Consider the following 515,147-nt stretch of genomic DNA (forward strand, 5'->3'; position numbering starts at 1 on the left):
TATGTCCTATAAACTTCAGTGGTTCTACTCAAACACAAGGTAAACACGTGAACTCCTGATGCCTCATTTGACAGTTTGGTATTAAAGTTTAAAGCCTGGCTGACTTTTGTGATAATCCAAAGTCTTTCCACCAGTCCTCAGCTGACTGTTTACTTCACCCACTGGATCAGCATCAACTCAGCCTTCTTTTCTCCACCTTCACCTGTTAGATATACCGTAAATGAAAGAACTCTTCCTTTCCACATTATTTCATCTGTCACCACATTTGTTAGATCTTGGATATTTCTATTTTATATTATTTTTTCAATCACTTGTAAAAATCTAGACTCTTCCTAATTAAAAGCTCACCGAATAAAGTACGGAAAAAAATCAGGCAGAAAAGGTTTCATGACAAGAATTTTATTTTCTTTTTTTTCTCCTTTTTATTACATTTTGAATTAAATTAAACATTTTTTTCCTTTACAACATACATTAAGCTGTGATGTTAAGTGAAGAGAATAGGGCAAAAAACTTTGTGACGTCACGATATCTTACAAGCTTACAAAGTTCAAAAGGTTGAAGTTGAGTCGAGAGCTGATTTTGCATCTAACGGCGGTGAATCAGAACAAGGGTGACGGACAAAAAGGCACACACCAAAGAACCTCACAGTCCACAGCAGCCTTCACAGTCAATCCATATCCAGGCGATATTCACACCTCACTGACATCAAAACACCTGCCCCCACAGCCGAGCCGGGCCTCCACGCAGGATGTGGACATTAGCCTCGCTTTCTGTGTGGACACGGCAGTTTAGAGCTGCCGATCTGCATTATTCCGGGACAGTCGGTGGTTTATTACATTAGGGGGTTTGAAACGACAACCCTTCACCGCGATAAAGCCGGCGCGTTTCCACTAATCGCTTATCTTCTCCCGTGTTTCTTGGAGGGGCACCATCCCAATCTGACCTAATCTGATCTGTTGCTCCTGACCTCGTCCCTTGCGAGGAAACTCTTGAGGCATCTATGTACACATTTTTCTTCTTACATTTTCCTGGAATTTGCGGTTTCTGAGTCAAAGTTGGCTTTCCTCCACTGGGAAACACAAAAATGCTGGATATCAAGAAACTTTTTAGCTATCTACACATAAAACACTGAAGGAGTGCACCAATGATTTAAGTGGGGGAGCAGTAAAAATATATATATTAAAAAAAGTCTGATTAGTCGGCCACACGTGAGGCTTTGATCGTGACAGTTAGTGAAACTAAAAGTTCCTCAAACCTTTACTTCCTTCTACAAAATCAGGCTTAAATGGGGTCATTTTGGGCTTTTTGTGTTTACAATCGTTATTGTTTTTCTACTTTGAGACGTGAACTTTCTTCTCAGGAACCAGCCTGTTTGGACAAAGAAGCGGCTCACACGTGTCTCGCGCTGTCCGCCTGTTTGCGTTGACAATTGCTACGTCAATTCTTTATTGAATACATGCACATTGGCCTTAGTCGCTCGTGTCGATCGACTGTCACTCCGAAAAATAAAAACAAAACATATAGCAGGACTTTTAAAACAGTATAAAATATAGACTGAAAAACACTCGACAACGTCTTCATCGACACTGGCAGCACGATATAAAGGGTTGCGTTAAGCGCGTTGATGGCACAAGCAGAAATGAACCACACAGTGGGTTTGTGTGTATGTGCGTGCGTGTGTGTGTGTGCACGTGTGTGTGTGCACGTGTGTGTTCGTTTAAGAGAGGAGGAAGGAATGAAGAAAGGTGTCCCTTCTTCCTTCCTTCAGACCACAAGTGTGTTATGTCCAGGGGACCAGGTTTACAACAATAACACCTACATTCTTTAGTTGCATTTTTTAAAAAATCAAATCGGGGAAACATCGTGACGTAAGAAAAACCTTTTTAAAAAAGAAAGAAAATTACAAGGAGACGAGTTAACAGCTAATTAAGGAAATCATGAGACTACGTAGGGTGTAAGGCACAAATTTACATGTGGAAAAATAAGCAGGGAATAGAGCGGCGTCCTGGTCGTTACCTTCTTCACCTGCTTGTATCGTCTGACGCTGCCTCTTTGTTTGAACAGCATTTCCGAACTCCTGCTGCAGCTACTTCTCAGATTCGTGCAACAGTGAGCTTTGATGGCACCGGTAAGCCAGCGGCCAATTGGGACAAATTTGACCGAGTAACCACAGTGCTGATTGGGAAGGGAAGGGGGGGGTCGCTTGTCGAAGGTGGGTGAGGCCGAGTGTCAGGTCGAGTCTTTTCACCACTGGTCGAGAATAGCGGTTAAATCGTGGCCCACAAAGCTAATAGTCCCTGTCTGGCACTGGTTAAATAAATATTTCACCCTCGTTAGAGAGGTCAGGTGTTTCCCAAGATGCTGGTCCCACGGTAAGACCAAGGCGACCTCTGCTCACGGAGATAGTTCAGTAGGCTCCAGTTTAATGACTTTAAATATTTGTTGTTTTTCCTGTCTTCTCAAACGTGATTAATTCATATTAAAAGACCACTTCTGTCTTCTCTCCGAACCTAAAAAGTCTGTTTTGTTTTTGTTTTTCTCAAAAAGCACTTCATAAAAATAAATACAGCCAGCTTTTAGTATTAACAGTCATGTGTTATTCAGTCATCACTACAGTAGAAGCTTCCTCTGGTCCAGAACTCGAGCTGAGCCCAGGCAGGACCTGATCGCTGTAACACTGAGAGGCTTTTCACAGTTTCTCGCAGAGCTCCCACAGTACGAGCCCAGTCTCCGAGTTCTTGTAAACTTCCCGGTTCTCTGGGTACTGTACAATGATTGGTCTCTGATCCTCCCCCCACAGCATCTTTGCATGTGCTTTTGTATCGGGGGAAAGTCTCGGGGGGCAATCACATCGCTGTACCACCGCTCTGGCGCTACGTGGGGGCCATCAGTTAACATATTGGGGACGGCTTGGTTTTCTTCTCTTCCTACATGTCCTGCGTGTTAACAGAGGAACTGGGTGCCCGCCAGAGCGCGAGCTCCATGACCGACAATAACCGTCAACACCTGCTTTATAATATTTACATATTTATATAAAAAGGAAGTGTTTTCTTAAAAAAAAAGTTGCATTTTTTTTTAACTTTACTGTACACCTAGACAAAAGAGACACAAGATGCAAGTTGTACAGTATTCCCTGTTATTCAGAAAAAAAAGACTCCAGTGTCCATTCACATTAGCGCAACTGGCTAACTGGGCGACTATGTGCAGGAGTCACTGGATTTGACTTTTGTCGAGAGCGAAACTACAGAGGGTTTGGGCGGAACGTCGGGCTTGAGGAATTTGATGCCCGTTCGAGGCAGTGACCCATAGGAGCTCATTCCGGGCTGCCGTGACAGAGATATCCCCTGTGCTGTCATTTGTATGGAGTCGACCCGCTGAGGTGCCGGGGGCGGAGTCTCCACGCGATTGAAGCTGTGTTGTCGGGCCAATTGGGAGGAGTTAGATGAGTTGGTGTTGTGTTTCTTGAGCGCAGAGGATCCGGAAGCAGAAGATGCCGATCCTTTCCGGAGCCCGTAGACTGAGGAGTGGACTTCCAGGCGTTTGCCCATCTGAGGAACGGCTGGAGGAACGGTGAGAGAAGCCTCCCGCTGTGGCACGCGTGGCGGAAGTACCCCATCTGGGTCCACAATGTTGAGGTTGTGACAGGGCTTCTTGACTGTTTTGTACTCCAGGGTAGCACCCTGGTCGTCCATAACGGCGTGAGCCATGCTGAGCTCGCTGTGGTGGGGCTGCTCCACGTACTCATGCTGGTAGGACTGCAGATGAGGCTGCAGCTGGTGCTGATGCTGCGGCAAAGGCAGGACTACAACGCTGGGGATGTGCCCCGGTGAGGCCCTCAGGGGCAGATCGGTGGAGATAACAGGGGATCCTATCGGTGGCATGTCCTTGGTGCAAGCGTTGATGAGATTCTGATTCCTTTCCCACTCACGGCTGCCCCGACTCGGCTTACGACGAGGCTGCATGGGTGTGGATTCCGGCGTTGGCAGAGCAGTGAGGTCCAGGTGGTGCTGGTCCGCTTTTATCAGCATCTTTCCATTCGGTGTCAGCCTCCCATTGTGCATCAAGGGCGTGAGGATCGCCTCCGGCCGGCCATCTTTGGCCTGTGTCTCAAACAGGCCTGTCAGTTTGGTCACGCTGTTCATGGAGCCCCGGCGGGCGTGGAGGTGGTGGCTCTCCTTTTCCTTGCGGCCTGTCATGTCTACGTCGCGCCGCCTGTGGTCGCAGACGCAGTAGACTATGATGCCGGAAAATATGGCGCCCATCGCAAAGGCTAGGATGACTGCGATAGCCAACAGGGTCACAGGAACCAGCTGGTCAGGTTTCTGGTAGCTCCCACGGATCACACCTGCAGAGAAAGGCAGAGATGACACTGAGACGGGCGGACTGGAAAAAAGGCCACGCTGCGGCTGAGAAGCTGCTTCGCTGACAAACAGAGCTGTCGGAGGAGGAGGCAGGAAGAGGATTAAAAAAAAACCCAAAACAAAACAGAACAATAAATAATCTCATTTATTAAACAGTTTTCTCTGTAAACAGATTAACAGTTGAAATAATTTCATGGAAAACGTGCAAATGGGGATGGATTTATCTCATGGTGAGGATCATCTATTGAACACAGACGCACATCCTAGCTGGAGGTGTCAACATTCGCTATTTTCTGAATTTCCAATCTTTGACTGAAAGTGTTTTGAAGGCGTGATTATGATTCACAGTTTAAATCCCAGATAAATCCCTCTCCTGAAATGAAAAAGCAATGTGAGGGCAGATAAGGGAACCTGAAATAACGACGGAGGACTTTTCATAAATCTTCGTAAATAGATTCAGTCTCATGGATCACATAGAATGTATTAAACAGCATCTGATTAGGTGCTGAAATCCAATGAGCTGTGTCATCAGTGTATGCAAAGAGGCCTTTTTCAAAGACGATACAGTCAAATCCAAGCTAATTTAATAACAGCGGCTAAACTAGCCCATTAATGTGAGTGTGTGCGCGACACAATCGTTGTAACAGGAAAACTTCAAATTAAAAAATGTGCAGCGGAGATTTATATTCACACAAGACCATCAGCCAAAACAGGTCAGCTTCTAGAGACAGAGGATCAGGCAGGTGGCCCCAGATAGCCTGACTCTGTCACTCACCGCCTCATCATGGTCAGCGTTACGTCATTCTACCATGTTGTTTATTCGACTCGTCCCACCGAGACCTAGAAATCATCTGAAATGCATCACACTGAGGTTGGTGAGGCCGTATTCACGAGAATAATTGTCTTCTGCGGTGCTTTACCAAACTGTTTTCCGCGCAAAACATCTTGAGTGTTTTAATGTCTCCAATTTCTCAAAGTAGATGCCACAAAATGAAGCTTTCTTGCAGTAATTAAGTCAAATCCTGAAGGGTCTGGGTAATCATGTTTAGACTTCGCAGCTTACGTGAACGCGCTCTGAGAATCCGCTCTCTGCGTCTCCACAGCGAGACACAACACAGACGCGGAGACATCAAGGTAATCAGTTCTGGTGAAAGCGAAACCCAGGCTCTCTTACACTAACATCCATAATCCTCGCTTTCTACAGTCATACTTCATTAGCGGGAAGAGTAACCAACATCTTCAAGTATTCCAGGCTGAAACAAAGTGCCGAGCACTGGACTCTGCCTCTGCGTGACTTTAAAGCTCAACCCGAACTTTTTAAAAAGTCCAGCAGATACTCTCGCTCAGATCATCCATCACGTATCCTAAAAACAAAACCTCTGGCTAACAGGGTGCTGACGAGATGCATCTCTGCTATATCTCAAACAAATGGTTTAAAGTGTCTTCTCTGGCCAAAAGAGCTTCTTATCACAGCCGTGCTGTGCAGATAGTGCAAGACGTGATGAGCCTTATCTGCAGGGAACCGCGGAGCTCCGACATGTGCTTCGCGGTGGGGTCATGTGACCAGACGACTCGCCCGTCTGGCAAAACATCTGCTTTTCATCTCCGACAGTATCATCAAAGACTTTGGGAAATATTTCCCCTGACTTTATCTCTTTTATTTTATTGACTTTTTCGGCTGTCCCCCGACTTTCTCCCATCTCTCATCTTTTCCAGGGAAAAGGACGTTCCTGACTGATTTGTGGTCTCTTTAGGTGCCCTTTACTCTGGGGTCAGCCTTGAATCGCTCTCGTCCTCTGGCAGATGCAAGAACAGCAACGGGTGGCAACAAACCGCAAATCAGGAAAGTCAAAGCGGGCTGTAGAATGTGAGCAGAAGAACAGACCCCACCAGATTTGGTTTATTGACGCGGGATCTTTTAAACGAGGGACAAAGACGACGGGGAGCAGAGGTGCAGTTATTCTAGTCAGAGTATCAGATTTAAGGCTTAAGGCCAATTTAACCTTCGGTCCACGATTGTCCCAGGTGACAAACTTAAAAGAAAGTAATAATAATCAGGTTTTGTCTCCCTCCATCCATCATAAAGAGATGAGAGTCATGCACTCTGGCAGTTTTCTCACTTAGTGTGAGTACTTAGCCCAGGGCCTTGAGTAAAACACAAAAGGAAGAGAAGGAACTCGGGAGACTTTCATCTTCCATGTGAGGAACTGTTTCTCATCCTGACATCAAACAGAATGAAAGTAGCCACGGAGAAGATGGAGGCGTTTCTGTCGAATCACAGGACTTCTGGCTTTTGAATCCAGGTGGCTGAGCGGCTTGTTGTTCAAGGTCCTGCTTGCGATCTCATTGCAAAAACTTTTCAAAACTCTCCCAAACTGACCTTGAGAGGCATCAGCGTCGTGGAAACTGTGAGATTCTCTGCTTTAGTCCCATCTGGCTGTGCTTCTGCCTGCACACTGACTTAATAATCTCCGGGGTCCAGCTCTTGCCTCGCCCCCCTGGAATGTCTCACAAGGCATCTCGCAGCACCGCGCTTCAGTCGGCAGCTGAATTGATTTGAGTTTCACACTCCCTCGAGCCTCAACATACAGTAGAGATATTAAACACATATCTCAGATAGTCTGATTTCTCTGGCTGTCAAAGCAGCCTGTAAATCAGGAACATTGTAATCTGCTGTGAGTGGAGCCTGTGAATGCTCTCTCTGTGTCTGCCTGACACTTTTATTCTTGTTTAATCTCCCCAGAAGCCCCGACTGACTTAAGACCACAGAGCTTGTCTTTGTGTCGATGTTGGGAAAACTTCAAAGGTAGTTAAACACCACAGAGGGGTTCGAGAGGGGGCTTTAACCTCTGACCTCTGCCCTGCATAAAGAGGGTGTCAGCGCGATGATAAAAATCTTAATCAGACTTGGGATGCGTCACCTGTTGAAAGACAGAACGTTGGACCAGAAGGAAGGATGAAGGAGGAGAGAGAGAAAGGTCAAATATTTACTTTGCTTTCACTTGTGTCAGAACTTATTTGCTTTCAGGAACTGCTCTCTTTTTAAATGGAGAGTTGTAGACATTTCAGTAGCCTCTGTGCTAAGAGTATAATCCCATTAGGTCTGGTGATTGTTTACGCCCCAAATACATATAGATCAGCTAGCTAAGAGACAATTAAACCCTTAATTTTATCTTTCTGCACCTCAGGTATTAACGCTGACACACTGCTATCTGTTTAATCCCACATAAATGTGACATCTTTGCAAAGATCAGGTTATTGACAATGTATTTGGCGACTGGTTCCAATCCCAGGGGACTGTAGCTTGTCTGAGGGTTCACGTTGGTTTGTGTTGTAACGGCTGAATTTTTCCAGAGTGAAGATAATGCAAAGCCTATTTAACAAACCCTAATCTACTTATTTATTTGTCAGCTTTCTTTTGACATGAATTGCTTTTATAACCTCTATTTATATTGCGAGGGCTGCTGCAATTTCTTGGTGCTGCTATTTATCGAGTTTCAGAATAATCTCAAATGAATGCACAGTGGGAGCAAGTAGGTGTTTCCACAGAAGAACAAAGGCTCATTCACAAACACTGTAAATGCGGCTCCTTAAAAAGATGAATAATGACAGCAGAAAGTGGGTTATACATGCTTCAGCACCACAACAGGATGAGCTGCTGTGATGTGAGGTTTAGTCTTAGACAGACAAAAAAAAACACCAAAAAAAACCAACAAAGCTTTTGCAGGAACCAGCGATGGTGAGAAATCTCCCAGTAAACCGCTGCCAAAACACAGGAATAGAAAATTAAAATGTGCTAAGAGGTCTGAGAGAACAATAAGATCATCAGTGCAGGAAATTACGGCTTGTGGTTTGACGTCAAGCAGGGAAGTGCGTAACGCTGGCGAAAACATCCATCTCGCTGTTGCTATCGTGACTCACATCAAGCTGCAAAAAGCAGCTCTTTCACGGTCCTCAACTTAAAGAGCGTATAATATGGTTCATGGGAAACTCTGAGGTGTTATAAAGATTATTAATTTGACATTAAAATTTTAATTTTCCTACTCTTCTAACATGGCAGTAGACCTGCTTTAAGGCCACTTTGACCAAGTTCTAACCTAAATCCCATCATCTCTTTTACAGGATTAACCGAAATCCAATCATTCTACTCCAAGGACATATGAAGATAGCAGCATTAAATATCCCAAAACACGAGGGACGAGTGTCCTCACGTCACAGCGAGGAAAGTTCACACTGAGCACTTCTTGATAGAGAAGAAAGGGCCCTTTTATCTATTTATCTATGAGAAAGATAAAAATGATCACATGTGCGAGTCTTATAACGTTATACAATTGGCGACGTGGCTACTCCTGAAGCTGCACCCTTATGTTGACGCAAAAACTAGAATTCCTCCACAAAAAAATTAATTTGCTTTTGCTGTTGGAACCAGTTGGCAGATTGTTTTTGCAGCCGACGTGGAGGAAAGGGCAAAAGCTCCGGTCACAAAGAGGAAGCAGCGATTCATCTCTGTGCTCCTGCGCAGCACCTCGACACACAGGTGTCAGAGCGCCGCTGAAAATAACCCTCGCCCAGTCGCCATCATGTGGCACAACCATCCATTCTTGACGTGCAGCGACGTGTGGACGGCAGAGACTTTATTCCGTGAGAGAGGGAAGCTTTCCGTCTTTATGGTCTGGACGTCTGTGAATTAAGCATCGCGTGAATTAACAACAGACTGGGATCATTGTTGCCTCGAAGCTGGAAGAGTGATCCCGTGCTCCCGATTCCTTCAGTCATTTGTTCAACGCTCTTATTCAGCCTCTATCCTTATCCACCACCCGTTTCTTTAATCACATGTTCCAGTTCCCTCCACACATCTCTTCCCATGTTCTCTGTCCAGTTTTTTTTCTTGCTTTTTCTTTCCACTGCAGGTAGCTGCCCTAACAAACCCATAAATTGGAGCAACGCAGCGGTTTGTACGGGTCGCGTTGGGTGAGGGAGGATGAAAAGGGGGAGGGGGGGGCAGATTCATGCCTGACAGAGAGAGGTAAAAGGAGGACAGAGAGTGAGTGTGGGGGGAGGAGGGGCAGGGTGAGGATTCATTCTAGGAGACAGTGGAAGAGATATGACTCCGGGTTGGAGAAGAGATGGACTACAACGGGGTACAGGGGAGGAGGAGGTGCCGAGATGAAGGGGTCAGAGAGAGAGAGCGTAGGGGGGAGGGGCATGGGGGGGGGGGGGGGGGGGGGGGGGGGCTCCATAAATTGGTTCAGGATTTCATTTGCGCCTGGTATGGTACAGCCTTGGAACATGCCATCCCAGTCTGATGAGAGGTCCTGTGGAAGGGAGACTGATCACAATGGCGGCAGATGGTGGAAAAGTTGGTGGCATTCAGGTGGGAGGCGGGGGCGGGGGGGTGGGGGTGCACAGCAGGGTGAAAGGAGTGACAGAAAATATAAGCAAGGCAAATGAGGCCGAGACACACAGATAGATCAAATGTACTGTGATAACGATGGTGTGAGGTGCCAAATATCATCGGTGTGTGAACAGCCATCACTTCACAGCATTCCTAATGAGTCCAGCGGCATCTGGCTAATACTTATTGGCAGCGCTGCAATATTCATAAGCTGATAAGATTCAAAAATGCCTCAACTGCAAATGGAAAAGTTTGCACGTAATTAAATTTCTGTTAAATCATAAATGTGCTTGCAAACAATTCTGAAAATGAGCCGGTCTCTGAGGCATCCTTTATTTACTTATTTACTTGAGCTCCAGCTACATATTAACACCTTAGATGTTAACTCCGTTTTCACTTTGTGCTGAAAGTTTTTTCACAGTACAGTTTGACACCCGAGGCCAAAAACACCGAGGGCGACAGGAAGGAAGAGGAGACAGGATGGGTGGAGTGGGAAAGGAAGACGGTGGTGCTGAAAAGCATTAAGCTGCATGGAGGCAAAAAAAAGGCAACAACTGTGCTTTATACCATCAAAGCAATCAAGGCAGGGAAAAGAAAACAGCAAATATATATATAAAAATATATTTATATAGCCAAAAAAGAGAGACCAAGCCATGCAAAATATCAAGAACAGCTCACGAGAAACCAACAAGGAAAAATCAAACAAATCATCATCAGAGCTGAAATAGAACTCACACAACTGAAACAAGCTGCAAAAGTGGTTGAGAAAATCAGAATAATAACAAAATAACCATACAGAAAAATAGCAAGAAGTTTGGTTTTGAAATGTGAGACCCTGTTGCCCGAACCTGAGCATGCTGCTATGACCACTACTAACTATCAATAATAATAATAATAATAATAATAATAAAAAAAATAGTAATAATAATAATAATAATAATAATAATAATAATAATAATAATAATAATAATAATAATAATAATGGACCATCTTTTCCTCGTTCTCAGGTAAAGGCAACAGGGGAACAACAGCATGTTGTGATGCTGGCTGCAGGCATGCTGTTTGAAGTCTCTGCCACCATTGTGCTTGAATCTACCTGCTGATATCATACTGCTTCCAGCTGACACACTTCAATCTCTGCTTTCATCTAAGAGAAGAAGCTGCCGTCTGTGTGTGTGTGTGTGTGTGTGTGTGTGTGTGTGCGTGTGTGTGTTCATACATGTGAGTGAACACTGCATTATATGTTTAACCAGCCAAGTAGGGACATTTTTGGAGGGAAGTGAGGACATTTTGCCTACTCTTCACAACTTCAAAGGTCTGTTGGAGGGTTAAGACAGTTTGGAGATTAGCATTGGCTTCCGCTTGAGGTCCGGGTCAGGGTCAGAGTCAGAGTCAGGGGATTTAAGTGGGATGGTTGGGTAATGAGCTGGGTGAATGCATTATATCATTGGCAGTCCTCACAAAGATACAAGTACAATTGTGTGTGTGAGTTGAGTCTGGACCACCAATATTAATGATTATAAAAGCTCACAGTTTTTTTGTGTCGGTTCATTTTTGGAGTGGGTGTGATTTAGCTTGCAGAATAATGCAACAATGAGGAACATGCCACCTCATCTTTAGTTTATATATTGAGGCATTATATAAATGTCCAGAATTCCAGAATGACTTAAATGAAATCAGAACCGGTTAAAAGGAGTGACAGAACAGCAGCCAGTAGGTTATATAAATGAAAAGTTGCCGACAAGATTCAGTATGTCCCTCATGTCGAGAAATCAGTTATTATACCAATATCAATATGTGCTCAAGGCCGTGGCTTCGTTGGAAAGAAATATCTAATGTATACGGAACAGGCTGCTGATTGTGCTGTTTAATAGCTCTGCTTTATTAAAACATGAATCAACAGCATTGGACTGACCTTTTTCTATTTGCCCTCCTCTCAGTCTCATTGCTCTGAGATGTCCTTGAGGCGCTACAGCGTCGGGCAGGTTGTTAACACAGGAGAAAGGGCGTTCAATGTCATGTCACCGCGCTGCGGAGCCTGACGGAGCTGGGCGCCAGGCCACCTTCTCGAGGAAATAAATACGTCGCCATCTTCCTTTTCAGTGTGTAATGGTGTGGATATTACATCTCCTGTGGGACATTAATGCGCTGAGATAATAAATCCATCTTAAGGAGTGTGTGTGTGTGTGTGTGTGTGCACAAGTGTCGTCGTGTCTCCGTGAGCGCAGAGTGTGCGTGTGCATATGTAGGTGTCGTGTGTTTGCATATGTTTCGGGGGGGGAGCAGTTGGAAGTCATTTGTTCCCTAGAGAGAAAGCGATCTCCACAACCCATCAGCTGGAAGCAGTAATACAGCAGTAAATCTCAATTACGCACACCCTCCCTGCCCCCCCACCAACCCCCCACCCTTCCCTCTCCCCCAGCTTCCTCGCCACAGGTGACAATGGACCAAACTGTCTGCTCACTGTCGTGTTCCAAGGCTTACCATTGGCTTCGGGCTGAGTCTGAGAGGGCACGGCTATGTAGGGGTCCTCCCCATTATCTGAACTCATCGGGAGCTCCTTCTGCTCAACCATGCGACCCCGCCCCAGGGGGCCCTCTGCGGCCTCTGGGAGGGCCGAAGTGGGAAGTGAGAGGGTGTGGTGATGGTGGCGGTGATGGTGGCCTGCCGGACACAAGACAGGTTAACTGATGCTGGGGGAGACATGACAGGCTTCAGGCACAAACACACACACACACACATACACACACACATACACTCTCTCTCTCTCTCGAAAGACAACGCTTCTCCACAGTGACCTGGGGCAGCTCATTAGAAAATGTGTGAAAATATGATTCTCGCCGTGTCCCTTTGTGATTCTGAGCTTTGCTCCATCTTTGTCCTCCGCCTCCCGCCTCTCCTACCTCACATGTCAAGGCTCGATCGAACTGCCAGAGCAGAACAATTGTGATTTCACACACTCACCGTGGGGCATCTACCTTTAATAAGAAGGACGGGGGACACATTTTCTTTCCATGGCTCCAACTGAGGCTGTCTAACTTATCACAGGCCTAAAGATGGAGAATTTTGACATTTTGACCTATTCTTCCTCCTTCCTTCTACTTTTCCCCCGTCAAATTTCCTCTGGTAAATTACCGGTAACACCCAGAACTGAAGTTAGATTTAACTGCCAAGGTTTGTGCTTCTCGAACACTTTGCGATATATATTTAACTATATATTTAAGATGTGGATATTTGCAGTCACAAGGAGAGACGTCACTGTCAGTCTGGCCTCCATCTCTTCACAGTTGCTACAAACATTGCAAATGTGATCATAAATATGGTCCTCTGGGAAACCGTAGGGGAACAGGTTGCTACTTCCTGTCGCTGTGTTTCTACGACTACCCAGTGAGAAACTGTCGTCTTTGTTTAGTCGTAATAAAAGTAAAATATCTGGATTTCTTTCACATTGCAATGACTGGTTTTATTAATCTCTTCTCAGGGCTTCCAAACATCCAACCTGTTTCCCCATTTCCTTGGCTACGCACTATTTATGCACCATGTTTATTTATTTCTGTACCCTGCCAGTCATATTAACATATTACACCATTTTTGCACTGGTGGTACTTGATAAACTGCGTTTAAGTTGTGGAGTGATGAAAAATAAATCCACAGTAGATGAAGAGTGACAACACTTTTATCAACAGCTTCGGTGGAGCTCAACCTCCCAATTCCCAGTTTGACACGCTTTCTCCATGGAGGATGTAAAAGCTCTGTGTGTGTGTGTGTGTGTGTGTGTGTGTGTGCGTGTGTGTGTGTGTGTAGATCAGCAAGTGTCTTTTCAATGTGTGTTTATGCTTATATTTGAAGAGGGGAGGTGGGAAGGAGGGGTTTCACGGGACAAACGTTAATGTTGCTGATAGTATAGGCACCACACCACCCTGAGCCCCCTCCTCCCCCCCCCCCCCCTCCTCCGTGTGGCATGGCAATCATTAAAATGATTTATTTAACTACTGGCCCAAGGCTGAGAGATTAGTGTGACAGGCCTATTTTATAATTCATTCCCCCGCCGCCAGGGGAAGTGCAATTCAGGCAGATGACATACATAGAGAGTGAGCTCGGAGCCTCAGAGCTCTTCCACAGATCAGGGGGGAGAAAAAAAAGCCCTAAACTGCCGACTGATGCACAACCTTCTCTTCCCCCAGATTAAAAGCAAGGCGAGGATGTCTAGTCTGGGAGAACTGAGAGGGGGCATTTATTTATCGTCAAATCCATATCAACCACTGACGGATAGATGGAGGAGCTCGGTCCAGACTTAGGGAGTTGTCTGAGTGCATGTGTGCGTGTGTGTGTGTTTGTGTAACCATATTCAGCACTACGGGGTGCACACGCCAACACAGATGCTTATTCCTGACCCTGGATGTCCAAAAGGAGGGAAAATCACAGCGGGTTACAGCTATAGGGGGCTGGGGGTGCTGGAATCACTTCAAAATATCTATTCTTGTCAGTCTGCATGGATCTGACCGGTTTGATCTGGCAGCTGCGATGAAGGGATGACTGAAAGTGGGGTGGAGGTGGTGGTGGTGGTGGTGGACCATCAAATGCTGCGATTCGATAAAAATGAGGTGAATACATGTCAGGAAGCCAAGGATACAAAGATTTGATCGATGAAAAATGTATATCAGCCAACGGGCAGGTTGATACTCACAGTAGTGAAGTACCACTGAGTGTGCGCACGGTTGGCAGAAAAATAACTCCTTTTAGGTGGAGCCGAACTTTTGAACACTCTCATAAATACGAGAGAAGCGTGATCAGACCGCTGAGTGGCTGATACGACTGTTGACGCGGTAATATTAGCATGAGAAGATCAAATCACGTGTCCACCAGGGGTGAAACGTTGGCCTGAGAAGGTGCGGTAGCTACAACCGGAATGATGATGAGTGGTTGATCTTTCTCTCCATCTGTCCGCGTATGTTCTGCTTTATGTGCATGCTGCGGCATTTCTTCCCCATCAAGGCCTCACCTCACAACCACAACCAGCCAATTAGCAATGCAAAGGTCAGGGATAATCGATAACGTCGCACTGGGGATACTGGGGAACGGGGACAAGGAGGGAACTAATGCAAGCAGAATAAAAGAGGTTCATGTCTACACTTTTAAACTTGCTTATCACACATTCTTTAATCTACAACACCAAAGGGCGTGGAGGTGGGGAAACTCCTATAAGAGGTGAATTAGCCAGCCGTGCTGGAAGATTTCATTACCTTGGTAACTGGAAGGGTTGTCTAACAAAAAAAAGAAGAAGGAATGACATTCAGTTAAAACCTTGAGTCATTAATAATCCTTCTTTATGCACGTGGGAGGAGTTTTCATTTCCTTGAGTGGGATTGACTGATTGACGAGCAGAAGAGGCGTGGCTGGTGTTAACCAGCCAGGGGACGTGGAATGTAGCGCGTGTCTTTTATTTGATTGCTTCTACAGTGCATGCTAGAGACTTACCATTCAGAGCCACAAAGGTATCTGGAAGGAGAACAAAAGAGATGAGATGAAACATGTTAAAGGGGGTTTCAAAGGGCTTTTCAAAATGATCAAAAGCCACGAGTACGAAGGTAAGTTAGAGGAAATGTTAGTGGCCGCTCCAAATGCTCGCAGCTTTTAATCACGACTGGTATCTGCAGCTAATGCCCCGGTTACCCTTGACGAGACGCGCTAATGAAACTGCATTTTGTCTTCATTTGCTCCGGGAAAAGAGCGGGAATTAAGGCGGAATGGGCTAAGATAAACAATATCAAGGCAAAGCTGCCCAAGCAGACTCCAGCGTCTCGGTGACAGTGAGCCACATTTGATCAGGATATCAAATGTGTTTATCAGAACCATCTGGGCATGAAATGATCACATGCACATTCTTTATGTGCCTTTCTCTGGACTGAGGGGAAGAAAAAAAGAGCTGCTAGAGACTGCTAGAGCGGAGAGATTGTCTCGAGCTTCTAAATGAGCCCTCAGACGCCTCACAAGTCAAACACCTTCCCTGTGTGCAGCTGACGGTTTGTGGTGTGTTCGCTTAAGCGGTTTGTGAGAAAAGGCCCAGTCTTTGCCCAACTGGACACAACAGCCTATTGACCAGGGGGCCAGAGAAGCAGCGGGGGGAAAGGACAGCGGAGGATGAGTGCCGAAAGGGACAGATGGATGGATGAGGCTGAAAGAGTGGATTGTGAGGGCGGAACAGACGGGGCACCAAAAGGTGACAGCAGCGAAAGAAGGAAACGGACGCTCGAAGAAAGAGAGGGGACGAGTCAACGGAGAAGAGAGAACTAGTGGGAGGGGGTGGAGTAGAGAAGGACAGATAAGAGTGAAAAAAGGCATGCTTACTTTGGCAGTCTCCCAGGCCATCTGTGTTGCCATGCTCCACGTCCTGCTCAAAGGCTGATCTGCGGGGGACACAGACATCATGGTCAGCACAGGAAAACAAGGCCAGGCTCGCCACACCTAGCAAAGCAACAAAGCTGCCGGATAGCTACTATGAAAGCACCCTCAAATGCTGCATACCCTATGCTTGCACAGTGTGGGTTGCAGAAATCCCTGTACTGGAAGAAAATCAAAGAGCACCTAGCAGGTGCCCTGGGGGCCTAAATCAGTGTTTATGAGCAGTGATGGCAGGCTGGAAAATCAATACCTGGCACTGGACTGTTTACAGGCAGGGTTGACACAAATAGATTCATGTTTCATTTGACTGTAATATAAGTTTTATGACACATTGGAGCCTCTTATGTAATTTTCCCATTCTTCGCCACCAAAACTGGCCATTAACTAGCAATAGTGGGGAACAAACTCTGTGTTAAGGTAACAAAACCCTCCCAGCAGCATGTGTTCAGGTAGGCCATAAAGTTTAATCTATTTAGGATATATTATCTAGTTAAAGTATCATTTATAGTATATGCTCTGAGATGTTGATCATTATGTGGAAATATGAGCTGTTGTGCTTTCCCAGTTTAAAGGTTAATTTGTGTTAGATAAATTAAATTTATGTAATTACCTATCTTCACATTTGGAAACCATTATTCATCATTAAATCCTTGTTAATGTTTATGCATTGAAAATTACATAAAACCCCGCAGTGTTAATGTATGTGGTAATTTTTGTATTTTTTTTTTACACAAAAGAAGACATTTTGAGGACAAACACAACACAACACAACATCACTGATGAGCATTTTAAATCAACACGACACAACCACAAATCTGATCAAAGAAAATGTGGAAAAACCTCCACTTTCTTCAATCCTTTCTTCCAGCCATGAGATTTAGACATGAGGTTGTAGTTCTAATCACATGGCCCAAGAGCAGGGCAGTGAGGGGTGACCTCGATATCATACCATCGCATGACCGGGAGGGAGACAGCGTGGTGAAAGACAGCCTCAGATATGCCTCCTAAACCGATGAAAACTGCGCCGAGACCTGTTTTCTTCCTCGAAGACCACCAGGCGGGTAGTAAGGAGATATGTGAAGCAGAGCAGACCAACCGTCAAGCGGGATCGCGGTCACGCATGACAGCTTTTCTCGGTCCTGCTCAGCTGCCTTCCACGCTACTCTCCCCCAGCCCGCGTGTCCAACAGCCTCTCGTCTTCCTCACCCTCCAACAGCCACGATTATAGCATGAAGGTGAAGAATGGCTTTTCCAAAACGGCATCAGCAGGAGCCCAGATTTAAAGCACACAAGAAGAAAATCAGATGGAGTTCTGGATAGCATTCCATCGCCGAAGCAGCCCTGAAAGCAGCGTCACTTTTATTCACACGCTGGAATTGATTGAAATATTTCACGCCGTGATGATTTCATTTCTCCAGGTTCCCACAGCCTTAATTGGAATGAGATGAAGCAACTTCCCTCGGCAAAGCAATGACAATAAACAGCCAGACAACAAGAGCAGAGGTGTGTCTTTTCATATTGGGGGGATGGTGGGGGGGGGGCATTTAATCTACTTATCTGATTTGCTTGTCACGTGCTGTCAAAAATACAACACAGATGCTTACACAGGTGTAATTACACCTGTGTAAGCAGAAGCCGCCATCTCTCAGATTCTCCTTGCCACGCCCAGCCAAATGTTGATTAGCTCTTTAGTGGAGACACAAACGCTTCAGGTTCGCCTCAGCCGATAATAACGGCGCGGATGTATTCGTATGACGAGTGCGACATTTAAACCCCGCTGGGCCAGAGATGAATTAACAATGAGCCGCTCGCCGCAGCCAGAGCGTCTGGCCTGCTTGGCACAGGTGACTACGGCGAGCTTGGAGCATAAACCCAGTTAAAGGGTCCCTTCAGCAGCTGCATCATAGCAAAATAAGCGCCGCACATTAGAATGTGGCACTCCGCTCGGTTCAGCTCGGGGTTAACCTCCCGCTGCAGCTGCATAATTCATGCTGGAATCAGTCTCAAGCGCCATTGTACATAAGTCGAAGCGGCTGAGGGCCACGTTTTATATCATCCACCGTCAGATATGATTATTATGTGAGAGGTGAGTTTCACTGGGGCAACTGGCCGCTCCGATATAGGTCAAATAGAACAACATTAATGATTTACTTTGAAAGCGTGTGGGCAGCCAATTTCCTTCAGGAATTAAGGAGACATGCGTGAAGATACTAGATCATGCTGGGTCATACTGCACGTGACCCCATCACCGGTGCTCATAGATGGCGTCCACGCTGAAAACATCATTTTATGGAATTCCTGTACATGGTGGAACAGGAGGTCGTTCCTGGCCATATTGTAGGAGATCAGAGTGCAAGCTGTACATGGGCAGTAGGTACGAGAGGCAGGACTCCACATGGGAAAGCTGGCACCCGAGAACTGGGGCCAGATGGAAGAATAGAGGAAGGGGGGTGGAGAAGGAGCGAGAATGTATCAGAGCAAAGATGGATGGATGGATAAAAATAGATCTGCGGGCAGAAACGAGCATTTGGAGGTAACAAGACAAAGACGAAATGGCAAAGGGGTCTTTGACAGCGAAGTGCTCCAATCCTCGTTTTATCCCTCCTTTTTTGAGCCCGGCAAGTGCAGCGGACGGCACAGCACAGAGCAGCGGAGCCTACCAGGTCTAATCCCCCTGCCTTTTCACTCAGAAATATTGTACAGTAGGGCAGCGGGGTCATCCGCTTCCATTACGTGCTCGGGTGTCCTGCTCCGAAGTGGAAAGTCGAACGGAACAGTCTGCTGCAGCTTTGCGGAATAATAACGCAATGGATTGCGTGGGTGTTTTTTTGCGTGTCCACAGTGGTATATGTGCCTTAGCATGTGAGCGCAGTGGTTTCACAGAGGGGGGATCAAATTCATTTAATGGTAGATAGCCGCTGCAGCGCTGATCCTTTTGTTATGACTTCATCTGTAAAATGTTTTTCCCACCACAGAACTCCATATGCTGTTTGCTCAGATAGCATAATCTGGCTCGGAGACCCAACTACAGCCACAATTTATAGTTACGGCAACCATCATGATTTCCCTGGCCCACACACCTAACCCCAGTCCTGGAGCAAACAACTCTTTTCTTCCATTTATTATTCCAATTGCCTTTTTTTTTTGCTGAGAGGAATTGCACTTACACGCCATAAAATTAGAAAGATCGCAGCCACGACAGATAGAGAAATTCCACCGAGGAGGATATCTCACTAAACAAGGTGAGATGTTGTTATAAAGGCTGCTTGAAAAATTGAGTCTCAGTTTTTGGGGTTTTTTTTAACTCCTGGGTGGAGTTTTAGCAGCCTGTGGAAGCAAAACTTCTCAAACCTCAATTGATTTTTATTTTCTGCGTGTGTTTCCTGCCTGTCACCTCAAGCTGTCAAGGCAGAAAAGGAATGTGACGTCTGCTTTCAGATGAGAAAAGAGCTCGTGACAGTGAGGAGCCGCTAAATGGAGCCCCCCCCCTTCGCTGTGGAAACGTGCTCCTCCTCCTGTGAAAAAGACTCAAATGACTCACTTGATGTTTCCGACCACCTTCCTGCAGGCTCCTTCTGCCACCCACCCGCAGTATGGATCTCTGGAGGCTATACAGGACCTGGATGGGACCGACACAAACCATTAGGCCATCATGATGCAAACAGGAGAGTCTCCCGACCCCCGCCTCCCCAAACTCACTTTTTGCATCTTCCATGTCTTTCGCAGCGAGACACCGGCACCTTGACCACACAGGAAGTGAAAGCGACCCACAGGGAGTGACTCTTGCCGTCTATCTGCATGCCGACGATGCGCTTGTCATCAACGCCATCAATGCTGCACCTGAAGGAAGGAGAGGAGGAGGTGGGATTCATCCTGGGGAAACAATGCGGCGTAAAACTCTTCATTCCAAGTCTTGGGAAATAAATGGCGGATTAGAATGTGGCGGGTCAGCGGGAGAGAGATAAATCTGGACTAAAGAACATGTGGTCAGTAACAGAGAGGAAGATAAAGAAGATAAAGAAAAGGCTGATACAGAGACAGAAGACAGACAGATGGGGGCTCTGAGCAGTCAGTGGTAACACCACACTTAACTTTAGAGCCCACTGAGGCTATGTCCCCCATATACCACCCATATACTGACACCCCCCCCCCCCCCCTCCTCACACACACACACACACACACACACACACACACACACCACTAATCTTCTTTGTCTCCTATGCCCAACACAGCAGGATGATGCTCTAATCCCACTGGGCGTTACGGTTTTTGTCCATCCCTCCCTCCATCCCGCCACCCAGCTCCTGGAATCTAATCCCCCCCGGTGCAGCGCTGTGCCCCCTGCATTAACGCTCTCAATTAGAGCTTAGAGTCCATCTATGCTGTAATGCACTGCAGTTGGGCCAGCGCTGATCCAGCCTGCGACACGGGCAGGCAGAAGCACTCAGCCAGATGTCTGGCAGATGACGGCTGCTCCGTCTCAGCCACAGAGGCAGCGAGGGCAGAAGGCGCCCGAGGTACGAGGAGAGGAAGGAGGGACAGCGGGGGAGAGGAGGTTCCTGGCCTTCGTGTGCCTCGGTTCACGGCCATAGCATGCTGGATAACAAACACTAACCTTAAAAGGCCTCCTGTCAGGTCCCTTCTCCTCTTCCATTCTTCATCTCCCCTGTCTAATACAATCAGATACTCTCCTCTGCTTTCTGGTCTCTTTCTTTATTTAGTTCTCTCTTCTATTCTTCCTCCCTCATCCATTATCCCGTGACTGAATATTTGCTTTGGCAGACTCAAGGCGACGGCAAATGTTTCGTTATTGACTGCTCTTCTGGACCCGAGCCTGAGCTCGACACCATCACCCCGCCGTGGCCCGTTCAAACACGCTCCCGAGGCCACATGCTTTTGGCGCAATTGTGCGCGCATCGACGGCAATGTGTCGTATTAGCGAGAGATCTCGGGGTGGCTCTGAAGACAAACAAAGAGTGTGTGGGTGTGTTTGTCTTTTTGATTGAACCTAGCCGGAGGAGGAGCTGCGGTCCAGTGTGGTCGCAAACCACAGCGCTACTTTATCCAGAGCTTCAGCGTCCACGTCTTTAATTTAACGGCTGTGGTCGGGCAGAGTGTAACCTGATGAAACTCTTTTAAATGATAGAGTAGCCATATGGGTCTCTGGCTTCACTGCTCGGGTCTGGGGAGCTGACTGGCTCTAATGGGCCTGGTGGGTTGGCTCGGTCGCGAGCTGGTTGGAAACATTCAGAAGTCACACACGCACACATTCTTTTTGTAATACACACACTCAATAAGTGACTTGTTTGTAGCGACTGTATCCATGTGGTTTTTTTAAAATTTCTATCATTTCATGCACGCACACACACGCACACACGTACTTGTCAGGGTTGTAGACGTTGAGCTCCTCCAGGAATACACTATCATTGAGGAAGCCATTGTTCATGTTGGCCAGGAACTTGAGGATGATGCCTTTCTCAGACCCCAGGAAGACCACCGTGTGGTTCTTATACGGTCCAGCTTCATTGTCCACAACAATGCGTGTCAGGCGATACCTGGGAGAAATAGATCTTTATTCATCGACTCGTCCAGGTCTGATCAAGCGCAATTGGTGTGGTGCAGGGCACCAGCGGCATTCTTTCACCAGTTTATTGGGTCACATTTGCAATAAAAATCTGTGAGATTTAAATGACAATGATTCAAGAAGATTCAAGAAGATAGCGTACAAGAAACGACACCACGAGGTGAACTGAGAACAACTTGAAATAATTGACACCAGATGTCTGGTAGACAGCAGTGGTAATTAGCTCGCTTATCCCATGTTATTTCATGAGAGACGGATTGCTAAAGCGGCAAATCAAGCGACTTGTGGTGGGAAAAGATGCATAAATAAAGGAGCACATTTAATAGCTGTTTTTGTTTTGTTTCTGGGCACTGTGGGTGGGTGCACGTTAAAATAATCACTTTATGCCAATGGGTGATGACGATTTTAACCGACAACTCTGCATCAAAGGTGACGTTTCTTATCTTTACCCACCTCTCCACCTCCAGAGTTATAATTCATTTTGAAAAAGTGCAAAAGGTCACATGATGCTTGAAACTGTAAAAAAACCAACCATACTTGATAGAGACGACAAGCTTGTTCGCGACATAAGCCAATTACATTTTGGCCTCTGGTGTGCTCCAGCGAAGGGTAAATTAAAATAGAGTGTTATCAATTGCTGACAACACTCACCAAACACCATTAGCATTGGACAATTATTATATCTAATATCTGCCATCCTTTGTCCCCTTGTCCATTCTTTAAACATCTCCTACAATGGTCAATGTCAACAGTTACACACAACAGTAAGGAGCTGTGGCTTCTGTGCACGGCATCTAATCTAAATGAAATAATACAATCTATTCAGGAACACGGAAAATCTCAAGGGGGTCATTTTTGAGCATTTTCTTTTCACTCCATTTGATTTCTTGTGCACGGCCAGCTGAGGTCTCCATCACAGCAGAGCAAGTCTCAGGACAGAAAAGCTCTTGCTGGATAGTGAGATGTCCTCTCCAGGCTACCTATAAGCATCCAACCTTGTTTTAAAGGCACTTCCAGCTGACTTCAGCCCAAGAATAGTGTTCCACATAGGGACCGTGTCAGATATCACAAAAGACTTTACTCTTCTTCCACCTCACTTGGCTCCGTGATGCTCTTCCAGCTTACATAACGCTTTTAACTGCCGTCCACATCTTGCGTGCCGGGCCGGGCTCCCTGTGTTTCTGGGTTTGCTGAAAACCCAACGTGCTTTCCGAAATACAATCGCACGGCACCACTCACCGATGAAAAGAATGACGATGTGGACTTTGACGAGAGCCGTTCCTGTTCTGACTAAGTCGGCGTAGTATGTAGGTCAGACCTCAGCAAAGCTGCATCAGGATGTGATCTGAGTCAAATCATTTGAGGAACCAATGAGCGATTCTTAGTGTAGCTCCTCCTCCAAGCTGCGTTACCGCCACAGAGGCTCGAGAAGCACGGCTAACCTTAAATCCGAAGCAGCTGCCTCTCAGAACCCTACCTAAATCAAATATTCCTCCCCTCTTATTCACCAGATACCAGCTAGTTTGAACTTGCTGACAGGACGGTGATGCAGCGCTGTCATTTTCTCCAGAGGTTATCGGGGTTGCAAAAAAAAATAAATCTATGTGTAGAAAGAAAAAAGACCGCTCTGATCAGCCACAGTGCAATGCAACTTTATAAAATAAAGAGCAACGGCAGAACAAAACAGAACATTTTGGATATCCCTCCTTGAAGATTCAAACAAACATTCGGACAAAGACTAAACACCGCCGGAATCACGTTGTAAATGTGGCTGTGTCCCTTCCTGACCCAGACGAACATCAGCGATAATGCAAATTGCTAGCTGGGTCGCCATCGTGTCAGCATGATGTAACACGAGAGAGATTACGGTGCAGCTCGGTGTTTCCTTTAGCACTAGTGTGAAAATAACACGGCCGTTGATTTGTGGAGCAGCACTACTGCGTTTTAATGAGCCGCACTCTCAGGGCAACACTTGACATAATTATTTTCTGGGGCTGGAGTGGCTGGGAGCCCGGCGAGGACGACGGTGTGAGAGTAACACTTACCGGACCATGGTCTTGAGAAACCATGGCCTGTTAGCGATGGAGGGCACAGCCTCGTCCATCAGAGGGTGCATCTTAATGAAGTTGAGTGTGTCGTCGGGGAACTCATTAGATACCTTGTACCGCTCCATGGATGGCGTGCCAGCGCAGTTGCCAGGCCTGTAAGTGGATTGGGGCAAGGGTAAAGCATAGAGAAGGAGTGAAAGCAAAGGGAAAATGTGAGTAGAAATTAAAACACCGACATGGGAACCCTATTGCAGAGCTCCAACAAGGTTTTTATGTCCAAACTCCTGTCTCAAAATAAACCCACAAATTTGTTTTCTCCGACTTTAGTGGAAGGCGTCCCAACTGTGTGGACATTTTGCAGACAGTTGATGGGCTTGTAAAAAAGAGAGCTACCTTTTGTTTTGATACCGTAGAGCTTGTAAAACCCCTATACTGACCTGTGATCTGCTGACACAGCATGTAATATCTGTGTGTGTGTGTGTGTGTGTGTGTGTGTGTGTGTGTGTGTGTGTGTGTGTGTTTGGGGGGTGGTGGTGGTGTGTTTCCTTACATTTGCTTTTGCTGGGAGGGTTAAGATTAACATGTTTTTAAGGTTGAGGTAAGAAGTGGTTTAGGGTTACAGTACAGAGCCGGGTCATGTATAATGTCTATGAAAGTGAGGTTGCCTGTCTGTATGTGTGTGTGTGTGTGTGTGTGTGTGTGTGTGTGTGTGTACGTGTAGCTGTAGGTGTGTGTGTAAGTGTAGGTGTAGGTGTAGGTGTAGGTGTAGGTGTGTGCATCCCCTTTTGAAAGCCTCACCTAGCCTTATATGAGAAATACAGAAGTGAAGCAAAGTTGTCATTAACTTCATATTTTCTCGTGATCATTCTTGGTGCAGGAACATTCCTGCCAGTGGACATATGGCAGAACCGAAACAAACATTTTAAATACAAAAAAATACCCTGTAAATCATTCCAAATGAGAATCTAACACATGGTGGTACAGTCTGCTGCAGGGCCAGACCTGGGTGGCATTGTTACAGCTCCCCGTCTGTTATGCAAAAACACGATTTGAATGCAGCAGCCGTGGAAATAAATCAATGGCTGCAAACACAGTGTACATGTGTCTGATCTTTTTTTCATGTCTGACCCTGTCGCACATAAATAAGTAACTACATGCTAATGGAGGACAACAAGCAGGTATACACACTTTCATACAAAGGGGTAAACTTCAGAGACAAAAACCACTTCCCGAGCCATATGGGAGAACACACGCGCGCACGCACACGCGCACGTGGGGTAACAGCTATTATCGTGGCCTAGATCTTTGTGTTAAATCTGCTTCAGTTTTTTCTTCTCTGAGGATGGAAGAGCAGCACTCAGCGCACTAATTAGCAGAGAATAGATGAGACATTGATCGTGCTGGTGCATTTGTGGAATTAGCCAACCATCTGTAAAATGACCTCATGCCTCATTTGTTGATACAGAGCTGGAAGCAGGAAGGTATCGCGTTGAAGGGGTGCAACCCTGAAAATAATGTGTGAATTTGTCTCATGTGATACACTTGTGATGTCATTTTTGCAGCAGTCATTATTCTACTTAAAATGGTTTTAGACCTGCACTACCACCAATGGCCACTGGGCAACATAGAGCACAAAGTGGCATCACTTTCATTTATCAAGCTTCAGCTAAAAATTCGGTCCGATGATGTAATTGCGTGTCGTAATTAACGGCTTCTTCGTACCTTGGCTTTGGAACTTTCTCCTCAGGAAAGGGTGTCCAGGTGGAGTCTGGGGATTTCTGCTCTTTGAAACGTCCTGTGAACGTATTGGCCACCTCCGCCATGTCGTAGGCACACACGGCAGAGCCTGGTATACTGCCATGACACACAAGAGATTCATTAGAAGAATGCTAGCACATATCAGAGAAATACCATGTCCTTGCCTCACTAAACCATGTAGACTCTCACATATTATCATTCCAATTATTTAGATTCGGCCTAATTTCATTGCTGTGTATTTATTTCTGTATCCGTGGTTGCCAGGGGTCACGACAAGGCACATTCCCTAACCCTCCTCTCCGTGTCCGGATTTCCCCATAAGCCTCGAGGCGTTCAAGCGCATCACAAGTCAACGGCGAGAAAGACAGACAACAGATTATCTTGTTACTGGCGTTTTTCCCGGGGAAAAAAGCACCCATCTTGTGATAGCAGTGGGCCCCCCGGGCTCCTCTCTGTCCATGGGGAATCAATGCATAACTGATTGCTGAGTAATTTTTTTTTTTCCTTTTTAAATTTCATGCCTCTTCTCTCAGAAATGCGAACTAAAACTAGTTTATTCTTCACTGTCTATTTACGAGTGAAGTCCAGCTCAGCTGGTTGGATGTTTGGACGGTTGCATCATGGGTTTAGACGTCGAGGAGACAGCGCGTACAAGGGACGCATTATGAAGCGCAAGGTCAGAGAGCCGCTCGTTCCTCGTTTAGCATCCAAATTACAGTACTAACCCACCGTACTGTACGGAAAGACAGACGGCGGAGGATAACAAGGAGGATAGATGAGCCAGCCAGACAGTTAAGCAAACCAGATACTCAGACAGACAATTAAACTACACAATGTGCGAGCGCTGCCTACAGCCTGAACGCGCTCCTTCCAATTTCACACCCCGACTATGAAATGGAAAATGAATGCCGGGATCCAAACAGGCGCTTATAGAAATTTGCGGAGGCTTCTGCCTCATTGGGTTTTAACGTCCATTACCATGCTCAATCGCACCGTCACAAGCAATTGTCTTATCTCTTAAAAAGCAGCCATAAAATGGAAAATTATAGTATGTGCAAGCTATCAGAGAGGCTTTGTGGTAATTTTCAATTTAGATAAGAGATTTTTTTTTTTTTTAAAGATGAAAAATTTGGGGGCATTTGTGAAATATAAATTACAAATAAAAGGAAATGAGAAGATGAGAAGAAGAAAACAGAGCAGAAACTGTAGGGCAAACTGGGCGTGTGCAATGAGGATAGTTTCTTAAAATGGACATTTATATTGATTAATCAATTAATTTATGCATATCTTTGATTATATTAGTGAACCTATTAAGTCTTTGAAGCCACAAAAGCAGAACCTGTTCACACAAATGTTTAGAAAAGCTTTCCAAGTTCATCCCCTCTTACCTGTTGTAAGGTGTGGAGAAGGTTGCCATGACGACATCCTTCCCATTGATGTGGATGACGTCCGTCACGGCTTGCAGGATGTTGAAGTAGAAGTGCGAGTCGCCCGGGATGGAGCAGTTCAGGCGGGACTTGAGGAAGGAGGTCCACTGCTTCTCCAGGACACGGGGCGAGCCGCCGCGGTCATTCTTACACACCCTCGCCACCCGAGGAAACACCACCTGACCACCACGACAGTGGAAACCATGTTTAACGTCCCCATACGGCACAATGGCCAACAAAAGCAGTGGCTTAAAATTGCCTCCTTTGTTCAGTACTCAGAATATGGCAAACATGTTACCCACAATGCCCACACCTATTTTCTATCTGAGTTCTATCTTTTTTCCCATTAAGCTATGCTGAAATGAGAAAATCTTTCTTTTTGTGGAACAGACTGCCTTGAAATCCCTTTTAAACCACCATACAACGAAAGGAAAGAAAGGAAGTGTACATATTGCCATGGCGACTAGTCTCAAAACGATACAGAAATTGAGGGAAAATTCTATGAGGGCTGCTAAAATACACGACTGCAAGGATTATCAGTACACGATGCTTTAGGAAACAATCAGAACCATTTATAATGAGCTCCAGACAGACTGGCTCTCAGGGAGGCAGGATTGTAATCAGCCCCATCCAACAACAATTAAATTAACCCTGACGTGAAACTGCAACCTAAACAGTGTGGATTTGATCAAAATCCCATTTTTGTTTATGCAGACGCACAGGCAGCTACACACACACACACACAGACACACACACAGACACACACACACACACACACACACACACACACACACACACACACACACACACACACACACACACACACACACGTGGTGGGATTATGGAGGAGTGAGATTAGTGAAGCTGTGTATACAGAACAGGTGAGACTGCCAGGCTGAACGTGGATTTATGTCAGCTTTACATAAATCAGTCCACTTTCTCACATTCCTGCCAGTTATAGATGAACAATTCACAGACCTCGTTTTGTGTGTCACCACGAGCAGACACGCATGTGCTGGAACATGCAAAGCTGAAATATTCATCCTCCTCTGTATTTCAGGGTCTAGCCTGGTTCTAGCCTGGTCTAGTTCAGGCAGACTCTCAGACGGATCCTATTCACTACATTATGATTTTGCACCGTTCACTCGTTTGTCTCCGTTTTTTCCTCTTGGATAATTGATTTATTCATTCCGTGATTTGTTTTTGTCTTTCACCCAGTATCCAATTAAACATTTGAGAAACGTGAGCTTGCCACGAGGAAAAAAAGATTGCTGTCCCTCTGAGGGAAGCATCCCTGTGCCTCCTCCTTCCATCCTTATTTCTGACTGAATCCTCTTGGGGGAAGAACAGATCAGATGGAAGCGATGCTGGACAGATGCGGACATGCTATTCGCCAGGGTATATTTAGCCTTTCTTTGGGATCTCCGCACACCCTTAGAATCCTCTCTTGGATCTATTTTAAATCCTGCATCCTGTTTTTCTATGCTGCTGAAACATTTGGCCACTTTTCAGCTCCTGGAAGCTTCCTTCTAGTTATTTGATACCCCCACATCCTGTTGATTTTATCGGTCACTTCCTGATTCTCCCAGTAAATAGGAAGTCACCTTTGATTAGAGTAGAAACAACAGAAGGAGGATCCGTCCTGTGCATACCTTTCCCATTGTGTTGTACTCCATAGCAATCTCCCGATAGAAGAAGTAGATGAAGTCTCCGTAATTAACAGCCTGGACAAAGTAAGGCTCTGCAGGGGGAAAAAAAGTTAGTGACTGTGTTCTGAAACCATGTTTCATAATAAACAGGGGGGTATCCGTCACATTATACAGAAAAGCTACAACTATGAATCTTGAGTGCCTCCATCTATCATCCATTATACAAGGGAATCGATTTACATACAAGGAAATCAGCATATCCCTGCTGACAAGCTGGACTTGTTTCTCCTCGGGGGCAGGATAATTCCCCGGCTACATAAACTCTGTCTGACTTCTTGACAAAATGTTGCACCAAACAGAGATTAGCAGGAGTGCTCCCGCTTCTCCCACACGCATTCGCCCAGGGAGGCGCGGAAAACGCACACAAATCATAAATCACATCAACTCCAAACACGGCCAAACGTCGGCGCCCAAACTTGGGTTTGTTTTTCAAATTGTCACTCAGCAAGGTGCTTGACTGTGTGTGTGTGTGTGTGTGTGTGTGTGTGTGTGTGTGTGTGTGTGTGTGTGTGTGTGTGTGTGTGTGTGTGTCCCCGCTCACCTTTCAGCCACTTTGAGTCATGTTTGACAGTGCGCAGAGTCGGGCTGTCTCCTAGGCTACGGTAGATGACGGCATCGATTGCGAGGAAGTCTGTTACGGTGGCCGAGTACAGTTTACCATCTGGAGAAGGAATAAATAAAGGAGCAACAAAGAGGGCAAATGGAGAAGGAAAGTGGAGAAAGACAGGAGGGAGAGAAAGATGACAAGAAAGTTCAATCCAAAGTTTGTTTCTTTTAAAAAAAATGTGGTCTAAAGTCACTGCGGGAGCTTTGCTCGCTGTGGCTGGAAACACAAATGCATCTCAGATGGCTCAGATTTGGAAAAGGAATGAATCAGAGAAACCAGAGGGAGACACTAAAGGACAGCAAACAGGCTGCACATGTTTAAATGCTCACTTCTGCAAACACACTTCCAACCCATAAACAAACATCCGACCCCAGTGCCCCCCCCCCGCCACCCCCCAAACACACACATGCGCACACACACATGCGCACACACCCCGCCACAGTGCGACCTCGGCCCGCCTTGCCTGTAATCACAGTGGAAACTCAAACTATATAATTGAAAGGGTGGCAGCCAGAGCATCTCTCCTGATTACTCAGTGTTTCCAGGGCCTTCCAGTCCCTCTGCCATACCTGAGCTGGTCAAGCATGGCGCTTGCTCTCCTCCAAGTGCAGGCAGCTCATCAATACCGCCGCAAATTGGTTCACAGCAAATATAAAGGGTGACTGAAGGTAAAAGATAGAAGGTCGGGCCTCCGAAGCGAACCTGAGTCATTCGAATTGCGGCATTTGGGGAATTACTTCACGTCACGAGTGTTTTGAAATAAAGCGTACAAATGAACGACAAGTAGACGTTAAAATATGATTATAATACTTGTGTTTGCACTAAGACAGGGAGCTGTTCTCTAATGGCTCTTCAAAGCAAATTCAGTGAGGGCTGGAGTCTGATGTTTGTAGAACACAGTGTTTCATTCCTAATATGTTGTCAGAGTGCTGCCATTAAGTGAGAGGGGGATTAAGAACAATGTTAAATAGGACCACAACTAATCCCCTCTGTCAAATATGCTCCGCTCCCCCATTTAGCTTAAAGCATGTTCCATTGGTTAGTAAGTGCAGATAGGAAGGGTGGACGAACAAACACTCCATCCATTAAAAACGTGCTCAGCTGCAGGACGGGACACAAATATGACGGCTTCAAAAACCTACAACGCGGATAAATCACCAACACAGACATGACGGCTTTCTTACTGGCAAAGAGGGCGACGTTAGCGTGCTTGGCGTCATACGGACAGCGCGCCATCCCGCTGATCTCCTCTCCCAGAGCCTCCAGGGTGTCCATCTGGGGTCACAGATAAGGTCAAAAGTCAAAGGAGGGTCAAAGCAATGCGGGGTTGTCAAACCAAACAATCGTTGGAATTGCGGCTTTGACGGGAAATATCGGCTCCCCGTCGGAGGAGGAAGAGAAGACAATAAAAAGTGTGCTGACAATAGGAACGACCGCACAGAAATAAGCTCATTTCAGTCGAACCCAAATAGCCCAGACGGCTGTGCTAACATCTATTTACCTCTGGACGTCTGCTAATGACCTGTGGATGAAACTGTGAAACTGGATGGATACCACAGAAAACCCATCAAAGTTGTGAAACACAAATTTTAAAGTGAGGAATAAAGTTGCTTCTCAGGTCGGCGTGGCATCAGGACTGCAAGATTACACACGTAAGAGTTATTTTACAACCTCCGTCTCCGAAAGGCAGCGCCATCGTGAAAGTTTTGAATGTGATGGATGAGGGTTTTGGGTCTTTTTTAAACTCACATAAAGTATATTTAGAGCTGCTTCTGCATCGACACTGAGCAGAGCAGATAGCAGGAGAACGTCTGACAAACAGACACGGTAGCATTAATCAAATTAATCCAAGCCTTGGGTGAAAGAAATGGGAAGAAAACCTTTCAGCCAGCAGGATTATGCTAAAACCTCCAGATGGATTTGAGCAGAACTTTGAGGGGAACAGTTGAAGAATGACGCTGTTAAACTCTCACGTAGATTTTGATCCTAATTGTAATTTTGTGGGTTATCACTGACTAGACAGCCACTTCAGCGAGTTATCTACTGGAGTAATCACATCATTTTGTCAACAGTGGGTGTGTAGTTCCTTCTGGGTTTTTTTCCATGAGCTAATTTGAGTCCATTGTTAAGGAAGCCCAAGTTGTTAAGGGTCAGACGGGACCTGTAAATGGGAATTTAAACAACATTTTCATGCTTCTCGCCCAGTTTATTTTCGCGGTGAGAAAGTGGGCGCGCAGCAGAGGATCAGACTTGGGTGAAATGTCACCATAGTCCCGCTATGGGTTGGCTCGTCTTCCTCAGTACGCCTCAGGACACACACTTGGCCTGGCTAAAGACCAATGATGCTCATAAACACACACACAAGGAGAAGAGAAAGCATGATGTTGGTGCGCACGCTATTTCTCTTTAGAGTTGCTCATTTCCTCTCTCTTTCCATATCTCTCTCCTACTTTCTTCCTCGCCTTCTCCCCTTCCCTCGAAACAGCCGAGCGTAGCGTGCCAAGGTTTGAAACTACTCGCCCTTTCTGGTCTCTAAACAGGTCATTTTGTTTTCTATTCCTGTCTCGACGGAAACGGTTATCATCTGCCCACTACAAAAGGTCACAACGCGCCGGCGCAAAGCTGGGAACGCCCGCCAGAGAAAATGTTGAAGCTGATTTGGCAGAGAAAAATTACTGGTGACCTTTCACAACAAACACCAACAAACCAGCAGCGGCACCGGCGGCGCATCGCTAAACTGCCCATTTCATCTGCAACTTCAGGAATTTTGGAATGGAATATACGAGCTGGGCTGGGAAAAACATACTGTTATTAGAAAGAGGAGACCGTAATTATAGATTAGGCCGAGCTAATCACGAGGGACGCGAGCGGCTGAAGGTCAGGTGTGTCCACTGAATTCCAGCTTGGATGTGCAGAGCGACGGGGAAGCCGAGTTAAGCTTGACGCGTCAGCAGCTTCTGTGTCAGCTGAGCACAAACATCCCCTCCTCCTCCTCTTCCTCCTCCTCCTTCGGCGCATCGCTAACGCGCACTGAGGCTGCACCCACCCCTCCATCCATTTGGCTGATTTCACCGAGATACTGACCTCTGGCTGCCGGGCTTGGCCGCCTGTCACCGATCTATTCCTGCTCCCCGAGCAGAGGAAAACACTCCCAGCCCGGCCGCAGATATACATACGGCTCCAGGATCCTGTCAAGTTGGCATGCGTGGACGGCGCGACAGCCAAGAACCCGCTCATGAGCTCACTTGCGTGCTTGCTCCAGTTAGCCTTGTCTAAGACAATATCAACGTTACCTAAGAAAAAGGCTATTAGTAATTCATAAAACTGCCTCACTGAGCCAGATCTTCAGATGTTTTAAGGATAGTTGACATTTAAATGGGAGCCTGTTTTTTTCCTCCACTGTTTAACAGGCAACCCTTATTATTCGGCTCAAATCAACAAATAAAGAAGTGTGCCAGAATTGTGGAACTGCAGTTCAACGCAATTTGAAGAGAACAGCGGGGCTGTCACACTTCAGCGGAGCTGCTTCAACCACAGGCGGCTCAGCACAGATCGGTGGCAGTTAAAGGAAGAGATGTACAGTAACTTTGGCTCAGGGTGCGTGATGCAAGATGAATTAATTACAACAATGGCTGACTGGTCTTTTCTATAGGCAATATGCTAATTAATTAGACAAACACAATGTGGCTCCCAAACATGCCCATCAGATGTATTATAATTGCTTCTGCAACGGCTCCAGCACTCGGGGTGAGGGACATGTTGTTTTTCTTGTGCCTCTGATGTTTTTATAGGCTTTATTTATCATTGCTGTGGGATTTGGGAGATATTACCAAGGACCAAACTTTGGGCAAATCGAGCCAGGGTGCCACTTAGTTTTCTACAAACTGTTTCCTAAGGCAATTCCCTCGGCAAAACTGATTTACACATTGACAAAAAATAAGGATTTATTATTTCTCAACTCGTCTCAGCTCCCGGCAGAAGGATCGCTGCCGAGCGGCGCTCAGTCAGGAGCACCAACCTTCTTTAAATCAAACAAGGACGCGTTTCTCTGGGAGATTAAGCATTAATAGGCTGTTGTTTCTGACCCTAGGGAGGTTGAAACCTTTCGGCGACCATTTTAAATCCAGGAGGATTTTTTTAGAATAAACTCACCTTGCTGAATAGAAAATCTGAATTCATATCAAATTTGAGCTTGACTGGAGGAATTGAGCCACAACAAGTCAGTTTAGAGTTTTTGAGTTCACAAACTAATATCATTCGTCATAAGGTGAATTTATGGGCTGGGAGTGTATACTGGGTTTAGGGTTGGTTCTCTACCCTATCCAGGTAGAGAACCAGGTAGGCTTCATTTCTAGATTATTAGTCAGGTTTCTTCTTCAGTGACATTCGCTGATGTGAGGGTAAAGAGAAGCAAGTTGATTTATATATAGGTAGATTGTTCATTCAAGACTTCCAGGTGCACCCAGAGTAAACTTTTGACTGGGGACGTTCAAAAATCAGAACATTGACACAACGTTGTGGAACTTGTAGCGTTCGCAGACGTGTGTGAAAGTATTGCAGCCAAGCCTCCATTTGTCAGGTTGAGGTTGTGTCACCTGGGACTCTGACACCCTCTGAGCCTCCCCACCGACTCTGTCTGACTTTCGCCCGGCAACAGGCGAAGAAGCCGACTCAAGTCATGCATCAGCTCAGCTGGATGGAGTGTTTATTATTACAACAGAGTCAGGGGCTGACAGAGGGGGAGATGACAGAGGGCTGAGAGCAATGGGGGAGAAAGAGGATGAATAGGAGAGAGAGAGAGAGAGAGAGAGAGAGAGAGAGAGCAGTTGGGCACTGAGAGGTGTTGACGGAGAAGACGGTGCCATGGCGGCCATGGCGTCCCAGTGTGTCTCCACTGTGTCTCCAGTGTGTCTCCAGTACACATGTAAGTGTGTCAGGTTGCAGACCAAAAAACCCCAAAAGGTAAAAGGGAGAAGGTAACCAGGCAGAAAAGGGCAGGTGACAGCATGTTGCTCATGTGTGCAAACTTTCCATGCCCCCTCCGCCACCATCCGCTGTGCCTCCATTCACCTCTCCTCCCCCCCGAGGTCCATCCCTCCCCTCCAGCTCTCCCTCGCAGCGCCGGTGATTAATGTGGGATGAGACTGGCCGCCAAACAGAGGCTCTTTTCAGCTCTGTCACACTGGGGAGATGGAGAGGCGAACTGTGGCCAAGGTGGATTTAACCACAAGACACACACAACACAGAAAAGGCACACACACGCTTTGGTGCCCAGCAAGCCATCAAAGACCTGATGGCCAGCTAGAGCCCCCCCAGACAGCCATTATTTAATTGTATGTGTGTTTTTAATGAGTTTGTAAAATGTGCCTGCGTATCGTCGGTCTCGTCTTAGTGTAGAGAGGCAACATTTTTGGCAGCATTTCCAACGTAACTAGTGTTTTTAAAAAAAAAATTATTAAGTAGAATTGGGATTTTGCCACGTTGTAACTGCCCCGTTATGATCTGTTTATAGTAAAGGGTGTTACGGTGCTGCACTTATCTTATAGGTGTCAGTGGGTAAAAGCTGTAAATGACAAGAATTAAGATTCTGTATTTTCTCATACCCATTTGTCCCTCAGCGATGGTTGTTTTTAAAGCCATTTTCATTTATTCTGTTGAGCGGCTGCGTGATCCTCAGCTCAAACGCAGACTTTTAAACCGTCACCAGAGGAGCCGTAAAAGCCAACCACGGCTGACAAACGCAGAGACATAAATTCCACTTTCCCCGCAGGAGGAGTGAGTGAATGGAGAGACGTCCAGTCCGTGTTTTAAGCTCGTCCAGCCACAAAGGCGATGGAGCGGAGCTGTCTTGTTTCTGTGGTAAACAGATCTAGTGAAGCAAAGAAGGAGAGCTGTCCCCACGGGCCACAGAGATAACATCTAGATGTGCTCTGACCATCAAATCAAATCCAAACAAGCCAAACAAGAGCATCCTCCAGGACAGAAACGCTGCTGAGTCCATCTGTCTAATTGTTCTCTTGGCTTGCTTTTACCAATAGTAACATAATAATATACGTTCTCGTCTTCTCCAGGTTGTGGCTGAACGTTAGTTTGTAAAAAACATTTGAAACAGATGAAGAAAAGTCATTTGAACCGCCTTTAGGGAAGCTTTGCTGCTATACCGACTGCATTTATTTACTTTCCACACACTGAACCAGCAAAGAATCAGTCATTTTTATAGTGAAACTGGGGTTGGAATAAATTGAAATAAAAAAAACAGACTGCTGTCATTATGGAAGGAAAGAGAGGTTTGCATCAGTTTGCAGGAAAGCCTATTTGCTTTCTATGTTTATCTTCTGCCGCCTCAATGGCATACATCAAATCTATATTTTGATTGTTTTGTCTTTTGGGGCCATCTGCTTCCCAGTACGTCAATATCTCTGCTTCTCCCTCCCCGCCTGGATCTTTTCATGACATTTTGGCGCATCAATCCTGCATTGGCGCTCGCTTTTCACAGGTCATTAAAACGCATCTTTACACGGGCGTCTCGCTGCTTCCCTTGATGGGATCTTGGAAACTGTCTCAAAGGGACTCGCATGGACGCGTCCTCTCTCAGGACAGGATTGGTTTTAAGAAATGAAGCGGCGTCTGTGCATCAGTATTTGTCGAAGTGAGCCTGTCAATGTCCACATAGAGAGAGATGCAGGAGGAGGGCCTGCTGGGACACGAGAGCCATCCGTCCACATCCATCGCTTCACTTCACCACCCCATAACCATGAAATTCCACAATCCTGCGCTCATTAGTAAGTGTGTGTGTGTAGCAGAAGGTGGAAAGAGTGTGTGCTCACTGTTGCGATGTGATCGGGTCGCTCATACATATTCTAAGGAGGTGTGAGCCACACGTGACCTTCTTTTTGACCCCCAGAGTATCACTCTCCACCCAAGCCTCCGTCAGCTGAGTCAAGGCTCACGATGTCAATTATTAACGTATTTAAACAAGGGATTTTATTTCAACTAATTGTATGGAAGAATCCATCTTCTAAAGTGAAAGAAAAGTTCTAAAAACAGTGAGTTAAGCATTTTATCGTGTGTTTCTCTCTTAATTCTCTTGCATACAAAAGTACAAAGCTGGACAAGGATATGCTGCTAGTAGCTTGTGTGCGGCTGCCATATTTACCTTGTAGGTCCGACAGGAGGGGTTGAAAGCATTTGTCCCACAAACAAACAAGGTGTCCTCATTCTGCTGCAGCAGGACCTTGATGAAATTGTGACACTCGTCCTTCAGAGACAGAGATGAGAGCAATGCAACATTTAAAACTCTCAACTTTTGGTCGTGCTTTAATTGGGAGGGATGTATATATACATATGTGAATGGATGAATAAATGTGTGTGTTATTACACCTGTGGGCTGTGAATGTGGTGTGAGACAGAGCGTAGTACGGACTAAAGAGACTGCTATGTCAGAGAAAACAGGTTGAAAATATTCCCGTAAGCAAAGTTAGGCACAGATTTTGCAGTGGCGGAGGCTGTGTTTTGACTACCTTATGCTTCCCTTTCATTCTGCAAGTGTCCACGTCTGCTTGTCTGGACTTCCAGGTCATTTTCTGAGGAATGACACAGACGAAAATAAGCAGTTAGAGGAGAAGTGGAAGGAAAAGAAGATAAACTTTAAAAGAGCAAAAAAAATAAACTCTCCGGAGGTCAATAACAATCTATCCTGAGATCAATAATCATCTTCTCTGATCCTCCGTCATCGATTCCACTAACAAGGAATCCGCTTTAAGGTTAACTACGGACTTAGTGCTGACTTCAGACCAGTTTACCTCCTTGAACTTGGGTTTTTTTGCAGGGCAGGAGAAATATGATGCTGACCTCTGATCGGTGAAGAGCCTCTCCAAGGACATATTCTGGCTAAGAGCTCATTTCATTTTTTGATTGGCTGTACACACACACACACACACACACACACACACACACACACACACACACACACACACACACACACACACACACCTTGGCCTGTAGGTCAGCCCTGGGCAATACCTGCCACTCAGCCGCACACTCACAGATCTAAAAGCTCTCCCTCACTCTCACACACACTCATCAGTCAGTGCCAACTTCTGTTATCAAGCCTTCACATATAAACACGTACAGGCACCAATCTCTATCCTGCCTTCGGAGGGTCAGAGCCGAGTCTGTGTGGTTCGGCCCGCCGTGGACCCGCCGCCGTCGCTGGGTCGCTGAGTCGCTGATTAAAGACCTTCGGTCATCAATCACTGTGCGTGTGTGTGTGTGTGTGCGCGCGTCCAGCCTTTTATCTGCAGCCTGCTCTCATTAAGACCCACTCAGAGAGCTCTGACATTGAAGTGGATGAGGTACAGAGATGGTGGGTTGTTGGACACACACACACACACACACACGCACACACACACACACACACACACACAGAAAGGCCTTGCTTGAGAGCTGTTTGAATGTCTTATGTTCAGGGAGTGGTAGGAATAGCAGGGTAGTTCAAATAGGCTTTTTTAAATCCTACAACATATAATTCATCTTACCTTTACAACCCCCCCCCGCCCCCCACACACACACACACACACACACACACGTTCCGCACCAATCTCCCAACCTCTCCCATGCACCCATCAGCCCTTCCTGTTGCCCCACTGATGAGCACGGATGACGCAGGCGGATTTCTGGCTGATTGATTAGATAATCTTCCTAACAGGGTCAGGGCGGCCAACACGGCAGGCGCATGCTAGCGGGGGACAGCTCTTGGCAGCCACACGCACACGCACACGCCCACGTGCGCATGTACAACGTGGAGTGGCAGGTAGGTTATCAGGGTTGGCTGCTGGCAGAGGACAGAACGTCCTGGCAGAGACAGACTCACCTTACTGAAAAAAATCTCATCGCTGCCGTCCGCGTCCGTGTCCACAGTGTATATGTGATCCCTGCGAGAGAGAGAGAGAGAGAGAGAGAGAGAGAGAGAGAGAGAGAGAGAGAGAGAGAGAGAGAGAGAGATGAAATGATAAAAGGTCAGACAGCGGCAGACAGTCAGAAATTCAACAAACAATGCTCCTGTTTCTTCCCCCGTCCTCTGCTTTCCCCCCGCAGGCTACCAAAGCATCTGAAAACGGGGTTTTGTGTAAACTTTATCCAAACTGCAAGAAATGACAATAAACAAAAGGAGGCCGGAGCTATTTGCTCTGTCAGACAGAAACATTCAACAAAGGTTTGGAGCACCGCGGCACAGGCCTAAGGACAAAGCCTCTTTGTCCCAGAGAGAAGTCTTGAGGGTGTGTAGGGAGCGGTGAGGAGGGGGGGGGGGTGGGACAGTTGAGACGGGAGGTGCCAAGTCACTCGGAGCTGTTCAGGTCAATTAAGCCTAGTGTTTGAGCCACAGGAAATCTATACTAACACTCATTATGGCCCTGACAAGAACACTTGTGTGTGCTAGCCTCGACATATACAGGCTTCTTCTGTGTTACACAGTCCAGCCATAAAGCCCCCCAGGAGGGCATATGGAAGGAATAAAACCCACAAGAGCTAACGACATAGCAGACAGACGGGATGGCGGGTGCACCGGTCACGGAGCGACACCTACTTATCATGGGGAATTAGGGTGCGGGGGGCAGGGGGGCAGGTGTGGATGTGGTACGAGCGGAAAAGAGACAGAAAGCAGGATTCAGCTCATTTCCAGCAGAGAAGCGAGAGTGACGTGCCAGACTGTGTAACTGCTTTAATTTGCTGGAGATTAGCCATTGAACGTGTTTTTAATCAAAGTGTGTAACAGTGGCATCATCAGGCTCACGACTTAATTACGTTCCAGCTCCCCAACCTGCGCTCAGCCGGTCCGCCTGCTTTGCTCTCTCATTAACTAAATCTAATAAAGTCTTTGGAGGGACAGGCATCTTGAAATGAATCCACTTATATCGCTTTCCTGGGGGCCACAGCTATCAGGATAAAACCCAGTGTAGTGCACATTATCAACCACAAGGCTCAAATTGAATAATTAATCTGGGAGGTTGGTGGAGATGAAGAAAGGAGTGCTGCCTTCAGTGAGATGAGGAGGGAAAGAAATCTTTTCTGTTTTGTGTTTTTCTGTTAATTCGACCTTCTTGTTTTACGACAGACATGAGAGGGGAAAAGTAAAGAAGTCAACTGGGTCATTGATCAATGACCCCTGTGCTGCTGAGGGTTTTGCTGCTAGTTTGCAGCCGTCAGGCTCATCGATCTCGCTTGCTTTTCCATCATTTCACCTGCTGAAACGTGTCTTAACCTAAACGTGCCTCCTAAGGTTTATGTCACGCCACTTGTGTCTTATGTGAAACTTTATATTACAGACAAAATGAAACCAAAGACTATTAAATCAGAGGATTAGTGAGCAGGTTTGACGTAATCCCACCGGTTATTTTACGACCACCGTGTTTAAACACAGCTCAAGAAGAAATCTATAATTGACTGTCACATGTTTTAACAGGGACCTTCCCAGCTTCCCCAAGTCGTGCCTCTTGTCCCAGTGCCCGTGGTGTCCTCCAGGGCCAAAGCCTTCCCACCACAGGGCTTCTGGTTCCAGCAGAGATTAGAGAGAGCTGGGCGACGAGGCCTCCCCTTAAACATCCTGACTGCAGATGCAAGTGGACAATGGAGCGGCTGTGTCTGTGTCAACACCAGGCTCTCAAAACACACATGTGTGCACGGACATTCTCGCCAGCACACACACACACGCCCCCTTTCACCTCTGACTCCTGCACCTGAACTCATATCTCAGCCCCTTCCTGCTCGCCTGAGTCACAACCACGAGGAAGATAAAAGAAAAGGCGGAGCCTCTGAAAAACGATGCCCTTAGTGTTTTTTTCCACACCTTTGTCCCCTTTTCGAGGCTGAGGAGACAGGGGGTGTCTGACCTAGCAGCCCAACCCCGAGGTCTGTTTCAGGCGTGTTCCTACCTGCTGAGCATGGATCAGTCTGAACTACAGCCCTGATAAAGCAGCTGCAGCGTCAGTCCAAACACATCAAACACTGACACAAGTCAGGAACATGCGACCAGCCTGTGTAAAAGCACCACAGTTGTTACTTTACTTATTTCCTTGTGAATTGGGAATTCATTTTCCAAACTGGAATGGAATCTGCCACATGAGGAGAGAGTTTTTATATGAGGTGCATCTGTGTTTCCGTTTGAAACTGGAGTCAACCTCAGGGAATGATGTTTTTGGAGATGTTCTCCAGTTAAAAGGGCCGTATTTCTGTGAAATACACCCAGGCATTTGAGTGGTGAGTTTGGAATAGCCACTGAGATGCTGCGGCATCGGAGCGTTGGATTTAAAATCATGGGGTCTTGTCAGAAATCAGGACCAATGGGAACATGGGAACCAATGAGGATTCGAAATATTTTGTGAGATGGGACAGAGATGGTTTCCGTGCCGCTGTTAGAGCCAGATTCAACAGTCTTTAACGGTGCAACAAAGCCTTTCATGCTGTTTACATTTACTGAGATCTCTGGCAGCCTCCAAGTAAAGTCTGAGGAAAATGACTGAACAAAAGCTTTTGACAACAAATGGGTGAAGACAATCGACTGTCACCCGGCGTGGGCTCCACGTTTCCCAAAGTCCGGCGGCAGAAACCGTCTGCGTAGGGTGGAAGGTATGCAAATATCCTCTTAGAGACAAACATGGAGGGACGGGGGGGGAGCTGGAACAGAGAGAGAACTGAAGGATCCAGGCAATACAGTGGAAGATCTGAATGTGGGCGACAGTGTGAGTTTGAGTGCTATAGAACGACATTGAGGGTCGCCATTGGACTTGTAGCTATGCGTAGCCATGAGAACACAGAGGCTTTGTGCCGAAGAATGTCGTTATTATAACAGCGCATTTCTTCGGGGGTAACTGTGGGCCAGCTCGACCCATCTGCTGGGCCTTTGTCAAGCTATTCTGCAGCGAAGAACGCGATTTGCATGCGCCACCTTTTATTTCCACAAACTCAATGCACGTCCACCATCCTCACGCCCATTTGCTCTCATCACGCTCCTCACCCATATTTTCCTTTTCCCCATATCTGAAACATGGGCAGTGAAGGAGAGTCTATGGCATGTTGTTTTATGCTTCCCTGGCTCTGGTTCGCGTCACAAAACAGAGCAGAGCGATCGGGAGGAGCCAGCAGGAACCGTTGAGCCATTGAGGGGTCGTTGAGGATGTGAATGGCCTAAAGACACGCAGAGACCCTCAGTGATGTGACGGCATGAAATACAACAAGCCAGGGGTCAGTCACCCCAAGCTCAGGCAGATTGTTCTTTTCAAAACGGTTGACGTTCTCATTATTGTCCTCTAAATCCTCTCCTGGATGATTTGTGCATATAGGTGCACATTTTCTTATGGATCAATGGAGAGGGGACATGCGTGTTTTGAACTTTGTGATACACTGAAAAGGATAATAATTATACTTCTTTATATCCCCAGCATGAGGTAAATATTTCTGAATTTGAGAGTTAATGGGGTGAAGGAATTTCAATGATTTCAGCATTGTTGGTTTCAGTTATTAAATTTGTCCCTTGAGGAAGGCATTCACACAGGGAAAAATGCCCGACTGACGTTTTGATAATGGATGAATCGCTGCATTTCCAAATGAGCGGTGTCCAAATTTGTGAATTTTGCATTTACAGAAGAATGTTGCTGCAAAACCAAATCCACACAAGGCCGGTAGGGACTACAGGAAGGACATTCTGACAGAACATTAATTCAGGTTGCAAAGGAATGAGGACAAACTTAATCAAAGTAATAACCTTTAAATGTTATAAATGCTATAAACTGGCAAGCATTTTAATTGGAAAGTCAATTTCAAAATAAATCTTCCAAAGTGCTATTGGTGGCTTTCTTTCTTTTGGATGGAAACTTGTTCCAACATTTGAACTTTATGATGATTATGATTACTGGAGCTGAAAATTCCACTGCTGGGTGTTGTTGGACGTGGCTGGCGCTGTGAGGAGAGGGAGATGAGGCAACTGTGTAATCCCAGTCATTAGTGGGTTTTAACAGGATTTGGTGCAGCTACAATAATGGAGACTCTAGTGGCCTCCACTGCGAGACCCAATGAAGGCCAACAGGGAAGAACAGTACCCACAGAGGCAAGACTGTTCCAGAGGACCCAGTCGAGAGAAGGCAATCAGGACTTTTTTTGGGTTTGTGTAAGTCTTTGTTTGAAAGCTGACAGCAGCTACAAATCTGCATCCCCCCCGCCCCCACCCCTTTTTTAATACACACACAAACAGACACATATACATTCCCTCTCTGGTTCCCATGCTTCTCTGCCTCATAGAGGGGTGTAAACAGAGTGTGGTGAATGTTACCATGGTGAAGGCTCAAAGAGGCCAGAGAATGGCGGCTATGCGCTTCATGTGCAGAGACCTGGAGCATCTCGCCCATCCAGGCTGTACGGCAACATTCTCACATGCGCGTTTATCCTCGTCTATCTTTTCGATCTCTCCTCGCTGCCCCCTTTTATACGTTTCTCTTTAAGCACTCATTAAAGTGATCATTAAGATCCTGGGCTAAAGCAACAGCAGCCATGTTTTATTGGACAATGCTGTCGGGCAGTCACAACCGGTAATTAACCCAGAAACACCCTCAATTACAAACCTCAAGTAATGTTCGGAAATCCTTTTGCGTTTTATCTCAAATTTGGCCTCTGGATTGTCATTTTCTACTGGCTGAGAGTTTGGAGAAAGATATATTTTTCCCTGCTTTAAGACAAAATATATTCCTTTGAGCTGTGAGAAATTTCACCTGAAAGATGACCAAGTTGAATCCTGGCTATGAAATATGGCCCTGACTTCAAACTCCACCATATGATGTGCACTTTCTTGTCCTCCAACATGGATCAAGTTTCATTTTATCTGAGCTGACGCAAGGCTGACTGCTCACCTTATTTAAGATCAAATCCTATTTTTCTCTAAAACACAGACACCCAAGATGCAGTGACAGAGATCAAAACAATCCAACATCTAAAACTGAAGAATAAGCATCCTAAAAGCTGTATTTAAAACAAATAACAATCGGATATGAAGTAATATTGTGCATCAGGGCCACATGACTTCTTCACAGAGCTTTCTTCAACATCTGTAATGAGTCTGCACCAAGAAAGAATCTGAGTCTTCCAAATCAATACATCTCATTCAGGGCTCCAACCTCAAGGATGAATTATCAGTCACCACATCTGTTGCCAACGTTCCTCCGCTGCCAAAAAAAGTTGCCTCTGCGGATTAAACCACTTTTGTCTGTTTACAGTTTCATTAGTTGCTCTGTTTGTTTGCATCTATGAGGCTTGAAAAATCTTCTGATTCCGCTGCCAGAGCTGAGACGGGAGCCAACAGGGTTTAATGCACGAAGCAATCATTCAGAAACCAGCCCAGAAACAGTGTTGAGCTTTGGACTGAGTTCACATCGGCCATCTGCAGGCTGCTGCACGGCCAGAACTGAGAGCCTCTGCACCTCGGACATGATGGCTAGCCTGTGTGATACGGGCCGCCCATTAAACTGCCCCTTCCTCTCATGAAAGCAGCTCTGTTTCGCCGTTCCTCTCTGGCCTTCATTTGCTTCAGAGCTCTGGTCTCACCGAGTCGACCCCCCCCCCCCGGCTCTTAAATTTTCAGATCCCCTTAAACTGTTTGTCATTTAACTGTTACATGTCTTCATCGATATCAGCCAGGGGGGCGATAGATTTTTGCGCACGGACCATCGTTTGTGCGTCCGTGTAATTGACCCCGACCGCTTTCTGCATCGGGATCAATGGCAGCCATCCGGCTCGATCTAAGGCGAGCCAACCATTCCAGTTATCCAGGGGTCGCCGGGCGAGGTCGTGCGACAGAATTCCTGTCTGTGAGAGTGCGGAATGCTGAGCACATGCACAGGCAACCGGGGGCTAATGACGGGCGCATACACACAGGCACTGCCAACACATGCGTGTCCTGCCAAATGTAAAGCACACACACACATATCACGCTCAAAAATGGCTTTTGAAGGTGCAACTGCTCACCCAGACACACTTTCATGTGCCCGCCCCTCAAATAAAACCCGCTGGGTCTGATTTTCTTGTCTCGCCCCTCGTGGAACAGGTGGGCGACTGGGAGACCAATGTCACACACACATACATGCACGCTCGAACACACACCTGTTCCTAATGATTGACATGATAAAAGCTGCTACCGGTTAGCGCAGCGGCTCCTGTCAGCCGCTTAATTTGACATGCATGGAAGGAAAACAAAGAACGATCCCCACTGTGACTTTAAACAGTGTCCAATCAAGTCTGACGTCAAATTGGCTGCAGACAGCTCAGACGAAAACAACAAAGAAAAAAAGAAAAGGGATCTGTTTTATTGAGACCATTTGATTACTTCCTGACAACTTTTGCTCATGTTCCATTCATGATGGACGTCGGGGGGAACAATTTGAAAACGACTCCACTGTTATTTTTCTATCATATCCTGCAACAGTGAGTCGGCAGGGATAGCTGTCACCTACCCCTGACAACAGAGAAAGAGCAGCATCGATTCTCTCCACGGCTCCCGATGGCGTAATCAAGGTGTAGGGTATATTATCTTTGAGTCTCGGCAAAATAAAAACTGAAATGCGGAGATAAAAAAGCTTTAAAAATCCATGTTCGGGGCAGGGGCTGATTAGTATTATTACTCTTTTCAACGGGGAAAGTAATAACAATAAGATTTCTTCCCAGGCAGAAAACACTAAGGGGGTGATAAACGAGAGTGTGAGTGTTTTGTTTGAAATGAGGCAGCCAACAGAGTTCAATTGCAGGACCGTAGTGGGTGTCGCACCATTTTTAACTCCAAAAGACTGACTCATCTTCGGCAAAAGGAACTGACGACAACCTTTTATTGCTAAAAGTCAAACTCATTTAGGAACTGGAACAAGAGACGGGATGACAAGGACCCGATCCCTGTGGAAAGGCCTCTGCTCAGTTTAATTAATCCTAATCTATAGTCTGAATCCGGAGGTAGCGATGATAAATCATTTTCTGTCCTGCTTGGACGAGACATTCAGCCGACTATCACTCACCTGGCAGCGATGTACAACGTCCTGTTCATGATCATGATGAGCTGGATGTCCAGTTTGTGGCGCTGGGTGTTGTTCCTGCCAGGTTTGTGGCCCACAAACGCCGGATACTGCTTTGTGTCTGCAAGAAAATGAGACAATCCCGAGGTGTCTTCAAATTATGTTTGCAATGGTAGCACCAGCAGTGAAAAGAATTAAAAGCCCTCACGGACTTGCTCTGAACAGATTTGCTTGTGTGACCATTAAATGTAACCCCCCCCCCCCCCCCCAAAGGGTCCTTTACAATGGCATTAGTGTGTTCTAAGGTTGGAACAGAGTCTCCTAGAATGACAGGTGTGTGTGAGGTTGGATAGGTTTTTGTTTCCGCTCTTCTGGCTCTGTGTGGCATTTGGGACCAAGGAAAACAGGATGGGGAAGGACTGAGAGAAAAACATGCAGAGAAAGACGAGAGGAAACAATGAGCGTATCTGCACAGCCTACAACAGAGTTTAGACTATCACACAGCATTAGGGGCCCAATAGGAAAACAGGGGATTATCCTTTGATGTGGGGTGGGCTCTGTTTCAAATGCAGCTTAAACCCTCCATTTTTTGTGTACGTAGAGAGCCTATCCTTGGGCGCCAAATTACACCCTCCACCTTCAAAATACTGTGAATGTAAATGGAGGTTGGGGGTTGAGAGGAGAAAAGGGATGGAACAAGGGAGAGAGCTGCAGAGCAAAAGGATTTGTGAAGTGGGAAGTACACAGGAGAGGAAAAAGAGTGCTCGGCAACAAGCTGTATTGACAGGAAGGACAGCGCAAAGAAAAAAACATATATAAATAAAAGAGAAGTAAGAAATAAGGATGTACTCACAGTTGCTGTGCGAGATGCTAATAGGTTCACTGTCCTCGGGGAAGCCCGCCCCAGCTATCTGCAGTAGCGTGAAGTAGAGTAACAAGGCCTCTGACCTCATGGTCGCAACAACACTGCCACAGCCGCCGCCGCCGCTGCCGCTGGTCCTCTGCTACAGAATCCTCTCAGCCTGCATGAGAGAGAGAAGATGAGCGGGGAGGAAGAGAAAGGTTGCATTTTCATTTAGCTGCCTCCTCCATTACGTCAAGATCTGTGAGCTCAGAAATATTGTACAAACCAAACGAGCACACCTGCAATCTCTACTTTTCTATTTGCAATCTGTGTGAGATTAACTTAATGACTCAAGAGGACGACATTGCAAACAACATGTGTTTAATTGGATTATGGCGATGATATGCGTCATGAACTCTCTCTCTCTCTCTCTCTCTCTGTATGCTAGGCTAGCCTAGCATAAAGCTCTGCAACTCCACACTGGGCAGGAAAAGTGTGTCCACTCATTTCTCACTTGACGCTCTCTCAGATCAGCCGTCCCACATTTTAATTCATAAAGGCCAACGAGGACCTCAGGCTGCACCACTGCATCCGTACGACTGTTAAATACTCCAGTTCACCACAAAGATCCTCCAAACGCCACACGCAAACCTGCAGTCTTTTCATTCCTTTTCCTGCTCACAACATTTGCAGCGTAACCTGTAAAAGCCTGTGTTTCTTGACTGGGATTTGCATCCGTCCAATGAAGTGGATTTTATAACACGTGCCCTAACCGGCGGTGATCTAATGTCTTTACTGCACGCACAGCGTTGATCGGCGCCATTAGAATTACTCCCATTAATCATCCGAGACAATTAATGCGTCCGTAATCTAATCAAGAATAAAGCCTTTAATTTGCATAAAGTACGTCGTTGGCTGCCTGGGTTGATTTAGTAAGAGATGCTTTAGGGGTGAAGAATAATAATATTTGATTTCATTTGCTAAACTCTCTTGAAAGTTGTTTATCTCATGTCGCATTTTCATTCGCTATTGTAGGGGGCAAAGGGGGAACCAACTGGGGGAAGAGAGAGAGGACTATCTCTCTCTCTCTCTTTCTTTCTCTCTCTCTTTCTCTCTCTCCATGCTCCTGTGAATCTCATTCAGGAGAGGAATGAAAACACTATTCAGCAGGAGAATCACTTTAACAGTGAGGAGAATACCAAAACTAAAGCCTGGATACGACCTTGATCTCACAGGCCGCTCAGCCCGCCTCCTTCCTTTTGTCCTCCCTCCTTTGCCTCCCCCCTTCTTATCCATACAGTGTTTCTAGCGCTCCACTTCAGGGAAGGCAAAAAAACCTCCAAAAAATGCTACACTGATTTTCACTCAACGTCACCTATAGAGGGTAACGTGCTTCGCCGAGCTGCAATCAGGCTATGGACGTTTCAGCAAAGTGCATAAATATAAATGTTAAAAATAAAAATATCACAGGTCAATTTAGCTGAGAATCAAAAGAGTTTGTTGCATGGTATTTGACCTTAAAGTCCTCCAGCCATGGACTGATTGATGGGGAGGAAGTAGCATGAGGTAGAGGGGTTTGGAGAGGTAACCCAGCGAATGATGAATGGAGGCTCCAACGACCCAAAGATGTGTATTAAAGCCTAACACATGCAAAGAAAAGTACTGCAATGAAGTGCTGGGATCAGATCTGATTGAATCAAGTGAAAGTGCTCTCTTTTCTGGAACCTCCTGCCAATCAGCTCCTGCTAAAGGCAAAAAAGAGATCTGTTCCTAGAACACTGAAAACCTCCAGACTGCTTTATCAAATAAAGTGAGCAGAAAATGAGCTAAGTGAGGCCTTTTATTAACACCTAGTGTACAACAGAAATAAAATGACCCCCCCCAAAAAAAATAAAGAAGCGGCAAGCATCCTTGAATCCATCCATTCCAGAACTTCGAGAACGTACACTGGAGGAAGAGGGATTTCCTCTCATGGTTATACAACTTAATCAAAACAACCAAAGACTAACCTTGTATATCCTCCTCCTCCTCCTCCTCCTTCACTATTCTATCTCTCTGCTCGTCAGTGTGTATAATTGCTTTCATGAATGCATTTTAGTGATCACTCTAGATCTCAGGAGGGGGACCCCCTAGGACCCCCGTACGTATGAGGAAACACACTCACATACATGTATGCACTCACATACGCACGCACTCGGTCTTCTTTTCCCCACAGTGACGGGTGGGAGTGCATTAGCTTTAACAATAAACATACTATTAGTCCTAATGATGTTATTGCTGCCGGTGTGTCAGCACGTTAGCAACGGATGTTTAGAGCTCAAACGGCCTCACGAAAGCATGACCATGGTGGAATTCAGAGCAAATGGAAGAAAACCTTACCCATGATCCATCATTCCTGACAGTGAAAGTTATTTTATATTATATTAATGGATTTAATAGTGTAGTGATAAAAGATTAGGGACTGTGGTGTAATTGGGTGGATGTGCTTTTGGTGGGACTGTTTTGAAAGTGAGCTGCCGGTGATTTCCTTCTGGCTTCATCCTGCTGAAGCTGTTTTCAGATAGTCTGAAGAGTTGGAACCCTGAGATGTGGCTTTGTAAAGCAGATTTACCTGCAGGTTAAGGTCGCACACAAGGCCACTCAATCAAACGGACAGAATGTTCTCTTTACTTTTCCTGACAGTCCTGTCTGTTAAATATTAGCTCTCTGAATTACTGTTGTCTTGTAAATGCTTTCTGACAGCTTTGTTACAAGTGCGGGCTGCCGGTGTTTATAGTTGGCAGTCTGGTTAATGTCCGCCGACGGCTGCCGAAGAATTTTGCAGATGACCGGAATGCCAAAGAGCGGGACCAGCTTACTGGCAACACGCTGTTGTGTTTCTGTAATTGGGGCCATCATCACATTTGGGGCAATGCTGCTCTTTGTCTCTTCGACTGGTATTTGGTAAAAGATGACGCAGCTGGAATGCCGCGCAGGGGATTGGAGAGTTTGCTCGTGCTGAACTTCCAGATTTCACAGAAATCACCATGGACGGCAGTAAAGAGGCACCTTTAACAAGGGAAGAAAGCATTTCACGTCTGTACTGGCAGAGATAAACAAATCTGAGCCATTATTCTGTCAAAGCAATATGCTGGACAAAATCTGCAAACATGTAGAGATTTGTAAATTTGTAAAAATTTGGGAAATTCCACTTTTAGTGATCTCTCTCTGTCTCCCTCTCTCTTATTGACTGAATGAGAGCAGTGGGAAATTTCTGTGCTCGGATCAAGACTTCATCACAAAGACGTGTTAACATTTACAATAGATGATCTGTTATTAGGAATATTCGGATTATAAACATGTCAGATTCAGGTCCGAGTTGGACTCTGATCCCCCCACGACAGAAATTCACAGCTGGTCTCCGTCACCTCTCTGGACGGTTGTCTCACTGTCTAACTATCGACCGGTTGGTCAAACGCAACCTACGACAAGCTTAAAAAAGCTGCACATTTTCCAGCTGGGCAGTTGCCGATCGGACGCCGTTATAAAGCAGAAAACAGACTCGACACTCGAGTGTGAACAGCAAATGACACTAAAACACTTTTACGGTGGTGACTCGTGAGCGCCACAGTGTTTAACATAAGAGAGTTTGGGGACTCTTAACATAGCAACACCTGTTTCCATGTTGGGGAAGACTGGGGGAAATGGTTTTGGCTGAGGTGTGAAAGTAGATTAGGACCATACAGAAGTCTGCAGACAAGAACCAGCCATGGGGGAGTTAGAGGGGGAAAAGGAAAAGAAAATGTGAGCAACCACAAAGGCTTCTCAAATGGGGAGGCTCCTCTGTCAGGTGTTTACACTTGTCAGCACTGGCCTGATAAATCAGACAGGAGACAGGAGTAGCCGTCTGCCTGAACCCAGGAGGGGTGAGGGGCAGGAGAAAGGGATGGAAGGGGGGTAGGAAACTGCAACTAACATGAAGATATACTTGAACATACACAGTCTGGCCACAAAAGAAGGGATGCTGGTGTTTTCGTCCATGAGACGTTGCTTTCAAATCCATGCGGAGGTGATCCATCATGGTGTTATCAAAAAACCCCAAAGGGTGGACATGAATGAGACACCCTGGAGCTGGAGGCCCTTTGAGACAAAAGTACGTCTCTTTTAAAAGAGTTGACAGATTGATGATGGAAAGGGGCCAAAGTCATGGGGGGGGGGGGGGGGGGGGGGGTGGAAAAAATGACAAGAAGGAAAACAGAGGAACCGGGAAGCATGTGAGTGGCGAGGGAACAGTGACAACGTGCCAACTTTAGCAACCTCACAAAGCCTGAAGGAGATAAGCAGCTATCTTCAAACCCACCTCTCTGTTCAAAAAGCCATTAGGCCTTTGTCCACCGCTGCATGTCTTTGTTGTTCCAAACAGTATAAAACAATCATCTGTTGCAAAATGGTGGATTACCCCCACGGCAATTATATTCAGGTGATTTTTGCTTTAGAAACAAAACATATGCGACGGCAATGAGCCTTAATGGGAGACAATGAGGGAGAGGAAGAGGCAGCAAAATGGAAAAGGAGGGCAGGTTAATGAGTGCTGGCTGTCTGCGGATGATCCAAAGTCAACTGACATCAGACCAGCAGATTCCTGCCACCAGCAGGAATCTGCTGGGGAGAAGGATGAAAGCGGCGCATAACTGCCTACAACTCGCGACAGTCTTTTTTAAAAGTAGGTCAGGAACTCGTTTGATTGCCGTAGCCGAGACGACTTTGGCGCAAACGAAACGTCAAAAAACAACGACGCTTCCAGATTTGTCGTGAAAAGGTGCACGGGGATTTATGGTGGCGTCGGGATAAAGACTTCAGGGGTTGACCTCTGCCCTTTCCTGCAGTGCCAACACCACGTTGACTTTTGGTGCAGACCTCTACACTTGGCCTCTACGGGTCATCATGTTAATGTTGTTTACCTTTAGCGGGGCCCAAGCACTCGCGCCCCCTCACTTCTGACATATTAGTTTGAAACAAAGTTAGCGGTGACATCACAGTTTCCCTCACTGTCTCTTTTCTCTTTGTCTGAATGGTAACATAGCAGAAAGAGGCAGGAGCAACGCTGGCTAATACCCTCTATTGGTGACACACGTTTAACCGATACCCACCCCCCACACACACACACACACATTCACACACAAGATTAACAGATTTACTCCAAAACCACAATGAGCCTCCATTTGGGAATATCAGAACTTTTTCCAGGCCAGTCAATCATCGTTCGCAGCCAACGTGTCGACGTGTTGCTGCCGATAATGCTGGTGGCGCGTCATCCTTACCGCGGCTCCGGTTACTCATCAGGTCTACTTCCATTGCCTCTTCGTTTGTTTGAGAACATCCGTTTAGAGGTGAAGGGCAGGACGTTTGACAACCCCACACAAATTAGGATGTGACTCTGACTCACGGCCACTCGTCTGGTGTGCAAGTTTGACCCTCGTCAAAAGTGCAGAAGTAACCGAAGGCTTTCAAAGGAAGATTAAGCGTTTGAAAAGAAAAGAAATACCAGCACAAATGTCAGAATGTCACTGAACTAAATGCCACATTAACTTCGGAAACAGAGAGAGAGAGAGAGGGAAGGCGGGAGGGTGGGAGGGAGAGAGGTGCGTGCATGGATAAATGAAGCCCAGCACCCTGCGGTGCTGCAATGGGGGTTGTTGAAAGTGTCACAAAGCATAATGCACTTTTTGCTTGGAAACTCACTCTATAAAAAGTCACCGTTGTCAAAAGTAACTGCCAGGAGCCTTCGGGCAATACTGTGCAATGTCATGCTGTGCATAGTCATGATTAAATCCTGCAACTTCCAACCTACAAGTTTTTGAAAGTCAAGTGACAATCTTATCATGGGCTTCCCGTGTTTGAAAACAGCGTGTGGCCAAGTGTTTGGAAATGGTCAAACAACTCTGAAGACGCTGGAGGAGCGCGCGCGACTTCAAGAATTGGGTCAAGCACGTCCTCCTCGGGCACTCAGTCTCAGTAAACACCAGCTCAGCTATCATCTGGGAGAAGGAAGCCATTTCTGTACTTCTTTTAGAATGCAAAATGCATGAGTCCCAAATAAGTTTTTTATGTACCTTCTATGGGGCAAATAAAAACTGGCTCACGGAAAGTAAGAAGGAAAACTTCAGAGCATCCGAGCCATTCGTGCGTGACATCGCTGCAAAACGTTTTGGTATTTTAGGTGTAAGATGTTTAGCAAAAGCGTTGCAGCGTTCCAGGGGTTGTTTCCAAGCAATAAGAGCAGGAAGTGAGCTATAAAACCATGTGGGTTTTAAAACCTTTTCCTCCACAGGCGCAGACTGTAAATGACAACACATTGTCATCATTGCTATGGATATTTGGACAGAGAACTTAAAACTAGACTTGAAATGGTGATGGTGACTCTGGACAACATGGACACGCTGGTTGGAAGACTGAGGTTCGGTAAAACACCAGCATGAACATTAAATCTGCTCGAATATTTTCTTTTTATTGTTTTATTTAGGGACATCTGTTGCACCAGGATTGGTAAATATCTAGATGTCCTCGGTATCTGTTCCATGTGGTTCCATGGAGCTCCAGACTGTTGGGCTGTAATGTTTATGTTTGCTGTTATGAGTGCTGATCACCTGCCATCCAATTAAGGGGTCGTCCGATCACTGGTTGCGTGAGCACTGTAACACCGAGCTGAACTGAGAGGCGTGCATCTGTTCCGCGCTTGTGCTCATCTGCAAACATGGATGCTTGAGACCAGCAGGTGGGGACAGGACAAAGACATGTGACGTTCTCAGCTGTTGGGTCCATCTGGTGCAGATTTCATGTCTCTCAGATTATTTGGTCTTCCATTAAAGGTGCTCTTGTGGGATTCTTCAGATCTGCACGTCACTGTGGGGTCAGCTTGGTCGGGTTAGTGCTGCAGCCTGACGTTTTGCTACCTGCCAGATTCTTGGTGTTACATTATACACATACTTGCAGTTTCTCATCCTATCACAACAAACTATTTCTGTTCAGTATTTCCGTCCAGTTCTTCATGCAGTTCCATTATGCTACAGGGCTACGCCCAAGTCCTTCCTGGTAGGCTAGCCGGTCTCCTGTTCCGCAGTGGCAGCTTTATCAGATCTGACTGAGCATGATGCTAATCTGTATGAAGGTAATGTGCTGGCTGCAGCTCTGGGGCCTGTAGAGTACATGACTTGAGCACAGGCGGTGTGGTATCTGCTCTTATTCTTATTTACTTAGCACAAATGACCCCATTCGATCACTCTCGGCCAATGTGCTCTGCTTCAATCCCTCTCTTCATTTCTTTACTTTCCCTCTCTGCCCTTCCTGCAACCTAATGCCCCATGCATCTTCAGAATGCTCCATCCACGCTGTTATGTCCAGCTCTTTGACAATAAATATGTTTATAATGGGAAACAGAATAAAGTAAACACAATTAAGTTCTGTGTCAGGCCGTGATATTGTGATACTGATAACAGACTGCCTTGTTTTCTGTTCCGCGCATCATATCCAATAACGTTATGAATCATCCCCGATAAAGCCAGGACATTGAATCCCGCTGCTGCACGAGGCCACAGCCACTGACTGACAGAGCATTGTGCCATAGTCACTGTTGTATCACCAGCGCCAAATCAGTCCGTCTGAACGCCGTTATCTCCGCACGCCACATTGTAGAAGCGATGCTGCTCACATTCAGCTTTAAAGTAATGGAAAATATGACAATGCTCAGGCAGGCAGACCATTAAGACAAACTGCACCAAAAGAAAAAGGTCTGACATGCGGCGCATTGTTTAGAAAATGCATTTTCTCTCATTCTTTTTTTGTTGTTGGGGGGATCATCAAGGCGCCCGCCATCAGCAGTATTGTGTCCGGTGATGAGGTGAGCAACAGGCATGAACCAATATGTTTACAACACTGTAAATGACATAAGGAACTCGTGTTTCTGCATACCTTGATTATTTTTCCCTGTTAATAAAAGTACTTGTTTATTGAAAAGGCCTTAATTACATTTGGATTTGATATAAGATGTGATCCCCCCCCCCCCCCCCCCGAAGCCTTGGATAGCTTCAAACGTACCCTAGGACTAAAAATAAATAAATTCCAAAACGTTGACTATCTGTGTTGTGTAAAAATCCTGCAAACAGAATTCCTTTAGGTTTCTATGTACACTGACCTGGATTAGTGGTTAACCTCGGTTACCATAGCGCCTGCGGTTGATGTGCACACAGGATGTTGTGACTCACGCGAGAACACGACGCAGTAAGTGGCATCGCAGCCAGTTATAAACACCGGGGATGCAACATTTGAATGTAAACAGATAAAATGTGCTCAAGCGTGTTCATAAACCCAGAATTTCGGGTCTGTGTAATGAGCTGCATGAATTGTGGTGCCACAAGAGACGCGAACGGGTCTTAATGAGAAAACAAACTCGATCGAGGAAGTGGATCTACAGTTCAACTTCACTCATGTGGCAGCGAGAAAGAGCCTCTGGGAGGGAAGTGAATCCAGCTGAAACGTGTGATCAACGCAGTGAAGAGGTTTAAAATTCTGATTCTTTATTTTCTGGTTCATACTAGAGCTAATGTAATGCTGACGGGGTGCCCATAGAGAGAAAAACATGCTAAAAAATGTGTGTGACGGGTAGAAATACAGATTGTTTTATTAATGGACATCTCGGGGGGGTTGGAGACCAAAAAGAAAAAAACAGATATATTGTAGAACTTTTCTGATCTACGCCCTGTAATCACACTGTAATTACAATTTGAGCAACTTTACCTGTGACGTTGTAATGATGTATTACCATCTTAGGAGCTGTATGAGATTACACCTAATTCCCCTCCCATCATTCTCATTTTTATGTTTATACATGCCTAATTGCATAATTAACATTTGTGTTGGAATCTACATCGGTTCTGAGAGGGTTGCGTCTGGCTCGCTCAGTGCTCAAGCTGCAGTTGGCCTGCAATCACACGTTTCAATAGAACCCGCATGACGGTTCTCCGATAAGTAATCATATCCTCGTTGTGATTACTGGCTTTCGATATCAGCCATGTCATGTAATTTTTCTAATGGAAATGTTGCATTAATTTGCCAGGCAGGCCTATACATCACAGCTGTAGATTTCCCATGTGGCGTTTAGGAGTGGAACTGGGTGCCGTGTTTCCGTTTAATGCTTTAACATCAAGACAGGAATGATTTTTTTTTTTTTTAAATGGAAACAAAATGAGGCCCGCTGATGCTTTATTTTAAATTAACTTATACGTTTTGCACACCATTTGAACTGAAGTTTTACAGTGGCGTGATTCACACGATTTAATGATATCACAGCTATTCACAGCTGCATCAAAACCTAATTATAGATAATTATTTCAAAGCTGCTCTACAATAGTAGCATAGAGGAGGAACAACTTCCTGCTGGACAATTTTTTTTCCTTCTCTTAAAGCGGCAATAGTATTAGCAGGACACTAATTCAATCGGCAGCAGAATCGACTTTAACACACACACACACAGACACAGACACACACAAACACACACACACACACACACACTGCACAAAACCACAACTAATTCGTCTGGCTTTCATCTTTAACCTATAACCTCGGAACCTCTTCCGTTTCCCCACATGGGCAACATCTAAAGATCGGCATTTACAACTTCCTGACACCATAAGGGTGGGGAAGGAGGGGTGGGTTGGGGAGGCCCAGGGGGGATGGAGGAGTGGGGGGAAGGAGACAACAGAAGGTGGAACCCGCATTGTTCTCCGTCCGAGCAATAACGAGGGAGGGAGGGCGCAGGGTGACTGCGGCGAGGTGCTGATCCAGACAGCGTGTGGCTACCTGCAGACGAGCCTGTGGCGCCCGCTCAGAGCCAGGTTCAGAAAATGCCAAAATGACCCCTTCTTTTCATCTCAAGGAGGGAGAAATATTCCCCCTCGCTCCCTGAAGACTTGCTCTTTGTCTCCTGCTCCCTGCGCATGACTGACAGCCACAGCTACAGAATCGCTTCAGCCAGCCCCCCGTTAATGATCCGCCTGCACAGTTTGAGGAAAAGTCTGCAGGAGAAACAGCTTTCATATCTGCTCATTTGGTGGACAAAGATCATCCTCTTGTTTCACACTGCCGGTGGGTTTGATCAATAAGGGATGGGGGGTCAAGGATTTTGGGTGTAACATTTTAAAAATTGATCACTTCCACACGTGAATGAGTGAGAATTGATTGATATATGGCATCGGCAGCACGTGAGTAGACCTTTATTTAACAGCCTAGTTTTGTGAGGATGATTCATCTCTTTTTGAATAATAAAGGGAACGCCCAGAAAAACACATCACCAAACATGACCACCGCTGTCACCCATGTCAACCACATATTATTGTTGGTGGATTTTATGGTACAGCTCCCCAAAGACGAGAGGCCAAAGCTTCCAAGACACACACACACATAAACAAAAACACACGCACACACACCCATACTTTTGTTAAAAGGTCAGGAGTGCAGTGGCATTTCCTGCATTTCATTTCTCATGGAATACACATGACTACGCATATGAGCAAATAAAATTTCATTTCCCAGAGAGAGAGAGAGAGAGAGCGCGATTCCATTTATGTCCCAATAGGAGGACATCGTCTGGCTGTGTGTCCATCCACTGGCACACTCGCATTAACATTTCATCCTGATTGTTTCCGTCAAAGTAATTCATCATGGTTGGCCTGAGGACTGTGCCAGGAGCCTCCCCAGCTGCCCACCTCTCCACTTTGCTCCCACTATCCCCGCTCCCATCCGTGGCTTCCCCTCTCTGGCTACCCTCCTCTCCTGGTGGCACTCCATCGCTCTCACGCCCATCTGGCTGTTGAGATAAACACTAGTCTGGCTCTCCTCTCACTGTTAAAATATCTATAAAGTCGAACGCAATCACAGCGAGCAGCTCCGGTCTTTGGCTGTTTAGACAGAGGAGAGCGGAAACCTCCAAGAGAGGGTGATGGATCTGCCCGCTGCGTTTGTGCACTACTTCAATCAACTGTTTATTTTCCCCTATTTGCCAGAGTTTAGATTGACAAGCAGATTATTTCCAGGGGAGATTGTGATTAATGTGTTTGTCTGAGCAATGTAAATCAACTTAATGGAATTAAATACGCAGACTGAAGGAGCCGGGATGAGCAGAACCGAGGGAGGGAGAGAAATATGCAGATGGAGGACAGGGAGAGGATTGCCCGGGGTTCAGGAATCCACTCAGCTAAAAGGCAGCAACAGTCGGCCGGCCTCGGCTGCTGCCACAGCAGCCTTGAAGAACGGAGGGGGGAAAAGAGAGAAAAAGCAGTCCTCCTTTGACGAGTCCCTGGGGTAACCCTCCTCTCAACATCCATCCATCCATCCATCCATCCATCCATCCATCCATTCTTCACTGCAATCCTCTTTTCATCCAACCAAGAATGAGCCCATCCAAACCATTAACACCAGCACCTCTATCTCTAATCCAAGGACGGGACCTGTACCTCCGAGTGGGAAAGAGACGGCAACGATGAAAACCAGCCTTTTAATGACGGCGCTCGAGCCCCTAAAGACATAAGAGGATCAACTAGCTCGTCGGACGAGTTAAACCATTAAACCGTTTGTGCGTTTAATTCCATCGACATGCCATTTTTATGCGGCAAAACAATGCAAAGAAGATATCTCGCCAGACACGAGTTGGGCTTAGCACTCTAATTGAGCTGGCTTAACCAGAATGGATTTAGAGGACGACTTCTGTGGAAGAACTTCTAGACTCAAGAGTCATAAAGTTTCATTTGTTTTTCTCTGGTAAATGACATTTCAGGCTTGGCTGATGGTTTTACCCTAAGTACTGTATAAATGACTCAAGTACAGCACTTCAGACCCCCCTTCCCCCCAACCCCCACCTGGCATCGCCCCTGTCTGCGGATGATTACGTTTACATTAAAACTCCCCAGTTGATAAAGCTACAAGAGCAGGATGATGAAACTGATGAGAAGATTAGCAATAAAGCTGATTTTATTTTGAGGGCCCCAGCACAATAATTAATCCTGCTTCCCTATTAAAAGACTTTTCAAAAGGAGAAACAAGTCATTCCCACTCTTTTAAATCAATTTGCATACGTTTTTCCCAAACTGAGCGTTCCCGGCTTCTGGAAACATTGCGGGCTGTCTCTCGTCGTACGTCAGGTGGATGTTCCTTTTCTCAGACTTAAGCAGCCTTAACAGTGCCTTCATTTTGAATTCAGTTCATCATTCTGGATTTTTTTTGTCCTGCAGTGATAAGCCATCTGTGAAATGATGCCACAGAGATTCATCCTCTTGTAGCATATTAATGTGACAAATTAAAAGGTGCTGCTGACAGGTTTAAAGACAATTGTGTTTAGGGAAGTGCACCAAAAGCCTCTAAATGTCTAAACTGTTTTTTTTCCATCAGAAAGGAACATTACTGTCTTTATGGCTGATCTAGTGTCAGTGAAATAACCCCTGGGGCCATTTTATTTCTTCCACTGACATCTTGTGTCGTGTCTCTCCCGTGAGTGGTGTTTTTATGTCCCACCGAACAGGAAACCCCAAATCTTGTCTGCCTTTGCCTGTCAAAAGACCGAAACAACTTAAGTCGTCAGGATCTATCCACAACAAATGTACGGATGACGCTTCCCCTGGTGTCTGCTGGCTGACTGATGAGATTGGGTTGGTGCACGACAGCAACAGCCAGCAGCAGCTAATCCCCTCGTGCCACGAGGATACGTGGCTGAAGGAGGGTTCATCATGGAGGAGTGTCAAAGACGTCCCAGTAAAACTTCACATCAGATATACACCCGATAACTGTCTTCAATAGTAGGAAAATAACCTTTTCGCCCTATAAAAGTTAAGGTAGAGTCTTGCTGCTGAGGCGTGTTGGGCCTGGAGAAAATCAGATTTGTCTCTTATCTTGAAGACAGACGTCTAAGTTATCTGATTGGATTTGTGTGTCCAGACTTTAGAAACCTATCTGCTTGAGTTGCTGTGGTAACGCAAGAGAGATGAGAAATAAAGCCCTCTAAACCATCCCACGGTCACGACCGTGGCTGTTTGACGTTACTAAAGTATTTCCAATCTTTTAACTATGCGTATTACTGTAGAGGAAAGCCTTTGTTTGTAAGCTATAATGCAAGATACAGTAAGACGTGCTTAGGGAAATTCTCTAGTATTTAGAATTATAAACACCTTAACTTGCTGCTGTACAGTAGAATAAAAAACGTTGCAACACTGCGAAACATTAAATGACAGGCGTGCCTGCCGCTCCTGCTGCCCAAACCACACATTCCATAGTGGCAACTGTTATCACTAAACACAATTTGTTTGCAGCAATTTTCTTGTGGGTGTGAGCGTTCAGACTAATTAAACTGCAAAGTGTTATATTTGCAACCTCTTTCCTTGCCACACATTTCATCGGGCTTTCTGTGCTTTGATTTAGCTCTTTCCAAATGTCACAACCGCCGTTAATATTCACCAACTTTGCCAAGAATGAGGTAAGAAGTGGAGACAGCCCAGAATTGCACGAGCTTGATATTTTTCACCTGCTCCATGCGCCACAGTCACATTCAGCAAATGTCTGTCGGTCTGCAGCCACGTGCAGTCCCCTGACAGTCCTTACCAGCTGAGACGTCTCCACTTTTTATGGATGTTTTTTAATCTAATTCTGTGTATACGGCGCCGGGATTAATGCTTCCTGGCATTTTTCATACTTACTGGCTCTCCGAGTATATAACTGCCACATTTGTAACCAGAGCTGATGCTACGGAGCTGAAAAAAGATGCAACAACAACACAAACTAATCCCAGCAATGTGCCTCAAAGGGCTTTAGCTCAAGGGAGGGACTTAGATGAGAAGCGAGGGAGAGAAGAGAGCGACTTAGAGCTCTCATTGTACCTCCAGGAGCAGATTAACTATTTTAAAAGCAAAGGTGACGTCGATCGCCTGCTTGCTGCGCACGCCTGCCAGTGCTCTCAAAGTCCACGGCGCAGGATGTTTCTCGCTGCCTCTCTTTCCATTTCTCCACAGTCCATTTGCCCATAAGCAGATACGTATATCGCACCAATTCCTTATTTCATCCCGCTCTGCTTCCTCGCGCTTCTTTGATTCTAATCAAAGAGGAAGCTAGTCTAAGCTGCCTGAGAGTGGCTCCGGTAATGCCGGAGATCGCCTGACCAGGAGCCAATCCAGGAGCACAATTAAAAGAGATGGCAGCCGCGGAGGCTCTGTTCACACAGAGCGGCACAGTGTGACAGCAATAAAGGCTTGAGTGTCAACGCAGGTGATGGAGGAGAGAGGGCGATGGTGGTACCTCGCGGCAGAGCGGAGGTAAAGTAGGGCACGCGGAAGCAGAGCGCAGGGTGCTGGTCGGGGTCGCTTCTTTTGAGCGCTTTTGCACGCTGGAGATGGCTTCGAAGAGGAAGCATTACAAATAAATCTACACATGGGAGTAATGAGATAAGTGCTTAAGAAGGGGAGGAGGGGAGAGACACCAATGGTGAGGCGATCAGGTGCAGCTAAATTAACTGGCCTGCAAATGCATTCCAAATAAATCCACCTGTCCTGTTGTCACTAAAGTGTCCTTATTAACGCAGAGGTGGAAATGGGAGATGGAGGGAGGTGCAAACAGTCCATACGTGCAACAGCGCAGCCTTGGAAAATCACTCTTCTTTAGAATACATTTAAAACACTGCATGTGAGTAATATGCAGATCTAATGAATTATCATACAATAGTGGCCCCTTAGAGCCGTTCAGCAAGCACAAAGTCATGAGAATACCTTGTGAGGCCAACACACACACACATGCACACACACACACACACTCACACACACACAAACTACTAGCATGCTCCACGTCAGTGCACTTGAAGGCCTTTATGACTCTGTCAGTCTGTCACTCTTGCCCTTCCTAAGCATGTGCATATTGACAGGTGAACATGCACATACATGCACACACATGTACACACGGGTGTGTGTACCAAAAATTCCACATTTAAAAGGCTGTCATGAAGAGGGTGACACAGACTTAACAGTCAGTCATTCATACACTTGAGCTTGGAGAGACAAGTATGTGTGTGTGTGTGTGTGTGTGTGTGTGTGTGTGTGTGTGTGTGCGTGTGCGTGTGTGTGTGTGTGTGTGTGTGTGTGAAAGAAAGCAATCTCCTGCCGAGGCTCCAACTGAGGTCATGCCATGCATGCTAGTTCGGTAGGCACACACACACACACACACACACACACACACACACACACAGCGTTCCCAGTGTTCCTGGCAGCACCAGTCAAACCGGGCTGCTCTTGCAGTTTCTTCTTTGTTACATATTCAGTCTACAGGGAGTCATGAGGACGCAGTGACGTGTCGTCTGTAGACTCATTGTAAAGACAAAGTCTCCCAGGATGTCCACAGAAGCAGGAGCTGTGCTCTTGGTGCTTTACAAGTGTGGTAGCTTATGTTGTGCACCATGCATCAGCCTGTTTTTATATGTGTTGCTCGCTCTTATGCTGAGTTTTTGTGCCGAAGGCGGACACCTGCTGGTGCACAGCATTTCATCAAACACGCAGGATGATTCGTTGCTGCTGCATAATGCATCTGCATTACAAACCACGGTCCAACATGCATTATAAGTGTAAAAAACACACGTAAGAAGGAACTGGCTGTGTGCAGGTGCAATGTATCGAGGGGAAAATGCGCCACAAAGACGAGCATGTGTATATTTGTTGACAGGGTGTCTAAAATACACAATGGACAAAATCAATGAATAAAAATGAATTCAAATCAAGGCTGAATGTGCTGATTTTCGCGTGACCAAAATTGAAAGCACGCTCATACCAGATGCAAAGTTGTCACTCAAATGAATAAAATGAATTATAGATGTCCTGCATCGCCACACCCCAACCTCTTCCTCTCCCCTCTTTCTCTTTGTGAAAAATATGATGAGCTAAGAAGCCCAGGAAGCTCTTTGGGCGTGAAACTCCATCCCTCTCTGGGGGTTTCAGCCATTTTGTTGAATTTGCATCTTAACAACCTGTCTGAGTAATTGAAAAAGTGGTGTCAGAGCCCAGAGTCTTGATCTCTGATATGGTAATTACCTTCCATTTATGCCAGAGACTTTCAGAGAGTCCAGAGATCCAGAGGCAGCTGCCTATGTCTTTGAGGGGGGGGGGGTCGTAATGGCCTGCATATGCCTCCGTCTACTTGGAAGCTATCAAAACGCATTTGGCTGGTCATGTTCGTCTGTAGTTGACATCACTGATTATAAGAGCCAGTAAAGTTGTCCAATTTTAAAACAGCAGCAGAGGGAATGGGGAGGGGGTGGGGGTGGGGGTGCAGGCGGAAGGATAGGGGTAGACCCTTCATGTGGTTTTACTCCACTCTAAAATGGGTTCCAGAAGCAAGCGTGCATAAGCTTTTGATGACATGCTACTGATTCAGCGTCTGTGTGTGTGTGTGTGTTGTGTGTGTGTGTCCTGTGAGAAGCACTTAAGCATTATCCGTCATCAACAACAGCACACATATAAAACTAGGACAAAGTTATGAAACAGAATACGACAGTGACGTTAATGTTGCAACATTAAAGTATTTAACTGCTGACAAAAGTAGCTGAAAGCGTATAAATCAATAATTTGCCATAAATTCCCTAAATGCTACAAGTCCTTTACAACAACAAAAGACGGAAAAAAAGATTTGACCTGATTCTTGTCTTTATTCTTTAACAGGAACAAGTGTTTAATCTTTGCAGGTACCTAAAACATGACAGCTGGCAAGCTGGGTGCTTTTATAATTTATCTCAGAATCACCTTTCATCAGCAGCAGGGGACACAGGTGCTGAAACGTGCCTTACTGGGACAGAGGGAGAATATTTTCATTGTAAACATTATGCTCAACATTGGCGGCCATATCTAAAGATCGCTAAACCCTAAAAGACTTGCTTGTTCTCCATGTGAAGCAACAGGTTTTTTTATCTTAACCATCAAACACCAGATTAGCTTAAGTCATTTGTCAATTATGCTGTTCTCTTCAAGGGTCAGTCCAGGTACTAATCATGGTTGAATGGAGAGGCAGAAATGCTGGAGAGGGGCAGATTGAGGACATGTTAAATGATCTGTGACACCTTGGTGACCCCTCCACTCCTGATTTATACCCTTTATGCCTTTAAGATAAACTATTAGCGTTAGCTTCATCATCTGCTTTTAACTGCAGAAACTGCTAGAAATATATATTGCTAGTATTGAATACTGACGGGGGCAGAGAGGCTAAAAGCCTCATAAAACCCGCTGCCAGTGGAAAATGAAATGATGCTTCTTGTGCGTCATTCTGATTGGATCTGATGATTCCACCCTTCGCTTCAGCCTTTAAATCCTGCACAATGTCATCGTCAGAGCGGGGGCGCTAATTACACACAGGCCGTCATCCCTGTGTGTACACGTAAGACTCCCTCTAAGTCCAAATCAATACAGAGTTTGTTAAAGAGCCACTAATGTCCACGGCCGTGTGCTTGACAGACACTAAAGACCTAGCCGTGGATCCAGCTACGACAGTCGAAGACACCCAGCTCACCCGGGGATCAATAATTTCTTAAACAAACAGCCTTTTGCTCCGTGTTTCGTACACCATCTGTCCTCCTGTCTCCTCTATCTCACATGCCTATCTGTTGCCCTTCCTTCACCTCTGTCCTATACGTTTCTTATCTATGCCTTCTCCGTTAACAAAGACGCAATCTTTATCTGGCTCCGTTTACCCAAAACACTTTCTTGAGCTCTTATCGGCTTATCTATACCCCTGCGCTACCCCGCTCCTCTCTCAATCATTCACTCTGTCCACGTCTCCCTCTCTGTCTCCTACTTTCTCCCTTTCACCCCTCACTCTCTGCCTCACCCTCTCCCTCTCTATCCCCAGCCAACAGCTTGATTGTCCTTGGGTCGGGGTGAACAATGTCGGCCCACATGGGGCCCTGCGCAGTCCCAGTCGCGAAGGAAGGGAGCACCAGAGAACACCCATAACTCAATGTTTCGAACTGGGCTGTGGGATAAAGGGAAGCCTCACACATGGCTGACTATGTGGGTCAGCCTTGGATCATTTGTGGAGGCGGAGGGCAGCAACTGGCACCAGAATCCCCCACTGAGAGTGTGTATGTATGTGTGTGAGAAAGAGTGTGTCATGTCCCCTTACAGCCTAGTGGTGAGGGCCCCCCTTCAGTTCATCCCGGGCAGCCTTTCTATGGGAAACCTGCCTCTCTCTCTCCCGTCCACCAACTTTGTTGCCCTCTTCCTCCCCCATCCTCTACGCGCACGCAGCCACGATGTCTTTGTGAGCACCGTGGACAAAACAGGGAGCTCTTTGGGGCCACCAATTAGTCCTCCCCCATGGGGCGACATGGCCGATGAATGGCGAGACCCCCAAACCGTCCACGCATATAATCTCAGTCTTCCCTTTGGAGGCCGTCCTGTCATCGCCATACAGATTGCACCTTGTTTTCAGAAAGATCTACTTCTTTATTTGAAGGCATGGCCCACTGCTCCAAAAAAAAAGGCGAGCATCCGGCTGCACGAGAGTCATTTTTGTCAGGAAAATGAAATGGAACACGTTCCACTTGTTGGGCGTCATCCTGGAGGGCACGCAGGGATGGGTTTTCGGAGGCGGGCGTGAGAGGTAGGTGAATTTTTCCCATCAATCATCGAGTGACATAAACAACAATAGAAACTTGGAATCCATTACCAAAAACAAACAAAGCCCTAGCAGGAGAGTCTGCAGCAGGGCCCTCAGACAGAGGCAGAGGCTATGTAAACCAAAGTGATGATTGAGTTGGCGCAGGGAGGACGTCTGAATGAGCGGCCCTGATCGCTAGTGAACCAAAACACATGTCAAAGTGACGAGATGTCTCAATAGACACATTATTGCCTCAGAGCTTCTCCTTCCCCTCTGAATATTGGTGCTGGGATCGCTTTAAAAGGGAGAATTTTGAATAAAAAAAAAAACAAGGTTTCTGAAGGACATCTGCTGACATTCAGCACGGCCAATTCACAGAGAAGGCTAATTTGTCCGTGCCAGGTTTTGGGTAAATGCTTTCAGGAGTCATAGTTGTACGAGTTCATCGTGACTTGGACATAAGGGAATCCAATTTTTCTTGGAGAAATATTGAGGCGGTACACCTTTCAAATACACCTTCAATGCGCCGGCCAGCATTTAACACACCAGTTTTCTCTTCTGCCCGACACCCAGCAGGGAAACCAAAGCAGCCAAGGTTGAGGGAAAAGAGAACCAGAGGGATTCTGCGACTGCCCAAATAAGCCAGATCTTCTTACCTTATCCAAAAATACACCCCAGACCACACTGAATGGAAGGACCGCACAGATATATTCCCATATTTTTAGACATTTGGTTAAAATTTGCTGAAAGGTGAGTTCGGTGGACTTTTCCTTCATCGGCCTGTACGGTAAAAAAGAAGTTTGGTCTGTAGTTAAATGACTGCCAAAATGAATTAAATAAACAGAAAGTAGAAGGGTTCATAGAGAGTTGTGTGTGTGTGTGTGGGGTTGTTTTTTGCAGTAGTGCTCAGACTATTTAATGCTTGGCTGGAGAGTCAGGCACCATTTCATCTTTGTTTTATTAAATATACCTGAGGAACACTAGCCTGGCAGCAGCATATAGCCTGTAATATACACACACTTTATGTCCCTCAGGGTTTAGATGGTGTCATGGAGTCACAGCATTTTAAAAGGGTTTCTTTTAAGCTGATATTTGTTTGTGATTTGGCCAGTGCTTAGTGAGAGCAAGGGTGGGGGTAGGAGGGGGGTGGATGAGAGCTGCTGAGCAATAGATCGATGACTTTGCGGTCCAACTGAGGGAAGTTCAGGGTGAGCAGCCGGAGAACCTTTAAATAGCCGTAATTGCAGCTCCGTTTTAACCCAAGTAATGGGGGACATGAACCGGGTCTGTGCGGGTCAAAGAGTTTCTGTTTAGCTTGTAGGGTAGAGGAGATAAAAACTGAGATTATCAAAAAAGGGTCACTACTAATATCTATGTCACTATGTCTGTGTTGCCTCAAAATGGTGTTGTGACAAACATCTAAGGGGAAGATACAGAGCAAATGCTCAAAGGCCCCAAAGAGGTGACGTCATAGCAGATTTTTATCAGTGACTTCACCCAAGAATTATAAATGTTCTGGCCATCCTCAGTTACCCTCCCACAGACATTAACATAAATAATATTGTCAAAGCTTCCTCCTCCGAAGGGGCTGCATGCCACACCTGAAGATCTGACCAAACCTTTGTTTGAAAACAGTGGGAAACATTTCAATGAAAACCACCATTCTAAGCCCAGCCACGTGATCCCATGTAGGTAGAGAAATGCTGACATGTTTTGATTTTTTTTTTTACACAAGAAAAAAAAGATCATAGTGAGTGCCTGCACAATGTAGCTTCATTAAGGAAGACAAAACTGGAGCTTTGCCGTGACCCAGAAAACGATACAGCACCCGAACGTGCAATAAATAACCCAGAGAAGCACGAACGGAACTGAAAATTAAACTGAAGCCACAAAACGCCACAAAAATGATGATTTCAGACCTGCCGGTCCATTAGCAGGACTTCTATTGGAATAAGCCTCATTCCCCCGTGCGTCCACCAATGACATTTTTCCGGCTGACTGGGCAGGTAAACAGATTCTGGGGGAGAGTCATTTCTGCGGTGAAAAAGCCTCCTCTCTTTTCTTTCTCTTCTTCTGTCTCTATCAATTTCTTCTTTCTGCTTTTGCCTCCCGCTGATCTGTCCATTCCCATCCCCTCCTCCTAAACTTCTGTTTTGCACCGGCCCTCCTCCTCCTGCCCTCCCTCCCCTCCTCTACAGTTACTCTGCAGCGGTCCGGCCTGTCACATTCCATCCAGTCCACCCCAGCGAGCGACTACAACTTACACTAAAACAAACGGGCTCTGAGGGGAACCACTCCAGTCGCTATTACCATATGAACGACTCACTTCCTGACGCACAATGAACTACTGACATATCTCCTCTTAAGCTGTCCTTCGTGGAACTGTGTTATTAATGGGGCATAAAGGAGGGTCTGTGCGGAGGTTGTCTTTCCCCGGCCCGGTTGGGTCCTCCTCCGCGTGCTTTCCCAGCGCCGCGGCGTTTGCTTCACCGGAGGTTCACACGTTCAAGAGCACAGCGGTTTACAGCAGAGCGCTGGAAATACATGAAACAAAGCCTCTGAAGAACACCAAGTCGCTCATATGTTCCGGGGAGCACATGCACACATTTTCAAAGGCCGGAGCAACACAGCGTTCACATGAGAGGCCAACCACTACATCTACTTCTCCTCTCATCCACCTCCTCCTCACCAAAATACTTCAAAAGTCCTAGCTTGTCAGCAGCTGAAGTCTTTGAAAAGGAAGCACAGCAGGGATTTTTTTTCCCCTTCTATTTCAAAATGGTTGCAAAATGCATATAAATGGTTAGGGTTTTTTTTTTTTGCTGTTCCTGTGCAATTCCGATTCAACGGGGTTCAGTGTTTTTCTTGTGTTTTTCTCAAGCCGGATCATATCGGTCCTTTCCTCAGTCACGTCCTCTTCGGGAGAAGAACTGACATTCAGTAATAGGGTAAAAAAAAGGAAAAAAGGCTGTAATTACAGTGAGTCACCATGCATTTGCTAAAGGAACAAGAGCGAGGCTGACAAGAATGGAGGAAATATAATCAACACAAATTACACGCAGCAGCACTTTGATGATCGCTGCAGCAAAGTATTATTGAAATATTTAGTCATGACCAATTTGCACCGTTCAGGCCTGCCGACCGGCTTTAATGGTGGCCCGATACTCCTTCGGCGTATCTACAAGAGTCTTCCCATCGACTGAAACGGAGAAAAGAGGAAGTATCATGTGATGCGGTCGGACACCCGCAGTTTGTTTGGCCAATCTATACATGTGATCCGTTCGGAGGAGGAAGTTTTGTTGAATGGCCCATTGTGATTGACTGCTACAGCTCACATCCTGGGGGGGCGGAAACAAGATCAGATTTGTTCAAGAATCCCCTACTTCTGTGTGAACTCCACAAATCAGAAACGTTCAGGGCGAGAGTATTAGGTTCTCCCCACTGCTAAAATCTGTAGCACAGGAAACATTTGTCGTCAGGGAGCGTGACGCCAAGTTGGGCCTAACTTTGATGTTCAAATTCCGATGTGTCGCCACAGGAAGACACTGAAAGTGACAGCTGGTGCCGTACAGCCCTATAAAATGAGCTCGTGTTGTACCTTGTCTGAGGGCTCCAAGCTGATTTGTAGGAAGAGACGATGCACACTTTCACAGCGTCGCATTAAAGCACGCTCAGTTACATAAATCCCGGTGACTTTTATCTATAAAGGTAAATATGAAACTCAATAATACCAACGACTGAAGCTCAGCATCACCCGATGCCATTAAAACAATGAAAACCCGAGTCGGACGGATCAGATCTAAATCTGACCGCAACGTCATCTGACGCCGAGCACGTGGTCGACCACTGACATCTGATCCACGGAACCCGGCCCAAAACCTCGATAGCTGATACCAGAGGGATGCAGCACAGTATGACTTCACCCAGAGTCATTATGGGCTGCCGTGCACCCCTGGATGTGTGCACGGCATTAAGACGCTGCGTCTGTTATCTGCCGCTGATGTGTGCCATAACTGTGTGTACATGTGTGTGGATCATAAATCATTTATAGCCAGCCATCACTCTTCCTTAAAGCTTGTCCAAAGCTTGTTATCACCTGCAAATATTTATTCACCCAACTGCACCACAACCCCCCCCCCCTCCCCTCCCCCAGCAGGTGAAAAGAGCTCTGTCATCCCCAGGTAACGAAACACTGTTTGTCTTGTTGCTGCAATAGGTGCTGTCTGCCCATTGGAGAGATAGCTATCAGTTAAAAGGGTAACCAAAGCCTCTTCACCAGCCCCCACCCCAATACCTCGCAGGTCCACATTACAAATGTCCCTTTTAATTAGGGACATATGGCAGGCCGACTGTAGTTGGGACAGCGGAACCATAATTTAATTTGTCGTAGCCCCGATGGTCACGCCATACCATGTCACTATACAAACACATCTTGAATAAGTCTGGTTTGGTCTGAGTGAAACCAATGGGAGGAAGAGAAAGGGGGAAGAAAGGACATGAAGGAAAATAAATAATGACTCTGGTGATCAGTATCTGACCATCTGCTCCTTTTCCCTCTTCACGTGTAACATAATGCATCCCAGGGAATGAATAACTTTTGCTAATGGCTATTAAAAGCTCCTGAGAATCCGCTAATGCTCTATCCACTAAAATCAATATCTCCTCCGACCACGATCTTTATTCAATCTCAATACAGTGGCACAAAGAATTAATGACGGTAAGTGAATGGGCGCAATCACAAGAGGCGCTCTCCAAATATCTTGAGCACTGCGCGTCACACTCGAGTACAAAAACTACAAACTACATCAACGTGTTAAAAAACACTGCGTCCAGAAAGGGACACTCCAATCGGTAACAAAGGATGCCAAATTGACAATTAATTAAATACCTCTCCCCTGTGCTCGCCCTTTCCACTCACGACGTGCCGCACGCACAGCTCAGGCGCTATTTACTATAGTAATTAGCCGAGTGTTTAAAGCGCGGAAATTCCCGTGATAAAGAAATAAGTATCTGCCTGCCTCCAGGGTGGGAGAGGCAATGAGAAGACTCAAACAGGCAGTCAGGCCTTGTTAAGCAAGTGCTGTAGGTAAGAAATGAGTCCTCCCGAGGTAGCCGACAGAGTCAGGCTCTTCTATTACCGTGAAAAATGGAAAACCCCACATCTGTGCTGATCATCATTTCACAACATCATCATGCTATTAACACGTCGAGTAGAGCTTCCTGGGTAATGGTTTTCTCTCTTTGACAGGGCTGGAGGTGCATCTGCGCTGCATTACTGGCAAATGTAGTCAGTGGTTTGGCTGGTGAAGGACAGTCAGCAATAATAAATATTTCAGTTTCAAACCTGTGAATTAGGACGGACAGAGCAGGAATCAATTATTTGCGCTGCAGCGGCTACATTTTGAACCATCACAGTATTCTCAGCTCTTGATTTCTCATTTAGTCGCTTATTGGCTTTCCTGTTTCGTTATGTCATCGAAAGTCAATGGTTATGGGAATAACTGGATATTAGTAAGAAGAGTTCATAAAGAGAGTGCGTGATCTTTTGGATCACCCACACAATAAAAAACCTTGTGATTGGGTATGCTGTATGTCAACCCCTTCATGTAATCACTCGGCTGTCACCATTTTATTGGCTGTGGATGTTGTGTTATTGGGGTCATGTATTTATGTCTATGTGAGGAACACAAGTGTGATTGGTTTAGGACAGGAAAGCGTCGTTCGCAGGCAGCCCAGACAAATGAGGCCATTATTTGCTTCTGCATCCTCAGTCTCTGGCGTTGTAGTGACATCAAACGCGGGTTTTTTCACCAGCCTGTCTCATCCGCGTCTGTTCATTTAACAAACGGTCACCCACACTTTATGAACACCAAAGTGCACACACACACACACACACACACACACCCAAAGACATTTGCAAACTCACGCTAAGTCCTCCACCTGTTACAGCCTGACGTGAGTGAGTGTGGCAGCGGCGCCTGTGTGAACACACCACCACATCCCATCTTATCAGCATGCTGCATGAAAACCTGTTTGTTCTAGATAGAGTCTGAAACAAAGAACCGGCCAGCTTGAGGGAATTCAGCGAGAACTCAACAGAACAGGACTAAGCCCAGATGCAAATCCACCAGGCGAGAGGGGAAAGGATGCAGTTCGGCGGTAGGAAGACAAACAACGGCGAGACACCGCAGGATCGACAAAATCCTAATTCTATCTAGGTCAGCGCCGATACTCCAAAGAAGCGCCCACCCTTTCCTCCCCGTCTGATGTGTTTGTTGTCAGGTGCAGTGATGTAACAGCCTGTAAGTTCGGTAAGATGGAGCCCAGGTAGAGGAGCAGTGCATTGATACGCACTGATAAAGAGCTAAAGTAGTCCCAGAGTTCCGGTTGTTTTGTTAATTTTGCACAGAGATGAATGCTTATTTGGAGATCCGGATACATCAAATAATTAACAGATAGTGGGGCTAGATAACCGTCACCCACCATCTAGTGTTCCCATCTAGTTACCGGGCTACAATTACTTGCCTAGCTAGTATTACGAGATCTCCCTCACCCTGTGCACTCTAACAAACACAGCATGGGAGAGGCTGGACAGGAAGTTTTCTCTCTGATATCCCTGCTGAACAGGTGAAATGAATGGCTGTAGGCTTTAATTAAACCCAGAATTTTTAAAATCCCTTGTCAAAACTGAAATGTGTCGCAAAATGGCGGTTTGACCAGTTTTGAATCAGCAAACTCTCCGCTGCTCCCTCACACTCCCAATTAAACAATTGCTCTTTAATACCACAACCAATAAATAGGGGATTTCTTCCGTGTTCAGATGAGCTAACACAGATCCGACAAGGAGAAAATAAAGAGACTATATCAGGGAGACAGATGAGACAGTCCCAGATTAGCTGAGGGTGGAAGTAGATCAAAAGACGCGGTATTTCAGGATGCTGCTGGTGCACTGGCCAATCAAACCTCGGAGACCAAAACAGACCCTAAACAGTCTCTGTTTATGCAAAACTGCATCCGTACACAAACAAGACCCTCTAATATGCACACACACAAGGCCGCGCGAGCTTGCACCTCCCCAGAAAACTTAGAAGGAAATAACTCAGTAAACATGCAAATCAAAGGTGAAAATGGTATTTAATGAAAAAAACTGTTTGCTTTTTTTTAACAAAGTGTAAAAAGCCCCCCAGATTGAGATGAATGAATGGAGCTAGCATGCTGTGGACCTTATCAGAGTGGGGGATGAATGAACATATTATTATGCGAGGCACAGCCTCTCTCTTCCTGCCTCACAGCTTGTCCGTCTTCCTGACTATCAACCTGGCCGCCTGATTACCTGCCCACACACAGACCACCCTTTGTCCGCATAAAAGGGCCATGGATGGGGGGGGAGGTGCAAAATTATTTCTTTCCAAAAGTCTTTTTTGGATTTATTTTAACCCTTCTTGCCTGCTTCCCTTTCTAAAAATCCTTCTTTCTGCTTTTATTCCATGTAGCTGGCCATCTTCTCCTCTGCATCACTGCCCGTCTCACAGACTTGCCATCAGTGGGAGAAGTTACAGCTCAGCCTGAACCGAAGTCTGTATAAACCTCTTCAAACCTTGGATGTAACATGGTAAAAACATAGAAATTTCCCTCAACCTTCTTCACCTGCTGGTCTGGAATGTCGTGCTTGCCATACATTTAATTAGAATACCAGGATACACTCACTTAAATGGGTGTGCCTGTGCGTGTGTGTGAGTGTGTGAAGGCCTTTTGTGAGGCCTCCACTCAGCGGGGTGATGATAAGTACTCCCAGCCCAGCGCGCCGCATGAGCTGATGGTCAGACAGCCCGAGAACACTGGGGGCCTTGTGGCTGTGCCTGCGTGTGCGCGCGTGTGTATGTATTGTGGTGAAAAGAGGCAAAAGGGGAAAACGATGGCTGGTGATTGGAGTGCACGAAGGGTGTGGGAGTGTGTGTGTGTGTGTGTGTGTGTGTGTGTGCGTGCGTGCGTGCATGTGTGTGTGTGTGTGTGTGTGTGCGTGCAGCCACGCCACCGCCAGACCATGCCACATGGCTGCAATTTGTTCATTAGGTATGTAATAAATGTACACACACACAGTGGTAATATTGTTCTGAGTTCTGCCTGATTGGATTCTGAAATGGAGGACCCTCGGGGGAATCTCTTGTTGTCTGCAAGCCACTGTGACCGGGAGATGGCTGGTTTCATAATGAGGTTTCAGTCCTGGAGAAACACGTGCAGTTTGTATTTATGGGAAAGTTCGAATCATTTTGTGCTGTAAAATATTAGAAATTAGCAGCCGCATAGACGCAGTTTTGACTGGTCCAATGTTTGTCTTAAGGTTTCTTTATCACATTAACAAGTGATTGTCCTGGTTTGTCAGTCACCTGGAAAAAACTGATCACCAAGGGCCAATTAGAAGCAATTTATCATCATCGTTGGAGAGCGAGATGAGCCAGCGGCGGTCGTTAGGAGGTCCCCGCAGTCTGGGGTATTAGTCCACGCTTGTTTGAGCAAAACAACCGCCCGTTAGCATGTTTGCATCGTAAGCTAACCTGTGAAAGTTGAACTCCGATCTGAAGGGTACGCAGAAGTAAGGATAAAAAAATAAAATTTGGGAGTCAGTGGGAGTGTCGGAGGTAGAAAGCTGCCTGTTCCACAGTCAGCGTGAAGGTCGGCTTTCACACTGGATTTCCTCTACTTTGATGACTGATGCACGTGCACGCAGTCAAGCATGGCTGGTTCTACGGATTCTTGTGAATACACACACACACACACACACACACACACACACACACTTTTACCTCATCCCCCACCTGCTGCACCTGAGAATGTGCCGTCTATGATGTCAACTTCAATCCCCACACTTCAAAGGGAAAAAAGAGGATCACCACCATAACCATAAACAGCACCTTCTCAGTTTCTCCTTTGTCCTTCTGTCCCTTAATGGCAATTCTACACGACCCCATTCAAAGCTGGGAGAAATAAACAGCCAGGTCTTAGGTGTGTCCTTGGTTTCAGGCCATTTAAACTCTCTGCACGCCCCACAAACACTGACAGGCTTTCACGTTTCTCACTTATTTACATAGAGAAATTGTCCTGCGCATGTTTGTGTTTTTAAACTTGTCTTCTGTGTCTGTAAGAATGACTTCATCTACATTGTAGCTGCATCTTCAATAAAAGAAAAACAGTTGCTTGTGCCCACAATCCCATGATTACAGTTGTGCTGGTTGCTGGCTCTCCCAGAACTCCCAGTGGATGCATGCAGGGACTGATGTGATGAGACACAGTGATAATACCACCACCACATTAGAGCACGGTAAGCCATCGAAGACCTAAATGTGATTATGAGGTCATGTGGTAGGCACCAGGCCTACAGGCATAACAAACCCAAAAAAACCTTCTCTCTGAATACAACAGCATTTATCAGAGGGACACAAACCAAAAAGAAATAATTAAGAATGACAAGAAACAGAAAAAGGCAGAGTTGCCGGCAGGTAAACAGTGACGGGCAGACAGGGCTCCATAGCCAGGGGTATTCCCTGCCTTGGAAATTTCCAGTGGTCAATTTCCATAGTGAGTCCTCACTGAATAACACATGAATTCCGCATGATTTGTACCATCAAAACCTCCAACTGAGCATGAAACAGGAGTCCCTAACTCATCTCCTGGCTGAGCAGAGGCAGATGTTGTGCACCAAGGTGAAATAACGGCGGTTCAGCATGCTGTAACAGGCTGCTGATACTTGTGAGCGTGCTGTTCTGGAGACAATACGGCTGCCAAAATACTCTTAGATGGGGTACAAAGAGGGATTATACATATGTGCCTGTGAGGGTGTGGGGCAAGGAGAGGCTGAAAAGATGCACTTGCGGAGTGCAAGGAGATGGTCGGTTCACTGCTGGGATAAAAATGGAATCCATTTTGGTTCCTGAAGCACTCTAATCCATAGTGTGAGGACCTGTGTGTTAGCCTACCGCTGCTCTTTCAATCACTTCCCCCCATTCCTCCTCCGCTCCGCTTCAATTTTTCCACCTTCCCTTTGCTAAACTGTTTATATAATTCCCTCCTTTCCTTACTACTCGGTTCTCCTTTCCTTTCCTTTCCTCCTCTCTCGAGGCAACCGCGCACCCCAACACTGTCTCAGGTCCTGAAACTATGGCAACGGCGGGAGAGAGCAAGCGCTCTCTATGATTAATAGATGAGAGATGCACTGCCAATCGCTGGGGCATGGGGAGGAGGGACAGATGCACTCCACAAGAGCCGCACAATCACACTATCAACACCCCCACCCCGGCCCCATCACGGCCAACAGCCACCCTGCACGTTTAGTGGTAGGATAATGCACACAGATGACGGGAAGCATCTTAAAAAACACGCAGACACGTTCTCGTGCGTTAGAGACTGACTTAAAAGTGCAGATGAAAAGAGAGCAGAGTTTCCCTGAGGCTTCCTCCTCCTGACCTGAACCTCACGGGCACATCCCAAAATAATGTGACCGAACGGGCTGCCTCTGCATCTTGAAGCTGCCCACTCTCACCTGGAAAAGCGCGGCAGCAGGACAGTCATGGGGACATCGTGCGTTTCTATCATCCGATCTGCAGCGTGAGACTTTCGAGGCCAGACGTTCATCCATCGCCCAGACAATCACACAAAGCCCCGCTGCTCTTGGATTATCCCTGCAAATGCATTTGCCTTTCTATTCCATTTCATAATGACAGGCGAGCAAACCCAGCTGTGATGAAGGTATTATGGAATTTACCCTGCGTTTTTTTTTAAATTATTATTTTTCAATGGTCATTCTTTTGGCCAGAGTTTGCTACCAAAGACCCAAAACACCATCAAAGACTTTGCCAAATGTGTCACCAACCTTTGGTACCCAGCCCAAATAAGCCTTTTGTGCAGGCACTGTTCATGATTCTGGCTTTTTTTCTTCTCTTTTTTGGCATTGGCATCAGATTCAATCAATTATGCAAATCAGCCGGGTTTGAGGAGCGTTAACACATGGAGAGCTAATTCAGTGGATGCACTGTAGAATCATTTATAGGGTGTTGGAGAGGTGAAGATTAAGAGCGTAAAAGCCACCAGAGAGAACTGTGCATGAAAATGTGAATATATTGTGCATGTGTGTGTGTGTGTAAGTGTGATGCAAGGGATCACAAGGAGATTACATTTGAAATGAGCCATGCTGTGCATCGAGTAGGCTGCATCGCACGTTGCCTATAGGTGGAGTCTGTTTGGTGTTTAAGCGAGCGTGAGCCACATTCATCGTCTTCACCATAGACCAGATATTCCACTACGGCTGAAAAGGAAGGGGGCAGTCAGCAAATAGAAAGCTGACCTTTAGAAACCCAACAGAGCAGACACACCGAGATGAGGAACATAGCTCTGCTCTCCTGAGTGACATCACTTATTAACACTTAGCGTTAGCAGAGTTTATTATCTCAGATGAAGTCTCGGACGAATAAATTCAATTTATAGAGGGCCGAGCGAAACAGACGTTTATTTTTTTTTTACAGTGGAAGTGATGTTAAATTGGTTGTAGCAGGTACAGGGCCGGTGAAAAGGCAGTCATCTCGGTGTAGTAAGAACCGGGTCGCAAACGTGACAACGCCACAAAAGCCTCTTGGATCCCGCTGCCCCGTAAAATCAAATGCGCAACCCCCCCTCCCCAAACAGCACATCCGCAGACTTATAATTATCCTTTTTTAATGTTCTGCTATCACAGCAGGCTCCCCTTTTTGCGTGCGGGGTGTGTAATTAAGCAGAAGCAACTAAAAGAGATGCGGGGTCCGGAAAATGGGGTAAGCATCAATAAACCAGATGCAGAACGGGAGGGTTTTGGTGAAATGGTAGCCTGATTGCTTGAGAAAGCCACAGCCAGCCCACACATGTAGGGCGTACATCCATAAAACATGCTTTTGTGATCGTAACACATGCAGACGTGCGCTCAGGGGTGAATCTGAAGGACTGACACTGAGTGAATGAGGAGCAATGATTAACAAAAACTGGAGGGTCTGGCTCGTTTACCACATCTATAGAGGGTCAATTCATTAGACCATTAGCAAAGCCATTTATCAATAATTCAACACAACTGTACTCAAGCTGGAGCTGTCCTTAAGCAGCTAAGGCCTTTCCCTGCCTCTCTTACACGCACCCACGCACGGACAGGGTGGTGTGACGGATCCCCATCCGTCACACACAATGCCATTCCCGTTGCCATTGTTAGGGGATCAAACAGTCCACAGGACGTTGCTCCCAATTCAAGCGAGCGACTCCTGCCGCCGCGTTGCTCAGTGAGAAAGAGGCAGCGCCGAGGATGCAAATGTAATCATGTTGTAATTCATCTATCTGCAGCCCAGCACGTCAGTGCGTTCCGTCTTAATAGCGGGATTTGCACTTTTGTTTGCTGTGTTTGCAGTGGTGGGATTTATTGAAAAAGGCCTCCAGCGCATTTTAAGTGGCCCGAGGCTAATGTATGAGGAGCGGTGGTAAAATATTCAGTGTTCATATTGATACATGCAAAATGCCTGGCCTGGAACTTACTACAGGATGCAACACTCTGTAGCGTCAAATATTTCCCGCGATTCACAAGTTTTCTCTTCGGGGTGGCATGAATCAGTTTTCATTTGCTCTGAAAGTTCCATAGGTTGTGCTGCTACAATCAGCTGACGGGTGCCTCTGTGGCTCCCTTTGATACTGGGAGAGGAGGCAGCGAAGGAGAGGAGAAGTGGCACCGAGTGGGTGTCGGCAGCGCGGCTGTTGGATGTGGTTTTCAGGCCTCTGTCTTCTCTCCCGGCGTGTTCGTGCACATTATTTACCGTATGCACACTTGAATTTCGGAGCACTTTAGTCGCCTGGTCTGAATCAGACGCGTTAGCTGGATTTTGGAGGACCAGAACAACGGAGACCACTCCACCTCCTGGTGTAGCGGAGCTTGACATCTCCGAACACACCCTGTCAGTGCGCGAAACACAGAATCCCCTGACTCTCCAGAAAAGAAAGAAAGAAAGAAAAAATATATATATGTAAAGCGATAAAAAAAACAACAACACTACAACCCAGAAAAAATAAGATCAGGCCGCTTAAGTTTACGCGAACTGTTGTTGTTGTTCCAAATTTTTAATCGCGGCCAATGAAAATCCCACGACGCACTGTCGTGATGAGCAGCAAACGTTTCTTCTACGAATCAAACAATCAAACCCGCTCAGTAGATTGTGTTTGAACATTGGCCTACAAATGGGAATTTGGCGGATGTAGTTTTGAAGAGCCGAAAGCGGCTCTAATAAGGCGGCGGACCTGCGAAGATCGGAGTCCTCCAAGTCCGCAGCAGCGCATTTCAAAGGCGTCCACGCGTCTGCGAATAATACCGGCAGATTTCCATCGTGTTATGACACACTGGTGTCCAAAACGCACCCCGCTTCTTTTTTTATAACTAAACTAAAGCCTCAGATGGATTACGCACGGAATAGTGATGCGTTGATAACCACAGAAGCGTCTTCTGCGTTAAACACACCACCAATAATAGTACTATCTCTGCTTTAAATTTACTTTTGGATTTTTAAGAAAGCTATATGAAATAAAATATATGATCGATGAAAGGAAATAAATAATAAAAAAGTAACTGTGAAGCAGTGCACTTGTCGCCCGGTCTGCTGTTTGTACAGAAGATGATTTACCGTCTGGAAAACGCACTGATACGCGTTCATCTAAAGTTTGAAATAAACAAAGAATTCTTTACCTTCAGCTCATGAATGGATGCGTCTCGGAGTGGTTCTACAACTCTGCCCTTTAGTAATCCATGAGACGGCGCTCACGGCAGTTCAGACGGCGCCCGCTTCGGCACAACAACAATACGAGCGCTACTTTTCTCTTGCGCTTCTTTTTGTTACATGCCGCGCTGAAATCACACCTCTTCACAGCAAAATATCCATCGGAAATCCACTCTGCGGAGGGAAGACAACGGGCTGTTTTGATTTCGAAACTCCCCTCGGTGAAACTGAAGCAGACGAGCGTCCCAGGACCGGCTACGGAGCTGGATCTCAGTCCTTTCCACAAAAGCTCACGGTCATCCTATTTGGAGATGAAGCTTCTTAGCAGACTGGAGCGCAGCGCAGCGAGACCAGCTGTCACCCGCCCGCTCCACGCACGCATGCACGCGCGCGCACACACACACATATACACCGACGCTTTCACATAGGGAGGAGCTACGTCTGGTACGAGAGGTATTGTGTCAATTGGTGCCAGTTATGGACAACTGTATTTCTATTTTTACGCAGGTATTTCATAAGAATGCGCGGCGTAGAAAGAGAAAAGCCCGTCCGCTGGGAGTGAGAGAGGGAGAAAGAGAGAGGGGGGAGATGTTGTCATAGGTTAGTTGGATATTTTAAATAAGATTAAGCTCTATTTTGCGGACCCGCTGGCTGCTCTGTGTCATGCAGACTGTCAACAATCATTTTGGAGACACGCTAAAGGCGCCCGTCCTCACCGCCGCCCGCATTTCTGCACTTTGGGACTTGTTTTTGTGCACAATCGATGCGGATCGGTATGCCCCCGGGTTCAGAACGGCTGTCGTCTGTTTTGCCCGGTGTCCCTCCCCCGGTGGTCTCCCCTGCTTTCATGGTGGCACGCAGCGCGCACGCACGAACAAACACGTGCTTGAGTTGGGACTTTGCATCTGGAGCCTCATCTGAGAGCATCAGATAAAAGTTGGCGTTCTGCTACATTTAGACTCAAATCTGACCGGGGTCTTTCTGTTGACTCGTGTTGAGTTTATACTACAATTAAACGCGCGCGCGCACACACATACACACACAGACACAGATATTTACTGTCAAACAAAAGAATGATGCTTAATGTCCACAGTACCTCAGGTCACACCTTTCCTTTAAATTCAGTCTTCACCCTGGAATTTACTATTGATGCTTGACGTACTTGTAGACGTACGTGTATGTATGGCTATACACCTGTATATGGTATATCACGTGATCTTGCTCCTGAAAATAAAGTTGCTCTTTTTCAAGTCATGTCTTTCATGCTATCTTATCACTCTCTGCCTGCCTGCCTGCCTGTCTCCCTCTCTCTGTTTCTCCCCCCTCTGTGGCTTTCCCATCCCTCTGTCTGCTTCTCCCCCTCTCTCTGCCCCCCTCTTTAAAGTGAAAGTGTTGCTGAGTGTGGGAGGCAGGCAGGCTTTAATTCCAGCTCAATAATGTCAGGATACACACCAGTTAGTCTGAACTCTGGGAATATGCTCGTGTCAGAGCTTATCCTGCTGATCTTTGCTAAAGTTCTCCCAGATGCACTCTGGGACTCCAGTGTGTGTGTGTGTGTGTGTGTGTGTGTGTGTGTGTGTGTGTGTGTGTGTGTGTGTGTGTGTGTGTGTGTGTGTGTGTGTTCTTTAAAACCATCTCGGTCACACACCGTAACCTTGCAGCTGTAGGATCCAGCATCCAGAGACAGAAGTGAAGTCCTTCTCACTTGTGCAGCAGTAATTCCCTCTGACGCTGACATTTCAACTTGCTTCCCTCCCCTCCCAGAACGCCCAAATTTGAAGCGTCTAAAGAGAAAACCATTGCTTCTTGCCTTCTCGCCAGCATTGAAACCGCTGGTGAAGGCTGAGCCCGTGTGCTTTGGTCGGCACATGCACAAACATGCACAAGAGAGTGTGGTCAGAGATGCCTCGCCTCAAATCCAGGCCGACCATTACGGCAATCAGCCACAACATGGAAACACCTCTGATCAACACACACTTCTGTTGCTCTCCCTGAATCTCAGCGGCCGTGCTTAAGTGCTTGTATGATGTCAGGCTGAGATAAAAACGCACGTCTACAAGCCTGAAAGTGCTACAAACAAAAGAACAAAGATAATTGACTATGCTTTTTTTTTAAAAATGTATTTCTTTTTTTTTAGAGAGAGAATACATTTATTATGAGAGGCAGAGATGACATCAGTATTTCATCAGTAATTTAGTAGCTCAGGTTCTCAAGACCAGAGGGGAGAAACTCTTCCTCCAGGCGTCACATTTCACAGGATTACAGCCTGTAAAATGTAAAAGCAGAACCCACAAGAAGCATCTCAGAACTATGTTTTCAGGAGGGGAAGGTGCGGGGTACGAAAATACAGGATAAAAACACACACATGAAGGAACAGCTGTGTGATTGAGAACATTAGTGCACATTGGGATGCGAGGTCAAGGTGACTGTCTGAAACCACTGCTGCTGCCTCATGGCTGCTGCTCACCTGTGGACCAGAGGAGCCATTTTTCTCTCCCAGCTCCTCATCCGGCTCCTACAATCTCATCCTCATCATCACTAGTTTGCAAACTTTTTCCCAGTCTCCAATGTGATGTTCACGTTGAAGCTCTGCTGTTCTGCTGGTCTGGGGTTCTTTTTGATGCAGTTTCAGCGGGGAATTCATGGCGCCGCAAATTCATCAAAGTTTTAATGAATGAAAGCGAATTAATTAGATCAGCCTGATGAGAGGTGGCACTAGTATTCCAAACGGGAGCCATATATTCTCAAAAGCTGAATATTGAACAATGGCGGAAACACCTCCCAGCATTGCGCCCCGTTTTTCCCGTTGCCGATATTGTTGAGAAACTGTCGTATAAATTCTCTAAAGATGACAGGCTTTCGCAAATGCACATCACGGTTTCATACCAGTCTTTCCATTAAATCCGACATTTGCCCATTTGTGTTAGACCACATGCTCCCTCCTTAATGTCACCAATTAGTCTCTGGACTGTTTCCAGCAGAGGTCGAGCAAATATTGAAGAGGATCTAATGAAAAAGACAAAGCAATCTCCAGAAAACAATAGGGAATTATGGCATGACCTGACACTGTAGGTGAATTCTGACCCAAGGTACGTTTGTGTGTGTCGGGGGTTGGTGCGTGCATGTTATTTATCTCATATGTCACTCTCTTGAGAGAAAACTGTCTAATAATTCACATGGAGATCCATGTCTGACACATCCACTGTTGGTTTTTACATCCATTCCCCCCTCTACAAGTCAGGAAATGAACAAATAGATTGTGTCCCCCTTGAGTTATGATTGTAGGTGTCTGGCAGTTATTGCAAGGTGTCTCGTGAGCGAGCGAGCGAGCGAGCACGCACGCGCGCACACACACACACACACACACACACACACACACACACAGACCAGTGAAGTTAATGAGAATTACCCACTGACACGTGAACAGCATTTACATTTTAAGCACCATCCAACTGGCAAGTGACACTTTCACACTATTTTTAATTGGTCTCCAGGAAGTTTCCAGGAGAGATTTTTTTTAACCTACTCTAGCACTTACCTGCTCAAGCAAGGGACTTTAAATAGTGTTTGGAGCAACTCATCTGTATTTCAAAGCATTTAACATTGGATTTTCAGCGGCACAGGCCGATATTTCTCTTGAAATAGTCAATAAAATTCGGACAATAAGGCCCTTCTCAGCGACAGAACACTGCACAGCCTTGCTGCATTCTGATATTCCAAGCTATACCATGGAAAATCATATAGGAAATGACAGGAATGCAATGTGATGAAGTCACACAGCTTTATTAGAAACTGGCTTAGAGATAAAGAGAGAGAGAGAGAGAGAGAGATGTAAAAGCAAAAGGATGTAAAGCGTGTAAGTAAGCTACAATGAGCATGGTACTGCATGACAGGCCATGCACACACACACACACACACACCGTGCTGTGCCACGCCCCACCCAGCTTCGCTTACCTCCGCTCATCCCCGTTTGCATGAAAGACATGAATAAGTCAACATTTCTGCATGATAGGTCTGTAACTAGGAGTGACAGGGAGAGAGCACACTCCACGGAATCTCAGATGGGACTAAGTGTGTGTGTTGGGGGATGTCTAAGAGGTCTGAGTGCTTGTGCATGAGCATCTTTGTCCTCCCTCATCTGTCTCACCTCTGGATGTCCGGCTCTTCATCAGATCTGAAATAGAGAAAAAGGCCGTTCACAGAGGTTAGCTGCCAGGCTTTTACGATCTGGTTGAAGGTTGTGGCGTCAGCCGAACAGAAATGTTTATAGAGCCACTGTCTTTGTCTTATTTCCTGATCTTCTGACCTTGAGGCTGTAATGAAGGATCCCTGGGGAGCAGGGACAGGAGCGGGTGTGACAGGAGAACAGGAAATTTGCCGACCTTTGAAGTGGTGACATTTCCCATTGGGCACGAAATATTCAATTTTGTGTTCTCGCGTACGTGTGTCTTCGGATGCCGATTGTTATCTAGGAGGCGTGTGTGTTTTTTCTCAGACACACGTAGAACAAACTTCATTTAAAGACACTTTAAAGACATCAGGTCATCTCAGCACACCTGCTTTTATTTCCTGTTCTTCTTCCCATGCGATGGCAATGAAGACAGAACTTTAAGTACGGATGGCGGATAAATCACAGGAGGAAAGCAATCAGTTTGTTCCAGTGGACCATCTGTCTCTCTCTCAGTTTAAAATGAGCGGCGGCGAGCACAATGTGGAAGCACGTTTTTTTTTTTTTTTTTCTGGCATCATGAGAGTTTAGAGGAAATGATGCTGCACAGCACAGCGAGTGCTACAGCGGCAGGCAAAGTGGAAGCAGATGTTCTCCTGACATTTCAAATTATTCCTCTAATCCCCATCTGGGATCTGGGCTGGTCGACCTGAAGGGAGCGCCCAGTCCGGATTCATCCGCGTCGCCAGAACCGGAAGTTTGACCCCACTTGGAAATCTGGACCTGTGATGAGAGCGTCTTCCACAAAGGCTTTTCCTCTTCCACCGTTACATGGCGCCTTCCTCTCTTCCTTTCCACTCGCTCGCCTTGGCTGTGTCTGACAGGACGGCGAGATTTTATGAGTCTGGACTTTGACATTGAAAACACGGAGGGCGTTTGCATTCACCGCAGGTGGCAGCTGTTGACACATGTGGTCTGTGCTCCCTCTGATCCGCCGCTGCACGGTGACGACACCGGGCCCCTCTATACGGTGCCGAGGGGGAATTAATGCTGCATTCCTCCACGGACAGATCTCAGCTTTGAACAGCTAAATGATTAATAGGTGAGACCCAAGTGGATGTAGGTCACAGTAGGTAATGGGTCGGCGGAATAAATCAGCAGAGGATAATAAGCAGACATCAGCGGCGGATAATGGTCCAACCACAGCCATCATGGCGCTTAATTGGATATTTTACCCTAAAAGAGATGATCGGGCAATGTGGAATATGTAATATGGCTCAGCGGTTGAGCGTGTGATTCCTGATCTGAGGTCAGTCTGAGTCGCCTGTGTGTAGCCAGGTCACAGAGGAGGTGACTTCAAGTGCCTGAGTGATGTTCAGAACCACCTCTGAACCATTTCCGTATTTCTTTGAGCGCGGCTTATCATGTCGTGAGGACGAACAGCAGCGTTTCTCCTCTGCGGTGTGTGCAGCAGGTGCTGGATCTGATGTGTTCTCACATCATTGATCAGTGATCGATAGCGGAGGAAATAAAAAGTTCCTCCTAAAGGTTCCTCAGGCGGGAGGAAGGAGTCAGTCAGAAAATGAAGGCAGACACATCAATGACACCTTTTAGTTTATGGCATAAAAGGAGCGCGACTACAACAGCATCCTTCAGAAAACCAGCCAGTGCCAGCGTGGCACTGCGTTACCATGGCGCACCCTGAGGTGGTTTGCATTTTCACCGGAGGGCCCGTCGGCCACATGACAACGATAGCAATACACCCTGGTTGCATAATAATAAATGTCAATAGATTTAAGAGCGCAGCACAAAGGCAGGCCTGCTTTGATCGCCCATGATTCAACACAGGCTGTCATTACTTGTAAAAACACAAATGGCATCAAGTCCTCTCTCTGGTGTAATCCAAGAGGTGAGGGGGGAGGAGAGAGGGCGGAAGAGGGAGAGAAAGGGAGAGAGAGAGGGGAGGACAGACAGAGAGGGTGAGAGAGGGAGAAAGACTGGAGGAGAGTTACAGGTTTGTTAAAGATCTGACAAAAAGAACAGTCAAAAAAGGTTTGTGGGTCTATAAGGGTGGCAGGTGATGGGAGAATAATGACAGAAGGAGGAGGCTGGGTGACCTCAGATGACCTCTGGCTGGGCTGCTGGGAAGAGCTGAAGGAAATGGGTGCCACCGCAACGCTAACGTGGTGGGACATCCTGCCGCCTGTCCAGTCGCCCCTCTTCCTGCGGTAATGTCCGCTCCCAACACTTCAGAGTCACCTTTGCAGGAACACGGAAACACTCCCGCAGTGTCGCTGTCACATGCACGGATGGCCTTCACACGTGCTGACGCTCAGTAAAGGTGAGTGAACTTGATGCCTGAGCAGACACAGCAGACTGGGTGACCAGTTAATCACATTTGTGTTAATTTAATACACCACAAACCTCTTCGGCGTCATGTCCGAGGAAGTTTGCCTCATTTCTGTAAATAATGCCCCAAAGTGAAAGTCTGTCTCCCCTGATATCTGTTAAGAATGCATTGATGGAAGCCCCAGACCCTGATCCAGACCCTGATCCTGACCCTGATCCTGACCCTGATCCTGACCCCAAACCCAAGTCTAAACTGTACCTTAAAACCATAACGTTACCCTCAGACAGGCCTCTGAGTTTTGACGACCGATCAAAATGGCCTCATTTCCCAAATTTGTCCTCACTTTGCTAGCAGAATGCGCATTTTGGTACCCCATATGTAGCATGAACAAACACACCCACTGAGACGGGCTCCATCAATTGAGTCATCACCAGTCACAGCCAAGGACGCTTTGACTCCAGTCAGTGCGTTATGAGGAAATGTAGGACACTGTTGAAGTGATAGCACGGAGGAGGAAGAGCTGGTGGATGAGGAGTCTGCCAGAGATGGTGCGAAGCAAAACAACGTTATCGTGCAAGCACCGTGTACTTCAGCCGGTTTGGGTTTACTCAGCGCAAACAAAGCCCATTATCCATCTCACTTTGGCTCTACACAAGCCAACACAAAAGCTCATCGGCTGACAGGGTGTTTAAAGAGAAACATTCTGTAATTACCCCATGATTATGCATGTATTTATGCTTCTGCCGATCCTTGGTGTCAAACGCTCAGCAGACAGACTTGTTTTATTTGCCATTTTTTTTCGTCCATTATTGTGAGCTATTGTCGTTCTGCACCACAAAGGGCGCAGACACTCCTCGGAATCGTCTGCTGCTTTACTTAACCTCACCCCCCACTCCCTTACCCATGGAACATCAAAGAAACGACCACATTGAAACATCTACCCCATTTCGGCATTGCTCTCCCACCCCCCAGATCCAGTAATTACAGCTTGTACGAGACATCAACATTATTACTCGTCAGGCCACAGTATAATAACACCACAGAAACGCTTCAAAGAGGCAACTCACATTTCAAAAGGAAAATAAAAACTCCTGTATGATGCAGCAGGATTGATTTAACCTTTTCACCCAGCTTTGTATTGCATGGAACAGGAACCAACCTTGAGTAATCTACGACGAATAATTATGTGATTGTTCAAACTGGGCAGGATTTTTGTTTTTTATGGTTGGTTTCTTCTCCAGACTCCTCTTTTATTATTCATTCACACATTTTCATTTGTGTGAGTAATTGCAATTGTAAAAAATACAAATAAAAAAAGATTAATCCAGCAGCCAGGAGGAAGAGATTTATAATTTTATGCTTCAACACTGCCCTCTTGTGGATGATGTCAGTATACTTTTCTTCAAAGATCTCAGACAAGATATTTCAAACTGATGTTTCAGTGCATTTGTAATGGAAATATTTCATTGTTATGCAGTCTGTAGTATACCATGGAACAGGGCACTACCTTTTAGTTTATGTTGTTTTTCTGGGTTGACTGCAGACAGCACGAGCTGACATAGAAGGACCATGTGGGATGAGCGAGTACGTGTTTTCCCAAAGCCGTGTACATAAACGCAACCTGCATTAGTGGTGAAGAATGTGTGTCAGAAAGGCAAACTGATGCAATATTCAGCAGCTCTACTATGAAGCTACATCTTTTATAATTCCGTGACCCACTTTCTGATGGGAGAGTCAACAATTTCGTCATCGCCACTTCCCAACTGCCACATCAGTGAATGTCACCAACGCTCCCTGATGCCACTGACATTTGTGCCACTTTAATTATACATGGAAAGTGTCTGTCCAATTTACATTTGTGTGTTGATTGAGCTTGAACATTTCCCTCCTCATCCTCATTTGACATCATTTGACAGTGTTTTAATCTTTCTAATGCCCTTTAAGAATGTCCTTCATAGAACATGACGTATAAGTTAAGTGAGGTCCTGACTAAATGTAAGTGATGCTCACTGTGGTGGGGCAGTTGACACATGTTATTCTGATTACAAGTTTAAGGCCCATGTTTCGCAACAAAGCCAATTTACATGTATTTTGTACCTACTAAAACCGTGAAAATGTAAAATATTTTAGTAAAATATACGAGAGGGTAGTTAAATCTTTTGCTGATCATAAACCACTGAGGTAAATAGAGAAACAGCGACATCGAGTGGTTTATTTGAGTTAATGAAGGTTTCGATCGGTAACTTAAACACTTTTTTTAAACCCTTTGTATTGTTTCATTTATTTAACTGTATTTTGAAAGCTATACATGTAGTCATTTCTTAATGTGCCATATTATTTAGCAGAACAAGACACATGTTTTCTGTCTAATCTGAGTAAGTGTCCAGATTACACATGACCAAATATGATTTAGTCAGTGTATGCAGCACTTAAAATCCAGTATTAAGTTTAGCGCCTACAAACACCTAAGCTGTTTGAGCTGTCCAACGAAAGGAATTAAGAAAATATTTTCCCCTTAATCGGGTACTGACATTAAATTTATTAGTTTAAAGTTATTGTCCTAGCAATGCTCTCATTTTTATGTATGCTAGGAAATGGAGATAACGTTTTTTGAGACCTCCATGGGTAAATTTTCAAAATCCTATCATAAGATCTTCACTTCAACTGTACAATGTAGTTATAGTAATTCTTTGATCGATGACTATGGAATACAGATAACACAAATACCACATAACACAGAAACACCATTCAGCTGCACTTCATTTTGTGGCTCCGATTTACAACTATGAAATGTTTAATGTTAAAACCCTGATATGAAAATACTGACTGTTCTATTGATTGAACAGACGTGACCTTTGTAATGGCCTAATAAAATACAGTAACCCCTATTATAACTATGACGGATCAAAACGACACCATTTGGGATAAAGACTATTGCCAGGCATTATCTCAAGAATCACGTGAGACATTTACTGCAAAAAATGTCACCTTGAGCAGTTTGCTAGGGGGGAAAAAAACGTGTACAGTATCTGGATTCACGGCATAAAGGACGTGACTACAAGGACCACAATGCATTTCGGCGACACGATCATGACACATCTTCAACACTAGGAACAGCTTCCTCGGAAGCATTTTATTTGATAACCTTGGAAAGAGGTTGGGCCATGTTTTGGTTAGCGTTTTGAGAATCATTTTAAAGCTAGTAGTTTTGACATGCAGCTACAGACAGGGTCCGAGTGTTGCCTATAAGTGATAATCAACTAGCGTTGTAGCTTATAAGCTCGCTCGTATGGAGCTCCAGGAGCTAGTTCGCGCTGTCGTTAGCTAACTAAATCGTAGCGTCAAATGTTGGCGTTAAATGAATAAGAGCGACTAAAGAAGCTGTCTCCTATCGTTATATCAGCGGGACATTGTGGAAGTTAGCAGCGTCACGTAAGTAGCTAATCACTTTCGAACATTGGTGTTACTGTGGGTACGGGGACAAGTTAAATAGCATATGGCTAGCTAAAGTTGACAGCTAAGTTAATGCGTACAGTCTGAAACTAGTAGGTAGTGATTGACAGGTCGTCGGTGTGTTGTTGCGATAACATTGTGCTAATAATCTGTTGCTAAATAAAAAAAGATTGCGTCCATGTAAACGAGTGACACAGTGTAAGTCATGCGGTGTCTTGAGCCATTTGTTATGCTGGCTTTTGAAACATCACGTGAGTTACAACCAGACAGAAAAGTTTTTGTGCACTTCTGTTATCTAAAATAATAATAATAACAACATCTTCCTCCCGCCTGTATTAGTATTGCTGTTGGGCTAATGGTTGCTTTACAGGACTTGTTTCTAATCAGACGAAAGAGAGGAGTAGAGAACTGTAATGTTGCGTTGCTGTGGCCGACGATGCATCTTGGCTATTTAAGATGTAAATGGATTTAATTGTTCAATGGGCGTTGGGTAGTTCCTACAGTTTCTCTTTCTGTGCCTGCAGCAAGTAAAATCTGCACACAAAGTGGATTAACTCGCTTTGCTGTGTGTGTGTGTGTGTGTGTGTGTGTGTGTGTGTGTGTGTGTGTGTGTGTGTGTGTCCAAGGTAGGAACCACTATAGTAGGACGCTCGGTTCTCAGACACCTGCTGCTCTGACTGACACAACCTGTCCTGTTTCTGAGAGCAGAGGCTCCAGACTCCAAATTCCCAAATGGAGGTCAACTACAACTTAGGACTGACCAGAAAGGCTCCAGACAGAGAGCCAGTGGAGGGAGACCAGTGTGGGGATGATGTGACGGGGTCTGCTAAACCTGAAAAGCCTTGCTTCTGTATTGGGAACTAGTTGGGTGTGTGAAGGGGGACTATGTGGAAATGCTGGGCAGAATGGAGTTCCAGCAGGCCAAGCTGTAGAGGAAGATGAAGTCACTCTCAGACTCTCCTCAGGGCTGACTTTAGTCTGCATATTAAGAGACGATTGTAAATGTCTTTCTTCTTGACATGCTTGTTAAAGGAGAGGTCTGAGCCAACAACTGCTCCTAAATTTCAAGCACAGGGTTTTAGATTAGTTGACAGAGGACCAGCGCTAATGGAATGAAGGGGTGTGAGGGGCTGAACAATAAAAGTACTGTTCTAGAGTTGATAAGTTGTGAAAAGTTATGCACCAGCCAAGACTTCCTATCATGAGCACATTAACGTTCACAAAGGCTTCTTAAATTTGCTTTAGTTTATTGGGATTGTGGCCCCACCGCCACTGGCCGAGGGGCAGCAAACATGCATGTTAAAATAAACCAACAGAAGAATTTTCAGTATGGAGATTTAAATATGGCAAAAGTTCAGCAAACTGTTGGAGGTCTGTAGAGGAATGAAAGATCGGCTAGGATTTGAAAATGATCATATAAAACAGCGGTGCAGTCTCTCTGTGTCCTGTTACAGAACAACATATTGCTTGTGAGGCTGACCTAACATTTGAAATCGTGCCGGAAATATTCATTTTTTTGTCTTGGATTGTTGTCGTGTAAAGCCTAAATAAATGCTCTTGCTCGGGGTTAAATGGTTCTAAATAGAGTTTTGATGTCTTGGGAGAAAGTGTAACAATGATAATTGTCTGCTTTTCTGACAGATGTTTTACAGAGACACTCGGGTGGAATAACAGGCATCAGATAAGGATGAACACATCTTTTCGATGGTTTCCAATGGCTCTCACCTGGAAGGAGCGGATTTTGTGAGAAAGGAGAGTAAAGGCCTCCGGGGCATCGTAACTTATAGTCATGAATCTTCATCAGGTCCTCACAGGGGCCGTCAACCCTGGAGACAATTGTTTCTCTGTAGGGAGCATCAACAATGTACCATTCACAGTAAGTTATTGCAGATTCCTGAAATATTCTCTCACCCTCCACCCCTTCTACAATTCTGATACTTCTAGGAGAATAATCTGCTTTATGTGCCCATTATGCTGCCTTTGAATATACATTTGAAAGGTGGTAGAAATAGTGGTTTGTTTATGGTGACATTTCAAATAAAAAGATATAATGATTTGCTACTATTTTAGATGTGCTGAGATCTGTTTTAAACCCGTGATCCTGAACTTAAGGTCTGCTAAGCACTGGTGTAACTTGTTATATGAAGGCTGCAGCCACGACTGGCAAAAGTATAGACTGATTCCAAAAGTTATGGCCTAGTATTTAATTTTAGATCTGTCAAAAGTATCGTCTATATTCCAGCAGATTATCAGATAATATTATATTGAAACAATAGGCTATACAGGCTATAAACATTTCTATGTGGTCAATTCCAATCTGAAGGTGATCCACTTTGCACTGTTGCCTCTTTAGACCCTTTAATTCTAAAATTACAGTGTCATTTAACATCTCCGTGTGATGTTCAGGATCACTGCCATCTTTCTCCCTTTTATCCCAACAGGCCTACGCTTCGGGCTGTGACGTGGTGATTTTAGGCAGTGATTTTGAGCGACTGCAAATTATCCCAGGTGCCAAGCATGGCAACATTCAAGTTGGCTGCGTTGATTGCTCGCTACAGGGTGGACAGGTACGACTTATCGACTGGATCTTGAGCGTGTAATGTGATGGCAGCTTATTTTCTTAGGGTAACCATAATTATTCAGATATGCTGAAGTGCTTCCTTTAAGCATTTCAACCGAGGATCCTCATTATGAAGATTATAGTCTTTTGTGTTGGCATTGTTTGCACCTTCATGCAGAATAATAAGTAGTTGTGATGTAGTTGCATATTCCTATAAACAACATTTAATTAAGTTAGAGGCGCAAACAAATGCTTTGATGTGATGCATTCAGGAGGTCCGTTGTGGCTGTTATGAGATCGTTGGTGTTTCGTAATGTGTGGGTGTGTGTGTGTGTGTGTGTGTGTGTGTGAGAGAGAGAGAAATTGAAAGAGTCTCTTATAATGACACATTCAAAATGTCAGGTTTACTTTGCCGGAAAGAAAATGTTAAGCCAGTTCTACAGTACAACCAGTTATTTTGCCCCACTTTTATGTTTCTAGTTTCTGGCTAGACAGTGTGTATTTGTAGCTCTTTAACACCTCTCTGTTGTATTTTCCTCTCTACTGTTGTCTGACTATCTATAAACTAAATAAGGAATATATTTTCCTTGTGTGGTCATGGTCATGCATGCATGCGTGGATGAGTGTTTGGTATTTGTCCTTGTGAGAGTAAGTCCATGTTTTTAGGGTAATGGAGGCCTGATTGGCCATGGCAATGGCACACAGAATTAAACATGTTGTGCATTTAACATGGAAAGTACCTAGATATTATTATTGGATGGAAGTTCTACATTAATTTTGATATAAGGTGATATTTTAGGTATTACTGGATTTCCCAGGAATTGTTTTTAATGTTTAGTTAAAAAAATATTCTTCATCTTGATTCTAGGCTGATTTCATAGAAAATGCTGTTGAGGGATTTCATCCCCAACCAACCAGCGGAAACATGCAAATGACCCAAATCTGAACTTCGGTGCTCTACATTTACATACATGATGCTATCTGTAAAGCTGTATGAATTTGAGTGTGAAGAAATGCGGTTTGACAGGATCTCTGTTGCAACATCCACATTCGTGGTCGTGTTGTTCCACCACGTGCTGTTTGACTTTGCTGATGTCGTGTCTTTGTGATGGCGTGACACAAATAAGATCAGTCGCTCCATACGAGGCTAGACAGACATGAGTGTGACATGGTCAAACTCCAGGGACCTTAATGAAGGACTTCCTTATTCACAGTCGGGTTACAAATTCTTTTCTTGCAGATATTGTGTCCTCTCCGCTTGGGCTTTGTACAGCCATTCAAGCATGTAGTGTTTTATAGCTTTTTTATATCGTTTTATTGAATGTTTAAACAATGGTCACAATTTATTGCCTGGTAAATATTCTTCAGTACACTTGCTTCTGTACAGGCAATTTAACATGAAGACTGCAATGAAAGAAAGCACAAATATTAGTGGGAGGACTCCTTTAGTGCCTTTTTGTCTCCGCCTAATTTCAATTTCTCTACAGCTAAACTTCCACGTTCCTTTTAATGCCCCTCTTAACGTGCTGCATCTGCTTTTCTAATGTACCCTCATGAGATGTTTTCATATTCCATCATGCTGAATATTGAAAGCAATGAAAGGGGAACAGTGCCAGACAAAAACAGAACTGGTTATGTGTAGTTCTATTCCTATACTGCCATCTTTATAATTGTCTGAGAATAACATTGTTTTTAAATTGAATTGTTAATTAACTTGGATAATATTTTGGTGGTGAACCCATTATTGTGTAGTTGACATTGCGTTACTTTTTTAACAGGTTGCAGCTTCCTATGGAAGCACAGTCTGCATCTTTGAGCCAGTTCAGCATCAAGATCAAAAAGACACATCGCTCGCTGTGAGTAGACGACATAATCCAGCCAGTCATTTTTTCCCCATTGAGATTTCTAAAAACACTCTAGGTTACTTCCTCATTTTGACTCCTTTGCAAATAATCCAGGATCCAAATTTTCAGGCGGTCCAGATTTGTCTTTGTTGTCTTTGTTTGGTCCGCACCAGAGTTCAGCTAAGCTTTCACCGTCAGAAACGAACTCCAGTCTGGTTAAAGAGGACCAATGGCTCAGGTGTAAAAGCGCCCTTAGAGTCCAGCATGTTGGGCCAGTGCAGACATACATACTGTGTTTAGTCTATGTGACCTGATCACATGTGGCTCACATGAGAGGAGATTCACTGTTCCCTGGTCTAACATTATGCATTTGGATACACTGGAGGACAATGGAACGTTTTGTCCTTTGTTTATTAATCGTCATCTTGAAATATAATCGTCATTTTTCTATTTTGTACAGAAAGCAAATTGCCAGTGGCAGAAGACCGGACAGTTCATCTTAAAATCCGTGGTACGCAACCTTGCATGGCACCCCTCAGGTACTTGGACAGATTGTGCTTTACTAATGTACACACTCAAAACAAATGGTAGTAGAGTTCAAATGTGACGTATGTGTGTATCCAGGCAGGAGTCTCTTAACCGGCTCAGATAGCTTGCAGTTGTGGTCTAATGTTGCCGGAGAGGATGATGAAGCTGAAGAGGAAAAGCAGAGGAATAAAATGAGAAGTGACTCCAGCAGTGCCTGGAGTTGCATCTGGCAGAGCAAGTAAGAACAACATAAAAGAGACTTTGTGGATTTTTTTTACCAGCATTCTTTTCTGTGGAATAACCAGCTAATTAGTTATGATATTCTGTTATTTCTAGATTTCATTCTTCTCATCTTGAAAACACAATTCTTCCAAGCTTGTCAAATGAATAAAAAGTGCCATGTCATTTTTTTTTTTCGTTTTTTGTTTGAAGGACGGCCTCTCCAGTTAGCTTAATGAAGTTCTCACCTGATGGAGAATTCTTTGCTACTGCTGGACAGGTGAATGACTTTAATAGGGTTCACTAAAAGTGTACTGATGTTGGTTCAAAGCAGCATATAAATGGCTTCAACAGCTTTCATTTCACATCGAACAAAATGCTGAACGTTTTTGTCAGGATTATCCTCAACATCCAGCCTGGATGCTGCAGCGTGTACCATGGTTACTGTTTTGATGGTAACTTTCAGTGGTATATTGGAATGTAAATAGACAGAAACTTAAACCAAAGGAGATAAAACCATCTCTGGGATTAGTAGTCTCACATGAGGCTCAAGTCCTCTAAAGACAGGTTGTTGTCAATTTTAATTTGTGTACGTGGAGGATGTCAACTTTAATACTACATCTGCATATCTTTCTTTCTAAGGATGACTGCTTGGTGAAGGTGTGGTACAGCACCAGTAAGTGGAGGGTGGGTGTTTCTGGCCTCTTCACACCTCCTGAACCCAGTATCGCTGTCAGGGGAGAGCTCAGCTTTTCCTTCGTCTACCTCGCCCACCCTCGCTCTGTTACGGGCTTCTCATGGAGGAAGACCAGCAAATACATGCCCCGGTATGAGCACCTTTCAGCATTTTACTTCAGTTTCACAAGCAACACACTACCGTACATAAAATGATTAAAAAGGAGCAGATTTTGAAGGTACCCCTTGATATAACCTGTTTTTCACCATCTGTTACTGGAGGGACTGGAAATTTCACTTCTGCTGTCTTTGGATGTCTTTTGGATGTCTTTGATTAATATAATTTATAGCTTAATTGTAAGTACACTGAGCCAGATGGGGCCTGAATTTTCTTATGAAAATAGAACAAAATAAAACATCTGGCATTCAGTTTTGTTTTTGCCTTATGATGTTAGTAACCCTTTCAGACCATGGTTTGTTATGCTTTGTCATGACTTTCTACTTTCTTGATAAGGTTATATTTTTAATTTATTTTACAGATATATTGTATACACAGTATATATTTTTAATCTCGCAACAGATGTTAGTTTAACCAGCTTTAATCATAATTAAGACATTCCTAATAAACATAATGTCTATTTTCTGTGTCCTTCATCTCCCCTGACAGAGGCGCAGTGTGTAATGTTTTACTTACCTGCTGTAAGGACGGTGTGTGCCGGCTCTGGGCCGAGACTCTCCTCCCAGGTGATGGCCATCTCTCGGGTTACCATAGCAACCTCACTGCCAGCCAGCATAGTGACACAGTCAAATGTGCTGCCTCCTCAAAGAATAAAAGCTGCAATGGAAAAATGCACATAAATCCTGGTGTGGAAGTAAGTTACGTTAAAAATACTTTGCTGTTAATGATACAATCCATGCAGAACGCACTCCTGTTATGAAGTTTATTGTGTGGGGGGAAAAGGAATAAAAAGCAAGAGTCCCATTTCACATTTAAAACATTAAACATTAGCACTTGTTTGATCTTTTGTGTTTCCCACTCGCTCAGCTTTAAAATTCAGAGTGGTTCCTGCTCAGATCAGTCAGAAAGAGGGAAACCAAGAAAGAAAATGAAAAAGCCAAGATGAGGGCATGTTAAATTTAATTTATTGTTAAATGACTATACTGTATGTGTTTAAGTTTGTTTTGGGCCCATGGAATAGTCCGTAAAATGGTTCCAATTTGTAATTACTTAAAATTAACATATGCGGCAGGTTCAAGATAAAGATCATCCTAAAATACTGCATAAATTGGAAAATAATAGCTCTGCTGAGGCTTTTTCAGAGACTGAAGCCCTCATTTTGCTCATGTTTTATTCAACACAATTCATCAAACAAGGTTTTGACCTGACTGTCAGCCTTCAAGGGGTAAAAAAAAATCCAACAATTTCCTTCCTTCTAAATTGCATTAGAGGTTGCTTTGAAGGTTTATGTCTGACCGTGCCAGTTTAAAGCAACATGTTAGTGGTTCAGACATAAATTATTTAGTTTATTAAGCATTTTTGTTAACTTAAAGAGTAAATATTTTCCTTGCAGTGCAACGTCCAAGAAACACTGCAAGCCTCCATTTACCGGGATGTGCTCCAGCCCTCTCTGACCGGCTGCCTGCCTCACCATCAGAACAGACACTACAGCCACAAGAAAAGTGGCAACAAAGTTCCCCACGCTAACGCTTTGTGTCACTTCCACATCGCTGCCAGCATCAACCCAGCCACAGGTTAGAATACGCTGCTGAACTAGTCGCTTTGTAATTTTATTGAATTGCATTTCCATTTTGCTCCGTTGCCTTGCATTCCATGAGCCAGTTCGAGTTTGGATCACCTCTTCTGTATATATTTACAAATGTCCCCGTTTGCTCTTGAAAAGTAGTCCTAAACCTTTCCGGCACGTCTGTTTGGTACAAAATATTTGTCCGCAAACCATGTTAAATAGCTTCAGCCGGACATAATCTAATGCTTCACCGCACTTGTTTTCATTTTTATTGCAGACATTCCTTTACTGCCTTCCATCTCTTCGTTAAGTTGCGGTGATGATGAGGAACCCGGGGGTCTATTCACTGTCCACTGGCTCAACAACAAAGAGCTTCATTTCACCTTAGCAATGGAGGTCTTTCTGCAACAGCTCCAAGGCAGCCTCGAGCAACAAAATGAGTCCTCCCAAGAAGGTACTGAAAAATATTTTTGCATTAAAATCGTACTCACTCTGTAAATAGACTCCCTCCCAAGACTCAGATTTTGTTGAGTGTTTTTTTTTGTGTGTGTATTTCAAAACTCATATTTGGATACTTTGATTTCTATTTTACTGCAGATGATGAGGATGGTGATAGTTTTGATGGAGAAGATGATAATAGCAGGCCGATTGACCTTGAAGGATCGGAAAACTTGGAACATTCTTTGTCAGCAGTGAAGCACCAGGTGGATGTGCTATTAGAGGAATGGAATAAAAGTGCAGACATGCTGTTCAGTATCCATCCTATTGACGGCTCTCTGTTAGTCTGGCATGTGGACTGGTTAGATGAATACCAGCCGGGCATGTTTAGACAAGCTCAGGTATGTTGACTTTAGATAAACTTCTTGTCAGATAATTAGAGATCTTTGATCTTTATCCTAAATATGTATTATTTCATTAAATAGTAACCTGATCAGAATTTAAATGGTTTGATGTTACTCAGAATTGAGTAGATGTTGCTGTCACTTATTAAACATCTCAGCAAAATGGTGAATAATTCTGACAGCATTTGAATTATGTGTAATTTCAAAAGAAAATTCAATCTTTTACCTAATGCATTTTTTATTAGCAGAGAAATAATTGGACACCTCTCATATGACTGAGTGTGGAGAAGCACCTGAAAGAATCCCAAGTTTCACTGATATTCTGATTTTGATTATAGTTGGCTACTTTAATCGGGGGGGGGGGGGGGGGGGGGGGGGGGGGGGGATTAAAGTTTCTACTATAATTATTGGCATAGACAGAACAACTTCAACAGGATGAAACAACTTCAACAGGATGAAAGAAGGATAGAACTTTTTTAAGATATTGATTTACCAGATAGCTGGGCTTTAATTAGCTTCAGATATCATTTCTATTTTTCTCTTTTTCTCTCAGGTGTCCTTTGTGTCCTGTATACCAGTGGCATTCCCTACAGGTGATGCCATCTCCCTCAGCCACAGTGTGGTGATGTATGCCTGTAACAAGAATGTGGATCTGGCTATCCAGCATGGCAGAAAGCGACCACCTGGGAGCATGATGCCTCAAGCCAAATCTGCTCTAATAAGCTATGGAGGGCAAAGAAAAATTGCAACCTGCAGCAGTCTTCGACTAAGCATTTTCACCCCCAACGTTCTCATGATTTCAAAACATTCAGATGGGTCCCTGAACCAGTGGGCGGTCAGCTTTGCAGAGGACTCTGCTTTCTCCACTGTGCTTAGTGTATCCCACAAGTCACGGTATTGCGGTCACCGCTTCCATCTCAATGATCTGGCCTGTCACTCACTACTTCCTCTCCTCCTCACCACCTCACACCACAATGCTTTGAAGACTCCAGAGGTAGACATCATCCGGGCTCAGGATACCCTTTTCCCAAGTTTCTTTGATTCAACTTCTCAGCCCAACAGGTCGATCCAGGTTTCCCAGGATCCCAACGCCATCTACAGTGAGCTTATATTGTGGCGGGTTGACCCTGTCGGCCCTCTGTCATTATCAGGAGGAGTCTCTGAGCTTGCACGAATCAATTCCCTACATGCATCAGCCTTTGCTAATGTAGCCTGGTTGCCCACGCTCATCCCCAGCAGCTGTTTAGGTGAGCCATTATTTTGTTTCAAGACAGGTGAAAACTTCCTTGCTTTAAAAGACAACTGGTTTAGTGAGAATGGTTTGTTTGTTGGAGTGAGCACAGGAAAAATAGCCATTCAATTGGCCACTTAAAGTCCACTTTAACATGAATATCTCTCTCTCTCTCCCTCCTTCTCTCCCCCTCTGCCCCTCCTTTCCCTTCAAGGTGTCTACTGCAATTCCCCCAGTGCCTGTTTTGTGGCAAGTGATGGACACTCACTGAGGTTGTATCAGGCTGTTATTGAAGCCAAAAAACTCTTGAGTGAACTCTCCAACCCTGAAATATCTGTAAGTCTTAATAAGGTTCAGTTTAATTGCTTTTTGTTACTTCCTTATATCATCTTTGGAGTAGTTAATAACCAATTAGAGTATGATTAATTTGATTAGCTTTCATATAGTTGTTTCCAGATTGTTTGAAAATGTTAATATGTGCTTAATTTTAGAAATATGTTGGAGAGGTCTTTAACATCATCAGTCAGCAATCCACAGCCAAACCAGGGTGCATTATAGAGCTGGATACCATTACTGAGTTTGTAAGTACAGCATTTTATTGTTTTGTGGATAGACACTGTCCATGTGTGAAATCATCCATAACATAATGACCACTGTCGGGGAATTACACGGCTCATCAAGGCACCTGGGTTATATTGGGCACTAAATAAACATTTGTAATCAAAGCTGATGTGTTAAAAGCTGGAAAACTAAGCAAGCATAAGCACAAGCAATTGAATTTAAAAGGAGCCAATTCGTGATGGCTGTATGACTGGGTCAGAGAGTTTCCGAAAGAGCAGCTCTAGTGGGGTGTTTTAGTGGGGTGTTTAGCAACAATAGTCATGTGAGCATTAGAACTCGTCTGGTGAAATAAGGGAAGAATGTGGCCTGATTTCTCATACCTTCTCCTAAATCACGTGGATGACCAGTTGAAGGTGCCTAGCCTACCTTGTGAACTCCTGACAATGGGATTCTCTATAGGAGAAAGGTACGCTAGCAGCTGCAGCTGATTCTTTAAACAATACTCTCCTGGGAAATCTTAGCCCTGCCATCCATATGGATGTTACTTTGACAGACATCATCTACCTCAGCATTGCCGCAGACTATAAACCGTTTCATGGAAATGCTATTCCCAGATGGCGGTGCCCTCTTTTTAATTATAATGTGCCCTGCTACAAAGCAAACATGGTTCAGAAATGGATTAAGGAACACAACAATGAGTTTGAAGTGTTGAATTAGCCTCCAAAGTCCCCAGATGTCCATTTGAGCATCTGCGGAATGCTCTGGACAAACAAATCCGTTCCACAAAGGCTCTACCTCACAACTTACAGGACTCAAAGGATCTGATGCTAATGTGTAGGTGGCAGATACCACAACACCCATTCAGGGGTCTAGTGGAGTCCATTGGGTTTGCAGCAAATGGGAGACTAACACAATGTCGGGCTGGTAGTCTTAATGTTACGCTTGATTGTTGTAATTGTCGTTACAAATTGCTTATTAATGTAAAGTATATGTAAAGTCTTAAATACATGCATTAAATACAAAGGCCTGATTCAAGCGTGGGCTGTGTTTATTTTGGTGAGTTTGTGTGTGTTTTACTGCAACTTTAGCTCAATTTGCATCTGTGTTGATGTGGTACAATAATGAAAGTTCTTGTTTTCTGCAGCAGGGGAAGGAGACCCAGCTCCTGCATGTTTTTGAGGAGGATCTCATCATTGGCAGCACGAGAACAGAAGATGTGCAGGAAACTCCCAATTCTGCTCACTCTGGTATCTAGTCAAGGGTTTTTATGCAACAGTGTATCATACTGACTATCTATCTTTTGGCATTGAGATAATGGCTCCAGTCAATAGTAGCATTGGTGTTTGTTGTTTCCTTCTAGTCTCTAGTGAGCCTGCCTTCTCTGCACGGTTCTTTCTTGTGGTGGTTGAATTGACCCCCACCGGACGCTCACTCCTCCACATGTGGCATCTCCAACTCGCCGCTCGGCCCGTCACCCTGGGTTAGTGCTTTAAAACCACTACATCAATCCCACAGAGTCTTTTCTAAAAGATTTGCACACGTTCCTCATTTTCACATTTCCTGTTTCAGAAGAGACGGCACCAGATAAAGAAATCAACACAGCCTCTCCTATGAACAGCTCTCAGTTTACCTTCGACATGTTTGGCTCTCCAGGAACACCAGTAATGAAAAATAAACCCCGCACTTCCAATCTGCAGAGCGCCTGTCGCCTCAGCCTCACAACACACAGAGTGTACAGCCAAGAGCTGGCTCTGCCAGAAGGAGTGGAAGCAATCACTGTTACACCTTCAGCAGGTTAGGAACTATTGGGTCAACTACTGTACATAAATCAAATCCAACTGTTATACTTTTGTAATGAAAAAGATTGCAATTTGGGACAGGAAAACAGTGTCCTTGAATTCAAGGCTCTTGTGTTTATGATGCGGGAAAAGTATTGGTGGCAACAGCATTGTTGTTACTTTTATGGGATAGTATTAATAACCATAACGTCATCGTTAAAACAGTCCAATATCTAGGTAAACGTAATAGTTGCTGCTACAGCATTTACAGACATGGATAAGGTGTCATAGTTTCACTGGAACAATTTCTTGAAGACAGCAACATGGTGTGATGGACTATTATAGAACTGGTATTTACTTTAGAAAGTTAAGCAGTTGAATATCTTTCTCTCCAAGAAAGTCTGCTATTTCATGCCAATTCACAGGCTACAATGAAAGTCACAAAAGCAGTTTAAGTTACTTTGGGACCAACGAGCCTCTTCCAGGTTTTTTTTAATCGACTGTCTTTATAACAATCCTTTTAGGTCACCTGAGCTCGTCTTGTTCTCTGCCAGCTGGCCGTGTACCTTACCTCCTCGCTACTTCCTGCTCCGATGGAAAGGTGCGCTTTTGGAGATGTAACATGAGTGCGGTGGATGCTTGCACAAAGGACAACTTGTTGAACCAGTGGGAGGAGTGGCCTCTCTTGGTAGAGGAAACACTCCCCAGCAGTAGCGCTGTAAGTGTGCCAGGTTGCCCCATAAAAGTGAGCTGTTGTCACACTGGACGGATCGCAGTAGCTTACAGGAAGACTCCAAATTCACCTCGGGATTCAAGATCTCCACTTAACTCCCACGGTCTGTTGACTTCTCCTCCCGCCTTGACGTCTTCCCCTAACTTGCGCCAGAACAGCTCCTACCTGAATGCAGCCATGACTTTACCACATAGCTCAAATTTCACATCAAGGTTCAACCCGACGAACAGAGAGTCAGCGGTCCACATCGGTATCTTCCAGTGTGAGTCCACTGGTGGTTCACAGTGGATTTTAGAGCAGACCATTGTTTTGGACAGAGATGATCCCACTGCTAACCATGGTAGCAGCAATAGCTCGGCTGGAAGTGCTGATATTCCACATGTCATGGGCTTGATGCCCAAAGAATATTGTCAGGGTCCACCTACAAAGAACCTGGTTCATTTAGACTGGGTCTCTCAAGAGAATGGATCACATATCCTTACTGTTGGCATTGGTACCAAAATTTTTATGTACGGGCGTCTTTCTGGGAAGCCTCCAGAACTTTGCTTACCGTCCGACGCCAGCAGAGACCGTAGCTCGCCTTGTCTTGTTCTGCTTCGGTCAGTTGATCTGGTCTCCTCTGTTGAAGGCTCACTGCCCATTCCAGTTTCTCTCTCCTGGGTTCGAGATGGAATTCTGGTTGTAGGTATGGACTGTGAGATGCATGTCTACTCCCAGTGGCAGCCTCCAGCACCGCCGAAAACCACTGCCCAAGACACAGACATCACCAGCAGCTTTTCTTCCATTATCTCGGCTGTAAGACAGAGCCAGGACGATGGTGCCGGTCCTGGGTCTTTACTGAGCCTTCCCAAGAGGGCAGTGACACGATCAATGATGAGCCTGGCTCAGAAACTCAGCGGGAAACGAACGGCTTATGACCTGCCTGTAGAGATGGAAGATTCTGGGCTTTTTGAAGCAGCTCAGCAACTCTTTCCCACTTTACCCCAGTATCATCCTGTCCAGTTACTGGAGCTCATGGATCTTGGGAAGGTAAGTTGGAAGCTATTAGAAATGAGAGCTTCTCATTTCATTCCTTTGTTACGGAGTGTTGTGTATTAATAACATTACAGAAGATAGTAAAGCAGACATCTAAGCACATTTAGAAAGGAGTAACAGTTTAAATTTGGTGCAGTATGCATATTCATTAACATAAGTTGTCCTTTTTTAAGGTGCACCGTGCAAAAGCCATCTTGTCTCATCTGGTGAAATGCATCGCTGGAGAAATTGTGACACTTGTCGACAGTACAGCCAGTGCAGAGAAACGCATGCGCTCTCGAACCATCAGCGCCGGAGGCAGCACAGCAGCAAAGATGTTTAACAAAGCGGAGAAGTCCACCTCCGACTACACAGAGATCAGCTCCATCCCTCCACTCCCTCTCTATGCACTTGTGGCAGCTGATGAGGACATTGCACATGGTGGGTATAAACTGTATTTGCCCTGGGGGGGAGGGGGGGACATGGGAAAGTTTAATTGTATTTGGTGTTAAATGGCACATTCTGAAATAAAAACCCAACCCTTTCTGATAATCATGAGTGTATATATTAAAGGTAAATGAAATTCAAAGAAGTGAAAACTGTTTGTAGGTTTGGGAATTTGCTCACCAGCAGAAAGAAAGGTTTCCATACGTGTCTTCAGATGAAATCCATGTTCTCTGTGCTTGAGCTCTTTTATGTGGCTCTCTCCAGATAAAGTGGACACCGTGAGTGGAGACAGCGGCCATGATTCCAGCCATACCGACACTTACGATGAACTCTTCAAGACAATCAGCATGGCAGATTTAGACCCTTTGGACAGTGATCAAGAGGAAACGGGGTGCAAGGTGAATTTGCTATTAATGTTGAATGGGGTAGAAAATCTTTGAAGTAAAATTTGAGCTTAGCTTTGTCATTCCTCACCTCCTGTTTGTGCCTTCATTTATACATCGTAATGAAATGTGGTTAATGTTGCTTATTGTTTTGTTCTTGACATGTAGGTCATTGACCTGTCCCAGTACTGTCCAACATACTTTGGTCCAGAACATGCCCAAGTTCTGTCCAGCCACCTCCTTCATTCTAGTTTGCCAGGCTTGACACGGATGGAGCAGATGTCTCTCATGGCATTGGCTGACACTATTGCTACCACAAGCACAGACTTGGACAGCCAAGGCAAGAGCAAAGGTATCACCAAGGAGTCAAACCGAGAGATGAACATGTTTGAATTACATGTACATCACTACATCATTTGCATGTCATTGCTGATCCAGGTGGGGAGACACTGGATGAGTGTGGCCTGAAGTTCTTACTGGCTGTTCGACTACACACTTTTCTCTCTACCTCGCTGCCCCCAGCACACAGAGTGCAGCTGTTACGACAAGGTAGGGAAATGTAGTATATCCTGCTTTAACACTTAGTAGTATGGATGTAAAGAACCGAGCCTCCAGGGGAATTCTAAAAACTTGGTTGTCTTTATGGATGTATTTGCACTTAAGATAGAAAGGGTCGGCACACCAGAGACCATCTTATCGTATTATGATGACTAACAATGAGGAGAATATTCCACTCCAATCATTGTGTGCGTTTTTCCAGGCCTGTCAACATGCCATTATGCTTGGGCCTTTCATTCTGAAGCTGAGGAGGAGCTGTTGAACATGCTGCCTGCTCTACAGAAGGAGGAGACCACCTGGCCTGAGCTGCGCTCCATGGGTGTCGGCTGGTGGCTGCGTAGCACCAACAAGCTACGTAGGTGTATTGAGAAGGTGAGGTAACACACGGCATTCTTTTGCATTGTAGTGTCATTATATGTTGAGGAGTTTGTTCTGTGCCTTCTTGATCGCTGTTTTCCCTTTCTTGTTGTACAGTGAGCTAATTCCGTCATCTTTTGATGTTATAAAAAGGATTAATATTGTCCAGGCACATTTACATTTGCAACTTTATTCAGTTCAGTTCAAAACACTTTATTTATCCCAGTGTGGGGGTACTTAAGTTGGCAAACAGATAACAGAAAATATCAAACAAAAATCAATCAACCGATCATAAATGAACAATAAAAATAAGCATTTTATTGCTTATTTGCAGAGTCCCCACTATTAAATATAAGTTAAATGTCAGTAAAATTGTGACTTGATTGCACATATCTGTATTTTCTTGTTTTCTGTCAGGTTGCAAGGGCTTCTGTACAGAGAAATAATGATCCTTTGGATGCAGCCATATTTTACCTTGCAATGAAAAAGAAAGCTGTGGTGTGGGGATTATACAGGTAAGGTGAACTAACCTGAAAAACCTACCTATATGAAGACATCCTTTACTCATCGAGCCTAACAAGACTTATTTTCTCTAGACTTGTGTATTGTGTATTGTCCTCCTTTTGCTCCAGGTTTTGTCAGTTTAGCTCAGACTCAAATTTTAAAACTATAGTAAAAGACTATGTGGAAAGATTGCTGATTACCCTTCAGTTAAAAAAACAAAATACAACAACAACCTACAATTTCATTTGTGAGCATTTAGAGTCCATATTACCTTTTTATCTCCAGATCTCAGAAGAATGCTAAAATGACAGCCTTCTTTCGGAACAACTTCAGTGAGGACCGATGGAGGAAAGCGGCACTGAAAAATGCATTTTCTCTACTGGGAAAGCAGCGGTTCCAACATTCCGCAGCCTTCTTTCTTCTTGCTGGTTCCCTCAAGGATGCTGTGGAGGCAAGTGAAAAATACAGGACATGTATTAAACACTGGCCTAGGCCAGCAATACTGCTCTTGGCAGTCAAGCCCTGTTATTTGTTATTTACATGCATAATGTCTGTAGCATTTTAATTTGCATTGAAATGCTAATTATATGTGCTAATTATATTTATAGTTCAGACTGTACCGGTAGAAGCAGTAACGGTCACACATGCATCTCCGGATTATTGATGTAGTTGATGACTCCTGGGTCTTCCTGTCTCTGTTTTTTTCCATCACTAAATGGTCACATGTATCAATCAGTCAGACTAAAATCTTGTTACAGTGACCGTGGCACTTCTTTTCAGAACAATTTTCTGTTCTTTCACATATTTATATGTGAAGTAGTGTTCTTATCAAAGGGATCCATCTGGGCAGTACGATCACTTCACCTTTTATTCATCAAGGTTATTCCTATTAAGTCCCTGGAGAAATGAGTCAGGTGCTTTCGTCAGTGAGTAACTGGAACATCTGGAAGCATTTTATGGAAATGAGTATCACTCAGGCTATCACTGACTTTATTTCGCTGCCTGGGAGACATTTTCATTGAAATGCACCTCACACCTTTCAAATTAGGGCCAACTGCAGTTATGTAATTTATTCACTTCACTGAAAAATGAATGATTTTTTTTTTTTGATTCAATTTTTTGTATTTGCATGTTATCTGTTTTTTTGGGTTTATACAAAAAATGGTGCAATATAACATGTGCTGTCCTGTCTAATCTCTTTACCGCAATTTGATTTCCCTGGAAATCGTCTTGCTTTTTTCTCTGTCAGGTGTGCTTAGAGAAAATGCAGGATCTACAGCTGGCCCTGGTGATCTCCAGACTGTATGAGTCTGAGTTTGAGACGGCATCAACCTTCAAAAAGATCCTCCAGAGACATGTTTTGGGACACGATAAACAGGTGCGACTGTTGATCATTAGTGGAAATGTGAAACTGAGGGAGGTTTAACTGTTTGTATTTTACTGTAATGAAACATGTTATTGATGCACTAGAATACCAGACAGGCTTGATTGATATCCATCTATGTGCTCTGGGCGTTAGATCGAGGCGCATAAGGACCCATTTTTGCGGAGCATCGCTTACTGGGTCCTGGAGGACTACAGCAAAGCTTTGGACACTCTGCTTGAACAACCGTGTGATAACTCCTGTGCTGGAGCCACTTTTGGTGAACGTGACGCTGGTAAATCTTATTTTTTCCAGATTGTTTTTTTTCTGTTTCCATCTTTGGGAGGAGAAAATATACAATCTCCGAACTGTCTGGTTCTATTTTCCTCTATCTCTGTATGTAATCACATTTAAAGCTTATAGTCTTTCAAATGCAGTCCTGCTAGTAAATAAGGTTGAGTCCTTTGTTTTCACACAATGTTTCAGGATTTTAAGTATATTTGGTATTGATTATCTCAATGCAGCCTCATTAAGAACAGAACTTTAATAGTAATGGTCTCAGTTAATAGTGCTACCACACAGGAACCCACCTGTATTTACAGCTTTCTTGACATCAGTCAGAGCCTTTTTATTGCCATTTGGTCTGTCAGTGTTTCTAAAGCCCCTGTCTGTGTCTGTACATCCTTAACAGATGGTTCTCCTGTGTCTTCATGCAATCCGGAGGTTTTCAACTTTTACACCTACCTTCGAACCCACCCACTCCTCCTCCGCCGCCACTTTGCCTCCTCAGATAAGGCTAAAGTTGGCCTCACAGCTGAGGGTCGCAGGGCTGATTCCATTAGCCTGGAAGAGAGAAGACTGTTTTTCACAGCTGCGTACGCTCACCTGCAAGCTGGATGCCCCATGCTAGCTCTTGAGGTCCTCTCCAAGATGCCCAGAGTTTGCAAGCATTCTATTCTCCCCAGCCACAAGAATGCAGGCATCTCAACAAACCTCATTACTGGGAGCAGGAACCAACAGACATCTGACTCGGATTGGTCTCATTCTGCTTTGAATGGCTATGAGTCTGATAGTCACAGCATATCCAACAGCCGGTCTGATTCAGTGTTAAGTTTTGACTGGAGCCAGCCTTCACTGACACTCCCAGATGAGTCCCTGGAGCTAAAGTGGGACAGTGACAAAGATGATGAGGAGGAGGTTGATCAACAGGATGAGGATGAAAGTGAAAAAAATCAGAGTAGAAGAAATGCAGACAGCAGTCAAATATTCCGCGAGACGCATGATTCCATGTCAACAGTAGTGGGAATGGGAGATGATAGCGAGGACAGCGACGACTTCATAACACCTTCCAATGATATTCTGGCTGCTCAGCTGAAGTTTACTGCCTGCTTGAAAATCATGACCAATGAGCTCCGCACCCTCTCAACAGGGTATGAATTGGAGGGAGGAAAGCTGCGTTACCAGCTCTATCAGTGGTTAGAGCGAGAGGTAATAACACATAAATACATGAGCCCACACCTGCTCAAACCTTGTAGCAAACATCATTCTATTCTGTTTGGTAAAGGCAAAGACTGTAGCTTTCTCAGAGGAAGTCCAACAAATTTAACTTAAAAGACTAACTTAATCCTGCTACATCTCCGAAACCCTCACAAATTTCCAGCCAAGTTGTGTCTTTTTCCTCATTTCAGTACCCAAATAAGAAATTGTAGTCTACATTAGTTCTCCTTTTTCCTGCTTTGTTGGTCTGCTTACACACATAAATTAATTAAAGACAAAAAGATTTGGTTTGTCCTTTCAGCAGCTTTTAACTTGGAAACTTGTAAGGAACTCGATCTTTCTTTGAAAAGTCTTTGAGTTGACATGAAATAAAAATATGCTCTTGTTTTCCCAGGTGCTGGCTCTCCAGCATTGCTGCAGCTACAAGCCCTGCTTACCAGAACTATGTATCCAGGAGGAGGAGCAGGTACGTGCGGATAGCTGGGCCCTTTCCCGTTAGTTAGATTGTCATGAGGAAAAATTAAAGTTGTACTTATATTAAAAGGACAACAGCACATTGTGGTTAGAGAAATTGTTGCTTGAAATATGTTAGCTGAACCTTTTGGCCTAATATTGAATCATGTCTTATTGTTTGATGCATAATCCCAACATGCAGTTGTAAATCTTGCATAATTGTCCAATTTTAGACAAATGCTACATTTAATGGTGTATTTACATTTTAGATAATGTCAGACTGTTTAAAGAAGTGAGGCTAATGCTGGCATGTGTGGGTTATTAATCCTAATATATCGACCAAAATAAATACAGATATATTGTGAATAAAACTAATACAATAAACACCTATTTTTTAGGCTGTGAGCCCCCATGACAACCAAAAGAGCAGAAGACACTGGCTGCAGAGCAACCAGCCCCTGCTCAGAATGTTTCTGAGTTACTGCAGCTTGCACGGCTCACATGGTGGAGGACTGGCCTCCGTGCGCATGGAGCTCATATTACTGCTCCAAGAGTCTCACCAGGTAATTCAAGTGTGGCATGATGCATGCTCTCAGAAGTAGTGTGTGTGGGGGGGGGGGTGTATCGGCTGTATGCAGTCGGGTGATAACATATTCTCTTTGAAGTGAAGGATACTGGGCAAGTGAGCGTGAAAAATACAAATGGAAAATGAGCATAATGCCATGTGAAAGCATGTTTTTAACTGCTTTTCCAACGCGCGCACACTGAGTCACTGAGACTCATCCAGAGCTACTTGTAATATACTGATGAATGTCTGCACACCTCCAGCAATAAGATGACCGTGTGCTGTTTCTCTGAGCTCCTGAGGGAACTCCTGACTTAGGCTGGCTATTAAAAGGGTGACTCAAATTTTAGGAGATAAACAACTGAGCTGCAGTTGGGTGGGGGGGGGGATTGAAATGTTAGCACAGTCCATGGGGACTGGGAATCCATTCTATTCTTTGATTTTTAAAATAGAAACAGGATCTTTTTGTCTCAGCTCCATGTTTTTGCCTTGTGTCTTCATTATTTTTAAGGATTTAGATTTATTTTTGTCAAAGGCCATTGATAAGTGATGGCTGAACATGATTCATCAGCCATTACAGCTGATCCTGTTCAAGGATATAGTAAACACACATTTGCCAATAAGAAAAGGTTGTCTCTTATCAGCTCCATTGACATTAATACTACGCCACGTATATACTGTAGCTCTGACAGTTTTTTCTGCGCATTTACACATCTGTTCAGCAGCTTTCTTGCCTACATGCCGTAGTGACTAAATTTCAGTGTCTGACCCTCTTCAGGATGACTACATTCAAACAGCAGTGGCCCCCTGTTGTCAGCAAACCTCCTTCCCCCTCCTGATGGCATGCACAGCCAACGTCAAAACAGTGGTGGCTAATCCCATTGTCTACCTGACCAACCTGACTCATGACATCCTGCAGACCATCATTGCGCTTGACTCCCCTCCTCACCCTGATGTCGTTACTAATGAGGTAATGAGCTGTACTTTATCAGTGGTGATCATAAGCTGTCTAGCACAGTGCAGGTTTTCCACTGTGGAATACTCCCCGCCATATTCAGTTGTTGCGGGTCATAGATGAGTGACCCCAAGGTCACCCATAACAAGGCAACAGCTGTCACACAACATGAGATGCTGCGAAGGAGGTTGCTTTTAGTGGAGCTTGGAGGCTGTATTCAAATACTTTTGAATTCCATTTTGCTCTTTTTCTACTCCGTATTTCAGATCTTTGTAATGCAAACCCTTGCCGCCTCCTTATCAGCCTGCATTTATCAATGTCTATGTGATGGACACACCCACAGGTATGTTTTTCATTGCTATTTTTTATTAATTTTGAAGTAGGGCTTGCTGTACACTTATCTGTTGCTGTGCTTATTTTGAACAAGCTCACTGGTATTAGAATAAACCATGTATATTGTAAAGGACGACCTGTTTAAGGAGAAATAGAGGGAAGTATTCTTGCCAAAAATATGCATCAATTTAAACCATACTGGGAATGAGATACGACAGCTGCATGCCTGCTTTAAATTCTTTATCACAGTTTTGTTTTGTTTTTTTAATTTTGCAGAACACAAAAGAGCAACATTGTTTATTTAAGACTGTTGTGTTCTGTCAGCGTCAGTCACTCTGACAGTGCGCACTCCGTCAGGATTTTAAAATTTAAATGAGCTTATCAGTTTTGGGGTTTGCCTTTTTCCTCTTTTGTTCCTGCTCCTGTGTGGATTGTCGAAACCTACATACTTTGCGCATGATCGGCTCCCAGTCTAATAATTTCAGATTGTGTCACCTGCACACGCCTTGCTTACTAAAAACATGATGCGGAACTGGAGCACTCGCACTGTTGACTGATAAATGTGAGAGGGCGTCTGAGCTTAGAATGGGAATAACGGGTGCTTCTATATATCATGCAAATCATTGGCTGACTTATTTGGTCTCTGGTTGACGGTGGATTTGGCCATAAACTCTCCCTAATACATGGTTCATCCTAAATTTCTGTAATAATCCCTAAGTGTCAGCAACACATGGTGGAATTTGAATAATATATTAATGACTATAGTGTTATAACAACTGAGACAGTGTTATGACTGTGGTAACTACAACACCTACCTAAGATATTCCCTTTTATCCATCTATATATCTATATATTTGATGTAGAAGAGGGCAGACTTTAAAGGGAACTCATGAAATAGTCTGAGTTAAACACTCTACAAAATTCCACCTCAAACTTTATAACAGCTTTATACCAGGAGAACTTTTCACAGGAGCACCCCTTCACTCAGGAAGGGTTTCCATATTACTTTATTTGTGTTTTTTCACATCTCCCTCAGCCATGTCAACAATTTTACTGGAACTGTGTATCAGAGTGTGTTGCTGTCCCAGAAGCAGCACGGCAGAACCTTCAGCATGGAAGAGTCCGTTCAGCCCAATACCTCTCCTGCTCAGTGGCCAGGTACGTTGGCTGAAGCGATAATCCAAATATTCTGTTTGTGATTTGGTAAATAGCATTAGTATGCGGTGGTATTAATCCCTGTTCCCAGGTATTGCATCTCTGTGTCGCCTGTTGACCTCAGCGGGTGACGAGAACCAGCCGGGCTTAGCCGTGCTGCTCTGTGAGATCCTGACTGCCGTCTTCCTCAGTCTGTTTGTTCATGGCTTGGCAACTCACTCCAGCAATGAGCTGTTTCGCATCGTGGGCCACCCCCTTAACAGCAAGCTCTGGGTGACAGTGTTTGGAGGAGGCGCTCGGATTCCTGTTGTGGCGAAGGCCAACAGTCACACAAAATCACCCCCTCCAGGTTAGTCGGAGTTGGTTTGGCTAATGTGTTTGCTCTCAGCCTCCCTGAGAAAGTCTCCCTCCCTCTCTGTCCGGATTGTTTCCATGTGAACAGCAGTTAAAACATATTAATTTCTGCTAAATTAATTGCCGTCCGGTTGGAAGGGCGAAGACAAATCCTTCTAGCAGTTAGTGTGAGAGCACTCTTACTCACACCTTCGTGAGTCAGAGTAATGCAGTCAAAGCTTGTCCTTATTGGGTAAAATATGCACATTTCTTTAGTTTATATCTTCTTTGCTGCTGTGCTTTTCACCAGAAAAGTTGTGATTGTTATCACAACTGTTATCACTCTCTATGTAATATGAGAATCCATGTTTAAGTAGCAGCTGAAAATCAGAGTCGCATTTAATTTTATTTCCTTTTAAGACACCCCGGCCTCACCCAGTTCCTCCAACGGGACTCCAAGACGATTTCGGCTCCTGTCATCACGTAGTGGGTCCAGGGGGGAGTCGGGAATAGAGGAAGAAGGCCCCTCCAGTCCAAAACCTCAGCCTGTGGTGGAGCAAGAAGCAGCTTCCATCTTTAAAGAAAGATTTATCCATCCAGACCTCAGCATTTGGGATTACCTTATCACCAAGGTGATCCAGAAAACACTTATTATAAGGCCTTTTTGGGCTTCGAGGAGCAGCCAGGAGGTTTTGTGTTGATCCTTTCTCTATATTCATTACTATTACTTGGTTTGCTTTTAGCCTTTGCTACCTCCATCAGAAAGCAGAATTGAATATGATTCTGAAGAGAGCCAGAGTAGTCAGGATGAAGATGACGACGATGAGTATGAAGATCCATTTGACCCCAATACGCCACAAAGGGAGCACTCGAATCACAATTCATACAGGTACCGATACAGCACTTCTCATTAGAAGTTTAAGAGGAGTAAACCTGTACTTCTGTTTCAGTGTGTTAGTTGTTTGTGCGCTGAACACATCCACACTTTTCTCCATATTCCCTTTATTTTTTCACACAGTTGGTGTTTGATGCGTTTGGCAATGGTTCAGCTGGTGTTGGTCAACCTGAGATCGTTCTTCCCAATGGCAGGATATGATCTATTGGGTAAATACTCCCAACACACACTCTGATGTCATCACCCCCCCATTTTTTATACATTTGTAACTCTGTTTCAGATCTGCCTGCCTGCTCCCCCCTCTGTCACGCTGCGTTGAAAACGCTGCAACGCTGGGAGCAGGTGCTGCAGAAAAGGCTGCAGATCTTTGGGGGCCCCCCTCTCAAATACATCTCAACTCCCCTTCAGGATGAAGCGCCTGGTCCCGCCCTGCTGAGACACAAGGCCCTGTATGAACCATCAAACACCCCATTCAGGTGCAGATATAGGAAGCCTCACACAGATATGTTATAGAGGAAGACGGCATGTTATACCGAATAGGCAGGGTGATAAATGTTGTTTTTGGTAAACTGCAGTTTGTGTTCCGTTTGATCTGGTCTTTAGTGTTTTTATTTCATTAGCATTTTGCATCCTCTCGAGGTCTTCTGCATACGTTTGCATAAGGCAGCGCTTGCTTATCTTGCTACAACTTTAAACATCCAGCAATGCCCCTCAGCCCTCTGACAACATGAATTCATACATCGAGGGGGGCGTTGGGCTGGATAGATTATATCATACCAAAGTAACAGCACATCATACAAGTACGAGGCAGTAAGTAATTGTTCCAAAGTTTAGCCTACAGCTGTTCGTCACCAGCGGTTTCCACACACCACAGCGCTGTTTTAATTTACTTTTCTGATTTTGATATGTTTTGCCTAAAGCTGCAGTTATTTAGAGAGAGCTAACATCAAGACCAGTGGCCCAAAAAAAATATATGCACATATTCTCTCTCTGTATCCGAAAAGGGTCACGGCTGATTTATTAAGCGTTCGTGTTAAAAGCTGGAGGTGCTTTGCTCCTTTCAGGACGGGCCACCCTTCTGCGCTGCCAGTGAAGCGGCTCTGGCAGTTTCTGGTAAAGCAGGAGGAAGTGCAGGAGACGTTCATTAGATACATCTTTACCAAGAAACGGGACCCAAATCAGGTACACCCACTTCTGCCTAAGCGCTGCGCAGCAAATCCTCACTGAATAACCCATAAACCGCTTTGTTCTAATAAAACCCTACAACCTGGCTGATGTGTAATCACCCCAAGGCATCGATGCCGTTTATGTGTCTGTTGGCAAAGCCACTTTTGTTTATACTGTTGCTGTCGTTCCGCATGCCAAGCACACGTTTTATTACTGCCTCCAGTTGCATGTCGATGCTGTAATTTTATTCAAATGATTGCACCCTGTCTAATTCACTGCGTAATAATCCAGTCTCTGTGTTTGCCTGCATGGTTCACGGCTGTTTTGTGTGTGTGTGTGTGTGTGTGCTTGTGTGTGTGTGTGTGTGTGTGTGTGTGTTACTCCCCTCTGCTGCTTCCCCAATCATTAAAGTCGGGCGAGGACCAGACTGACAATATGAAATGTTCAGGGATGGAGGAGACAGGAACCCATCAGGTACTGCTGCTTCAGATAAATTCTGATTCATGCTATTTTTAGGTCGGGGGGGGGCGGGGGGATCATGTATTTGCTGGCTGAATTTTTGAATCTGTTTGAAAGCTGTGACCAGTGTTTATATATCTTAGATTTATGTTGAGATTTCCGCTACTGTTGCACCGTGTTGGTTTTTTTTTGCATGTTTTGCATTTTTTTACGTTTATGTTTTACACACTCACATGCATGTTTTTGTTCTGTCCTCTAAAAAGTAAAACTAAGCCTTATTTTCCTCCTGCTGATCAGAACGTAGGAAATGAACCTGATGTTGATGGACTAGTTGAATTACTGAATATTTCCACACCTCCAAGAATGAGCCTAAGCCTCTTTTGGGTAATATTTGACAATATCCTTGTTCTACCAAGAGCAGTTACTGCACAATCATGTGGGCTATGACTGTGTAAACTAAAGGTAATTTGCAAAAATACGCTTCAGTGGCTGCGATACGCTAAACTCCTGCAGTGTGGCCATGCAGGAACATAATCCGAGGGAACGTCTGAACCCTTTTAAGCAAGGCTTGAGTTGCACACTGCATTGATGCTACATTCAGTCTTTTTAATCTTCAGGCTCTTACAGTACACGCTGCCACCAAACACGCTGCCACATTGCCGCTCCTCCGTTCGGCTCAGCGTTAATTAACCCAGTCTCTCAGAGGATGGGCTACGGAGCCCAAGAGCTTCTGATTAAAAGACCTTACAGTGCTGCAGCAGATCCACGTCTCACAGGGATGTTTAGCTCAGAAAAATGGCTAACCACCATATTTCGAATGCTTCAAGTCTGGGTTTACTTTATTCCATCTGAAAGAAGAACCAACAAATTCAGCAAACATCTTGGTTAAATCTAGCCACGAGTAATTCTGGCGTCCGGGTGTTACATCTCTGCAGTGTCTGTAAAGCCTACGTACACCTCGGTACAAAGGACTCTGGCCCGAGTTAAATAGGCCTCAGCGTAGCCGACGGCATACGAAACCAGAACACGAGACGTGTTAATGTGTGACGCTGATGCCATGTCCATCCTGATGTGCAGATTGAGTCCGATCTGAGCTGCCCTGGAGGAAAAGCGCGCATCATACACAAGGAATCTGACATCATCACAGCGTTTGCCATCAACAAGGTACAGTTCTTTTACACTAAAGTTTACAGGGCAGCCGTAAAGGATTTGACACTAGAGCCTATCTTTAATCCTTAATAAAACAGTTGGTGTTTCTCTGATGAGCCCGTGCTCTACGTACACTTTCTTTGTTTAAATAGCAAAGTGTTACGCTCCAAGTATTCCAACAGCGATTTATTTTTCAGAGGACGGGGCGTGCTGGGTCATAGCTAAAAGCAAAACAGCGTATCGTTGTTTGACCACAGGCACATTCAAAGTGAAAAGTGTCACGCTCTAGGGCCTTCTGACTTTTTCAGTTCATCCATTAAGCATCAAGCTAGTTCTTCCCTTTATCATTTGAGTCACAGCCATCTTCCTTTCCCCATTCCCTGTCTCTTCCTGTCTCCCAGGCAAATCGGAATTGTTTAGTCATGGCCTCCACCCATGACATTCAAGAGTTGGATGTGTCATCCATCCTGGCCACTCAAATCTTGACGTGGATTGACGATGATGAGGTTGAAACCAAAGGGTAAGACTGTGTGTGTGTACCCGTGCACTCTCCTGTAACAGTAACAGGCTCATGCAGAAGAGTGCGCTGACGAGGCTCGTGCTTCTTGCTAAATACACGCTACAATTTTAACGTCCAGAAAGCTCTCTGAAACTCTGTATCCGCCTCTGTAGCGTTGGCACTGACGACTTTCTGGTCGTCCACACACGTGACGACTGTGCCGCCCTCCACGGAACAACGCCGTACACTCACAGTAGCCTCGGGACACCCATCAACATGCCGTGGCTGGGAGGAGTGCAGACGGGCCGCGGTGCATCTGTGGTGAGCTTTAGGACCGAATGCAGCACGCCATGATTATATTTATAACCCCGGTCGGCAGTTGACAGCAAATTGAGACTTTACACACACGGCCTGGATCAGGATAACAAAGTGGAGCAAATCCACCTTTTAAAGACAGAACGCGCCTACAATGAAAATCGTTGTGAGTGACAGATGATATGAGCGAGTCGGAGCCTGTTTTCAACACTTCAGCAGCAGACAGACGATGACGTGTCGCATTTTAAAGATCAGAAAGTTAAAGCGATCTCTCAAGTCAGATCGACTCTGCTCCTAAAAGCATCCTCAGCCGGCACGACGACAGTCGCCATGGGTTTATTGTATCCCTCACTGCATTTCGAGAATTAATTCATGTTGTCTTTTTCTCTGGATGTGTCCTTCTTTGTAGTCAAAGCAAATCCTCAAAGCAGTTTAAATTACTTTAATTAATAATTCATCTGTCTGGGCTCTGTTTGCCTAAAGCACCATAGCTGCTAACTTTAGCTTCCCTCATTGACTTACAAAGGAAGACAGATGATGCTGACTCCTCTAGTTTGCAATAGAACATGTCCACAGCTTTTTAAGGGATATTTATATTATTCATGTAATAATTTTATATTATTAAGCGATTTTCGATAGTGAAATTTGGTTCAATGCGTCAGAGTTGTTGTTAGTTGATGGTGCTGAGCTAAATTGACGGTCAGAACCGTTCTGTCATCATTTACCAGCGGTTGAAGGGTTGCACGTTGTTTTTACCCCCAGATGATAAAGAGAAACATCAACAATGTGAGGAGGATGACTTCCCACCCCACGCTGCCTTACTGTAAGTGTGGCTGATGCTTCTCGGCATCAACGGAGCGCATCATGGAAAATGATTGGAGGTTTGTCGTTGTTAGACTTGACGGGAGCTCAGGATGGCAGCGTGAGAATGTTCGAGTGGGGTCACTCCCAACAGATCCTCTGTTTCAGAAGTCCGGGCAACTCCAGAGTCACCAGGATCAGGTTCAACCACCAGGGAAACAAGGTGAGGAGCTGAAACAAGTGTTCGCTTGGTTTCAGAACAGCTGGAGACACACTCACCTCCAGCTGAGTGGGTTGGACACTCTCCTCCCTCCTCCCTCCTCCCGCCTTGCCATGACCTAAAGCTTCCCCTCCGGTTCTCCCTGTCAGCCCAGTGCTGCACTGATGTCTCCCAGCCCTCTCAGAGCTCAGATGGCTCGTGTCCTCCATGAGAGCGAGGTCCTCCCTGAAGCTGTCTTCACTCCCAAAGCTGCTGCCTCATTATCTTTTCTCGCTGTTGAGTTTATTCTCCTTCTCTGAGAGCTCTCTTCTCTCTCCCTTTCCTCTCCGCTCTTTAAGGAGAAGCTCTTTAAGCCGGGGAGCAGGAGGGGCTCCCCCGTCTCTTCCATTTCCTCTCTTCATGAAGACAGACGCTCTTGTTTTTCACCCTCGACAGGAGCTTTACAGCTACGCTGTTACAGCTCTGTAGTATCTTTCCTTTAAATCATTCCATCTTCAAGGGGATATTTTAATCCTTATTCGTGGTTAATGCTTTAGTTTTACTTCATGTTTTCTACAGCTGAGTTTGTTCTCCAGAGAGGTATATTAGGAAGTGTAGGTCCTCCACATGCAAACAATACAGTTTTGTTACTAATCTCAGTACGTTTTATCCGCTGGTCCTGAAAGGTTTTCATCTGTGTTTTATAGTTTGGTATCGTTGATGCTGATGGAGCGTTGAGCCTCTGGCAGACCAACACGAGTGGGAACACACCCAAGCCGTACCTGGTAAGCACCCAGCAGCGCGTCCTCGGCTCCTTCCAACCAATGATTCTATTTCCGTCCCTGGCCCGTCGGCATCCTGGCGTTCCCTTCCTGCCGTTCCCATGTTTTGTCAGCCTCTCTGTTACCGACCGTCACTGTTGCTCTGACCCCGACAGACGCTGCAGTGCCACAACAAGACGGCTCATGACTTCGTCTTTGTGGGCTCCTCCTCTCTCATTGCTACTGCGGGCCTATCCACGGACAACAGGTGAGAGTGCAGAAGGACCGTTTGGCTCACTGGAACCGGAAAATTCAGGATTTTTAAAGTTATTCCCACATCAGGGGACCCGGGTCTTGGGCCAGTAACTTCACGTGTGGGTTAAGTTACTGTAGGTGGTTTAGGCTGGGACTGTTTTCCTCTCTATGAATGATGGTCCTGCTGCTTTTGCTCCACCTCACGTTGCTCCTGGTGGTCCTGACAGGAACGTGTGTCTCTGGGACACTCTGGTGACTCCTGGCAGCAGCCTCGTTCATGGTGAGAAACACAAATGTCTCCGCTTGAAATGTCTCTTTTCTTTAAATTGAAATGCGGTCTTCCTCTACCGTCCCGTGTCCGTCCACCTCAGCGTTCTGCTGCCATGACTCCGGCGCCACAGTGCTCGCCATGGCCCCCAGGCACCAGCTGCTTATCACTGGTGGAAAGAAGGGCTGGATCAGCATCCTGGACCTTCCCCACAAGCACCAGCGCCAAAGCTTCCAGGCCCACGAATCCCCGGTCAAAGCGCTGGCCGTAGATCCCACCGAGGACTGCTTCATCAGCGGATCATCGGAGGGCAACATCAGGGTATTTCCCACTGACACTCGCAGGCGTTCAGCGGAAAACCGTAAATCAGGAAGTAAAGGCAGAAACGGCGGACGCGGGCGCGAGCGCCACTGCGATCCTGACAGCCTTCACGCCCCGACGTGTCGGCGCCGATTACAGTTGCTGTAGCTCTGAAGATGAAAATGTCACATCACACAGATGTACAAGAAAGGCTGCCGTGCACATCTGCGACAAATTCAAATGACTTTTACTCCACATGATTGCTCACAGGGAAAAGAAACTGCTTCCAAGGAAGCCTATGAATGTGCTGCTTGTGCTCATGCTACGCCGACCAGGAGTAAATCTATAGATTTAAATGACAGGATCTGAAATTCGAGATACTGCTGAGGCGGAGGAGGAGTCAAATGCTCGCTCACTTCCTGTGTGACATAGGCACCATACGTATAGAACAACAATAACACAACATTCCTCCAGCAGAAATCATTCCGTCTCCGTAATGAAAGAGGAAATCGCTACTTTTTCCATCTAAATTCAAGTCAGAATCATGTTTGGTTTTTTCTTTTCATGTCTTCCTGGTCCACCTTTTTAAAGTTCTCTACCATCCCGCAGGTTTGGAGCCTCGCCACTCAGAGCCCGCTCTACACCTTCCCCAACGAGCACGCTCGCCAGTCGCTGTTCCGGAACCTCGGCACGGGAGTCATGCAGATCGAGGTGGGACCGGCCGATCACATCTTCTCCTGCGGCGCCGACGGCACCATGAAGATGAGGATCCTCCCCAACCGCTTCAGCGTTGCCCATAGCAACAACCAGGATCACCTCAAGAACAGTGTCAAATTCTACATATGAGAAACAGGAAGTGGTCCCAAACCCAAAATTACCTCCAGTCCAATAACGTGAAGGTATTTTTTCTTTGTTTGCTTGTTTGAGCCAGGACAGAAGGTGAAGGGTACGATCAGAACCAGGATCGTAGGCGTTAAAAGCCGATTAAATGTAGGAATGTCGAAGCACACAGAATCCAAGAAATCTTTAAACGGCCAGCTGGAATTCCGAACGCACGCGGCGGCACGTGCACGCCGTCTCTTTTTGCACAGGAGGTGAAGCTGTGACAGCAGGAGGAACGAGACTGGAGCTCATCTCTTCATTGAGATGAGGAATTTTCCCCGTTTTCTTCGGTCTTTGTTCAAAATGAACACGTCGGGCTACGAACGTGGTTGTGAGAGCGGAAGCTCGGACGGCGCCAGTCCGTGAAGCACACTAGATCTACTAGATCCAGAGAGGAGGATTCGCAGCACAGAAGCCAACACGTTCCCCCTTTGTTCAGCTTTCATGCTTTTAATTTGAAAAAGACTGACTGATGCACTTTTGCAGGTGGAAATGAACTCTTTGATTTTTAGAACCGTGCTAGTTTACATTTGGTTTCCTGCAGAGGCTTTTAGACTCAAGGGGGGCGGGGTTCTGTTTGTTTAGCCTTCAAAATAGCAAATCCTTAAAAACAAGTATTCCTTTTCATTTACTACACTGCATTCATTCACTGAACTGCAAAGAATGTGCCAGTTTCTCTATTTGCACAAAGAAATCTAGCTAAATGATCTGTAGTAGTGATCCACATGGCTACAGGGCAGTAAAATAAAGCCTTTGAGTAATATACAGTATTGACAGTATCCAGGATTTAAGCCGCTTTATGAAGTGTCCTTAGTTTCTGACAGCTGCCATATTAGAGCGGTCCTGTCTAGCTATTATCATCAATACGAAATTGCACAGAGTAGCATTCAATGGTTCATGGGCTCCTTGGAATTCAATCCTGGAGATTCGCTCCCGAACAGGAAACTTTGCTGTTGACAATGGAACTCGGGTCGAGAGTTTTTAATGTCCTGTTTTGTTGGGGGAATGTTTTATTCCAACATCATAATTCTGCTCTTTACTTTTCCCCCTAATAAGAAACGCCTTTGCAAACTAGGTTTTGCCTTGTAGTTGTCGTCTCCTTATTTTATTCTACCGTTGTCACGGCAACAGTGTTGACATCTTTCCCCAAGGCGGCCCGCTGCCGTCACCCTGTGGGCGGGAACTGTAACCTGGGATGGCCTTGCACATCAGCAGGGAGGTTCTGCGGATCCGTGCTAAAGAACTGTGGTGCAGGAGTAACAGGACCTCCTGGTGCTGCTGAAGGAGACGATGGCGGTCATGCACAGCGTTTTTCCAGAATTTTGCCCTGGAAAACCCTGGAACTATGAGAATGTGTCCAGGTTGGGATGAGTGACTGCTCCGACGCTGGGCTGGAGCTGCTCTCCACTGTTTTTTATTGTTTATTTTCCATAAATCGGAGTGGTTGAAACATGTGTTCTGTGGTTGATTGAGAATAAAATCACTTTTCCTCTGAACAGCTGCCCCTTCTCCGCCACTCATTTTCCAGGTTTTCCTGACAGCAGTGTCAGCTAAACCCCCCCCCCCCCCCCCCGCCCATCCTCTTACAAATGTGACACAAATCCAATTTTTATAGACATAGGACGTGTAAATCTTTACCATACGCTGAAACTGTACTGTTGTGATGAATAAATATGTAACGAGGTTTTTCCTGATTCTGAAACCAGCTCGATGGTCGTGTTTCATCTCAACGGCTGCACAATCGACAGCGACTCGTGGAAATGTGCGTTTAATGCACCTCAGGACCGACTCCTTATTCCTCATGGCTGGTCAACGTCCCCATAAGAGTTTAACTTTAAATTTCACTCCAAATCTTTTTGAAGCTTTTCAGGCTGCAGCCAGATCAAACAAGACATGAAAGAAGAGCTCTTTTAGTATGAATTAACTTTATTCTCAACAAGTGCAACCAGTAGATTCATTCAGCTACACTGACACTATTTTCTAATAAACTATACATTATTAAATTACACTTGAGTGTCCCAAACTAAAGCCAATTAGTCCACAGCTGCAAACCTGTTTTCAGGGAATTGAAGCTTTGAGGATGTTTAGATTCGATCTAGGGAGCTTTAAAGGAGACGTGGGTGTGAGAATCATCCTTTGGAGCCGCAAGTCCGACTGAAACATGAAGGTGTTGCAGCCGTTGTAGATACAGTTTAGGAGTGGGGAGGGGTCGCTCTGCAGCGCTGATGTCACCGAGCCCTCGCTCATTTCCTCTAAAAGGAAAAGCATGTCAGCACACCCGGATAAATCAATTACAGGTTAGGAGGATGCTGCGAGGGTCCGATGGCGGCTGGTTAGTCCCGGCGGTCGTCCGATTGGCCGTCGGTGAAGGTCACAGTTTGGCGTAGTCCTTCAGGATGACCTCCAGCTTCTGACTCAGCATGATGTTCCCTCTGACCTTCAGCTTGCCGGAGAAGAAGGCCTGAGAACAGTATTTGAGTGGCGCGTTATTCAAACACCCAGGAGAAAATGGAGGAACGACATTCCTGAAGTTCAGAAGGAGGTGGACGTGCAGCGTCCCTCTCTGCTAAAAGAATCAATGACGCGAAGGTGGTTCACATCATTCCCAATGATGTGTCTCCTTACAGTCAGAGCGGATGGAGGGGAACTCCCCCTGAGGGACCCCCGGCACAGTATTAACCGCAGACTGTGCAGTGGACGTGTTCCGGCCTCGGATCAATACGCAGCGCTCCGGGACCAGGAATTCTGTACATGTCCACATGACGGAGGCGACGGTATGGACATAACAAGTAGCATCGATTGATTAGCTGCGAGCGCTTCTGAACATCGAGATCTGTCCTCCTGACATGACTGGATCTCACGTCTTCACAGTTTTTACGGCGGGAATCGGACAGGAAAACCGGCCCGTGCGGCCTGTGAGCAGCTCCTGTACCTTCTGCGGGTTGAGTTTCCCCTGCACCACCTCCATGAAGTCCTCGTCCGCCACCGTGAAGGTCACGTCCACCTTCCCGCCGTACGGGCCCTTCTGCAGCGAGCCGGCGCCGTTCTTCAGATCGATGGCTGTGTGGGGACAGAATAACTCATGAGGCCTGATGGGGAGCCCTCGGCACCGGCTGGTTCCGAACGGGACTCACGTCAGCAGAAATAAAATTCATTACAAATAAATGCTGGCGTGGATTATTTAATCAGATTTAGAGTAATGATGGTTAATTGAGCTCCTTTTAACATCAGTGAGGCAGCCGAGCGGACGCGGAGTCAAAACATTTCAAATGAAGGAATTTTTCCTGATGCTAATCCTAACCTAGCGCGTGCGGAGCAACATAATGCTCGGCGACATCGGTTTTATACGCTTTGATGGCAGAAACTGAAGTGAACCGATTCACGTGAACATTTGAACTATCGGACTGATCGGTGGTGAATACGGAGCAACTCAATGAGAGGGGTTCGACGGGAGATCGCTTGAGGTCCCCACGAGGATAGAAATTCCCGTATGTGTGTGTGTGTACGTACTCCACTGAGCAGCGGTCTTGCCCTCTTTGGTGATCTCCCAGCCGAACACGGCGTTCACCTTCTTCACCAGCTCGGGGCCCACCTCTGAGATGCGCCGGCCGATCTCTGTGAACACCAGATCGCTCTGCAGCCTCCCCCCCTGTGCAGAGACAGACGCACTCTTTCCCCGAGTCTATTCACACATGTCAGATGTGTAAAAGGTACAAATGCATGCTGTCTGCAGAGGGGGCGGGCATCCTTGAGGGAGTCGGAATGTGAGAAACGGTAAAAGAGGGCTGCCGCTGTACTTGAGAGGGGGGTTCCGGCGAAGCCTCGGCCGCCTGGTGCAGATCCACATAAGCCCCGGACAGAACCACGTCGCTCGTTTCCTTCACCTGGATTAAGGAGAAGAGCAGGAAAAGAGGAAGTCGGACTCTTTTATTTACAAATCTGTGCGAAATCGAGGCCAAAAGCCAAAGCCAGACTTTGCATTCGATGTGAATCCTGCTGCCTTCCTTCCACATGGCGGTCTGGAGCGACTGGCCGGGCATCACTGGCTTCGCAAAGCGGACCTGGGAGGGGGGACGAGCCGGTCAGCTCTGAAGTAGCACAGCAAATACAATGAACACGGCGTGTGTACGTTTTCCTGAATAAATCCAGGGTCAAGCGAGGAGTAATTCTCCAGATCGTGATGGGTTTCCTCCCGGTCCTGAAAGTTGTTTGCTGCGGGTCCAACGCGAGGCAGCGGAGGTTCATTAAAATGGATGAAGGGGTTTAAAATCACGCCTACCTTGATCGCTTTAAATCTGGAGGGGTCGTTGTTGGCAAACTGCTTGAGGACATGTCTGGCCGCGAAACCAAAAGAGCACAAGCCGTGCAAGATGGGAGCCTTGAAGCCTGAACAAAGAGAATTTTAAAGTGCGGCGCGTTTAAGACCAAAACACGATTTGACCTGAAATCCCACAGAAAAAAAAAAAAACCAAAATAATACTACTAATTCAGAGTTGTGGGTTATGTGGGATGGAGCCTCACCTCCCATGGCAGCAAAGCCGGGGTCGATATGAAGAGGGTTCCAGTCCCCACTCAGGCGGTACAGAGCGGCCTGGAACCACAGGACAACTGTCTTAACCTTTCACCCCGCGGCGTTAACAGGAACCATCACAAAAATGTAAAAAGATCATCTCTTTGAAGCGATGCTCTTGTTAGTCATTTAGATTCCTGAAGGGAATCCCCCCCCCCACTCTTTTCTGCTGTGTCACACTTTGTTATTAAGACTTCTGCAAATTTCTGCATATGCTCTAAAGCACTTTAGAGGTTCTCACCCCCCCCCCCACCCCACATGAACAGCCCGGCTAAACTCTGCAGTTAAAGCCTCACTCACTTGGTCCCTCGTGGTGCAGTCGGTTACCACGGCGTCTGGTGCCCGTTTAGGCGGCGGCAGAGGCGCCTGAAAGAAATAAAACCAGCGAAACGAATCAGGCGGCGGATTCGTGAGGCGGTCCCGCCGTGCCTCTGTCGTCGTACTTTGGCTTTGGCAGACGTGCGCGTCCCTCCGAACCTTCCCGCTCCGACCACAAACACGGAAAACTGGTTGTAGCAGATCAGCTCCCCGCCGCTGTAGGTGTTCACTGTGGAGCAGAAGAGTCACACGGAGGAGGAAACAATTAGTGCCTTCGGAAGCAATCGGGCCCAGACTGGATGGGTAATTTCCTCAGTTCCAGTCAAAGTAGAAGCATGGAGACGGAGGCTGGGGGGGGGGGGGGGGGGCTTCTTCTGCGGGACATGAACTGTCACTTGTCATCACACCCGCAAATAACTTCCCCTCCCAGGGCCCAACCGGAGACGTGGAAGGGAATGACAGCAAAATCCCCCCCGTGATTCCTCGGGGAAGCCGAGGTCCCGCGTTATTTGTTTTAAGTCGGACTCATTATAGATCAGAGTATCTAATATAATCCATCTCCAACGCGAGCGCTTCTCAGCCCCTTATTTCCATCCCCGCAGACGCCGGCTGTGAATTAGCTTTCATTAGTTTGGTCTAAGAGGCAATTTTGTGGAAAAGGAACATTAAAGCGATGAAAAGAAATGAGTTTTGGAGCACACTCAGGGCGGCTTTAAAGGCTTTGACACTCACCATCCAAGAGGATGACAGCTCCGGATCCTTTGTCCAACACGTCTGCTATGGTGGCCTCAGAGGTCAGTGTGCCTGAAAGGGCATTTTACCATTCAAACGTTAGGTTTCTGATCCCTGACAGGGATGAAAACCCACGAGAGGCCCGACCTAAAGTCAGAGATCAAAGCTCCGATTGTCACAGTCATGGTGGATTCAGAAAAGACAAATACCTGAGGTTGGTAAAGGCCTGTAGAACTCCAGGTACTGTTCCCCGTGTAAGACCTGATGCACAACAGCACAGCAGCTATAGTCAACAATGGTAAAGGCTTCACAGGCATTATTGTAATGATGACCTTTAACCTTGCATGATGGCTGCCCCTGTGAGAGGTTTCTAACCTGTGTGAAATCAATGTTGAGTCCAGGGATGGAAGCCAGACCACCGTCCATCATGGCCGCCTGGGAGGGAATGACCCCGAAGGTGGGGAGGCAGCTGAAGTCTGGATGACCTTCATACAGGAACCTTCATGAGCAGAGGAGCATCAAAGAAAAGATGCGTTCACACATGATGTAGATACACACACACACACACACACACACACACACACACACACACACACACACACACACACACACACACACACACACACACACACAAACATGTTCACCCCCAAAGTTTGAGGACAAACACACATACCTGAGATGGTCGGGGTCTTTGGTGGACATCCCCACCCCCAACGCATACAGGATACACTGAGTGTGGTTAAAGTTGAAGGTGGAAACAGGCAGTTTTTGTCCTACAGCCAAAGCCTGAGGAAGAGGAGGAGGAAGAGGGAGGAAAGGAGAGAAAGAGAGGAGATGAGAGACAGAGGGAGAAAAAGAGGAGAGAAAGGCTGCATCAATTTTAGTGCTTAAAAACTAGACGGTCATATTTCCATGGAGGCACTGAAACATAAAACGAATTTACTAAGTTGTTCAAATGGTAAATAGCAGAAACCTGCAAAATTGAGTGGAGCTGATGGGGTAAAACATTTTGCCCTCTTTTTATTCATGTAATGGGGAAAAAAGCTATTATTAATAATCAAATCATTTATTTATACTGCATAAAAGTGGCACCGAATGAGTTTAAAATAAAATATACAGGATGTTTGGCACAAATAGGTCAGCTGAGGACGCGCTAGTGATGTCTGCCTTCAGGCTTCACCATTACTCTGTTCCAATCTCCCAAGCACGCACGCACGCACGCACTCGCACACACACACACACACACACACACACACACACACACACACACACACACACACACACACACACACACACACACACACACACACACACACACACACACACACACACACACACACACACACACACATTTCCCTGTTGGTGAGGACTTTATAAACACAATCCAATCACAAGTCCATGACACCCTAACTCCAACCTAAATCTAAGCTTAACACCAAGTCTGAACCAGCCAAAATGTCCTCACGTCCCACTAATGTCCTCACTTCTCCAGTGAAATGCATAAAAAGCGTGCACTGGTTCCCCCCATCTTTCTGGTTCCAATGCACATTATAGGTTTGACATAAAAATATGGTGGGAGAAAAAAAAAAAAAAAAAAAAAAATAGCTAATGAAGTTTGCGACTTTCCCAACGCGTCTGTGAAACCTCGTAATTCCTGCCAGCGAACTGGTTTGATCCCAGTGATGCAGGATGCGAATCGCGCATTGAACTGTGCGAATTAGGAACACGATTTCATGGTGTGGCGAGCATTCTGGCCCAGACGCTTCTCCACATGGATAATCCTGCATTATATCCAGTATTTCTCATTTGATATTTCTCTTTTATTACCCCCTCTTCCTCTTAAAATGCCCCCCCCCCCAGATCGCAGCAGCTGAACATCAACCCCTTTATGGAAAAAGTGAATATTCCTCCATGTTGGCGCTGCTGTTTCCGATCCGTCAGTAAACAAAAATGCTCAGAAATTCAAACGATTACACCAAAAAGCTCCAGACATGAAGCAGCTGCAGAAACGTTGAGCCTCGCAGGATGGCGAGAAGTTAATTGGGCGGCGTTTTGTTTGCTGCGTCACTCCCAGGATGAGCGCGTGCCGTACCTGCCCCGGCAACGCTGCGCGTTATCCGTTGCCGTTGCTGAATTACGTCACCAAGGTGGCGGCACGACGACACAGAAGGGATGGAGGTGGAGAGGCCGCCCCTCCACCTGAGGAGGAGGGGGGGGGGATAAAAGGAACGAAGCATCAGCTCTGTGCTCGGCATGACGAGGCGCAACAACCATCACTGAGGATCGGGAGCAGGAATTCCCGGTGCGCCTCTTCCTCCCGGCAGTGCTCAACAGCCCGATCTCATCTAATCTGATCTAATCTCCCCGTGTGTTTGTAAAGTAGAAGCAGCTCTTTGACCTTTGAGCCGTAAAACAGCATAGATGCGGCTCCGCTGTCCCTCACATCCATGTTCGGATTCCCAGCACGACGACAGATCCTCGGCCTGAATCTCAATTTCAGGCCTGAATATTTATGCCAAGTACACTTATTTATTTATTGATTTATTTCTGCTCCATACCTGGTCAAGAGGTTATTTTGAGGTAAATAACCTTAGAGTTTGATCCGAGACCATAAAATGGAATCTGATCATTGATTCGAGATAACCTTTGACCTCTTACATTCAAACAGTTCAGTCTGACCCCCAAACTCTTTAAGAGCCTAAGCAATTACACAAAAGTCTAAACGATATGAAATAAAGACTTTGGGTTATTGAAGGTAAGTTTCTGAAGAGTTTTATTATTCGAGTTTTTACGATTAGAATTTGTATCAGAAGAATTGATTCCAATATGAGATACTCAGTGATGGAGGTGCCAAAGGCTGCGGAGAGCTTTGAGCCTGTAATCCTAATCTGACACATCCTGCAGACAGCTCCTGCACACCGATATAATAATACACATCATTCTATGATCTTCACAGATTCCAGGGGAGGAAATCACACTCACCCCCACAGAAAAAGCATTTACAAGCACAGACGCCACCGAACCAGTTAACCAGTTAGTTTTGGCGGTGCTGTTTTGGATGGTTTTTTTGGCATTCATATTAAATGAGCCAACAATCAGCGGTGTAATCTCTACTCACAGGATTGATCCCCGAAGCAGCGGCGGCGGCGGCGGCCGATGGAGGGGCCTCGACTTGTCCCCCCGCGTCCACCCGAGACAGCACGCTCACAGACGCCTGCAGAGACTCTGAACAAATTGGAGAGATGACACATGAACCCGCCAGAAGCCGCAGACGGAGAGGTGCCAGATGAGATTATTCGACATCGCCGCGGCTCATTATCGCCGGTCATATTCCATCTGTGATGCCACAAGTAACGTACAGCCGAACGAGACGTGTTGATATTATGCAAATGGCTTCTGCTTATGTAAACAAGCCCACTGACAATTGACAGATCCATCCCAGAGCTGACATTGCTCCAAAGCTGTCAGCTCTGGTACATAAGTGATCCTGCCCGCACATGAATATTTGCTCGCCACCTCTCATTTAAATAAAAACACACACACACACACACACAGACACAAAAAGACCTCAAGACTGCACACGAAGTACGAACGAGCATTAGTCAAGCTCTTTTTTTTCTGAACCACGGATTTGGGCTGATATTTACCTGTTAGAATGTGTAAAACCTTCGGAGGTTTGAGAGCTCTGCGCATATCACAGGGTTCTCAGTTAAACGAAAAAAAACCTATTTCAGCTGACTCGACACAATGGACGAATGGATAAATGGAGAACAAACAAGGGGAGGAACAGAAAAGTGGGAGTGGGAAGACCCAGAGCAATAATGGCTGCAGGTGCACAGCAGAGGCAGCAACAAGTTACTCTAATAAGCTGCAAATGAGGAGGCGTTCGCTAATGAGGTCAGCGCGCCCCCTGGAAAGCGACCCTTGTCTGTTAATTCTAATCTTTGAATGCACATCTGTGCACGTGGTGAGGGATGGCAGAGGGGGAGGGGAACAATAATCAACAGGTGCCACCCTCTTGTTCAAATGAGGCCTGTTGGAAATGATGGGGGTCATTAAAATTCAGTGCTGTGCCGTCCTTCACTCATGCATTTAACAACATAAGCTGTGTTCTGTCAGTTCTCAGTCTGACAGCTCGCTACGTGATGTGGGCACAGGCGATCAAACAGCTGATATGTGGGATTTATTTTATGGGAGTCCAATTGTGACATCTGGGCCACATTAGATTGTCTTCCAAAATGGGTCATTTCTGTCTTTCTGCAGCACAGATTTGATTTTCAGAGACATGATCCACCACACTGACTCATTTGCAAAAATATTCAACACCCATTTCCAGTAGCCGCCGCTGTCAATCATACAGACTGATTTTATCGCTTTAATTTTGATACCTGCGAGGCAGAAACCAGCCCAACTATTTCAATCCCTTTAATAACACATTTAAAAAATAAAACCAGTACCAGGACCAAATCGCAAACGAGTGAGCGGTCTTACTTATCATGGCATCTTTGTTTTTATTGCTCACTTAGCAAACCTGCTTGTGTGAATGTTTTCCCATGTGAATATAACAAACTGTGATCGACCCCAGTGCGTGCTGACCTTGAATGGTGGTCGGCTTGGTGGCATCTGTGAAATCACAGATTTTATCCCACTGGTCCCTGACCGCCTCAGGAGTCATGGGTCTGCTCTTCTGTCTCATGATTTGGCCCTGGGAGCGCTCCCAGCGCACTGCACACATGGACACACAAAGAAGGAGGTCAGTGCACGGCACAACCACCAACACATACAGTATTAGTGAACCAGAGTCGGAGGAATAACACAAAGGAAACTCCTCAGGAAATATGAACAGTACTCACATTTACCGACCCAGCCTGCACCAACCTGAATACAGATACGAGAGGATGAGTCAACATACAGATGGAAAATAGTAAAATACATTCCTGTAGAGGTAAAAGACGTGCAGCAGCAGACAGCACAATGGTAGCATGCATTCTTTATACCTCAAAAAGTCCTCCATTTTCTTGGCACTGTTCGTGGCAGAGCCAGAGAACCAAGGGAGCCACGTACTCGGGCTTCAGAGAGGCCACCAGGTCTGAATGCAACACGGGGTGAAATAAAAGAGCGCGTTAGTTCTATAAGAGAGAACAATGCATCTGTAGGTCCTGCAGAAGTTTAGCCGCTTGTTGCTTAGCAATTCTACAATGATGTTAAGATCCAACAGCAGCAGAATATTTCAGATTCAGCAGAATGTGACTGCATGTTAAACTACAAAAGCCTTCTGTGCAGGCTGGATTATTCATTACCGCCTACCAGAGCCACTGCTCAAAAGCCTCAATGCATCTTTATACACCCTAAATAAAGTATGCCATATGTGATTAAAGAACATACCTTTAATAGTATACATAATCAAACAGAAATGACATATTTTCCATCTGTTAAAGGGTTAATTATCATGGGTGTCTACTGTCCATTTTTGTAATATGTAAATAGAGATTAGAGTGAAAACAATAAGGCAAATTAGAAAAATACCAACAAAATAACACTGAAATAGGTTTTTAAAAACAAAAAGCCAGACTAACCGAGTAATGTTTCACTGCAAACATGCAGGACTGTGCAGGAGGAAACAGTGTAAGATGTAAAAACTTGACCTTGCAATGAGTAATGCAAGAAAAGATCCTTATGTTCTAGTGGGATGGAATCAAGTCAGTCCCTGACGTAATTCTTGGTGTGAACAGTTTGAGGTTGAACAACAACACGAACCAAAGCCTCTGAGTAAACAAGCGCAGTGGAGGAGGCGCATGAACCCTGATTCGTCTGCAGTGTTTAGCAAGATTATTACTGATGCTTATTTTTAGAAGAACCTGACTGAGTGAGGTGGTGAAAGCAAACATATGGAACTGTTATCTAGTGAGGGGAGGCCATGCTGCGACAGTTGGCACAGCGCAAGGTGACAGATGCTCCTGCGGACCCGCACAGCAGGCCGGCAAAACCATTCCTTTAATCTCCCATTTATACCCCTGTCAACAGGGCCGCAGTCACAGAGCGAGACCAATATGCTCATTACGCCCGTCTATATACGGCCGCTGGGTTCGGGTGGGTTGGTAAACAAACGAAACCGCGTTCGCGGTCTCCCGGGATCCTCATACGAAGCACAGCAGACAAAGTCGAAAAGATGGCCTCTTAAAAAAAACAGCGGACAAGTTTGTCATTCTGAGGTTTGGGTTTAAAACAGAGCTCGAATGTATTTAAGAGCAGACGTCCGCCACAGCAGCCTATTATCAGGTCACTGCAGGCAGCTGCTCATTAAACCGATGGTTTAAATACACATTTTGCATCAAGAGCATCCACACTGAGCAGAAGCCCATAATAATAGTTTAGGTAAGCTGTTAAAGCTCTCCGCTCACCTGGAGGCATCACAGTCTCCGTGAGGCGTGATCCAGCCACCGGAGCAATCGTGTTGCAGTAGATGTTGTGTTTACTTCCCTCGATGGCCAGCGTGTTGGCCAGCCCCAGCAGGCCCAGCTTGGCAGCGCTGTAGTTGGACTGACCGAAGTTACCGTAGATGCCCGCGGCCGAAGTGGTCATGATGATTCTGACCAATCAGCAGAGGAAACAAGTCAGCGAACACGACAGCCAAAGAACGGCGCCAAAGAGGTCGCAGGTGACCGGAGAAGGCGTGAACCAAAAAAGCTGCTTGTTTTTCCCAATCACTTCCCCCAACTGTAACTGTGTGAAAAACAAATATCCATGATGTTTAACTTAGAGAAGCTTTCCAGAAGGTCGTTGAAGAGCTGCCGGTGATGCCGAGCGGCTGCCGTGCTGCCGTGAAGGGCATCTGTTACCTGGAGGAACGAGGCGGCAAAGCTGCACGCGACCTTCCGCTGATCAGAATTCAAAAACACACAAAACTTAACAAGCCCTTCGGAGAAGACAAACCGTGCTCGTTACCACCAAAGGCTAGCACCAGTGTTTAGCTACGTTAATGCCGATCGGCCCCGTTTGGGGTTCATCTGGGTCCCGCTGTTCAGAATAAATGGACACGCTCCGCATGGGCCGACGGCTCAAGACGGTGGCATTTTTATCACCTTTGATAAACAGCTGATGGGTCTTCACAAACATGACTAAATCATCATCTGCACGCTCCTCACTCGCTGCTTTAGGCCGGTATAAATTATTCCTTGGACACGTCGCTTGTAACTGAAGAGGCCTCTGAAGAGGCAGAGAACATTGGGAGGAAGATCTTCAACGCCAGCACTTCTGACCAGAGGACACCACTTAGAAGACTTAAATGTCAGCTAGTCCTCATATTGTGCTCACTGTGCAACTTCAAGCTAATTAAACTCGAGTTCGTAGATGCTTCTGCATAAGAATTTAGCCGTAAAAAGAGTTATCAAGCGACTAAGACCAAAATAAGAACATAAAAGAGCCCGTCTGAAAATACTCGCTCCTTGTGTATCCTCAAGACTGCATTTAAAGTGGAAAAACAAATATTTTTGAGATCTTGCTGTTTGGGAAGACAACAGGTCTCTGTGGCTTAAAATAAATACTTTTGATCTACATAACTCCGCTTGTAGTTTCCTCACCTGCCAAACTTTTGTTTCTTCATGTGGTCCCAGGCAGCGCGCGTCACCAAAAAGGAGCCCCTCAAATGAATTCGATGAATCAGGTCTTGAAAAACAAACAAAAAACCCTCCATATAAATATTCCAATGCAACCCTGTGTGTTACATCTGTCATCAGAAGACTGTCAATATTCCTTCAGAGACCATTTGCTTTAGAGCCTGATTGTATATGAAGAAAACTATTTGACTCCAGTTGTGCTGCTAAAATGTGGGCCGAAAATCCACCTCGCAAGTGAGGGTGTTTACTTATATTATTAATAGGTGTTAACTTGCCTATTCAATAAACCCAAGGTTGATATTCAAATTAAAAAAATAGCTCAGAGTCAATGCATGAAACAGCATCTGTAATAAAAGAGAAGACACATCTGCTCCGATAAGGCCAAAGGTTGCAGATGGAGTCCAGTAAATTGTGGTCTCAAATTTAGATGGAATGACATTAGATGAGACCTAAAGGGACGACGCCCCAAAAGATCATCCTAAAGTCATTTTTGACATTTTAGATGCCATTTACCATCATGCTGATGCACAGCCTGACCCGAAGGGAAGTTAGTGAATTCAAACACACTTATTTTAGTATTAAATGAGTTTTTTTTTGGGGGGGGGGAGTTGTTTTAAAAATTAAAATGTGAACTTATTAACAAGCTTTTATTGCTTGTGTTCAAAATGTCATTTCTAAATAGAAACTGCAGTTTTGTGACGTGCAAACACACAAAGATTGAGGTCAGAAATGATGTTTTTTAAATCATAAATTTACCCCAGTCTAAGTCGCTGGTCCTGGCAAACGAGCGGTCGCGAAGAATCCTTTATAATGATAAAGCAGAGACCAAGTTTTGAAAGAACAATGCAGAAATTTCAGCTGCTTCTTATGATGATTTTAGAGTCCTCTACCCACATAAGCAATTATACTTGGTAAAATGTGGAAAGTGGAAAATAACTTACCCAGCATTGTTTACAACAACATCTGGAGAAAAGATATTTAACAAGATGTGTCAATAATTCATTCAAACTGGGTAAAAACAACAATAGTGAGCTCAATAAGACCTGAGGTGAGTGAAAACTGCAAAAACATTGTAAATAACACAACACTCACCGATTCTTCCAAACTCTTTTAGGGCTGACTGGATCAATTTTTCTCCGTCTTCGACAGAATCTGTGCAAATGTGTGAATGGGCTCCATGTTTACTCATTTAAATTTCACTTGGCACTAAACTTCTTCTGTTTGGAATCTCAGCTGCTCAGAACACCTTATCTAGCCTCAGTCTTCAATCTGGCCCTTAACTGGACTCATGCTGACTTATAAACACAAATAAAGGAATAAAGATAAAAATATAAATGTGACTGGAGGGAAACATTTAATAACAACATTCACCTCTCGCCTCTTTAACCAGGATCCTGCTGAGCAACACAGTTTAAAGATTTCTGCTCTCACTTTTCATGGAGATGTGAACTTTCAACTCAAAGTTCTACAAGCGTCAGCAGAAGAAGAAACCAGGCAAAAACAACATGCAAAAGAAAACTGGGGACAAGAAGAGTCCAAACTTCTCACCATAGTTGGCCACGGCCTTGCCTCCTTTGGCTCTTATCTCCTCCACCACCTTATCAGCCGCTGCAGAGCTCTTTCCACCCCCCTTAGCGTTTCCTCCAAGGTCATTCACTTTATTTCAAAACGAAGAGAAAGATAATAAGCAATAGCAATAATAGGCAAGTTCTGCAAATCCCAATAAATGATTATGTTGGAGGAAGAATTTAGCTAAAACTGTTCTTCACCTCACCAAATGTTTTTACTTTTGCGAGGCAGTTTTTTAAAGCGACACATGAAAATGTGTTTAGAAAGTTTTAAATGCTTCAAATTATTATAACTTTTGGGGGTTTTTGTGAAGGACAGTGAAACTAACGTTAGCCTGTTATTCACTGCAGGCTTTTAACATGTCTGCGAGGTTTTCCTTCCTGCCATCATATCAAACAAAGCGATCATCCACGCTGCAGGAATAAATGGATCTTTAGGCACAAACAAAGTTCTATGCTTTTTAAAAGAACTATAATACAAAACAAAACAAATCAGCTCTTGGGGACAATTTAAGATTCAGTTACGTGATTGAGAATCTGCTTCATATCATCTTCCTTAGGTGTGATCATGGATATTATCATTGTATTATATAATAATCAATATTTACACCATCTAAATGGAAACACAGCCTTTTAGACGCTGCTTGGTCCAATAGTAAGAGGGACAAAACAGTTGCCAATTAAAAGTGGTGAAGCTGAGGGGCTTTGCGGCAGCATTTGAGCACATCACCAGACTATGAAGAGCCTTAATCACCTACAACAGAGGCTCCTCTTTCAGCAAAGGCCAGGGCATATTCCCTGCCGAGTCCTGTGGAGACAAACACAACAGTCAGGTTTGAACTTTCTGCAGGTGCCCTGTGACCCACTTTCTCTAGCGCGATTGCCCCACTGGACCACATGCATGGACTTTAATCTTCCTGCTCTAAAAACAATGCGTGATGTAGCGTTCATGCTCTCGGTGTTTGGTGAAGTTTCACCGTGGCTGATTAGTTTAAGGTTTAGGGTCGCGTCGGTCCGATAGCGGTCAACAGAACAGCCAGCGATTATCAAATCGATGGCAAAGACGAACTCGCGCAGAGGTTCACACACTTAAGTTAGCAGCGTTGTTATTCAGAACGTGTTTTGGCACGAACAACTAACGCTACAAATCCACTATGGGCATAACTAGCAGGCAGTTAGCAGCTATTTCATTCTTGCTGACGTCCAACTGTGTTTTCTTTCGAGTATACCTCCTCCTGCTCCGGTAACCAGGACGACTCTTCCTTCGAATGACAAAGCCATTCCCGTGAAATCTCACTCTTGGCAGCTTTACACAAGGTGCAGATTTGACCGACAAGGCTACGATCCTCAGCGGTGACAGCAGGGTGGGAGAAGTTCGCTGCAAGTTTTACTTCCGCCTTTCGAAGGGGCGGTCCCTAGAGTAACCAATCAGAAGCCACCCTTTCATGACCGAAGCCTACGTCACTGAAGAGTTTTGATTCTGAGATATTATCATTATATTCTGTATTGTTGTGTGCAAACATTGGAGTATTTTTTGATTTGGTTTGATTCGATTCTAAATTGTGGGTATGATGATGGTGGTGATAAGGATGATGACAAACCGAAATTAGCTGTCACCGAAATTGCATTAAAAATTCTATTGAAAGTTAAATTCAATTCTGCATCATTTCCCTTCTGGATCGAGACAGGAGGAGTAAAAATATAAGCTGAATGCTGGCAAGCTAAGAGCGCGACTATTATTAATAACTCCAACACATGTTGGTTTCTCAGAATTAAAAAAAAGAATACCCCCAAACCACTAATATGGCTCAAAAGAGGGAGCGATTTTTCTACTTCAGACACCTTTCTTTCCACAATTTTCACCTGAGTTGTCTGAAATGCTTGTTTACCCCTCATAATAAGGGTAGAGCATTTTATCATACTATAATCAAGTACATGAAATTGACGCTTGAAGATTGCACACTGCAGCGGGTTTATACGCCATATGGTGCATTTTCCTGCATGATTCTTTTTACTCTCCTCGGAAACCAGTGCCGAACCGACTTTCATGTGGTGAAGATTGCGCAAACAGCTGCGAGGACCAAAACGAAGTTACAAGAGCAACGCACACAAACGTCGTTGTAATGATGGAATAGAGGCAAACAGCGAGGGCTTCTGACCGTGGTCTGTCTGTGTGCGTGCGGGCGCGCGCACGTGTGTGTGTGTGTGAGAGAGAGAGAGAGAGAGAGAGAAAGAGAGAGAGAGAGCAGCACTCTCTCACGCCGTCGTGAGTTGCTCAGACTCTCAGAGGAGGCTGCTGCGATGGAGGCAGAATGAAACTGAGTAAAGTCCCTCCGGGGTGTCGTTACCTGGCGGCTCACAGCCGAATACCCGGAGAACATCGCTGTAAATCTGTCAAAGCCTCCGGATTACGGACCGGAACCTCCGGCGGGTCGTGAAAAACTGCCCGCATATTCCCGATCCCTCTTCGCGGTCCTTCTCTTTACCAACAAGCCTTCACACTTTCACGCACATTGCGGTGCTGCGCGGACGCCTCCCACTATGTTGAATTTAGCGCTCGCGGGGCGTGAGGGACATTGGCGCCACGTCATTTTTGGGTCGCTGGACGCGAAGGTGTGAGCTGCGCGGATCTGCGGGGAGCTGCCGTCTCACGGACGCTATGATACGATGTTTTGACAGAAGCGCTATTTTTTTGTGTTGGGCTCTATTGCGCATGCTTAGCGGGAGATCCAGGACGCTGCCCGACGCCACTTTGCTCCGTCCTGGCCGTGATGTAGGAGCCAAAGTGAAGGGTACACACGCTGGACCAATGATGCTCTGGCACAGAGGCAGCGCGCCGGCTAAAGGATCTGACTCTGAGTCCTCCGTGAAATAGACGCAACGTGAAGAATGTCAGCGCCAGCTAATGCGGACACTGAAGGGGTTGTCTCCAAAGTACAAGTAAAAAAGGAGATCAAGACAATCGTGGAGAATCTGGAGACCATCCTGGGAGACCTCAAGGACGTAGCCAAAGAGCTCAAAGAGGTAAAGAGTCAGGAAACCCTCATGTCATGTGTGTCATTACTGTAATGCATGTGCCGAGGACCTATAGGAGACCCTTCTGAGGACACACAGGCCTACTTACACATGCAAAGATCACCAAAACACACACTTTCCTCCACTGTCCTGTGTCATAATGATCTGCAACAAGAAAGATTGTTTGGCACCGGAGGACATGTGGCTGAGATCAGAGGACAACTTCTGTGGCCAGACTCTTGTAGGCTCTAATGAAAGCCAGGAAATCCCAACTGCAATTAACATTTCATGGACAAGTTGGCTCAACCGTCGGGGAAGGTGCTTTTGCGTCAGATTTCATCATCTTAATGCTGGCTGTTGTTCGCCTCAGACACACTGGCGCCAAACTGCAAGAGCCCGTCACATCTCTCGATCTACCGCGGGGGGCGTTTCAGCTTGGTCGTCCTCTGACTTTAATTTCATCCTATCGTTTGTCTCATTCCACGCAGCAGCGTTGTTTCCCCCTCTTCCTCCACACCTCTCAAGCGCTCGCGCTGTTTGAAGGGTCTTTGGCAGCCTCACAAATCACAGCGATGCAGAGATGTGGGAAATTGCAGGGCGAAAGAGGGAGTCAGGAGGAATGTTTTCATTTGACACGTTGCTTGAAATCAGGGTTTGCTCTAATCTGGGTATAAAGAATAGCTGTCACTTCACTTGCAATGGTGTGCAATTATTGCTCGCTTGGTTGCTTTACAGGCTCAAAGGTCTCCGCCGGACGTGCAGAGGGCATCCGGCCCGCTGGGTCAGAACTCTCAACCCAACATGACAGGCTGTCATTCTAATAAAACACAATTGCACACAGCCTCTGCTTGCTACCTTACGAATGGGGGGTGTGTGCAGCATCTGCCTCCCTGTGCCCCTCTCAGCCCCTGCTAACATGTTTCTGCAACTTGAGCCAGTTGTTGCAGGCGGCAGGGATTACCGGGACCGCCCGCTTTCTTTCGGAGTTTATTTTTCCCTGCGGGGGATCGTGTCAGGGACATCCACCCGGTCCTACAAAGCCCCACAATCCAGCCGGGTTTTCTGCCCGGCCAGGTAGACCCCTGCTTCACCTCTGTCTACCTGGCCGGGCAGAAAACCCGGCTGGATTTGGGGACCTTGGAGGACTTGCGCTGATAAAGGATCACCTCCGGTGTCAGCGCACATGCTTAAGACATGCCTCCAGGGGGGTGTTAATATCAAGGCCAGTGTTTTGGGTTCTAATCCATTCGACAGGCGGTTATCTGTGACAACTCACAGACGGGGCTGGAGCCGTGCCTGCGTCTGAGGACCGACCCTGCCCAGATGCTTGGCACAGACACCAGTGCTGCCTGGCCTACAGCACAGGCTGCACACGGGGATACTGGTATTAACTCCTGTATGTGTCCCAACAAATTACCCAAGTAGCCGCAACGTTTAAAGCTGAGCACTGCTGCCTTAAAAAAAAAACCCTCTCTTTTCATCTCCACCTCTCAGGCACTGTGTGTCTCTTCACTCTTCATTCCTTCCTGTTCTCGGGCCAGATTCTGCACACGCATCTGAGAATCTTAGATGATAATGGCTGTGGTCTTGAGAGGAGTATTGTTGGGACTACTAATCCAGAAAACCTTCCCCAACACTCACAGATATGCCAGAAGTCTGACAATCCAGTAGAAAAAGGTCCAGAAACAGTTCTGGAAGAAACAGCGATGTTCATAAATAAGAAAAGATCTTTATTATTTGTACAGATATTACTGACATGAGCATTTATAACGACTGAATATGATTTATTAGGTCTCAGCAGAGCTTTGCTCCAGGCCTGTTCATCTGGTTCCCCTGAGGGGGACACTTGATGGTGGAGTGGTGGAGAAAAGGCCTGGAAGTGGCGCATACGTCCGCTGTCTCTGCCTGGCATGGCCTCATTCCATTCAAGGTGCTGCATCATCTAAATTTCTCTAGACAGACTCTGTAAATTATTCCCAGATCCACACAGGCGCACCTTCACCTGGCTGCCACTCTGGCAGCCTTCTGCTCACACTCGTTGTACTTCACACTTTTTTTCCTGTCTTTTTCAAACCGTAATTTAGCTGGATCCTGTCATATCGTTTTTTTGTCACCGCCAGAGAGAACAAAAGCGTTTTTGGATCTGAATGCTGAGCGCTATTAGTCATTTCACTTGCACAGAGACTGATCCTCCTCCAGTGAGCTGGACTAAATGGAGAAGAATGTCGGTGCCAAAATATCAAACATGTAATATTGAAATTCATTACCTCCACTGGGAGAATTTGAAATTCATCTGGGACCTAAAATGAGAGTTTTAGGTCCAAGTTTGAACTGTTGCTTAGTCATTTTTAGCCGTGCAGTTAGAAATGTGGTCTCAGCCCTTTAAACGTCAGTATGTATCCTGAGGCTCCTGCTTTGTCAGCTTCAGATTTGTACAGTTTGAGCCTTAACTAACTGCTCATTTAAGCGTTTGGCCCTGTTCAGCATGTTTTCTCCACACATACAGCGCCTGGTTCTGTTCAGTAAGTAAGCCTTCTGTGGTGCCTGCTCCTGTTCTTTTTTTGTGTCGCACGTTGGCTTCAGAAGGCCGACAAACCAAAAATCTGCTCCAACTGTTGTTTAATGTGTCCCGTCGCAGACGGTGAAACCACATTTCCTCTTGGCTCACAGAGGGAATGACTGATCTAAATATCTGTGGTGTCATTGGCGTCCTGAGACAGAAACCCGTGTTCCTTTCAATGGCGCTCACATTTGCTCTGCTGTTTTCTAGTTATTTATTACAGGACTGTTGAGCATGCCAGCTTTGTAATCATGGTTTTCAGAGAGCAGCAATCAAAAGGATCGTTCCAAAACGTCAAACTATGGAGCTGCAGAGTATCCGTAAAACATCGACGCAATGTGACAGCGCTGCTGAACGGGGCTTTGGTGGCATACAGTATTTGGTCTGACATTTGATTGTTGCTTAATGTTGTAGCTTTTACTGACTCTCCAAATAGTGGTTGCATGGAGTTTATTAGCTACCCGCTCATGCGTGGGGCCTCTAAAGCCTGTATTTTGGTCTAGTATGTATAAATATATTATCTATTGTGGTTTAATAATAGGATAATGCAAAATATTTCAATTATAATATAACCCATTTTCTATACAATGTGCAGATATTGTGTTTCAGTTTTCCAGCCCAGCAGCCATCCTGTGGAGCTCAAACAGCACGCAAGCTCTCTCATATTGGTCTGGAAATTAATTTCTTTTGTGATATTTTGGGAGAATGTCTATTTCCATTTATTCCTGTAATCTGTGTTTTTCTGCCCTGTTTCTCAGACGAAATTAATTCATGTCACGCCGAGTTCTGTCTAATGCTGACGTGAAGACATGTGGCACTTTCCTCTGCAGGAACCCATCTTTTCTCATAGCATTTGTTTCCATGTACTCACTACGTGTTTCTTTTGCTTGTTTGGTTTTTTGCAAGATGTACTTGGTTTTTTTTACACTATCACTGTTTCATTATGAATTTTGCTGACTTTTCCAATACCTGGGCTTGTTTCTCTTTGCAATCTGCACACAGAATATTTCTTTGCATCTTCTTCTCACTCTGTGGACACACGAAAATCCCCTACATGCACACTTTAAAGGCAGTTATAGAGCCAGTATCACAGCACGAGACAGGTTTCATGAGAATATATAGAATTCTAGAATATATATTGATTTCTTTGCATCATCTCGTTTGTTTCCAGGTCGTTCATGACATTGACACCCTGACCTGTGACCTACAGCTTGAGGAGGACGGGCTTACGGACAGCTCGAAGACAGACACGCTCAACTCCAGCTCCAGCTCCACTACTACCACCACCACCGCTTCGAGCCTGGAGAAGATGAAGCTTTTCCCCGATGACTGCATCTCTAGGCTGCTGCCGACCACCCCGGTCTCCGTCAACCCTTCGGCGGTCCTGACCGTGTTCAAGAAATCCCACCCTCCCCTCCCACCACCCAGACTCACCCCGTTGAGAGGGGAGGATCACAATGGGAAGAATCTGCCTCATCCAACATTGGTCTTATCAGGGAATATATCCAAGGCAACCGGGTCCCTGATGCGGAACGGTGGGGTTTTTCCCTTAAAACCAAAGAGAGATTTGTTCTCCTCGACCCCATGTTTCATTTCTAATGACAGTGGCATCGCAGAATCAGGTCTTGTTCCTACCCTCCCTAGGCCAATGCCTCTTCTCCGCCACGAAAAGAACAAATGCCCCAAGGGCCCTGCGAGGGAGTCACGTGAGAAAGAGCGGGTTCGTTTCAGCGAAAAAGTCCAGTATCATGGCTACTGCCCGGACTGTGACCTCCAGTATGACGTGGACGATGCAGAACTTCAGCTACACACAGAGCTGAGTGACCTGAGGCTCAGCCCGATTCACTGCTGTCCCTCCTCCTCCCCCCCAACTCCTGCTCTTCCTCACGAACTCATGCTGGAAAACGGTGGCCTCTCAGCCAGCCACAGCTTCCCGCCAACAGGGACAGCTCCTCCTCCACCTTGTGTGCCTCCTCACCCACCTTCCAAGCCCCAAAAAACAATCCTGCGCAAGTCGACAACTACAACGGTCTGACCCCGGGCCCCTCGTAATGCTTAAAGCAAACCGTTGTGAATCATTCATAGTGTCCTCGACTTTATGAGCACTTTCCATTAAACTCCGGATTATCCAAACAGAGAGTGGATTGTTTGGGAATTATGAAACAAATGGATATATAAAGAGGAAGAGTGGGAGAGGCATTCCCAGTGGCAAAGAGCTACACGCAGATGGATCAGGAAGGATCGGTGAGTACTTGTGCATGCATGAGCGTGTTTGTCGAGGAGAGAGAGAGAGAGAGAGAGAAAGAGATATTGCATTTGTGCAGCGGCACATCCCTGCGACTCCTTCTGCCTGCACCTTTGTTTATCTACTGTACATTCCTGTGTGTCTCCATTCATTAGTGCTGTCGTTGGAGGCATCGGGCATTGACTAATACAGGGGACTTTCAAATATTCACAGAAGAAAGCAAACAAAAGAAACATAAATAAATGAATGCAGTGTATTATGTCTGTGTAAACAGTCATAAACTCACCAAGTTGCTTCAGAGAATGGCTCTAATTAATTCATATGGTTTGAGCGGAAACAAGAAAACCCACTTCCCCAAGATTTATCCAAATCCCTAATGTTAAACTAAAACGTGCATGTAACTCTCCTTCACACATACATGCAAGAAGAAGTTTGTTTTAGACCGACGTCTCTAGGTTCACACGGGCCTGCCTCAGTTAAAGAGTAAAATTATGAATTCTGCATGTGGAGAAGCTCCGGCAAACCTTCGGCGTGCTCGTTTGCAGAGTTGTCACATTTGCACACCAACCGAAAATGATCTCACGGGTCATTTGTGCAAGCAGCCGCAGTTTCATTTTAAAATCGGAAGCTTTCTAATGTTGAACCGAACATCTCTGCGACTCCTTTGAGCTCCTGTGTGACAGAGTGGCGGCAAAATGCTCGCAGTGGTTGGATGAAATCAATGTGAAGTTTTAGCCACCACCTGTGCACAACAAATGAGCAGAATAGCTCTTGTGATGGAGGACCCATTGAGGACGCAGGATGTCCAAAGTCTCTGTTTCAGAGACATTTTACATTCTTCTTTACGCTCTTCTCATTTGTATTCTTCTAAAAAGGAGTGTAACGTCACCGTCGTTTGTGTCTCACTGTCTGAGCCAAAGCAAAAACCTCCTTTCAAGAAAAAGTTAAAGATAATCCTGAATCCTGACCATCAAGCAAAAAATGAAAACCTTCAAATTCAAAACTGTCATCTTGCACATCTTTTTCCACACCTGGGGTTAGTAGGTTCAAATTTCATGCAAGTGGGGATGCACGCATTAGTACAGTCAGCGGTGTAAAAAATTGATGACTGAGCTGCAAATACTGACAAATTATGGATGCCATACTGTGTAATTCATGTTTAGCAACTCGGTTTTCTTTCACAAAAACCCCGAACACAGTTTACTGTCATAATTCTGACACCGACACTTCAGTCTACTGTTGAGGGGAGAGAACCAGACTGAAAATGGATGCATGGGTTATTTAAATTTTGATAAACAAAGCATGTCCAACCAGGCTCCCTGCTTTAAGGGCCTTGTGTCCAGTCATCCCAGATGTGGAGCAAGGATGCATGTGCTGCATTTTCCAAATGTTCCAACCAATATTCTGTTAAGCTTCAAGAGGTACAACAGTGGTGACCAGTTTACTTGTTCAATCCTATTTCTGTCAAGGAGTCCAGGCAGTCGGCGCCGTCTCAGGCTAAGTACTTCATAATCTGCACTTTATTAGCTCGTAATGAATGGATATTTAATCAAACCTGTGATTTGTGTGTGTGTGCGCGTGCACGTGTGTGAGTGTGTAAAAGCACATGTCAGTTCACAGACTTGGGGAGACAGCATGCCCTGGAGTTGATTTAGAATAGCAGTCAGTACCTTCCTCCTAGCGATGCCCTTAATTAGCCGGATTAGACTACAGAATATAGCCGTATTAGCTCAAATAGCTCTTTTATAGAGCGAAATACGTCTTCGCAAAGCTCCAAACTGCTGGAACACCAAACATTTATGAGAAACGCAGAGAGAACGCTAAGAAAGATGGGCCAGAAAACCTGTGGGGGCTGCTGATTGCATAGGTGGCTGGATGTTATGTAAGCCACAAAATTAATATGTATATGTGTTCATGTTTAAGACCGCGGGGGCGTGAAGCTTGAAGGTCAAAGGTCGGGAAAGTTGTGGTATGAAATCGCACGGCCTGCTGACTCAATGCGATGCACGACCTTGGCAGCCTTGCAAATCTGGAATCGACACCTCAATTAGGGATCAGCGCATATTCAGCCATGAGAGACCCGGGAAATGGTGAGCGAGTGATGCAAGAGGGCGAGAGAATGGTAACGCCATTTCGGCTGTATCGTGTTCGCCACTATATTACAATGTGTTATTGCACTCTATGCACACGCTTCTCCCAAGATGATTGCAATGTAGAAGACTCTCCATATTTATCTTGTATTAATGGACCATAATGAGTCTGGCAGCAGCCTGTTCCCTTACACACACACACACACACACACACACACACACACACAATCAGATAAGCACCCAGGCATTCAGTGTGGACAGATTGGAGTTCGGCCAGTATTATCATCAATAGATGCAGCTCATATCGGCTTTCCCTGACCCGCCTTTCAGTCCAGGCCTGTCGTCTGTGAGCCAAGGAAAAAGGTTCTGTGGACTGGACTGTGTGCAAAAATATAACTGCAAACAGACCTCTGCATATGCTTCTCTGTTGTTCCTTTGGTGCCAGTGTGCATTTTCCTTATTTCAGACGTCTTTAAGCTGAAAGATCTATTTAGATTTTTTTTAAATCAACTCCTCCCTGCTTATAACTATGTCAAATTTACATTGTACAGGCAAAACCTACCCTGCTGCTTTGTTCTGAAGCCATTTTCACAACAACAATAGCAACAATAATAATACCAAACTCCTTTATGGGATGTAGCATATTTGTTATATCAGTAACTTTGACTGCAGCCAACCAGAGCATCTTTCTGAGCTGACATTTTAAGAAGATATTAGTAAAGACAACATAATAAATATACCATCCTGTCCTGTCCACAAACGTGACCTTCTCCTGTTCTGCCATACTTAGTATAAAATAGTTCCGGGTGTATTGGTCGTCATGCAGCACCAGTGTATGTAATGAAACGTGCTTGTTTGCACTTTTCTGAGAGCAGCAGCATGAATAGAGCTGCGCATTGCTGAATATCACGGACTTGCCTGGGTGAACAGGTTGACAGAGGCCTCCCACAAGTGGCGATTTATAAGCGTCTGAGAGTCCCTGCAAGCGGTTTATCCGTTTCAATAGTATGGCCTTTTCCTCAGGACACAAAGTGCCACACCTCTGATGACAGCTGGAGGAGTTTTATTCATTTGTTTATTTGTAATGGCTATTTGAGCTCTTGTGCTCCAGGCTTGAGGATGAAGCTGTAATGGGCAGGGAGGAGGTGGATCTTCACCGCCTCCATCGTGAGTCAGGACTGACTCAACTGTACTGACCCACTCCCTTCAGCTCACAACTCTCTTCCTCTCTCTCTCTCTCTCTCTCTCTCTCTCTCCCTCTCACTTTGTTTTAATTTCTTTCTTCCTTTCCCCTTAGATGATGCTTTCCTCCCACTCCGTATCACTGGCATGCATACCAATCTCTCTGTGCACATGTATCCTAGTAGACGTGTGGGCGTTGTGTCTATTATTACACTATATCTGACCTTTAGCTCTGCAAACACGTCGGTTCATTGCAACGTTTCCTTTGTGCATTTAAACAAAACCCTCTCTCACCAAATCTGCGAGGCTTTTTCACTTTGCTGCACACTTCAGATGAACCCAAACAGGGATGAAACCGATTGTTATGCACGTCCTTATAGTGACATGTGTCCAGATGCTTGTATGTGTAGGAACAGTTCTTTCTCTTAGTACTGTTACCTAACCGGCCACGTGAACGGCGAGCAACAAATGTGTCGGTGTGAGACGCCCATTTTGTCTGCGAATATTAATTAACTGTTGATTTTTGGCGGCGGTAACCAGCCGAGACACCGGCTTGTCCATTTGCGTGCATCATTTGCTTTGATTTTCATTTGCTTCAATCAGCGACGATAATCGATGACGATCAGAGATAGTGTTTTGTTTGGTTTGGTTTTCTAACTGGAAAATTCATGAGAGCAAAATGAAATCAAAGCCGAGGTACCTTGGCTTTGTGTACTGGAGGCACGTGTGATGAAGACATGGGATGGAAAGTTCATTAGGAATACAAAACAGATATGACCTACATAACCAAACATCTGAGAGTTCATGAGTAAATCTGGAGCAGGCTGGGTGCGGCTCGCAGCTCATCGCGGTGCTTCCCTGCAACTCAAAGTTTGATGTGGGAAAATGAGTGGGCACCTACTCATATGCACACGTGTAAAAGAACGGCCGCCATCGGGCACCTCTGGAAGGTGACAGGTGGCATGAGAGACAAATAAAAGCAGGCAGCAACGTGTGGAAATGGAGATTTCTGACGTGACTCGCTTGGGCGGATTTAGATGGGGCTAATCTGAAGTCTTCCGCTGGAGATGGTTTTAAGTTCAAAGCATCAGCTGCAGCTCCGGCGGAGGAGGAGCAACAACATCTGGGTCAAGAGCGACAATCGCCAGATGTGTTTTGACATCATGGTGTAATGTTTCGTGGGTTGGTGCGATTGTGGCCTCGTGCTCTTCCCATCCAAAGGCAGAAATACTGTAATGTGTGTCTCCTCTCTCCTCTGCAGGACTTATTCCGATGCCTGTCGTGGAAAAAGAAGGGACGGATGTTCCACACACCGATCGATCAGGGAGGTGGAGGAGCTCCTTTATTATTCTTTTTTTTCTTTTTCCAACACAATGCGCTGATGGTTCTCCACCACCGGGAGATAAGATAAGAACCAGACGAGGTCATCCTTTTTAATTCTGAGCGCTGAACTGCCTCCAGGCGCAGCGTTGCCAAGCAGTATTACTGCTGTGGAACTGGGGAAAGGGGAAGAGCCGTGGCTGTATCCACAGTTATTTTTGTTCCACAGAGAAATATTTGGATCCGAGTTAAGGATGCTGCTGGGAAGAGCCACAGGATGGGCCGAAATGATGTCAGGTATTTGATCGATGTCAGCAGAGACTTTTTTTTTTTGCTCTCGGCGTCCTCAGATGGAAATCAATAAATCCACTCAACCGATGGAATTAGCCTTTTAAGAATTGTAATTGTTTATGTTTTGGAGGGCCTTCCAGGTCGGCCTTTGAGGACGACACGGCTCTGCCGGACTGCAGATAAGGAGAAAATGACATTATGCCAGTATGCACATTGACAGTTTATTTTTGGAAAGACAAATGTTGCAAAATGTGATCACTGCTCTGTGTCCAGATGTTGAGTTCGATGTACGTGGAAATCTGCAGAGATACATTATAGTGGCATATTTACAGCTTTAAAAAAGAATCCTTAAAGAAGTAATAATTTGCATCAAATTTTCTTTGTATCTAGATATTCATGTACATGTTTAATATCTATATATTTCAAGCATTTTTTTCTACAGAGACTTTAACATTTAAAGAGATGATATTTTTGATATTGCGTTAGATGACTGAGAGATAGGGCAGAAAAATGACTTTCCCTCCAGGTGGATGAGATCCTGCAGAGTGTAGCAGGGTGAGTTATTGTTATATAGCAACAGGAGCTTTTGTGTGGTTGTATATCAGCCGTGATCACCGCAGAATGAGCTGTTCTATTAGAAACAAAGCGTGAGGGAGAGATGAATGCATAAACCAAATACCTTGTGCTGGATCAGACAGGAGTGGTGGGGCCAAATGAATGCATGACTGACTCCTTGCTTTGTCATGGCGTCGCTCTGTTTTTCTATGCATTTTTATGGAGAGGCCGTCCGTCTTGGTGCAGTAACATCACATTTCTACATGTACGGTGCTCCGCTCTCCATACACTTAATAAGTATCATTATGATGTCGTCACCATCCCTGTCACGAGAATCACAAACATCGTACATTCCAAAGTACTTGAGAAGAAAGAAAATACATGTAATTCAGTTTAAATTGTTTTTTTTAGATGAATTCAGCTCTGCTGGAGGATAATGAGTCTAATTTATTTCAAATATTATGTTTCTCGAGGTTCCCGTTGGAGGCAGAAGACGTATGAAACCCACTTATTTGTTCTCGCTGGACACCGAGACTGAGGTCATAATGAAACTGTCAATCAAGCGGTGTAAAAGAATTGTATTTGCATAAGTGTGAGTGTGAGTGTGCGCGTGCACTCATGCGTGTGAAAACATGATTTGTGAAACTTAATTCATGAGCAGTAAACACTTTACACTCAATCCCATGGTTTCTGTGTATGTTTGTGGACAGGCATCTGTGAGAACATCTATGTTTTATTGCAATCTTCCAGCATAAGTGCTGTTTTGTAAAGGCGTTTGCAGGTCGGATGGATGAAATTAAACTCTCTCGTTCCAAAGCAGCTCTCAAAACCAAAAATACGCTCGATGGCATCAGCAGCTGCATCAGTTAATTGAAGATTAGTGTGATGAGAGAGTGGGCGAGCAGGTCTAAAGGCCATCAGCTGTCTCCTGATAATTTTCAAATGGATTCACAGCCACTTGCCTTAGTCACACGCTTTAGAACGCAGGCCGAAGCCCACAGCTCACAGATGTAGAGAACACTCATGTCTAGCAACTTAATCTCTTTTTACTCAACCTGTTTACAGCTTTATGAATAATCCTGTTGCTGGACCATCTATACTTGCGTCCATTTTGCTACGCTGTTACGCTGTTATGTAGTGGCAGGAAGTGGTTGCTGGTTCTTAAAGCAGCGATCAAGGTGGTTTTAAATCAATTTTAAATTAGGTTACATTAAACAACCCAAGTTCCATAAAGGCTGAAGTTTAACATGAATTACATTTTAATTTCTAATCCATGGCATACGTCTGTTGATATTCAAAATACATTTTTCGAAGCTTAACCAGTGTGTACTTAAATCAGTGTGTACATTAGTACGTCACAATTGTGCAATTTGGTTCATCACTCCGCCCCCTCAAGTTGACCAAATACAAACGAACAAGCGCTCTCCCTGTTGGTCACGTGACTGGGCAGAGGGGAAGGGGCAGAGAAAGAAGGAAGGATAAAGAAAACATAAGTTGAGTTTCTTCGTGGAGGGCCCGCAGCATTCTGATCTGCAAGGTGAGAAAGAATAACCACCTTTATTTTAGATGATATTTTCGTAAATGTTTAACTGTACAAGCGCGAGCCATTGCTCAGTGATTGGTGAGCTGGGAAATGCTGACCCCCGATGCCCGCCTCTGCTCGGTGGCTCAGTTCACAAGGTTTCTGGCTGCTAGAATTGTTGTTTTTCTGTCGTTGAAGAAAAATCTAAAGCGGATTCCCGCAGAGTGCTGATGTGTCAGAAATGCGTGTGACCGACCCCGCAGCCTTCCCGCACCGTTGGCTGACTCACCCGCACACACCGTTAGCTCCGAATCCTAAAAAAAACGGCTAAATGTTCGCCTTTTACAACATATCTGACACAAAATAAAGTCAGAAAGAAAAAAAATCTCTGTTTTGGTTGGAAATTTACTGGCTGTTTTAAAAACGACTGCGACTTTTGTGTCCTTTTCCAGCCGCCGTTGGAATATGTAAAGTTTTTCCATCCAGATGTGGTGGGAGGACAGCGGCTGGATATGAGAGGATTGCGTAAGTATAATTGGCTTTTGAATCATATTCTTGGAGTTTGTAACGACATATGACAACATGCCGAACTAACTTTGCGCCTGCTAAGTTTTTTACGTGACATTTCCAGTGACTTTGATGGCTCCCGATCCTCCCTGTAGATCACTTGTTTACACAGCAGGTTGGTCCGTAGTAACCAACCATGTGATCACTCAGGATCTTGCTGACGCTCATCCTTTTTGAGTCTGAGCTTTTATGTTGACCCACATTTAAAAACAGTCCTGTCTGTGCACTATTCCTGCTAGTGCGGATGCCCCAGCCGCAGAAATCAGATTAGTAATAGACCAGGGCAGAAAACTGAAGTTTATTTCAGCACATGGAACGTTTTTATCTGTATTTCTGGACAGCTTAACTGCGTTGAATACGGTACTCCATGTTCTGCACATTCAAGTTTGTAACGTCAAGCTTGACCGGACTTGCTCTGCAACAGAACCGGGCCTTCTGCCAGACAGGTGCTGCAAGTCGTCCCAAATATGTTGGTGGACCAAAGCATTGAGATTGGTCACCAGCAGAGTTAAAACAGCCCTGTGCCATCCTCCTCCTCCGCCAGGTAGTGTCCTCCCAGTATCCACCAAAGCCAGACTTGATGATCTGACCTCACGGGTCCTCGCTCCTCAGAACATGCTTCTGCTGCCCCACGCTCCAGCGACCATGCTCGTTACACCGCTCCATCTGAGGCTTGGCGCTGGACATGGGAGCTGTGAGGCGTGCGTGCAGCTGCCCGGCCGTGGACGCTCCACGGAGCCGCCGCCGCACTGATTTTAACGCTGATGTTGAAGCCAGCGGAAGCGTCGGCGAGTTTTATGCTCCTCAGCAGGCGCTGACCGAGTTTACGCGGTCTTCTGCTTCGCCACTGGCTTTCCGTTGTTCCTTTATGCTAATAATATCACTGACAGCCGACCGTGGAACGTCCAAATGGGAGGAAATGTCAGCATTTACTTTGGTCCAAATGGTGCGGCTTTCTCTTAAGAGCGTTTAAAGTATCGTGTTCTTCAGACGTGAGCTGACCACAAAGGGAAGAATGAAACTTTTGGACCGACTGTCTCAAAGTTGACATGTGTCTCTGCAGCCCAGGGTAAATCGAGACTACTGAGGGGAGAAGATGAGGCTGAACGAACGCAGCGTGGCCCATTATGCCACCTGTGACACCCCGCCGGACAAGACGGGCTTCCTGTTCAAAAAGGGCGAGCGCAACCCAGCGTATCACCGCCGCTGGTTCGTCCTGAAGGCCAACATGCTCTTCTACTTCGAGGAGCGCGACAGCCGGGAGCCCGTCGGCGTCATCGTCCTGGAAGGGTGCACCGTGGAGCTGTGCGAGTCGGCGGAGGAGTTCGCCTTCGCCATCAAGTTCGACTGCGCCAAGGCGCGGGTGTACAAGATGGCTGCGGAGAGCCAGGCAGCCATGGAGTCGTGGGTGAAGGCCTTGTCGAGGGCCAGCTTCGACTACATGAGGCTGGTGGTGAAGGAGCTAGAGCGGCAGCTGGAGGAGATCCAGGAGGCCACGACGGGCAGCGGTGCTGCTGTTGGGGGCCAACACGGCAGGCCCAGATCCACCAGGAGAAATCAAGGGGCGCGATCCAGGTCTGGAATGTCCTCGTCCTCGTCTTCCTCATCCTTGTCCTCGGGCTCGAGCGCCGCTTCCGTGTCAGGAGCCGGCCTGACCCAAAAGAGCCTTTCAGATGAGCTGCAGCAAACCTCTGAGGGTTCAAAGGAGAATAAAGCCACTCGGAATAAATCGGCAGCGGCTTTGACCAACGGTTTTCCCGAGGCAGCGTCGTCCTGCGTGGTGTGGGAAGGCTGCGTCGACCCCGCCGTCGCCCCGCCAGTGCCCCCCAGGAGAAGAGGAGCGTCTCTGGAGAGCTCAGTCTCTCCCGGCACCGGCTGCTTCTCAAAGCTCCACGACTGGTACGGCAAAGAGGTGGAGGAGCTGAGGGTGCAGTGGCTGCAGAGCCAGTGAGAGCAGTTCTCCACATTAATCATTCCTTCCTCGACATTCCGCCTCTCTGACGATTCCGCACAGCAACCATCAGACCAACACTAAGACACAAGACCAATTAGGAGACCACCAATTCAACTTCTGTTATTTTTTTGCCTTATTGTACGTATCAACGAATAATACGCTGCTCTCTTCTTACAGTAGCTTCCAAATGTGCCTTTTTTGCTTTCTTGCTAATCTAAACAATGTTTTTTGTGTTTGCAGTAAAAATCCATCAGAAAAATTTCCCTGATGGAGGCGACCAGAATTCTATTATATGCAAATAGAGACAGTCAAATTGGGGGCAGCACTGCATAGGAAACTGTAGTTAAAAGTTGAGTCTGCTGTGTTTTTGTCGTCCTCTTTACAGTTCAGTAGCACCTGTTGCATTTTTCCTGTCACTTGAAGCCACATTGAGACAACTTTTCGGAAGAAGCGCGGCATCATAGAGGAACGAGGTCACTCTCCGGCTAAGATGAACCCGCGTTGAAAAAAAAAAACTAGTACAGATTCTCCTTCCTCCTCCCAGGGGGGACGTCTCACCCCAGAGGCCTCGTGGCTGCTAAGGTCAGAGCATCCTGTCGACAGTCGCTGGGGTCTCTGGTGGGAGCTTGATGTCTCGCTCCGAGCGCCACAATAGTATTTTTAGGCCTCGTTTGCCGGCGGCCAGATGATGCTGTGTCATAAGAAAGTGTGTCACCAAGTTGTCTTTTGAATTTTTTGTATTTCGTACAAAAAAGGAGATTGTCTATCCTTGAACTTGCACGACTTGACACGTGTCTGGAGTTGGTTTTTAACATCCCCTCACATCAGGTTGTCTTAATCTGGCCACACCGTTGGGATATGGCTGCTGTTACCTCTTGGTTTGAATCCAAATGTTTACTGTTCCATGTTGGAAATTAACAAAATTCACCTTTTTTTTTAAATGAACGTGACCATATTATCAAGTATTAGCATTTATATCTTATTTTATATGCGCCTTGTCTAATGTTGTTGCGACAAACGTGACACGTGTGTTGCACTGTCTATATTATGCTATTATTCTTGTGCAAGCTCACCTGGGTGCAATCACAATGTGACAAATGCATCAATGCACAGTACTATCATCATTCTTTCACACTTTTTCTTTTTGCAAAAGCATTGCAGGAATAGGTACAGGTGTGTTTTTTTTCTTTAGAGGCTTTTATATAAGCAACAACATAGAAATGTTTTTAATGTCCCAATTTCATTATACTATTATATGTGAATGATTTTAATAATAATAAAAACCTGGTAAAGGAGCTTGATAATGTAGCAGGTTGCCGCCTGACCAATAAAGGATTAACACTTTCATGATTATCAAATTTACGTTACAATCTTGATGCACAACAAATTTGTTCCTCTAGACCTGTGATTGTAGCTTAGTTTGTTATATTATACTCATTAACGCTGTTTTTAAATGACCATTGTATTCAAATTACTGGTAATGAGAGCGTGCTCTGGACTAGTACCACTGAATAAATGGAATTAATGTATTGTTTGTTTGTTTTTTTAATTGAGATTTTCTATCTTAAATTATATTTTAAGCTCGCCTGTCCACTGTTCGTGAATCTCCACACATTCTGCACGAAATTCAACCTATTTTTCACCAGGTGTCGCTGCAGAGTAAAAGTCCAACAGCTTGGTCGAGGTACTAAATATGTGGGTGAACAGTTGAATGTAATCCTGCACCTATATGGTAGAGGTACAAATGGTTAGAATGTACATTAAATGATTAAAAAGTGCACTGCAACCATTTTATTGTAGATTTAACATGTTCATAACTATGCCGTGTATTGTTCTTAAAGGTGATTGAGTTCTCGGTTGCGATCGTTTTTGCTGCATTTTTAAAACGGTAAAAAGTTACGGTGAAATGAATTGTAACATATTGCAAGTACGCACAAACCGGCGGCGACCGGCGCCATCTAGTGGTGACCGGTAGGAACAACACGCCTCTTATTCTGAAAACGTGAATCCGGAAGTTACCCCGTGAGTTTACCGGAACTTCACATCGCGGGACGCGGCACATTTTTTTGACAGCGGAAATGAGGAGTCGCCACTTTTTTCTGCGTGAAGTTCGGGGCTGGAAGTTTTCACGTTCTTTTTTTTCGCAGCGGGGCCGTCGTGCGCTCTCACCATGAGAGAAAAGATGACGGGCTTTTCACCACACGGCATATTACTAAAGTCCACCATGTTTTGCTTGACGCCGACCTCGTTTTGAGCCACTTTAGATGCTTCTCGGCACGTTTCCGTTATGCGAAGTCCAACTTGTTGGTTAGTCGTCGTGCTGCGGTGGGTGCCCATCCGAGATAACGGAGAACGTGAGTAGGCTGTCGGCTCCTTGCAGCTTTTATTTCCCTTTCAGTGCTTTTAACTACACTAAAAACGTAACTTCACCGCATTAGGGGATAATCCCCCAAAACAACAAACTAACAAGTACTAATGTGGACACAACTTTGGTCTAATTTGACTCTTTTTCTGCACTGCTAATCGCAAAAAACAGTGCGCTCATGCAGAGTTTAAAGGGCTCTTTCTCTCCGACTGTGATGCTAGCCTAGATGTTTAACAAAAAGTAAACTTTCCTTTTAAAATTCCTGGAAGGAACTTTTCCGTGGTGCCCCAGCACTAATGATAATGTCAACCGTTACCGTTACAGTATTAGGGATTATTTTTTTATATATGACTAATACGATTTCTTTTCACCCCGACATTATTTGGCGCAAATCTATCATTTTTTGTCGCCATGGTGACGTCCTATTAAAGCTGCCGTGACCTTAGTGGGTCGAACATGATGGAGGCTCATTTTAAAATGATGTTGTGCACATCCTTACGCTTTAGAAATAATAGTAGTAGTTGTCTTGTGAATGCTTGAACGGTGCTTTGGCCGGAACCTTTCTTTTTCTCTTTTGTTTAGCCCGACGCGCAGGTCATTGGTGACATCTCATGGCAGGCTGCGGGCTGAACCCGAACAATTGGAGTGCATCCACCATTTAGTGTGACAGGGTGGTAGGAAATCAAAACAATAGTGTGTGGGTGCGTGCGTGCGCGCGCGCCGCCCCGTCACTCTGCCTGTGTAAATAGCAGTTGAAGCCAGGAGGATATTCCTGTTTGTTTTGAAATTCTTGTGATATTCTGACGTTGAGGTTGAATATGAAACTTAACCTTGAAGAGGTGAAGAACTTTGAGTTGGTCACACTTGAGTGCAACCTCGAGAGGACAAATAATCCGTTTTTGATGGTGTGTTTTAACAAAAAAAACACCCCACAAAACAACGCCGCTGCACCTCTCTCATTCTTGAACGTGACCCTGACATGTGAACTCCCCACTTGGGGGCTGACCTGGAAGGGGATCTCACCACCCCAGCTGCTAATTATCCCGCTGTGACGTAACTGTTCCACAAGGCCAGTTGGGCTGCATCAGCCATCCTCGGCTAAACCAAACGCCTACCCGCTGCACGGCCCGCAATTCTGGCTTAAAGATCCAAACCATCACCATTGAGAAAGGGAATTTCTGGTGAAGCGCTCCGTTTACTGGGAATACGTCTGACTCACTCCTATCAAAGCAAAATCTCGCTGTGTTAATCCAGAGGTCCCACTGCTCAGGGCGGCAGCATTCCGGGACCCGGATACAAATCACATTATTTCTTTCTTGTTTGACTGATGAACAAAAGTGAGAGGCGGCGTTACGACTGTTGCCTTGAGGCGTGCGGCCTGTTTTGTTGTAAAGGGGAACTCGTAACCCAGTGCCCAGCTAGGGTTCTCCAGCAAACGGAGGAATTCGGTACAAATCTCTTTCACTCTGGTCGCTTCCGCCCCACTGATGAGATTCAAATCAAAGGCCTCTAATATTCCACTTTACATTTTCTGCTTGGGAAAATCTCGGCCTTTCCCTCCAGGGAAGGCTGCGTGTGCAGCATGAATGTAATTGGATTTTCCCCCAACGCGACATGATTACTTGGTTGGGGATTTTGGACAATACAGCACAACAGTTCCTTAACAAAGAAGTTTTTCCTTGGAGAAACGGCATTAGCATCAAGGAAGTCAAAGGTTATGATTAGGAAAACCTATGCAGTATCTTTCAGTGCCATGTGTATGATGCAGATATTTGGGGAGAAAAACAGTGATTTGCTATGAATAGGTTGAAGCCGGGGTCCCATGTGTGTAACCTGGATGTTATTGCTTCACCAGCTATTCTGCTTCCCTGAGGGAGTCTAAAAGAGGAGGAGAAACCGTGGGAGATTAATCTGATGGCACAAATGGGTTCAGCTCTTGCTTGGTTTTTGCGGAAGTAAACGTGCATGTCAGGGTTTTCTTCTTTACAAAGCAACAATAATTACAGCCTGTGCGCGTGTTTTTTCCCTGTTTTGTCGGTAGAAATCTCCTGATTACAGGCCTGTTAGTAGCAGCAGTACGGCGACGTCGCTTAAACCCTCCTCTATCCACGGAGAAGATGAGGTCAAATGTTCTTGTTGCAAAACACAGGCATATTTGCATTTAACGCACAATTTTCTATTTATTTCTTCTGGTTTTACCGAGTTTATGGGGTTTTTATGCACCTTTGAACGCTGAAGCGTGGCTGGCATCTGCTGAATTTTCTGTGGAAAACTTTGTGACCCTCAAACGAGCCTTCTTGGAAGTCGGATGACTGCAGATGAATCACGGCTCGTCGGACTGACAGAAGCGGTCAATAGAATCCCACATAGATAACTTGGCCTCACTCGCAGTTACGCACACACACACAAATATGGCACATCCTAAAATAATATCGCAGGATTCACACTGAGTCATCTCTGGCATCAGCAACAGGCTTGACTCATTCATGAAGCGCCCAGAGTCGTCTGTCTCACGTTCACGCTCGGAACCTTTGAGTGTGTGACTTGGCCGGAGTGTGTGGATTCCAGTCCTTCAAAGCCTGGAGGACGGACGGACATTTTCAGTCTTGCAGAGTCGGAACCGGCTTCTACGTATTTAACAAGAAACCAGATCAGAGCTCACATAACACATTAGTTCAGATCTGAGGGAGGTCAGGCTCACACTGTCGGGCTAAAGCGACTTATTGTGGAGCTGGCGAAAGGAAAACTACATCGTGATGCGTTTGGCGCCACCATTTTGTGGCTGATGCTGATTGTATAGTTCATTTGAGAGTTTAGTCTCAACTGTGGGGTCTGCTGGAGCTTCTGAGGTCGGCACCACCGTCGAATCATTCCTCAACGCCCACATCAGGCCTCCGGTCCACATATCCTTAGATTTAAAGCAGTAATCTCCCTGCATTAATCTTTACATCAATACATGCAGCCAAACCCAAAGTATTTCATTCTGTGCCTGTGATTATGTCTGCGGGACCCCCATGTTTTAGGACATGCCTGGTTCTGTCTCTGCAGGATAATCACAGAGTGCTGAGATGTTTTGTCTAAGTCGCTGGTAGAATGTCAGACGGCCGGAAATATGCTCGTTGGCGAGGATTCTACTCGCTTATTAAAATCACACAACATGCTCGTATACGTGTAACCTCTATTTTAAAGCCGCTGCTGCTGTCTCTTTATAGTTTTACTCGGTGCCCAGTCTGTCTGCTGGTTCCCCCGTTCCCAGGCCACAGGAAAAGGCCAGAAAGCGAGCGAGAGTTTTTTTTTTATTTTCCCCCGTCCATCTTGAGAATAGCAGCATTGTGTCGTGTAGGAGCCCGCATTGTTGTGGGAACGTATGACCGAGCCGGAGAACCCGCGGCACCAGCACAAGCAGCCTGTGTCCTGGTCCGCAAAGCAACATTTGTCGTATAAAACACCAAAACACACCATCAGTTGTTTTATGGGTTGTATCTGCCCCGTTCCTATGTTGGTGTTGTGTATGTGTGTGTGTGTGTGTGTGTGTGTGTGTATATATGTGTCTGTACAAGCTACATAGTGAGGACATTTGGGCTGGTTGTGACAGCTTCAAGGGTTGGTTTGAGGGCCAAAACATTGGGTGGAGGTTAAGGTTGTGGCCAGGGTGTAGTTGTGATATTTAGGGTCAGGGGTTGAGAAATGCATCCTGTCAGTGAGCGTCCTCACAGAGATGGAAGAAAAATGTGTGTGAGAAGGTGCATCTGCATCGCTTAAAATACATATTTACTGATTCTCACATTGTACTCGTGCGTGACAGGAAGAGGAGAACAAGCAAACGTTAAGAGACCAGTGACTGACATGTCAGCACCTGATGGAAACTGAAGCTTTTACTTTGAAATTTGTTAAACTAGTGCACGTCATGTTATGGTAGTTGCTGCCCACCTCCTGTATAAGCACTTGATGCTTTCTTCACCTTATGGAAAGCTAAGCCAGGGGTTATCTCACATTTCACCACTACTTCCTTTATTACAATCTGTTCTTAAATTATGTAAACGGCATGTGTCTCACTTTTTTCTCATTAAAACCCTGACGCCCACACACAAATAGGAACGCTGAGGCAGCCCCCACCCCGCGTCTCCTTTCATGCAGCAAAATTCAGTTCGACAGATCCGTTTATTATTTCGAGTAAATAGCACATTTTTACACCGGCATGCGCGAAGGAGCCCATGTGTACGAGCAGCTCTGTTTGGTGGTTAGAGCTGTAATCACTTTTCTGTTGCTACAACTAAAAGGAAATGTGTTTAACCTCACTGGAATGAGCAAAACATCAAATGTCGGAGCTGCACGCAGTGGCCGAGCCGGCAACGCCTGCAGCTGCAGGGGATTCAAAGGCTTCACATGAATATCAGGTTTTTCTATAAAGACATTGTGGCTAGGTCAAGTGACATCCTGGAGTCTCAGGTGGTTGCCTGGCGACGGGTCGTCAAATAGGCTATGAACGTAGGCCTGCCTAGCTTCACGGACCCCCGTGATGATGCACGTGTCATAAAACGTTACGAGGCTTCTTCAGCCACTTTACTATGTCTAACGAAGGTGTTTCAGTATTAATCATTACCGATAACTGAGGTGAGAAGCTCCCGGGCCGTGCAAACACAGCAGCGCTCTTATCTCAGGTTTCTCAGTCTTTTATTTATTTCTGTGTAAACATCGGCTCTTATGCTATATGAGTGCGATGCATATGCGCATTGCATGTTTGCATGTGCTCACTGGTTGTCAGGGCAGGGCTTCCTGTTCCTGTGATAACTATTTAGACAGAACAGTCAAATCCCTTCTCTCTCTCTTTCTGTCCTTTTTTTTTCTCGCCCCAGTGATCTTCCTCCACAAAACCTTTACCATCCTTTTCTTTCTTGCTTTTTATCGACTTATCTTCTTGTCACTTCTGACTTCTGAAATAGTCAAATTTAACTTTTAAACTTGTTGGACATCGCACCCCCCCATAAAACGGACCCCGCAACCCATGTGAGTCCCCAGGTCGAGACACCTCGTACCCACGCCACAAATTGGCCTTGTTTTGGTGGTGAAAGCTTTGTGGGTTGATACCAAGATCTATAATGGGTCGGGTGGGGGGGGTGGGGGGGGGGTGTATCGCTGGATTACTGAAACCTCCCTATACAACCTGGGCTTGTTAAGGTATTTCTTGCTAGATGCAGGTCAATGCAAACTTATAATTCTAATAATACACCATTAAACAGTGCAAAGAATCATGTGCCAACGTTTCCTTAGCAAATAATCATAATCAAATCTGGAAATCATTTAAAAAATAAACAAATGTACTTTTATTTCCATGCTGAATGCACAATAATGTGCACCAAATGCAGCGTGACACATGCAAATTCACTTACAATGAAAAGGAAAGTGTGGGCGTTGCTTATGGGCAAAATTCTGTGAGCCATGTAAATAACGGAAATTTGGATTAAAAACTCGATTCTGAGAATAAGCCTGGGCCGGATTTCTGTGACCCAGTGAGCACATTTATTACGGTTGTAGCGTTTCTTCCATATTTTGCAAATATCTCTTGATGTTTAGACGTAGCTTTTCAACGGGTGCCGCGGACAGCGCCGGCGTTTGTTAACGTTTAGTAGAAATGAAACTTCCAGTATTTTCTGAGATTGATTCTACAGTCGTTTCTGTTGTACTAAGGATCAGCAGTGTGATCTTAAGTCATGGGGTTACTCAAGCTGACAAGATCAATTCACATGTGTCTTTCATACATCCTGTTTCCCTTCCTGCCTGATTAAACGCAGCATTCGCCTGGCCCCAGTCAAATGGTTTGAGTTTAGACACTTTTGGTGTCCGGAGCAACAGTGTGAGGAAGGTAAGAGGTGCTGCCAGCTTTCACGGCCTTTTTTCGCATCGTTTTTTTGATCATTTCTATGTTTGTGCCCAGTTATTTATATTTGACAGGTTGGTGGTGGAGAATTGCTTGAATGAAAAAGGCACGAAAGGATAATATGAGAAGTTTAAAGGGCCGCTAGCATTAGCCACGTGCAGCATTTGTTCACAGCAGCAGGAGTTCATGATTTGTGTCGATGCTTCAGGGAAATGGAAAAAAAGAACCCAACCTCATTGTCATCGCTGCAAAATACACGCAGATGGTGTAAAGAAGAAGTGGGGATGAAGGCGTGCGTGCGTGCCTGTGTGTGTGTGTGTGTGCACGCGCGTCTGTGTGTCCCATTAAGAATGCAGGCATTGTGAAAGAGGAGGAGGAAGGTGAGCAATTGCAGAGACTGCTGCGCCGTTGTTGAGGAGTTGTTTTCCATTTCAGATTAAAGCCGACACGTTTCACTCAGCCGGCATGAATGGAACCGACCGACGGGTCCATTCATTGGGCGATTTTCAGAACTGGAAGGAACAAAAAAGCAGAAATGTATCCCCGCGTCAGAGTCACCGTGCATGCGTGTATTTGAACTTTTGTTGTGCGCTTACGTGTGCGTACACGTATGCCGCTATGCACGTCTCTGGACAAAAAGAAGGAAAACCACGGGAAAATGGTGGACAAGTTCCCAAAGGAATCCTTTGTGCGTGTGTTTGCGTGTGTGTTCTTGTTCTGTAGTTACTCAGTGCTGAGTCATCGCTGGGCTGGCCACGCAGATAGAAACAGGGTTCTGGGGGGGCCAGCTACAGGGGCACCACAGGGCACGCACTGAGCATGCTCTGAAAAGTACAGGAAAGGAATTAGCTGTTGTGACAGGACAGAACCAGGAACTTTAGTGACGCAACATTTCATGTCGCCAGGCTTTTTTCTCTGTCTTTGACGCGTGCGTCACCTTCTGCGTCTATTTTTACTATTGCACAGCTGTTGATGTCGCCTTCCCAGAATCATTCACATTCTTTGGTGGGTTTGGACAGCATCTTCCCTTTAACTTTACATCTTGTGTTTTTCGTGATCTTTCGGATCTTATTGCTACAAACTCCCCTGACAACAACCCACACACATGCAGACGTGCACATGCATAGAGAGAGAGAGAGAGAGAGACAAACACTTACTTCCTCTATTTAGAAGGATCCCTTTCTGGTGAGCTGGAGGACAACGGTAGGCATGTTGTGAAGTTTGAGAATGAAAAATAAATCTTCTGTTGCTGATGTCTTACTATGACTTTATTTTAGGGAATAAAGTCATTCTTAGTAATTGTTTTTTTTGTAACGGGAAAGAAAAACCCCGTCCAAAAAAACCCCGTCCTGTTACACAACGGTGTATAATTTGAAAGAATTCCATCTTTTTGATGCAACGACTTCCACAAATTGTATGTAAATATCACGTTCGCCACAGCAGCGTGTAGAATATAGCCGATCTGCAGCTGGTTACAACTTATCAAGGCTGCTTGCATAAATTGAGTGGTGCATTCATATTTTTAGGGAACTCGCTGGGTAAGTGGAAAGGGGTGAGGACGACAAGGTCACATGTAAACACACAGAGGGCTGATGGGGCAGTGTGGTTGATTGAGAAATGTGTAACCCTGCTTCCTCAGGCAGGGCCGCCTTCTTTGTCTGACCAGTTTGTTGCTCATAGTGCTCTCATTCATTCCAGTTGCTTCAGTCTCTGCCGTTTCTGCAATTTGGAGCCGATTTACTCATCTCGTCTGACGCCACTCTGTATTTTCACCGCTGTGGCTTCTCACAAATATGTGTGCAGAATTGGTTTTTATTCTTGAATAAATCAACAATTTGTCTACAAATGGATTCCTCTCGGTGAACTGTGCTGCCGTTATCTGCTGGGATGTGACTGCTCGATTGTCAGCATTTTTCATGTAATTCGATTTAGGCCTGATCAAAACGGGCTGCTGATTACAATCGGGCTGCGATTCATAAATATTTGAACCGTTTGAACTGCCCCCGAGTAGTTTCGAGAGCGCGGTCATATTTCGTTAGTTTCATATTTTATTTAATTGTTTGTTGCTGTTGTTTTGCACAATCAGTTTTAATCCTGATTCGCCTCTGATCACGTTTTTCTCTTCTGTGTTTTACAGCAGTAGTTTTCAGCCGGCTTTACTGCAATGAATGGTAACACTATATATCCACACAACACCACCACAGTAGTAGGAGGAGGCCCAGCACCTGTGCGAGGCTGGAGAGAGTTCTGCGAGCTGCACGCCATCGCCACAGCCCGGCAGCTTGCAGGCCACTACCGGAGCTTTGCAAGAGAGAGGCCGCAACAGGATGTGCTCCCACCAGAGCTTTTCTCCAAGCAGTTCACCGACCTCTTCCAACAGCACTTTTGCTGTGAGGTTGACAAAGATGGCATGCCGATCAGCCCCAACATGTGCTCCATCGCCGCCGGTAATGCCTCTTCAACACCTCCGGCGGCCTCTCCCCACCCGACGCAAGGCCTGATGGGACAATTGCGGATCACATCAGTGTCTGGGCTGCAGGACTACAGGGAGGCGGGCAGGCCGACCGCGGGAGCCGCCCATTTCACCGCCGTGTCGCCAAAAGTGGAGCCAGCTGTCGTGAATGTGGAACAAGAGCAGCCGCTGCGATGTGCAGCAGGAAACTTGCCAAGAATACCAGTGGTGCTGAGGGGGTCGGCGCACAGCATCGGCAGCGGTTCGCCGCTGATTCGTAGCCGTAGCAACGAGGAGGTTGGTAGCAACGATCGCCAACAGGTAGCGGAACGGTACTCTTTGGACTCATCAACCTCCAACTCCGGCAACGGCGATGTCACGCATTTCTCCATCAGTCAGATCCGACAGACTGTGCGACGTCTTCTGAAGAAGCGACCCCCGCCCAGCCCAGCCTTGTCCCAGGACCTGACTCCTACCAGCCCAAACCCAAACAGCAACGTCAACAGTCCCTTGAATAACAGCGACAGAGTGGGTGGGATTCCCTTTACTAATGAGCAAAGTTCATCCTCCCCGTCACCCTCCCTCTCCACTTCCTGTCTGAACTCTGAAGCCACACCCCCAGCCTCCACGCACGTGTCCGTAGCGAGATTCGCCTCTCAATTGAGGCTCTCGCTGGATCGTTTTCGTAGGTTACGCATCGGAAGCATGAGGCAGAGAAGGTCAGATCTAAGCGGATGCTGTAAAGAGGGCCAGCTGAGGTATCTGCCTGTGGACGACACTATCTCAGACAATCAGCCACACTGGCAACGTTGCCGCCTGCTGGTCAGGAGGATCAGCGATTCTCAAGGACATGGAGGAGGAGGACGTGGAGGAGGAGGAGGAGGAGGACGTGGAGGAGGAGGAGGAGGAGGAGGAGGAGGGGAAAAGTACGTGTTGGAGCTCTACGATCCTCCAAAGGTAATAACATTTGCGCACATTGATGCTACACACATAACACAATGCAACAGGAAACGTTATACTTCAGCCGTGCTCGCACTCATTAAGGTATAAGCCCGTAAACCAAAGTGTAAACGGAGATATGATTGGTTGCAGTGATTAATACTCATTACACGCTAAATTACACATAATTTACACAAGTATTCAGAGCGCTTCCTTGCCACCTAAGAAAAAAATTGCCTCTTTTTTAAAACTCAAAATCAGTTCAAAACTAAAATGATTGAATATGCTTGCATCTCATTATCGATGTGTGTGTGTGCATGCATGCAGGTGTTCGTGTGTGTGTAGGTGTGTGAGTGCACGCTTTTCTTGGTATTGTAGAATCTGCCTGCTGTAGTTCACAGTAATGTACAGTCTTTCGATCTTGCAGATGTTTTTGGAGGCTCCAATTTCTCAACAGCGCACGACACTTTTAATTAAATGGGCTTCCTCATCCTGTTTCAGATAATCTCTTTTAGATAATCTATTTTTTTCAACAAAAAAAAGAAAAAAGAGATACATTTAAATTCTAACGAATTTCAGCATTAGCTTGCCCCAGAGGTAGCTGGTTTTCCCCTTTAACCTGATAATTGTTTGGTGCCAAAATTATATCAAAATATGATTTGAGGCCTTGCGTGACAGTTCAGTTGAATAAAATATTAATTCTTGTTATATAGGGATCTTATTTTATTCCATTTCAGGTAAATATCTCATTTGTTTTTCCACGAATGACTCCTCCTTACTCCTTACAGGTGACAGAATAAATCAAAAGCTCTAACCCAATGTGCTACATATCAGTGAGGAACGGTCCAGGCAGCCCCATCACTGTTACCTTTTTAAACTCTGTAATATTCACACATTATTGTGAAACTGTGAGCAGTTTGCTCATGAATCTGCAACCTTGTTGGTGAGGTGATTTTCCGCCTACACGATTTCCTATTCAGTGGTTGCCTCAGTCAGGCAGTTTTCTGTCTGTTGCAGTTTTCTATCGAATGAGTCATTACAAATACATCCACCCAGCAATCACAATCTATGAAATAAACTGCATCATATTGATAGTAGTAGTAACTTGCTCATTAATGCTCGGAAGCCTTCATGAAACATCACTGCATAAAACCTTGCAACACTTCCAGATGTGCCCAGCTGCACGTTCCCACACACGCATCAGCTTTACAAGATCAGGCTTTTTGGTTCCAATCACCAAGTAGTAAATAAACCGACAACCTTTCGTGATTTGATCACATGTATCTTTCATACATCCATCATCCATACATCTTTCATACATACTCACTTTTAGAGTGCGTACAAGACTGGTTACAGTTCAATCAGGACAAACCAAAATAACTTGAGACACAACAACCCAACTTACTGTAATTAAATTGCTTTAATGTAATAACATCATTTTTCCTGTAGAGTATAATGCATACTCTATAGCGTGTTTGTATCCGACGTATTCGGGATTCCAAAAAAACTTTATTGTCCGTCACCTAGTGACAGAGCTCAAAACATAAACGCCACAAAGGCATTCCAAAAAACAACCAATTACACCAATAAAACGTCCTTTGTCTGTTTGTTTAGAACAAAAATAATCACGTCTAACTGGTTTGAATATATCATTTGTGGTGTCTATGGTTTGAGCTCTGTCACTAGGCGATGCGCAATAAAGTTTTAGGAATCGTGAGTATTAGCTAGCAACGTCGTCACTGGCAAACAAACATGGTGAAACGTCTTCAGGGTAAATGAGAGATGAACAAAAGATAAATGAGACAGATTACCGGAGCATCTGCAAGAAGGTTCAAAACGCCAATGGCGATTTTGGTCGGATCGGTGACTTAAGACATTACGGCCCATCAAATTGCAACAGAAATACGAAATATCGGCCGATCCGCTATAGCCAATCAGCTGGCCTGAAAGTCCTTCAACATCTTTAAGGTCACAGGAAGCAAAGGGTTTCATCTCGTTTATTTTGGCACAAAATAAGAAGTTGCATTAATCTGTGCGCGCTCGCGTTTCGTGTTTAGCCGACTGAAAGTCTGCAGCCCCGAACATGCATTATTGGACAGACAGAACCAGAGCCGTGCGTGTGCATGCGCTGTATATCAGAACGAGACGGCACTGGCAGGATTTTCCTGGCTGATTGCAAATGCTATTTTAGTTAGCCAACTGCATCGCAACTCCCCCCTTTCAAAGCTGAGTAGCAGCCCGAGAATGACCTTAAAAGGAAGGAGTTGTGCTGTGGTCTGCATGCACATCCATCCACACCCCAAAAGAAGTCATTGAAGCATTTAACCCAAGACTTAGGGTTGCCAGAATATATATATTTTTGCGCATCCTGTACTTTTCTTCTGCAACATTGGCACGCCACCCATCACTGTTTACATGAGAGTCCTTATTTAAAATGCGCACAGATGAACAGAAGGTATTTGTGTTTTTGTATAGAGATTTCTGTTTCACGGTGTTCGAGGAGTCATAGAAACGTGGGATTGCATGGAGAAATCACTAAAAGGACAAAAGTTGAGCTAATATTAGCCGATAGATTAGCTGAAACTTTTCCCTGAAGAGCACTTTGAACAACCGCCAAGCCCTTTCTCTTAGCAGACGATTACATTGGCTTGCCTTTTAGAAATGAATTTAAACAAACCAAGTGGGATCATAATAACATTTTATGTATGAGCATTTTATATGAACTAACTATGCCCAGATCCAAATTTTGAAACAGGCAACAAATGCAAAAAATTAGTAATAGATGCCACATTTGTTTTTCTAATGCAATGTCAAAATAGCCAGCTTGATGTAACACCACAGTTATAGCAGAAGTGAAGATTGTGCTGTCAGCTGAAATCCCCAGATGTGCGCCGCATTGTCTCAGACTTTAAATCCCATCACAAGGCCCACACTTTAGTGTCTGGATGAGGAAGAACTGTGATTCATTGACAATTAACATTCCTGTTTTTATCCCATTAAAGATAGTTTAGTCCATAAAACAAAACGGAGGGAGCCAGAGGAATGCTGGGATCATTGTCCTGATCGTTTTCACCAGTCCCTGAACTTTGTTGTTGTTTCAGTGATATTTAAACCTGCCTTTTCCCTTTCCTGTGACTCAGCATTAAAGACAGGTTTATAGCGGAACATACTGCTGTTCTGTCAACCCGTCTTACATGAGTCCGAAGGAACCGATCAGTCTTTATCTCAATCACACCATCCTCATTTTTATGTGTGTTTGTGCTCTTGTTGATCTGTGTTAAAGCAATTCCAGCCTTAATTTCTTCCTCCTGGCTTAATTTTCTCCTTCTGTGTTTATCTGGTTAGATACAACCACCAAACATAGTTGAGTCTCAGTGTTCAGAACTGTTAAAATACACATGCTGAAGTATTCTTGCTCTCGGTAGCCATTTTTTTCCTTCCTGTCAAGCTCACCACACCAGTAGAAAATACTTTTCCAGCTACCAAATCTGGCATCCAGCTGTTCTGTGTTTCTTGTTGCACCTCCGTCTCATACAGGCAGCGTTAATTTGGCCGTTTTTGCACACCACAACAAAAAGATCTGAACACATGGGTCCCAGTCAGTCGGCTCAGAAAGAGAACGAAACCACCCGAGAGAGAGAGACGCAGGAAATGCAGCAGCAGCAGGAGACCAGAGGAGTTTAGAAAGTCAGAGTCCAGCCAAGTGTTAAAAAAGGACACTGGTGCGAACAGGACGGATCAAAATTGGTTTTATTTTTATCTGAATGGTTTTTCCTGGTAAGCACGTGTGTTTTTTGGACGTCTCTCCACTGGACACCAATAAATTAAGGCACAGATGATGCAGGACAAGCGTTGACTGTTCACACCAGAGACAAGAATGAAAGAGCTGTGGGGTTTCTCTCATTTAACATTTTCAGTTTAATCTTTTACTCCATCTTCTAGACTGACGCATGTGCTGCTTTCATCTGTGTTGGATTGTCACGCACTTCTTTGCGAGAACGGCGTTAAATGCTACTGCGCGCGTGAATCACTGGTCATTGAAAACAGCTCCCGGTTTTCACTCTTAGTGCAGGTAAAAAACATTCAGGAGCCGGATTCCCTTCCCTGGCTGACGTCTGTACTGCAGAGGTGCACACAGGTTTCAGCTCGCATCAGGCTAATGTCTCACTCGCAAGGTCAAATCTTTCCTCACAACAGAGTTTCACAAACCATGAATGAAGGCTTAATGTAATGGAGGACTGCAAGATTTCCCTGTGTTAAGTAGATTTGCCTGAATTTTTGGCTTTTCCCTGATGAATGACCTGCTATTTAGTTTCCCTCTGCTGTCTGGATCCACTTCAACCTGTCAACTCTCCCCACAGCTCTCTCAAAGACTATATTTTTTCTTCAGTTCTACTTTTTTAATCATAGTAATAAAATCTTTAGGCGTCTTTGGTCCACAATTGGTTGTCGGCCATTTGGATGAAACGTGCGATTTACCATCAGACGTCCTGGTGGAGGGAGGTCATTCTGTCAGTCATGGAAACACTTTTTCCACCAGCACCAGCGTCCCCGTTGTGGAATCGTGAGCATTGATCGTATCCAAGGAACGTGGCCCTGTCTGGTTTCCTTTGTCACCTCCTGAGTGAGTCACAGAAATGTTTATACAGGGATTTCGGTCAACAGGCCACTCAAGGCTAAGTTTAAATTTAAGGGAAACGTTAAATGGTTTCTTTATTTTCATAGTGTTTTCCATTGTAGAATGTAGTGACTTGATCTTCAGCCTTACCAGAACTGACACCAACCATGCCTGGATGTGGCAAATGAAACCACCACGCTCTGCTTAATGTGATGTTCTTAGGTGTTTGTACAGAGATGAAATCAGATATGAAACATAACCAGTTGCCTATGTGCACGCTGCGATTGCACGGCGAGGAGGCTACACTGTGGGGTTTATAACTTTGTAAATCTGAGGGAAAGAGTTGGGGCATCGCCGCTGCCAAATGAAACCGCAACTTTCAAGATAACTAGAGATTGATCTTAAAGAGTACTTTCAGTTTACTTACCGGAGTACTGTTTAATCTGTTAGCTACACCCAAGGTTCAGGCATTTCAGGCAGCCTGGTATCGATATAGCCAAAGTGAGAGTGCACAATTTACTCAGTTTAAGAGTCCGTATTGGTTGTTTGTGGATGATACCATCTTTTCTGTTTGAATCATGAAGTGCCACAAATGCCTATCATGATTTGTTTTTTCTTTAAGTGGTTGCTTATATCTGTAGTGCTAATAATTCTGAATCAAAGATACTCCCGTCAGAGGCAGCGGGATCACAGGCTGCTCTCTTTAGCATCCTGCTGCTCCAGATGAGGTTACAGAATAATGTGTCAGCTTAAATTGTTTCGCTAGAACTGAATTAAAACGAAAGGTTTTCAACTAAAAACGACTCTACAGATCCGTTATCGCCACCAAAGCAATTTATTTTAAACCTTATAAAAGTGTAAATGTGTTGAGGAGGTCAAACTCACAACTCATATTAGAGAAAATATCTTAGTCAGGGTGAATAAGCTGCAATCACAAGTCTGCTTTTTGCCTTAAAAGCCGTTCAACGCTAAACATGCAGCACGCACAGGAACCCAAAAATTGTCAACTCCTGCATCTCGGCTGCACTCACTCAGCAGCTGGGAAGCTCAGAGGTGCAGAATTTCAAAGCTACAGATCTCACTGTGGGCTCGGTTTGCACCGAGAGGCCCTTTTCAGACGGCTGGTAGAGTTTGAAAGGAGGCTTTGGTGGTGTTCAGAAGAGAAACCCTCTTTAACGGCATCTGAGTGCAGGAGGAGTGTTTGCCCTCCAACCTGACAGAAATCTATAGAAACATATGAAGGAAGTCAAGTGGTTAGAATTATGTGGTCTTTTTCTGCAAGACAGGCCGGCATGTTGCCTTTATGTGCAACTCTGCGTCTACACAGTAGACAAATACTTTGATGCTAAATATTATTCTTTGTACTCTTTGTGTGCATGTGTGTGCGCGTGTGTGTGTGTGTGTGTGTGTGTGCACTTGCATGCTTGCCCGGTCTATAACCACAGTACCAGTCCACATGGCCTTGCTGAGTATCATGTGGAAAACCCCTAAAGCCTTCATCAACACAAGCGCCGCTCTGTTCAAGCAGCACCATATCACAGTTTGAGTAAGAATGGCCGCCGAAATGTGTGATTCGGGTCCAGATTTGCATCGTGGAAGGACGATAGATCCACCTATAGCACACACAGGCTTTCATTCAGCTCCAGCGCTCGTTCCAAAACAAACTCCTCTTTGTCTGCGCCGACCTGCGATGGCAGCCGTCAAGAGGGGCAAAGATTCTTGACACAAGCCTTCTAATGTCTACATTCCCATCAGTAATGCTGAGTTTCTCTTGTGATACCGACCAGATCGCAGATCAAAATATTATAAATTGGCTCAGAAGACCCATCAGTCAGCAGTGAGCTTACACATTCTGACCTTATTTTCTAAACAGTTTTGTCACAGTTTAAACTATTAGGCTTCATATCTGATTGTTCCCTGTTATTCATTTATTTTTCACCCTGTCATTTCAACGTTGATCTTGTTAAATACTCCTCGTGGGCGAATCCCACGTGATCTTCACCCTTGTGTGGAAAATGTTATCGCGTTATCATCTCCTTCCCCATATCAATCTAGTTGTAGCTGAACAGTACCAGGAACTCTAGTCGTAAGTAGCAAAACTGCACATGAATGTTAATTTGGATATGACGGTATGGGGCAGAAGAGCAAAGGACAGAGAAAGTGTGTGTTTCCCAGCACGTGGTCGTGTTCACGCGTGATTTGACCCATATATGTCGTTTGTTAGTTCCTGGGTTTATTTGGGGTCGAAACTGTGAATTCTGCACAGCTGCCAGGTCTTTCCAGAGGTTGGAGCCAGTCTTCACATGTGTGCAGTTACTGGACACAACACACCCTTCACTGACACAGGTGCACATGCTAAGCACACAGGTGTGACACCCAAACACACACCGAAACGGGTTTGCATCCAGCGTCCAACTGTTTTTGTGGAAGCCTCTAAAGCCTGGTCCTACTTGAGCTTTAGCTGTTGTGTTTCATGCTGCAATGCCAACAAACCGTGTGTGGGATTCACAAACGGATCCGGAGCTCCGTGGAGATCTGTTCATTTATGTGCAGCTCTTAAATGGTGCAGATTAAACTCGAAAATGTAAGGATTTAATATTTGAGGCCTTTGTGAGGAGGCTTAAATACTTCCAGCAACACATGCTAAATGCTGAGCTGCACATAAGTAGATTCAGGCTTTGCAAAAACTGGATACAAACAAATATTGTAAAAAAACAGCCAGAACAGGAAGTATTGGCTGAATGGAGAATTCAGCAAGTTTCCTTGATATGAAAGCAAGTCTGAGCCAATAGTTTAAGCTTTTTAAAGTTCTTCGTGGCAGATTTAAGAGTATGTAAGCGACCTTTGGGCTTTGGAATCAAGCTCAGAAGTCACATTGCACTGAATAATCCTAAGATTTGTAGCGTTTTCCCAAAGAAAAAACATCTATTCATTACGTTGCTTTCCATTGTTTTTTTTGTTTTTTTAGCTAATTAAAACGCTCGTTGCGTCAGTTCCCTGAATGTCGACTGTGCCGCCGTAACTCCTGCATGCTGGGCTCGTGCATCGGTATTTCTCAGAAGCATACAAGGAGGGCAGCAGGATGAAGTGACACACTTATTACTGCAGGCTGACAGGTTTCCTAGAACACACTCATCTCTCTATCGGTGATGGTAACCTCACAGCCCTTGCGCAGTGTGAACGTATCCCACATCCTCCAGCGTTCTACAGATCGACCTGATAGTGAATGTGATCATGACTCCTGACTGCCTGTACCAGCAGGCAGCATTTCGTTTCTATCTTTGATTCTTTTGGTTGTTGAGTAACATTTCATGTATTTTTATTTAAGTGGATGATGGTAACGGCATCAAGGAGCAGAACCGGTGATCTCACCCTGGTAGCAGGGGAAGCACAGGCAGATGTGCTGGCCTAATGAGGCCCCGATGGGTGGTGCTGGACCAATGTAAAACATCTGTGTGTGTTGCTCAGGATAATTGTGCACACACTTACCAAAATCTGTCCGGCCAAAGACACACACACTCACACACACACACATGCAGGACACGACAGTGTTGGCCACGGAGATCCTCAGAGGAGTAAAAGAATGCGGTGTCACCACAGCTCACCACGGTTCATGTTACACTCCAAACATCCTGTTTAGAGCCTGATTGTAATTTGTGCTCGGTTTATTTGAAGAGATTAATGCTCGTTTTGTCTTGGGACGACGTGTAGAAGCTGTGAATGGTATTGCGATGATCATTTCCACCTGGATCACCGTTTCCCGTTAGACACCGTTAGACGTTGAGCATTGCAGGTGCGGCAGCACCTCTGACCATATTATCTGTGTTTAAGACCGTTTTCCACAAATGAGTGTTTTCAGCTTTCGAAATGAGACGTGAGCTCTCTGCAGGAAGGCCGTATTGTCGGTGTTGGGTATCTACAGCTGATGACAGCCCTGCTCGTCTCTGTGTGAGGTTGAAACTGGAGTGAAAGTTGACTCAGTCGAAACGAAAACGGCTGAAATCTCACCGGCAGGGTTGTAAATTACCCCAGACCTTTCAGTTAAATGCTGAATATAAGCAGCCTTTCCTATAACGTTGGGTTTCCTCGTTAATGTCCTGCGGGCCCATCAGACTAGACCTACAGGACATTTGAAACTTCTGCTGCCAAAGGATATTATGGGATACTGTATTATTTATTTACTGAACCTTGGAGCTTGCTGTAACCTTGGCGACATTGTGTCATGTCAGTGTTTTCACAGCTGCAGTAGGAGGAATAGTAGCATCCTGATATGCACTGGTCCCTGAAGGGAAACAGTTCGGAGGTCTGTTAATGGTGAAGGGAAGCAGCAGTTTAAGATCTGGTCCGATATGATCGGATCAGACCGGCTCGGGACGGTGGGGAACCGGAGAGTGTTGACAGGTGGAGGGCGTAGACTCCAGTCCAGGCCGACCCAGGTTACAGTCTGATGCTGCTAAGGAGTTAGCATGTGGATATGCTGCAGAAAATGTACCAAATTTGGGATTCGCTGGATCTTTGTTAATATCCTCCGTGCACACACACACACGCACACACACACGCGCACACACACACACACAGCTCCAGGACACAGGGATTCTTACAAGCTGTCATCTGTAAGAGATTCAAAACGACTTTAGGTTCTTTGTAGTTTCCTCTTGTTGTGGTTGCTTTGTGCACATTTGTGAGACTTCAGTGTGTCGTCTTCTTTTCCTTTCGTCTTTTGTCACGTGTAGCATCACGGTTTGTCTCTGGTCTGTTTTATTTATTTTGCATGCCTTTGTGGTGAATTAGTTTGCCGCGGCCGTATCGCCCATGCTTGTTTTGTCTCTCAGTCATGTCATGTCTGTTTGTGGAGGACTCTTCCACCTCTCTCTCTCTCTCTCTCTCTCTCTCTCTCTCTCGCTCTCTCGCTCTCTCGCTCTCTCTCTCTCTCTCTCTCTCTGTGTGTGTCAGGTCTTGCTCCTGTTTATAACAGAGGAAATATAATGAAGAAGTTGCATTTTATAAATTTTATAAAATAAAGGAAGGAAAGGGCCAAAGAACACGTGCGTTTCTGTGTATTTTGGGAGGTTAGAGACTAAAGGAAATGTGCTGCGAGTCTGAACTTGTTCCCCTGATAAAGTTGATTCACAGAAACCGGTCTGTTGTATTGCTCAATCAGCAAGACATCTGCTAGCTGTTGTCCCCCCCCGCTCCTTCCCCCTCCCCTCCTCCGCAGACACATATGGTTCCTCAAAGATGCTCTTAGCAAGAACCTCATTGGCGTTCTCACAATAAATACCTCTAATGAGTCACTCTTTGCTCATATGCTCGCTTGCACGATTCCAGATCTCATTAGCTGGCGCACATCCTGTGCACTCCTGTCCTCCATCTTTGATCGCTGAAATAATAAAGGTCCTCATGGCGGGGGAGCGGATGCTGCAGGTTCCCGCACGCTCACGTTTTGCTCGGCCTTTGGCGTTTGTCGTCGCCTGTCTCGTAGAGGATCGGAAGACTCCCCTCCCACTGAAATCCTTCCCTTCAGGTTCGACGCGCCGTCAGTACCAAAGCACGCGTCGCTTCTCATTGACTGACTCGTTTCTCTCTGAATGAGTCACATTCCTCTGAACTTTAGTTTGTGTCGACGATATTGTGGTTGAAAGAAAGAAATGGGTGCTTGTAGTTCTTGGGCTTCTGTCACCCCAACAGTCAGCTGCAGACGATTCAGTCGAGATTTCATCTCTTATTTTTGCGCGTGTGTGTGTGTGTGTGCGCTCAGGATTAGCGCAGACATTCCACAGGTTCACACACTGTCACACAGACTCAGACTCATCCTGAACACAAAGCCCTGGAATCTTTCCTCGCTGCCCCTCTGCTGCTCTTCATTCCTCTCTTTCTCCCACCCGCCATCATGTCTTTTCCTGTCTCGTCTGTTTCCTTTTGCGGCTTCTGGCCTCTCATTCACCTCCTGCAATTTTCTGCCCCCCCTATAGGCTTTGGTGGAACATCCAGCTGTGTTCACACCATTTTTTGGGGGGTTGAATGTATTCTCCTTCAAATGCATTTGAACAGGCTATAGGAAGTGTCCTTTATGGACTCTGTCCACATGGAAGACGAGAAGACAACCTGAAACTTCACTACGAGAGCTCCCATCATGCTCTTTTGCTTTGACCTGCTGTATTTCCTCTCATGAAGGGCGGGTTTCCTTTTAGCTTTCTAAGAATTCACACTTAAATGTTCCTATTGTGGCCTCACACATGCCCTGACATGCAAACTACATGTGCACACACACACACACACACACACACGCACGCACGCACGCACACACACACACACACACATTCGGCTAAAAACAAACAAAGCCTAACAGTGCAGGCACTAGAGAACCTTTCTCTTCACCATCTGGTTCCTATTTCTCAGATATAAAATCCAAAGATATTATAAGACTACAACTGCGACCCCTCACTCTGAGTTTTTTCACATGCACTAAAGCCACATATTTGATCTGCTGAAGGTGTGAGAGAGCAGCGTTTTCTGTACGCATGCATACTATTATTGCTGTTGTCAGCCAGGTTGCTTCTGTCTCATTTCAGGCGTCCAGTCCAAAGCTGACAACTCAGTGCTCAGATATCCAGGAGGTCCGTCGCTGCAATCGGCTGGAGATGCCGGACAATATAAACACGTTCGTATTAAAGGTATCTCCGAACCCTCACTTCACATGGAAATGACAGGAGTAAAATCTTGAAACTGTGATTAAAGCATGGGGATTGTGGCCATTGGTGATAGTAGCCCATATTCAGGGGGCGGCCATTTTCCTCTGGATCTCGCTACAAACCTCAGCTGCCTCAATATTACAGCACCTAAATAAATCCCTTCAGCTGTATCTTGCTTTTCTTGCATTTGGCCCAGAAACGAGCGTGTGATATAAACTGTGTGTCCCGCTCTCTGCAGGTTAGTCAGGGGAGTTTGATATTTGAGACGGACAATGACCAGCAGGTCAGCTCCTGGACCACAGAGATCAAAGAGTGCATCAACAACAGGTGAGACGTTCCAGGACGCCTCTTGTCGCCGCGTTTGCCTTCTCTCAGCGTTTAGCGCTTCAGATTTCACTGGAACTATTCAACACATCGACTCTGGCTGCTTTTAGTGTTTGTGGGTGCGCTGATGTTTACTTTAGCGGCGGCGTGTGTTTACAGACGCAAGCATACCTGCTGGAGGGTTCTCCTGAGTGGAGCAGGTTGGAACGTTTGGAATATTTGTTGGGCGGACATAATCGTTAATCAAGGCGATCGGGCCTCTCAATATTTATACTGAACCTCTGGGAGTTGAGCTGGATTTGTTGTGCTGAGAAACCGCTGCGGAAGCTTTTGAATGAAGCAAAGGCAGAAACATCATCTGCAGGCCGTGATTATTGTTCACGTCCAGGTAAAGCCGCTAATACCGTAGAGTCGGCGCGTGTTGGCGGGGGCCGCGTGGCCGCTGGGAGGGAGGCTGCAGGTATTTTCACAAGAGAACGAGACGACAGAAGCACCCAGCGTGAGAAGGACGCGCACCTTCCTGTTATTCTGCAAACTCAAGTCAGCATTTCTGCAGAATTTGCTTTAGCTTCCCTCTTTAACCTTCCCATTCTGACACAGTTAGACGTGCGCGCTCGAGCGTGCCCGAAGAAGAGAACATCACGTCTCTGTTTAGACACCGAACTCCAGTCACTTCCTGTCTGTGTCAGGTGCTCTCACTTTTAATCATCAGAATTATGCTCTGTGTCACCCTGCCCCCGCCCCCCCCACCACCACTACCATCTCCAGACAAGATTTAATAGTTTCTTGACCACAATTTGCGTAAGGGGGGAAGACTTGAGAGTTGAAGTGAGATGGCTTTTGTCTGCGGTGCCACCCGGCGTGCGTGCTACGGTTAATGCAGTGACGCCAGTCAGCAGATGGTTGCGAATGTATTGGCGTCACCACACTTCCTGTCCTGAGAAAAGTACCTGTTGTCTTTTGTCAGCCTGCGTTTGGGTGCTTGGCTCGCTGCTGCGCTGCAGCTTCCAGCCGCCTCTCTGCAAATGTTCTGCACAACTACATTACCCACAATCCTACAGTGTTGTTCAGGTTTAACCCAGACATGATGCTACTTTTGAGAACTGCTGTTAAAAAAGAATATAAATTTGAAGAAAAAAAACAAACTCTAAATGTTGATGAACTTGGACTCTTGTTGCGTTCCAGGTCAGGTGGTGCGGATCTGGAGCCCCTCCCCTCCCCCCCTGATGTCAGCGCTCCGTCCAGTCAGAGAGGAAGCACAGAACTAAGCAGTCAAGGTAAGCGAGCTCAGGAGAGAGCACAAGAACCCGACCCGATCTTGGAGTAGCCCAGCTGAGTCTGTCTCTCTGCTCGCCCCTCCAGGCCCCGCCCCCCTCCCCATGCCAGAGCAGGTGGTCCAGAAGACCGATCACTTCCTCTTCTCCTACCCCTGGTTCCATGGGCCCATCTCCAGGGTCAAGGCAGCATATCTGGTCCAGAGCTCGGGACCGGAGGGACACGGGGTGTTCCTGGTCCGCCAGAGCGAGACGCGCCGCGGGGATTACGTCCTGACGTTCAACTACCAAGGAAAAGCAAAGGTATCGCTCAAGCTGTCCAGAACGGCTGTGGCCTCCACATCTGGATTCAGTTTGTTGAAGGAATTCTTTCGGACACAGAAGGGATGCTAATCAGTGAAATCAGCTCAGACTCTGGTGTGTGTGTGTGTGTGTGCGTCCGCAGCACCTGCGCCTCTCCCTAACAGAGTGGGGTCAGTGTCGCGTGCAGCACCTGCGCTTCCCCTCCGTCATGGACATGCTCAGTCACTTCCGTCTCTTCCCCATCCCACTGGAGTGCGGCGCCGCCGGTGCCGTCACGCTGTCCAGCTTCGTGGTGGCGAGCTCCAGCTCTCCGACTCAGGGTGAGAACGCAGGTATTCGCTCGCGTCACCATAGCAACCCGTAAACCAGAGCTCTAAAGCAACTCGGTTCTGTTTCCTTAAACAAAGCATTGGGTAATTCTGAGGAGAGCAGAAACGACGGGTGTTTCAGTGGTTGATGTCGATACACACGAGTCACGGGAGCGTGTTGAAACCTGCTGGCGATGAAGGAAAGGGCTGGAGACTTCGAGGGAAGGTTTCACCAACCTGAATATGAAATCGACTGACGTTCGCCGACAGGAAGACCTGACTGAATAGACAGGCGTCACTCTTTGGGGGGGTAAAAAACTGAACCGTTTTGTCCTCTTTTCCCGTCCTCAGGCGCTCTCCTCGTCCCCTTCTCCCTCCATCGGTGGAGTTCTGAGCCCAGCCTGGCTCACTGCAGCCTGGCCCGCACCTCCGGTCAGCCCCCGTCCTCCTGCTCCACCAGCTCCAGTCACAGTTCTGTCTCCCACCCAGGGAACCAAGCCCCGACCCGCCCCGACCCTACCCCGCCGGCGCCCGTGCCTCTGCGCCGGAGCGAGTCGGTGGGAAGGAGGCCGCTGCTGCGTCACTCCCACATCCCGCAGCGGGACTCGGACTACGAGCTGGAGCCCGACCGAGGGCGCAAGCGGGCGGTTGACAACCAGTACATGTTGCTCTGATGGGAGCGAACGCGGCCGTGCAGATCAAACGGCGCCGCGGCCGGTTCCCCGCGGGTGCGTGAACAGACTCGCTGACGTGAGCGGGGGACGCACGCTGGCTCCGCCTCCCCGGGAGACCCCCACAGCCTGCCACAACAGTGTCCACAGTGAATGTATTTTTAGGAAATTTAGATGTGTTTAGAAGTGATTATTCTTTTTTTTAATTGGTTCTGCATGAGAGAAGGCGTCTCACACACACAGCTTTCCTAAAAAGAGAGAAAAAATGAAATATTTGGATGATATTGACTAAAGGAGAGCCTGATTTAACTTCGGCACTTAAATTCCACCTGAGGACAGCACTTCCTATAAAATTAGCCCGGACAAATGTCGTAAACATTACAAACGTACAGCATTTAACCTTTAATCGCACACTCCCACATTTACTCAAAGAACTCTTGTTTTATCTTTCTGTATATACAAGTGCGTTTTTTTTGTTTTTTTTCTAGATTGAGACTCTTTTTTTCCGCAGGAAAATAAGCAGAAGAAGAAGAAAAAAGCTGTTCGTGTTTGGGAGCTGAAGTGCTGCCACCTCCATCAAAATGGGACAAGTCCAACTATAGTGGAGCCCGGGTTTGGGTTCAAAGCAGTGTGTGTGCGCGTGCACGCGTGAGAGTAGTTGACCTGACTGAAGGTGTCGCTCTTCAGTCACTCCAGACGCGCAGGTAGATTTCCCACAATCCCCTTCGAGTAAGTCTATTAACGCGACAGAAATCCTTTCAAAATAAATTAAAACTTAGTGAAACCATTCAAGTCCATTTTCATTGGTTTTCAATTTTTTAAAAAGTCTTTTAAAAAATGAATAAATAAAACTTGCCTTCAGAGCATAGCGGAGCGGAGCGGAGCGGGTCGGCTTTGTCCCAAAGATTTGAGGAAGATCACTCAGGTTTCAGACGAGAATATTCACAAAGTCCCGACTGGAAATTCGCGCCGCTTTCTGAAAAGTTTTTGAATCTTTCCACATTTTTTCTGGAAAGCAGAAAAAGGTTGAACTGTGAAACCTATCTCACACTAACATTTCTTTTATTTTACACAACCTTCTGACTTTATTAGGTTTTAGGAGTAGAAATAATCTGACTTCTGTCCTCTACATGTCTCACGCAAGCTTTAAAACACCAGTTTGAAGCTACATCGACGAGGACATTTTCCAATAACTGATGGGCTTTGTCAGTTTTCATCTTGTCCCACCTGCAGGGACCGTGTCCACCTCAGAAACACCGAGACCACTTTTCAGAATCAAAGCAGTAGTTTTGGACACATTCCATCTTTGAAATGTCCAATTTCCTGTCTCGGTAAATGAAGCTTTAATCTCGTTAGCGGCGAGACGTCTTTGGTGCCCATTTGTCTTCTAACCCTGCTTTAACACTAACTCTAGCATTAGATTTAGATTCACCTGCAGTAAAAAATTAATCCAGCATGACATAGACATGACTCTTGTCTCTCACCCTGCTTTATTGTCGTTTCCAGGTTTTTTTGTTAGGGTTTTCTAAGAGAAACATAGGATATTTTTCCAGAGTTAAATGTGCTGCGATGGCTCCTTGTTAAACATCGGTCAGCTTTGTCCACCAAAGGAACATTCTTACAATGGTTGTGTAGTTTCTAGAATGTGTCATTTTAATTAAGACTGACATTGTTTTGTTCCAAGGGGACAAAAACGAGGACGTTTTGGCAAAAGTACGGTTGGTCTTCCCACCTTTTCTACCCAAATCCGTCATACCTCTGTTCTACTTCTGCTAAAGGAAGGCAACGGTAACAGTACAACTAGTTCGACCACCAGTCCCCTCACTTTTCCGAGTTTAGAACCATATTCAGGGAGAATGACTTGTGCATTTGCCAGAAAGCTGCTGTTGCTCCCTTTCCTTTTTTTCCTGGACGGCTCAGGCTGTGACGCAATATCACACCTTTTAGAGCCCCCCCTCCCCACTAAAGTGCATAATGTTGGTACCTGCTCGGACTACAACAAATGCAAAAAGCTGACAATTTTCCCCTGGGAAAAAGCCAAATGTTTCTCCTGTTTTGTTACGTCTCCACTCAAATTGTGTACCTCGGGTGTCTCCAGTCCTCGACATCGGCTCCGGCGACACCTTTAATCACACCTGTAGTTCTTCCAGTCGACGAATGTCACCTGTTCTCAATACTGTTTAATGTGTTTAACCTCCCACTGTAAACATTCCAGTTCAACCCAAACACCCTTCAGAAAGGACAAAAAAAAACAAAAAACCAACCAAACCTGCTTTTAAAACTTGTCTGCATTAGTTTCATTAATACGCATTTAAATTATAATAAATATATTATCAACTGTATATTTGACCTTTTGTAAAATAAACGTATCTTTAAAATGCAAGAGCGTTTCCTGTGGGCTTCTTCAAAACCTGTTTTTCCAGCTTTCTGAGCGATTTGAACAAAATGTTTAGCTGAGGGAGAAAGTCCAGAGGTCTCAGATAAACAATCTTTCTGTTTAGGGCTTCTGCCCCTGGAAAAGCCTCCCGTGGACGCGGCCCACGGCTGAAGCTGCTACTTTTCTGGGTTTTCTGGCAAAACCAACAACTTTAAACAACAAAGTTAAAAATCCTCCGCAGTGAAAGCAAGGCCGCGTCCCCGCAGCTACGGCTCACGCCAAACACTCCAAACAGGCACACAGTTCAGTTTTTAGAACTTTTTTTAATTGTTTTTAAGTTTTTTTTCTCATTTTTTAAATTATTTATAATATCTACAAAGTAAAAGTTTTAACTTAAAAGTTACATAAGGATCGGTGAGAAGTGGGGTCGGCTCGCCTCTGCCGTCGTAGCATAAATAACATCTGTCCCGGCCTCGGCTGCAACAACGACGACGTTTAATTCACAGGAAGCTTCTTGGTTTGTTTAGTTTGGTTAGGAACTTTTCATGGAGTCTGGAGACGAACGCAGCAGCAAACGGTGATATTAATACAGTCTAAAGGTCGGAAGAGTTTTTATAACAAGGTGCAGACAAAAAGTTCCAGTTGAATTTTTTTTTTTCTTCCTCCGTCTGACCGGCTTCTCTTCCGTTACATCTTAATTGGCAAGCTGAATTTGTAATTTGGGATCCTTTAACGTGTGTGTGCATGTGTGTGTGTGTGTGTGTTTAATAGGAGCAAAATAAAATGTCAGTCACTGCATCAACCTGTTAACATTCTCTTATTGCCTAGTCTGGAGGGGGGGTGGGGGTTATGTGAAGCATGATTGAGGATGAAGAAAGAAAGAGGGAGCGCTATCATCCTCTTCATCACCCAGTTCTTGGAAGGCTCTGCTTGAGAAGCGCGATCTCGCAGAGCGGAGCCCCCCCCTTGGCTCACTGGCGCCCTCTATCTACAGCTGCTGCTGATGATGAGGTTGAACTGCAGGGAGAGACAAAAGGTCAGAGGTCAGAAACACGTGCCGGAGATGAGCCGGCTGTAGCCTGATATCTGGCACACGCCGTCACCGAGAGCGAGCAAAATATCGCCTCACACACGGAGTAACACACGTCATCCTCACTCCGCCCGGCTCAAAGGTGGCATTCTGGAAACCAAACGTACCCTGTGGATGTGCCAGGTAGGAGAAATGTGTAGTGGAGGAAACGGGAATGGGGTTGAGGGGAGTCTGTGGGATGGGTGGCTGTGGACCTCCTGGAGGACCCTGGGTAGCCATCAACATCATTGTAGGGTGGGTTGGTGTCGGGTGGTGAGATGGCACCATACCGGACTGCATATGGGCCTACAAGTGAGAGAGGGGGGGGGGGGTGACACAGTGTGGTTGTCTTAATTAAAAAAAAAGTTCTCTGCCAAAACGAATCAGTTTGGAAGTTGCTGAGACCCTTTGAGTGTAGAGTGGGATGATCATTGGAATACGTTTTGATGACAACGCAGAAGGAAGGAAGCTTCGATCCACCACGAGTAAGGGAAGGGGGGGGAACAAGGAGGAGGAGAACCTGCTTCAATTTAAGCTCAATTTACCTGCATTGTGGGGTTTTTTTTTACTCGGCGCCAACTCATTGGACCCACTAAATAGCCCTTGATGAGGCACATAACGCAGGTTTCTAGCTAGAGGTGTGATGGGCGGCGGTTCTGGGTCCCACCTGCTGCACGTGTGCCATGTGGTTGTGGTTGTAGCCGTGCTGAACTTGCTGCGGGTGGATGTAGACGGTCTGCTGCGCTGAGGGGAACGACGCCTGGGGAGACTGAGGGTTGGGGCCAGGGGTCATGGAAGGGGGGGTGTGGGCCAAGGCCGAGTACATCTGCTGCTGCGGGGACTGGTTGGCCAGGTGGAGGGCCTGGGCTGCTGCCGCTGCGTCCGGAGGTCAAGGCATCAGGGTTAAATGCAGCGCTGATGCTACTGGAGCTCAAAGACAAAAGGTACTGACCCGCTGCTGCCTGCTGGTGCTGTTGGTGCTGGACTGGACTGGTCGCCGGATGGCTGGGAGGACCGCCGTGCTGTGGAGGCCCCCCCTGCTGGGCTTGGCCCGTAGGTGTTGCAGAGGGCTGTGGGTGCTGTGGGTGTGGGTGCAGGGTGGCACTAGGGTGTGGGTACTGCTGAGGCATTGGCCCTGGAGACACTGCAGCACAGAAAGGAACAAGACAAAGACCATCGACGGCTGCTCCCGAATATCTGCATCAACCCGAGCAGGCGGGGGCCAACATACCATACATGGTGTGTGTCTGCTCTGGGTACTGGGTGGTTGAGGACGACACCAGGCTTGGTTGTCCGTGTGAGGGAGGCGCCATCATCCTGCCGCTGCTCTGCAGGACAGGGCTGAACACGTGCTGCCCCTGAGGACCACAGAGAGGATGGAGACAGGCTTACACGACTGTGGCTTCAACTGCGCTAAAGCACGGCTGTCGGGACACTTGTGATGTGTACGCCAGGTCTGAGGCAGAACTCTGCTCTACTAATCAGAAGTGACGCAAAGGGGCCGCACGCTGGCACGCCGTCAGGCTGCTGTCTGCAGGCTTTGGCCAGACAAACGGCTGACGACTGAACGGCTGAAGGAGGAACCCTGCTGGTGCCGACGGCGGCCGAGTGACTGAACGGGCCGCGTATGCTCCTGAGCGCCGGCCCTGACCAGCCTGGCGGGGCCGCTAATGGATCGAATGTGCAAAAACAAACACCAGTGTCACAGTAAATCCTACTTGTGACTGGTAGTGCGCCATCTGCTGCACCAGCGGCTGACTGGCGAACTGTTGTGGGCTGCAGGTGAAGTACTGGGTAGAGTAGGCGGGGCTCTGTGCTACAATGGGCGGCCCCGCTGCGGTGACGGGATGCATCATGGTTGGCGTGCCAGGAGGGTGATGCTGGTCTGACCTCTGCTGGGGCATGTTGGGAACTGCACACAGAGGGACGAACGGGCAGATATCAGACGCCACCAGAACAGACACGTTTCCTCCTGGTTTAAATTGAGTTACCATGGAAATAGATTGACATGAGATAAGATTTGGTTCTCACCTTTACCTGGTCTGTAGGGTTTAGACTGGCTGACTGTCATATGAGGCATCTGAACCTGGTACATCGCTGGAGACTGGAGGAAGAACAACATCATCATCATCTGTGGGGGGCTTTAAACCTGTGCTTCAGCTAATTCTTCTCCCCTCTCAGGCGAACGCTAAACATATTTTACACAGGTATAAAACAGTCTCTTACCTGGAACCACATGCAATTTCTGTCTGTCTATCACATGATTATCTGAACTCTTCTGCCTTCTGCGTGTCTAAGCCTCTCAACATGCATTTAAATGACATTATAGCAACAAAATGGAATCACTCTGAGCTTAAATTAGCTTCGTTTCAGTGGAGAAAACCAGAGGAACAAGATGCTGGGATTTCATCTGTGCTGACAGTTGAAAATGTATTTCAAGAAGAAGTTGGCAAACCAACATCTAAGGACATCAGTTCATCAGGCAAGCACACATTTCAGTAATAATTGGGCTTAAAAAGTATTTAAAAAAAAAAAATCCACAAACCTTCCATATTATGCTTTTCTAAAGAAGCAAGAGAGAGCGAGAGAAGAGGAAAGGGAGAGAAGGAAAAGAGAACCACTCTTTAGTTGTTCACCAAGGTATTCTATGGTTTACAGGTGTATGATGTTGGATCACCAAGTTATTCTTAAAGCAACACAGGATTAATCAGACAATTCATCGTGTCGTACATGGCTGCAGACAACACATGGAACCGTTGAGCATTTCAAACTGAAATTTTAAAAAGGACTGAAAAATGACAAAGAAAAAAGATGGTAACAATTAGCAGAGAGATTATGAAGTGTATTTTAAATAAAAGTCTGTCTGAAAGTGTCCTGCAATTGAGACAAGTAGATAAAAAGGTCATAAGTAGAAGCAGTGGGCAATGTTCACATCGATGGTTATTGTGGGGGGGTGGGGGGGGGGTCTCACCTGCACTCCAGGACTGACTGGTGTGAGAGGATACATCTGTGGGAAGCAGACGGTTTGGCCGTAAACGGGCTGCTGGACCATGATGGAGGGGCTGGGCTGGCCCTGAGGCCGAGGAGGCGTGGGGGTGTTGGCGGGTTTGGGCTGATCCAACAGATTAATCGGATTCATTTATAAAGAACAGGTCAAGGTGGCTTGTTATCAAGTGTGGCGCCGCAGCGGGACTGACCTGTGTGTTGAACCTGGGTTTGAACTCATTAGCATTTGGGTTGAGGGTTGATTTCCTCACCTGCCTGCAGGAAGACGGTAAAAAGGTTCATGTACAGAATTAGGTCTGGTTTTATTATTGGCTATATAAAAAATGATTGAATAGAAGCTAGTATAAATCTGGGCTTTTTCTCTCCATGGTTAAAGACAATAGCATATTCACAAAGTCATTTCAAGTGAGATTTGGCCATGAATTTAAACGATTTCACTTATTTTCCCTTGCAAAAGTAAAACACTTACATGTGATCAATATTTCAAAATGACTGTTGTGACAGTGGGAATTCCCTGGCAGCATATTCAAACTCAGAGGTCGATATTGTATTTGACCCCTCTGATTTCAAAGTCCCCCCCCCCCCCCCAACTCACTCTTGCACTGCCTCCTTTTTCTCCTCCTTCTCTTCATGCACAGGTCCACTGAACGTGGACGTCGTCTGGACTCCCTGTGATGTCACATCCATCACGGCCCTCTTCTGGTCTGTAGTTGGAGACGGGGACAGAGCGGCAGGGCTCCCGGGCTTACTGGTGTTTGTGGTGGAGGAAGTGGTGGAGGGGGGTGCCGTGGAGCCGCCCGGGGCACCAGTAGCGATCACTACAACCCCATCTTCTGCACCCTCTCGCCCTGCTGTGGCTGTTTTGTCCAGTGGAAGGTCCTTTGCCTTGTCTGCTGCATCTCTGGGAGGCTTGGTTAACATCTGGTCAAATGGAGGATCTGAGTTTGAACTAGACTGCAACTGAGAGGGACAGAAACCCGTCAGAGGTCCACAAGCTGTGACGACTGTTTAGATGGTGATAATAAAAGACACTTACCCTAAAATCTACACTAAATTTCTTTAAATTATCTATCTTCTTTCTGTGGTCTGTTGCCAAGGAAGGTCCTTTAATCAGAGAGTTGTGTTTGTTAAGGAAAATGTTTCAAGATAAACTCTGACATTTATTAGTAGATTTTTAAAGTATAAAGCATAAATCTGTAATACCTTTACAGATTGGTCTAATGATACTAGGTGAGCTTTCCAAGGGCTTGATGTTCTCCTTGTTTGCTGTGGGAGATGTTTGTCTGACCTCCTGGATGCGACATTCTTTAGCTGCGGAAAAAGACAACAACATTCAGTTCAGTGCCAAGATGGAAACAGCAAAGCTCAGAAACGCTGCACCTGGAAGCGGAAGGACGATTAGAACACGGACAGATGATGTCCTCATCATTCCAGAAAAAAAAAATCGTTGTTGGACTGAGACCAGACAAAACTTTAAATGTCACCGGCGCGATTTTACGTGAGAAAGTAGAAAACGAGGCAGGTAAACATCTGGACCGGCAGCTGTTGTCTTTAGCCACCAGCAAGTGTCGAATGTCTAAAGCCTTTCTCTCACCATCGCCTGCAGGAGAGGGGCCCATGCTGAGGGCGGGGCTTGCAGCAGTGGGAGAGGAAGATGTTGGTGTTGCCACGGTTTCCGCAGGAGCGTTTCCTGACTGGGATGATGGGATGGAGGACGCGCCGGCGGAGGCTCCGCTGATACTGTTCTGCCGTGGGGAGCGGGGTCTGTGCGCTAGAAATACAACCAAGACTATGATGGCAGCAGCTGTTGGACCATGTTGGGACAATGAAGACTTCTTTTTACTCTCCACACCTGTGGAAAATACTGTTGATAGTCTTCAAGTGTGAAGTAAAAATCAGGAAAAAGGTCTCCTACCTCCACTAACTACCGAGGACCACGTCCCCCCAGAGGGGCCGCTCTTGTTCGGTGGAGTCCCTGAGACATCAGGGGTGCCGTGAGACATTAAATCCATTCCTGCAGGGACTCCAGTGGTCCGGCAGGGCTGCACTCTGTGAGCGCGCGGGGTCCGCTGGGACTTTGGAGACATTCGGGGTGGACCTGAGCATAAAACAATAACACAACAATCAACTACACCGCCAGCCGGTACATGCAAACATGCCGCTGTGATGAATTTACGTCTCAGTAAAGCATAAAAACCCAAATGACTGTCACCTAACGGGAGAGTTAAATACCACAACACTCAGTATTGTCACTCTGCAGCATGCGTGTTAGCGGAAAAACTGAAGAAAGTGTTGAAATGACGCGCTGGGAAAACAACAAAATGCAAGATGAGAAATGGGGGAAATGCAGGAAATGCGGCGAGTAAAAACCCATGTTTAAAGACTGGTCGTTGAATAATCTACATGTATGCTGGGTAAATATTTTAACACTTAACGTGTAAAGAGGATGACAACCAGCCATAGAATGACATGAAGTAATACTTTGAGAACTAAACTCCTGTTACTCTTTCCAGCTAAATGTGTGTCTGAGCGTAACAGAACATCCAGCAGCAGATGAAGAAACAACCGTACAGGTACTTATTAATTCAGGTCTGTTTTAAGTCCTACAAACAATAACCAGGTTTTTTTTAAATAAGGACTCATTGAAACACCCAGGGAAGTGTTCCTATCACCACCACCTGGTCCTGGAGGATTAAGTACACTAATAATCTGCCAGTTCTGTGAATATCTGGTCCTGAAGGAGTAACAAAACAAGCAGAAAACAGCACACACCGTGATGCACCCACATGCCAAGATGAAGCTTCCTACATGTTGCCAAAGGGTCAGCACTGACCCACGAGCCAATCTGACATGGTGCTTTCACCCATCTGCATTACTGCACACTAGACCTGGGCAAATGTCGCTGGTTTTAGTGAAGCAGGCCGCTTCTGTTACTTTTACTGGTTGTCTGATTCGTACGTGAAGTCTTTTTTTGGGTCACACCTTTGCCCAGGTCTAATCCATACTAATGTGGGTACCTTCTGAAGACATGCGTTTGGGCAGAGTGGAAGCTGGCGACATAGACCCATGATGAGAAAAGGAGGATGAAGAGGAGGTAAAGGAGGAGAGGGATGAATGAGAGGGAGGCCTGGAAGGTCGAGAGGGGGGTCTGGAGGGCCTGGTGGGCGTGGTCGCCCTAGGAGGCAGAGAGGAGGGGCCAGACTGGTAACGGGAAGAGGGGCGGGAGGAAGGAGATGGACAGGGTGAGGGCCAATGGGATGAACCTAAAAGAGGGAAGGACAAATGATCAAAGAAGATGTCCCGTAGACGACAATCAGTTAATATGGGGGGAAACATCCAGACACATTAAACAGATGCAAGAGATTAATAAACACAAGTGAAGACAGTGAGTCGGGGATGGAATAATTTACGTAGCTAAGAAATCGTAAATTAAGTAAAAGTGACAGCAAACAAGTCAACAAAGGGCTCCGGCTGTACGCAAAATAATAAATATCAAACGGAACGATGACAAGGCAAAGGGTATGCAAACGAAGACTGTGTTTTTAAGATAGGGAACACACCTCCATTTACAACCCTCTGGTCAGTACCCGAGCTGGGGCTGTAGTCATGAGGTCCAGGCCGAGAAGCCGAGGGTCCACCGGAGCTCTGGGCCAGACGGGGTGAATTCTGACGTCCTGGTCCCCACGACATGGGATCCCTGTTTCTCTGACTAGGAGGAATGTACTTGTTCTCTCTGCACCAAAAACAGAGAAATTCACAACAGAAATGACAACACAGCACAAAGGATCTAAATACCCCAAAAGCCTTGAAATGAAGGAAAAGTAATAAAGCAGGATATAAGTAAGCTACAGATATGTAAGAGAGGTTTCTACCTTTATTGTAAAAGTACAACCTAACAACAACAACGACACTTGAGAGAATGGAAGCTAAAAACCCCATCGTTCCAGTTTATGGCCCAGCTTCTTCCATGACACTTAAGGTGGCACGTTTAGGATTTAGGCTTAAATCCTCAGCAGGAACGTAAAGTTCACAACGTTGTAAACTGTTTTGCATTCACTCAAACACAAAATCCAAGCAGGTGGAAAGAGAGGTTTAGGTCTCATTCTCACCTGCCGAGTGTGTGAGGGTCTCTCTCCCCTCTCATCACAGCGGTGTACTTCTCCTCCTCAGAGCGCTCATCGTTCTCCAGAGCCACGCGGGCCTTGTACGAGGCACTTGCTTCAATTTCCTCCGCCAACTGGGCAGCACGTGCTTCTCTCTTAAGAAACTCTTCAGAGTTGTCCCGCTCCAACGGAACCCTGGAAAAGATACAAAACTCTGGCTCTACTTTGATTTGCTTCAAATAAACACCTTTACTTACGCACAGAAACGTGCTCAGAAAACAAACAATGAACTTACGTATATGTGGATAAGCTGCTGTCGTAAGTTGATAAGACGCCGTACTTCTCCTCGTTATACTTGAACATATCATTGGGGTCCCATCCGTTTGACTGATGCAAAGACAAAGGAGGCAAAAGCTTTTCTTCAAAAATCATCAAAAAGTGTAATGAACAGGTTGTCTAACCTAACCAGTACAAAGATGATCCCTTTATCACGCAGCAGGCGACCCATATGAACCTCATAACTGCGTGGTACAAGTGCTACATTAAATTGAATCCTGTAAAATTCCAGCACACTTATTTGAGCACACGGACAAAATGGCGTCTGGTTTTAGCGTGCTAATTAGGGCCAGGAACATTTCACAATGATGAGAACTACATAGTGTGACAGAACTTAAGCAACACTGTCAACCACTGCACAGCTGTCTGTGACTCCTACCACATCTGTATCCAGAGACTCCAGGCTGTCGGAGTTGTTGGCCTCCCCTCCCTCCCAAGGCTCCAGATCTTTTTCCTTATGTTCCCCGTTGATCCTGTTGCTCACTGCTGCATCTGTGAAGTTGTCGGCTGCGTACAGATAACACGTAGATATTTACGCACAGCAGACCGACGTATCGGTACGCAGCACAGTTCAGCCAAATTCCTACGACAAAGGTCTGACATGGAGGTAGCACTGGTTCATAAAGCACGCTCGCAAGTGAGGAATAGCAGTAACTACACTGACAAATACCTTTTTAAAAATGTGAATACAACACTGGACTATACAGAAAATATTTGCTCAAACAGGTTAATAAAAGGATTCGCAACAAAGTGAGAGAGAATACGAAAACAGACTTGAAAGAAAGTAAGCACAATATGCTAAAAATGAGGGAAAACCTGTGGTTTCATATACTTATAGCTGTTACAAATGTTTATTTTGAATGAATCCACTACAGGATCATAATAATTACCTGATCCACACATATAACATGTATAACAAAATGTTATTGCTGATATTTTCTACAGTTAGAGAGAAATATTTGGGCTCAACTAAAATAGAAACCCATCGATGACAAAGCTTCCTTATTATGGTGCAAGGAAACTTAACATCAACACAAGTCTGTTCCCACATTCTCAAAATAGGCACCAATGGGCTCTGCGTAAAGCAAACGAGCCACCTGCAATTAAATACACAATGACCCTTCTCTCACAATACAAAACACGCTTAAGCATTTCTGAAAGTCAGCCAAGAGAAGATGATTCTGTTTAATGTAAATGAGCACAGGCGGTTAGAATGCTGTATGCACTAAATAGCTCATACAACTCAAATCTGAGTGTGGTGTGGGGGAAAGGCAGACATGCGGTTTGATTGCAGTTAATTATAAGATGTCAAAAGTGCTCCAGGGCCAAATTAAACTTCCCAACACTGTTCCGTTTAAATAAAACGATTAAGTTAAAAAAAAAAGATAAAAGACACAATTGTTTCGACTCGAGAGGTGAATGTGTTGCTTTCAATGGTCGTTTTCTTGCACGGAAGTTTCATTTTGCATATTGATTTAAAATGGGTCTGAAGGCTGGTGGCTAAATGGATAAATGGATAAATGGACAAGTAACAATTGTCATAAGACAAAAAATCCATTACTGTTACATGAGATGAAATTGCTCTTAGGAACAAATAAAGAATTCTTGTTAGCAGGAAACACAAAATTTGGATTAGTGGCATTTAAATAGAATGATTCTGTGTCCCGCTCACACATAATCAGATTTCTCCTGATGAAGCTAATCGGTGTTCGGACATGATGTTCCAACACAGCCAGTTCAATTTTGAGACTTTCTGTGGAGATTAGTAACAAAACTGGTATTTATTCCACTGAAAGCAACATCATTGAAGACAATAAAACAGGATCCGGTGGGAAGAAAAGGCCTCACGGATCAGCCTGCGTAATCTTTGGTTTAGAATTTTGTGGAGATGACCCCAAAATCAATCAAATGAGAGGCAGCGCGCAGGAATGTGTGTGAAGGAATGTCAATCAATCATTGGAGTACAAGCAAAATGTGCAGTAAAAAATAGTCATATATTACCTGTGTCTGAGGAAACTAGACCAATGGAGAGAAAAAAAACATCACATCAAATCAGGAGGGAAAGAGATTCACTGAGATAATCACCTGGGACTTTATATATATATATAGATAGATAGATACTTATTTAACGGAAAACAGACAAATAATCCAAATATAGGAGGCATGTGTGATCCGTTCCTCCATCTGTGACCAGTGAAACCAGAACAAACTGATGGAGAGTGTGGCTGCCTAATGCTGTAGTGTAGGTTTGTTAAAGGTTGTCGCAATGCTGAACTTTCTAGGTCAAGAGGAGTTAGTTAAAAAAGACCAATTTATTATCCACCGACGGGGACTCGGACCGGCCGACAGATCACATCTTTCTTCGATGACTAGCCACTCGTAGGACGCATGCTGGACCCAACACGGGACCGGTGAGCAGAACACAGTCCAGGACACAAACTGTTACAGGCGTTCTCAATTCAGAGGCGGGAGGTGTCCGTCTTTTCCCAATAAATGCTCCATCATCTTCATCACCGTTTGTTTAAAACGTGATGCTCACATGACAACGGTCACATGACAACGGCCACATGACAACGGCCGGCTCATTAGAGCCCTTTAATCAGACATGGGCAGATATTCAGTTGTTATGCAGGTAAAATAAATGGAATTAAAAGCTAATCTGAAGAGTGAGAAGGTGATGAGTCAAAGGACTTCGACGGTGGTTTGTATTTCCAAAAGCTAACATTAGCATGGGGTTTTATGCACGCCCCAGATCTAATGAACAAAGAGCCGATTAAACCCACAATGGTGGGCAGCCCTCACTTGGCTCAGCCCCCATAAGGTGTCACACACATGTCCAAGAGAGAGGAGACCCACCTAAGACTGCAGCTGGGGTTTTTGTGCCTCAGAGGAGGTATTTAAACTAATTTGCTCTTCTGTGGATAAATAATTTAGTCTTTATGGAAACCACTGCAGCGTTCTGCAACCGCACAGGTACAAAAGGATATTAAAAGGAAACATTACGAGCAAATCAACGCATTTATTTTATAGTCCTAAAGTGTCTGGAATTGTAAGCGAGTGGCTTGAAAAAAGAACGTTGTGAAACATGTTAAAAGAATTTTCAACCCTGGGAACAAAGAGGAAATCCTCAAACCCCCAGATTATGGTTCAAACCGAGCTGTGCTGAAACTCTACTGGGTTAAACCGCTGTGAATCAGGGTTAACCAGAAATCACTCCCCAGGATTCTTGGATATATTTGAGGTTTCGGGGGGGTGACTAGGGCCATTTATTTAGCAAGGAGATTTAAGATGATGCTAATTAAAAAAGGGTACCTTTCTTGGCGAAATTCAGATCTGCGTCTTTAAAGGTCACCGCCACGACGTCGGCGGCCTTGAATATAATACTTTCCACGATGTCTTCTTTCCTGGGGCCCACGCTGGGCTCCGTGTTCTTTCTGTGGGCTGCATCCAGCACCAGGTCACACTGGAGATAAAGTCATATAAGCTTGGTAGGTAACAGGCAAACATGACTTGCTTTTAAGATCTTCAGGTATTTAATTGAAACTATACAACTAACAAGCATTAATAACATCAAACTGAAGAAAGTGTCAAAGATTAGGATGTCAGAACAGGACAAAACTGTGGACTGGTGTGTAAAGGGGAGTGAATGTATGAACGTTTAACGGTTTAGCTTGCGCTCACTCTAAAAGCAATCTATGCAAAGACACGCAGGCTGCTCACCTCTGGACCATATGTCTTAAATACTCCTTCATAGACAGCTCCGTTTTTCACTTTCAGCTCGCATTTGGCACCCTATAAATAAGAAACCTGTCATAAATCAGCGTTTCCAGAGAAATATTTGCACATAAAAACGAAAAGAAGTGAAACTATTTGCAGGAGAGCCAATTCTTCAGATCACAGACCCGCTCACAGTTCATCAGCTGTTTAATACAAAACATGGACTGAAATGCCATTAATTACAAAGGTATTTATAGCACAGGCCCCTTATTGTTTGGCATGCAATATCGTAAAGCGGAAGTTTTAGGAGGAAACATCTGAATGAGTGTCACAAAAACCAAACAACTAAGAGTTAACCTACCACCACTGAAGTTAAGACATGGACCATTCTCATGTTGCCATATACACCATTAAATATGACCTAAAGGAGGGGGAAAATAAGCCTTTTTAATTTCCCTTTAACAGGGGAATATTACAATAGCGTGCTTATTCACGATGGATGTCCGACAAAAACGAGCACTGCGTTCCCAGAACGCCGCCAGTAAGCAGAGCTGCACGCCCTACAGTGACATGCATTTTGCAAATTCCTGTTTTGAAATGATGGAAAGGAATCTTCTCTTTAAAAAGGTGATTTGCAACATACAGCTTCCCTTTTCTGACAAAGTACAGATTGGCAAGCAGCGGCGTGGGTTGTGCTACGTCGTCGGTTTTCCAGTGCGTTACAACTCCTGACTGATTACTTACTGCTGCAGGACCTTTGCCGCTGTGTCGTCCCCTGAAAGAGAAATGCAGAGCCCATATTGTGATTTCTCTCCCAACTTCCGAGAAACAGTCACAGTGCACAGTCAACATGACAGATTTTGGCTGATTCGGACATTTTTAAAAACAGACTCCATGAAATTAGGTGGTTGCCCAAAAGACGGGAACCCAAACGTGTCCTAAAACATACCTTGCAAACCTTTAAATGAATTATAGCAGCACTTAAGAGACTGAAGATTGCAAATAAGAGTCATTTCGGACTGAAAAAGGGAGCGTCTGCACACGCAAATTAAAAAGCCTGGGTGGTATAATAAGGGTCTTGATATATTTGGATTTTAATCTACGCAATGAACGGCAGCACTGTCACAATGACAGGCGAACTGGATCCTGGCCAAGTCAGCAGAATCAAAATGAGAGATGGGGGGGGGGCATGGACAATTCCTGAGACAGGCTTCATCATATGCAGACATGCATTGGAATGTCAGGCTTCAAGGACAAAATTCCACATGATCGGCGGAGGCAACGCCAAGGTTGAGAGCCGGCGTGTTCCATGCTCACCCCCCCATCCCAGTCACCACACCCGCCCCTTTCCACGGGGCGCCCACACGTTCTTTAGCGATTGCTGGGGCAAATCCAGGCAATTCCTGGGGTGAGCTGGTGGCACCGATGGAACGGCCGCGCAACAGAACACACGCAGGTGCCGGGCGATCGTGGCTGTGCACGGGCTGCCAAAAGGCTAATTAACGCCGACCAAATACAGCCCGGTAATTAAGCTGGCATCAGCAACTTGTCAAACAGATTCACGACTACACACGTGGTGAAATATGGATGTTCCGTCGAGGCAAACTCGCAGGCCAGCCCAAGAATTTGACCAAATGTGCAGGAGGGGGTTACGCATCGACGAAGTTGAAATATTATCACAGCCAGGGGGAGGCCTTGCTAGCTAAACTACATGTCGTTTTACGCTAGGTAACCAACACGTCCTGAGGCCCTCATGCAAATCACAAACATTTAGTTTAGGACGAGCGAATATCAATGTCATCCCTCAAAAATACTACTGTTGGAAATTAAAATGCCCGTGGACTGGAAGCTGTCAGTATTCCACAATGGTTACGTTTTAGTGCAGTAAAATAACGTTTTGATGGTCACAGACCTGCCCAGATTCTGTCTTCCCCCGCCGCTTCCCCCAGCACCGGAGGAAGGTGCACCAGCGGTGTTGCCACCACCGGGCTTGCTACGATTTCCACCGGCCTTCAATGACATTGTGATCCCATAAAAGACGGCGTCTAGAAACGACCAATTTCACCCTGGGAACTCTTGGCGCAGAGGCGGTTGATGTTTGTGTGACAGCTGGCGAGCGTTAGCAACGGTAACGATCTTGCTGGCTTGCAGGCTAACGTCAACGTGCTTCTCAAGCAAGATGTTATGCTAAGAAGCTAGTTAGCTAACTTAGCTAGCTTATCTGTACAATACTATTAAAACACAAATACACAATATATTATAAAAGACAAGACGCGCAAATCAGTCTTCCGAAATAAGCATGGACGTTACACCTCTTGTCGGTTTATGTTATTCTAACGAAAAGTCGATTACTTCAAAATACGGATTCAAGCTATCTCGGATTCTTTCCGTTGCTAACAGCGAAAAGACCAAAACAGTCTGAAAGGGGACAAAAAAAACGGCGGAGGGATATATGAAAGGCGTAGGGGCTGACCGCTTACAGCGTAAAAGCAAAATGGGCCCAAAACGTGTATTTTAACAAATGTTAATAACTGACTATACAGACGATGTCACGAATAATCGACACCGAATTGTTATGAAAGAAACAAGTAGATACTCTTTTTGCTTTAAGACATTACACGGGTCACATGGCACTATTTTCAGGAAGTCCGTGAACGCACGATATCGGTGCTATAACATCCACGTGAGCCGGCGAACATACGACTGGCATGGGCGCGTGCACATAGTAACATACTATTTACATATGGTCTACATATATGTCGCTTTATCATGCAAATAACTGCTTTGATAACGACAAAGTGAATAAATTTAAAGAAATTCAAAAATGACAGGCTTCATTCGGATATTGGTGGGGTACTTTTATTGATGTATTTTTTGTATGTTATAATCATGTGTTCTTTATAATCTTAAAACACACAAAAATCATTCAGGTTGGTAACATGTTTTCCATTAATATCAAGCACCAGCAAAATTTGCCTTGTGGTGCTGATATGGTAAGAGAAAATTAACGTCTCCGACCTATTGTGATAAATTTAGTAGTAAAATAGTCCGAAATAAGGGACAGTGGGAATAAAATCAGTCCTAATGGAGCAGTGTGGTTGATTAATTAATGTTATCAACGGATTGAATTTTTTAAAATCATTTGGGGTTGCATATTTAAACAGCATCATAATCTGGAGACGATATCGTATATTATATATATCGTATATTAAGTCAACAACAAGGGTGTCCTGGCCGTTCTTTAGTAATATATTTTGGATCTGTGTTTATTTACTGTATTTAGACATTTTGTCAACGAAGTGTGTAAACTGTAAACCTCGTATTTTTCTAAATAAATATGATCTCTTTAGTCTAAAATAAAAACATAAAAATTGTTTTTATTTCTACATTTAGTTTGTCGGCATTTCAGTATGTTACAATCCACATTATAAAACAAAAATAAATGTTAAATAAAGCTTCTTCAAAAAAGAAAACTGACCTTCTCAGGACCTTAATGAATCTGATAGATGGCCGATTACATTAATTGAACTTTTAAGGAAACTTTCGTTGAAAAAACATGCTGAAAAACATGATGTCAAAGTATATTTATTGTAGATTAAAATGATCATTCGTTAACAAATAATAGTGTATGGTCTATATTTTTTACTATTCGTTTTGAAATAATTTCGATCGGGCGTTCTCAAAGAACTACAATTACGTGGTAGCGAGCCGTACTGTGTTTTTCTGCCGAAAAAAAGCAATGGGATTATCAAAATAGTCCAAATATGCGTGTGTTTTGCTACTCAAGTCTGATAACTTCCATAAATCCTTTACGACAATGAGATCAAGTTGTGTTGGCGTTAGCGTTGATCTTATTATTTTACTGTCGTATGACAGAATGGTCATATTTTCAGCTTTTCAGCTTCGTACTTGCTGAGTTAACCCGGTAGCCTCCTAGCTAGCTCGGCCCCACGACATTATCCGATCTTTTGAAGACACTACGCGTTGTGTTACACACCGTATGGTGAAAGTGTGGCGTTATTGATCTCTACTGGAAGTTTAACGTCGTTGTATTCGTATATACACACCCGGATTGGAGGGGAATAGCTAGCTTGCTACTATGCGAGCTAACAGTAAGTTCAAGCTAGCCGGTCCCCCGTGTCTTCTTGGAGTGTTAGCGCAGTAACGTTACTTCACCCTCTGCGTCGACTAAAAATACACACACAATCTGAGCTCATTGTCTTTCTTAAAGTGTAGGCTATTGCACTTTCACATTCTGCTTGCACTGCCTGGGCTTTGAGACTCTACATGGTCTCTACAGTGAATTTAAATCGACCCGAAGAACGAGTCAGATCCCAGGTTGCGTTCATCTCTTGTCCGAGCCAAAGTGTCACACCAGTCGGTGGGCTTTAGGTCTCCAAGTGGACGACCCTTAGAACGGGAGGACCGATGGTCGGATATCATTTTGCTCTAATGGCCTTGTCCTATCACCAGTAGTAACATAACAGCCCTTGGCCCGGCCCAGCCCAGGGTTGACAGACGTAAGAATACTCGGTAAAAGGTCAGAGAACCCGCTTTTGTTTCAACTGTCCGAGATCCACAAGGCAAAGTTCGTCTTTCAAAGAGTCACGATGTCGGAGGACAACGGCGTAGATAAGTTCATCAAGGTAATTCGAGCAAAACAAAACTCTTGTGATATTTAAGGTGTTCTTACCCTAACAACCTTGCTACTAGTATATCTACTTTGCATCTATAATATGGTGCAACCTCTTAATGTAACTGCAGAAGGTCGTTATTTCCAAATGCACAAATGTTCATGCAGATGTTTCACTATTTGAACAGTCATTGTCAGGGATTGATGCCTAAGATGAGGTGAAGGAAGGAAATCACGTTATACCTGGCAACAAGCTTATGATCTGGGATTTGATCTTGGTGTGTACCCACCAAAATGTCACCACCAACACATTTGTGTCAGCTGTAAAATATGATCTGGGGCCCCATGTGCCCTGTAAAAGAGGTGACCACTGGATTCATGGGTTACACAGCTCATTTGGATTAGATTTCCCTGAAGCAGGAACCAAATGCAGAGAGATCAGGCACTTGAATGATCAACATTTCTGATTCAAAATAACTTATTGATAACCAGAAGATCATCAGTCTCAGTTAGATCCAAGTGTTATCTGCATCCCCAGGGTATTTGTCTTGAAAGTACCAGCAACTCTTTCTGTAATCCTAGTTTGGACCAACAAAGGCATTGCAGAGAAAAGGCTCTGGTAGCTTTTGGCACACAGTGAAACTCATTGTATTAGCCAAGTCCAATTTATTCTCTGGGCGGATCTACAGCGCTACTTTGCTGAGTTTGTAATCGCAGTGTTTACATCTGAACATGTTGGCAAACATTTTCCAGCTTTTAATGCAGCAAAGCCCCGGAGACAAGAAAGCTGTGTGAAATGAAAGTACATGTCTAATTCACACGATTGCGTAACTTAGACAGGATTGATTACTGCCTCAGATCCAACAGTATGCAGCAGACAAGTGTACCCCGAATGACTGACTCCAAAGTTTAACTTTAATTTGAGAATGCAGTACATAGTTTTTGTTTTTTAAATACTTTCTTTTGTCACTCCCTTCCTCTAACAGGAGACCTCCATTCTAGATGAGTACAGCATAAACTGGACACAGAAACTGGGAGCTGGCATCAGTGGTCCTGTCAGGTGAGAGTGAATGAGGAAGTGCTTCTCTTAGATGCTTTTGAAACGTATTTATCAGCATGTAAACTATGCAAGAGGTGAATGTCAAGCAGTGGAAAAACCACAGCTTAAAGAAATAGCATTGTGCACGGGGACGTCACCGTGTCTGAGTTGGGGGTGGAAACACAAAAAATTGTGTTGTTACCAACCGTGGAAAGAGGTAAAACTAATATATCCTGGAACTATTTAGCATATCTGTGAGAGCAGGGCTTACATCAAATGAGAGTGGTTTGTTTCTTTAACGCACTGTGACTCAGAATAAAAATTCCCCGAAAGGATTATAGATAAATATTTACATTGTGTTCAGCCCATGCAGTGCATGACTAATCCAGCAAGACTTTGGCTTTTTAACAGCTGGACTGAAGCATGGAGTCAGAGCAGATGATTTATTATCTCACAGTCCAATCACCAAACGTTGTGGCTCTCGGCGTTGTGCCTTCTCATTACTGCAGCACAGTTTTTACAGATCTATGCTCTTTTTCCAGGCTTTAACAGACCAGCGACAACCTACAAAACAGACGTCTCAGCATCCTGTTGTTGCTGCCCCTGGGGCTGCGAGCATTCTTTCACCCTTTGTGTTTTATTGATCAGAAAGCCCCGGTGACGCCGCCCTGCACCGCAGTGATATTAGTTGCCATTTTCTCTGCTCGATAAATGCTGCGCAGTTACAGAAATCTCCCACTAATGATTTCTCCTCATCGTTGGCTTCCTCCCATCAGGGGAGAGCAGCCCGTTGAGCATTTCACAAGTCACATGGTCAATTAACTAAAACATTTGTAAAAGAGGCTCTTCATGTCTGCAACAACATGCTCGATTGCTCTCTGCAATCTGTATCTCAAATCGCATAAGGGAGAAGAATAAAGTCACTTATTACAAGTAACCTCCCTGTAATCAGGAATCCAAGTGAACTTTGGACAAAGTACAATGTTGGTGATGTGAGCTGAGGTTACAGTCGAGTGTTTAAAGTCAGTAGTTGCAGTTTCTTGTGTTGAGGATTCTTGATGCAGTTTTGAAGGTCCTTCTGTTAAGACATTCAAATGTCTTTCAGCTTTGACTCCTTCAGCATAAAGATATTGTAACGGACTGAAAAATGCGTGCTTTTTTTGGGTTTTTGGGTTGACTGTCCTTTTCACACTTCTTTTCTCTCTATTCAGAGTTTGTGTAAAGAAGGCAAGTCAGGAACGTCTGGCCTTGAAGATCCTCATCGATCGACCTAAAGCCAGAAATGAGGTCAGAGGGAACGCTGTCATGTCGCTGAGTGATATCTGTTGCTTGTAGCTGCATTTCCAGTCCGTCCACTGGCACCTCATGAACCATTCCTCCTCTCTCTTTCCCCGTCACCTGGGTGTTTCCTGGTTTTGTGAGATCAGATGCGTGCATAGTGGTTTTCCTCCGCTGAGTCCCACAGCTTCTGTCATTAGCAGCCTTTTGTTATGATCCAGCGGCTCACACACACCGGGGAGATGCGAAGCTAAAACAGACGTCAGACACTGCGGACACTGAAAGCCGTCACTGACGAGCAGACTTTCGGTACATTTTCCAGGATGTGCTGTGGACGCGTGCAGCATTTTCTCTTGGTTTCACGTTAATGTCGGCTCCTCTTCCTGTTTTTGTTAGACCTGATAGGTTTTACAGCGTTGTGCAGCATTTTTAAGACGCGCGGCGCTGTTTCAGCACTACTCGACTCTCCTCAGTTTCGGTAGCTTTTCCATCACAATTGAATTCCACCTCATCACGGGTGGGGTCGTCACATCTAAGAGGCCCTAAACTCCAGGGACGCCCAGTTTGTTTGTTGTTTTTAAGCTTTTTTTAAGCAAATCGACCCAGGTAACCACTTAAGGTTTCGGGTGTTCATCTCTTGGTTTGTCTGTCGCCATACAAGTGATGCGACCAAACACTTTTTACATTTTCTCATTATAAATGCTTTTATATCTTCATGCAGGTGCGTTTACATATGATGTGTGCCGACCACCCAAACATAGTCCAAATCCTAGAGGTCTACGCCAATAGCGTCCAGTTTCCTCATGAGTCCAGCCCCAGGTGCGTCTCCTGTGAAACTCTGTCCGCTGTTTGGTGATTTTCACTCTGCCCCCCTTCCCGTCCCATAATGATCTTTCTTTTCAACAGAGCGAGGCTCCTGATCGTCATGGAGATGATGGAGGGCGGCGAGCTGTTCCACAGAATCAGTCAGCACAGACACTTTACCGAAAAGATGGCAAGCCAGGTTACAAAACAGGTAAAGCCACGTGGCTCTTTGAGGATGAATTTCAGGTGAACATACACCCACAGGCAGGTTTTGTCAATGAGATTTCCTCGTACAGATCAGTCAAGCTTTGGAACATTGTCATTGCCTGAATCTTGCACATCGTGACCTGAAGCCAGAGAATCTGCTCTTCAAGGACAACTCGCTGGTGGGCATCTTAACTTCTGCTGACTCGTTTTCTCCTCTAATTAGATACTTCCAGCACATGAAGTCATTACTGCCTTCGTGTTTTAAAGGTCATACCTGCTTTGTTTTAACTAGACCTCCAAATCAACTTAAAAGTGCAAAAAATGTATATTTTCTGTCGACACGGTTGTTTGGTTTTTCCGCAGGACGCTCCTGTGAAGCTGTGCGACTTTGGCTTTGCCAAAATCGATCAAGGAGACTTGATGACTCCACAGTTTACTCCCTACTACGTAGCACCTCAGGTAGAAGGCCACATCCCATAAATGCAGACCTTCATAGTGAATATGAAAACCCACCATGTCTCCAACATGTATTTGTGTTCAGGTACTTGAGGCACAAAGAAGGCACCAGAAGGAAAAGTCTGGAATTATACCTACCTCACCCACTCCTTACACATATAACAAGGTGACGTTTACAGACTTTAAGCTCATTTATGGCCCCAGGGGTATGAAAATAAACAATAATAATCTATATGGTTATGCTTCCTATTATATCCACCGAAGTTCTCTCCTCCTCTCATTGAGGTAGTGAGTGGGTCACATTAGCCCTGAATGTCATCTGGTAGACTGAGAGACTGCTGTCGAATTGGTAGATCTCTCATCAACATCTCCCCTGGGATTCATTTGTTCTCCATTTCCATTTCCAATCGTTTTCCAGAGCTGCGATTTATGGTCTCTTGGCGTGATCATCTACGTGATGCTGTGCGGGTATCCGCCCTTCTACTCCAAACACCACAGTCGCACCATCCCGAAGGACATGAGGAAAAAAATTATGACCGGCAGCTTCGACTTCCCCGAAGATGAGTGGAGCCAGATCTCTGAGATGGCCAAGGACGTCGTTCGCAAGTGGGACTTTTTCTGCTTCGCTCTTGCTCGCCGCTGATGCTCTTCCCGTATCGTGGTCATTTCTACTCTCTGCTGTCCTCTGCTGCTGTCAGGCTCCTAAAGGTGAAGCCAGAGGAGAGATTAACTATCGAAGGAGTCTTGGCTCATCCTTGGCTCAACTGCACCGAGGCTCTGGACAATGTGCTGCCCTCTGCTCAGATGATGATGGACAAGGTGACGCAACCCTCACCAGTGCGCCGAGACGCTTCCTGATTTAAATAACACGCGATGTCGTTTCAGGCCGTGGTCGCAGGCTTCCAGCAGGCTCACGCTGAGCAGCTGGCCAACATGAGAATTCAGGATCTGAACATCAGCCTCAAACCTCTCAACTCCGTCAACAACCCAATCCTCAGGAAAAGGAAACTACTGGGGTACGACGGCATTTTGCAGCGTCGTACACGATGATATAAAGTTCAGCCTTTTCACAGATGAAACCAGGCGTATTATTTAGTAGCGTTTAGCACTTCAGTAAACGCTCTTTATTGCATCTTTGCAGCTCAAAGCCCAACGACAGTTTCTTCATCCATGACCCAGAGACCGGCGAAGACTCCAACATCGCACTGGAAAAACTCCGGGATGTCATCGCCCAGTGTATATTACCGCAAGCTGGTCTGTTAACTCAAACGCCTTTAACTGAGTTACAGAACTGCTGGTGTGACTTCCGCCAAAACATACTGGGGATATTTCCATGTTTGCAGGAGAGAACGAGGACGAGAAGCTGAACGAGCTGATGTACGAAGCCTGGAGGATCAACAGAGACTGCAAGCTGCTGAGGGACGGCCTGCAGGGCCTGAGCTGGGATGGTCAGTAGCTGCTTGTCAGCCTCCATTTTATCCCAATGCTCTTTTCCAGAATCTCCAGCCTAATGATGATTACATTTCACCTTGGCGTCATTCTTTCATCGCGCTTTTGTTTAAATTCATAAAATGACCAATTTAATTGATGTTTTAAAATATTTATCAGGCTAACGAGTTATAGCAAGAGCGGCTGGTGATGTGTTTGGGATGGTTTGCCTCACCGGTGATACAGATTAGAAGAGAAATAAATAATAATTGTGGTCAATGTCTTGTTTCTTTGCAGGGAGATCTTTCTGTGATAAAGTCGACCGCTTGAAACTGGCTGAAATAGTCAAACAGGCCATTGAAGAGAAGACAAATCTCCAGGAATCTCATTAACGTTTTTTTCTATCTTGATTTTATATTCTTAATTTCTACCCTTTTTAACCCCTCCTATCTGTAAAGAGGCTTTTTTAATGTGAAATGAGGTTCCACCTTTTTTTCCTTGAACTGGCTTGTACGACCTGTTGTACAGCTGTAGATAATCCAGAGACGAGTTATTGGTACTATATGTTTTTTAAATGAACTCTTGTTGAAGAGGAAAGGAAAAAAAACAACTCAAAGTGATCTATATTTTCATTTTTTTCCAAAAAAGAAAACAGAAGAAGAAAAAAAAATCCCTTCAACTGAAGGAATTTCTGTCAGGAATTCCTTCGGTTGCTCGCTCCCTGTTTTATCCGTTATTTCACTTTATTCTTTTAGTTTCTTTTAACTTTCCAAAGACTTATTTATTTAAAAACAAAGGTGTTTTATACTTTTTTGAAGGCTGGCAGTGAGCGTAAAGCTGCTTCTTCCACACAGGCTCTCAATCTCAGACTGAATCTAAGTTATCTGAATATTTGCTCCTTTCCTCTGACCCCCTGCTGCAAGTGGAGCATAGCAACATTTCCTGTCGATTGCACCTTTAATTTATTTATCCTGACCATTCTTTTCCAAGCGCATGAGACACCGTAGACATTAAACACGATGCTTCTTGGTGACTCACGTTGAGCGTCGTGTTATGAAAGACGAGGTCCACCCGCCGGCGTCTCACGGCTTTTAACCGTCTGAAAGCCTTATTTTAACATGTCTGTGCAGCTCTGCCCTCTCCTTTGTTTGGGTTATCGCTGTCAAACTTCTCCCCAGGTGAAGGATGAAGTTCAAACCACGTGAGTGAGATTTATACAGCTCCTCCGCTTCTGTTTGGCAAGTAAAATGTAGCAAATGATTCCAAATATTTGCTGTGTTTTTTTTTCCTTTGTCGTAAATGTCTTCCATTTCAGATAGAGCAGGGTGTGGAGACGTGCACTAATTTAACCTTGTGCTCGCGCGCTGTAGCAGGCTTGTCGGTGTTATTGTTCATTTCAGTGGCCTGAGCACCAGAAGTGCTCCATCTCCTGTTTTGTTTTATTTTTGGAGTTGATGTCTTTGTCACCAGTGGGCTGCAGTTTAGAACCAACCGCGACAGCAGTGGCCTTGTGATTTACCGTGTTCCCAGCACAAAAAAGAGCCTTCAGTCATAACAGTGCACTAAAAGAGACAATTAAGGTTTTGGGAAAGCGGATTAAAGATGGTTGGCGAGATTACGGCAGCACATAATATTTGCCGGGTAAATAAAGCCAGGTCTGGAACAGACGTGCCTCCTTGTTCATTTCAAAGTTGTTAAAATTTCCGCTCGGACCAGTTATTAACTTTGCACAGAACTTTTACTACGACGACGATGCATTTTTGAAGTCATTTTTTCAGTGATTTGGGGGAATCTGGTGTGAGGTGTTTCTTGAAGAAGACAAAAGCATCTCAAAACAAAATTGATCTCTTTTGTATTGACACACGCTTCAGAAAAAAAAAGCCTGTTTGTCTTGCATCGTGAATAAATGATGTTTTGGAGAAATTCTGCCCTGTGGTTTATCCTTTAGACGTGAGACCTGGGTCTCTTTCTGTATGGAAAGATTTATGTGGTCCACTGTGATTATTCCTGTTTTCCCCTCTTTCATCTTTTAATGGAAACAAATGACCAAAATAGAGAATGTGTAATCCAAGTGGAATAAAATCCACATCCTTCCCTGCCTGCGAATGCTGAAAACAGCACCTGAGGTCGTTTAGACCTGTCCTGACCTGAAAACGGGCGTATTTACAGGAACCAGACAGACAGACAGACATGACTATTTCTACAGTTCTGTTTAATATATCAAATGATTAAACTCTGTTTTGAAACACCGGCCCATTTACAGCTGAAAAGACAAACACAAGAGGGGGCAAAAGATGTTCACAGTCATAAAACAAACTTGTTATATTACAAATACATAAGGCACTTTTGCTGGTAAGCAGAATGCAGAAATTTGCTCCGAGGGTGGAAACGGAACCACCAAGTACAAAAAAAAGTGATCCAAAGTTTGTTTGAGGGGAAGAAGGAAGAGGAAATTTCTTTGTATTGAACTGAAGCCCTTTGAAACCACGCTGGAGATGTTGAAACCTGCCGCACAGAGCGTCCCCTTTAAGATTTATCTAGGAGTTTATTATAAAAATATAAGGTAACGCCTGAACGAGGACAATCTTTTAATCTGTACTGGTACTCAGAGGCACGTTGTGAAGGGATGGAACATATTCTGCATGTCTGGAATGAGTTTTGGTCCCTTTTCCACATTTACTAATCTGCTCAGTTTGCTGTGCAACAGGCGCTTCGAATGCCTGTTTGGAATTTACTCGGGTGCTTGTGTCTTGTGTGAATTTAGGTGTAGGATTAAAACAAAATAACAGGAATACAGTTGGAAACAGCAGCAAAATCCATTTTAGGTCTGTAATAAATCTCTCTTAGCTCCCTCCGAGCTGCTGCTGAGGGATCAGCTCAGTCCGAGTCTTCGTCGTCCAAATACTCCTCTGCGTTGCTGTGTGTGCGGGTGATGGCTGAAAGCAAACGACTGCAGTTAGAGATCAGAATCCTGCGGTGCTTCGTTTCTCACAGCAAAAAAAACAAACAGTGAAAACATTAGCAGACAAGTGTTCCCAGGCATATGTGGTTTTATATAATCCGGGACAAATACACAGTAAAATAATCTGCACTCTTCCAATGAAAACAGTCACATCTGAAGCATTCAACTTATTTTCACCGGCTATTTTATTTTACTGCAGGGAACTCATCCCAAATGCATGTCTAGTTTTCAGATCTTCATACAATCTGCTAAATGAGTTAAGTGGAATTTCTTTTGCGCAATTACAAATTATAGCAAAAGGTGGTTTGATGGAATTCATAAACTGGAAAGAAAACTGCAAGATTTAAAGTAGTTTTGGACAGTTTGCAGTACAAACAGACGCTGTAATGCTGCCCCCTCGTGGCCGCTGGACTTACTGCTTTGCTGTTTCCTCTTGAGAAGCGAGGCGCACTGCGCGTTGGTGGCCATGTCCAGTGCCAGTTTGTTCTCATTGTTCCGGATGTCTGTCCTTGGATCTGAAACAAAGATAAAAATTCACTGACGTGGAAACTTCTGGAGGGAGAATGGTTTAGAGATGACAAGAAAAACACAAGTAATGAGTCCGTTTAAGAAAACAACACTCGATCGCCAGATGAGGCCAGGGGAGGCTCCGGCCCACCCACGACCTTGAACTGGACGAGTGGCGGTGGATAACGGACAGACCAAAGTTTTAATCAAAGCTTTCTGCAGCTCGCTGGCTCTTCGTGCCACGCAGGAAATTATCGCCTTATTTCCTTTTATGAAACCCAACATGAGGCAAGATAAGATGCTCACTTTTCTTCAGCAACAGTTCCACAATGTCAGAATAACCCTTCCAGGCAGCAGCGTGCAGAACGGTGTCCCCCAGTTTATTCTGAAATAGACAGGTCGTTTAATATTTTATAGGAACGATGTACAAGCTGCTAGAACAACAGGGGTCTTACCTGCTGGTTGACTTCCACGTTGGGCTGACTTAGCAACACCTCCACCACGTCTGACACAGAAGAGAAACAGGTCTCACTTCCACAGGCAGAAGTTAATCTGTATGCTTTACGTCCCGCAGCCTTTACCTTTGTGTCCCCCATGGCATGCCCAGTACAGGGCAGTGTTTCCAGCCTTGTCCAGCCCGTTGACGCCCACCTTGTTCTCGATGCATTCCCTCAGCCAGCTCAAATTACCTGCTCATCGGGAGAAAAAGGGTCAGACCTCCATTAAGGCCAAAAACCAGGACATCTGTTGGCCTCAGACTGAAGAGATGTAGAATAACGGGTCTGTGGGTCGATGTCGCACCTCGTTTGGCCGCTTCGTGCATGGGATTGTCGATGGACTCTGCCTGCTCGGCAACTAAAACGAAGCATACGAGGCAATGAGCACTTTAGTGAATAAAGAAAACATCAAAAATAATAAATTGCCAGTGAGGGAAAGGAATAAAGATGTGTATGAGGACCAGATGGCTTCAAGCGCCTTAAAAAAAGGGAAACATTTTTAGACAAACAGGACACGAACAGGATTCTCTCTTTATATACAAAAAGACTTCTGCTTTTGATCCAGCCTACACAGTGCAGCTGCGTTAGGTCCACAGGCCAGTCAGGTGATCGGGTCTACTCACCATAGTTACTGGGAATCAGACCAGTCCTTCCCCTGCACGTTCCCTTCCACCAATTAGTGTCACTCTGAGGAGAAGAAAGGAAGTTACTCACAATTGCATAAAACTGAAAACATGCACATGAATGAAGAAATTTGGTTCATTTGATGCAAAGAAAATGCTGATTGGGGGTCAGAAAAAGACGCAAATTGCATAAGACTGAACAAAACAGGAACTAAAAGTGATGAAGACAGAGATAATTAAGGCTGCACTAAACTCACAGTGTCTGAGATGTAAAGGATGTCGCCTTCTTCAAAGTACAGCTCATCTGGCTGAAGGAAGTAAAATTGGGATTATTAGGACGATGAAGATCGGTTCAGTGCCTTAGATTCTTGTTTGAAAAGACTGAATAAATCAACTGTGACAGAACCAAGAAAGAACTCATACCGTTCTGGGGTCAAAGGTGAACAATGCTCTGAAGACCTTGACCTGGCCTGGCAAAACAGAGAAGTTAAGGCAATTTGTGGGAGCCGTTATCTTCACGTAACCATCCCGCCAGCACAGACAGTAGCTTTAATGTGATATATTGGTCTGAGGCAATAACCACCCCGAGACAATCCTTATCTAGGCAAACGCTATGCAGAAAAAACCTGCCGAGGGCCCGAGCTGAGGGAAACCTCCTCTGCAGCAGCCAGCAACACATTTCTGCATGCGGAGCGGGGTTAAAGCCATCGGGCAGGTGGTTGCGGTCCCCCTCCCCGGGGCCTGCCGCTCACATTAGCGCTGCTGGAATGTCACCAGAGTGGGCGAGGCACTGGAAGAAAGACTGTACTTGCTCGTGGTGACCTACAACTTCGCATGTTGTTGCAGCCGCTCGCGGGCGGATGCAACAACAGCATCAGCCCCTACACGGGTATTTGGTCAAACCATGCGTGATCGTGTCAGGGGATGCTCCATTGTTTGGAACTGGACTCGACCTTTATGCAGCAGGATGTGACAGGAACCATGTGAACCATGTGGGAACAGTGTATGAACGGTGAGGTTTTAATGGTTGCTGTGGTTGTGTATGCCTTTTCCCATGTATAAAATACTTTTTCTTTTTAAAAACTGCCTTCTTTCTATTTTTTGGGCATTCTCACCCCGACTTATGCAGCAATGTTAATCTGTATTTACTGCGTTGAAGAGTTTCTTTGACGCGGCCCGATTGGACCGAGCCACTTCCCACCCCACCCCCGGTTGCTCAGAACGTCTCAGAATGTCTGAGCCGGGAGCACAAGCCCGGCTCTGTTCAACGCATCTGCTCTGCAGGCCCAGTCATGCCGCTCAGCACATGCAAAAATCCTGTGCCGGCTCGTCCTCGCCGTGGATGTTTGCACCGACGGGAGGCTTGATTTGGTGAATTTTGACGTTTTTCCACACAGTTCTGCAGGGAAAAACGCACGTATCAGGACCATTTACACCACAGAATCTTGTTTCTGTGTAATACACACATGTGGTCAGGTCCAATGAGCATCAGATAATCCTGATAGCTGTGGAGACGTCTCATTAATAACCACGATGAGTGTAAATTGATAAACACACCTTGTGGGTGGAGGAAACTGATTAAGCACCTGTTTTCATCCCTGGTTTCTAATGAAAATAAACATTTAAGACCTTGTGTTCAAACGACTTGAGATGTGATGACATCACAGATTCCTCCCCACCAACTCTCTGCATCCAGGGGTAGTAGGTAAATAAAACCATGAGGATTCTGGGAGTTTCTCCATCGAGATGATCATTTGATTAATATAGCCCCCATCTTTTTTAGATTTAACTGTGGAGCTGCAGAAAACTGGCGTCATCCAGGCACAACTCGTGGGAGGGTGCATCTTTTTTGTCTAACAACTATTGCCTGTAACTAAAATAGGACCCAGACTGAACTGATCAGATGTGCCGTCCATCGCCGCCTCCTAACCTCCAGCATGACCCTAAAGCTGTATGAATGAGGGCAATAGGGAAGTCACAGAGGCCTGCTGCTGAGAAGCTGCTGCCAATCAACAGCAAATCCGGCGTCGCTGCAGCCCGCAATCGCTTATATTCACATCACTCGGTGTCTATTTACTTTATCGCTTTCTTTGCGGTGAAAACGAAAGGCACGGATGGGAGAAATGAGCCGAACCGCCAGTGGTTGACACCCATTAACGCCGACAAGGTGTGTTACCTCCGTTGCTGACTGAGGCGGCTGCAGGAAGTTTTCGTTCGCTTGTTCAGAACGGAAGTCTTACCTGGTTTGGCGGGTTTAGGAGGAGGCTTCGACATTTGTAAAGTTCGGCTGGCGTCAGAGAATAGGACGAAAAGCGAGAGCCGCGTTATTTAGTTCAGAAAAGAAACCTCGCAGCGAACACAGCCGACACCGTCAAAGAGGAAGTCCAGTCACACACAAGGTTCGACGCGGAAAAGCTCGTCTGCGCATGCGCAATCTTCGATTTCTGATTTTAATATATTTATATTTATTCACACACACACTTTATATTTATTCACACACACCGACTAAAAAAACGACCATTCATAACGCAACTATCAGTGCTGCATTTTATGCATTTGTGCTTTTGTTTTTTTTAACATATATGTAGGCTTGAAACACTTAATAGTTTTGCTTTTTCGGAGCTTTTTCGTAGAACGTGTCGACAGCTGTGTCAATTTTCCTTTAAACCTGTTGTCCTATCGTTATTCCAACGTTTGCGGTCTCTGACATCGCTGCCCTTTTCCCCTAGCAATGGTTGGGAGTGACGTAGATCTCTTTCAGCCAATTAGGTGTCGGTAGGCAAAGAATGCGGAAGTAGATGCACAGTCGTGCAACTTTCTGCCACACCAACTCTTCTGTGCACCCCTTAAATATGAGTAGGAATTGCGTGGCGAGGGCCTCTGAGATTAAGAAATTAATTGTAGGAATTGGTGGGTAAGTCACTGTAGAGGACTATAACCTGTGTTTTCAACATGCAGGGTTTAGGTTTTATTTTTCTCTTTGGCTTAATTTGACTGCAGACTGCATGATGTGCAAACACAAGCTTTTAAATAATTACTCATTTACGTGTGATGTTTTGTTTTTAAATTGTGCTGCTGTAGACTTGATGAGCCATAATGTGCATGTGCAGGGTTGTAATAAGATCAGTAAACCATGTCACAACCCTGCAGGCTGCAAAGACAACAGCGAACAGCTCTGTAGTACAAAAAAAACTCTTTCTGTTAATTACTGACACGGAAAGACTTTAACAAATATCTATATTTTTAATAAGGTGAGTTAGTATTTGGCTTAGTGTCTAATCAAAGATAATACACGATTGTCAACATTCTTACTGAGCTTATTAAAAAGGTGAAGACTCAGCTTTTCCTCTCAGTGCTTTTATTAAGTGTTTTTTTTTTTCCAGGATGACCAACGGAGGAAAATCCACTCTTTCTCAGAGTCTACACCAGCAGATACCAAACAGCTGCGTTATTGCGCAGGACTCATATTTTAAGGTTGAGGTTTTTTTGTCCCGTAAATCCTGTCAGGGTTTTTTAGCCCTTCTGCTTAAAAATTCAAAACTTTATTTATTCACCAGGATGAGTCAGAGGTGCCAGAGGACAGCCATGGATTTAAGCAATATGATTGTAAGGGTTGAGAAAAGCATATTAAAACCTGATATCACTGTTAAATATGTGTATTTTTCTATCGTGACGCCCACAGTCACAGTCGTGTTCTCTTTGAGTGCTGGACGCGCTTCACATGGACACGATGATGAGCGACGTTGATTCATGGCGAAGAGATCCAGTCCAGTTCCTGAGGCAGAGGAGTCTGAAGCCTTCTGATGAACAGCTGTTTGTGCTGATCGTGGAAGGTTTCCTCATTTTCAACTACAGGTTTTCCAAAGCTATTGATTGTTCCTAATCTCAGCAATTTTATCACTTCTTTATGACTAGGTGTGTCTCCACTGCGTAAGAGGATCCTGATTTTAATACATCTTTTACAAGTTTTGATGTAGTTCTTTAAAATAAATTAACCAAAATGATTTTCCCTATTTTCAGGCCTCTAAATCTGCTATTTGACAAAAGATACTTCATGGAAATTCCTTATGATGTCTGCAAGAGGCGACGAAGGTGTCAGATTTTATGACTAAAGTCTTTTTTGGTAGGGTTGTAGTATATATATAAAAGATCGACTTTCCATTCTAATATATTGTTTTTGATTGACAGCTTGAGGGTGTACACCCCTCCTGATCCTCCTGGCTATTTTGATGGACACGTGTGGCCGATGTACCTTAAAAACCGCATTGAGATGGAGGATTCAACACCCGGAATTGGTGAGTGTTCCATCAAAACTGGATTATCTGAGCAGTTAGAATGTTGTTGAGGGCGAGACATAAAAAAGATTTTTTTTTTAGTATTTTTGGATGGTCAGAAGCCAAAAGAAGAGCTGTTGTCTGGAGTGCGTGACGATGTTTTTAAGGAAATAGAAAGACTCAGAGGTAAGTTGCAACCGACAATTTGACCCAAATCATTTTCGAGTAAATTATGCCAGATATAATTCAGCTGATAACCTTGAAGGACCGCGGTGGACATCCTCAAAACACAAATCTACATTCAGGAAGCTCTATTATTATTAGACCAATAGCGCCAATAAAATTTGCCGTGCAACAAAACTCCTAAAAAGAACTATACTATATATCTACCATAAACAAACATACTCTTTGTTTGCTTTTGCCTCACTAATTAAGGATTATAAAAGCATAAAAACCCAGCAGAGGTAAGTAAGTATACAAAGATTCTAATTGCTTCAGTATTGCGCAATCTAGTGATCATTGATTGCACCTATTGTTAGTGTGGCATCAATAGGCAGGTGGCGTCGTTTGTTAGTCTGCATATTGAGCTGCAGCACAGCCTCATGGGGTTTGTAGTTTTTAAGTGCCCTTAAGACGTGACCCAGGTCGAGGAGCCTGCTGTGTTGAATTCAGAGCCGTAGTGGTTGAATATCATTCTGAGTGCTGATGTTGCTCTGCCTGGGCTTTGGAATTACTGTGGCAGGTTGAAGACGTTGCTCAGACAGATAATGTCATGAGCCAGAATCAATGTGCTCATGCCGTGAATATTTTGCATATTTCCTTTGCAGACTGGAAAGCTTTTGTTCGTTAACATCTGGAAGATGGAGACTGCTGCACTCTTGGGTGTCACTAAAGTGCCATTATTTAGAGGCCATCCACTGTGAGATGAAAAGGACCAAGACATGTTTTTAAATTGTTTTATGTCTAATTAATGTTCGCAATACTGTTTTACTAAATGACAGTAGCGCTAGCCTCTACAATGGTCTAAATCATGGTCATTTTAGTATTTTTTCATTTTAATTTAGCACACTTTAAACTTGACAATCACCTCTGTATTCCAAATTATGAAGTAATGTCATAATAAAATACTGGGTGTGACTTGTTTTGAAATATTTGTGTTCATTTATTAATTATTCCGTTTCTTGATTAAGACCTCATTTGTCAAAACGCCTCACCGAATCCGCCGTTTGTCTCCCCCTGTCGGTTGCGTCTGGTACCGTCATACTGATTATTCCAGCGTCTGAAGAGTTTTTAGAAGATCTGTACTTCTTTTTCTACTTTTCTATTATTTTCTACTTCTTAGAGGGTGGGGGCATCAGTGCTTTTGGATAAAGAACCCATTTTCAGAAACTAGTCCGAAAATCACAAAGTAAGCAACTAGCTTCAGCCTTAACACTGCACACACCCCAGGCCCTCTCTCCGTATGAGGACTATAAATAGGAATTCTTTCATTCTTGACCTAAAACCTGCTTGACAGCTTAGAGTGGCATCCTTCATGCTGTCTTGTACTCTGCGTCAACGTTAATGCAGCTCTTTCTTTCTTTTTCTGAACGGATTTGCTTTTCTCACGCTACAGGATGATAAGAATTTTGCCAAAAAGTCCACTCTGTCAGCAGAAAATGACATTAGATCAGCAGCCGGTCTGCCTGGGCTGCACATGCAGCTGTGGTTGTGACCTGTAGGAGAACTACGGAGTTTCCTCACTTCCCTGTATTGGCCATATCCTCTTCCAGCTGTACTTATACAGGCGTGCTGCATTAATTGACACCTTCTGCAGGCTTTCCTACTACTGAAAGGACGAGGTCAGTAGAACAATGCTCGGCACAAGATTTCTTACCTACGTGCATCTGGTTCTTACCAGCTGCTTCTGTTGCTGCGCCGCTTTGCCTCAGCTCAGCCAGCAGCCCGTGAATGACAGGCCTGTGATTGGTAAGTGAGACGTAAACAACCAGGAAAACAGCTTGAAATCACAGGAATTATCGAGCCTTTAACTCACAACTGCTGCTGGTGTGTGTGTGTCTTTTTCTCCCCACAGGAGTCCTGACTCAGATGGTCTCCGACGAGGCCATGAAACCATTTGGGAGGACCTACATACCTGCATCCTATGTTAAATACATTGAGTCTGGAGGAGGCCGAGTGATGCCAATCAGGTGATTCAATGGATCGTCTAGATATTGTGTCATTGAGGAGGAAATATGAGGTTTTTCCCAGTTTCCAGCAGCAATGAAACACATTTTAAATAGAATATAACACCTTTTTATGTTTTAAAATGGTTGTATTGGTCAATATGGTCATCGATGCCATTGATTTATTGATCATTTGTTGATATTTGCCTGTGATCACGCCCACAGGTTGACTCTTAGGGCCTCTGAATATAAAACCATCTTCGGGCAGATAAATGGGTGAGCTGTAAATGCTAAACAAACCCTCTGAATGGTACTTTCCCCCTCCGCGGGCCTCACTCATACTGTACTCTGTCTGTGCAGCCTGCTTTTCATCGGTGGAGCCGTTGATTTGCAGAGGTCCGATTACGCCAGGGTGGCCAAGCTTTTTTACAGCCTGGCTCTGAGGGTTAGTACAGCCGGCTCTTCCTCTCACAGATGCCTCTTTCTGTGCCTTCCTACCTATTAAACTTTCACATATCTGTCTTTTACAGCCTTTTTTATTTAGTTAAAAAAAAGATTTATACAAATGACAATTGTGTGTGTTCACAGGCCAATGAAGCGGGGGATTTCTTCCCCATCTGGGGCACGTGCATGGGCTTGCAGCTGCTGACTGTCCTGGTGGCTGGAGAAAACCTGCTCTCCAACACCACAGCCGAGAACCTTGCTCTGCCCCTCAACCTCACAGCAGGTCAGACACGCGCTGGAGCTTTTCTGCGTGTATTCCTGCATATACCTAATATTACCACTTGGTGTCAGTAGAAGGAAATTACAAATCCGTGTGTGTGTGTGTGTGTGTGTGTGTGTGTGTGTGTGTGTGTGTGTGTGTGTGTGTGTGTGTGTGTGTGTGTGTGTGTGTGTGAATGCAGAAGCCTCGTCCAGCAGGATGTTTAAGGGGTTTCCAGATGATCTTATGAGGGCCTTGGCCCAAGAACCACTGACTGGAAACTTTCACCACTATGGAGTTACAGTAAAGGTACACACACGTGTACACACGTGCGCACACAAACACTGAGGTTTGCTTTTTAACAGTAGCATTTCCTGTTTCATATGACTGAATTATTTAATTCAGAGGGACCGACATTACAACGTTAAAGTGTAATGAGTATGTTAGTGAAGAGAAATGATGTTTTGATGAATAAAACATTGGGTATTACTTGTGTCTGTAGGGGGGGGGGTAATAAATCAATAAATAATGAGTCAATTCAATAACGAGATGAATGATCTTCCAGACTTTTCTGGCAAACACGAAGCTGCGGAGTTTCTTCTCCATCTTGTCTACAAACGTAGCTGCCAACGGAGCCCACTTTGTCTCAACCATGGAAGGTTAAAACAACACCATAATATCAATTTTAAAATGATGATTTATCAACAAAGAGTTTATAACGCTGTGACGATCCCCAGGAAAGAAATACCCTTTCTACGGGGTGCAGTGGCACCCTGAGGTGAACCGCTTTCAGTGGAAAAGTGGGCTGAGCTTCCCTCACTCCCCCCACGCCATTCAGTTATCATCCCTGCTGGCGGAGTTTTTCACCAACGAAGGTAATCGATCCCGCCGATATTAGAGTGACGCAAAGCTCCTCTGTGAATCCTCCTAACGTTTCTGCCTCGGTTTAGGGAGGAGGAGTCTCCATCACTTTGAGGATCCTGAGGAAGAGGCCTCGTCGCTCATTTATAAGTACAATCCTGTTTACGCCGCAAATATAACAGGATATGAACAGATCTACTTCTTCTGAGGGAAGGATTTCGTGGGGAGTTCAGCTCTTCGTATGACAAATCCCAGTTGTTTTTTTTAAATTAGTGACCGACTCGTGTTTTTAACCCCATGAACATTAAAGGGTCAAAGGTGCTGCCTCGTTCTGTATGTGTATGGCAGTTTAAATAAAATAATAAATGTGCTTGACTGTGCTCAGTGGTTTCTATTGCTGAACCGAATGATTTGGGTCCAGAAACCTTCAGGAATTGTCCTTAATTACTCAAACATGCTTGTTTTGTTTGAGTGGATACTGAATTCATACTTTAATGTCAAGACACAATAATTGGACCAGTTCGGACCATAAAATATGAGGCCAAATATGAGTAAAACTCTTATTCAAGGTTGATTTATAGATTATATAGTAGTACGCACACGCACACACGCACGCACGCACGCAGGAGGAGGAGTTGTTTTAAGAACATGTGCAAGCAAAATGCTAATTCACAAAAACACCGGATGTGATTGCAGTGTAACCAGAACCTGAAACACCTGACAGCTCCGTACATTTAACCCAGCAGATTTTAATCTAACCTAAATGTGACCGTGGTACATAAAATATCTGGATAATAACGCATCTTCTGCCAAAATCATTTTTCATCGTGACATTGACAAATATGAACCTGTCTGTAAATACCAGAAGGACATTAACAGCGCCGTTATTTTATTGAGGTTTCTGGGGGGGAGATCGGAAACGGAAAATGACAAGAGGGAGATTCTTAAACCATCTTGGAGGCGTCTGACCTAGTTCCGGGGGGGGGGGGGGGGGGGGGGGGATTCGGAGCTCTCGGTTGTGATTTTGACCTCGTAAACACACATGCGTCAGTAACGGGAGTCTAAAGACGGAAGCGTCACAACACACGCCGCCCCATGCGCACCCGCCAATTGGCCCCCACGCACATCAGTAGCGTGCGCGGGGGCGGGAGATGAAAAATCCAACCAGTGTTCTAGTCCACCCCCCCTCCTCTTTCGCTCCTCAAACGGAGCAGATGCTGCTGCTGGGTCGGTGTTGTTCTGTCCGCAACCAACAACAACCGAGAGCGATGCGAAGAGGAGGAAAGAGGAGGCAGCATTTCCCGTCTTTTTACGCAGCGAGAGTCGCCCAGAGAGATTCTAGAATGACTTAAACCCGCCGTCAACTTTGGCCAAGAGCAGTCCGCGTCCTTATTCCCCAGCTGCTGCTGCCGATCGGACGGTGCCCGCTCCGTCTGACATCCGCCTGCCTGTTGGTAAACACGGTCGCGTCGGCGAGGACTCCCTCTGGCGCATTGATGCACCCGTTCCAGTGGTGTAACGGTGAGCGGTCATTTTCTGCTTCTGCTCAGATGAACGCCAGCACAGCGGGGTCGGGGGGAGATGATCGGAGTCTCGGAACAATGTTAGCCCTCTCCTTTGTTTCCGCGACAGAAATGGTGTCCGTTTCAGCATTTGAGTGATTTTATTTATTTATTTTTATTTTTCAACGCGTGTAGTTGCCAAACGTATTTGCTCAAGAAATATAACTCCGGATGTGCAAAGGCAGATGGAGTTGTTGCCGTCACGGGCTGCGACAGGGGAGAGAAAAACACTTGTAAATCATTTCTATTTGATTCAAGTTTTCGTTTTGAGATCAGTCATAAGTCGGTTTCACTCATATATGAAGAAATCTTTATTCAGTAACTGGCCTTTTTTTAAAAAAAACCAAAAAAAAAAAACCAGATGATGTACACATATGTATATTTAGGGAAGTAGTACATCATTGTCACAAACCAGTACTTTTGAGAATATACCAGGCTACTATAATGATTAAAGTTCTGCCCAACCGTGGGATCATCTACTGACCATGAATAACTTGTCTGCTGTGTATACTTGTGAATACGTGTCTGGACGGATGTGAACGTGTGAAAGTTTAAACAGCTTCGGTCTTGCACACTCACAACTGCTGTTCTTGACCTTGAGGTGTTTTCAGCTGCGCCTCCACTCCCTTCGCTGCAGGGTTACAGACTGGGCGATGAATTAGTGATCTCTGTTTTTCAACTTTGCCTCCTTCAGTTCAGAAGCGGCAGCCGCCTCCACGGCTGACTGAACAATTGCCCCCTTTTGTGCCGCTTGACGCAGAGGATCATGGAGAAACGTGCTGCCGTATCTGGCTCAGCATCGTCCTTGTCCTGTAGCACTTTGATGCAATGTGATGGTGGATTTTTGACTCGGATGGCTTCATACAGGAAGACCTGCAGCAGCCATGAAGGCCGTCTTGAGTGTTTCTGCCCATGTGGAGTGTTGAATATTTGATGGGAAGCTCTGTCTTTCGGCAGGAGAGGCAGCTTAGCGAGAACTCGGCATATATGGGCCAAAACCCCTCTGGGTGTGACGTTGGAGCTGCCAGTGAAGCCTCCATGGTCAAGTTATCCCACAGCACAATCTAATCAATTCTGCCTTTTTAAATAACCCCCAACACCGAGGTTCCGACAGCTCCGTCTCTGTACGAGCCGTCCTTCCATCCTTCCTTTCGCATCTGCTACTCTCGATGCCATGGCAACGGGCTGCCTCCTGCATGCAGCAATATATAGGTCAGTGGTCACGCAGGGCTGCACCCAAAGCAAAGACTGCCGCTTCGTCTGTTGTCCATACAAAGGTAGAGGTGGAGACGGGCAGCCATCCACGATGGCGGCGCCACGGACACACGCAAAGGCCCCAGCATACGTCTGACCCAGATTTGACACATGCGCGTCTGCTGCAGCTTCACAGGTGATGTGTCCATTAGCTGTGCAGTGACATGAATACAAAAGCAGAGACATAGAGCGAAGACCCCCAACTGTGCCCGGGCCTCGTTGTCTGCTTTCCATCGAAGCGAGGTGGCGTGCGGCTGGATAAATACACCCAATGCTCAGACAGACAGGTGACGTTCCCATTCCCAGAGGGAAACAAACTAGTCTGTTGTATTTAAACTACTACAGAAGAAAATAAATATAAAATGACATCTTCATTGTACCCAAATGTATTATTGTCATTAGATGTAATTGCTTTTGTATCCAGGTGGCCAGATCCACTCTGGTTTATAATCAAAAGGACAAGTATAACAGCCATGATGTGGTACATAAGCATTAAATCTAAAGAAAATAATTAAATACTATAATTAAATAGCAGGCTCGCAGCTAGCAAATAGTATTTTTAATATAGTAATTTAGGCTTGATTTTTTTTAAAAAAAAATAGGCATTACAGTAAAAGTGTTCATGCAATATTTAAGTTTAATTTAACATAATGCTTCCATAGCAGATATAATCACCTTTTAAAAATAATTATGGAGTAAAGGAAATGCAAAACACCTGCATCAGATTTCGTAACAGACTTTTTTATGTATCAGTCTGCAACAATAAATCTGAGGATTCAAAGCAGTGAGTCAGTTCTGTCAGCAGAATCTGGCCATGTTGAAGATGACAAAGGAGGACATGAAATGACAAATACAGCAGAATCCTCTGTAAAAGGCCCTCGACACTAAAGACACCTTTACAAACGTGCGCTGAACTCGCAACCTTTCTCTTGACCAACTGAACCTCATTTTTAGCAAACGTGAAGCTGCTTTAAGGCAGTGGGAATTCTGAGGCGGCAGCTGTGACAAACGGGCCGTCAGCAGCTCAAAAGAAATAAAAACCCATCACCAAAATCAGCAAATCCAACTTCTCTGCAGCCTCACATTCAGTGTCTCCTCAGCCTTGGCCCTTGTGACCAGGTACTCTGATTATTTTAGTTTTTTGGTTTATTTTGTCCTGTTGCTGTTGCTGTTTCAGTAAGAAAAACAAACCCAGTGGTCCTGAGCTGCACAGGGCTTTAGTGCAGGGGGGTCCAGACCCAGTCCTCGAGGGAATCCAGCCGGGATTTCTCTCCTTCTTTGTCGACCTGGGATCCCACTTTCCTTGGTGGAAGTGTTTTTCTGCCTGGTAGGACAGAAGATCCAGGACTGGGTCTGGACACCCCCGCTTTGTAGTGGTTTCTGCAAGAGGAGCCTTAGATGCATATTTTTGCCTGACTGTCCACATCCCCTCACTGTTTAAAATTAGATCTGCTATTCGCGTGTAGAGGTGTCAGTATGGGTGCGCATGATTGCTTCCTCCTTTCCAACTCTCCATGGTTTCCAACCCCTCCTACTTTCAACTGGGATAAATGTACGCTCAGTCACTCAGTTTGGTTTCTGCTGGCAGACTCGTGGTCGCAGGAAGATTTCAGGGACTCTGCCAACGTCCTCTCCGCCAGGGAAGTTATGTGGTTAAGAATCTCGAATGCGCGGCAATTGATCCACCCTGATTAATGGAGCATTGCCACTCATTTGAGAGCTGAATGAAGAGGTGGGAAGTATCGATCCCCTCCTGCCACAGTTTCCAGTCACAGGAAGGAGGAATGTCAGAGGAAAATTTCAGCACCCCACTTTGGCAGTAGGGACCGAATCCAAACACCTTCACGCTGAAGAAGCCATGCCTCCATAAGACAACACAGGGAATATGACACTGGCAAAGGTCTCATCCATCCACCCATCCATCCATCCATCCATCCATCTGTCCATCCACCCATCCATCCATCCATCCATCCATCCACCCATCCATCCATCCATCCATCCATCCACCCATCCACCCATCCATCCATCCATCCATCCATCCATCCACCCATCCACCCATTCAGATTCCATGCATGTTTTTTGTGTGGTATGTTTTTTTAGGGTTTGTCTCACATAGTCCTCAAATGTCTCTCAGCCACTTTGTTCCTGAGCAATAACAATATTTCAGCCTGTTCTGGACTCCCACACCTCGCTGATAACGCTGCGGTCTGTGTTAGTGGTGATGGGTCACAGAGGACAGGGACCAGCACTGGCACTCCAACAGTAGTAAATCATTTGCTGATGCTATTGAACAAGTCCTCAAGTGACCCCTCATTTTATGGGTCTTTCTTGTCGGATGGTCCTAAAATCTATTTATAGATGCAGCATCTCTGTTGGTTGGTTGGCTCTGTTTTGTCACATTGTTTTAACTTGTTTCTGGTTCTGGGGAACAGATATGGTTCTTTTCAACTTATTTATTTTGGGTTAGAGCAAGTTAGTGGCAAAATGTCACCATGTACTCACATGAGGTGGCAGAACTGGAGCCTGTCCCAGTTGCACTGGAGTAGAGGTATGTTACACAATAGACTGGTAGATAAAACCTGGGTAGACAGAAAAATAACTATCTTGACTCTCAAGTGAGACTGGCAAACAACAGATACTCACGCCGCTAGAACCAACAGGTCTGCTGACTCGGCCGAGAGAACCCACAATGGCGCCCCTAGTGGTTAAAAGTGACCACTAGATTTAAGGTTTTTTAAAAACCTTTACGGTCTCATTTAAGGCACATTTCTTTATTTCAAAAAGCTAAAGAGCATAGGCAACACAAAACATTTTCCACAATATGGTACACCATCATTAACAGTTATCATCATAGCGTGTGGATAGTACCAGCTACAGCTCAGAGGCAGGACGTTGGTGCACTCCTCAGTCCACGTCATCCTGCCTGTTCCCACCATGGACATCAACCAGTCACTAGGCTGACGGTTGGGAGTGACCGCCATCTTTTCTTATACATCCTCTACAAACACGACTCATCGAAGCACCTGCGTTGGTGTCTGTCAACGCCACCTAAAGATGGATGGCGCCTATAGGCCAGCAAACATCACAGCACTGCTTTTTCCTGTAAAGGGAAGCCGAGCCACCACAGAAGGACTGGAACAAAGACTTCCTAATTTACAGAGACGCGGCACTTGCAAAGCTTGTCTACAAAATTAGATCTCGTTGGGCAGCCCCACGCGTGAGGCGAGGCCGACACCAACCAGGAGGTCTGATCTCAAACCAGCAGCCGTGGGGCGCGAATGTGGCGAGTCAAACACCACAGAAGTGCTATTCAGAGAAGGGAAAAGTCAGATCCTTCATGGTGATGCATGGATTAGTCAGCTTCCAGTGCAGTATGAGCTGTCTCCTCTTGTAGTGTTTGTTATATGGCTACATGTGACCTTGGCTGCTGCCGGCAGCAGTGCAGTGATGATGTCTTTCATGTTAAGAAACTTACCAAAGGAGGGCACCTTGACAGGGAAAACCATCCGTTTGGCTCACCACGGAACGTCCTTCCTGAAAGCAATGATACAGCCACGAAAACAGGACATTTCTAGGCCTGCCACGTTAATTTATAGCAAGTTTTTTTTATAGCAATAATAGCAGGGTTTTTTAATCAGTCACAGTCAACAACAGTGTCCTTTGAACACCTTAAGGTCTCGCTGAGCTCTTCCCAATAATAAACAGTGCTCTGATTTCTTTCAGGGTGCTTCTGTGGTCTGGGCCTGGTTTACTCCAATAACACCTGCACCATGCCCATCTCCTTCCAGCACCTGCCCGTCGACATCTACAGGGTCATCTTTGGGACGGGCATCGGTGTCTTCTTCCTCAGCCTCCTCTTCTGTTGCTACTGCATCAGGTGAGAGGCACCAGACGGCTGGGTGGAATCTCAGTCGGTTACAGGAACTAAGTAGGGAGCTATAAACTGCATAGAAAAGCTCAGAATGAGCAGTTTACAGCTGCAAATTGTTGTCAAATGTTAGGATTTCAGCCCCAGACTGAAGAAACAGGGCTTTTAACACGAAACACTGAAAGGATAATGAAAATCATGACGTTCTTACTCCCACCTTGTTTAATAATGAAGCTTAGTCAAACCTTACGCATCAGATTCTAGATTTGAATATTAACTTCCTGGATAGGCATGACTGTGCATGTTTCACAGCGATTAGGCCCACGTCAGCTGAATATATTCTGGCTTTCATAACAAGGTGTACCGGCACATCACGCATTGAACTAAATAGACTAGCCTACATGGACTTACATCATAGTGGATATGCAACCGATGTTTATTGTGCAATCCCAGTGTGATGCTAGAGGGGTAGGGCTGGCATCGGTTTGTGATGATAAAGGTTGAATCAGGCCAAAATTTAGGATTCATGAGTGTGAGTCTGGTGTATGACTGTCCCTGCCGTGTGTGTGTTTGTGTGTGTGTGATGTCACCCTTTCTTCCCAGTGGTGCAGTTGTCGAGGGCCGCAGTCAAGCCGGGTTTTTGTCCTTCAGTCAGAAAAGGCTTCCTCCAAGGAATGCGGGATCCCAGGTGAAAGCGATGTCCACCTGGCAGGATGGAAACGGACGTGATTTCTGCCTGGTAGGACAGAAAACTCGGCTCATCTGCGGCCCTCGAGGACTGAATATGTGCACCCCTGGTATAGGGTGATAATAAAGACGCTGAATCCAGGTGTTGTATCTTAAAGAGCTGTCGAGGACTCGGTTGTATTTGCCAATCGAGAGCTCAACATCAATCATTACGTTGCACCCTGTCCCCCTCTGTGTGTTGGAAACCAGTGAAGGAGGGATAAAGGCCGGACAAAGGAGGAACACTGTGACCTCTCCCACTGTTGATTATGAACTCCCCCATGAGCCGTCGTGACGGGACGGGATATGAGGCAACAGGAAGCCCTCTGTCACAATGTGCGAGGACAGCAGAGGGGGGAAACTGGGGAGAAATTCTGCTCAGAACAAACATGGCCTGAATAGCCCACAGTGGGAGTACACAAAAATATCACACAAGAATGTCTACAGTCTGTGGAACCCCAGCTGGACAGTTCAACACCTGCAGAACAGTTTATTATGCTCTTCCGATGGCTAAGCATCTTAATTGGGCAAATTAAGATGCTATTTTTAGGGTGAGGGTTCCCCTAAATTTTCATTGTGCTCAATTAGTCAGGATCTGAACCGATGATGTTGGTGCTTTTGTGCACATCTTGTGTCCCTTTGACATTAACACTTTTTAACATGAACACATTTTGACATTAACACTCAGGGAAAGAAAGAGTTTCATAACATCGCCTGTCTTTGGCCCGTGGGAGGACACCTGGAGACAAGCCTCATGAATCTAGTCGTACAAAAATAACAAGCGGCAATCAAACCCAAACCGTGTTCAGGTTTATTTATGCCTAATTCTGACAATGAATCATGGATGTTTTGTCTGCTCTGACCTCACCTGTGATTTAACCCTCATCTGAAGAGACCCGGATCCCTCCTTCCTTATGCAACATGAATCACAATCACTGAATCACTTCCCCCTGACCCACTGAGGGTCCCACTGGGTGATTCATCGCATAAACAAGGTGACAATTCTTCTTCGACGGGGGCGCCGTTCCTGTGAACAGTGTTGCTGTTCTGGGGTGTGCTCATCGGTGTGATAGGAAAAATGCAAGGTTAAGGAAGGAAGTGAAGGTGTTTCAGTGAATGATGTCACAACACCACCACGCTACTGATTCTATAGCCTGCCCTTTCAGAACCCTCCATGTTCCCCCAAATCAAAGAGAAGGGGAAGTTTCTGAGTCTCAGCAGTTGTTTGGCAGAAGACACAACACCCAGTGTTTGTTAATGTGTGTTAGCAGAGAAGACTGGAGAGAGACGTGTGTGGAGCCTGTGGAGAAAGTTCAGCTTGAAAGGAGAAGATTAGTACAGATCAGTAAGACCAGCTCTGGGCTGGACGCTTCCCCTCATGTCCAGAAAGGAAGGGACCCCAGGGCAGACCCAGGACATGCGGGAGATTACATCTCCCACTTGGCCTGGGAACGCCTCAGTATCCTCCCAGAGGAGATGGTGGAAGTAGTCAGGGAGAGGATGGTCAGGAGCCCCCGTCTTTGCTGCCGAGACTGCTGCTTCCTCTCCCTTGGGTGCGTATTAGATTAGATGGCACCATCAAGAATTCCGTTTTCGGTTAGTTTGGTAGGAGAATCATCTGGATTTTTGAATCTGGAAAATAAGTGGATGAGGATTTTTCTGTTGTTTTTGCCGATTGGGTGCAACGTTTAAACCGTAGCTCTCCATCCTGTCGCTCTTTCACCCCCTACGCGTCATTCTTTGTGTGGTCCTGGGAAACCTCCGCACTGTTAAATGTGTATCCTCGCATTGTTCTCCCTGCAGGACTGTTAGCAGCACTCAGCGTAAACAAGAAACCAAATGACAAAGACAACGAATAACTGTCATTTCCATATTTTAAGCAGAATTATTTATTTTTTCGGGCTTCCGGGCGCAGGTCGGATCGCATCCACCTTTCATCTCGGCTGCTCTCGCTGCATTTTGTCTGCGGCTCAAACGTCAGACAATGATAGACAGTCGAGTCTATGTTTAGTTGTGCAAAAACACAGAGCTAAAAATAACTGCCTGACAGAACGGCGTGCTAAGTGATAAAGATCTGTGCTCCATTGTTGGTTCTGGGGGCGTCGCAGCAACACAAAGAGGCAACAACATACAAATTTGCAAAGTTTTCCCTCAATTAACACCATGTGAACCAACACTGCCATGTAAAAAAACAAAAAAAACACAGAATGATGACTAAACCAAATGATATCAGTTCAATTACATTTAGCCTGCTGGACTGAACAGCCGCAATATAAGTTTGGAGGCTGGGAGGAAAATGTTGACAAACTTGTTGCTAACTTGGTTCAAAAAGCTTGGAACCGCCTTAGAATGGGTTCTTTATCTTTTGATAATCTACAGGAAGTTGGCGGAAAGTCTTGCTGTCAACACGTCAGAGCTTTTCATTATATATGCATTAAATACAGCCCTGCACGCCAAGGTTGAACTACACTCATGCTGCGGTCGAATAGCTTGGCCAGAGGAGTCAAATTCTAATTATAAACCTGTCAGATATCCTGCCTCTTTATATTTATGCTTTACTTTTCCTTGAAAAGAGTTGATAGGAGAAAATATTTCTCTATTGATCCACAGACAACTTCGCCACCAAGCCCAGAGTGAGCGTTTTGGATACAGAGAGGTACAACTGAGCTAATTTTTAGCACATTCAAAACTAAATAAAAGCAACTCCCGTCAACACAGATGTCTTTGTGTGTGGTTCTAGGTGGTGTTAAAGGGAGAAAATCTGAGCCTTCATGGGGTAAGAGTGTAAATATAAAAGTCATGTGGCAATGTAGCGTCATTTTAGTTAAAGACCCTCTCTGTCTGCGTCCCGTCTGTTGTTCACACAGCAGACATGTGCCGTGTGCCTGGAAGACTTCAAGGTCAAAGACGAGTTGGGAGTTCTGCCCTGTCAGCATGCGTTCCACAGGAAGTGAGTACTTTATTAGAACACTGAGGTATAAAAATGACTTTTTTAAAGGACCAGAATAGCAATAAAGATTATCCTGAGCTGACCGACATGAAGGGTGGTCATTCATTCATTCCCTGCAGAACATTGGAGCCAAAAATGAAACGCAGCAAAAATGAACGAATCCACAAAATTAGAAACACCTTTTCAGATCCACGCTATTCTGAACCCTCGCTCATTCGCTTCATTTCATGCTCTTTTGCACAGGTGCCTGGTGAAGTGGCTGGAGGTGCGTTGCGTCTGCCCCATGTGTAACAAACCAATAGCCGGCCCCCCTGAGCAGCATCACAGCATCGGGACTCTGCTGGATGAGCTGGTGTAACTATCGGGGTGGCGGTGGGAAAAGAGGACGGTGTTCAAAACACGACAGAAAGTTTGGGAAACCCATTGATCGCCTAAGAGATAAAGAAGTATAAAATAAAACGTGCTGTTGCCTAGCAACCATTACCGCTACCTTAGCGCTTATCCAACCCTCCCCAATCACCCACCTACACACACACACACACACTCACCTTTACCTGCTCCTCTTCATTGTCTTGAGTGAGCTCAGGGTGTCGCAGGGTGACGGTGGAAAGCACCGAAGGGCTGTCACGGAGGACGCCGATGTGGACTCATTCTGGAAACTGTAAAAAATAAAAAAATAGTATTGGTTAAAGCCTGGAACAAAAGTAAACTTAAAAGGGTTTAAACAGCCCACCTGAATCAAACAAAGGTCATTGGGGACTGAACAGTGTGAATTGTAGATATCGAACCGCTTGATTAAAGCCGCTGAGATACACCAGTTAGACAAATAATTAAATGATCCAATGGGAGCATTCACACCTAATAAGGAGCAGAACCACTGCAGGTGATCAAGTGGAACAGGATCACGTGAAGGTTGAACGTCGACCCTGGCAATAGCCTTTGCATCGCGGATGTTCATGTTTTCAGTTGTTTTTTTGCTGTCGTGCCAATGTGTCAGGAGGAAAAGGGCATGTCCACCTTCTTGATCTGTGTTAGTTTAGTTGTCGGAGACACACACACAAACACACACACACACAATCTAATAAATCAAGCTGAGGCACAGCAGGTCCCTTCATCTCCTCTTTTTCTGACTCTTTTCTACAAGCCTGTGAAGTTGGAGACGCTGTTTTTGTCTTAAGACGACTCAAACAGACAGTCCTCTGTGCTGTGAATAAACCCGAAATCAACGTTGCCTTTTTGTAGGATGATTAGATGCGTGTTGTTTTACATTCCTTGGGTCTGGGTTGTTTTTCTTTGGTGATTTACAGAGATAATACTGCCAACGTTGAGCACCAAATGCACCGAGCACCATGTCTAGATTGAGAAGGCACATGCAGCCGGGGCTGCGGAAGCCACAAACATATGTGTGTGGGGGAAAAAGAAGAAAAAAGAAAGCCAGTGAAGGAAAAAAAAAAAAGGAACACATGTCTGTGCGGTTGCATTTTAAGAAGACGTTAAGGTTTCTTCACATTCCATGTTTTGTAAGAAGCAGATGTAAATAACTTCAAAAGATAATAATAAATGCAGTTTGCTTTGTTCCGCCTCTCTTGGTCATTTTGTTCAGGTCTGGTGCCACCGTCGGGTTAAGGGAAGTATTGAATGGATCCCTCTCTGCTTCACACAGACGGGCCAACCTCTAGATACACTGGAGGCATTCTGGGGTCTCGTCCTGCTGAGCCGCGGCCTCAGGAAGCCTGAAGGGCTTCTTCAAATGTTGCTCTTCACGTGGACCCAGAATGACCCGGTGAGATGAGAAAAGTCGACACGTTTTAAGTCCGGGGTCAAAGGTCGATGACATTGTGACGTTCTGATGAAGGGATGTCCTGCAAATTGAACGTTAACCCAGGGTCCACCCGCTCCTCCCATAAATCAATAAACCCAGTGAACATGCAGCAGACAGCTGGCCCGATCGTTATCTACAACCTCGTAAACCAGTCCAGAACCACATTCGGAGAGTCTGAGATTGATTGAATGTCAGAATATCAGGCCAGGATATCCCTTTTTAAAATTTAACAAACCTCCATGTCTATCAACATCAAAATAAACCAACAAACTGAAGTTCAAAGTGACATTGACAGACATTCATTTTCATTCAGTTCTGCAAAAAAAAAAAACACGATTTGACATGATGAGAAAATAATGCGGAATAAATCAAGTGATCCCACTTATAAAAAGCCTGCGCCGATGAGAGACATCAGTTCTGTTAGATGTGCGGATGTTGAGGTCAGAACCCTGAGTGTTTACAGTGTAACGACGGGGACACTGAGAAGGGAGAGCTCAGGATCTGACAACGACAGGAAAACAAGGACTATCTCTGTGCTGCCTCATTAAATGTGCAAGACCTCGTCCTACTGGTGGGGTCCAAGTGGTGTCTTATAATTTCCCAGGGAGCAATCGCAGCCGGTTGAGCATCAAAAGTCCGAAGGGGGGGCCCTCAGTCACTGCAAGAGACCCCCTAATTAGAGGGGGAGAGATGCAGGGATTCATTAAGAAGGCAGACGGAGGGGAAAGGAGAGAAAAAGTAAGTGCTTTTAGACGCATGGAATAGACGCTTCCTGGGAGAAGGGTGGGAGGGGACTATTTCCCTGGAACCATTTCAACTCTCAACACTGTTGATGATCCAAACATTCAGTGGCTCCGTTCTCACAACTGAAACATGGAAATCTACAACGAGCCATTGTTTCCCTAGTTAAAATTTTGCCCTTGCAAAATATCGGGGCGCTTCGTGAAAAAAAGGGGCCACGTCACCCCCATATGCATGCACGCACGCACGTACACATGCACTGGCAGTTTGGGTGGACCTGGAAACATAAGCAAGTCTTTCATGAGATCAGCCTCTACCTGAGTTATAAAGAGCCATCTGTGCTGGGAATAAACTGATGAGGGCAACACACACACACACACACACACACACACACACACACACACACACACACACACAGGGTGGAGAGGTGGAAGGACAGAGGAATGCTTGTTTGTGTCACTTCCCACCTTGAGCATCGTGGCGCTCGGTGTGAAGGTCCGGTTATTTCTCATTTTGTTCGTTTTAAAGCTGTTGGACCAAACTGCACCAGCGATCAAACTCTGAGGAATGAGACATGAAAGGTTGGTGATCTCACTTTTCCTTATTTTTATTTAATTTTCGAAGGTGGCTTTAAGTCACACTTGTAGCATAATTCATAAGTCGTAACACAACATAACATAAGTCGACACACATGGATCCGAATGTTGAGTTAAGATTTTCTTAAATACACCTGCACCTTAAATACACCTGAGCTGGAACGCTACATTTTTTCATCCAGTTGTTAAACAAGTTTAAAATGCAGAAGCTGAATCTTTGACAAACAATAGAATTATGTTTTTTAGACACAAGACTCCCCTGAAAACTAAATAAAACTAAGTAGGTTTAAACCAGAACGAATGTGGTCCGACTCCCTTTCTGTCTTGACTTAGTGGGAGATGCAAATGAATACCCGCCTATTTAACGAAGTTCTTCTCTGCTTCTAGATCAGTTAGTCGGTAGTTGTTGGGGTTTTTTTTGGTAATAATCCTCTTTTTGTTTTCTTTTTTTCATGAAACTATGACTAAATGAAAAGCAACCAAAACAGAAGCGGAGCATGGTACTGACCAGACTCCTTTGGTAGCACAGAACATCTCTTTGGCCTCTGTTCATCGGCTGGACCAGATGGAGGTTTATAAAGGGGCACCACTGAAGGGCTGATGCCCGACAGAGCATTTTGTCTGAATTCGACTCCTAAATTTAGCGACTGAACAATCACACCGAATCTGGAACTTTATAGTGAAAGCTCTGTCGAAATTCTTCTGCATTCTTCCAAAAGTCGTGCCCGTTTACAGGTGCAGGCAGCACGCTCAGACCGGCATTGGCGAAAAAGCTCTGCAGCTCCTGTGAAGATGCTGCCTGATAACTGGCATCTTTGCCCTCATTAGGCAGGATGGGTCGCTAATGCTTTGGACAAAAGCGCACGTTTTATTCAGTCCGCCATGTTTAAAAGGTGGCTTTTAGCCTTGCTGGCCCGTGTCAGTCTCATCATACTGGGGCTCTGCTGCTGCTTGTTCCTGGTCTACCTCCTGGCCTGTAAACCCACGTCTCACAGCGGCCATCAGGCTGTCCTCTGGCCCGGAGGGGCCACCAGTAAGGAGGGGTACATGGCCTTACTACAGGAGAGGGAGGACTCTCATCGACATTACATAAACAGCCTGACAAAGCAGATCGCCCAGCTGAAAGAGGCTCTCCTGGAGAGGACGCAGCAGCTTCAGGATTCCCTGGAGAAAGCCAAAACCAAAGGAATTCTGCCTCGAGGTCTCGAAAGTCTTCACAAAATACCCACCCAGACTGACCTAAAGGTAGGAAAAAATGCTGCTGGTGGCTGAGAAACGGCGCTGAAGTGTTACTAAAAATAGAAATCGCGTCTGTCCAGGAGTTCCTCCGCTCCCAGCTGAACCACGCTGAGGTGAACTCGGGTGTGAAGCTGTCCAGCGAATATGAAGTGATTCCTTATGACACTTTTACCCTGCAGAGGTGAGTGGGAAATGAGGGTGGGGGGTGTCCTTTGGGCACCACACTGAAAACTGGTCCTGATGTCCAACAACGTGTCGCCTCACAGAGACGGTCTTCTGTCAATTAGGATGTACCAGCTGGAGACGGGGCTGAGCAGACACCCGGAGGAGAGGCCCGTGAGGAGAGACCGCAGAGATGAGCTGATGGGTGCGGTGGAGACGGCTCTGCACGTCCTGAACGGCCCAGAGCGGCACCGAGACATCAGGAGGAAGCATGCGTACGCTCCCTCAGACTTTGTAGAAGGTGAGGGAGAAAAAAGACTGATAATGCATCACGTTACAGGCCACAGGCTGCATATTAGAGTACAAATGTGAGACCTGACCGGTGAGCGTCTCCGTCCCAGGGTTGACTCGCACAGAGCGGGACAGGGGAACTGTATACGAGCTGATGTTTAAAGACAACACCTCATGGGGCTTCACTCAGCTGGTGCTCTTCAGGCCGTTCGGTCCCGTGGTGAAGGTTAAGAGTGAGACGGTGGACGCGAGCAGCATCCTCGTCAACGTCATCGTACCTTTGTCCAAGAGGACAGACGCCTTCAGGCAGTTCATCAAAAACTTCAGGTGAAGTCAGGAAGGGCGACTTTACACGCCGTCTCCGTGGTGACGCTCAGGCATACGAACCATCTCTGTGTTTTCCATTGTTTCAGACAAGTGTGCATCCAGCAGGACGGCAGGGTTCACCTGACCGTTGTCTACTTTGGTCGAGATCAGATAGACCAAGTGAAAGCGATGCTGGACCAGACCACCAGGTAAAGTGGTACATTTTCAGTTTGACTTTAACATTAAATACATTTTTAATTCGTTTTTCTAATCCTCAGAGAGACTCGCTTCAGGAATTTCACACTGATCCAGCTAAATGAGGAGTTTTCACGTGGGCGGGGCTTAGAAATAGGGGCCCGAGCTTGGAGGCGGAGCCAAAATGTCCTGCTCTTCTTCTGTGATGTTGACATTCACTTCACCGCTGACTTCTTAATGTCCTGTCGTCTCAACGCACAACCTGGTGATGTTTGTCACTTCATTCACACCAGAACGATCTCTTAACACTGTAACAACAAGCTGTAACCAAATTAACAGGCAAATATTTACATAATATAACATTACCATTGCATCACGTCACATCATAACATTTTAACTTGCACCTCAAATATATGTGCACGTGCGCCACATAAGTTCACAAATATACTGTATCTATAACAACCTGAGGGGAAAATCTATTTGAAACAACACCCCCTGGTGGCCATAATTGCATATTAAGATGGCCTATTTTAAATCTTTTACTCATCCATCCATCCATCCATCCATCCATCCATCCATCCATGCATCCATCCATCTCTGTCTCTGTATTTTAGGCCAGTTTATTAAACACACTGGTCATAACTTTAACTTTTGGTCTCCAGGTAAGAAAGTCTACTATCCAGTGCTCTTCAGTCTGTACAACCCATCCATTATTTATCACAACCACACTCATTCACCTTCCCTTCAACAAAAGCTGGTAGGGAAAAACATTAATTAAGGCAAAATCACCTGAACGAATAACTACAAATGTAATCAGGGTGTTTCCTGCTTGTGATTCTTTTTATTTCCAGGTAATAAGGAAGGAATCTGGATTCTGGAGAGATTTTGGATTTGGAATGACGTGTCAATACAGATCTGATTTCATAAACATAGGTAGCCATAAACGTGTCATTAGCATTACCTGACAGTACAAATAGACCCACAATATGGGTGATTTGCTTCACTTTTTCCAGCTTTGTGTGTCACGCAACATTGGTGTTTTGTTTCTCTCAGGTGGTTTCGACCGAACCATGAAAGGCTGGGGGTTGGAGGACGTGCATCTGTACAGGAAGTACCTCCACAGTAAGCTGATGGTGGTCCGCTCTCCGTCCCGCAGCCTCTTCCACCTGTGGCACGAGAAGAGGTGTGCGGACGAGCTCCCTCCAGACAAGTACAAGATGTGCATGCAGACAAAAGCCATGAGTGAGGCCTCACATGGGCAGCTGGGGGAGTTGGTCTTCAGAGACCAGGCTGAGCTTCATTCAAAGCCCCAGGAGCAGAAGAGTCGTTGACTGCACATCAGAGAGGAGCAGAGGGACATAAATACGGCAGAATTTAGATCAGGGGTGGCCAACCAGTCCGAGCCTAAGAGCCACATTTTTTACTGTGTTACCGCAAAGAGCCACATCACACACATGGGCACACATGAACATCACCACATCCCTTCCTCACACACTTCTGCTTCTGACTTCTGCTTAGCCACATTTATTGTAAATGTCACACACCAACATGATTGTGACAGAATTTGACTTCCACAGACCACGGGCCATTTTCAACAATGAACATTGTGTGCACTGCCTCACACACACAAACTCTCAATTCAACAAGTCCACAAACAAAAATATAATAATTAATTTTTTTTTCTCTTACTATGCATGTTGCTTAGTGGGACTTCTGGTATTCCTTGCTTTGAACAATCCTCTTCAAATCTGGCCTGTATTCAGTTGTTACCACACGAAGCAATTCTTTCACATGGGTGTCAGTCAGAACAGATCGATGCTTTGGTTTCACGTGTTTTAGGGTAGAAAACACAGACTCGCAGACTTATGTTGACCCAAATATTGACAGTATCTTAAGCGCAGCCCGTTTGACATTGGGCTATTTTTCCATTGGCACACTTTTCCAGAACTCAATGGCCCCTTCCCTTAAAGCAGGTTTCAGTTGGTCCTCCTCACAAAGATCGATCATCTCCAACTCAGCTGCAGCCTCATCTGTGACCAGCGGGGCTTTAAAACAGTGCGGCTCCACATTAAAAGGGGCAACGAGGAATGCAATCTGTGGCCTTTTCAGTTGTAGATCACGGAACCGGGTCACGAAGCTTTCGTGTATTTTTTCCTGCCATTTTGAAGACGAACTTGACACTAATTGTTTACTCAAAAGATCTTGTCCCTACTGAGAAACTTTGCGGTATTTTCATCTAACGCGCATGCGCTTTTGGCGAAAGTACCGTATTGAACTCAAGCGAAGCGAACACGCACATTAAAAAAACACAAACCCAAACTTCGATATGAACGTTAGAGCCGCATGAAACCAGGCAAAGAGCCGCATGCGGCTCGGGAGCCGCGGGTTGGCCAGGCCTGCTGTAGATAATTATAGGTTGGTTTACGTGAACGCATCAGCTTCAAATGGGGATCGTTTTTTGATGATTACAAATGTCAATAAACACGAACTGATATTGTTGTGACAATGAAATATGAGTTTTGTCCATTAGTAATCAATGTCCTCTATTTAAATAATAGTTATAGACAGCACTTTTTAGAGGTGCACATTTATGAAATAAGTATGAAACTCTTTTCGCAATTAAGTGTGTATGCAGATATAGTTTAATATTTTATATGCTATAATGTTGCTAAAATCAATGTACATAATTGCTATAGCAACTGTAGATTTGACTGTAATGGAGGTGAAGAATGACTCCATTGTGCAACAGAAGCACACGTTAAGTGTATAGGGAAACTATAATGTATGAATTTTAAATTGTACATTGTTAACTGCTGCAAAAACACAAGAAAAAATAGCAAATCTTAAGCCAAGTCTCATCTGGAGTCCTGCGACTATTCCAGCTCAACACAGACATATGGAGGGGAATCCGTCCGCTTAGAATCTGTCCATCCCACATGGGCTGTAGAAGAGGAGACGATTCTATGAATAGACAGTGATTTAACCTGATTACCTCTGCAGGGAGGGGACGCTCTGTATCGGCTGACCTCCTACAACAGGCCCGAAAGTCTCGCACCACTTCCTCGAGCAGTGATGCATTCATGTAGAGACGGAAAGATTAGACAACTTTGGTGATTGGTCCATCGGAAAAACAGCACAATCAAATGATATTTGTAAAAGTGGTTTCGTCTAAAAAGTTAGCAATTCACATCACGGTCTGTTCTGATTATTTAGCGTTGAAAACCTCCGCCTAAGTTGCACATCAGTCCTGAGGTTGAACTTAGAGATGAATAATTACCTTACTTTACTATACATGAAAAAGAAGCAAGTCATATTGGACGCCACACTTTGAGTCGATTGTATAACTCATATTTATACATTATTCTGGTGTGTGAAACTAATCAGAACTCATCCCCACCTAGTCGCTGTCGTCAGACACAATGCATCATCATTTTTCCGAGCTCCTGCTGTGTCCCTGAAGGCATCGTTGATCATTGCGCAACAGTGAGCTCCTGTTCTGTCATCGCCGGTTTCGCCTCCTCTTGACGCCGGCCAATATTATGATGCGACTCCATTCTGCTGCTTTATGATGATCTGTGAGCAGCTCAAAGGGTGAGAAACTCTCCGATGCGCTCCCGTTGGATTAGGTGTGTCCTTTAGTCGTCTGATTTGTATTTAGCCCCCTCCCTCGAACTTTTCGTCGCCACACAAAATGACACCGGTCTGTTTTCATTTTGTGCCGGAGTAACGACGCATGTTTGGCAGGAACGCTGCGTCTGGTCGCTCCTAAAAGCCGCCGGGACCACCGAGGACTTTGCGTAGAGACTGAAACCAGGAGGGGGGCCATCATGTTCGAAGCTTCGGGGTTTGCTCTCGTCCTGCTGGACTTCACTTGCTTGATTCTCGGTATGTGCCAGTAAATTTCCATCAAATGGTCCTGAGGAAAACTGTTGGAAGGGTTTCCTTTTTTATTAGGGCGCATGTTATCGTGATGTGAAACTACAGTGTAACACAGTCAGGAAGACTGTAACCAGACAGGAAGACGGGGGGGGCGGAAGAAACAGTCTCACTTTATGTGTGTGTGTGTGTGTGTGTGTGTGTGTGTGTGTGTGTGTGTGTGTGTGTGTGTCTTTTTCCACACAAACTTATATTTTTAGCTCTGGGACCAGCTCCAGGCCCATGGAAGTTGTGCCTGAGTGAGATAACAAAATAAATGTGGTCAGTTTTTAGATATCTCCTGTTTAATCAAGGACTGATGATGAACGTCACATCATTACCATAGAAATGATCACAGCTGCCAAATTAAAAATGTTTCGTTGAAAAAAAGGACCTCTCCAGACAGATTTTTACACTTTTTGGATGTGTTTTGCTTCCGGATTTTAATGTTCGCTGGTGGGAACTTCCTGTCAGAGCTGGATTTTGGGATTGTTTAATCTCATCATGACTCTCATGTCTGCCTCATTGCAGAACGACACATTATAAGCCTTGTCTTGTTGCTGGTGGCTCCTATGCTTGTTGAATCATGTAGACAAGTCTAGTCATCACACATCTGCTTTATTAAAGTTGTAATCCACCCCCTTCACCCTCTGAACAGTCGGGCTTCCTTTCTTCGTCCTCACCCCTCAACACAATCCCTTCAAGCGCGGCTTCTTCTGCAACGACGAGTCCATCAGGTATCCGCTCAGAGAGGACACCATCTCCTACCAGCTGCTGGGCGGGGTCATGATCCCCTTCGTCCTGGTCGTGGTACGTAGACGCATCCCTCCGAAGAAACATCAAAAGTGTAAATGTAATCCTAATGGTTGTGTCGTCTGTGCCGCAGGTCATCTGTGGCGAATGCCTGTCCGTCCACATGTCTAACGTCTCAAACCAGTCGTCGGGGGCCAAGTACTTGGTGTGTGTCTACAAGGCGGTGGGCAGCTTTGTCTTTGGCGCCGCCGTCAGCCAGTCTCTGACGGACGTAGCCAAATACTCCATCGGCCGTCTGCGGCCGAACTTCCTGGCTGTTTGCAAGCCAGTGTGGGAACACGTCAACTGCGGGACTGGAGGGTACACGGAGAACTTCACCTGCACGGGGGACCGTTTCATGGTGGACGAGTCCAGGTAACGGCTGTAAAGTGGACGACAGCGTCTGGGGATTTTCCTGCTGTAGCTTCATGTGTGGATGGAGGATGTCTTCTTCTTCCAGGTCTGACATGAATCTCTCTGTTTTCCAGACTTTCCTTCTTCTCCGGACACGCATCCTTCGCCATGTACTGCATGCTCTTTCTCGTCGTAAGTGCCGGAGCGCTTTACACGTTGACACACACGTGCTCATCACACACTGATATCAATGGTGCGATGTCTTTAGCTTTACATCCAAGCCCGGCTGAGGTCAGAGTGGGCCAGGCTCCTCCGTCCCACCATCCAGTTCTTCCTGATCGCCACCGCCGTGTACGTGGGTCTGTCCAGAGTGTCGGACTACAAACATCACTGGAGTGACGTGTTGGCTGGTCTGTTGCTCGGAGCTTTAGCAGCTGTTTTTACAGTAAGTTAGAGGGGTCTGCTATGAAAGGAGGATAGAAAAGTCAGAGTTTGGGTCATTAGATCTCGTAAAACTTTAATACCTCCATCAAAATCTAGCAAAACGGGCTGATTCCCTTTGTGTGGCATGTCTCTCCAGGTGTCCTGCGTGTCCAACTCCTTTGAGCAGCCAGTCGACCCAGTGGCGTTGCAGGACAAACAGGAGACGCACGCAAACTTACAAGAAAACCCCACCAATGGAATCACCTACGGTAGCATGGACTGACCCCAAGGCCCCAACAACGACACTGTCCCGGGACAAGGAGGCCCTACAGGATCCAAGTTCGTACACTGGTGCCAAGGCTGCAGCCTGAAGACTCTGGAATGGACAAGCTTTATTTTTTCAGAAGAAACAACGGACGAGTGCACGTTGTGGAACAAAAAAACAGCAGCGTTATCATTGTTTTTTACCTTTTTTTGCAGTATAAACTTTTTGGACATGTCTTTAAATGAATGCAGCTCTGCTGTTGCTGTCGGGAATGAATGAAATTCCTTTTTGCTTGGAATATAATGCGAGTCTGTGTGGACGCTCGCGGAGCGCCTGGCACCTGCGAGGAGCTGTCTTTTTTTTTAACGTAAAACAGAAATAACTTGTCTTCTGCCCTCAAACTGCTGTCGTGACTCCTTTCTGCTGTTTAATTCATGAAAAAAAGAGAAAGAATCCTTACTTTTGGTTCTTGTCAGTTTGTATGAAGCTCTCAATAACTTTAGGTTGTAAACGGGAGGAATAAACAGAGATCCAGTTTTCTTTTTCTAACACGAGAAAATCCTCATTTCTGACCTCTGCCAGACCAAACGAGGGCGCGGGAACTTTGACCATGATGGAGTTTACCCCACAGAGATGATGGCTATTGTGAACAGACTGGTGCTGATCCCACAAATAAGGGTCTTCTGGATCCTATTACAGTGACTGAGAGGCCAGCGGGAGGGAAAACAGACATCCATCATTGTCAGCTGAGTGGCAAACAGGGAGACATTACATGAAAAGCTATAAAATAAATGCTAAATACTTTGTCAGTTTGTGAATTAGGTAAGTGTGGGATTATGCAAAAAATAACTAAGAACTGTGTCAACCCAATGGGAGTCAACCCAATGCTCTCTATATTAAGCAAGAAGTGAAAACTGCTGCCATGTTGCAAAACTGGTCAACATTTGTAGATTGCTTAAATGAAGCACTTTGGAAACAGGAAATGAAGAAGACTAAGACTGTTGAGCTGCTGATGGATATGCAGAGACATCACGTGTGTGTGTGTGTGTGTGTGTGCGCTTCACAGAGCTCTGTTGTTGTCCTGCTGACCTTGGCAATAGTGGAAAAACAGCACTCCCATCACATGTCTGTCGTCATCTTGCCAGACACTGACAGCGCTGCAGAAACAGGCAACACTTAGTGTTTTGTGCACTGGTGGCATTTTTAAAGAAGTAGAAATGTTCTTTTATAATTTGTCAAATTCTTCCTAAATCTGATCCTCGTGAGCACTTTTACTTATTCAGGAGGGTGCAAAAAAGGTGGGGGGTTTATGTAGCAATGGCTAACAAATGATGCTAAGTGTCATCTTTACCTTCATCAGTAAAGGTACAAAGATTAGATCTAATAGCAGCTGTTTCATCTACTGCCTGTTTGGGAACAATGAAATGAGAAGTTATAGAGAACAGAGGAAGGAAATGTAGAAGAGCTTGTTAGAGAAGTCAACCATCAGTCAGCACTGAGGGTTTAATTGCAGTGTTTCCTGTAGTACTGGCAAAGACTTGCCTTTAAAAAATCTCACTTTGGAGCAAGTTTTGCTTTCCTAAAAGATCATCTCATGTCCTGCTTAGATATTAAGATTCATGATGTTTTGACTTTCAAATAAGCAACTGTAGACTAAACTACAGCAAGCACATTACAGTGTATGGATCTTAGCAGCAGCTTGAATTTTTTTAAATTTATAGATGTAAAAATTTAAGTAGGCACTATTTTACATGAAACCCAACTTTTCAGCTAAAGGCCCAAGACTGAAAACCTTTGTGCTTCTCACTGCATGCTCTTGAGACATTTTAATTATTCATTGAGCACAATTTATATTAAAGAATTTATCAGCTCCTTTAAAATCAGCCCTCCACCCAGTGGAACTCCTTCTTGTGGTAGAGTGTGATAACTACACCTGATAAACTGGACGTTAGCTGAACCTGGTACTATAATGATAATATAAAAGTAAGAATATAGATTTGTTATACAAGCTATATTTTACCTGCAGTGAGTAGTCAGGATTTTTCAGAGACAGCAACATGATGGTTAGGAAAAGAATTAAAGACCAGCACTGTTGTAAAATTTTATTCGGACAAATCTGTACATGGAGGTTTAGGCCTTCAGTGTGTTCACATATATATTTAAGCATAATGGGGACAAATAGGTTGTTCACCGAAGATGGAGAAGTGCTAGCCTCACTCAAAACTGGACAGGAAGTTGAGTACAATCTGCTTCAGTTTAGCATCTGATGCCTCTGAGATCATTCCGTCGGCCCTGAATGGAAAGAGAAATCAAGTGAGGTTGATTCCATACTTTGAAACTACATTTCTCCTGATCCAAATTAAAAATCTTTATCTCAAACACCCAACTCACCTGATGGCTGCCAGCAAGTCCTGGTGCTGGCTAAGAATGTGCTGCAGGAAAGCCTTCTCAAACTTTGTGATCTTGCTGGGCTCCATCTTGTCCAAGTGACCTCTGACACCAGCGTAAATGACCGTGACCTGCTCCTCAATGGCCATTGGGGCTGGAAAGGAGACAGTTTAATGGTCAGTCCTCGACTACCTCCACAGTGCTTTGATTAATGGTGGTGAAACGGTTTAAATGAACACTCACAGTACTGTCCCTGTTTCAGCAGCTCAGTCAGTCTAACGCCCCTGTTCAGGAGCTGCTGGGTGGCGGCGTCCAGATCAGAGCCGAACTGGGCGAAGGCGGCGACTTCACGGTACTGAGCCAGCTCCAGTTTCATGGTACCAGCCACCTACACAATGCAAGTGCCATCAGAATTATCATCCTGGTCTTCAGAGAGGAATTTACTGTGAATCCACAGGGTTCCAATCTCACCTGTTTCATGGCCCTGGTCTGGGCAGCAGACCCGACTCTGGACACAGACAGACCCACGTTGATAGCGGGACGAATACCCTTGTAGAACAGCTCAGTCTCCAAGAAGATCTACAAGCACATCTGATTGGGATCAGCGCTGCGAGAGAATCTCGCTTGAATTCGCACAACAAACCTGTCCGTCTGTGATGGAGATGACGTTGGTGGGGATGTAGGCAGACACGTCACCAGCCTGAGTCTCGATGACGGGCAGAGCGGTGAGGGAGCCGCCTCCGAAGTTGTCGTTCATCTTGGCGGCTCTCTCCAGCAGACGGGAGTGAAGGTAGAACACGTCACCGGGGTAGGCCTCGCGCCCAGGGAGGACGGCGCAGCAGCAGAGACATCTGACGGTAGGCAACGGCCTGAGGAGCCAGGGCGAAAATCCTTTTACCAAATCATTGGGATTTTCCACACCATCGGTGCCACATTTAATCTTCACTCTTACCTGCTTGGACAGATCGTCATAGATGATCAGAGCGTGCTTGCCGTTGTCTCTGAAATACTCTCCCATGGAGCAGCCAGAGTACGGGGCCAAGTACTGCAGGGGGGCAGCATCGGAGGCCGTAGCAGAGACCACGATGGTGTACTTCATGGCATCAGCGTCGGTCAGCCTCTTCACCAGCTGAGCCACCGTGGACCGCTTCTGTCCGATGGCCACGTAGATACAGTAGAGCTTCTTCTTCTCGTCGGTGCCTTCGTTGAAGCGCTTCTGGTTGATGATTGTGTCGATAGCGATGGCCGTTTTGCTGGAGTAAGAAAAGAAAAACTTTAACAAATCCTAAAAAAAACAAAAAAAACAACAAAAAAAGGCTGATTAAATCAAAGTAGTTACCCGGTCTGTCGGTCACCAATGATCAGCTCACGCTGGCCTCTGCCAATGGGCACCAGACTGTCCACAGCCTTGATACCAGTCTGCATAGGCTCCCTCACAGAGATGCGAGGAATGATACCAGGAGCCTTCAGACCAACACGCCTACGGGTTTTAGAGCCCAACGGACCCTGTAATAAAAACAGTAATAGGTTTAAGAGGACCCACCGAGTATTTTACAAAAGTTGTTTTTTTTTGTTTTAAATAGATGTGCATATTTTCAAGGTTAATAGTGTGTAAATAATGTACTGTGTAAAGATGTGGGTATGCATGCAGAGAGAGAAAACAGTTTATTTTCCTATTAAATTATACACTAAAGGTTTCACATACCTTTCCATCAATGGCATTTCCCAGAGCATCCACCACACGGCCAAGCAGCTCCTCACCGACAGGTACATCCACAATAGCACCAGTCCTCTTCACGATGTCACCTTCCTTGATTAGCTTGTCATTACCGAAAACCACAACACCAACGTTGTCGGGCTCCAAGTTCAGAGACATGCCCTTGGAATTAAAAAAAAAAGAAGTACGATTTATCGCAGGAAAAAATGCCACCTGCAAGGTGATGACTACAAGATTTGAGCTGTGAACCTTTGCATTTCAAGAGTGCTTCCATGTAGACATATTAAAAGTAAAATGTATAACCACACCTTTAATCCAGAGGAGAATTCCACCATTTCTTCTGCCTGGACATTCCTCAGCCCATAAACTCTGGCAATACCATCACCAATGGACAGCACACGTCCAGTCTCCTCCAGGTCTGCAGCGGTGTCGGCTCCCAGGATCTTCTCTTCCAGGATTGAGGACACCTCTGCGGTGCCTGCAGATAGGATGAATGTCATAGAACAGAGTCAGTGTGAGAATAAAGGATGTTCTATACAAATGTTGTCCATTGGGGAAGAAGGGGGGGGGGTCATGCCATGTTGGATATTAAAGACATCCATATATGACAACCAGATAAATGTTGATAAATATTGTTAGGGTGCTTGACATTAACAGTGAGTGTAAGAAGAAACAAGCACTGCAAAGGCTTTAGAATGACCTTCATTCACCTTAGAATCCAAGGCCATATTGGGGAGCACAAAGTTGCACATATTGTTTGCAGCTTGCTCACCTGTCTTCTGCAGCCATGGTCGGTGTGTGTGGAGGTGGTTGACCCCGACGCAGGCGGCCGGCACAGCCTTGGAGACCTGGATTAAATGCGACGCAAGTTAGGTTAATTGAAAATAAAGCAACAAAAAAAATCCTATGCACGTCTTCATGCCTGCCATCAATGCGGATATTGAGATTCCAGTATTATGGGGTAAAGCAGCGGAGGCGACATGCGCTGTCAGGCTTTCTGACCTTCAAAGCATGGCTGAATGAGCCGTTAGCTTGTAGCCTCTGTGCTAATCTTAGCTGTCACTGCTGCCCAATGAAGACTCGCAAGGGCAGCGTCAACAAACACGTTAATGTTAATACTTTCTGCTACATTGTAACCATTTATCACTCTGGAAAGCACGAGCGGGTTTAAAACGCCCCAATAAAGAGTCCGATGACAACTTGGCTAACGGCCTGTGTAGTTAACATTACCCTTAACGCCCGAGATTAAGGAAATCTATTAAATATACATGCTGTAAAACGGTTGACAGGCAAGAACATTTGAGCGCCAACACTTACAAATCCAGCCCTTCTGGGCAGGGTTCTGGCCAGAGCTGCAGCAACTCTCACGGATAACATTTTGTCGGGTTGCTAATGACCTGTCCTCCACCACTAGCGGCTTCGACCTGCTTGCGAGCGAGAATGTAATGGCTGAATGGACTCTTCTTCTATTTATGTGACGCAGTTGGGCGGTTTTCCCAGCAGTGCGGCTCTCGGCTGCCCCCTGACGGCACGGCGAGGATATGCGCCACGGTAAATGCTTTTTAATTATTTGGATCTGTAACCGAGGATTAGATAAAAATAGATCAACAAAAGTTTTTTTCTTCTTAGGAAAGGGGAAAGGACAATCCGACAGATTAAAAAATTTTACTTGTTTTCGTAAACTTGTTTTTAATATGTTCGATATCAGGTTTAAAACGAATTAAGCTGTTCGGGTTTTTTTTCCCCCTTTTTGGAAAAAAAGACATTTGTTTTCACTGACTTATCAGCCTAAAAATACTCTAAAAAAAAAAAAAAGAAACAGCCTCTCCTATTGATTTGTGCGGAACGCGTTACGTAAAATAAAACATTAGGTAGATAAACTGATTTGTGCACGTCTGATTTGTGATTGATGGACGTTTTGTCGGTTTATAATTGGGAGTTTGAACCTGACGATAGAAGAGAACATCTCCAGCGCCGCAACATCGCCCTCTTTTGCTGCCGATGCCGAATGACATGTCTGCTTTTGTCAACGAAAAACCAGGCGAGTCAGACAGTCGTTTCGTTCGGTTTGTCCGCGGTGCTAGTCAGCCAGCTCCAACCAGCCGCCTGAATGTAGATCCGCATGGGCTACTACTACCCCGTCTCTCCGAATAACCCAGCGGAATCATAAGAAAAGGATCCCAGGATGGTCTTAGTGCATGTCGGATATCTGGTTCTTCCCGTATTCGGCTCAGTAAGAAACAGAGGTATGGTATTAATATTCATAGCGATCCAAAACATGTGCCCTGTTTATCTTAATATTCACTGCAGCTGTTTGCTAGCTAGCGCCCGTTTAGCTCGCGTTAGCTAGTTTCCAATTACCGGTCTTTTTTTCTTTCTTCGCAAAACTTTTCTCCAACGTGACTCTACTTTAATTTGTAGACGCAGGAGATGCACATACGCTAAAGAATAATCCAGATTTGCCGGCTGAATTCCGACAACTTTCGAGCGAACGGCGCTGAAAACGATAAGCTAACTGGCTCATCGGCTCGGGCTATGTCATGGAAAGGAAACATTGGCCACAAAGGATTCCACACGTACGGAGCGTGCGGTCGCGCCGCATTCCTTCATATACATTGGCGCTTTTACGCAGTCTTAATGGGCAAAGCTCATCCCGTGTGCAGCCGTTCACGCATGGACATTTCGCCGCATTTCTCCCCCTTCATCTCTGACATTATTCGCGCCGCAGAGTATCAGAAAATAGACGCAGCCTCGCAGTCAGTCAGCTTATCGGTGCCTGGATGATGTCATTTGAAGATCACCTTCCGCTATAAGTCGCCGTTCCTCTCGCCGTGATTTCACTAATTGAATATCGTCTTAATTGGCCGTGCTATTAATCGATACACGGCCAATTGACTGGGCTAAGTGGAACTATCTGTCGCGTCCCCCCCCCCCCCCAATTATTTACTAATTGGCAATCAGGCGCCCGTGCGCGTTTGAAGAACAACACAACAACAAAAACACGCAAACTGTGATCAAGCTACAGTGCAACATTAATATCACAACAGTGGCTTCAGTGATTTCATTGTGCTTTTATTTCTGTTCTTATTTCCCTGTTTCATAGTATGGAAGCTGGCTCTACATTCTGCATTTATCAGATCTATGTCGTCCCCCCCATTGTGTAGCTAATGATCATCTGCTGCTGTGTGGTGTGGCGTGGCCTCTGCCTGTTCTCTGCATTTAGCTGTATTGTGAATCCCTTCTTCATTTCCTCTTTCCATCAGAAGACGACATTGGTATTAAACAGCACCCCCCCTTCCCAAGATGTATTCAGCCATAGACTTTCCATGTTAATCAGACAGCTAACACGTAGAGCAGAGCACTGACTTTTTTTGTCTTTTTTTCTGTCAAATTGCTGTAGCACTGAGTAAAACATTTTTGCCTCCTCTTTTTCTAGATAGCAGTTGAATGTCATTGTGTACCCCCCATCCAGTCTCGATAGACAACATGCTGTAAATTCCTGTAAAGTGGATACATTTTGCATGACCTCAATTAGCGCACTTGCATTGTTGAACACCAGAATTTGGCTCATCCTTCTGCTTTTCACACAAGGTGCAATGTACATGATTTGGAAGATTTGCCTTTAAAAAAACCCAAAAAACAACCCAACAAAAATGCAAATTGGAACCACGGGCACGCTGCACCAGTGGTTAAATATTTATGCAAATGCTGTAAAATCCTTTGAAAATCGCCAAAGGTACACTGCACCTGAACACAACAACCTGCCATAACTGTCTCCATTTTTGTGTAATCCTTTTTGTTCCCTTTGCAAATTTCAAGCTTGGAATCACACTGAAATGTCAGGGCTGTTTGCTCCCCGCCGACAAATGAAATTTATCAAAAGTAAGCTCAATATTTTCACTGGTGGTTCATCACGTCCCAGTTCCTCCCCCCACTAACATCAGGCCAAAATGCTATCCATTTCACAGGGATGCCTATTTTTCCTGCACTGCTAAAGAGATCCTCTATTAGTAATAACGTCTTTATTGTTTGGTTGTGGTCTCTCTTTACCTTTTTGTTCTGGTAATAGTACTTCAGTGCATGGTCACATTTATGATTCATAATTTATGTTTTTTGTTTTCCTACATTGACTAGTAAGAAATCCAATGTAATCTTTCTGTAGTAAAGATGTACCCTGCTGTACTGAAATCATGTGCTGTAGCCAACACGTCTGCTCATTGGATGCTGCTTTTGTTCTTTTTAACCCTATATGGAGCATGGTGGGCCTTGCTTTTAGTCTATGTTGTTTATTTTTTGTTGCATGGATTTATACTATTTATTTTTTTTACAAACAACCAAGAAAGAGAACACAGATTCCACAAATACTAATATTTTTCAATAAAGAATATAGTGTTTTCCTAACCTTCAGTGTGCTTCTTGCTGGTTTCCATTTATTGTCCTCCCTCTTTCTCATCCCTACCTGCCCCCCCACCCCTCCCTCCACCCTCACACACCCACCTCCTCCTGCTGTGACAAAGATAGACAATTTCCACGCTTCCTCCATCACCGGGTCTGAATGAGTCTATCTGCTGTCGTCGTGGTGATCGTTATTCACTGAGACGTTTGGGAAAACGCAGTGTGCCCCCCCCCGTTCTAGACACCAACCTTTGACCTGCGGCAGGGAGCTCTTCTCCGGCCCCCGCTGAAAGCTTGTCAAACCCCCAAAAAACGTCCCCGCCGATGTCCGGTTTTCCTCCCCTGGCGGGTTCTGAAGTCGCACTGCGTTTTCCTGAAACGTCCACCCAATAAATGCAATGTAGATGTTGCCTATTTCCTGGTGATTATTCCAAGATATGTACATTCTTCACATCAGAACCTTCCTTTGTCTCCCGAGAAGGCGTCAGTTTATTGAAACAGCTCTGCACAAAATCTGCCGAACCGGCCGGCGGGTCTCTTTTCTAAGAAGCCCAGTCTAAGCTTAAATAGTTTCCTAAAAAAAATAAAAGCAATTGCCCGGCTGAGCATAATAAGTTCCCTGTCTAGTCGTTCTCTTGCACTTAAAAACTGCTCCCAACGGTTCCATCTTGCCAAATAACTGTGGTCAGAGAACATGAAAATCATTGGAGCTATTTCCTTTAACTTTTGGATGTGCTCACAAACTCAGCAGAGCTATTGAGCAGAGGTGATTAAAGTGCCCCCCTTTCAGTAGCAAATGTCAGCATTTATTCTTCTCAAACCACCCACGAGGGTTTGCAGAATCCTCCAGCTGTGTCAGTTCATCCAGGTGACTTGTGTTTAGGAGACCGGACGTCGGCCCAGAGGTCGGAAATACGCTAAACGCGCCCAAAACGCGCAAACGGTCGTCATGTCCATGGTACATGTGGTAATCATCATTTTTCCACCTCCCTTCCCTCCCTTCCCCTCCCTCCCTCCCACCCCCACACCCCCCACAGAGGTTTTTGTCACTAGGTAAAAGGTAGGGCTTCATTAACATGCTTTATCACAGTGACACCACATTCCACCCACAATTAATTCCAGCTCGTCCCTCCCCGAGCGTCTCCTGACGTCTTCTGCTTGTCCTCCGCAGGATCCCATTTCAACCGGCAACAGCAGCAGCAGCACAGCCATGCTACCTCCTGCCGGCACTTCCAGTTAGGTCCGCAGGCCCCGCTGCCCATGGACTTCCCCATGCCCCACCCGGGGCAGCCGCAGACGGGCATTAACCCCCACTTGGGCCCTCCCGGCCACCAGCACGGCCCGCCGCTCCACCCGCCCCTCAATCCTCTGCCCGCCACCCAGTTCCAAGACATCCCCGCCCCTCCCTTCCTACCTCAGGCATTACACCAGCAATACCTCCTCCAGCAGCAGATCCTCGAAGCCCAGCACCGACACATCCTGCCACCCTCCAGGTACACCCCACCCCGTGGCCAAAGGGACCTCCAGGCTGTTTCTGTCGTGTGTTTGAGGCCCGCTCATGAGTGTTTTATCTCTGCAGACGCACCCCTGAGAGAGTCCCTCACCAGCCACACAGACTGAGGCCGGGCTACGAGTTCGCACCCCCCCTTCACGTCCCCACTCAGCCGGTGGTGCAGCAGCCTCGCTACCTGGCGGAGGGCACAGACTGGTAAGAGATAGATTCGGAAAGACCTCCCGTTGGGTCGGATTTGACTCGAAAAGCACGTCTGGGTCATGTTGCTGCTGTGGGGCAACAGATTAACAATCACTTTTGGAGAAGCAGCGCTGCCGTCAACTCGCTGCATCGATGTGTTTTTTCGACATCTGCAGGGATCTAAGTGTGGATGCTGGGCTGCCCCCCCACCAGTTTCACATCCATCCTCTGCCGCAGCACTATCAGCACTACCTGACCTCTCCCAGGATGCACCACTTCCCCAGAAACAACGCCTCAACACAAGTGGTGAGGCCCATTTTGGCCCTCACGCGCGGGATGATTCTCCTCCGGGTTCGGAGGCTAATTTCAACAATCGGAAGGTTTCCTTTCCTGTAAGTATTGCAGCAGAGCTGACTTTTTCTGTGCCTTCTTCCAGGTCGTCCATGAGATCAGAAACTACCCATACCCGCAGCTCCACTTGCTGGCTCTGCAGAGTCTCAACCCCTCCCGGCACGCCTCCGCTGTTCGAGAAAGCTACGAGGTTTGTGTTTCTCCTTCATCTGTCTGTCCTCAGAAGGACTTCATCCATCTTTATTTCCTATTTGACCGATGCTCAGATGCCTCGATGGCTCCAGCTGTCTCAAATTTAACGGCATTTGTCTTCATTTAAAGTTACAGATTTTTCCCTCTCCTAGTTCAGTGACTTTTAGATTTATAAGTTTCTCATTCTCCCAATTATTTTTCTTCATTTCTTGCCCTCCCCTCTACATACTGGATGCTTGCAGGTCTTTGGGGATGTGTGAACTATGACAGTCTAACAAACAAATGACCACCCCCCCGCTTCCTGTTTCCCCCATCACAGGAGCTTCTGCAGCTGGAGGACAGGCTGGGCAGCGTCAACCGTGGGGCGGTCCAGACCACCATAGAGAGATTCACGTTCCCACATAAGTACAAAAAGGTAAAAGGCTTTTTGGAGGCTGAGAGTTAAACACGGTCGGCTTCAGCTGAAGAGTGGGGGCGGCAAAGGGCAAGCAGGCACTCTGTAAGATCAAGTAAAGGCGAGGCAGACAGGTCAGAGGTCAGAACAATTTTCAGGAGCTGATTAACGAGACACAGGCTGACTCACGCGGCTGACTGCAGAGAAGTATGTGGAAAGAATTTAAAAGAGCAACTTCGCTGGATGTGACCTATTTATTCTGAATCATTTAGCGCGCCGCGAGTGAGCAGTAGTAATTGAGTCTGCCTTTGATTTCCCATCAAGCGCCGTCTATCCCAGCGTGCTCCGACTCGGGAGCCGACTCAAAAGACGCCCCGCCGCAGGACAGACGACAATAATTAAAGTGTCTTTGCAGAGAATACCCCAGGACCTGAAGATGTGCCTGGATGACGAGGAGCTCGACACCGACGAGAAGTGCACCATCTGCCTGTCGATGCTGGAGGACGGAGAGGACGTCAGGTACGCCGCCTCGCTCTCCCCAAAACGGGGACACAAACAAGCAACGCTGTGGAAACCGTAACACCTCCCGCAGGCCTTGACTGGCAGGGCTCCTTTCGCCGGTCCTGCCACGCGTGTTCCCTCCACCTCGGACCGCACGGCCCCCATCAATGCTGAGTATTTCCTCTCCCGTTTCTGGCCTGACCCACATGTCTTGTGTCTGCAGGAGATTACCCTGCATGCACCTCTTCCACCAGGCGTGCGTGGATCAGTGGCTGGCCACCAGCAGGAAATGCCCCATCTGCAGAGTGGACATTGAGACCCAGCTGACCCCCGACAGCTGATAGCTCCCGCCGGCTCCCGCAGCTCCGGATCTTGGTCGTGATTTCTCCGCCCTCCCCCGCCGTGGTCGGGGAGGAAGCTCTGCCAAACAACCCCCCCCCCCCCCACCCTCTCTTTTTTTAACCCCCCCCACCCCTCTGCATCAGTCAGCGAGCCTGCCTTCTGAGGCGGCCGTGACAGAGGGATCAACAAAGCACACCGACATACAACACAATAAGAAAAGGCTGCTCACGCACGGGCGGGTGTCCGGAGTGATGGTCGGGCGTCACGGCGGGCTGCATGTGAGCAGGTAGGAGGGGTCACGTACGGACAGATGTGCTGAGGCGTGCATCTCTCCACGTGGCCACCAAGCCCAGACACTACCAACCCCCCCAGTGCCATGTGGTGCATTTAGGCTACTTCTTTGCCTCTGTATCTCAATCCTCAGCACCCCCCCCTCTCCCCACAGGCCTGTGAAAAATCCTTTAAGCTGCACTCTGCCCAAGCTCTCAGCACATCTGTACAGAACATGATCAAATGATTAGCATGAGGCTGTTTGGTGTGAACTGTTGTAGCTGAACGCTTGTGGTGTGTTGGAATCTAGTACTGAAACAAGTATTTACAGAGTAACAGTGTTGTGTAGCAAGCAAAAGCCTTTCTGAGAAATATTTCATGTGAAAAATAAGCCTACGGAGAGGGAGACCGCCGCCCTAAAGGGGGGGGGGGGACAGTGTATTTTCTTTTCTTTGAAGAAAAAGGCCCAAAAAAAAATCCTTCTTTATTGTCTCACATGGTTTTCCGGATTCAAAGATAGTAGGTGCCATCCGAGTCGATGCTAAATCCCGCTAGCTGCTGGCATGGCTTCCAGTGATGTGTGTAGTGTCGTAGCGGGGCCTCTGGAACCTAGAGCAGGGGCCTCAGATGTGCATGCTGTATGGCAGGCTTGGGCTGTGTCGTTGATATTGTGGAGCAGTAGAAACAGGGACTGTGTCTGTGCATGTGAACCGTATACTGAGAGGACGCCGCTCACCCACAGAGGACAGGAACGCACCCAACACCCCTCCCGCCGACCCCTCCGCTCATCCAGGGCAGACCGAGGTCGCCCTCACACACCGGCCTTGGGCCAGTGTAGCATTTCTCCCCCGCTGCTCGCAGGTCGTGTCTAACCGCAAGGCCTCCGTGTTTAACGGCGATACGAGAAGCCGCCACAGGCTCCAGGATGTAAAAAAAAAAAAAAAACCAACCCGACATCTGTGTTACATGTTACCAGAACCTTATTGCCTATGGAACAAGCACACGTCTATACACAGCCAATCACTTCTGTTTGGTATCGGCTACTTTTCATTTCAATCAAGTTGCTCTTTGTGTGGCGTTACCGGGGAAATGCTGAGTAGTTTGCCTGCGATATGTGCTAAAGTGTGTACGATTGTCTCCACTCCCCATGGTCGTAGTGTGTGGTATCGCTAGAACAACTGTGATGCGTTCGGTGACCGAAGCCGCTTTCTCTTTATCATGCATGAACCATGTCGGCATAGTTCACTTGAAGGAGGGTAAAAAGGGAGAAAAAGCCATCCATTTGAAAAAAACAAACAAACAACCAAACAATTCTTCTCAATGCTGATTTGTTTCTTTGCTGCCATTTCTTTTCTTTTCCTTTTGTTTTTGTCTTTTTTTGTTGTTGTTTTTTTTTTTGCTCACATGCCAATCCGGACACGGCGCTAATATGCCAAGTCCTCATCAATTTTAACTATAGTGAAGAAAAAGCTGCAATGCTGCAAAAAACCTATTTATTGTTGTTCTAATGTAGCTTGTGTTTATGTAAATGCACTATAATATGGAGTTGCCTGATTTTTGGTTGGTGGTGTGGGTTATTCTTGTCCTAGATTTTGTGTTTTTATTCAGTTCTGAGTATCTTCATGCTTCTGTGTGTATTAATGGAGGGTGAGTTGACTGTGTTGCGTTTTTGGTTTCCTTTTCATACGGAAAAACCTCCATCCAAAAAACTTCAGACGGATGAAAACGGAGGTTTGCTAGTTCACATAGAATGCTGTGATTAAAGATGCCTTAAGTATTTAACAATCATTATTTATTACTAACTGTAGCTAGCTAGCTATCGTGGTGGAATATTTAATGTCTCTATCTCATAACTTTGCAATTTAATCAATATATTTATTTAAAAAACAGAAAAGATTAAAAAAAAAGAATACCTCATTATGCATTGGTCGGTGGGGATGCTTTTGCATGACGTGTGTGTTTTCTTTTACAAGGGAGTAAAAAATGAGACTTGTTGAAACTCGGATGCGTGGGGAGGACGGGCGCTTCCCAACATTTTCTTTCCTTTAATTTTTTATTTATTTTTTTGCCAGCATGGTGCTGTCGATCCGGATGACATTCCATTCATGCCGATTCTTGATTTCAACTCCTTTTTTTTTGGTACTTCAATCATTATCCCTGCTTTAATGCAAAGCAGACGGTGAGGTTAAATCCCATTTTGTCTTATTATGGCTCCGCAATTAAATTGCTCTCGTCGTTTGCTGTGATCATTTTCCATATACATATGTATATAAGTATATGCATATGTATGTATAAAATAAGGAATCGGATCTGGATTTAGTGCGTACTCTGTGTGGACCCACTCAGCGAGCTGAATAATTAGTTCCAGTGTGTGGCTGGTAATTGCTTTTTTTTGTAGGATTCTGGGAAATATAACATGCTATCTTGAGCCATTGGTCCTATTGAGCAAATTTCTGTACTGTGGTTATGATACGATATAGATAGCCTCCTTTACACCTGGGTATAATAAGCTAACTATGTTTTTCGGTGTGCATTTGTTATTAATCTATACTAATCCTACAAAGTATTCTAACGTGTATTGGGTTGGAATGACGCTGGCTGGTCTTATTATTTCATTTCGTGCTCTCACTGGCCTTACCCCGTGTCCTCCACAGTGTAACCCCATTTCTCCAGAGCAAACTGGACAGTAGCCATAGTATTAACTCAAGCTGATGAACCGGAATGAACAGTAGAACTTAAAGCACAAGCTTTTTAAATGCATGTCCTTCTCAGGTTTTCCTATGTGTATGTGGGAGTAGCTCTGTAGATGTGTTTAATATGATGCTGTACCTTCTTGAATATTTCACATGTTTCTTTGCTGCTGAGAAAAAGAAAAAAAAGTCGATTATTAACCTGCCAGTGAAAAAGGGAAGTGGCCATCTTTGTACAACACACTGCTGTTTTGCTGTAACCGCGCAATGTTTTATGATCTTGAGTATTTTATAGAAAAGTAGAAGTATGTATCAATAATATGAAAGCAATAGCTAAATCATAATGAAGAATAACATGATCCGTGAATATTGTGGAGATCTTTAGATTCACTCTGGGTGGATTTTGTACTGTATTTATTACTAATGATGATGCAAAAAGTTGCATAGCTTAACCCAAACTGTTCTGTCTCTTTTTTATTTATTGTCTTGTATATGATCTTTTTGTATGTGTTTTTCAAATAAACTGCCTAAAATGCTGAGAACTAATCTGCCCTTTGGATTTCTTTGATTTTTTTATTGAAATAGTGGTCTAAGCTGCTTTCCACCCTTGTTTAATTATGTTTTTTGGGTGTGTGCTGACTCTGGATTATTTCTTTTATAATAAATATAATCAAGCAGCCAATAATCGATCTATCCATATTCGGCATAAGTGAAAGAAACCAAATCTATTTACGGGTTTTCTTTATTGGATTTATTTGGTGTTTAAAATCTGTACAAAAACGGAAAGATGTCAACAAAATGGCTTGTTTTTCATTCGCAACTTGTTTTTCATGGCACAAACTCAAGTGGCCAGTCGTTTAAAATGCAGTAGAAAAACAGGCGCTCACCCCCCCCTGGTCAGTACCGCGGGTAGAGAACCCGCTCGATCTGCCCGTCGGCCTTGCGAGCGTCCAGCCACTTGCCGCACTGGAAGATGGTGGTGACCGAGTTGGCCGTGTTGGTCACCTCGATGCACTCCAGATACCAGCCGCAGCTGGAGCCGCGGTTGTCGTGCTCCACCTTGACCCTCAGCAGCTCCCCGAGGTCCAGCATCTCCACCATGAAGCGGTCGGTGCGCCCCCGCTCGAACAGGTTGCGGAACTTCTGCCGCAGCTGACGCTTGCCCGAGTCGCCGTTGACGCCGAAGATGGTGACGGAGACGTTGGCGTCCGTGCCGGCTCCTTTGACGTCCCCGGTGATGACGATGATTTCGTACTTGACCGGGACGAGTTTACGGACTTTGCTGGCGAAGCTTTCGATCGACTTGAAGCACTCAAAGGTCATGAACTGGTCTTTTTTGGCTGCCAGTGGGATTTTAGCATCACAGTGGAAGAAATACCTTAACGGAAACGTGTGGAGTCGCATTAAACAAGGGATAATCCACTTTCCACATGTTGAAACCCGTGGCGTACGAACGGCACTCACTTGTTTCCCAGTTCCATTTCCGTCACCACCACCTCCGTAACGTGCCAGAAATCCTCGTTCTTCACCTTCTTTCCATCCTTGGTTATGTGACCGAGGCAGATTCCGGCGATCTCTCCCACGTGTTTGGAGGAGAACTCAAACGTGTCAGTGGCGCCGCTGCGAAATAAAATGCAGAGAAAAAACCCCTTCATTTATATTAATCCTGTTATAATCGCATAACTCTGGGTTCTAATGATTGATCAGCCTGTTTCTCCTGCTGATGAATAAATGACAATAAATGAATTACTCATTCATCACAGGAAATAATATTTTCGTTCATCCCTCTGTCGGGATCGGCCGCCTCAGAGTGAAGCGGTTGCGAAGCAAAACCTGCGTCACAACAGAGATGATCAAAGGCCTCGTAACGAGGTTCAACCGAGGAAGTCAGACCCACCTTAAGAACTTCTTTTTCTTATTCTCTAGGACAAACTCCTTGGAACGAGCTTTCCTTCCCTCCAGTACGATCCAGGCGTTTTCCGTCGTTGAGGCGTCCTCTGAGTGACCTGTAGTGGCGGCGATTTCATATTCTGAGACAGAGAGAAGGTAAAAGTGGGGTTGTCGCGCGTGAAATTGGCAGAAAATCCTTCCTCGTTCATCAGGTAGAACATTTGTAATCTCGCCCACTGACTGGTTTTATCACTGAGGTCTATGGAGTCATTGTTGGCACAGGCCAGGTCCCTCATGATCTGTCCATCATCTTCATTTTTAGCTAACCAGCGGTCGCAGGGGAACCTAAAGGTCTGGTCCATGGCCTCATCTCTCACGTCAATATAATCCAGGTGCCACCCAGGAGCAGGGCCTGTCTCCAGAAAAGAGATCAGTACCATTTCATGTGGTATGGGGAACACACAGTTTTGTGGTTTTATTAGTTTCCTCCTCACCTTTGTTATCATGCCACACACGGACCTTGGACAGTTCGCCCAGGCTGAGCAGGTCAGGAAATCTAAACACGTCTTTAGTTTTACGCTCAAACTTGTTCCTGTTGGTGCTAGTCTTCAGGGGCAAGCGTCCCAGTATCCCCGTACTCCCCAAACACAATCAGAGACACGTTGGCGTCGGTGCCGGCGCCTGTGTTTATCCAGGGAAACACAGAAACATGAAACAACTCTGAGTTTAAAGAGTGGTTTCATGTATTTTGTGTTTAACACACACCTGTAATATCGCTGGTCTGGACCTGGATGATGTAGGTCGTGTTCTCCACCATCTCCTCGTCATCCACCACAGCTGCCAGCTCGCACACCGTCGTCCTCTTGGGCCCTCTCGTCTTCGACAGCCAGCTCTCGTATGTAAACACGTACACCTCGTCCGTGGTCAGGTTCCGCATCAGCATCTGAATATATTTAGTTCCATGTTTATTGACAACCTGAGATGTGGCCAAAAAATGTTTTTATAAGCTTTTTGTTTAGCTTTTCCTGGAAATAAGAGAAACAAACCGGGATTGCATGTGAGTATAAGTTTAGAAGGGATGAGCCACTTGATAAGGTTCAGACTAATTACAAACGCAGCCATAGCATACGTGACTAAATAACTGGCAGGCCGACAGCCACATGACAGACTCAGATCTATGCTACAGCGCGTGCTGCGGTTGATTTACCAGCGCTCTTTTGTGGATCATAATGGGATGCAGCACCCCAGTTCTAATATTAAATGACCTTCAGATTTCTCTATCCCAGCGTGTGGTGAATAATAAGACGCACTGGTCAGGAAAACAACCTCCTTGCTCATTGTTAATGTAAAAAAAAATACCAGAATGTTTTTTTGTGAAGGTTTTGCAAACTAAAGTTAAAACAGGTTGGTTTTTATGGCATTTCAAATGTGTCCCTGCAGCCGACTGAAACAGAAGAAGTTAGCTTTTGCAGTTAGCGTAACCTTGTCAAGAAACCAGTCGGGGCGACTTCCAGAGGCATCAGTCCGAACTCTAATCTTCTTCAGAGGGGCTATGTCATCTACCTCCAGGCTGAAGGTATCTTCTTGACCCCTTTCGAATCTAAATGGCAAAAAACAAGTCTGAAATCGCTTCTTTTATTCATTTTGGTTAATAGGCACAAAATCCCAGCAGGTCCAGAGCAGCATTGTCACTCACTTGTAGTTACTGTTATCAATCACCATCTATAAGCCGACTTCACAACAGCCTTCGCTAATATAAAACCTCGCTAAAAATTAACCAGAACACTAAGAAATGTAACCAAAAGAAAAACTTCTTGAACTCAGTGACGTTGACAGAAGTGAGTAATAAATGTGGCCATTAGTTTGATGGGCATTTGATTCTGTTTGCTAAAAAAAGGATTTAATTGCCACGTTTCTCTTCCCAGAGTGGAGAAATCGGAACACTAACCTGTCCTCGTTTTTGGGTAGAAGCATTTCCTCTGTGCTCCCATTGGCTCCAAAAACTGTCAGATAAATTCTAGCGTCGGTCCCGGCATACTGCGTGTCGCCGGTGACAGCTGTGACTGAATAAATTACCTAAAAGTAGAAAAGAATATTAAAGCCCCAAATTCTGCTTTGGTACATGTGTATTTCGACGCGTTCGCTGGATTCACATCAGACTCACTTTGCGGTTAATGTTGATTGTGCTGGCGTCTAAAACATTGAACAGTCTGCACGCCAGACCGTCTCCCCTGTCTTTAGCAAGCCAGCACTTACATGGAAATATGTACTTGATCCCCTTGGTTGGCACGGCAACCGACAGCTCATCCACCAACCAGCAGCTATCTGGTGTGATGCCGTTATGGCCAAGCTGGTGAAGAGATGGAGAGTGACATAAGAGGGGAGAAGATGGAACTGGGAATTGATACTTCAGCTGATCTGGTTTGATCCGTATGAGAAAGCGCTGAATTAATCATCACGTAGCTGGAACGGCTTCATCAGCGCGTGTGTGGAGGCAAATTCACTTCAAAACACACAGTCCCAGATTCTCACTTCCACTCGCTTGATCTCTCCTACGTCGGTGGCGTAGCAGACAAAGTGGTCCATGGTGCCGGCTACGAAGCCTTTCTTTCCCACAGGCAGGTCCAACCACAGGCGCTCCGTCTCCATGTCGTTGGGGCCAATAATGATGACGTAAGCCCTGGCTGTCGTGCTGCCATCGCGGTCGACACCCGTGGATAAGGTGAAGTGGTACGGGATGACTGTGGGGAAGAATTCCGTAATTAGTGTTTAATTCTTATTGGAGTTGATTGCGTAACACTCGCAGCGGTTCAGCATTCTTTGCGTACTGGGTCCCTCTTCCACCGCTGCCGTCTTCTTCTTCTTTTTCTTTTTGTTGGCATTTCTGTCCAGCCCCTGTTTGGCCTGAGCAATCTTCTTTGAATTTGGATCTGTGTTTCTCTCCCCTTCATATCCCTGAATGACAAAACATTCATCGTTAGCGACTGAGTCCCCTCTCAGTGACCACAGTGAAACCGACCTTTACGTAGAAGGTCCGCTCTACGCGTTGGTCCTCTTTCTTTGTCGACAGCCAGCGCTCACACAGGAACATGTACACCTCTTCTGTTTCCATATCCAGCACTTCCACCTGGTCCAGGTACCAATCAGCCCCCATCAGAGAGTTATCGTGACGTACATGAAGCTTAAACACTTGGCCCAGGTCCACAGCCTCGATAGTAAACTTGTCCACCTGAGATTTAAAGAGACGAAGTGACTGAGTCTGATCCATGGACGACCCTGTGGTCACGTTTGATCCCTCATTAGGTACCTGTCCTCTCTCAAACTTGTTCTTGTTGTTCTCAGATTTGGCCAGTTTACGCTCTCCTGTGTCTCCCAAATCTCCGTAGATGGTGAGAAAGACTGAGGCGTCAGTTCCTGCTCCAAACATGTCGCCCGTCCGCACGGACACTTTGTACGTGTGAACTGTGACAAAAGAAATACGTCATTACTCAACGTGTACAGGAACACACATCTTTAAATGGCCCACAATGCGATCATCAATGTTGGAATTGACAGATTTTACACTGCTCTTTTACAGGTCCTAAACAGGCACTGGAGTTGGTTGGTAACCTCGATTCAAATCAGGATCAACGTACTCTCCAAAGCATCTTCCACTTCGGTTTCAGTCTGCTTCAGCTTTCCATCCCTGAGGAGCTTCTCTGTGATGATGTCAGAGGGGACCAGCTCTCTCACCGTCTCCCCATCGTCTTCAGACTTGGCCAGCCATCGCTCACACGGAAAAATGGTGGTCTCTGAACCCTGCCGTCGAACACAAGCGTCACTGAAAGGCACCGCGCCCCGTCAAAAGTGGCCCACGCCTTTTACACCGCAGCCAGGTCTGTTAACAATGGAGAATGGCCTTCAACAACCTTTCCTTTCCTCAGCTTTCGTCTGATCTCCACTCTGTCGAGATGCCACCCTGGGTTGGAACCCCTGTTGTCGTGTCCGATCCTGATTTTCTCTATAATGTCGCCGATGTCCTCCAGCTGAGAAAAGACCTTACATCGTCGACGGTGCTGCAGGAACGGCATCGGGCCAAATTCTAAAACCCACTCACCTCCACGATGAACATGTCCGCAGCTCCCCTCTCAAAGTACAGACGTCTCTCTCTTTTGTTGACGCACAGGTGTTTCTGCTGAGTGCACACCCCCTTCTGTCCATACAGGACTATGAACACGTCGGCGTCGGTTCCAGCGCCGAACACATCGCTGGTGTAAATCTTGATCTCGTACGGCACGACTGAAAAACAAGAGAAAAACAATGGTCATGTTTTTTTCAAAAGGGGGCAAACAAACGCGAGGACTGCCAACAGTTTCCTTCAGCGACGCCACCAGGCAAACACTACTAATGGCAGTTTAAATCAGCAAAAATGGATTTATAGGTAGCCACAAACCACCGCAGACATCTGCCAAATGTGAGAAAGCAATCAACACAGGACCAAAACAGGGACCAATAAACTGCTGACGCTAACCTGACAGCGGAGGTGAAATGATCATTATGACAGTGTCAGAGAGTCGACGGCAACTTCCTGTCTACCTCAGTACTTAAAAGCGTTTCTCCTTAAAATCCATCATGAATCATTTTCAACAAGATCTGATGATGATGATTTTAATCACAAAGTACACTTGTGTCCTCCACTTACAAGGCATGTAGAACTCTGTCTGTAAATCAGCAGGATATAGTTCCCTCACAATCGCCCCATCGTCCTCTCCTTTATCCAGCCAACGGCCGCATGGGAACCGGAGTCTCTGACCCTGCGAGGGGGCGTCAACCTCAACCCAGTCCAAAAACCAACCGGCAGAACCACCTGTTGGAGGAAATGTGCGACGAAGTTAAACGACAACGTGAGCGATGGCCTATTTTTGCCCTTCAGAGTCTCTTCCCTCACCTGCGTTATCATGTCCAATTCTAATCTTCTCCAGGTCGCCCAAATCCACAGCCTCCACAATGAACTCATTGATCATCCCCAGTTCAAACTTATTCTTGTAGTTCTTACAAGCCTTGAGGTTGATGGTTCCTGTGGGGGTGAAGTGTTTTTTAATCTCAATTGTGATGGTTTTGCCTGACACTGAAGAGGGTGTTTATCGTACCGGTGTCGTCGTTTTCACCAAACAGGATGGCAAAGACATTGGCATCGGTTCCAGCGTGTTTTCTTTCCCCGGTTTTAATTTTCAAAGTGTATGTGGTTGACATGGCTGCAAACAGATTTATTAAGTCAGCGCCGGCATCCTTTTCATCTCCACGTTAATGTTTCTTTGCTCTCGTGTGCACCTGCATGTTTCATTAGCACTCAAATAAATATTTGATCAAGACTCTGGCTTATCTGGTCCTTTCACTAGGATATGAGAAGGCTTTGAATCAGTGTTACATTTCTGCTCCAGCCCCAGAGTCGTGCTTGTCCCCTCCTCATCCTCATCCTTCCTCATAAAGGCCTCATCCACAGGAACCAGCTCCCTTGCTATCTGTCCATCATCTTCATCCACAGCCAGCCAGCGATTGCAGGGAAAATAGTACCTAAAAACCAAAGAAAATCTGGTTTGAGGAACACGAGTTATAAATCGAGTATAAACTTGGTGTCTGGTTCAGGTACGTGGTATCGTCCTTTGTGTCCACAATCTCCACTCGATCCAGGTACCAGGATGAGTGGGAATGGCTGTTATCATGGCGGATTCGCAGCTTCTTCAGTGGACCCAGATCAACAGCTATCACAGTGAAAACGTCCTCCTAAAGAAAACAACAGTAGAGTATTGGTAGGTTGGTAGGTTACAAGCAACATGTTATAACAGTTCAACCAGGTAATCTGACAGTTTCCAATTTGATCTTAAATACTGATGCCAGCGCAGTTATTCTGCAGAATAACAAACGGCTACTCTTGCCTTTAATGTGTGAGAAACGCTAATTGTCGGCGGACATGAGTCGTGTGTTCCACCAGGACCGAGGTGTAATGTAGAGATTAATAATTCACCAGCTGGACTAAGTAATGAGTAAAAGTAGGCCAGGTTCAGTGACAAAGACTCTGCACAGCTCCTTTCTGTAACAGCTGGCATTCAGGAAGGAGAGCTTGTCATGGCACCAGAAAGAACTCCCACACGCACCGGAGTAGTTGTGATGGGGCACGGAAACGTTGGGAGTCCTGATCACTTTAATTTTGGCCTCCAGGAAACAGCGTGATTTTGGTTACGCAGCATTCGATAGAACGAAGGGCTTCCCTTTAATCCCCAGCCGATTTATAAAGAGCTTGTCTCTCCTTAAGCCGTCATACCTGCCCCCGCTCAAATTTGTTGATATTGTCAGAGTTTCTCAGATGGCGCTCTCCGGTGTCTCCGTTTTCGCCATAAATATTGATGAAGACGTTGGCGTCGGCCCCACCACCGAGCATGTCGCCGGTAAAGACACACACTTCGTAGGTGTTGACTGCCAGACAATAGAAGGGATAAATTACCAACAGCTCCTTATCCGGTCCCACATATCGCCCTGGAAACTGTCTCAAATCAGATCATGCATGTTCGCAAAACCAATACTGAGGGATGACCATGAACACATCTATCACCTGCATATAAAGCGCTTTATACACATGGGCACTACCAGAAAATAAAAGGTGTGTCGAAAGAAAAACACAATTAGAAGAAACCCCAAATTTTTAATCATTTAATCAACAGGTAAAAACAAGTTCTTAAACCTGTTAAAGGTTCACCCCTTCTCTGTCCGAGACACCCGGTTGTATAACTTTACCTTCCAGCTCTTCGGCGTCCTCCGGCAGCAGTTCCACTACCAGATCATCATCGTCCTCCCCGCTGGCCAGCCAGCGAGAACATGGGAAATGGTACGTCACCACCACTTCCTGCATCTCCTCTCCGCCAACTTCTTCTTCATCCTCCTTGTCCTTTTTCTTCTTCTTCTTTTTTTTCTTGTCGTCCTTTTTATTCTCCCTGGGCACCAGCGCCATGATTAAATGCTTCACGTACACTTTTTCCAGGAACCACCCTGACCCGATTCCCAGGCCATCGTGACCGATGCGGATCTTGAAAATTTTCCCCACATCTTTGGCTTCAATCTGTGGGTCAGTATTTCAGTTAAAAGTGGAACAAACGCTTCTTCTCACCAACCACAACAATATCCTGGGACGGGAGGTTTTGATACCTTGAATATTTCCATGGCGTTGCGCTCGTAGTTGTTGGATCTACTTTCAAGCGTGATAACCTCCGTCTTCCCCTTGTCCCCGTAGATCTGGACAAACACTTTGGCATTGGTGCCGGCAAACGTCACATCTCCGGTCACAACAGTCACCTCATAGTTAATGACTGATAAAAAAAAAAAGCCCAAAATGTGACATTATAGTCAGTGTGGATTCTTTAAAGCCTGAACAGGCATTTTACTACACACATATACATGACAACATTATAATGACATTGATATTCTCCCCAAAGAAGGAAACGAGTCTAATGTTGTCTGTTTACATGGACCAGAAAGCTAGATTAATCACCCTCGAACCTCATCAGTATGCCTACATTGTTCCACATCCAGGATCTCGCTGGGGTAAATCTCCACCTGCGTCTTGCCATCAGCCTCATCCTTATCCAGCCAGCGGTGACAGGGGAACATGTAATGCTTCCCGTGAACTGGAACCATGATCTGAACACTGTCCAGGAACCAACCCGCATTCATGCCTGCATTGGTGTGTCCAATCATGAGACGGTTGAGCTGGAAGAAAGTCAAATGCTAAGTGAGGAGACTAGACCAACATTCATAAGTTTATTCCTGCTGTCACCTGTCCAATGTCAGAGGTTTCCACGGTGAAGATATCCACACGGCCCTTCTCAAAGTAATTCCCCAGGTTATTGTCTGATACCAGCAGCATCATCTTACTGGTGTCGCCTTTCTCTCCGTACAGCTTGACAAACACGTTGGAGTCCGAGCTGCCCCCGGAGATGTTTCCCGTCTTGACAGCAATGTGATAGTTGACGTCTGGCAAGACAGACAGGAACAAACATTTAAGCCACTGATCCAGCTGCCTGAACCACCCCCAACGCACAGGACTCCTATGAATCCTCCTTTGAGTGACGCATTCACTGTAAAAATATGATGATCTCATCGAACAGATCAAGCCAGATCAATATGAAGGGAAATTCCCCAAACTTGCTGTAAAGACGCTGTCCGTCTGAGAAGGGAAGCAACTCTCTGACGATCTGTCCATCGTCCTCACTCCGGTCCAGCCACCTGAAGAACACATGGAGGGAAGCGCTGAGATAAGACAGGCCTGTGTCATAAACTTCGTATTCAGTCTCGCTGGGAATAATTACCTGTTGCATGGGAATTCCACAGCATGGGCCTCAGCCTGGCCCTCCTCTCTAACAATCACTTTGTTCAGGAACCAGCCGCATCCTCCTCCTTTGCCATCGTGTCCGATTCTCACCCTGAGGATCTGCCCGATAGCCACTGCCTCGATTATGAACTCATCCAACTGCTCGTGCACGGACAAGTGCATTTTATTTTATACATTTATAAATCCCATCAGCACTGCATTTACTTCATCAATATCAATTAAGGACCCACGTTTCCTTTTTCAAACTTGTTGATATTGTTGCTGCAGTTAACCAGCCACCGATCGCCCGTGTCCCCCTGGTTGCCAATCAGATTCAGGAACACGGATGCGTCGGTCCCGCTTCCTCCGACCGTCCCCGTGCAAACCGTCACCCTGTATTTGATCACTGCGGCACAGACACAGAGTTCGCGCATGTTCGTACTTGGTGAAGTAGAAGGTGAAGTCGGGTGTTAACACGCACGGGGCAGCGGCTCAGGGACGAGCTCTCCGCAGGCAGGGAGCTCCCTCACAACTTCGTTATCATCCTCATTTGTGTCCAGCCAGCGCTCACATGGAAAGTTATACTTCTCCTTCGTCAAAGTCTTCATCAGAGTTGCCTGTTTTGGAAACACAGAAAGAGGGAACCCAGCAGGGAATGAAATAGATCAGCTTCCCTCAAACTAACAAATGAGACTCTGCTGCTCACCTTACTGAGGTGCCACCCTGCGAAGGGATTCCTCTTCTCATGCCACAAACGGACTTTGGTCAGCTTTCCCAAATCAGGCAGCTCAACCTGTTGGGTCATATCATGTTAAAAGATTCCCACTAATGCTCATTGTTTAATCAGTGGGTGTGTGGATATAAAGGAGTAATACTTTCCATGAACCTGTCCACCTGTCCCTGCTCAAAATTGTCTGTTTTGTTGTCTAGCCTGAGCTCATCACTCTTGCCCTTCTCGCCGTACACCTGGAAGCAGACATCTGCATCGGTTCCAGCGTTGGGCAGGTCTGACGTCCAGATCCACAAAGACCAGGGGTGCTCTGAGGAGACAAATTTACCAGCTTTCTCTTTTCCTCTGTTATTTCTGCTGCTGATTATTTCTGATTATTGTTCCTCCTACTCTTCTGACGCTTCTGCCTGAGCGACACCATCTCGTAGAGTTCCCTCTCTATTAGCCCGTCTCCCTCCTTCTCATCCAGCCATTTGTCACAGGGGAACGTCTGCTGTATCCCCGTGAATGGACAGTGCACCACCACCTGCGCAAAATCCCGTTCGGTGACATTCTCATCAGGGGCCTTCCAGACCGCGTGCATGCACGTGCGCGTCCACCGCACCTTTTCGCAGTACCAGCCGGCGCTGACGCCGTCGTTGTTGTGACCGACGGTCACTCTGCTGAGGGGACTGAGTAGCGCAGCGAGCTCAACGTTGAAGATGTCCGTCAGGCCCCTCTCGAACTTTCCTCCTGCCAGAAACACCTGGACCGAACATATTAAGACCCAAATGATCCGTCTGTTTTCATCAGAAACCAGAAAAACTAATTCCTTTTCTGAACTGCGTTAAGATTAACATTAATGACGTCTATCTCACCTTTCCACTGTTCCGGATGCCCTTTGAGCCGTGTATCACCACATGGACATGGGAGTTGGTCCCAGCACCTCGGATGTTTCCTGTCACAATCTGGACGTTGTACACAATACCTGGAGGGTACAGTTACACATCATGCTATCGCACACTGCCAGTGAGTCATTATGGTTCAGGGCCGCCGTTCTCCCACAGGAGCTGAACAGGAACCAGATCTGTCCTGACTCGAGGATTAATGATCACAGAGCGAGGCAGCAAGTCAAATATCTCGCCATTGTAAAGTGAGTTTATTTGTCATCCATAGTGCACCACTGCTTCCAGCGACACACTTTTCCTTAGAGAAATGTAAAGGTGGGGGTGCCAACGTGAGTTTCAACAGCTTTTTACCTGTGGGCTGACTCCCTCCTACCAAAATGTCCCTCTGGATCTTCCCATCGTCCTCGTCAACAGCAAACCAGCGATTGATGGGAAATTCATACACCATTTTGTTTCCCATGTCATCTAAAATCACCTGTAAAAGGACAGTGATCATCAACTTGTTATGTAGTTCTGTGCAAAATTTAAGAGATTTGGTCGTGTCAGACATAATTTTTTGATAAGACGGTGTAAGAAATAACTCAAATACCCCAAAAAAGGCAAAACAGGCCATGAACAAGGGTCATTTTAGAGCCTTGAGAAAAGACATAAGAATCTTGTACAGGTGTTACAAAAGATGTTGGGGCCTTTTTTACCTTAGGAAAGCTTGTAAAAGTGTGTAAATTATCTGTCCGTTATCTGTAAGGTAATCCCTTAATGGGACATGGTTTCACTTTACACAGAGGGTAGAATGACGAAAACATACACGCACGCGCGTGTGAGTGTGTGAACAACCAACTCAGATGTCTTAAGTACCTGTGCGAAGCTGGAAATGAGCACAGTCGCACATGAGTGAGAGTTTAAAACAGTTCTGCTTCAAAAGCAGCTGTGAATCCTTCAGGTTATCTGTGATGTCACAACAGGAAGTAGGTGTCTCCTCCTGTACAATAACGCGGCGCAGTGCGGTCGCTCTCCTCTCCTTCCTTCCTCACCTTGTCCACAAACCATCCGGCTGAGGAGCCCTTGTTGTTGTGGCCAATGGTGACCTTCCTGACTTTTCCCAAGTTCGGCGCCTCGATGGTGAACTTGTCCTCTGTGCCCTTCTCAAAGTTGTTTTTGTTGTTGTCGAGGCGCCTCTCGCCTGACCAGACAAAGGGAATCAGCGCCGTCTCATCATTTTGAATTGTTTGAGAAACACCTGAACGCCAGAATTCGATACCTGTGTCTCCAAACTCTCCAAAGATATTGATGAACACATCCGCATCCGTGCCGCTCGATTTAACGTCCGCCGTGTAAACGCTGACTACGTATTTATTATCTGGGAAATCCATATCAAAGATATTTAAAGAAGTCAGTCAGGCTATATTTGATTCCTTAAATAAAAAGGTGGACATCTGACGTACATTTAGGCGCTTCCATTGGATCCATGGTGCCCAGCAGGTCTCGGACATAGAGGCCCTCCCCCTCCACTTTGCTCAGCCAGTTGTTGCAGGAGAAGTAGAACCTCAGATGTGGCCTGATCACGTCTGTCACCACCACCCTGTCCAGGAACCAGCTAGCATTGATTCCCGTGTTGTCATGTTCGATTCTGAGGCAAAAGAAAAAAGCCTCTGGTTGAATCAATCGGAAAGTCGGACCCCTGATCGACGTCATCGCGAGTCTGTCCTACCTTATCTTTTTCAGAGGCCCGATGTTGTGCGTTCTGATTCGGAACACGTCGGTTTTGGCTCTCTCAAAGGCCGTACGGCTCCTAAAATGGAGATCGTAGTAAAAAGAAAAAGGAAAAATCACTACGGCTCACAAGTGAGAAGTAAAATGTATTCAAACCAGAGTTTTTATTAATATACACGTTCAGTCTCACGCAAACGTCCTTGGCAACCAGCTCATGCAGCCTTGGTAATGCTACCACAGCACAGCATGATGTGCTAGTTTGATGCCAAACGCACTAAATACCTCTTTTCTGTGCTGTGGGAAAAGAGACAAAACAGGACAACGTTTAGTTCCAGCACGCCCACGTCTAAAGTACCAAATGTGGGGGAAGTCGTACTTGCTCGCCAGGTGAACTTTGGGAGTGATGCCGTACTCGCCAAACAGCGTGACGAAGACGTTGGCATCAGTGCCCGCTCCTCTCTCGTCTCCGGTGATGGTCACCACCTCATAAACTGGGAAAATTCACAGTGGCACGTGAGCAGAACATGGATGCACTTTTCATGGGTAGCAGGTGGACGAAGGGTGAGACAGACATTAGATAAACATCAGTCAAACGGGAGAAGTACGACCGTGGGCTCTTTATCGTGGCGAGGAGTCGCCCTGTGACTGACAGGTGTCATATATCTGTAGGTGAACATCTCGTCCCGCACCAGGCTGCTTCACTGGTGTCGTGTGTCCCAGTCTATCCAACACTGTATTGAGCTCTTTAAGGGTCTATTCTGACATTAACCCTTCACTTGCCTTTCTTCTTGTGATACTCGTCCTCGTAGTTCTCCACCTTCTCCAACTCGTAGTTGAGGAGCTCGTTCTCGTAGATCTCCACGTAATTTTCCACTTTCTTCTTCTTGCCTTTTGTCTTTCTGTTGTCTTCATCGCTGTCCCCCTTCTCGGAGCCTTTCTTCTTCTTGTCCTTCTTTTTCTTTTTCCCTTCCTCTTCATCCCCAGCTGTCTGGTCTTCGTCCTCCTTCTCAGATTCCTTTTTGGATTTCTTGTCTTCCCCTTTGGATTTTTTATCTTTTGAGCCCATCCTGGTTCCTCTCTGGGACTTCTTTGGTGGCTTCTCGAACACTAATAAGACCTTCTGTCCCTTCTTGGAGTCATTGTTGTTGTTCTCGCTGTCCGTGCTTCCACCGTTCAACTCATCCTCGCTCTCTCCTTTAGCTTTCTTCTTCTTGGCAGTTTCTTTGTTTTTCCTTTTTGTCTTGCCGGTCTTCACATCTGGTGCCGAGGCATCAGAATTATATCCTTCTTCGTCACTGACCTTAAGCTTCTTCTTCTTCAATCGTCCAGCGTGCTGTGACTCACTGACCTTCTTCCTTTTCTGCTCTGGCTTTGCTTCCTGACCCTCCGGGTCATCGTCATCCACATCTTTGGTTTCGTCCTCAGCACCCGGTCGTGCTTTTTTCTTTTTTGCGGGCATCTTTAATTTATTTACAACCCTGTAACTTTAACCGATTTGTGTGTCCCGGAGAAACCTGATTAAAGTGACCCGTGCCGTGGCGGGACTGACCGGCCCTGAGCAGTCTGACAGAGCTGCTGCCGGGCGAAGCCTGGGGACGTCCAGCGCAACAGACGGCAGCAGATGCTTGGCTGACCTCATTGAATATGATAATCTTCTCATCACATGACCTGAGGAGGCTGCTGGGAATATAGGTATGGAAGTCAGCAGTCTCTCATTTGAACTTTTATTGCTGTGGAGTGACAATGGAAAAAAATGGTGATTTGTTATGCAACCACACTGTAAAACTGATTCACGCCTGACTAAAAGCAGAAACAACCCTGAAAAAAGTTTAAAAAAATAATAATGGAATAAACCTAAAGATAATGATATAAGTATCTCATATCAAACATTTCCGTTTTTTTTATCTTTTGGTGGTAAAATATAAAAAAACAGAATTTCTAATGGTATAAAAATGATATGCTTTAAATCGATCCTGAGACATATGAGGAAAACACATTAATGTGACCATTATCGTCTTCTGCTATTGTTATCTTTATCTGAAGATGGTGAACACTTTCCAGTTTGGATTTATCATTACATATTTTGTGCAATATGGAAAAATAAACGCATCTTTGAACTAAAGATTTTTAAAACTGCGACTACAGCAAAGAGGTGACGTCACACTGTGGTATGCCAATGTGTTAGCAATGTTGCTCTTATGTTTAAAGCACGCATTTAGAAGTTTCTTACTGATTGAGTTCTGCTTTATGTTTTGTTAAAACCAACCAACCAACCAACCAACCAAACAAACAAACAAAAAACATTTTGTCTTTCCCTGCTTTGTTTCTATTAAACACTCTATTCTATTCTTTTTTTAAATTACTGACCTGGAGCCTCTTGTGATGTAATTAAATAATTGTCCAGCAGGGGGAGACCTCTTCTGTTTTATGGGGATTGAAAGTAAATCCTTGTTTTTGTTTTTGCATCCATTTCGCCATTGTTAAGTGATCTTCTGCAATATCCACGGCATGAAAGTGCCATAGTTCGGATCTCTTAATATTCTTCTCATTTTTGAACCACCTAAAAAGGATCACACAGTTTTAAAAAAAACTGTGTTAAAAAACCTTTTTAAAAATGTATTTGTTTATATTCTATGTTTCCTCTATATCCTCTTCACAGAGAGAAGATTAGGTATGCGCCCAGTCCTGAAACACAAGGATTAGTAAGACAACTGTTGGTGGTACCAAGGAACTGGAAATAATAAGATGGCTTCTGCACAGAATATTGGAAATTTTGACTGCTGATGACAGAACCCTCTTTCTGTCTGGGAAAGAGCTTTTGTCTCCAGTTGCAGCAATGTTTTCCCTGGCGAGGCTTTTGTCAGTTCTTTCCCTGGCATGAGTCTTCAACCACACTGATGCCTGGATGCACTTTTTCTTCCCTGTCTTAAAATGGCATTGTTTCTGTCTACTCTAGTTCAGACTCATTAAGCTGTCCGTGTTTTATTCAGCTTGTGTTGAAAAATGTCATAATTGTTAGATTCAAGTCCTTTAGTCTATTTCACCTAAATGAATATTGGCGTGTTATGTTGATTATATCATCACAATGAGAATACGAGCCTTTATTATTTTCAGATCCCTGATCCCTATGAGTAGCTTTATAGGGATCACTGAATCAAGGATGAGAAACAGCTGTTATATAACATGCCTACACATGTGAACTAAGTGGAATTAGGTTCCTCCTAAACAATTTTAGGCGGCTGTTTCCTTTAGGAGACAACAGCTACTCAAACAGGAAACAGATCAAGTGCGTGAAACATCTGGGGGGTTTTTTACCCCCTTTTAATTCCATCTTTCAAGATCTTTCTTCTTCTGATGATACAGCAAAGGAAGTATTTTAGACTACAGAGAGAGAGATAGGCGTGTCCATCCAGACAGATAATGGTCTTCAGAAGACACATTTATCTACAGCGTCTTTGATTCAAAGGGTTGGAATCCCAAAGCTCATGGTGTAGAACGGGGTTAAATTATTTTTAATTATTATAGGCTTGATTTTTGCAGATTTTTCCTCAGCCATCACTTTACCACCACCAGGACGATCCAGTGTGACCCCCCCCCCACCCTCGAACCCCATCCACAAGTCTCTTTAAGGGTTGATTTCATTCTTGAGTCCGAAGAAGCCTTTTGGATTAAAGGGGCATCATTTTATAGTAGTCATCAACCCAGTACAACACGGCCAATTTTTTCTGTCCTACCAGGATACCTGCACCTAGATTATGGGCCTTTTAGGCCTGGACTGTTGACTTCTGTCTTATAGAACCAAGAATATTAACTAAAAACTGCTAAATGTTAAAAATGTCAAAGTGAGATTAAAAAAAAATGGCTACCAAAAATCTCCATTGCCGCTTCTTTCATTGCAGCACAAACGACAACATTGATTATTCAGTTTGACTTTTGACAGAGACAACAATTAAAATCCCGCATGTGGAAACTGCAGAAAGAGATCTTCAGCCAGGAGGAACCGACCTGACTGACGACAGCGCGTCGGCGATATAAGCATCAAGCGCCGACCCCGGTGGGAGTCTGAAACGCCCCTCACACTTGATGCTAACTTCAGATCCTTTTCAGATTATAAGCTTAATTGGTTTCCCAAAGCCACAAATATTTATTTTCTCCCCTGTCCTGAAGGCACGTTGTGATAACACAGCAGCGGTTCTGTGATACAGACGACCCCGAAAACAAACACAGCGGAGGGTCCGACTCCTACGGTTCAGCAAAGATGCACAGAAGGAAATGAAGAGGAGACCGTCGGGCCGCAGCTACGTGAGCAGCACCAGGATTGTGGTCGGGCGATGGTGCGACTGGGGACATCAGATCCCCAAACAGTGTTTTTTTTTCCACTGGAAGAGGACGATGTGGTTGGTCCAGAGAGAGGTCACGGCTTTAATCCACTTTAACCGCCGTTCCCAGGTGACAACGAGAAACAAAAGGTCTCAGATCAAATTGAAACGGAGGCCTTTACCCTCGACAACGATTAGCATGACGTCGACTCATCGTGGCAACTTTCTGATGGCGTCGACCGATGTCTGGTTTGCCCTGGCGTCGCCCAAGTAAACTTAGACAGACCATCATCAGCAACATTTAAAATCCGGCTTTGAGGGATAGAGGCAATTTCCGTACTTTTAAATGCAAAACGTTGTCGGAGATGATGGATAGATACACAGGTTGTGAGAATTTCATCGCCGTCTAACTTCTACCATTTATTTCTATGCATTTTTGTCCCAGTAGAGGCTGAAAACGAGAAGGAGATTTTTTTTAAAACGGAGTAAAATCGAGTAACGTGTTTGCTGCAGGCCTGAAGGGATGAGTTCTGTTTCAGAATCATCCTCCCATCGGTGGGGGCATCATTCTTTTGGTTCCGTTTTGCTCACTAATTTCCCTCTCACCCTCTCACTCTAGATGGGATTTCCACACTAAACCGGCTCTGACTGCATGAGCCCAGTCCCTGATAATGTCCATGGGATGTTCTGGTGAAGATCTGAGTAATGACGGACCTCTGAGACGTGATGTGGCGAAGGGCGTGTCTACCAGCACAGAACAGCAGCAGTGCTCCATAAATCTGCTGCCTTAATTCAGATTAATTCAGATATTTACCTCCGAGGCGAAAAGGATATTAGCAGGACCAGCCCCCATCTGAGGCTAATCATTCCCCTAATAATCGTGGAGCACACACATGCTCGTCCCTGTCGTATATGGTTACATGAAACACACCGCCGTTTGTCCGTGTCAGGTTAGCGCCAATTCTTCTTGGGCAATAAAATGAGAGCAAACACTCTCGGCTCGATTCACGCGCCACCTGTTCTTATGCACCGACGCATGAAGAAACACAAAATATTATAGATCCAGAGCGGCGGTAGGTATGTCGCGGCACTTGACCTTTGACCCTGTTGGTCATGCATCCACAGAACTTTGCACTACCTGGATATTAATGCCTTAAAAATGCATCTACGCCATAAAGCTTTGTGTTTTTTACTGAAATCTGTCATTGAGGATGTTCTGAGGAGTATTGGTGGCTGCCCCACCAAAGAGTTGGATGTTTCCTCCCTGAAGTAGTGAAACGTAAGGGAACTGGCTCGTGTGCGAGCATCTTCAAGCAGACTCATCTACAGCGTAACAGCTGTGCCGTGTGAAGCAGGGAGTGTTTCACACATACTACATGCCAACAACGTGTTATTGTAGGTTATCTGCCCTTGGTGATTTATGGCGCCCACTTTTAGCATACGAGCGCTTTTAAAGGTAGGCGATAACGATGTTTACCCTGTAACATATGGTGAATTATGACTTATGATCACTGACTCCAACACACAGTTTAACTTGGACCAGTGTGTGGAAGCATTGTGGGGGGGGCGCTGAATAAGCAAAAAAGGGGCGATGGCGCCCTGAAATGTTAAAGGAGAATTTAGACTGGAGCGGACTGGGAACGGCTGCCGGCCCCCAGTACGTGTAGCCTTTGTTGACTGTCACATTTATTCTGATGGGGCAGCTGCTAAGGACAGTCCAACTCAATAAAACGTAAATAAAGGGACCAATCCTTTTTTTTCCTCACCAGTTTTATTTTATTTCAATAATAGGTTAAAACAAAGCAAATGTTTTGTCACCGGTTTATCGCGTCCTTTCCTGCTCCGTTTAAATCGCACGCAGCCCATTTCCTGTGCAAGTGAGACGTGCATCACAAAGTTATTTTCTTTGGACGTTTGTGGATATTAATGACTTTGCTCGCTCCCAAAGCCCCCCTCGAGATGATCTGACCTGCTGTAAGCTGTGGAAAATTGCGTGGACACGCTCGCTCGGGTGACGGGGGCAGAGTTTAGCATGTCCCTCTACGACCACATAATAACGTTTGTGCATTTAATGTTCGCTAAATCTTCATTTCCTCTTTCTTTGCATTAAACTTTGAAATAAAACGCATATGAAGCATTTATTAGCCTGCTGGCCCACTGAGACATGTGACATGGTGAAATTTGTGGGGGTGTTACATAACGGCAGAGATCAAAGCTGCCACTCAGCTGCTAATTTCATGGGAACTTGCTGGTGTACACAATTTCGCTTTAGAATCTTTTAAATAAGTTGCTCTGCATTATACTGTATATTTGCGTAGGATTTATTGGGGCTGCACGTCCGACCTCGTCCCGGCCTGGAGCTGTACGGAATGCCGGCTGTTTTTGTCCCAGTGAACGCCAGACCAGCCTGAACTGGGCTGCGAACCAAGCCACCTTCTCCGCTTCGCGTCTGTCGTGATACACCGCCCCAAAAGCCCCCGCCGCCATGAGGATGCGGCAGTTGTATTTTATGGTCAACACTCTACTGAAACCCAAACCGAAATCTAATCAGTTTATTCTTAATGTGGAGAAATGTTTGCTGATTTTCAGATATCAGATCAGGGGTCTGTGGCTACACAAACAGTTGGGTGGATAAAGAAAAGGAAAGTTCGGAAAGGGCTTCAGGCCACGGCTGCTACCACCCACCCAGAAGAGGCAGAAGAAACAACACGATGCAGTTGACCGTAAACATTTATGTTTCTGGTTAAATGACTATTTCTGACTTCTAAATTTGAAGTGCCAATCAAGAGAGCGTTGTTTTAAGATTTATTTTACGCAACACATTTTAATGTTTTAAAAAAAAAACCACTCCTTTCTAAAAAAAAGATCTATGTCGTTACATATATTTTACTCTTATTTTATATTAATGTCAGTAAGACTTGTGGTCACTATTGTATACATACAGTATGATGCCTTTGTTTTGACGAAGTTACTTCCGGTCTCGTCACATGATGCTGAACGCTACACCAGGGGGCCCTTTAGGGACTTGAGTTAATATCAAACATAACTCAAAGTCAAACAGGTGTGCATCTCAACTTTAGTGCCCCTCTTTGTTATTGTAGTGCCTTTAAAAAAAGAAATCCAGTGTGTTTGTAGCAGCTTAATAAAGATCTATTTTCAGTTCCAGCTGCTGTGCGTCATCCACCAACAAAAACACACCACATTTAACCGGTTCTCTTTTTTTCCGCACTTGTTTTTCTTTTTTACCTCACTGGAACAAACATCTGTTCTTTCATCAGTTCTGTTTTGCGTCTGGGTCGGTTCAGCGTCACTTTCGATCGAAGCGGGGCAGGTTGGGAAGGCGGGGGGGGGGGCGGCAGGTGTTTTCTGCCCTTTATCTGCTAACACAAAGGAGACAGAGCGTCACCGAAGGGCCCGCTGATGGAAAGCAGCTCCGCAGGCTTCCTTCGCGCAGTGAAGTGATTGGCTGACGTCCAAACGGTCAGCGACTATCAGACACGGCGTCTCTTCATTCAGAAATGTGATTTTCCGTGGCAGGAGCGAGGAAGGACGAGATTTCTGACAGTCCCTGGCGAGGTTCCAGGCGTCCCGGCGCGACGCGCTGCGCACTCTCATTTTTCATGTCAAGTGAATTACCGTGCGCCATTCCCAGAGTCTGGAGATGCTCTGACACCTTGTCTATTACACATAGAGGAAATATGTTTGCCTAAGCCGCAGTTTTGCTTATTCAAGCTTAATTGCGATGAGGAGGAGGCTTAGACTTTGTTTATTGTTCCAGGAGAAGCGCTGTCGGCCCATGTCTATTTCCTGAGAGCTTTCGTCAGGCTAAAATGTTTTTGCTCGGGGTTCTGTGCGTGTCTGGCATTAGTCATCTGACATGACAGCCCGTCCTTATTTCCCTCTGCAAATCGTGCTTTCATTTAACCTTACTGAGACTGTGATTTTGTTTTATTCAATCAGTAAACTGTGGAAAATCGTTCCCCTTTTCCTCTCTGGGCCATTTATCTTCGCTAATGGGGGATCAAGGGTCCAAAAAGGAAACACAAACATGAGTGAGAAATTTTGTGGTCATAAGATTCTGTTGAAAACATGGAGGAGACGTGTTTTCATTACGAAACAAACTCCAACTGGTATTTTCGATCTCGGATGTGCCGGCGGTATAAAAACTAATGCTACACGTCTTTCACGGCCACACTTTATTTTGCCATTGCTGGACTAAAAACCCCCCAAAAACAATTAAAGTGCATCATTCAAAGACAAATAGCAAATAAGTTAAGACACTTTCATCAAACGCTACATTTACCTGCTGCACAACGTAGCAGAAACACAGACTTAAGGGAATGCATGCGTCCGTGGCATTAGGTGACAATCTAGAGCTGATTTGATAGCAGGGAGGTAGACTGTGTTCTTCAGAGAGGCTGGAATTAGCACAAGAATCTCAATCCAGCAGACGTTCAGGCCAGAGTGAACAGCTAAGTGTGTTATTGAGAAAAAGGAGGGAGCTGGGACAGATTCAGCCATGGTCAGCGAAGAGCTGTTTTCAGAGGGGAAAAAATAAATAAAAATGGGATTCTCTTTAATAAAATGTGCTGCTTGGTTCAGTTTCCTATTACTGTACATGTTGGTTGCAGTGGTTTTTTTACAGCCATATGAAGTCACCCTGAATTTCCACACAATGCCATCAACATTGATTTTTTCCACAGATTCCAGGTATTTTGAAGAAGACACTCATTTAAAGCTAATCAGCACACTGGTTATCAATTAAGATGGTCGTCACAACACGCTCTGAATCAGAGATATCATTTAATGAAGGAGCACACACACACCGTTATGATCTTCTATCATAAACCAACTCCCAGAGAAGGAATAATAACCCCACTCATTTAAAATGCTGCACGAAGCTACATCCATCCCTCAATGGGAACATTTTGGACGGGAAAAGCTTTATTTGCTTGGAAATGAACAGGCTCGTTTCCCTTGTTGCTCCACTACAGTCGTGACGGCAAACTTTTTTCTTTTTTTTTTGGTTTTGCTAATTCAAGATGACAATTGCAAATTTTCCAGGCCCGTGGTAGAAAAAGGTCTGACCATTTTATAATACTGCACCGCATTTGTGGAACCAACACCCAACACACATCCAAAAAAAAAAAAAAATGCCCATCATTATTCAGAAAGTTCTCATCTGGTGCTGTTTTATATTATGAGTCCATTTGTCTTATTTATCAGACCCCTCCCTAATTTCTGGGTTCTTTTAAAGGTCCTAAGACACGAAGGGGTCGTGACCCCACACCCAGCAGGTCAAGCTTCTCTTTCCCTTCATGTGTCAATCTATTATTCTATTTTCAGCTTTTACATTCACTGCTGAAGACGTCAACCTTTAGAGAATGTACCTCAGAGAAAGTGGGACCTTTCTGTTCGTTAAGGACGAGTCAGATGCATTTCTCCTCCTCCGCCTCGGTGCTCAGTGAGACCTGAAGCGTTGTGTCTTTGGGGCATGGCAGCGCTGCAGTGTCCCTTATGACCCTTGCCTCTTCTCCGACCTGCTCAAGCCCACAAGAAGCCTGTGAGTTTCTGTCCGATGGTGGTCTGTCTGCTCTGTGGCAGCTCCCGCAGTACAACTCACATCCCTCTGGCAGATAGAGGAAGGTCTGGGAGCTGCTGTTGATGTCGCGCAGGTTGTGGGAAACCAGGGACAGAGATTCCCGCTTGGAGATGACCGAGGAGAGCTGTTGCGCATCGATACAGTGGAAATTCCCCGGCGTCTGTTGTCCTCTCGATCCCATCTTGCAAAACAAACACTTGATTTTCTCAATTAGCTTGAGCAGAACGGCCTTGCGGAGCAGGATGTAGATCCAGGGGTCGAGGATGGGGTTGAACGAGGCAAAGCGTATCGCTCGAAGGTCGGGGTTCTTTTCCAACACCGGCTCCACCGGAGTCTTGTAGAGCTGGTTGAGAAAAACCTGAGCCTGCAGAGGGGGGAGGATAAAAAGTGATGATCTAGGAGTTTCTCAGGGGGAAACAGAGTGAGGAATTTTATTTTGCAGTGCAAATGCCTGGTTAAAGCAGTGAGCGGGGAAAAGAACCACACGCGAACTGTGCGCGATGCCCCAAAAGGACAATGCGCGTAAAGGGTTTGGAGGAAAACTTACAACAAGTGGGATGGAGCAGACAAGCACGACTGCCGACGTGCCTATGAGCAGAATGACCATCTGGATCTCAGCACCGGCCAGCCGCCCGAAGCTGCGTCCCCTTCGCCGCGGGTCCACGGTGCGCCCGAGGTCGTTCCCGAGGGACATCCTGCGCACGAAGCGCCGGTGCATCCGAATCAGGGCGACGCACACCAGCACGTTACAGATGACGGTGGCGAGGATGAGGAGGGAGCTGAACCCGGCGTACATGTAGGAGTAAGCGGCGTCGCTGGTCTTGTTGCTCCTCCACTCCAAAAAGCACCAGGTCTGCGGGTACTGTTTCTTCACCTGCCCGAAGCCGATGATCGGCAGCGCGCAAAAGAACGCGTTGGAGACGTAGATGGCGAGGAGCGTCAAGCCCGCCAACTTCTGATCAACGTAGTCATTGTAGAAATAGGCATGGTTTATAGCCATGTATCTCTCCACCGACATGGCGCAGATGATGCTGAGTCCCGCCAGAGAGAAGAACAACAAAGTAAATCCAAAGTGCTGGCACAGCGGGTCCTCCCCTGGCCAAGACCCCTTCACGTAGGTGGCGATGGTGACCGGGCTGGCCAGGAGGGTCCCGAGGAGGTCTGTGACCGCCAGGCCACACACCAGCGTGTAAAACGTGGTTTCCTTTTGTTCCTTACGAGATTTGCAAAGAACCGCGATGGCGATGACGTTGCCGATCACCCCGAAAATGAACATAACGGACGGGATGGTGGGGACCATGGTCCTCCCTGTCATCGACTGATTATTCATGATTAAGGGCGAGCGCGGGGTCGAGATAACCGGAGCTGCTTTTCTTCGTCAAGAGCAGGAAACTTTGTCAAAGCCAGAAACACCTGCAGAAGAAGTTCGCTCCATGCGGTCGCTTCTGCAGACGGGTTGGGTGATGTTTGGATGTCTAGTTCTCAGCCGGCTTTTGTGGAATCCACTCCAGAGGACGGAGAGTTAGAGGCGCACGGGAGACAGCTGCTGACCTCATCCGAGGCTCTGCCTCCAAGCTTCCTGCGGGGGTTCCGTCCCTCCCCTTCATCACCCTGGATCAGCTGTTCAGTCTGGCGTCATTCCGCCTTGTGTGCAGGTGATGAACCACCACGGAGTTAATTCTGCCACCAAAACAGCAAAAAATGGCTCATAATTAGGTGCTAATCAGTCAAACGTCAGTCAAGCATTCCCAATAAAGTTTGTGTTTATCATCTATTTGGTTGGGAATATTTTATCATGACCTATTTATATTGCCTATAACAGCAGGACCACGTGAATATTTACGAAAAAAATGTATTTATTCAATCCAGGTGGATGGCAAAGAAATAAGGTTAATCCTAAATTATCACTACTTTAAGATTGTTGTCCTTGTACATTCCTGCACAACTCTCCAGCAACAGAAACAAAACATGTGTGACTCAACCTCAGTTCCCCTCTCAGTCGTTATCGTGATCGCCTCCGTCGACCCTGAGCTCTGCCGCCGGATGTCGTTTCCGTCGGTGCTGCCGTGAAAAAGGGGAAACGTCTGAGTGTAACAGCCTGAGGAAGAAAAACTATTTCCTCAAAGGTGCATATTCATATGCAGAACATATGTTAGAGAATTGGCCCTGAAACAGCCGTTACGTAACGGTCGTGTGTTGTTCTTTGCAAAAGTAAAAGATGATGTCAGACTCCTGCGTTTCTGCTCTGGCCCGTCTGGTTTAAAGCCACACAGAATGTTCTGTAAGTAGATTGTAAAGATTAGGCTTCTCATGAATGTGCTTTTCCTGGATTTGTTTGTCGAACTTAGCTAACCCACCGCGTGGTCGCGCTACCAAATCAAAGCCGCGACCACCGCGACCACCCGTGAACCCAACCTCACGGAGCAAGGGGGTCTTTGGGTGTCTGTGGAGTGACGAAAGCAATGAAAATAGCTCTCACAACCTTTCCAGAACCTTGTGGCTTCACGCCTCAGTGGCGCCGAGCAGGTCGTAGTAGCTCTCTAGTCGGAGCTCAAGTCCCAGAGTCAGTCCTGGGTGACTTCCTTGTATCAGCGTGAGTGTGTTTTGCTGTGAAACCTGGTCCAATGGTTCACCACCGACCAATAAAACCTTGAGATAGAAAACGTGGGAACATGCTCACTTGCTCTCCTGCGGGAAGATAAACCTCCGCACGTCAGCTGGTTCGACTTAAACTCTGCAACCTTATTGTGGTCCGACCTGCCTAGAAAACCCATTTAAGATGCATTAATAAACATGTCATGCCTCCTTTGTTTAATCAGAAGCCCGACTCCTGGAAAGTGTTGGTTGTTTTCGCCCCGCTGGTGTTTCCGGCTGCACATTTACCAAAAGACCCGTGACCTTTGACCCGCACTGCAAGGAATCGGTTTATCTTCCCTGAGACTGTTGCCACGGAGATTCCCAACATGTCTGAGAGTGGTTGTTGTCCCTGAGAACACAAACCTGCAGCTTTTTTTTTATATGTAAAGTTTAGAGAGTTTGCGTGTGTTTATTCTGCAGCCTGCATGTTTCTTACATAACATCCGCACACGTGCTCCGTCTCGGCATAACAAAGCCACCGTGCGGCCAATCAGACGTAAACTGTTTGAACTGGCTCTGGCTGCGACATGTGATGCCAACGCCACAGCAGGAACAGTTTGTCTGCGTGGCGAGGCCCCTGCCTGAGCTACCGCTCTGTTGTTTGGACTGACGATCACGTTAAATCGTCTCTAATCTCCAACTGAAAAGCATCAATCGGACCATCGTTTTCCCTCAAATCCCAGCAGAGCCATTTCTCCCGGAGTGATTGGCAGACGGGAGCATCATGGGAGGTTACTAAAAATGCTGATTAACCCAAGTCGGGGCAAATCGCCGCCTGTGGGACATTAGCGCAGCGATCATTAACAGGGGCCGAAACATTCAGTGCTAACCTTTGAAAGAGCAGATGATCGTTATTGCCCATTAAAGCTCAAAGGAAACGAGGGAGGAAGAAAATGAGCGGAGGTCTGGTTTGAGATGACGCTTAAAAGTGGATGTCTGAAGAACAGGAAGGTGCAAAGGTGGGAGGAAACTCTCTGAGGGAGAGCAAACAACATCATGATGATGCAGGGGGGAGAAATGAGTAAAAAATAGAGACTGACAGATTTTCATGGTAACTGTGTCAAACCGACACAGTGGTTGTTTAAATGGTTCCTCTCACATCTACAAGAGAATCAAACTTCCTGTTCTCTTCAGTTCGTAATCTTGCCACTGTGCTAAATGTTGCTACGAATTCGTATTTATATCTGATGAGGCAAAACCATGTTCGGAAACAATGTGCACCGAGTCTAAAGTTAGCATTAGCTGGTTATTTATGCACAACCTATTTCTTCCACCCCTGCTGTCATTCTGCAGCGTAGCTGCAAAAAACAGCTTGAAAAGGTCATAAATCACATCTGATTATGTGGAAATGAATCCGAAAGCAAATAAATCCCACAGCTAATCTATTATTGTTCCTCATGTGGACAATTCACCAGTGTCGGAACACATTAGAGCCCTAAAGATGACTGAAACTTTAAACCCTGAAATATGAAGGCTTTGGCCTTAATCAATAATTCACGATTAATAAAATCTGGCCCAGAGCAACACCTGACCCCATAACGGTGCAGAAATGGGTAGCGGCATCACAATTGTGGTTGAAAACCGTAATCTGCTTTCAAATGCATTCTTCTGGAGATAAAACCTCTAAAGTTGTTAAAAATGTGTCTATCGGGCAACGTGCCATCCTCTCAGAACAGCACATCCCAAACCTGGAAGATCAGCCATTCCAGGCTGAGTACTGATAGCGTCTAATGCATCTGCTGATTCAGCGATATTTACACATCAGCCTCCCGGAACCTGCCACTGAAACACACACACAGGTCTCTTAAAAGCCCCTGGGCCTTGGAGAAGCACCGACGTGGACATAGGACTTCCTTTTTCCTCCTCCTGACTCAGGGACAAATGTTAGCACACCTGCCCAAAACGTGTTCAAACACGCTCAAACAAATATTTTGCTGAATGCAATTAAGTTTTTTAATGTCATGTCAAAAGTGGCCACAGTTTTTCTAAATAATTAATTCTTTTCTTCATCTTTTGACTTTTTCGAATGCACATCACCAAACATCACCGCGATCTTGAGGGGTGAAGTTAAACATATATTTCTACGCAGAGTCTATGAGCAACCAGCTCATGATTTATGCCAATAAAAAAATAAATAAAAACAGACAGAATGAAAGCAGTAGAAATTCGCCAAGAGTTATAACCTTCGGACGTGCAGACACAAATTCTGTTGGGTTTCACACCAGTGAACCAAACATTTGTTTTAAGACAACAAGTGGAGCAAAGAGTTCACATATGCACCTGGAGAATATTTCCTGCCGTATGGTCACCTGAGTAAACCACATATGTTTCCAGTCAGTCACGTCTGTGGCCGCAGAAGGGAGGAAATATAAACTGACATTTTCTGAAGCATAAATAAGGACTCTGCTCGTTCTGCTGCTCTGAGACCCTCGAACCCACAATGGTTCTTGTTTCTTTTTCGGATGAGCTCGTGTGAGCTCTTTTTTTCGTGCATCTTATTTATCCTGGTCTGCATTCCCGGCGCGTTTCCCTCAACCTTGGCTGAATACTGAATAGCTGCAGCGTAATGTGGAATGAATAGATTATGTGCACTGCCACAACAGCGTTTTCTTCTCCACGAGATCTACCATCTTATCTCCCCGAGCAGCAACAACAGCCCAGGCTTCAATCCGTCTGACACACGTGTGTGTGTGCGTGTGCGTGCACCATTTTGAACCGTTGTACTCTGCCTCCATTCTTACTGGACTAAAAACTCCCGCTGCGCCCTAACATGAACCTTTTCAGAACAAAAAGAAAACACTTCTGGTGAGATACTCGTTTCTTCCCGAGTGAAGAATTTGATTCTCTCAAGATGGACTATCAGCAAATTCCTCCGTCCAATAGGCTTTTCACTCTCCTGTGAGAAACAGTTAATCACACACACCCACACACACGCACACACACGCACACACACACACACACACGCACACACACGCACACACACACACACACACACACACACACACACACACACACACACACACACACACACACACACACACACACACACACACACACACACACACACACACACACACACACACGAGGGGGAGGAAGAGGAGTGGAAGGACGTGATCTCTCTCCAGCTTTTGCATCCTTTTAAGCAGGAGGTCACCCCACAGGAAGGCAAATTAATTAGTTCTGGTAACATATTTATATTTACTTTTCACAAAAACAACATTACAGATGTAAATCATAATTGCGTAAAAAGAAATGACATCATCGGATGTAATATTTCACAATTTCAGAGAAACTTTTAATGTCCACACTAGACCGAACCGTCGCTTTAAGGGTCTTTATGCTTGCTGTGCCGCCGCCCTGGTGGCCAGCCTCTGCGCCTTCTCTCGCTCTGCTTGCTCCCTCAGCTGCTTCTCTCTCTGGATCAGCTGCTTCTTGTTGGCCTCCCAGGCCGGCACCTGGCCCTCGTACCACTCCAGGTCCGGTTTCTCGGCCGACGTCAGCTTCTCCTGGACAAGAGCTGTTACCAACGCCAGGAAGGACCTGGGCTCCACTTTGGCCCGAGAGTCCAGCTGATTTCGGAGTTCCTAAAAAAAAAAAAGCAGGGAAAATTATGATCTGATAAGAAATCATGTTAACAATTCAAGATGGCAATTAAGTAAACATGGATGAAAATGATGTAAGAGGAAGGAAACCCATTGAAAGTGTTTTGAGAGAGCTCAAGGGCATCCATTACAGTGCATCACAGAAACACTGGAGGTAAACAGGAAAATCTCCACAGATTCAGCCGAAGCTTCAGCCCAAGATTTCAGCTCCAATCATCCAGCTAAAATCAGCATTGTTCATAAGAACACTTTGCAATCCAGCCAGGAGCTTTAAAACCAGCGTTGCTGTATCACTTTTTTTAACAACTGATGTCACAACAGGTGCTAATCAGTCGTTCGGCCTGGAAATAAACTGGCCGTGGTGACAAACCCCCACCTGGAACCTGCCGGCGTACTGCTGCAGCTTGGCCCGCTCGGCCTGGTCATCTTCATCAACGCCCTCTTTCCTCGCGCCTTCGTCGTCTGACGATTCCTCTCCGGATGAGCTCGTGTCCGACGTGGAGGATAAATCCTGCAGCAGGTCCCGCGTGAAGTCCAGCTGCAAAAATAAATAAAAACTTAGGTCAAAGTGTGCTTATTGTGTTAACACAGGCAACATGAAGAACAGCTGTGGCGTATCTGTAGTAGATTAAATTGAGCAAAATTGCCTTTTGGCCCATTCGTTTAAATGAGGTGGATCCCGGTGGTTAGCTCAGAGAACGGGCACATAATGATAAAAGAGGCCCAATTACACCTCAGGATAAGGTGAAATGAACTGTGGCCTTTGGTGACACACGCCAGTGCCTTCCTCTCCCAGGTAATAATCCCTGCCTCCCCCGAGGCGCCACCTCCTCTGTCTGCACGCCGGCCGTGCTGCCGCCCGCCGCAGCTCATCTGGCTCCTGTCGCGGTCATTCTCACAGACAGCTTGAGAGCTTCAGGTGCCCCAAGAGCTCATTAGACACAGAAAAAGACAGACTATTGAATTTGGAAGGCGGGGGCTGGATTACTGTCGTATGCAGAGAACTCAAATGCCAGCCTGTGCGTTCCAGCGTGGCATCCTTATCGCTGCTTAATGTGACTCAGAGCTACGTTTGCTTTCATTTCCATCCTATTTTAAAGACAAGTGTGGTTAGATTATTAAATTATGATATATGAGCAGATGAGCAGTGGGAGGACGTCAGTCCAGGTGACTGCAGCGGAAAAGCTGTTTGGGTACCATGTGTTTGTCAGTGCAGCTAAATTAAGAGGATCTGCTGACAAAAAGTACGGAGAGCACCAAAGGTCGGCTCTTCATGTGTGTCTCTATGGCAACACAAGCACAGCGTGAATTGATTCAAAGACAACAAGAGTGATGACAACATTGATATGAAAACTAATACAAAACTATTCAAATCCAATGAGGATTAATTTAAGGATTTAGACCACCCTTAAAGCTCTGATGCCAGTTAAACAGAATTTGAGAGAAATGAGGGGGTCTGTAGCGACGTCACAAAGGTTTGAAATGTTCAGGGCAGGAATCCAAAATGAGATACACAGATAACATTAACGTGCAGCTCGTATTTGGTTTTTACCGTTTCGGCGGACAGTGCGACGTCCCCAGAAGCAGCTCTCTCCATGACGGCCAAGGCTTGGCCCAGATAACCCCGACCCCAGAAGAGGGGCATTCCTTTAAAGACGGCGTGTATGCCATTTAGCATCTCCACTTTACCTGCACGGGAAAGGGGGAAGAGGAGGGCAAATAAGAGCTGAACGGTCAAACAAACGCACACTGTGGTGGCAGACACACAAACGCGCACCCAGGAGAGCGTTCCCGAGCAGCTGGGCGCTCAGGCCGACACTGTTGTCTTGCTTCTGTCCGCAGATCAGCAGCGATGCTCCCAGCGCCCGCTCCTCTGACACCTGGTTCATTAGGAGAACAAATGAGATGATTTTGCGTGCTGGGCGCCGCCGTCGTTGCACTTTCACTCACCGTAAGTTGCGGCTTTCCTGCCAGGTAACTGCCAAGAGCGTAGAGAGATAGGATCTGTGTGGAGGGAAAGTCGAAGGACTCCTGAAGCATCACCTCTTCCACCACGGAGCATGCACCTGGGGAACGTTTGCATTAACGCAACAAACCATGATTATTCGAATGCAAACGTTCTCCAGGTGCCTGGATTCACCAAAAAACCTACTTTTAAAGTCTCCATCCTTAATATAAGAGTCTAAGAGCAGATTGAAGGTGAAGTCATCTGGGAATATTCCATACTGAACCTGCGTAAACACAAAGACGCACAAATAAACACCCGCGTCACAAACTGTTCGTCCTGACAGATTTACCGACAAGGCGGTAAACCGCTCCCACAATAACACTCCAGGTAAATCCTCCCGTGCCTCTGACATTTAGGCTAATCTCTCAGCAACACCACCAAAACAACAACAGTGCCTGAGTCAGATCCCCCAATAACGAGCAGATAGCTGTCTTACAATAAATAGATCATTCAAATCTTCAACTCTTAAGGAATGAGAGAAGGGGGAAGGTTCAGTGGTTACAAATGGATCTGTGGTGCTTATAATCCAGTCCAGTGCAGCTGTCAGTTCCCCACATTAGCTCCTATACCTTGTTTCTAAGTGTGTAGAGGGCCCTGTCTCTGGCTCCGTATTTGAGACACTGTCTGATCCAGCTGTGGATGGTCCAGTCTCTCAGGTACCAACAGTTTGGACTATGACGAAACCTATAGTGATAAAACCAAACAAACTGTCATACAAAATGTATCAAAAATAATAATTACAAAATGCACAGGGAGTGTATTTTATTTCTCAAACTTTGACTCCACACATAACAATAAATGTGTCTAAAGAAACACTGAAAAGTACACTGAGGCTTGTAATCACAAGAATGGTGCAGATTCCAGAGGAAGAGGTAAACAGGAAAAATCTGGAGTTGCCCCGAACAAAGAAAACCATGTGACTGAAAATAAACCAAAACAGACAAACCAAACAGACGAGCCAAACACAGTTTGGTCCAAGAAAAGCACAAAAGTGGACACCATGCAAAACCAAGGAAGTGGTGGACATATGACCCAGAAATGGGGACAAAAGACAGAACAGAGAGATCGTACTTGTAAAGGTAGTACTCCGCTTGATCCACTTCTTCTCGGGAGGAAATGTTGTCAACAAACTGTCACATAACACAGAGAAATAGTAAACGTTGTGCATATCCCCATCAAATGTACCGTATGTGTCGCCAAATGTGACATAAAACAGTGTTACTCACCCGTGACACCGCCAAAGAACTAACTGGCAGATTTCTTTCATATGTCTTGTCCATATTTTCAGCAAGCACAGCTGTAAAATAAGACATGTTAATTGTACTTTATCGTATAGTAACAATAAACATTGTGCATTTAAAATGGTTAAAACGTTGCTGGGTTCAGTTCAACAGCCCAGCAGCGCCACCCTGCGTTTATCTGGTGCACTTGCAAAAATATTCCTGCTGGATTACAATCATTCCCTCTTCAACATATACACAATACACATATACAATGATATACACAATGAGTCCGGAGCAACGATGAGTGGGATGAAGAGACAGCGGCCAGACCAGAGATGCTGGTTGGTTCAGAGACAATGGCGATGAAGGAAAGACAGGACGCAGTGTTAGAGGTGGCGGTGATGAAGATGTTGTTGGGGGGGGGGGGGGGGGGGGGGGGGGGGGAGTAAAGTGTTCTAATGAGGACATCAGATGGCCAAGTTATGTGAGATGATATAAAGAGGTCAGGCTGAGATGGTTTGGACGTGTCCAGAGGAGGGACAGAGAGCACAGAAGGAGGTGCAGAGGGAAGCCCAATGAGATTTATGGATGTAGCAGAAGACATTAAGAGACCTTTTCAATAATTCTATTAAATCGGATTCTGAAAATGACCCAATCTGGAATCCTGCAGCTTTAGGCAGATTCATCATCCATTTTCTTTTGGCCATAGACTACTTCTGTGTTATAATATTTGATAAACTCTCTCACAGACATGGGGTGAGGGGTAATTCCTTTGCAATTAAACCTATTTTGAGCAATACTAAAAGGCATCGACTATAAATATATTTCAGTAGAATAGGTGATGGAATTGGTTTCCAAAAAGCTTCCTTTATTTACTATTTGCTTGACATTTCATGCAACAGTCTTGTTTTTACCCAGGTTCTGTGGCTCCGTCTCTCTTGACTCCCACAATTTTGTATCTGTATAAGCTGCTGACAGCAACCATCTTCTGGCTGTAAAGACAGTCAAACGAGCAGTATTATTGCAAGCATTATTCACGTTCGCTACACGCCAGCAACCTTTTAACGAGCTCAAGTACCGCAAACTGCATTGTGTAAGACGTTCAGGTGAGATGCTAAGTAAGTTAGCTAATAAAATGAAGCCGGGGCATGCTTGAATCTGTAGAATTGTCATATCAACAACAGTGCAACAACAAGTAAGGTCGACGAAAAGAATGCTTCAACAAAAGATTGCCTCCTCGTAAACATATGTAAACGTGTTTACCTGAAAAAGATGGAGATACACGTATAACTTTGACGGCTGCTGTCATGCAGCGATTCCACACGGAGGCTGCCATTTTTGGACGATACCATTTGTCGGGATGTGTGTGGGGGGCTATTTAGTGACGTAGAGGGTTATACCAAAACTAGGATCGAATCTTGTCACTTTATCGAGAATTTACCGGTAATTTTGTTGTGCTTCGACAAATTCAACATAGTACAAGGGTAAAAAATTAAATAAAAAGGTATTTGCACCATACTTTAATTAAATAACGTAATTTATATGACACCTGTGATCTAAAACTAGCATTACAGTTGTTTTTTTTTAACTGGATGTTGTGTAATTTTGCTCCAATGCTAAAGAAAACAAAAGAAAAAGAAAAAACCCAAACATCTTGTTTTAATAAACGAATGCAAGTTTTATTGTGCAAACGAAGATGTATGCGCGTTTTACATGTAAAAGTATGCATCTTATTTCCAATATTTGGAAAGTAAGTAATAATCACAAAAAGTTTTGTGTCAAATATTTCCCCATAAATAAATATGACAACCACAGGACACTTGGGGCCGCTGTTTCAGTAAAAAATGGTTGCGTTACAGTGTCCACCACTTTCCTTTGGTTAATCAGCATTGTGTGCCTGCCTCTTGGACACAAGTTTATCCTGTTACACTATAAAAGCTGTGGCTAATGTCTAAAATAGTAACACTTTGTCAGAGTGAAACAGGAGGCACGTTAGCACTCATGAGAGGTAGGCGTGCTGTAAACATGTCCTCTGTCGTCCTGTTGACCTCTGAAACCTTTCAGTGTTTTCCTTGTCCATTTGTTCTCTGGGAGGACGGCAGCACTCGTTGGTCTACAGCCATCCTTGACTGTTGGGCAAAAGGAGGTGATGGGTTGAGAGACTTGGGTGGGACGCATTTGCTAAACAAAACGGGGAAGAATTTTCGCAGCATCTCATTCTCTCTCCTGCCAGCAAAACAGGAAGCTCTTACCAGCGGTTCACTAGAGCAAATGGACAGACTGTAAACATCTGTAGTTACCTTTTTGACCACACAGTACAACAAAAATCACACATTGCACTATCTACTTCTCTCTATCCTCCTCTTGTTCCACAAGCACTACAGTATTCTCCTTATTGATTAATTGAGGAAATGTTACGGGAAATGGAATTTAAACTTGTACATCCTGGGTATTTAATACCTCAACATTGTGATCCAACCCACAATTGCTTTCTGTTAAACAGCAGCCATTTCAGTGTCCAACTCCCATCACATGAGTATTTACCTGTTTCTCCTTTGTGCGTGGGTGCTCGTGTGATTCTCATGGTATCTCCGATTTCACTTCATTAAAAACACACAGAAGCGACAGAATCGCTTTCACTTATACCTCCAGCAGATCTCAGAAAGTCAAACCAGTCAGAGGCTGCATAACCTGATGCTGCCAAGAGGAGAGATGTGCAACAAAGGAGGAGGCAGTGACATGGGCTGATCGGCGGCTCCTCTCTGGCTTTTGCGGTTGGGACTGAAAGATGTAAGCGAGGCGAGGAAAATAGAGGAGGATGTGAGAACTTCCCTTAATCTGCATTGGGTTTCACTTTTCAGGGCAAAGTGGTCGACTCGCTGGTGGAAAAGGAGAAGCTGCAACTGATTTTGATAAGAACTGGGTGAACTGTGATTATTAAGTTAACTTTTGCTGTTTTTGGACCAGTGAGATAATCTCACCTGTATCCCACAATGCATTGCAGCTGTTTGATCACTTATCTCCCTTTTTTATGCTGGGGAACTCTTCGTCTATTCTTTATCTATCTGAGAAGAAGCTTCTGCAATAGGCAGAAACATGTGATGTATTCTAAATCAAACACACTCGTAAAGCCTTTTGTCTGGGGCTCCCACTGTGTCCGTCGCTCCTTTTTGATCACAACCTAGAAGAGGGAAGGGGAGAGGTGTTTTCTCTTCCTCTTCCTCTGCTTTGAAAGCAAAGCAGGAGCAGAAAGGCATGAAAGTTGCAGCGATCATCCCCAACTTCACGGTTAAGATTTAGGCAATTATGTGAAAGAATGCAATAAAGGCAACTTGACAACACCGCGGCTTTACTCTCCAGATGTTGTATTCAAGCTTTTATTTTGGAATGTGTCCGTTAGAAACAGGTTGTGCATGATTTGACAGCCATACACACAAACATTGCACAAACAAGCGTCCTTTTAAATGATCACACAAGGCTTTAAGTTCACGGCATAATACAATTACAACTAGGCATTAAAAAAACAGGGCAAAAAAATCACAGTTTCTTGTCTAAAAGGTATATGGAACACTCGTCACAACAGGCTTCGTCACAACAGTCTCACCATGCTTCCTTTTATCAAACAAGCCCAAAACATTGCGGGAAAATTTGCGTCAGTGGGCCAAAACTATTTAAAAAGTCATAATGGCAACATCAGTGATTGCTGAGTCATCGTATATTTTCTGTACAAACGAAATGCTTCACAGTTTTCATATAATGCACACAAAGAATAATACACACATACGTCCTCGTCCCGTATTTAAAAACAGACTTTTGATTCTCCTGACATACACCTCCTCCATCCCACACTCCTCTCTTTCATTCCTGATCTTTATTACACGGAGCTTTGATGACTGTGAACTGCACTCTGCTTCGGGTCCTCTCGCCTTCCTCACAAAACCCGCCTTGCTGTGGTTTGCGGCGCTCTGGCTCATTTAGGGCTTCTTCAAGCTCTGAATCCGAGTCGTCGCTGTTGGCCTGTCTTCGGTAAACTTGGTTGGCGGCCTCTGACTCGGAGTCAGACAGCATCTCCTGTGGCTGTAAGAGGTTCGCTTTGTCACCTGTGGTCTCCTCGTCTGTTTCCAACGCCCTCTCGTATGTTCGTCCATCTTGGCGGGGCTGTTTCAGGTCTCCACCTATCCACTGGGCAGCAGAGGCCTCCTCTCTCTCCTTCTGGTCATGCTGGTCCACCTCAGGGCTGTATGGGCTTCGCCTGTACAGACTCTCCTCGTCCTCCTCCTGGCACGAGCTTCCAGGGATACTCTCGCCATCTGACTGGGAGAGACGATGGCCAGGCAGGCCTGGTGGCTTCTGGGAAAGGTCAAACGGCTCCTCCTGGCTGAAATGCGTTAGGACGTCATTGGGCAGGCAGAATCGTTCTCGTTGCCTGAACACTAGAGGTGGCAGAAATAAAGATTAATGGTGAGGAACATGCTAGGCAGAACACCTTCTGTGCCTAAATGCGTCCTTACGTCTGTCATCCAGCCCTCTGTCCATGACGCCGTGTTTGACCTTCATGTGGCGGGTGAGGTTTCCCTTCAGCGTGAACTTGCTGGGGCAGTAGAGACATTTGAAGGGTTTGCTGTCTGAGTGCAGATGCATGTGGCCCATTAAGTTGTGCATTCTGTTGAACTCCTTCCCACAAAGCTAAGAAAGGATGAGAAAAACAACAGATGTGATTGTTTCACCCCCCCAATTCAGACTAACATTATTCCACATTCCTTGTAATAAGAGTCGTGAGGCAATTTTGGAGCGCCGCAATCCAGCAAACCTTCGTGCGTTTCATTATTTGTTGTAGCTCCAGATATAAAAACAATAGGCCAACACCTATTTTGTCTTCCTCTGAAAAGACTCCTTTGTGAGTCGTTTGCACAGTTGTAAAGACACACGTAATCAGAAATGAATGCACGGCGATTGAGATATACATAGACACACAAACAGGCCCTTTCTTCCTCCTTCTATCCATGTTTTCCTCTCTTCCTCTTTGTCCTGCCCCTTCTATCCGACCCCCCCACCCACCCACCAACTTGCACACATACGCTCACGCACATATGCATGCAACAAAAACAGAAAGCAAGAGGAAGCGACTTCGAGACAGGGCCTGGAGGAGAACAGGGAAGGGCAACTCCTGCGCTGTCCTTCCTCTGCATTCTTTTTTATTAGGGTGGTCCTTTCCTTCAGGAGGAGAGAGGGACTGTAAACTGTCCGAGAGGACCGTGAGAAAACAGGAAGCTCCCTCCAGCAGCAGAGAAAGCGAGATGAAATCTATTTGAGGGCCCAGTTCTCCAGGGAGGCTGGGGGAGCCATTGTTAGAGAGGCAGTTTGTGCAGAGATATCCTTCCTATAGACAAGGAGGGTCCCGCTGCCAAAATCCTCTCTGCTATCTGGTCATTGTCTTGGGTCAAAACCATGACCAAAACTTCAGAAAATTTGTATTTTTTTTTACTAAGTGAAGACTGAGCCCACTAAATCCTAACAATGTAACTATAGCAACGCTAGCAGGTGCAGCTCAGCTACTGTGACGCTCTCATATTGTCCTCATGACTAACCTTGCATTTATATGGCTTGATGTCCGAGTGGACGATCATGTGAGCCTTGAGAGTCTGTTTTTGAACAAAACTCTTGAAGCACATGTGGCACTGGTAGGCCCGTACGTTGGTGTGGATGAGGACGTGACGCTTCATGTTGGCCAGCAGGGTGAACTCACGACCACAGATGCGACACTTGTGCTCCTTCACCCCCTGAAGAAGAAGAAATTATAGAAACTACATTATGAGAGGGTTTTTTTTTTGGGGGGGGGGGTGCAACAATGCAACGGTTTGGCTACTCTTGAAACTCCTGCAGCCAACTGCTGGGAAGTTGTGAGAGGAAATGGCATGATTTGAAAAAAAAAGAGAAAAAAAGGCACATCGCCAAAGCTCACTTTAGCCTCCCACCCCAGTCAAAACAACCTGCTCCTGTTTAAACCTACTTTGTGAGTGAGCGTGTGCTGTTTCAGGTGGTGCGACTGGATGAATTCCATGCCACACTCGCTGCAGATGTACGGCCGGATGTCTTTATGTTTCATCATGTGGTTCTGAAGCTGGCTTGGGTACTGGAACGTCTTCTGGCACTCGGAGCACCTGCAAGCATACATGTTCATCTTCATCGAGCCCAACGGAGAACTGAAACGCTAAAGTAGTAGGCCGAATTTGGGGGGGGTGAATGCTTTGATATCAATGTAACAAGTTGTCTTAGACACAAGAAGTAATTGTATAAATTCCAACTATCCTTCATCCTTCATGCAACAAGACACTGATATAAGTCTGTCCTAAAGAAGAGCTGATGGAAATATGGCTGTTGACATATTTTGATTTCATTAAACGCCCCCTGGTGGCGAGTTATGGGGAAAGAAAATAGATCCTGCCAGAGTAACAGTTTTTATGCTACCATGATGATGTAAACAGGAGCAATTCTTTAAAATAAATGACTGTTTAATGCCACATGTTTAACTATGATAAGTAATACTTGGTTCTTGTGAAACATTCAGCTATTGGCTCAAGTACCCACCAAACAGGTCACCTGTGTTGGTCTCACCTGTACAGGGTGGGGCCACGGTGGGTGGTCAGATGCCTCTTCAGCTGGGCAAGGGTGGGGAAATCCAGGCCACACTCCACGCACACATTCTCCTGGCCTTTCTCGTGCTTCAACTCGTGGGTGCGAAGCTCGCTTGGGTAAGCGAACCCTCTGCTGCACACTCTGCAGCTGCAGGAGCAGACGAAGCAGCGGAACGATGAGGCTAAACAGAAACGGTTCTAATCAAAAGGCACTACAAAGAAACAGAAATCTGACGTCCACCTGTAGGGCTTCACGTCGCTGTGCTGCATCATGTGTCTCTTCAGGTGACTGGTCTGAGTGAAAGCTTTGTGGCACACCTGGCATTTGTGGGGCCTCATGCCCTGGTGGGTGAGCAGGTGTGTGTGCAGGTGACTCAGCTGCTTGAACAGCTTACCACACAGGTGACACCCGTGCGGCTTGATGCCGTTGTGCCCCAAGATGTGCGTGACCAGGTTGTACTTGGAGGTGTAGGACTTTTCGCACATGCGACACTTCCACCTCTTCTGGTTTCCTCCCACGTCCACGTAATAGCTCTCATCCACGTGGACGCTGAGATTGAGCTTCTCGGCGCCGGCCATCCCACGGTGGGGAGTCGCGTCTTGGTCGTGATGCCTCGACCGGAGGTTCTCCCTGGTGTAGAAAGAACCTGGTGTGATGGGCAGGACGGGGTTGGGCATGAATATGGGGTACGGCAGGAGGCTGTGGCGGAGGGATGGGAAGTAGGGGGAGTGAAAGAGGAAAGGAGATGGAGGCCAGATGGGAGGACTGAGAGGTTCCTGTTTCAGCTGCACGGGGACGTTCAGTCCTGGCAACCGATGATGAAGTTGCAGTCTGCTGAGTTCGATCATACCAGGGATAGATTTAGGAGACGGGGAAGCTATGGGGTGTGCCGGGATGGAGTAGTAAGGGGGGTCAGGTGTCTTCTTACTGGGACAATCCTCTGCCTCTGCTCTTCCTCTCTCCGGAGATTCAGCTCCATGAGTGTCCATTTTGAAGGGAGTTCTTTTACGTTTTTGGGATCCTTCTTTTGGGGCATAAACAGGGCCAAGCATGGGGAGAAGAGGGGGTGGGCTGAAGGTGTCTGAGGGGGTGTCTGACACGCTTGGGTATCGAGAAGATGAGAATTTGGGGGGCTGTGTGCTCAGGAGTGGTGGGTACAAACTGTGCTGAGAACCTTGATGTGGGTCATCTCTTAGTGGGGGACTTCTGGGTGGGGAGAAATCCATTCTGCCTGATTGAGAGAAAAAAGTTGGACATCAGAGTTTAAGAGCCTGTGTGACAGGAAAGCTCTAAGCGTGCATAAACTTCCTGCGACCAAATCGAAAAAAAAACTGGAATTTTGAGTAAGAAAGGTATGAGTAAGAAAGACGTTGAGGGGTCAGAGCACGTGCATTCATTCACCTTCTGGTAGATATTCTTGGCAACGCATGAGATTTATTGAACCAAAAAAAAGGGGGGATTTTGTGGGAGGAAACGTAAGCAGGCCCACTGGTGACGTCAACATCTAAAGTGCATCTTTTGTTCTACCTGAAACCTTTCACTTCTTCCTTTCTCATAAATCTCCCAATCTCCTTTTTCCTGAAATCAGGAAGTTACGTGTGTGAAGTTCACCTCCATACATTTCGCTTCTCTCTATTTTTTTCTGCTCATCAACTCAGGGGTGTGTGTGTGTGTGTGTGTGTGTGTGTGTGTGTGTGTGTGTGTGTAGGCGGGCAATGACAGCAGGGAATAACTTTACTTTGCCTTTTACTTTGCCTCAATTTGACTTGCATTAGATTTGATGACAACAGCTTCAGCGTTGCTATTTAAACATGTACTGGATAAAAAGGTGCAGGACGGTCAGAAGGAAGTGATGCACTTCTCCATAATCTCTAGTGCATTTGGTGATAGTGGACAGTTCTGTTGCATACCAGTAAATAACTCTGATCTTATAACAATAAACACATTTCTATTTGTTGTGGCTGGAAAATAAAAGTTTTGCTTTACATTTATTGGCTAGTGTTGATGCTCCAGCATTTTCCATTAATATTCTTGATGTGATTTAGGGTGATTCTTTAGTTTGGTCCCTAAAATAAGGCAATAAAAAGTGCTTTTTGGCTATGTTAGAGTATAAAGTAAAGATCCACGTTCACTCAGTTGTAATTTTTCAACACTAGCGAGAAAAATAAGGATGCCAAAGCTTGAGAAGGTAATAAAATAAAGATAAGGGCACTTAAAAAAAACTCCCGTTTTCAAATATTTGGTTAGAGTTGTTTCAGAATTTTGAGTCCCAAAGCTGTAATTTACTATTCCATGCATTCCAAACCAACTGTGACAGCCCAAAGCCCCTCCTCGCATGCCGTGCAAGTGTGTGTTGGTGTCGAAGGCTTACCAGCTGATTGGAGCCGCTTTCTGCGATGCTGACGACTGGGGGGGCCACGCACAGCCACCGCCGCTCTACCTGTACCTGTGTCCTCTCCCTCCTGCTCGCTCTGCAGCTCTGCTGACAATGAGCCGCACGTCCACGGATGGCATTTGAAGTTACTTAAGAAAGAGAACAGGAACAATCACTTTGTTCTCATTTTTCAGATGAGTACCTTCGGAGAGAAGGAAGGAAGGGAGGGGAGAGGAAGTCAACAAGCCTAGTGCCTTCCTGCAGAAAAATAAGGAAACACTAGATAGACATCTCCATTTGTCTGTGAAATAGGGATTCAAACATTCTTTTGGAGGATCACTTTTTGCCTGATCAGACACAGTTTAAATGAACGTCACCTGGAGTGACAACAGGACATAATTGTAGCATTACTGCAGCATAAAGAAATGCATGCAATTACGCCTTTTTACCCCCCTAACGATTATACAGGGGAGCTATTTTCAGCATTTTCAGCACATTTGTGTTTAAAATCAATATATCTTGCAGGGATTATTTTTTCAGGTGAGGCTCATTTAAACAAATGTCCCTTATTATTTATGGACCATAACATTTGAATGACAATGCAAATGCTTTGCAGGATTTTATACCCCTGCGACTGATGTCAACACTACCAAAAGAAGGCAAGACTGCCACTTTATTAGCTTCCATTTTTGGTCATTTGTGATCGGGGCTTTGTCAAAGGTTAACAGAGCAAGTGTTATCAACTTTTTTATCGAAATGAGTTGGCATCAAGCAGACCTGAGTAATTGTGCTCATATCATTGAAATAGCAATACCATCATTTATGAGCTGTGGCTGATCATTAGCTGTTTTAATTAGCTCATGAGACCAATCAACCCCAGGCCTGGACAATGTGGGCATTAATACCTTTCAAGGAATTAAGGATTTGCCTTATGAGGAGTAGGAAGGTGTGTTTCTCTCTCTCTCTCTCTCTCTCTCTCTCTCTCTCTCTCTCTCTCTCTCTCTCTCTCTCTCTCTCTCTCTCTCTCTCTTTCATTGCTGATGTTTAATTACAAATAGATATTACATGGCCATTCAACAGATTTGCACCATTGTGCAAAATATCTTTAGTAAAGTCCGAACTCTGTTGAGCGTGTCTACGCTCATTAAATGAACAACAAAGCTGGATCACTCTCATGTCCACTGAGTGAATCTAATCCACCTATTGACCTCTTTGACTTCCTGTCATGTCTTACATGCACGGTCACGCACCGAAGGGCCTTTCATAATTATCCTCCACAGCAATGAAGCCGACCGAGGTGCAGAGACGGCTGGCCCTTTGACCCAGCCGGCCCAGTGGCCGCATTCATCATAGGGGGGGCACAGTGACTAAAAGGGGCTCATTAATGATCTCTAAGTGGCTTTTGGCTTTCTGTGACACTCTCAGTGGATGCTGTGGAAGTATATAAGGCATGTCTGAAACACCCAGAGTGGAACAAGAAGACGCCACCAGCATCTTGAACTCACACCAGGAAGCTCATCTTCATCAGGAGATCGACCTACCAGTGAGTTTTGTTTCTGCTCTCTGGTTCTTGTGCTTTGCATGTTGGATTGAAAAACCCCAAAAACTAACAAACTTTTACTTCCCATTTCATTTTGATTCCCTCCAGAAATGACTGGAACCGCTATCTCCGTGTGCCTGCTCTTCCTCCTTTCTGTGTGCTCAGCGTGTTACATCTCCAACTGTCCCATCGGAGGGAAGCGCTCCATCATGGACGCCCCGCAGCGCAAGGTCAGCCGTCCCTCTGAAGGTTTTTCATTGAAAAACGTTAATATAAATCAGCTCATATCAAATCGGAGGTCGGATTTAAAACTGGAAAACATGCAGAGATGTTACATTATATTTTGAGGTTTAGGGTTATTATAAAATCTGTACAGGAATCTGTTTAATACTGATATTCCTCTGCCAGTGCATGTCTTGTGGTCCCGGAGACAGAGGCCGCTGCTTTGGCCCTGGTATCTGCTGCGGGGAGAGCTTTGGCTGCCTGATGGGTTCCCCAGAATCGGCTCGCTGTGCGGAAGAGAACTACCTGCTCACCCCCTGCCAGGCAGGAGGGCGATCCTGCGGATCTGAGGGAGGGCGCTGCGCTTCATCGGGGCTCTGCTGTGACGCAGGTCAGGAAGTGCATAACTCCTCTTTTGAAAATACACCAAATTGTCGGAGATAAAGGTGACATCAGCATATTCAGCTACCTATTACTCAAACACAGGCAACCCGGAGAACCAGTCAGATCGTAGTTGGTGTCAGAGAGCAGTGAGTTCATACTGAGACAGGTTCAGGCTCCACAGGTGAAAAGATCATTGCTGTAACAGTAGAAAACTGTGACAATTAGAGGAATGAAGCGTTGTGCTGATTGGCAGTGGGTGGGGGAAGGAGGTGCGACCCCTGTAATAACCATGTCCCTCACTAAACTACCCCGCAGAGAGCTGCACCATGGACCAGTCGTGCCTGTCAGAGGAGGAAGGAGACGAGCGCGGAAGCCTGTTTGATGGAAGCGACTCCGGCGATGTCATCCTGAAGCTCCTGCGCCTGGCTGGTCTCACCTCCCCGCATCAGACTCACTAACGGGCTTCTCCCGGCAACAAGGTGTCCCTGGGAAATGCTCGCCTTTGCAAAGACAAAGCAGGACTTGCTAACGTAGTCCGTAGTTCATCGTAGCTCGTCTGACTTCTGCCTTTCTCGAAATATTTTTATGTATGAAAAAGGAGTGTTAGTTCAAAAAAGTACAGTTGTCATTTAAATAAAGTTTTGAGAGAGTATGTAGTGCTGTTTCACTTGAGCTTTCTGTACACGCCATTTTAGTAACTGCTCTGAAATTCCACACCAGCCCCAACACAAAGCCCTGACCTATCCTCTAAATATTCAGCAGCGCACAATCCCATAATAGGAAAAAACGTGTTCACATGACGCTGTATTGTCAGCTGAGGTGACTGTGGAAACAGCAATAATTCTTATCTGACATCAACAGCTTCTGCTCAATGGTGGAATATCTTAATGGCATAACACAGAAATTCTACCTTAGATTATAGGGATGGTGGAACAATTTTACTGCCTCTCTCTGCTCTGTGTGCAAGCTGTCGTTTAGTTTAAGGTCGGGTCCTTGTCTGAAATCACGAAGCCAACTGAGTAAACAACAGAACCTTTAGAATCACAACCATAGTTCACAATGTTTATTTAAATGCGGTTACACTTGTTTCCCTACGCTCCCATATTTGTACACTGAAAAGCGAGACGGGCGGAACAAAAAAGGGCGTGGCTGCAAGTGCAACCTGAGGACATTTTCTGTGAGGCCCGAATGAAACTTTATCCTGCGAAAAAATCCTTCCTCTCTCACCTGACCAACGTTCTGATCAAGGTTGCCTTGTGCTGGCACCGCCTCCGATGTGGACACCTGACGTTAATGATTGCCGAGTTTGGGTGCATAAAACCGGCAGCTGAGGGACTCGCTCTTCATTTTCGCCGCCTCCCATCATGTCTTTCTCTGGAAAATACCAGCAGGTTTCTCAGGAGAACTTCGAGCCTTTTATGAAGGCCATCGGTAAGAATTCAGCTTCACACTAACAACCCGGAGTCCCTCCTGTATTGACAAGCGTGGTCGCTCGCTCTGTCCTAACGCTTGTTTGCTTTAGGTCTCCCTGATGAAGTCATCCAACAGGTTAAAGAGCTCAAGAGCACCTCTGAGATTGAGCAGAATGGCAATGATTTCAAAATCACTATCACTACTGGACCGAAGGTAACGGTCAACAAATTTACCATTGGGAAGGAGACAGAGATGGACACCATTACTGGAGAAAAGATCAAGGTAAGGACGGACCCCAAACTCTGTTGCTATGGAAAAGTCCGAGTGCAGCCTCCTGTTAGACCCTCTTCAGGCTACAGGTAACCTTGACTCTCGCTTCTTGCTTTAAGACGGTGTTTCATCTTGATGGCAACAAGCTGAAGGTCTCCCTTAAAGGAATAGAGTCGGTGACAGAACTGGCGGATCCCAACACCATCGTGAGCGTAAGTGGGTCGGCTGCTGCTGATCGAGCCTCAAATCGGTGCTAAACCTCTGACGCCTGCTTGTCTCTCTGCAGACGATGACTCTGGGCGACGTCGTGTACAAGACAACGAGCAAGCGCATGTGAGAATCTGCATCTGCCGCTAATAAAAACTGTCGTCAAAGTACAATCTTGCCTGTTTATTTGAAACAGAATTTCGGAATTTCCAAATGTTTAAATCCAGCATCTCGTCCCGCCCGGTCCTGTGGCACAGGTCACTTTAAGAGCCTATATCGCCTTAAATACATAGTGATTTCGTTCCCGTGGAAACCACGTAGCTAGCTGCAGCTAATTAAGGCTACACAGGTGCTCTGCCATAACATCTTTCCAATGTTTTTGCAGTTTAGGGAGCATTATCACGCTAAGATAATAGTTTATATAACGTGGTTGTTTATCTGTTCAATGGTTTATTGAACCATGAATTTGCTCTTGACTCACGAGGCTTTGACTCCAACTGAGTTAATGACGGGATGTGGATTTGCAGGTATCGCCATGGATAAATCGAATAAGAAAAACAAATGCACGTTTACGACCTCTTTTAATGAAAACTACAAAAACCATGTGAAGCGCAAAAACACCGAGAAAACAAAAGCTGGCTGCAGTGCAGCGATTATTTCCGCCGATGGAAGAGATTCTTGATTCCCTCCTCCACGCCCTTTGGTTCGTGCAACATGGTCATGGGTTTGTTCTGCAGCGCGGCGTCTCTCATGCTGTGGTAAACGTATTCATTCTGCTTGAACATCCTCAGCTCCATCTCCGTCTGCATCCGCATCGCCTGTGAAAGCAGAGACGATCACCACCACCGATGACATCAGACATTTGCGTGTTTTACACCAAATGTGGTGACAAAACCGCTTTGAGCTTTGTAAACGTTTGATGTTGAGAGAAACGAGGCTTTACCTCCAGGTCCTTAGTGATGGGATGTGTTGGTCCGTGGGTGACCAGTAGGATGGCGTAAGCCTTACACACCATCCCATGTCCGACCTCTATTAGCCCGGCTTGCCAGTGATTCACTCCCGCTCGCATCGCCGCCATGCCCAGAGCGGCGTTGTTCGGGTGGTACAGTTTCCTGTCCCGACGAGAGATTGAAATTGTATTTGGCCAGTTTCTCACGCTCACTTCGCGTGAGATGTTCACCACGCAGCTCTTCTCACTCACATGTATCCTTCCACCATTTTGCGGGAGTACTCGGCAGCGTCATTGAAGTATTGCAGGTAGGCCTGCACCTCGCTTAAAGTGCTCCACATCCTCAGCAGGTAGATGTGAGTGTCGGCCAGAACCGGCTCGGTTCTGTCGATGACGTCCCTGCAGATCTTCACCACCTGCAGAGAAAACCGAAAAAAGCCCATTTTAAAGTGATGACGCTGATCAGCCTCGACTGGATTTTAAGTGCCTTTAAAGGGGTTTAACACGACACCTGATGGTAGTCGCCGTCTAATCGGGCCTTGTCCATCGTCTCCAACTTTTGAAAACAGTAATCTGTTGCCTCTTTCACCTGCTGCTCTGACGGCTGAAAATCAAGAGAGGAAAATCTGGGTCAAACTCCACCGAACGACGACTCGCTTATAAGCACCCACGGAATTACATGGGTGCGCCTCAAAGATAATCATCTTGTCAAGCTTCATGAAATAAAAGTAGTCAACTGATTTTACGTTCCCATGATTCTACTTCAGTCGAAGTGGCGTCTCTGCTCTGCCTCCTGGCAGCTGCAGCTTTTAAATCCAAATTGATCAAATTGTGTGTTTGGTGTACTTTTCTTCCCTCGGTGCTTCAGCGTACACAGCTGAGATGCTGAGCATGTAGGCCGTTATCTGTCCCTGAATTAGTCTCTGTGGCTCCACTGCTCCTCATGGTTCGCTTATCAGCCATATCAGGACTTAAGGCACCGGTAGCTGGCTTCTCTCTGAGCCAGTGTAAACCTTGACTAAAGCACGCACCTTGACCCCGTCCACCTCCCTGCCGGCTAACTTCAGGTCATCTTTGGTGCCGTTCTTGCAGTAGTCGCACTGGCAGTCAAAGAAGTATTGGGTCTTCAGCAGTCTTCGTCTTTCCTCCGACAGGTTCAAGAAGTCCACATAAGCAACGGTCAGCTCCTCTCCCTCCGCGATCTTACCCAGGGAGCGCAGCTCAATCCTGAAGGAGGGCAACGCAGACACACGTGAGTGCTCGTGGGAAACAAGACGTAATGTTTCAGGTTGGAGGTAAGAGTTTGATTCATGAGGACTTTTCAGTTCTTTCAATGAGGGTGAAGGATCAAAGGAGTGGATATTAGAGGGAATCACGCTTCGCTACATGCACTCGTTTTAAATGTTCAGAGGTTTGAAGGTTAAGTTGTGTTAATCTATGGGGTAATTTAGATAATTTAAATTCTGTCCCATTTCAGGAGACATATGGCCGACCACAAAACATTTTCCAGTACAGTAATAGCAGCTAAAGTTTGCAGTGAAGTCTGTTTGCTTCTTCTGGGCTCCTGCAGTAGTATGCTAGCACCTGCGGAGGGGGACCCACCTCAACATTTATATAAAGATCTTCATTCTGAGTGAGCAAAAACACATCAACAATCACATCTGCGTGTTACACTAGTTGCAAAACCTGTGCATTAAGCCAAAAAGTTGACCATTTAAATAATGTTGTTGAGTGTTGTTAGAACCTAAATTGACATTATCTGTGAGTCGTTGTGCAGAGGGGATGTTTTTCTACTTGGGATGGAGGTGGTGGTGGTTGTGTTGGGGTCGGGGGTTAGATTTAGCGTGAGGCTAGGTGAGCTTCTAATGACTGGATGGTTTTCGGATGAATAACGAGGTGACGCACCTCCGCTGAGAATGAAACATAGTATTCACAGCCGACTGACTGAAAGACAAACAGGAAGCAGTTTTACTCTGGCGGAGCGCTGCATCGCACAGCACATGACATTATCTTTATCACAGACACCGGACTCAACCTGAATGACTGCAGGCCGTTCTGTAGGGGCGAATATCTTCATTGCATCTCTACGTACTTGCCGTGGTTGAGGATGACGGTGCAGTTCGGCCAGCAGTTGTGATTCACCATACACAAGTTGGGGAACAGCCCGACTCCAACCGCCTGAAGACCCCTCTGATCACTCACAGTGAACCCGTTGCAGTTAATCTGGAAAACCACAGGTTAAATTTCATATTAGCTGCGACACATTGAGGGTTTAACTGTAGCCTCTCTCAGTGCCTTTAGGGTCCAAAGTAAAATTAGAGCATCACAGAAGGAGTCACAAGATTCTTTGCACAAGATTCTCCAGATTGTCATTATAGCTTTTCTTTCTTTTTCCTGATGTACATTTTTTTTTAAAATTTCCAGGTGAAAGGGTACTTTGAGCATTTCTGTCAAAATGTTAAGATTATTACAACATGAACCTGGCTTATCTGTAACAGGTAAATTCGATTTTTGGGGGGAGTAAAGCATCAAAACGCACCACTCCAAAAATGTGTGAGATATCGTCGATGGTGTGCTGCTTGCTGTTGCGAGGCCAGTAATCCAGGAAGTTGTGGATGTCCACCTTCAGCTCCTTTATCTCGTCCTCCTGCATGTCAGCAACGTGGTCCTCCAGCTCCTCCACCGTGATCAGCTGCATGTCGGACACCACGCTGCCCTCCTTGTCCAGGCGCCACATGAGGCGCGCCACCAAACTGGCCGCAAAGTATTTTTTTTAAAAGAGAAAACAAGTAAATTAGAGAATCTACAGATTCCAATCCATCCCAACATTCCTGGAAAATGAGAAGCCCCCATACATGTGACCATGCTTATACGCTAGTCGCTGCCTGCTGCTTCCCTCATGTTTCATTAAGAAATAGACACATTTCAGTAGATTAACAGAGTGTAAAGTAATGCTTTCTTGCTTTTGGTGGGGCTGGGGACCATTTGGGTTCTCAGAGCTGTGAGGAACCTTTTAATGTTGCGGTTACAGACTTCTTGGTAACAGTCATGGTAATAAAAAGAAGCCAGGGGTATTAACACGAACAAAACAAGGGGTATCGCGTTAAATCTCCTTAATTACCGGATGTTCTCATTCGGCGCTTTTCCATAAGCTTTGATGGCGCCGCACTCCTGCTTGTGCTCGGCCCAGCCGGCGCGCTGACACGTTCGGTCGCAGTAGTGAGCGAATTTGCACTGGCTGCACTTCTGGAGCTTCTCCTGTCTGCGGAAACAACTGTGGCAAATACGCTCGGCGAGGCTGCAGGAGAGGCGAGAGGGTGGAGGAGGTTAAGGCCTGTAGACTGACCCCGTACTTCTAGCACACAGATACCTTCAGCTTGTGTGACACCCAAAAAGATAACAGGAGGACTTTGTTGAGATAGAAACCACGGTTAAAACAGATAAAGGGGCTGGAATTACAGTCAGGCCCTCCTGAATTGGAACATTTTCCACCAGTTTTATTTATTTTATTTTAAGTACAGAGTGAGTTTCTGCTCCAATGTACACACACATTTTTGAAATAATCACAGACTTCCAAAACTTTACCTGAAAGTTCAGAATGGGGGTGTTATTTGGGATGCGTTCGTCCCTCCGTGTTACACAGTTAGACGCTATAAATGTTTCCCTGTCAGGATTATCTCTGTACACTAGAGGCACAGTTGTGAAATCACCGGATGACAAGAGTTCAACAGACAAACTCCAATAAATGATATGGAACTAAAAATAGAACTTGGAACCCAGCGCATGAGCTACACACCCGTCATTTCCACTTTTCTTACCTGTCGAACACAACAGCCGCAAGACTGGGCTCTGAGAAAATGACGTCCCCAGCCCAAAACTCCTTGGTAGCCTTCAGACCCCTCCCTTTTCCAGGTGAGTCAAATATTGCCACATTCTCCATGGTAACGGCTGCTCCAGAGATGCCTTCTGAGCTAGGGACGACGTAGACTGAGTCGGGCTTAATACAGTGAAGGGGTGCTTGAGGAAGCGATAGACCAAGCTGTGCCCTCGAGGTTGTTCTGTGACAACTGCACATTCCACACCCGAGGTACTAAAATAGGTCCACCACCTCTTGAACTGGACCAACAGGCACACGGACAAAGGTCGGGGACAGGCGGAGTGAACGGTCCACTCCAAAACCAACAGGAGACATGTCAGCAGCACCAACATCTGGAGGTATCAGAGAGCCTTCTGTTTGTTCCCATTCATTTCCACTATGTGTTTATGTTGTGATATGTTGTTTGTTGGATTTTTCCAACCCCCCCCCTCCAGCCATGATTTGGTAGCTGCCTGGTCCCAGAGGGCTATTTTTGGCCCTCAGTTGTTGCAGTCTATCAGTTGACTTTGGTGAGGTTGGACAGCTGTGAGAAGGTTTCACCCGTTTCTTCTGGTCCTTTCTCTCAATTATTACGTGTGTGTGCGTATGTGTGTGTGTGTGTGCGTGTGCGTGTGTGTGTGTGTGCGTGTGTGTGCGCGTGTGTGTGTGTGTGTGTGTGTGTGTGTGTGTGTGTGTGTGTGTGTGTGTGTGTGTGTAAGTGCACTGTAAATTATGACATATCATTTTGCAGTTCTTGGACATTTGACCCCCAAATATTTACATTGATTGTTTCATAGCAATAAATAAATTTTAGCAGCCGTAATGAGCAGCACAGATGTTTATTTCTAGGTTCAGGCTATTAATCATGAATAAAACAGCTTTTTTTAAAATACTGCTTTGTTTTATTTAACACTAAACATCCGGGCGCACACTTAAATCACAGGTAACTAAATGGAGGCCACACTGGATCCCGTCTCTCCATGACGTCATGCAGTGAAGAAGTCGAGGTGCGAGCCCGAGGCGAACTCATTGACCAGGAGCAGTTTCATGAGTTTAGCTGCCGGCTCCTTGCAGGGAATCAGATGGTGCTTGATGCCAGTTAACCTCTGAATGTCCTTCTGCATCTCTGTGTCCATGGGTCCTGGGGGAACCGCAGAGATTAGTGCATTAGAGAGGATCGGGTGTCCCCATTGTGCTTTACGGCGTCCATTCACTGAGGGTTTAAAGGGAGGTATCCTCGGACCCGTCCCAAAAAAGGTCATCTTTTTGTGGTTAATATAAATGCACATGTACCCGGAGAATAACTGAGAACTTTGACATTCGGTTCCTCGTCGGCCAGAACGCTGAACATCATCTTTCTGGCCGCTTTGGCTGTGCAGTACAACGCCCAGTTGGGCAGGGCCTGCACTGCGAACAGCGACGAGATGTTGACCACGCTCCAGCGCAGGCCGGGCCTGCTGGGGAACACCTTCAACATCCCAGCGGTCAGAGCTAGGGCGGAGCTAACGTTCAGAGACAGGTAGGAATTCACCTCGTTGAGATCAGAGAAGCTGGAAAACTTGGAAATGTCACCCAAAGAACCTTTAAAAAGAGAGAAAGAGAGGGGGAGGGTGGGTGCTGCAGGGGAAACTGGAACAACACTGTTTTGTTTGGCTGCTTTAACACAGATTCAAGCAAAGACTCACCAGCATTGTTGATAAGAAGCACATGATCTGGGTCCGTTCCAGCCTCCTGCCTGGCCACCTCCACTGCTTCATTCACCCCGCCTGCTGCGCTCAGATCCACGGCCACGCAGCGAACCGCGGGCTGTGCCGTCCCCGTTAAACCCCGCAGCTCCTCTTTCAACTCCTGCAGCAGGGTCTCGGAGCGGGCCACCAGCAGCAGGACTGAACCGGGCTTCATTAAGCCGCACACCTGGGCCAGATGGGCAAAACATACGGTGATCTGTGCTTTCACGCTTCTATGTCCCAACAACACGTCCACTTACTTCACGGGCCATCGCCCGGCCGAGGCCTCTGGAGGCCCCAGTGATGACACAAAGGCACCTGCCCAGCGATGTCTGGTGGGAGGAGGAGGCGTCTGGCATGGTTAAGGGTGGCGATACCAGCAGGGATGAGTGGAAGGGGGGGGGAATTACAGCTACAGTGAACCAGGAGGGGAGAGGCCACAGTTCTGAGGGAGAAACGTGAACTCAGAGCTGCTTTTATAGATCAGCAGGCACAGGCAGAACTAAAGGATGTCATGTGTTTACCAGTGAAAAGCAGATTTGTTTGTTCCAGAGTGTGTCCTTTTTATTAAAATGGATGCATTTTAAAAGCTTTTAATAAGGCATTACAAATTTTACAAATCTTTTTGTGCATTTATCCAAAAAAATACAGTGAATGGGAGCACTAGTAAAGAATTAAACAGAAGGGAAAAGAAGATTCACACATTATTAGGGCATGATAGTTTTAATTTGTTAAAACACGAATAATTAGTGAAGGTGTTAACTTTTTTTTTTTTTTTTAAAGATGAAATAATGGGCAGCAGAGTTTAGACTAAATTCAGAGTTCAGTGTGGCGCCATGATTTCTGCACGTTGGACTTACGTTTGACGTCTTTGCAGATGACAAACATCATAGCATCTTCACACCTAATCAGAAAATTCATCAACTGACCATGCGATTCCTCCTCCGGCAGTGATACCATCAGTCCTGAGGTGCCCAAAATCAAATGACTCAAAGCTTGAACAGAACATTTGGGTTCAGAAGAATGCAGCTGAAAGGAAATCAAAGCTCTAGTAGCAGCTCAAGCTGTAGTTAAGAAGACGGAATAAAGGTAACTGTTTTTGGTTTATCAGCACTAAAAACATCACACTTATTAAGAAAAAAAAGGAAAACAAATATTGTCAATAAGCTTAATGTAAATGGAAACTGATTTTGATTTGATTTTTGATTTTCAGTTTAAAAAAACTAAATTGTGTTGAACATTTTTATTTGCAGAAAGACAGATTTTATTAGGAAATAAGAACTGAAATAAAGTCAAGTTATGACCATTTGCGTGGCCTGACGAACATGTAAGTCGACAGCGCGGTCGACAGCGCCCTCTAGTGGTTTAAAGAAGCTCTGTATTTCGATAATGGAAGTACATCAGTGCTGGTACCAGTGCACCATTGACTCCAGGACAATCAACGAAATCAGCCCAAACATTTAAGTTTTGTGCACTTTATCCAGAAGATTCACATTTATTCATATTTGTCCCTTTTACATATTTTTTAATTGAAAAACCATATCTAAATACAGTAACATTTATGTTTTTTCCAGTGATATGGATGTTTTTTACACTTAAAATAAACATGTATTTTATTTTATTTTATTTTTTCTTTCAATAAAATGGGGAAAAGCCACGGCCATGATAAATAGATCTGTATGTGGGTCTGTGGTACAATCTTTGTGTATCACCTCCTTCCCTACAGGGGGCGCAGTTCTAACTAAAATCTCACAAAGGCCACAGAAGGAAAAAATATATATATATTAAACCTGGAAGAAAATACTAAACACCTGTGCAGTGAATGCATTTGGCAAAATTTAAAGAAGCACCACGCAATGACTTGGGCTCAAAATTTAAAACAAACAAACAAACAAAAACAAACACGAAAGGTCCAGGTCGAGATAGTGGATTTGAGAGGCCAGATTCGATATGGAAGACTCGTATTTATGTATTTACATTATGAATCAGGGTCCAATTATTGCTGCAACCCATGTTAAATTGCTGAAATATCAGCATTCACCCGTCTCTTTCCTCCCCTAAATGCCGTAGTGCTCTTGGAATGTTGAAATCGTGTGGGGTTATTAGTCTTGAGTTGATACAACATTGTTTACTGACGTTTTCAGTTGCAGTGACATCAATAGGTGGGCATCTGCTTTTAAAAGATACTGTGTTTTAAAAGTAGTTTAGTCAGTAAACAAAGCAAAATAAATCAATATTGGGAAAATGCATTTAGAATATATTACACCAACGTGATAAACATCAAGTTACTCTAGCTCTGACGTCCCTCCATCCCTCCAGGAAACTGTGGCCTGCGTCTCCAGGCGATGGGGCGCCTGGATCCCAGCCAAAAGGGGGCGTTTGCATCATGTAACCGGGGGCGGGGCCAGAGGTGGGTGTGTATCTCTCAGCTGATGCGCGTATCCACCGACCGACTCCATCATCAGCATCCGACGCCGATAGCGGTCGAAGACAGCGTCCCTGATATAAGCGAGCCGCGGCAACACCGCAGAATAATTCCGCGCTCGGCTGGAGCCGGAGTGACGTTGCTGTCTTCCGACAATATTGTTTGTTGAGGCTGCCATCTTGCAAAGCGGCGCGCTGCAACACGGTCAGAAAGCATTTGATGATGGACGTCCGGGATGCTGCAATCGGTAAATCAAAGCTTCTGCCGTCCGTGTCGATGACGCCGCGCGTGTAAATATAGACGCGAATTTTGACGATCGCTGCGCGCTGCGGGCGCGCTTCACTGTCTGGGGCCTACAGCCAGCAACTGGGAGTGCAGTGGATTCGGGGCTTGATGCGGATGCTGCTAAAGCCGCCCTTGCCGCCCAGGGATGCAGAGAAAAAAGGGAGAGAGAGGGGGAGTCGTGAGGGGAGGGGAATGAGGCAAAGCAGTGGATAGCTAGACAGAGTGCTGTACTACTACCAAGAAAACCTGTAGTAGATCTATCTAACTATCTATCTATCTATACATCTATCTATCTATCTATCTATCTATCTATCTATCTATCTATCTATCTATCTATCTATCTATCTATCTATGTCTCTTCAGCCTTCCTGTCAACATGAAAGAGAAGCTGATGCCCGTTCCTCTTCTGTTGTGCGGGTGTGCATGTATGTGTGCATGTGTTTGGCTGCTGCTGGCACACCTGCAGATATAAAGAAAAACAACAGTCTCATCGCGTCGCTTTTGTGCGGTTGAGTCCGTTTTACGGAGGCCTCAGCTGGTACCCAGAGCTGCTTTGTGTTGCTCTTGTCAATAAATGCCACACAAATTGACTTTTAGCTGGTTTTAATCCAGCCTCAATTGTCGCTTCCGCTGCTGTTTTGAGCTCTTTTTGTCACGATAACACTGTCTAGTGGCAGAAGTTTATGGTTTTGGACTGCACCGCAGTTTAAAGACTTTAGCAAGATGTTTTATCTATATTACCGTTTAGTTTCTAATGAGTGATGCCGAGTCACCGGTATTTAAAGCATATTTACATACATGAACGACTTTTCCTGTCAGCACTTCATGTTCCGTCTTGATTTGGAAGGCATTCACTTCCCCAATGGTCTAAACCGATATGAATAATTTGGAGACTGAGAAAAATGGTTGCTAAATTAAAATAAGGATAGGATGATGATGTGACAACAAACTGTAACCACATTTTAAGCTGGTTGGGGAAAAAAGGGAGTTTAGGTTTGTTTGAAGTGTGTTTGAATCATGAAGTGTTTCCAACCAAATAAAGGGGAAAGACATGTCTAATTCCATTTCTCTGAATCCATCACGCTCTGAGTTTTACAAGCTATTATAACAACATCAAACTTTATAAGCTCCCATCGGTGTTTGTGTCACCTTTGACCCGTCTGGAGCAAAAAGGGACGTTTCCCTCACTCCCCCGACTGCTTCAGCAGATTGTTGTCCCATTACCGTCAGTCCGTTTTCACCTTTTTCACTTCACCGAGGAATCGAAGTGCTGATCTCTGAACAGTCTCACATCACATCAACTGTTTGAGTGTGGGGGGGGGGGGGGGGGGGGGCACTTTTCAGCACCGGGTTCTAAAGCGAGGGGGGTGGAGCTGATTGCAGTACAATTACAAAGTTGTATAATTGCTTTCATTTCTGTGTTTCTCTAGTGTGTGTGCCCCCACTACCTGCATTAGGTTGTGATGACCCACACTACTTCCAAATGTATCTGTGACCCTCACCAATCCTGACTCCTAATCTCTAATCCCTGACCTTTGACCCCCATTATGGGCAGTGTTGGCAGTGGGGTGGCAGGAGAGCAGGAGTTTGCCATGAAGTCTGTCGGCACGAGGACCACCCTGCCCCGGGCCCCTCCTCTCTCGCGCCGTTGCCCTGCCGATCGCAGCTGCAGTGCAGAGCGTCTGCCACGCCCCCCAGCAACTATATCGGACGGGACCGCTTCTAGCGATGAGCGGGGGAGCGTTAGTATCGGGACCGGGACCTGTACCGGGACGGACCGTCCGACTGAAACAGCCTCGTCCACCAATACTGAATGTACAATGACGGCCCCCTCCAACAACAACCAGTTGGACTGTGGCAATGGAGCTGGAAGGAGGGAGTGGGAGAGGCAGCGTGAGAGGGGGAGAGACAGGGACCGGGATCGAGACTGGGACAGAGAAAGGTTAGAGAGGGAGAGAGAGCGGGAGAGGAATCGGGAGAGGGAGCGGGAGCGGGTAGAGAGGGAGAGGCTGGAGCGAGAGAGGGAGCGGGAGAGGGAGAGAGCCAGGGAGAGGGAGAGGGAGAGAATCGAGAGGGAGAAGATAGAGAGGGAGCGAGAGAGGGAGCGGGAAAGGGAGAGGGAGCGAGAGAGGCTGGAGACTGAGAGGCTGGAAAGAGAGCGAGAGCGGGAGATGCAGGCTGCAGGGTTAGACGTCTGCGGGAACATTGTGGGCCGAGGAGGAAGCGAGAAGAACGTTGGAATGAACCAACACCACCACAGAGAGATGGCGGCCACCAGAAGTGATGGGGAGAACAATCCAGGGGGCCACAACCCTCCAAACCACAACCCACCCAAGATTCTGCCCATGTCGGGGAAACTGGAGCAGGTAGTCCAGCCTGAGCGCATTTGCAATCTCACAAATATTGCAGTTTGTCGAAGGATCATGTGTTATACGGGGATCTGAACACATCAGCAGATGATCTATAGTTGAGTACTTTACTTCTTTTCCAGGCGATGCAGAGCAACTCGGGCCTCGTCCGTCCTTCTGCCTTTAAGCCGGTGGTTCCCAAGAGCTTCCACTCCATGCAGAACCTAGTGGGCCAGGCAGGAGGGGCTGGAAGCGAGGGCAAAGCAGAGGCAAGGAATGAGGGGTTCGCTGAGAGCAGAGGAGGCCGGAGAGGCAGGGACGGAGCAGGAGGAGAGTCAGGAGAGGTCCCGGAGGCACTGCTCCTGGACCAGGACAGTCCAGTGAGGGTCAGTCGAGGTGAGGGTGGGGCGAACGGTAACGAGGTGGTTCAGGGAGGGATGTCTGACTCAGGGAGAAACTCCCTGACCAGTCTGCCCACCTATACAGGCTCGGGGTCCGGCTGCGGTCCCCCAGCAGTCCTGGGGCCTCTCAGCGCTTCCACCAGCCACATCAACAGATTAGGCATGGTCGGAGCAGCTGCAGGCCTGGACAAACTGGAGAAGCCTGGCTACCAGGTAAAGCCACCATCCACACCGGCGCAGTCTGACGCTGGCACCGGTTGTTATCGTCTTGAGTGTCCGACTCTGCGGTTCTCTCCTCTAGAACGGGCTCAGCGCCTCAGACAGTGGCCGGTCCTCCTCAGGAAAGAGCTCGTCCTCCTACCAGAGGCTGAGCCACCTGAGTGACGCTCCAGCCCCTCTACGCCACTCCCCGTCCTCTGACGACATCATCCAGGACCTGGAGGACCGCTTATGGGAGAAAGAACAAGAGGTGAGAAATACAGAAGCCCGATTTGCCCCTGCTACGCTGCGCAGGCTGTGAGGTCCACTTTATGTTAGCTCCTTTGTAGCCTGACCCCCTCCACCCTTTATTTTGCTCCAGGTGCAGCACATGCGCCGGAACCTGGACCAAAGCGAGGCCGCAATCATTCAGGTGTTCGAGGAAAAGCAGCGCGTTTGGGAGCGTCAGATGGACGAACTGAGACAGAACTATGCCTCGCGACTGCAGCAGGTGACGTCAACGCACGGACTCGACGACTCCCTGCTGATCTGAACGCCGAGTCCGCTGAACATCCATCAATGGCGCCAACGCTCAGTTATCGACGTTTGGTTTGTTTAATCCAGGTGACCCGTCGTGCTCAGCGCACCCAGACTGCTTTGCAGGCCCAGATCAGCCGCTTGTCCCAGGACAAGAGGCGGCTCCAGGAGGAGATGGCGGCTCTGTTGGCCCAGAGAGAAGAGCTGGAGCGAAAGTGTCTGGATTACAGGAAGGAGCAAGCTGACATCTTGCCTCGTCTGGAAGAGACTAAGTGGGAGGTGAGATATGAGTATATGAGTTAGTGCGCTTGACTAGTTCGGTAGAATGAGGGTTTATTCACAGCAGACTGAGCAGTGGAACACTGTCTATGCACGTTGGTGTGTGTGTGTGTGAAGCTATTTTGGTGAGTATGTGTGGACAGGCATCCCGCATTTGCACAGCAGGTTGACAGTGTCTCCGCCGCGGTTTGGTCCTGAACCCTGCGCTTTGTTTGGCAGGTGTGTCAGAAGGCCGGAGAAATCTCTCTGCTCAAGCAGCAGCTGAGGGAGAGTCAAGCCGAAGTGACGCAGCGAGCCGGTGAGATGTTGGCCCTCAGGGGTCAGCTGAAGGAGCTGAATGCACAGCTGAGGGAGCGCGAGGAGGCCATGCTAGGCCTGAAGGACTCCTACAGCACCAAAACTCTGGAGCTGGAAAAGTGTGAGGGAGAGCTGAGGAGGACGCTGTCAGAGGTGGGTAGAGTCCCCAAAACCTGCGAAAGGTCTTACAAAGGTGTCCGATGAAGCTCCTCGAGCCCCTCTTTTTTACAACTTGGGTGTTTCCAGAGGTCCATCATTGAAGAGGCATTCAAAAATGAGCTCTAAGAGCTTTAAGATTCCAGACTGCTGCTGCTGAATGATATGAACAAATAGTAAAAGCTAGGTTAAACCGGTCTGTTCTGGGCTGCTGAACAGCATAATGTAATAAAGCCTGGAAAATTTACATAAAAATGCACATAAACATGAATAATTGGTTGCTCAGGGTTACGTGACAGCTAATTTTTTACACTGTCCACCAGTTTAACACAAAGCAACTAAAACCATCACAATTTGTCATAATTGAATCTAGTTTTATCTGGATTTTAATAAAACCTTAAGAGGCATCTGAAACAAAACCTTTAAGGTTTTAATCCAATCAGTCTTGGGGGAGGACATGAGGACAAAGACATTTTTGATTGGTGCTGTTTAAAGAAGCGCGCGCGCACACACACACACACACACACACACACACACACACACAGTTTCTTCAATCAAGACAAATATTCGTCTCATGTTGGCAGCATTAACATTTATCACCAGATTTTATTGCAGGATGATCACTGTAGTTGGACCGTAAAAACATTCTCAACAAATATAAATATCATCTTTTCATCTAAAATTGTGTCAGCTGTCAGCTTTTATCAGCTTTAATATTGTGGCTGGTTTCTGCATCCTGACACACGCGTGTCTAAATCCGATACTCCATTTATTTACTGCGATGTATCTTTTCCCTCCTCCAGGTGTCCATCCTTCGAGAGAAGCTGGGTGTGTTCGAGGCAGAGGTGCTTAGTTTAAAGCGGGCTCTGAGTGAAGCCAGCAGAGGGGCTGAAGTTGTTATGAGTCCTAACTTAGCAGCTGCTGGGCTGCTCCCGCCCTGGGGGGTTGCACATTGCCCACGTAACTCTACTGAACCCTCCAACAACTCCCTCACCCCCACATCTGACACCCTGCTGAGTCTTCAGAGTGATGAGGCCAAAGCCCAAAGGCAGGAGGCTCAGAGGCAAGAGAGGCAGCAGCGTGAGGAGGCCCAGTGGCGCGACGTGCAGCAGCGTCACGACGCCGCCATGCAGCAGGACGTGCGAATGCGGCAAGACGCTCAGGGCCGACCAGAAATCCAACTCCGCCACGAGGCCCAGCTTCGCCAGGAGGCCCACCACAGACATGAGGCCCAACTACGTCAAGAAGCACAGCTCCGTCAAGAGGTGCAGCTCCACGAGGCTCAGATGCGTCAGGAAGCCCAACTGCGCCACGAGGCCCAACTCTGCCAAGAGGCTCAACTGCGTCAGGACGCACACCAGCCACAGCGGCTCCAAGAAGGTCACTGGGACGAGGCAGGGGAGCTGCGCAGGCAGCTGGAGCAGCTGCAGGCTGCGCTGCGCCTGGAGCGTCAGCACCGGGAACGTCAGGCCCTCAACTTTGACCAGGAGAGACACACCTGGCAGGATGAGAAGGAGCGGGTTCTGAAGTACCAGGCCCAGCTGCAGCTCAGCTACGTGGAGACGCTGCAGAAAAACCAGGCCTTGGAAAAACGGATGAGCCAGTTAGGACCCAAACCGACCACAACCTCCACCTCCCCCACTGTAACCACCACCACCACCGCTTCCTCCCCCACCTCTTCCAACTCTCCGCCGCCACCACCCATCCTCTTACCTCTCTCTCCTCAATCTCCACCTTCGATCTCTGGCCCTATTGCCCTCACCATCTCCCCGCCTTGCGAAGACCAGAAGGGCCCTCCTTCGCTCCACCAGCTTGCCCCTCCGTGGGCAGGACCCTCCCGCCTGGAGAGGATAGAATCCACTGAGATCTAGAGACGGGTCCATGGAAAAAAGCATCCACCTTAACATATCCGTGCTTACAACATTCTTAATCGGTGCAATCTGACGTACTTTTTAAAGCAGCTGTAGACACGGAACAAATGCTGATTGCATTAGGGGTGAAAAGCAGATGATCCAAAAAGGGAAATGAACCACATTCCATCTGTTAGTTTTTTTTAAGCATCCTGTCTCTCGCTGTTGCACTCAACAACATCCTACACAATCACTGTTCAAGAAAAGCGTGCCAGACAGAAGGACAGGAGCAACTCAATGATGTTGTTCAGATGACAGCACTCACAAGGGTCATTTCAATCATAGGAAAGGACCAAGACAATCAGGGATATTGTCAGAAATGAATCACCAAGAATATTTACTCATTGTAATTTTATGTCGCCAGTATTGTAAATGTAGAAGTAGTGGTCAAAGTGTGTGATGTTAACTTGCATTTTTGGCCACAGAGCGCCTTACTCCATTCTTACCAGCACATGTGAGAGAATTAAGGATGCTGCTGGGGGAAAAGATGGGAAAAAGGAGACTGATTATCATTTGTAGTATCTGTAAATCAGTCACACAACATCATTATGCCATCCAACACTAAATTCAAATCCCAGCAGTGAAACGTCAAACAGACTTGATCTTGATTCAAGTCTTTTCATACTGTGCAAACGTGCATGAGTCAGTCATCATGGAAGACAGCAGAGTTTATATTTTTTACAAATTGAATTGAATAGATGTGTATAACTAATAATCACCCCCCAAATAAATGTAGGTTTCAAGACGGCTCTGCTGCGGCGCAGGTGCAGTGACTACAGGTGAACACTGGAGGTCGCTAAAGAGCTTTCGACATCAAATCCCCGTCTTCTCGTAAAGCTGGAAGGACAATGTGACACAATTTGAATTTAGATATTATGACAATTGTGTCGTTCACCTTGTGAATTCACAGCTAAAAAATACGAGACCCCCCCCCCCCAAAAAAAAAAATCAAAGCAAAATTTATAGAATGTATAATGGAAAGAAATACTTATACCGTAATAGTTATAGATTGTATATGTGTGTGACTGAAAAACAAAAAAGGAGCGTGTGCGCGCGTGTGTAAGGCAGAGAAATATGTGTGCAAACTTGTAAAAAGTTTCAGCTAATGTGATTGCGGATAGAGGGACTTAGTGGCAATAGTGGAGTTATAATAAAAGAGACTTTCTGTACAAGAAGATGTACAGCAAAGCTTGCCGCATGGACAGAGAGACTGAAAATTTCAATTTATGGCAGTCTGTATATCCTATTCAAAAGGTTTCCTCTGCAGAGACAAAGCTGGAGAGAAGCAAGTTTTAAATAAAGAGGTAAACAGAATCTGTCTGTTTGAAGGGAGCAGGCAGACTAACTGCACTATGTTGTGTTCTACACCCAAATTATGATGTACAGCTAGATTCAGATGTGAATATCATGGCTTTTATATGTGTTGTTTATGCCAGCATACAAAAATGTTGCTCCAGAATATTAACTTATCTCTAAGGTATTAAATAGTATTATTATCTTTATTACTGTTATTATATTATGGTGACCTAACCAAGATAATTTGTGACATTTGAGCTTTCCTTTATGTGTCTCTCTCGCTCTCTTTTATTTATTTTTAATTCTGTAATAGCCTACTGGCCTACCATAATGGCTCAATTATAGCAACCCTGTTTAAAAAAAATGATGTTCTTTTTGATGTAGGTGATAAATGTAGTTGAAGTATTGCATCGTTTAGCAGACAAAATGCGACAGATTTTATACATGTTTAAAATTATTGTTTGCATTTATGTTACTATGACTGTTCTGGCCTGATTAAAACTGCCCCTTTGTTAGAATTCAATAAAGACGTGAATAATTTAACACTCTTTCCACTGACTTTTCTTAACTTAAGATATGATTTTAGCAATAAAGCTTAAAAACAATAAACAATAGTAATCAAAATACTACAATACTGCCTTCTAGTCTATGCATGATGATAAAAGTTACGAACAAGTGCAGAGAAATGATTGGCTGCTCTAAAGACAAAAGTCGTTTCTCTATAAATGAAGTGTGTCCCTCCTCGGCTTCCTTTGTTCTGCCGGCGTAGAGGCTGGGAGCTAATACTTAGCAACAGTCAACGCGAAATGCCTTTTAAACTCATTAACAAGCACAATTAAAATGCCAGAGTCTCAAAGTTCATCAGCAAGTAAGCACAGTTCCCATCAATTTTACTCTACGATGCTAGGTGGCGTTTTTTGACGTTTGTAAGAAATGTTAGCATCACGTTTAGCATAAATGGGAAACGTTTGTGCCTACTCGGGAAACAAGACTGTCTAATATAGTTGGTTTTGTTTTAGCTTATTGAATTCACCATTTACACCTTCAACTGGGGTGTTTATTTCATTCATTTTACTATAAATGCCCTGTTTAATTTGTTTAACTGATTTGTTAATTGCATTTGTCTATAACTAGTTTCTAAATTCAAGATTCAAGATGTACTTTATTCATCCCCGTACGGAAATTGAATAAATAAATTTTAAAAATGCTTGATTTCTTTTTCCCTTAAAAATATTACAAATCTGCTTGAACCCCCAGTTTATTTAAAATGATGTTAAATCGCAGTTGGATTCCTAGAAAGTCTTATTAATGCAAACTTTTCTCTCCTTGAAAACTGATTGTTTCTATGTTATTGGGTGCAATTAAATAAGATTTCAAACATAAGCCCCCCCCATGTATCATTTTTCTTGACGTCCGATGACATCATGTCCTTGAATACATTATTAGAGATTTTTGATGAGTCGATCACAACAGTTGTTTAGAGTTGAGGTCAAAGGTCAGGTAAACTAATTAAAGACAACATCCTGTTGTATATGGATCAGTGCCGTGTACTCGTATAGAACACATGTATTCATGAAATGCATCTTTTAGCCTTGACCTTTCAGCAAAGCAGAATTGTGTACCACTGGTTTAAATTGCTTTTGCTTCTCACAGGTTGGAGAATATGGTTTTGAATCTCTGCCTACCGGACTTTAACACAACAGTACATTGCAACAAGGTAAAAGATATCCCATGAACCAATAGCATGACTGCTTCCATGAAAGAATTTATCGAGTATGGACATTCCTGGCATTTCTCTCGCTAGGTTTTTTTCCACTTGCACACAGGACGAACAAAACATTGATTTGAAGTGTTCGAGATGAAGGACAAAGATGTCACAATAAAGAAACAGAGGGGCAGAGTGTGGGAGAATGAATCCCACATGACCTTGTCATATTCTTTTGATTTCGAACATTTTAAACCTTCGTTTTCACTGCGCTTGGAACAAAAGATGTTCTTTTCCTGTGCATCACATCCTAGCCTGTTTTCCTTTGGATTAACTCCTTAAAATTAATGTTTCATGCTCTTTTTTTTCCCCTTTTGTCTATTCGGAATCTGCTTTTTTTTTTTTTTTCTTGAAGAATACCTACCCTCATGGCCGTGATTGCTCAATAACAAAGCAAAAATAATAGCTACATTTTTCTTTCACTTTATTCTGCAGCTGTGTGCAGACGGCTATGATGTCACAAACCTTGTATCTGCTGAACCCGCTGTCCGGAGGCGAGGCTTCAAATTGGAGTACTTCCTGCGTCCGCCAGTGCAGGTAGGATTGCTTTTCTGGAACCTTTTTCTTGTGTGTGACATTTTTTTGTGTTCTTTGCTTCATTCAAGTGAAAATAAAGGTGTTCCCTTTCTTTTACTCTCAGGTGACGCTGAAGTTTGGTTTCCTGGTGGAGCTGTGCAGGCTGGATGTTGAGCTGTGGCCTTGGGGTATGGACCAAGGACAGGCCTGTAAGAGGCTGGAAATCAGCACCAGTTCAGATCGAGCTCAAGACCAGAAGAGGTTTCATAAAAATGACAGAGTAAAGATGCAGATGAGAGATCAACATCAAGACACCAGAGGAGTACGCAGCAGCAAGATGTTCCCTGGTCAGCAGTGGAGCCTTCAGGCGCAGCAGTGGGGAGACGAGGCGCTACCTGAACCTCAGCAGGTGACCAGCGCATCCTTGAAGACTGAGTCCAGCTCCTCTGAAGCACAGTTTAAACTGGTAGGTCGTTGTGAACTTCGAGAGGACACCCGAGTCTCTTTCTCCAATTTAAGTTACGGTCCACGGCCCCCGTTCCCGTCGCTGCCTCCTCCGCACCCTGCTGGCTGTCGGCAGGAGGAACTGTGGAGCCGGGGACCGTTGTCCTTAGGTGCCGTGACACAGCTTCGCGTGACAATAGCTTTTGGCGGTGCAGCTTCCGCATTGGGCTTCAAGGCCTTGGCGGTGTGGGGACAGCCAGCACGCTGCTGTCCTGCAGAAGAACTTGAGAGAATTAAGACCATCCATGAGGCCTGTGGAAGACAGCCACCATCTCCTGGACTTTTTGTCCCATCAGTCAGCCAGAGAAAACCACCCGTGAAAGCTGTCATACCTCTGAGGTGTGTTTTCATAGGCAGCAGCTTTTTAAGTCTTTAAAACCCTTGTTGTGTGTGATAATGGGAAGGTCTCTCTCTGACTCCAGCACCGACTCCATCCCGGATGATTTCCTTGACCCAATAACCCAGGAAGTAATGGTGCTGCCCATGCTGCTGCCCAGCGGCATGTCAGTGGACAACAGCACCCTGGAGGAGCACCAGAAGAGGGAAGCCACCTGGGGTCGAGCACCCAACGACCCTTTCACAGGTGTCCCGTTTACCTCTGTGTCCCGGCCTGTTCCTAACCCCCAGCTCAAAAGCCGCATTGACCACTTCCTCCTCCGGAATGGGTTGACGGGGTTGAATGGGAGGTTGGGGAGACGCGGGGAAGGGGAACATCCGCAGGCGTCGAGACTCGTAGCCTCTGCGATGGACGTGAGCCCAGAGTCTTCGCATCATAATAAAAACGCATCCGACAACCTTGTTATTCAATTTGATGCCGACGCCAGAGCCGGAGTCTCGCAGACGGAGAACCGTCCAGCTGATGAAACAAGTCAGACGTCCAAGCGTAGATCGTTATTAGAGAGGGGAAACAAACGGCATCTCGATGCAGAAGCGGAGGACAGGTGGACAGCTGCAAGTCAGCCACCAAAGAGGCAGAGGGGCGACGCACGTGAGTACGCGCCGTTTGGGATCAGCAACACAGAACATTTGTTTTGTGCCCTGCCGTGACCCTTCTCGATGTGTCAGTCCCCAGCTGCAGCAGCTCTCACGAGGAGCGTTTGTCAGCCAGCCTGGATGACGCACTCGTCTCTGTCCTGCGCGGGCGCCCCTCGTTCACCTCCAACCTGTCCCTCCAGAGGCGGCTCGCCCCGGACTCTGCTGACTCTGAGCCAGCACAGGACACACACAGCTGCCAGGCAACGAGTGCTGGCCCAGCAGGTAGGACTGAGTAGATACTAGTAGATGTTCTATATTCTAGTTTGGGTCTCATGGTCAGTGGTGCTTCTATGAGGAAACATGATGCAAACTGCCACAAAGCTCAGTAAGGACAGATATTAACTTTTGCTCAACACAGCTCAGAAAAGCGACACCTTTCACATATAAAAACCTCTTGAAATTTGCTTATTTCGCCAGGTGGGACGATGTGCTCTGCGTGTTCCTGCTCCATGTCCGTTTATTCCAAATCCACGCCATCCGTCTATCGCCTCGCCTGCGGTCACCTGCTTTGCCGATCCTGCCTGCATTCGGAATCACAGCAAGTGGACGCTGCCGGTTTGTCCAATCATGTCCGGTGTCCTGCCTGCCGCAGCGCTACCCCGCGCTGTGACGTCGTGCGTGTGCATCGGTGACCTGTGGGCTCAGGAAAGGAAGAAACATGTTGTACCTTTTTGTGGAGCCTATACTGCGCGTCACGCTGTTATGATCTGTTCTCGAAGCGTTGAAGTGCAGGAACAGCCTTGCTACTTGGGTGTGAACCCTGTGACTGATGAATATGTTCATTCAATCCACACGAATGAAGCGAAGGACAAGACCGTACAAGTCCAGGCGAGGTTGTGCATCAACAGTAATGTATGTCACTCCTTTCTGATTTGAATTTGGACCTTTCATACCCTATTTCCCATCATTACCAGGATAGAATTAAACCTCCTCCAAGTCCTTCAGAGGATCTCTGTATCTAAACTTCTGTAGATATTTATACATCAACGCCTCACATCCTCTGAGCCTGTGCAAGAAAGGGTTAAATAAAACTGAGAAAAGCAGAATTTATCAGCCTCTGCAGTCTGTTTCTGTGACAACATTAAGCTTAACTGAGGTTACGATCCCTTTTCCACGCAGTCATAATTTTCTGCATCTGAAATGGAGAAATCAGTAAGCAGTTACACACTCTTACACACAAAGCGAGTGATCATTACTGACCAGCATTTGCACATCTACATTTTATATTTGGACACATGCTGTCATTTACATGCAGCACTCTATTTTGTTCTAAAACTTTGTGTTTATTCAGTTTTGTTCTAGTTTACGGGGGTTATTGTTTATACTTTTTCCAGAGACACTTGTTATTAGATACATGAACGGCATTTAACCGCCGTTAATATTCAACGAATTAAACTTAATCTTCACACTTTACCCATTAATCTGCAGCCGCTAATACCTTAAATACAACTCTCAGCATGCAGCACGTAGTAGTGAATATTTTCGATGTTTATTTGAATTTAAAATCTTGTTGTGCTCGTTAACCTGACGCGTCCTTTGCGCCGCGCTGGGGTTTTTCGCGACGCGGCAACGCGGACATGACCGTCATGAAATGTTCTTCATCAGCTCGTTTACCGCCGCAAATCTAATTAAGAGTCTCGGTTGTGCACGTTATGCTGCGCTTTGACAGCCTGTGCGAGCGGAGAAGCTTCAAATTATTCCGAAAAGTTATTTCGAGTGAGCGCGGCGCGACCCTGAATACAGAAGTGGCGCCTTCCGCCGCGTTCGCCGTGTGCTTGCGCACATCTGTTTGATGGCGCACATCTGATGCAAGGCCACAGCTGATGCGCCTCCACGCGCGCAACGCGCACAGCCGAGGAGAACAGAAGGGCACACCGTTAACGTCAGGAGGGGGCGGGGGGGTGGTCCGTCCGCGCTTATAACTGGGGAGTGGACGAGGGGGCAGCAGTCAGCCGTCCGGCCAGGTGAAGGGGGAAATCAGCTCCAGGTGCGCGGTGCCCGTACACAGTCCAGCTTCCATGCCTCAGTGCGCGCTCCTCCTGTCCCTGCTGGGACTCCTCGCTCTCTCCTCCGCCTGTTACATCCAGAACTGCCCCCGGGGAGGGAAACGAGCGCTGCCGGAGACCGGGATCAGACAGGTTTGGAGAAGAGGATGGTCGTTCCTCATTTCCTCTCACATTCTGCCAACAAGTGTTTTAGGGTTGTTTTTTTTTAGACTATAACAAACAGAATTGATTTGAGCAATTGTAACTAGTGCGATGTTGTTGTTTGTTTTTTACTAGACTATTATCTGTTGTTAATGATGTCAGCATTTAAGTTCCACAGCGTAAATACTCGATTTAAAACGTTGGAAAGGGTCTCTTTTTTTCTAAGGAACTTTGGCATTAAATAATTTGCTATCCATCCAAATGCATCTCGATTATCGCTGATTCCACCACGATGGTAGTGAAATGCGACTGGATCGGAAACTGGGAAAGTTTCCCATCATAGGGGGAAGGTTTCCATGGAGACCGGCTCTGATCACAGTCATCCTCAATACATTTTCAGCTTGATGGTGCACTGTGCCCTCACATCCAGGGTCTGTGTGACCTTGTGAGTGTGTACGGTTGTTTGGCTTTGTATGTTGGTCCTGATGAGCTGCTGGAGACACCGCTGCCCCAAGCTAAGGGAGGGACGGGTGGAACTTTTTGTTCTCGTAGGGAGAGGGACAGTAACGTGTGTCTAAAGGGAGGTTCCTTAGAGCCACATTAGTGCTGGGGGGAAGAAACAAAGCGTCTTTTAAGTGCTTTCTGTTGTTATTGATATAAGTTCCTGTGCACTGGATCACATCAGGGTCCCAGGTCCTCCACCCAGATTTGACTGTCTCATTTCTGCAGTGCATGTCCTGCGGCCCCAGAGACAGAGGCCGCTGCTTTGGCCCCAACATCTGCTGCGGGGAGGGCCTCGGCTGCCTGATGGGCTCCCCAGAAACGGCTCGATGTGCAGGAGAGAACTACCTGCTCACCCCCTGCCAGGCGGGTGGGAGACCCTGCGGATCTGAGGGAGGACGCTGCGCCGTCTCAGGGCTCTGCTGCAACTCAGGTACGGTGCGGTCTGACGTGACGTCATCGTCCTGGTTCGGCTATATTGGTGTGAACTTCCCCTTGGTCCCCTCAGAGAGCTGCGCGGTGGACTCTGACTGCTTGGGGGAGACCGAGGCTTTGGAACCTGGAGACAGCTCTGCAGGCAGCTCCCCCACGGAGCTGCTGCTGCGTCTGCTGCACATGAGCAGCAGAGGACAGAGCGAGTACTGACGCCCCAGCCCCCGCCGCTGCTCAGAACCTGGAGGGAGCAGAGGTCACCCCCAGCCTGCTGTATGTCTTGAGATCTGAACCAATAAAATTGAGTCTTTATTTTCTCTCAGCCCCACCGTTGTTCTGTTTTTGTATTTGCAAGAATACAGAGTTCTACCTTCAACATGCAGGCCAGCTGCATGGAGGGATTTCTTTTTTAATGATCCAGATCCTTGCGCAAAGGATTTGTGATAAGTATCCACAAATCCAAAGCAATTTTACAGTTGAACCACACAAATGTACACTGATTCATATGTAATGTGAACAAATCTCTGTATTGTGTGAGGATATTTAGAACAAAGCTCCACTTAAAAAGTAAGTTAATGGAGGTCTTATTGTCTGTTCCTGTTACTCCGGGGCTGAAAATAAATAATCTTTTCTCTGCTTGTTATTGTGTTTAAGAGGTTGGGCCGGTTTAATTCACAGCACTTGCCTTGTGAAAGACACTGAGACCTGCCTCTGCTGCCTGGGTGAACTCATTACCTTGCCTGGTTCCATACCTGTTAAACACCTGGAACCAGAGTCACACAAGGGACACAGCACAGGAAGTTTATTTTACTGGACTCCCGTTGTTGCCTGCGGGCGTTTGACAAAAGGCTCAACTGCAAAATACCTTTGGAGTTGCAGTAAATCGAAACCTGAACCTGTTTAAAAGGAGAAAAAAAAACTGGCATTAAACAATAAAGAAAACGAAACCAGAAGCCTCTTAAACTCCTTTTAGTGACGAGCAACCCAGCAATTTACCCATGTGAACAATATCAATCAGGACTTGTTGCTTCTTGCTGCGACGGAAGTGGCTGAATTTGCTGTGTTTAAGTGACATTTAAGCAACGTTGTGACCACTATCACCGTTACCGATCAATAGGTCAATACAGCAGTTTAATCCCATTTGAATCACTGAGACACAGGACAATGCATATCCCTGACAGAAGAAAAACCAACCCAAACCACACAGAAAGGCTCCGGAGGGATTCGAACCCAGGCCTCCAGCTGATATTCCAGCGGAGCCTGATCCATAAGCTGTCCATACCTCATTCTCAGCCACATCAATAAGAGCGGCATAGCAGTAAAACTGTCCCAAACCCCAGTTTTGATGTGAACCGGAAATCATTTGGCAAATTGCCACTCATCGCCCCGCGGGACTTTTCCATGTTTGCACTTGTTGAATTGCGCAACCTGGGAAGAATTTTTGGCTGCTGATCTGACAGTATCGGTTTCCCGTCCCCTTCGCGGGAGCCGCGATGTCTGTTGACGGACACACCGCCAGATGTCTCCCGTCTAAACACTAAATGTGACCTCTACTCACATTTCTGCTTCCGGGTCAGTTTTTCCTGTAGCCTTGAACCATATAACCAGTTTTTGGCGACTTTGTGGTGCAATAATAACAGGGTATTCTTTCTTAATTCAACAAGCCAATAAACATCTTGACAGTTTCTCATCAGACCTGTCGAAGCTTGCAGGGAACATGACTTTCTCACGCACACTCAATCAGTAGCAGTTGCAACAGGGACGCGTCTTCAAAGTGAAAGTAAGGAGCAAAGAGGTGGGTGGTTGACCCCAGGTGCACATGCGTGTGTGTGCATGTGTGTGCGTTTGAGTGCATGTATAAAAAGCCTACCCCGACTCCCACTCATCAATCCATCTGCCATCATGGATTTGAAAGTCGTGGCTGTGCTCATCTGTCTCTCTGCTTTCGCCATCTCCTCCACCCAAGGTAAAACAGGTTATGCTATTCTTCTGGGGACATGTGGAGTCATTTCAACTTCTGCATTCATATCTTCATAATGGATGTGAAGAGGTGATGGAGGTGAAGAAATCACCAGCTGATCATTTCTAATTTGATTTAACTGCAAGTTTTAACAAAGGAGGGGGGGAAGGGCACAAATAATTGGAATGCATAAGCAGAAAGGCTTTCACGTTGACCAAGTTCTGTATTCTGGAACATGTTTCATTGTCAGGTTCCTCCATATTTCTTGAATCCATCTTTGTCTTCCATTCCAGCTGCCATCCCAGGGTGCTGCATCAATACCAGAAAGATCATCCCTATCAATGTCCTGAGGAAGGTCAGCAGATGGACGATTCAGAGCAGCGGCGGCGCCTGCGACATCGATGCTGTGATGTAAGTGAGGGAGATCAGTGAGACCTGGAGGAGCACAGGGTGAACCAGAGAAATGACCACCTGCTCCAAAACTTATATTAAAGTGTTTATTCTTTATTGAAGTTGCTCTTCCTTCTGTCGGCAGACTTCACGTAAGGGACAAGCGCATATGTGTCGACCAGACTGTGTTTAAAGACATATGGTGGAGGATGAAGCAGTGGAAACAGAGAGTGAAGAAGAGAGCTGCCAAATATAACGTTTAATCCTGCCACCCAGAACCTCTTAATCCGGGAGAATATGCGCTCTGTACAGCTGCTACTTGTGTTTTCAGACTGATTTTGATTCTTTCAAGACTCAAATTATTGATCAGAATATTTGTATTATCTGTGTTGTGAATTTAGAAATTTGTATTGCTGGTGATGGCCGTTTATCTTTAAATCAATTAAGGATTCTTCAGTCATTTAAATGGGATGTGGGTGTATTTTATTTTATTTTTTACAGTTTTTAATCAAGTTTGAACACAGCTCAAAGACAAATCAGCCTGATAAAAACAGGAGTCATTAAAGTCACAAAAAGTGCTATTTTTTCTGCTTCTGTGTAATTTTTAATCTCATCACAATAGTTTTATTTATATGCATGCCTGGGGAAAAAAAGTTTATCGACCACTAATTTAAATTCCGCCACGTATTTCTCCACATTATCTGTACAGTCGAGTAGAACAGTAAATGTACTGATTTGATTTAGAATTGACAGGAATCCTCAACGAGGCGCATTAGATTAAAACTCGAAAAGTTCAAAAAGCCAAATCCCGACGCCGCACTTCATCGTTTCATGGCGTTATAGCGCCACCGTGTGGACAAACGTAGAGATCGCACCATAAAGCGAAAAATCGTTTTGTTTTGTTGTCATTGTAGTTTCAACACATGGACAGACACGTTTAAAGTGTATTCACAAGCTTTAAGTTTGAGCTGAACATTTGTGAATTTCTTTAAAAGCCGAACAAACGGCCAAAGCAAACATTCATCAGTCAGAATCTTTCACCGTGCCACGCGCAGCCCGCACAACTCGTGCAACCCGCCTTTGATTAAAGCGCCCCTCCTTAACTGCCGGTGTCACGTGACTTCCTGTGGCTGACCGTTGTGCCTGACGTCCGCCTGTAGCTGACAGTCCGAGGCGGTGCGTGAAAGCAGGAAATCCGTGTTTACTCTGCGGGAACCATGTCGCCCAGAGCCGGCGAGGAAAGTGTCGAGCACTCGGGACATCTCAAGTTTTTCTCCGCACTTTTTTACGCCGGCAGTTCTTTCCTTATTACGGTGGTGAATAAAACGGTGCTGACGGGCTTCAGGTACGCGGCGCGCGCGTGCACACACGCACACACACACTTATCATAATTACACGTGCATTACGTAACCATGTTTATCTCCCGCAGCTTCCCCTCCTTCCTCTGTCTGGGAATCGGTCAGGTAAACTGTCCACGTCAGAGATGATTTCTGCTGTTTTGCATTATTTCCCTCCTGACCTCCTTCCATCCTCTCAGATGTTCACCACCGTTGTTGTCCTGTACGCTGCCAAGATGATCAAAACAGTCCAGTTTCAGGATTTTGACAGAAGCGTCCTCATAAAAGTATGCACCCCGGGGACATTTTACCGGAGGATTGTCCTTTTACTCCGCTTTCCGAGGGGCTTTCTTTAGTTCTTGAACTCCATATTTTGCAGATTTTTCCTCTTCCTCTGCTGTATGTTGGGAACCATATAACAGGACTGGCCAGCACCAAAAAACTCAGGTTCAACCTTTTGCTTTGAGAGGAAGCTTGTGCCCTTTGGCTGCTGGTGCGTGACTCTGCTCGTGTCTTCTCCAGCCTCCCCATGTTCACAGTGTTGAGGAAGTTCACCATATTGATGACAATGATTTTGGAGGTGTACATATTACGGTAGGATACATCTGATCTCACCGTCGTTCCCGCAGCCACAGAAAGTTTGCTTGATTTTTATTATTGTGTTTTCCAGGAAAAGATTTCCCAAACGCCTGGTTTATAGTGTGATGGCCATAGTCTTCGGTGCCATGGTGGCTGCCAGGTATGGCTTTTCCCCACAGATTATGGTCTGTGTCCAGAACTGGGGGTTAAGAACAGGTACCTGGGGTGGGTTTTCTCCAGGTCCTCCAGTCCCCCCCCCCCCCCAAACTTAAAATTAGGGGTGATGAAGGAGAATCTGCTGCATTTTGGAGCTCTCCTGGACTCTAACCTCTGCAGTTTACGCCGCGTCTTCACTCCTCCTGTTTATTCCCCGTTTGTTCTCCATGTGTTCTCCCGCTCTCCGAATGCACAGCCTAGATAAACTGATGTTTTGTCCTCTAGTTCCGACCTGGCCTTCGACGTGCAGGGCTACACTTTCATCCTCTTCAATGACGCCTTCACCGCCGCATCCAACGTGTACACCAAAAAGAACCTTGGGACTGAGGTGAAACTCTGCATACATTCTTCACAGCCGCCGCTCTGTCGGAACAAAGGTCACAGAACAGTTAGCAGTAGAACACAAACACCCAACTCCAGCAGGCGAACACACCCACGCGCTGATATTCGCGTTCACGCTTGGTCTTAATGTCTCTGTTTAGGGCCTCGGGAAATACGGCGTTTTATTTTACAATGCATTAATCATCATCGTCCCCACCATCCTGGCAAGCGCATTCACGGGGGATTTACACAAGGTACACACAGGAAGAACCATTTAATCCAACACATTTCATGTCACCTGAACGTTTCTTCCTTGTTTGAACAGGCAGTCGAGTTTGCCGACTGGGTTAAGGCACCCTTTGTTTTTAGTTTCCTCATGTCCTGCTTCATGGGGTATGTGTCAACAGTCTCGATTGTATTTGCATGGCGACGTTGAACCGATTCTCCCATTAATCCCAGATTCTTAACGTGCACTTGCTGTGTTTTTAAGGTTTGTGCTGATGTATTCCATCGTCCTGTGCAGCTACTATAACTCAGCGCTCACCACCACGATCGTGGGAGCCATAAAGGTGAGATCGCTGGTAAAAACAGCAAACACACCCTGTCTCTTTGTTAAAGGAATAAGCTTTTTTTTAAATGAGGCATCTTATTGTGTTTAAGAACGTGGCTGTGGCCTACATCGGAATCTTTGTGGGAGGTGACTATCTGTTCTCTTGGCTCAATTTCATCGGCCTCAGCATTTGGTGAGAACTTTTTATTAAATCTTTTAGGTCAGGGGTCATCCACCCAGTCTTACCAGGTCCATAATCCAGCCGGGTTTTCTGTCCCACCAGGCAGACACCCGCTTTCGTCCAGGATCCGTTTCCTTTGTGAAAGCGGTTGTCTGCCTGGTGGGACAGAAAACCCGGCTGGATCATGGACCTTTACTGACTGCCACCATGAGATCCTGCACGCAAGGATTCAGTGTTCTAACCACCGAAGACAGGGTTTTGGTTAGAGTTCATTAAATATTCTGTCAACAAAAAAGGATTTCAAAAAGGTCACAACCTAATTGCATCCTCCTTTTGCAGCATGAGCGGTGGACTGGCCTACTCCTTCTTTACCTTCAGCACTAAAACCCCTCCGCGGACCACAGAAGCAGCGCACGAGCTGAAGATTCACATTCCACAGGAGCCTCAGAGGACGCTCTAACCGACGGACAGCAATACGCACTGTGGCCGCTAAGCGGCGCTGGTCTGCTTCATATTGGAGCATCATTATAACTCCAGGACTAGAAATTCAGGACGGAAGGAAAGCACACAAACGCCATCAGGGCTTCAACGGGTGTTTATTGAACGGTTACAGAACATGTGTGTGTGCCTGTTGGAGGAATCTGACACGTGTGATTATGTGATTATCATGCTAGCCTGATATGAAACTGAAACTGCTGTGAGGATGTTAGCAGAGAGAGGAAAAATAAAAAGACTAAAACCCAACATCAAAGCTCTTCAAATTGTGCACAATCACTTTTCCTAACAAACAACACATATATATATTAAATGCCATACTTTTCTGAAAGAACACAATAGACTACGGGTTAGAAATGCATCAAAAATTATGTTACGATTGGGTACAATAAATCATTTGGCGTTTTGATTACTTTAATTGCTTGGTTTCCAGTTTCAATGCACGTGGGCGTCGGGTTGCTCGTGCAGGTTTGCAGAGAAGTGATGAGAGGCTTCCAACAAGTGTTTAAGGGTATAGTGTTGTTGTCGTGGTGACACACTGGGCAATACACAAAAATAAAACAAAACAAAACACAGGAAATGTTTAATCTGCAGAGCATTGCAAGCCTGATCCAAGATTTAAGTGCTCAAAATTGGCGTCTGAATTATGAAATGTTTAGAAAAAAACCCAAACCTGAATCAAAAGCCTCAAATGTGAGATGACAAACGATTTGCCGCATTTACCCTTTAATATAAAAGACAGTCTGCTGAATCCTTTAAAAAACACATCCACCAGCTCGTTTAAAAGACTTGGTTTCACACATTAGATTGTCCTAAAATGTAGTCTGGACCTGAGTGTCCAACATTATTGGCCGATTAATGTGCGCAGAGGTTGGTCTGTCTGAATTAGGCTTGCAATGGCCGCCTCTCCACGTCCGTTTCACTCCGTTGTCTACGCACCCCCTCCGCCGGCACAGAGCGGTCATGGCGACGCGTCGGAGCGCGATAAGAGTTCATTCGACAGTCTGAGCAGAGCGTAACATTTCCTATCTTTGACCACACCCCCACATCATTCTGTCCTTCCGAACTTAATCCATATTTACAATCACATGCACTCTGTAACAACCACACTTCAAAAAAAAAGAGAAAAAGAACTCGTTACCATCAAAGTGCAAACAAAACTTAAACATAATAGGTACTCTTTCTTTGCCTTCAGAAGGCAAGAGAGACACATTCTTCATCTCATCAAATCTACAATTATAGCAGCCTAAAAAAAAGGAGGGGGGGGTAAAAATGGAAGCCGAGTAAGGTGCTTTAGCTTGTGCCTTCCAGGATGTGATGGGGGGTGGGGAGGGTTTGTACATAACACTGATCTCTGGCCAATTCAGCTCTTCTGAAAGTCTGCTGGGACAACTTAACTGAATAAACTAAACTAGGCAATGATCTGCGCTCATGAACAATCTCTAACTACAGCACATACTGCAGGAAGGCGGTTCGGAGGTATGGGATGGGGCGGGGGCTTTAGGCAGAAAGGTTGTTGGCCAGCTCGATAAGTGCCAAAGCACCGTGGAGACGCTCCCGCTGCTCCTGGAGGCGTCGCTTGGCGGCACCTCCTGCCTGGCTCCCCTTATCCTCCTCCTCTTCATCGGACTGAAGGAACTCCATGGGGTCCTGCTGCTCCTGGTCCTCCGCTCTCGCCTTGCTTTGCGGCTTCACCTTGGTGGTGGTGGGCGCGCGCTGCTCCCGAGTTTGCCAGTACCTGTTGAGAAAGGTATTAAGCTACCTTGTTAGAGGGAAATGACATCCAGCATTCCTGATGGATACAGATCTGTTTCTTACTTTGCCAGCCACTCTGCCACCGCCTTGTTGTCCACAGACTGGGCTTTTCCCTGGCCCTCTTTTGGTTCCTCCCTCTTCAGGCGGGAGAAGGGGTGTTTGGGACAGTGGCGGTTGGCGTGTGTGAACCGATTCCCGCATGCTGTGGAGAATCCCCCCCAGAAGCAGTCAGAAAAATAGAACAATCACAGCCACATTTCTGATTTGAGCTGGAAATGATGACCAGGCTGAACTTTTTGTTGTCACTCGGGTGTTGATCTTTGACCTAATGACAGTGTACAATATCAATAATAATAATAATCTACCCGCGCAACCTTTTACAATAAACTCATTTTTGCTTTTGGAGGTCTTAGATTGAATTTCCATTTCGGGGTGGTAATATCCATTCTAACACCAACGCAACCTAAAGTGATCGATTAAAGCTTTTACTTGTTCGACTGGTTCAAAAGGGAAACGAAGGAGAAAAGATGAATGCGCTAAAAGAACAGAATGGCCCAAAAGATGATGCAAAGTGCTTTGCGTGTCTGAAGAAACAGAACATTCAGAAACTCCTCAAACAAGCCTACCTTTCTCTGAGCAGACAAATGGTTTCTCTCCGGTGTGCAGCCGCTGGTGGGTCTTCAGCTGGCCACTCTGGACAAAAGCCTTCCCACAGTTTGGGTAGTCACACAGATATGGCCTCTCTCCTGCAGACACACACGTGTCACTTTAAAAACTGAATTTAAAAAAAAAAGAAGAAATGAGATTACTACATCCTAAAGGACTGCTCACCCGTGTGTGTCCTCTTGTGAGCCTGGAGAGACTTTTCCCTGGGAAACACGCGATTGCAGATGTTACAGCGAATTCGGCTGGATGACGTTTCCCCCTCGCTGATGAGCTCTCTGACCGTCTCTGCCCTCGGGCGTCCTCTTCGGATTCCGTCCTGACAGCAAAATCACGCAGAGTTCAGGCTGACGACCGAAGCAATCATGGGGTTGTGTTTTTTTTTGGCCGTAGAAAAACGCAACCGATCCCGGTCGGAAGGTGCCGGTTCAAATCTACTGCGCTTTCTCGCACGCGGCAGAGCGCAACACTGAACGCCTCACATCCGGTTATTTGGCGCGCGACTCCACGTCACGCACAGGGCCGCTTCAAAACCAGGAAGTAAGTCAGATTTAAAATCCACCGTGTCACACCCTGGTGCGCGGGCGTTTTTTTTTTTTAAATGACTTCGGCGCAGCCATGTTTAGACTTCTTTGCGAACCACGAGTATAAAGAAAATTCCTCCGAACAGCATCAAACGTTAGTTCACTCTCACTGTCTGCACCGGTTGCGAGAGTTAAAGTCCTGAATGGCTTATCGTGAGAGTTGTAAACTTTAAGGGCACGTACCTTGTTCTGGTCTTGTGAAGGGTCCGCGTCAGCCTCCCCGGCCGTTTGCGTCCCGGTGGGCGACGAGGCTTCGCTCGCAGAGCCGGGACTGAGAGAGACGTTGTGGGCGTTCTCCCCCCATTTCCACGGGTAGACCATGAAGTCGCTGAAGCCCGGGCTCGTGGGTGTCAGGGCCTCCGACTTCCTCGGCTTGATCGGGGTGGTCTTGATGACGGAAACTAAAACCCTTTGGGGCGAGTCGCTGCTGAAAATAACGCGCGGCTGCTTGTTCTCAGCCATCTTGTGCACGCACAATTTTAGAGATTGACCGCAAAACGCCAGCAGAAACTTTGAGAAAAAGTTGATCCTCTGTTTCACAAATCGACGATGCTCCTTTTAATCTGGAGTGAATATGCCCTTCATTTCCAGACGGGAAAAGAAAGTAGCTCCGGACGTTCTGCCCCACAAATTAGCCACAGCGGATGAAGTCAGGCACGCAGCAGCGATTCCCTCCTATCGCAGTGGGTAGTCTGAGCTGACCTGTGTGCGCCCACAGGATCGTCCCGCGTTGCAAATCGCGCCTGAGCAGTTCGCGGACCAATCAACTGCAGGAATCTGCAGCCATGTGTTGCGGGCGCCCAGTGGAAGCAGGCTAATGGACCGACGCGGAAACCCGTCGCCCAATACGGTTAACGGAGGGTGTAAAGAGGAGTTGAGGGGTTTTTCCTGACCAATGAGGTTTAAACACTTGAGGCGCGCTCTTGCAAGCTGACGTCATGATAGGCCAATAGCGGCGAAACGAGATGACGTCGGACGGCGACGCGGCCAATCACAGGGCAGGGCGGTTGGTCCTGGGCCGCGAGCAGCAGATGGCGCCTTCCCGCGCTGAGGTCTGTTTTTGTTATTACGATTAAGTCGCTTTAAAGGGAAAGAAAACGGTGGCCCGAGGGCGCCAAAGTTACGTAATCATTTCGAGGCGGGGGATACTCTAACAAAGAGTGTTTTGTGATGGACCCCCCCACCACCACCACCACCAAAAAAAAAAAAATTAAAATCAACTAATATAGCTATTTAAACAATTGCAGAAAAGCCCTTCTTCTTTCGTTTTGTAGCGATTGATACCGATACTTTGCATGCAACACTTTCACAGGCAACATCATATGCAAACCTAGAAGTTCCAGTTAGGTTCCAAAGGTTACTTTAATAGAAACATTGACTTATACACTACATGTTTATACATTTCAACCTTATTGAAGTATAAATCTTTTGCATGCACTAGTTACATATATGTGAGTAACAACAATCAGTGGAAAACAAAATCAATGGCCCAGAGCATTAGATTCAAAGTTATACTAAAATAAAAGTAAATATTAGATCACAGGTTGATCCAACATTTGTTAATTTTCTTACAGCAACTAATAATGTGGCTGAGAAATGTAAGCCCCGTTGAAGCTTTTCCACATGAGGTTTTTTTTTTGGTTCAGGTCAACAGAACAGGTGGGACAGACAATAGTATCAAAGCCATATCCATCCTAAAACTGCTGACTCACTCCAGCTACTCAATGCCAGGCATCATCAGGCATCAGGTGAAACCCAGAACCAGTTGGCACAAGCCTAGTTTCTCACGATCGACCTGAGGATCTCGTCCAGTTACTCAAAGAGCAGATAGCACACCCTGGCTATCATATGGTGGTCTGTCCAGTCATGGAAATGGCTCCATATTGTGTTCTCTGAGAAACGTTAATAGGACTTCACAGTGCTTGGTTGTGATCACGTGGACCAGGTGTTGGTTCCTGAACACTCGTGCCACTCTCATAGAGCCTCGTGATGACAGTTTGGACAAAAACACACACACACACACACACACACACACACACACACACACACACGTGGGTGGCCTGTTCTGTGCCATGAGTATTCTATACACATAGTAATAAACGTTTATTTGGGTTTTGTCAAGTTAGGCACATTATCCTCATTAGGATGGTGAGATTTCCATTCATCGCTTATTGTCTTTTCCCATGTCCATCCAGAATGAAATCTATAAACAAGTGATTTAAAAAAAAATACATACCGAACAATAATCAATAACTAATCCTGAGGAAAAAAACAGCAATTGAAGACAGCCTTAAATTCCGACCAAAGCCACGTGAGGCAGGATGATTCTGGAGTTTCACTGCACATGGTTGATGCTTCCACATTAGGGGGAAAGGTTCTCATGTCCAATCCAGTATGCAAGGCAGCTGGGGGTAGTGATGTTTGATTGGGAAAACATGTTTTTGTTAGAGATGTCCCCTGAGTGGAGTACACTAACTCAGATTTCCGTTTTTCAGGCTGCCGGCATTGTACACCTTCCAGATGTTCCCATTTTAGACTCTCTGCATGATGATTTCCATCTCCAGACTGTGGGCTGATTTCCATTTCCAGACTGTGGACTGTGTTTACACTTTCATATGCCTGCTGCTCTTCCAAATGCAGTTCTTCATTTCCATCATCATGATGCTCATCGTCTGCTTGGTCCATCTCGTTACAACACCTCATCATCTGGGTGGAGTTGTTGAGGCTGCACAGTTATGACAAACATTTAGCGTTTCAGTCAGACAATCCAATAAACCATTAGTACATCTGCACAATTTGCACATTCTCACTCACTAGCATTTAAAATCTGAATTCAACAGATGAGACATTGTGATGAAAGGGTGGTTCAGAGCTTCGGATGCAGAGATTCGCTTTGCCGCGTCTGTTTTCAGCAATGACTTGATGAGATCCAAAAACTGAAGCTGGTCTTCGAATTCGGCTGACGATGTGAGCTTATGAATCTGAATTTAGGAAAGTGTTCTTATTACAGAGAGACAGTGCACATGCAATGACTGATTTAACTCCAAAAACAGAAATACTGACATTAACCAGGTCATCGAGAGACCTGTGTGGAGGATCGTCAACGCCCCCTGACATCTTTTCAGAAATCTTTTCAGTGGCACCTAAATTGTACTCCTCTGGTGTCTAATGGGATGCAACCAATAACACATACAGAACACGAGAACCTGTTCAAATTGAATAGTTCATTCAGTTGCATCTTGCATTCAGAAGATTATCCAACCTTTAGCCTCCATGTTGGACCATCAGATCCCTCCACCTCAACAAAGTATTTCTTGGTGTATAGTCCTTCTCGGAGCAGGTGGTCCTCTGGCTGACCTAGCAGCTGGACCACCTGACTCATCTGCAGATGTAAAAAAGCAAACAGCTCATGTGAATTTATGAAAATGAAGAACTTTTGGCCTGGTTCTGGACGTGTGGCTCAAGTGTGTCCCTCACCATTTTATATTCAGAGCAAACAGTGAAGAGATTTTCTTCGAGGTAAAGGTACATGAGGACACAGCCCATCCCCCACGTGTCAATACCGTAGCTGAACGGCAGGCCGAGGAGCACTTCTGGAGCCCTGACGAGGCAAGATGAGATGAGTCAGTTTGAAGTCAGAGTGCAATATGAGAAAAGTGTGTACAAAACGCCATGAAAACAGTAGAGGAGACATGAGGGAGAAAGATACCTGTATGGGACTGGCTGCACGACTATTCCTTGGATGACCTCGGAGTCTTGATAGGCCATACCAAAGTCTATCAGTTTAACCTTTAGGCCTTTGCTGTTGGTGAGCATGATGTTGTCGGGTTTGACATCGGCATGTAAAATATTGACATGGTTAAGGGCATCCAAAGCTGTGAAAATCTACAGAAAAGAGGACCACTTTAAATTTGCTCCTCAACAAAAATACTGAATTAACAATAGTTTTATTTCAGATCTTCACTACAATTGGAAAATGAGTTTCCTCCACAATAACACATACCTGTTTTGCAATTGCTCTGATTTTACTCAGATGTATTCTGTCATTACTTCTTTCGACCAGATCATAGAGATCCATGTGTAAAATCTCAAGCACTACACATGGATATCCCTTGTACTCAAAATCCTCCAAGAATTTGATCATGTTTGGATGACCGAGAGAGGAGAGCTTTCTTAGATACCTGATCTAAACCGACAAAATACATTATGTGATCTGATCACAGGGATGAAACAAAAGCACTAATGTGTTACAAACTTGTACCTCCTCCTGCGTGCCAAATATTGCCGCTTCTGTGGTGGGTAACTTCAGTACCACCAAATCATTTGTGATCATATTTCGGCATTTGAAGATTTGACCACAGCCCCCAGTGCCCATTCTCTCCAGCACAAGGTATTGTGAGGAATCACTGGAGAGAATATCCCCAATGCTGACTGAGGGGGCAATATGTTTATTGTGCACCATCAGGTCTGTGCTTGAGACACACTGTAACTTGCTGTGTAATTTATTTTCCAGTGACATTTTGTTTCAGACCTGCTGTTTGAACTGGTTGTATGAGGAGGGAAAAAAAAAGACAATATATTGTAAATAGTCGATTTGAAAGTAAAAGTCGGCTTTGATGTTGACCTTTTGATGCACATTACGTGGCATGATTCCACATCCACAGCTCGGGGGCGTGGCCTCGCGTCTCCGCACGTGCAAGCATTTAAAAAGTGTCCGCGCGACTTTGCGCTCATTTGCTGGATGTTTACTGAGGCCCCGGAGCTTCGTTTCCGGCAGTTAACCGACGGAAACGCTAGTTGGGCACAAGTCTGTGTTTGTGGCTGTAGTTTGTGTTGTTGAGCTTCACCAGACGCGCCGGCTTCACTTGTGGCGTAGGTTAAAATGCTGCCGGACGCCTTCGGTTGTGCTGTGGCGAACAGGTTCGGTAACCTTCTAGATGACGATGCTGATCCGTTGGACTTGTTGAGCGAGGCGGAGAAGGTGAAGGAGAGAAAGAAGAAGAAGAAGGAGGAGGAGGACAAGAGAGCCAAGCTGAAAAAGGCTGGACAGAAGGAATCCCAGAAGGACAGGCGGTTCCCCCGCTCCGCGCTCGGTCCAGACCCGGTTCCAGGTTGGCTAACCTGCTCATACTCATTAGCCAGGGGGCGTTTCGAGATGGGTCACTCTGGGGCCGGGCTGGGCGGTTCGGTTGATTTTAATGTATTGTCACATCTGTATGATCCTTTACAATTAAAGTTTACCAGCTGACTTTGACGTTTATGGCTTCGGGTCCAGCAAATGCAGCTGTCAAAGTGATTGCTGAACCACACAGATGTTTGGTGTTTGGTCCAGGAAGCAAGCGTAGATGTTAACAGTCTCTGGCCTTCTGTCAGCCCTCAAGCAACAGCAGCAGACGCGTCCTGTACCGGTGGCCAGTGGCCGAAATGGCCCTGAGGTGGTCCAGAAGGGAGCAAAGAGGTCCACTTTTGTGGAGCGAAAGGCCAAACAAGAGGAGCCGCTCCAGGAGTTTTCCATCCCCAAGTATGTTTCTCTCGCGAGCTGTAGCGAGCGGTTTGGCTCGTACATTTGATCGATGCAAGGATCAGATTTCCATAAAACAATGCTTAAGCTTTATTGGAAAATCTTTGTTTTGCTCCTCAGGGCTTCCTACAATGCAGATTCGAACCTGAGGGGCAGAGGAGGTGCGGGTGGACGTCGCGGAGGAAACGCGAGGAGCTCAGACAACTTTAACATAAGAGGGAAGCGAGAATATGATCGACACAATGGAACGTGAGCCTCCTTGTTAGCCATCTTTGTTTCAAGCAGATTTGTGGTCTAATTAAGACCTAAATAACATGGCAAACATTTGTTACAGGGGCATCTCTCCTGATGAAAAGAGAGGAGGCAGAGGGCCCTGGAACTGGGGCTGCGTGGACGAAGCTGCAAGGTCGGTGGACTTCACTGTGGAGACGGCTACTCGTACGCTTTGCCAAATTGGTCTAACAGCATTTGTCATTGTCCAAAAACCCTTTTAATGAAGCGAGTTAATGGAGGTGACGTCTGACGTTCTCAAGTCCGAGGAGCCTCAAGTGCCCGTGGAGGACGGAACTCAAAATCAGTGAGTCGATCACAAACCTTCAATACACCAAAAGCCACATTTGAATGAAAACCAAGTTCCGCTTAAAGTAGGTCTGTGCAACATGTTGACATAATTACTAAGATTAAACGCCACCAAAAAATAAAGGGAACACTCAGATGAGACATTCCGTGTCTTTCATGGACTAGGCTGAAAATCTTTGCTTGTCCTGTGCTTGTGTGACCTCCTACAATATCTGGAGGGATGCTCTGGGGAGGGGGGGGGGTGACTTGTTTACTTTTATTTTACTCGGAGGGCCTTATGTCATGTGGATTGACACTTGGTAGATCAGTGGAGGAGGATGGAGAGATGGTGGTCCAGGTTGCCATGGAGATGAGTCTGGATGAGTGGAAGGCCTTGCAGGAGATGAGTCGCCCCAAGGCAGAGTTCAACATTCGCAAAGCTGAAAACAAGATTCCATCCAAAGCGAAGGTTATTCACCAGTCCAGACAACCGGAAGTGAGTGGGATGTGCTGGGAAATCACCGTGTTGTTTTATTAATATAGAAGCAGTGCTGGAATTCTTACTGCAGTGACGTATAGATGCTCATGAGAACTGTTGAAATTTTTAGATTGGACAATTTCTTTTCATAAATATTGTCTAATTTAAGGCAGGTCCCACTAACATCTGTTCATTTTTTTTTAACAAATTTAAGTTGCATTTGGAAGGGGAAAAACGGATCCCAAATAAAGTTTATGGTTGTTGGACCTGTGCTACCATAAATGAACATTTCTTTCTAATCTTTATTTGAATTTTAACCATTTGCAAATATAGAAATTCGTCGAAGCCTTGGACGACATGGAGGATGATGGCAGCTTCTTCCGCAAGTCTGTGAATGATATCACCTCCATGCTGGAAATCAACTTTGGGAGTCTGGATCGACCCAGGCGCGGTGGTCGAGGAAGGGGAGACCCAGTTGGTGCCGGGAGTCGTCCGGAGAGGACCAAACCAGTGCAGCCCAAGGTTCGGTACCCAAGGAGCAGCGTGTGGTACCTGTTGTAGAATGATCGGTGGTGTAATGTCTCTCTCCTCCCAGCAGGAGGAGCCTCTGGCTCCAAATCCTGACAACCCGGAGGAATTCCCAGCACTGCCGACTGGAAAATAACTGAAAGCTCGTCTTTCTCATGGGAATGTTGGTTGCACTTGGTATTTGACACAAGTCAAAGTTTCTGCTGTTCTTAAGGTTTGGGGGTTTTATTGTATTTGATTTATTTTCTCAAGCACAAAAGGCACTGTTATATATTTGAATAAATACTATTGCAAGCTCATGTCGTGTCAGTTTGGAAACTCAAGCATTTCCAGGAAAATGGCTGTCGTCCTACTCAAGCATGAAATATGTGTCGAACTGGATCGAGACAGAACACTTTGAGTACATTTTATTCACCGTGTTCAATGCGGAGTCTGATGTGGTTAAGCATGAGTCGCACACAGCCCCGTTAGGACAATGACTTGCTCCATAGCGTGATTTGAACATAGTACAAAATAGTTAAAAAATACAAAGTATAAAATGACATTTACAGCCTAAAAGTAGCTTTAAGATAAGCTGGGTTGAGAATGAATGACAGATCTATCCAAGAGCCAATCCCTCAACCACATACATTCTTCAAACCGAAGGTGCGTCTGAACCCAAATGGACCGAAGTTCTTGTTTTAAAAAGTCTTCACGTCCCTGTCCAAACTGATTCCATAAGAACAAACCTAAAATATGGCCTCCAAAAAAAAAAAAAAGTGCTTTACATGTAAATAGCTGATTAGGCAAATCTAAATGAAGTACGCTCCGCATCAGGTCGGTCGCTTTCCATCCATGGTGAAACGGTTGTGAAGCCGTTGTAGACTTTCCCAGATCACCGAAGTAAAGGAGCTCTGGCTTTAGGTATGGAGTGACTGTGGAGAGAAAGTCGGCATTATTGCACTTGAATCGCACCGGGAAACTTAATCTGGCAGATTGAGTGAGGAGGAGGACGGGTGTACCATAGCCTGGAGAACCGCACGGACTGAACAGAGCCGCAGACTTTACGTCCTTTTGACACAGCGCGCCTGTAGCATGCGGGAAGAGACGAAGGGGGACAGAGACAGTTGACCTCGGCACCAGCAGAGACAGCGCACATGTATTTAAAGACAGTGAGGCAGAGGAGAAAGATGTGCTCCAGAGAAACTATAGCCATTCATACTCCTGAAACGTGAAGAAAGAAGCAGCAAGTGGGAGTGTGCGCGAGCAGGGACTGAAATGTTAGTACAGCAACTTTGGATGGATTGCAACAGAGTGCTTTATTATCAGTTTAAACGAGTCAAACTCTTTTCTTGCTCGTATTGCCTACGTTTGTGGTCGTTTACCCTGTTGGGGTAATTACAAGGCAGCAGAAACTCCATTTACTTCCAAATCCTTCGAGAAAAATCAAAATTTTCTCTGAAGTACCTTAAGTTGCATGTAGCTTATCTATATGAAAATGTTCAGCCCATCGTGGCTGGTGCACCCCAGCCAAAGTATCACAATTCTGACGACACCATTGTTAGCAAGAGGGAAAAGTCTGGATTTCTACAGGATCTGATTAATCTAGCCCAGATCCGTTCATTCCATGGCTGTCGGTGTTGAAGGAAAAAACACATTCAAGCTTGAGTTTTTAAGTGCGGAGGACACCAGTTGGCAGAGAACTGATCAAGCTCTATGCGAGTGCAGTCTCCATGTGGCTCAGAGCGAGTCAGAGGGGAGCTTGCCTGCAGGTGCGCCATGTTTAAGTTGTTGAGAGTGTCAGTGTTGGTTGTAGCACTGTCTGTGTCTCTATGGCTGCCCCATTGCTCGCAAAACACAGGGTCTCTCTCGCCAGCCACGACATGCAAGTTGCCTAGGGATCTGACCAGTCGGGTGCTGCACAGGGAGCTGGCAGAGAGAATGGAAGCTGTTAATGTACCGCACACGGAGGCATGAGTGGCCATAGCTTCTTGGCTGCTTCACATCTGCATGGCAACTTCAAATAAATCAAAGCATGAGGTATAAAATGACTCTGGAACAGTAATGGTACTGTAGGGAGGAGGGGATATTATGGGTTAATTATTAGAATTTAAAGTTTCAAGGATTTTTTTTTTCCCCTCTCTGGGGCCTTAGAGGCTCAAATATGACCACTTAACGAGTAAAAATACCACCACCTTAAATCTGTTGCTTTGCATTTCTGTCACGAGTCGTAATCTGACTGACCTTTTTCCTGCTCCTCCAGCAGGCAGCGATGTTCTGGATCTCTTCCTGCTCTCCGAATCCTCAGACAAAGCCAAGGGATTCACGCAGCCCTGAGTGCTTGTCTGCTGGAGGACCGTGCTGCGGGGCGGACAAAGCATTCATTATTGTGCCTCGGCCGTATCCAGTGTACGAGGGGCCGAGGCCGCCTTTACCTAAGGGACTGTGAGGAGGACCTGGTGTGGATCTTATTCTCTTCTTGTCTGAAAACACAAGTAGCGTGTCAGTAAAAATGTGAGAGAACAGATTGTGTGGGCTGAGTTGCAAAATGTGCTGTGTTAGGCTCGTGTTTCTTCAGTTTCAGCAACGAGATGGGCTTTAGTAAGGCAAGAGCAAGAGCAACACCCAGAGTGGGACTACATGACTACAAAGACGAATCATTGTCAGTAAGTTATCAGCTCTGAGGGATCTGTCATTTTATCATCGCAGCAGTCAGCACATAGATCCACAAAGCCCGACTTTAATAGATAGTGAGGGTGTAACGTCTGATGGTCGTGTATTTACTCATTATATAGTAACAACAGCATAATTCTGTCCAAATTCCAGGTTTGGATTGGGAAATAAAAACCGGGGTCTCACTTACAGCATTCTGGGTTTTTTGGGGGGGCAGGCTGTCGAGCTCATTCAAATCCTAACTCGTCTACACAGAAATGCAGGATGGAAGAAGGGAAGCCATACACAATCCACCACAAGGCAAGGCTACACAGGGAGGAGAGCAGCATGGCTACCAGCCATCTGAAAAGTGGACAAATCTAACAATAGCAAACAGAAAAAAAGGGGAGGGGGAAGCAGAAGACAAGGGTGGCGTCCAGGCAGGACACGAAACCTCCGATAAGCTGCTTTTCCACTGGGACTGGATAAGAAGGGAGCATTCGGAAAAACTAGTCAGCATTGTTGACTCTAAAGCGGTCTGGACCGCAATTCTTTGGCCTATTTATGACAAAGTTGACGAAACATGTAAAGGGGGAAATGTGAAACTTTCGGTGGTTTCACCAAAACATATATGCGGTTGTGTAGATAAATATATCTGGTTTCAGGGACATTAAAAGGAGTCGACACTTAAATCACGTCTCTTTTTTTCCCCCAAAAGCTACATCGCGGTGCTGTATTAAAGATTAAAACCTATCATTTTGTTGTCCAAATAAATATAGACTAGACACGATTATAGAACGTCTGATAATCCAGTCACAAAACAGTGGAAGAGCAGTTGACACGGCCCAACATTTACAAGACATGACAGAACCAGCAGTGACATGCTCATGCACGCATCCACCTTTGCCATGCATAAAAAAAAGAGGGGAAAACAATGAAATAAGTAAAATAAAAAAAAATAAAAATTCACTAGGAATTTGACATGCACTTTGTTGTTGCATAAACAAGTTGTGGACGGTTGGTTAATCGCAGCTGGAGGTTAGGTTTGTGTCAACGCCGGTGAGCCGTAAAATAACAAAGCAGAATCCATCTTCATCCCACCACCATCCACGACCTGTCATCCTCTGGACCAGACTGAAGATTGGAATACATAAACAATCTCATCTACGATTCAAAGAGGCAAATTTAGACACTTCCTGCCCTTCTAATCAAAGAAGCAGTGCAAATCTTGTCACATGAGCAAAAGAAATCCAACCAATCATGTAGCCCTCATGATTAGTTGAGGATTTAATGCGCCACAGGAAGCTGTAACTAAGAGCTTCGCTCAGAATCTCTAGAAGCCTTGATGTCAAAGCGGAACAGCGTAGTGTGTAAATGAAAGGCAAATGAAAAGTGTGTTACAGTGTTGCATCCACTTCAATGCATATCCATTCCACACCGTGGTCATCCACAGGACACGAGGAAACCAAAACAACAAAAAAGAAATAGACAACCTCGGTCAGCCATACCATTCTGTGGCTTAGTGACTGTAGCAACAGGAAGAAGAAGTCAGCTAGACAGGAAGTGACATGCACTTACCTCCATCATACAACACCTCTGTTTTTCCTCTCCCCCACTCTGCTATCTTTTAGAGGGCAGGCAACACATGGGCCACACCGTGCCCATGAGGCTGCAGCAGAACACTGCCACCTGCCTGACACGGGGGGACAACAAAAGCCAGCCGCGTGGGTACATTGGCAGCCGTGCTGACCCCCCAAACCTCGCCCCGCTGGGTCTATGAGCGCCTACTGCGCCGTGCACATGTTACGGGTCTACTACTACTACTACTACTACGCTAGTTTGGCAACAAAGGGTAGCTTTGACACAACTGAAACTGAAATCAAACAACCTGTTTCAGGCTTCACCTCTACCGGTACTCGTCTCGGAGTGTGTAACTTTACCCAAAGAATGTTTACCTCTTCGTTTACACACCGGCAACGGCACATATTAACATTTCATCAGAGCCGCACGGTCGGCAGCTTTAAGTTCATCTCCATTTCTGACATTTACGCCCAGTGTGACACGATTCCTGTCCTCTACTGTCAGTTTTCTAAGAAAGATCCAGTCTTATTAAGTATGCAGCTTTGGCACGAGATGTTATACCCAAATGGAAACATCTGTGATTTCTAGGACATCCTGCAAATATGTTTTAGATGCTTCAATCGGTCCTTTAAAACCCAACCTTCCGCTTCAATTATTCCTGAATATCCACACTTGTTTAGTGATTACAGCAAGAACCGGCGTAACATATTGAATCTTTAGTCAATAAAACCCCTCAGAACGGACCAGTTGGAATCTATTAAATGAACCTGAGCTGAGAAGAACCAGAGCCATTTACTGAAAGAGATAACCATGAATACATGTCTCGGAGGTTGTAACTGGTGACTTACGAGAACGAACCAGACGATGATCTGGCCTGCCTCCTGCTCTTCAGGGCGCGCAGCTTATCTCCCTGGGTGAGTCCATTTCGCTCCTCTTCATCATTATACTGTTAAAGAGTTTTCAGGATTTGACCCAATGATGACTTCAGTACCCACCAGGTAGAGCATCACACCAGACTCACCTGCTCCTGTTCTTCCTTCATGGGCGACTTGTTCTTGTTGCACCCGTTGATGGTGATGTCATCCACTCCGGACAAGATCCTGGTCATCTTGCCATTGTCTCGCTCCCTTAGCACTTTCTCCCTGAAGACGTCTCCGTCGGCCCAGAGGCTGTTCTGCTTCCTGATCGACAGAATTTGAAATACAGGGGCGTTATGAAGCAGTAAAAATAAAGTAAGCATCCGACAGAACTGACGAAACAAAAGGTTTTGTTATCACATTAAAAGGTTCCTGTAACACCTACTCTTCAACAAAGTTCTGCTGGGGCCCGATGATGGACCCTGGTCGGCAGATCCGTATCCAGGCGATGGCCTCTGCTGCGGTTAGGCGGTAATGTTTCATCATGTAGCAACCAATAAGTGTGCCGGTTCTCCCAAGACCAGCTGGAAGAAAGATGGAAAGCTATAAAAAAACAAATTGACATCCGTGTCTGCAACGAGAGACGAGAGGAAGGTCCCAGGCATCTGACCTTTGCAGTGGACCGCAACGGCCCCCTCGGCATTCTCACATATGCTGAGGAACTTCCTGACGATGGAGTCGTTTGGAGTGCTCCCGTCGACAAAGAACAGATCGTGATGTTCGAACCCGGTCTCTGTGAACCGCTTGGCGTCGTACATCTTCTTGTTGAGTCTGATGATGGTGGTGACGTTATTTTTCCTAAAGTATGGGATGTAGGCCTCAGGGGCGTGCAAAGGGTAACCTAAGGGAGCAAGAAGAAAAGTTCACGTTTGTTCCGCCGGGGGCTGCAGAAAAGCACCTGCATGTCACTCACCATTCTCTATTTTGCTTTTTGGGTGAGGACCACTAAAGGCGAGGAACTTTCCTGGAATGATCCAGTTCAAGTCCCCGTTCTCCGCTCTCTCGTAGTGCTCGTATTCTTCCACGTCAAAGCTGGAAAAGTCCAGCCAGCCGTACTGGAGAGCCTGGGAATCACCAGAGAGGGACTTTTATCATTCAGGGCTACGATGCTGCTAAAAATGCAAGTAAATCCCATCAAAAGTACCTTGTTTACAGCGCGAAGGCAATCTAGGATATTCAGATTGTACATGCATGTTCCAAAAGAAGCATCTCTGAAACAGATCAAGAGTTAACATCATGGAGTCATCACAGTTTTTCATTAAAAAAAATTGTATCTTCAAGTAAACTAGATGGGCCATGTTGTTTTTACCTGAAAGGGATATATGTCGAATTTCTTGACACCAGCAAACTGTGCACCTCCTCTGGTGTCATGTTGAGATTCATTACCTTCAAAACATCAGAGACGCACCAATCAATATGCATTTCTTTTATTACCCTGCGATGTACGGCAACACGCACCCCGGGGCGGCACTTACTGCATATGATCCGATAAGGTAGGCGGCATTTACTTGTTTCTTCTGATCTCCACTGGTATAAAATATAATCTTCTTCCTTGAGAGTGTAATGGACTGTGCAAAAGACAATCAAAAGCAACACTGAACTTTACAGATTATTTAGACTCAAAAACAGTCATTACTAATTGATCAAACTCATTAACTCGTGAGGGCTAAATGGAATTATTTAACATGCTTATAATACCAGGTTCATTACAAGGTTGCAACAGTGGCGCTAACTGAAATGAACGGAAATGATCAGCTTTACAGCGTTTGTGCAGTGGCATCAAAATGCAGAGAAATTACACTTTCAGGGCACAAATGACGCCTGGATTAGTGCATCTTGGTGGTAGGGTGAATCAAGAGGAGCCTTTCTCTTTACCTTCCGTTTCTTTGTCAGCTTGCAACTGAAGCGATAAAACATGGCCAAGTTGAGGGGACCAAAGTCTGAATAGAAGCTGCAAGAGAGGAGAAGATGGGTGGAGATTCAGACCCGGACAGCGTGGCTGTTCGTCCTAAAGTCCTTTAACGTTTCCAGAAACACTGGTGACATTAGCGAACCATTAATAAACATGCAGAGATGCTTTAACGTTGGAACGGTTTTCTGAACGATGACGTGCACGATTTTAGGACTCACGCCTCTCGGTCCAAGAGGCCATTTAAAATGGAACAGGCGGCAAAACTCGGTCCAGACTGAAAAGACACTGCAAACTTACTTCTCGTATGCCAGCTCTTCATCTACGCAGAAACAGTGTCGGTCAGCTATGCTCTTGACCTTTTGCTTCAGTATGGCGAAGTATAGTCGATCTGAAGGAGGAAGGGGGTGAGGGCGAAAAAAAAAAAAAAAAATCAAGGGCCATTTACGTCCCGCCGTGCACCAAAACGCTGCTGCTCCAGTCCAGTCAAATGCTCTTCTATCTTTCCCAAGAAAACCCATGCCCATTTATTCTTTATACTCACCCTTGATGAACTCGATGGACTTTGACGACACATCGTCTGCGGTCATGCTGCCCACTGCTGAAAACATGTTGTGCAAAGAAACACATGAAAGCGCGTTCCTTCACGATGTCTCCCGCATATTACGTTACACCGTCCACGATCGCCACATGTCAAATGTCAAAAAGTTAAAACACAAACCGTGGACCACCAACGTCTCAATGGGAAGGCTTTCGTTATCGACTTTTGCCCGCAGTTACGTAAAAGTTGGCGCACGTCTGGTGAGAGTTTCGTCTGCAAGTGCGTACTGAGGAAAAAACCAACCCCTACAGGCCCCGCCCATGCATTGTTTTGCGCATTCTTATTGGCTGTGAGAGCTGTAAAATGCCACACAATTGGAGGATCGATTTGTTAATCCCACCCACTTCAGTTTAAAGTTCTCGGCTTCAGCCATTTCAAGGCCCGGGGACGTTTCCCAACCGTTGCTAGGACGATCACTCGTCCAATCAAAACGATGATTTCCACCTAGGACCCTCCCACTTTAACAGTTGTGCTGCAGACTGATACACTATAAAAATGACTAGGAAATCGCCTTAATAAAACATAAAAGAAAAACAAAATAAAAGATTGACAGCGTCGTGATTGTTTTTTAACACTAAATAGTAACTACTCACGTGTATGTCACACACGATTTAAAATATTATAACATAACCAGGAAGAAGTTTTAGCGCATATACCACCTATCGTTACGAAACAAAGATATTGTTAATGATACTGCTCTGTGTTTTCCTTGCCTGCTTTGTGCGCACTGGGGGGGTAAATCAATGCGAATCCAGCGCATTAACCATAAAGGGACAGACGGTGTCGCCATATTAGGTCAAAGCTGGGGTAAAAAATCTTTCAACGCCCTGGTCATTTAAAAACGCAGGGCGCGGTGTTCGCAGGCCGCCGAGTGCGTCTGCGCACATTTACCAAGTCGCCGCAAAGTTGACAGGGTTCGTCCTGCACGCCCTCTTACCTGTTATCTCAATGTAAATATCAGAGTTTGGCGCCACCTCCGAGCTGTCTGGAGCTGCACAGCGCTTTTTCCTCGGCTCGGCTCGTCTCTTTTCACTCTTGCGCTTCATTTTGTCCTCTAGGCTGCACGGTGGACATCTCCGAGCGGCTGCTGCAAGCCTCGACTGTGCAACCTGTACCTGCCGTTTATGGCATGTCTTGGTCTGCTGCAGGTCGCTATCTGCGTATGCGTCTGTGTGCAATGGTGTCAACCGAGGTACAGTTGCCTGGTCCAGGCACTCCGGTGGTGGTGCTGACGTCTCTGTGCAGGGGCAGGATTTCTGTATCCCCTGCATATGACGTGCCAGGATTAGATTTTCAGCACACTCCCGTTACTGTTCTTGCAGCAGCTCTCGATGCAGTTGAAAACATGTAGCTGATGTTTAAAACACGTAGCTGATTATTATTGACTGACTGCGACCCTGAATGTTGACCTGCGTGTACAGCATGCATGACACAAAAATAGCCAGGAAAAAGAAACAAGCTGTATTTATGCTTCCACAAATAGTGAACACAACGAAAGTGGCAAAATAAAGCCTGGTAGCATCACTGCTAATAGACTGGTCATGTGGTCCTCCAAAAAAGAGAAATGTTTTAGCTGCCATAAAACTACTACTGCTGCAGGATCAATTAAAGCTTATCTCATATTTTTTCTTATAAACATCTAATTTATGCAATAAGTAGCCACACATCATTCAGGCTAAAGACATCAACCTATGAAAAGAACCTTTACATCATTCAGGCTAAAGACATCAACCTATGAAAAGAATCTTTGCACCTTTGCATTTGCAGCCGGAGTTTCTAGATTTTGAAAATGTGTTTATTATGTGTTTATATGGCGTGGATGGATCCGGCTGGGTTTTATATATTTTGTTCCAAGTTGAGATCGGGTAAGCTGCAAGCGTTACAGGTTGTAGGGATGATGATGAACCTATATTTGCTAAAGCCACGTACATACATGTGTGTACAGGCGCTGCAGGCACATGTGGCATATGTGGTTCTCGGTTTGAGCCCCACTGCAGACAAAACATGGAAGGTGTTCTGGTAGTAGATATTCAAGAGTAGGAATGTTTGGTGGTCATACATAACTGTGACTAAGGTACAGTAATAAACAGTGGTGGGTATGCTTGGGGTTCAACAGCCACCTGGCTTAACCTGTGGGTCTTTGATCTCAGAGTCCCCTTTTATACCCCTGTGGGAGAGGACTCGCAGCGTTGCTGGACTTCAGCCGGTTGGGTTTCCGTATCGCTTTACTGAATCAGGTGAAGGTCAACATTTTTTTCTGTGGAAATCCTGGAACGATATTCCAAATATGCACACGGATGCAACAGAGGAAACCAAAGCATTGCTCCAGGCCTGAGGAGCTTTGTTTTTAGCTGTTTAAGTGGATTATGGTCATGTCATTTAGAATATGTTTGAAGTTGAACTGAAGTCATTAAGTTTAAGTTTAGGAGTGCCACCCTGGGTTTTGCATCCAAAGCTTTGACCATTCTATGGCTGCATCCATGCAGACAGTAAATCTGTATGGGGTAACATGACTATTACCCCATAACATCCACCTGCAGGTTTGACAACAAAACGGTAGCTGCTGGCTGCATCCGAAATAACAGGCACACAATACTTGAGAACGTCTCTCTACACGTGCATGATCTTTGGCTTGCTGAAATCCAACGTCTGCTGAACTCCAGCGAGCTGGAGGAGCCAGTTAATGGGCATGTGGTCAAGACGATTGGTGTCAAAATGGCAGAAATGTACCTGTGCACCTGTGTTAGGGGGAAGGAAATAGAGATTTGACTTGAGAGGGAGAGAGACACATCATGGCATAGAAGAAGCAGAGTGTTTACCTGGTCCGACGATGATGGCTCCACCTTGTTGATGGAGGTCGCCCTGAAAGTCAAATATAGGGCCAGTCATGGCTCGCCATATACTTTTCATTTGTCCCGCAAAAATACCAGATTTCACGTGTGGACTCGGCTGTGCTAAGAGCAGAAAAAGTTTTCATGAACATGCAGTTAAAAAAAACAATGTAATATGTAGACATGACAGCATTACCTGAGTCAGTAAATGTCTCCTCCCTTTTCATCCCAAGCTTTTGATAAATGTGCCGATCGGGGTCTACGTATATTTCATAAGGATACCCTGTTAGCGTGCAGAAGGCCTATGGGAGTGAACGCCACATCAGCATCATAAGAAAAGGTAAAATCAAGCATAAACATAACGGAAGGAATCAACTTACTTCTATATGATGGTGCATAGACTGACCAATCACAATCAGCCTAATGCCAGCACCCTGGAACAAAGGATTGTTTCACAACAGTTTTTAAAAATGCATTTTGATTTCATACAGCATTTTCTTTATGTGTTGTGTCACTGCTCTTCAGGTCATGCCAGTTGTACATGGTGACACACCCACAATAAATTATGTCAAGGCACAGTTTACCATCGATATTACAGATAATTTTTTTATATCCTCCCCCAAAATAACACTTTTAATCTGCAAAGACCGGCTTTAAAGCAGGCTAACAAATACATTGGTCCGAAAGGTGCTTCTCTTTGGTTGTGAACTTACCTTCAAAACGTCCTCAGGTATTTTACTCAGATCTTCCACATATTCTTTGCAGGCGTAGCACAAGAAATTCTAGAGGAAAGCAAACACTCAGTCGCCAGTACACTATAACAATATTTAGACCCGAATAACTTGTATAAACTTTCCTCACCCGGACGAAAATGATGACCGATTTCGTGTGTTGATAGAGATTCTTAAAGGGAACAGAACCTCCGCGTCGGTCGTAAACCAAACAGTCCTGCACGTCTTCGAGGCGGATGTCAACACAAACCCTCTGGAGCTCCCGAGGTTCTTTGGAGACCTGACGAGTAATGGGGGAAAGTACTGCAGCCATGTTCCCTCTGCTTCCGAAATCGCATTGCTATTTTGGGAGAAGAGACTGGGTGGAGGTGGGAACTGGAGGAAGGGAGAGAGAGAGAGAATATGAAGCAGAGAGAGAGAGAGAGAGAGAGAGAGAGAGAGAGAGAGAATATGAAGCAGAGAGAGAGAGAGACAAAGAGAGAGAGAGAGAGAGAGAGAGAGAGAGAGAGAGAATATGGAATATGTGTACAGTTTTAAGAAAATATAAGATTTTTTGCTTTTTGTGTTTGAAACTGAGGAAACTTCCTGCCAGCGACACCAGGATGAATCTAGAAAAGCGAGATTATCTTGAGGTAAAAATGACCCCCAGACCAGTGGTAGGTCGATACTTGCAGGTGCTGAAACATTCCAGCCCCTTCTACGGTTTAGCATCGTTTACTCCTTATATGAAGATTTATATCACTGATTATATTTCAAAAATAGTTTGTATTTGAACACTTCACACCTCGTCACATTATTTTTCGTTATTTTTGGCGCTAATTGATTATTTTACAAATTTAAGATGGACTACGTCATATACAGACGTCCCCCCAACCCTGCACTTTTCTAGTTTTCTAGAGCATAACCGGTCTTCGCAACTCTCAAATCACCCTCGTCGGCTCCCGTCCTACGAGCCTTTCGGTGCGGAAGTGCTGTTTACAACAGCAGAGCTCGGGCATCCACTATTTGTGAGACACTGAGCTAGTTCGGAAGCAGGTATTCTTGCAGATGTGTGTCTCCGGTCGCGACCTGTCAGCATCCACCTTGACCGTGCAGCACAGGGGGATTATGCAAACATCGTCCGGTGTGGGGCTGCACCGCGTCAACTGGTGAGAAATGTTGGTTTCTGCGCTAACCTAGCGGCTAACACAGTGATGGAGCGAGCTAGCCTGTCAGGGCACAACTCAACTGTGCGAGCACTGGCAACGCGTTTTCCTTTACGAATGTGACTGTTGAAAAGTTGGAACGACAAATGGTCCGAAAGCGAAGCAAAACAAAACAAGGTGACTTCAAGAATGCTTCGTTTGCAGTTTAAAAAAAGACCACCTGTTCACTGTTTACATCTTTTTACATGGCCAGTAAACGACGGGTCCCCTGTGTTTTTATGCTAGAATGTAGAGTGAGCAAAACGAAGCTGTTTTTGTATTTTAGTAACCCAACAATTGCAACCAGAAGAGCCAATACATCTGTCAAGATAATTTATATTGGTTTGAAAAAACCCCAAAAACGATTATAACGTCTGCAAGCTTCAGAGTAAAAATCAAGCATTTCATATGGTGTTTAATATAAAAATAAAACGTTATAAAACACAGGAACCGGACCAGTGTTGTTAATAAAGGGGTACTTTGGTTAGCAGCGTTAAAAGATCACGCTTTATAAATCTCCAATTTCATATCCCGATTCATTCAGATTTACACTAACGATCCTGTATTTATTGAAATAAAGAGTAAATTTATACCTTTGTAAAAAGTCTATATATATCCACTATGGTTCTGTAGATGAAATAAAAACGATGCTTTGCTTCCAATATTTTGAAGATCCTTTGTTAGCACAACTGAGCCTGCCTCGCTATGCCAGCTACCTGGGTATTAGACTGTTATTACAAGATATTCTCTTTTATTTGTTATGAATTGATGTGAGTATTTGATATATTGGTGTAAGCAATGATCAGTTTTATTTTGCTATCTGTCATAATTTCACCCTTTATTTTGCATTGCTCTCATATGGTTGTAGAGAACCAGCTCAACATCTTACTAGCGATTGACTTGCTGTTCCAGAGTTTCCTTGAATCATCTATATGGGCCATCTTCTCTCGAAAAATGGTCACCGCCTAAAGAAGAGGACACACAAGTTGCATCACAGGAAGAAGAAGAAGAGGAACTGTTTCCTGCGGCTCCCTTGCATGCTCTGCTTCATTGTTCACGGCAGCAGCACTGGCCTGGAAGACGACAGCGACAACCACCTCGAGGCCGGTTTGGACGGCAGCGGTCGCACTCGCAACAGCATCTCTGGAATCGGCGTCCCTGGCCTTGGAATCGGCATCGGAGCGTCAGCTGTCTCGAAGCTCGCCGAGCGCTACGCAACACTTGCATCCCCTGAAGATTGCTCCAAATTTCCGCTCTCGCCACGAGAGTTGGCTGCCTGGGAGGGCCAAGGAAGGAGCCTGTTATCAGCTGTTCCTACAAAACTGATCCCTCAGCCTGTGCTCTTCCGAAAGGCTGGGGTGTCTGTTACCGTGCCCATACCTGTACCAGTTCCGGGCTGCACCAACGACTACACTGAAATGGTGAGGGCTGTCATAATGTAGCTGAAGATGCAGCAATAACATGATTATTGTTGCTTCATAAACAACACAGAAATAGAACCTAATCGAACTTAGTAACTGAGTAAAGTGTTTTATTATTGAATATCAGAAGCCAAAAGTTGTTGTTTATATCTGCAGCTTATTATGTTTGAAGCCAACGTGCTTCCATCTGTCTCATCCTTTATGTGTCTTTTGATGCAGGTGTGTAAGAGGAAGTGTTCAGAGGTACAGAGGTGCACCCCTTGTAAACAGCCTCGTTGCACCTTTGCTGCCCCTGACGTTGGGCTGGAGGACAGAGGAGTGGGTGTAAGTGGGGGAGAGGCCACCTCCCACTCCGAAAGTGGCCACTGCCACCTTCCACTTTGTCCACTCCCCTCGTCTTCAGCATCTTCTTCCTCTGCCTCTTCGTCGTCGTCCTCCTCGCCCACCGACGGCTGCGGCGGGGCGGAGCTTCGCGCAGATCTGCCCCACAGTTCAGGCTCGTCCCCCTGCTGCTTCCATCATCCCAACGACGACTGCCAGGGTAGAAGTGCCGACTCAGACCACTTAAGCATCAACCACCTGCCTTCCTCTATTCTTCTCAAGGTCAGAGTTCAACAAAGACACACCATCATATTATTAGATTTTTTTTTTGAGTCTTTTTATGGGATTAAAATCTGTTAAAATGAGGTCTGATTGTCTCTCAATATTGTATATTTTCAGGTGCTCTCTCACTTGACAGTGAAGGAACGCTGTCTGTGTGCCTCTCTGGTGTGTAAATACTGGAGGGATCTGTGCTTGGACTTCCAGTTCTGGAAGCAAATTGACCTCAGTGGCCTTCAACAAGTATGCAACGGATAGTTTGCGACTTTACTCCTATTATTATTATTATTATTATTATTATTATTAATATTATTTATCAGAATTATATTTATACTAATTCATTTTGGCTTCACACACATACCACCACAGTTGCATCATAGTTGTTAACTAATTTATGTGATCAAAGATCTTCAAACTTTAATAATTCTTTGTCTTTTTGCCGATTTGAATCCATGATATTTTCCCCTGCTCACAGGTAAATGACGATCTCCTGGTCAAAATAGCCTCTCGGAGGCAGAATATAACAGAGATTAACATCTCCGACTGCAGAGGGGTTCACGACCATGGGGTGTCCTCTTTGGCCTCCCACTGTCCCAGCCTGCAGAAGTACACAGCATACCGCTGTAAGCAGCTCGGCGACGCGTCTCTGTCGGCCTTGGGTACGCACTGCCCCCTGCTGGTCAAAGTGCATGTGGGCAACCAGGACAAACTGACCGACGAAGCTCTTAAAAAGGTACCAGAGATGAAATTCACACTCTCGGTATCAGAATATTCACCAATCCGGACGATATATTTTCATTTATTGTTTCTCTTAAGTATTATTCTTTTTTTCTTGGTTGCCTTTTAGCTCGGGGAGCACTGTAGTGAGCTGAAGGACATCCACTTGGGTCAGTGCTACAGTATCACAGACGAAGGCATGGTGGCGTTGTCGAAAGGCTGCCGTAAACTGCAGAGACTCTACCTGCAAGAGAACAAACTGGTTAGTGCCTCACATGTCTTAAATTGTGACGCTTTCCTCTCATCTTTAAAAAAGATTTATGTAGCTCCTTTAGGTATTCATAGAGCTGCAGCCTTTTCCATTTCTTATTTTAGTTATTTTGGTTGTTGAATGTATTTCTGTTGTATTTTACTCACTTGTATCTAGCTCACTGCTCAAAAGTGAATAAAGCATTTAAAAATCACACCCCAGACCTGAACAGATGATATATAGCAGTTGAAAATCTATACTACCAATGTGTAATTAACTAAGAACCACATAATGTAAGAATAATCTTAAACCTAATTCTAAGCTAATTAAGAGCTGTATTCCAAATCAAAGTGACTCAGTCCTGTGCATGGCCTCCATGTGCTTGTCTGCACTCCCTACAACATCTGGAAATGCTCCTGACAGACAGTCCCTTTGGGATCTCCTCCCAGACCTGAATTGGCTCATCAGTCAGCTCCTGGACAGTCTGTGGTGTTATGTAGTGGTGGTTCAACAACACACAATGTCCCAGAGGTGCTGGGTTGTCTTCATCCAGGACCTGCTGCCACATTCCAGCCACATGAGGCTGAGCGCTGTCATGCACCAGGAAAAACCCGGGGCCCAGCAGTCTGACAGGATCTCATTCTGGTACCTTCGACTAGCAGGAGGTCTGTGTGGTCCTCCAAGGATAGTTTGTAGGGCTCTAACAGTGATCCTCCTGTCCACGCACAGGGGAGCAAACAGATCATGCTGCTGGGGTGTTGCTCTTTTACATCCCCTCTACCTCTCATGGTGTCTTGTCCTCCTTGTATATTTGTTTTGACCATATCTTCTCACACCAATGTCGAGTATACCTTGTTCCACCACAAGAGGTCACTGTTCTGTTTTGTTAACAGCCTCCCACTTGCTCTTAACTTTGGATCCTAATGTAGATTTGTGTTGAGCTTCTCCAGCCACACATAATCCGTTATATAGCTGTCATTTATTGGTGATTGCTACAGAGGCAGAGCATAAATTGTCATTTAGTCTGTTTACCTCTAACTTGTTTTGCCAGGTGCTTTTCTCCTTCCTGCTAATAGCATGTTTAATATCCTGCTTTTCCCCCTGCTAATATCTCTTCTCAGAAGTAATTATGAACTTGATGAATATTCCTGCTTCCAGTTGTTAACGGTAGCTCACTCTGTTACAGCTCTCATTCATCAGGTTAATAGCATATGAAATTAGCGATTAAAAGAAGGTGAGAGATTAATATCGTCGGTGATAGCGTTTCAGCACAGCCGCGTCACATTCAGACGGTAATTTTTCAGGCTTGGATTTATGACGCTGGCGTCTGCTTCCTGACATTACAGAAGATGATTGTTGGGGCTTATTATGGGAGTGGTTTTGTTCAGGCTCCTCACTTGAACATGTGGAAAGTTTGACAGAAACTCTGGAATTGTTGGCATCTTAAAAGTGATGCTCAGACCGTCTCCAGTGGTCTTGTAATGAAAAAGAAGCCAGGAAATGATTGCAAGTCTCCAGAGATGTTGCAGAATGCCATTTTTTTTATATCGCTTTGAGGATCTTTTAATTTGATTTGCTTTTCAACCCCTCCCCCCACTCTCCTTAATCAGGCACAGATTAAGATGAAGGCTTCAGCCGCTCTGACGTCCCTTTCTTTCTCCAAAATTGACCAATTAAAACGCTGCAGGATGTTTCTGTGTGGTCTTTCGCTCGTCCTTTCCTGCCTCTTGTCACACGCACACCCGCAAAATATTTTCCTTTCTTCCACTCACTCCCCCCTCGTCATGGTCTGGCTTCTACGCTAAAGGGTCTTTTCCAAGTGTTCAGGCCATATCCATCCCAGCAGATGGTTAAACAGTTCCTTCTTTTTCTGAGGTCCTTACAGTGCTGGCAGTTTTTTTGGTTTTTCCTGTTAGCATAAACCGCAAAATGTTGTTAGCTCACAGAGGCTCAAGGTGTCTTGGAGATGTGTTTACCTTTTTTTGAAGACATTTCTCTTCCCCTCCATTGTTTATTTATGCCTGTTTAAAAAGACTTAATACTTATAATTGACTCGCGATTGCCACGCTCCCAATGTTGTTTACACTTGACAGGTTGCCGCGTCTCCTCATTGCTTGTTAGCCCGGAGCCAAAGCAGCCCAGGGAGCTGGATAACCTTGAGCAGAGTCTTTTTATTTCCCAACATGTGACACTGGTGTGCCTCTGGACCTCTGCTTTTGACTGTCCCCTGCATTCTTTATTGACATTCACCCCGTATTTGGGCCAGAGATTCTCTACTTTTCATCTTCTGAAGCATCTTCTTCTTCATATTCCCATCCCTTCCTCCACCTGGAAGGGCAAAAGGCCCCGGAGAACGGCAGACCCCCCCCCCCTCACTGTAGTTGGCCACAGGGGGGCAGAGGCAGTCGTGCCTCGGTGACTTCTGTGGCTTTCGTACTCCCGACTACAGTATAAGCTGCAAAAATATGCGGCCCTCCTCCGTTGAAAGCAGCGCTCCGCTCCGCCTTTCAATTAGACCCACGTTGCAATCGGAAAATATTTTCTGCTGCGGAAGCACTTTTTTTTCCCTCCTCCCTTTTCAGCATTTAAACTTTTTCTCCCTCTCTTCTCCCCCCATCAAAGAGCGGCCACTTAATTTCCCTGCAGTTTTAATTTCCCTCTGGGGGGGGGTAGATTCTTTGACTGGCACGCAAACTCTTCTTCTTCCGCACACTCGTGCACACAGGCTCTAATTATTTACTATTTTAATTAGTGCAAATAGTGGAAATGTAAGTGGAATGGAAGATGACCTAACACAGATTACTGCGCGCCCTCAATTTAGGTGTAATTACTCTGCACCTACAATCAGTGCGTCCCTCCTCTGTCTTCTGGCTGCAGGAGAAGGGACATGGGACAGCGTGCAACATTGGGAAAATGAGGACGGTGTTACATGTCCCCCCCCATTAGCTGCTTGTCCAGCTTGTCACCAGTGGAGCTTTTCATGGAAGGAAAGAGAGCTCGGCTCCGCGCCCATGTTTAAATTGTATATTGACATTAGTGGGATTAAAGGAGGGCGGACATGAAGGAAGTGATAATGATAGCCGTCAGTTATTATGGGATAGACCTTTTGACATAAACCAACACACACACACGTTCCGGAGGATAATGCAAACACTGGGACAGACGCATGTGCAGGGGGCAGAGGAACTGAATGGCTGACAGCTGTTCTGGACTCCCAACTGGAAACGTTGTTCCTGTATTTGGAATTAGCGATAACTAGATCCACTCTGTCCAGGCTCAAAGACGGGCGCAGACACAGACCGCGCATTGTCCGTCTCTTCTTTAAGACGGTCTCCAGCCTTCGGGGACGGCAGTTAGGACAGTTCAGGATGTTGACTCACGTCTTTGGTCGGTTTATCTGCTAATGATGCTGGCTTAGGCCTGTCAGAAGGAGGCCAAGCTCCGCTCTCCTTCAGTTTCCACACTTTCATGTCATCGGGGAGTCCCGTTTGTTTTCTCCTCCTCTTTTTCTTGATCTCCGTCTTTGGTCTCTGCTGATTTGCCTGATGTATTAAATAAAGGTGGAATTGATTTTTCTCCCCCCCCCCCCCCCCAGTTTCTGTAGAGTCAGTCTTCAGGTTGTCTTCAGATAACCAGATTTCCTTAATTTCCAATTTTATGTTGCACCGTTCCAGTTGAAGTCAGCAGTTCTCCTTTTATTGCAGCGTTTATGTCTTCATTTCAGTTCTGTTTTCCCAGCACCTCACTGGTTTTTCTGATGAATTATGAAACGTGTAGATAGATTTGTACAGAAACTAAAACAAGGAGTGGGCAGGATTCTAAATTAGCAATAATCTAGGCCTTGAGCAGTTACCTTTTAGAGACCTTGACTTTATATTTTGGTTATCTTTTTCACAGCCAGACAGCACGATGTGTGACGCATATTTGATGATTTTCTGTCAAAACCAGATTCAGTTGCTAAATATGTCCAAAGTGTCAGTTTCAGCCTTTCCCCCAGGGTGTTTTTGCTGGCGAGCAGTTTGGACGAACATTTCTGGGATCCTTTCTGGTGAAATTCTCTTGAGTTTCTAGATGTTGTTGATCCGCAGTGCAGTTTGTGATCAATCTCTCTGGACGGACGGATAGACGGAGGGATGGGGTGAAACATGCAAAATCTCTGCTGCGCAGGATCGTCATTCCAACCGTAGTTGCTGTTTCTTCCATCTTGGAATTTGTCCGTTTGCTGGATTCACGCTATCAGCATCAGACCTTCTTTCTTCTTCTCTCCTCTTCTTCGTTGACCCCTTGAAATCCCTCTCTATTGATCTCTTCCTTCTGTGTGTGTGTGAGTGTGTGAGTGTGTGAGCTGCTCAGTGGTTGCCCAAGGACCAATCAGATGCATTAATGAGTACTGACTTTAACTTAAACACTCGGCTGCCCTCAGACACGGAATCCATATATTTCCTTTGCAGTTTATCCAAGTGCATAAAATAGTGGGAAAAATGGAAAGAGAGTAAAAACTTTTGCAAATCTATCTCTCTATGCACACACGTATTCATTAGTCGAATTAATTCCACTTAATATGATTATAATAACAGTAATTGAAATGATGTTTACATTAACAATGCTTTTAATAATAGGATTATAATTACTGTTCGGGATTTTGCTATTTTGCGTCTCTGCGTGTGGACATGACTGCTGCTTATTTTTAAGATCAATCCATGTATTTTGTATATAGATTGCGATGCATCGACTGGTTCACCGAGACAAATCGATGTTTCTGTGTCTGTATTTACGGCTTTAGATATCAGGGTCCGTTCCCATCGTTGTGACCGACAGAGGGCGCAGTAGGACAGGATAAAGCAGCACCACAGCGTTGAGCGAGCAGCCTCCGGGGTTCACGTGCTGATTTGAAACCTTTTAAACTTCTTCATTTAATAGATGCCAGGCTGTATGCAGAACCGCCACACTAGCGTAGTACAAACATGCGCCCCCTCCGCGCTCGCTTGCATCTGTTTAAACATTTGCAACGGCTTGTAGACTGAAGAATTTCCTTCCGAGAAAGTTTGATTTGGAGCCGACGACTGTTTTCTGAAGTGTTAATAATGTGCTCCTGCACAGCTGCGAGCACGTAGAGAGGGGGGCTCCTGTTTGCACGTTGGGACCCGTCTGCCCAAATAAACCCATCCCACCTGTAGCCAGACACTCTGATCGGCCTCTGCGGCGGTTGTCCGTAATCTCGTAGCTCCGTGGATGTTGAGGCGGCTCTCGTCCCCGTGACATTATCAAGCATTCGCCCGCAGCTACCAGATTTCCAGGGAAAGCAGCGAAGAATGTTAATGCGAGTGTGACTTATATTTCCATTCCTTTCCTCTTCATCGCTCTCTTGGCTCAGCACAGGAAGGCGTAGAGACCCCCCCCCCCCCCCCCCACTGCTCCCAGGACGTCTGTGCAAGCTCTACCCCGGCGTCTGCTCAACGGCTCGTAGCTTTTGTGAGCTGACACATTGTGGGGGAATGCCTAAAGTTTGTTGTTTGAAAATAAACTGAGCGGCACATCTGCATTGTCTTGGATCACGCGCGGTTATTTGCTTTCGCGTGTTTCTGGAAAGTTTGCCGAAAGGCTGAAACTTTTTCCAGAGCAGAAACCAAGGGCGGCGTGCGAGCGGGGCGAACACACTCTCACGTTTCCTCTGTTGTCGCCACGGTGAAAGATCCGAGGCAACGATTGCAGCCTTTGCGGAGCTCCCCGGTTCTTCTGTTCTCCATCAGTCTAAGCTTTGCTGACTTTACGTGCGTTTTTCAACCTGTGATTTGACTTCAATAATAGCAGCAATTGTAAATGTGACATCTTGGCTGTTTGTTCAGTCCCGCTGGATGTTAGGAAGGGCTTTGGCAAACGCATTACCCAGTAACTCTTCCGAACGCCCATTTTAATCCTCCGGAGGGCCGCTGCTGGCCTGCGTCCTGGCCAGCGTTGGGATAAAGCATTGTTTTAGAGGCCCTCTGTTTATCAAGCTGCAGACAGCAGCAGCAGCTCCTGACATCCAGCCTGGGATGTCACGATGATTCATGGCCCTCCGCGACACCTTACTCATGCCTTTGCTTTTCTTAATCTCTTTCTCTCTCACTGTCGAGGTCTCTCCGGTGATGAGTTTTTCTTTTGTTTGACACGGGCAGATATGATGTCATTATTTTAAAGGGAGACCACCAAGCCAAGATGGAGGCCTCACTTGTGGGTCGGCTCGCGCCTGTGTGTGTGCCACCATTGTTCCGTGTACAGCGCGGATCAAAATCCAGTGCCCCGGCGTTTGAGGCCCGTTTCATAAACGCTTTCTTAAATATACGGAACGTTCCAATTCCACATCTTGGCTCCAAACGATTGTTCCGGAGACCTGTTTATTCTGAATTTGACGCCCGCAGCAGGCTGTAAACAAACAGAAGATGCGGGAGAAGCGGCACGCTGGGAGACCGGTTGAGGTCTCCTGGAGTAATCATTAGGAACATCCTTCAGGTATCTGCCATAATTGGAAGCAGGTGATAGCATCTTGATTGGCTATGAAGGGCATTTCTGAAGCTCTCCAAGCCATTTACATGCAACCATGAGGCGTTCTCTGATTGTATTCTGTTTTTAATCAAGATAATGTCTCTTTACAGGGGAAATACTGTATAAAGCGGCAATAGCTGAATGAATATTTGAGGAAAAATGGGAATCATGTTGGTTTTTGTGAATATACGGATGTTCATTTTCCATCCTGGCCCCCTTTTTATGTTTCCCTTCAACTCTTTACCACCACTTATTTCTAATCAAGGTCACAGGGGTCGCTGGACACACACACACACACACACACACACACACACACAGAGTGATTTAGTGTCTGTAATCAACCTTATGCGCAGGACACTTGAGTATGTGGAGAACATGCGCGCTGGTGAGGTGGAGTCTGAAGAAGACCGGCACCTCTAAGTGGGGCGATGAAGCACAGGCATGCGAATGGAAACCAGAGTTTTCCACTAAAAGCAAGGCTGCCCTTGGGTGGAGCGCGCTGGTCACATTTTGTTTAACATTCTGAGCGCTCTGCCTTTATTTTGGAGGAGCAGTTTGTTTTTATTAACCTTTGCCACGAAGCTTTAACATTGTTTTAAAGGGAGTTTGTGTCTTGATGAATTGCTCTCCTTGCAGTCTCACCTCTGTCCTGAAGGGAGTCCACCTGCTTTATTTCAGCTCGTTGCGTTCTCCTTCCACATGTTAACTGGCGACCACGGATCTCCTGCTCGCCCCAACACTCCAACGACCGTCCTTGAGTCTTCTTCACCCCCCCTGACCCCTTCTTTATTCAAAGGCTCACTGATGGGGAGGTGGCTTTAATCACAGACTCTATTAATCATAGATTACAAAAGGCGGAAAGATGCGCATCTGCATGAAGTTTTGGGTCCAATTATTTGGTGTCATCCTCCTGCACCCCCCCCCCCCCCCCCCCCCCCCCAACACCTCTGCCGTCTCCATCATCCAACCGCAGCTACATAAGTTCAATATCGGGGGTAATGAATGTGTTTAATAAGCACAGTGGGTCGATGGGCTTAATGAAGGTGACGGAGGATGCTGCTGCAACCAGAGTCTAATGAGCCTCCAGGGTTAACGAAGTCCGGCTCGAATCAGGATTCCCTCACCTGTACCTTTTCAGCTCCAGCTTTTCTGCCTCTCCCTCCTGTCTCTCTCCTACCTCCCTCTTTGTCCTTTTAAGTCTGTCCCGGCTTAGGAATGCCGTCGGAAAAGCCCTTTTTTCCTCTTCAAAGGAGTCGGGCTCTAAGAAGCCCGCCAGGCTATTTCCGTAGGCCTGCAGTCTTTATTGTTGCATATCCTGATGTCGGAATACCCAGGCTGTTCCAGAGGCCAAAGATTCCCCATACAGCATTTTGTTGGGACTGGAAAAACAATTTCCAAACAATTCCTTCATTATGGACAGTTTTAGCCGGAATTTGTCTGTAAATCTGACAGGCTAGTTCAGTTCTTTAATGCTCATTTAATATGCGTTTGTCCTGCACCTCAATCGTGCCTTTGATGGCGTTTTGGTTAAGTAGCGATGTTGGTGAAGTAGTTACAGTTGATTCTGGTGAGTGAAAATAGTAAATGATCGGAATATGGTCTTTCAACACCTCCTGCCTCGGCTCCCCACCATTCCCACCTCTTACCAGTGGGAAGGCGTGACTCGCTCGCCCTCACATTTCTATTCCTGCACTTGCCCGAGTGCAGAACCGTTATGAGATATAGCGTTGAGACAAGCAATCGATTAATGGTGCACTTAGCTGAGCTAATTAACAGCTATGTAGAAGCGGAGAAAGCATCAGGCGACGTCAAGGAAGTTGTTTCCCCATCACCGAGACCCCAGATGACCTCTAAAGCGTAGATCACTTTACAGGAAAATTTACATTTCTGCCATTGGTCTGAATACCTTTATAGACTCCCGAGAGTCGTTGCTGGTGAACTTTAGCACTTGGAAGAGTCGTTGGAAATCAACATCGACCTGAAAACTTTTCTTCTTCACTGAGTGATGAAGAAGGGGAGATTTTATTATCACCTGTGTCTCTAATTTCCTCTCTGCCTGTCTGTCCTTGAATCTTTCTTCTCTGCTCCCTGCTCCCCTCCGGAGGTCCTATCCCATCTACCTCCAGTGTGAATTTGGCTTAGCTAAATTAGCTCTCAATTAAAAGTGAATTTGGTGGAAATGAGCACGCTCCGGAGGCCACAGATAAAAGGGAAAAGGCGGAGCCGGAGGGCAGCCCGCCTGGCTGACTAACCGTCTCGCTGGCTGTACTCGTCTGTATTGTGTATTTTGGTTCACGCCGAGTAAATTATGTGTGTGGTGCTGAGGGAAAGCAGCTGATTTGCATTTAGATAAATCCCCGTGGATATGTGCTTGTCATTGAGATGCAGGGGGTTCATTCCGGTTGCCCCTTCCCCAGCCGCTACTACCTGCACGATGTGTGTCAGGTCTTTGTGTCTGCCCTACTTTACTAGACTGCAGGTCTGAGGTTCGAGTCATTAACGTGTGCTGGCCTACATTTAATTTGGCGCCACCTTAAACTGTGGCCGACCTCTGCACGAGTAGGATGGGCTAAAATGTCTGACCGGTCTAAACGGGTAGCAACCGCTGCCCATTTATGGGATGACAGCATCCCAAAAGCCGGGTAACTTTTATACTTCGCATATACTAGTTTTATTAAAGTAAGTAACTGATGTTTGGAATAAAAATGCACCTTCATTGAACCAGTGTCCAAATGATTCAGCTGCTTTTATTCTCCTGCCAAAAAAAGGAGGATATAGTAAAACTCAGGATCAATACCTGATGGTTCGGTTGGGGAGAAGTAGCATCAAGCTGTCAAGTGCTTCTTCGCTTGTTGGTGATGTCGGTGTTTGAGCCGACTTGTGTGATCCGGCGCTTTAGGCCAGCCAATGGATTAGTTGGGGAGGAGGCGGCCTGCGGCTGATTGACAGTCAGGGCTGAGTGTGGGCAGATGGGCTGCAGCGGCTGTAAATATGAAGCCCTCGTGACAGGTGAAGGTCAGCTTGGAAGGAAGGAGAGGAGCGGCTGATCCCGGCGGGGGTGCGCGTACGTGCACGCGTGCGTGCAGAAAGGTGAGCTAACTAATTCCCGTCATTCCCTAACATTTCTTCACATCATTTTAAGCGCGTGAGTCCGAGGCAACCTGACCTCCTCCAAGTTTTCTGCAAACTTAGTTGCTTCTGTTTACTGTACACTAGCAAACATTTCACCTTTGTGTACCATAAATTACCTCCCCGCCCCTGACCTCACTCCTCATCCTGCTCATCTCGGAGGTGAATGTTTTGCTACGGAAAAGCTTCTGGCTCTGGGAGACGTTCACAAACACGGGTCCACGTGCGCAGCACGAGCTGGAACTGAATTAGCGGCTACTGCTAACAAATATCTACTGCGGCATTATATCCTTTTCTTGGAGGAGGATAAAAATATGATGTACATTAACATGGTAAAAAAAGAAGCTTGACCCAGTTTCTCATTAGAGTGACCGAGTTTAACACACCTCGAGTTACTGTTGTCCGTAATGGAAGAATGTCTCCATAAAACACTTAAACACCTTAGAATCCGTCAGTTCCTCCTTTGGCCCGGTGCTGCTGCTTGATGTGCAGTAGAAACGCTTTAGCGATTACCTGTCTTTGACTGCATCTCCCTGCCCGTCCACTGTACCTTCATTGATCGAGCTATCCTGCTCTCTAAATCCCCCTCTCCGATGACTAATCCATTGCGGTGTTCCCATGTCTGTTGGACTTGGGCCGAAGCAGGGTGGGATTACCCCCTCCCAGCACTCACACACACACACGCACACACACACAGACCGTGTGCCAGGGGATGTCTGTGTGGACTTTAAAGGGTACAACTGGACTCTGGGGAGCTGTCTTTATGGGAGCTGGGCTGGGGGAACCTCCCTTGCTACTCCCACATGGTTCTGTTATGGGAAGTTTGTTTAGTGGGAATCATTTCGGCCTTCTCGTATGCTTTCTCACGCGCTTTTGAATCCGGCAACCAGCGGAAGAATTTATGGGGGCTGTTAAATCAGGTGAATCGGGTCAGACAGATGCGCAAAGCCGGGGGATGAGAACTTGGTGATGTTAATGTTCCAGGTCTCACGCTTCTTTCAAGACTTCTTTGCGATTGCAGTGGGAGCGGAATGGAAATGTGTTTTTAATCCGAGTACACTGTTGTGATAAACCACCACTTTACCCGCACTGCCCCCTTAAAATCTGTATTTGATTCGCATGCAGACCCTCTCTACTCGCACTTTCTCTTGTAGGCACAGAAAACGTTTCTCGCAGATGGAATTCAATGTTATTTAGTTCACTCAGGAGGCCACATTAAACCGACCCTGCCCGTCATGTCTGATCTAGACACACTTATAGAGCAATCGCGGGCAAACGGGATGGTTTTTGCACCCCGTTTTGAGTGGAAGTGTAAAGAGCAGCCGCTTGAATGATGCCGAAGATGAAGCCAGGACATGTGGACATATAAAAGGGACACGATTCTGCCCAAAGATAACCACGCTCTGCCTCGACTGGGTGAAGAAATGTAAAAATGCTCACGGAACCACTGCTAACGCCGCATCTCAAAAACAGCAGCAAGAAGAAGGTCGATGATTGAAAGTCAATAACGTTTTCACCCCGGAAGCGAAAGAATATATGCAGCAACAAGTTGACGTTGCCGTGCATTAACTCATTGCTGCCTGAACAAATACCAGGGAAATAAACACACAAGAACAAGGGTAGGGCCTGAGGTTTTTCTCTGTACTTGTGTGTGAGAGAGACCGTCTCACCCTGCCTTTGTGTTTTACCTCCCGTTCATCATCCCCTCATCGCTCCTCCCTGTCTCTCTCTCTTAGTAATAAAGGAGAGTATTTATTCCCCCTCCTTCAGCTCTCAGGTCTCTTAAAGGGAGCCCGGGACTGAGCCGATATTAGACAGAGTGTGTGTGCGCATCCCCACATGCGTGTGTGTGTGTGTGTGTGTGTGTGGGCGCGAGTTGATTTTCTCTCATTCACACGCTGCGTTGTCTGCTTGTCTCATCACCTATCCCAAATGTACAGTAGCGTCTTCTCGCGCGCTAACACAGTGAGATTGAAAGTTGCTGATTTTGAGCCGCGGGGACTCGTATACAAGAGGCCTCTGGCGGGTGCTGATTGAGCTGTGCTGAGCCGAGGTAGAAAAGTTACAGTAGCATGCTATTACCTTTCTGTGCCAATGGAGTTTATTAAGATTGCAGATGCTCCCTGGCAGGACTCCGCGCAGGCAGGCAAATCATTTTCTGACTCTTGTCCGCGAGGGAGTAAAAGGCTAAAGAGGCGCGTCTCATTTGTGTCAAACAGACATCGACTCCAAGGGCTGTTTGATTCGCGCAAGCTAGTTCACAAAGAGACGGAAAGATGTTGTTTTGTGCTGTAGCCACAAACTTTTGGCTGGTTGCCTTTTTTTTTTTAGGTCATATTGGATTATTTAGGTCATATTAGATTATTTACAAATGTTGGTTGGGCGCAGTTCCGTGAAAAGAAATGAAAGATCTGTGTTTTGCACTTCTTTTTGACATGTTAAGGCAGCAGAGCTTAGATGGCCTCAGAAGTTCGCGCTCTGCAGTTTTGGGACGTAGCTTGACAGTTGGCACGGTGAAGATGATTTATGACGGGCCCGGAGAGTCATAGATGGATGGGAAGGAGTAACGTTAATCAAATCTGTTCTCTAACAACACAAGAAAGCACCTTCTCAGTCCCCTTTGATAGATGAAAGTGTCCCGACTTAAACAGAGAGAAACAGCTGAGTTAATCAGCTTTTCCTGCAGTCATATTTTAAAGGATCTCCCAAACCGCCGCGCGAACACAGCAGAGCTTTATACAGATTTATTCGGGCAACATCTGCTTTTCTGTTGCCTCTCTGGTCTTCTGAATGTAGCCTCTTATTTGCTTTGGTTGACAAACAGCACATGCGGCTAGAAATAATAACCAGAGTTCGAAATGATGACCAAGACCGGAAATTGCCCCAAATTGAGTTTGGCAATATTGCGAGGACCTTTCAATGTCTCATTTGCTCCATTTCAAGCAATTTGGAGTCTGTCAATTCTGTAATATAGGCAGCAAATGTAAAAACAAATCCAAAAAATCGGGGCTTACGGCAGGTGGCACATGAGGCCATCTCCTTTCATAAAGGAGCACCCCACAGCTTAGTAATTGGACGCATGCTCGGACAGATACGTTGCCTTGTGTTGTTGCTGCTTCCTGGGCTTAGATGTTGTGTTGCCCAGACTCCTGTGGTGTTTGGAGCTCAGTGTGTGTCCATCCCTGCTCGTCTGCAGCCTTCCTGCAGGTCGGACCCTAATCCTGTCAAGGGGGTTTTGGGCCCGTTGCCCTCAGGAAGGGTTTTACTGCGCTTGTCTCAGAGGGACCAATCAAAAAATGGTTATCTGTCATACGGTTTTGATATCTATCATCCGGGGGACAAAAAGCTGATTTTATCACCCCGGGAGGCTTCATGATGTCTGTTAAAAAGCAGACTGCAAAGGAGACATTCAATATGGAGGGAAAACGCGCGCGTTCACGTGCACGGGAAATGTAATGAATGAATTTCTTTTTTATTTTCCCCCCTTCATCTTATTATCCAGCTGCAGACTGGATCCGTCCTTCCGGATTTCCCTCAGATGTGGCAGAGGTTTCGAATTAACACTCCCAGAGTTCTGACACACTCGCTCATGAAACAACGTCAAATTGATCTCAGCAGTCGGGATGAAAGAGCATCGCGGCGGCGCGTCCGCTCGTTCATCATCGCTAAAAGGCCGACTCGGTTGAATACACATGGCGGTTAATTGAGCTCATATAGGCACGACATCGAACATACAGTTACAAAGGGAATACAGTCACAGCTCCGTTCTGTGATTTAGAATTCCGGCTGAAGACAAAGATGCTGACATTCAGGATCATTTGCTCCGTGTGTGCGACAGCGTCATGTTGGATGTTAATGTGCTGCGTGCAGTGTAGAGGTGGGGATGCTAACCCAACGAGAAGGAACGCTGGACGCCTCAGTGTGACTCAGTGGTTCCTCAGTGAGATGAGGCTGTGTTCACAACAGCTTCCATGGTTGTTTGGATGGGATCAAGATCCTCGACTGCAGCCAGCCGCGGAAACATGTGGCAAGTTCATTAAATATAGGAATCAAAAAAGATGTCAGAAATGGGTTTTGGAAAGCTTCCTTGAGCTGCTCTTGGCCTTGTCCTACATTTTTGTCCCTCTTCGTCTGCCTTGCGCTCACCCTCGAGGGCCCGTCGACACGCCGTTTCATCCTGGTCTGCCTTCCCAGAATTCAGCTGGCCCCGGAAACCCTCATACTCGCCCAGTGCCCCTCTGCCGCGACGTCCCGGTTCACGTGGTCGTCCCGTAGTCTCCCCCTTGTCTCCCAGACGGCCCCCCGCTGGTCTCCTTGCTCGGCGAGGATTTGGATCCAGCCACTTCTGTTGTGTGGACCTGAAGCACAAGCAGGTCTTTTTGTCCTCCGTGATAAAAGCAAGAAAGGCGGGCACGGGAGGAGGATTAGTTTAAGCCCGGCCCAGACGACACATCTGCTTGTTGTGGTAATATCTTGCCTTTCCCTCCTGTGGTTCCTCTTGCTTTCCTTTCTATTATCTTTGGTGAGAGCCGCGGATATTGGGTCAGAATGCACGGTGAACTCTCAGAGCCGTGACACCTCTCTTCCTCCCTTTCCTTTTTTTTGTCCTCTGGCTACAGCGGGACATAATTACCCTTATTTTTGTTAGCCTCTGTACAAAAGCAGCAGCATTAAAAGGAAAGGATGAGCTCATTATAATTCCATCATGACTCGTCTTTCATCAGCCATCAATCACTCCTCTCCCCTGACTTTACAGACGTGCACCCCCGACTCTTCCTCCCACTGTAGATGCAAACGGTTAATTTTTTTTTTGGCGCTTCACCTCAGCTTTACCAGTTAATGGTTGTAAAGCCCGGGTCATGGTCACTGGTCCACGTCAGCTTACTCAGTAGGCGTGTTTGATGGCCTTTCTAGTCTTCTGACAGCTCTGTGGGTCAACAGGGTCAATGGAGACAAAAGCATTGGGTGCGAAGGGATTAGTCTTTTATTTGTAGTCTTACTTTTGTTCCGCATGCATGAGATACTTTGCAAACACATATATATGGTTTAATGTGCATGAAAGTATAGATTTACTTTTCTTTCCCATGGGAACCTGGGGTGAAGTGCAGGTATGGGCCAGCTGAGGGAGCGACCTTTAGCACTGACATTGGAAGTCAAGGTTATCAGATCTAAAGTGTCTCAGACAGGAGAGGAAGTCCAGTAAGTGGCGAGGCGTCCTGCACCTTCCCTCCACCCCAGCTGGTCCTCGGGAGCCCAGGCCTGCAGGACCGGCAGGCTGTCGGAGTAGATGGAGGAGCAAGAGCACACTGGAGGGGGAGGACGGGGGGCGTCTTGTCTGCGCTGTCACTTCACGCTGACACGGTGTGAGGCGGAGTGACGCGCGGCTCAGCCGTGGTGTCTGGGAGCCGTCGGGCCCAGGAAGCCTGACCTCCGTAACCCGTCCCCAGACCGGTGGGACAGACATGGGCCGTCTTTTGTTTGTGTAGCGTAAATGTTTGTGTGAGGGAGAGCAGAGCAGGATACAGCCCGGTCTCTGAAGACCCGGCTGTATCTCCAAAAGGTATAGCTCAGCGAAGGTTGACATTTATGGAACAGAGGACCTTTTTTTATTAGATTGCCTGAAAATCCTGGCTCAGAAATTGTTGTGACTCCTTCATAAATCTGCACCAGCAGCTGCTATCGATTCCACGAGTCAGTTCAACATTAGTATCTGCGGCTCTAAAAGCCCTTTTCTTCTACAGTAGAATGATAAGCAGATGTCCCGATGCAGAAAAGATCAAATCGATAAGTTGCCAATACGAGATCAATGGGGCGTCGCCGTGGTTTCCTAATGAGAAGCTCGACCTCGTGGTGCTCTTCTAAAACTGTGGAAAATATCACGATGTGATATCTCAGACACAAAAGCCCATAAATCCTTTAATAAGTATAATTAGGATGCACGAAAAACGATGAGGGAGGCTCCTCAAATGAATCAAGTGTACTTATTGATATTCAGTGCTGAATTACTTGGGAAAAACATCTTTTTATTGGTGCTACGAGGAAAGGTTTTGTGTTTTGTGACTAATTTATGGTGTTTCTCTCCAGAAATGAATAGAAAAACTAGTTGTTGATGGCTGATATTTTATTTAAAATGTTTTAGAAACCCAGAAAAAGGCAGTGATATGCTTTTCCTCCTTCATTGAGGGCGCCACCATCAGCACTGCTGGGTTACCGGTGATATAAATGCCTGATATAAATTATATTAATGCCTTCCTCATCAGCCAGAACGGTAAAGCCTGACCCTCAAGCACACCAAAACAGGGAGGCGAACCCAAGGATTGACCACAATTATGGTTATTATTTATTTTTAACACTGTTATTGGCTAATGTGGTGATCAGGTCTAGTTTAGCCTTGTGGACTTGCTAATTTGGGATTTTTGCATCCTTGGCTACATGAACCTCCAACTGTAATCATGAGTTCTGCGGTGTGTGCATGCTCCCGAACTTTGACCCAGAGGTTGAAAAGCATTAACTGGCAACAGCGTAGGAGCCCTGAAAATAGCCGAGGGTGAGATTCTGAAGAGAAATCCCAGTTCGGAACGGCTCGGCTCACCTTCTCCTCCCGGTCCCGACCTTCTTCATCAGTTGTTTGGTCTGGGACTTGATGGGCCCGGATGACATCCAGTCTTAATCAGCTGAAAGGATTTCCCTAACACCCGGGTCAATAAGTCGATCACCTCCCGTGCACGTGTGTTCGCACTGATGAGCTGCAGCGGCGGCTCGGCTAATTTGACGGACGTTCTTTTACAAACTCTGATTGATGCTGCTTCCAACCGAAGGATCGGAAAACACTGAAATAGTAACCTCGTCTGGCGCCGCCGTTAGAGAGGATGTAAACGGGAGCGTTTTGCTCTGAGGCGACTGTGCCGACCGCACGACTGTCTGATATTTTCTAACACTTTTCCCCTCCGAACAGGCCAAATTCTGTTCCACATTTAGGAGCAGTGTGACCTGTTCTTGTCTTCAGGCGAAAAACGTGGCGTGGTCCTGGACATGTGGAGCTCCCCGCTGTGGCCCATCAGGGGACTTTAACGGGCTCCTGACAGGCAGAGAAAATTCATCCTCCCGCGTCTGTCTGGACATAACATGCAGTTATTATACAGCACCTAGATTGTTGGTGGTGCTATTGTCGGGCCCTTCCTTAAAGGAGACGCCATTGTTTGCCTCACTATTGTCACCTTTGTTTAAAATTCATTGTTGACCATTGCCGTCTGTGGACTCTCTGCTACGGCGACAGCGTGGAATTCAGGCGCACAATAATGTTGGACTCCCCCCCCCCCCCCCCCTTTGACTGATCCACGAAAAAGATTTTAAGGGAAATCTGGGAAAAAAGTTCAGCCAGAGGATCCGAAATGTTTTTTAGCTTCTCTTGCTATCTCTCACAAGACCTCAGCTTTAGTTTTGGACAGGCTGTTTCTCTGTTTTGTAAATATAAAAGCCTTGTTAGACGACCCCGCGCATTACACATAGAACGATGTGTCCTTCCTCCACGCAAGGTAAGACATGCGGAACATCACCTCTGTGACGGTCCTTGAGAAGAACGAGAGTCATTGTGGTTCTGAGTGCCTGTGCAGCGATTTTAAAGCTAAGAACGGAGTCAGCCTGGGTCTTTTACATCACACAGGTGTGAAGGTGAGCAGAAGCTAACAAAAACGCAGCGTGGCAGCTGAGACATCATGGCTGCCGCTCGCGTTCTCTGACTCTCCCAGCAGCTACAGTATGAAGCGTCTCTGTGCGCATTTGTTCTGGCATTCATCTAACCCCCCAATCTGATATGTTGTTACTCTGATTTAAAAAAACAACTAACCCAGACCCTAACTTGCAGGAGTACATGCCCCGTTTGTGGTTTTCTGCTGCTGCTGCTTTAATCCAGGAACACAATAAAGAAACGTTAACAACCAAACCAAACAGAAGCCGCTGTTCTTACATTAGTTTCCAAGAGAATTACCTATTACGGTGTTGTTGTTCCCTTACATCCCTTTTTACCTTGGAGCCTGCCGAGGCATTCATCAGCCACTTTCTCCCATCAAAGAACTCATTTACTGCCATTGAGGTTCGCATAATGGGAAAACAATTTCCACAAGCACAGATATGACTTTAGCCATAGGTGGTCTGTCAGAGTAAATACAATGCCTCCATTCGCACAAGCTAAGCCTGACAGGCAGGCTGCGTTTTGAACTGTATAACGGTGTTAACGTTCAAGGAATAGGCGCGAATTCCAAACACCTTTGATTCCCGACGCCACAGTTTGTGGATGTTGTATAAATCTGATGTCAGCATCATAGAACACGTCTGTTGAAACATACTTCATGTACCGTATGTAAATGCTAATGTTAGCAGACCTTTGTTACTTTCAACCCGTCACGTCTTTGCCAGTTTTCTGCGGTGCTCCATTGTGTGTCACTCTACTGCACTCTCCCACAGCGTTGCCGTAACAACCACCTGTATTGAAGAGGTCCCGTTTAAAAGGAACTGAGCGATAAAAGGCAGCAGTGGTTAAAAAAAGCTGTATTTTCATATGTGTTCCTTATTCACCTTATTTAACAGAGAAACAGTTTACACTGGAGCTTATTAAAGATCGTGAATCTAATGAGCTTGATTGGACTGCGATTGGGATGTTTTAACCCTCTGGGTATTTGCGCGGTCATTCAATTCGTACACGGCGGGTTATAACGTCTGCGTCCTGCTGCGGCGTTCAGCCACCGTGTACCAAGTCAGAATGGACGATGGGCCCTTGTCTTCCACCAGGCAAATTAGGCATCAAAGCAAGACTAATGAACATGGTTAACTTCAGAAAAATCGAGCCGTCCCCGTTGCACTTGTTATGCGATTGAGAAGGATGTGCACGGGCTGCTGAGCGAGTGGGAGTCTTGACGTTGAGGAGCAGATGCCCACCGCCGGCTCATCCAGTCGCACGTTGGCCCCGTTTCTTCTCCCGAGACCGCTCCGCCACCTTCAGGCCCCACACCTTGTTGGAGCGTGGGGGTGTTGGGGGGGGGAAATACATTTCCAACATTCTCTCCATTTTTAACAAACTAATTAAGCGATGTGTGTTGCATCCTGGGGCGATAGAGAAATGACTCAGTCACAGTTCAGTAATGCCTCTAATAGACGGAGGAAGAAAAGGGAGCTCAGGAGGGAGGGATGATGGAGGGATGAGGTGGACGGGGTGGTGGTGGTGGAGGGGAGACAAATTAGGCTGCGCTGAAACAATTGTGTGTACAAGATCCCCACTGTATTCTTCTTAGGCAGACAGTGCTGCAGAGGTGCTGAGGCAGAGCAGATATAGTCTGGTAGCAAACGCACCTACAGATACCATCAGCTGGTATGCTGCGCAGTGCCACCAGGGGGCGACGTCTCAGGTCCAGACACATTCATTTTTATATTGTAGCATCAAATTCTGAACAATATCTCACGATGCGGCACAGGATTTCCAGGATCTTCTTTTTGTGGCGGGATTGCTCGATTCCATTGTTCTTTGATCTGGAAATGCCAGATGATTTTTTTGTCCCCCTTTTGCATCATCAAAATGTCACTTTTAAGAATTTCTGATCCAGGTGTCCAGATGGAGAGATGGTTTCAGGGAAGTCTTGAAACACTGCGGATGCTGGCAGACTTCTACGGTGCAGAGCGGACAGATCAAACGTAGCGCCGACAGGAAAAGAGAAGGGAAAGTGTCGACTGTCTGTCGGGGAGATTTGGCCCAAAACAAACGGTCACGGATTGGATTGTGGAACTTGAGGCTGTGACCTTTTTTGACTCACTTCTGCGAGTGTGAGATGAAAACGTATACTCCAGAAGAATAAACGCCTTCACGAGAATGTGAATTTGCTCTGGTAATTAATCTAACTGATGCATCGAAGCCGTTTGATTTAAAGTTTTGAATTGCTTCGTCAAGCATCACCGTGTAAATGCAGATATATGCTAATTGAAATTCAACCTCCCCCTCATCTGTAAAGTTTACTAGCCTCTTCAACTAAATTGCTCTCCTTGTCCTCTTCCTCCTCCTCTCCTCCTTTCCTACCAGACTTGCCTGCCCTCCCACCCCACCTAAGTGGGTCTTTAATTTCAAAGTAAACACATTCCCTTTTCCAGAAACAGACTGGATAAAGCACCTCTTGCCAACAAATGAATAAACCGTGGCATAAATAATGCCCCCCAACACACACACAGGAGAAGATCGATAAACAGCAGTATTGAGGCATCTCTCAAGGTCTGTGTCTGGCACTGCGTGATGCTTGATTTATTTGTTCTTTGCAAGAAGTGGTAAATCAGCGCTTATCCTCAGGCCAGCTTGGCTTCGCCCAGCCAGGCAGTCCTACTTAGTGTCAGTCACCCCCGCTGGTTTAGGCGTCTTCCTTCCTCACGTCTGTCTTGACTTTTCTGCATGTACTAAAAAAAAAAAGAAGTAGGGGGTGGAAGTGATGTGTTCAATTTATTTGGCACATTTTAAAAATTCCCTGCGTGCCGCTCGCCACTGCGTGCAGGTGTGGAAGGATGAGGCGCGGCATCAAGCGCCAGGGTGGCAGTTGTGGGAGGAGAGCCTGGCAGGCTTCTGGTGATGAGGCAAGGAAAGGAGCTGCAGTCGTGAGGGGGAGGGAGAGGGAGAGGAGGACTAACCTTCCCCCGGGGCGTTTTTTTGAGGGTGGTCTCTTCATGTCCCTCTCTTCCGCCTCCTTTTGCTCCTCTCTGCTCTCACTGTTGCCCTAAGACAGAAATCCAAGCTGCCCCAGGTGCAGCACACATCTTTGAGACCACTTACGTGAGCTTCGTCTTAGCCTTTATTCTTTGTTTCTCACCATAAATTATGTGACTCAGGCCCTGAAAGTTGGAGAAGAAACTTGTTTTGTTTGGAGGATACTTATTTAAAGGTTTTCTTTCCCAAATAGTTTTCAGTCGATAATGAGGCCATCATTATTTTGTGCATATTAATGTATATATCTTCATTTTGCCGCCTCCTCCATCTTTAATGCCATGTGAGGCAGAGCAGCTACTGGTCCATGATGCATTCACTGCCTCTCCCTCCAGACCTCTAACTGAAATAAGAGGTGCAGGTCGCGTTTACAGCCCACTGGTGTTAAAGTTAGTGCCTTTACCCAGAAAAAGAAAATGAAAAAGCAAATAATTGCGCAGTCTTGACCCTCTGGTAATATAGTGTTCGGTTTATAGGCCAGGGTTTGACTTTTTAAGTGTCTCCAAAATTAAAGGCCAGGTTTAAGGCCGATTTAATATTCTGTTTAGATGCTCAATTAGATTTGTAATTGCTCCTCAGGCATGATTGCATTTATATTGGCCAAGTTCATTAATACTGTGAGACCTGGGTCCGTGGCCAGCAATGCAGTAAAACTAAAATGAAATCCTCAGCACAGGGATGAGGCAGGACTGGACAGCATCAGCAGAACACAGAGATGTGCGGCTCCAGCGCCAGAGACGAGGCTGGAGTCGCCGCAGATCCTATAATTCTTGTTTAATAAGGGTTGATTGCTGTATTTTAGAATTCACCAGAGGGTGTCGGAGGTACAAAAGTGAATGGTTAGCCGATATTAGCTGTCTGCATGGTGTTTCTCTTCCTCTCGCATTTGCATTACGCCACATCCTGGCTGCAGGAGCTGTTTGGAGGCCGTTACACAGTTTGACATATATCATGTGCATGTGAGACGTGGCCTGGCTCTCAGTGGAGAACACCCAGTGAGGCTAAGGGAGATCAGATTGAATCCGACAGGAAGTCTCTGCACAGATGCTACATGAATTTGGTCACTTTTCAAAGTAAAGGTCCGGCTCTGGACTGTGGAAAGTCGTAACATAATAACCACCTGTGATAAAATGGGCAGTATAATGTGTGTGAGAGAAAATAAAGAGCTATTCCCCTTTGCTTTTCTTCTGTCATGATTTTTGTTTTCATCTTTTATCATTGCTTTCATCATTGGTTGCCTTCCTCCTCATTAAACGCGCACGTCCAGGCTCTAAGTTGTCCAGTTCCCCAGGTGAAATTGATCATAGGTGTTCCAAAAACACCAGCATCTGTTGCCCTCATTACATCTGTAATTCTCTCCCTAAACACCCCCCCCATACACACATGTCCTCGTGAATCAGGGGAGGACCATCCCGGTGGTTTATTAGTACGATTACAGGACCGGGAGTCTTGTAATTTTTCAAAGCTTGTCCATTTTTCTTTTTTGATTCTTTTAAATTCCATTTTTACCCCCCCTTCCCCCCCCCCCCAATCACTCAAAATGCGTCTGCTTCCTCACGTCTGAATGCGAGCGCTTGCTGGTTTTGCATCTGTTATTCTGCCAGCGGTGGGTGAGTGTGTGCGAGTGCATGTGTGATGGGTGAATGTGCACTTTTACAGCGCTTTGAGTGCTCAGAGAGGAGTAGAAATGCGAGCACAATATCCCCTGTGACACTTCACCAGGACGCTAAAATTGAAGTTTTCTGCAGAATTCATGTGATCTCTCGGTGCCTTTTTCCTGTTTTACGTGCCAAAACTCTGATGGCTGCATCAAATCTCTTTAATAACGTCGGCTCTCGTGGCTCCGGCGAACAATGATGGAGCAGGCATAAACAGATAAACACTGAGTAATTCTTTGAAATTTTTCAGAGATCGTCCCTTATCCGTTTGCCAGATACTTTTGGCTTTTGTTCTCTCCCAGAAGGAACAAACAATATTGATGAAGCCATAATCCACTTCTAATGCAGGTTTAATGCTGTTTGCCAGAGAAAAACCTGCCTTCTTCAGCGATTGTGTGTTGTTGTTTTTTTTTTTGCTTTTGAAGCCGTTACATCCAAACCACATTGATGTCATGTTTTCATTGCTCTCTGGAACTGGAAATGTCGTTCCCAAGGCCCGCCTGATTGTTGTTATATTGTTTATTTTGCATCCATTTTGCCAATCCCAGGGAAAACGCCCTGTCTGTCTGTGGCGGATCAGGTCATTCAGGTTATTATCTCCGCCGTCGACAGTTTTTCATGAGGCTTTTACGGTATGTTTTCTGTTAGCATAATATATTCTAAAACCCTTACAGCTATTGTTTCACAAACCGCTGTTCTTAAGTTGCAGATAACATCAAACATTGGCCGTTTTGAAGCTTCGCAGGGCAAACGTTTTATTTGTGAAGCTGTGAAGTAACGGCGTTGAAGCACTCTGGCCCAAACTCTCCTCTGGGTTATTAGGGTCAGAAACCGCTGTTTTTAAGGGCCTAAATTCATCAGATCTGATTCTGTTCATCAATGGCCAACTCAAATGCAGCGAGCTAGTTTCTGCTAATTTTGCCAGCACCAGTGCTTTGAGGAGACAGACGTCCGGGACATCATTTTCATTTTCCTGAAAAGAGGAAAAAAAAAAAAAAAAAAAGCCACAGCGGCGTGACATTTGCACGGTTTGGTCCCCGACCACCGTGTTTTCTTATATCTGGGGAATGAGGAGCCCGGGGTGTCACTGCAGAGCTGCATTATTATACTGTTTGCCACACGTTTTAGCTTTATCACATAATTGCAGCTTGATGCATTCCGGATGTTGCTCTCGGCCATGTGGCTGTTGATTAATTCGCGACTAACTGTACAAGTCTGACGCCTTTCCGTCCTCACCTGAGCGCTGCCGTAATGATTGATGGGGCGAGCAGCGCGCTGACAAGTGACCGGAATTTTAAAAAAAACCCAATATGGGATGTACAAATCAACTTAGATTTTATTGGTTTTTGCACATGTGATGTCTGGAAAATGTCCGACTGTGTGCGTGATGATGTTTTATATGGAAATATCCTGACTCAAAGCCCTAAACAGAGGAGATGCGAGGAGTGCGTCCTTACCCTTGGAGCGGCGGTACCGTGAAAAATCGTCCAAATGGTGGATGGATGACTATGCTTGAGAGAGATTTATTGCATTGCCAGTTTGTGGGCTCCCGGCTAATATACTATAGTGTCTTTACTCAGCCCTAAGCTTAGAAAAGACCTGATCAAGTATTGTTTTTCTACAAACCAAACGTCTTCCTCCCTTTTATTGCTTTGATTTTGAAAGCCCTCACAGGGATGTAGATGGTCTCCTTGGTCGGTGGAACGTTTCAAGCGGGATCCAAATGTCAGTGGTGAGGAACTGGATTCAAATGAGAGAAACCGGCTTCTTCAAAGGTTTCTATGACCTTCAATAATTGGATATATAATACATCAGGAATTGACCGTTATTTTTGAAGGTCAGAGGCTTGCTGGCATATTGTGAGGTCGCAGTGACCAAAGCTTAATTATTAAGATTCGTACCAATCAGACTGCCACAATGAAAGCCCCTCTTGACCCGCTGCTTTCATTTCCTGAAGCAGGATTTGGTGCCGTCGGCCACAGAGACCTTGATGGGGACGTTTTCTGATTTCAAATGTAAAATCTCCCTAATAACCCTTCAGCTGCTCAGTCAATAGTGTGACCTCCATGCGCTCATGCAGCTAACAAGACTCAGACCAACTCCTGTTGGCCAAAAAATAAATGCGATGTCACGGGATAAAGGCTGTAGCCCGGGGGCAGCGGTGATGCATCATCAAGAGAAAACACGAGGTGGGCAAAGGCGCTTCTCAAACCTTTCAACACTCCCGACACAGCAGGAGGTTGTGGGCACGACCCAGCCTGACTGTACTTATGAAGTCACCCACACTCAGATTGGGTTTTTGATCCTTTCTATGATGCGTTGATGCTCCTCTGCTCAAAAAGAGCAGTGCCCCACATCTATGAAACACCTACATCCCACACGTGACGCACCCAGAAGGCTCAATTATACCTCGGTCGGTCTCTGTGGCATCCACATTACTTTCAGTGTCCGTGTTCTGACTGCAGGGTTTGAGTATATATAGTTTCAAATCATCGGGACACCTGCTTGACCTTTGGTGATGACGCCTGTGACCATGGGACGCCTGAGCGGTCCTCATAGAAATACCATTTCCTGTGGGGAAGGAGGGAGGAAAAAAGCCGTTTTTCTCTCAGGTTCTCGGCAACGCACCGCCATGCTGAGACTTCTGCGGCGCTGTTCTACACCATTTTTTAAATGACTTCTTTTCAAGGCGTTGTAGTTACATAGTTACATCTAGGAACCCCCCCAAAATGCACAGTGTTGCTTTTCATCATACCCAGGAAAAGGTGAAGGTCGACTTGACTGTGACATCACCGTTGAGTGGCACTGTTTAAGAAAAGCAGTGCAGATTAGACTGGATATATCAGGAGTACTGTCACACAGGCTCAGCGGTGTTGGTGTGAGCCGACTGTTGCCTGCAGACTTTAGCATTTAGCCTTCGGCGTCATTCGTTAGAGCGTTTCCTGGTTCAGCAGCTTTGTTCATTGTTTGCGCACAATCAAACCCATTTACAATATTTTCTTTAAAAAAACAACAACCCCAAAACGCTCTTTATTTGCCTTTTGTGTTATTTGTTTCGCCAAACAATGACTCCAGAATCCTCCGGAACGCCACGGCTGAGCGCACCTCTTCTCTTCTCCTCCCTTTGCTTTTCAAGAGCTGCTTTCCTCCCTCGGAGTAATTGATTTGGGATGAAGTTTTGCTTAGGGAATAACGTCAACGATACATCATCTGGTGTCTTGCTTCTAAATTCTCAGCTCAATTTCTCATCCTTTTCATGTCTGTAATTGGTTGGTGTCCAAAAGGAGAGAAAAAAAAGAGTCACAAACCACCGAGACGCTCTCGTGCTTTGTGACTTTTTCACTTTTTTCTGGTGTTACTGCTGTTATAATTGTTTCAGGAACACAGAACAAAAGGAGACACTGAGGGCACCCAATCAGATCAGTTCTCAGGGTATTTATCACACTGTCGTCGGGCTAATGTTGCCATTTTGCATCTCTTCTTGCGTCTGTGTTTTACTCTCCCATTGCAGCTTTTATTCTGTCTTAATTTCTGCTAAGCGCGCAGCAGTTCTGTCTGCATCCAGCACTTAGCTGAAAGCTAATATTCACATCACTGAGTGGCTTTTTCAGCAACCTTCGTGCCAGCAGGAGTGCACGCTCACCTGCCTTTCAGCCTAAAACGACATGCAGCTTCACCAGAGCCCACCCACCAAAACACAAACACACCCAAAAAGGCTTTTGAAAGCCGTCTCAGGTGCTATTTGCCCATTTCCCTCAAAATGGGTGAAAAATGGACAAACTGGCACCGAGCAGCCGTCACGCCAAATCACCGAAACCCCCCCCAAAATGGTCTCCATTTAAAATTTCTGGGCTGTTGGCAGAGTGATGCCAGTGTTTGGAGGTCATTTTTAAAAGCCCCCCCCCCCTTACCCCCAGTCGTCAGTGCCGACCGTGTGTGTGTGCACGTGAGTGTGTCAGTTACAGTTTTCAGGCTTTATTAGGCTTCACTGGTGTTTGGACAGCCGGAAGAGGAGCACTAATAGGACAGGATGATGCAGAAATGGACAGAAAGCCCCCTTTGGAGTTCTTGAAGCTCATTTTCTCTCGCCCTCACTTTTACACCCTCACTCCGTTTCAATCACTCACCCCCCCCACCGCCATTCTCTTCCTTTTTTTTCCCTTAACGCTCTTTTCTTCATCAGCATCGCTCTGCTTTCGCAGCCTCGGCTGTCAAACAGCGCCGGTGTTGCTCCACTAATTTTTCACATCCCTTTTATTCCTGCCATTCGACCATTTCCCAAAAGCACTTTGAGTCAGCAGGGGGAAGCTTTCAGCCGCTGATTACTCCCACACAGTAATTTCTTCTTGTTTTGCTTCTCTCCCGATTTCTTTGGCAAGTCTTTCTTCGCGTCCTTCCGCATTTGATTTTACGCTCTTCTTTCTTTTTTTTGTGTTCCTTCCCCAGTTGTCTCCTGTGACCTTTCTGCTCTGTTTCTGCTCATGCCGTCCTTGGTCAGCTTTTCCTTCCTGCCTTTGACATTTTACAGAAATGACTTTGTTGAGCGCACAGTCTGAACTATTAACCAGTGTGGACAAAAGTGGGCTAGTGCAGGCGGTGATCAGGGGACGTGTCGTAATTCCATCCCTGATCCATATGGTCAGGTTGTTTTTTGGGGTGACCTGTAGCTAGAGGGACGCCGGTGATGCGCCACATTTTCCACATGTCTGCGAAGGTGAGACGTGTCTTCCAAGAGGGGACAAATGCCACGTAAACAACAATAGTGGCTTCTTATTTGGCACGGTGAATCAAAGAGGCAGGGCTCCATCCTGTCCGGCCGCAGCACATCTGCCTCTGTTTTTTAAAGGCGGCGTGATGCTCTTAGTTCTGATTTGCTCCCAGCAGCGGCTGTGATTCGCAGCCAGAATGCCTGGACGGCTTTTCAAGGTCATCTCTTCGGCCCGCGTCACCTTCTCCCTCCATTTCTTTTGGTTTGTTTCCGCTAGGCTGAATTAGGATGTTTTTTTTAAAGCTTCTCTTTGTTTTCCGCTGCCTGTTTGTTAAAGCGGATGGATCCAACCGTTCCAAAAACGTTCTTCTGCCGTCGCTTCAGTGTCGGCGTCCTCTGACTTTCGACGACTTTCCTTCGGACTTTCCTTCGGATTTCATCTCGCCAACCTCCCGCGCCAAAGGTGTCTCTTTCAGGCATCAAATATTCATCCTATCCCCAGAATTAAAAATTTATCATTACAATTCGGAATCAGACATCAGACAATCACCATGAAATAATCCTCTTCCATTCGCTGCCATCGCATCGATAATTCATGTTTTCTCTACGCCCGCGCTCTCTCGTCTCGTTTCTCCACGTCTCCCCGACACCTGGTGAGGGACTGTGGCCGCCGCTGTTGTGTCCTCTTACCATGCTGATTAGGAGGGCAGGAGCCCTCCGAAGAGCCCCTAATCAGGAGGAAACCTGGTGTGAAATTAAGTTTGTAGGACACGTGAAGCATCTGCTTGGTAAGCAGGCCAGGGGTTGTGTTCTCAACTGATAGACAAGCGGCTGTTTGTGCAGTTTGTCAAGCCAACAACAATCTTCTCTTTGCGTCTCTGGTTTCCTGCGTATTTTTCTGCATTTTGGTGGTTAGGAATGCACCATGCCTCGGTTTACAAGAGATTGGCTTTTTTGAGAAGACGCTCAGGCCGCCAGCGATGGTGACTGCAGTCAGGAGTTCCAATCCGGGGGCCCGCTGCCGCTCCGTGTTCCTCAGCTGTCAGGGCTTAAATGCTGCCGGACAGCTGTGGGATTGTGAATCAGTGACCACTCCGGGAGGTCGACCTCAGCCGTCTCCTCGCTGAGCACCGACTGGCCCCATCCATTTGTTCAACTCCAGCATCCTTTTCTTCTACCTGAGTGTGTGCGTGCGTGCGTGTGTTAAACCCCTCTGTACGTACATACGTGCACAGCTTTACTATCTGTGTATTACTGCCTTTGCACGTCTCTTCTTTTACTGCCAGTCATGTATTTTGGATGCATGCGGCCCAGTTGTGCGCTGGACTAGTGGGGGTATCAAAGTCTTAACCCCTCTGCATTAACCATGAGGTGCCTAAAGTCTTTGCCTGCCGAGGCTGAAGAGCCCCCTCGTGTTGTCTTGTGTTTTTTGTGCTGTGTGTGTGTTGATAGAAACGGCAGGAACGGTGGTTGGTGCTTGTTAATAAAACATTTGCACCCTTCAGGTTCTGGTAACTTTTTTTATGCTTAACTTTCCAGTGGTTCAGGTTACTTTGCTGCCTCTCGGTCTTCCTCCATCCCGTCCTCGTCTCTCCTTCGTCCTCCCCCCTCCTTGGTGTATCTGTTTGCCTGATAGTGGTCAGGAGGCTGCTCTACTGAGGCACGGAGCTGCTGCCGGTGTTACCGTCTCATACTGTAGGATCATACACATAACTGATGAGTTCATTTAACTGGTTTAATAACAGTTGTTTATCCAGCTGTGAAATTGACATGTTTTCTTCCATTAAACAGCTTTAATAGATAAAACTGTTCCGTCCATCCGCTTCCACAGTGGAACAACACCTTTATAGCTGAATTAATAAGCAAATATTATTAAAGGATCCTGTGTTGTCTATGGGAATTAGCTAATGCTGATTTGGGCAAAGACATGATCGGGAGCCCTGAATTTTATTTGTGTCTCAGTTTCAACATTATTTTTCTTAAGACATAAATCTTTCGGAACTTCATGAGGGTATAAAGTGATTTTTCTTGACTAGTCCCTTTTCTTAATGTCCCTCACCATACTCTTGTCTTTTTGTGATGGCTGTACCTCACAAAGCTGCTTTAGAAGAAATAAAAAAAAAAGTGGTAAAGCGGCTGTTTACAACCTGATAGAGCACTAAAAATGATGGGAGCCCTAGAGTCCGATCCTCCCCCTGTGCTTGTACACCAAGACAAGGACAGCAGTCCAGTTAAAAGCCCTGGACGAGCTGTAACCGTAGCTCAACTTAACCGTCCATGTGGACGGATGGACTGAGCAGACATAAGTCACTGACACCCCCACTTCCTGGTTCCACCTGCTACGTGGCTCAGCACCAATATTTAAAGAGGTGTCGTTTCTGCATTAGCGCGCCGGCAGGCTGACCTACAGTCAGGTGGAGGAACCTGACAACAAAGGTATATTTAGCTGAAATCAAGGCCGTCTGAGTCTGCGTTTGTGCCGCTAATGCACTTGTGTACCTCCTCCTGATGCGGTGATGCCGCATCACACCAATTGCTAAAGATATCTCAGCTCTGCGTCAGCCCCTGCTGGGCTGACTCTGCAGCGGGCCAGCCTATAATGTCTGATTCTTATGCACCGCTCCATTGTCGCCTTTAAATCTAGCGCTCTTTTGTCCTCCCCTCCGCTTCCTCCTAACAGGGGGACGTCTGGGGACCGGACGCATGTGCTGCGTTTGCCCTTGCGCGTGTGCGACAGTCGGACTCACGCAGACACACATGAATGCTGATGTAAAGATCTGGTGCAGTAATGAGCTTCTCTCAACATGATGCCGTCATGTGAATAAGCCGCTTTTGACTTCCTCAGCTAGTTTGCATTTTAAAAAGTCTTATTTCCCATCTTGACTATAGAAGCAGATCTTTCTGTGCATTTACTTACAAGTGCTCAAAGTAGAAATTATTTTCAGCTTGCAGGAGCAGCTGGGTATCCGTCTTCTTCTTATCCCGTTTTTTTTTTTTTTTTCCTTAATGGCTTTTGCCGACTCAACGTTGACTCGTTGCTGTGACACTTTTTCCTTCCTCCGCCACGTTTCTGTTTTTGTTTGTTTCTTTAGTGCCTACAAGCTGCTTGATTTCCTCCGAGTGTGGTGAAACAGCACCGTCTCCCGTGGAGATGTCCTGGCTTTAATTTTATTGGACTTCCAACAGAAACCCTGGGGGAACCACGCTGTTCTTTCCACGCTCGTTTCCAAACAACGCGCAGCGCTGTCGGGTTTCAGGAATCTGAGACAAGCGCGGTCGTCAAACATTCGTACATTTGGCAAAGTGACTGAGTGGAAGACTGCACCAGAACATCCGAGGGTACTTTTCTCATGAGGGTGCGTCGGCGTTGTCATGATTGGACCATAAGTTTTAATACCTCCATAAACCACAGTGAATTTGAAACAGACGGTTCTCGATATGACTGAAGTGTCAGATTTCGTCCTCGCAAAACCGCCCCCCCCCCCTGACAAAAAAAAGAGCTTTTCAGAATCACAGCAATTTATTTTAGATGACCTGAATCTCAGGGGCAGTTAAGTATTTAGACAATCCAACAAAATATTGAATATCATAGCTGTTCTCATAATTATATATGAGTCAATGACTCATGGTCTTTGGGGCCCAGGGACATCATTTATACCTGCAGTTAGATGTGCAGTTACCTCAAAAATGGAGACATTCTCTATGAAATGGCCTAGCAACAAGGATTTCACCTGGAATCCCACTTAGTGAACGTGTTTTCTGCCTGGTAGGACAGAAAACCCGGCTGGATTGCGGCCCTTGAGGACTGGGGGTCCTCACCACCGTCCTCAATAGTAACAAATGTATTTTTGTGAAAGTCCTGAGAAGGAAAAGCAGCATTTCAGTCCCAGGCTGAGCTTTAATACTGTAAATAAGTACGGCCCATCGTCTGTGTCACGTGTGAACGTCACACTTTGTTTCAGTATCCCTCATTTATGCTCGTTCATCATGCCCACCATCCCGCGTCCTTGCCTAGGCTTTTATTCAATCCCCTCTTCTTCTCCTGTGCCCACCATTCCCAGGCGCCCAGTTACTCCCAGTGGAGTGATTGCCCTGGAACAGCCAATGCACAAAGGCTCCACGTATGCCGCCGAGTGGGGCAAGTGAACAAAAAAGGTCAATTTTCTATTTTTCCACCGGTCACACCGGTTTTACACCGAGCCTTGTTAGCGACTGATTAAAATGCAATCCCTGCCGCTCCTGACCTAGCTCCTGGAAAATTAGCACTGACATTGGTAATATGGCAGTGACTAAAGGTTTAACAGTGACCCCCCTTTAGCCATCTGTGATACGACCGTGCTAATTAGCTCGCCACTGATATCTTTCTCTTTCTCTGTCAGTCGCCACCACTCTGGCTTCTGCAATGAGCCATGCAGTGGTACTCTAAAAACACCCTTAATAATTGATCAGGGCTACATGTAGATAAAAATCAGTCATAACCCCTCACTGCTGATGTTTTCACAGGTAAACCGGTAGCCGAAAAAAGCCCTGCATCAAACAAAGTGAAGGATATACGTAGGCTTTACCTACATTGTGTGGAATTGTGGTGTGTTATGTGTTGTTTCCTGCCAATTTCTCGTTATCAAGGGGATGGATTCTGTTTAGGAAAATTGGTAAATACCTGCTGGATAGATGCTTCTTGCTGTTGATGTCCACATATGTGCCTGTACAGAGAACAAAGAAGCTAAATGTTGCCTTTTACTCCCTCTGCTTATGACATGCATGTCTTCTTGACTGCTTTATCCCTCACGGGGTCACATGTGTGATATCAGGATCCACCCCTGGAGTTGCCAGCTCTTTGCAGGGCCCTATATGAGCATTTGTGGGTTCAGTTTCTTGCTCAAGGGTACCTCGGCAGAAGATGTTCTGGCACCTTCCCTCACTACCAGAGCACGGAACTACAGTAAAGTAACCGCCTGGACCGTTGTTGCTAACCTCCGATGGCAGCGCCAAGAAATTTCAAGTGTTGCTACGGTAACTTTGAGCCGCGCCCGCTCTTCCTTTCAGTCATACCCCTGCTGCTCTCACAGCACCGACAATGTCATCGCTGATAGCATCAGCATGAATAATACCCTGTGAATGAGCTGGGCGCAGACAGGTGGAACGACCTTCTAATTTCCCTGCCTTTGGCACTGTCACCTACCTGACACGGGCTGCCTAACGGAACACCCAGGATGCTGCTGTGGACGCCAACGCGTGAGCACTTTAAGAACATTTAGGATGTCACCTGACCCCGCAGCTTTCCTGCAGCTGCTATCATAAAGCGCTAGCAGGCAGACGCTGCATGCCCAGAGGCCGTGAGGGCAGAGGAGGCCACTGCCCTAAGGCCAGCCTTGGGTCTTTTAGGCCTGCTGTGACACTGACAAGCTAGCAGGAATAAAGTATGGAGATGAGGAGTGAGCCTCCCGGAGGTTCACTGCTGCTTGAAATGAAGCATGTTGGCACAGAAAAATCCCAAATCCGTGGCAGCTACAGTGGTTCTCTGCCATTGTTAAGGATGCGTTATAAATAATTAAAATCTACAAGTGAATAACAGGGAGCAGAAAATCTTCTCAGCACTTAATAAATAAATAAATTCCCACGTTTGAAAGAAATGTAATTACATTATCATATAACATACAGTAGATAATGATTACATGATACAAACAAAGATATGATTACAAGGGATTAAAGCAGATATTTACCCATTAAGCTTTTAACACCTGTAAATATGACCTGTAATTCTGTAAGTCAGTACACTCTGATAAATCAATAATCAATTTTCTGTTAGCTTTAAAAGCATATTCATTATTTAATCACTGTACAAAGTCTTTACGCATGTAAATATACATGTTGGTACCACTTTGGACCAATCGATAATAAACGTTAAAGATTCCCCAACCCGATAAATGCCTTCTTAGAGGCATGTTCTCTTCTCCCACAGCAAACTTTTTCTACCGCCTTGTCTGTAGTCATGTGCTTCCCTCAGCCGTAGCCGGCTCTCGCTCCATACTTTCAGCCCTGCGTCGATAAGAAGAGGAGGCAGCCGGTCCTTCCATAGGCCGCTGAACAGAACAATCCAATATGGCCACGGCTGCAACCCCAGGCATCGATGGGCACGTCACCACACCCGCCTGCCATTCTGGTCCTGAGCTCTGCTTCAATTGGCCTCTTTAGCTCCCATTTTTCTTCATTAGCCGCAGACATTAAACTTGCCTTTAAGTAAAGCTCAAAGTGTTAAAATTCAATTTAAGGCCCATTGGATAGATTGTTCTGGTCAGTCGCTGTGGGAACATCGAAGGGTTAGGAGGTTCAAACCCCCCCCCCCCCGGGTACGCGGGGCGGACCACCGAGGAGCTGCCGAGTCTCGCAGGCTGCCTCGAAACGCTTTGCACAAGACAACCTCATATCGTTTAAACGGATTCCAGCGAGCGGCGCAGGAGCGCCGGCGTTTCTTTAGCGTGTTTACGTGCTCACTTTCCTCTGTTATGATCATGTTTTTGGGTATATCCTGCTTGTGTTTTGCTTGGTCGTAAACACTTCATCCAGTTCTCCAAACAGCCGCGGCTGTGTTTGCGAGCACGTCTATGAACCACAAATATGATGTCATTTAACAGAATAGTTGAGGGACAGTTGTGACGATTAGATCTCCGGTTCTCTATGTCCTACCATGTTACGTCCGTGAGGCTCCTGAGCAAATATTAAATGTGTGAATGCGCTAAATCATAGTAAATGTTTATCAGCAGTCAAATGCGGAGCAGATTAGCTGCGATATATCGTTTATTTCGCCTGTAAATTAAACCCGAACTCACTTCCTGCTTTGTTTTGAATGATTTTTTCGAATCAAAGCTTTGAATTCATTGTGATGGTTTATCGCATTTCCGTCTGACAAATCTCCCGACTTCATTCACAGAGCGGACGTTGAGATAAGTGAATCCCCGGTGCAGCAGCGGTAATGTGCTCCAAACACAAACTGCCCATTTCCAGAAGTTTTTGTTTGTGTTTTTGTTTGTGGTTGTTTTTGGGGTGGGACCCATGTTGTTGTAGCTCCGCAGTGACGTTCAGGACCTCCTCCCCTTCTGACCCGTCACTGAGTGTTTTACAAATAAGCCAAGAAAGCAGAGAGGGTTGCTGTGCCGTGAATGAAAGTGTGACGACAAACGGGACGTACGTGGCGTCGTGTGTGTGGGAAGCTACCAATGCACGCCCTTTTAAAAGTGGATCAGACCACCGGGAACATGTCACGCAGTTCTCTGCCTCTGCTCGTCTTCTTCCTTGCACTCATGCTGTGACATCACTTCCACCTTTTTGGTCCGCTTCCTGTCTTTGGTTCGAAGACTCGTCCATTCACGTTCACACTATAAATAAACCAGGGGTCACTTGCAAGTGAACTGAGGTCCCACAGGTGGACTAGAGTTTGCTGCTTTGTTCCGCACCAGAGTTCAGAAGAACTTTCAAACAATCGGTGGTGTGTTAAGCGGTCAAAACACCTCTGGTGTGAAAGTGTCCTGCACCACTGTGATCTCCATGGATCTGTGGACAGTTCCAATTCATGCATTATTACTCCGACAGCGAGTTCCCGAGCAACCAATCGATGGGGTAATTTGAGTGACGTCACACCTTTATTAGCGGCGCTAGCTGCCTCTGTAGACAGTATTCTCTGTGAGCGGTGTTCCTCTCTAGTTGACTCCAGACCAGGGTCTGCCACATCGTTATGCGCGGTACGTAGCGTGTTCCCACTGCGCCCTACTGCAGGACCTGGCTTTCAGAGCTACAAAAACTTCCCGCACTTCATTTGTGTGAGTAATATGTTAAACTGACATTGAGAATGACTTCCTGTTCTTGCGAAAGGAGACGCGGGGATTTGAAGCCTCAAGAGGCGTCTGACAATGCGCTTCCAATTTGCATTCAGAGGGTATAAAACATGACATCTCGCTTCCTCCTAAGTCTTTTTCAGAGTTCGGTGTGAAGCGCAACAAAGGACTATTGACATCCCAGCTGAGGAGAACACACTGGGGTTTGAACGCTCAGGAGAAGTGTTGGAGGCTTTTGACAATGCGCTGTAATGGCTCTGCGTTTAAAGGAGAACACTACATCTTCTCTCTGTTCTAGCTTCTGATTTCAGCCCGACGCCTAACAAAGTGTCTTCGATCCTCGGGGAAGGGTCCGAGAACAAAACCTCACAGAGACGGCGGTGGGTCTTTAGGAAGCCTCACTCCTCGTCCAACACACGGGCAATTACTCATGCACACTGACTCTGGTAAAAGACAGCATGGTTTAGTATTGAGAGGGGAGATGTAGCGGCGAGTCAATGACGGGTCATTGTCGGCCGGGTGTAAGGCACACGGGCACGTGAGGTGATCAATGGCTTCGGCCAGGGCGAATGCAGATGACCGTCTTCTCCGGTGTCGTCAAAGCCGTTGGAGAGTGTGTGTGTGTGTGTGTAGGTGGGAGAGCTGCGCTGCATTGGCGCTGATGGCACGGTCATCGATTTCTGTTCAAAACGCCGCCATTGTTAAGGCGGAAGAATCAGTCGTGCAAAACTGGAGTTGCTTTTTCGAGGCGCCGACAGAGGCTGGGAAAACTTTTCATGGATTTGTTCTTTCCTGTCACATTGCCATAGCTGGGGGGGGGGGGGTCTATTGATCCCTGGGGGTTCATTATTCACCACCCCCCCCATTTGATTTTTTAAAAAAAATATCACTAATATTTTGTATCTTTGTCACCCTGCACAGTGGAGGGATGTGAATGGGGTAATCACGGCCACATAATAGAATAAATTAATTGTATATACAATAATAATATGGGATCAATGACACATCACTAAGGATTTTGTTAAGATGATTTTGCCCAATCTCATGCAAGTAGAGGCAAAAAGCGTAAGAGCGAGTGGAGCTGACCCAATGTGCTCATAATCTGTGTTTTGAATTGACTTTATAATGAGGATTTCCTCTGGAATATAAATTCTGAAGCTTTTTTTTGATATTCATCAGGCCAGCAGATCAGGGAGGTTAAGCTTGGATCATTACGCCACATCCACGACCAGATAACCCACGAAGGAGATCAGTTCCAAACACCTCTGTTGCAAATCTTTAGAAGTGGGAGTCACAAGGTCTGTCTATCCTGCAGTCTGAGCCCAGATTAAAAGTCGCTTTCATATTATCCTTAGAGATAATATAAAACGTGAAATCTGAATTGAAAATGAATCCAAGGTGCAACAGAACACCAGCATTTCATTTGGAACAGCTTTACATCTGTATCTGCACGCTGGCCCCAACCTGGAGCTTCGAGAGAAAAGGAGGCGCCTGCCTGAAGCAAGGCATTGTGGGTACTAAGGGAGGTGAGGCGCAGAGGCACGTGCTAGCATGGCAGGCTGACCTCTACAGGTGGATACCAATCAGTCAGCCCCTAACAGGAGGGAACATTGCTTTCTGTAGGCCAAAATCAACCACATGCAACCAGAGAATGTCAAAGCTTTTGGCTTTATTTAAAATAAATGCTGGAGACTTTCATTTCATGTCTTATGAAGACATTTATGACTTTTCAGACAATTTCCCGCAACCGCAACAATGAAGCTCTAATGCTCCGACACTGAATAGGGCCCAAAGATGGATTGATAATAGAATGTGTTGTAATGTGTTGAGTAATCATTATTAATCTGTGTGTCTTTGAATTCTTTCTCAGCTCAGCCCGGTGTTCATAAAGCTCGCTTAATTAGGCTGATTGATTAGATGGTGGTGATTCCAAACTCTCATCACCGCTCCTCATCCCGCCAGGCCTCTAATGAGATCAGATTGCGCTCGTAGTGGCATGCTCCCCATGCATTACACACACACACGCACGCTCGCACCCTGTCATACCACCTTTCCATCTCTCCGCCTGTCCGTCACATCCCTTTTCAGGCAGGATTTACAGACATGAAGGAAGCAGCTGTACCTGGAATAGCGGGGAAATAAAAACCTGCTGAAAGTGAGATTACGTAAACATGAAAAGACTGCAAATGTCCCCTCTCCCTCCTCTCCTTTGTCTCGTGCTGTGATCCATCCTGTGCTCCCGTCTCATCACATTTCATTAAATGCAACTAGTCCCTCCGTGTTGCCAAAGAAAATGGCGTCGTCCCCCCCCCCCCCCCCCCCCCGGACACGACCCCCGCTCTGCCCTGCACGTGTGCAGCCATGTTGATTCTTCCTTTTCACCGGCGTGAAGACTCTCGGTGCTGCAGATTAAAACGCGCGCGTGCGCTGACGGCGTGCCGGTGGAGGCGAGGATGCTGCGTCCAGTAAAAGCTCTCCGAGCCGGCGCAGTAAAGAGACGACCCATCTCTGTAGTAAAACTTTATGGCTTCCTGTTTTGCTTTTGTCTCTTGGCGTCCGATATTGCGGAGGTTGAGCTTTCTCTGAGCTCTGCCACATCTCAACACAGCCCGTCGGAGCTCTTTAAAAGGACCAAAATTTGAGCGCGCACCCAGGTTGGCGTGTTCCAAGGATGTAATGAACCCACCACAATATCAGTCCTAAGGGAGCATTTATGGAAAACTGATCATGTTGGAAAGATGAGAACTCATCCCACTTCAATTTACCCCTGACAGGCCCGCTGCCGGGGTACGTGTTTGTTACGATTATTGAAAACCTATGATGGAACGGAGAAATTGAGCAACGGAGAGTCCACGGAGACGGCGCTATGCAGTCGGACTCATTTTGATGATCTGTAGCATGGCGTAAAGGTGCGCTGAGGGCGCGTTTGGAGTTTAATGGTGTCGAAATAGACGCATGAAACAAATGCTGCTTGTTTTCTCATGACAGATCATGCATTTGTTTTATATTTAACCTCCATTACACCAGCTGAGCACTAACCGGTTCGTTATGTCTCGAGTTTGGACAGACAGATGTAAAATCCAATCAAAAAAGAGAATTCAGCTCTTCTCACCTGTGACCGCGTGTTCTTTTTTTAGACCTTACCTCTCCTGCAAGACCAAGACCCATGTGAGCTTGGCACGAATTAACACCAAATCTTTTTTGTTTTACTAAATGTGTCAGTGTTGATATGAAACAGCAGCCCAGGGATCTTATTCACTACTCTGCTACCATAGAAACCATTAGGAATTAGAGGTCTGGAAAGCAGAGCTGGAGGTGAATTAGTGATGTCATATCCTCTCCCCTGATTCCCTCAGCTTTTCCCACCTCAGATCAGGGCTGAAATTAAATAAGGCTGTGTTGATGTCAGACTTTGGAGGGTCGCGTCTCCTCACCTCTATCACGACAGGGGGAGCTTTTAATCACTTCCTCAGTTGTAGCAACCGGCTCCAGACTTGGTTTACTCCACTCCCCTGTTTCACATCCTCCTGACTTCGAGGCCACGTTCTTGTTTGTCTCGGTTGACTCTGTTCTGTCAGGTCCTGTTCGGGAGGCCGCACCCTGAACTCATCACGAGGAGCTTGGAATAAGTTGAGGCATCTCTTGAGGCACGTCTGTTTTTTTAAAAAAAAAAACATCCCACAGTTTAGTTTTCTCAGTATTAGTTGTTAATTGCAGCCTTCTGATTCAACTGTCAAACGTCTGGCTTTCCTATCAGAGTCAGTCGTTAACAAGTAAGGGAAGTGTTCTAGTACGCATCCATTACTGTCATCTAATAGTTTTCTAACATTCCCTCATTTCACAGTCAAAAAACTCAAATCAATTCTATCTTGAGGTCTTGAATGCTTCTTGTCTCTGTTAATCCCGCCATAAACTCCACGCAGACCATTCTTTTCTCCAATGACGATGACGGAGAGTCACCACCCACCTGTTTGTGGTGGCGAGCGTGAGCGTGAGGATGAGGATGAAGCCACGCCCATTGACGACCACAGTGGTAGATGGTGGAAACGTGCTGCCTCCTTATTGATCAGCAATCCATTTTGAGCTATTAGCAGATGGCCGTGAGATATCGGTCATAAATTGCCAAAGATTCCAGAAGCTGCTGCCTTTACAAAAGACTGGTGCGCGTTGAGGTATTGTTGCCACTTTGTGTTGCTTCCAATCAGGATTCCCCCCCCCCCCCCTTCTTCAAACAAAACACAGCACCTGTCAGCCGTGCAGCAGCAGTTCCTTACAAACTCACTCGATACTTGATTAACAGAATTAAAATTACTGGAAGCTTTTAACACGGAGCAATCTCTTTAATTAAACCCGCGTTCTCACCGCCATGGTCCCGGAATTGTGATCAGCACTGTGGAGCGGCTGGATGGATTAAAATCAGTGTTATGACCGGCTAATGTGGCTCGCAGATGACCGCCGATGTAAAGAGGCACTCTGTTCTGTTCTGCAGGTCACTGATCGATCCGTGCGAGCGGTTGCGGAGAATTGCCCCGAGTTGCAGTTTGTTGGCTTCATGGGATGCCCGGTGACTTCGCAGGGAGTCATCCATCTCACCGCGGTGAGTACAACACAGATCTCCTCAATCCCGTCATAAAAACGGCCCTCTGTTCTCTCCTTATTTTGAAAGGTCTTGACGGAACCCGGCAATTTGCTCTCCTTGTGTGACGAATGTCCCATGACACTTGTCCCCAATTGGCAGGGTTTAAGAGGTGCACTTAAGCTACATGAGGTGTCGCTGTTAAAACGGGCAGAAATGGATGAAAAAAGGAACAAAAGTGTTGTTGGAGTTGGAGAGGTAATGCTGCAGGACGTGTGCCAGGAATGAGCGGTCATATCAAAATCACATGAAAGATGCATGTGAGGCGCTCACATATGGCTCAGTGTGCACGTGTGTGTGCACTGCTGCAGTCCAGGGTCACATTGTAGAAGTGTAGAAGTGAATGAGCCACATTCAGGAGGTTTTAAGGGAGAAATTTCCTCTAAAGGAGATTTACAAGGATCCTCTTTCAGTCAAGTTTAGGACTTCTAGCTTGTCCTGCTTCATTTCGATGGTGGTTTTTTCTCTGACCATTTCCCCTTTTGTTAATCTCTCCCAGTGCTGCATTTGTGCTTTTACTCCAGGGTGGGAAAATGAACCCAGGACCACGCTGTGTGTTTCCTCTAAGACTTAGTTTTGAAGTTATTCCGTGTTAACTTTGAAATCTCATGAAAGCCTAATGAGATGAATCCTAATAATACGCTGCTATTCCGAGTACACCCTGCTGTTTGGATATTACCATGTTAATGAGCAGCCCTCCGTGATTTAAGACGGGCAATACCATATAAACATGGACACACATGCACTCACAGCGACTGTCTGAATTGAATCCACCAGGAAACGCCACCTTCCTTCTCTGCGGATTAACTTCCTCCCTCCGTCATGGCGTCGGCTAGGACGCGGGAGTTCACCTGTGCGCGCGCGTGCGTTTGAGTAATGCGATTCGATTTGTAGCCGACGTACTTTGGTGTACAGGCGAGCATGAGCGTACCCCTGTGGCCCGCCTGTGCCCATTCCTCTTCAAATGCAATTACAGTTGTGTTAATAGGACCGAGACACCCGACGCCGAACCGCATTATTAGATTAAACAGCAGATTAATTTGTGCTCATGGTATTGCCCCCCCCCATCACTTCTGCAGTCTCCACTGACCTTGGCCAGAGTGTTGTAGACAGACAGTAATGAAGGCAGCCAGTCAGAACAGAACGTAGCCGGAGATGGACACGCGCGCCTGTGCACACGCCTCATTATTATTTATTACAGTATTAAAGTGGCGTCTTTGAGTTTAGCTGAAGGAATGCATAATTCTGATAACATTTCGATTTCTTTTTCCACTTTTGAGATGTGCGGCCTCTTAGGGTTCACGTGCGCATCGTGATCACTCGGCTGGTCTCCGCTCACTTCCTCCTCACTGGCGTCCTCAATGAAACTTCTTTGTCATTCAATGCTGTTTTACTCCTCATTTTCCACTGCAGAACACCAACTCTACCCATCTTCTGGTCTATTCTTCTCAGCTCACTCTTTGTATCAAGAGATTGTTACTGTGGAACGTTGATGAACGGTGCACCCCCTCCCACGAGAATGCACCCCTACTACAGACCATATATATACTGTATATAAAGTATGGTTATGCATATCAATACACTCTCTCATATAATGCATACATGCTCAACAGGGGCATTTCTCCCATGAGATTGCCTCAATTTTGTCTTTTTCAATCGTTTTTAAACATTGTGCCTCTCGTATGGACAATTTTCTTATCTATAATAGTATTTTTTTGTAACCTTCCTATTCAAAATATTGGCCAGGTCACCGCACGTGCGTCAGAATGTCCCCCCCCTCTTGCTAGCACCTCTTTGCAGATGATCATTTCCTTTTTATTTCACATGAAATACTCTTTACTGAGCTCCCTCCAGCTCCAGGAAACGCTGTAACACACACTTCGGTGTCACATTTCTTCGTTATAGGACGTTCTTTGCTGAAGCCTGTTTCCTGTTTGTTGTTGTTTGTTGAACCTGCACCAATCAATGTTCAGGAAGAAGCAGAACATAAACTCATTATCGCAAGTCATTTTTTATTAAACACACTGACACTTGTTGACGAGGAGACTCTCTAAGGCTACGTCTTCCTCTTATGTCATCATATTTCATCCGGTTAAATAATCTGATTTTCTGACTGTAGGCCCATTCAATAGAAATCTAGGTATTTCTACCTTTTTTAAAAAAAAGAAGCAATATTTACATATTTTCCCCCACAATGCTCCTCCTCGGAGCCTCTCTGTCGCCCCCCAGGGAGGTGCGACTCATACTTTAATACCGACTGCTCTCGTTCATAAAAGACAGCCTGTGTGCTCGCTGGAGGTGTTTTTACAATAGAGTTAATTCTGAAGTAACACCGCGTCGTGACGATTTTGCCAGATTTCTCCCAGTTTCCCACTTTCTGCTTTCTCCCTGGTGTCCTTTGCAGTGACGGTTGCTCCACTGCACATTTCTGCACCTGCCCCAGGTTGAAGAGAGCTGCATATACCATAAATTATATAGCAATAATTCATTTTTCATCACTGGACAACACCAGCGTTAATGATGATATATCAGGAGCTTTTGGGGTTTAAAACCACATTGACAGCTTTACCGTCAGAGGCTTCTTTTCTTACATTTAACATAAATTCTAAGTCACTTATATTTGTCTCCTTCTTCCTCTCTATTTCTCCGTAATCACTCACAGTAACGATCTCCCGTTTAGCCGTCGATTCCTCCTCTCATTTATTCCCACTCGCTCCCATCCAATGTTGATTGAAAATCATATTCTCGCCTTTGGAACCGTTGCATTTCTGATGACTCCACGGACCTGGATTTGATTGTCGAGCGCTCCACTACTGCTCAATTATCACGCGCTCTCTCCCATTTCTCCTCTCCTTCAGTCGCTCCTCTTCTCCGTGTCCCCACCATCAGGTTCCAAACCTCCTCACTGGGTCCTCGCAGTTGTCACAAAAAAACCCCAAAAAACTTGCACTGGAGAAAAAAACAAAAGCCATTACTCTTATTAACTCCTGGCATTTGACACATTTATTCCACTTTGATAGTTTTAATGTGGCCTGCTCAGGAATTGAAGGCTTGAGGAAATCAATGGAAATCATCTTTTCTTAATCAGGGCTGCCAGGGCTGGAACAGGCCGCCTACGGTGCTGAGGCTGGGCTCTCGACTAAAGCTGCGGTATTTTTTTTGTGGATTTTCTCCAGTCTTACAGGAACTGCTCGTGTTTAGAACCGGGCGCTCTTTGATGGTTCATCATCCGGTTGATGAGGAAAAGAACAGAAATCAAACCCTCTGCTGGCTGAGGGCGCGAGGCCGGCTAATGGAAAACAAGCTCCCTGACAGTTCTTGGTCGGGTATCGACTGTGCGCGCCTTCGGCCGCTGGAGCGAAATCTGTGACGATTTTCGGATCAAGCGCGCATCTGATGTGGGTTTTTTTTTGTGTTGTGCTGCCAGGGACGCACACTTTTTATTTATGGCATCGAGATTGGACCTCAAAGTTAGCTGCTAGCCCTTGGCATTAATAATAGTTTTATTGATGAGGGCTGTCACGTCCCAAGGATGCTTAATGGATACGTGGAATTGTGGGTTTCCCACGCTTTCAGCAATTTGCTGCCGTCCCTCAGCAACTAATTTAACACATTTGAATGCATCTTGTCCAGGAATTATATCAGCTTTATCATTCTTCTAATTTGGTTCCAGAGCCCTGACTCGTGGGCGACACCTGAGACGCTCCACTGAGGGGGCACCCGTGGCGGATTTCGCGGCTGCCTGTATGTTTGATTCGGCTGTTTCATTAAAAGTAACACAAACGGGCTTGCGAGTGTGTCTGAAGTGGTTAAAACACTGTATTTACTCTGCAATCCCTGTTCTTCACCTCCCGAAGGCGGCTGGATTTGAAAGAGAAAAGCACCGGCAGAGTCATTATGTGCCGGCTGTGTTGTCACCTGCCTTACTCCAACTCTGGCCCATCTCTTTCTGAATTTGGCCATTGTCGCCTCTTATGTGCCTCTCCTACTCAGGCCTTTTCTCTCTCCCCCTCTCTCCCTGACACGCACCCACTTACACACACTTTGTCTCTCCATCTTCCTGTCAAGTGGCGCTCCTTTCTTCTGGTAGTGATTAAGTCCAAGGTCGGCTGTAGCGAAGAGTGTGTTTGAAAGCGGCTCGGGATGCCAGAGAGCCTTCGTTCCCGGAGCCTTAGATGTCCCACTGATGCTTCTCCTCCCCTGTCGTGCCTGCCCACAGCGTCCGTCATCGTACATCAGCCCATCACCACCGTGAGACAGCGCGGCCCACAAAATACCCCCTTTTTTTGGAGTTTGTATGAAAACTGCACCCTGAGGAGACAGAAGAGGCCAGAGACATAACAAATGGAGAGATTGTTGAAGACCGAGTCAGAGATGAAAAGAGGTGTATTTGGAGGTTGTAATGGCTGCATCCTCTCTCTGATGTGAAGGAGCGTTTCTGGTTCCAATTCTGGGCCTCGCCGGTGGACCCGGCCACGCCGTTTCAGTGGCTTTGTTGTTCTTCTTCATGCCTTTTGATAAACGCTCCTCGGCGCTGACGGAGCTGGAACCCGGGCCAGCACCTCGTCGCGTCTGTGTGTTTACATGCAAAAGGCAACAATCTGGTTCATGAGGGAAGCTGTTTAGTTCAGTAACGAGAGAAACATGTTGTGTCCAGATGTGTGTTTGCTGCAAATCATCTCTAATCATTCAAACGAGGAATCAAAGAGACTGATGAATTAATAGGGGGTTTTTTGGTGCGGGGGGGCTTATTCTTTTGGTTAAACACACATTGTTATTAGCAGATGTTGGTAAAGAGGATTGGACCGCAACAGGGTTTTGATAGGATCCTTCATTCGCTGCCACAGTCACACAGCCCCCCCCCTCCGCTCCCTCCCATTTTAGGATGAGTGCTGTCTGGCTTTTCTGTAGTGCGCTGACCCCTTATCTCCTCACTCTGACTGAACAGAAAATACACAATCCCAGTGCCCTGTGTCAAACTGATAACCCCAACACAAGCTTGTGCGCCCGTGTGTATATGTGTGTGTGGACGTGTGTGTGTGGACATGCCTCGCTGTGTTCCCCTCCGTGTGTGTTGTGTCTCAGGGGTGGGAGAGGGGATAAAGGGGAAACCAAGGCGCAGAGGCCATTTGAAGAAAGAAAGGTAATGGGGTTGAGGGGGGTTACCGAAGTAGTTAAATCATAGTAATAATTTTCCTCACTGCTGTATGGAGGAGATTGGGGGATTTATGAATATAATGAGGGGAGAGGAGCCTAAGGATGATGTCTGTCGCCTGCAAGAGTAATTGAAGAATAATTCATTTGGCTCTGAGACTTTTTAACCCAGAGACACACAAAGATAGAGAGGTTTTTGACCTCTGGAGGGGGGAATATCATGTCTCTTTATTGGCCCAACTAGTGGCTGCCACACCGCGCCGTCAGACCGGCTCCTGCTTGTGCATTTGCCCCGTCTTTGTGGTCATTTGGCTTAGCGCGCCGAAGAGAAACCGCCGCTCCGTTTCTCCTCCAGCCCCCTTCACCCGCCACCGAGTTTGTTATCAACACCGGCATATGCAGGATTAGCAGCTGAGAAGGAGACAGAAGAGAGGGGAGAAAAGCAGGGAAATAAGTGATAGACAGTAGACGAGCACGTGCCAGATAAAGAGAGATATTAAACACACACAAACACACACGGGAGGATCAGCTCACTGGTCCATGACTGATGGAGACACTGTATTTGAAGGACCAGACTCTGTCTCCCTTTGGCTTTTTGTCTCAGTCTTTTCTTTATTTTTTTTTTAAATCTGGATTTTGAGGTAGATTATAGCAAAGCTGCCAACCAGTCTAGACTGTTTAAAAATACTGATTCTTATTCTATTAATTCCTGCGTTCTGCTACGTCCATTTAATTGGTTGCCCTTGTTTTATGGCGTATTTGCACGTCGGGTATTTTAACCACTGGAGAATAAATGTCTGAACCCCACATGATTCACCGCGACTGATTGTGTTTTGAATCTGTATTTGCGCTGCTGGTTTAGTCATTTAAATCATGCATGTGGACACAAATTGTGAGTGCAAAAGGCTTAATTTATAATTGCTATAATTCCTCTGATGGTATTGCTTTGAGTTAGAATTTAAGATATTCCTCTCTGTGCGTGCATGATTTTTTTTGGGGGGGGGGGATTGTCTCAGCCTGGCGTTCTCCTGTCTGACTGGGCTGTCTGGGATGCTCCGACACGAAACGAAGAAGGCGCGTGCATGAGCGCACACTCGTATTCACCTCGTGACACAGTTTTTCCTGCTCATGACGGTCCGACACAAGGTGTCCCCAACGCACACCCCAGCATCACTTTAGGACATTGAACCTTTCCTCAGGACTACACACACACACACACACACACACACACACACACACACACACACACACACACGATCATGTTGAAAATTCACTGCTATATATTTTGCTGCCTAAAAATCTGCCAGTATTTTTGTCTGTAAGCTTCTAGATGAGAGCTGACAGATCAGCATATAAATTGAATGAAACGCCTTGGTCCACACAGAAGTACGGCGCCGCACTAACTTCTGTCTCCTCTGGTAAAATCTGCTGGATTGCTTTTCTCTTATCTTTGAATCTGCCATCACGTTGTCCGTATTTGGATGGATTTCTCGTAAGTCCATAAATTGGGATTTATTCCTCATTTTTGGGGAACTTTACTCTGTTATTTTCTGCTCTGTGAGTTTTTCCAGGCCCATGGAGCTTGTGCTTGAAGTCAATTAAATGTGGATTATAAACACTGAAATTACATTTTTGAACAGATTGACTCTTCTCCACTAGCATGATGCTAGTTTTTAAATATTCAATCATTTCAGCTGATACAGAAACGTGTCTGTGAATATTTCATTATATATTCGATGGAATATTTTCTGCTTTTTAAGTGTCTGTTAAATTTATATTAGTTATTTGCAGGATAGCTGAACAACCTTATTGTGAACAGTGTCTTCATGGGATGGAAGAGTCCCACCGGTTTGGGAACAGCTGGGATGGCCTAACATTCGGGGGTTTTCGGGGTGTGTCCAGGTGTAGCTGCCAGGAGAGGAAACAGAAAATCTGCCTGGTTACAGAGGAAAACGAGCCCCCTGCTTATTGTCCTGTTTCTCTTCTCTTCCTTTCTCTCTATTTATTTTTTCTTCTTATGGCGTCTTTCATCATTTCCCCCCACCATGCACAAAGTATTGATTCTAACACACTAATCATTTTCCAACTATAAGAAATGACCAGTGGTTAGTGGCCTTGGAGGGGCGACCCCGAGGGAGCGGGGTTCTTTGTGTGACTGTTCCAGGGATTTCAAAGCTATTTTTCCCTTTAGCAGATGTCTGGTAAACTCGGGAATGAGCAGGGACTCTGCCTCTTTCCTCTTGTGCTAATGTTTTAAATTTTTATTCATCCTAGCTACACTCCTAGCCAATCAGAACCCACCCCTATTGGCCTGATTTCTCATTGGTTATGTGCATCAATGAGAGCGTTGCGATTGGCTGGAGTAGAAATTCAATAGAGCAGATGTACAGTAAGCAATTTTGAAGATCTTTACAACAAATATGGCTTTTGATGTCAGGTTTCAAACTTTCTCCAGGGTTAACATATATACTGAATGCATGTGTGTGTGTGTGTGTGTGTGTGTGTGTGTGTGAGTGTGTGTGTGTTTGTCATTCAGAGAGAGAAAGAAAGCGACCTATTGATAGAATTTATTTGACTGATTATACAATAAACGTTAGTATGAATTTAGCAATATTCGAGACTTACATTGATTTTTTTTTTTTTTTTTTTTTGCCAGGCGCTGTGTTTTCAAACACACACTTGGACACATGCACACACAGACACACGCGCGCCTCAGTGCAACCACATGAATAATTTAGGTCTTCGATCCAACACTGGCCACACAAGTACCTGACAGCTTCTGCAGTTCGTGTGTGTGTGTGTGTGTGTGTGTGTGTGTGTGTGTGTGTGCGCGCGCGCGCGCGCGTGTGTGCATCTGCTACGTCGTGCAGAAGACTATAATAATGCGCACAGTGCTGAGGGTTTCTCACTCTCACCACATGCCTTTGTTTGCGATGTCGGTTTAGTGGTCCCTGAAGATCACTGCTGCATTCAAGAACCATCCCTGCTCACACAAGATGCTAAATGTTTATTTCATCAGTATATCAAAGCAGATCTTCACAGCTTAAGTGCTGATATGACACCAACAAAATGGTTTTCATGTTTATTTCATGTCCAAGCAGGGTTTTTTTTTTTGGTTTTTTTTATCAGAAGAGGTGTGCATCCATTTTTTTCTGGAGGAGCGGGCACAGGAGGGGGAGCCATGGGGCCTCCGAGCAGAGAGGGAAACGGGGAGGCAGATGGGAGTAAAAAGCTTTCTTATTACTTCCAGCGTGCTGCGGCGTCACACGTCGACTTTGTTTGTCTGGAGTCGGCGTGTGTTCCTGGCTCTCAGTAGGCGAGGACAGGGTATTTACATCTATGTTTACTTCACGCAGCATGCTCCGTCCTAATCCACCCCACCCCGTTTGGTCACGCTGGTAGGTATATGTCACGCCTATGGAGGCGACAACGGCGCCCAGCGCTTTTACCGTCAAAGTTTAAGCTTATTTTCTCTTTAGCCTCGGCTGTGACATTTACCTCTCTGCCTCCCCGACGCCGAGCCCTTGATATCCCACCGGTAGCATTTTTCATCCCTGGTGGGGACGAGTGTGTGCACGTTTCGGTGCACCTGTGCCTCAAACAGCACAGTTTTCAGCATCTATCAAAGAAAATGCACCTGGGCGGACTTGAAAAAAGCCCGGTCGAGTGCAGACTGTCTGGGGAAGCGTGCGATTCCGACTGGAGGATTAATCTAAACCCCCTTTTACGAGGCATTCAGATCGGAAAGTGGGATTATTGAAACTGGGAGAGATAAAAGGGAGGAGAGTAGTGAATGCTCATATTGGCTCATAACCCTTCACGCCAGGCACGCAGGCACAGAATGATAAACAGAAGCAGCACGCCATTCGTCTTTTATCAGTCTTTTTAGCATTGACTCTGGATTTGTGCTGTGACAAGGTCCTTTGAATAAAGAGGTTTATTTCCATATTCCACAGGGATATTTCCCTAAACCTTCCATGTAATCCAGCAGGCATGTTCACACTGCACACATTTGAGCCAAATACTTCTCTCGTATCATCCTCCTTCACCAAGTCTCACATCTACAGCTAGCTTCTGTCATCAATGGAGGAATGTGTCGCAGTACAATACTGTCGCAGTTAGACTGAAATTAAATTACGCTTGCAGCATTAAACGTGCTCTTAAAGCCGACAGGAAGCATCTACACTATCCTGGATGGGAGACAATATCCTGTCAAATGTCTCTGAGGTTGACCTGGACTAGAGAGAACAGCTTCACTCTTCACCTACTCCACTAGTTCAAAATAATAATCAAATGAAACCAGTTCAGACCCATGAAGACCTGAAGCTGCCGAAGGTGTCGGACGGTCAGTTGTCATTTAACGCTTGTGTGTTGTTTTTCTCCCGTTGCAGCTCCGGAACCTGAACGTCCTGGACCTGCGACACATTTCCGAGCTCAACAACGAGACGGTGATGGAGGTGGTGAGGAAGTGCCGCAACCTGAGCTCCCTCAACCTCTGCCTCAACTGGAGTATCGACGACAGGTACGCCGAAACGGGGGGGGGGGGGGTCGTCTATCCCACATCGCCACGAGCCGAACTGTGCTCATCTGCATGTGGGACAGCTGCACTTCAAATAATGAAAGAAGTTTCTTCAACCTCAATTAACGGCATTTTGCTCACGTAACTGAGTAATTAATCAATGAGCGTGCAAAGCAACACTTTCCTGTCATTTTGCTAGAAGGTTCCGGATGTGAAGACACTTGAAAGACCTTTATTTCCCCAATAATGTTCACTAAAGAGCGGTTGCCCTCTCCTTCTTTTTGCCAGATGTCTGAAGCGGTTCCGCTCAATCAGAGAGCGTTCTCACAGCAACTCTACATCAAAGACTATTGTCTCTGCGACAAAGTACTGTGGGACATTTAGTGACATATCCGGAACCTTTTGTTCTCAGTTATGAGCACAAAAGCATAATTACTAACATCACAGTTATCCTTCAGAGGAAGCCCGATTATGTGGTTCTCACTCCAAATAGGGAAAAGTTGCAGACTATGAAATAAATGACCAAATTAGGAAAAGAGTCAGAGGCAGAAATGATTCCCTGAAATGAGGTAATTGTGGATTCCGATCCTCAGTTTATATCTCCGAAGGTGTCTGCGTGCAGCTGTAATTAAACATGAAACAGTCCAGGAAAGCTAATACCTCAACAACTAAGTTTGATGTTTTACAAATAATCAATTCATTTCTTTCTTTAAAGCTAAAAGTGGACATTCAACAGGCAACATGCTCAACAACAGCAAAACAACAGTGACCATATTTTTATTTACGCCATCAAAATATTGATTTGCCGCCGTCTACCTCCTCGCCAGCTTAGGAGTGGCGACACTTAGCTCAATATAGGATATATATATATATAACAACCAAAGCATCTGTAGCTAGGCATGTGTGAAATGATTTTTCCACTGCCGAGGCGACGGCAGACACGTGGGAAGGTGGCGGTAATATCTTCCCCGCCTACTTTCAATCATACGATGATGGAGGTTGGAGAAACCCCTCAGAGGAGCACACCGTGTTATCAGCTGCTTCGCTTAATCTCAGTCATACAGTCTAAAAGACACACACACACACACACACACACACACTCACACACACACACACACACACACACACACACACACACAGTTGATTCAAGGCTGCATTGATTCTGTAATCTATATGAACTGTTCTGGTTCAGGGGCTCAGGGTGTGTGGCTCTGTGTGTTTTTCTTATTGGGTCCCAGACTATGTGTTGGTGGCGGCGAGTGTGTGTGATGTAAATGGCTGCATGTTGTGAAAAGGTCATAGAAGTGTGCGGGAGACTGGACGTTGTGCAGAAGGAGGCTGACATGAAGCTGCTACGCTCCTGCTTTGTCCACCTGCTGACCCCCCCATGTGACACAAACGTTGTCCAGGTTCCCCTACAGTCTGTCGCCGAGGCGTTTGAGGTCTTTTATCATGTGTAGTGTCCACAGAGACGGACAGATTTTTGGGTTGAGTCTAAGTTCAAAGGTCATTAACATCGACGCAGACATGCGCGACCCTCACTCGCGCTCGCCCTCGGAGGCTCTTTTGGGTGTCTTTTGAACTGGTGGCGAGCAGGCGGAGGAAATGACCCCTTATTTCCAGGATCAATTTGTCCGCTGACAAGGGACCGTAGGAGGGATGGCGCTCGGCGGGGGGCAACACATTTTACTCCCTCCTTCTTTTTCCCTCGCACTTTCTTCTCCCTTATCTTAAAAAAGAAGTCATGTCTTCTGGCTACCCTCATCTTCCTCGATAATAGCCGCAAATGGCAGCTCGCTGTAAGGAAACGGAAAATGACGAGCAAATACGGACTTCCCATCGTCGCGGTCCGATGGACAGATTGTGACAGTGGGACACCAATTTTTTGGTCAGTGTCATTTCTGGTGGGGGGTGGGGGGGGTGATTTGCTGCAGGGGGCCAGCGTCTGTCCTATTATTTCCTTGTATCCTCCTCTCAGCGACGATGGGAGACCAAAGTGGGATTGTGTTTTCCCAAATGTCACAGTACTTGAAAATGGAGAGCGAGTGACGATCAAAGTGGAATGGCAGAGAAAATGGCAGCGCTCACCAAGCTGGCAACGCTGCCAAACTCCAACGATTTGCTTCTCTGTCGAGGGCGGGCTGCGGTTCTCATTCTTTCTTGTTTTTAATGCCTGCTGGAAACCACTGGCGAGTATTTTTTATTTAGCCTTGAGGACAGATTGGTTTTATTTTGGATAATTAGCCTAATTTGTGTTTGTGTGAAGACTCGATCTGCAGAAGAAGGGTGTGGGTTAAGTCCCAGGCTGTGTCTCCAAAATGATGCACATCCGGCTGTTTAGAAACTCTAAATGGCCCTGGCGAGAATTTAATGTGGTGGTCAGCAGAGGATGGATGGATGGATGGATGGATGGATGATGGATGGATGGATGGTGGATGGATGGATGGATGGTGGATGGATGGATGGATGGATGGATGGTGGATGGATGGGTGGATGGATGGATGGATGGATGGATGGTGGATGGATGGATGGATGCTGGATGGATGGATGGATGGATGGATGAATGATGGATGATGGATGAATGATGGATGGATGGATGGATAATGGATGGATGGTGGATGGATGAATGATGGATAATGGATGGATGATGGATGGTGGATGGATGAATGATGGATAATGGATGGATGATGGATGATGGATGGATGGATGGATGGATGGAGGGATGGATGGATGGATGGATGGTGGATGGATGGAGGGATGGATGGATGGTGGATGGATGGATGGATGATGGATTGATGGATGGTGGATGGATGGATGATGGATGGATGATGGATGGATGGATGATGGATGGATGATGGATTGATGGATGGTGGATGGATGGATGGATGGATGGATGGTGGATGGATGGATGGATGGATGATGGATGGATGGATGGATGGTGGATGGATGATGGATGGATGGATGGATGGATGGATGGATGATGGATGGATGGATGGATGGTGGATGGATGCTGGATGGATGGATGGATGGATGGATGATGGATGGATGGATGGATGACGGATGAATGATGGATGGATGGATGGATAATGGATGGATGGTGGATGGATGAATGATGGATAATGGATGGATGATGGATGGTGGATGGATGAATGATGGATAATGGATGGATGATGGATGATGGATGGATGGATGGATGGAGGGATGGATGGATGGATGGATGGTGGATGGATGGAGGGATGGATGGATGGTGGATGGATGGATGGATGATAGATTGATGGATGGTGGATGGATGGATGATGGATGGATGATGGATGGATGGATGATGGATGGATGATGGATGGATGATGGATTGATGGATGGTGGATGGATGGATGGATGGTGGATGGATGGATGGATGGATGATGGATGGATGGATGGATGGATGGTGGATGGATGATGGATGGATGGATGATGGATGGATGATGGATGGATGATGGATTGATGGATGGTGGATGGATGGATGGATGGTGGATGGATGGATGATGGATGGATGGATGGATGATGGATGGATGGTGGATGGATGGATGGATGGTGGATGGATGGATGGATGGTGGATGGATGGATGATGGATGGATGGATGATGGATGGATGATGGATGGATGGTGGATGGATGGTGGATGGATGGATAGATGATGGATGGATGATGGATGGATGGTGGATGGATGCTCCACCACCAGCTCAGCAGCAGTCTGTGCTGCGTGGGGCAGACGTGTGTGAGCAGCAGCAGCTTTGATCAACACTCCCGTCTCTCCTCCTCTCCTGGTCAGCCCGCCTGTGGTCTCAGTGGGAAGCAGATGTGGAGTAAATGAGTCACAACTTTAATGAGACTCACATTGGTTGAATTTGAACATTTTCCCGACTCTCTCTCTCTCTCAGTCAGTTTTCATTATTTTCTGTTCTTTTGTTTTTCTTTCCCTTCAAGCATTGATTTTCTGCCTTTCTCCATCACTTATGAACACTACTAATCACAGTTCCAAGGGCCTTTTTTTGTCCTGCTTTCTCACAGAGCTCTGGCAGGACGAAGCATGGCCGGGGCCTCTCTGGGTTTTAGGCTCACAGTAAACGGAAACTATTTGAATGAGATTAGAAACACAACTTGGGAACGGCCAATCGCCACCTGATAGACCCAATCTGAGGCTGCAGCAGAGCCCTGTGCTGGAGCCGAGCACGGATTTAATCCAGTAACAACCTTCAACCCCTGCTTTTCGGGTTTTTTTTCCTCTGGAATCCTTTTTGGTGGTGGTGGTGGTGGTGGGGGGGGGGGGGGGGGGGGGGGGGGGGGTTATTTGTGGCTGGTTCTCTACCTGAACCTGAGTGTAAAAAATGTCATCCGCACCTTCGGGTTGTTAGAGTTTTATTTGGCAGCGAGTAAAAGGATTTTTTTTTTTTTAACTCACAGTTTGACGTAAATGGAAATTACTGTCTCAGCAGGACATTGTGAGAAATCCCTAAAAGCAATCTCTTTAAATCTTTAAATAACCTCCCCATTCATGGATTCCTCAAGCTATTTTTTACACCTCCTCGCCAACCGAGCCCCCGTTTTGTTTGGATATCCTTGGATAGCTTCTAAATGTCATGGAAAATGTCAGTGGAGCCCGAAACCGGTGACCGACAGATATTTGTTCTTGTCTCGTTACTGGAGCATCTGTCTGTTCGGATTTGAGTGGAGCTGCTGAGGTGGGCGGGGCTTCCCCTTCCCTCTGAGTTTCCACACGCGTGGCGCGGGGCGTTATGGTCCGAGCGGCGCTTCCTGAGAATCTGACCTCGCTCTGGGCCCGTGCAGTTTGCAAAAAGCAGAACAGGAGCCCTCTTTATTTACTGGGGGCCACCTTGCTGGAGCAGCCTGGCTGTCAGCACAGATTAGAAGCCTGTTTAGTGAGTGCACACACGGGGAGGGCGAGTGTTTGCCCTGTTGTCTGACACCATGTTCAGAAACGGCGCAGGGAAAACAGCAAAGAGCGGCTGGAGTCGGAGTAATTAGCCATGGTGGATGCACCTGTTTGCATGCTCCAGACTGTTTCTGCCTTTCTCCTCCACCTGAGGCGCATCTCTTCCTGCCACCTTCCTCCAACCCCCCCCCCCCCCCCCCCCCCCCCCTCGCTCACAGACACGTGCCTTTATCAGTCTGGGTAGATGTGCTGTCAGAAACACGCGGCGGCGGTTATTAATTATGAGTAATGGCAGCCCCAGTCCCCACTGCCAGGAAGTACAAGAGATGGAGGAACAGTTCTGAAACCACACAGAGGAAAGCAGGGAGAAGTTCTGCACACTGGATAAATGTAACTGCTGTCAGACCTTGTTGGTTCCTTCCCCAAACAGAGACTTGGATAGCGCGCTAGTTGTGCTAGTCCCTGCAACTAGCGGCGTGGATTAGATGCAGAAGTGGTTTAAATTGCTAATAAAAAGAGCAGATGGTTTAATTAGAAAGGTTCTAAGAAAGCCCCCCCCGCCGAGAGGTGCGCAGAGGATGAGGACACAAGTCAGAACTCTTTGATTTCCCTCCGATCCATTCAGTTCTAATAAAGAACCTGTTATAAAGCCTGTTATTCCGCGCAACCACATCACTTATCAAGATGGTTTCTTTTCAGATTCAGGCACGCGTTCATACGAGAGGTTTCTCTTTCAGTTTCAAGCACTTTTGTTGGAAGGATTTCTGAGCAGAAGTTGAGGTCTGTGTTTGGGAATGTGTTGGGCGTACAGGTGGTACACAGAGGGGAGTGTGGCTTATGATGGTTATCCGTACTGTGAGGTCAGAAAGTTCCCAGTATAATCTAAATGGTAAAAAGACCACGGGGCTCGGCTGCCCTTGTTCCGCCGTGCTGGAGTTCTGCCATTTGGCCGGTGTTTGAGGACCAAAGCTGCAATTTCTCTGTTTTCTTCTCTTCTGCGTGGCTTTAGAAGATGGCGTCAGATGAGGGCTACAAAAACCCCATTCAGAATGATCCTCTCACGCCCTTCTATGCGTCATTTCTTTCTAATCAAATGAGCACATGTCACGTTCTCATCCCTGACCAGTATTTTTACATTCCTCTTATATGACTCTGTTGTCTGGCCTTCCTGATACCATTCACTTCCCTCTTTTCGTTCCCCTTATGCTCCTATTGTTGATTTCTTCAAATTCTCCTCCACCACGTTGCTCCTCCATTCTTTCCCCCTCCCCCTCCTCCTCCTCCAGCTTTCTTCCGCTCCCCCGGCGTCATACTCATTTGTGTGATCGCCTGCTTCTTACCCACAGCACATCCGCTGCTCTACAAATGAGAGCGAGGGGGAGAGCATGATGCAGGACCCAGAGAACAGGGTTTAATGAAGCCAGCCTAAATGAATTTACTGCCTGCCATTGAACCGCTCCGTCCCGAGTGGCGGGGCTTGCACCTCGGCCATTGTGTCAAAAGCCCCCCCCCCCCGTCTCTGCTCTCCTACCTGTTTGTCTGACACCTCCCGTAATTAGCTGCCACTATTGAGGGAAGTAATTGCGCCGTGGAATCGTGTTCCGTTTGGGGAGCCACAGACGTGGGCATTTTTGCGCAATTGCTGTGAATCACGTCCAGCCTGAGGGCATTAGCGGCACTTTTGAGCACAGGTGAAACGGAGGAGGGCCCTTTTTTAAACCACGGAGGATAAAAGAAATGAGAACAAAAAAGTAGCATTTGCAGCACGCTAAATGGATGGCAGGAGGGTGCGTGTGTGCATTACTCTCTGGGGATAAACATTTTCGCTTGGCGGGTGACTATTTCAAATTGCTATTTCAAACCGCGCTGTGTTGTGGGACTTGAATAACAAACTAAATTGGAGCTGTTTAACTGCTATTGTTGCTCACCTGTTTTGCATTAGGCTCCCGAGGACCAATAGTTAGCTGATTGTTATTCCCCGGCTTTGATTTGGTATGCATGAACTTGTGCAGCCTCCGGAAAGCCCGCACATGCCGGCTGTTAGCTTGCGTCTCGCTGTGGTTAGAAATCCAACAGCAGGCCGGGGAAGCTGAACTGTTGCTGCGCAAACTTTTACATCGTTGTCCTGTTGGAAGTCCCAACCCGGCGCGTAACTCCGTTTAAACCTCCGGCGTGACGTGAACCAACCAACCGCCCACCAACCTATGAAAAATCCGATTCCGGGAGAGGAACAGTCACCAACGGCCAACATGAGATCAGCAATGGAAGTCCGAATCCAAGAATTTCCTGCAGGAACTGCGCCGAACCACTTTGTTTATTTAAGGTTTATGTACGACGCACGATCCCTCCGGCCAAGCAGACGGACGCGGGCGTCCACTCACCGCTTGTTTACACGGCCGAGCTGTGATTTATGGTGCGACCTGTTTGATCGAGCCGGTAACTCCTGGACCTGGGACGGAATGTTCCGCTGCGGCAGAGTGATAGATAAACTCCGGCCAGGAAGGTCTGAGGGATGTGATTTCCTGCTGCAGCCATGAGCAGGAGCTCTCCTGACGCCAGACGCCAGCGCCCCGGCAGGTGGGCGGATCTGGTGCAGGTGCAGTTTCAGGTGTTCCGGGGGCAGATCCACAGTCCTCGTCTCAGACATGCAGCGGGCTGCTCCATTGGGCCAGAACAGAACAGAGTTTGGACTTCCCAGTGTTCCTCTGCTGCTGTTACCACCTCAGCCGCTGCGCTGGGAAATGGTGGCCGGCTTCATGTCTATTCAGCTCACGCCGCCGCCCGCCAGGCTGATATCAGGCTTTTACATTCATCCCGGACCCCTCTTTGTTTTTTTTTTACTCATTTTTCCTCCTCGTCTTCACTCATTGACCTCTAATCCCCCCTCTCCTCCTTTCTTCTTCTGCTCATTCCTTCTGTTCCCCCCAAAGCTGCGATTGTTCAACTGTCCCTCTTTTCAGGTGTCCAAACCCCCCCAGACAGCAGACTCTGTTTAAAGAAGTCTCCTGAGCTCGGCCGCTAAAAACATGTTGATGTGTACGACATCGCGGCTCCGCTCAATGGCTTTGACTCTTCAGTAAATGGTTTAACTCAGGTGGGAAATCTATTGGCAGCTGATTCAGAATCCTATCTTTACCCCAGTGGGAGACAGTCGAAGGACTGGACACCAGAGAGGCTGGAAAAATTCACCCCAGCCCAGAGGCCGTGACCTTGCAGTATCAGGTTTTTGTTTCTCCGAGCATAACTTGGCCAAACAGGGAGAGCAGTTCCAGCATTCCAGCTCCTGTAGACGTGCATCGTAATCGCAGCTACTCCAGTTCAGCCGCTGGATTCATGTCCAGGGAAAAGTTCGCTGCGATGAGAGCAATATTGTAATTACACTGCCGAGGCAACATTTTCCCCAGGAAAATGTTGTTGTTGTTGTTACAGGAGGGAGAACCAGGTAAAGCGGAGCCCCGATCCCTTCCCTTGTTGGCAGCGGTCTGTCCTCTTCCAGGATCTGGGACAGCAGCAGGAAGGACACAATGCCACCTTCATTCATGTCTCCTCTAGCCTGGATTTGCTTAATCTCAAATTTACCCTGAAACATCCATATGGATTCACATTTTCAAACTTTTGGAACAACTAATAGAAATAATAATCCTGTGTGATACAGGGCACCGTGAGCTAATGAGCATGAATGAGTATAAAGTTTCTAATGGGACTTAAGGCATCGATCAGATCAGGAGTAATACTGGGATATCACAGATCTCTGATAGAACGCAGTCGTGCAAACCACCCGTCGCTCACGCCGTTTGATAGAGGAGGAAGCATGTTGGAGTAACCAGGGAGAGGGAGTAAGACTGGGACCCCTTTGTCCAGAATCATTTCACAATTCCACTTGGCTTAAGAGCGCTTGATCCCGAACTTCAGCTGCCTGCTGACGTCTGCAGGATCCATCGCGGCACTTTGATAAAAACGAATAAATAAAACACTCGAGGATGTCAGTTTCTCTGCCCAATGTTGTCGGTTAAGGTGTCTTTTTGCAGACGTATTCTTTGTTTCTTTATTGCCTCTGTTGTTTTTACTCTGAGAACGGTCACCGCCCCCCCTTTAAATACGGCAGCTGGTGAATTCTCCTTGCATGTCTTCCAGCAATCGAAGCCGACAGTGAATTTCCCCCCAAAACACTTTTACAGCTTCTCGTAGAATACTGCCTCGGTCCTCAAAATTTGTTGATTAGCATATTAACCCAGGACAGGCTCATGTGGTCTGCTTTACATTAGCACTCCGCTAACTGTGCAACATTTCACGAGGGAGCGAGACGGAGAGATGGATGGCTTTTTATCCGCCTTGTGAAATATGTAATACATCTTCATTTTAACGGGGGTTGTAAATGTCAGGGCACAGATCTTCTCTTAATGAAAAGATCACACTCTGTCCAGGTTTTGACAAATTAATCTGGTTGGAGCTCAAAACTAGTCTCCCGGTTCCAGCGGATGAGCTTAAGCTCCACAAACTCTTTGAAAAGTAGGGCCTGCATGTTCAAAATTGTTCCCGGAGGCGTCCGAGCTGTTCTCATGCAGCAGTGCTCCACCCCTTCTGTCCTCACATCTTCTCCAAGGAATCCTTTTGGAGTTTAAGTATGTTTTGAAGCGTTGGATGATTAGCTACCATCATGGTTTGACTGCAATAGTGCACGTATGATGGTGGTTAATCAAGCAGACATCATGGCGGTAGAAGAACAGCGGAACCCTCACCGTAACAACTTCTCTGACATCTTCTTAAACATGTCATCACTGGTAATAAATACTTTATTGATCCCTGCGGAGCCATTGTTAGCATTACAGTTGCATCCATTCAAAATTAGAATGGAGGTGTGAAAGTTAGCGCCGGTTTGCGTGTTAGGACGGCGTTTGGACCACGCGGGCGACCGGCTGGCTCTGCATTCCAACTCACCAGCTAATCTTCTGCTCTTCTGTCCTTCCCACGGCTTTAATGCAAACTCACAAGGATGTCACTGACATCAATTTACAGCTAAAAGCCAGACCACACCGAGCTATTACGGCACTGTCGCTGTCACAGAGGGTCCTCGGGGTAGAGGGAGAAATGAAGTATCAAATCAGACCGTCTGGACAACACAGGCGCAGTGCTAGGATAAGTGGTTTTTTTTATCTACTCTATATAAGTAATATATTTTTAAAGTCCAAAGAAAGGAAAAAATAAATCAGTGTTTGTATTTGCCAGTGGTGTTTGTGCAGCCTCAGCCGGCAACACGGGGTCAAAGGTGACCCCATGCTCGCCCATACATACGCCTGCTCAGTCCCCGTTTGGCCCTCTGAACGCTCATTTTGTCCTGTAGCTAAAACTGTTCATCCTTTCGAGCCGCTGCCGAAGCCGCCGTTACAGGAAGGAAATGGGAAATTCACCGAAGAGCTGATTAATTACGGCCACTTCCAGAGATTTAGGGCACAGAATGGCTTTAGCGGCGATGTGCTGTTGTTGTTTTTCACAGCCCCGGCTGACTTTGTTGTGGCAGGCCTGTTTTATTTTCAATTTGAAGTGCTTTGCCCGCATCACAGCTGCTCTCAAGCAAGTTCATCCATCACGGGAGGGAGGAGGGAGACGAAGGAAAGTGCATGGAAAGGCAAAGGCGGAGAGATGAACAATGAACACATGCTAATGGCTTTATTGGAATGATCCCAGTTATTAATTTTTCTGCCTCCCTCACTTAAAAAGACAGGATATAAAAAAGCAAAGGTTGAGTTAAGGCAGAAATGCAGCCACAATCTGTAACAGGCTGTCTCTACTAATAGCTGGGAGCCGGCTTTTACCGATGGCTGACTGGCTCTAATTGATGAGAGGTGTGTACCTTTGTGTGTCTCCGCGGCTGGTTGCATTTTTCAGAGGTTGCATGTTGATGTATGAACGCGCGCATTTGCCTCGCAGCGTACGAGCTGTGAATCCAATCACTTTTAGCGTGAGGTAATGCGAGCGGAAGGCTAATTTTGTCCGTGTCACGAGAGACGATCGGTACTTGTCGCTCTATCCCTTTCGACCCGCTCGCCTTTCCGCCCCTTTCTTCCTTTTATTTGAATCTAAATTTCTATCCAAGCTGCTTTTACCAGCGGTGTTGATCTTTCAGTTCGCATTTGGCCAAATTGACCCTGAAGCCCTGGCTGAAGCGGAGAGATTATATTATATTAGATATTAGTTTTCCATGAAACTGGTCTGAAACAGCAGGGCAGAAAACAGAAATGCGAGCGAGCGAGTGGCCATAACTGTGTCAGTTCGATGCCGAGTCGTAACTCTGCCTTGAGGCTCTTCTGAGCACCAATCGTTTCTTCCTCTACCTACTTGCCCCCCCTCGCTTTTCCTTTTTTCCCATCACGTGTAGACTCCAAATTGCCCCACGATGTGGGAGAAAAATCAGCGGGTAATGTGATACTTATTCGCCTCTATTATATTTTCGGCCGCTTCCGTTTTTTTTTTTTTTTTCCCTCAATCACAGAAATGGTCGCCGCCCATCCTCCTCTCGGCGTTCCGAAATGTGTGTGTGAACCAGGTAAAATGCAGCCGCTGTGAAGCTGTATCACCACCGATGGGGTAGCTCCTCGGCTGGACCCAAGGCCTTTACAGACCTCGGAGGAGACGGTGAGAGCGACCGGAGAGAATGGAACGATTATCGTATCCCTGGATACAGCTCCTTTAACTCTGTGATTAACCTCTGGTAGTGGGCTATTTCACTGAGGCGGCTGAGAGTGTGTGTGCAGGTGATTGAGCCCGGGGTGTGTGAATCTATTGGAGCCAAAGGGATGATTACACTGAAAAGGTTGAATTTGTCTCCAGTGCATGTAATTAACACATCAGAGGGAGCTTTATGCTGACACGGAGAACCGGGAATGGAGGATGGGAATGGGAGTGGGGGGGGGGAGACCCTGGCCATCAGACTGGAGGTCACAAGGAGATTGCTTGCTTTGGCAATTCCAACGCGGGCGCTTAGATAAAGATTAAATCGTGATGTGCGTCGCTACAACGGCCTCAGTTTGTTGAACAGAAGGCCGTTCATAACTAAAATATGAGCCACGGCTACACAGGAAGTGCTGCTCCGATCTGCCGCTGCATCTCTTAGTGGGATCAAGAACTGTTTGTCCAAGTTTTAACCGTGGCTGTTCGTCATGAGCTTCGCCATCCCCCCCCCCCCCCCCAAACGTGCGGGTGTTGTGGGAGCATAGCGCACGTGCACACACAGCTTTAGACCACTTGACCTTGGTTGCCATGCCAGCAGCAGTAAAGGCTGCGCCGAGGGTTCAGTGCGGCTCTTTGACGAGTCCCGCAGGTGCAACAACCCCCCCCCCCCCCAACCGGCCCACCAGTGCGCTGCACTTGTGTGTATGCGTGTAATGATGATTAATACCTTTGTTTTGGAAGCAACAGAGAGGTGTTGTGTGTTTGCATCAGTGTGTAGGTGTGTGTGCGTGTGTACGCCTGCATCCTCCTGGTTGTGCGGGGGTGTTTCAGCCTGTTTGTGTTTCCACCCCTACCTCACACCCACCTGTCACCACAGGACGTTTTGTTTACAGTTTTGGCATCTTGAATCTCTTTCCCAACATTCACGAATAGTTTTTTCTCCTTTTGCGAGGGGTTTTTGATTTAATCAGGTCCCTTCGGATTTCTTCTTTTTAAACCAAAACATTGATTGTCTGAACTCTCTGAACCTCTTTAATGAGATGTTTGAGTTCTCTGCATCTGGTCAAATCTCCCCTTCCCTCCCCTCTCCTCTCCTCTCCTCTCCTCTCCTCTCCTCTCCTCTCCTCTCCTCTCCTCTCCTCTCCTCTCCTCTCCTCTCCTCACTCTCCTCTCCTCTCCTCTCCTCTCCTCTCCTCTCCTCTCCTCTCCTCTCCTCTCCTCTCCTCTCCTCTCCTCTCCTCTCCTCTCCTCTCCTCTCCTCTTCTCTTCTCTCCTTTCTTATTCATTCCAGCACATTAAGACTTTAAATTCTTTTATACAACAGAAAGTTTGCAGCAACACAGTACAATTTAATTTAAAAGGAACGTTTTGTTGCAACTGTTCGGAGAGGAACTTTTACCTCTTCGTTTCTCTTTTATGTATCCCCTGAATTAAAGTTTTATGTGTTCCTTCTTCTCTATTCTCCCCTCCTTCCTGCCTGGGAAACATCTCACCCTGATTTAATGTTTTCTTGGCGCCACATGAAGATTTTTATTAGCTCCTTGATGCCACCAACTCACACAGTTTTAGTATTCATCATTTAGGCCCCCCTCCCCCCCACCCTTTCGTTTGTTAAAGTAGGACACACAGAAATTAACATTTGCTTCCTGGGTTGGGTGACTTTTAAACGCTTTCCACAGAGAAAATTCCGACATTTTCTTTTGAAAATCTCTTCCTGTGTGTTTTAAAGATGTTATTTATTCCTTTTTCAACATCTTGGACAGGAGAGGAGTGCCAGCTGGCACCAGAGTAGTGTGCTGGTACCAGTGAGGTCCAGTTACCCAGAGTGCATTACACCGTAGGAAGTGATGCGATTAACGAGGCGGGGACACAAGATTTGTTCAGAGAGCACAGAAAGGAACATCCAACATAAAAAGATGGGATTATCAGGAGATGAAGGGAATAAAGACCCCATATACCCCCGTCTGTCTTTTAGTCAGCTCCCCTGGGAGATCAGAGGAGGAGGGATGATGACGCAGAGGCGAAGAATAAGGTCTCCTACTGTCTGCTCCGAGTCTCTTTATGTCATCCTTCCCTCCTCCCCTGTGGCAGGATCCCATTCATGTTGCTTCAATCCCATCAATCCTAGGGGGGAATCCATATTGAAAGTGATTCCAGTGCACAAATTTGGGTGTTTTCTTTCATAATTTATGCAAATCAAGGTCACTGCAGTGCACCGTCGGAGCACGGGAGGGCAAAAGCTAGCTTTATTTAGCACGTGCTCGTGAAGGAACTGCATTGTCCTCATGCAAACGGATTATTTTCCCATTTTAGATAGACGAAACCAGCACAGTGAAGTTAAAATCCCACCTTCACAAGGCCGCGACAGCAATGTCAGCTTGTTTGTGCATCTCGGGGAGTTTACTTTTCATCGCAGTTCCAAAACTAACTTGAAACATATTTCTGTCATTGTATTCCAGATTTTCAGTCAACACAGTATAAACAGAAATTATTTAGCGACGCCAAATCACATTTAATGCCATTCACCCAGACAAATCCTTTTGTCCGGGTCTCACATCCGCTGCTTTTCTCATAGAGTGTGTGTGCGTGAGAACTGATTTTTTTCTAATCTACTTTCTGCCGTTATAATCTGATGATTTTCTGCAAGTTTGTGGGAAAAAAAAGGGGGAAAAAAAGGGAGCGTGTGATGTGTGTTTGCTCTCTGTTCGCATTCCAACCCTAACAACCTCAGTCACCGCACTAAAACACCGCTTTGGTGTGTGTTTCCACCAACGATCGTACGTTCTCTCCAGAAATGCCGGCTCAACTTGTAAACCTCAGGTCCTCCGTCATCAGCGGGCTCAGCCCTGATGTGTGTCTTTGCATATTTACGTCGTCTGTGGAGGTGTGTGTGTATTTTAAGTCCGTTTCTTTGGGCCGTGCCACCGCAAGATTAAAGAATGGTCCTTCTTCCACCCTCATAAAACAGTCAGCGAGAGGTTGATGCCGTTGTCCTGACCACAGTCTGGCTATTTCTGTTTTTTTGTGGGGAACAGTTCAACTGATAAGGACATGCGTTAGTGGGACGTATATGACGGGTACACTAAGTTGGGCCAAAGGAAACTTCTCCCCATAACCAAAGTGGGTTTGAGTTGTTTTTATCTGATCTTAGTTGCTCCACTATTTGGGGTCTTTTTTTTTCTTCCAGCTAGATTTCTTTTTTAGAATTTTCAGAGCCCCTGGTTTGCAGATATGCAAATTTATACCAATCAAACTCGGTCAAACTGCACGCCTGTTCATGTGGTCGGGGGGCCCGGCAGGGATCTGCACCTGGGTTTCTGTGAGTCGTGTGGCTTTTGTGACAGATGAGGCTGCAGGCCCGTCTCAGGCTTCCTTTTCTGAATCATTTTGACTGCACGGGGGGCTGGAAATGAAGCAGACGGACAGGGGGGGGCGATGGCAAGAGACATGCCGCTGCGGCAGATGGATGCAAACACATGATGAGAGTGACAAGGCTTCCGCAGTATCTAGTGCAGTTCAGAACCCCGCTGAGGGTGAACCGCGATGATGAGACCAGCTTTAACTTTTCATTGACATCAGGTCAGGGCATGAAAGCCGTTTTAGAGTGGAGATGTAGGAATTGCTTAGGTCCTGATCCGAGTATGAAGCATAAAGGCTCTGATTGGTTACGACTCAGCTCCTCTTTTTCAACAGAGAACTCACAGAGAAAAGAGGAAAGTGTTGCCCACGGGCACATGAGCCAAACAGAGGGGAAGTCAGAGATGCAGTTCTAATTTCGTTTGATGAAACCACAGAAGGTTAAAGGGCCGATAGTCGAATAAGCTACTCACTCCCGCCTTTTGTCCCCCTCCGTCTGTTGAGGCTCTGACGGTCAAAGGCCTCGAGACTTTCAAGTTCAAACCGGCTGCATTTCAAAGAATGCATTTAAACTGTCTCCCCGCAAGTCTGTCAGTCCATCACTTAGTCAATATAATGATTCCCTCCATCGCTCTGAGGTCCTTGTGCCCATTGGTTATCTCTCCAGGATTTCTCATACATTCATTTATGAGCTCAACCCGTTGTCCCCGGGAGGAGTCCGATTGGATTGTCAGATCCCCTGCGCCCTCCCCTCCCCGAACGCTTCAGAAGTGTCCACGCTGTCTATCCTGAAGCCCACACACTTGCTCGGCCAGGAACTGGGAGCTTATCACGTATGTGGATGTTTATTTGCATGCAGGCCTTTGTGCATATACATATAGACATAGGTACGTGCTGCGAAGACCCGGTGGTCCGTCTCACCGGAGAGCCAATCTAAATAATGGAGGAAGAGAACAGGGGATGTGCAGCCTGCTGCTGGAAGGCAGCAGGAGGCAGAAAAAGAGCAGCGGGTCCAAATTATAATACAAATCATATCAAGTCAATCATAAAAGCGGTTGAGATTTACTAGTTTCATTTCACTTCCCGAGATTCTTCAGTTTAATAGGGCAGCTGGGAGAAGAGAGGAGAGGATTGCAAGGGTGGAATGGGGAGTGCGTACATGCATTAATGGCCTGTGTGTGTAGGTGTGCGCGTGTGCGCGTGTGCACTCAATCTATGAATAACCCTCCACAAGCCATCTCATCCGCTGGCTCACAGCCCCCTAGCTGGAGATCCACAGCCTCTTACGGGCATCTATTATTGAAGAAGCTGAGCTGGTGGAAGGGTTTTACCGGACCCCCGTCCAGCTGTAAACTCTGGGAACGCAGAACAAAACACCTGTGTGAGAACCTCTGCTGACACAGATCGGATTAGAACAACAGAAACTTTGTCCTGAAACTTTCAGCATCACAGCTGAAGTCTAATTGTGTTTAAGGTCTGTTTTCAGAGCTCATTTTAAAAGACTCGTCATCGTAATGTTGTAATTACACATGAATGACTCTAACTGCTGCAAAGTGCTGATCTGGTTGATCTTATAGACCCTACTGGTAATGTCTTGTCACTCCAGTACTGATGTTCACTACTGAAACTTACACTGCACTTGTCATTGGTCTTTTGTAAGTTTTATAAAGGGGTGCTAATTGGATTTTGGGTTTTTTTTGTGCACATATTTTTCTCTTTTTTCATTTTATTATATTGTATTTCTATCCAATACTGCTCGTACCTGCCTCCACTTGCCCCCGGGGACAAACTAAAGTCTTTTTGAATGGAACTGAGCAGAATATAGTGGCAGGTTGTGGCACACTTTCAGAGCTACTTTTCGTTTTGCGATGTGACAGAAATGAGCATCGACATCACGTCTCTTACCAAGAAATAATCTGTCTGTGGAACAGAATATTTCTGTTTGTGTTTAACCACTCGCTGTGGGATGTTTGCCTTATCTTATCGCTCCCCATCACCTTGTTGCGACTGTGTGTCTGTGTGTGGACGATGGCCGCCCGGTGTTTGAACATTGAGACGTTCATTGTTATGCTGTCACTATTGTCTGAGTGGAGTGAGATCGACATCGTTCTGCGTGACAGCCAACGATCCGGCTGTCGCTCCCCTCCATCGTCGTCAGGAACTTGATGAAGTGATGGAGAGGACGGGAACATGCAGGGAGAGAAAGAGTCCAGGATCACAGCTAAATTCCTCATTGATTTTACATTACAGCCTTCTGAAGGATGGATGGATCACGCACATCTTTTAACTGATTGAATTAATATTTCCCCGACTCGACTGGCTGGCAAGTTGAGTGTTATTTCGGTGTTCCTGGCACGTCTCCTTCCTTTTACCTGCAGTATTTTGCAGACTGAAGAAACTTCATTGGCACACTTGGGTTAATTTTTCACCCATCGGCTCCGTCACGCTTTGGAAAGTAACCGGCATCGACCGATTAAAAACAACCAGCAGATGGGGTTAAAAGTGCGACCTCTTCGACACCTCTCGCACGAATTCTGTTGGGAAGTCAGAAAACAGGCTGATCACGAGTGAATGTCGCCTGTGCCGACGTGTTTCTTTTTAACCTGTACAAAAGTCTAACATGGGCCAGCGTTGTGAAATCTCCAGCGATTTTCAAAGTCGAGCGGTTTGTGTTGGCTCCGTAAAAGCCACTCAGGTGTCGGCAGTGGAACCTTGGCTCTCATAGAACCCCCCCATCCCCAAACCAACCACTCTCCTTCAAGGTAATCTGATTGCTTGGCAGTGTGTTGCTCTCCACTTAAAAAACTTTCCAACGGCTCTGGTATGTTGTGCTTTATTGAATTTGGAAAATACCACACACCATTAAAATATGTTTCTACAGCTGCGTTGGAGTGCAAAATGACTGAAAGTAATCTAATAAAAAAAGAATCAAATAAGCCTTTATTTGTGTTTCCTCTTTTTACCCCCATCGGTTTTAAGTTACGGCCTGTTTATTCTGGATCAAACTGAATGTGCAGCAGTTTCTAAATGGCATAACTAGTTTCAGCCTACTTTTAGGGCTTCTTGAGTATTTAAGGAAGCTCTAAACTGATCAGTTTGTGATTGGACTTTTTTCACTAAACCACAAAATCTTGTTACCTTTAAGAAGAATCAATGTCTGAGGCTCCAGAGCTCCCAGTTGTCGCGGACCGCCCCCTGACTGGTATGATCAGTGGTAATGACAACCTTCCTAATTCAGTTTATCCTCGCGAAGAGGAGGATGGTGATATGTGAGCATAACTAACTGGGAAACAGGGTTAGGAAATGGCGTTAACGTCACTGGGTGTGCTTAACACTGAAAGATGGCCTCATAACCCTCAGCTCTAATGTGATTGTGCAGAGCATCAACGGTGGTTACACCTACATGATGACTATTCATGAAACCACATGTACCAGCAGCTAAACAGCGGTGAGTCGTCAGCGTAGATTAAATCCTCCTTGTTCTTAATATGACGCCCCAACCTATAAAAAAAAAAAAAATCACTTGATGGTTTGGGAGTTGCAGCGCAGAGCAACGTTCTATTATCTTGGTAATGACTGGGAAACCTCGTCTGTCACGTAAATTGAACCCAGTCAATTTTAACTTGCCAGGCTGTCCGATAGATTCTTATTTGTGAAAATGTTTCACGTGCGCTCCAGCGATCGCCACTATTGATCTCCCGAATGAGCTCTAATAGGTGATGCACTCGGGTGTGTGAGCTGGGATTGAAGGCTCGCTGTTCATCTTCTGGTGGTCCTGACCCAGAAGAGCTGGCGCGGTCGGGCCGGCCAGAGCTCTGAGGGTGGCGGCCGTGCTTCATGATGTCGCATGATTGCCGGAGCGCCTCACGCTGACCTTTCTCTGACATGATTCCATTTTCCATGCAGAAATAGTGACACACATTGACCTTTGCTTGATATGTAGCACCGGGCTCATTTCCCATAAAAAAGCCCGTGCAGCAATGATCAAGAACAAGAGCAAACCTTTAAGAAAATGAAAAAGGTCACATGTGGCTCAGGGAGTTAAGATCCGTCACCGCTGTCAGCTGAAGTATTAGACAGTCGGTGAGCCTTGTTCGGCGAGGTAAGACCTTTCTTCACTTCTAGGTTTTTCAGAACCATTATTCTTTGAAGAGAGACCTTCTTGAAGATCTAAAAATGGGAGCAGAATGTGTTCATCACTAATGCATCTATTAGATTTGCTCTCCTCGGAGCACATCCATGCTCCCGCATACGCTCCCAGTTAGTCCTCATTCATTTCTCATTTGGCCCAAAGTGCGGCAGCTGTGATCAGGTCCGCTTAAGTGCATTTTTCTTTTCACGTATGCTCCATTTTTTCCTTTTCACGTTCACTCAAAATCGGGTTTAGCCCTGTGGAGAGCACCTGAAATGGAAGACATGCTGTGCTAAAAAAGGCCCCTTTCATATCAGAATGAATCTATACTCTGGTGCTAATGGCTTAGCCAGCAGCTGGCTTTACACGTGGTTGACGGGCAAAAATGGAGTAAAATCAAAGCAGTTTGTGTTCAAAATGTTGGTGTATATAAATGCGAACTCCTAAATGTGGGACGTCGAGGAGATTGACATTGACCTGATCTGTGACCTTGTGCAGCTAGCTCGTTCTGTTTTTGGATATCTTTTTCTGGTCCAAACGGCGTCTGAGGTGCTTCAGTCTGTCTGAACAGAACACAAATGTTGTTTTGAAGTCTCAGAGCTGGAGAGCATCAAGACATAGAGCTGCTTTAGTCTCCATGCAGCAATGTCATTGTCTTGTTGGGACTTTATCTTACAGGAAAACATGAATCAGATCCTCTGAATAACGGTTCTCCTGACGGTACTTACTTTTACTTTTTAAAGAACGGCATTCTTTTTTGTTTAAGTCGTATGCCGACATATTCAGCTCACAGGAACTTCCTTTCAGGGAGGCGGCGAAACACTTTTCTGGATTAGTTTGAAGCCCCGGGTTCAGTTTATATTGCAGAAAAGTGACAAAACGAGCCGGAGAGCCGACAAAAGACTCACAGACACGTGAACAAGCCGTCGGAGGCCGTGGGTGTCGTTTACTGCTACCTGATGTGCTATGAAGCCCACTTTTATTTTTTCACTCTTGCAAAGTGACTGTCAGGGATGAGAGCGTCTCATCACTTTTTTCCTTCCTTGTCATTATTTCACTTGCCTCTTCAGCACGCATGATGATTGCCTCTGATTGGCCGTATTTATCTCCGCCTGCCGAGGCGACCATTAGCGTTGGTGGCGTGGAGAGGTGGCAGTTTGACTAATACGTTTTATCTGCCCTTGCTCTGACGCTTATGGTCTCTCTTTGCAGCCACATTAGAATTTTCTGTGCCTGTGTGTGCGTGCGTGTGGCGCCAAGAGGAAAGAAAAACATTAAATTGAGCAATCAAGGTGCTACAGATAGGGCATTTGGAAGCACGCCGGAGCCAAATGGTTGTGTTGGTCGGGCAGTAGCAGAGCCAAGCTGGAATGGATTCCAACTGTCTGCAGGCCAGGCCGGTCTCTGCCCACACTCCATCCATCCTCGCACCCTCACAGTTGAGCCCTGCAAGTCGTTTGGCTCGTCCAGGAGATCATTGTTTCAAGTCAAAACTGGCAAAAAAAAAAAATAAAGTACAGGAAGCAGGAAAGGAATCGCAGTTTGAAATGTGATGAGTTGAAACAGAGATGTTGCATAGCACACCACTCTTACGTTTTACATAAAAGGCCAATCAAATGGTAGTTATGACAGAAAGTGAGTAAGAAGGAGCACCAAAAGGAGGTTGATAAGGCTAAAAGGCATATTTACTAGGCAATAATGAGATAGACGGAGAGGAAGAAGGCATCTTTATTCTAATGCGGCTCCGTCTGTGGCTCGGTACAGCTTCGGGAAAAAGAGGAATTTGCTGCCGTTATTTATATTTATGAATTCCTGCCATTTGGCCCAGTGTGAAATGATGGGTCATTCCTGCGCAACAAGAAGAGCCAGTGCTGAATTTACAATCAGCCACACCATCCGGCCCTCCTCCCCGTCCCCACCTTCCAATCCGCTCCCTCTCCTTATTGCACATGCCTGGATGATCTGCTGAATATGGATGGGAGTGGAGGGATGCTGGAGGAGAGAAGTGGTGATGTGGAAGGAGAGAGAGGCTTTTTCTTTTTTGTCCGACTGAGGTTGTCTCTGTCACCGGTTCCCCTCCTAAGGAGATGTGGCACAAGAATTAATGGTATTCAGCAGTATGGTGAAATAGCTTCTGGCTGTGTGTGTGTGTGCGTGTGTGTGTGTGTAATTAAATTACAGCTGTGTGCAGCAAGTTAGTTTCAAAATGGAATTACTTTTGACTCTCAGTTAGCGAACATGCTGTACATGTGGAGTCAGTCACCGAACTGAACCCGAACCCGACTTCCGACACCGAACCCGACTTCCCCTCAAAGGACGACTGAATGACGGAGTCGCGAGCTTCTAAACGAGTGGTATTCACCAGTAAATGTCATCTAACTGTTGTCACCAGGCAAGCGCTTGATTTCAGCTTTTGCTACCCAAAGCCACCAGAACGTAATGTTAATATAACGTGTGTGCGTTGCAGCACCGCCTAGTGGTGGGAGAAGGTTTTGCAAACACCCCTCCTTTCCGACGGGTGCAGTCAGGAGCCACGATGGCTCATGGGAAACAAATATTTTTCCCTGGGTCGACAATGATTTCCAGTCGTGTTGTAGTCCGTTTGTTCTGATCTTATCTGACTTCAGCCTGAACTAAAACACAGCAACTTGTGTGCTGAGGTCATTATACCCCGTAAAAAGGATGTCTATGTTTATTAGATAGATTATGAAGTCTCGCTCCAGTGACCTATTAAAGAGTATTTGCTGCGGTTTACAATGAAACACACATGGAAAATAGTTTCTTTTAAGGGCTGGTAACTTAAAGAGGCATTAAAGTCCAAACATTTAGCGCGCAGAACACGCAGTAAAAGTCACGACAAGCGCTTGCATCATTATTAAAGTATGCCCGTGTAGCGTTCGGAGTATTATTTCACAGTCGTAAAATCCAGCTGGAAGCCCGTCAACAGCTTCAGTTTCTGAACTGGGAGGCGATATTTCTGCATCTAGCCCACTCAGCTGGTTCCATCATGCCCGGGGTTGGCAAGTGGCGACTTTTTATTGCTCTGTTCCGTCCATTCAGCCATATTCGTGTCCACTGCCAGCGCTCGTAAAAGCTGCTGCTTGACAGAAAGACTGTACCAGTGTGAGACTTTTGCTGCTCATGGAAAGTTTGGGGAAAAACGGAATCGCCAATGAACCGGAGGGCCGACAATTAGACACGTGATGTCGGAGAAACTTGAGAAATCTGTTTTCCATTACTGCCGATGCGCGGCGCATCCCACGGCGTTCCTCGGGGCGATCGTGACACGTTTTGGAGTCTTTGGAGAAGCCACTTGAGTCACACGGAGCAGAATCCAAGCTGCCGTCTGTTGCCCTGCCTCGACGTGACTCCAGTCATGTTTGCTCTCAAGTTTCCGTGGCAACAGTTATGTGACACGCAGGAGTCTCCCGTCCGATTATTTTGAAACCCAGCACATCCCGGTGCACATGTGTCATTTTAGGGTTCTGTCCAGACAGACTTAAGCTAACACAGATGCGCTTGTCTGGACCAGCTCCGCTTCTTTCTGCCTCCAGGCTGCTCCTCCACCTCCATTTTAATCTGCCTGTCTTCATTTTATCTTCTTTTTGTGAGTAGAATGTTTCCAAATGTTGCACATTTTCAAACTTTTCCCTACTTTTTGATTGCTTAGTGCTTAATTTCAGCCATCAACCGCGCGACGCATTCTGCAGCCGAGTACATTTTTATTCCTCCAGACAACCTTGGAAATCAGAACATTTGATTTGCACTGATGCCATTAGAACACTTGAACCATAAATACAAAAGAAAAATCAATGTCCATTTTCAAAATTAAAGACATAAAATTAAACAAATGTGAAAAATGCAGACTGAAAAACACATTTTCAGTCTGTCACACTGAAAATGTTTTTCTCTGAAGAAACTATTAAAACAAAATAAAATAGTAGTTCTTTTAATCTTCTCTGAACTGCTTTGGATGATCCCCCCCTTTCCTGGGTGTGTGTCTGTGTGTCTGTGTGTGTGTAAGCGCGCGCGCATGCGACTCATAAAAGTTAAATAAATGAAATAGGCTTGTCTCAATAAGTCAAAATTCATCTGCTGAGGAAGCAAACAACAGCATCAAAGCAGGCAAAAGGAAATGATGGGAGGCAATAAAAGTAAACCCAAAAACTTGCTCTTCAAACACACAAACCTTTGGAAGTCATGTGGATTTATGTCAGGAAGAAACACTCTTCCTGACATTAAACTCTGGGCTGCTCCTGCCACCCACCCTCCTACCCACACACACACACACACACACACACACACACACACACCCCTACTTGCCAATCACTCTGTTGGTGCTGATTTGCTATAAACTTTCTGTGTCTGTCTTTTCTCCTAATTCCATGTTGTCCAAAAGTTCCATGTGACGGAGGAATTCCACAAAGTGTGTTGGACGAAGACAAGTCGGAAATGCAACTGCTCTTAATCAAAACGTGCAATTAGCAATGATTGCAATCAACCGAGACAGCCCGTACATAAAGTGCACTGTATCATTATCATCATTAGCGTCTGCGGTATTTATTGCAACATTTATTACACATTTACTCATGTTTTTCTTGGTTTAATGACAGGAGCAGAGATAGAGATCCACATGTGGAATTGCCAAAGCATCGGTAGATTTATTTCTCTTGTTGTGGACAGACAGCAGGACTTCTGCTTCTTCTCCGTATGTGCTTCACGTTGTTTGGAGAGCAAACAGCAAAGATACCAGGATGTAATAAAATGAAACATTGTCTCGTTCACAGCCCAGTGGCACCATAATATAAAAGACATTTGGACAAAGCCTCAAGAAATTGAAATAAGCCCCACGGCCTCGGCATTAGTTTATTAAAATCTAAAAGGAGCCTCAATAACTTTAACACCCCATTTTCACAGCAAAATTAGTTTTCTGGGAACGACATTGTGCATATTTGTGGCCGATCAGTTGGTTCTACCCAAAGGAGAGTCTTTTCTGTCGGAGCGTTGTATCAGATCAAGTCAGCAAATGGAGGAAGATGCGAGACGCTTCATTTCTTTATCTGCATTAGGTTACGGATAATGCAGAGACGGAACGATTTTCCTTTTTCTGATTTTGGACACGTTTCCCCCGAGGCTTGATGATGACGTCATGGCAAATGAAGTGGAGCCAGTTTTATCTGGATCAGACTGTGAGGTAATGCCTGGATGATCAATCTTGGAGGCAACAAGCAGCGATGGACAGATGAGAGAGGATCTGAGCAGATTCCTAGATGGTCGGGTGTCAAGCTGGAAGGCTAAAATTTAATATAGCTGCGGGAGCTTTATTAGAGTGGCAGACAAAGCTAAAGGTAGCAGGTTTTAAGAGTAAGAGTGGGTTCTTCTCACCTTTTCTCCATCTAAAAATCCCTCGATGCATCTGTATCTTATGATCTTTCAGAAAACCAAAAGGGAAAAGATGCAGTCCACCGTGCACTCACAGGATGACCCCCCCTCCATCACGCCCCCCTCTAGTTGTCTTTTATCTCAATGACAAGCGGCGTGGACATGAGCGTGCTGGCAGCAGCAGCAGGTTTTATTCCACCTTTGGAAACAAGGACCGCATCTCTGGGATCCACACTTGCATCTGCAAACTCATTACTTGGAGCTCCAGCCCCCCTTCATGTGCCGCGCACGTGAGTGTCCGTGTTTGTAGCTCAGCTCGGGCGCAGTCAGGTGGATTTCCCAGCTCAGCGGGGAGCCTCCATGTCCAGATCCTGTCTGGGAGCTGCCGGCTGCAGGTTTTAGGTTTGTGTTAATGTCAAATCTTGTTGTCAGGATGTCCGAATGAGTCCTTGAAAAAGAGCCCGGCAGATCCCAAATGCTGCGACTTTAGTTCTGACTGAACTTTGGATGAGAAATCACATTTGCTGCTGGCTTCTCTTCATTGGCTGCCCAGAAAACCCAGAATAGGTCTTAAAATAATTCTCCCGAGCTCCTAGGTCCTTAGAGGCTAAGCTCCATCCTATCTGGAGGAGCCGATAGCACCAGATCATCCCAATAGAGTGCTGGGGTACTTGTGGTTAAGAGAATTTTTAAAAGTACACTGGGTGGCCAAGGCTTTAACTATCAGGCCCCCCTGCTGTGAAGCCCAGGTCAGGAGACTGACTCCCTCTCTACTTTTAGGATTAAGTTGAAAACCTTCTTCTTTGAGAAAGCTTAAAGTCAGTAATTCTGTAGGTATCACTGACCTCCTGCCACACTGACCCCCTCACTTTTACTTCTACGAAACACACATTAACTACATAATTAAATATGTCTCGGATTCTTACTCAGCCGGCCGTCAGCTTGAGCTTCCCAATGTGAGCCTGGTCCTGCTGGTGGTTTCTTCCTGTTACAGGGGAGTTCTTCCTGCACCGCTGGCCTCCAGAGGTCAGGGCCTGGCTTTCAGTGAGGTGCCTAGAGAACCTTGACTGTAACAGACACTGGATAAATAACGCTGAAGTGATTGAAGTAGCGAGGAGCCCAATTCCTCATATCTGGGCTACAGGGGTGCTGCTGTGATGGTGGTCTGGTTTTCCCGGGGAGGATCATCTTACATCGCGATTTGACTGCCAGTTTTTGACAGCAGAGACCCTCAGAACCTGTCTTGAAGATGGCTTTCAACTCCACGGACCCTCTCAGGGCTCTCTTTGCTAGACCCCGTTTTCCCACTCTTGAGTGCAGGAATCATCTTGGAGAGACCTCGGAGACGTGGAATTGTGTCACTTTAGTGGATTGCCCCCCCCCTCCCATTCCCAGTGCAATTTGTGTCAACAGTCTTTCCCGTGTGTCAACAATCTTCTTCTCTTGTCTTTGAGTTGGAGGTCATTCCAGTCTGGACTATGGAATGACCTGATTCGTATTCACAGTTTGGCAGTGGTTGCCGTGGTGACTGCCCGCTCTGAATAGAATTCACCAACTATTGTGGTTAGTTTGAACTACAAAATTTAGGAATGTGAACCTTTCCACATACAGGAAGTATGAAAACTAGAATCCTGATTACAAGCCAGAGATTGCACCGTTCCTCTCCTCTCCTCTCCTCTCCTCTCCCCTCCCCTCCCCTCCCCTCCCCTCCCTTCCTCTCCTCTCCTCTCCTCTCCTCTCCTCTCCTCTCCTCTCCTCTCCTCTCCTCTCCTCTCCTCTCCTCTCCTCTCCTCTCCTCTCCTCTCCTCTCCTCTCCTCTCCTCCTCTCCTGAGTGTGGAAGGTTAATGCGTTTAGTTCACACGTTTAAAGACCATCTCCTTGTTTGCAGCGGAGCAGGATTAGGGGATAATCCAGCCCGTTTTACTCATTTTCTACCTCTCACTCACGGGGCAAAATCAGCATAATGATTAGCTTGTCTGAGAACACTAATGGGAGAAGGTGTGAGGTTTGACGCCGGCTCAGGCACGTAGGCGCTTGAGCCACATCAGGATTTCGGTGCCATTTACAGAATTTTGCATGTCCGATTGTGCCCTCGCTTCCTGCGGTCACACCCTCAGCCTAAACTGTTTACGTTGAAGTGAACTCCAGCGGCCGGAGTTGCGGTTCTTGCAGTTTATTCTTTCCCACTGCCCTTGACCGGTCTCTTAACACAGAGAGCAGGCAGATAAGAGCGGATTTACACACAATGCTAAAGCCATTAGCGTCTGGCTTTTTCTCCCGCACTCTCTCCGGGGTTTGTTTAGCGTTATCAGATCCGCTGGGATGTGTGGATGGCAGATTGAATGTCCGCAGCCATGAAAAAGGCCAAGGATGTCTAACCTCCTATTCACATGCTGCTAGCCTCATCAACAGAGGGCCTGTTGTCCTCCCGCAGCCATGGAGATGGACAGTGGCAGATAATTGCTTTCGGACAATAACCGTCTTCTGTGTTTGTTTGAATGCGTACAGTCTCTCTGGGATGAAATCATAGACGAGTGCGTCTGTGTATCGGTGGGGGGCTGAGCCATGTTGTTTTATGCGTCGCTGAATTTCTCCGTCTATGTGCGAACATGAATGAAGGGGCCCGATAAAAGATACTCGGCGCTGTAGCCAACAGTGAGCTGTCATCGCCCCCATGCCCACTGTTGAGGAGCAGCCAGCGGCGGCTCGGCTTCCCCGATAAGATCCCTTGAGAAAGTCCCGGTAAACCTGGACAACCAGCAGGTAGAGGTGAATGGCAGCATGTGAATCCGCTCAGCCATTGGATCCCGTGATGTCATTCCTCTGTCAGCTCACAGTGCAGCTCTTTGTTTACGCCCGTGCTTAGACGGCGTAAAATGTTCGGGGCGTCTAATTGGGCGACCTGAGTCCTCTGTCCGGGTGTCTTAAGTATACTGGTACGTCTGCTTCCTTTCCTAAAGATTCTATCGTTGAGCTCCAAGTCTGTCTGATGTGTTTGGTGCAGCCCTGTTGTAAGCCGCTCATGCGAGCGTCGCCGAACAGGTGCGGTTTATTTTGGTTTCACATTGAATAGAGTAGCTCGGTGATGAGCGCCAGTCGGTCTTGTCAATTACCGCCGCTCTCGCTCCACCTTTCCTTCTCCCTCCTCTCTCCCATTCATCCCCCGGAGTCCCATTGTGCCTCCGTCTCTCGGCGCCCCGCCCCTCCTCCCGGACGCTCACGTACTCCTTTTAAATCTTGTTTATTTTTGGCAGCCGCCCCGTTTTATCGCTACATTGTGGGCACGAGACTATATTTATCTCCATTCTCATCTTTCTGCCGCTCACCCCTTCTCCTGTGCCCCCTCTCCATCATACCCCTCCCTCCTAAAAGGATGTGGAAGGGTTGACAGGCGGTGAGCTCACAGTTCTAACCTCTGCTGCCACCATGCCAGCCAGCGCGCCGCTCGAGGGTTTGGCTGCAGATTGAATGGCTCCCAGGGACGTCATATTCCGACAGCCTCCCTGAATTACATTTCCTGGTCTCCTTGCCTGGCTGCCTGCACCGCCCGCCTCGACGAATCAGATAGCCCGGAGTTGCCATGTGGCTGCCCACCGCTCCTGCCCTCTATTCCTTCTCTCTTCTCATCTCGCGCTCATTCGTTTGCCGCTTCTCTTGCGATCATCCCCCCTTAAAAAAAAAACAAAACAGGACAGCGGATGGGCGATCTGATTGGCTGCCACCTTAAGCTTTTGTTGTGTGGACGTCATATAAGATAAGATCCGCTTTGTCCTGTTTGCCGCGTCCTCTTCAGGGGCTCGGCGCGATCACGCGGGTGAATGGTTTAAACGGCATAGACGGACCTTTCCTCGACTCGATCCGTCGTTGATAAACCGCATCTAACGACATAAATTGAGACGTTATCGAGTCCCCGTTGAAAAGGAAAATACAACAGCCAGTAAATGTTCTAAATCCACTCATTACAAAATACAGACCAGCTAACAAAACATGGTGTGAGTGAACACTTGGCATGGAAATTGTGATTTCAATAAATACAAAGCTTCAAATCATATACATTGTATCAACATACAGGAGGTCAACTGAAAAATCAGCTAATGGTAGCGTGTTTGCGGAGCAGGCCGGCGGCTCCCAAAGTGGGTTTTTTGTTACCGTGCATGACCTGATCTGGCCAGAAGGTGGGTTATGTGAGCTGGAGGAGGAAAGAAGCCTGTGGAGGACGCAGTCTGTGGGAGGAGAAAAGGCCTTGGCTCGCCAGGCTCCATAAATTGATTAATGAGGAACAGCTTCCCGTGGAAGGCAGAATAGACGGCACGCCGCAGGTACATTCCAGCGTGCAGAACATTTTGCACGCAGACGCACAGGAGCATCAAAGCGTACCCTCCTGAAGTGGATGGCAGCTTGGCTTGCAGTGCTGACAAACAGGTGGTGTGAACCTGCCTGTACTCACACACACACACTCACACACACACTCACTCGGGTGGTGTGAGCTCCCACGCTGTGTGGATTTGTATCAATGTCCAGCGATCAAATTAAACTGGCAGACTGGGACCTGTACAAGTCCAGCCCTTCAGCCTGTCTTGGTGTGCCGCCTGAACACGTGCGTCCGCGCACACACACAGCTTTGCTGTTTAAAATGTAGCTGTTTGAAATTAAACGCAGGAACTTTTAGAGCTGTTTTCCTGCTCAGCCCTGCAGCCTTTGACTGAGGTCCTGCTTCTGTTGAACCAGAGCTCCATTCTGAGGGTACTGAAAAGTGATTGGATTACAGCTGTATTAGTGTTAGCTGGTGTGTTAGCTCTTACACTGCGCGCTGACTCCGGATGACCCCGGATCTCCCTGTTGGCAACAGCATTTTAATCCTGTTTTTTTTTTTTTTTTTTATCAAACATGGCTCCAAGGTCAAACTCAAACATGTAAGTGCAAACGCATGTCATGTCTCTCCGTCATAGTTGTTCTGATGTTGCACATGTGTCTGCTAGCACGCTCACATGTCAGTGCTCTGCCGATTCTGGTTGTTTATGGTAGTGGAAATTAACATTCTCTACGGTTTGTCTCCGGCCAGAGGACGCATAATGGGGACCATAAATCTACTTGAACTGTGTACAGTGTCATGGTATATTACACACCCTTTTACTGAGGTTTTGTCTTAGCTGTTGTTAGCATGCCACATCACAGCCACGCACGCACACACACTTCCAGCCATATGAATTCCAGGCCTGTAGCTTCGTGCGTGGCTCTGTCTCTGTGTGTAATGAGAGAAGCCTGAGTAGGACTTGGGCAGATATTGGATCTCACTGGAGTATCGGTGGGACTTTGAGCTCCGGGGTTACAATGGAACTCTCACCAGTTCTTCTGTTGGACCAGTGGATGACCAGCAGGAGCTGCGCCTGTGTCTCAGGTCATTCGTCGTCACGCTACTGCTGATGTGTTCAGAGGAAAAGATGTTCTATTAATGTGAAGGATGAGGAGAAGGACTGAGACATAAAGGGAGGAGGGTATATTTTTATTTATTTTTAGCTGTAGGGTGGTCACATATAGGGAGGATAGAGAGGGAAGCTATATAGAAGATGATGGTGTTATTTCGGGGGGAATTACTAAAAGGGCACAGCTCAGAGGAACAAGGTTTCCGAATGGGGGGAAAATAGGGCTGGTAAGTAGAACCAGGAAAGCTGAAAGACGGGAGAAGAAGATCAAATAGACAAGTGCAAAGCTTGGGATTACAGGAAAACAAAGAGAGGGAGGAAAAGAGGGCGCAACGACTGTCATCATCTGGAATCTATAGAGTCTGATGGGCACCATGAAAAGGCTGTAATCACATCTATCAGCAACACTCTCTATTAAAGCTGGTCCTTCTGCTCGGCCTTCTTCTGCCTCCCCAAAGCACCAGCTGAGCCGTGGTCGTTTGGCGATCAGGGGATAAATACGCTTCCGACTGCTCTATGTGTAGTTGGGAAGAATAGAGATGCTCCGCACTGGTTTTCCTGTCCTCTGGATTTTTACATCACATCCCTGTTTTCCAGTGATTTCAGGTGATTTTAGTGTCTTCGCTGTGGATATGAAGGTTGATCAAGACAGAAAGAATAGAACACAACAGATGCGCCGTGACATGGAGGTAATGGGGGATGCGGCTCAGTCTTGATGTTTTTTGAGAAAGGGATCTTCAGGAGAGATAAATTGCGCTCCGTTCTTTCTTCTCTGTCCTCTCTTCCCGGCCTCTTTCTCCCTCACACTCTTTCAGCGCAGGAAAACCTCCTCCCCTAGCTTGGCGCTGGATCAAACGGCCCTTTCCTTTGGGAAATTCATTTAGGTTTCTGCCTTTTTCCTGGGGTGTTTGGGCCAATGAGCTCGCGAGCCAGACAAGCATCTGTTTTCATGAATACCTAATGGCTACATGTCACCGGAGTCAAACGTGCGCTCTGAGAGATGCACCCACTGTTATTACCATTATGGTTATTTAGCCACCAGTATCCCATTAGAATCCTCCTTTACTCCTGTCCCCCAGGAGGCAACAATATGATTAGCTACTAGCTTTTATAGCGTGTCGCCCCTTTCCTCTGTTTCCCTCATATATGTCGAGCTCACGGTTTGAATTTAATCGTTGCATTTTTGCAATTGTGAAACTTTAATATTGTGAGGACAGCAGGGAATAGAGTAGGAAGGGACCCACACAGGGAAATCAGCAATTCCATCCAGAAAGGAAACTGCGTGGCATTAAACCTATATTTTAGCTGTTTAATGCGCAGTGTGGGTGTGATATCTCTGTAGCCATCACCATAATTGGTCAGTGTGCTGAGCGGCTTTTCTTGGAACCGTTGCAGTCGCATATTGAAGATTCCGTCAACAAAGAAGGGGCGGACAATCAAGGCCGTGGAAAGGAGTTCAAAGCAGCGGGGTCACGTGACCAACACTGTGTGCATCTGTGAGTGCTGACGATCACAAAGGGAGGCGGCCGTGCGTGCATTTGCTGGAGTGCGCGGCGCCAGATTTCCTCTGGGTGAAGCGAACGCGTCACGTCTTCGTTTTCTATTACGTTAAGATTTTAATTCTGCAAAGCCTTTGTGACTTCCACCAATTGTCGCCGCGTTTTCCTGCCAACCCTAAACACACTTCACTTGCTGAGCGTGACGCTATTTGGTCAACGCAAAGAAATGCAAAGCAAAGAATGTTTTTAATCTCCAAACCGGATTGAGGTGGATATTGAAAATACGCTGAAGCTGTCATCAATAATGAGTTCTTCTGCCGGCCACGTCGAGCAGGAGCCCTGCTGTTCATCCAGCAGAAATCGGACAGAATTGAATTTGTCAGTGTCGAGCTGACACGCCCAGAGTTCAATCGCCGCTGGTGCGCACACTTCAATCAGGCTCCAACTGGCCAATGACGGCTGCTAGCGCAGCTGGAAAGAAGACGGCGAGCGTCTGCGCAGTGTAACTCTCAAAAATCCCAGACTGACCAGATGAAAATGGGCCAAATGACCGTCTGTTGTGGCGGATTTGGACTCTGGTGCGACACGGTGGGAAAGTGCCTGTGCGCCTGCTTTCACTTCAACGTGAAAACACTGCTAAACGCCGCGCGGTGCGAAGGAACCGAAGACCGACTGAATCCCAACGCGGAGGCGCTGATATTCTCCATCGATCAGCCGCCGTCCCCACTTCAGTGTCTGCTGCCTCTGCTCCTCTGAGTACTTCAGATCAGTGTGTGTCCATTGATCCGGTTTGTGCTCCTGGTGTGAGTTCTGGTAAACCGGCGGCGCGCAGCGGTGGCACCACAGAGCAGGACTTCCCTCATCTTCAGCAGGAACCTGCGTAGGAGGACCCTAGACTAGAGTAATTAAAGTAGTACGGAACATCAACCTGTTGGACCATTACACAGACTCTGTTTGGGTGTATTTCAGTCCCCACCTGTCCTCCTCCACCCTCCCCTACTTTATCTTCATCCCTCCTCATCCTCCTCCTCTTCCTCCTCTTCCATTACTCTTCATATCCATTAGCTAAATGAACACCCTTCAGGTTCCTGCAAAGGAACACACGCACTCCACCGGCCTTCTATTTTCTCTACACACATGTACAAAGGGGATGTGCACGTCGAAAAAAGAGAGAGAGGACAGAAGAGGGTGAGTTTGGTGAGCTCTCCTTTAAATGGACGGCGGTAATCAAAGTGCACACAATTAGCTGTAGCTGAGTGGGCGGAGGCGGAGGTGTGCGCGGCCCGGCGCTGTGTGCCGCTGCGTCAGGTCTGTCGGTAAACATCCCGATTGTTCTCCTCCGTCTACAAGTCGCTGTGGCGGCTCCGGCTGGTTTCCTTCAGCGGCCAGAACAACGTTGTGTTAATAAGAGAGCTGCTGGTAGGTGGAGGACCCCCCCCCCCCCGCTGGAGCTCAGCCTGGGCCAGATTTTATCCAGGTTGTAGAAGGGACACCACATTATCTTCTTCTACTTCCGCTTCTTCTTCTGTTTTAATAAGCAACCGTCTTGTCTGTCAGTCCAGCTGAGCAGGTTTTGTTCTGCGAGAGGATCAGAGCCTCCGAAAATACCTTAAGACAAGTCAAAACAACAAACCCGGGACTTTTATTAAAACTTCTTCTTACACTACTCTAATCCGCTTCCCTACATTCCTCCTCATGTCTAAATGTATTATTCCCCCCTCTTTTTTCCTACTATTTTCCCAGAAAATACCTTAAAATGGCCAAAATTGAGGTGAACAAAATAAACACACAATAAATGACTTTAAAAGAATCAACTTTTGTTGAAAACGAAACCTTTGAGCTCATCTCTGTCTTCAGCTACATTCTTTTTCTTCATTGAGTGATATAAAAAAAAACTGCCTGTATTCACAACCACCGCTGAGCAACAGTCTCTAATTTATCTGGTCATCTTATGTGGACACAGACTCACACTCACCCTCACACTCTCTCACACACACACAAACACCAGTGGGTCAGCTCAGACCTGAGGCTGTAAGCGTTATCACCGTCTGCCATGGTACCCCCCCCCCCCCCCCCCCCCCCCCCCCCCCCCCCAAGTTATTTATTGTGTTGTGGCTACGCCGGGCTGAACGCGGTGGCAGACGCACTCACGGAGGGTCGTTACACAACCCATCGGTTGATTTACCTGTGTCTGACTTGCATGTTGTCAGGGGAAACAGGAAGCATGAACTCCTGAGATGGACTGAAGAGCTTTGTGTGTGTGTGTGTGTGTGTGTGTTTTATTGTATTTCCTACCAAAGATTCTACTAAGTGAGGACATTTTTGGGAAGGGAGGCTGGTCCTCAATGTCAAAGGACTGTTTGAGGGTTAAGACGTGGTTTGAAGGTTGTGGTTGGGGAATTTATTGTTTATGACAGTCCTCACAAAGATAGCACTATAATGTGTGTCAGACGGGAATTTTCCTATTCTACACCGAATCAGATGTATTTACAGCCCAGAGTCACAAAAGGGTGTTTGCCGCGGTGACTCCCCCTGCCCTCCGACCAGAGATGAGGGATCCTTCTCATGCTATGGATGGCGTACATGTTGTTTATGTTGTTTTGTTTAGTCCATGGAAGGATACACTTTTAAAAAAAATTCCTTTTACATCCAGCACATCTTGGAAGCTTCTGTGGTGCTCTGTCCCTGGGCCTTTAACAACGTGCACAACCAAACCGATTCTGGCCTCCAGGAAATGAGCTTTCTCCTTTCCGGAAGCTGCGTGATCCCACTCTTCTCCCGTCCTCTCCCAGGCTGGAATGTTGGGCTGAGAAGCGTCCATGCCTGACCATTTTGACCACCTCAGCACATTCTGGTGACGGCCGATGACAGGCTGCTGGAGCGCCCTGCTGTTTTGCTGAATAATTTCAAAACGTGATTAACGGCGGCGGAGCGCGTTGAGAGCGTGATTCTGGACAGAGCGGCAGCTCCGGCGGGCCGTCCTGGGAAAGGATCCAGGCCCTGATAGCTGGAACAGACGCCGGGAACTGTGGTCAGTCCACAGAGGTCTTCTGTGTGTTGTATTCACCTACTTCTATTATTCTTTATTACACATTTAACAACCAAAACGTAAAAAATCCGAACTCTGCATGAAGGAAAGTCTTTTGTCTTTGTTTATTTTGACTCCGTCCGTGCGTAGATCCAGTTATTCCTGCTGAAGCCACATCAGTTTTTGAGGTTTCGAATAAATTTGGCAGCGGACCTCTTTTGGGAGATCGTCAGTTCAAAATGTTATTTTTCTTTTCCCCCCTTAAGTGGCTTTTTTGATGTATTTTGTTGATGCCGCCTGATGAAAAAAGACGCTCTTGTCATGTGGATTCAAGAAATTCGGAGCGGCGGATCGCCCGAGGACGCGGGGCCCTGCCTCTGTATGGATTTACGAGCAATATAAAGAAAATTTACAGCGGGAATCATTTAGCCTGCGTGCCCTCCTCAGATGTATAAACCTCCTCGTGCCTTTTCGCCGCCTTCCCGATGCCCCGCCCTTCCATTTCATTAAGTTTTAAGACGGCCATGGAAGTCTGAGGCCTTGTCGGCCGCCGCCGCCTCTTCCTCACGTTCTCCACCTCTCCCCAGACCTTTGACTGCTTTTCTTTCTGCCTTTTCATGCCGGATTTTACTCTCTTTTTCCTTCCCTTTCTTATAAAAACCGCCCATTTCTGTTTCCCCCTGCTCCCTTTGTGTCTGCAGACAGCCATGTAATTGTGGGCCATGCCAGGGAGGGGCCAGCGTACCTGGGCACCGCCGCTCTCCCAGAAGCCTCTTTGTTTCCGTTCCATTGTGATTGGCTGACTAAAGAGAAGCGCGACACATGTTTTTTGGCCAGAAGACTGTCTGCGGCCTTTGTGATAAATACGGCCCTCGGTCTCTCTCAACTGTCGGACGATTCTTCCCCTCGCCGGCTGTCTGTCTGAGTACACGAAAGAAGATTAGCTTCACCTCTGAGGGACACGACGGGAAAAAGGGACGGACGGACAAAACCGCGCCGCCCGTCGCTCACTCACTTTGTTCCTTTCGCCGCACGCCTCGGCGAGGTTCCTTTCACACAAATTGCACTTTGCCGCCTAGATGACACGTTGATAAAACAATAGACGAGGGTGACGGGAGGTCACGGGGGCGGCTCCGAACGCCAACGGCCGCTGGCGGTTTGTGCTGCAGGGAAGGAATTTATGCTGTGAAACAGAGATGAACGTCGAGAGAACAATCTGCTTTCAGGGCCTCATTTTAGAAGCCGGTGGTGGCGGCAGACCTTCATTAATTGCAGAGCGTTCCGGCCGGGGTTGATATGGTTTCCATGGTTTTAAAGAATTCTTCTGAATACGTGTTTTTTTTTGTCTTAAAGCTATGAAAATATGGTAGCGATGGCATAAAGAGCAGTCATTTGGACAGCGGCTAGTGCCTCAAATATGCATCTATAAATATGAGTCCTTCCACTGTCCAGCCTGTATCCCCGCCGCTCACTCGGGGACGACTGGGATGGTCTCCAGCACCCCATGACCATGATCAGGATAAAGAGTGATTAAAGGAAATCAGATGGATGGGTTACTGGGATGTTGTTGTCTGGGAAGCAAAATGTACAGTTGGCGTTTTGGGAAATTCCGTTGAAATGGAATGTTTGTGTCTGAGGATGAGAAAATGTGTCCAAATGACTGGACAGGAAAAGGATTAAACAGGAGGAGACATCCAGGAGAGACGGTTCCATTGTTGCTGGGAAGCAAACCCACGCTGACCGTAATAAGGCTGGGCCCGTCAGGACCAGCAGCCCTATGACCAGGCCGTCCCTCAGAACTCATCCTCATGCTTTTATTTTGTTACAACCTGTCGTTTTTGAGCTGCGTTTGTTTGCTGCATTTTTAAAAGCAACACTGCTGCCGCCACCTCACTGGCCTTTTATCTTCCTTCATCTCAATTTTCTTGAACTGTTCTTGATCTAATTTAATGTTTTCTTTCTCTCCATCATTTCTCTACTTCCCCTCTCTTATTTCTCTTCCTCTCTTCCACAGGGTATCCTCCTCATCCTCATCCTCCTCTCCTCCTTGTTTCCCAACCCTCCATCCCACCTCACAGAACCCGCTGCAGCATCCCTCCCTCTCTCCGCTCCACAGTGCACGCCTCATCCAGCTTTGGTCACAGACTCTCTACATTATTGAGAGGGAGCAGATCACTAATTCATGCCGGCTGAGTCTCGGGGGGGCTCGAGTGGAGCGTGTGGGAGCCTGTTGTGTCTCCGTGGACTTCCACCGCGGCTCGAACCGAGCCTTAATCGTGTCACACACAGGCTCCGTCTCCCCTCGCCCCCTCAGCCAAGGCCTCCCTCCCTACTGACTCCAGATCTCCCCTCTGCTAAATCTGCACCTCATTCATTGATATCTCATCTAATTGCTGTTGTTCTGACCCCCTGGGATGTCCTAACAAGCCCCCACAGGGTAGTGTCTGCCTTGGCCTTTGTCGCAACATTTTCTGGTCCTTCCTGAACCGGCCGTTCATTAGCAGTCCTCATGCTGCAGCCCCAGCACCGCGTGTGTGTGTGTGTGTGTGTGTGTGTGTGTGTGTGTGTGTGGGTGGTTGAATCAGACAGGTATCACCAGTTACTACATTTGTTTTTCTGTCACGTTTTTGCCTGTTATTAAGGTCCTTTTTACTGATGTTTATTGAAACAGGAAACGTCAACCTGCAGGATTTATAGTCGCGACTTGATGTGAGAGTCGCCCACAGAGAGGAGAGCGAGCCAGAACACTAAAGCTGGCCTCAGACAACAGAAATCTGGGAAAAAAAAAAAGGCCAGAGTAGCTGGAGTGGATGTCAGGCCAGCGCAGGGCTGAACAGCTTTGTCTACTCTGAAAGAAGATTTTTTTTTTCCCGTTATTCTTTGACACGGGCCGATGGAAAATCCACCATCCAGGTTAAAAACAGAGACGTTATTTCAGAGACGTCTATAAAAAACAGAACCAGCAACAAAAACACCTGTCGCACGCGTCATTGGGCTCGTCCAGCAGATCGTGGCTGAATAAAAGCAAACGTCTGAGGAATAGCACCTATTGCCGGTGTGGGCGCCGCTTTTAATGAGCCTCAGAACTCAATATGGACCCCTGTCTGACGCTGACGTGAAGACGCAGTGCAGACAAACAGCCGTGAGACCCAGCGATGCTCCGCCCAAGGTTAATGGGTCAAACGTGCTCTTCAGAACCTGGTTGTTGCTCACCCTTTCCTCATTAGATCCATTTACAGAGAATTGCTTGATACAGGTGCTCTGATCTTCTCCTCGCCCCCTCTCGTGTATACTCCAGCGTGTTCTCTCCCTCTCTGGCAGCGCCGTGAATGCAGATATCCCCCTTTGAAGTGAGCGGGCGGACGTTATACACGTGTAAATACGCACGCGCCCCCGCGCCCACACTCTCCTGCTGTGTGAGCACACGCTCCTTTAATCAAATAAGGTGTTCAATCATTAATGTGTTCTTTAGAAGAGGCAGAGGCAGGATGTGCCAACAGTTACGACCCTGCAAACGTGCGTGGCGGAGCAATTTAAAGGGGGAGGGGCCCGCCGCTGTTTTGACAGAGGAAACGGCGCCTCCAGGTGAACGTTGGTAACTGGGCTCATGCATTATTCCCTCTCTCGTCGCAGGTGTGTGGAAATCATCGCCAAGGAAGGCAGAAGTCTGAAGGAGCTCTACCTGGTGTCCTGTAAAATCACCGACCACGGTAGGACGCTCTCTCTCTCTCTCCGTTCTTCTAACACGCCCACAGGTACCGTTGTGTTCCGAGGCTCATCGCCGCCGCCGCCCCCCCGAAGTTGCAGCAAAAGTGTTATTGACAATTATATGGAATTAGGTTTTGCTGGAAGAAGTGTTTAACTGCGTTGTTTTGAAGGCTGCAGCAGCAGCTCGGACCACTTTAGTGCTAAAGTCTCAAGAGTAAGATGCTGACGTCTGTTCAGCTAATTGCAGCATTGTTGTGTTGTAATTTTGCAAAGAGACGTTAGCTTTTATGTGTTTGTAATTAGTTTTTCCAAGCTAAAATATTTCATTACTAAGTAGACACCAGCTACTAGCTCGCCTGCTTTCTGCTTTACAGCGTGCACAACGTTATTTCCATCTTCAGAGTGCAGAGAGCTTGAAGAGTTTGGTGCCCGGGGCCCTTTGTGTGGGCCTGTAAAAGCCTGTTATATTATGTATCCTGTTTAAATAGTCTGAAGCATGTGTAAAATCCATCATTCAGGTGCATCGAGGGTGTTTTAAACAGTTCACACTCCGAATGCGAAGCGAGGTTCCCCTTGTAAACGGGTGATATTTGGAATATTTATAGCTGCGATTATGCCCGCTCCTTTCAGGATTGAGGTGCGTCTGTTCAGGGCACATGTAAACGGTGGCGTGTTATCAGAAAACATAGAGGTGACAATGTTTCCGTGGAAACGCATCACTTACTGAAAGCAGCATCTCCGATCATACAGCCTAACTTGGTCTCATGCACCAGGAACCCTTTTGATCTGTTTGGACACAATAATGCTTTTATTCCCCTCCAGCTAACACAATACCTGTGACCTGGAAAAACCATTCCCAAAACCTGGAATCATCATCAGAATGATTATCTCTTAAAATGTTCTATTTCACCTCATTCTGTTGAAGGGAGATTCTATATAATTCTAATGGGCCAATAATTAAATGATTGTGACCTGCTGTGGGTCAGGACTTATCTCACCCTCTCTATAATTAACCATAAACAGTGTTAAATGTTTGCTGTCTGTAATTATCTTACTGCATAATCACTGCTCATAGAGGAAAGTAGCACTTAGCCTGGCATATTTTCTTAATTGTGTGTGTGTGTCTCTGTGTGCGCATTCTGTACATGTTGCGCAGTGAGGTCCAAGAAATACATCTTACTAGCAAAGTGAGGACCTTTTGGTTGGCCTTCTCCTGAAATGGCTTTTTAAGGGTCAGGAGTAGGTTTTAAGGTTCATGTTACAACTAGGTGGAGGTTAAGCTGCTGGGGAATGTCATTTGTCCATCAGAGTCCTCACAAATATAGAAGAGGTGTGTGTGTTTCAACCCAAACTCTGAAAGGGCATCGCAGTTTGCAGCTGATTGTGAATTACGACAATAATAATCTCCTCGACCTCTCTGACCCTGAACCTTAACTACATAGGTGTGAGTGTGCGTCCGCTGTGTTTGATTAATGAGCCGGAGATCACAGCGGTACATTAAACTGGGAACACGCACCACCCACCGGTATAACCAGCCCCCAACCCCCGATATCTGCATGTCACTCCAAGATGAATTGGCGATATCTGATCTTCTTCCTTCACTAATGACCCCTCTGGACTTTGTTGGCCGATGATTGGATCTGTGTGTGTGTGTGTGTGTGTGTGTGTGTGTGTGTGTGTGTGTGTGCGCGCTTGCTTTCAGGCATCTCTGTAGGATAGAGATGCCTGTTGTGGAGGCTCTGAGCTTGAACTAAATGATTGTGGATTTCCTGCTTCAGTCTTCAGATAAATTAAATAACTGAAATGAGATTTTACATCAGCCAAGCTAGCCTTGAACCCCCCCCCCCCCCATCCCTGTCCATCTCCTGTGCTAATTATCTTTATTAATGGCCTCTCTGAGTGCATTTGAGATGTCCGCTAGCCTCTTACGTTTGAGTGTTTGGTTCTTTTCCTCCCTGCACTCGCTTCCTGTGCCCCCATGGGGCTTTGAGGACACACATAAAGGAAGGGCTGGATGAAAGAAGGGAGAGAATGGCAACATGTAATTTTACTCTGAGTGCAGATGGTTTTTGCAGATTTTTTTTTTTTGAGTAGGAGAAAATACACTGGAAAACACTCAAGGATGGACAACCCCCCCCCCCCCCCCCCCCCCCCCCCCCCCCCCAATGATTTTATTGAACGCTCTGTTTGTTTTCAGCAATTTGCTTTCATTTGTAAAAGAACATAAACTATAATTACCTTAAATTACATTCAGGCTGCATTGAAGAAACTACAATGACTCGCTAAGAACACCTGGATTCTTGAATCGAGCTGTTAAAGTTTGCACATTTTAGAAGAAATATGTTTATTTTTATGACTTTATGACTTATTTCAGCTACGGTTCCCCGTCCAGCGGGAGAGGAACTCATGAAAGGCAAGTCACGTGACCCGTGCTCACGTCGGATTGGACCCGTGTGTGTTTGGGGTCGGGGTGGTGAGCAGCGTGGCCCCACAGCACAGAGGATCCAGATTTAATTCCCTTGTTCAGGGTCCAAAGGGCCACTAAAACGTTAGTCTGAAACCAGATCTTGCTGAGAAACCCCCACCCAGTCCAGAGCCTTGAGCAAATTGGACCTTTACACCATCAAGAGGCCACACACACACATTTACACACACACACACACATGGGCAGCAGCTCCACTGCATCTCCAGCACTCACCAAGACACACAGGATACCTTATCTTGTCTCTGGGAGCTCGCTCGCTTTATCCGGGGACAAAAACACCGGCCTTGGAGCCGTTCTTTACATATGGTAATTCCCTTTCATCCAGACACCTTCACTCGATCCCTTACCTTGTCAGTCACGGCTCCCGCGCACATCCGCGTGAATAAGAGGGGGAGGAGGACGGGAGAGTCGGATACCTGTGCGAATGAGGGGGAAGAAAAGCGGCACCTTTGCTCTACTTCTCGGCGCCTCCCGAGCAGATCCGCCAACAGAGCGCGGATTATTATGTGCAGACAGCGTTCGCTGGCGTCCCGAGCTGTCGATGGACATTAGATTGTCTTGGCTGAATCGACAGGGACGAATATGAGCCCCAAACAAACAGCAAATCCTGGCGTGCGCGACAACAAATGGAATTTGAGCAAACTTTATTAAATTAGATTTGATTTGGTTTCCACTCGAAGCAGGTTTCCACTCAGGTTCTCTGCGTCTTCCCTCCTGTTTATGACAGTTTATAGTTCCAAATATTCATTAAATTCTAAAGTTGCTCCAGCTCCGATAAGTTGGATGTTTCTCCTGAACGTGTGTGTGTGCGTGTGTGTGTGTGTGTGTGTGTGTGATTCAGCTGTTGTGACGTGGGAACGACAGACCTGCAGATTGAGTTTCCTGCTTCCTCCATCTGTATTTACCCATCTGTCACCTCCCGAGATTATTGTTGCCGTTCGCTTTTTGCATCGTATTCTTTATATTGATCACTCACTCATTGATCTTCTCACAGCTAATGTATGTCCACATTCTTGCTCTTCCCTCCTTCTTCCTCCCTCCCTCCTCCTCCTCCTCCTCCCTCCCTCCCTCCCTGCATCATTCAGCTCTTGCTTTTATCTGAGGTACTTTAGTCTAAGTGTACTGAACGTTGATAGATACGGTCCCCCCCCCCCCTCCTCCACCAACCCTCAAAAATAAACCATTGTTGTGTGTGGTTTGACTGCTCTGTGTGTGTGTGTGTGTGTGTTTATTTGTCCTCACAGCTTTCCTTTGCCGCTGGGGAAATGTTGATAGTCACTCCCTGGAGTAACATCGTGCTTTTTACAAGGGGAGCATGAAAATGGCCAACACGACTCCGCCCCCGATTGAAATTCGAATTAGCCTCATGGCTGTTAACGCCACGCCAATCACAATTAACAGTTATTGTTCTTTAGCATGGGTGGAATTAGCCCCCTTTAGCATTTGAGGGGTCAGGGAATCAGACAGTCCAGTGTGCGAGATTTGGTGGCACCTACTGGTGAGACTGCAGATTACAGGGATCTCGTATGTTCTAAAAAGTGTATCAAAGCTAGGTTATAACTCAAGTGTAATAGTAACAATTCCTTAAAAATGAAGGCGGTCCCGTCTTGCTCTTCCATTTCCTCCCCCTGCACGATTTTCTCCATCTTGTTTGTTTACCAGATTTTTATTCCTCGCCCACGGTGTGAAGTGCCGCGCAACATAATGTGATGTAAACTTGGATAGTGTAATAGCTTGTTTGCCCCTCTCTGTCTGACATTCGCTGTGTAAATAACGTAGCGCCTTAAAGCAGTCCATTAACATGCACAGAGTGATGCAGCAGATTTATGCTGGCTGTGTGGAGGAAAGCAAGTCGGTCTCCCACCCTTCCGTCTCCGTCTCCCCTCTGAATGTGGCGGGGGACAGACGTTATATCCGCCTTCATCATATCATGCTAATACCTTGGAAAGGAACTTAATCGGTGCTGTTGCTCCACAGCCACTCGCTTCGTGGTTGGTAAAAAGTATAAAGTTTAAGAGAAAAGCTGGCTAATATGGACACATTCAGTAGGACGTGAACCCACGTTAATGCTAATAAATCCGTGTGAAGAGGTAGACTGAATGTTGCATCTGACGCAAGGCGTTTGCAGACGAGGGGCTGCGGCAACAGTCACTAGCGCGCTGGCTAGTTAGCATCCCAGAGGTATCTGATCCATCTACCTGCAGGAGGAAGTTCATGTTCACTCACATTCTGTGAGTGAACATGAACAGTTATTTAGAGTCGCAGACCAGACCAGTGACCTTTTGCCGTTTTGGCGCGGGCGGAGCAGCAAGCGGAACGTAAGCACAGCATCACAGCATCCCAGCAGCACAGTATCACAACATCACAGCAGCACAGCAACACAGCATCACAGCATCCCAGCATCCCAGCAGCACAGCATCACAGCATCACAGCATCACAGCATCCCAGCAGCACAGCAACACAGCAGCACAGCAACACAGCAGCACAGCAACACAGCAGCACAGCAGCACAGCAGCACAGCATCACAGCATCACAGCAGCACAGCAACACAGCAGCACAGCAACACAGCAGCACAGCAGCACAGCAGCACAGCATCACAGTATCACAGCAGCACAGCAACACAGCAGCACAGCAGCACAGCAGCACAGCATCACAGCATCACAGCATCACAGCATCCCAGCAGCACAGCATCCCAGCAGCACAGTATCACAGCAGCACAGTATAACAGCATCACAGCAGCACAGTATAACAGCATCACAGCAGCACAGTATAACAGCATCACAGCAGCACAGTATAACAGCATCACAGCAGCACAGTATAACAGCATCCCAGCAGCACAGCATCCCAGCAGCACAGCATCCCAGCAGCACAGTATCACAGCAGCACAGTATAACAGCATCACAGCAGCACAGTATAACAGCATCACAGCAGCACAGTATCCCAGCAGCACAGTATCCCAGCAGCACAGTATCACAGCATCACAGCAACACAGCATCACAGCATCACAGCAGCACAGCAGCACAGCATCACAGCATCCCAGCAGCACAGCCTCACAGCATCCCAGCAGCACAGCATCCCAGCAGCACAGTATCACAGCAGCACAGTATAACAGCATCACAGCAGCACAGTATAACAGCATCACAGCAGCACAGTATAACAGCAGCACAGTATAACAGCATCACAGCAGCACAGTATCCCAGCAGCACAGTATCACAGCAGCACAGCATCCCAGCAGCACAGTATCACAGCAGCACAGCAGCACAGTATAACAGCAGCACAGTATAACAGCAGCACAGTATCACAGCAGCACAGCAGCACAGTATAACAGCAGCACAGTATCACAGCAGCACAGCATCCCAGCAGCACAGTATCACAGCAGCACAGCATCCCAGCAGCACAGTATCACAGCAGCACAGCATCCCAGCAGCACAGTATCACAGCAGCACAGCAGCACAGTATCACAGCAGCACAGCATCCCAGCAGCACAGTATCACAGCAGCACAGCAGCACAGTATAACAGCAGCACAGCAGCACAGTATAACAGCAGCACAGCAGCACAGTATAACAGCATCACAGCATTCTTCTCTCCAGGGCGTGGCGAGATGGCGAGAGTAACGTATGTGGCAGAGTGCTGCTGGGCGCAGGGAGGGCAAAGGCTCATAAAGGTTTGTTATTATCTCCGCAAATCAAGAGCTGCGGGGAAAACAAGCAGCGTTACGAGCGCAGAGCCGGACCCCAGCGCCGGCCCGCGTGACCGCCCGGAGACCCAAAAATACGACGCTAATATCTGTTGGGTGCCAGTACGGAGCGCAACTCACAGCTAATTTAAACACATTTCCTATTGGGTCTCGCTTGATTGGACAGTTAAAAGTCCCCTTGAAAGGGGGGGTTCAGTCCCGGGCTGGCGAGAGCGGCCAGGGTTTGAAAGAAATTAAAAATGAGGCTGAAACTCTGTTAAATAGATTTGGATAAATAAAAAGTCCCTCATTGTTCCTTTGCTCGTATGAAAAGTACAAAAAAAACCACCTCATTCTGCGGAGCTAAAAAAAAAGAGAGCGACTGTTTCCCCTCATGTTTGGAAAGTTCATTAGATGTTACAGAGAGGGAGGAAACGCTCGAGGAGGCCAGGCCTGAGCCGAGGGGGGGCCGAGCGCTGCTCCGCCATAAGTACTCTTCCATAGGGCTCCAGTCGGATTCTTCATGGTATGTAGCCGAGTATATAAATTGAGATTGCCATTTCCTAACATCAGCCTGTGGCCGTATTTGCAGATTGGAGAGCTGTGCAAAGAGGCAGAAATTGAATTAGTTTCCATATATTGTCCCCTCCTCCGGCTAAGCCCTGTGGTCCAGCCACTGTTTGTCTTACGGCAGAGGAAAGTGACTTAAGGCTTAAGCTCTGAAAGCTGAGGCTTAGGCTGTCTACCATCTTACTGCTCTCTCTCTCTCTCTCTCTCTCTCTCGCTCTCTCTCTCTCACTCACTCACTCACTCACTCACTCACTCACTCTCTCACACACACACACACACACACACACACACTTCTATGTTTAGGGTTTCCAGCATAAATGAATACTATAGATGCACATTTTGAGCTCATGCTAATATCTTTCTTACCTCACACCATCAGATGTCTCTCTCTCTCTCTCTCTCTCTCTCCCTATCTGTCTATCTGACTGTCTATGTCTCTCACTCTGATTCTCTCTCTCTCTATCTGACTGTCTCACTCTCTGGCTGTCTCTCTGTCTCTGTGACTGACTGTCTGTCTCACTCTCTCTCTCTCTGACACACTCTCTCTGACACACACACACACACACACACACACACACACACACTCTCTCTCTCTCTGTCATTCCACTTCCACTCAAGCCTCTGTTCTTTTTAGGCTGACGTGTACGGAGCAGAAGGATTGACGTGAGGATAGTTAAACACTTACATGTAAAAGTATCCTCCTTTAGAACAGCGCGTGCACGTGCACGTGTGTGTGAGAGAGAGAGTGACAGGGGGTGTGGTCACACCCTGGATGGCAGCGTCAGGTTAACAGCCCCTCCGATGATGCTGGGGCAGGAGCGACCTGCTGCTCCGTGTCTTCCGCCCGTCTCCTCGTCCTCCTCTGTCTCCTTCATCAGAGACGCAGCCTCCTCTGGGTTCCTGCTGTTAAAAATGATCGGATCAGAACCGGATCAGCTCCGCCGGCGAGCCTGAGAGCTACTTGTGCAACCCGCGGTTCAAACCGTTCCTCTCCGTTTTTTCCACACTCCTCCTCTCCGTGGCTCTTCATCTCCTCCCTCGTCCTCCTCCTCCTCGTCAGGTGTGAATGGAGCTGCCTCGTAGGTTACGTGGGTGTTGATGTGTGACAGGATGTGGGAGTGTTTCATCGTCCGTGTTGATTCTTCCTGCTTTAGGTTGATTTTTCCCAATCCTGCCAGCAGCCTTCAGCCATTGCATCACTTTACACAGCGAGTGCAGACACGTGCAACACAAATGCCCATTGAAGTGTTAAATGTGAAAGGTTAACAATTAAAAAGTGCAGCTCTTTGCTTCCCTCCACATCTAACTTCAAGGGGAAAACTTTCTTAAGTCCCAAAGGTCGTTCCCTCTCTTGGTTTTTGCATCTGTATATTTGAGATAGCATCGGCGCTAATCCCCTGCAAGGTCAGTACTTGTGTCGGACAATTTTCCCCCACTGTTTATTCATCCTTCCCGCTGATGTCATTTCCTCCTGCTGGCACCAAACTTTGACCTGTCATTTACCACCCATAGCTTGAATGTTTCGGTCCTCCCTGGAATTCGCCGTCCGGGAGAATATCCCCGTCTTTATCTCGGTGGGATTCCTTCGCTCCGAGGAAGGTTACTAATGTATCTAAATCCAAACTGCATTTGCGCTTAAAGGTCACTTTTCATTTGCTTCCCTAATATCATCTTTCATCTCCTTCACCCCCCCTCTCCATAATCATTTTTCACCGGTTCCTGAAGTTTCCTGGGCTTCTGTGGTCCGGTTTGATGTCACGCCTCCTTTTCCACCTTGAGCGCCGCTGTTTCCTGGGAACGCTGACAGGAAATCTCTCTGATGCCTAATGAAACGGTCATGTTTCGGCAGCTTAGCGTACGATCCTCAGAGGTGTTTTCCGTCTGTTCCCTCAACGTCACGCCGTCAGCGGCCCCGATAAAGGCGACCAGGACTCCTGCCATTACTGCGCGTGTGCACGTGCCTTTAGCGAGTCATGCTTCTTTAAACTTTAAAGGCCGTGCGAGCTCGTGGCGTTGGCTGTGATTTACGCGCACGACACGTGCGCTCCATTCCGCCGGCGTCTGTTCTGCGTATCCTGTAGGATTATTTAGCTTTCCGCTTGTTGTTTGAGCCTCTGCAGCGTAAGAATGAAGTTCAAACAACAAAGGCTGCTGAGCCGGATTCATTCTTTTCTTTCGTTGCTGTTTACAGTGTTTGAGTTCATGCTTTTAAGCCCTTTAGCAACAAGCACGACGCGTCACACGGGAGGTCATGTGGTCGTCGCTGGGCCCGTCAGTCCTGGAGCGGATGCAAAACGTCCGGGGGAATTAGCAATTTTCAGAATATTGATGACAACATAACAAACGTACGGTCATTAAACTGGAAGTAAAACTACCAGGAATTACAAGTCAGGTCTGTAGCCTGCTAATTTGACACGTGCCGCCTGCTTACTTCAAAGGTAGCTTTTATTGGCCGCTCATTTAGTGAGAGACTGAGACTCCCGGACGCACAGACCTGCATGAAGTGCGCAAATGCAGTAAAGCTGATATGATAACATCGTATATAAGTTGTTTTAATGAGGCGAGCGTGGCGGCAGGCCAGCAGGGACCCCGCTCGGACACACGGTAGAATACTGCTGCTTACATTAATGTTTCATCGCCTGAAACAAACATAAAACACACGTACAGTAAAAAATAATCACCATCTCAGCGAAGCACCACAGTAAATAGTTAATTATGTTACAAGAGAATGAATTTTCTCCGTTAGGGCTGCTCAGTTAGCTCAGATTGTTACTTTAACATTGACAAAGCAATACAGTATTTTAATTAACTGCCCCAAAACAGATCAGATGAGCTATTTCAGAAGACTTCAGGCTACATTTAAATAACCCCAACCTCTAAGTCCAGGATAGCAAATGGAAATGGAGATAGGAGGTTATTAATTAAACTCCCAGGGCTTATATAGAGTAGACCGTTAACTATGTGCTCGAGTTAATTCAGTTTTAAAATAATAAAAATAAGATTTGCCTAAATATGAATAGGTATTCAGAAAAGATCTCTTTTTGGATCATTCGCATGAAGGGAATCAAAACTCTCTGACATTTGAATGTCATTTAATGTTAAATGTATCTGGTTCGTTAATCGCTCATCATTAATAATACAATTTCACAGAATTCTGGACATTAATCAGTACAGCACTGGAAATTAGCTCCAACTGCTAGAGAGAAGTATAAAAATGTAGCATTTAGCTACGCTAATAGTGCTCTCCAGGGGTGATTGATAGTGGTCACCTTAATGATCCAGTGTAGAGGCGATGTTTGAGGTCCTCGGGACACGGCGCGCTCAGCACATCCACAAACGTCCTCTTTACATATTTGACTATTTCTTTGTCCTGTCCTCGTCCTCATTTACATGGGAACATTCATCAGAGGTGTGTTGGTGGAGGGCAGCGTTGTGCGTCCCCACAGAAGGGTGTGATGCCCGTTGGAAGGGTTCAGATTCAGGGTTTCACACGTGTGCAGATGGAGCGTTTATCTGCTGTTGCTACGTTGTCTCGTACGACGAAGTGATTGGTCTTTTTAATTAACTCGGTTAGAATCACTAGCTAGCATGACGACGTGACCTTCAAACACCCGTTCACCAGCGTAACCTGAAGTCTAATCAAAGACTGATTTGCACAATCCATAGACGAACGACGTCACCGTGACAACACCGCCGGTCATGGCTGAGCTCGCCGTTCCACAAAGACGGTCTTTCAGGTTCTGAGTTTCGGCAGGAAACAGCTGTTACAGGGTCCATTTTACTGTTTATTACTTCTTATTAGTCTGCACACACTCCCCCCCCGGGATGCTTAACATAAACACACGCCTGCAGAGACGCGCCGAAATGGCCGTGGGGATCCAGACGTGCACGTTCGCCCCGGGGAGCTCCAGTAAACACTGTTTTGTGTTTAGCACTTGATCATAAATGAGGTTTTCCTTCCCCCCCGCCACCATCTGTGGTCCCAGCGCAGGTGATGTATGGAAATTATAGTTCCTGCACCAGTTCATTAGCACCGTATTCAGCGAGACGCCGCTGTAGCTCCAATCGTGCACGTACCTTTTGCTCTTTCTCTCTCATGATTCAGGTGCTGAGCCCATGGCTCTGACCGGTCTCTCGGCACCCAACAAAGCAGAACGCGCAACTCCGTCACGACGCCAAGTGCATTTTATCAGCACAATCAGACGTGTCTGAGCGGCCTTGGCTTCTCCGTGGCGCCTGCGTGCGCATCGCTAAAGTAGAATTAGTGGAAATAGAGGCATAAATTTGAAATATATGCAGAACGCAGGCCAAGCATGAAGTACAACTCTTTCCCGCAATCACTCCGGCGCTCCCTCTCCCGCTCCTGCTTATTATTCCCAGACTACAGTCGGTTGCTAAGTGTCGGTGCTGCTGTGTACCTGCGTGCGCGCCACGAGGAAGGGAGTGACAGGAAGACAGATTGCTGACCATTCCGAAACATGACGTCCTAATCGGCTCGCCTGTTAATTAAGAGACTTTATTGAAATGTTCCTGTGACCAGGAAAGCGGGGGGGAAGGGGGGACTTAATGAATGGAGTGCTACGTGCACGCAGGGCGGGGGTGCCCGTGGGGGCTGGGCAGGGGCAATAAAGGAAAACAGTTTAAAGCTGCGTTTTTCATTTCATCTCAAGCCTGCGTTTACAGTCGGCCGTTAAAGGAACAGAGGGTTCCTGCGTCTGCAGTCGTGTCGGGACGCACAAGACGGAGAAATCCGGGTGAGAGCTCACGATCAAAGGGCCGACGGGAGTCGGAACGCGTTCCAGAAATGTCACCCTTTGATTGTTTGCATCAACAACCAACCTTTACGCGTGTTGCCTTTACCTTCCTAATGTGGTTCTTCTAGACTGAGGCTGGAAGGGTTTTTTTTATTTTATTTTTTTTAAATACCTCCAGAGATTTCGTGGTGACACTCGTGAGCACACGTCACTGGAAAATATGATAAACGTTCACCATATGTGAAGAACGTGTGTGTGTGTGTGTGTGTGTGTGTGTGAAGAGATGGGGTTTGCATGTGTGATCTTGCACCATTACTCATCTCATGTCCGCCTTCACCCATAATAATTTGATATATAATATATATCATATATAATATCATTTATTTATTTGTCTGTTTTCTTGCTAGCATTAGCGAGAGCCAACGCTCGTTTCGCTTCTCAACACGCGGCACCGAGTGCAGGTTTCTTCCTCACATGCTGATGTTGGAATGTGGAGTCAACCCCCCATCCCCGCCCCCCCGGAGCTCTATTATGGGATCATATCTGATAATTAGAGTGTGGTTGTGTGAGTTTGACAGTGGTTGAAGACGTTTAAAGTTAACAGCAAATATCTGCTGACTCATCCGTCCCTTCTCTGTCTCTCTGTACTTGGACAGAGGGACAGTTTGGCTGTTTCCGAAACCACCCCCTATACCCTCACAAAGTGCACTCAATAGTGTGGACGCCATTTTGAAATAGTGTCCGAAATGTTAGTGAGCATCACTGTTCCCTATGTAGTGGACTCAATGTGGACTTACAAATGTATGTATTGTCTGCTGTTTGTTTCACATTTCATACTAAAGCGTCAAATTCTTTCACTTTAGCCGTAAATGACGCCGTTGTCCGAATACTAACTTTAAATTGAGTGCGCTACGTAGTTCACTCAATCCATGCCCCCCATGTAGTGAGTAGTGAATAGGGAACGAGTGTGTGGTTTCGGAAACAGCCTTTGTGTTCGTTCCGTCTCCTTATGGGGTCCTTTCGTTGATGGGGTGTGTTGGACCTCCACAGATGTTCTCCTGCCCTCGTGGCCTCCAGGTGCTGCTCTGCTTCCTGAAAATGCCAGAGAAGCCGGTAAAATGGCGTCTGTTGCTGAAACGTATCTTTAATCTTGCGGCATTTCATTTTAAATGAGCTTCTGATGTCGGAAAAGTTCTAACACTTTTAGCCTTTAGTGGCCCTCCAGTTGGAGGGCCGCGGGGAGCTAGGCCTCCACCGACTTCCTCCGCCACTTTTGTAACATCAAGACAGGTTTCCCCTCCCCCGAGCGGCGTTACAGATGCGGTGCCTAACCAGATACAGCTCTCCAAGGCCCTGAATCTAAAAAGGCTTGGCAAGTGTGTCAAGGATAGTCCCCCACTAGTTAATCCAAGGCCATCAAATGCAGCAATCTTCTGCAGAGAGGTCTGATTCCACGGGCTGCGTGCCCACTGTTGTGCAGCTTTTATTAAATGGCGTTCTGTCAAGTTCCACCACCAGCTGCCAGGAGCCCGTTCTAATGGAGGGCTTGAGGAGAGATTGGTTCTGACCAGCATTTCCTAAGGGGAGACAGGTGCCAACATCCAGTGATAAGTGGAGTTGCTGGTGGTTCTTGACACTATTTCAAACAAGCTGTTAAAGCTTTTGGGCAGGGTCCCCCTTTTTTTGCAGTCCCCGCAGCCACTTCTGAATAGCTCTGAGCAACAGGGACCTTTCTTCACATTCTGTCCACCCTCTTTTTGTAAGCAGCTCAGAGACAGACCCCCTTTTAAATGTAGCTTTAAAATAGTTTAACTGGCTTTAATCACCAACTCCGCCCCCCCACGCTCTTCACCGTTGCGTCGTGGCGAGATGCTGAGCGCTCGAGTGCTGCGAGTGAGCGATTAGACGCGTCTCTGTCAATAATTTCATCAAAATGGAATATTTTCAGTCAGTTTTTAATCTGACTGTCAACAAAGTCAAAGTTGGACAAAAAAAACCCATCAAAGTTGTTTGCGGCCTTCCTCCCTTCGCTCCCGCTGATGCGCACAATTAGCATGATGTAATCGAATTATCTGAGGTTCTGTCTTTCCAAGGGCTCGTTCACGGCCAGCCGTCAGCCGCTCCTCATGGCTGCGGCAGATGGAGGACGTGGAGGATGCTGACTGACAGACCAGGGACGGGGTGACAAACAAGCCCCATCCTGCACGCCGGCTATCGATTTTAGCTCAGAGGTCTCTGTCTGATACGGCGGCACTCAGGGTCGGAGAGTGAGACGCAGAAAAAGACGGGACCGGCGTGGCCGGGCACCGGCTGGGATTCGTCCCGCAGAGTGCACGAAAATGCTTCCGTTTTTTTAATCCGGGGACTTTCCTGAGACATTTAGCTTAAATCCGTTGTGGACCGCCGCAGCGCTAAACCAAAGAGGTCACGAGGAAGGGGGTGACAGGAAGACAGATTGCTGACATTCCGAAACATGAAGTCCTAATCGGCTCGCCTGTTAATTAAGAGACTTTATTGAAATGTTCCTGTGACCAGGAAAGCGTGCTCCTTTTTACGTGCTCCTCTGTAGCACGTAAAAAACCTTGAACTGCGTGATTTTCCCGCCGTGGCAGGAAGCCCCGCCCTCGACCGCCGAGACTTTGCTTCGGCTCCTGGAGGGAAGTGGAATTTTGAGGACCAATTAGGGACCCGCGCTGCTGCTTCCATTCGACTCCTCCTTCAACCCTAATGAGCAACGGTCCCGGTTCCAGTGTAAACACGGGATCCTCCCCGCCGTCTGGCCCGTGACGGCGCTGCGCCCTGGTCCAGGATCAGCCCTACTTTTGTTGGCTCTCTGCCGCTCAGGCCGGCTTCCTTTTCTCTACCTGACGGCGTCTCTTCTGACTCAACGACAGTTTCCATTTCCATCTCCCCGGTGCTCGGCGGCGCGCGCCTCTCTCGTTACCTCAGACCGCTTCGGTCCGTCTGACGGCCGCGCCCTCTTCCGCCGCCAGCCTGCCTCATATATGTGCATATTAGGGCAGAAAATGCACCTGCGTTTGTGAAAAATAGGCGTGCTGCAACGTTTGTCCTCTGTTTATCGCCGCGGCAAATCCCTCCTTACCTTGTTAGCGAGCGGACGGCGCGCCCGAGCGGTCCCGTGCGGCGCCGGGTGATCGGATCCGTGGGACGAGCCGCTGGATAAACTCTGGCAGTAGTGCGGACAGCACTTTTTAATGGAAGTGACCGTGATGAGTGAGGCTGATGAGATGCGATTGGATTGCATTTGTGAAGCACTGATGGTAGCATTATTTTATGGAAGCCGTTTTACTGCACCTTGGAGCGGCGCCAAATTGGTGCCTTAACACAGGGAGTTACAGCCCGACGTCCTGGACTTAGACTTGCGTGTCCGAGGCAGGGAGGAGGGGCGCAGCCTTTTATGCACTTTAACGGGGGAAAAAGTCAGATATAAGTGAATTCCCATACAGTTTGATGTATGGGGCTGTTTGTGATGCGCCCAGTCTAATTTAATCAAAAGTGGCTGTATTTCACATTCAAAGCTGACATGGATGAGCTGGTTTTTAAACAAATTAGATGCCGAGCTCATCTGGAGCGAGGGCCGGACAGTCCAGGAAATGTGCTTTACGCTGGTATAAGCATCTGCTGCATAAATGGATGGACCCGTGGCCGCTCTCCGCCAGCAAACAAATCCCAGTGCGGGCGGATCCTGTCACACGGGCTTCCTGATGCAGACGGCAACTTTGCCAAAGTGAATCCCGGGTTTCAGTTCCATTCTGTTAGAACAGCGCGGAGGAAACGCTGGCCTGCGTGAGATCGATACCAAGCCTTTCTGCTGTTTCCCCTGGTGACACCGCCATGTTCTGATCCGAACCTCCTGGCCCACGGGCTCAGAGAGGGCCGTGCACGTGTAAACACAGCACAGGTCTTCAGTGGGTTCAGTCGGGAGTAGATGGATGCATCCCTGTGATCGCTTTATGATTGTTATTATTGTTGTTCCTCCTTGGTATTTTGCACCTGATCAGTTAATATTCTCTCCTCTGCGTAAATTATGGGATGCGTGTAACAATCCTTCACTGGGTCACGCATAAATAATCACCCGAATTAGATTCTCTCTGTTGAGTTTGACCTTGACGATGACCGGAAATGGAAAAAAAAAACCCAACAACCTCACACTCGCAATCAATGAAGTCCTGATTGTTTTTAATTAGATTCCCCATTTAGCGTTCCCCTCCGCGACCTTCTGACCTCTACTCGCCTCTCTGAAAGAGATGGAGATGAGTTTATCCTGAGAGAGGACGCATACGTGTGGTACCCAGCAGAACTTCAGCGGTTCCTCTCCCGGAGAACCAGAGCAGAATTGTTCCTGACAGTCAGATGGTCCAGACCAACATTTTCCAAAGGTAAAGGTCCGGACCCACCAGAGGTCTGACCTTATCAATAGCCAGGGCTCATCCATCAAAAGGCCCTCCCTGTCGCCATGAGCAACAAGGCTGCGCTCTTCCCTCCCTCCCTCCCTCCTCATTCCTTCCCTCCATCTCTGAATTGTTGCTCCGAGGTCCACCATTCCGCCCCCGTGTCCTTTCCACCCCCCCACATAAATAGCCGTTTTTTTTTTTGTCTCTGGGGGTGAATTTGTATCCATCAGGATGTTTGTTTATCCATCATGCGAGAGACAACAGTGGCTGAATTTGATTAATGGAGGCGGACTGATGCTGGCTCAGCTTTGACGAGGCAGATTGCATTGATTGCTAAAGGGGAGACATCTGTAAAAACAGTTGGATTAGTCTCCTGGGAAATAACTGCTTCTCAGCTATGACATTTCCAAGTTTCAAGACATTTTCGCCCCTTTAAAAAAGGCCTTCAGTGTAACTTTAGCCTCGGCGTCTTCGAGCGTCTTGTCTTCTCTCTGTCAGCCAGGTTTTATCTACTTTCATTTATTTTCCTTCTCTCTTTCCTTCCACCATATTTCTTTTCCCACAGTTGGCCTGCGAGATCAAGTTTAACATCGCATCCATCACGCATGATCACACAGGAGTTGTACTCGTGTGCATGAAAATTCACCACAGTAAACGTTTGTGTGTGTGTGTGTGTGTGTGTGTGCAGCAGATCCTCTGCTTTCTTGATGAATTATGCATGATTGTCAGGGGATTAAGACCTGGAACTCATTGCCTGAATCTTGAAACTGGATCAGAAAAAGAGCGCTATGTTTTTCCATTAAAACAGTGCAGAACGATATCACCGTTTACCAGATCCTAGTCAAAAGGATGTGACAAATATTCAATTTGCCGAGCTTTATAATCTCTCCTGGGAGAGTCAGAGACTCATGTGATATGTCAATGAGTTGGCTAGCATGGTGAGATTGTAAACTTTACGTTTTAATATACGCAACAAAACATGATATTCTTGTGTTTTTAGGAGATTTCGTCCCAATGGTCTCCAACAGATCAGTAGAGAGGCCACCGTTTAGCCATAAAATGGCGTACGATCGTTTCTGAGGCTCAGGTTGAAGACGTTAACTGAGCAGTTTGCAGCCCGTCGTGCGTCCGACTGCGTTCGACCGCCCCGCGCGGCGCCGGCTCTGTCTGGGATTCGCGCTCCCCCAGCAGTCAGATCTGCACCAACGAGAGGAGACACTTTGGACAAGTTAAACAGTGATAAATCTGCCTGTCAGTATAATTTAAACGGCGGCCGCTACCTTCTGTCGATGTCGTGTCATATCTCCGCCCCGTAGGGCTCATATTGTCGGCCGCGTGGCTTCGGCAGGAGCGAGGGATGATGAAAGAGTGAGGGGGGGGGTGACAGGCTTAACTGGAGGAGGAAAAGGAACGAGCTTTGATTAATTGCTTCAGAGGCGGTTGTGAAGGGAGACGTGAGCGCGAGCAGGTTTGCGTGCACGTGTGCGTGTGTGTTATTATTGGCTGTTGGCAGCGACACTCATTCATGAGCTGGTATCAGGCTGCTAACGTGGCCAATGTCGATGTTGCAACAGATACAAGGTTGTGTTTTTAGGTTTCCTTCGCTTCAGAAGGCTGGTGAGGCTAAATAAAGGTTTCATCAGCAACGCTGCCATAGAAATACATCCCTCTGACGGTCGTACAGCGCACGTCGTGTTGATAGGAATGTTGTTGATAGGAATCCCAAACATGGCCATCAAGGACTTTCGATGGCGAGACATTTGCGCGGAGGTGCTAATATTTCAATAGCCTGTGTTCCGATGGTCTTCTGTGGTTTTCCCAGGTCTCCTCAGAGGCATTAGAACTCTGCTTGTCATTTTTGCTGCGCGTTAACATGCGAGCAAACCTCCGCGTTTTAAATTTCCTCTGTTTGCCTTTAATTAATGATTGGGCCTCAGCTCAGCCTGCCACTGCGATCCTGGAGAAGAAAACATCATTTTTATTAAACAATCCCCATATTCTGTGCAATTATTGTGGTCCATTACTACACACACACGGGATAATTGGTTATTATGTTCTGCTAGCAGCACTCAGACCAGGTTTTTTTTCCCTGTTTTTAACTTTCTGACTCATGGAGGTGAGTCAGTTTAAAGAGTTTGTTTCCCTCCAGTGAACATTTTGCCAAGTTGGCTGCCGCACTTCCAATTGAGCTCCGCAGAGAAACTTTAAATAAGGGTTTTTTTTCGTAACATATAGCACACACTCTCTGTATGCTAGCATTATTAAAATCATTGGTGCGTGTGTGTGTGTATTGGTGTGTGGGAGTGTGGGTGAGTGTGTGTGTGGGTGAGACGACAGCCTCCTGGATCAAAACCTTCACACTCCAACAGTTTGTACCCACTTCAGCCTCCAGATCTTCAGGGTTACACGTTTATTCTCATTTGTTCCTGGGTGTAAATTTGAACTTTGACCCCTGGGATGGCACGCCAGGGCCTGGCCTCCACAGCACCGTGTCATTCTGTAAAAGTAGAGACGTCGCCATGCTGAGTTTTGGACTCCTTTCTGTGGCAACGACTTTTATGCTAGGAAACGGCAGTGGGACTGGAGCAAAGCCATTAGCATCGCGGGAGCGTTGCTGAGTGCCTGTAACTGGTCCTCTGATGAAGTCTAAATATTTTTCTCAGTCGTCAGCGTCAATAAACCGTTTCACTCTCTCCTGATTGAAATGGAACTTTGCAGAATTTCAATTTTTCAGCTTCATTTGATAACTGGAACCACCATCACAGCTGCCATCACTCCCCCCCCCCCCCCGGTATGTGATTGCCAAATGGATAATTGCAATCACACGCTAAACAAGGGCAAATTGCGACTCTGCTCCGCAATATTGTGGGCGTGTTCCTTCGTAATATCATTAGCGCGCTATCTTCTGAGATGAGCCCGTTCGCGGGTTGCAAGCGATGCTTAATTCACAATGATGATGCCATCATCCACTCAGCGTGTCACACAGTGTTTGGAAGAAAAGGAGCCGTTAAAAGCTACTTCATAATAACGCGGAGTAGACGAGGCGGGGGAGAGCTGCGAGTGTTCTCCTCGCGCGTTACCCCCGGCTTGTCTGGGGATGAACGATTAATTGAAATTTAATCACAGTCACGGAGGCGGAGGGCAAAGACGGCGCTTCATTCCGGACCTCATGACTGATCAGGTGCTAATTCCTGTATAAATCACACATGAATCAGGCGGCGTCCCGTGACAGTCACGCTCTCTGCCTACCAATCGCCGCGCAGGCAGACGCGGCAGGCGTGCAGCGGCCGAGCAGGCCGGCCTCGAGACGGTCCGAAAGAGGCCGCTGAGCACAGCAGGAAGTAGATCTGAGCCTGTGGATTTTATGGAACCTCTTTAGTACCCTTATAATGTAAAGGTCACGGGGTCAGAGCCCTCGTCGGAAGGCCAATCTTCTGGCTCCACGTCCGTGTTACTTCTCGCTGCTGTGAAACGTTTTGTGCGAATCCTTTTTTTTGTGTGCGAATTTTCTCTCAGAGGGAAATTTTGACTTCAGAATAGCTGTAATGAGTCCGCGGCGACGCTGGCGAACGACAGGGAATTACGCTTAAATACTTTAGACGGAAATAATTCTTCTCTTGCTCATTTAGAATAATAAATCTTTCAGTCTCATTGTCGCGCCGCGGCGTGATTGTTTCAAAATTACCGACGCCGAGTCACGCTTGACGTACCTGTCGGGGAAAACAGCCTGGTTAGATTTTCAGCCGATTTTCCGCCACTTCCCGGCACGCCGGTTGTCAGAAGGAACCTTAATTTTTGAAGTCATTTGCATTCGAATGAAAGTCTGGCTTCTAGTTTCCAACATTTCGTGTTTCACAGAAAATTTCAGTTCTTTCTTATTTATTGTTAACGGCCCAAAATTGGCAGCGAGATCTCAGTCAGGACGAATGTGTCCAGCAGCAGGACGAGAGGACGGACGTCTCATCTGGGTTCCTTTGTGGAACTCCTGCTGCTGGACCTGCGTCTGCTCCGGCTGGATGTTCCGGCTCACAGGCAGAGGGAATTAGTGGGAGACAGCAGCAGATAATTGAACCTTTTAACCCGAAGGACGGTTTCACGCCCCGGACGTAAATCCCTCCGCCGATCCTGACGCGTGAACGGAGCTGAACTCTTCCCTCGCAGGTGTCCCGTCTCCCTCACCGTCTTACGGAAATGTTTGCTTCAGTCTGATTTTGTATCTTGTGGATCTCTGGAGCAGCAGTTGTGTCAGAGAAGGACCCCCACCTGTATAGAGAACATAGTGCACTGTCAGGTATGTCAGGGTGAGATGTTCTAGCGTATTAATCCACACTCGTCCTCAGGTCCCCGGGGTTCCTTCTCAAGTGATCAGAGACGTGAGACCTGAGGTGATATTTGTGTTTGATGGTGAGCTGAGCAGACAGCTCCGCTCTTTCTGCTCATTCGCATCTGTTGAATTAGGTGTAAACATTATTCCCAGCGGGGAAAACGGGAGTCAAGTAGTCGGCTTCATTCATGGAGACACTTGGAAAAAATAAATCTGCTTAGTTGGATTTTATCTTTTTTTATTCCTAGCACACCTCACTTCCTTCAAAAACAATTGTTTTTTGGGGGGAATTTGTGTCTTTTGTGAACAATATTCCATCAGAAAAGCATCTTTGGAAACAAAAAGAAGTTCATTTTAAAAAGTAGGTAAAGTCTGACCAAAGGACGGTCTGTTATCTGTTGTCTTCCCATTTCTTCCTCAATGTGTGTCCTAATGTGTGTACTTATGCTAGCTTGTATCTGTGTCTGTGAGCCCATTTACGGGACCATAAAGGTCCGATAACTGGAGGTAATTGGATAATAATGGGGTCCGACACATTTACACCCACCTCGGATATGCAGCAGTTAATAAACCCTGGTTTACATGTTCCACAGTACGTACGAGTGGCATGAAGCAGGACCCATTTTCTACAATTATTTATTTTTACGCATGTAAAAAAACCTCAAAGAATCAAATTATCAGGTGTGCAGGTGTGTTAATCCGATTTCTCTCAATCAGATAACTGCTTGTTATCACATTATGCTACTAACGCGATCAATGGAATAATCTGATAACTGATACAAGCACGAGCTTTGGTTGGCTTTGATCAGCTAAAATTCTAATATCTGATAAATAAAGATGTAGAAATGGTTTTTTTAAATGTGTTTTCCCTCCATAGTTGCGACCCAGGTGGTCTCCACATGTCCTTGAGGTCACAGTCAGAGGTTGAGCAACTAAAGACACAGTTCAGGACACAAACCTCCAACCACTGGGGGGGTAAAAAAAAGTTGTTGGGTAAAAGAAGAGGAGTAAAAAGAGTTGAGTGTGTGTGTGTGTGTGTGTGTGTGGGGGGGGGGGGGGGGTGTAGTTGGTGTGACTGGTGTCTGCCCTGGGCTGCAGCCTGAAACACTAAAGGTGGATGACTATGACATCATAAATCAATGTTTGGAGTGTACACGACACCCCCACACAGATGACCTCCCACCGGGATGTTAAACACAGCGCCGACGGGCGCCGACCCCAGCCGTAAAGGGGTGAAAGGTCAGAGGGGGGCTGACAGTGACCCTGAGCACAGGAACATCCTTTACAGAGAAAGAGGGGAAAGAAGATGGGGGGGGGGGGCAAACATTAAAGGGAGGCGGGAAGGAGGAGGCTCCAAAGTAAATGTGGAGAGGAAGGAAGATGAGATGATGAGCAAAGCAGGAGCAGAAACGACAGTCAGCAACATTTAACTCTGATACTCGGGTGGTTTCTCGGCACATTACACCCCCCCCCCCCCCCCAGGTATTTAGACAAATTCATTATTTAAAGAACAGCACAGTTTGCCACACATGCGCCTCACCTCCCGGGGAGAGGGCGTCCTGCCTTTTTATGAGGCAACACCGCAGTAAATAGAGCAAAACCCCCCCAAAAGCAGCTCCTTAAACTGTCGTTGTGTATTTAAGAGCACTTATCAATTTCATAGACGCCGTCGTCCTGAGTAAAAGGTGATTTATTTGGTGCGCGTTTGTTAGCCATAAGGTTAAGGTTCGCCATAAACTGGGAAAAGGCGTTTGAGCCGCCGCCAGGTATTGATCACAGATACAGTGCAGGCTCAGGAACAGGTACGTGTGTGTGTGCGTGTGTGTGTGTGTGTGTGTTTCCTCTGTAAAGTGTGTGTTACGCACCAGTAATGAGGCATGAGGGGCGATTTGAGTTACGGCCAGTTATTGATCAGAAAACCTCCCGGAATTAAAACTTTGTTAAAGAGCTTTTGGTGAGAGCGGCGCCCGTGTTAAAGACAGAGGAATTGAGGTTTATTTTCAGCTCTGAATGTGAGCAAAGTGCCCAATTAACCGCCGCCGTTCGCCGTGCTCGGCTTCTGTTTGATCCCCCCCACCGGCACCGAATCCTGTTTCAATCTGAACGCCTTGGCGCCTCCTTCCATCACAAAGCTGCGAAAAGGAAACCAGAAGAAGTGCCTCTTTTCCCCCCCCAAGACAGGTTTTCATTAAGAGCGGCGGCGGCTGTCATGGTGCGTTAACCTGGACTCTGTTGTGAGAACAGCGAGTCGTCCTCCGGATCTTAATACGCGTGATGTAAGAGCTCCGTTTCTTGCTCTGCATCCAATAGTAGCGTGTAATTACCTTTAAGACCTGCTCCCTATGCTGCCGGATTAGCCGTAATCCATAACCAAAGCCATAACTGTAACTGCACTCCTGTTAATTCCGGTCGGAAGAATGCGACACGCAGGATGTCCTCGTCTCCACCGACACTCCCCTCCTCTTCCTCACTTCTGCTCCTCCTCTTCCTCACTTCTGCTCCTCCTCTTCCTCACTTCTGCTCCTCCTCTTCCTCACTTCTGCTCCTCTTCCTCCTCACGTCTGCTCCTCTTCCTCCTCACTTCTACTCCTCCTCTTCCTCACTTCTGCTCCTCTTCCTCCTCACTTCTACTCCTCCTCTTCCTCACTTCTGGTCCTCTTCCTCCTCACTTCTGCTCGCTCCTCCTCTTCCTCCTCACTTCTGCTTCTCCTCTTCCTCCTCACTTCTGCTCCTCTTCCTCCTCACTTCTGCTATTCCTCTTCCTCCTCACTTCTGCTCCTCCTCTTCCTCACTTCTGCTCCTCATCTCCCTCACTTCTGCTCCTCCTCTTCCTCCTCACTTCTGCTCCTCATCTCCCTCACTTCTGCTCCTCCTCTTCCTCACTTCTGCTCCTCTTCCTCACTTCTGCTCCTCTTCCTCCTCACTTCTGCTACTCTCTCACCTTCAGATTATTAATTTGACCTTCCTCCGTATGTGAAGGCATCTGGGACGTGATAATGGGGGAAAGCGATGTGCTGCGGAATGTTGCCCTCTTTTTCGGACATTTTCTTCCAGGATTTTTTTTTTTTTTTGGTAAAATTGAATTATATGTGAAAACTAGCAGGAAAAGATACATTTAAACTTCATGGGTTTGGCTTTTTAAATGATTATTCCATCCCCCTCTCTAATTGGGGTCTCCGGTGGTCCGGGGACGTGCATGTGTGAATTCTGCTTATTCTGCATATTGAGTGACGACATTTGTGCATCACTTTAGTGGCTCAACAACAGAATCAACTGGAGCTTCTAGAGCTACACTGATTCTTTTTTCCCTGTTTCTGCATCGATTTTACTGCTCTGACCAGTGGCCTTAACTGTCCCTTCGACCTCAGTGCAGTGTGTGTGTGTGTGTGTGTGTGTGCACGCGTGTGTGTGTGTGTGTGTGTGTGTATGTGTGTGTATGAGAGAGAGAGAAAATGAGAGAGAACTAGTGACCATTGCTTGTTCTCATTCATGAAGGAAAGCCTGCTGTCGGTCACCTTATGATACTTCCATCTCTTCTTATCACTAATTCATTCTGTCTATCTGTCCTTGCCCCCCCCCCCCCCACACACACACACACCCACCCCCTCTCCTTCCCCTCTCTCTCCTCTCTTTCACTCTCATTCACTTTCCCAATCTTCATTTCCCAACTCCTCATCCCCTCCGCAAGGTTATCACATGTCAACACCCAAAACATTGTGTGTGTGTGTGTGTGTGTGTGTGTGTGTGTGTGTGTCTGGTCTTTGTTTTGTTCTCTCTCTGAACCACATCAACAGTTAGGTATCTGCCAATTCTCCTCTCTCTCTCACACACACACACGCACACACACACACACGCACACACACACACACACACACACACACACACACACACACACACACACACACACACACACACACACACACACACTCAAGTCTTCACACAATCTACCCCAGAATGGTTTTTGTCAGCTGGATTACATCAGGTCAGAATCTGACTGGGAATCTGTTCGTACCCAGCATGCGCTCTCATGCTCTCTCTCTCTCTCTCTCTCTCTCTCTCTCTCTCTCTTTCTCACACACACACACACACACACACCCACACAAACACTCACATGCAAGAGCGCTGTCTTCTCTCTGCCCTCTGGCTAATTAATTTCCCAGATCAAGCGTGTCCCTCCATAAAGCCCCCCCACCCACCCTCTTTTTCCCCGTGTCACACTCAATCTGTTCCCCCTCTCTCCCGTGTCTCTCAGCAGAGCCTGGCTCCTCTCACTTCTCCCAGCCTGTGATTGAACGAGATGCCAGGGCACAAAACATCACTTTGCAGAACTTCTCCTTTTTTTCTCTGTTTATCTGTTTATCCGGGCTAAAAAGTATCACCAGTCTAAGTCAAGTGACGGTCTGCACGCCATGTCCCCTGTTCTCACGGCTTTTAAATGGCTAATCCGGTGCGTGGCCTCCTGCATTAGTTGTGCAACGCCGCGTGACCCCGGCGGCTGTTTGTGGAGGTACTTTAAAGACGAGCACGTTGTTTGTTAATCAGTGAGTGAGGCTAATGCTCGACCAGGTCAGCAGTACATCAAAGGGCTTCAATGGTCCCATATCTCAACCCTCCCGTGAGAATTTTAAACAAACCGCGAGCATTCGTAGTTTTAACCACAGAACCACGGAGGCAAAAACTGTTTACATTTAAGTTTACGTCCCCTGAAAGTGGCCCGGACGGCCGATAGGACGGCTTTTCCTTTGGTTCGAGGGATAAAGCAGCGCATTAGCAAGGGCGGGAATCTACCGTCTCTGGAACCCATCAGCTGCAACCAGACGTTTTTTTTCCCCCTGCAGCCGAATTTACACATGCGCGCACGTTTCATGGTGACTCTTAACCTCACCCCGTCACTTCTGGCGTAAGCACTCATTCTTCATCAGCGGCTGAAATACGGCGTCTAAGGTTGCAGCGGGCAGCCAGGGGGACGACTTCAGAGCGATGAGATAGCCGTAATGGCGTGCCGTCATTTAGTAGAATGTAATAAGCGAATATCTAATAAGCCTGTAAAAGATGCTTAACCCCAGAAGCCCGGGGGTCAGGCGCAGAGATAGCAGAATAAACTGATTAAGGCCAGCATCTTCTCACATTGCGGTTATTACGGCACTGACCAACTCCTGACCCCTCCGTGGGAGTGTGGCTAACATCCCCCTGAACCGCTTCTGTGTTTGGAGGAATGCAGTATTTATGAGGGCCGTCGGCAGCCCCCCCCCCGCCCGATCCGGGAGGGTTGGGAATTAGTCGTCGGACAGTGGAGGCCACGGTGCTCCACCGCGGAGTGATTTTTGCCTCCTGAGTTGAAAGAAGTCCGATGTGATGATGAGAGAGAGAGCGCAGAGATGCCACGAGGAGGAGCGGCCCTTCAGAACCATCTGTTGGCTGACTCACACGACAGGGAACCGGCCCAAATCTCCGGAGATAGTTTAACTTTTAGGCTCGGAATTGGGATCGCCACTTGTCAGATGACAGACAGACAGAACGAGCGTCTTAAATGAACAGCATCTTTGATTTAAAACTGTCTTTATCTCCTCACTTCTTTTCCTCAGAAACGCTGGAATGTGCGGCCCCCACATCCAATTTTTTTTTCAGTTTTATTACCCTAAATATCTCCAGAAAAGCTGCTCACGTGTTTTTCATTGGAATACCTGACCGATGGCGCTTCTCTAACAGGGGGAACAGAAGCATTTGACTTTGGTTAAAAGGTTTTAAAAGGGTTTTTTCCCCCCCTGAAAGCTCCTCTCCTTCCCACACGTAGCTAAAGATTTCCATTTGCCACTGGCACTAACTGGAGTTTACAGTCCCCGGACAGAAGATTAAAGGGAGACGGGGAGAGGCAGAGTGTGGCGGGCGCGAGCCCGTAATGGTGATCAGATGAACACGTTAACGGAGGGCTGAAAAAGTCTAAACAGCCTCACACTCGGCTCCTCCTGGAAGAGTCTTGACTCTTCAGCTAACTAGCTTAAAAGCTTCAGAACACGGCATTTGTGCTTACTTTTCCATGTTCCATCTTCCCTCATATGGTGTAACGGGTCCTTTTTAAGGTCCAGAGTGTGTTTTTCACTCATTCAGGCCCTTGTGATGGTTTCGGTGCACGTGTGAGTGGGTCATCAGGACCCAGTCGCACCTGTTGGCTACCTTCCTTCCTCTTTAAACTGGACGAAACTAGATTCGGGGAAAAAGGAAATAGAGCGGGTTCTGGTGCCGGGGTCAGTTAACTGTGAAGCTGTTCTCAGAAAAATCCCATTGTAGAGGCGGGGGTTGGGTGTGTGTGTGCGTGTGTGTATGTATGTGTGTGTGTGTGTGTTGGGGGGGCAGGAGTCACAGCGATATGTGTACTTTAACATGAGCAAGGTCTTAGTGCAGGAAATCAGATTTTGAGAGCATGTGATTGGATATGACAGAGGGAGAACAGAACAGGCACACACACACACACACACACACCATACAGTAAATCAGACAAACATGAGATTCTTCATTTTCTGGTTGTGTTGTTTAACTCTTCATGTAGGGAAGCGGCTTCTCTAGATGCTGCCCCCCCCACCCCCGTTTCACTTTACATGAACCACTGTGTAGCTTCAAAGTCTGTGTGTTACTGCCTGTTTAACCATAATGCACCATTCTGCCTGACACACACACACACACACACACACACCACAGTATAAAAGAAACCACATGGAGCTCTGAGGGCCCACAGACATATATTACATATATCTGATACTGTACTAAAGACCCTGCCCTGCGAGTGTGTGCGTGTGTGTGCATGCATGCATGCAAAGCTCTGGCTACACATGAGGAGAACGATTAAATATAAAAACGCTGACTGTAAAGGCAGAAAATTATTAATTTCCTTTGTACCCTGAGTTTCTACCAAAAAAAAGAAGAAAGAAATGTGTTCTTTCAGCACAATTTGAAGCGCCAGCGTGTTTTTCCCTGCACAGCTGAGAAGACGGCTGTTGTGAAATTGGTTTGTACAAATGAGAAAACAGCGTCAGGGATAAGTGAGTGTTTGAAGGTGCTGTCAGAGGCTTCCTCCGTCTTTACCTTCCTCCTTTCATCCCGCTCTAATTCACCGCTCCTCCTCCCCCTCCCGCCCCACCCTCATTAGCGATGGCTGTGAGAGAGCGCGGAACAAAGCTCGGGACGCGCCAATCGATGAGCGAGCAGCGCTATCAATCGACTGGCGGAGCGCAGGTCCACTCAATCTGCCCCACAATTGATGGGGCAGAGATTGATGGGGAAGATTGTCGCGTCTTTCCCGGCGCATTGATGCGGCGGCGCGCGTCTCGATCGGCGCTCGGACACAGAAGATTTTTATCTCGCCTTGTTTACTAATTGTGCATTTTAATGTGCGCCCCGAATAAACTGTGTCAGCCGTGTTTGGCGTGTTTCTGTGTACTGTTAGCAGGTGTAACGGGTGGCCATTTTTGTTTATGGGTCGTGTGTGTGTGTGTGTGTGTGTGTGTGTGTGTGTGTGTGTGTCACCACTGGCCTGATGATTTGCCGTGAATCCATGCAGATTGCCTGTGTCTCTCTGGGAGGGCCATGCTGTCACATTTGTATGAGGAAGGTTATCAGGCTAACACTTTCTCCCCGTCCCCCCCCCCCCTCCACTCCCCCCCACCTCGCCCCTCATGTGTCCACAGCTCTGATAGCCATCGGCCAGTACAGCAGCACCATCGAGACCGTGGACGCCGGCTGGTGTAAGGACATCACGGACCAGGGAGCCACTCAGATCGCGCAGAGCAGCAAGTCTCTGCGTTACCTGGGCCTCATGAGGTGCGACAAGGTAAGGAGGAGCTTACAGAGAAGCCTCCTTCAGGTGAGAGTCACCTGTGTCTGGACAGAGGAGTGCAGAACGGGCCCTCAGCAGGAGGATCCACCCGTGTGAGGCTGATCCTGCTCAAGGTTGCTTCTTGTTTATTGGCTTTGGTTCTGGGGGTCTGTGAAGCACCTAGAAACATTCCCAGAAGGACACCAGGTGTTAGGTGACCCGGGTTTTATAGAGGAAACGGCAACGGCGGTCACTCACTGAAGACATACAGTTGAGCAGGCGGTGCCTCGGGTCTCGTCTTAAGCGGAGCTGGTTACCTACAGGGAGCTCTAAACAGGAGTTCTGCAGCGTAAATCCTTGCACTGCACTCCAGCAGCGATTTAAAACCAGACATGGATTTGGTGTTTATGCTCGCTCAAGTGAGTGTTTAGAGTGTGAGGGAGAGTGAGTTTAATCCACACGCCACGTTTGTTGTCCCCGTGCTGTAACTGCACACCCCCAGTTTACTGTTTGCATATTTGAGTGTGGATGAGAACTCATTTTTACTGTTGTTGGCGTCCCAGCGCCAACGAGTGAAATTCAGGCAAATCCACAGGTAAAAATGTCCTAACTTCTATCTATAAACACACGTGTCGAATATGTGTGTTTTTTCACTATCTATCTCACACCTATCGAGTCTCGAGACATTGATAAGACGAGATGTGTCAGTTTCATTTTTAGCCCCGCCCACCTAACAGCAGTGGGGCGGGGTTAGCTCAGAGATGTTCGTGGAGTGATGTTACACACACACACACACACACACACACATACAGATGTTACATTTGGGTTTTTTGGACGGAGAAACTGAAAAGCTCTCCGGTGGAAGTCGAGTTTGGCGCTGGAGCAAGAAGGAGGAGAGCCTTTGCCTCGGCGTCGGGCCCTTCGGCGGGTGGGGAACTCATCACTTTTATACCTTCATTATAAAATCAGCCACATCAGTATGTCGCGGCCTCCAGGTTGACCTTATGGATTTCTCTGATAAAAATGCCTTCCCAGAGATCGTTAAGCATGGCGAGAACGCCGCTGTATCATATTTATCTATTTGTACTGTAATAAAATTAAAACGTATGAGGGTCTGGCAGTGACCCCATACGTAAGGTTTCAGTGATGGAGCGCCGCTCTCGGTTCACATTAGCGGGGACATGAATGTGTATCTATCATATTTATCTGGGAGTAATAAAGAGTAACTGCATTACATAGCAGGTGATGACTTAGATTCCATTTTCATTTAGTTTTCCCTCCCCGGCTCCAGTGACTCTGTGACCCAGCGATCGATATCTACAGCCTCGCTAATAAAAATCGGTTCTGCGACGACCCACATATTTACTGGAATTACACTTCTTTTTTTCTTTAGCACTCTGCGCCGCGGCCTTGGGAAACAACAGCTCTGCCCATCACGCCGCTCTCGTTCCTCCAGCCATTTCGCCCGAGGATGGAATGATAAATAATTAGTCTCCCTTTGCTCTGAAGGGAGGTGGGGGGGTGGGATGACATAGCTAAATAAAGAAATAATTGGTGTTATTAGACTGGTAATGGAGCATGAAGAGAAGATTTTGACAGTTTCCAAGGTGAGGTACATTTGCGCCTCCAACTTTGGGAATTCATTTGCTTCATGCAGGCCTCTTCATCCAACCGCTACTGTGTGTGTGTGGTTGGGGGGGGGTGGCTGTGGTGGTACGAGTGTGTTGGGTGCGCGGGGGGAAAGGCCGCCCGCAGCAGCATCTTTTCTGCGTTGCTTCTGATGTTGTTTTTCATCAGCTTATGGAGAGAGACCGTCAGATGAGGTCAGGCTCCAGGGGGAGGCAGAGAGAGGGATGGGGCTAATTCAGGGTTTCCTCGGAGTGGAAGGAATAAACCAAAACAGGTTGTTTACCGAGGTCACGCTGAAAAGAGGCGCCGCCGAGACCGTTATGGAGGCAGAAAGGTGAGAAGCGGGGAAGGATCGGGGGGGGAGCGTGGGCAGCCCTGAGCAAGGTCAGCCTCCTTCTCAGCTCCACGAGGTCCCAACGTGATGAGGATCTGGTGGAAATGACTCTGTTACAGCGCTTTTGTTTAACGGAGGGAAAAAATGTGTCTCGTTTTAATCAACCACAGGAGAAGACTATGAATCATCCATAGAAGGAAGTGAGCACAGGCTCTTACAGGAGAACATGTTCTCCAGGACTCTTGTTTAGGTTTATTATCTTATTTAGCTCCATGTTTTGCCGAAAATAAATGCAGGCAAACTGTGGATTTCGAAGAGATTAATGACTTCCAAATCATTGTGTTGATGTGCCTGACACTTGTTGCACACACAGCTGCGGTAAATACTGCAGAAGAAGAAGCCTCTCGTCCTGTGGACCACCATCGTTCAGGGTTGGATGAGCCAGTGGTCTATTGCAGACTGTTGTCTTGGAACAACATCTCCCGTTAGCACACATAGATTATGCCCTGTGGGTTTTGATTTGCCATAGTTTGACATTGCTCTTTTATGTTAGCTTACCTCCAGGATGTACACACTTGAGCCGTCCCGGTATTTAGCCATCAACTAACGGCCCTCCGAGCTAACATCTTGTAGCAGCGAGGTCACTGACGGTGGCCCCAATCTGAGATGATTTTATTTACCATTCAGCCATGAATGTTTGAACAGTGGAAATAAATTGTTGTACACACTGGCACGCAGTGTTCCTTTTATCAAGTGGTTATTTCTCTTAAGGGAAACGCTGACAGTGTTTTGGACTTATTACAAGCGCTGGAGAGTTAATATTTCCCTTACAAGGAGTTTACTTGGTTTCCATTCAGGATGTGTATGCTGCAGGAATGAAGTGCAAACATCTCGTTAGTGTGACAGCATCGCGTTAACAAACAGGCCTTTTCCCCCTCGTTTAGGGCTTAGCCAACACGTCGGCTAGCCTATTTGTCACCAACTTATATACACTGTGAATGAATGTTCGGCTGATGGGCGCAGCGCAGTAAAAGGGCTTCCTGTCCTTTCCTCTTGTCTGGAAACGGGTTTTTCAGCACGGTGTGGCGATGATGCGGACACGCTCCGCCGGCCCTCTCTGAACCATCAGCATAGCTGTCACTTTGTTTGAAAACGGCAACGTTTTCAAGCTCATCTGAGCGTCGCAGCCGCTAAAAGTTCATTTAGGACCTGTTAACAGGATCCGTCGGACCCTCCTGATGGAGCTTTGGGAAGGATCAGGTTGCCCGGTGTTGTTTACACAAAGCTCTTTTCATGCTGTCCTACACATGTACAGATTTATATGAAGAATGTTCTATAATTATCTGGGCTGTAAACTATAAAGTGCGTATTTTTAAACTCAGAAATGTGCCGCTTGTTCCCAAATGTCTCTCTGGGGAATTTTCCCAGTGGATGCGTTGGCTCACTGTGCATCTTCTTCAAAAGGATTCTTGTGATATGGTGTTAATGCAGTTCATAATGGAGCATTCAATTCTGAACCCCCCCTACCCGCATGCTTTGGCAAATGGCGCGCTCCGCCTGGCCCTTATGATTACACCCCGCTGCCCTCCGGGCGAATGACTCTCGTTCTGACACAGCCGAGGAATCCGACTGATCCAGACACCCAAATATAATCAAATAAATGCCAGACTCATGACGGCGAGAGAAAAAGCTTTAATCCTCACAACCGTTTTTCCCTCCGTGTCTGGTGTCGCGGCCCCGTCGCTCCGGTGTTAAATACGAAGGCGTCTCTTCGGGATTTTGCCAAACTCACACATTTATGTCACTGTTGTAGCTAATTTATGGCGGATCTTTAATGACATCCAGTATTTGGTCCCAGTCATATGTTGACGTTGCCTTTCTAAGTTGTCTGTCGTCTACATTGAGTTTGCCCCCCCCCCCCCCCCCCCTTCCCGGCATTTGCAGCCTTCATCCTCCTCTGATAGGGAATTATTAATCCAACCTGGCCTCAGCGGGACACTGAAACGTTTTCCCAGCCCACCTAAACGCACCCTGGTGCTCTCATCATCAGCTCCATTCCTTCTTGTTACCTCTGCATCCACATCTGTTCAACCCCCCCCCCCCCCCCACGCACGCACACACTTCTCGACTTCGTTAGAGGGATAACAAATGGCCACTTCAGGTTGCGAACGGGAGAAGAGGGAACAAAGTTATCCAGTCAGCATGAATCTGGACTGGAGGAGTAATGACTCCGCCCCCTTCAGGGACAGCTGGGAGACGTGGAAGAGCGGTCATGCTAATGGAGGATCTGATCCAGGCGAACAGGAAGTAAAGTTAACGGCGGTTTGAAAATGAAATGAGAGAAGAATGTGGCCGCTCTCTCACAAGTGTTCCGTGTAAGCAGTTTAAAAGTAAGCTCTCATTACCTGAGCAGGTACGAGTGCCGCCGGGGCCCCCGGGCAGACGTACGAGAGGGGCCTTGTTAAAAGAACAGACATCACAATCAATACGGTGGTTCCGCCGCCTCATCCAGCTGCCAGGGACCGTACGCAGATAGGCACGACGCGGCAATTTGCAGACATAAACAAGGACCTAATTGTTGGGCGCCCCGAGGTTTCCAGCGAGGGAGGCGGAGATAAAAACAAGTTAGAAGCTGTTTTAAGTCTCGTTTAGGAAATGGGATTTGGGAAGTGGAGGGGAAACTTTTCTCTGATGGCTGTCGGCGTGATGGGAGGGGCATGAAGGGACTGGGGGGGAAGCTGGGACGCTGCCATGAAGTGAGAGGAAGTCATTTACTGTTTGTGTGTCTTTGGCGTATTGACGGGGCTTCGCCCGAGTATCGGGGGGTGGATCGCTCGTCATCCAAGAAGGGGCCAAAGACGGAGCCCCCCCCCAGTGACCGGACCCCGACCAGACACCGATAACCTCACCCATCTGTCCTCTCTGCTTCCTGCCTCTCTAACCCTTCTCTATGCAAGGACAGTCGAGGTTATTGGGACTTTGGATGCAGCGCACATCGTTTGTTCATCCCGTGCTGTTTGCTCAACGCGATGGAGGTCAACATAATCTGGCGGAGGCGAGGGCGGGCGGGGGGAAGGGGGGGCGACGTGTAATGTTTGGGCTAACGCTTTTGCCCAATACGTATTTTCCTGTATTTCGGTGCCCCTGTGTGAGAGTGCAGGCCGGGGCTCTCCATGGCTTTGAAGAATTCCTTTTTTCATCACAAACCAGCCATGGAATTCAGAGAGGAAGTGGAAATGGGGTTTCCAGTTGACGGGAAGTTGATTGATTGGAGTGGAAAAACTGGGAGGAAGGGTAAACGGAACCTGATACCAAAATCTGTGTGGTTCAAAGTTCACACTCATCTGAATCTAAACTGTTACTAGCCCCCCCCCCCCCCCACCCCCACCCCACACCCAGTCGCACCAGGAAAAAATAAAACCACAGTAGCTCAGCTGTGACATTTCAGGAATTCTGCCACCGTTTGACCTTCAATAAGCTTCTAAGGAATTTTCTACTGTGTGCGTGTGTGTGTGTGTGTGCTCACATTTACTACATATCAAGTACCAAAATACTTATTCTACTGGTAAAGTGGGGCCAGTTTGCTGAGCCGCAGAACTTTAAAGGACCGTTTGAGGGTCCAGACGTGGTTTGGATGGAGCTGGATAGAGCTGGGAATGGTCCTCACAACTCCGAAAGGAAGTTTGAGCGCTCAGTCCTGAATATTTTGGCCTTTTCCCCCTCATGTTCTGTGTCAGTTGAGAGCTTTTGAAGAACAAGCCGCTGCATGGGTCGTAGATCAGTGACGGGTTACAAACTGTCTCATCGCAGTCGGACCGAGCGGCGGAATGTTGAAACGTCGGCTCAGACAGGCGGTCTCGTAGTAAATGAGCAGCAGTAATGGAGGTTATGAGCAATAAAGTTATGAAATTTTTAGTTTCTGTCAAATATTAAAAAGTAGATAATTCCTCTGTTTCAGAATATCTGAAGCCCCCCCCCCCCCTCCGTGTCAGGCAACACCTCCTGTGTTTGCTGGCCTTTATTGAGTTGTACCTGATGGATGTTAGCTCTGGTAATGCTTCTTTTTCTGAGATTAACAAATAAATTGCGTAAAGCCTCTTGAGTTATGGAATGTTTTCCTCCAGCCTGCAGAGATAAGGAGGCCGGTGCCCTGGGAGAGCTCTCGCAGAGCCCCGTTCACATTCTTTTACTTACTTTTGTCACGCGTGATGGAGTGGGGGCTGCACAAAGCCGGCGTTCTCTGACCCTGTTGTGTGGAGCCCCCGTTCCTCCGTGCGCGCTCGGATGCTGCGCAGGGACGAGGCTCTCTTTGAAAAGCACATTCAGAGACGCGCGGCAGACTCCTGTGACGGCTGCTTGACTCTCTGAGACTAAATCAAACTGTTTGAGCTCCGGATTTTCTCCAGCGAGAATCAGTCTAATTCTTAAGCTCCTGGACTATGGAGCGTCGGCATTGAGAGCGATAAATCCTTCAGAAGAAGTTTGTCGAGACCTATTTCCTACACTTCTTAAATACTCTGATTTATTTATTTATTCTTATGAGACATTTCCCTGAGATGGACGTCCTCATCTCTGCTTATCTGACCTCTCCTTTTTTCCTCTGAAGAACGCCATAAATCTGCCCTCCTTCGGTCCAGGCGTTTTCAAGATGCCTCTGACTCAGACCCGATGCGGCGCATTCCTGCTCTACCCAAACAGCCCTTGCAAACATTTAGCCCAAATGTATTTACCCGTTGACTGATGCGCTCGGCACATGGAAGGAGACAGAGAACCGGCGTGTTTGTCTCCCTTTACGGCTTTATGGACCTGGACTCGCAATGGCTACCACATGGCCGATGAAGGGGAAAGAAGAGGAGAACCCTGCGTGAACCCCGCAGAATTTATGGGAGACAAAGAGGAAGTTGAAAAAAGAAAGCGTCTTTTTGTGAGGGCGGGTTTGCGGATCTGCTCTTTCGGGACGTCTGCATTCATATATTCTTTTCAATTCGGTGCAGACTCAGTCAGCCAGTTTGATATATTCAGATGGAGTCAGGGCCTTTTTATTTATCCCTCCACTTCCTAACCTCTCTCCCTCACTCCGTCCTTTCTTCCCATCCCCTGATTTCCGAGGGCGGCCTCGCCATCATCGCCGCGGTATTATACGCACCTTTATGTTTATGTATCTGATTATTAATTTATGACCCTCTTCGTCTTTTCCCCTCTGGGCGTGTGAACTGATGCTGCATGAGTCATGTTTACGACGTGTTTTACTGTCGCTGCCTAACGGGGGAACGCCCAGCGCTCGCTCCCACTGTATATTTTACATCGTGTACGAACGTTTGCATCAGAGTTTCAGCCTCCCCTTAAACGTGGGCCTGATAAAACCGGTCAGCAGCATTGAGTCACCATTATTTGATCCAGAAGTTGTCAGTCATTGCTCACACACACACACGCACACACACACACACACACGCACGCAGGTACGCACGCAGGCACGCACGCAGGAGTCCACGTATACTGTAACGGTGTGTGTGAATAGCTTTTGCCAAACATCATCTCAGATGTGCGTCGTTTTGTCCCCCCCCCCCTTCTGTGGAGTCTGGCCGCAGCACATTCCCAGTCAGCACGTATTACGCCGCGCTCAGATCTACAGGGCAGCAACTTTGAAGTTCAAATGGGAGAAAATATCATAAGTACAGGCCTCACTCCAGATCCTGTAGCTGTGGCCGGGCCCCCAGATGCTCCTCAAAGATTAGAATCATCAGTGAGCGGTGATCGGCCTCTCCTGCACACTTGGCAGAGGAGGGGCGGCGGGATCACCACTGTACGCGCTGGGAGACGGAACAGCCAGAGCCATATATCTGAAACGCCATACAGTCACCAGAGGCGCCATGGCCGTCTGATATCATTCCTGAGCATACGTTGCCCGGCAACAATTTTTAAATTCTAAGGCTTTTTTTTCTCTCTCCCCCAGCAACACACTTTCTCTGCACAACTGACTTGCAAAAATGGTCCGTTTGAAGAGGCCAGTGACACTCTCTCCGACGTGGTCGCCTCACCTGACACTAGAGGGTTGCAGCGGCGGGTTTACAGAAGGTCGATTAGTTTCAGGTCGAGAATCCAAACAGACCGACAGGACGGGTATCGTGACTCGGACCTCCAGACATCGCTAATCCTTTCACGACTCGTGATGTTGGAAATATTAGCAGACCTGGCCTGGACGTGTAAACCCACTGTTGGACAGAGCCGTGTGTTATTCCAACGTTATTCCTAATTTAAAATTATGAAATGCAAGAATTTTCATTTAATTTGGCTAAAGAGTCAGTGCTAATCCTCTGAAAAGGACTAGCTTGTCTCCATACCTTATTATTACTATAAGGTATTATTATTATTGTATGTTGCTGTTACGGTGAAGAGTTGAGGGACTGATTGGTGGATGCCTCGTGTGTATCCTCAGCAAGCAAAGATTCATTAAATCAACATTAATGAATGTTTTGTCTCCCCATGACTTTGACAGGTCTACTATTCCAATCAGTTTTAATTGCAATTAAAGCTGATTAATGAGCTGGGGGATGTTTCATTTTCTTGGAGAATACTGCAGTCGATCTGATCAAGGCTCTCGGAGATTCGTCATTTCATCTCCTAATGAGGCTCAGTCAGGTGTCGTAACAGTCTGAACTCTTCCCTGAAGCAGACGGGAGCCGCGCGTTAGCGTCGCCGCGACGTTGACACGCAGCTGCCGCGTTGGCAGGTGCGTTTTCGGGGGTTGCGGATCAGAGCTGAAGGTGCTCCGCCGCCGATGTTATCGTCTGCGTTGATCTGTCGGCGCGGCTGCTCCCCAGGGGGGAATCCAAGAGTCCGGATGGTTTCTGTTGCCTCTGCAGACTCCGGAGGCAGCCGAACCCGTGTTCCCACTCAGCGACTGGCTTCAGTTTGGAGGTGAAGGAGGAGGGTCGAACACAGGCGGCGCACACCTATGCAGGCTCCATACAGCTCAGCACAGCTGCTTCTCAGCTCTTTTGCCCCCCCCTCGACGCCAACAGCTTTTTACCAAAAAAACGAAATAAATTAGACAGAAAATGGCGGCCAGACCAGCAGGCAGGGAAATCTTGGATATCAGACTTTCCTTCCGAGGAACGCCATCTTGGCCCACGAGCCGGCCGGAAATCTGCCGGCCGCTCTGTCACGCAGCCGCGTTGGTGTCGGACATGTGTGCGAGTGTTTATACGTCGCTTCCCCTGGAAAGTGTCAGGCACACGGGTGGGTCCAGGGGGGTCGCCTGTGGGTGGGTTGCGGTTAACCCCTGGAGCGCTCCGGGGTTACTCCGCGCCTGCTTTCTGTCAGATTCTCGGGCTTTCTCACTCTCGCGGCCTGACAGGGTGTTAGATTTGGGGGGAAAAGTGCAGGAGTGGCTATTAGCTGCTTGTCTTTCTGCTCCTCTGAGAGCAGAAAGGCTTCATTAGCTGAGTGAACTCAGCTGTTTTTGCTGCTGATGTGTTTGAGTGTGTGTGTGTGTGTGTGTGTGTGTGTGCACGTGTGCGCCATCTTCTTCGTGGCCTGTCTTACATTTCAGTCGAACGCAGTTCACCAACGCATTAATCCGTGTTTACAGGCTGATACAGATGCTGACCATAAAGAATCCCATTTAAAGTCACTTTAAAATGGAATTTTTCTAAAAGCGCTTCAGATGTCTGACTTTAACGGCAGCACCGGCCGCGGTGCGACTGTCGCCGTTCCACCATAAAGACCAGGTGACCTGGTCCACAGCGCGGCTCATGTTGCCTTCCTGTCTGTGTTGTGCAGGTGAACGAGGAGACGGTGGAGAGGCTGGTGGTCCAGTACCCCCACATCGTTTTCAGCACGGTGATGCAGGACTGCAAGAGAACCCTGGAGAGAGCGTATCAGATGGGCTGGAGCCCCAACACGTCCAACACGTCGTAGCTTCTGCTGACACACACTCGCACGCACAAACAGACGGAGGCCCAGCTTGTGTACAGACACAAATTCACAGTATTTGCAGCTCAGCCGTGTTTGCCTCCCGTCTGCCGTTCAAACATGCATATCAGCACGCGCTCGCAGACGCCCGCCCCACCGTGGGATCCATTTAGAGCAGGTCTTTGTTCGAGTCGCACTGACTTCACACGCCGGCCGGAAACCTCGTTGCTGAGGTGTCGTCACCACCCTCGGCCGTATGACCGGTTCTGCTTCCATCCGGCCCAGGAGGCGTCAGCCGCGGAGCCAGTCCCCACGTGTGTCGCGGCCCGGTCTCCGGCGACGGTCACGGAACAGACTCCTCCTGCGACCACAATTTGTTTTAATGAGGAATTGAAAAGGGCTCGTCTCCCCCGCTCGGAGCTGATTCGCCCTCTGCGTTGCCTAATTCACCTCCAGACCGAACTCGGGGACAAAGACGGGGACGAGGAGGCGACACGTCTCAGCTCCGGTTGGGGAGACAGCCGAGCTGCTCTTCGTCTGACCTCATCCGAGGCCCGTTGGAATCTTTTCCCTGTCTGAACCATCTTCTGGATGATTGATAAGCACTTGTAGACCCGCCCGGGAGGAGGGAGGAGGAGCTCTCGCGAGGAAGGGACGACCCGTCCGAGAAGCGCTCGGATGCATGGCAGGGAATTCTTTTGTAAAAAAATCACAAATCCAAGTGCGGCCACTAAAATCTGAACCTTTAGCTGCCACAAGCGGTGGTCAGAATCGTCCATCTTTAGGAGCAACGTTGCTTTATTTAGGGATCAATGGGTCCGAACATCCACCAGGTAAGAGGAACCATCTCCTCCACCGTCATCATCGGATCAGCAGCCAGAAAACCGGCCAAGGATTTGAGAACCTTTATCAAAACCTGCTTTTTTTCTGTTCCACCGTATTCCCTTCCTTTGACCTCATATATAACGAAACACCCGGTGAGATTTACTGACCCTGTATTTTAAACCTGTACTTGTAATGTTGTCTATGTATTAATGCAATGAGGGGTTTATCTCACGTAGGATGGTGTAGGACTTAAGGAAAGCGCGTGTCTATAACCCAGTCAGTAGGTAGGAGCACATCGTCCTTCATGGATGCTACAGAAAAGTGCAGTTTAAGCTAATGCTAATCCCCAGGATGTTTTTCTATGGTTCTCAGCAACACATTCACTCAGATGTTCGGTTGCTGAGAATGTTTCTACAACATATAGATGCAATTATAAACGCATTCACTCTCCCCCTCGCTGGGATTTGTAGAATTTCACCGTTGGAGAGTTTCTCCCTCAGTCTGCTTTTCGTTCTCTCTCCCTTCTTTTTTTTTTTTAAATCCTCATATGCACTTTTTTCCCCTCTGCTAGATGTTGACACACTTGATTCCTGATTTGTTAAGACCATAAATGACTGGATAAAGTTGAATAAAACACTACCGCTGCAACCCCCCCCCCCCCTGGTCTTTCCGTATGTGTGGGAGAGCGTTCCAAATGGGGGTAAGACACTTTTCTGCTCACTTTCTCCCGTCTGCAGGCTGCTACACATTTACACTCTTGTGTGTGTGAACATTAGGGGAATGCCGACTCTGAAGCCGCTCAAGTTTGCATCTGTATTCTCAGGACGGCTCATGAATACCAGCGAGTTTTCTCCTTGACCAAAAAGGGCCGTCGGAATGCATGCGAGCGGCGTTCCGAAGCCTCTGTATTTTCAGAAATAAAGATGTTTTCCACAGAATTGACAGCGTCTTTTCTGCCGAGCGGAGTGACGGCGCCCGTCTGCGTTCCTGCGACAGCGCGCAAGGTCACATCTTTTGTCACAATCACAGAAGCGACGTGTCGGGGAAGAAATCACTCTGCCGCTGAAAGAGCTGCGACGCCGTCGCTCGGTGCGTCGCCCGATTTTGACAGCGTTCTTTCACATCTGCAAGCCAGAAGACGGGTCCACGGAGGGATCCCGAGGTTAGTCCGACAGGGAAAGATTCCCATCGACTTGGGTTTCCTGAGTGACGGCTAGGGGAGATTTATGGTCACATGATCTCATACAACACAGCCGACTCCCAGTCTGCTGTCGGATAAACTCCGTACATACAGGAATATCAGATCTGGATCAGCTTCCAAGTGAGTGACAACAGCAGGAATATTTTGAGATTCCGGATCAAGTCCAATCAGCGTCGATCGACCCTCGTTTGTTTTGCTTTCTGAGATCTCGCGTGGCCACTGTGACCTCGCGGGTCCAAAGGGGCAGTGTGGTGTGGCAGTGCAGCTGGAATCGAACCCAAGACCTCCTGGCTGTGAGGCGTCTGTGCCAAATGGCGCAGCCCCTCCTGCTGAATCCCTGTTTTCATTGGGAGCTAAACTAAACTTTAGTTTGGGTTCTAATCCAACGTCTCCACAGAGAAGTGAAAGGCGCCGACGGCTCATGGAGGAGTTTGAAGAATCCAACCTGCTTCACCTCCTGCGCCGCTTCCCTGGATTCCTGCCGGCTCTTCTGCCGTCACACATCACCACGCCGCTCCTCTTCCTCTTCCGATCAGGAAATCGGGCTGAAGAACGCCATGAAAGAGTTCAGCAGAACTATTTTATGCGTCGCCGAAGAACTCGACTCCCGTTTTTTCTCCTGGGAAAACAACGCGGAGAATTTGACTGCTGCCAATTACAGCCCTCGCAAATGTGCGCGCACGCCATTGATTCTGCCCCCTGATCGAGGCGAACGCCATCGATGGCCGACCATCTCCAGACTCCTACAATATTCATCAGAAGGGAAAGAGGTGTTTGTCCGAGCAGCAGAAGAGGGAAAGAGATCGCAGGGAGGGAAGGGAGCTGTAATTAAACTCTGTAAATATTCATGTGGTCTATCCATTATTAATGAGGCGCTGATAAGGTTTGACGCTGACCATACACAGTGTCAAAGGCTGGACCTGCCAGGAAGTTTGCTTCATCTTCAGAGAATTTCACACTTCCGCGAGCCCTCACCAGCCAGCACTGACCGACGGGCGTCCTCAAGGTGACGCGGATCGCCGCCCTAAGCTAATACTGGAGTCTCAGCCCGCGATGATCCTTTCATATTACGACAATCCAGCTCCCGTCGTTGACACACTGACGTTTTTCAGCTCCTTTTAGTTTTATTGAGTGTTTTGTGCAGCCTGCTGGACTGTGGAGGGTCTGTGGGGTTTTTTTTAAGCGTGCTTTCCTTCATCTTATTCATTTTACACTGAATCAACTTCACTCTGGCTCCCCTCCATTCCCGCCGCTTCACCTTTGACCTCCCTGTAGCCAGATTCTTCCTGCCCCTGGGAAGCCACGTCAGTCATTGGCCGTATTTTTGTCTGAGTGGCTACAGAACTTTCACATTTCTGAATGTTTAGGAGTAGAAATGTTCCCTCTGCATCATCCTGAACTGTTCTTTCTTCCTCTCTGGGGGAAGGGGGGGTTCCTAAATACCGCTGGTATGCTGCCTGCTTGTTGACTTTGATTAGTGGAGATGGGTTGACGTTGTAACGCGATCACACTCGACATGAAGGAGCTGTAGGTGTGAACGCCAACATTTCTTTCCTCAGAGTGCAACGCGAGCCTCGTGGTCGAGGTCAGCGGGTCTGACGACGATGAAAGAAGCACAAGAATACAAATATCTAAATATACGTGCATGAAAACAAGTTTAGGAGCCGACACATCACCCAGGGGTGCCAGACCAGTGTCTGCTCTGATCCACCTGATCTGTTGTCAGGATGTCCCAACTCAGGCGGGAGCACGTGTGAATGCGTCGCCGTGGTGATCACCACCCCAGCCTCCGGAGGAATCTGAAGCTACGCGCGGAGTGAAATCTCCTCCGCTGGAAGTTTAGCTTAAAAGTGATGGATCCCAGCGGCCCTCAGTTAAGATTTACAGGAACGATTTCCTTCACTAATGGCGTCTCTCACCAGGGGCGACAAAATAATAATAATTAAAAAGAGAACGGAGATTTGTCGATTCACAGACGTACTTGACGTCTTCCTGAGGTTTAGAGCTGCTGCCTGGGGATGCTACCAACCAGTGAGAACCCACAAAAAGCCCCCTCGAAAGCAGAGGTGTGGGGAATATCAGTATCAGCCGGCATAATGAAGTCCCCGCGACGTGGCGCTTCTCCGAGATGTTGTCTCTGTGTCTTTCAAACTGGAGTTAATTGCGATGTTTAGGCAGCACTCGGTCTAGCTCCAGAACGCCAAAGGTTAATTAGTAACAGAAGGATCTGCGCACAAGATATGTTGACATTTACATTTCCTTCCTGGCTAAAATGAGGAAGAATCTCATTTCAAGGCGCCGGGATGGGAAAGAAGGGGGGGAAAACCGCTTCCTTTACAAACACCCTCATTTCTATGCAAGGCTCGGCGTTGATATGCAGATTTGGCAGTTGGATGACATTTAAAAAGTAGTTAATTGTGCAAATCTTTGTTTTAGGCTGGAAAGGTCGTGGGTAGGGGGTCTTTCATCACCAGTTAACCCCCCCACCACCACCGCCACTCATCAGCACAGCTGCAGAGAAGTGATGGGGGTTTGTTGGTTTCTCCACTGACCGCCTTATAAAGTCACTCATCGCTTTTCAAGGTGCTTCATGAATATTTATGCGCATAAACTCTTTGGAAAATGAAAATTAATCTCCAGCCCGACGGGAGATGACTTAGCTATCTGTTTTCACCAAAGAGAGTAAATCTCCCCCATTCGGGGCGGCCGCACTCCATTGTTTACCCTTTCATTCGCCCAAATGTCTGGGTATCAAATTAAGCGTGTTGCCTTTTGATGAGAAGATTTCTGATTTATTTATTTTCTCCGTAATCGCCTGATGATTCTGCAGTTTTGGGTGATTTTTTTTTGTTGTTTTTTTACTGCACATGAGGAAAACTGTAAAACGAATGTAGGGATGCGTTTGAAAATTGGCCCTTTGTCTTGGATGTTAGCGCCTAACAGGAAGCACGCGTGTGAGGGCGCACTGAATGGAAAGTACAGCAGGTGCACAGATTGGAAATTTTACACCTGGTTTCATCTGAATGGCACAAATGGACCCGTAATTGCTCCATTTCATCACTTCCCTTCGCAGGGTGACGTTAAAGGCGGCTGTTTGAGAGAAGCCCGGTGAGGATGAACACATGCGACAAGTCGAGCGACGCGCAAAATCTGATCTGAGCGCAGAGCAGAGAGGCAAATTATTCAAAGGGCGAGGATTTGGCCGCCTTTACTGTTGATTAACAGCAGTCCGCCCCCAACGTTACGGCGAGCGTCGGACCTGATTCCGGGTCTCCCTTCGAACTGCTCAGACGTGTCAGACATGCTGGTACGCCTCGTCACTCCCCAGCTCTCCGCCGCAACAACGCTTGGGTCGACACCCCCCCCCCCCCCCCCGGAGTCCAAGCCCAAGGGCTGGAAGAGGCGCGAGGCGTGACGGAGCCCCAGTCTCAAGGCCAAGAGTGCAGTCCAGACCTTTCAAAGCAAACCCCTACTTTCCCTCCACTGCCTCTTAAAAAACCTAATGTCCATTTAATCCTTCTTCAGTTCCATCTCTCAACACACAAGCCCCCCCAATCAGCACCCCCTCCTCGTTCCTCTTTGCATTTTCAAGTCTCCCCTCATCTTTTTTTCCCATCTGCAAATCTCTCACACTCACACTCCCTCCACCCACCGCAGTTGCTTTCCAGGGGTGTGTATTTCATGCCCCGGTGGCTGGACAGGCTCCGGGTAATTTCCCAAGGTGGGGGCTTGAATTTTGGGCAGGAACCGGCGGTGTGGAGTGATGTCAGCGCGGGGAGCAGAGTTTGTGCGTCTGCATGTGTAGGAGTAGACAAGTTTGAAGCCCCTTCTAGAAAAGGCCAGCTGTGCAAATGCTGCTCCAAAATGAGAGAGGTGTTGAATTAACAAGCCACACGAGCACACTGACCGGGCTTTAGGGGGGGTGGGGGTGGGGATGGGGGGGTTACAGACACCCTTTATGGTTTCTGACTCCAATATTGCCAGATAAACTGGGTTTGTGGGCAGGTTGGTGGAAAAACCTCGACTAATGACGGTGCAGTGAGTCTGTCAGGGGGGTGGGGGGGGCTGTGGTTCCATGGTGATGTCTGCTGTGGCAGTGTGCGTGGGTCCTGATCAGACCAGGATGACCTCACTGGGAAAGGGGTCTTATTTATGGCTTTATTTTAAAACCCGCCCTTCTACAGGAAGGTCCACACGTTCTCACCTCTGGGGGCCAAACAAGCCCGCAGTTGTTTACAGAGCCTTCCCGCACCACCAGCCGGCCGTTAATTGCGTCGCTCTGGGTCACTTCGGCGAACTCGGAATGTGCTGGCTTTTGTTTTCGTCTGCCTTCTTCCTAACGGGGGGATTTGAAGCAACAAAGATTAACAAAAGCCTCCACAGTGATTAAAGACAGCCTTTCTAAGGCCGTCACGCTCGGAGCCGGTTCGATGTCTTTCAATAAACCGGCGCGACGTCCAGCTACGTGACCGCCAGACACGTCTCGCGGTGATGTCATCAGAAGGAGACGGGATTCCAATCTGTAAACTAAACATGGTAACAATGCGCTGGCACCAACCTGCCGCATGCAGGCGCCCCCTCCTGTACGTGACCAGATCCCCGCAGGTCCCCGCAGATCCCACACCCACCATTGTCATCACCAGCGTCTCGTCAGCCCCCGATTCAGGAAGTAGCATTTTTGGTTTGAAGGTTGTCTTAAAGGGAAATGGTGAATTGTTTCCCTGATATCTTTGTTTTTCCTCTTTGACATGGTTTTCACGCTTCCTGTCTTTTAAGAATTCAGATTTTTTTGTGGATAAGAGTCTTATTTCTTTTCTTTTGATAAAAGCTGGCACTCGGCGAGACGGATCCAAGCTAATGTATTTCTTGTGTGTGATGAATAATTGCTGTGAGCCAAGAGTTAAGTGTTTATTTATTTCCAGAATACTAAGAATTACACGCGTTCACATACTGGAAATAAACCGTATCACCGCTAGTCAATAAATCCCACAGACCTTATTCCTCATACGTGCTCACATCATAACATTCTATAAATTTTCAGCCCGGGTGAAAATATTTAAAGGAACCCAGTGAACCGCAAATAGAGTAACAGGTATAACAGAGAGCGTGAAAGCTAATTCAGCAGATCTGAGCCTCTTCCTCCTCCTTCCCTGCCAAGATAGATAAGAAGCACATCGGGTCAAAATGAGGGAAGGAAGAAATACGAGCTGAGGCAGCAATCGCAGAAATATTAGCCGTTTCTGACGGGACTCGCGGCTTTGTTTGGAAACTAAGCGACCGTTTGCCTGCTGCGATCTGTTCCTGAAGGACCCTCGTGGATTGTTTCTAATAGAGGACAAGCGCGTCCTGCTGTTGTTTCCACTCTGGATCTTCCCTCCATCACTCATCTCCTCGGCCTGTCCTCACACGCCTGTGGGCCGGTGTTTGGATTACTTCTCCACGGTGGGTGTTTATCAAAGACGAGTCAGGTAGGATCTGTTTAGACTGCATCCAGGAGACAAGGAAGATTTGCTCAGGAGGATCCAGGTCAGACGTTTTCCTGGACGATTGCCTATCTGGATTGGGGATGATTTGCGGTTAGCAGAACCCAACCCTCGTCCTGGCCGAGAAACGCAGACGCGGAGATAACTGTGTAATCCTCCTGACCTCATCCCCCGATTAGCTAAACAACACCCAGAGGAACACCGCTAACCCCCATGCAAACACTGCAGAAGGTTCCCGAAGAAATACAGTGCCCAGACCACAAAAGTGTGTCAGACTGGGACAGTTCTGCTCTGCTCTGCTCATCCATCCATCCATCCATCCCTCCCTCCCTCCCGCCCTCCATCCATCCATCCGTCCCTCCCTCCGTCCGTCCGTCCGTCCCTCCATCCATCCATCCATCCATTCATCCATCTGTCCGTCCATCCATCCATCCATCCATCCCTCCCTCCCTCCCTCCCTCCATCCCTTCATCCCTCCCTCCCTCCCTCTGTCCGTCCCTCCATCCATCCATCCATCCATCCATCCATCCATCCATCCATCCATCCCTCCCTCCATCCATCCCTCCATCCCTTCATCCCCTCCCTCCCTCCCTCCGTCCGTCCCTCCATCATCCATCCATCATCCATCCATCCGTCCGTCCATCCGTCCGTCCCTCCCTCCGTCCGTCCCTCCATCCATCCATCCATCCATCCCTCCCTCCCTCCCTCCCTCCATCCATCCATCCATCCATCCATCCATCCATCCATCCATCCCTCCCTCCCTCCCTCCCTCCCTCCCTCCATCCATCCAGCCTATTCTGCTGCCTTCAGGGGCGGGACACACCCTGGACAGGTCACCAGCTCATTATGCAGCTCCACAGAAACAGCCCCCAGCCCTCAGGGGGCTGCAACAGTGCTGACCTCTACAGTTAACACAGAGTAAATTTAAATGATCTTTTTTTTTTCAATAATGAATCCATTTACCACTGAGGCCCAACGTCCGTTCCTCCATGATTCCAGAAGACAAACACAGTCACCCAGGAGAGACAATTGATATTTACAGAATTATGGCTGATTTGATGGTTTGTCCAACTGATTAGCGGCATCGGTCTTTTGTACACTTCCTCATCCGCGGTGCCGGTGGAGAACAAAAGGAATGCGGCACATTAGAACGAGACAGTGACGGGAGTTAATGGTCGTGTAATTGATTCTGCAGTCGTGTCTGCAGAATGGAACATTTGAATAAAGGCAGAACCCGCGTGACCCCCGTCCTGCCTGGATCCCCCTCCCCCCTCCTGTGATCAGTGACGCCGCATGAATTTAAACATCTGCTACCAGCGAGGAAATAAGGAAAACGACGGCAGAAGACGAAAATCTTGACTCAGAGGTTTCCACCAGACCAAAACATCTGGCAGCAGGTGGAACGTTTACGGCTTGTTTCGATGGCTGATGGGTTCTAAGCTTCTGAACTGAGAACGTTTATTGTAAAGCTCGCGGACCGCTGGTAGAGCCTGTGTGAGGACTCCATTCATCAGCCTGTCAGTTCAATAACATCGATGGTCCTGTGGCCGGTGGTTAATCCAGACACCTCCAGGTCTGCGGAGTCACACCTCTCCACCGATCACAGCAGACGTCAGCTTCTCGGCCTTCCTGCGGTTCTAACAGACTCCACTCCGGCTGCGGAGTCAGTCTCTCATCCAGTCTATAATGGAACGACTCAACCCAGGATCAGCTGCTGTTGCCCTGCTCGGAGCAAAGACACGCCGGGTGGGTGTCGTTTTAATGTTTTTTTCCTTGTCTTGTCACAAACACAAGGTGAAATTGACCCAAAGCTTCTTTCAAGCAGTTTGAAGCAACATTCTGTGGTGGTAGCTGCCAACGGGGCAGCTGCCGGATCATCGACGGCGTTCCGGCCCTATTCCAGCACGTCTCCGGTGGCTTGTTGGGGACGTCTCCCCACCACCTCCTGCAGCTGCCTTTCACAGCTGTGTCCATCTTTACATCTGCCCACCCCTGAACCACTGTCGTGCAGGTTCACACCTGTTGTTCCAGCATCCAACCGTCCATCGGAGGCATCCAGTCCTTCCAGTCTCTTGGCACTGTGCAGCTTGGAGAGAAGAGGGGAGGACCAGCTTTTTTCCATGAACAGTCTGGCTTTGGCTGCTGGAGTCACCTGGAGTCACCCCCGGTCCTCAGATCATAGAGGTGGAGTTTCGGTCGCTTTTTGGTCGCCGGTGTGACCGTGAGCCAAGCTGTTGCTTAGGCGACCAGCCGCAGGTTCAGGTGGACCGATATCGACCGGAGAAATGTCAGACTAGTGTGAATCGCTCTGACTGAGTTTGGCTTTCTGTGTGTGAAAACGATGTAGATTTCCTGACGCAGGAGAAGGAGCCTGACTTCTCTTTCCTTCTGCATTTTTCTTTGTTTTCCCTGTCTGAAGCAGCTCTGCCTGATCCCGGGAGTTGCTCTCGGTTCTGTTATTCCAGGGCCTTCATGTTCTCCCTTTTCTATCCTACTCCCTACGGACCTCCCCTCTGCTCTGATCCGGGATCAACGGGCGTCAGTGTTGAGGGGAGTCCCTCGCGAGTCGCTCTCAGTGGGATTGTCTCTGGAGGAAGATTCCTTTACACAAGACCTACACCCTTAAACACATCTGTCAGTTCTTCTTGATTCCATTGATTTTTCCTCCTTCTGAAGGCTTAAATCTGCTTTCCTCCGTGTTTACCACACAAAAAAGGGGTGTGTGGGGGGGCACACATGCGCGGTTTATCCGTCAGAGGCATGAAAAGTGATGTCCGTGTGTAAAATGACGTGGGGTCGCGGCCTCGGTGAGCCCTCATCTCTCTCCCCGCCTCTCCCTGGCCTTAACCTTTCCCTGTCTGACCCTAATCAACCTCCTCCCTCGCGCTCCCTCTCGCGTCTGCCGCAGCTTCACGGGGTAATAAACGAAAGCACCCGCCCGACCTCTGCGACAGAAGGCTCACAGCAGAGTGCAGCCCCGCGCGGGTCCGCTATCACAGGCCTCTCTTACCCCCCCCCCCCCCCCCCCCCTCTCTCTCTCTTTACAAGTCAGAGTGATGTAGAGAAAAGTCTATTGACTTTGAAGGCCGGCTACAGAAACATCAGAGGCGGCGTTCTCAAAGCCGTCCGAGGTAAAAGGCAGATCAATACTTTTCATATTCCTCTGTGGCGGAGTGCTATCGACCATGGCCCGCGCGTGTCCACGGCGCCGCTTCACATCCCAGCGTGGAGTGTCGCTGTGAAACATGCTATTTTAATCAGACGGGATCGCTCCGAGTGTCTGGCCGCTCTCCTTTTGTCTCCACCCGCCGCTGATCTTTTCTCCCCCTCCCATTTTCCCATCTCGTCTTCTAAAGAACCGACGGATCCGAAAAGTGGTTCTATCCGCGGAATATGAGACACCAGGTGACCAGGGAGGTGTCCGATGTCTAAGAGCTCGTGTGTCACAGAGCTTAAATTCAGTCCACACTCGCCTCTCTGCTGTAAAATGTCCTGCTTCATTTTCACTTCCTTCTTCCACCTTTGCAATGTAATCCAGGAACAGTGGGAGGTCCGCGTGCCGATGACAAGTTTGGTGTCCAATCACATTCATTCCACTTAATGTGATTCCTTTCGTCCTGCCGCTGCTGCTCCCCCGCCGTCCGCCTGATACCGCCGCCGTATCTGCAGCGCTCCCTCTACCTTCAGACTCCTGCCATCGGCCGGCGTGGCACGGGGTCACCGCCGTGCACGTCGTTACCGCCCCGCTGCCGCCATCACTCTTGCCATCATCATGTTCATCTGCACTATCACCGTCATCCCAGACACGAGCAGTAGTTAGCGCCGTCTGAATGTGGGTTTTGAAACGGGAAAGTGGAGGTTTGGCTCTCCGGGTGGCCGAAGACCTGCAACGTTTGCCGTCCGCTCCCACAGAGAGCAATTTGAGTCCAGCAGGGAAAAGTGGACGAGGACAGGAAACGGGGGGAAATGGACACTGCTGGGGCCAATAAATGGCATCAGAGATGTGTTGTTATTTATCTCACACAAGACGGTTTTATTTTAATACAGGTTATAAATGTTTTTGTTGCTAATATGAAACTTTCATCCTGTCGCATGACACTGGCTGGATATTTTTGATTGAAATGACTCCTGATGTTGGGGTCTGTTGTCCTGACACTTGAAAAAGTGGTGTAAATGCTGCACACGTACTCAGCCGTGACCATTAAACCCCCTCCAACCCTGACCTTTGACCCCAGACCCCAGTCCTTGACTATTTAACCTCAGAAAAGGCCCCTAAGCTGCTTTTCTGTGTACAATTGTGCACGAATGGTTATTCCCTTTGAAGGACTGTTCAGCCTCAATAAAGATCAGCAGAAGGAATGAAACGACTTCCTGCTCAGGAACACTCGTGAGAAATCTATGAATTTAATCTTTTCACCTTATTAGCGCATGTTAGCATGCTGCGTTTTTCCACATTCAGCCAGCAACGTTTACCTTGGGCTGACTTTGTTTCACATTACAGCTACAGATCTTTTCAGGAAGTCACACAAATAATCACACTCGCATGAGGAAGCAGCTTAGAGATCAGCTAATCAGCAGGCAGATATTAATGTGCAACAGTGGCACGCTTAAACGCTCCTTCATGCTAGGATGCGAAATGAATTGTCAAAAGGCCGGGGAATGTGCGATAACATGTAGGCAGACATAACAAACCCGTTTTGTTTTTTTTGTTGTTGTCAGGCATAACGATGGCACGTTGCAGCTTGAACCCAGTGGGACGGCATAATGAGGCAATTAACAGAGCCGGATACAAACTCGTCTAATTAGTAAAAGTTTACTTTCATTGGAGCTCTCCAAAGATTTGGGTGGTGGAGCTGGGTTGAGATGCTGGTTATGGCTCTAATGTGGCGTCCGTCCAGGCAGGTATGGACCCCCCGCTGTGCAGCTGCTAACACCGTTCTTGTTTATTGGTGGGATTATAGATGTGGGCCAGTTTTCACCAAGCAGCGCTGCACTAATCCAGCCTGTAATTCCTGTTTTTTCCTCACCAGTCAAGTCCAGTACCATTGATGCATTACCAGCTCCATTAGTAACTCTATACTGTCATTATTAACTGGTACCAACAGCTGGTGCCCATTAATCCCTCAAAGCTTCTGAGTGACTATTTTAACCCAACACAAATCCAACATCGTTAGCAACCACAAAGCTGCCACAAGAGCCTGAATGTTCACTGCTCATTGGAAATATGGAAAACATAAATAAGGATCCAAATAATTCACGACAGAATAAAGGTAATCTCCATTAACATATAGATTAGATTTGTTTAAATCTTGACTCCTGACCCCCCTCCACAGTAACTCCAGTATTTTTCCACGGCAGCTCGAAACCTTAGCACGCGTTAATATTCTCCATCTGCTGCAGTCAGATATACTATTCTGACTTCTGCGGTATTAAAGTGCAATTTGCAGGAATGTAAACAACCTTTTCTTCTCCTCTCTGTCTTTCTTTAATTCCTTTCCTCCCTCTGACTGATTCGAGATCCGTGTTGCTCCGTATGGCTCATCTGACATATATGGACCGAGGAGAGGAGGAAGGTTTGGAGGCGTTCGTTTCTGCAGAGCTCTGCAGGACTCTCGCCTGTTTAAATATGCCTGACTTAACACTTCTCGTGTGACACTCAGATAAGTGGTGACACGCTGCTTTTTTGGCCCTGGAAGGGAGTCACAGGCAGCGCGAGCAGCCATGGGGTTGATTATCTTGCAGCTCCATGGCCGCGCTCCATACGGAAAACAGGAGCGTCTGGCCTTTGTGTGGTGTGGCGAGGCTGCTGGGCTCCTGGCACAGGCTGCAGACTTCCACCGTGAGCTTTTTAGGGTCGGCCTGAATGGTGCACTGATGAAAAATGGAGATTACTTCGGGGCTCGCTGTTCCTCCGGGGAAGTTTTGTTCCGTATGCCTTGTGACTGAGGCTGATTTTTGTTCCTATTTTTCCAGTAATATCGGAAAACACAAACCTCTGAGAGTACAAAGGGCTCCTTCCTCACAGCATTTTATTCCGACACGCTGCCTCCGATACACCCCCGATCCGATTCTCTTCAAGGTCATTTGGAAAGGATTTGCATCCCTCCCGTGCCATCGTAGAACTCGCAGTCCCATCTTGTATTAACCCCATCACCTTTTGTGTGTCTGCTGTTCCGATACTTCCCCCGCCGGAAGAGCCTTCTTGCACACATCCACGGAAGCACACGCAGGCACGCACCAAAAAACGGGCACCAGGCCGGCCCAATCATTAATGCAGCCTCACAGAGTGGCGCGGGACCGGTTGCTAGCGTAGCGCGCGGCTCCAATTGATTCTGAGGCTCTCATCACCTGCATCGCATCACAACTTTGCACTTTTCTTCTGTTATTCTTTGAAAATTCCAGTCAATATGTTTGTTTGGGAGAGCATGTGTTGGAGGCGGAGGGGGGGGGGGGGGGGGCAGAGGGGCGAGAAAGCCTGTTTGATTAAAAGGGTGTATTGACAGACTTGAATCAACAGGAACAAGTCTCTGTTGTGATGGTGCTTAGTCTCAACGGAGGAGGCACATGTGCATGTGTGTGTGTGTGTGTGTGTGTGTGTGTGTGTGTGTGTGTGTGTGTGTGTGTGGTAGATATGTGTATTAACACACCCACATGTGCAGCCCTGCCACAGTGACTGCTGTGAAGGCCGCCAGAGCCCAGCAGAGAGCTCTGAAAGAGATGCCAAACTGAACGTTTTCAGCTCCCCAGTATCAAAAGTTCACATTCTTGAGACGGATTTCCACTTGTGCCTTTGTGGCATTTGTAGCGTGCACCCTGCGGAGAATTTATTACTGCACCGATGTGTGCTCACCGCAATTCAACATGTTGTGCAGCCGACGTTGGTTAAAATGTGTCTTTTCTGTGCTAATGCAGAGCACAAATGTTCAAATGTGCAGACTGGTGCCATCGGCCTTCTTCCAAATGGTACGTAAGTAACAAAACAGAGGCGTGGGAGGGAATGCACGGCCAACAAGTGGCCTAATCACATCTGATGTGGTCACACAGCTGCATTACTGGGGCGGGGCTCGCCATGACGCAGCACAGGGATCTACGTAAGTTCACCACCCACAGGGCACCGTGGGTATAAGGCTTGAGTTGGATTCAGAAGGGCGTGAGCGTGCACGTCAGTTCAAATAAATGAGTCTTCTCCAGAGAAGCAGGAAAAAGCAACATTTGTATCGAGGTCACAGCAAAAATTTGGACACACTTATAAAGTCACACGTTCAATTTCAGTATTGGGCAAAAATGTCTAACGGAATATGCTTAAAGGTTCCTGAAAAAAGCCCAGGTGGGGTGACAGTAGGAGAGGAATCCACTCTTTGAGCCAGGCGCATGTGTCTTATTCTCCGTAAGGGTGTTCAAACGCTGCTAACTTGGTGTTTCGGGGAGTTCCTGGAAAACTGCAAAGACAGATGTGAAGACCGAGTGGAAATACGTGGGGCTTCGGAAACCCAGAGACAGACGTGCCTCTATCCTCCCGTGGGTGAGTAACAGTATTTGCTGTGTGTGTGGCTTTTTAATGCATGTGAGATGATTAAATCGTCACACATAGCAGCAGGTGAGCAAGCACCTCACCGAGATGTGTGAGGCAAAGGCTGGATGGAGGGAGCAGAAAAGGCCACGGTGAAGAAGAGAGAATGTTGAGGCAGTGAAGGATAAGAAGAGAAATTCAATCCAGGTCCAGACAGAGGTGCAACAGTCCAATTTGTTTGCAGTGTAATGGGGAGAAGATGGGTTGGCCTGGGTGATAAGTTGGCCCAGGCTGAAGCAGTCTGGACTCAGAGGATAAGAGGAAAACATTCAGGTGGACAAATAGAGCCGGAGCGAGAGAGAGGTGAGTAGGAAGGTGAAGATGTGGTTTTCCCTCATGTCGAGCAGATGGTTCAGTTCTGTGGGAAAGAGCAGTTCCCACAGCCCGACGGCCGGGAGGGGAGCTGCGGCAGCTCAGCAGCTTCATTTTCACTCCAGGCCCTCAGGTGAGAAGCCGCTCATCTGGTCTCCCTCGGGGTTACGACCCCGGGTCATATGTGAGTACTTTTGCGATGACCTCCTAATGCCTGTTTTCGATACCCCCTGGGAGTGTGTGAGGATGTTGATGGTGCTCTGGGATTGGCCCGCTCAGGGAGGTTACCGACCTGCGATTGGACCACCACAGGTGTTTAAACCAGTGTGTGTGTTTATGTTAAAAATAATAGAGTTGTGTTATATTTCATTGTAAATAAGCACAGAACAAGCAGATAGTGGGAAGGAGAGACATTTTTGGTTAAAACCTTCCTGTTTTTAGGTTGGGAGAGCAGGATAGAAACCTGTTTTTATTCCCATCTGTTGTTTCTGCAGTGGACTGGTTTCTTTGTTGGTTGAAGCTAATAAAACTGCCTATTTGTTCACTGGTCTTTGTGCCTCCTATCTCTCTTGGGAGTGGGAAGAGTGGGGAGGACACCATGTTATGTCTAGGCTACCCAGAGACTGGGGACATAACACATAGCAGCGGACAGAGTTGAATTTCATCCCAAAATAGTTGTGTTTTGTGTCATCGGTGTGTCATATGTTGTTGTCCAGTCTGACTCCTTGTTGGGGTCATGTGTGACTCCCGATCATGTGACTAAAAACAGGCAAACATAACAGGAGCAACCCTGTATATGAAGACATTTAAGGATGTCCGTGTGTGTCCTCAAACTGGGGCCATTTCCTTGGCTCTTTAAGCGTTAAGAGACGATTATAAAGTCGTGGGTAGAATTGGATTCAAGTTGGGGTGAGGGCCTTAGTTGGATGGTTAAAACAAATGTCAACAAAGTTAGAAATACGAGAATGTGTGTGTATGTGTGTGTGTGTGTGTGGTTAAACAAGTCATTTACTTATTTGTTTATTTATTTTACTGCAACTTTGCTGAACTGTTGAACTTCAGAGGCGTTTTGCTGCACAGCTTCGAGCGGTTCCAGCAGCACCGCTGTGGCCAGACTGGTGATTGGCAGCTGGTGTTACTGGGAAGAGCAACGGGGTCAGGGCACAGGGTTAGGAGCTGACCCTTCAGGAGGGGGCGAAGAGGGAGGCAGGAGAAAGAGGATAGTGACACGTGAGGAAAGGACCCGGATCAGTGAGGCGTAAAGACGGACGAGACAAGGAAGGGAGGAGAGGAGCAGGGCAGAAAGGTGACACGCTCAGGCGGAGACAGGGAGACGGCGGCGGGGGGGGACGGTGGTCCACCACTTTGACCTTGCACATGATCTGCGGCCTGAGCCGGCGGACGCGTGAGCCGCACACACGGGCGTGTTTGAGACAGACGGCGAGTAAGCAGAGAGGGTCAAGGTTACAGCAAACAAGCGTCACACCGCTGAGAAACCTCTAATCCCGACTCGGGTCCACAAATCAGAACCTCTCTGCTTGGATGATCAGAGCTCCGCTGTCAAACTGCTCTCTGCTGGGCTGTAAAAAGAAGAAACAAAGCTCGCTCTCGCGCCCCTTTCATGTTGGTCCAGAGCAAATTTACAACCAGCAATATTCACTGGTGCTCAAACTCTCAGGTTTCAGCTCTTCTCTCTGCTGAATGTGGGCTCTCGTCATCCAAAAATGAGCTTTTAATACAATTCCAGTTCTTCCTATGAAAGATTAAAGTGAATATTGAGTATTTTAAAACTCATTACGGTGTACTTTTCCCTCTGCTCATTATTTAACCTGGTTGTTAGCACGACGGATCGTTACTACACCCAAGTGTGGCTGGTATTTCCATCTCAACTCAGCTCTTATCTCTTATTAGAGCCCTTTAATGGCTGATTGTTGCTCAACATTAAATACCTTTACATTCCTGTGGTCTTTATTTTGACCTGGGTTCATGGTTTTGATGCGTAACCTGATGTTGCTCTATTCCTCATCATTCCTCACTCCGGGTCATCCGTCTGACGGCTCAGACATTTCGCTTCGAGGACGCTGCAGAAATTTGAACAAGAGTCTAAACTGTATGTGAGAAATCTTAACTGTTGCTAACTGCAGCCTCAAAATGCTGCCGATGCATCAGGGCCGCCACCGCCGCCGCTGTGCACAGTATCGACCACCGCTTGATTAATGACGCCGGCTATCTCCACTACAATCATCTCTCATCCTCTGGTAATCACGCTCCAGCTCGCCCGTCTGCGCTCTGCATTCAGAGGACGCCACCGACCTGTCTGCAGCCCCGGCCGGCGCGCCGATCCTATCTGCCCTTGTTTTTCCCTGTAAAAATAGTCAGATACATAATTAACATCATCGCTCATCACGGCTCCAATAACTGTCGGCCGTGGCAGAAGGTTGTTAGCTTGGACACTCCTCAATCATCCCGTCTTCACGCTTCCCGCACGGCGATCGCAAAAACGTCGAATGCCGTCTTCACCTGGACTCGGTTTTGACGGATCGGCGTCCAGGTTGTCGTGCTTGTCTCTCCGGTCTCTTTCAGCCCGTCTTCATCTTCTGTTTCATCTTCTTCTAAACGAGCAGCTAAAGATGAGGCGTCTGAGTCCTCCCGTCTGGAATTCATCCGACGTTCCCTCGCCGTGGTAACCTGCTGTTGTTAGGCTTGAACTCATCCTGCGTATTCACCGCAGGATTTCATCAGAACTGGGCTGATTCTGGTTTGCCTGCTCTAAATGTTTGAGCCGCGGTTCTGGCGGGGCTGCGCTGTGCTTCCGTACCACCGGCGTCGTCTGTCATCTGATCTCAGACAGTAAACTTCCTGCATCAGAGAGTGGAGAGATGACCCGTCGTCCCACCGCCTGCTCCCAGTACCGCCCTGGATCAGAACCCCCTGTGCTGCCTCCCCTTTTCCTTCCGCCAACACTTGGCTGCCGGGTGCATGGAGGAGCGAGGAGTTGTCGGCGAGCGCTTGATCGGGATGCGAGTGGCGCTTGACTTTCTCAAACACACAAACAGACCTGTCTGCCAGAGGGTTCGGCACAGGCCGACCTGACCTTACTGGTCCAAAGCTCCGGTGCTCTTTGCAGGAGTCTCGCCCCAGCGTTTGGCACAGAATATCAACGAGGACCATCAGGACCCCTCTGAGACCACCTCCGCTCAGACCTCAAAGGTCAGAAGGGTCATAAATGCAGAGATTAAGCGTTCCTGATTAAAGCCTGATGGTTTGCTTCCCACTTTCCCCTCGAGGCCGTTTAAAAGCGCACAGAGCTTCAGACATTCCGAAGTTTTCATTCCCAACCTCCTCAATAAACATTAAGGGTCACTGAACACACTTGCAAATGCAACCTGAACTCTGGTCGTTCAGCCTCAACAGCTCACATGTGCCAGTAGAATTTTTGACATTACCTAACACATCAAAATACACTTTCACAGTTGCAAACCAGTCAGAACCGGCTGAAATACAGAGAGTACCGGTACTAAAGAACTGTACGTTAAAAAATGAAAAAGAAGTAGAAAGAAATGATATGAAGAGTTAAAATTGGTGAACATTTAGAAGCTTTTGTCCCAGTATCACAGAAATAGACAGACAGACACACACACACACACACACACACACACACACACACACACGTCACTCACTTGTCCTTAAAAAAAAAAGTCCAGAACATTTCAAAACTGAAACCTGATGTGTGTCTTTGGGCCCTGTCAAAAACTCTCATATAAATTCCATATTGACGTCTCTCATGAGTCACAGCACATATTGAAATACGTCTCTCTGTCACTGCGGCCGCGTCTCTGTTAGAGCTGCTTTTATTTCCTCTTGTTTCCGCGTCTGACTCTCATTCGTCTCAACATTTTTCCTTCTACGTTGAACGCGGGCCGGAAGCGTCCTGTATGGACTGCAATGTCTCTTTCATTTTGCTTTGCTCCAAAGACAAAATGCTGCGGAGAACAGAGATTCCCAAATGTGCTGCATGTAGGAAAACAGTTTTCATCAGGGGTTTTTTTTATTGGAGAGGGGGTAGAGAGGTTACTCAGATGGAAACAGACTCTGCCTTCAATTAGAGAAACAGCCTCTTCCACAGAGGTGAAACGGGTCTCTTTCTATGGAAAATAAGGACATATGGGTAGCTGCACCACCTGATGTGTGTGTGTGTGTGTGTGTGTGTGTGTGTGTGTGTGTGTGTTTTGGGGGGTTCCACATGTATTACAGTCTGTGTGGGTGATTATTTCTCTAACTAGTAGTTAAACCATCTGCTTTATTAAAATGTGTGAATGTGCTATGTAGTGCCACCTTTAATTGCAACCTGTGTGTGTGTGCGTGTGTGTGTTTGTGTGTGTGACAGACAGACAGACAGACAGACAGACAGACAGACAGTTTTAATTTTTTGTACAGTTTACATTCTTGAGTTTTGAGGTTAATGTTTCTGTCATTTTTTTTTATCATGTGTGCATGAGGTGACTGGCATGTGTGAAACACATACACACACACACACACACACACACACACACACACATCAATCAATCAGTTGGTGCTGATTTTGCAGTAATAATAATAATAATAATAATAATAATAATACTCAGGAACACCGTGTATCTCCATTTGTACTCCACATTCTTTTTCAGTGAGCTGCATGAGGACCTTTGGTCTGGAGCAGTTTGGGGTTTCAGGAATGAGTGTGTTCAGCAGAAGCCACAGATCAGTCAGTCCTGGTACTTTGGCAGCGAGAGCAGAACGTCTTTTCTTACTAAAATCATTGGTGACAAGTAGCGTTGGAACAGCACACCCTTCAGCATGTTTTTTTTTTCATGTTAAAAGGGGATTTCTTCACTTGTAAAGTGCTGCAACAGCCATTCTTGTAGGATTTATTTGTTTTATTTAACAACCGTTGAAGCATCCGGTATTAAAAGAGTGCGGATTGTCTCCTTTAGATGTTGCAAAGTTAAGCTTTTATTGTTTCTATGAAAATGGTCCATAGCTGTTCTGCTCCTGATGTGTGTCATCAGAGCACTGAAGAAAAGTCTCTTGTCTTAAACTGTTATTGTGTTTTAGTGTAATTTGACGAAAATGATGACACATTCAATTTACATGGTGTTCAGAGCCATTTGATTCAATAACTCGTGACAAGAGACCCTATTCGTAATATAGCCTATCATGCTGTTACAATAGCACCTCTGAGAGACGAGCGCCCCCACCTGTTTGGAATGCAGAACGACCTGCTCTGAGTATCGATACTGAACCATCGTCGATGCGCCTTCTGCTGAATCATTGTGTAACAAGGTCCTGCTAATTTGTTGTATTAGGAACAAACATCAATCAGTCCACTAAAGTACTGCTAACGTTCCTCTGAAGGTCAGCGAACTTGCCATGTTTGACCCGATGACCCATTTAGGTTTTTAAAGATGTTTTGCCTCTCATCCAAGAGGCTTCTTTAATATGAGACTTGTACATGCTAATTGAACAGTGATAGAAATCCAACTTGTCTTCCTGAACCTGTTGAATAAAGCATATTCAATTCAAAACAAACCCACTATTAGGAGCTGAAAGACCTCCTGGGAGGGAGGAATCGTGCCATTTAACATGTAGACTGACTGTTTAGCCTCGGCTCTTTCAAAAAGCAAAACAGCCGAAATGATCTTCCTGAGAACAGCACAGCAAATTTCTTGAGAATGAGTTTCAGCTCCGGTTCAGATATACAAAGTGAAATGAGGCCTTCACTGTTTACCAGAGCAGCCGTAATGTTTGTTCTACCACGCAGGACTGCCTGATACCGGTGGCAGAACATTTCCGAAACTCGAAACACGCCTGGTTCTGGTCAAGATTGAGGTCTCGAGCAACATTTCTGATCCCAGACTACTGACCCTTGAATGGCCGCCACAACAACAGCCGCAGATCAATAATTAAATTAAACGTTTAAAATCAACGTCAGCACAGAGTCACATCAGACTACCCAAGATATTTTCCTTTAAAATGTTGTTGCTTCCAACAACAACAAATAAATCCAACTAAAAATGAATCCCATGCTAGAATATCATGTAACATTTTCCCCCTCAAACAAATCATGTAAAAATCCACTGCTTGTTTTTTCTAAATGGGGTGAACTCGGTTTCAGTTTGCAAGTGTAGTTTTAACAGGTTTGTTTGGTTTTTTTTTTTTTTGGGACTTGCACTTTGCAGACAGTCCCTGGTGATGAGAGGCTAATGTTATTCTTTCAGCTCAAAGGCTGACTCGTTTTACTGAATCCATTGTGGATTTGCCCCCCCTCCTCCCTTTTTACAAAGATTGTTGATGAGAGATGATTGCAGATGGATTCCAACTTCACGGTTATGATGCGGCTGTAAACGCGAACATCACAGTTGGGGGGTAAAAAACAAGGCTCCCGCCACATCTTGACCTTTCTGTGTACATTTTCCCCACATATGGCTGCTCCAGAGTTAAGCCAGAGGACCGAGCGACTGTGTCAGACTCCAAACATTTGGTAAACAGTGGGGCGTGACTGTGTCATGCAGCGTAGCTATGCTAATCCTCCCAGGGGTCAGTGGGAGCTGCTTTTGAAAAGGCTTATTTGTGTGGAACAATGAGACAGTCAGTGGACTGAGATTGCTCGGCCCGGAGACATAATTGATAATCTTGGAGTCAGGAGAAAACATGGAAACCACATAATGAATGGAAGGGAAGTGTGAATGTCAGAGGGCATTCCTTTGGTGGTCTGAGAAAATGTTTAGACAGCATGTACAGCGTTGCATTTCACGCAAATGTGTGCTTTTAATTCGATTTTTCTAAATGTAGTCGCTGCTTTTTAACATTTACGAACTGATCACAGTTAATATCTTCTCCGCTTCATTAAGTCGGGATGGAAATCTTTGTAAAAGTGCATTTAAAAAAAAAAAAAATCTCATTCCACAGTTACACCCGCGTGACCTAAATCCTCCATTCACTGAGTAACAAGTGCAAAAATTCTATATGTTCTCATGGTTTTCATTCATCAGTTGTCCTGACCTTTACCTCCTACTGTCTTTCGGAGTCATAGCTTTCTCCCAACCTGATGTAACTTCTCTCCGTTCTCAGAGGCTAACCCCCCCCCCCCCCCCTCCCCCCATGACCCTAGCCCCAGGTTAGGGATGGACCAGAGTCTGCAGGCCTCTCATTCACCTCCTAAGTGTGAGGAAGACCTTTTTACCTCCACGGTCTGAATAATACAATTCAACTTTTGATTTTCCTGCTCAGGTCAGCTGATATTTCCTTCTCACCACCATCCTCCGTTCCCAAACCCCTTCGTCCCGACCAGACAGGCTTGTGACTGTGTGTGTCTGATGCCACGGGCATGACGAACATGATACATCTCATCACATGCTTCTCCTTAGTGGATTAACAGGCTTCCAACGGCATTTGTAGCGACGCTCCTGTGGGGACTGGCTTTGTGCAGGCAACGGGAAAATTCAATCATTGCCTAAAGGACAGGAACGGGCAGAATGAAACGCCGCTTTGGTTCCATTTCCTTGTTAACCAGTGTTGTTCAAGGCTGCAAACGAGAAAGGAGAACGCGCGCGAGCAGCTCCACTCACAGTTTTGTTTTAAGGCCAATAAAGCTGTGGTGTGACAGATGTCGGCAAAGGAGTATGAGGGCAGATGAAACGATATGAAGCCTGCAGTGGATTAAGTTACATCCTGGTAGTGATACGGAAACAGCCTGGGTGAGTGGGATTGGCAGAGGAGTCCTTGAGCAAGGCATCAGTTCGGTCATCCAGCCAGGATCCGAACAGAAACAGATTTGTCACTTCTTCCATTTATCTTCTTTCTTTATCAGTATTAACTCAGCCCCCTCCCAATATCTGACAAATCACACAAGTTCCACAGAAATTGGCTGGAAAATAAACATTTTGTCCCTCACAAGGCCCAAACCCGCAGCCAGACAAAACATCTCAGGTCTTGCGAAGTCTGGAATAGCTTTTATCTGTGAATATGAGCGGGAACGATCGATCGTCTCTGCCGTGCCATCAGTCCATGATGTGTCCAGGGCGGACGCCACCTCTCGCCCGAAGGCTCCAGCCGTTACGAAAGAAAGTGGCACAAGTGGGACGGTTGGTACCATAAACTGTGAAAACATTCACGAAGCTAAAATGCTTCCCACCCGCAGAGAGTATTGACGTTGACGACCCGGGGATCGCGAGGCCGCGGGAAACACAGAAACGCTCCTGTGTGTGACTGTTTACATCAGACTAGAACAGAGAGAACACTCGGAGTATCGAGCCCTTACAGGAGACATCTGCTCAAGTATTTATGCCTCAGAGGACACTGAAACGTATCTCCTGAAACATATGCTGAGGAAAAACAGCCCCGGACTCAATAGCGCAATTGTCAAATACACTCGAGTACGGTCCGCCGAGCTTGCCAAGATCTGGAAGCAAGATCCTGATGTCTTCATTTGATCACAGTCTTACCTACGCTGGTATCATCGGGTGCGTCCAACACTGCGGGGTTGCTGGCTGTCTCTAGACTCTGAGTGTCGGCATTTTTAGCTGGACTCTCTACAAATGTTACGCTTCCCTTTAGCATGCAGACATTTATCTACACCTAAGTTGTTTCTAGCACCCTCGTTTGGGCTCCCAAGTACACCGACCACAGACATTTGTCAGGATGACACAGCAATACTGAACTTTACTGCCTGTTGGAAATGCGGCTTTGTGTTTGCAAATAACAACCACTTCTTGGTTACAGCCAAGCGGTGGGTGAATTTAATGGATGATCTCTAGAGGGTGGTAAGTTTTACTTTGTTGGCCGCAGTGCAAAGCGTGACGGTGAATAGTTCATGCTGCTGATGTTGTGTTTAACTCCTTAAGTGTAAAAACTGCAGCGACAACTCGCACATCTAGTCTTTACTCACATAACCGCTTCTTAGCAAAACTACAGTAGTTGATAAACGCAAGTTCAATTCTTAGTAATTTGGCCCAAACTGAAGGTATAAATGAGACTGCAGGTCAGGGTTAGCTGGGTAATCCATTGTGTCTATGACAGTCCCCTCAAAGATAGAAATGTGAAGGTGTGTCCAGTTACCAAAGACAATGAAAAAGAGAGGGAGAGTGAAGAGGTGAAGCTGCACGACAAATCCATTCAGGCAGAACGACTGGAATCGGAGGATTCCCGAGGATCCAGGGCTGGAATACCTGGATGTCCCAATAGATTTGGACTCGCATCAACAACATTTACAGTCCTGCAGCGCCCACAAACACATGACACAACACACAATCACATACAGATGCATCCATAAATATGCATGTTCGTGCACAGCTGTGAGGCGCTCACCTCCATGTGAATGAAGGTGTCGGCCGCAGTGCCCTCACGTACGATTCCTGTCTTCAGCGTGGCAGCAGAAATAAAAACAACCATCAGCGCTGAGCGCTGATATATCGGATACGCCGATTCCCGCGCCCACGGCGGCCCCCTCGAGTGCGTCCCTGTTCGCACGTTTTTATTGTTTTGGGTTGTAGAGGTTTCAATTTTCCTGTGATCATGCGTTGATTGACATATTTAATACATGCACCGTGACGATCGGCTGCACATGTCCGGGAGTCACAAATTAAACCCGGCACTCGCAAACATGCAAAAACACTGTCAAATAAACACTCAAGCGCTCAGAGATGGGGGGGGGGATCTATTTATAAATGAGGTTTCTTTGAAGGGAGTAATATTTTACGCTGCGTATTCCGCTAACTAAATCGGACACACTGGGAAGAAGCGAGAGTTGTGATTGACGGGAAGATGAAACGGTTGGTTCTGAAGCTTTAAAATGGCATTTCAACTTGACACTTGAGGAGAGCGTCACTGGCGAAGAGAGCTAACAGCCATCACTTGAAAAGACTCGGGTAAAGTCGAATCTTACACTTCTAATGTCTTGTTGTCCACCCACAGGGAGGAAACGAGCAGGAAGAGAAAAAAGAGCTAAAGAAACAGTTTTGAAGGACTGTGGCTGGTGTAGTGTATCTGATTGGCAAGCGTTATCCCTCAGGATTAGCTTGGGATTGTGTTGGTGGAACAACCGCAGAGGTACCTAAGTGGGTTTCCAACAGTTGATTCGGAGACAGTTCTATTACTGGAGTGTCACACTTTTTTCTCCAACCTGTCTCCGTCTTTGAAAAGGACAGAGGTGACAGAGATGAATCCGAGTCCCAAATGGTTGGCTCACATCCTTTCGTGGGGCCTCGCGAACACACATCCCACACTGCTTTAATAAAATGTTTCGAACCTAAACGAAAACTTAATTGTTTCGTACTCTACGGTCTAAATTTCCTAATCACTTCACTTACAGACCGAAAGCTGAGTGAATTAGCCCCCGCGGTTCAGCGTAATTGTGTTGTTCTACAAGATCCCGCCTACAGTTTAAAGCTACGGTGCACCCTGACCGTCATTTAGCGGCGCCTTTCCTGCTGCTGCACGAGGGAAACACATTCATCCAGATTTCAATAGTTTCCTTTGATCTACAGGGAAGTGAGAGTGTCGCAGGTTAATGAGGGTGAAGTAAAAACAGTGTTTTTAATCAAGAATCGGGGCTGGGGGGTCACGATGTGGTTAATCTTAAAAGGTCAGCGGGTTACGATCGTTATTTTTGTGTTCACGCGGATTTACTGGTCCTTCACAAAAGATCAAACTGTGCTCACGGTGGAGCCAGTCAACGGTGAATATATGAACCCCTCCTGGCTGGAAAGCTGCATTTTCTCTGAGGTGTCTCAGAGGTTCAGAACTTTTCAGCAGCGCACAGGTGTTCAACAGTTGTCTTCTGAATTACATGCTGGAAGTCATCCATCTTCATTCCTTCCACAGACACGCAGGAAGGCGTTCCTGATCCTCCATAACGGGCCTCATCAGCGGCGCAGCTCCTCGCTGCCGATCCTCCGGGAGAGCGATCGGCAATCAGAAACTTTAACATAAAAGTAAGAGAAACTGGGTTGGAGATCCATCCCCAAACATTTTCCCACAGCTGTCAGGATATTACAGGACAGAAAGTAATTCTATTTATGCCGATCAATTATATTTTTATCGAGCAGGCAAACTACCCATGTCGATGCACTCTCTCTGATTAGCTAACCTCATTGATAGCATAGGCTATTGATGGTGCACATCAGAGTGCTCATTATAATGGCCATAAATGAGCAGAGGTGTCCCTGTTGCATTGATCTCAGCCGCTCCGACTGGTAACAATCAGAGGCTAAAATCTTTCACTGTTGAACCTAAAGAGCTGAGAGCGACCGTTAAAATCTTTACAGCCTGACAGCGCACTCTCTACTGCGTAACTGTTTAATCACAATGATGGCTGTTATCATTACAGGCTGCTGGTTTTACTGCACAAATGTCACCGTTTTCTCCGCGTGTTCGGCCTAAGCCGACCACATAGTTTACTTAAACGGCTAATAAAGTTTTTATTTTATTTTTTACATTTTTCACGGTCTCAGAATAGTTATACGTTGTTTTTAGGGATTTTTAAAAAAAAATCTATAAATAAAAGATGATATTTAACTCTAAATGCTGCATAAATTAGTCATGATTGGGATCACCATTGTTTTTTGTATCTTGACTGTAAAGCACCTGCACAGAGGGACTTCCTTCATTTTAGCATGCTGCTCCTCACTGCTTCATATAAACAGCAAATCTGAATGCAGCTAGCATTAGCTCGCGCTCTGCGGCCAGACAGTTACAGCCGTTGAGTTGAATTTTAAAAATATTTATTGTTGTTTAGTACACATCTGAATAGGAGCTTATGAAATTTACTGTAAGGCGGCGATATTTCTCCTTGGCTGCGATGTAAAATCGATATCTTCTAAATAAACCTGAGCGGCGACCCACCTCAGAAGGTTATTTGTTACAACCTCGTTCATCAAGGCCTGTGAGCATTTAAAGGCTCTGATGGAAAGTCATTCATCCAGACGTTTGAGACAGCCGCCAACTCGCTGATATGAAATAGCATTGCAATCACTTGTTATCGACTGTTTCGGCGTTTTATCATTTATTCTGATAAGTGTGATCAAATGTTGGAGGCTGGCCAGGCTTCTATTAGCCACCGAGCTCTGAGAGAGGCGGCCCGTTTGGAGCCTGTGTGTGTGTGTTCTGTTTGTCAGTAAGGGAAGGGGGGTAAAAAAACCTAGTATCAGTGTCTGTTAGCTTTCTGCTAGCAATTTTCTTTTCTCCAACACACACAGTTGGACGCATAACTCAGTTGTAAGCCTCTTGTCACAGGAGACGGCGAGCAGAGAGCAGAACAGGGTGACTTTATAATCCCTGCTGTGTTTATACTCCACCCTTCTGACTCTAGCGCCCCTCCCCTTTCGTTTCCCCCTTTTCTTTCCATTTCTTTATCATTTTTTTCATCCATCTCCTGTGCGGACGTACCCTATCTTATCTGCCTCGGCCGTATCTCTTACATTACTATTATTGTTTCTGACAATTATTCCCTCAGGGGCATTTTAACGTTCCTCATCTCCTCTTTCTTCATCGCGTTCCTCCTCAAGTTCTCCTTGTTTTTCATTCCTTCCTCCCCCTCGTTGCCCTCTTTGACCCCATCTTGACTCTCAGTGTTTGAGGGAATAGAATACGAAGGACTAAAATGTCCACCCTCTTTCCTGGTTGCTTTCCCACTAAACTCTGGGTTTTTGTCTCCACTTGAACCCGGTCAGCCTCCTGATTCTCCGTTGAGTTTTCACCTGATGCACGAGGATGTTTACCAGCACCACAGCTAGCTTCCATGCACATGCATATGTAACACGTAGGCTGTAGGTGGACATTAACAAATGCACGCTCATGCACAAAAAGGAAAAGTTAAGGGGCCAGAGGAGATTTCCTGTTGTGTGTGCAGGCAGTCTCAGCAGGAACACAAGCAAGGAGAAGGTGAAAGGACGTCCCTTCCCATTCCAGGCGCTGCCATTTCCGAACTACAGAGGAAATTTGCAAAGTGTTTCTTTACAGATGTGCAGGAGTGCAAACCTGCATGAGCCGTCACTCTTCTGTGGGAGGTAATGCCTCAGAAGGCACGTCGGGAAAAAATAAATCCTCTCAGTCACTCACAAAAAAGCTCTGAACCATTTCTGACTTGTGTAACGTTAGTAGTAAACTGAGTATTCAGAGTATCTGTCCAAGAGTTGAATAGATTTTATTCATCCTGAAGAAAATGGAGTGAATTCAGTCACCAAAGTGCCCCAGTATGCAAGTCTTTGCACCTTCTTACCACTAGAGGCTGCTCAATCCTGCACACTGGAACCCGAATCCTTGGTCATGCTGTAAACCATAAGATAATTATTTCAGATTGAGGACAGGACTTTCTCTTTGTCCAACTGTGTCTCAAAGAGCCTCGGAGGAGGAGTTCTGACATGTTCTTCACCGGTATACGCAACAAAGGTCCGTCTCTACTGCTCGCCTGTGTCTGCGGGTCCTGAAGCTGCTCTCCTTCTGAAGGTAGCTCAACCCTTGTTACTGTTGGAGTGCTGTTTTACTATATTATATAATTCCTTTTTCATGAATCTGGACGTGCGTCTAACCCTCCAAAGACTGTCCGGCCCTTTTACATCCCAGAGAAATGAAGAGCCACCTGGAATCCAAGATGTGCTGAGCTGCTTTTATTGCCTGCTTCCTGGTGTGTGATGAATTCACTCTGAGATGGGGCATAATTATGACCAGGGTAACATCTTGTTTTAATAAGCAGCCCTGCTGCTTATTAAAAAACACATTTCACCAGTTGAAACGAGCCCTTCCGTCACGTGCTTCCTTCATGTTTTTAAAGATGCCTCAGAGGTGCTTCAGCTTTGAGCTGATGTTCAGCTCTCCTTCAGCTACTTCTTTCATGCTTTTCTGGCATGATGCTAAAAAAAAAGAGTCAGTTGTCCTTCATCAAACATCTCAACCTCCACCGGTCATTCTTCCCAGGGTTCATTAGCCGGGGTTGCCGTGACGGAGCGGTACTTTGCACGACTCTCTGTTCCTTATCATTTTTTTATGGTCTCATTTTCAGCCTTATTGATTTCTCATTTTGCACCCACTCATTCGGAGTCTCACAGAGGTGCAGGCGATTTAGACGACCTGTAAACCCAGATAAGGAGCCTGACAGAACATCTCTCTGTGACATATATAGAGCCGCTTTTACAGCCGCGTATCCAGTCTTTGCCCTTTTACTCCTTTTCTTGACTTCATCTTGTCACAGGCTTGCAAATTGGATGGTAACTTTTACATGTCACGCTTGACAGAAGGAGGTCAGAGGAGTCAATCACAGCCAGTTTGCCCTTTGTGTGTGTGTGTGTGTGTGTGTTTGTGTGTGTGGTAGTCAGTGGTATTTAAAGCTGGACATGCTGGGAGGATGCACATAAACTGCAGATTTCAGAACAGAGGGGATCTGCCCAGGTTCCTCCTCCAACAGGGAGGAGAAACATGATGCTAACGAGAGCAGAACGCTGATTTACACATGTGAGGAGACCCGAAGTAAACAGCACTTAAACCAGGGCTTGGACATTTATCAGGATATGACTCTGCACCACACACACACACACACACACACACACACACACACACACACACACACACACACACACACACACACACAGAGTCATTTTAGCCAGAATATGCTGGAATAATGCAAAAATGTTAAAAGAAAAAGAGGAAGCGATCGAGGAAGTAGTAGATCTTGGAAAGGTGTGACGAAAGGAATGACCTTCCGCAAACTTTCACCCGTGAGGTCCTCCCTCTCGCGGCGTCCCGTCGGCTCATATCTGACTTTAAATTTCCAGCGGGCCCATCCCCGGCTCCTCCCCTCTTCCAGATGTTGGAATACATCAGCGTGTTCTCATGCCTCAACGTAATTGAAAAGGAAAAACATATATTTTTGAATCTAATGTGCTTAAAGAGGTTAGCCTTCAGCATGTCGGGGGCAGCTTTGTCGGTAGATGTAAATCGTAGCGTAACCGCAAAGGCCAATGGCCAATAAACGTCTAAAACCCCGAGACCGTGGCCAACAGGCTGCTGAATACCCTGGCGCGTGTCTCTGTATAATTGTGGAAGATGGATAGAACATTTCTAAAAAAAAAAAAGGGAGCAAACGTGAACCAGCGAGAGGACGCGCGGCCTAAACAGATGTTAATCACTGGATCAGATAAGAGAAGTTTAATATATGGACTCACACATGCACAAGTGCTGATGGACGGAGCTGCGGAGGCGACTTAATAAGCTGGGATGTGATGCAATCTCCATTTCTTATTAAGATGCTGAAAGACACACACACACACACACACACGCACACACACACACACGTGCACTGGGGCTTGACAGGGTATCTGCTTTATGAGTGACCACACATACAAACCTGATGTGATTCAGGGCAAAAAGGGCTGAATCGATGAGCTGGTTGGTATATGACACATATGACAAAATTTGTTGTCTGTTGTCTGTGTTTGTCTGAAGAATAGTGAAGATAAACTACTGCAGATGGATGAGGCAGATGGTGTCATTGGTGCTGGGTAGCCCAGGGCTGCTTGGCACGGTGCTTGATGGGTAATAGATGTTATTTGACGGAGCCCGGGGCCATTCCTGAGGACTGCGGCTGGATGTCACTCAGGAGCGACTCCTTTTGTTGTTACTTGAGCTGTTTGAGACTCTGGGAAACTGAATAAACCCAATCTTCCCTTTATGCTTTTAACTAATGGTAGGTCATTATAGTTCTGGATGATTTATGTCTTTCCAGCTGCAAAATGTGGAAAATGTGCAGGTCACTCCTGATAAACTTTCTGGATTTGATAGCCCTGTGTGAATAGATTTTAAGTGCATTAAGTGTCGGGAAAACTGGCTCAAAAAGAGGAAACATGAGGAAATAACTGCACATGGCAACACTGGCCAAAATAAACAAGGTTAGACTCGAACTTGGACACAACATACGTAGAAATATGAGGACACAGATCTGAACAAGATAAGGTCAAAAACATTGGACTTGAAAGTTCTGCTGGTCTTTTAGTCTTGTGTTTCAAAGAAGTACAAAGTAGAATGGTACAAATAAGCTCCTTTATGGGTACAAGGACCTCGATGAAAGCTGCTCATCACGTGTGTGAATACCGCGACAGGACAGTGAAACTCCGGCAGAGAAATAAAAAGAAATTCCCAGAAAGGGAGCGTGATTGTGTATTCAAGACGAGGTCAGAGTTAACTTCATCTCCAAAAATCACGGGTTTATCGCCACATCTGGCTGCCTTTCACCGGCGGCGAATGTTCTCCTCCTGACGTGGAGAGTAATTACCATTACGAGCATTTGTGATCGTGTGAAAGAAAGCCAACAATTGTTCCACAAAAAAAAGAACAAAATAGTGCCTCACATTCCAGAGGGGCACATTGAAAGAACCAAGATTTTCTTAAAATGTCACCCAGAAAAGATCCCATGATGCCCTGGTAATAGGAAGCAGATGGCGTTTGAGGTGCCGGCCTGTTTGTTCGTCTGATAGACATGTTTATACATGTAGTGAGTGCGTGTGTGCGTGCACAGGTGTGACACTGTGATTGAGCCCGTGTGTTAGGCTGCGAGAGTGTGTATATTTCCTGCACCTTAGTGCCACCTTGGCTATTTATTCCTTTCCAATAACGGCGCGTTTGTGCGCTCTGAGTGAAGCGATCACACTCGCAATTAACAGTCTAAGTGCTGCATCAGGGAGTTGTGCGTTGCAGGACTCACCATTAAAGAACCCCCCCCCCCATGTTGCTCGCATAGACAACCTGGCAATTTACCTTAATCCATATTGACTGCTCTTCCATGACCTCACTCCATAGGGTCCGGCATTGAGGATTTACTCAGAGACAGCCAATCTAAACAACCTGATTGAACTCCTCTTCCTCAGTACGACTCTGTGTAGGTTCGATGAGAGAGAGAGAGAAATAGAGAGGGCGAGAGGGCGAGAGAGAGCCTCTGTGTGTACGTGAGTAAAGCTTTTTCACTATCAGGCTTTGACATGATGGATGTGACAAAGATGTAAAGTCAGAGATAAACCGAAGCCCCCGCAGCTCCCTGGAAGCCCCGCGATCCCGCCATAAAAGTCTGCCCTCTCTCCCTCCGACCAGTTGTTTTTCCCAGACGTGTACGTGCGATACAGCTGCGCTTCCGCCGACGCTGTATCGCTCCCGACTTGTCAAATCATCAAGGTCACGCTGCCCGCGTGAGGGTCCGGTGACCTGCTCCCAGAGCCGGGAGCAGTTCGCTGAATTACCGACGTTTGATTGTAGGAGTCAGCCCGGACCGGGCCGTGGTCGGCGTCAAGCGGCGGCCATCATAGAACTGATTCTGCACATTGTCTGACCAGTAAGGTCTGAGCGAGCTCCTGTACCCGACCAGTTGGGAACTGGTTGATTTCAACCGCAGAGGGAACTTTGTGCTTTTGTTCCTATGTTTGGGCAGATCTATGCGTCTGGGAAGCATAAACAGGCGGGATAGGCGCAGACGTGCGCGCCGTGTCGGGTTGTACCACCAGCAGGGTCAGTTTCTCACCATATGCTTAATTAATAATTTGCCTCTGGCACTGCTGAGCTCTCAGCTCCATCCTCTCTGCTCCTGCAGCTTTAGCGCCAGTTGCGGCGGCCACACACACCCCAGCTGGTGCTCAGGCCAGTGAAGGCAGCTCACCACGATCGGCTTTTTGCTGCTCTAATGGGACCAGTGGCAGATAAGAGAAGAAATTAGACAACGTTAGAGACGACTCACATGTTACACGCAGAGTTTAATGTGTGCAATTTGTTCATTTGCTGGTTTCGTGCGGCTCCGGAACCATCAGCAACCTCTTACTTTAATGGCATTTTTAGGGCTGAGATCACATCCTTCCCTGTGTTTTTCCTTCAAACGGGATCCGTCATTGTTTTTATTTGTTGACCTGTGAAAACAATGACCCCTCGGCCCTCCCAATTCCCCCGCCATCACAGACTCTCCTCAATCTGTCCTCTCCTATTCACCCACAGCCTTGGAAAGCGGACGCAGCCTTTGGCAGGGGACTGGCGCAACTCTGGCCTCGTAAGGAGGCAAACCTTTCTTTCCCCTGCGCCTGCGAAAAGCACCAAAGATCCCGGAGAGATGTCCTTTTTCCCAGGCAGCGTTATTAAGACGCGTATGTTTAATTTATGATTGGAGGAGCTCCGAAGGGATCTGTTGCCTCAGAATTGTCCAGCTCACCCATATATATTACCTCATTCCCTGTCTCCCTCCATCTTACTTTCGTATTTTTCTTTGTGGTGCTACTACACCTCCTAATCCTCAAAGCATGTTTAAACATACACACACACACACACACACACACACACACACACACACACACACACAGCGAACTCTTATGTTGCACATGGATTGATAGGAAATCCTCAGCTCATTCTAGAAGATTCCAGAACGGCACATGTGATGTTGTTGTTTTTGAGGAACCTGGTACTGATCTGACACATCCTGCATCAAGCCTGGCTACGAGAGAGAGACAAGTCCTTCTTTCTGTTTTGGCTCTCTGTTCCACCCGGGGCAAGGAAGTGAGAGCGAGAGACCCAGACAGAGAGAGAGAGAGAGAGAGGGGCCTGCAGGTGGAAGAGTCAACATACTTCATGGGTGGCATAAAGGGAACAAATCAGGACACGCTTGTTCTCAATTCTCCCTGAGAATGATCCACCTGTCTCCCCTCATCTCTGCACGTCTTCCAGTCGTGAGGGTGATTGACACCAACAGGGATCTGCTTTGTTTTACTGCGGCTCAGACGTGACACATGACTGAGAAACGGCTTAAGCGGGACTCCTCCGTCGAACATATATTTAACGCAATGAACGCCCCGCTACTTCCTCGAGGCGAAACCGGTCGAGGAGCAGAAATGTTAGCTATTTAGTCCTGCAGGAACTTGCGCGGAAGTGAGTCATCGGGGCTGCGACGGCGCGATATTTCATGGTTTTAATATTGATTGCTGTCGTTTTTCTTCCAGATCACAAGAGGCAGGAGCAATACGTGTAGTTTAACAGGCGCATGTCGCTGTCCAAGATATCACCTTGTCATCTGAGTCCCATGAAAGGAGGAAGAAATGGCCCCTGAAGGCGGCCTCTCAAGGACACCAGATGTTCTCAAGCCTTCTTCTTTTATATTCATGCAGGGACGGGCGATAAAGTCCAACTTTTCTCCACTTTTTCCTCTTAACAATGTTCTCCCATCTTTTCAGCGGTGCCTCTGGCTGTGTGCGTCGCTACCATGCAGAGAAAAACAGGCCGAGCAACACCAACACGCTAATCAGTGCATTATCAGTCACACCACAGAGCTTCCTCTCGCACGCCGCTTTCATAGTGGTCCACCTGTGGAGACGGCGCTGGTGATGAAACAGCAGAGAGCAGCACAATTTCAAAACAGAGAGGAGGGAGCATTATCTCTGCTGCTGCCCCGGAGGGTCGATAATTAGCAGGCAGCGCTGTTGATAACTGTCAACGGGTTTAGCTGCTGCGGTGGAACATAAATCGTGACTTTTAACCAAAGGAGTCAGAGGTTCCAACAAAGGAGTGGCGCTAACGTTCAAATGCAAAAGGAGAGTCGACAGTTCCTCCCGAAAGAAAGTTTTAAAAAGAGGAATTTACATTTGTTTGCAGGCAGCATTTGCAAAAATCACCTGTAATTAAATATCTGGTTCCAGATCTTCCTCTAACACAAACGGGTTTTTTCCCCCCTCGCTTCAGTGTTTGCAGATTAACTGAATGTGCATCATGGGAGACTGTTTATAATGCAAATGATTTGTTAGAAAGTTGCTGATTAGCGCAACAGCCCCTCAGGCAATAGAATGTGTTGGCGAGGTGGGTGAAAGACCCCTCTTTTTTTGTTAGATCTTTTCTTTTTGTGTCTTTTTTCATGCTAAAACCTCTCAGCGGAGGCCAGTCCTGTCTGCCCTCTCTGTCAGCAAATGTCAACGCTAATTATGACAGACTCCAGCTTCCCTGCAATTCAGCCCTGGTGCTGGTAGTTGTTTGACTGGGCCCAACAGATGAATTGGGCTCCTGCGACCCTGTGCACCCCGGCGGTACTCTATGGCGGTATTTGCCCCGTTGTTATGAGCTATTGGAGCACCCGCCGCTGACAAGTCGCTATTAGTCAAACACGCGAGCTCAGAGGGCATCTCTGTGTTTTACTGGCCGCCAGGTGAGGAGGTCCGGTGTGTGTTTCTCCCCTGCTGGTCACACTGGGATGGTGGATAGGATCTGCTAGCATCTATCATAAACATGGCTTTGGAATATGGATTACACCTTTGTTTTGCAATAAAAGCATAAAATTTCTAAAAGGCACCAAACATTCCAGCACACTACTTGACAAAGACATCATCCGTAAAGTTCCATCCTATCTGGATGTGATGTCCCTAATTGTGGGCGCGCACAACGGAGGCTAAAGATGTGTTTTTGCTGAAGGACCCTTAAATCCATCACAGATTGATGGTTTGAGTGTACGTATGAAATGCTCACTTGGTTTCCGCTGCCATAGAGCCTCGAGGCAACGCTCCGCCAACTCATCGCTGTAATTAAACTGTCGCTGTGTCCTGATATAAAGCTCAATCTGTCATTAAATCAAAACAGCAGTCAAATTATAATCCGGATCTATGTGTTTAGGAGATGATATACTCCCAACACGGCCTCGCGTTGGAATGCTCTTTTGGATCTCTTGGGGTTCTGAGGTCACCTCACACGTCTCTGGAACGACAGTGAAGGATTGCACCATATTTCTAAAGGAGTGAGACGGCCTATCCCAGCAGTCATCAGGTGAAAGCCTGAACAAGTTGCCTGTCCATCACACACACTATTCACTCACACACTCCCAATTTAGAGTCTCCAGTCAAGCTTACGTGCGTGTTTCTGGACTGTGGGAGGAGAGCGGAGACCCCGGAGAAGGTTTCTCTCCTCCCAGTTCCATGAGATTACAGTGAAGTTATTGTCTGAAGGAAAACATCGCAACTCATAATTCACACATATTCTCGTGTCTCCCTGATTACGACCACGCCTTCCAGCTGCGCGCCAGCGTCCACACACCAATAACATTGTCCGTTTGGCCACGAGTGGCAGGAAATCGACTCTCATGTGTCCCTCATTCGTGCCATTAATAAAGACAAATCAGGACCAGGAGGAGCAAATGGCGTACGTGAGATCAGGAGGCGGAGGATTACGGCGCCGTCAGGGGGATATGAAACACTCATATTCACCCCAGAATGCGCCAGTGACACACTGAGCCCTGATTTAGAAATAAATGCACTTTAAATGACACTTTATTGATGTTTCGCATTCATTTTGTAACATGTGCTCTGCATATGGAAATCAAGGCCCTGCAGCTGGGAATATTCTGCTATATGCGGCGGACATGCAGACGCCACAGGACGTGTGACAGCACGCGTCAACAGCCTATCAGGGATGGTCTCTGTGGAAACCGCGTTCCTCGTTATTTGGTATTCCTTAATTTGATCAAAGTCATAAACCCTCCTGTGAGGCTGATCTTTGCTTGTCCTTTTATGTGTGGAATTACAAACGGCCCGATTAGGAAACGTTCTATAATGGCGGCGGGAATTAGCAGGTTAAACATACGCTAATGCTATTGTACCCTCATCAGTGATGTATGGATGTGTGCTTGAGCGGCGGCACCCCTTTTTTCCCCCCACAGCGCAAATCCCTCCGCAGGAGGAAAAAGATGGAAAGTACCATTTGAAAAGAAAATCAACCGGTATTAATGACAGATGAATGTTCTTGTGGCTTCAACTCACGCGCGGTGCTTTTACTGTTCCCTTTTCTTTCGAGCAATTCTGGCTGTTAGCTTTGTCCCGCTCCCGCGAATATATATTTTTGCCTGACGGAGGAGTCGTAAAGAGATGGTGGAACATCCGTTTCTTCCTGGGACTTCAAAAGGGAGCGAGGGGGCCCCGTGGAGCCCAACGATTGCCGTGCTGATGGCTGCAGCCAGGATTTCAAAAGGCCTTTTTTTTTTTTAACATTCGTGGCCGTAATGAAAAAGCAGGGCGAGCACAAAAGAGGACTCGATGGCTGCCCACCGTCTCCTCCCAGCATCCCAGTAATGATCGTACAGTATGTAAGTATTAGTCAGCGTTGAGCGCAGCCCCTCTAAATTGGGACCCTTATTACCGAAGCCGGCTGAAGCATCATTCGCATTAGGGTAGGGACAATGTGCTCATAATATCTATATCAGTGGTGTCCTGTCTTAATTCACTTTTATTACATCCATTCATAATGCTCTCATAATGATGAGATGGATCCTGGCCAGGAGATTTTCACAGTGTCACCTTTATTATCGCACACTGTGATTTGTCATCCGCCGCGCTACAGGTCCCCGTAATGAGGATAAGTTAGACTTCGCCGGATTACATAGGAGGAATAAAATGCCGCCCTGAGATCGAGTCTGTGTTGTTGACCCTACCTTTGGCCGGGGGCTGCAATGCACCCTGGGTAATAAAGAGAAAGTGTTTCTAGTTTATGGCAAAAAGAAAAACAGTCGCGACAGTAAGGCTTACATTTTAAAAAGACGCGTAAAGAAGGAGGCGTGTTAGATTGAGTGTGTTTCTCACACAGTTGGGGGGGTTGGGGGGGTTGGGATATAACACAATACATCAAACTTATAACCCTGGTAAGCCCCCCCACATAAGCATATGCACCACTGAGATGAGTGCGTTTCTACGTCTGAGGAAGCCTCTATTTGCCCGACTGTGGTGAAAATGTGGGGGCTGGGGGGTTTAAAATCAGTCAGACCGCGAAGCTGATGAAAACGGGGTGTGGGCCAGACGTGAAACAGCTGTTTTCACACCAGCGCCGCCTGATCACGTCCAGCTGAGTAAAGAAAAACTTTTTTATTAATTCTCTATCTGCTGATGGTTTGTGTTAGAGCCCAGGAGAAACATGTGTCCACCCAACAAAGCAAACCGGCCTTTTTTTTGGAGGGGGGGGGAGCATTTACTTTGCGATTCGAGATAAGAGAACACGACCCAGGAATGTGGGTTCTGTACGTTCCACACGCACTCTCCCTGACCATACCAGCGAGGGCCGTTAATGGGAGGAAATCGTTACAAAAACAGTTTGTAAGAGGGGAAAATATTCATATTCGTGCTGAGAGTTGATGGACAAAAATGTCACAATATGCCAGCGGAAACCGCAGAGTCTTGTTTTTACACGTTTGTGTTTTAGTGCAGGATCAATAAACCGACTGTAATATTAGCTCTGGAGGTGTTGATGAGG

The 515,147-nt window shown here is 46.4% G+C and overlaps 35 protein-coding genes and 3 long non-coding RNA genes across 90 annotated transcripts; 20 read left to right on the plus strand and 18 right to left on the minus strand.

The window, feature by feature from the left end:
- Window positions 1–223: 223 nt before the first annotated feature.
- Window positions 224–79,010, minus strand: sema6a (sema domain, transmembrane domain (TM), and cytoplasmic domain, (semaphorin) 6A). 4 transcript variants are annotated; one of them, XM_029829199.1, is made up of 20 exons: window positions 78,559–79,010; window positions 46,188–46,356; window positions 45,338–45,455; window positions 38,164–38,224; window positions 36,812–36,874; window positions 36,448–36,549; window positions 30,476–30,566; window positions 29,226–29,345; window positions 28,628–28,716; window positions 26,937–27,154; window positions 25,513–25,644; window positions 23,788–23,943; window positions 21,540–21,713; window positions 19,858–19,998; window positions 19,700–19,777; window positions 16,105–16,163; window positions 15,235–15,255; window positions 15,000–15,020; window positions 12,241–12,420; window positions 224–4,345 (listed from the first exon to the last, which is right to left on the minus strand). In XM_029829199.1, the coding sequence occupies exons 2-20, from the start codon at window positions 46,285–46,287 to the stop codon at window positions 3,198–3,200; spliced, it is 3,072 nt and encodes a 1,023-aa protein (XP_029685059.1). In that variant the 5' UTR covers window positions 46,288–46,356; window positions 78,559–79,010; the 3' UTR covers window positions 224–3,197. The 4 variants fall into 4 exon arrangements, with proteins under 4 accessions (XP_029685059.1, XP_011613805.1, XP_011613806.1 ...); XM_011615503.2 differs by lacking the exon at window positions 15,000–15,020 and having other exon boundaries at window positions 78,559–79,006; XM_011615504.2 differs by lacking the exons at window positions 12,241–12,420; window positions 15,000–15,020 and having other exon boundaries at window positions 78,559–79,007.
- Window positions 79,011–88,164: 9,154 nt separating this feature from the next.
- Window positions 88,165–120,639, plus strand: dmxl1 (Dmx like 1). Of its 4 annotated transcripts, none has more exons than XM_029830287.1 (51): window positions 88,165–88,263; window positions 90,202–90,436; window positions 91,002–91,127; window positions 92,899–92,976; window positions 93,425–93,503; window positions 93,589–93,730; window positions 93,925–93,991; window positions 94,354–94,538; window positions 95,054–95,258; window positions 95,958–96,138; window positions 96,409–96,585; window positions 96,729–96,970; window positions 97,527–98,220; window positions 98,419–98,540; window positions 98,696–98,785; window positions 99,910–100,012; window positions 100,126–100,245; window positions 100,335–100,559; window positions 101,068–102,305; window positions 102,485–102,731; window positions 103,002–103,135; window positions 103,289–103,472; window positions 103,559–103,669; window positions 103,881–104,050; window positions 104,453–104,550; window positions 104,825–104,990; window positions 105,789–105,917; window positions 106,059–106,197; window positions 106,594–107,390; window positions 107,794–107,865; window positions 108,251–108,415; window positions 109,196–109,387; window positions 109,639–109,715; window positions 110,742–110,863; window positions 110,952–111,209; window positions 111,614–111,825; window positions 111,937–112,082; window positions 112,212–112,297; window positions 112,369–112,564; window positions 113,153–113,270; window positions 113,667–113,729; window positions 114,792–114,878; window positions 115,265–115,383; window positions 115,536–115,683; window positions 116,440–116,500; window positions 116,574–116,701; window positions 117,385–117,462; window positions 117,615–117,706; window positions 117,921–117,973; window positions 118,065–118,282; window positions 118,871–120,639. In XM_029830287.1, the coding sequence occupies exons 2-51, from the start codon at window positions 90,350–90,352 to the stop codon at window positions 119,105–119,107; spliced, it is 9,264 nt and encodes a 3,087-aa protein (XP_029686147.1). In that variant the 5' UTR covers window positions 88,165–88,263; window positions 90,202–90,349; the 3' UTR covers window positions 119,108–120,639. The 4 variants fall into 4 exon arrangements, with proteins under 4 accessions (XP_029686147.1, XP_029686148.1, XP_029686149.1 ...); XM_029830288.1 differs by having other exon boundaries at window positions 88,179–88,539; window positions 100,338–100,559; XM_011615506.2 differs by having other exon boundaries at window positions 88,180–88,539.
- Window positions 93,360–101,188, minus strand: LOC115247698 (uncharacterized). Its single transcript, XR_003886791.1, has 3 exons — window positions 101,115–101,188; window positions 95,081–95,221; window positions 93,360–93,657 (listed from the first exon to the last, which is right to left on the minus strand). It is a non-coding gene; the product is annotated as an uncharacterized lncRNA (long non-coding RNA).
- Window positions 120,640–121,049: 410 nt separating the features above from the next.
- hsd17b4 (hydroxysteroid (17-beta) dehydrogenase 4) lies at window positions 121,050–135,340 on the minus strand. Its single transcript, XM_003974606.3, has 25 exons — window positions 135,177–135,340; window positions 134,702–134,755; window positions 133,928–134,035; window positions 133,472–133,531; window positions 133,321–133,342; window positions 133,136–133,182; window positions 132,344–132,428; window positions 131,165–131,352; window positions 129,761–129,852; window positions 129,617–129,641; window positions 129,360–129,488; window positions 127,882–127,988; window positions 125,437–125,549; window positions 125,139–125,262; window positions 124,973–125,024; window positions 124,764–124,835; window positions 124,157–124,260; window positions 124,014–124,079; window positions 123,665–123,734; window positions 123,423–123,529; window positions 123,118–123,204; window positions 122,941–123,027; window positions 122,654–122,792; window positions 122,076–122,203; window positions 121,050–121,604 (listed from the first exon to the last, which is right to left on the minus strand). The coding sequence occupies exons 1-25, from the start codon at window positions 135,226–135,228 to the stop codon at window positions 121,515–121,517; spliced, it is 2,208 nt and encodes a 735-aa protein (XP_003974655.2). The 5' UTR covers window positions 135,229–135,340; the 3' UTR covers window positions 121,050–121,514.
- Window positions 135,341–136,229: 889 nt separating this feature from the next.
- prr16 (proline rich 16) lies at window positions 136,230–148,236 on the plus strand. Of its 2 annotated transcripts, XM_029830282.1 has the most exons (4): window positions 136,230–136,971; window positions 140,694–141,766; window positions 146,301–146,656; window positions 147,679–148,236. In XM_029830282.1, the coding sequence occupies exons 1-2, from the start codon at window positions 136,837–136,839 to the stop codon at window positions 141,555–141,557; spliced, it is 999 nt and encodes a 332-aa protein (XP_029686142.1). In that variant the 5' UTR covers window positions 136,230–136,836; the 3' UTR covers window positions 141,558–141,766; window positions 146,301–146,656; window positions 147,679–148,236. The 2 variants fall into 2 exon arrangements, with proteins under 2 accessions (XP_029686142.1, XP_011613851.2); XM_011615549.2 differs by having other exon boundaries at window positions 146,301–148,236.
- A 385-nt stretch (window positions 148,237–148,621) lies between these two features.
- pheta1 (PH domain containing endocytic trafficking adaptor 1) lies at window positions 148,622–152,777 on the plus strand. Of its 2 annotated transcripts, XR_003886682.1 has the most exons (4): window positions 148,622–148,742; window positions 149,180–149,252; window positions 150,358–151,386; window positions 151,489–152,777. XR_003886682.1 is itself a non-coding variant. In XM_011615507.2 (3 exons), exon 3 carries the CDS (start codon window positions 150,391–150,393, stop codon window positions 151,243–151,245), a length of 855 nt encoding a protein of 284 aa, XP_011613809.1. In that variant the 5' UTR covers window positions 148,622–148,742; window positions 149,180–149,252; window positions 150,358–150,390; the 3' UTR covers window positions 151,246–152,777. The 2 variants fall into 2 exon arrangements, 1 of the variants encoding a protein (XP_011613809.1); XM_011615507.2 differs by having other exon boundaries at window positions 150,358–152,777.
- A 527-nt stretch (window positions 152,778–153,304) lies between these two features.
- On the plus strand, window positions 153,305–179,455 carry sh2b3 (SH2B adaptor protein 3). 5 transcript variants are annotated; one of them, XM_011615508.2, is made up of 8 exons: window positions 153,305–153,602; window positions 161,629–162,900; window positions 174,073–174,174; window positions 174,431–174,519; window positions 175,702–175,793; window positions 175,879–176,093; window positions 176,236–176,425; window positions 176,753–179,455. In XM_011615508.2, the coding sequence occupies exons 2-8, from the start codon at window positions 161,656–161,658 to the stop codon at window positions 177,073–177,075; spliced, it is 2,256 nt and encodes a 751-aa protein (XP_011613810.2). In that variant the 5' UTR covers window positions 153,305–153,602; window positions 161,629–161,655; the 3' UTR covers window positions 177,076–179,455. The 5 variants fall into 5 exon arrangements, with proteins under 5 accessions (XP_011613810.2, XP_029686153.1, XP_029686156.1 ...); XM_029830293.1 differs by having other exon boundaries at window positions 161,632–162,900; XM_029830296.1 differs by having other exon boundaries at window positions 153,306–153,602; window positions 176,236–176,413.
- A 297-nt stretch (window positions 179,456–179,752) lies between these two features.
- Window positions 179,753–194,119, minus strand: atxn2 (ataxin 2). Of its 11 annotated transcripts, none has more exons than XM_011615510.2 (26): window positions 193,593–194,118; window positions 192,425–192,455; window positions 192,042–192,101; window positions 191,684–191,755; window positions 191,276–191,426; window positions 189,965–189,979; window positions 188,343–188,470; window positions 187,923–188,014; window positions 187,634–187,822; window positions 187,085–187,257; window positions 186,542–186,787; window positions 185,440–185,622; window positions 185,119–185,295; window positions 184,728–184,835; window positions 184,561–184,628; window positions 184,120–184,484; window positions 183,716–183,779; window positions 183,490–183,630; window positions 183,064–183,081; window positions 182,556–182,622; window positions 182,237–182,430; window positions 181,750–181,876; window positions 181,471–181,662; window positions 181,186–181,394; window positions 180,647–180,824; window positions 179,753–180,466 (listed from the first exon to the last, which is right to left on the minus strand). In XM_011615510.2, exons 1-26 carry the CDS (start codon window positions 193,700–193,702, stop codon window positions 180,438–180,440), a joined length of 3,387 nt encoding a protein of 1,128 aa, XP_011613812.2. In that variant the 5' UTR covers window positions 193,703–194,118; the 3' UTR covers window positions 179,753–180,437. The 11 variants fall into 11 exon arrangements, with proteins under 11 accessions (XP_011613812.2, XP_011613811.2, XP_011613820.2 ...); XM_011615509.2 differs by having other exon boundaries at window positions 182,550–182,622; XM_011615518.2 differs by lacking the exon at window positions 189,965–189,979 and having other exon boundaries at window positions 193,593–194,119.
- Window positions 194,120–195,365: 1,246 nt separating this feature from the next.
- On the plus strand, window positions 195,366–203,448 carry mapkapk5 (MAPK activated protein kinase 5). Its single transcript, XM_003974771.3, has 14 exons — window positions 195,366–196,326; window positions 197,300–197,373; window positions 198,564–198,639; window positions 199,352–199,449; window positions 199,537–199,645; window positions 199,731–199,820; window positions 200,005–200,100; window positions 200,183–200,263; window positions 200,516–200,703; window positions 200,796–200,916; window positions 200,983–201,113; window positions 201,239–201,351; window positions 201,441–201,545; window positions 201,823–203,448. The coding sequence occupies exons 1-14, from the start codon at window positions 196,291–196,293 to the stop codon at window positions 201,915–201,917; spliced, it is 1,413 nt and encodes a 470-aa protein (XP_003974820.1). The 5' UTR covers window positions 195,366–196,290; the 3' UTR covers window positions 201,918–203,448.
- A 270-nt stretch (window positions 203,449–203,718) lies between these two features.
- Window positions 203,719–208,533, minus strand: ostf1 (osteoclast stimulating factor 1). Its single transcript, XM_003974607.3, has 10 exons — window positions 208,355–208,533; window positions 206,538–206,584; window positions 206,372–206,422; window positions 206,115–206,178; window positions 205,796–205,849; window positions 205,576–205,683; window positions 205,450–205,499; window positions 205,301–205,379; window positions 204,904–205,002; window positions 203,719–204,461 (listed from the first exon to the last, which is right to left on the minus strand). The coding sequence occupies exons 1-10, from the start codon at window positions 208,386–208,388 to the stop codon at window positions 204,403–204,405; spliced, it is 645 nt and encodes a 214-aa protein (XP_003974656.1). The 5' UTR covers window positions 208,389–208,533; the 3' UTR covers window positions 203,719–204,402.
- On the plus strand, window positions 207,615–211,537 carry nmrk1 (nicotinamide riboside kinase 1). Of its 4 annotated transcripts, XM_029829271.1 has the most exons (9): window positions 207,615–207,819; window positions 207,898–207,952; window positions 209,498–209,588; window positions 209,672–209,720; window positions 209,819–209,969; window positions 210,135–210,206; window positions 210,303–210,409; window positions 210,491–210,574; window positions 211,216–211,537. In XM_029829271.1, the coding sequence occupies exons 3-9, from the start codon at window positions 209,499–209,501 to the stop codon at window positions 211,236–211,238; spliced, it is 576 nt and encodes a 191-aa protein (XP_029685131.1). In that variant the 5' UTR covers window positions 207,615–207,819; window positions 207,898–207,952; window position 209,498; the 3' UTR covers window positions 211,239–211,537. The 4 variants fall into 4 exon arrangements, with proteins under 4 accessions (XP_029685131.1, XP_011613928.1, XP_003974929.2 ...); XM_011615626.2 differs by lacking the exon at window positions 207,615–207,819 and having other exon boundaries at window positions 207,842–208,281; XM_003974880.3 differs by lacking the exons at window positions 207,615–207,819; window positions 207,898–207,952 and adding an exon at window positions 208,878–209,028.
- A 348-nt stretch (window positions 211,538–211,885) lies between these two features.
- On the plus strand, window positions 211,886–214,492 carry LOC101071237 (gamma-glutamyl hydrolase). Its single transcript, XM_003974879.3, has 9 exons — window positions 211,886–212,356; window positions 212,463–212,577; window positions 212,779–212,829; window positions 212,914–212,998; window positions 213,142–213,280; window positions 213,459–213,565; window positions 213,822–213,915; window positions 213,994–214,131; window positions 214,207–214,492. The coding sequence occupies exons 1-9, from the start codon at window positions 212,242–212,244 to the stop codon at window positions 214,323–214,325; spliced, it is 963 nt and encodes a 320-aa protein (XP_003974928.1). The 5' UTR covers window positions 211,886–212,241; the 3' UTR covers window positions 214,326–214,492.
- An 804-nt stretch (window positions 214,493–215,296) lies between these two features.
- On the plus strand, window positions 215,297–226,053 carry rnf122 (ring finger protein 122). Of its 2 annotated transcripts, none has more exons than XM_011615623.2 (6): window positions 215,297–215,638; window positions 220,657–220,810; window positions 224,138–224,183; window positions 224,268–224,303; window positions 224,398–224,477; window positions 224,721–226,053. In XM_011615623.2, exons 1-6 carry the CDS (start codon window positions 215,614–215,616, stop codon window positions 224,833–224,835), a joined length of 456 nt encoding a protein of 151 aa, XP_011613925.1. In that variant the 5' UTR covers window positions 215,297–215,613; the 3' UTR covers window positions 224,836–226,053. The 2 variants fall into 2 exon arrangements, with proteins under 2 accessions (XP_011613925.1, XP_003974860.1); XM_003974811.3 differs by having other exon boundaries at window positions 215,299–215,638; window positions 224,395–224,477.
- LOC115247615 (uncharacterized) lies at window positions 219,241–220,662 on the minus strand. The gene is made up of 3 exons (XR_003886665.1): window positions 220,409–220,662; window positions 219,436–219,512; window positions 219,241–219,354 (listed from the first exon to the last, which is right to left on the minus strand). It is a non-coding gene; the product is annotated as an uncharacterized lncRNA (long non-coding RNA).
- A 1,459-nt stretch (window positions 226,054–227,512) lies between the features above and the next one.
- LOC101071007 (chondroitin sulfate N-acetylgalactosaminyltransferase 1-like) lies at window positions 227,513–231,475 on the plus strand. Of its 3 annotated transcripts, XM_011615622.2 has the most exons (10): window positions 227,513–227,621; window positions 228,113–228,881; window positions 228,956–229,056; window positions 229,142–229,338; window positions 229,439–229,655; window positions 229,742–229,843; window positions 229,913–230,094; window positions 230,492–230,586; window positions 230,681–230,762; window positions 230,883–231,475. In XM_011615622.2, exons 2-10 carry the CDS (start codon window positions 228,519–228,521, stop codon window positions 231,158–231,160), a joined length of 1,617 nt encoding a protein of 538 aa, XP_011613924.2. In that variant the 5' UTR covers window positions 227,513–227,621; window positions 228,113–228,518; the 3' UTR covers window positions 231,161–231,475. The 3 variants fall into 3 exon arrangements, with proteins under 3 accessions (XP_011613924.2, XP_029685765.1, XP_029685766.1); XM_029829905.1 differs by lacking the exon at window positions 227,513–227,621 and having other exon boundaries at window positions 227,630–228,881; XM_029829906.1 differs by lacking the exon at window positions 227,513–227,621 and having other exon boundaries at window positions 227,630–228,881; window positions 229,163–229,338.
- Window positions 230,581–233,309, minus strand: LOC115247614 (uncharacterized). 2 transcript variants are annotated; one of them, XR_003886663.1, is made up of 3 exons: window positions 232,822–233,309; window positions 231,084–231,160; window positions 230,581–230,995 (listed from the first exon to the last, which is right to left on the minus strand). It is a non-coding gene; the product is annotated as an uncharacterized lncRNA (long non-coding RNA). The 2 variants fall into 2 exon arrangements; XR_003886664.1 differs by lacking the exon at window positions 232,822–233,309 and adding an exon at window positions 231,519–231,740.
- On the plus strand, window positions 233,289–236,127 carry LOC101070779 (phospholipid phosphatase 1-like). 3 transcript variants are annotated; one of them, XM_003974877.3, is made up of 7 exons: window positions 233,289–233,420; window positions 233,574–233,714; window positions 234,403–234,554; window positions 234,631–234,911; window positions 235,025–235,082; window positions 235,159–235,335; window positions 235,471–236,127. In XM_003974877.3, exons 2-7 carry the CDS (start codon window positions 233,657–233,659, stop codon window positions 235,594–235,596), a joined length of 852 nt encoding a protein of 283 aa, XP_003974926.1. In that variant the 5' UTR covers window positions 233,289–233,420; window positions 233,574–233,656; the 3' UTR covers window positions 235,597–236,127. The 3 variants fall into 3 exon arrangements, with proteins under 3 accessions (XP_003974926.1, XP_011613923.1, XP_029685769.1); XM_011615621.2 differs by having other exon boundaries at window positions 233,320–233,455; XM_029829909.1 differs by having other exon boundaries at window positions 233,336–233,420; window positions 233,554–233,714.
- A 1,538-nt stretch (window positions 236,128–237,665) lies between these two features.
- On the minus strand, window positions 237,666–241,156 carry LOC101074081 (ATP synthase subunit alpha, mitochondrial-like). Its single transcript, XM_003974809.3, is given in 12 exon segments — window positions 237,666–237,870; window positions 237,970–238,120; window positions 238,210–238,354; window positions 238,438–238,545; window positions 238,610–238,792; window positions 238,794–238,835; window positions 238,919–239,219; window positions 239,306–239,472; window positions 239,672–239,845; window positions 239,992–240,161; window positions 240,456–240,531; window positions 241,001–241,156. Coding segments are annotated over 12 exon segments (1,656 nt in total). The 5' UTR covers window positions 241,061–241,156; the 3' UTR covers window positions 237,666–237,791.
- Window positions 241,157–241,248: 92 nt separating this feature from the next.
- Window positions 241,249–251,057, plus strand: ark2cb (arkadia (RNF111) C-terminal like ring finger ubiquitin ligase 2Cb). 2 transcript variants are annotated; one of them, XM_029829907.1, is made up of 9 exons: window positions 241,249–241,929; window positions 245,116–245,138; window positions 245,250–245,571; window positions 245,658–245,786; window positions 245,948–246,077; window positions 246,208–246,312; window positions 246,634–246,729; window positions 247,124–247,227; window positions 247,433–251,057. In XM_029829907.1, exons 3-9 carry the CDS (start codon window positions 245,339–245,341, stop codon window positions 247,548–247,550), a joined length of 915 nt encoding a protein of 304 aa, XP_029685767.1. In that variant the 5' UTR covers window positions 241,249–241,929; window positions 245,116–245,138; window positions 245,250–245,338; the 3' UTR covers window positions 247,551–251,057. The 2 variants fall into 2 exon arrangements, with proteins under 2 accessions (XP_029685767.1, XP_003974925.1); XM_003974876.3 differs by lacking the exon at window positions 245,116–245,138.
- Window positions 251,058–251,277: 220 nt separating this feature from the next.
- loxhd1b (lipoxygenase homology PLAT domains 1b) lies at window positions 251,278–265,672 on the minus strand. Its single transcript, XM_029830310.1, is given in 44 exon segments — window positions 251,278–251,889; window positions 251,976–252,131; window positions 252,409–252,541; window positions 252,643–252,813; window positions 252,896–253,013; window positions 253,015–253,082; window positions 253,167–253,344; window positions 253,884–254,001; window positions 254,350–254,477; window positions 254,566–254,751; window positions 254,934–255,142; window positions 255,230–255,356; window positions 255,421–255,630; window positions 255,709–255,863; window positions 256,037–256,199; window positions 256,310–256,426; window positions 256,498–256,679; window positions 257,083–257,247; window positions 257,329–257,457; window positions 257,531–257,635; window positions 257,809–257,954; window positions 258,031–258,164; window positions 258,703–258,854; window positions 259,173–259,494; window positions 259,581–259,741; window positions 259,949–260,141; window positions 260,209–260,405; window positions 260,581–260,657; window positions 260,741–260,901; window positions 260,994–261,148; window positions 261,224–261,359; window positions 261,449–261,535; window positions 261,622–261,782; window positions 261,863–261,998; window positions 262,077–262,217; window positions 262,330–262,439; window positions 262,711–262,834; window positions 263,391–263,539; window positions 263,618–263,716; window positions 263,802–263,986; window positions 264,068–264,148; window positions 264,352–264,363; window positions 264,446–264,560; window positions 264,850–265,672. Coding segments are annotated over 44 exon segments (7,212 nt in total). The 5' UTR covers window positions 265,529–265,672; the 3' UTR covers window positions 251,278–251,408.
- Window positions 265,673–272,569: 6,897 nt separating this feature from the next.
- On the minus strand, window positions 272,570–276,600 carry ptger4a (prostaglandin E receptor 4 (subtype EP4) a). 3 transcript variants are annotated; one of them, XM_029830130.1, is made up of 4 exons: window positions 276,348–276,600; window positions 275,973–276,269; window positions 274,538–275,670; window positions 272,570–274,354 (listed from the first exon to the last, which is right to left on the minus strand). In XM_029830130.1, the coding sequence occupies exons 3-4, from the start codon at window positions 275,318–275,320 to the stop codon at window positions 273,818–273,820; spliced, it is 1,320 nt and encodes a 439-aa protein (XP_029685990.1). In that variant the 5' UTR covers window positions 275,321–275,670; window positions 275,973–276,269; window positions 276,348–276,600; the 3' UTR covers window positions 272,570–273,817. The 3 variants fall into 3 exon arrangements, with proteins under 3 accessions (XP_029685990.1, XP_029685991.1, XP_003974923.3); XM_029830131.1 differs by having other exon boundaries at window positions 276,473–276,572; XM_003974874.3 differs by having other exon boundaries at window positions 275,973–276,600.
- A 3,201-nt stretch (window positions 276,601–279,801) lies between these two features.
- On the minus strand, window positions 279,802–284,830 carry mrps27 (mitochondrial ribosomal protein S27). Its single transcript, XM_003974873.3, has 11 exons — window positions 284,724–284,830; window positions 284,375–284,452; window positions 283,464–283,534; window positions 283,309–283,367; window positions 282,807–282,921; window positions 282,382–282,460; window positions 282,180–282,295; window positions 282,007–282,109; window positions 281,782–281,918; window positions 280,606–280,767; window positions 279,802–280,211 (listed from the first exon to the last, which is right to left on the minus strand). The coding sequence occupies exons 1-11, from the start codon at window positions 284,794–284,796 to the stop codon at window positions 279,963–279,965; spliced, it is 1,242 nt and encodes a 413-aa protein (XP_003974922.2). The 5' UTR covers window positions 284,797–284,830; the 3' UTR covers window positions 279,802–279,962.
- A 1,977-nt stretch (window positions 284,831–286,807) lies between these two features.
- Window positions 286,808–292,657, minus strand: znf366 (zinc finger protein 366). 2 transcript variants are annotated; one of them, XM_003974872.3, is made up of 7 exons: window positions 292,468–292,656; window positions 290,337–291,327; window positions 290,076–290,243; window positions 289,471–289,621; window positions 289,049–289,240; window positions 287,972–288,146; window positions 286,808–287,893 (listed from the first exon to the last, which is right to left on the minus strand). In XM_003974872.3, exons 2-7 carry the CDS (start codon window positions 291,320–291,322, stop codon window positions 287,319–287,321), a joined length of 2,247 nt encoding a protein of 748 aa, XP_003974921.1. In that variant the 5' UTR covers window positions 291,323–291,327; window positions 292,468–292,656; the 3' UTR covers window positions 286,808–287,318. The 2 variants fall into 2 exon arrangements, with proteins under 2 accessions (XP_003974921.1, XP_029686038.1); XM_029830178.1 differs by lacking the exon at window positions 289,049–289,240 and having other exon boundaries at window positions 292,468–292,657.
- A 1,204-nt stretch (window positions 292,658–293,861) lies between these two features.
- On the plus strand, window positions 293,862–295,272 carry LOC101073859 (isotocin-neurophysin IT 1). The gene is made up of 4 exons (XM_003974808.2): window positions 293,862–294,013; window positions 294,119–294,240; window positions 294,419–294,623; window positions 294,932–295,272. Exons 2-4 carry the CDS (start codon window positions 294,121–294,123, stop codon window positions 295,072–295,074), a joined length of 468 nt encoding a protein of 155 aa, XP_003974857.2. The 5' UTR covers window positions 293,862–294,013; window positions 294,119–294,120; the 3' UTR covers window positions 295,075–295,272.
- A 513-nt stretch (window positions 295,273–295,785) lies between these two features.
- Window positions 295,786–296,676, plus strand: LOC101073634 (fatty acid-binding protein, liver-type). The gene is made up of 4 exons (XM_003974807.3): window positions 295,786–296,047; window positions 296,139–296,311; window positions 296,419–296,511; window positions 296,586–296,676. Exons 1-4 carry the CDS (start codon window positions 295,981–295,983, stop codon window positions 296,634–296,636), a joined length of 384 nt encoding a protein of 127 aa, XP_003974856.1. The 5' UTR covers window positions 295,786–295,980; the 3' UTR covers window positions 296,637–296,676.
- Window positions 296,677–297,070: 394 nt separating this feature from the next.
- On the minus strand, window positions 297,071–301,531 carry smyd1b (SET and MYND domain containing 1b). 2 transcript variants are annotated; one of them, XM_003974871.3, is made up of 10 exons: window positions 301,274–301,531; window positions 300,577–300,753; window positions 299,995–300,208; window positions 299,548–299,678; window positions 299,361–299,399; window positions 298,487–298,682; window positions 297,967–298,059; window positions 297,708–297,871; window positions 297,450–297,618; window positions 297,071–297,324 (listed from the first exon to the last, which is right to left on the minus strand). In XM_003974871.3, the coding sequence occupies exons 1-10, from the start codon at window positions 301,528–301,530 to the stop codon at window positions 297,160–297,162; spliced, it is 1,605 nt and encodes a 534-aa protein (XP_003974920.2). In that variant the 5' UTR covers window position 301,531; the 3' UTR covers window positions 297,071–297,159. The 2 variants fall into 2 exon arrangements, with proteins under 2 accessions (XP_003974920.2, XP_011613921.2); XM_011615619.2 differs by lacking the exon at window positions 299,361–299,399.
- A 600-nt stretch (window positions 301,532–302,131) lies between these two features.
- On the minus strand, window positions 302,132–303,993 carry sprb (sepiapterin reductase b). Its single transcript, XM_003974870.2, has 5 exons — window positions 303,899–303,993; window positions 303,299–303,483; window positions 302,997–303,225; window positions 302,605–302,892; window positions 302,132–302,452 (listed from the first exon to the last, which is right to left on the minus strand). The coding sequence occupies exons 1-5, from the start codon at window positions 303,957–303,959 to the stop codon at window positions 302,298–302,300; spliced, it is 918 nt and encodes a 305-aa protein (XP_003974919.2). The 5' UTR covers window positions 303,960–303,993; the 3' UTR covers window positions 302,132–302,297.
- Window positions 303,994–307,800: 3,807 nt separating this feature from the next.
- lzts3b (leucine zipper, putative tumor suppressor family member 3b) lies at window positions 307,801–313,713 on the plus strand. The gene is made up of 8 exons (XM_029830011.1): window positions 307,801–308,114; window positions 308,240–308,492; window positions 308,583–308,710; window positions 308,799–308,966; window positions 309,078–309,206; window positions 309,320–309,511; window positions 309,731–309,961; window positions 310,768–313,713. The coding sequence occupies exons 1-8, from the start codon at window positions 307,920–307,922 to the stop codon at window positions 311,833–311,835; spliced, it is 2,364 nt and encodes a 787-aa protein (XP_029685871.1). The 5' UTR covers window positions 307,801–307,919; the 3' UTR covers window positions 311,836–313,713.
- A 185-nt stretch (window positions 313,714–313,898) lies between these two features.
- ubox5 (U-box domain containing 5) lies at window positions 313,899–318,036 on the plus strand. 2 transcript variants are annotated; one of them, XM_011615617.2, is made up of 8 exons: window positions 313,899–314,038; window positions 314,824–314,887; window positions 315,371–315,472; window positions 315,576–315,917; window positions 316,032–316,294; window positions 316,378–316,943; window positions 317,021–317,212; window positions 317,408–318,036. In XM_011615617.2, exons 2-8 carry the CDS (start codon window positions 314,834–314,836, stop codon window positions 317,620–317,622), a joined length of 1,734 nt encoding a protein of 577 aa, XP_011613919.2. In that variant the 5' UTR covers window positions 313,899–314,038; window positions 314,824–314,833; the 3' UTR covers window positions 317,623–318,036. The 2 variants fall into 2 exon arrangements, with proteins under 2 accessions (XP_011613919.2, XP_011613918.2); XM_011615616.2 differs by having other exon boundaries at window positions 315,576–316,294.
- An 885-nt stretch (window positions 318,037–318,921) lies between these two features.
- avp (arginine vasopressin) lies at window positions 318,922–320,396 on the plus strand. The gene is made up of 3 exons (XM_003974806.3): window positions 318,922–319,128; window positions 319,867–320,071; window positions 320,147–320,396. Exons 1-3 carry the CDS (start codon window positions 319,009–319,011, stop codon window positions 320,281–320,283), a joined length of 462 nt encoding a protein of 153 aa, XP_003974855.1. The 5' UTR covers window positions 318,922–319,008; the 3' UTR covers window positions 320,284–320,396.
- Window positions 320,397–321,954: 1,558 nt separating this feature from the next.
- ccl27a (chemokine (C-C motif) ligand 27a) lies at window positions 321,955–323,001 on the plus strand. The gene is made up of 3 exons (NM_001280026.1): window positions 321,955–322,036; window positions 322,324–322,441; window positions 322,566–323,001. The coding sequence occupies exons 1-3, from the start codon at window positions 321,973–321,975 to the stop codon at window positions 322,681–322,683; spliced, it is 300 nt and encodes a 99-aa protein (NP_001266955.1). The 5' UTR covers window positions 321,955–321,972; the 3' UTR covers window positions 322,684–323,001.
- A 520-nt stretch (window positions 323,002–323,521) lies between these two features.
- Window positions 323,522–326,348, plus strand: slc35d2 (solute carrier family 35 member D2). Its single transcript, XM_003974867.3, has 12 exons — window positions 323,522–323,765; window positions 323,850–323,883; window positions 323,958–324,044; window positions 324,137–324,204; window positions 324,280–324,351; window positions 324,428–324,496; window positions 324,778–324,880; window positions 325,035–325,127; window positions 325,199–325,266; window positions 325,364–325,442; window positions 325,534–325,616; window positions 325,944–326,348. The coding sequence occupies exons 1-12, from the start codon at window positions 323,638–323,640 to the stop codon at window positions 326,062–326,064; spliced, it is 1,005 nt and encodes a 334-aa protein (XP_003974916.2). The 5' UTR covers window positions 323,522–323,637; the 3' UTR covers window positions 326,065–326,348.
- On the minus strand, window positions 326,182–329,893 carry znf367 (zinc finger protein 367). Its single transcript, XM_011615615.2, has 5 exons — window positions 329,285–329,893; window positions 328,686–328,836; window positions 328,481–328,600; window positions 327,918–328,056; window positions 326,182–327,837 (listed from the first exon to the last, which is right to left on the minus strand). The coding sequence occupies exons 1-5, from the start codon at window positions 329,561–329,563 to the stop codon at window positions 327,600–327,602; spliced, it is 927 nt and encodes a 308-aa protein (XP_011613917.1). The 5' UTR covers window positions 329,564–329,893; the 3' UTR covers window positions 326,182–327,599.
- Window positions 329,894–331,191: 1,298 nt separating this feature from the next.
- Window positions 331,192–333,813, minus strand: LOC115247465 (homeodomain-interacting protein kinase 2). The gene is made up of 7 exons (XM_029829017.1): window positions 333,726–333,813; window positions 332,811–332,986; window positions 332,579–332,702; window positions 332,364–332,483; window positions 332,165–332,266; window positions 331,916–332,082; window positions 331,192–331,826 (listed from the first exon to the last, which is right to left on the minus strand). Exons 1-7 carry the CDS (start codon window positions 333,747–333,749, stop codon window positions 331,355–331,357), a joined length of 1,185 nt encoding a protein of 394 aa, XP_029684877.1. The 5' UTR covers window positions 333,750–333,813; the 3' UTR covers window positions 331,192–331,354.
- A 14-nt stretch (window positions 333,814–333,827) lies between these two features.
- Window positions 333,828–336,485, plus strand: LOC101068270 (intracellular hyaluronan-binding protein 4). 4 transcript variants are annotated; one of them, XM_029829018.1, is made up of 8 exons: window positions 333,828–334,212; window positions 334,475–334,622; window positions 334,743–334,871; window positions 334,957–335,028; window positions 335,122–335,199; window positions 335,490–335,676; window positions 335,992–336,180; window positions 336,254–336,485. In XM_029829018.1, the coding sequence occupies exons 1-8, from the start codon at window positions 333,984–333,986 to the stop codon at window positions 336,320–336,322; spliced, it is 1,101 nt and encodes a 366-aa protein (XP_029684878.1). In that variant the 5' UTR covers window positions 333,828–333,983; the 3' UTR covers window positions 336,323–336,485. The 4 variants fall into 4 exon arrangements, with proteins under 4 accessions (XP_029684878.1, XP_011613908.1, XP_003974915.2 ...); XM_011615606.2 differs by having other exon boundaries at window positions 336,257–336,485; XM_003974866.3 differs by having other exon boundaries at window positions 335,505–335,676.
- An 84-nt stretch (window positions 336,486–336,569) lies between these two features.
- Window positions 336,570–345,067, minus strand: cdc14b (cell division cycle 14B). 9 transcript variants are annotated; one of them, XM_029829016.1, is made up of 17 exons: window positions 344,763–345,067; window positions 343,769–343,822; window positions 343,525–343,615; window positions 343,191–343,266; window positions 342,791–342,883; window positions 342,625–342,701; window positions 342,460–342,526; window positions 342,229–342,379; window positions 341,926–342,156; window positions 341,701–341,839; window positions 341,420–341,579; window positions 341,247–341,344; window positions 338,601–338,648; window positions 338,410–338,526; window positions 337,932–338,094; window positions 337,188–337,253; window positions 336,570–337,100 (listed from the first exon to the last, which is right to left on the minus strand). In XM_029829016.1, exons 1-16 carry the CDS (start codon window positions 344,869–344,871, stop codon window positions 337,230–337,232), a joined length of 1,698 nt encoding a protein of 565 aa, XP_029684876.1. In that variant the 5' UTR covers window positions 344,872–345,067; the 3' UTR covers window positions 336,570–337,100; window positions 337,188–337,229. The 9 variants fall into 9 exon arrangements, 8 of the variants coding, with proteins under 8 accessions (XP_029684876.1, XP_011613910.1, XP_011613916.1 ...); XM_011615608.2 differs by having other exon boundaries at window positions 343,769–343,825; window positions 344,763–345,066; XM_011615614.2 differs by lacking the exon at window positions 344,763–345,067 and adding an exon at window positions 343,946–344,107.
- A 206-nt stretch (window positions 345,068–345,273) lies between these two features.
- Window positions 345,274–347,760, minus strand: prxl2c (peroxiredoxin like 2C). The gene is made up of 6 exons (XM_003974864.3): window positions 347,518–347,760; window positions 347,370–347,438; window positions 347,037–347,090; window positions 346,853–346,958; window positions 346,645–346,779; window positions 345,274–346,563 (listed from the first exon to the last, which is right to left on the minus strand). The coding sequence occupies exons 1-6, from the start codon at window positions 347,698–347,700 to the stop codon at window positions 346,436–346,438; spliced, it is 675 nt and encodes a 224-aa protein (XP_003974913.2). The 5' UTR covers window positions 347,701–347,760; the 3' UTR covers window positions 345,274–346,435.
- Window positions 347,761–348,345: 585 nt separating this feature from the next.
- Window positions 348,346–477,964, plus strand: fbxl17 (F-box and leucine-rich repeat protein 17). Of its 5 annotated transcripts, none has more exons than XM_029829458.1 (11): window positions 348,346–348,535; window positions 349,484–349,992; window positions 350,212–350,595; window positions 350,713–350,835; window positions 351,068–351,325; window positions 351,440–351,571; window positions 390,633–390,740; window positions 400,325–400,455; window positions 438,505–438,581; window positions 466,487–466,629; window positions 476,360–477,964. In XM_029829458.1, the coding sequence occupies exons 2-11, from the start codon at window positions 349,504–349,506 to the stop codon at window positions 476,495–476,497; spliced, it is 1,983 nt and encodes a 660-aa protein (XP_029685318.1). In that variant the 5' UTR covers window positions 348,346–348,535; window positions 349,484–349,503; the 3' UTR covers window positions 476,498–477,964. The 5 variants fall into 5 exon arrangements, with proteins under 5 accessions (XP_029685318.1, XP_029685320.1, XP_011613905.1 ...); XM_029829460.1 differs by having other exon boundaries at window positions 466,487–466,619; window positions 476,360–476,493; XM_029829459.1 differs by lacking the exon at window positions 348,346–348,535 and adding an exon at window positions 348,547–348,709.
- Window positions 477,965–515,147: the final 37,183 nt, after the last annotated feature.

This window comes from Takifugu rubripes, chromosome 21 (assembly GCF_901000725.2).
Source record: "Takifugu rubripes chromosome 21, fTakRub1.2, whole genome shotgun sequence".
NCBI classification, from domain to species: Eukaryota; Metazoa; Chordata; class Actinopteri; order Tetraodontiformes; family Tetraodontidae; genus Takifugu; species Takifugu rubripes.

Excerpts from the sequence above, each read along its gene's own strand:
- sema6a (XM_029829199.1), bottom strand. The coding sequence starts at position 46,287 with ATGAGGTCAGAGGCCTTGTTACTCTACTTCACGCTACTGCAGATAGCT. Across the intron at positions 29,346-30,475 it reads TAACGTCGCCCTCTTTGCCA|ATGGTAAACTGTACTCGGCC; the intron begins GTAAGAAAGCCG and ends TTCCTTCTCCAG. Across the intron at positions 23,944-25,512 it reads GAGAAAGTTCCAAAGCCAAG|GCCTGGCAACTGCGCTGGCA; the intron begins GTACGAAGAAGC and ends ATCCACTTACAG.
- dmxl1 (XM_029830287.1), top strand. The coding sequence starts at position 90,350 with ATGAATCTTCATCAGGTCCTCACAGGGGCCGTCAACCCTGGAGACAAT. Across the intron at positions 93,992-94,353 it reads TCTTTGCTACTGCTGGACAG|GATGACTGCTTGGTGAAGGT; the intron begins GTGAATGACTTT and ends TTTCTTTCTAAG. Across the intron at positions 112,298-112,368 it reads GGCAGGATATGATCTATTGG|ATCTGCCTGCCTGCTCCCCC; the intron begins GTAAATACTCCC and ends ACTCTGTTTCAG.
- hsd17b4 (XM_003974606.3), bottom strand. The coding sequence starts at position 135,228 with ATGGCTTTGTCATTCGAAGGAAGAGTCGTCCTGGTTACCGGAGCAGGA. Across the intron at positions 133,343-133,471 it reads AAAAGAGTTTGGAAGAATCG|ATGTTGTTGTAAACAATGCT; the intron begins GTGAGTGTTGTG and ends TCTTTTCTCCAG. Across the intron at positions 123,028-123,117 it reads GGATTCACATCGAATGCAAA|GTGAAGGAAACGAGCGACGT; the intron begins GTCTGGCTTTGG and ends TCCTTAATCCAG.
- prr16 (XM_011615549.2), top strand. The coding sequence starts at position 136,837 with ATGTCAGCGCCAGCTAATGCGGACACTGAAGGGGTTGTCTCCAAAGTA. Across the intron at positions 136,972-140,693 it reads TAGCCAAAGAGCTCAAAGAG|GTCGTTCATGACATTGACAC; the intron begins GTAAAGAGTCAG and ends GTTTGTTTCCAG.
- pheta1 (XM_011615507.2), top strand. The coding sequence starts at position 150,391 with ATGAGGCTGAACGAACGCAGCGTGGCCCATTATGCCACCTGTGACACC.
- sh2b3 (XM_011615508.2), top strand. The coding sequence starts at position 161,656 with ATGAATGGTAACACTATATATCCACACAACACCACCACAGTAGTAGGA. Across the intron at positions 174,520-175,701 it reads AAAGAGTGCATCAACAACAG|GTCAGGTGGTGCGGATCTGG; the intron begins GTGAGACGTTCC and ends GTTGCGTTCCAG. Across the intron at positions 176,094-176,235 it reads ACTACCAAGGAAAAGCAAAG|CACCTGCGCCTCTCCCTAAC; the intron begins GTATCGCTCAAG and ends GTGCGTCCGCAG.
- atxn2 (XM_011615509.2), bottom strand. The coding sequence starts at position 193,702 with ATGTCATTGAAGGCCGGTGGAAATCGTAGCAAGCCCGGTGGTGGCAAC. Across the intron at positions 185,623-186,541 it reads CAAACGCATGTCTTCAGAAG|GTCCACCCCGAATGTCTCCA; the intron begins GTACCCACATTA and ends TTTTATGCTCAG. Across the intron at positions 185,296-185,439 it reads GTCCTCGGTAGTTAGTGGAG|CGCACAGACCCCGCTCCCCA; the intron begins GTAGGAGACCTT and ends TTGTATTTCTAG.
- mapkapk5 (XM_003974771.3), top strand. The coding sequence starts at position 196,291 with ATGTCGGAGGACAACGGCGTAGATAAGTTCATCAAG. Across the intron at positions 198,640-199,351 it reads GACCTAAAGCCAGAAATGAG|GTGCGTTTACATATGATGTG; the intron begins GTCAGAGGGAAC and ends ATCTTCATGCAG. Across the intron at positions 199,821-200,004 it reads TCTTCAAGGACAACTCGCTG|GACGCTCCTGTGAAGCTGTG; the intron begins GTGGGCATCTTA and ends GTTTTTCCGCAG.
- ostf1 (XM_003974607.3), bottom strand. The coding sequence starts at position 208,388 with ATGTCGAAGCCTCCTCCTAAACCCGCCAAACCAG. Across the intron at positions 206,423-206,537 it reads TCACCTTTGACCCCAGAACG|CCAGATGAGCTGTACTTTGA; the intron begins GTATGAGTTCTT and ends TACTTCCTTCAG. Across the intron at positions 205,850-206,114 it reads TCTGATTCCCAGTAACTATG|TTGCCGAGCAGGCAGAGTCC; the intron begins GTGAGTAGACCC and ends GCTTCGTTTTAG.
- nmrk1 (XM_003974880.3), top strand. The coding sequence starts at position 208,913 with ATGCACAGTCGTGCAACTTTCTGCCACACCAACTCTTCTGTGCACCCC. Across the intron at positions 209,970-210,134 it reads TTCCTCATTTTCAACTACAG|GCCTCTAAATCTGCTATTTG; the intron begins GTTTTCCAAAGC and ends CCCTATTTTCAG. Across the intron at positions 210,575-211,215 it reads GGAAATAGAAAGACTCAGAG|ACTGGAAAGCTTTTGTTCGT; the intron begins GTAAGTTGCAAC and ends TTTCCTTTGCAG.
- LOC101071237 (XM_003974879.3), top strand. The coding sequence starts at position 212,242 with ATGCTCGGCACAAGATTTCTTACCTACGTGCATCTGGTTCTTACCAGC. Across the intron at positions 212,357-212,462 it reads GAATGACAGGCCTGTGATTG|GAGTCCTGACTCAGATGGTC; the intron begins GTAAGTGAGACG and ends TTCTCCCCACAG. Across the intron at positions 213,916-213,993 it reads CTTTGTCTCAACCATGGAAG|GAAAGAAATACCCTTTCTAC; the intron begins GTTAAAACAACA and ends GACGATCCCCAG.
- rnf122 (XM_003974811.3), top strand. The coding sequence starts at position 215,614 with ATGCACCCGTTCCAGTGGTGTAACG. Across the intron at positions 220,811-224,137 it reads TTCTGTTGCTACTGCATCAG|ACAACTTCGCCACCAAGCCC; the intron begins GTGAGAGGCACC and ends ATTGATCCACAG. Across the intron at positions 224,304-224,394 it reads AAAATCTGAGCCTTCATGGG|CAGACATGTGCCGTGTGCCT; the intron begins GTAAGAGTGTAA and ends TTGTTCACACAG.
- LOC101071007 (XM_011615622.2), top strand. The coding sequence starts at position 228,519 with ATGTTTAAAAGGTGGCTTTTAGCCTTGCTGGCCCGTGTCAGTCTCATC. Across the intron at positions 229,057-229,141 it reads GACACTTTTACCCTGCAGAG|AGACGGTCTTCTGTCAATTA; the intron begins GTGAGTGGGAAA and ends GTCGCCTCACAG. Across the intron at positions 229,844-229,912 it reads ATGCTGGACCAGACCACCAG|AGAGACTCGCTTCAGGAATT; the intron begins GTAAAGTGGTAC and ends TCTAATCCTCAG.
- LOC101070779 (XM_029829909.1), top strand. The coding sequence starts at position 233,395 with ATGATGATCTGTGAGCAGCTCAAAGG. Across the intron at positions 233,715-234,402 it reads CTTCACTTGCTTGATTCTCG|TCGGGCTTCCTTTCTTCGTC; the intron begins GTATGTGCCAGT and ends CCCTCTGAACAG. Across the intron at positions 234,555-234,630 it reads TCCCCTTCGTCCTGGTCGTG|GTCATCTGTGGCGAATGCCT; the intron begins GTACGTAGACGC and ends TCTGTGCCGCAG.
- ark2cb (XM_003974876.3), top strand. The coding sequence starts at position 241,869 with ATGGTCTTAGTGCATGTCGGATATCTGGTTCTTCCCGTATTCGGCTCA. Across the intron at positions 245,572-245,657 it reads CACATCCTGCCACCCTCCAG|ACGCACCCCTGAGAGAGTCC; the intron begins GTACACCCCACC and ends TTATCTCTGCAG. Across the intron at positions 246,313-246,633 it reads CTGTTCGAGAAAGCTACGAG|GAGCTTCTGCAGCTGGAGGA; the intron begins GTTTGTGTTTCT and ends CCCCCATCACAG.
- ptger4a (XM_029830130.1), bottom strand. The coding sequence starts at position 275,320 with ATGAATAATCAGTCGATGACAGGGAGGACCATGGTCCCCACCATCCCG. Across the intron at positions 274,355-274,537 it reads TCTGCTCCATCCCACTTGTT|GCTCAGGTTTTTCTCAACCA; the intron begins GTAAGTTTTCCT and ends CCCCCTCTGCAG.
- mrps27 (XM_003974873.3), bottom strand. The coding sequence starts at position 284,796 with ATGGCAGCCTCCGTGTGGAATCGCTGCATGACAGCAGCCGTCAAAGTT. Across the intron at positions 283,368-283,463 it reads GTTCTTTGGCGGTGTCACGG|TTTGTTGACAACATTTCCTC; the intron begins GTGAGTAACACT and ends GTTATGTGACAG. Across the intron at positions 282,922-283,308 it reads GCGGAGTACTACCTTTACAA|GTTTCGTCATAGTCCAAACT; the intron begins GTACGATCTCTC and ends TTATCACTATAG.
- znf366 (XM_003974872.3), bottom strand. The coding sequence starts at position 291,322 with ATGGATTTCTCCCCACCCAGAAGTCCCCCACTAAGAGATGACCCACAT. Across the intron at positions 289,622-290,075 it reads CGTGGCCCCACCCTGTACAG|GTGCTCCGAGTGCCAGAAGA; the intron begins GTGAGACCAACA and ends GTATGCTTGCAG. Across the intron at positions 288,147-289,048 it reads TCAAGCCATATAAATGCAAG|CTTTGTGGGAAGGAGTTCAA; the intron begins GTTAGTCATGAG and ends ATCCTTTCTTAG.
- LOC101073859 (XM_003974808.2), top strand. The coding sequence starts at position 294,121 with ATGACTGGAACCGCTATCTCCGTGTGCCTGCTCTTCCTCCTTTCTGTG. Across the intron at positions 294,241-294,418 it reads TGGACGCCCCGCAGCGCAAG|TGCATGTCTTGTGGTCCCGG; the intron begins GTCAGCCGTCCC and ends TTCCTCTGCCAG. Across the intron at positions 294,624-294,931 it reads GGGGCTCTGCTGTGACGCAG|AGAGCTGCACCATGGACCAG; the intron begins GTCAGGAAGTGC and ends ACTACCCCGCAG.
- LOC101073634 (XM_003974807.3), top strand. The coding sequence starts at position 295,981 with ATGTCTTTCTCTGGAAAATACCAGCAGGTTTCTCAGGAGAACTTCGAG. Across the intron at positions 296,048-296,138 it reads GCCTTTTATGAAGGCCATCG|GTCTCCCTGATGAAGTCATC; the intron begins GTAAGAATTCAG and ends TGTTTGCTTTAG. Across the intron at positions 296,512-296,585 it reads ATCCCAACACCATCGTGAGC|ACGATGACTCTGGGCGACGT; the intron begins GTAAGTGGGTCG and ends GTCTCTCTGCAG.
- smyd1b (XM_003974871.3), bottom strand. The coding sequence starts at position 301,530 with ATGTGCAGTTGTCACAGAACAACCTCGAGGGCACAGCTTGGTCTATCG. Across the intron at positions 298,683-299,360 it reads ATGTTTCATTCTCAGCGGAG|GATTGAGCTGCGCTCCCTGG; the intron begins GTGCGTCACCTC and ends GCCCTCCTTCAG. Across the intron at positions 297,619-297,707 it reads AAAATGGTGGAAGGATACAT|GAAACTGTACCACCCGAACA; the intron begins GTGAGTGAGAAG and ends TCGTCGGGACAG.
- sprb (XM_003974870.2), bottom strand. The coding sequence starts at position 303,959 with ATGAATTTTCTGATTAGGTGTGAAGATGCTATGATGTTTGTCATCTGC. Across the intron at positions 303,226-303,298 it reads GCCGGGCGATGGCCCGTGAA|GTGTGCGGCTTAATGAAGCC; the intron begins GTAAGTGGACGT and ends CATCTGGCCCAG. Across the intron at positions 302,893-302,996 it reads GCTTCTTATCAACAATGCTG|GTTCTTTGGGTGACATTTCC; the intron begins GTGAGTCTTTGC and ends CTCTTTTTAAAG.
- lzts3b (XM_029830011.1), top strand. The coding sequence starts at position 307,920 with ATGCAGGCTGCAGGGTTAGACGTCTGCGGGAACATTGTGGGCCGAGGA. Across the intron at positions 308,115-308,239 it reads TGTCGGGGAAACTGGAGCAG|GCGATGCAGAGCAACTCGGG; the intron begins GTAGTCCAGCCT and ends CTTCTTTTCCAG. Across the intron at positions 308,493-308,582 it reads TCCAGTGAGGGTCAGTCGAG|GCTCGGGGTCCGGCTGCGGT; the intron begins GTGAGGGTGGGG and ends CCACCTATACAG.
- ubox5 (XM_011615616.2), top strand. The coding sequence starts at position 314,834 with ATGGTTTTGAATCTCTGCCTACCGGACTTTAACACAACAGTACATTGC. Across the intron at positions 316,295-316,377 it reads AAAGCTGTCATACCTCTGAG|CACCGACTCCATCCCGGATG; the intron begins GTGTGTTTTCAT and ends CTCTGACTCCAG. Across the intron at positions 316,944-317,020 it reads GAGGCAGAGGGGCGACGCAC|TCCCCAGCTGCAGCAGCTCT; the intron begins GTGAGTACGCGC and ends TCGATGTGTCAG.
- avp (XM_003974806.3), top strand. The coding sequence starts at position 319,009 with ATGCCTCAGTGCGCGCTCCTCCTGTCCCTGCTGGGACTCCTCGCTCTC. Across the intron at positions 319,129-319,866 it reads CGGAGACCGGGATCAGACAG|TGCATGTCCTGCGGCCCCAG; the intron begins GTTTGGAGAAGA and ends TCATTTCTGCAG. Across the intron at positions 320,072-320,146 it reads AGGGCTCTGCTGCAACTCAG|AGAGCTGCGCGGTGGACTCT; the intron begins GTACGGTGCGGT and ends TGGTCCCCTCAG.
- ccl27a (NM_001280026.1), top strand. The coding sequence starts at position 321,973 with ATGGATTTGAAAGTCGTGGCTGTGCTCATCTGTCTCTCTGCTTTCGCC. Across the intron at positions 322,037-322,323 it reads CGCCATCTCCTCCACCCAAG|CTGCCATCCCAGGGTGCTGC; the intron begins GTAAAACAGGTT and ends CTTCCATTCCAG. Across the intron at positions 322,442-322,565 it reads TGCGACATCGATGCTGTGAT|ACTTCACGTAAGGGACAAGC; the intron begins GTAAGTGAGGGA and ends TTCTGTCGGCAG.
- slc35d2 (XM_003974867.3), top strand. The coding sequence starts at position 323,638 with ATGTCGCCCAGAGCCGGCGAGGAAAGTGTCGAGCACTCGGGACATCTC. Across the intron at positions 324,205-324,279 it reads GCCAGCACCAAAAAACTCAG|CCTCCCCATGTTCACAGTGT; the intron begins GTTCAACCTTTT and ends TGTCTTCTCCAG. Across the intron at positions 324,497-324,777 it reads GGTGCCATGGTGGCTGCCAG|TTCCGACCTGGCCTTCGACG; the intron begins GTATGGCTTTTC and ends TTTGTCCTCTAG.
- znf367 (XM_011615615.2), bottom strand. The coding sequence starts at position 329,563 with ATGGCTGAGAACAAGCAGCCGCGCGTTATTTTCAGCAGCGACTCGCCC. Across the intron at positions 328,837-329,284 it reads CTTCACAAGACCAGAACAAG|GACGGAATCCGAAGAGGACG; the intron begins GTACGTGCCCTT and ends TTTTGCTGTCAG. Across the intron at positions 328,057-328,480 it reads ATTTGTCTGCTCAGAGAAAG|CATGCGGGAATCGGTTCACA; the intron begins GTAGGCTTGTTT and ends GATTCTCCACAG.
- LOC115247465 (XM_029829017.1), bottom strand. The coding sequence starts at position 333,749 with ATGCCACGTAATGTGCATCAAAAG. Across the intron at positions 332,987-333,725 it reads CACGTAATGTGCATCAAAAG|ATTTTCACAGCTTTGGATGC; the intron begins GTCAACATCAAA and ends TCTTTTCTGTAG. Across the intron at positions 332,267-332,363 it reads GTCCAACATGGAGGCTAAAG|ACACCAGAGGAGTACAATTT; the intron begins GTTGGATAATCT and ends GCATCCCATTAG.
- LOC101068270 (XM_029829018.1), top strand. The coding sequence starts at position 333,984 with ATGCTGCCGGACGCCTTCGGTTGTGCTGTGGCGAACAGGTTCGGTAAC. Across the intron at positions 334,623-334,742 it reads CAGGAGTTTTCCATCCCCAA|GGCTTCCTACAATGCAGATT; the intron begins GTATGTTTCTCT and ends TTTGCTCCTCAG. Across the intron at positions 336,181-336,253 it reads CCAAACCAGTGCAGCCCAAG|CAGGAGGAGCCTCTGGCTCC; the intron begins GTTCGGTACCCA and ends CTCTCCTCCCAG.
- cdc14b (XM_011615608.2), bottom strand. The coding sequence starts at position 344,871 with ATGAAGCGCAAGAGTGAAAAGAGACGAGCCGAGCCGAGGAAAAAGCGC. Across the intron at positions 342,157-342,228 it reads AAAAAGCAAAATAGAGAATG|GTTACCCTTTGCACGCCCCT; the intron begins GTGAGTGACATG and ends TTGCTCCCTTAG. Across the intron at positions 337,254-337,931 it reads TAAACATGGCGCACCTGCAG|GCGCGCTGTGTCAAAAGGAC; the intron begins GCAAGCTCCCCT and ends CGCATGCTACAG.
- prxl2c (XM_003974864.3), bottom strand. The coding sequence starts at position 347,700 with ATGGCTGCAGTACTTTCCCCCATTACTCGTCAGGTCTCCAAAGAACCT. Across the intron at positions 346,780-346,852 it reads GGAGACATTTACTGACTCAG|CACAGCCGAGTCCACACGTG; the intron begins GTAATGCTGTCA and ends TTCTGCTCTTAG. Across the intron at positions 346,564-346,644 it reads AGCCATCATCGTCGGACCAG|GTGCACAGGTACATTTCTGC; the intron begins GTAAACACTCTG and ends CCCCTAACACAG.
- fbxl17 (XM_029829458.1), top strand. The coding sequence starts at position 349,504 with ATGGGCCATCTTCTCTCGAAAAATGGTCACCGCCTAAAGAAGAGGACA. Across the intron at positions 350,596-350,712 it reads CTTCCTCTATTCTTCTCAAG|GTGCTCTCTCACTTGACAGT; the intron begins GTCAGAGTTCAA and ends GTATATTTTCAG. Across the intron at positions 390,741-400,324 it reads GAGTCATCCATCTCACCGCG|CTCCGGAACCTGAACGTCCT; the intron begins GTGAGTACAACA and ends CTCCCGTTGCAG.